General features: G+C 39.9%; 35 protein-coding genes across 88 annotated transcripts; 21 read left to right on the top strand and 14 right to left on the bottom strand.

Moving 5' to 3' along the window:
• Positions 1-11,044: 11,044 nt before the first annotated feature.
• Positions 11,045-31,036, bottom strand: LOC135945877 (nuclear receptor subfamily 2 group C member 1-A-like). 5 transcript variants are annotated; one of them, XM_065493806.1, is made up of 10 exons: positions 31,018-31,036; positions 15,091-15,312; positions 14,297-14,476; positions 13,689-13,916; positions 13,359-13,504; positions 13,078-13,295; positions 12,670-12,832; positions 12,414-12,510; positions 12,103-12,363; positions 11,045-11,750 (listed from the first exon to the last, which is right to left on the bottom strand). In XM_065493806.1, the coding sequence occupies exons 2-10, from the start codon at positions 15,278-15,280 to the stop codon at positions 11,647-11,649; spliced, it is 1,587 nt and encodes a 528-aa protein (XP_065349878.1). In that variant the 5' UTR covers positions 15,281-15,312; positions 31,018-31,036; the 3' UTR covers positions 11,045-11,646. The 5 variants fall into 5 exon arrangements, with proteins under 5 accessions (XP_065349878.1, XP_065349876.1, XP_065349877.1 ...); XM_065493804.1 differs by lacking the exon at positions 31,018-31,036 and adding an exon at positions 24,224-24,383; XM_065493805.1 differs by lacking the exon at positions 31,018-31,036 and adding an exon at positions 23,244-23,343.
• A 1,265-nt stretch (positions 31,037-32,301) lies between these two features.
• 5PtaseI (inositol polyphosphate-5-phosphatase A) lies at positions 32,302-43,024 on the bottom strand. Its single transcript, XM_065495051.1, has 12 exons — positions 42,791-43,024; positions 38,264-38,305; positions 37,426-37,526; positions 37,206-37,357; positions 37,042-37,145; positions 36,872-36,988; positions 36,676-36,816; positions 36,530-36,622; positions 36,000-36,077; positions 35,756-35,941; positions 35,630-35,698; positions 32,302-34,101 (listed from the first exon to the last, which is right to left on the bottom strand). Exons 1-12 carry the CDS (start codon positions 42,851-42,853, stop codon positions 33,619-33,621), a joined length of 1,629 nt encoding a protein of 542 aa, XP_065351123.1. The 5' UTR covers positions 42,854-43,024; the 3' UTR covers positions 32,302-33,618.
• Positions 43,025-43,409: 385 nt separating this feature from the next.
• Positions 43,410-48,272, top strand: Scgalpha (sarcoglycan alpha). 4 transcript variants are annotated; one of them, XM_065495054.1, is made up of 10 exons: positions 43,410-43,937; positions 44,045-44,200; positions 44,315-44,466; positions 44,525-44,603; positions 45,387-45,588; positions 45,750-45,924; positions 45,980-46,209; positions 46,277-46,339; positions 46,463-46,729; positions 47,714-48,272. In XM_065495054.1, exons 2-10 carry the CDS (start codon positions 44,071-44,073, stop codon positions 47,739-47,741), a joined length of 1,326 nt encoding a protein of 441 aa, XP_065351126.1. In that variant the 5' UTR covers positions 43,410-43,937; positions 44,045-44,070; the 3' UTR covers positions 47,742-48,272. The 4 variants fall into 4 exon arrangements, with proteins under 4 accessions (XP_065351126.1, XP_065351125.1, XP_065351129.1 ...); XM_065495053.1 differs by having other exon boundaries at positions 43,411-43,937; positions 46,460-46,729; XM_065495057.1 differs by lacking the exon at positions 46,277-46,339 and having other exon boundaries at positions 43,412-43,937.
• LOC135946722 (MICOS complex subunit Mic60-like) lies at positions 48,189-52,223 on the bottom strand. Its single transcript, XM_065495050.1, has 11 exons — positions 52,063-52,223; positions 51,823-51,896; positions 51,371-51,700; positions 51,115-51,311; positions 50,730-51,058; positions 50,564-50,674; positions 50,366-50,509; positions 50,047-50,254; positions 49,778-49,995; positions 49,114-49,355; positions 48,189-48,607 (listed from the first exon to the last, which is right to left on the bottom strand). The coding sequence occupies exons 1-11, from the start codon at positions 52,105-52,107 to the stop codon at positions 48,400-48,402; spliced, it is 2,106 nt and encodes a 701-aa protein (XP_065351122.1). The 5' UTR covers positions 52,108-52,223; the 3' UTR covers positions 48,189-48,399.
• A 760-nt stretch (positions 52,224-52,983) lies between these two features.
• LOC135945111 (uncharacterized) lies at positions 52,984-56,833 on the top strand. Its single transcript, XM_065492525.1, has 7 exons — positions 52,984-53,287; positions 53,700-53,881; positions 53,949-54,076; positions 54,123-54,298; positions 54,849-55,032; positions 55,159-55,200; positions 55,259-56,833. Exons 1-7 carry the CDS (start codon positions 53,111-53,113, stop codon positions 55,309-55,311), a joined length of 942 nt encoding a protein of 313 aa, XP_065348597.1. The 5' UTR covers positions 52,984-53,110; the 3' UTR covers positions 55,312-56,833.
• Positions 56,834-56,871: 38 nt separating this feature from the next.
• On the bottom strand, positions 56,872-74,010 carry path (pathetic). The gene is made up of 10 exons (XM_065492524.1): positions 73,852-74,010; positions 70,407-70,472; positions 62,216-62,316; positions 61,028-61,123; positions 60,614-60,971; positions 59,739-60,014; positions 59,051-59,229; positions 58,824-58,987; positions 58,629-58,763; positions 56,872-57,859 (listed from the first exon to the last, which is right to left on the bottom strand). The coding sequence occupies exons 2-10, from the start codon at positions 70,407-70,409 to the stop codon at positions 57,642-57,644; spliced, it is 1,530 nt and encodes a 509-aa protein (XP_065348596.1). The 5' UTR covers positions 70,410-70,472; positions 73,852-74,010; the 3' UTR covers positions 56,872-57,641.
• Positions 74,011-75,787: 1,777 nt separating this feature from the next.
• On the top strand, positions 75,788-190,733 carry Ank2 (Ankyrin 2). 18 transcript variants are annotated; one of them, XM_065492759.1, is made up of 36 exons: positions 75,788-75,994; positions 76,077-76,256; positions 99,394-99,495; positions 104,176-104,308; positions 104,374-104,537; positions 105,228-105,512; positions 105,594-105,791; positions 106,300-106,596; positions 106,857-107,054; positions 107,378-107,524; positions 109,857-110,006; positions 110,064-110,360; positions 110,689-110,985; positions 111,345-111,528; positions 112,365-112,457; positions 113,817-113,945; positions 114,352-114,466; positions 115,276-115,293; positions 115,629-115,853; positions 115,920-116,080; positions 116,944-117,155; positions 119,171-119,375; positions 120,075-120,101; positions 122,092-122,281; positions 122,788-123,239; positions 123,635-123,882; positions 123,938-124,126; positions 124,270-124,327; positions 125,840-126,028; positions 127,184-127,243; positions 127,305-127,454; positions 128,001-128,093; positions 182,284-182,319; positions 182,508-188,024; positions 189,007-189,073; positions 189,227-190,733. In XM_065492759.1, exons 2-36 carry the CDS (start codon positions 76,077-76,079, stop codon positions 189,258-189,260), a joined length of 11,100 nt encoding a protein of 3,699 aa, XP_065348831.1. In that variant the 5' UTR covers positions 75,788-75,994; the 3' UTR covers positions 189,261-190,733. The 18 variants fall into 18 exon arrangements, with proteins under 18 accessions (XP_065348831.1, XP_065348829.1, XP_065348834.1 ...); XM_065492757.1 differs by lacking the exon at positions 115,276-115,293 and adding an exon at positions 114,712-114,786; XM_065492762.1 differs by lacking the exons at positions 112,365-112,457; positions 115,276-115,293 and adding an exon at positions 114,712-114,786.
• LOC135945086 (microtubule-associated protein futsch-like) lies at positions 133,433-174,273 on the top strand. The gene is made up of 33 exons (XM_065492498.1): positions 133,433-136,982; positions 138,549-138,800; positions 139,263-139,514; positions 139,983-140,555; positions 142,137-142,395; positions 143,764-144,149; positions 145,950-146,225; positions 148,104-148,379; positions 148,599-148,850; positions 149,313-149,885; positions 150,252-150,527; positions 150,747-150,998; positions 151,461-152,033; positions 152,175-152,747; positions 155,775-156,275; positions 157,215-157,466; positions 157,935-158,435; positions 160,815-161,315; positions 162,255-162,506; positions 162,975-163,547; positions 164,409-164,660; positions 165,129-165,380; positions 165,849-166,100; positions 166,569-167,141; positions 167,796-167,939; positions 168,729-169,229; positions 169,449-169,700; positions 170,169-170,420; positions 170,889-171,461; positions 172,116-172,259; positions 173,049-173,549; positions 173,769-174,170; positions 174,259-174,273. Exons 1-33 carry the CDS (start codon positions 133,596-133,598, stop codon positions 174,271-174,273), a joined length of 14,853 nt encoding a protein of 4,950 aa, XP_065348570.1. The 5' UTR covers positions 133,433-133,595.
• Positions 174,464-176,424, top strand: LOC135945084 (zinc metalloprotease ZmpB-like). Its single transcript, XM_065492497.1, has 3 exons — positions 174,464-175,788; positions 176,107-176,321; positions 176,410-176,424. Exons 1-3 carry the CDS (start codon positions 174,498-174,500, stop codon positions 176,422-176,424), a joined length of 1,521 nt encoding a protein of 506 aa, XP_065348569.1. The 5' UTR covers positions 174,464-174,497.
• On the top strand, positions 176,615-178,605 carry LOC135945083 (zinc metalloprotease ZmpB-like). Its single transcript, XM_065492496.1, has 3 exons — positions 176,615-177,939; positions 178,258-178,544; positions 178,594-178,605. The coding sequence occupies exons 1-3, from the start codon at positions 176,649-176,651 to the stop codon at positions 178,603-178,605; spliced, it is 1,590 nt and encodes a 529-aa protein (XP_065348568.1). The 5' UTR covers positions 176,615-176,648.
• A 202-nt stretch (positions 190,734-190,935) lies between the features above and the next one.
• Positions 190,936-193,307, top strand: Arl6 (ADP ribosylation factor-like 6). 2 transcript variants are annotated; one of them, XM_065492557.1, is made up of 3 exons: positions 190,936-191,145; positions 192,645-192,895; positions 192,954-193,307. In XM_065492557.1, exons 1-3 carry the CDS (start codon positions 191,061-191,063, stop codon positions 193,101-193,103), a joined length of 486 nt encoding a protein of 161 aa, XP_065348629.1. In that variant the 5' UTR covers positions 190,936-191,060; the 3' UTR covers positions 193,104-193,307. The 2 variants fall into 2 exon arrangements, with proteins under 2 accessions (XP_065348629.1, XP_065348628.1); XM_065492556.1 differs by having other exon boundaries at positions 190,936-191,238; positions 192,954-193,301.
• Positions 193,308-193,311: 4 nt separating this feature from the next.
• Positions 193,312-199,794, bottom strand: RhoGAP68F (Rho GTPase activating protein at 68F). The gene is made up of 7 exons (XM_065492549.1): positions 199,609-199,794; positions 198,855-199,183; positions 196,571-196,854; positions 196,106-196,204; positions 195,481-195,707; positions 195,118-195,425; positions 193,312-194,672 (listed from the first exon to the last, which is right to left on the bottom strand). Exons 1-7 carry the CDS (start codon positions 199,646-199,648, stop codon positions 194,502-194,504), a joined length of 1,458 nt encoding a protein of 485 aa, XP_065348621.1. The 5' UTR covers positions 199,649-199,794; the 3' UTR covers positions 193,312-194,501.
• Positions 199,795-200,263: 469 nt separating this feature from the next.
• colt (carnitine/acylcarnitine carrier protein colt, mitochondrial) lies at positions 200,264-205,942 on the top strand. 5 transcript variants are annotated; one of them, XM_065492551.1, is made up of 7 exons: positions 200,264-200,442; positions 200,549-200,681; positions 200,953-201,067; positions 201,129-201,325; positions 201,378-201,498; positions 205,303-205,485; positions 205,547-205,942. In XM_065492551.1, the coding sequence occupies exons 2-7, from the start codon at positions 200,565-200,567 to the stop codon at positions 205,732-205,734; spliced, it is 921 nt and encodes a 306-aa protein (XP_065348623.1). In that variant the 5' UTR covers positions 200,264-200,442; positions 200,549-200,564; the 3' UTR covers positions 205,735-205,942. The 5 variants fall into 5 exon arrangements, with proteins under 5 accessions (XP_065348623.1, XP_065348625.1, XP_065348627.1 ...); XM_065492553.1 differs by having other exon boundaries at positions 200,520-200,681; XM_065492555.1 differs by having other exon boundaries at positions 200,264-200,451.
• Positions 201,532-205,130, bottom strand: LOC135945124 (toll-like receptor 9). Its single transcript, XM_065492548.1, has 8 exons — positions 205,007-205,130; positions 204,816-204,947; positions 204,528-204,650; positions 204,021-204,473; positions 203,197-203,573; positions 202,796-203,138; positions 202,421-202,745; positions 201,532-201,997 (listed from the first exon to the last, which is right to left on the bottom strand). Exons 1-8 carry the CDS (start codon positions 205,037-205,039, stop codon positions 201,627-201,629), a joined length of 2,157 nt encoding a protein of 718 aa, XP_065348620.1. The 5' UTR covers positions 205,040-205,130; the 3' UTR covers positions 201,532-201,626.
• Positions 205,943-207,189: 1,247 nt separating the features above from the next.
• LOC135945137 (RNA-binding protein NOB1) lies at positions 207,190-211,074 on the top strand. 3 transcript variants are annotated; one of them, XM_065492598.1, is made up of 7 exons: positions 207,207-207,418; positions 208,967-209,099; positions 209,616-209,815; positions 209,881-210,117; positions 210,269-210,505; positions 210,569-210,704; positions 210,911-211,074. In XM_065492598.1, the coding sequence occupies exons 1-7, from the start codon at positions 207,353-207,355 to the stop codon at positions 211,033-211,035; spliced, it is 1,134 nt and encodes a 377-aa protein (XP_065348670.1). In that variant the 5' UTR covers positions 207,207-207,352; the 3' UTR covers positions 211,036-211,074. The 3 variants fall into 3 exon arrangements, with proteins under 3 accessions (XP_065348672.1, XP_065348671.1, XP_065348670.1); XM_065492600.1 differs by lacking the exons at positions 208,967-209,099; positions 209,616-209,815; positions 209,881-210,117; ... (1 more) ...; positions 210,569-210,704; positions 210,911-211,074 and adding an exon at positions 207,615-208,869 and having other exon boundaries at positions 207,190-207,418; XM_065492599.1 differs by lacking the exons at positions 208,967-209,099; positions 209,616-209,815; positions 209,881-210,117; ... (1 more) ...; positions 210,569-210,704; positions 210,911-211,074 and adding an exon at positions 207,630-208,869 and having other exon boundaries at positions 207,191-207,418.
• Positions 211,059-212,661, bottom strand: LOC135945138 (ribonuclease P protein subunit p40-like). Its single transcript, XM_065492601.1, has 7 exons — positions 212,471-212,661; positions 212,276-212,414; positions 212,051-212,218; positions 211,873-211,998; positions 211,635-211,818; positions 211,337-211,465; positions 211,059-211,284 (listed from the first exon to the last, which is right to left on the bottom strand). Exons 1-7 carry the CDS (start codon positions 212,594-212,596, stop codon positions 211,077-211,079), a joined length of 1,080 nt encoding a protein of 359 aa, XP_065348673.1. The 5' UTR covers positions 212,597-212,661; the 3' UTR covers positions 211,059-211,076.
• A 180-nt stretch (positions 212,662-212,841) lies between these two features.
• Positions 212,842-215,699, top strand: LOC135945136 (ribitol-5-phosphate xylosyltransferase 1-like). Its single transcript, XM_065492597.1, has 6 exons — positions 212,842-213,141; positions 213,321-213,565; positions 213,622-213,836; positions 213,957-214,130; positions 214,188-214,428; positions 215,281-215,699. The coding sequence occupies exons 1-6, from the start codon at positions 213,015-213,017 to the stop codon at positions 215,449-215,451; spliced, it is 1,173 nt and encodes a 390-aa protein (XP_065348669.1). The 5' UTR covers positions 212,842-213,014; the 3' UTR covers positions 215,452-215,699.
• A 35-nt stretch (positions 215,700-215,734) lies between these two features.
• On the bottom strand, positions 215,735-218,937 carry Galphai (G protein alpha i subunit). Its single transcript, XM_065492602.1, has 6 exons — positions 218,474-218,937; positions 218,014-218,198; positions 217,667-217,953; positions 217,089-217,183; positions 216,847-217,035; positions 215,735-216,787 (listed from the first exon to the last, which is right to left on the bottom strand). Exons 1-6 carry the CDS (start codon positions 218,592-218,594, stop codon positions 216,597-216,599), a joined length of 1,068 nt encoding a protein of 355 aa, XP_065348674.1. The 5' UTR covers positions 218,595-218,937; the 3' UTR covers positions 215,735-216,596.
• An 821-nt stretch (positions 218,938-219,758) lies between these two features.
• On the bottom strand, positions 219,759-222,036 carry LOC135946629 (DENN domain-containing protein 10-like). Of its 2 annotated transcripts, XR_010575529.1 has the most exons (10): positions 221,834-222,036; positions 221,520-221,707; positions 221,372-221,468; positions 221,188-221,316; positions 221,025-221,132; positions 220,871-220,965; positions 220,703-220,817; positions 220,506-220,641; positions 220,096-220,453; positions 219,759-220,039 (listed from the first exon to the last, which is right to left on the bottom strand). XR_010575529.1 is itself a non-coding variant. In XM_065494931.1 (9 exons), exons 1-9 carry the CDS (start codon positions 221,868-221,870, stop codon positions 220,318-220,320), a joined length of 1,041 nt encoding a protein of 346 aa, XP_065351003.1. In that variant the 5' UTR covers positions 221,871-222,036; the 3' UTR covers positions 219,759-220,317. The 2 variants fall into 2 exon arrangements, 1 of the variants encoding a protein (XP_065351003.1); XM_065494931.1 differs by having other exon boundaries at positions 219,759-220,453.
• A 327-nt stretch (positions 222,037-222,363) lies between these two features.
• On the top strand, positions 222,364-233,057 carry mfrn (mitoferrin). The gene is made up of 6 exons (XM_065494930.1): positions 222,364-222,651; positions 223,766-223,988; positions 224,046-224,102; positions 225,592-225,929; positions 227,549-227,972; positions 231,001-233,057. Exons 1-5 carry the CDS (start codon positions 222,535-222,537, stop codon positions 227,930-227,932), a joined length of 1,119 nt encoding a protein of 372 aa, XP_065351002.1. The 5' UTR covers positions 222,364-222,534; the 3' UTR covers positions 227,933-227,972; positions 231,001-233,057.
• A 2,537-nt stretch (positions 233,058-235,594) lies between these two features.
• per (period) lies at positions 235,595-248,959 on the top strand. Of its 6 annotated transcripts, XM_065493330.1 has the most exons (25): positions 235,596-235,754; positions 238,930-239,051; positions 239,660-239,740; positions 240,575-240,747; positions 241,169-241,303; positions 241,358-241,467; positions 241,523-241,718; positions 242,221-242,454; positions 242,505-242,690; positions 243,346-243,500; positions 243,553-243,672; positions 243,779-243,925; positions 243,986-244,104; positions 244,162-244,293; positions 244,472-244,717; positions 245,335-245,669; positions 245,923-246,034; positions 246,089-246,288; positions 246,348-246,589; positions 246,647-246,745; positions 247,295-247,422; positions 247,533-247,662; positions 247,748-247,870; positions 248,083-248,307; positions 248,372-248,959. In XM_065493330.1, exons 2-25 carry the CDS (start codon positions 238,975-238,977, stop codon positions 248,465-248,467), a joined length of 3,801 nt encoding a protein of 1,266 aa, XP_065349402.1. In that variant the 5' UTR covers positions 235,596-235,754; positions 238,930-238,974; the 3' UTR covers positions 248,468-248,959. The 6 variants fall into 6 exon arrangements, with proteins under 6 accessions (XP_065349403.1, XP_065349402.1, XP_065349400.1 ...); XM_065493328.1 differs by having other exon boundaries at positions 243,779-244,104; positions 246,092-246,288; XM_065493329.1 differs by having other exon boundaries at positions 243,779-244,104; positions 247,554-247,662.
• Positions 248,960-249,559: 600 nt separating this feature from the next.
• On the top strand, positions 249,560-256,723 carry LOC135946626 (polyhomeotic-proximal chromatin protein-like). Its single transcript, XM_065494928.1, has 13 exons — positions 249,560-249,789; positions 251,239-251,472; positions 251,531-251,656; positions 251,710-251,832; positions 252,204-252,452; positions 252,515-252,649; positions 253,690-253,864; positions 254,138-254,352; positions 254,404-254,540; positions 255,023-255,483; positions 255,705-255,831; positions 255,890-256,058; positions 256,112-256,723. The coding sequence occupies exons 2-13, from the start codon at positions 251,272-251,274 to the stop codon at positions 256,316-256,318; spliced, it is 2,325 nt and encodes a 774-aa protein (XP_065351000.1). The 5' UTR covers positions 249,560-249,789; positions 251,239-251,271; the 3' UTR covers positions 256,319-256,723.
• On the bottom strand, positions 256,453-259,991 carry LOC135946627 (caspase a-like). The gene is made up of 6 exons (XM_065494929.1): positions 259,770-259,991; positions 258,868-259,482; positions 258,539-258,805; positions 258,327-258,476; positions 258,052-258,204; positions 256,453-257,999 (listed from the first exon to the last, which is right to left on the bottom strand). The coding sequence occupies exons 1-6, from the start codon at positions 259,795-259,797 to the stop codon at positions 257,698-257,700; spliced, it is 1,515 nt and encodes a 504-aa protein (XP_065351001.1). The 5' UTR covers positions 259,798-259,991; the 3' UTR covers positions 256,453-257,697.
• A 402-nt stretch (positions 259,992-260,393) lies between these two features.
• Positions 260,394-272,300, top strand: mbc (myoblast city). 10 transcript variants are annotated; one of them, XM_065494919.1, is made up of 34 exons: positions 260,394-260,570; positions 260,906-261,086; positions 261,142-261,238; positions 261,294-261,439; positions 261,495-261,609; positions 261,708-261,932; positions 261,983-262,224; positions 263,047-263,176; positions 263,237-263,443; positions 263,494-263,651; positions 263,709-263,995; positions 264,054-264,241; positions 264,298-264,398; positions 264,453-264,596; positions 264,656-264,835; positions 264,893-265,067; positions 265,360-265,467; positions 265,700-265,855; positions 265,911-266,104; positions 266,159-266,391; positions 266,443-266,651; positions 266,707-266,835; positions 266,888-267,001; positions 267,055-267,306; positions 267,373-267,573; positions 268,006-268,141; positions 268,205-268,515; positions 268,572-268,910; positions 269,238-269,359; positions 269,524-269,709; positions 270,247-270,522; positions 270,575-270,693; positions 270,758-270,924; positions 271,058-271,226. In XM_065494919.1, exons 1-34 carry the CDS (start codon positions 260,525-260,527, stop codon positions 271,133-271,135), a joined length of 5,952 nt encoding a protein of 1,983 aa, XP_065350991.1. In that variant the 5' UTR covers positions 260,394-260,524; the 3' UTR covers positions 271,136-271,226. The 10 variants fall into 10 exon arrangements, 9 of the variants coding, with proteins under 9 accessions (XP_065350991.1, XP_065350996.1, XP_065350995.1 ...); XM_065494918.1 differs by lacking the exon at positions 271,058-271,226 and adding an exon at positions 271,286-272,300 and having other exon boundaries at positions 260,395-260,570; XM_065494920.1 differs by lacking the exons at positions 265,360-265,467; positions 271,058-271,226 and adding exons at positions 265,130-265,162; positions 271,286-272,300 and having other exon boundaries at positions 260,395-260,570.
• Positions 272,301-272,610: 310 nt separating this feature from the next.
• On the top strand, positions 272,611-286,838 carry Pur-alpha (Purine-rich binding protein-alpha). The gene is made up of 6 exons (XM_065495972.1): positions 272,611-272,801; positions 273,871-273,924; positions 281,419-281,540; positions 281,599-281,820; positions 281,875-282,102; positions 282,770-286,838. Exons 1-6 carry the CDS (start codon positions 272,750-272,752, stop codon positions 282,938-282,940), a joined length of 849 nt encoding a protein of 282 aa, XP_065352044.1. The 5' UTR covers positions 272,611-272,749; the 3' UTR covers positions 282,941-286,838.
• Positions 286,839-289,537: 2,699 nt separating this feature from the next.
• On the top strand, positions 289,538-295,697 carry LOC135947258 (pyridoxine/pyridoxamine 5'-phosphate oxidase-like). Its single transcript, XM_065495971.1, has 6 exons — positions 289,538-289,698; positions 292,552-292,742; positions 293,401-293,500; positions 293,587-293,742; positions 295,111-295,241; positions 295,289-295,697. Exons 1-6 carry the CDS (start codon positions 289,678-289,680, stop codon positions 295,563-295,565), a joined length of 876 nt encoding a protein of 291 aa, XP_065352043.1. The 5' UTR covers positions 289,538-289,677; the 3' UTR covers positions 295,566-295,697.
• AP-1gamma (adaptor protein complex 1, gamma subunit) lies at positions 295,678-305,053 on the bottom strand. 2 transcript variants are annotated; one of them, XM_065495968.1, is made up of 12 exons: positions 304,910-305,053; positions 303,132-303,524; positions 302,202-302,440; positions 301,887-302,140; positions 301,673-301,827; positions 301,084-301,396; positions 300,278-300,487; positions 300,088-300,219; positions 298,955-299,345; positions 296,113-296,267; positions 295,960-296,052; positions 295,678-295,896 (listed from the first exon to the last, which is right to left on the bottom strand). In XM_065495968.1, the coding sequence occupies exons 1-12, from the start codon at positions 304,960-304,962 to the stop codon at positions 295,801-295,803; spliced, it is 2,484 nt and encodes an 827-aa protein (XP_065352040.1). In that variant the 5' UTR covers positions 304,963-305,053; the 3' UTR covers positions 295,678-295,800. The 2 variants fall into 2 exon arrangements, with proteins under 2 accessions (XP_065352040.1, XP_065352042.1); XM_065495970.1 differs by lacking the exon at positions 304,910-305,053 and adding an exon at positions 303,885-304,089.
• A 1,691-nt stretch (positions 305,054-306,744) lies between these two features.
• Positions 306,745-311,876, top strand: LOC135946764 (uncharacterized). The gene is made up of 8 exons (XM_065495127.1): positions 306,745-306,888; positions 307,418-307,630; positions 307,688-307,867; positions 307,926-308,201; positions 308,875-309,126; positions 309,530-309,760; positions 310,440-310,811; positions 310,866-311,876. The coding sequence occupies exons 1-8, from the start codon at positions 306,871-306,873 to the stop codon at positions 311,016-311,018; spliced, it is 1,695 nt and encodes a 564-aa protein (XP_065351199.1). The 5' UTR covers positions 306,745-306,870; the 3' UTR covers positions 311,019-311,876.
• Positions 311,877-313,178: 1,302 nt separating this feature from the next.
• LOC135946700 (uncharacterized) lies at positions 313,179-316,830 on the bottom strand. The gene is made up of 7 exons (XM_065495021.1): positions 316,669-316,830; positions 316,450-316,601; positions 316,015-316,387; positions 315,686-315,961; positions 314,855-315,226; positions 313,783-314,026; positions 313,179-313,727 (listed from the first exon to the last, which is right to left on the bottom strand). Exons 1-7 carry the CDS (start codon positions 316,692-316,694, stop codon positions 313,314-313,316), a joined length of 1,857 nt encoding a protein of 618 aa, XP_065351093.1. The 5' UTR covers positions 316,695-316,830; the 3' UTR covers positions 313,179-313,313.
• Positions 316,831-318,567: 1,737 nt separating this feature from the next.
• On the bottom strand, positions 318,568-319,182 carry LOC135945349 (histone H1-III-like). Its single transcript, XM_065492978.1, has one exon. The coding sequence runs from the start codon at positions 319,180-319,182 to the stop codon at positions 318,568-318,570; it is 615 nt and encodes a 204-aa protein (XP_065349050.1).
• Positions 319,183-319,654: 472 nt separating this feature from the next.
• Nup37 (nuclear pore complex protein Nup37) lies at positions 319,655-334,328 on the top strand. 3 transcript variants are annotated; one of them, XM_065495301.1, is made up of 7 exons: positions 319,655-319,659; positions 331,659-331,825; positions 332,325-332,579; positions 332,631-332,835; positions 333,522-333,741; positions 333,795-333,954; positions 334,160-334,328. In XM_065495301.1, exons 2-7 carry the CDS (start codon positions 331,682-331,684, stop codon positions 334,250-334,252), a joined length of 1,077 nt encoding a protein of 358 aa, XP_065351373.1. In that variant the 5' UTR covers positions 319,655-319,659; positions 331,659-331,681; the 3' UTR covers positions 334,253-334,328. The 3 variants fall into 3 exon arrangements, with proteins under 3 accessions (XP_065351373.1, XP_065351372.1, XP_065351374.1); XM_065495300.1 differs by lacking the exon at positions 319,655-319,659 and adding an exon at positions 331,503-331,563 and having other exon boundaries at positions 331,662-331,825; XM_065495302.1 differs by lacking the exon at positions 319,655-319,659 and adding an exon at positions 331,504-331,563 and having other exon boundaries at positions 331,681-331,825.
• On the top strand, positions 322,398-326,636 carry LOC135946634 (uncharacterized). The gene is made up of 4 exons (XM_065494936.1): positions 322,398-322,817; positions 324,026-324,536; positions 325,724-325,963; positions 326,028-326,636. The coding sequence occupies exons 1-4, from the start codon at positions 322,411-322,413 to the stop codon at positions 326,235-326,237; spliced, it is 1,368 nt and encodes a 455-aa protein (XP_065351008.1). The 5' UTR covers positions 322,398-322,410; the 3' UTR covers positions 326,238-326,636.
• A 381-nt stretch (positions 334,329-334,709) lies between the features above and the next one.
• LOC135945348 (uncharacterized) lies at positions 334,710-336,484 on the top strand. Its single transcript, XM_065492977.1, has 2 exons — positions 334,710-335,678; positions 335,735-336,484. Exons 1-2 carry the CDS (start codon positions 334,710-334,712, stop codon positions 336,020-336,022), a joined length of 1,257 nt encoding a protein of 418 aa, XP_065349049.1. The 3' UTR covers positions 336,023-336,484.
• Positions 336,485-336,860: 376 nt separating this feature from the next.
• Positions 336,861-341,137, top strand: LOC135945516 (uncharacterized). The gene is made up of 4 exons (XM_065493260.1): positions 336,861-336,992; positions 337,081-337,347; positions 337,632-339,598; positions 340,427-341,137. The coding sequence occupies exons 1-4, from the start codon at positions 336,882-336,884 to the stop codon at positions 340,791-340,793; spliced, it is 2,712 nt and encodes a 903-aa protein (XP_065349332.1). The 5' UTR covers positions 336,861-336,881; the 3' UTR covers positions 340,794-341,137.
• Positions 341,138-341,323: 186 nt separating this feature from the next.
• LOC135945515 (agrin-like) lies at positions 341,324-448,069 on the bottom strand. Of its 5 annotated transcripts, none has more exons than XM_065493255.1 (31): positions 447,905-448,069; positions 431,603-432,068; positions 428,750-428,785; positions 394,480-394,695; positions 367,156-367,392; positions 362,452-362,630; positions 361,323-361,575; positions 359,471-359,686; positions 358,079-358,176; positions 354,781-354,895; positions 354,260-354,469; positions 353,444-353,785; positions 352,237-352,389; positions 351,256-351,381; positions 350,327-350,467; positions 349,429-349,572; positions 348,613-348,749; positions 348,445-348,553; positions 347,467-347,754; positions 346,671-346,817; positions 346,436-346,613; positions 345,989-346,216; positions 345,194-345,558; positions 344,203-344,449; positions 343,953-344,117; positions 343,638-343,894; positions 343,267-343,348; positions 343,053-343,208; positions 342,807-342,996; positions 342,602-342,749; positions 341,324-342,113 (listed from the first exon to the last, which is right to left on the bottom strand). In XM_065493255.1, exons 2-31 carry the CDS (start codon positions 432,039-432,041, stop codon positions 341,962-341,964), a joined length of 5,754 nt encoding a protein of 1,917 aa, XP_065349327.1. In that variant the 5' UTR covers positions 432,042-432,068; positions 447,905-448,069; the 3' UTR covers positions 341,324-341,961. The 5 variants fall into 5 exon arrangements, with proteins under 5 accessions (XP_065349327.1, XP_065349328.1, XP_065349329.1 ...); XM_065493256.1 differs by having other exon boundaries at positions 351,256-351,378; XM_065493257.1 differs by having other exon boundaries at positions 359,471-359,677.
• Between the last annotated feature and the right edge of the window lie 11,903 nt (positions 448,070-459,972).

Here is a 459,972-nt window from a genome sequence, read left to right as displayed (position 1 = left end):
CGCAGTGCCTGAATCACGGCACGTATTCCCCGCAAATATCTTACTCAGTTGCATGAGCGACGCTGATTATTATTTTTGCTGCCCCTGAGCGTTGTTGTAAGACGTCAGACTATTTGCCTCATAAATCTGGATCGATCGATACACATAATGTATGAAAGAAGGTGAAGGTTATGGCGTCGAGAGGCGTGCAAAAACTGATTCATTCATGCTTCCTTCCCGTCGCGGCCGCCGACTTTCCTCAAACTATTACTGTGAAAGCGAGCCATGACAATGGACAACAACGCGTGTGGGTGGAAGCAGGTATTTTCATTTGGTGGATCACCAGATTTTCGCGTTTTGTGAATGAAAATGATTTAATAGGAAAAATTCTGATTTCCAGCGCAAAATGATTAAGGGGAAAAGAAAATGAAATTAAATCTGGTATTGTTTGCGGCGTCAAAAATGACTTATATATTTTATAAAGTAAAAAACACAAATCATCTATGGAATTGTTGGCTTCAATAAGCAGTTTGGATCAAATAATGACCTTGCTACAGTTTAAATACAAATTTTGCCAATTTTCTTAAAAATTTACAACATAATATATAATTATTTTAATTTACTGAAATATGCAAGACAAAGCCACGATTAAATATAAATACTTAACCCTATTATTTATGTGTTTACTTGTCTATTGTTGCTCAAACATCTCACATCATTTGAGTCTGCGTCATCTTGCTTTCAAAACAACATTTGAATTTAATTCAATTAAGTGCAGTATCAACTTCTCTTCAAGTGGCTCAGCAAAAAGAGCCTCGTGCACTTCAAATCCGTAGCCGGATTGAGTGTTTTGAAAGAGCAGGTAATTGGAATATAATTTGAATGGGAGGTGACGTCACCAAAACAACACCTATCCGTCAAAAATGCCTGACATCACCCTGCTCGGAGCAGAGTTCAGGAGAAACGCGCGCGCATTATATCAGCCGCTGCATATTTTTATTGCCTAGCCGCGAAGGAGAGAGGTGATCTCACCGGCAAATTGCTGCAAAAACTCTTTTGGCGGTCCATATTGCGAGAGTGTGAGTGAGTGAGTGAGTGAGTGTGTCACCAAATGTTTCAATTGCGGAGGCAACGCTCGGGCTTGACCCAATAAAAGCTATTAAGCTAACTGCAGTTTCACCCTGGCCCGCAACCACGCGATTGATTTTCCCCGCGCGCTTAAAGCAGTTCTTTGTGCGCGGCGGAATGCGGGTGGGCAAACGGCTCGTAAAACAAGCGAGTGGCGAGGAAGTGAAGAAAAGGCACGGGACGAGCCCCCGCACGCAGAAATAGACCAGTGAATAAGCCCAAAGACGCGCCAGCAACCCTAACAAACAATCAAAGTGCAATAATTAATCTCGCGGACCTGTGCGAGTTCCTTTTGTTTGAGTTTTCATTGCTTTTTTATTAAGCAGCTGAGCTTTGCGTTTCATTTCCCCCAAACAAATGGTTCCTGAAGATATTTTGAAGCTATTTTTACAATGGAAAAATTTATACTTACTCATTTGGTCACTCCTTCTATTCAGGATTGAAGAAAATTCCACTCCTGTTTAATTGCTCGAGTGCCGAACTCACAAGTATTTGTAAAAAATCTCACTCTGTTTAAAAAAAAAATCAATTACTTTACATTTCCTCCTTTTTTTTAAAAAAAAAAAATTTAGGCGCATTCAAGTTCATTTTAAAATGATCTAAATATGATTGTGAAGTGAGATTTCGAAAGGGATTTAAGGATTCAGGAAGAATTTTGTCTATCTAGTGTCTATTAACGTAATTCAAGAAGAATTTCATTGATTAAACGTCATGGCATGGCATTGACTTCAGCAGCTTGATCTAAATTCTTCCGGATTCTCAGAAACGATTTTCGATCTAACTGTCACAGCGATAACTTATATTTTGGAGGGCAAAAAACACATCACAAAAAATTTAAAGAGAGATAGTTTTCTTCGAATGGCTAAGTACAAATTGAAATATTTGGGGTTAGATAATATCGAATTTTACTATTACAAATTACCTGATCATTAAAATCCTCGATCAATCATTTAGAAAGTGAATTTTTTTAGTAACACATATCAATCAAATGTCATTTTATATGATGCGTTCTAATTTTTTACTTGATAGCTAGATAGAGAAAAAACAGACAGGTACTTTGATAAATCTAAAAAAGATACAGTGGGGTCTAGAAAGTGCTGAAAAATTGAAATTGAAAAAGAAAAAGAAAATACTTTTTAAAAAATAATTTTTGAATAATCTCAGTGAAAAATAAATAAAAAGGGCCCGTAGGATGTCTGTTCATCTTCACTTTTCCGGCGGGTGTTTACACACGGCACCGTTAACTCAGCATCACAGATAATGATTTTCAAGTGTGTCCATGGCATTCACGTGGCTAATAAATTGCTTTTGATAATTATGCACCGTCAATGCATGCACATTTCGTAATTTTTAGTTTCTTATCTGCCAACCACACCTGCTTTTCTCTTTTGAACAGTCAAAATAGAGCTCGAAGCGGTACTTAATGAATGTGCATCTTTAGACCAGTGAGCCTAGAAAGGAGAGAGACTTTGTCGGAAAAACCCTGCGCTCCATATCTCTGTCTCTCTATCAGTCATGCACACAAGAAGTGTGGCCACGCCGACTGATGAAAGAGAAAGGTCAGGTGGTCAATAAAGATTTGTTCTAAATGAATCGATTGTTATCAAGAAATATCCGAGATGAATTTTAAATTTTGCATAACATATTATAAATTTCCTAATATAGTAGGCTGACATTTTTCCTGAAATTAAAATTCATGCGGGTATATATAGTAATCAATTTACAATATAATATTCCATAGCTTTCTTGGGATCAAATATAAAAAAGTGAGAGTTAGAAACTGGATCAATATTTTGCATTCTCTACGAGGTTAATCTTTTTGGTATTAGGGTTTCAATGTCTTTTCATATCTTGACGTCTAATCTATGACGTTTCGGAATCTATAATAACATAATCCTAAAAAATTCTTCTCTTCCGTAAATTTCTGGAGCATCGTTATAAGGATCAAGACGCGAGATTGCAAATCAAATTATATCAATTTACAGCTTGTCAAAGATTATCTTCTCCTTTTTTAGATTTGTTAAATTAAAGGACACAGTTTCGTAAATTTAAACTTGTTGCTTGAATTGATACGTGTATTATTTTTTACTCGTTGATTTGAATGTTTTGGGAAATAACAACAAAAATAAACAGTGATGCGACGGCATGGGAAGCGTCCCGTTGTCTTCCAAATCGTGTGTTCGCCGGCAGCAAAAACAAAATCGCCGAGTGATAGCGTAAGCGTGGGCGTCGAGCATGAAGGTGCTAATTATCTCGTCTCTCCTGCCGCGAGGGAAATCCCTCCAGCCATCAGGGGAATCCCTCTCGTCTGCCCAGAACACAACACAACGTACTCGGCCGCTTTTTCATCACACAACTTGTAACTCTTCTGGTTAGTTATGCTATTTACTTTTCCGCGCGACTGGCGAGGCGCCGCGCGCTTTAAAAATAATTCGAGCAAGGCGGCGCCTCGCCGAATTCCAGTCCGCATTATTTGATATTAAAGTCAGCAGCTGCTCAAGAAATAATGTCGCTGCGCAGCGCAAGGATCGAACGCGCCGCTGCTTTATTGTTTTTGATTCCTGCCAAATATTTCTGGAGCCGCGCCGCCAATTTACGGCCTCCGAACTTAGCATTTTACTGCGTTTATTTTCACGCCGTGCAGCGTGGAAGAGGTTTATTTCTGATCAACACGCTGCTTCCTTATAGGAAGTAGGAATTATTTTTAATCCATCTCGCGAGTACGATTTTTCTCGTCATTCGCCTAAAAATAGGCTTCTCTCACGCGTGTAGCCAATCAAATCGTGTAAATCTGTCAAGGCCCCTAAAGGACATAATCTGCATGCCTGCTGAAGTTAAAATGGTGTTAACTTCAGCTGACTGAGATCGCTGTTTAAAATTTTTAAACAAACAAAATTTCTTAAATAATTTTAAACTGAATTTATTTCTGTTTAATTATTATAAAAAAATTTAAACTTACGATTAAACGGGACGAGAAGCTGGTTGAAGCCCATTTAAAATATATATAAACGCAATTCCTTGATTTTTAAATTAGGATTTGGCCAGAATTCAACAAAAAGAGACTGCTCTGTGTTTTTTCTTTGGAAACACCACCTTTTCAATCCTTAATTGCTTTTAAAATGATTTAAAATAAGAATCATCTACTAATTTTCGATAGAAATACAAAGAAAATTCCCGAAATTCTCCCCAATAAAAATGTTACTCTATAAATGAAAAACTTATATTTTATCTTACACAATCAAAAGCTTAAAACTGTTCCTCTATGTCAAAATTAAAAGAAGTGTGATGTTTGACCTTGACCTTGACCTAGGACATCAAATTTGGTGCTAGTTCGATTGGGCTCGGCAAGAGGAATGCAAAGAACGACTTATTTTTGAAACTGCTTCACGAGGAGACGAGATCATGAAGTCTCGAAGTTTTCAAAAAATGATTCCAGTACATATAATTATTTTGTTGAAAATGACGCAATCTACTAGGGACAACAGATTTCTTGTGTAATTTTTTTGGAATTTGCTTGACCTCATGGCAATTGAGTCCTCCGATCAATGAAATTTTATATTTTAACTCGTAGTTGAGTATTTTTTTTTAACAATCAAACTGAAAACCTTTAACTTTTTTAAAGTCATGATTATGTTCCATGTTGTCCAAATAACCGAAAATAAAAATTAAATAATCCTGTTTTACTTACCATCAGATATATTGTTTCAAGGTCCAATTATGAACAAAAAATACAAAGCAATATAAACCGTTTTTAAACCGAATCCTTTCCAGCCACAAATTTTTTACCAAGACTAATATCCCTTCAAAATACTTTTGTAAATTGAATTGCAAAATTTGAGCACAAAAAGAGATAAAACACCTGCGTGCTTTCGAAGCGAGAAATCAGTCTGAGTGCAGTGAGAGCGATTCGGTTTTTCCAGGAACAATCTGAACGGGACTTTCCACGCGGCAGCGGAGAAAACCATTAAAAGCAAAACACAAAGAAGCTCGGGGCAGCCGGCTAATAATTTAGATCGCACCCGGATTCGGTGCGTTTTTTGCCGTCAGTTAATGCGCTTGGGCGTGCAGCACAGAGGCGCGCACTGCACACAGCGAGCGAGTCGCGCGGTGAATAATGCAGCCGCGCGAGGGATTCCCCGTCCGCTATCTTAGCCATTGTTGCGCCGCCCGTCATTTCGCCGGCCGCTCAACAATGACGAGTGAGCCGCACTCGAGCGGCACCGGAATTTACTCTCTCGCGGCCAAACGTGCCAAAATCCCCACCCTCCGCCAAATGTACCAAAACTCGGGGAAAAAACAAATGCTGTTTTGGCACACCCACGCACGCGTATCTTAACTTCGTTTGTTTGTGCTTGGACATGCACAAAGGGGGCTCGGCAAGTTCTCTACTCCTGTTTTGTTATTTCTCATAAAGTAAACTGTAAAAACAAACAATTTTAATGTTTTTGTATGTACCAAGTTTAAAAAAAAAAAATCAAATTTGATCTTGAAATTAAAAACCTTTTTTCGTCCTAAGAATGTAGGCGTTTAAGTTGGTAAAACTTAATACTCTAACTTAAAAAAAAAATATAACTGAAGATTTCAAATTTCAAGTACAAATTTTATTAATTTAGAAAATCAAATAATTTTTCTCCCTTTCAATTAACTAAATTGACGTAATTGCTGAAGAAAACAATTATTAAATTGTTTTTTTTTTAATAATTTTAGACCTTATAATTTGTGAAAAAACTTGTCAAAAGTAGCTGAAATTATGTAAAATTTACATAAAACTGAGTTTGCATTTTCTATTGTATTGTAGGACAAGAGGAAAAAACAAAATATTCATTAAATTATCTGTACATAATTAATTCACACGTTCTCTGGGTTGTTCCCACAACCGAGAGAATTCTGCGAATTGAACATAATAGATTTTTTCACTGACTGGTCCACGTGAGTTCAGGTTTTGGCGTGCAGAGCGAAAGATTGGCGCGACCAGGATGTCCGGCTGCGGTGACCAAACAAGGATTCATTTCTGCGTGCAAAAAAAGGCAGGCGCAAAAAGCACACACGGCTTGCGTCGCAGAATCCGCGCGCTCGTCCAGCCAACAATGACGTCATTGTTGCAACAATTAATCCCGCCCGCTAGCATGTTGATACACCTCCTTACAGGCCATTAACGCTTTATTCAAACACAGATGATTCTAATCGGAGACGCGAGAGGAATGTTTTGTCACTTTCAAAGCGGTTGAAGATACACACGTGGGTGTTTAATCAGCAGGATTCTGCGCCGACCTAACCGTGACACAGAGTCCTGGATTTTTTTAAATCCTTATTGAGACAAAAAACATAGAAATAAAAATTTTAAAAGTTAAAAGCTGCTGTTGATATTTCAAGTAAATTTTAAAATTAATTAAAAAAACTCGCCATTGATCACATTAAATATTTTTAACAATTAATTCATCAGTTTTGGTCGATTATAGTCATGAAATGCTAGACGGGGATTTCCAGGATACAAGTGCTGAAAGTAATGTCGTTGCAGTGTTTATTTTTGCCACACATTTTTTTCCGCTCATCAAACAACAATCAATCAAAAGTGCCGCGTCCAGCTTAGCGCCATAAACGAACACAACTTCAGTTTGAATGCGTCCTTTCTCGCGAAAGAATGTTAAAGAGGATGTTGAAAAACAAACGGCGAAAGAGGCTGTGACTTTTACGATGTGAGCTAGCGTGTTTGCACTCTTTAGGCTCACGCGGCCCAAGGCAGCCGAATTCTGCCGTGGCTGGCGTGACGTCATTGATTCGCAAATGTGGGTCTCGTGGGCATTTTCCAGAAGCGCGTTCCGCTTGCGGGAATCGAAAAGGAACAAGCCTTGGAAAAGCAGCACGCGCGCGACAATGCACACTCACGCGTATTATTTCTTCAATCTGATCTTAGGCGCGAAGTTCTGCGAAAGCAGGAAAGTTCGTTCGCTGTCGTGAAATTTTTAAATTTTTAAGTCTTTCGGTCATGCGAAATGCTTTTCATGCAACGATAGATATGGGCGTGCTTTTTCATGAGAGCACGAACTCTCGTATAATATGAATAATAGCTTGGCGTCATCGTGTTGGATATACTGTATGGCGAGTGCACTCCGCATAGACTCATTAAGTGTGACGTGTGCCTTGTTTTCCGCAGCCTTTTCCTCGTTTTCACATCTGAACTCTGGCATTAAAGCAACGTAGTTATGCTGCATTGTCTTACATTTTATGTTTGATTGTCAATGCATTAAGTACTAGAAAAATTATATTGATCGTTAAAATACCCGGAAATATTCATTCTAGACTTTTCGTAATATATGGTAAGCGGAAAAAGCTTTCAAATTAAAGGGTAGAATTTTGGACTTGTGAATTTTTTATGAAAGTAGTTTTATTGAAGGGAGAGCGTGTGGCGATGTTTACAAAGTTTTTCTCTTGCTTATTTATTAGTGCTCTCTTGTTAGTGATGAGTCCTTTCAATCGTTTTCAATTATTGATGAGTTTGTTTTGTTTAGCCCGTAACTAATTTTTAATGGTTTTATTGCTATTTTTTATATGCGAAAGTCGTTTTTTTGTTATTTTCATCAGTTTAGGTTAAGTTCCGGCAAAGAAAATGCTATTACTTTTACACGTTTTCAAATAATTTACTCGTGGTGCAAACATGGAAAAAAACTTATGCCTTTTCCGTTTTGATGGCAAAGAAATTTACTAGAAGTACTAAAAAATCACGATAAGTTTTCATTTATGTTACAATTTTGTTTGTCAAAATTTATATAAAAGTAACTACGCCCCTCCAATTTATTTTTAACATTCTTAGTTCATGATTTCATTGCAACACTCCCTAAGACAGTACAATTATTAATATGTGTGCCAATGAAGGCATGGGCACGCTAGGTTGTTATAATTTCTTTTGACAAGATAATAACATATCGAAATTTCTAACCTAAGGTTTTTTGGCATCGATGAAAAGTTATTTTAATAGGGAACTGTGTATATTGGGCTAATATGACCAAACCGCATAAAACCTCCTATTTTGCATCAAATACAATTTAAATTATGTCTACTTTTGGCAAAAAATCCCATCTAAAATTCACAGCCCTATAGCTATGAATATTGTTTGCAAGTAAAGCCTTAGAGCTGGAACAGTGGCTGACCAGTAAGGGTCAGGAATGAGTTAAACAATTGTTAAAATTTCGCTCTTCACAATTAGTAATTTTTTAAAATTAGTTTCAGTGTAAATTTATTAGAAAACATTTTTCTTTTTCATTGGAAAAAATAAATTTCTTCTCTAGTATATACCATCAGGAACATTTCATTACGTCAATTTTTTATATATAGTTAAGAAATATTATTTTAACATTCTTACTATAATTTTGTTTTAAAGTATTTTTTTTAAATTGAGCATAATTCGCATTTATGGCTCTTTAAAATAAACAAAAACTCGTTCTTTGCCATCCTAAATAGTTCCAACGCCTACAAACTCGTTGTTTACTATTATTCGGCGAGTAAATTGGGCCCCATAATGAATGGCGGTGAGCAAGTACGCGCGTGCGATACGTGCCGGCAAGTAGCGTTCTACGTCACGCGTGACACGGCCGTCGTGACGTCACAAGGCTAAATTTTGATTTCTATCACGCTAGCGCGGCGCCCAAAAATACTCACTGGCTAGCCGCGTGCACACACACTCGCATTGAGAAATATAGATAATGTGTGACATAATAAATAAATATCAAGACGCGCGATTAGTGTGACTGCGGTGGCATTTTTGCGTGGGGCGTCGACCGGCGCCGCCGTTTTTCCTTCGGCAAACAATCGTAAAACCACCGTCTTGATGCGAATTCTTGCGAGGCAGTTTTCCGCCTCCTCTGTCGAAACACGCCTTTGCATAATTCCGGCTATTTTTGATCCTTTTTGTCCGCGCCAGCTGATAAGCCATAAATAGACATCTGTAATTGGGCCATTTTTATTTGTTTTGTATCACAACCTGATGAAAACGCTGCCTTTTTTAGCTCAGCTTGGATAAGTAAGCTAATGGTACGGTATAATTATGGCCGTGCAGAGGTGAGTCGACTAACTGCGTTGAAACGGATTTGACGCAAGCTGCGCGTGTCGGCAATTGGCCCGTCACCAGCGCGGCGCAGGTTGCATAAATTCGATGATTCTTGATAGAAAATCCTCTTTTAACGGGTGACGTCATTCAGGATTCTGATCTCTTTTATTCGTACTACTCTCTGAGCTTTTTCTGAACTATAAGAAAATTTTATTGTAAGTTGGAAATGAATGTGTAAGAAAAAATCACAAGGAAAAAATAAAACTGATTTGAAAGACAGAGTTCCTTCAATTCTAAATTAACTCTCAATTTTTTTTTTCAGAATGATCCAATCGTTTTTCTCGAGATTTCATCTTTATAAATACATTTTGAGTAACGCATATTATTTGCCTGTTTAAAACCTCAACACCTCTGAACACAATTTTTAAATCCCGCTTTTGCGGTTTTCCGCGTGCTGTTACGTGTAGGTGTTCAGTCGATCGACTAGAATTCCCAAGTCTCGTATTTCCCAAAGTGTCGGGCGTGCGGCCAAAGAGCCGACAATGAAGGCTGTGCGGACCCTTTGTGCGGCGGCAAAAGTTGCACGGCACAGTTCGAGGAAGCACACGTTGAGATTTGTAGTCGACCGGTGGTGCGGATACTACTTTTTAACATCGGGTTTTCCCGGAAAAGCAGCGTCACTTGTTTCCGTGTAACGCGATTCCCAGCTGAATAATTTGCCAAGCATCAGACATGCGTGTAAATTTTGCCCGCGCCCGTTTATTACCTCACATTTGCAGAGCGGAACGCGAAATTTTATTAGACCAACAAGTCGGCGTATGAGGAAGTAGCGCCACACTTCATTCATTCCGCTCTTGCTTTTCCCTGGTGGAAAATAATTTAATTGTTTTCCGCGAAATGAGTAAAATTCGATTTTGAAATACTTGGAATGCGGTTTAAACACTCTTGGATTGATTTGACATTTGACTGACTCCTGTTCATGAGGTTGTAAATTTGAACGGCCGGTAAATATTTGTTTAGTTCTCCAATAAACAGAGGAACATCAAACGAATGAATTTTTATGCTCCAAGAAACACAAAGTTGAAACCTCATCGTCTTTGAAATTAACTATAATCAGTTCAGATTCCGCGTAAGATTGGAATTATTAGTTTCAACAATCGAATTAATAGAATTTTGGTTTTGAAAGTCATATTCCGGTCTGTATTTTGGCTCATGTAGCTGCTGGTTGGCTGTTTCTGATAATTTTAGTCTTTTAAGATTCACAGTTCCACTTGACAAGGAAACATTTGGTATGCATAGTTAGTTTAGCCAATTTAGAAATCAATTGAGTTTGTGGTAGTAATTATAACTAATTTAAACGATACACGGAAAGCTTACAAAATTATCAACTATTTCAAATTTGATTTTGAAATTATAATGCCGGATAATCGTCACTTTTTAATGCTCTGCTACTTCTGTGGTCCAAAGCTCTAATTCATGAACAAACAGAAAGATTTCAGAACCTTGATTCGAAACATTTAGCAATGCAATGAAAGATGATGTTTGTTCGCTTCGAGGAAAATGTCTGGCATTTATAAACGACCATCACAAAAAAGACCTCATTAGGAATATCATCAAGATATTTTGTTTTTGATTGTAAAGAACAGTATGTTGAATTCAGGAGAATTTGATCTATTTGCGGTTTTGTAAAAGATCAAATAATCGTTTTGGTTGAACGAAAATTTAGTTTTAAAAATATTCTATAAAAGTGAACTCCACAATATGCCAGCACCTGCATAACTTTTAGCAACCCGAATCGTTGAAAAGTGCTTGAAGTAAATAAATTTACCGCATTGACTAAGAGTTTCCTTCTCTTGAAACAGTTTTTACACGCCTGATCAATAAAAGAGAGGATTTTGAATAAATCACCAATTTTATTTTCAGTTTTATATTACAGTTATCTGGACACATTACATTATGTTCCGCTAGAATCACGACTTCTCATTACTTTTGTTAACTTTATATAACACGAGAGTACCAAAATATTTGTAAAGTTCTTCACATATTTAAATGCTACACTGCTTTCCAACTGCACGTCTATAATGCTCCACGGGGCTAAAATATCGACTTCTGCTAATTTTTGCTATTTGGTTGTGCCAAAAATAATTTTGCAAACTGTGTACAATGGAAGAGTTCTCATAATTTGCAAGGCACATGGACATTTGTGGCTGCGTTTGCGTTTTTAAGTATGATACACACATATAATATATGTTGTGGTTTTCGCATTACTTTTTAAAATACCTGCACACAGACTAGACAACTGTTTTGAATTGCACCGTGCGCAAACCGCTCCTGCAAGTTTTTGTATGAATTCATAAATTAAAATAATACTACATTTCGTCGAACAATACCATCCACTTAACAGTTGCCTTAAATGACTGGAAATCACAAAATACACAAGCTTGAGACCACTGTGAGTGTCAGAAAAGTGAAACTAATTAAGAGATGAACAAGTTTTACTCCGAGTCTTCGTTATCTACATCTTGAGCCATCACTTCCTCCTCCCGACTTCTGTCTGCCGACCTGCGGCTGCTCAGGGATGTCAGGTTGATTGGATTTCCTGTAAGAAAGCCATTATTTTGTAAAAAAAATGCAGTAAACACATTAAAAATGATGTAGAGTTTATTTTTGTTTTAATCCATATTAAAATTGAAAAAATGTAATTTTTACTGTACATACATTTTGTAAATTTAAAATTTTTATAACTGTCATCCAATATTACGTAGTTTCATTGATAGACTAGCAACTATTAGGCTTGATTCCTAGTCCCTTAAAATAATTACACTAGAGGTAATTGAAATTGCTTTTTAAAAATCGCAATAAAATTCCGTTTTAGATTGAAGGGTTTTTATAGATTGATGTTGAATCCAAAGGTCAGAATAAAAGTAATTCAAACAAATTTAGTTATATACCTGTGAGTTGGCCATTGAAAAATTCGTCCTCCATGCGGATGATGTAAGGAATCACGCTGTCGATTTGCACCGAGCCAATAAGACCGGAGAAGAAAATGTCCTCGAGCTGGCGCGCCTGGAAAGCCTTCAGAGGCGCCATTCGAAGAAGCAGCTGCGAGAAGCGTTTTGAATCTCCTGAGGCGGACAAGTTGCTCTTGAATTCCAGCACCAATTTGTCCTGAATGCTGGAGATCACGGAGGTTGAACTCAAGGTTGGCACATCTGAATATTACGAGAGTTAAAGAGTTAGATATTCAGATTATAATTTTTACCAGGACTGAACAGGGCTAAGGCTTTCATGTAGGCGAACTCTTGGTCTGAGAGCTTCAGTTTTTGCATGATGTTAACGTAAATCTGCAGCTGACAAATCTGTAAAACAATTTTTCATCATTTTCAAGAATAGATAGACATTATTAAATTAATTAATATAATTTTTAATGGACGTTTGTAAAATTAAAGGGGTTTTCAGTTTTTTTTTGGAAGATTTTTTTGCAGTTCAATTTGTATTTCACGATGTATTTTTATTACCTCTTTTACTTTTTGAGGTGACAGTCTGTCCTGGCAGGCCTGCAGGTTCGACAGAACGGTGCACAAGATGGACTGGACGGAGAGTGTGTCTGAAGACTGCGTCAGCCCCAGCGTGAATAATTCAGGCCAAGTGTGGCGGACCAACTCGATTTGGTTTTCAACGCTGCAAAACAAGTTTTATTTTATTACTCTGTCATAGTTTTAAAAAAATTAATATCACAGAAACATGAGACATTTTCTACTTTTTTTATCAGTTTCAAAGCTTTTAGTTGAATTTAATTCATCTTGAACCTATTTCGCACACTGAAGCATTCCAAGAAAAATTATCATTTAGCTTTGAATATCTATTTGTGAAACAAGTCAATTTTCCACGCGGCCCGAAAGTCATTACTTTTTAATAAATTATACCTGAGCATCTGGAAAGCAGGAATGCTTCTTGCCCAGTGGACAGAGAGGAAGAGCAGCCGGGAGGCACTCTCGCAGATGAAGTGGTTGTTGAAGTATGGCGGAATCTGGTTGGGCACCTGCAGATTAAACGACATTTGCTGGTCGGAAATGATTGGACCTTCAATCTCCGCCGTCTCGTCCATGCCGTTCTCTGAGCCGTTCGCAGGGTGGTATAAATTCTGCACAGGAAAAAATAATTACAGAACTCCATCACGGTGTAAAAAATGTTAAATTTGACTTACTTGGACCATAGTGTCCAAGGCTCGTGTGATAGCTTCCCTCTCCTGGGCCATTGCCATGGCGTCTGTGATGTCACCTCCGCTGCTGTCCCCGGAGGCTTCTTCATCTGCGCTAATGGGTGACTGCTGTCGTCTGGTTGGATCAAAACCTAAAATGAATAATTTTAGCATTAAATAAAAATATTAGGTAAATTAATTTTGACGTTCATTTGTAACTTGAGAACAACATCTAACAATAATAATAATTCCCCAGCAAATGTTATGAAAATATTCGCCCCGTAATTTGCGCAAGTGAATAAATTAACAAACGAAAATTTTCTTGTGATTTCCTACCAAAACTATTTCTGGAAGAGATCAGGTGGCTCATGAGGCCGAGCTCGGACAGGTTGATGCCGGGCGGCGGTGCGCGGCCCATCAGGTCCTTGACGCCGCGCGAGTATCGGCTCGAACTGGACGCGTAGCCCGATTGCTCCCTCTGGCTTGAAGGGGTTGAGGCCGAGTCGCGACTCTTGACCCCGATGGGTTTGCGCTCGTGCTGCACGGCTGGAAGCATTTTGCACACTAGCGAAAACTTATTGGAGACTAGCAAGGCGAGTAGACTGCACCGGCTCGAAATTTTTGCTGCATAGGCAACCCGCGGGACGGCTCCGTCTCGCGGGTTGCCCGCTTTCAAAATTCGAGCAATGCAAGTTGGTGTAAAAAGTGAAAAAATGGCTATTAAAATCCTGAGAAGGCAAAAAAATCAATTTGAACAAAATAAATAAATTGGATCAATAAAAAAAATAAAAATAAGTGAAAAACACTAAAAGATGCTGATGGTTATAACTATTGGTTTAGTGAAAAGAATTTTATAAATAAAAATTGGATGATTTTACATGTTTGCATGGTAAAAACAAAAATTCCTCGTCTAATCTATTCAGAATTAATTATTGTCGACTTACAATCACTTCTCATCCCCATGGTGAGGCACTTCTGAAGTCTGCAGTATTGGCACCTGTTCCTGTGGTGCTTGGTCACCTCGCAAGACTTGCTACCTCTGCACTGGTAGCCGAGCTGCTTCCTGATCGACCTCTTGAAGAAGCCCTTACACCCTTCACAACTGACGGCGCCATAGTGCCGACCTGTGAGCAGTAACATCTCTGCATTAGCTCAAAAATTTTAATAATTATTGTTTATTTTTTTAGCCGCTGAGCACTGAAAGATTTATAAACTTGCATAGAAAGAAATTAAAACAAACTGCGATAGAAAACAATTATGATCAGTTAATCTTCTGATCTATGATCAGAGTAAAGAGTAATAGAATTAGGTAGTTGTATTATTGTTGTATTTTTGCATTCATAAACCAAGTGCTATTAAAAGAAAGAAAATACTTTTTAAGATTTATATTTTGAAGTGATTTAATTTTTCTTTTTATTTCTTGCAATTTATTTTTTAAAGTAAAAAAATCAATGTATTTAATTTATTCTATTTAAAATTAGCTCAACATAAATTTATATATTTCAGAAATTATCTTTTTAAATTTTTGGTTGAAGCGACCAATTTAATACAAATATAAATTTTCCACTAACTGGTTTCACTACATTAGTAACTACAATTAGCTATCTTGTATGTATTTCAATGTTTGTCTTTAAAGTATCCTATTTTCGTTTGAATTATATTTTTCCTTTAAAGTTTGTGAAACTGAAAAACCGAAAGGAGAATTAATTTAGATTGTTCGGTTATTTTTTCAACTTACCCGAAGCTCTGTCTCCGCACACGACGCACAGCTCCGCGGCCAGGCAGAGGGTTCTGTGCGACGCCTTTTCGGCCGCGGTGGCCAACAAGGGGAGGGAGCCCATCTGGTCGTGTTCCGCTTTGATTCGCTCCAGGATGAGCCTAGTCGGAGGCGGAGACCTCACCTCCTGCATCATGTCCATCTTGACCATAGCAGATTCAGTCCAACAGCATCACAGCCGACCTGCGGAGCAGAAAGCCACACCGAATGTTCAACAGTTCCTTTCTCTCTGCAAACTAAAGACACTTTGCTAGGAGAGTGTCAGAGGTGATGTCATTCATCACAATTTTCAGTAATCAGCCGAGCATGACTTATCGCGTTGGAACACAGGCGAGCGTCACACTTTTCTCAGTTAGATTACACTGAGATCATTTCGAAAAAATAATAACCGCAATTTTTAGAAGGGAAAATAAAAAGAGCAGAGTCAGGATAATTTAGGAAAATTAAATTTAGATTTTACTTAAAATTGTTATAAATTTCCTTTTCAACTGTCTCCGTTTCGCATTTTAAATCGTGACAAAAAAAGACAAAAAATCTCCAAATGCATTCAGTCCGGCACAGAAATCGTGACGTGGATTGGAGCAATAAGCTGCGTCAGCGAGCGTCGGTGCGGCCGCCGATGCTTTATTTTTGCACCTGCCCAGCCAAGCAGAGGCAGAGGTCAATGGAAAGGTGCCCTTTACCGCACAACACGCACGTGATAATTATTTGGTGAGTGTGACACACACACACCGTCGGCCGCGCGCGGCAAACTGACGTCAAACTGCACACACAAATAGACCGGAGAGGCAGCATCGCAGCCCTCCAGACCTGCCTATTTGTAAAATCGCCTTCCTCGAACCGCGACCCGCACCGGGCCGTCGCATAGACGCTGCTCCGTGCGTTTTATCAGCAGATACGTGTGGCCCACAATCGAACCGCAATTGGCCTCTTTTGCCGCCGCTTATCGTCCTGTCACTTTTCGCAATGTGTGTGTGTGTGTGTGTGTGTGTGCCGCAGAAGTCGCTGGCTTTGCGACAAGTTAAGAATTAGTTCACGTTTTTCACCATAACTGTCAGCTGTCTTTCTTGAAAGCTAGGATTAAATTGAAAACTGGTATATATTGTGGATGATAAAGCATAATTTTTAGCCACCAATGAAGTAAAATTAATTTAAATAACGGTCGAGCACAAAATTATTCTGGTTTAATGGGAGCTCCTTTACATTCCAACGATTAAGAACATTTTACTTTGCTGGATAGTGGAAAGTAGTTCATTGAGTCTATTTTTTGTGGAATTTAGCAACAGTTTGTCTCTACAATGCGCAGTAAAGAAGTCAGGACCGAGTAACAGTTAAATCTCGAATTTTGCAATATTTTTCAAAAAATTAAACGGTTTATCAATGAATTTTTTGCTAGATTTGATATCCAACGTGCGAATCAATAGCTTAATTTCTCTTCTGGCAAAATAAATGTTGATTTTCAAGTATGGAGACAATGCTCACCACTTGATTATAAAGCAAACTTTAGAGCTGATTTACTTACAAATTTAAACGGCAACCTGGGAAAAATTTAGCTCTTTCTCCCATTTTCGGGAGAATTTTAAGTTAAAGTAAATAATTTTCTTTAGGACTTTGCAGTTAATAAAATTGCCATTAGTTATTACTTTCCTTGTTCCATTCACTCTTTTGGTAAATAATTTATCTCTTTTCAATAGAGTTTTCCAGTTGAGCTGCCACATTTGCTGATTCTTTTTCCTGGTTGCGGCATTATTTTGGATACCAGCATAAATTGAACCCTTTAATTCATTGCGCGCACGGTATTGGAGTTGCCTTCAAATTGTTAACATAACTTTCATTTTCCTTTGGATACTGATCGAGAACAATTTAAAATCATTCATGATTTTATCAATTATGCTATTTTTTGGGAAATACCTTGCAACACGGTATAAATTTATAGTTCGAAAGCAAACATAGACTTATTTTCGTTGAATCAACGTCCAAACATACTTTAAATCATGGAATGCGTGGCAAGTAAGTATCAATTACCGATTTCATGAACCGACTAAACCATGTAACTACCGTCTCCAAATAACAGTTCTGGGAAGAGACATCTTTAAAGAGCAATAAATCCTCTGACTCGTGCCACTTTAGTGCGTTGGAACTGATAGTGCTGTTTGTGATCAAAGGTCAGTTCAGACTGCAGGTTAGCCGGATGCGATCGACATGCGAGCGGCGCCTGTCATTTGCCAATCCCGCCGGCGTGAGGATTTACAATGCGCCGCTTGTGACAGATTTCCGGTTGCTCGATGACGGCGTCTGTCGGTGATTTTTATAATGAGTGAGAGAGAAGAAGCGGCGAGAAAGGTAGTTTATAAATGTCCTTTGTGAGTCAGCGAGCAGCAACTCAGTGTACCAGTACCGCGGCCAGGGAATTCTGGCAGAACGAATCTCTCACAATCAGAGTTGCCGGCGAACCGCGTCAAGTGAGAAACTTTATTCCTTCTTGTGCCTCGGTGTTTTTAAATTTTCGATCAATGGTCTCACCAGTTGTGAAAATATTGTATTTCCTTAGAGAACTTCCTTGATGACAAACACGTGACTATGATCGTTGTTGCAGTTTCTATTTTTTTTATAATATTTTAAAGAAACAAATAATTCAGTTACAATTCATTTGTTCCTTGAAAGTTCCTAATTTAAAATACCTAATTTTCCTCAGAACGGATTGATATAGGGCAACAATTGAAAATTCTCAGCATTGTTGGCAACAATTTATCTGCGATTTGCAATGATCAAAATAGGACCCTGCTGGCCTGCTATACTAAATATTAAAATTTTCAAAATTTCTCCAAAATTTACAGCGCTTGATTACATTCTTAGGAAGATTTCAATTTGTTTCGTCAAGATCTATCCAACGGTGTATGTATGACAATTTTTGGAGAAAACTCTTTATTGTGGAATAAATTAAGATTACAAGTAAGGAGACAGTCCTCGCCATTTACAAATTATGTTAACTATGCAGCCACTTTTCTAAAAAAATTACAGTGCTACCAAGGTCAATTTAGGCTTTAACTGAATCCTTAGAGATTGACCTATGCATTAGCAACAAGGATTTTCCGGTTTTTTTTTAGTATCTGTATAGCACAGCTTCCCTAAACGACCATTTGTTCTAATTCTTTTGAGGTTATTGTATATTGTGACATTTGCCAAAATGTACAAATTGATGATATTATTTTATTTAAAGAGGATAAACGGGACAAGTGAGTTGAAACATATGTTTCGAAAAACTTTCAGTATTTCCAAATATGTTGTATATTAAATCGTCTAATTTATAAAAAAAAGAAGAAGAAGAAAGGGAGAAGTTAATGAGGAGCAAAAATTAGCAAATTTAAGAGTCAGCTGGACTGCACCTTTGGAAATTAACGAGAAATCATTCCAGAATTTTCGTAATTTGCTGCAGGGTTGGCATGTACCCAGTTTTGTCAAATTCGAAATATTTCTAAATTTACCAGTACCTGTCTCTAAATTTGTTTTCTTGTGGCACCTTTTCTTCTTTCATATTTTCTGTTTCGCTATTTATTTAATTCTCGATTTAATGCGTCGCCCTTATCTGTTTTCGCCGGTAGAATTAATTGCCCTTTTTGTCGATTTTTGCTTCTTTTTCCTGAATGTGAAAAGAAAACACAGATAATTATTTTACCGAGACCCATTGATTGAAATTAAAAAATGCAGTGTGAAACCTGTTTTAAATAAAGCTGAAAGCTTTTCTAATTGGAAAGCAATGCAGAAAAATCAATAGCTCTAGCTCTGATGAGTGATGAATTTGTCTGGGTGAGAGAGGCACGGGCAGCGCATTCAAAGCAAAGGAAAAGAGCGCGCGGCGGAGATATCAATATTCGCGACGCGATCTGTTGCGTAATTTCCCGGGACGCGCGGACGGACGGGCGGTCAGTAAAAGCATTGTTGCAAAGCACACAAAGCACTCTTGCACGGTTTGTGAAAAACGCTCGCGATCTTTTGTCCTTCGCCGTGCGGCGAGGCAATGCCATTGTACGCCTCGAGTGGATACACACACACATTTGTTGTGCACAAATAAGTCTCTGCTTGGCCAACGCGCGCGTCTTTCGCAAGCCGACCTTTTTACCTTCCGCATCGTCAGCGGAAGTAAGCGGCCAAGAGCCACACCACAAAGCAGCAGCTTCGGAAATGCCAAATCTGGTTTTCGATGCCGAGGGGCAGCATTTCGGGGCAGCTGCGAAATTCAGCTTTTAAATTGTTAAAAAAATATATGTTATTGAGACTTTATTAAGTGGGCTCTTTCAATAGAATCAAAAATAGAATTTGAAAATCAAAATAAATCCGAATTCCCTCGCACTTGCTAGGAAAGGTATTCACATGCAACACACAAAATTATGTGAAACTATAAAATCTAGAAAACCACTTAATATTTTCAGAAAGCACTGGAATGAACCGATAAAATGATGAATTTTCCTTTTAATGATAGCACCCTGACTGAATTTTTCTAAATCCTTGTGGAAGATTTCCATAAAAGCTACACGATCCTATCTTTTCCCTATTTGATATTTTTTTAAAAGTTGAGTTTATAATGATTTATATAAAAGGAGCAGGGCGAATGTTGTTTTGACAAAATCATCCACATTGAACTCAAAAAATTTATTTTCCTTTAGATTTCAAACTCTGCCAAAACATCGAAAAAAAAAATAAATTCAATGTCTGCAACAAATTGAATTTCCAGCTTTGGTTTGAAAGTTGACCCATATCATGGGATGTGCCTGTTATTGAAACAAAAGACCGTGTTTACCACTTGGATCGGATAACAAGGAACCTTTCAAATTCATATTATCGCTTATCTCCGACTTCGTTGTTTACAACAATTTTTTCATGACAACAGAACTGCTTGCTTTTGCCCGCTTGAGTTGAGTTTTTAGCTTATTACCCTTTATCACATGCTTATGATTTTAAATAAAATAAAGCTTATAAAATTTGCACTTTATTTCAATATTTTAATCTATTTCACAAGACTTTCAGGTAACGGAATACAGTCTGAAGTCTGATGATAGTAACTGTTAAGGGGCTTACCGATTATGTTCTGACCTAATAGTTTTGAGCCATATAAGTCATTCAACGACATTTCTTATCGTTTGAACTCAAATTTGAACAGTTGTAAAATGAAAAAGGGGGCAATAAAAACACACTTCGTCTTGAAGAATAAAACTTAATAAAAATATTTCCGATCTGAAGTTTTACTTCTTTTTAACTAAGGAAAGATGTTCACGCCGCGAGCTCATTGCGTTAATAATTAATTGGTAATTTCATTTGTTTATTTGAAAATTAATAATTTTACTAGATTATCTCTGCGAAAAAAATTTGTGTTTAGAGTTTGTAAAGCTAGCAATTAGTTAATTAAATTGAAGTAATGGCAAAGTCAAAAAGCTTTTATCGTTTATTCCTTGCTGCTAACTGCCGCTTAGCAGCATTGCTGGGCTGACCCGAAAGGAATTGGCGAGCGAAAAAGGCGCAGGGTGAGCAAGAAAGCGGCCGATAATTGCTGCTGTGCCGACTGGTCAGGAACTTTTTGCCTCCGGAGGGCCTGCACTTGTGCTTTGAGATAATTTGGCTCGGCCGTCTCTTCAAGGCCCCGATCGTGTTTTGGTGGCGAGGGAAAAAACGAAAAAGGAAGAGAGCGCGCGCGCGGTTTGAAGGTTAGCCCGGCGAAAGGTTAAGTCATGGTCAGAGCGGTGTGCTGCCTGCGGTGCGACCGTGGTTGCTGCTCTCGGTCACTCGCTCCACTTTGGTGCCCAAAGAACGAACGCACGGGAAATGCTGCCGATCGGCGGTCGCGTCCGCCACAAAAAAGGAGCAGAATGTACGTTTTCCTTCTCGCGCCGGTTCGAGAAAAGAAGTGCTGCTTTCCGCGTTGCTGCCTCCGGCCGAGCAGGAAATCGAGTGACCGTAAAAATTGGAGTATTTCGCTCGATCGTTTGCCCACCGCTTTGTTTACGAGTGTATGTGTGAGCTCAGTGAATGGTAATCAGCCGGAAAGCGGATAGTAATTGCAGCGCCTCTCTAAACCAGGAGGACCGAGCGGAAATGAGCGGCGGACGAGACACTTTGTGGGTCACTTTTTCCGAATATTATACACGCTCCCATCTAAAAAGAAGATACAATGTCGATTTCAATTCTAGATAAACTAAATAAATAGCTTTCAGAAGGTACATATTAAAGGAGTGGATAGTTTGAATGGCATTTGCGAGATGTTAAAAAGTTTATTTGTTAATTTTTTGTGTTTTCTGATTTTAAATTTGAAATTAACGACAGAGTAGAATCTGCGTGGAAGTTAATTCGGGATAATTTTGAAAGGAAAAAAATTAAATAACACGCTCAGTAGCTGTTTCGGTCCCACACGCCTCATCAGCAGTATTTTACCTCCAAACAAAATTTATAACCACAGTATTAATTCCAGAAATTTTGGAATTAGCATTGAAAACGTCCTACTTTACTGATTACTGAGCCAAAACGAAAAGAGGAAATGAGTGACGAAATCTTGTCAACCGCACCACTCACTCCCTGGGATTTAACCTTCCCTAACAAAAAACCTCTAGTTCATAAAGACCATTATTTTACAAATTAAATGTATTTATGTCATCCTTAGGAGCAAAAACATAGAATGATTTTTTCAAAGCAGTTTAGGCAAAAATTCTTTATGGCGCTGATGACCGTATTTAAGCCATGTCAATTGAGTACGCTCTTTTAATTATATTTAGTGGTTTAAAAATAATTAGGGCTGATTGTAAAAATACTTTACGGACCATATTAGGTAAAGTGAGTCGAAAATCTCTTAGGTCTAAAGGTCAAAACACGCATTAAAAGGTTTGAAAAAAGACAACATGTTTTTCGACCTTTCCGTTCTCGAAATAATTAGTCGGTTCATCGTTTCCAAAACATTTTCTCTGCCAGTCGCCATTCTTTCAATAAAGGGATGATTCAAGAGTTCAACGCCTTTCGCTTTTCTTCGTCACATCCGCACGTCGCTCATAAGCGAGCAGCGATCAATCAGAAAGGCAGCAATTGCGTGCCAATGCTCTCGGATGAAATTGTGCGTCTGACCGAGGTCAATCCGAGACGCAAATAATAACGCTCTGTGTACGTGCACACGCAAAAAATGGGGGAAAGAAAGGAAAATGCTCACTGCGCTCGGTTAAAGCTGTCCGTCAACGCAGTCTCGGCGGCAGTCAATATAATAACACCTTCGCCTCACCTGCTCAGCTAACCCGACGGCGATAATGAGTCGAAGATAAGTTATCAGTCAACATGCTCCGCTTTAGACAAAATAGCCCGTGGTGCGTGGAACGCCTTTTCCAGACTTATGACCGCTTTTGTCTGATTATTACAGACTGCTGCCCGTGTTACCTTAGGTTTAAAGGTTTGTTTTCGAGCGTGCGCCGCGCGCGTTTTATCTCTTAATTACGGGTTATTGAGTTCCGTTTTCGTTCGTTTTGTGCTGCAGCCCGACGCCGATACGAAGCGGCTGCGCTCGCGCCCGCTCGGCCTTGGGATTGTGATGCAAAATCAGGATGCAATCTGCTCCTCACAAGGAACTATTTTAAACACTTAAAAAATTTTGTAACTGCGCCACATAGATTTTAATTAAGGCCGTCCAGCTATTTCAGAAAGAATTTTCCACTTACGAGAGTTGCTCTCATTTATTTACGGGCAGTAATAAAAAAGAAGGAACGCAAGGATTTTAAATTGCACCTTCTGATGAAAACTGTTTGACGAATAACTCAATTGAAATAACAGTAATTACGCAGTGCAGCGCGTTTGCTCTCTGAAATCGCAGCATCATTTCTAGAAAATAGCTCAGCTGCCCTGAAACGGTTTCCTATGACCATTAATTCATAATTCCGTCGTTGGCAACGCAACAGGTCGAGCTTCCGCAGAAGCTCGAAATGATCAGCAAAGATCAGCCGAAAGCCGTGGCGGATTAATTGGTCCATTAATCAGGATCGGCCAATCAATTTTCCATTAACGACTGGATTTGCATGTAAATTCACTTATGCACCTTCTGGTCGGACGAGTTGTCGGTAGGTGCACCTGACAAATACGCCGCTAATTACCTGCATCCCATCCGTGCATGTATTTGCACCTGACGAGCTGCGCACTCTGTTTTCGTCGTAATTACTCCTGAGATAGAGAGAGACCGTGTATATTCATCGTGTTGCTCGCGATAAATATCGCTCCTCTTTCTATATTAATGCGCTATTTATGCATGTGTGTGTATGTATGCGTGCTCAGCTATTCCGAGAAGTGAAACAAGTGCGGATTGATTAGGATTTACGTCTCTGGCGATCAAATTAATGATCTTTTCAAAGAGACGTTTTAAATAGTAATATTTTTACTGTTTATTTTCTAACTATCTGCATTTACAATATTTATTACAATACGTGGAATGTATTAGTCTACGTTTAATTAATTTCTTCGCGTCTAATCCTCATATTTTAGCGATTAAATAGAATATTAGTGTTCAAAATTATTTAAGAAGTAAATATTTTATTTCATTAATTGGTATAAATTATAAATATGACTACAAAAATGTCATGTTTGCAATTGAGGCAGTCGGTTGCAAAATAAATCACACAAATTAAAATCATATTAGCACTGCCTGTATATTTCTAAAAAAGCTGCTGTTGCCCTGTTTCATTAAAATTTCTAGTTTTAAGAATCAACGAACAAAAACTGAATTTAAATTTATACAATATTTGAGAATGTCTGTGATTTAATTTGAACCAACGTAAAAAAAGTCTTCTTTAATCTTCACCAACGAAGACTCGTCCTCCAGAGGGAATAAGCAATTCGAAAACAATCAGATAAAAAGTAGCCACCAGGGAAACGCAGCGCGGCAGAAATGAGAAACGCGCGCGGCCGACATGAAAATTATAAAACAAACTAGAGCCGTTCACTGCTCTGGAATGTCAGTCAGGTGAGGCCGTGACCTGGACATCGGTCAAACCAGTTCAGCGGGCGGGGCCTAGGCGGGGCCCCTCCACGCGGGCACGGGCCCGCGGTGGGCCGGCACATAGGACGTGGGCTTGCTTACCTGGGACGCAAGCTGGCTGGGCCCGGACACGAGTTTTCCGCGCTCGACGTTCGGGAAAATCCAGCGCGCGGCTCGCGAGACTCTCTTTTCGGGTGCACTTTGGCCGACAGGTCTCGAGGGACTGACGGCACTTGTGGCGGCGGGGCGGTGGGGGCAGAGGGGGCACGCCCGACCCCGCCACCTGTCTCGAACCGACCGCCGCGCAGACCTTGAGTCGCGCACAGGAAGTCTCGCGACATCCAACATAGCCGCGGCATTTCTCTCCTCGCGCACGTTTTGTTTCTCTCTCTCATTTTTTCTTGATTATTATTTATTTCCCTCACCTCTCCCGATTGATTTCAGGTCGATCTGCACCACTAGCTTTTTGGAAATGTTTATGAATTTACGAGCTGCTGCCGTAAAACCTTCTCGATTTGTTTCAAACAGTAATAATTCAATACTGTGTGTTACACACTTTTTACATGCATATTTTTAGTCCGCTGCTCGGTATCAAGGATATTTTTAGGTTTTTGGTCTCGAGGAATAGAACAGCTTGCGGTTTCAATGGCGAATTTCTTTCACTTTTTGTCTTCAAGTTTCGAATAAAAAATCGAAGCACGTGATTGTCCAAGTCTCGCCAAAATCAAAGATGTTTTATATTGAAATGAAGCGAAGAAACTAAAATAATTTAAATAAACCATCTAAAACTTCCTTAAACAACAAGCTAAACCCCGCGGAAACCGCATATTTGTCGTTATTTGCCCTGAGGTTAAACTCATCAGCATAAAAATATTTTTGGTTCGTTTCCTTGACCAAAATAGTTTTTTTACTCAAGAAAAAATGTTGTCTCCGAGCGGCAAATGATGCAATGTGATTTTTTTTATTTTTCTCTAAATCTGAATAATAAATAAAAAATGACTGCTCTCTAATATTCTGTTCATTTTTTAAATATAGCTTTACTGTAACAGTTAAGGATTCATTAATACATCATTAAAAGAACCAATCGAGATGAAAAACGGTGATTTCAATTGCCCCCTCCATATTTCAAAGAGATTAAACTTTTTTCAAAATGCTGTACGACTAAATTAGATTTTATTAATTGGAACTTGATTTATTTATAACTTATTCATTGGGATTTACAACAAGGTTAAGTTAAATTTAGTTTTGCTTTATATAATAAATAAAATCACTCTCAAGGTATATTCAATAATGTCCTTTCATAGTATTTTTCACCTATAAATTACCATCCTTTTCAAAAGGTTATCGGCATAATTTAATAAATTGTTTTCTCATAAATGCGCCAAACAGTCAAACATGAATATTGTAAACGAAAGCTGGCAGCAAATTGAGTGTACATTTCGATAGAGATAATTGGCGTGGCAAAGAGTTGATAGGGGAGCGGCGATCGAGCCCATAAAAAAGTCAGAAATGCGCTCCCTGCTCGGGCCGCGCTGCTAGAAAAAAGAGCAGCTTCTGTAGCCGCGAGTGAGAGAGAGAGAGAGAGAGAGAGAGACCAGCCAGCGCGCGCGCGTGACGTCAGTGCAGGTGGAAGGTAAAAGGAAGAGGAAGGTCGACCGACCTGAGCGAGTGCGGCCTGACATTCATTGTCTTTTTTCACCTCAACCAGTCCTGTCTGGAGGGCTCAAACGAAAACCAGCTTGCTCGCTTTGAGATCTCTGCGCAGCTTCCCGCTGCGGCGCGAGCAGTAAAAGCATCCTCTCGCTCTCTCGTCTTCGTCGTCGAAACAAGAGCGCTCGTCGACTCTCTGACCCGGTGGAAATTTAATAATGTTCCACAAACTGCCTCTGCCACGCGCAGATCTGAACGAAATTGTTTCCGAAATTGGATCATACGCGAAAGTGGATAATGTTTTCATTTTCTCCGCGGTGTCGACTGTTTCCACTCCTTGAAACAGAATTGAATTTTGGATTTCCTTGTACCAATTTAACATCCTGAATTTTTGTCAGAAATAGGGTTACGTACAAAAGACAGTTGATAAGTAAAAACTAATCGAGATAGTTAAACAATTACAATTTTATTTTAATTTGAAAAAAAATAGTTATCATGATTTTGTAAGTACTCCGATTCCGAGTCTTTTAAATTAAAGAAAATTTGTTCCTAACGTTTCATCGGGTTTTTCATTTGACAGACGAGCTAAATATTGTCGGATGACTCCACCCCTCTGCGCGAGGATGTGGCGGCACAACTAACGTACGGTGTGTAACCCTGAACGCAAAGGTCTACTCAGGTTACTCGCTAGAACACTCATATCTACACACCTCTTCCTTTTACGGACGAACCCAAAACCGGGCTAAATTATGCTCTTATTGCTCAACATCCGCAGCGTGAATGCCCCAAAAGAGAAAAGTGCAGCGTGGATAAGCTAAAGCTAAATATTATAATAGCATGAATAGTTAAAGTCACCAAGTCTAGATATAAGATAAAAATTTAAATTTTGATGCAATCCAAAAATATTTTGTTGATCTCGAATTTATGAAATTATCCCTTCAACAAATCGGGAACAACACAGCCTTACTCTGGTCAACAAACATCTTTAAGGAATATTATATAATTGTATCAAAATCGGTTTGTTTTAAAAATTACTATTAAAATACAGAATATCATGGAGGAAAAAATAAATTCCATTAATTTATTACTTCCATAAATTGATATTAATATTTCTCTCATTAATGTTATTCACACGTCGACATAAATGCGATAAATGGACGGCAATCGAGCCAGCTGATGTGCAGGAAGGAATTATGAATTATCAATAAAAAATGAGTATTATAAATTTTTTTGTTCAGTAATAAAAGATATAAGTAAAATTGATAGTAAATTTTTTCTTTGGCAGTGCCCTCCGCACTTCAGAAGGGAACAGACCGAAAAAAGTCCTCGGCCCGACTAAAACAAAAAAAAACTACGTGTTTTGAGCACAAATTTAGTCTTTAAAACTGAACATCTTTAAATTTTGAACCCAAATTAGAATTATAAAAAATAATTGTAATTGAACCTACATTTAAAGTTTCTATCCCACCAAACACTGCAAAACAAAAACTGTTCTGCAATCAATCTCAGGTTCCCAATTTTCTGCGTATACTCAAAAGTACTATTGGAAAAATGTTGTCACTTCTGTCATTACAGTAACCTTATCCATCGGTGAGTTATGAGTAAAACGCAGTAGAAAATCGTCAATTCAAATCCACAGCAAAGTGGGCCAATTTATGTCAGCGACCCCTGACCATAAGCTAGCGCTTCAACCAAAGGTATGGACGCCGAGAAAAAATTTCCAATTGAAATGAGAAGGATAAGCAGCGCAGTTTGGCCGCTGCCGCGCTCCTGCTCTTGAGCCGCTGCCAAAGTTGGCTGCGCAAACTGTGCACATGTGTCACCAAAGGTCACGACCTCGAGAATAATATTTAGAAAATTTAAAATGCAAAAGATTATGCTCTGACGTGCGTAAATGCAGGCGCGCACTATTTGTCGCAGCGGAAGAAGAGGTCGCTGCATTTTGATTTGTCCCTAAATGTTAAATGCTAATTCGGAATTTCGTCGTTTGGAAATCATTCCCGATGCGAGATGAGATGATGTAAAAGACACGCAACAATGTTTCTGGGTCAATTTTTAAACATTTTGGCATGTTATGTATGTTGTTTTAATATTTATTGAGGTTGATAAAAAACACCCAACCAATAAAGAAATTTAAAGTAAGTTGTCACGAGGGAGAAAAATAGATAAATTTACTTGAGGGTTTCTAAACAAATATTGATTTTAAAAATGAAATAGAAACGAGCACTTTAGAGAAAGCATTCTATTACTCAAAATATCGAAAATAACTTTAAGTTGTCGAAAATATTTTCTAACAACCGTGAAAATTATCTGAAAAAAATATATAACCTTTTATATTTCTTGTCAGTCCCTTGTTTTGGGCAGACTTTGGTTCATTCACCAGGAGAATATGCTATGCTTCTTTGGCCCGTCAATCTTCAGCACTAACTCAACCAGATTATAAAGTTTCAAAATATTTTGTCCATCAATTTTAGGAAAACTCTGTTTTGTTTTTAATATTTACATGACTCAAAGTATAGCCAGCAATGGTTCAGTGACAGCCTGCCATTTCGAAGGTGTCGCCAAAATGAGCAAGGAGAAACCCATTATGCCAAATATTGCGCATGATGATTGCATCGAGCTTTTCTCGGAATCGCGGCGACAAGTTCAAAGAGCACACAAATCTCGTTTTTATCATTGGCGATGGGCCACAGAGAGCACACCTAGAGCAAACATATGTCATCCGCGGACGTGCGGCAAAACAAACTCGAATTCGGGAAATGTGCATAAACAAATAAAGCGAGACTGACACACACACACGCAGCGAACGAGCAATGGGACAAAAGGGCCGCGGCTTGACGGTCGCCAATCATTTCATTACACGCGCGCGCGACGGCTCGTATGGAAATGTTGTGCAGCACCACTTTTGCCGCGGATGACCCCTCGAGCATTCGTGACCCCTGCCCTTTGCGACGCGAAAAGGTCGCCCCGCCGCCGCATATATGCAAGCCCGGCTCCGCGCCGCCGACTTGCTCACTGCGCTTATGATCATAAATATTTATATCATCTCGGTTGGGCGTTGCTCGCCAGACTTATTGTGGCACACTCGAATAAAAATGGCATTTGCCTCTCAAGAGGGCAATTATGAAACGCGCAAACACATCTTTTTCGAGAGAGAGAGAGAGAGAGAGAGAGAGAGAGAGAGAGAGAGAGAGAGAGAGAGAGAGAGAGAGAGAGAGAGAGAGAGAGTGTGTGTATCTATGCACATGGCAGGGTGCTTGTAATTTGCTGATGAGTGCGCTTATAAAATCGTTGAGTTGAAATTCCACATCATTTGCATCAACGCATTATCTCTTTCCAAATTAATGTTAGGAATTGCGATTGTGAGTTTGCAACTCCACGTAATTAATCTTTAAATTGATCCACCATGTTAAAATTTATTGGTTGAAAAATTGATATCAATAAATAAAAGCTAATTGCAAATATGGTGCTCTCTGCAGAATTCTGTATTTTTTCTGGTGAGCAGATAAATATAAAATTAATTTGTATAGTGCCGCCTATGAAGGCAGTTGCACTCGTGGAGGTCATATTTTTATTGTGAGATATGCAAGCTTTTAATTTTTCTGTATCTCCACAGATATTACCAGACGCAGAAAAATAAGCAGCTCGCTTTCAACCAATGTAATTACGTAAATTTAAGATTCAAAATTCTGTAAAAAAATCATTCATTCCAATTTGCACACAACGTCGTAATGACATGACAGATGAGAATTATTGTTGTTTTACCCATTGCAATTATTTGGTGTTTTCAATCGACGCTCTTTTCAAGGTTACCAATCACTTCCTAATGTGCAACATAAACGCTTCCATTTAAAAGTTTCTACCAACTGTAAATTCCAATATTGTGATACATAATTTTTAATGATTTAATTGTTCCATTTTCTAAATTATAATGATGGCCAAGCTGCTAATTACAAAAAGCGATTTCCTTTACTCAACTTTTATCTGTGTTAGAGACCATTGGTGTCTTAAAAATAATATAATAATATGTACATATTTAATTATTATTATTTTTGGCAATAAAAAGTGCCGGGTGATATATACTTTTTCCGAAAAGAATGAGTTCAGAATGTGTGATTCGGAATTTATCTGAACTATGAGGAAAATAAAAAATAAGTACACACGCAGAAATTTTATTCAGTGATTAATTAAGTAAAACGAAAAATATTAAAAAAAATATCCTATGCTAGATAAAAAGCTGTGAAAATGTAATTTAGCAAAGATAAACATTCTGTATTAGGTAATTTTTTTTGAACAACTATAATTATTTAAACTTTAAAATGAAAAAAGGAAAAAACATGTTAGCGGGAATTTATCAATAAAATTGATTACTACTCCCATAGGCGAACATTATGGAACGGAAGGCTAAAAAAATTACAATTATTTTTATATTGCAATTTAGTCTTCTATTTCTTGTTGTTCCCCTATTGTAAATTCAATTTAATTTGTGTTTCAATTTTTATGCAAAGTATACGATTCACATCTAAATTTTCGGGGAAAAATCCCGTTTGGATTATTTTCACTCGAACAGTCTCCAATTATTGAAAAAATTTTAATAACAAATACAAACTCATTTCAGACCAAGTACATGGGCTTTCAGTAAAAGAATGCAAATTCTTCTTGGAAGCACGTGGTAAAAAACGATGGTGCTTGTTGAATCTTTAGGGATTATAAATTTATATATATTTTAGTCACAAAATATATTTAGAACCATCTAAAGAGGCTAAAAGTGGATGAAATGTACAGATTTCGAAATTCGATTTAAAAAATATTAAACAAGTCCTACTATTTTACCATCCTCATAGTAATAAATCGATTTAGCGTTCAAAAAATCTGCAGAGCAACCCACTCAAAAGCACACGCGGCTCGACCAAGACAAGAGACTGGAAATTTTACCTGATAAAAAAGAAATGCTTTATCAGCGACTCGCGCGATACACAACCACCCACCCCTACAAGGAAAAAAGCTATCTCGCCGCAGCCGCGGTGGTCACGTCACACGCGCGTCAGCTGAACGAATCCGCGAGTGTCCTCCTCCGCGCAGGGGCTGATTAGAGACTGCCCCTCGAATCTTATCTAATTATTTCACCGAAACTGCTGCAGGTGCAGAGAAATTAATACCTGACGATGTGGCGCGTCGCTGAAACGAACGACGCGAGAGGGAATTTCGCGACGCGGCGGCGAGAGCAGGCTGAGAGTCGTGCTTACCTGAGAGTGGACTCGGTGCTTGTGCTGCGCGCGAGTTCAAAGTTCACGACCCCCCGTCGCGGAAGGGGAATGCGCCGGGCCGGGGGTCACCGCGTCTGCGCGCCCTGCACCGCCCGAGTGGCCGCGGCCGGACGCAAGCAGACGCCAACGCACTTTTCCCTCGCACATCAGACACGGCGGCGCGCGGCCTGCGTAATTTGATTTACGGCGCATGGTTTATTTTCATCCAGCCTCTTGAGCGGAAAAACACACAAACAGGGAAATTGGAGGCGCGCAGCTGTTGAAAATACGCACTGTAAGCGGCTTGTAGAGAAATGCTTCCAGGGGGAAACAGTTGGATTTTATTTATTAGGCGTACCCCGTGATATTTTCCCAGAATTTTAATCCCTAAAATCTAACTTCCTTTAATATATTATGAAAATTTAAATTCCCTTGCGAATTAAATTCAGGTATTTTCTTGTTAATTTATCAAAAAGTTACTCGCGCATAATCTCACTTTCTACCTACCTTCCACTTGATTTGAATGGTTATCCGATGAACAAATATGGCGTAAACTTTGTTGGTATTACGACCAAAGGAAGAGAAATACAATGCAATTTAAATCCAAGATAAAATTTATCGTGGCTTAAATGACACTCCGTTCTGACGAATTTGAAAATTCCACCCCCTTATGGAGAGTCTCAGCCCCCGTAATTGACCTCGAAAAGAGAAAAATTCAATTAAATTTAAGCCAAAGACGCTAAAAATCTGCACATAATCGCCTCATTTAAAAAATCTCAATTTTAAGGGAGAAAAAATTAATTCAAAAACAGGCCTATACTTAATACCGATTTTTGATATAATTATTGGAAAGTGTATGGGGCACATTGTGGCTATTTGGAATCTAAAAATTAGGGTATGCTTGAACTTGTTGAAAAATTTGACATAATTTTTGTGACCTCAACCTTGACTTACGAAGTTGGTCACCGAGGGTAATTTGTTTGGCTTTAACTATAAATTCTCATATTTGGATGAGTGAATCTAAAAATAATGCTATGAAATGCCAATGCGGCTCTTCAATTTTATTGATATAAAAAATACGAAAATTTCAAGTATTTTACTCAATTTTCTAAAACCAACACAAATTATTCAATTGCTTTATTTTGGATCATTTTACTAGTTAAATTATTTGGTTGCATTGGCAAGAAAAAATTGTTTTCTTGGTTTCGCAGAATAATTTATCTGTTATACATTTTGTTTAGCTAAATTCAACTTTTTGAGAGGAAAAACAACCATTAAAACTCATTTTCTGACGTTTAAGTCGTTTATTACAATTTAAAACATTTCATGTCCATCAAAAAGAAGAACAATTAAGTCGATAAAATACCGGTTTTTGAAACAATATATAATCAATTCGTTTATATCTCTGAACAACTCGCATAACTCTAAAAATTTAAAAATGGAATATATTTTGCATTAAATAAATTAGCTCTTGGCGCAGTTTAAATTTTAGATGAAAGCATACACTTATTTGAACAATAGAGTAGCGTTAGAATTGAGTAAATAGTTTGTCCTCGCGTTCGACAACTTCAAATAATAAGCATTAGATAATCATACTTAGGTGCTATGTGAGTTAAAACTTCTCCTCAGCATACCGAGGCAGCAACCAAAAATGACAACAAGGAGGAAGGCATTTTAATGATCACTACCGGTGTCTCACTGAATCTTGAAAGGCAGGAGAAACTACATCCGATTTTTGGCGAGTGGCATATCAGACAGATTTTTTCTGGGCAAAATTACAACTGGGAATGTGCGATGTTGTGAACATTTATTATACATTTATTTATTTCCGTTTAGACGAGACAAATGTTAGTTAACAGCATAATTTTTAAAGACATGCATGATTATGGAATTCAACGGTTTTCCTAATCAGCGGGTTTGTAGTTGATTAGGAAAATCGGCGAGTATAATAAACAATTTGATTTGTTTAAGAAATAAAAAACAGCAACTCAAGAGATTCAAACACTTGGAGAAACTGGCTGATATCCTTACACTGACTAGCGTGGACGCTGCTCCACCTTAACTAATTAAGAATGCGTAATTCATTTACTACATAATTATATCTTAAACATATATTGACAGATTCTTGGTTGACAGTGTTCGATTACGTGAATCCGGGGTGTTATACTAATTGACCAAACACGCATATAATTATACATATAATATTATTGATTGAACAACATTGACGAGTGATGGGATGAAGTCGGACTAGAATGGGACGAGCGCCGAGGGCCGCTGTCAGACAGTGGTCTCTCTGAAGATGTGCTGCACCGAGGCTGCATTGATCAACTCCAGCTTGGGACTGAGAGCATCAGCTGCCTCCGAAAACCGTCTCTGCCGGGCCAGTGGTGCAGCTGCAACACCAGCGACCAGCGCGGTTAGGCCTGCGTCGTTCTCGACATGCTCGGTCAGGTTAGTGGGCACGCAGCATTCCACCAATTTTACTTTATTTTTGCAAGGTAAATAAATCAACAATGACTGGGTGAGAGAAGGGGGTGGCAGGTCTTATTTGCCGGTTGGTCGGACGGACGGACACACAGATGGACACAAAAACAGTTCATGCTAGAGGAGCGTGCAGCAGCATTTTCTTTCGTCTGGAATTTTGGGCAGGCGCTGCGGCTGAGGACGCGCGTCCACCGCTTTCTGGTCGGCCGCGGGCAGGAAGACCTCCTCGGCCTCAACGGCCGGGTCGACCAGTTCGAACCAGTCCTCGTCTGACGAGCTGTGGTGGCTGCTGAAGCGTGACAGCTGCCGCCGCGCCGCGTCCGACGAGATGAGCCGGTGGCGCGACGGCGACGACTGCCACGCCGGTTCGCTCAGGCACCGGCACTTGGAGTTGGCGAGCGCGTGCGGCGGCCGCTCCACGCCTCCGGAATGGGCGCGTACCAGCGGCCGGTCGGCGGCGCTCGCGGCCGCCGCCAACGCGCCCTGCCCGCCCTCAGCGCAGCCCGTGCACGGCGGGGGGGAGGACATGCTTGACGGGGGGTGCCGCACGCATAAAACCTCACCTGCCTCCGGCAGCACCCACATCTTCAGGTACACTGGCTGAAAAATAATCGAGCTGTCAGCAAAAGAAGATACATAAATATTAAACAAAGAGGGCTGCAAATTTCCGTCCCACTATTTTATTGTGATGCTTGCATTAAAGTGATCGGGGAATGGCCTGTAATGTAGGAGGAGGTAACTCAAAAGTTACAATATCCTGTGCATAAAACGCCATAGAAAATGGGTTTTAGGGCACATGAAAAAACATTTTACTGATAAGGTACCTCTAAGGATTTCATGTATTTGATGAAATAATTGAAATCGTGTGGTATCTAATGAGTTAAGAGGCTCCAAAGGTAAAAAATTATTATGGGATTAAACATTATCATGTCATTGTACGTAGAAATGTGAAGATATTATTTATTCAATCATGGTGGACTCTTCTTGACAAAACAAATAGATTGGTAGGTATAATATTTTACTTTTTGAAACAGTCCCACAATTTTTTACTTTTGTCAGGCAATTGGCTAATGGCCTGAGAAAATATTTAAATATTTTCTGAGCTGACTAACACGACATGTAAAATTTCCAGTTTGTACGTGGTTCAAAAAACGCTTCATGATGTCAATGGTTTCAGGAAAAAGGAAAACATACTCATACTTTTTTAAATATTGGTGCATTGAGACCTAGTCAGAAACTGAAAAAATGGTAAATGATAGTAACCAGAATTTGTAAAATTGCTTGCTCTTTAACAACTTGATTTTTCTCCTGTTTTTAAACTTTCAGGTTAGTTCAAGGAATAAAAATGCAGGATACATACTCAATTTTGTAAAAACTAATTTTAAGCAAACTCTTTATATGGAAATGAAAAAAGAGATTCAGAAAAAAGTATTAATAGCCTTAAAATCTGATAAAAGCAGATATATTTCAAACTTGGACTTAAAGCTTAAATTGGGACTTTAAATGACTCCTTCAACTATTTTTAGCCTTTCTGGAGCTAATTAAAAGCAATTTCTAAATATATCGAAAACTACCTTTAAAACTAGATTTAAATTTGGAAAAATCCAACAAACCTAACGTTTTACACAGCGTGCATATAATACCACATGGATTTATTTTTAATAGATGGGTTTTAATGACTCTAATTTTAACTCACAATTTTTGGTCTTGAAAATAATGCATTTTTGTGCTTAATAGATGTGTCTAAAAGTGAATCAAACGCACAGGAAAAATCGATCAACTTAAATTCCCAATCCTACAAATTGGCGTAACCGAGAAAATTTGCAGCCCTTCAAAATTCAAAATAAAAGAAAACACATGCAAATATAAGTGAGAAATTAATCACAGCATATATTGCTTGCAGACCAAGCAAAAAACTTGATATTTATCAGTGTTTAACCTAATAGCTATCCTGGCATACACTAAAATCGAACACCAATCTGTCCATTAACTGAGCTGTACCTGATTCTAATTGTGGACCAGTTCAAAATCCAGGTAAACTGGCTGCATGTGTGCAAGAGATATTTTAAGTCAGAATATTATACAGTTTGAAAGAGAAACAAGATTGAAACTAGTTCTCAATAATTACCTTGTGGTCACCCATACAAGTGTTCTGGCCCATCAAAAAGTACTCCAGTTTCTTCCCGCTTTCCGAGTGCTAGATAAGAAGATCGAGGTGATAAGATGCACGATATCAGGTCAGGAAACAACTTACATCCTGGATAAGCTGCCTGGCCGAGTGGCTCATGAGGACTCGGTCGCACCAGGCAGGGCACCTGGTCTGCATGTAGCATTTTGCTCCTCGTTCATCTTCTTCAAAAGGATAGCTCGGGGGGAAAGCAATATCAAACTCAAACAAGTCGCTGCTGAATGCCTCCATTTCTTTGTCGTACTGCCGCAACTGGAAAAAAAATTAGGTTAAAAGCACTGGGGTGCACAAAAGGCGATGGATCTCATACCCACTCTCCGTTTTTGTCTACGAAAATCTTCTGATGATCGACATGGCAAAATTCCTTTTTGCCTAAGCTCAATACAACCTGTGGATATATCAATGTTATTAATATATTATAATACAAATTTTATATCCATTTGATGGTTGTTTTATTGTTGAAATAAAATCTGGATATTTAATTGCATGCTGCCAAGTGCATCAATTTGTTTTTCCTACTGGTTTTGGCTTAATTTTTGAACCCTATTCGGTGGTAAAAATAGAAAAAAGCGAGTGTTATTTTTAAATTACTTTCGAGGAAAATATATAAATAAGAGTAAATATAAATACAGCTCCCATGAGATAGGTACTCTATCAAACCATCAATTTGTATTTTCCTCAAAAAATATCTGCAAATTTGAAATATTCTGTACAAGCTTTTTTCATATTTAACCATGATATAGGGCTTAAAATGTTCATTATTTTAAACTAATCAGAAAAAATTGGTCCTCTTGGCAACGGTTTTTAATCCAAGTATTTATTTTTGGATTGCTCCAGTACCTGGCTATCTTCATCTTCGTAGATCACTTTGGTGCATTCCTCTTCATTATTGTACTTAAAAGTTGGCACCGCAATCAACCCCTCAGATAATTTCTGCAAATTCCATTATTAGCTCACAGTGACATGAAAATTTTGAATTTTTATACTTTGACCACTTCTTGGGTCTCAGTCCTGAAGTTGAAGTCGCCAAATAAGAAAAATGGCGTGCAGTCGAGCTCATCAGAATGAAATCTCTCGAGCAGGTGTCGTAACGCGCGCCTCCTGTTCTTGCTATAGACCGACGGCGCCTGTGAAACAAATTTAACTATCCAAACACGCTCTCAAAACTCGAATTTAGCTTACAGATTCCATCGCAACAAAGTTGGAGGCGTCATGGAAGAGGTGAATGTTAATCAGGTCAAAAATGGTGCCGTTTATGCTCCATCTGGTTCTCAAGAAGCCTTTTCTCGACCATTTACACTAGAAACAAGCTCAGATAGATTATTTCATAATTTTAATCAGGCATTAAATACTTCTGGAAAAAAGTCTTGTGGGAATTTTGATTTTTCTTTTGTAGCAACATCTTCGATGCTCCCTGAATGGATCTCGACGCCATTCAACGGCACGAAATCTGACTCTGTAAATTATTAATTTTAATTGAATGATGTCAAATTAAACGGGGGAGAGGCGCACGCACCTTTGAAGTCCCAAATAAGTACATCAGTCAGTGAGTTGTGGACAAAGTAGAAGCTTCCGAGGGCTGTGAATTTCTCGGCTGAGGAGTAATCCTCGTCTAAATAAACCCTTACTTTATCAAACAGTCTCAGTTGCTCGCTGGTCATCAGTAAACTAAAAATAAACAACGACATCCAGAGAGATTAATGTGCCTCCAAAAAAAAAATGTTGCTGCTATTTACTCGACGAAATGGTCAACGTGCTTCATGCTCTGTTCGTAGTTTTTGCCTCCCACTTCCTGGCAGTGAAGTGCGATGAATTTTGGCTCTAGACGAGCAATTTGCTGCAGGAAACAACAAACAAATGAGTTGTAAGGCGGGCGTTAATCTGTGTTAGCGTTGCGCTTCCTTTTGATGGATTATTTTTAAAAGGGGCGTTAAACGTTCGCGAAGATTCGCTTTTACAACGTCTGATGCGACAGAAAACAAATAATTTAAATATAGGCTAGAGTTTTTTGGCGCAAATTGTAATTATTTGTATTTCATGGCGTAACTAATGTAATAATTTTTTTTTTTTTGAAAAGTTTATATTTGATAAATTATAGATAAACGAGTTAATAGAGATTATGGCTATTCTCCATTAACTACGCATTTCAGATTTGGATTGAGTAAAAAGTTTATAATATGAAAGCCGACATTTTTTTTTTAAATTTTTCAATAATCTGGCTTGCGCAGTAAAAAGGCTCAAAATCATATATTTTTAACCTAGTTCCCGTTAAACTAAAAATGTTTTTATCTATAATGTTAGACATTTATAGCTTCACTATAATTCGTGCACGCGACATTAAATAGCTCGCTTCCGGTTAAAATATGATCCAAACAGAATGCGTCACGATGGAAATGCGGAGCTGGTATAAATTTGATGAGCTCTGCTCTATCATAGAATACGATACACGTGTCAGAGGAGCAAATTGAAAGCGGAAATGTCCAAAATGTTGCGTCAGTTTCGGTCTCATCGCCAGAACACAGTTTTTAAAACACGAGAGAGTGAAGACAGACAAGCGTCAGAATGATGACTTACAGAAAGAAATTCCGCTGTCCATATTTTTAGCATCACCTCGGGCTGAAACAAGAAGAAAGCAAACTTAGTTAGGTTAATAAGATAAAAGTGTGAACATTCTGAGGGGCATTAATGCCAACCAAACTGGCGCACATTACATGATTGCACCTTTTGCCGTTCTCAACATATCTGGGATAATCGAAGCTATACAATTGGTCGTAAATTGCTATTTCCGCAAAAATGGGTGAAAAATAAATGTTAAAAACATATTAAACTAAGACTATAGATCTGACCTTTCAACACTGAATTATTTAACAAAATTATAATTATAATATAATTATGAAATGTTTAAAATTGGCAAAAACTTTACTCTGATTGCCCATTTTTAGAGTAAAGAAAGATAGCGAAGGTTTGCGGCAAAAATATTACCAATTAGCTGCGAGTGAAGTAGACCTTGGAAGGGTCTAATTCAATAACTGCACTTGAAAACAAACCGAGCCAGGGGCAGCAGTGAAGCCAGAAAATAGCGGTGAGTTGATTTGAACACCTGTTTGTTCGCCAGCTCTCGCCATGACCCCGAAATGCAGCGATTTTTGCGAATATTGCCCTTTTCCGAAGCGGATCGCGTGCGTTTTCAAGCAATTCGGCCTCAGGCGAGGCCGCAATGTGATTAATTGACTAATTACGCATTCATTCATCTGCCAAGGTCGCCTTTGTATTCAAGCAAGTTAATCCAATCAGCAGGTAATGAACTCACCAAAGGCCACACTGTGTCTGTGTTTGTATTAATCTCGGATGGGAAAATTTGCTCATTGTTTCCACCGCAGTCGACGCACGCAGCCTCAATTAACATCCATTATTTTATTACCAAGTAATTGTCAGCGCGCGATCAAACTAACAAAAAAATACGCGTGCATTACACACCTGCACAACTGGGATTTACCTAGTTAGGCGTTAGTTAAGTGCTAGAATTTTCTGTTCATAATAACTTCGAATCCCTAGACTTATCAAAAAATCACTTTTTGCGGGATAGTTTACGCAAAAATTTTCCAAAAATCATTTTTTGCGTTTTCAAACTTCGAACAAACCAGAATTCTTTATATTTTCGAATGAGTATTATTTTTTGCGTGTTTGTTTAAGTTTTTGACAGTTAAGATTTAATTTGTATACCTTTCCTCTAAATACGTCTCTTCAATTTGAAGCTTTATTAATATTTTTCTTAGAGCAAAAATTTTCAAATTTATACATTTTAGATGTAGCGTTGCACGCATATTTTGCGTTTAATGAACCATTAAACGCAAAATATTAATTATTAATTATTTTTCTTAGTAAGCTAATCAAACGAAAAAAATGACTTAATTACAATAACACTTTTCATTGATTTTTTTTTTGTATTGTGGTGTTTCAAATATATAGCAGTCAGTTTGATTGGCAAAGTGAAGTGTTGAAAAATTTGCTGAATTTCAGGATTAACACAAACAAATGTACAGAGGAATATTGAATATGAAAAGTGAAAAATCTAATCCTTTTGTAGGAATTTTTTCTCTCTTAAAAAAGAAAATTAAGACATATTTTCTAGCAAAGAGAACGGAGTCCGATTAATTTTACTACACTTGAAAATTAAGCTTGAAAAAATATTGCAACGTTTTTCTGTTAAATATAATTGCACAAATTTGATGCAAAACAAATTTAAAATGTAACTTGGAAGTTTTGCTTTCATTTCCTGAAGCACTGAATTTTAATATTTGGCTGTCGTTACTAGGTAACAGTTTAGATTTTTGATATTGTCATATCATGAGTATCAGAACCGTGACTGTTATTTTTGTAACATTTGCTCGTTGTAATATAGTACCCTCAAAACATACGCGAACACACGTTCACAATCATTGATCAGGCAAACCAAAAGTGACGTAAGTGATAAAAGAGAAATAAAGTGATAAAAGTAAAAACAGCTCGAGCTTTTATAGTACAGAAGAAATTTATTTTTTCATATAAAGCTAAAATAATTTAAGGGAAACGACTGATCAATCTAATAGAAAATATTAATGAATTTATGCAAAATACGTGATACAAATTCAAAGCAAAAGCGAGGTACACTACAATACTTGTGGCATTGATAAAAAATTTCCTGAATTTGAAATAGTTTTCTAAAATTTAAAAATCTATCAAGCACCGAATTTTAATTAAGAATACTTTTTGATTCTTTTAAATATTTTTAATCAGACATTGTCCATATTAAATTAAATAAAAAAAACTCAAGGAACAGAGCGAACTTGAAAGATGCAATTAACAATCTAACTTATCAATTTCCTTTTGACTATTAAATTTATTTTATTGTGACTTTGGCAGCTTGGATGAAATGCTATGCCAGCTTTAAATTCAAATGGAAACTATCATTGAACATTGCTCTCTAATTCAAAGTTTGGACTTTGTTTGAGTTTGTACGCGCTGTACACAATTTGGCGTTTGGTTAGTAAATATGTCAATCTTGAACCAATAGAATGATGGAGTTATATGAATTGATGATCAACATTTATTTACTATTAAAACGTTAAAAAGCTTTCCCTCGAAGTTAACAATAGCAAATCACTGATCAGCTGGTCCAATAATTTAGCACTAAAACTTAAATTTAGTACATAACAAAAACCAATTTAAATTATACTGATTTTATAATGGCTTTTCCCACAGGCAAACAAATTGAAAAATTGTAAAATAAAATTAATATCGAACGTTCTCGCACTGTGCAGCAGCTGTTTCGGCCTTGCAGGCCTCATCAGCAGTACCCTTACTCCAAAACAAAATTCAGATAGCCACAAAGTATTAGCTGCAGAGAATATTGAATCAGCGATCCTTGAAAACGACCACCTGCACTCATCTCTAAGTGAGCGCAAGCAACGAAATTGACAACCTCGCAACTCGAATCTCCCTGTATTAGAAATTCCTATTACAAAAATTCAAGTCAGCCGAAAATTCCATCATTTCTAATATTAATTTGGTCTAAAATTCTTAAATTAAAGCTGGAATAGCAGCTCATTCCAATTTATAAATTTACATTAAAACTTAATACAAAATTATCTTTATGACAAATAAAAATTAAATCATTTTCAAGCTACGAAATATATATAGAAAGGATCTCAGTGAATATTGTCGTGCTACTTAAAATAAATCGTTTTAAATAGGCACTGTCCACAAAAAATGCTAAAAAGTAAAATCCTTAAAAAGTAATTTATTTAAAATCTATCTTTGTCTGTCTGACTTTGTATTTATTTTATGCTGATTTGGTAGGCTTGAATGAAACTAAGGCACGGTGAAATACTATACTTAAAATAAAGTGGAAACGAAGTTTGAACATTGGTCTCCACGATGAAGTTTGTACTTTGTTTGAGTTTGTGAACCATAGTCAACTATTATTTGTGTTTGGTTAGTAAATATTGTAAAACCACAATGAAGAATTAAAAAATAAACAATTGAAATTTTATAATTTTAGCACGCTAAAAGAGCGTCTTATTGAAGTTACCAATAGCAAAAATTGATCAGCTGATCCGATAATTTAGCACCAATTACCAAAACAAATTATGTAGGGCAAGAAGATCCATTTTGTCATAGAATCACAATTAAAATACTTGGGTTTCAGATGAAATAATTGCTCAATCCAAATAATGAAATTATTTTAAAAAAGACAAAATTTAGGTTTTGATACAAAAAATTGTCCTAAATTTAAAAAGTACGAATTGAATAATTTTCCTAGAATATTTTTGAACTAATTAAATTATTTCAAATGGGTTCTTTCCGCATTAAAGAGAAATAAAATACTCGAGGAACTAAGCGAACTTGATATTTTTTTAAATCTTTCATTTTCTATCTGACTAAATACATAGTTTAATGCGATTCAGTCAGCTTGAATGAAATACTATGCCATTGAAGAACGCGTCCACGTTTAAATTCAAATGGAAACAAGCTTTGAACATTGTACCCTATCTGAGCTTGTTTACTGTACACAATTATTACTGCGGTGTTTGGTCAGAAAATATAAAAACCTGCAGACCTAAAATGATGAATTATAAGTTATTAAAAAAATTGTGCTCATAGCTATTAGCCGGTTAAAAGAGCGTATCCTCGAAATAAGCAAGTGCAAAAATTGATCAGCTGATCCGATAATTTAACACCAAAACCAAAACAAATAGGCGAGCAACACGGCCGACACTGAGCAAAAAGACGTCGTTTTGAGCATTTTATGCAGGCGGGCAGCACTTCAAAGCACGAGAGGCCGCTGATTAAAATTCAGCCTTCGGTGGGAACAATGAAATAGGGCGAAATCAATTGACAAAAGGAGTGGAAAGAGCAGCGAAAACAAAGCAGCGACACAGACATCGGGGTCAGGTGGCGCAGGTGTTCACGGCGCGGCGCCAGGTCGACGCCACGGGCCGACGAGTCGATGACCCGCCGCCACCGCACGCCGAGCCCTCGAGTCGGCCTCGGGGGCGGCACGCAGCCGTTCCCCGTCTGCCCCCGCACGCGAAAAAAAAGCGCAATCAAACAACAACTTACGTCCTCGAAAATGGATCCGACGTTGGCCGTGACCAGCATCACTGGCGTCGAGTTTGTGGCCATGTTGGCGTCGATGCGGCTCCGAAACCTCTGTATGAAAAGCTACTCTAGTCGAGGTTGACATCCATGTCGCCTGCAGGCCTGCTTTCCGTCCCTGAATCGCCGTTGAATGTCACCAATTGAGCTCGACTCGCCCGCTCTCACTCTGCACTCAGCAGCACTGCCCCAGACCATTCGGTGCTGATGGCGAAAACACACCGGAGCTTAAATAACCGGTATGAGCACCATCTACACAAAATCAACACGACCAGTCTGCTGCCTTCAGGAAGGTGTTTGATTTATCAAACTAAAGCTCTGAGGTTTTTCTTCTTTTATTATTTTACCAAAAAACTGTTTTGATTCATTCAAGAATTTAATAACTTCGGGAGGATTCAGCAAGCACCTGTTGTTTTGCTTATTACCGGTTTTTCTGGAAACCGGTTTGCAGCAACAAAGGCTCGCTCCCCACTCTGCTGCTTGCATTGACGTCACAGTGCAAGAAGGCAAACAAAAAATCCTATCTACCGCGAGAGAATGACGTGTTATATACGTAAACGCTGAATGCAAAAGTTGCTGGAAAGGGTTTATTACCACGCGCGCAGCGTCGTTTTAAAAATGTGCGTGCTTCTTTTGTCGAGTCGAAATAATAAAGCAGTTCTCAAGAGTGCCACTGCCGCCGCATCTCGCGGGGGTTTCGCTCCTGTCAGGGGAGGCGGAGGGCGGCGGAGGCGGCCGCAGGGAGCGTGCGCGCACCCCTTTTGGAGGCCTGCCATCAATAAATGGTGTATTTATAAATACTCACGCAGAGCAAAAATCAGAGCCGCGGGCGTTTCGACGCGATCTTTCCGTGACACACGCAGCTGAGGTTTTGCGGTTCGCGTCTCAGGTTCGGCACCCTGGCTGCGCCTACACCGCCGAGACACACGCTTTTCGCTCGTGCGGCGAAGGAGATGATGAGCTAAAACACGCTCTCCTCGGCCCGTGCGGTATTCAAATTCAGCCTCGATGGTTTATTGATTGGCGTTCCGCGAGGAAGCTCTTGACTTTGCTTGCCGCAGCAAACATCCACTTTGTCTTCTCCCCATCTCGTGAAAAATACTCTCGACGCGTGAGTGCTTTATCGCATGGCTCGCATCAATTGTGCTTTAATTAAGATTTGTTCTCCACTTGCCAACGAGAGAAAATAAATAATGAGCAAATCGATCGATTTTTCAGATTTATATTCCCAGAACACAAAAACGATGGCAGCGATTTCTTCCCTCGCAATCTTGCTTCCCATGCTCTTCCTCGCATCAAATGCCGAATACGTGCACATGACCGAAGTGTTCGTCCTGCCTATTGAACCCTCCATGTTCAACTGGACCCTTCACGGTACCGCTCTCGATCAAAAATATAAATTATGATTTATGCAACCCGCTTGATTCCTGTGCTAAACAAGTTGCATAACTCCGATTCCGCAGGCGCTTCATATTTAAATTATTTCAGGGGCCACGAGTCGTGACCAATATGAATACAGAGCGACGCAAATCAACTCTCCAGATTTGCCGCTGTGGATGAATTTCGTCTACAGCCCCAGGCACCAACAGGGATTTTTGTTTGGCGTCCCTCCGCAGTGGCCTCAGCCCAGGGAAATAGAGGTGTGATTAATCAGCTATTGTGAGAGGCTTCTTTTCTTCAAATAAAAATCTATTACAGGTCGAAATCGTCGCTCTCAATAAACAGACTTACGAGACAAGGCGACGAGTTGTGCCTCTTGTTATAAAGCAGAAAGAAGGTACGAGAACGGCTTGATTTTTTTTAGAAAAATAAGAAGAGTTTTCAAGCATGGAAAGAACTTGTAAATTTTGCTCAAAGAAAGTTATAAATAACAGTATTGTGGACGCTCTGGATATGGTTGGCAAACAATCATAAGATACTGTTTAGGGATTTTAATTATGATAAATTGAAGTAATTTTTTTAATTATTCCCATTCATGTTGGAAAAATCGTGTAATGTTGCCCATATACCGTTTAGGAATAAAAAAGATTAAAGAAATTTGACATATTCTCTAGTTTCGAGAGGGAAAATGTTATAATAGCTGATTCGAGCAGAATCAATTGGAGATCTGGGTTGTATTACAATTTCAGCTAAATGAATTTTAGAGTTTATTTTATTGTTATTTTTGTAAACTTGAGGCTGTTTTTTGCGTGAAAATAAGACTGTATTTGAGCTGACGTTAGATGGCTTCAAAAGACAAATATTTAAACCTAAGGGGAGGCAGCGCCTACTGCACTGCCAGGAAGGGCACAGGCCAACAAGACCGAAAAGAAATCGTTTTAGCCTTTCGTTTTGGTGTTTATTACTATAGTATAGTAATTTTGAGATAATATAATCAGAAGCTGGGTTCGTTAAACAATAAATGTAGGGCAATTTTCCACTTTGGTGCTAAGTAAATTTGAAAAAATGATTGGATCAAAGTTCAAAATTAAGTACCTCGAGTCAATATTTATATAATTTAAGCTCTTATAAAAGCAAAATTGAATTGTTTCGTTGATCAATAAATTTTTTGACATTTCAGTTCCTGCGCAATACGAGGTGCAGTTGAAAATCCACAATTTGAACGTGGAAGACTTGTTCGAGTCGCACAGACAGAGCCGCCTTCTGGACATTTTTAGGCATAAATTATGGCCGGCAAGTGCAGCCGACCTACATATCACAATGCTGGCGTCTGCTGTTCAGCTTGGGGCCAGACGCCCGCTGAGACCCACCGAAGGCGAGGGGTGAGTCATTACGCAATCTTTTCTAGGAACTATTTCGCTTTGGCACTTGCATGGCCTTCGCGCTGTTTGCTACTTTTATGTGAGCGTAACACGAAAACACGCTCCGATTTGTTTTATCAAGTCGATTGAGATTTTAACCAGACACCTGTTCAATTTCAAAGGGTCGTCCTCAAGCTTGGGAGTTCAAAAGAATTTTCACCGGCCTTGCGGGAGCTGCAGAAAGAAGTGAAACCGCTGGGGAAAATGAGCTCGTGCCCCAGGGACTTCAAAAGGACCAGCGTCGAGAGGATTTTCAGAGAACAAAGGTTCGCCCTTGACTGGTGTTCATTCAAATTGGTAAATAAAATTGAGAAGTCTAGTCCACCTTTTTAATTAATTTTAAATGTGATAGTACGAGCATCTAACAACCAAAGTTGATACCTCGGCGGCGGAAAACAACGATTACGACTACTCCACGTTCATCGAGGGGGATGAATTGTGGGACGCACCTCCTTCGAGGGAAAACGTGCCCGTGCGGAGCTACACTTACGAATTCATCGTCACCATTCTCGTGCCCATGATAGTTCTGATCCTGATACTCGTTCTCTTGTCCGTCATTCTCTGCTTCCACCATGAGGGAATGTGAGTATAGAACAAATTCCCCGGCAGAGTTGAATCGTGAATTCATGCTGTGATTAAAAAATTCCAGCGAGGACGAGGCGTCAGAAGAGTTTTTCAATTCTGTGTTTAGTATTTGTGAAGAATATTGGAGGTATAGTGTACTCGGAAATCATAGCACTAACCTCTCTACACTAACGTTCTCTCTTGCTCTCTACTGTTCTATCGCCATCTTAAATTTAAATTTTCCCTAAAATCCAAAATCTGTTTTCAGAAGCAAGCGTAACGAGGAGGGATGCGAGAGAGTGCAAATGCTGCAGTACACCCCCGTCCACAGACCGAACGACCCCCTCCGCTCCTCGCTCTCCTTGCGCCGCGTTCCCAGCCTAACGCCGGACCGACCGATAGCCCAAAGGTCGCTTACCGCCAGCCCCACAAGCTCGCTGCCCCGGAGCATGAGCCCGCGAATGCTGGACGAGGATGCCCACTTCACCCGACCAAATCCGCCACCCTATATTGGCGTCTTCAACAACAATAACCATGGGTAAAATTATAAAAACACGTTTTGGCTAATTTTCCGTTTGGAATATAAATTTTCATATTATGGGTAAATGGAGAAACATTTTTCAAAATTATTATGATTGATTCGGGGGTTCTGAATATTTGGGAAAACGGGATATTGATCCCAAATTTTTAAATGTACCAGCAATTATATATGTCTCGTCTCCAGATTTTCAAATTTGAATATTTTTGTAGATTTGGGAAAACTCTTTTGAATGTTTAAAAAATCAGAGCAAAATGAACATTGATAGATAGTCTTTATTTAAAATTGTAAATTTACAACTCGAGTAGGAAATATTGAGTGAATTTTGTGGCAGTGTCTGCGAAATTTTGCATTTCTTTTTTAAAAAGACGTTTCTTTTTTAAAAAAGAAACAGTATACTTATTTTAAAAAAAGCTGTTCATTTGCGAGTTTTTCCGCAATTTTCGTATTTTTCCTAAACACGTGTAATTTTATATTAGACAAAAGACTTTTAAAGACTGAAAACCCCCCTAATTCCTAGGGATTCAGTTCATGCCAAAATTGTCCTGTAAATATTTTAGAAAAAAAGCTACAATTTTAGCACGCTGCCCTGTATCAATTAATTCCAATGTTGAGTGGTAAAAAAAGAGTTAAAAAAATAATAATTCTAGTGCTATATTATATCTTACAAAATAATGAATGAATAATTTCTGAAAGTAATTATTTTGAAGCAAAATATTTTCCTCTTTGAAGGTCAAAAAGGTAAAATGCGGGAAAACAAATTTTGTTTAATCCAGCTCATTTTTAGCGCAAAATTGGCGTTTTTGAAAAATTGGACTGATTTTTTTGCACATATTTAACAGTTGACTTTTTACAAATTTTTTACATTCGTGTTCAATTTTTGTCAAAATCCGCTGCTTTTACGAAAACTACTATTTTACCTAAGACGACTATCTATTACGAATTTTTCCTTGAATTAACAAATATTTATTTTGATCCACCCAGATCACCATACGCCGAATCTGATTTCTGACCGTCAGCTGAACCCGGTAAGTTGTGGTACTGCTGAGAAGTTTGTCACAGCGCCCAACTGCTGGGATATTTTTGAAGATGACCGGTTGCTGACAAGATGGATTGACGCTGACAGTGGCAGAATTTAGCCTTCACAAGAATAACTTCGATATACAACGGCATTTGTTAAAAACATTGATGTTGTAGTTAGAGCAATAACTTAACTTTGTAAGCTGCTAAAACAGCAGGGTTGAAACGTTCAAAAGACAGGGGTCAAGCAGTTTTGCCTTCTCTGAGCTTGGATGTGATGTTAATTATAATTGAAATACTTAGGAGTCGGTGACCTCAAGTAACCCATATCAATACTAAAATTGTTAGTTGCAACGTGATTATCCAATTTATTCTATTAGAACAATTTGAGCTCTGCACAAATTCTACTGGTGAAACATAACAAAGAAAGCGCTGGTACTTACTGCATTTTTGAGGTAACAACCGTTCATTTATTCAACTGAATGTGAACAATATCCAACAAATAAATAAGATGGTGAATTAATTTGCTGTTGTTTCAGTTTTACAGTCATAAGTTTCTTTTTTAGAACCTGCAGGAACGAAAAGCGATAAAGATTATATTTCGAAGTATTTACACTGAATTCTGAGTCTGGCTAAAATGGCTAAAGCGATTACGCCTTGGGTGTCGACAACTCAGGCTGTATTACTTGCTTTTGGACTAAGAGCGAAGCATACGCGGCCAGCGTCTGTGCTGCGTTCTTCACCTCCAGCAAAGTGGTCGTCTCCTCCAACCACCCACTTACCACGTATCGAGACGGACCCCGCAATAGGTTTGCATACTTGGCAGCCTGAAGCAAGTCTCCTTGATCGACAAAGTATCTGCAACAGAAAAAATGCTTCAATATTAATATCTGAAATATAAGCAATTTTAGCATGCAAAAGATAACAAAAAAGCTTTTATTATGGCTTTTTACAGGCTGTTTTTCCAAAGCTACAATTCAATTTGCTGCTGCTGGAGCATTTAAGGTAGTAGAAAGTTCAAAATAGTTTTTAAAAAGTCAAATTTAAAAGTAAAGCCGTCAAATTAATTTTCAATTGCCTAAACGAATGATTTAATTTTCTAGAAATAGAAGAATTAATGATGTGGTCAAGTTAAAAAAAATCTCTCCGCTTAGTTAGTTAGAAAATTTTCATGGATTTTTGGACAAAAATGCATAATAATATCTATCCTTCGGAACAAACAGACATTTTGTTCTGGTTTTTCTTTTCAGAACAAAAACACGGATGGAAAATTTTGCAAACCCCTAAAAAAGGCTGATATTTTAAACCTAGCGGTACATTTTACGAAAAACAAAAACATTTCAGAGAGATGACAGGCGGCTTACTTTGCTCTGTCGAGAAGGGCGTTGTTGTCAAGGGCAGCGATGTCGGTAGGGTCATTGTTGATTTCGCTTGGCTTTATACTGGTGTGGGGCTGCAGGAGGACAGTGGAGCGCAGGTAGGACAGCAGGTAAGAGGTCAAGGGCACGTCGTCATCTTTGTGGATCATGCTCACTTTTCGAGCCACCCTTTCGACATCGTTGAACCTAGCTTTCAGGGCTGGTTCAGTAAGTACTCCATTTTTGATCTGAACAGAGGCAATTACAAAGAATTAGCTCAGTTTATTAATATACTATTTAACTTGGTTTAAGTAAAACGGACAGAAATAAAGATGTTTCAAACAAAAATAAAATTTTAAAGACTATAACGATCAAAGTTGAAAAACAAAATTCTTTGTTACATTTTTCAGGCTCGAGATTTGACTCTTCGATACATTGAATTGGATGTTTTACTAAGCAGAGTAATTATAATGATTAGTTTATGTTGTACTCTTTGATTTATTTTTGAGAATTATTAACTTAGAAAAGGTATGTGTTCGGGAATTCAGTTTTAGAATAGTAAAATATTGAACAATTTTTTAATTAATTTTTAAATTTGCCTTTCCATAGCTTGCAGTCAATAGTTAATTTAGTATAGTATAGATACATTAAATTTTTAGCAAGTACTCACCCCCTTTTCAGGCAGCATCTTTAATGCTGCTTCAACAAACTCATCCTTTCTGCCCTCAAACACTTTTTTAACGTCCCTAACATGACCGTCAATGTTCCGACGCTGGTGCGTCCAGTCCTTGGCCGGGAATGGATTAATTCCAAGAGAACGCATCAGACTGTCACAGCTGCGAGATATGGCCAGTAGTTTTGCACCGTGGAGGACAGCCTCTTCCCTCTCTGCGCCAGAAAATTATTAAATAAATTACTTACTGCAACGTTTCAACTCACGTTTAATGTTTTTGTCAGCTTTATTCAAAGCATCAACAGCAGATCCGATCTGCTGGGTGTGCTGCTGCACCATGTGGCCAATCCTGTCAGACAGTTCCCGAGAGAAGGCCGACCTCTGCGACACCAACGCAGCGTTCTTGTCGTCGGTCATGATCATTGCCTGCTGACGGAGCTGCGCCTGGGCTCTCCTCTCTGCCTCGTCCCTCACCTTCAAAACGTTAAAACAATAATTATTAGTTAGGTTACATTGCTTTTCAAACGTTAATAATTAATATTTTTAGCTTTGTGGAATAACAATAGCTCATAACATTGTTTGTACTTGAATGATCTGTGCATGGTATTCTTCGTTCAGTTGCCTCCTCAGTTCCTCTTCCTTGCCTTTAAGGTGTTCCTGCACTCTCTCCTCTAGACCCTCTTCGCCGGCAGCCTTCAGACTGTCGACCAAAACTCGTTCGTCCATTTTCTGGCATGAAAATTTTATTAAACACTCCATTAATTGTATGAATTATCAACTAACCGATTGCTTGCTAAGTTGCTCCTTGTAGTGGAGCATGCGGAGCGAAATCAGCAATACAAACAAATCCTGGTCGTCCTTTTTGGTTGAGTCCCAGTTTGGACCAAGCTCTTGCTATAAATTAAAATTTGATAACCAAATTCAGGTTTAGTTAGGTTGTTTTGCAAACCTTCAACTTGTGGTAGGCAGTGGAGATTTGTGAAGCGAGGGCATCAGAAGGCTTAATTGCCTCCTGAGCCTTGAAGAGCGACTCTTCGGCGTCTTTCAGCTGCTTCTCAGCCTTTGCGATACTATCCTGGATGGACTTGAGCCCCTCAGCAGTAGCTGTCGAGTTGCTGACCGCAGTTTTGAGGCTGTCCAGTTTGGCTTTTGCCTCTCCAGCCGATTGAATAGCTTTTTTCGTGACGATTTCAGCCTCTGTATTTTTGGAGATGAGGGACGCAATAAGCCTCTCGGAAGGCTCATCAGCTGAGTACGTCGAAAAATCTTGACCCAAATCTGAAGGTAAGACAAAGTTTAAGCTCTGCTTAGTTAACAGAATTGAAGATTCATACTTTTGATTTGATTAACTGCGTTGGCCGTGGATGCGGATGCAGAGCCGCAAGCAGAATCAACAGAGGCCTGGAGCTTGATCAGTCCACTGAGGGCGGCATTTTGCGCATCCCTTTCAAGTTTCTTTTTCAACAGACTGTCATCCGCACTTGGCGTAGGGGGTTTGGAGACAGGCTTAGTTTCCTCTTTCTTTACAACCCTGAAATTAATTTAATTTAAATTAAATTAGAAAGTTAAATATGACGCAGAAGGACTCACGGGGCAGCTTCCTTCACTTTAGGGGTGGGTGGTGGGGTAACAGGAGCTGCTAGGGGTTTGGGCTTGTCCTCGGAACCACCAAAAAGATTTGTAACCTTCTCTTGAGTGGAAGAAACGAAACCCTTCGCCGAATCTATCATGCCAGAGGCGGAGTCAACAAGACCAGTGGTGGTGTCGATGACCGAACTAGTTGTTGAAATGACTTGATCTGAGTAGGGAACGTTATCTTCCAGCAGACGCCTGAAGGAGGGATCATATTTTGCGTAGATGGCTGTGCCGACGGTGGCAGCTGTCAAGGCTGTGATCGGGACCCAGATTTTTCCACTACCACTGAAACGTTATTTTGGCAATTAACTAATTTAATACGTTTCTCTGAGAAAATTGGCAAATAATCTTGGTTGTTTATTCAGATGAAGAAATTTAATTTAAAGGTTATGCATCCATAATCGTACCCTCCGCCTGATTTCGTGGACTGATGTGCTCGAATTTCCTTCTGTGGTAGCGCTGACCGTCTCGGGGAACACATCTGCAAGTGGGCGAATATTAATTTCAAGTCCAAAGCAACGAGAGAGATAAAGAAATCATCTTGAGAGAAAATTATTATTGATTGATGCCGCTGATCACGACCGCACAGTAAGACATTTCTCGACACCAAAATAATTTGAAGCAACGTGAAGTGCGCCAAAACTCACCCTTCCGAGGCGTCCCAAGGAACCCTTTACTGTTGTCCGCAACATGTTTTCCTAAAAATAGGGGTAAATCTCATAAAATCGGGCTAAATATGCGGTGACAAGGTGACGAGCGGCCCGCAATGTCGACGGAAAGGAGGCGAGGCAGGTGATCGTTGATTTTCACTTGTTTCAACAGAAGCTATCGATGGCACGGCGCGAAGGGAAACCAGGAAAAACCGTATTATTTTTATTTAAAATTGTAAAAAATACATAGTTATTTCAAAATGTATTACATATTTCAAAGCAACGCTTAAAAACATTTTAATTGTTGTTATTACATATTTATTAAAACCCCTTTTTAATGTTGCTGCTACTTGGGTGGGTGACGTAATTTATAACATTTATAACAATAAAATGATACCAAATAATAAAATGGATTACTTTTATTTATTATTTTTTTATTTTACCAATCCAAACCAGTCCAATTATTGTTTTTTCTTTGAGAACGCACATCCATTTTTATTTAGGGTATGATGCTTGATAGCCGTGATTTAAAAATATTTTCTGCTTGCAAACATAAAATTTTAAGAGCCACCCCTGTAAATATTTGTCTTAACAAAATAAAAAGAGAGTGTATTTGAATCTGAAATCTATTCGCGCATGAACCTGTTGTGATTTTCCTGATTTTATTTTTAATTCCTGATGAAATATCTACGCTCAATTTATTGAAAAAAAGGCAAAGGTGGTCAAAAACAGTCAAAACAAAAAGAGCGTAATATTTAATTTTCCTGTGATAATATTGCATTTTATTACTAATATTTTTTACGTTTTTTACTAATTTATATTTTCGAAAATAGTATAATAATCACGTTGGCGGCCATAAAACGTAAAGTTCTCGCCTCAAGTTGTGAAGTTGGCAGAACTTGTAATAGCAGGGTTGACGTCACGCCGCGTCATCACATCAGCCAGCTGAAAATTGTCCAAGTGGTGGCCGACGGACGTCGTGGTGCTGCATTATTTCAAACATTCATCACATACGTGGACGTAATTCGACCGCCGAAAGAGCGAGATGGAGACGAGCGCGTGGCAGTTGATCTCGAGTACGCAGTACGCTTTGCCCGTGGTGCTGGTGGTGGTGCTGGCCGTGGTGGTCTTTGCCCTCGGCTTCAGGAGCAGCGTAGAACCCCCTACGCTCGCTTACCTCGAGCAAGAGAAGAAACCCGCTGCTAAGAAGGCGAAAAAGCAGGTGTGTTTACTGGAAAAGGAGCTTATGGTCCTCTTCTCTTAGATTTAAATAATATAAACAATTTTTTATTTACATACCTTCCGAGTCATTTCATTCAGGGGTCGGTATTGTGTTGGTGAAATTTTGCCAACTCAAACTGATGTTTCCATATTTCCGACTTATGTAATTGCATCAAGATTAAATATTTTAACTTTTGCTAATTGATGCTGTAGCAGATTTATTTGCATTTGTGCTTTTGGGAAAAGTTTTTGTTTGGCCCGCTTTCATTATTATTTCAGTCACAGTTTAAATGACATTTCCGGAAATTTTACTTCCTGGTTGGCCGTAATTTCAGACTCGTCATATTATCCCGCCAAATTTCGCACTTGTTGTGATTCGTGAGCTTTATTTTTTTGTAAAATGCGAGTTGCAGAAACCCGCCAAGGAAGATGTGAGCGAGAAGACACCTGAGGCGAAGAAACCTGTTGAGAAGAAGCAGCAGCCGGAAAAGCCTGCGAAAAAACAGCTGGCAGAAAAACCTGCCAAGAAGCAGCAGGCCGAGCCTCCCGCAGAGAAAAAGCAGGAGAAGGAGCAGAAGACTCCAAACAATAAGACGTGAGCTTGCCAAGAAAGTGTGTTCAGATCTAATTTCTAATTATGCAATTGTCGTCGGCTATTTTAGGAAAGAGAACAACAAGAAGAATGTGCAGGCCGCGCCGAAGTTGGCTGAAGAAATCAAGAACAAGAAGAACGAGCGCAACCTGAAGCGTCTGAACCAATCAGATGAGAAGCCCCTTGACTTCGACGATGGTATTTAAATATTACAACTTTTTTGCAGCTCTAACAGTTTCTATAGGTAACTGGGTCCAAGCGCTATCACGAAAGGACAAGAAGACCAAGCAGGTCAAGCAGGAGGAAGAAAGCGTCGCCAAGATGAAGAAGAAGGCCCAGAAGGAGGCCAAGCGCATGGCTGCTGAACTAGTCGCCAAAGCCAAGAAGGACGAGGAAAACACCCAGCAGGCTGCCAAGCAGGTGAATATTTCAAATTGTGACGCTATGTTCTGAGATAAAATTTCTAATCAGCAATGGTGATAAAAGTTTGTATAATTGCTGCGTGAAAACTAGCCCGTTGGCTCGCATTGTTAAGGCGCTCTCAGGAGTGTCAAAGCAATGTGAGGTATTTGAGCAGTTCGGAGATCTAATACTGGCTACCCAATGTCAGAGATGGCAAAAAGTGGTTAGTTTAGTGACTCGAAATGCTCAAATTGCTCAACGGGCTGGGAGGCGCTCCGGCGCCAACTCGCTACTTGCTGGTTTGCACCTTTCCAGCATGCGTGATTTAGCTTCACGGGACTAATGTGTAGCGTTTCAATGCAGTCCTCGGTGCGGAGGCAAGTGGCCCTTGAGTGTGCTGGGTCCCTGTGCGGCCTGGTGCGCCCATGTTTTCCGTTTGCGGTGTTATTGGGACCCGGGCTTCAGCATTCGTGCTAGTGCAGTGCGCGCCCTTCCCGGTCCGAGAGGACAGGGATAAAAAGAGCAAACAAAAGGTGTCATTATTGAGTTTCTTTCTTTTCTACAATAGGCTCAGCAGCAGAAGCAAGAAATTAAGGTCGTTGAGCAGGAAGAGGAACACGAGGAGCGCGAGATCAGCAAGAAGCGAAACCGCAAGGGAAGCAGCAGTGCCAAGAAGGCCGAACCTGAGTCCTTGCCAGAAATTGAGAAGCAGCCTGGACCTTTGGCTGCGACCAAGAAGAGCTCTATCGATGGTAAGGCAGGAAACACATATTTCGAACAATATTATTGAATTTTTCTCACAACACGCTTAGTGTTTTTGACAAGTTTTAATAACATGAATGTATTTTGAGAATAAACAAGAATAAATTAATTTGCAGAGCCTGCAAGTACTCCTGGCATCGCCTTTGATGAAGTTGGAGGTATTAAAATGAGGGCTTTTAAAAATCTCATTTGCTTAATTTGTTCTTAACTCCGCAGACTGGCAGGAGAACAAGCCAAAGAAGACAAAGAAGAAGTCGAGAAAGGACTAGTTGCAGAGAAAAACAGGCATCTGAGGCATTCTCGCGATTCAAAAGACATACAAAATCTAAGATTGGTGTTTGACCAGCCAGCTTGCTCATTGATTTGCGTTCGTTTATCCTTCACACTGAAGTTCGAGATGCCAAAACTCCCGAGAGGAGTGAAACACAAAAAGTTAATTCCAGAAACTGGTATCACGATGCCTCCGACGGAACGGAACCTCCCTTTGATTTTCGTCTTCCACTCATATTGCGTTTCGCAGCACAAATTAACGCGTTCCATAGCGAGCAAGCGAGAGTATAGAAGGATGCCAAGGCTTCAAAAAGTGGGTGCAAATTTTTCGGATAAAAACTGAGGGTACAACTAAGAGCATAAATCTATTTTTAAAAATCTGGTTGTGAGTGAGTGGCCGAGAGATTGTGAAAGTGTGATTTGATTCCTTGTACTCTGAGCATTCCCATGATTGTCGCTGTGTCCACTTCCATCCCACAGGCTCTTAGTAGCTTCGATCTTGTGTAAACAAACCATCGCTGGCAATCTGTGATTGGGAACTTAATTTTCTGTCGACCAAAACCCATTGTGGAGCCATTGTTATAATTTTCCCTTTTCATACGTTCTGAGGAGTTGTGTATTTTCCCTGATTCCATCTCTGCTCCTGAATGTGCCAAATGCTCAATTGTTCTGATCATTGAAATCCCCCAAAAAGACAAGTTGGTACATTTTGGGGCGGTTGAACATAAATAATGAGATTGAATGGTTGCATGCAAACGTGACGAGTTGTAGTTAGCAGCTGCCCCCCTAGGTGTTCAAATCAATCCAGTCGTGCTGAAGAGTTTTCTACGTCATCACTCAAAAATGCAAATCTGCAGTGGCATCTATTTTTATCACTCCTCAGATTGTTTACCGTGCTTTCTTCATTTTCACAATCGCAAAATATGATGGTCCTAAATGTTCACGTATCGACAATGCCAGAGCTGGCTTCTAAAGTGGAAAAATTACTGAAATGTATTTTAATCATTGTTTTCGGTAACACTTCTGCAAGTTACATACAAGTAATTCACTAATTTTAAGCCAATAGGTTAAGAAACGAGACTGTTTGCTGAGTTTTGCCCCCTGTATCGATTTATCCCATTATTTCAGACCGAAAAGTGACCAAATTCACGTGACCCGGGGCCACAAGCATATCTCTAGAATTAAAATTCGCTTTGACTTTCTCTACTTGGCCAAAACGGTGCCGAAATCCCTTGAATTACTGACATTGCTGCATTAATTCCTTGTTTGCTGTTTTGTCTCTTTGAACTGTTGCTTAATTTTACCCATAACGTGAGGATTTTTTTACCTATTTCAAACTTTTGTTATGTTTTTACTGCAATTTTGTTTCAACCGGGGGTGTTATACGTTTTGCTATTTAGCTATAAAGTAAGCTTAGCTAATGCATAAGGGCTGTTGATTTCCCCTTGTTTTACACACACATGACGTTTGTTACGATTAATGTGATAAGGAAGAAATAATAAATTGCGTCTGCGATTGTCACTCTCGTTGTTTGATTCCCGAAAATAATGCACCTGGGGTAATTTTGAGGCTCGTCAATTTATTCTGCTCATTAAATCTCGTACAAAAATTGGCCCCGCACGCAGCGACACGAAATCGAGTTCTAAATGGGCTGGGGAGGCTTGGGAGTTAAATTAATCCACGCATTCAATTTTCGCCGTACCTACAGCTTTTCTTTCAAAAACTATACTAAAATGAAAAATAGCACAAAGTTTTTCCTTACACGTTAAGGTCATACAATTTAAGGTTGTCTCCCCTTGTCACTTTCTCGGAAAATGCAGTTAGCTTATTGTTTGCTAAATGCAAAACACCGAGATTAAAGTTTAAGAGTCTTAGGAGGGACTATAAATAAAATAATCTGGCTCCGAGTAGAGTCAAATTCAAGATCCAGCCACTTTGAATCGCCCTTCTAGGAAGCTCGGAAAAATCCATACAAAATGCATTAATTCTTGTAACATCATTCTCCGCATTTAAGAAAATCAACACTCAGAAATAATAACTTACTAAAACCAGCATCATCAGACCTAGTAATTAAATATTTTAACTATTTTCGAATCGAGCTGTGGCATTTTTTAATTACAACAAAAAGGCTGTTCAAAAAGCTTGGCGTGGCAAAAACAGCTACCAAACTTGGAAAATTTGCATCAAAAGGTTGTTCAAAATATGATTTTAGTAGTTTCCCTACCTTAAGTAAGGTTAGTTATCATATCATAATTGAATGAATTGTGCCAAGGTGGTGAGAGATATGAAATCAGAAGCCCGAAATTAATTCACGCTTGCAACACACGTCCTACGGCGCCAAGGTGGTCATGATCTCTTCTACGACTGCACTTGTTACATTGGCAATCGTATGGTTCAGCGCGTGGATATGGTCTTCTTCCTCGGAGTGAGCCAGGTGGTCTTCTGAGTACAGCTTCACGATGTCCTCGATACTCGTGAGGGTGCCGAAAATGAGGGCCATCACGCCAAAGGCGCTTACTGCCAGATTCTTCCATAACAGCCATTTACCTTTAAAGAGAGAAAAAGACCGTCTTACTTTCTATACTACTATATAAATATGTGACAGTAAAAGTATTATTTTAAATTAAAAAGACACGCATTTTCAAGCAGGGTGTGTGATAAAAAGGAGAAAACAATTAATGGGCTAAAAGACTGTAAATGCAGTGGTTTTGGCTGGAATAAGGCTTTTTCAACAATTTTTATTCAGCCGAATGAAAATAGTAAATTCCACTATTTTAAAATTGATTTAATTAAGATAATTCCCTTTCAAAAAAATCCCAGGGAAATATAACTCTTTCCAATTTAATTTTGACAGCCTGGGTTCTACATGAATAGCCCATATCATAAAAGACAAAATTACAAAAAAAACGCTCCAAGTATTTTTTAAACGTTCTTTTGCTTTTGCGAAGAGTTCGAATTTGTAATCATGAATTTAAAAAAAATACAATCTATCACCTAAAAAACTGTACATTTCTTGCTTCTTCTTTTTCAGACAAAAACTGGCTTGCAGTGGTTTAAGGTTTTCATTTGGGAGATTATCCTGACATTAAAAAAGAAATTCGGGAAAATAAGAAAATTCGCTAGAATAATCAGAGAGTATAAGAGCAAGTTAAATAAAGAATAAAATGAAGGTCGATATAAAACACCAATAAAAAAATCAAATTTTAGAGAAAGTATACAAATCAAATAATTTAAGTAGCAAAAGTGAATAGAAAAAAAATAATATTTCACGTGGTTTTTTATTTTCCTGCTAAACTTAAAGAAAATATGAACTCACCAGGTCCCAAACCTTCCTCCCAGAAAGTGACCATCTCGATGACTGCGGGGCAGATGAGACCAAGAATAGAGAAGCACAGGGCGCCAATAAGTCCGATGAAGGGTCCGATCGTAGGAACAGCCACAGCCAGAGCGACTATAAAAGAAAAATTTGAGTTTCACCTGATCCAACTGTAAAATCAAGCAATCGGCTAACCAGTGAGGGTGACCAGTGCCGTGCGCAGAACGTAGTTTGCGAGCCGGCTGCTTTTGTAGTAGTCCTTGATTCCGTCCCAGCAAATTTCAAGGCAAACAAAGAACTGGAGTCCATAAGTGCAGAACACGGCCAGCGCGATCAAAATTTTCACAGACTGAGCCAAGCTGGATACAAAATTGATCAAAAATTAATCATTTTGCTATTTTATGAGCGCTGTCGTTTATTACTATTCGTCGGTGGGCAGGTTGAGGGTGATGGAGCCCATGGTCTCATCTCCGTATTTCAGGTAGCCGAGGAAACCAAGCAGAATGTAAACCATGGTGACGCCAGCCATGCCCTGGTTCAGGACGCCAGCTAGACCTAGGAAGTGACGAGGGTGCTCCATGTTGTTTTCCAGAGGCATGACCTGAAATTTTGTTCACACTTTGTCTAAGGAAGAAGTAAATGAATACCCTTTAATTTAAGAAATCAAATATTGAGAAGCACAAAAAATTATTTTTTTATTTCGGAAAATATTTTTATGGTGCATAGAAATTTTTGCATTTTAAAATGTTTTTGACGATTTTTTTTTATTAATTTAATTGATCGTAACCATTTATGGTTTTTTTAAACTTTCCCTCTCCGTTAGCTTTTTGACACATGACTTAAACCCAAAAAGTTATTTCACTAGTAAACAAGTAGTGCATGAATTTTTATATCTGGGTCGGTACATAACATAAAAATACAATCAAAATCATTTTGGTATGCTACAGTCATGCAGGCCAAATAAATTAACCCTATATTGAACTGCTCGCGCGGTGGACAAAACATTTAAAAATGCACTGCGCATAATGTGAGAGGTGCATGAAAACCCAATAGTGCGTAAGCAAATAAAATCGAACTGCGTATTAAAAATGACTAAAGTGTTTTGCTCACCACGCCGATGGCTTCCATGGCAAAGATAACAATGGAGAAGAACTGTGGCAGGCCACCGAATCCGTTGAAGTGGGGTCGCTCGGAAGGTGCCGGCAGCTCCTGCACGAGATAATAGACGGTGATGCCAAGGCCGCAGCCCATCAGTCCGTTGGCCAGCATCGACACCGGCGCCAGGTACTTGAGGTTTGGCACCCAGCTCAGCAGGATGAGCGGAATCAGGAAGGCTGCGATGTAGATTCTCTGGTCCAAATATGCTTGCGTGTACTGCTCAATCACCTGCGGAAAATATTTAAAAATAAAATTTAATCAAAAAGGCAATATTTTAATGGGGATTTTCAATTATTTTTACTCTATTATTCGTTACAAAATTATATGAAAAAATATGAATTCTTAAGCACGTCATAAAATAGTACTACGTTTGTGGGTTTCCGGTGGAACATTGCAACCAGGAAAAATTTAAAATTTAACTGATAATTTATTTTCCCGGAAAAGAAGCACTAAAAATGGTTATGAATTAAAGGGACGTTTTAATGGAATTTAAGCATTTTAACTAACTTCGGGTTTTGGTGTGAATTGATCAGTGTATAATTTTTTACTTTCCGCAAATGTGTTCATAAGATTTTTTGCCGAGTAAATCCTCAGAGTTTTCTTTACTGTCAATAACTTTGATTTTTAAAACTCCAACTTTTTACTCGTCCGATTGGCAACTGAAATGTGTGTTCTTAATTTTGATTCAAGAATAAATTATATTATTAGGAATAAAAATGAGTCTGACGTGCAACTGCAAAATTCTAAAATATTTCTATATTAAAGTTATGCTTCTAATTTAATTCTTAATTTTTGTTAACTTTTGTTTCTAATATTTTTTATTTCACCTGTTGGAAATTGTTGGCAATGATGACAATGTAGACGCTGCAAGTGCCGAAGTAGGTGAGGAACAGGCTGACCAGGATAATCATTCGGGAGAGCTGCGCGTAGGGACGGCTCCAGGCGGGCCCGTTTTTGAAGGCGACCGTGCTGACTTCGGCGAAGCTCATCGCCGTCACTCTGGTCCTGACGTACAGCCTGTGGGCGCACTTCACCAGGATGTAGGAGCAGTGTGTGCAAATGATGGCGACCAGCACCGTGGCAAAGACACCCATCGTAAGGCCCGAGTGCTTGAACGCGATCGGCATTGCCAGGATTCCAGACCCCAGACTGGCCTTCAGGAGGTGGGTCAGGGTGTCGCAGTCGCTGCAGGGGGAAATTTTCAGTCCTGAACGCGTTGGTTTTAATTCGGAAAAGCTTACGTGGTGGGGTGATCGAGTTTTCTTTCCTTGAATGGGTCCCAGGGCTCCTCGTTGGCCCGCTTGAATGCTCCGTCACCATTTGCCTCAGGTATGTATCTGGCAAATTGAATGAAATCGGAATTTAGAATGGCCTGTTGCTGGTTTCCACCCGTTTAAACCCTTCAAAGCGTGCAATGTGGTTGCAGATCCGATCTTATAGCGCCATGCATTTTCACTCCAAATTTTGCAATTTATGAAATAAGATTAAACCAAGATTAAATATTGACGCAAAAGGTTTTATTGTGCATGAATGATATTTATAACATGTTAAAAGGAAATTTTTATTGATAAAAATGTCTGCAAAATTACGTGAACTTTAATTTTAAGCTGACTCAAAGATAGATTATTTGAAGAATTTATTAGGAGTTCTCTCTATACGAAATGTGATTATTAAATTCCGGGAGTGTGCGCCCTTCCCGGTCCTCTGACAGGGATAAAAAGCAAAAAAATATTGATTCGGATGATCAGCAGAGAGACATTCTCGTTTCATAAATTGCAATTTAAAAAAGGGTAAAAATAAATTTGAAATTGAATTCACTCGAATGTCCCATTGTTTTTCTCCGTCTTGAGCGATTTCCTGGCAGAAGGCCGCTTGTGCACTCCACTGCTGCTGTCTCTGGACAGATTGGCAGGTATAATAAATCAAAATCGATTCTGAATAGTAATCAAAAAAACATATCAAGAGATTGAGGCCGCTCAAAATTTCAAAAAATATTTATCATGGCTTTTTTTTAGCTCTGATTAACGCGCAAATGTTGTTTGAACAAGGTGTCTCCCTGTACTCTTTATTTTCTATTTTTGCTGTGCTCCGCAATGACGAGTGCATTAGCGACGAGATCGTCTGTCAAGAGGGGTGAACTTCAACGATTTGTCTGTCCCCACATTCGGTGCGGCAGAAACGCCGAGCGCGACTCTGGTTTTGAGGCCACCGCGAGGACAGTTTTTGCACACGCAGTACTAATTGCGAGTACGTAATTTCACGCGCAAACACTATCTCGCAATGAAAAATATTATCAAAGCCGAATCTTCATTTACCAATTTGCACTAAATGTAGGTCGCAACGAGAGATTAATTAACTATTTTAAGTGCACCATCGGGAAAATCTCCGAGATAGTGATTATTAGAGAACATAATAACAAAAACACTTACTTTCCCTGGACTCCTTCTCCGATTCCAGAAACGTGATTCTTGATTCCATCACGGGGCAGGAAGGTTTCAAGTTCGGTGCCCTGCTCGGTTTTGTTCAAATCCTGTGAACAGGTTCAACAAGAATAAATTAATGATGACTCAACGACACAGCTTTATAATCTGCCAATTTATTGGTGCTTGAAAGCTATGAAAGAAAGCAGAGGATATTAGAAATTCTATCGACGGTTTGAAACCTAAGCCTGCAGTGACCACCCAAACAAAGTCATAAAATATTTAATAAATTCAATGGTAGTCCCAGAGTCAATTGATTGACCTGCCAATAAAGGCAGCATCGGAAACTTCGGGAAATTTTGGTGAATATTATTGGCCATGATTGGCACCAGCTAGCTTGGAGTGAAAAAATGTAACATCCGAGCAGTTGGCCTTGATGTTAATGAACTTTAACCTACGGCTTTGAGTTGGCGTTGCGAGAAAAGCCGTTTCTATCAGCGAGATTAGAAATGTTATGAAAATCCAACAACATATATCTTAAATAAAGCTCGATAATGTGAGAGAGCTTACACCAACAGGAAAGAAATTCTGCAAATCAAGCTTACGAGTTCGGTTTTTAGCGCCAAGTAAAATGCGCGTGTTGAGCACGTGGTTGTGTAAGGGGTCATCGATTTCTAGAATTAGACTCGTTTTAAATTTAGAAATTGCACCTCTCCAATGTAGAGAAGCGTGAGATCCTCAATCTCAACAGAGGCGATGAAATAAATTAATCAACACGTGCTTTCCGTTCAAGGTTTGTTTTTCTCGGGATTTGTTCAAAAGAAAATTGCACTGTTTATCACATTCTTAATGTAGAACATGTTAACCCCATTTTAGCAACTGAATCTGAAACTAAGAATACCCACGCATCTGCTAGGGTTGTGAAAAGGGAAATTTATTGAACGGCAAAATTGAAATCAGGCCGAATTGACCAAGACGCTCTGGCGGGAAATATTTTCGTTTGAAAGTTAGCGAGACTAACTGCGACGCTCTCGCATCTTGAACCAAATAAATTTCATTTGCAGGATATTCTTGGCAACTCTGCTCATTTAGTTTCTTTTAGCTCAGCATGATCTGGCTTATTTCTTAATTTTTTTTTTTTTTTAGAAAGAAAGTAAAAGAATCAGTAAAGAATACATAAAGGCAGTTGGGATTTTGCGTATTCATGTTGCTTGCCAGCAGAGATGAGATTGTCTGGCTTCGCTTGGTCCGCTTTAATCCATTCGGCTGAAACTCGAAACTGCACGGGGGAAAGTGTAATTCGAAGAGCCAAACGCCAGCGGAAACATGAAGAGTACACACCAAAATTACACTTCGTTTTAACTAAAAGGTAGATAAAAAAGCGCACGTAGGCAGGTTGATCTGATTTTATCGAGTTTTATCAATATTTGTTCATCGATTTATTTAACGACCGCAAGCGGCTGTGCACTGATTGCTGGCTAAAAGGCAGTACATAGTTATGAGTCGATAATTTATTCACAGATTAATTTCTCGGTGAAACCCGCCCGTCAGGCTTGTTTGGTTAGTAATTGATCCGGCCCTCATTAGGCTCATTGACCATGCAAATTGAAGGCGGCACATTGCTGCTGTCGCCGGAGGTTGCAGTTTGATCGGCTCTCTCACAGCACGTATGTAAAGAGAGAAGCCTGACGTTGGCCGAGACTAAAGTCCAGAGGGTACGTTTTCGCTCGACATTAACTAAACAGTTAATTTTTTTATCAAATTTCTTGCTTCATTAATTTTTATTATTGTTTTGAAACCGACTTGAATGTGAGATTTCTTTATTGAGCTTCATATTCATAAAAAGCTGATTTTGTTGAACTCCTTTGCAATTAAGCGCAATTCATCCAAAGTATTTTCTGTTATTGAAGAAATATTTGGATTTGCTCTCATTAAAGAAAGTTTATTTCTGGAACTAAATTAGAAGGGACGACGAGCCTTCTGTGTTGTATGCCTGTCACGGTTACCATTTTTTTTAATTTGTAAGAAAGTGTGGACTGCGCTTTAACAAACTGTGGCAAACAAACAATAATATTTATTTTTTTCCTCTCCATTAAGATACGAACTACTGGTAAGGGTCGGTGCGCGAAACTGGAATGCCCAAAGAGTAAAATTGTAATGCCCGAAAAAAATGTAAAGTGCCCGAAAAAAGACGCGAACTGCCCGAAATGATTTAGCCAGAAAACTGCTTTTTTCACGTTTCCCTGTGTTTTTAATTTGATTTATTAGACAAGACTAAGCTTGAAGGTCTTAGTCAGCAGTCTCACTCAGTTATGTCCCTGAGTTTGCCTCAAGCTTTCTCATAGTTAGTTTAATAAAAATGTCCCAATTTATAAACAGAATAGTTTTACCCAGAAAAATGAAGATGGTTCAATAAGGGGTTTTGATAAATCTCATTAGTCTACTAGTGAAAACTCTCAATATGCTGTTATTTGTTCTATGTTTAAAAAACTGAATTTTCTGGACTCTATCCAATCTTCCATGTTTTGTTGACGTAACTCATGAACTTCATCACCTGAGGCATAATTTAGGCTTCATATTTTTTTTTAAATAAAGTTAAAACCATGTTGTAATAGCTGAGAGCAGGGCAACGGCCTTTTTAACTACTGTTTTCACGTGTCGTTGTTTTCTTTCTATGAAAAAGCCATTCCTGCACTGAGAAGGATATGAATTAAATTTTCCAAGCATTTCATTCTCGTCGTTTGATATTTTTCGGGCAAAACGTTTTAGGAACAACAGTTTTTCGGGTTCCATGAACTACGTTTTCGGGCATTTTAATTACGGATAAAACACGAGACACCTAAAGGTCTCGTACAAACAAAATCATATTTCATTTCAACCGCGTGATACAAAACACACTTTTTTCAGCCCGGCCATCACATTGATACACGCAATGGCCATTAAACGACGTACTTTACCTTATGTAAGTTAAATAATTTGTCAGATAAGAACCAAAGATTTCATTAAAAATAATATCTAAAAATGATTCTCAAGGAGTGAATTTTCGGAGATTTTCTCACAGTAATGCGATCTTTTATTAACTATTTATGGGTAATCGAGCCTCAGGATGTCGATTTTAATAATATCATTGCACTCAGAACTGGAGATTTGCGAGTTGGGAAATTTGAAAGAAACTATTTCGTATTAGATGCGAAAATATGGAGATACTTTGCTTAAAACGTCAAATTGTTCAATCTGAATGAAAAAAAGTTATTAAAATCGACATCCTGAGGTTAGATTGTCGACAATTAGATACCAAGCTCGCATTTCTGAGACAATATCAACATATTTCCAAAAATTAAAAAATTGCAACCAAAACTTCAGGTAAATCTGCTGACCTCTATCTGTAAGCACACTTCCTGTTTTATTTTTCTCAATATTAATAGTACCATTAGTACGACTGATAGAAAACTTTGATCCTGTAAAAGAAAAATCAAGGTGGGCCTGATGCGAATAAGGTTTGTCCCTATCCCACACGCTATTTTAATGCATTCTCAGGTGTTGTGTTGTTGAGCATCGTTAATTATTAGTGAGATCATCGCGAACTGGCCGTAGCAAACAATAGGCGTGTCCTCTCAGCTTAGTATACATATACAATATATATAATACGAAAGAAAAAAATGAAACGGAGCTAGGTGTCAAATTGCTATATATGGGCTCGCCTGCCGTCTCGCCGGCAGCTCGAGTGGGTGGCTCAGGCGGCGGACAAGCCCATACCGCGCGGCGTGTCGTTTGCAGCGAGTATTAAAAACCTTTTTTCGCTTTTGCTTCTCTCTTGTAGAAGTCGTCCTGAGTGTGCGAGAGGAGAGAGAGAGAGAGAGAGAGAGAGAGAGAGAGAGAGAGAGAGAGAGAGAGAGAGAGAGAGAGAGAGAGAGAGAGAGAGAGAGAGAGAGAGAGAGAGAGAGAGAGAGAGAGAGAGAGAGAGAGAGAGAGAGACAGACAGACAGAGACAGAGACAGAGACAGAGACAGAGAGACAGAGAGAGAGAGAGAGAGAGGTCGTCTACACGACGACCACCTCCCAGGTATCTCCGGCGTCTGCTTTATTTGCTTTTTGCCTCATGCTCGCGTGCCCAATGGAGAGTGCGATTGAAAAGCGGTGAGGCTGAAAGCGAATAAAATATTTTCACCTAACTAAAAAGGGGATCGCAAATTTTAATTGGAAAACTGTAGTGTTTTTCGCTGTTTCAAATTTTTTGCGGGTTTAACGAATTGTTGGTAGATACGAGATACGACTCAATTTTTAAAACAGAGTTTCTTAAAAAAATTTCAGAGTAAGAGGTGCGCTCTTTATGTAAGATTGGCATTCATTAAAAGGATTGAATTTGCTTTATTTTTTTAATTTTGGGGATTTGGAAAATTTGATGTACTGTGTTTAAAGCAGAACGTAATCTATGGTTAAGACGGAAGTGATACCACATTATTTCCGGCTTGCAGCAGAATCAAAGAGCAGATAAATAATTATTTTTCATCCTGAACTGCAAAATCTCCACGGTTAAAAAAGAGCCGTGGAAATTCCGTTTGTTATGAACTAAATCTCTACCAAAAAGATTTTTTTCGCCACTTATAGCAAAATCTGCAGACGCTGTTGAGATAAAATCCGGGTTTCCCTTCATACATACAGTTTTGCCCCTGCCAAAAAGGATTTGATAAGGACAGATAAGGAGGCTTTAACGCGTCGCATGGATATGATACAATGGCATAATATTGATTTTCAGTGACAAATTTATAGAGAAATCTGGATCAAAACATCTGCGAGTAAATAACGAAGAAAGATTGCGCGGCGTCGGCTTGGAAATTCGCTTTGGGAGATACACCCATCCATATATGAAATGACAAAATGCAGCTGTGACGAAGTTAGCAAACACTTTCAAAATAAACAGCGCCCCTATCAATTTGCGCCCGACGCGCTCCATATTCGGAGATGTCAAATATTTGCAGGGCTGCCGCTATTCCAATTAGATGCAAATTGAGCTTCATTATGCCAGATGAAACATTTCAAAATTTCAGCTCTCAAGCTTTCACAATTAAACTTCATACACGTTTCAAATTTTGCACGGTCATTCTTGCATCATTTGCGCTTTCGAAGCCTTTGATAACAAGGCTGTGCAGGTGCAATCTTTTGAGCTGCAAAAATCCGAACGCTATGCCGTGTGAGACATACAATACATTCCAAGTAAGAACTCGATAATTTTCACGAAATATCACGAAGCGAGAATAGCAAATTTCGTTGAATATTTCAATCTTACGCCTGCACACGTGAGCTGAATGGCAATCGCTGCAAAAATCACTCGTTCTATAGGGCAGCTGAAGCATAAATTATCGCTTATTTATACAGTCCTCCTCAATTTATTGATATTCACCAGCAGCCCGTGATTATTGTTGAGACGCTAACGTATTGTTTGTGCGCCTTTCTGACAGGCAACAAGACGCCTTAAAAGCGCTGATCAAATACTTAATTAACATGCACGTGGTTCATTTGCTCAGGTGACTCGGAAAATCAAACCGGAAGTGATTAGTATATCTGATCAATACCTGACAGAGAAAAATAGTTTATCAATTTCTTTTAAATTAACATCACTTCAAAGAATTTAATGGGCATGAACCATCTCCACGATTTATAAATTAAAAAAGATTAATTTCAAATTTAATCAAACCTATTTATTTCCGTCCTGTGTTTTAAAAGATAAAAATAACATTATTGCTTAATTTCATGCCATCTGCCAATCAATCTTTCGACGCAAAGAGCAACGAGACGAGTAGTGAAAATCGCGCAAGGAGAGTCCATTCGCCTGATCACATGCAGCTAGAGACCCGTAATGCGGATCAACACGCAAACACGACTTTTTTCTGCCTTCGCGGCGGCGGCAGGTCCGTCGATCGTGACTCGTGACCCTGTCTGCTGAGTCGATCAATAGCCAAAATAAATATTACGAGCTACGTACACCTCTACAGAATGGAATTTATATTGCAAGAGAAGAACGAACATGTGTTCCAAAGCCCTCGGGTTCAATATTTGGCCCAAATTTCGTGCTTTGTTCCTTCTCGACGACGCCAGTCACTCGGTAGATTTAAATGATAAATGGCCACTCGGAAATTTAAATACGAAGTGAAAGCTGCTTTTGCTTTGCTAATTGAAATAAGTAATTATGAAAACGCGAGAGTTAAAAGCCAAAATAATCAATTATTATTTTGATTAAAACCTTATTGACTGGTCTTTATGTTCATTTGAAAATTAAAAAATTATTGCACTAATGAAAGCTTAACACAAATATTAAAATCTCAAAATATGAATTTTTAGCTGTGTTATAGCACTGCATTGTATGCTTTATAGCAGATTTGTTTCAAAATGAATACTCGAGATTTAAGTACTATTGACGCACCTATAATTTCAATTTTAATGGTGTACTTGCGGAAATTATCATATATAAAAGGAAAAATTATATAATTTTTAATGACTTTTGAGACTTATAATAAACCAAAAAAAATCTAACAGATATTTTACACCAATCTATGTTGTGTTACTAATTCTTTTGTTTGAATTCCTGTTTTTCTTTTCTATTTCCGGCGTACCTCTTACAATTCTGACAGCTTTTGAAATGGAAAACTAAAAGCGATGACGTATAGAGTTCTGGACATCTGGTCGTCAAATGAACTTGGCCACGTGATAACAGGAAGGAAGCTTCTGCAATATTGTGAATCCATACAATATTCTCAGACGTATTATGTTTATAAGGGTATTGCTTCATCCTTTTGTTCAAAGAGCAAAGCTGAAAGAAATTCTTAATGAAGAGTGATAATTGTGGTATCTGTCAAATGATTTCAACACTGCACAAAGATATTAACTTAGAGACTCATATGGTATTTTTCTTTGCTTAATAATTCGACATTATCTGTGTAGATTGCCTAAAACGGACAGTGGCATTTCCTATTTCGAAAACCTTTACAATTTTTGTTGACGCGGCTCTGAGAAAAAATACTTTTTACTAGGCAATATTTTGAATAATTTCAGTGTGACTTTAAATGTCACGAATGTGCTTGCTGTACGAGTTATTTTCAACATACGTGGGATTTGCATGACTGTTTTAGAATTGTAAAATGCATCCTTCAAGCTGTTAAATTTAGCTGTTTGGTAGTTTTCTCACGTATTTCATTTCGGAAAAAAGGCAATTTTAAGCTGTTTTTAATCTTGCAGATATTAACTACAGACCTACCTCAAGCGTGAAATATTTAATATGATTTTTCCATTAATTGTACACTCTCAGAAAAAATTAAAAACTTTGGGTAGTGCCTTATGCACTGCAGAAAGGCTGAATAGAGACAATAGCGATTGGCAAAAACAAATACAAGGACTTTTTTAGCTATTATAGTGTCGAATGTCGCATGAAAAACACATTTTATACCGTTTTCGCCTAGTTAAGTCCACTCACATGTGAAATCATCGTCTTTACTAATCGGTCTAGAATCTTTTAATTAAATAATTCAGTAACCTTCCGGTTTTAATTTAAAATCAGGTGTTCTTTCTGTCTGAACCATTATTTCCCAAAAAAATCTGGGATAGTCAAGCACGCCGCAGTCAACATTTTGCTACTTTATTAGGGCGACAGCGGCGATAGTAAAAAGTCAAATATTTTACTACCTGCTGTATATCAGCAGGTTGCCACAAGAATGCTATTTACCAAGGGGGCGTCAATCAGCGCACTGGGCTCGAAATAAAGTGTCCGTGGTCAAAACGCACACGCATGACGTCCAACGAGCAGCCTCTGTGCCAAATATTATAGAAGAGTCGAGCCCTCCAAAAAATGATACCACAAGCGAGAGAATGGTTGGTTTAGGAACGAACGCGCACCTGCCAAAGACGCAACTCTCGGGCTCGAGTGAGTCACAAAGGCCTCCAAATTCAAAGCGCGGCGTAAGCTTCTCTTCTCCCCCAAATATAAATGAGCGGTCCGTTGTGTATCCCTGACACAGATTATAACCTTACCTTCCACCCCCTGCATCCCCGGATTGCGTTGTGCGAGAAGAATGCGAGTTTTCTGAAGCTCGGATTTGCTGCTAGCTTGTTGCACCTTATCATTTGTATATCTACACCTGTCCTACCCGTGTTTAAATGCCAAGGTTATCAATATGGGTCAAAATGCATCTCTCACAAGGCTACTCACCATTTTCGTTTCTTTTGTAAAATCAGTCAGTGGGTGAAGCTTTTAGTTTATCTGTTGAACCACGGTCTGCAAACAGAATTAAAGAGAGCAAAATTAAAAATATTCAAAATAGTTGCAGGTAAAAAAAATCACAATTTAAATTTTTGATCTGTATTTTGTACTGTTAAAACATTGTTATTTTCATTCCTATATCCGATTTAAAAAATCACACATTTCTTAGTATATTCAAAATTTCAATGCTTTCTGGCAACATATTTTTTGTAGTAAAAAAATCATCAAATATTTTGCTGCTAACATATAACCTTTTATTTAGGAACAAACAAGCTTCTAAAGGTCGTCTATTTTTTCCCTGAGAGGCACGAGAGGATTTTTTGTTAAGCCCCCTTTTTGTGAGCATCAAGATAAATCTATTAGCACACTTCGCTGTAGAATAACAATTATAATTAGGGGCTGCTGGGCCAGACTGCTCTTTACGGATGGGTAAACACTGGGCCAACGAGTTTTCTCATTTACGAGCCCCAGACAGACACAAAGCCTAAATTACACCAGCCATTCTGAGAAAAGGGGGTGAACCTTCATCAGATCGGCGTCAATAGCAATTATCGCGCTCGATCAGGCCGTTATTTGCGGCCGCGAATGTGAAATAATTCGAACGTGCAGTTTGTGTCCTTTTTTCCAGTCATTGTCCGCTGGCTTGGCACTTGCGGAGACTTTTTGCAGAATTCGCTCAACTGGCAAAATGCATTTTTTTCTGTCATCACGTCGTCAGTGACCTGTAAAGAGTGAAGGCGGCGACGGGAAACGGGAGCACAAATAAATCGAACTTGAATCGCGTTCGTTGCGAGTGGAGCACATGTGTGCCAGCCAGGCCAACAAAAGATATTTCCATTTTACGACATCAAGTAAGTGATGCAGCTTGGGGGAATGGTCGTGTAACTTTTACAGCCATGTGATGAATGTAGTGTAATAAAACAGAACGTTATTTTCGACATTGATACCAGCGCTTTTCCCACTTGGAAATACCCTTAATTAATTGGAAGAAAATTAAAATGATTTTTAAGATTTTCCTATTTAATATCTTACAAATTATGCTACCAGCGTGCAGGCTTAAATTCCATAAATTATATTGCGGCTAAAATTGGAATTTTAACGTCATTTTTACATAATCTTCAAGTTTCCACTTAATATTCAGCACGTCGTTTCGAATTTTCGACGGAAAGATTCGGTTGCCTGATCCAATTCAACCCTCAGGAATCAATTGGCACTGTCAAACATTGAATTCCAGGGCTACGTTAAAAGATAAAATATTTTCATTCATTTCTTTAACACACAAAATTTTATCGATTCTTGGACATTGATAAAAACTAACCGTCTATGCAGACCTTACACAGCTTTTTCATTTTTTCACTAATTATTCCTCGATTTCCTTACTTTACTTGAGTTAATAAATTCTTCAAGAAAATTTAAAAATTGTTCTACCAAGCACCTTAGAAAAATTGCAAAATTTTATCTACACGACAGCTGATTTGCTTTTCAAAATGTGATGAAATCATTGAAATTTCAGGGTAAAAATGATTAGACATATTCCCACGAAATATGATAAAAAATTAACGCTATCTAAAAGTGCTAAGCCTTCTTGCTGTGGGCATGCTAAAGATAAAAAATGACAACCGAAAAAATTTAACCCACCGCGTTTCGTAAAACGCTGTCTTTTACAACAGGCGCCCCGCTGAACACGCACGATAGCAAACAAATAATCAAACAGAAGACGCGCAGGGTCGAGCCCCAAGAATGCAGACGCACACGTTGTGCACGCATTTGGCCAGCATTATTCGCGTCGAAATGAAGCCGGGCTACGAAATTAGAACCACACGTGAATGGGTGCGTAGTTTTCGGCCCACGACGCGCGACATCACGGCGTGCACAAGACGCGGAGGAGTGTATTTCTTCTCGCTCAACGCAGTCACCTGATTGGAACACTGCTTTCGTCAACACAGTCAGGCAATAATTCCTCTCCAACGCATAATATTTGAGTTTAAAATTAGCAGCTTCTCTCCATAAATATCATAGCATGGGACTGAGCTGCTGTTTTTCGTTCTTGTTTATGCTTTAGGTGATAATTAGTTAAAAAGACGTTTCAATATAACAAAATATAAATGTTTTTTAAGCACAGGAATATTACTAAAAAAATGTCATTCGTTACGTGGCTGTGGATTGCTCTGTAGCACGCTGGCAGAGTCCATTAATATTACTCAAGCGCCAAATCAGCAATTTAACTTGTTGTCGTTTATATATATTGCAATATACCGGAGTGCGGTGTCACTGAGAAAAGTCGTCTCGCGCTTTCGTTAAGAGGCAACTCCAGATAAGGCAAGTTGAAGATGTGTGGTCTGTCGCGGTTTGCTCTGATCTTTGGAATCGTTACTCGATCGTCGCATCGGCAAATAAATAGCGCTCCATCTCCGGCGAGACAACGACTGTCAATTTCTTTTCGGTTAAGCCAATTAAACTTTTCAGATGGCCATTGATAACAAATTTTACATTAAGAACAGTGAATAATTAACATAGAAAACACCTGGTATGCAGAACTAATTGATTTTTATCTCTGAAAGAATTTTATTTTTAATACATTGATTTATTTCAGCGTAGTCAGTTCAATCATTTATTATTTTTAATGAAATCGAATTATATGAAAATTATCATTTTGAAGTAGTATAGGAAAATTAGCTAATTTATTTTCAGCGAGTGTTCCAAATAATGAAGTGGGTTAAGGCATCAGCAAATAAATAACTCGGCCGCCGCCCCGGCGTCTCCGTTCCTGATTAACGTTTGTGTTTGGCTCTGCCACTTTCGTCACCAGCACACATGGCAAAATTGCGGCGCCGTGTTGCATCATCCTACGCTCACCCCCGGCGCGAGGGCGGGGGCGCCTGCGCCTGTAACCCGGCGGGGTATGCAGCCGGGCGGACATGCAAGCCACGAGTTCCGCCTTGAACCCTCTCGCTATAATTATTTTAGCTCCAAAATGTCGGCCACCGCGGTCGAAACTGATAAAAACCCTTTTCCGACTCACGTGGGAGGCAGAGCTGCACGTTTGTTTGCGGCCCGGGTTCACGCTTTGAATGCTTTGTGCCCGCCTGCAATAAAAAGGTGCACCGGGCGGCAGAGCGAAACACACACGTGCACCGCAATCCGCGCCGGAAGTGACCTCGTCGATATGAAAATATCATATATTTCCTACTGCTTTTATATCTACAAATTTAAAAACAAAACCGGCAGAAAAACACACAAACAAAAAAATTGCACAGGAGCGGATTTCCTCTAATAAAGCAAGAAATATTCCGCGAATTCAATTATTTTTCAACTCTGCACACAGTTTGGACAGCAGTAATTAAATTTCAGCCGAGATTTGGACCAATTTCAGTTGGAAATTGAGAATACTCACAAATTTCGATGCTGGAGCGTGGTTCTCTGTCACATGGCCTGCGCCAGACTGAACCCTCAATGGCCCTTGCTCGCTGCTCGCCTACTACAGCCCCCATCGCGCCGCTCCCCCTCCCGCTAGTTGTTATTTCGTGCCGCCGTCGGTGCTCAGAGCGCACTTTCCACGTCCAGTCTTCTGCCGCGCAGGTTGCATAATTTGAAGGCGTTCATGAACTTGCTCTCCTATTATAGAAACACGCGCACTGCCGTCAAGCTTGCACGTGTTTGCTTTACATCTAAATTTGATTATTAACTTCTAGGAGGGTCGATGTTCTGTACTAGCTTCAAAATATAGATAAATTAGATTATCCAAAACTATTATTGGCTTTAAAAATCAAATAAATTTATTACTATGTCGAATGGTATTTGATAAAATGTTAAATACTTATATTTTCCAGCATGCCAGAAAAACGTTTTAAGAAAAAATGCGTATTGTTTATGTAAAAAATAGTAATGTTTAATAACAAGCTAAATAAAGCTTGTTGGAATTTAAACTATGATAAAAAGGCTGAAAAGTCGAAAAAAATATACTTCTGTAAGACAACACAAAATCAAGCTAAAAACCGACAAACCCTTTAATAATTTTCCAAATCATTTGAAGCAGCAAAATATGTTGGGAATTTGGCTGGCTGAAACCGGCTTTGGATTCACTGGATTTTGTCCTAAATGAGAATTGCCTTCTTGTCTCAATTTTTATTTAAATTAGTGTTATAGAAAGCATTATTCTTCAGCAATTTTCATTTTTTTCGACTTTTGGATCTTTACAGGATAGCAGTGATCAACATTTTGTATTTTTAACCCAGCAAATGGTCCATTGAATTTATTATTTTTGTATAGTATTTAGCAAAAATTTATTACTACAATGTGCCATATTGTCAAATTTGTTCTGAGTACATACATTATATAACAGCTAATTTGTATATTTCGCTAATTATTTCGAATATCAAACGGTTTGTCCATGATTTTTTTTTTTGCTTAATTTCGATTTCTCTGCTCACAATTTATCCAACATTATACAAATAAAGAGCTAAATATCTTATCTGGCAAAATAAATCGTGATTTCCATTAGGGAGAAGTGCTCACTGTTCGATTAGCTTGATTAGTATTAAACTTTGGAGCCGATTTTCTTGGAAACTTCAACGGCAATTTAGGAAAATTAACCGAGTTTTTTCCGAGTTTTTTGGAAAAAATTTAAGTTAATTTAAGAAAGGATTGATTAATCACAATTTTTCTGTATGGTCTTTATCCACTCAAGAGGTGTAGATATCAACACTTTTATTAATTAAAATTTCCTTTGTTTAAAAAACTGTCAATTTGCAGAACCTGTTGAACCCACCTTAAAACAATTAATTAAAATGCTAGTTCAAAATGACGGCAATTTTGCAATATATCCATGCCGATATTAAACTATATTTTTTATTAAAAATCAGGATAAGAAAAATAATAAAATACCATTTTGAATATCAGTAATTAACATTTCATTGTTTCCTTTCCTCGACATTAAGTCAAAGAATGAATTCGAATTTCCCTAACAAATGAATGCCTGTTTTTTGTTTGGTACAATAGGACAAATTTATATAGCCAGGAGAAGAGCAATAAGGCGTTTTTTATTTTATCAATGTTCAATCAATGAAAACTCCTTTGACAACAATGGAATTTGAAAAAATACGCCAGTCATATTGTTGGTTCTAATTGAACCAGAGAATCCAGCGAAACTTTCTAAGTTTTAAACCACACATTTTCCCACCCCTAACTAGGAACCAAGCTTTTTGGGCCCTTTAACTCATCTCCGGCAGCATCCGCGGGTTTGTAAAAGCGCCGACAGAGGGGGGTTCGATGCTGATGAGCAACGGTGCTCCCCTCCCCCGCCGGCTTGGCCGCTTGATTGCTTGAAATTCGGCTCTCCGCTCACTCTCCAGTTTCTTGACTCTTGACAGTTCTGCAAATCCGCGACGGCGGCGGCACACCCCCGCCCCCAATCGGTCCGAATTCTCAGTGATATACGCGGGTAATGTGACAGTTCTCGTCTGTGCGCGGTCATCAGCAACACACAAAATCGAGCCGGTCGTCAGCAGTAACCCTTTCAAGCAGAGAAAAGTAACAAGGTAAGTCGAGATGCGGGAGAAAAAAATTTATATTATTTTCCACGGTGTCTGACTTGCTTAATTGACTGACGCTGTCGGACAGATGCCCGTGGACGAGGAGGAGTCGATCGTCGACGCCGTCCTCAAGGTGCAGCTGGACTCAAACGGCGTCGGCCCAATATCGGCGCCGCAGCTCAACGGCAACTCGAAGCACGACGACGACGAAGAAGAAGAAAAAGAAGACGAAGATGAGCTGCCCAAGCTCCAAGAGCAGCAACAACAGGTAGGCTCATTAAATATTCTTATTTATTCGTATTTATTTTTCGCGCTACGTTTTGCAAAAAAATAAATCAATTGTGTCAAATGTGTCATTTAAATAATATTTTCTTTTGATTTTTCACTGCTTTGAGGTCAGAACCATTTGCTTGCTATAATATCGGTGGTCGTATTAAAATAAAATTCCGCTCCGCCTGGCTTCGCACAATTGTTGTGTGTATATGAAAAGGGCCATTGGGCGCAACATGATATCACTGCTCGAATCGACCAGGGCCACGTAGTACATACGCGCACTTGAAGATTCTCCATGTAACTTTTCGGTTGAAAACAGGTTTCCATTGCGGCGAGTGCACGCCGTGCGAGAAAAGCAGCTAATCAACGGAAAGCCGGCAGTAATTAATTCCTATCCCAACTATCGGAAAAATAATTAATTAGTTGATTTTGGATTATTTATCTTTTTAAGTGATTTATTTAAAAAAAAAGATGTTTGGCAACGAGGCCGGTCGATTGTGCTCGTAATATTTGCAAGGATGTGACGTCAAAAGAGCCGGCAATTTGGTCCGGCTGGGCTCACGCCGCTGACAAATCACACACAAAATACTCCACAATGGGAAACTGCCGGAAAGCGAAAGGGGCCAATTATTTCCTTGTTGTCCGCGCGGCTCCAGTCAGACCGATTATTCAATCAAAGGGAGGAGGAAAACGGGCGACGCACACTCATTGCACTGACTCGGTGAAAGTAAATTCGGAGATAATTATCTTGGGGACTTGGATTGATTAAAAGGCTGTCACACTGAGTAGTATTTATGGTGCGTCTTACTCAAAGCTGTACTGATCACTTAAATCTTTAGTTCAAGCATTCAAGTCACTAATCCAATCATGCGTCAATTTTTAAATAAACGAGATTTGTTGTAACCATACTATTTGATGAGTTAAATTTGTCCCTTCAGAAAATTAAATTTCATTTTTATTTAGCAACTACAAGATATTATTTAATGCAAGCAACAAAAATTTATCTGCCACGAGGTTGATTGCTCGTAATAGCACATTGTTTCAATAGGGAGACTTCATAGGTCACCAGCGAAATTAGATAATCGCACCCAATTCGCGCACTTCCAACCAACGCCCTACTTAATGGAGGCGCCGCTTAATTATAATAAATAATGCCTCTTTGTCGGTGATGCTGGCTGGCACTGACGTTTATCCTCATTCGAAAGCCGCCTGCGCTGCTGTTACTGTGCACGGGCAATAAAACGTCGAATAATCGCAAAAGCCGCGCGGCATTAAACGTAATGTTGTGTTCGCCGCGGCCGCCGACGAGGAAAAACATTTCACATAATTTATATCGAATTATTTTGTACGGCATCGATCAGATTACGCAGCGGCATGGTAGGATTGGAAGAGATGAGATCATCGTGCGTTTCTCGTTCGTTGCATGCCGTGACTCTTTACGTCTCTCTCGGCAAACAACACACAAACGCGCGTATGTTCTGTTTACTGCTGCCATTGTTTCGCATCTGCACACCCAGGCCGCGTTTGTTTGTCGAATGTCGCCGGCTGCATTTAGCGTTAATTTGCCGCGCCGAATTATTGTTGCGCACGGCCACGTCACTCTTGTGACTCTTAACGTGGCCACGGAAGCACTCGGAAATTATTTAAATTCAACACGGCAGCATAGAGTCCTCATCGTGAATTTCGTGTGTCACTGAGGCTATAAAACATCTTTTTCACTGTGCAAAAACCATGAATTTTTATGATTCGACTGAAAAATTAATTTTTCTGGAAGTAAAAATCCTGAAAATTTCAAATCAGCCGATGATTTAAACTACGATTCACGTCTTACTGTTTTGATATTTAATTGCATCGAGAAAATAATCCTGTTACGAATTAGGTGTGAGAAGTACGGTTCAAATCAAAAGTACAATATTAACAGGAATCAGAAGAATGGTGTTTATACGTGTCAGAATGTTGTGTAAACATGATGATTGATGTGGCTATTAAAAGGTTTCTGGGGTGATCATAGAATCAATTATAATAGCCTGCTGACAAACATACGCTTCTTAACAATGGCTCTAATCAGCCTCTTCATTTTCAGGTTTCATAAATTTAAAAAAGTGAAATCTTTGATAATTTCAAGCAAATCTGAATTTTTTTAATCAAATCAAATAGTTATTTTTTGAAACTTTAAATGAAAATGGCCGTGGTCTAATATTGACTTGTAAGCCGAAAGCGAATGGGATTTTTTTCGTGACGACGATGAGCAATAAAGCCATTAAAATCGCACAATTAGAAGAGCGAAGGAGAGCAATAAAAATAGCTGTCAAATCAGCATCCCGAGGAGAAATTTCAAATAATCCGGTCTAATCTGGACGATCACGGCTCGGAGAGTGGCGTGTGCGTCCAATCCACTGGGCGAAATCAAGCGATTCATTGTTAACGAAGCCTTTATTTTACAACCGATTCGGCCAGATGTTTTCTTGAGAAGGCGTGGGAGGCTGGAAAGAGCCGCGAGATGCATTTTTCTCATTGCCTTTTATTGAGCCGAGCGCAGCCTTTCGAGCTGTAAAATATTGTGCCCGAGCGAGAATCAGCTGTGGTGACGTCATTTCGGTCATTACCACCGACGGCCGGGCGGACGGACGAAGCTCACTCTGCCAGAGTGGTGAGATATCGTTGTCATGCAGGTTGCATCTCTCCACGTAGGGCTTTTTATAAACATTTATTTCTCCACTGGCGCATCGATGAATATGCATGAGCGCGCGCGGAGCAAGTACAAGTGTCTGTCTCGCACTCTGCTGCCTTGCTCGCTGATTATTGCTGTTCGAGCCGAACGTGAATAAAATCTGAAATTCCGTAAATGTACTCTGAATGCCCTGCTGCATGTCGTGATTTCACATAAAAACCGGCGCTGCGCCGCACTCGGACGGCACTCGTGCTGATAAGCAGTCGGCGCCGTAAATAAATCCCGACAGCTTGATAAATTGTTGCGAGCGATAAAAAATTGTTCCAAACTCTGTGTTGACCTCTGTGCAAAAGAAGCAGCGGATGAAAAGTTGATGAGATTCTCGAGTCTCTGTTCATATGTGTGTCATCCTCCGGTGAGAATATTAAATATTAATTATTGATTTTGGAAAAATCGTGTCTTTAAAACAGTTAAAAACAGTTCAAATTGATTAAAATGTTCAAAATCATCAATTTAAAGCTATCTTAATGCTCCAAAGATATGGTCAATCATTATCACTCTAACTGTTACTTGTATTTTTAAATAAAATCGAATTTAATACACACAAGCCGAATAGAAATCATCCAAAAATCTTACTTCCAGTTCCACATTTTTAAAGCACGCCAACCCGTTAATTTAAAAGGATGATTGTGCAGCATTTTTAATGGGGAATCAACGCAAACGTTAAACCAACCACCAAATCCCATCCAATTAAAAAACGACTTAATTTAAAATCCGTTATGTCGGTAAAAAAAGAGAAAAAAAGGCACGAATTGAAATGATTTCTCACTGTTGGCATCACAATGCGGACGTTTGAGTTGATGATTTTTTAGACAATTTAACTCTACATCCACAGCGTGCAACAATCGGATGAGAACCAAGCCGTAATCAAAATTTAAATTTTACAAGTTATAAGTCTAAAATTTACAGTTTTTACCATTTTTTTGCGGCAGCTTTTGATTCCTAACCAGCGGTGAGTGCCTTGTGACGGGGGACTAGTTTGCTTTGTAAAAATAACATTTCCAGTAGGGAAATAGTGTTGTTTGCTATATTTGAAATTCACAAAAAATATTTGCAGACACTTTCTCAGTAAAATTTACTTGGAAAATTTTTGCTTTGACTCGATCTATAAGGATTGTCTTATGCAACGGCAACAAGGATTTTACTGGGTTTCCCATTATATCCTACGTGCTGTAAACTCCTAAATATTTCGAGACAAAGCCTCGCCTCTAAAACGGAATATATATTTTTAATGTAATCAATCTGGCGACCATATGCTGATTTCTCGAATGAGCTACCACTTAAGCAAGCGGTGCAGACACCAAAGTGGTCATAGAACAGTGTTTGTCGGAACCATTTGGCGGAAGTGCTAAAAATGGCCCCGACTCAGGGCGTGCTCAATGAGAGGACGAAGACGTGCGCCACACACCCGGCGTGCTGTCCATATTGGGTTGGTCAGTGTTCGCAGAGTGTAAGTTTAGTATCACGACACGGTGGAAATTTCACCCGTGAGCGCACCTGCGTTGCAAATCGAAGCGTCTACAGGAGCAATTGTATTGATTTTCAGCCGAGACGTAGACGCGCCGGCGGCGAGCGGTGATTCGTGAAATTGGATCTCAGGCGCTGGATAATTTGCAGTAATGCGTGCCTTCGGAATTAAGTGGAGACACACTCTATTCTTGCGGGAAGAGGGTATACAAAGAGAGTGGCTTGTGACGGAAAGAGGAACTAATTGGAATGTTTATTTCTGGGAACAAAGGTCAAATGCCACTCACATGCGTTTGGATTATACAAGATGTCTGTATAGCAACTGATGAAATAAGATTTTCTTAAATTCAAAAGATTCAGAATCATATTCTGGAATTACTCTAAAATATTTTCTGATTGAAATACATTTAAAACTCAACTTTATAATGATCATGCATTATGTCCTGAAGAAAATTTCACTAACCAGAAATATTCAATAACAAAAAACTACATTATTTTGATATTTAACAATTAAAGGATATTTTTCATAAAAATTCTTATATTGAATTGGAAAAAAATTAGCTCAAATTGCCATTTTCCCCATTTTCGAAAATAAAATGGAATTAAATTTTTCACTTGAAAAGTAACTAGATTTTACAAAAACTATTCAAGTTTAACAAGTTATTACAAACTGAGCAGAACGTCCCAGAAATAAAATTTCGTGAAAGATATGTCACTTTTCTGTATATTAGAAAAAATGGAGATTTTCAGATTTTGGCATGTTAAAAAATACTTTTGCACCAGCCATTCACGTTAATGACCTTGCCCAATGCTCTCATCCCATAAAAATTCTTCAAGTGGAGTGAAATTCGTGAAAAATTCTCCACCTGCGTCTCGGTGGTAATGCGGCATTCCGCGAAACGCGAATCTGAGCGTTGCAATTTTTCCGCAGCACGTTTCAAGTTCAAAAAGGCGCTGCCGCGCACGATGCCCTTATCTGGCCGTGTTTGCCCAACTCATTTGCATCTCTCGCCTGGCCGGCGCAGATTCAATTAGGAATTTCGCAAGAAGCGCCGAATGAGGCTCTAACTCACGCGGCCCGCTGAATTTCATTAATTGGCGTCGAAGGAGTTGCACAAATAATGTGTCAACTCATCTCGCACGGCGAGACTCGTTTGCATTTCTGTTTAATGCGTGTAAAGTGCAAACATAGGTGTGCATTAAGTGAGCGGCTCGGCTACTGCGGGGATTTTAAATAAAAATGATATGTCGGCTTGTCCAAGCTCGTGTTTTGTAACTTGATACGCGTGCGGCGGCAGTAATTTGTTCTTCCTTCTGCAGGTGGCGTCAATATTACAGCTTACTTAATTACCTTGCTGCTGACAGAAAGTTATTATCCAGCTTAAACTGATAATAAATAAATAAAATGGATAGAATTAAGCAAGACAACAATTGAAAATAATTAGATTTTTGTTGGCTTCAAAAAGTAAGTTTTGACAATATTATGTCCTTCAATGTGCAATAATCAAAAGAGGAACCTTTACTAAAATTTGGCCAATATTCTCCAAAATTTACAGCGCTTGACCATATTTTCTAGGAAGATTGCGATTTCTCTCTTCTATCCAAGGATGTATGAAATTTTTGGGGAAACTCTTTGTTGTGAAATAAAATAAGATTTCAAGCAGGGAGACAAAGTCCTCACCTTTTGAAAATATCTTATATCCTTCATTTCAACCTCTAATATTAAAATATGTGACACAAAAAACTGCACCAGTGGCACTAACTCTCAATTATTTGACTAATATATAGATTTTACAATTTACTAGCAGTCATCCATAAATTTCAATTTAACTATCCAACTTTAAATTGTCACAGCACCGCTTCAATACTCTCTTTCGTGGCTTCTATAAGCGAGTCTTTTTTCATCAAAGAACTTCTTGACGGAGGTTTTAAATTCGTGTGTGTGTGTGCGCGCACTCACGTTCAGCGGAGTAGGGAAGAGACTTTATTCGAGCGCAGTTCCGCCGTTATATTCTGCTCTTTTTGCTATTCATTCGCCTTGGGCTCTTTTTCCATGCAGATGATTGTTTCCTGTGTGCAGATGAGCATCTCCGGCGCATTCATTTATGCATCTGGCACACGAGTCGGCCAACCAACACCCACGACCCGCCGTAATTATTCGCATTGCGAGCAACTCATTACGCTGCTGCACGGAGAGCGAACATGATGCGAAATCGCACGTTTTCCGCTTCCGACGTTGGTGCTGAACGCTTGCATTCCGTGCTTTTTGGAACTAATGTACACGCCGTTGAATCTAATTCTAGCAGAAAAGGAATCTGCTTTATTAGGATTTTCCGCTTTAAAATGCATGAAATCAAATCAAATTGCGTACATACTTGAGAAACGACTGTCAAAATTCTTTTAGATTTTGAAAATTTGCAGGCATAGTTTTTTCCTGTCCATCGTAGTTATCAGAAAAATTATAATAAATCCATTCTAATTGGTGATATAAAATCCGACTTAAGCTTCTTCTGTAGATATAAATCTCCCCCTAAACAATATGACGCAATCGAAATCACTTTTTTTGCAACATTGTTGTCTCGTCTCTTCGATCCACTTCAAATGAAAGGGTATACTGCCTCCGCCCATGCGAACCCCATTTCGTGGCATACTAGAAGAAGCAGTTTTTTCAGTCTGCAGCAACCTGGATATGGCACAAAATACAAAATGCGTAAAAATTTCGAAAATGAAATTTGACAGTAAATTTTTGCTCTACAATCAGTTCGTGATTAGTTTCTCAGCAAATATTTATAAGTTTTGGAATATTAAAAATTATTTTAAAAACTGTACAGATTTTATGATCTCGTGTAAAATCAGTAAATCAGTTCCGGATGATCTCTTTTGTTTCTTACTTTTCCTTTAGCGTGTTATTCGCTGCGAATCGTGGAGCTTGGAGGTGGCCCCACGAGATGGCTCGCACCCCTAGTCGACCGTTTGAGCGACTCACCCTCGTAGAGGCACGGATTTTGTCTAATTCCGAGAGTGAGTCGAAGCGACGAGAGGCAAGGAAAAGCAGCGTTCGCAAAGCCAAAAGGCAGTTCTGCTGCGATCGACTTTCGACCTTTCTCACGAGCTAGACTTGGATTTCTATTCGAATTCGTGGCGAGTGTGAGAATCAGCGGCAGTGATTTCGCACACCCGGGCGCCGGATCGCACCAAATATATAAAAGAAACCGGAGCCCATTTTACGCACTAGCCGTATAGATCGGGTTTCAACATTATACGATTTTGAATCAAAATAATATATACGGTCTGAAGAGCAAGAAACTGTCAATTTTGAGCCTCGTGTTTGTCGCCCTATTTCGTGAGAAAGAAAAATGTCATGAAATTAGATATCAGTCTTAATAACTATTTTTGTTAAGCAGCAATGCGGCATGAAGGAAGGAAGGCGAGCTGTTATTTGATACAATTTGTCAGCTTAAATTTAAATTTATAAATAGTACTTTATTACGGATCAGCGAGTCATAAAATATCCATTCAATAAGCAAGTTGTATTTTGGAAAATAAGCAAAGAATAACTAAAAATGTACGCATTGTGCATGCACGAGTTACTTTTTCTCAAGGTGGTGTGATGTTTCTCGTGGTTGCAGTAAAAAAAGAGATTGTGCGCACTCGTGAGCAAAAATCAAACACGTGCGTGTAGATTCTCTTTCACACCTTTCCGCTACCAGCCCTTTCTCCGATTGTGCCCAGTTCCTGCACCACCCGCGAATAATACTCTTGTGCGGCGTGTATGTATGCCTCAATTGCGACCAGACATTGAGTCAACTTCTCGTGCGTCGCCGAGGCAAACACGCTCGCTCCTCGGCGTCAAACGAAACTTCAAAGAGGCAATCGCGCTACTCGGTGCGACCCTTTTACAACAGAGGAAATAGACGGTTCGAGTTCGACTTTTGAGTGAGCGACCCTCTGACTCATTCGGGCAAATTAAATTGCTAATGGGGGCTGTCTTGGTCACTGCACGTGCATCTTCATGCCTGGCCTCTGGTATGAATTCGCCATTCAACAACCTACAATGGTCGAATAAAAGATGGTCAAATAAATTGGTTAAAATTTACTCCCAAGACGAAATGGACAAAATTGGCATCAGGTCTAGCAAAATCGATGATATTTACACCAGAAATCAGACTATTAGTAGATTGAGTGATGAAATATTTCGAAAAAAATAAAATTTTCCGGCATTTACGGAACAATTTTGAAAAACTTCGAGACCACAATTTAAAAAAGGGGGGCTTTCGATTCCTTTCGTCGAGATCGATCGAACTTACACCAGATCTGATGTTTAGGTCAAGGTCAAAGGTCACCAGCGCCACTCCAACCGCAATGGTTTCTAATCTAATAATAATTTTGGAAAAACTCAGGGGTTCTGGAAATTTATGAATGGTTCCAAATTTACATACATGAAATTAGGTGATGTTTTTTTATTTTACGAGACATTCTGTGTTTCGCGAAATCTCCAAATCTCGGGTTCAAAAGCTATGAGAATGGCAAAAACTGCACACTGCTAGACACGCCATGGCGTATAAAAGATGAAAAAATTAATTAATTTTATAATAACAATCTTTTATAATGCAGAGACTGATGTTAGGCCAGAAATTGTTGTTCCCCATTCCGAAACACTTTGAAACATTTTTTTGTCGCTGCACAAAGCGTGCCCTAGATACGATGGTCGCCCCTTGCCATTTTCTGAACTTTCTAGGCTGGAAGTAATGGTGGCCAGTAACTCTTCCACCCGGCCAAAAGCAGTACGTACATGAAAGCAAACGATTCGAGTGCAGAAAGCGGTCTCGCGACTTGTGAGAATTACGTAAGACACTGCGGTTGTGCTCTGTCCGAGTGTCTGCCAGACTGGTTATTCGCTCTCGTCATGCCAAACCTTCGCTTAAAAAGTCGATACGCGAGGCATTAGCATATATCACGGTGCAGCGGTCACGTTTGCTGAATAATTTGAGAAAAATTTAATTAGGCAGGTTCTCGTGTGCAAATGGAAATTAGTCACGCTTGATCTCGCCCAGACTCGTCTAAGCCAAGAGGAATTTAATTAAATAGGTCGAGAGCAGCAACAGCACCAAACTGGTTGGTTTGATGTTCAATTTCATCCAAGGCTAATATTGCTACAAGAATAACTCACGAGATGGTTATTAAAATTGCAACGTTTCCGCAAGAATTTTTACTGATTGCTTTATTCATAATGTGTGAAAAGGATTTTCTGTGGAATAAGGGAATTGCGTAAAATTTTCTGTTTAGGCCTATGCTTAGATATTGGCTGTATCTTGGAAAAAAACTCCCAATGACTCCAGAAAATGGAAATGCGAATATCGAATAACATTATATTTGTCCGAGGGGAAATGGTGGGCAGCGAAATGCCAGGCACGCGAAATTCAGTCGTTTTGTCCCTTTTTTATTGGCAATATCAGCAAACAGCGACTTGCTTTAAGCGGGTAATGGTAAACGGAGCGCCAACGATGGCCACGCCAAGCAAGGCACTTTTGGTTCACGGATCGATACTGCAGTCGCTTGGGTCTGCACCACTCACTCAACACGCTCAGCGTTGGTGCTCACTCCGGCAGCTGCTCTCCCGACTGACCGACCCCACCAGACACCGCAACAATCGCAGTCTTTTCCTTGAACGTGAATTTAGACCTCGTAGATTATTTATGTAGAATAATGCGCAAATTGTAACTCATTTAAGAAAGATACAAAAGCATAATCTATTTTGTAATTATAATAAACAAATAAAAAAATCAATTCTTCAACGAGAGTATAATTATCTCAATTTTAAATTTGATTTCAAGGTAATGAAATCATTAATTTTGAAATTTATTACAATTTATAGTGCTTGTAGCTAAATTTTTCTGAATTTATGAAGCCTCCACCGCTCGAGTAGGTTATTCTCATATTTAATCCTTATTTATACCACCCGATAAAAATTAACAATGCAAAAGAGTACACGAGGTCCCATCCTGTTGCCTTTTTTACTCCTATGACGTCACCTAATTTGCCATCGGGAAAAAAACATTCAAACTGCATGTTGTCATCAAGCAAGACAGCTTTAAAGGAGGATATTAACTCAAAGCCGTGTCTGTGCGTGGAAAATTATAAAGTAAAGCGTCACGTGACTGCGAGAAGGACAAATCAAGAGCACTGCTTCAGCACAGGCGGTTGCGGTTTCACCATCAGCCTACTAAACTATAATATTATGTATTTTAGTTGGAGATTCTTAAAAATCCACAAGTCATCTATAATAATTAATAAATTATGGTCCTGATAATCTTTACGAAAATAACAAATAATAGAGAACATTAAAAAAATTGAGTCCTGAAATGGTATTTATTGATTTTGTTTGTATCTAAAAATAAGACAATCACTAACTTAGGGCATTGATTATTATTTTTTAATTTTGCAGAAAACTGGGACGAAAATAATTCATTCCTATTTCGTAGAGTTTTCTTTAACTCATACACGTGCAAACCTAAAAGAGATGAACGGGTTCAACGCACTGCTCTATAGAAAGGCATCATAATTGTGTCGATATCGATTGCTTTCGTTACATACGCATTCACGGTGTAAAATTAAAGCGTTCGCGGCGAGAGAAAAGCCTGCGGTGTGCGCAGCGCGCGTCGCGAGCGAGTTCTGGCTGGCTGAGAGCACGGGGTCACGGGACGACCTTGGTGTCACTCTATCCATCTCGCCCTGCCTCACTCTAATTAATACCCTCAAAGCCGGCGCAGCACTCGCTGCTTTGTGTCCTCTCATTAGCTCATCGCCAAACAAACAGGCGTGGTCCCCCGTCCCAGCGACTCGATACGAGCGAGAGCTAGACTTCATCTCTGCAAGCTCTATTATTAAGTAGCTCCTGTGCGCCTTTCTTAATTAATTGCTCTGCAACGCACACACATGCCACCCCCTTGCCTCCCGCGGCGTTTATTTCTGGCAGGAACTATGATTCCGACGTGCAAACCGCCTCCATATGGATCGATTGGAAATCTGGCACCATCTGAAGGCACACTACTCCGTCTAATTAGCTGTCGACGAGCAAGCCTATTTGCAGCACCGATAATGAGATATTAGTCTATCTTTAAAGGAGACGAGTGACTAGGAAAGGCGACAGTCTGGTTAATCTGATTTAAAACGTTTGACATGCTTTTGTTTGGTGAAATTATTAGCTATAACAATTGACTCGATATCCCCCGTCTCTGTATATTGAAACCTTTAATTTAAGTGCAAATAAAATTTTCAACGATGACCTTTACATGACAAAATGATGAACTTAATTGCGACTATGAACAGGTAAACATCAGTGGGTGTTTCCAAAATCATCAATTTTTGAACTTTTTTCTTCGCGCCGCCATTTTGATTTTTCAGTATGTTGATAGGGTGCTGTAGAGGTGTCCAAATTTCTAAGTTGACAGAATAATTTGAGGCATTTTTCCCGGAAAATCAGGGGGAAATCTGGGAAAATCAGCCTCTCCGAGATTACAAAATTGAGAATGTCTAAGTAGTCACCAATTTAATTTTTGGTTAGTATATAGGTTAAATGATGCCCTAAGTGTGCGTAACATGCCTAGAAAATTCAGGGGGTGAAACTATTAAGTTTTTTCGAAATTGAGGGTTAAAGGTTACAAAATGGTATTTTTTAGTTAAGCTATAAATAGTGAAAAAATCAAAATTGCAAAATTTATCTTTGTAACATGCTGGGGGACACCCCTGAGATCAGAAAAGGACCATCTCAACAGGTAAAAATCTTGTCCTGGCGTCAGGGTAGATCTCGAGCGATCGATATTGTTAATAATCATGTGACCCCCGGTTTAAAATATAGTAAAACTGTTATGAATAAATCAAGGAAAACTTGCTTAACACATTAAAGTTGAGAACCCATTAGTTCAAGACATTATTTCTCATCTCAGCACGTTTAAGAAAACGCCATAATTGTATTTCCATGCGGCTCATAAATTTATTAGTTAAAATTGCCACCCTCATAGCGGAGCTCGAGTTAGTTTGAGACTGTTAATTTACAAGAAAATTTGGCCTCACCCTCTAAATTAGCATTCTTCGCGCTAAATTAGTTTTGCCGGTGTTGCCACTTAAAAGTTCCGTTCTCCAGCGGCTGCAGAGACGCCCCAGTTTTTCGGAACAAAAACGTTTCCTTGGCAAGTAGTGCCGGTGTGCCAGCAAAAGTGGAGCGAGATGCAAATAAATTTATCTGCTCAATCATCTGCTAGTACATGGGCAGGAGCAGAAGAAACGCGGCGGCGGCAGAACGCGCCACTGCAATGCCGTGAGCACCATTTGTATTCGTTCGCGTTCACTCGCAGTGTAATTCTAACCGAGCCAGCTAGACTCGGATTCGTGAAATAAAAGGTACGTGCCTCCGACTTGCAGTCGCCTCAAAATATGTGTGTCACCCTCGCTTAATAAACATGCCATTTACAACAGCATTCCTTTGCAAATAAATATTGACACGAGTCAGGTGTTAATGACTGTGTCCATTATTTATGGTTTTTAAAGAACAGTGTGTTTTAATATAACATTATTAAAACCAATGACAAAAAATAATAATAATGACACCTAGCTTAATTTAAGATTTTCATGTGGGGATTTTTAATTTTTAAAAATTTTATTAAGTAATATTTAATATCTGAGGTTTTTTAAGTAACAAAATTTTAATATATTTTTATTGATTAACAAAAGTTCACAAAAGTTCATTATTCACCAGTTAATTTGCAATTTTAGTTAACTAATGTTGAATCAAAACGATAATTTTTTATACTATTTAGACTAATACGGTGCAGGGGATTTAATTGGCTCTTAAACCATCCTATTTTTCCTGATCTATTTTTTTAGTTCTAAAACATTTTTCAAATTGGAATTTTCCCATTTGCTTGTACGGTCTTTTATTTTTTTTTTAATAATTTTTCCGAAACTTAAAACCCCAGTTCAAGTCAAAGTTGTGAATTTATTTGTTTTTATTGATTTAATGCAGCCAAAATGCCCCAGTTTTCAGTGACGAAATATTTTACGAAACTTAACGAAGTGGAGTTGAAAATATGGCTTGTCCTAAAAAGACAATACGCAATCATTTAATTTAAAAAAGGTAGATGCTAATTACGGGTTTGCAACCTACTTTTTAGTTAATCAAGAAAAAAAAATAACGAAATTATGTTAGATGGAAATAAAAATTCGGTTGCGCAGGTTAACGACGTTTATAGAAAATCCATTGGCCTTATTGCCTAACAAATTTCTTCGTACATAATACTGCATCGCAGACTGATCCTAGCCACCCCGCCACAAATCCGGCGTGGAGAGAATTGGCAAAGCCGGCAACATTTTTGCCCAGGCGACAAATTACAAGCGCTCGCCTTCCCATATATCGGGCAGAGCGTCCGCCGAAGGGCGTTCAAGCCGGGTCAAAGTTGGCCTCGACCGCGCGCCGGCGAAGGGCGGAGACTCGGGTTGCCCAGACCACGCCCCCAAGACACGCCCCCGGGCCCTCGGAGGGGACCCTGGACGTGTGTTGTGTGTGGGTCTGCATTGCGGTGCAGAAAAGTTGATATATCTGCGGCGGCGAACGGGTGGCAAGGCTCAGTGCGCTCCGGACCTGGCCGCAGTCAGGCTCAGTCAGGGCCCATGGCTCCCCCGGCGCTGTTTTCGACGCCGCCGAGATCGCCGTTGCTGCTGTGATATCACAACGTACCCTCAACCCCCAAACGCATCGACTCACACACAAAGACTTGACACGCGCCCCCGTGCTCCGGGGGCGGTTTTTACTCGCGAAGAAATTCGCACACTGATAGACACTAGCTAGTACAAGAAGAAGAAGAAGCGACAATGACTGATACAGCTGCGAAATCGCAAGCTACTACGGTGAGTTTTCCTCTATTTTATTTACTAGGCAGGTGTAAACCTGTTTTAAAAATATTTCAATTTGAAAAGAAAATCCTCTGCGCCGTAAAAATGGTAAAAATATCATATTTGATCTATTACAGCATTATAAAGCTCTCGCGTGACAAGGTAGTGGCCATTTTAGACAACCAATTTATTAAGTTTCATCTTTTGTGTCTGAAAAAGTGAAAAATGATACGTGAGTTACCCGACCAAAAATTACATTGCGTGTTGGAAGCGAGTTATTCAATTCCGGACTGCACCAAAGAATGCAGTCCCCTGCTAAATATTAATTTTCGCAAGTCAAACGAGATCGTCGGGTGTAAGATCAGCTCGTCGGCACAAAGAGAGAGATAAAAAATCGGCTGCGTGTATCGTTGCATTGTACAACATGTATTCACTGAAACCGCAACCCGATCTTCGTGTGTCGCGTGATTTCGCCGATATCAATTACGCGTGGGAATCATCAATGGGATAAATTTTGAGTTAGTCAGTCGAAACGAAGGACAACACAATCATTCATCCCCATTTCTTTGTTTCTCTCACACACTGCTCTGCTCTCATGAGAGTTTTCTGAAGTATGCACGTGCCTCACAGGTCACATGAATGATGAATGCCACTCATTCAAAGATCAGGATCAATTCACTGCAATTAAAATTGGGTCGGCAAGTGCATTATTGATTCAACCAATTAAACTGCTGTTTGCGCATACTCAAGAAATGTCATTCATTTATTTGTTTCATAAAGGTATTCTTTGCATTGATCAGGGGAAAGAAGGTTAAAATTGTCGAAAACTGGTTAAATTGTTATCTTTTTATCGCGTTTTGCATTATTGGAATCAAAGTAAATTTGAGTTTTTTAATTAAAAAATTAAAAATAGGAAAAAACCAAATGGGAGGGGGGATTTGATTTTTAAATTTGATTGTACAATAGATAATCTCATTAGCAAACAACAAGGAATGGGTGTAAGAGACAAACATTGTAATATCACACATTCTCGTACTGTACAGCAACTGTTTCAGTCTGTTACTGTTAACATCGAATAAAAAATTGTAGAAGGGAAATAGAATACACGCAGCCGATTTTTTTTATCTCTCTCTTTGTTTCTACGAGTTGATCTTACACACCCGACGATCTTGTTTGACTAGCGAAAATTAAAATTTAACAGGGGACTGCATTCTTTGGTGCAGTCCGGAATTAAATAACTCGCTTCCAGTTCGCGATGTACTTTTTGGTCGGGTTTTATGGAAGTAGCCATTGTAAAAACAACTTTTTTACTTAAAATGGAGTTGTTTTAAAATTTGGAGAACATGTGAAACACTAAATTTACATTTTACAGGTAGGCTCTAAGTGTTTATTTATAAAAGTCACAATAACGAAACAAATATATAAAAAGGAAATAAAGCAAGAAAAGGCGAACAGACAAAGCATATTGCTACTAAAACAATAAACTATAAAAGTAAACTCTCGTCGCATTGAGCTGTAACAAACGAACATTTTAAGATAAAAGTTTTGCGGAGTCTGACTCCCAGTGTTCCAATTTTCTCGATACATCAAATCAATTTAGGGTAAACTTTTATTTTGTAAGATAATGTTCCGGTAAATTATTTGTTAAATTCATTGTTAGCTAGAGCATAATTTTGATTATGTCTAACTTCATCTGACTAACTCCCTGTCAACATAAACCGTCCATCCGCATGATATTTATTTATCCGCACGCGCAATACGACCGAATTTAGAATTTTGCTCCCGTTCCAAATCCGGATGAGCAAAACGCCAATCAAAGCCCCGCAGTGGCTCGAGTGCGGTCCGGCCCGTGCTGTCAATCTCGGCTTTCATTTACTCCTGTATTATGCATGCAGCCGGGCCCCCTACAACTGATGGCTTCGACGTGAACTCTCTTCGCGTTGCGTACACAAATAAATCAAAGCGCGTGCTCGCTGCTAGAAAACAGAAAAATGGTTGGCTCATTATTTGTTTTCTTTTCCGGGAGCACAGCCAGCGGCGCAAATATTCAAAACAGATGCGGAGAGAGAATGCATAGCATCGATCAAACTCTAGCAGAATGCATTACCCTACTCCTAATAGTCAAATTACACATGCCGAGTGTGAGACAATCAGAGTCGATTGGACGCCGAGTAAACGCAACGAGCGTGTGGTGGATCACGTTTGATCACAATCACCTCTCTAGTCACAGTGTGACGTAAGCGTCTCAGTTAGCTACTAAGTTCATTCCTCGCTCTGCATCGTCTGTGTGGGAATCGTATTTTCGCTGTTGAGCACGAATTTTGCACTTCTTGCGCTCTCTGCAACACTCGATGCTTCTCTTTGACAGAATTACACGACTTTTGTTCTGCAACTTAAGAGCACTTGCATTGTCGAGGGAAACCGAAAATAAGTAGATTTTACGCCGGGCTTGCTCCTTCTCGAGGATGATACTTTTGGTGAAAGGCAGGCAACCAGTGCAGCACTTGAGTCAAAGGTTTTGCCTAACTTCTCAACCTCCCGTCGCGCAGGATGATTGAGCGCGTTCCTCTTGAGTTTGTAGATAAATATAGAGGTCAAGGCTTTATGAGTTTTGGTTTCGTCTAAACCACTAAACAAAAAGATACGTTGCAATAAAAACGTCAAAAGACCTCTTTGGACCTGTGTATAAAAATTAAACTATATTTCTTAAGAATACTTGAGAGAGAGACTTCATAAAAAATCGTACGTGATTGAATATGCTGGTTGAAAGGTGTGATCAAAGCCCTCTTTAAAAAATAAACTCTTGGAGATTTTTTCGTGCATCTGAAGCAAAACAGCTTATTTGCATTTTTTTAAATGCAACTTGATTTTATCACACTGGACTGGAGGAGATTACTCCCCCAATTTTCAATTGTGCTGCATTTTCCTCGATTTTAAATTGGAGTAGTTGGCACGAAAAGAACGCCGGAGAACAAGCCAGCTAGGACAATAAAAGCTTGGAAACAATAAGAGTGGGTTAATTTACATTCATTGCTGCTGAGAACAGTGCAGCTGAACGGTGCACTGCTTTTATTTGCGGTGCAGACAGCGCAGTGTAGAGTTGCTCCTCGAGCACCGTTCGAGCATTGCAGCAATAAAGCAAAGACAAAAAATATGCCGCATTGCTGCGTGCCATGGACGGGAAAAGTGCGAGTTGCATAAACGATGATGAATTTAGGCGGATGAGCCGCTGGGCATACAGTGGCGCTGCCTCGAGTCTAAAAGCGGCCCATCGTCGGGTCGGGTCTATTTTTAAAATCGGTTCCTGTTCTTGAAGAGAGCACTCGTAGAGAGACTCAGTCCTAGTGCGACCACGCCAACTTCATTCCAGCAGCTTTTTCCCCCGACTCGAGGGCCGGCTGCCTACCGAACCGAGTTCGAGTGATGTGAGACGCCCGAATTTCCGAAATTTTTCCCTCCGAAACAAACGATCGATCGAGTGCGACTCTCCTTTGCCAGTGAACAGTGCTGATTTTGGGCTTTCACGCCGACATTGAGCGAACGGCATGGCTGGGGAATACCTGAAAAAGAAGTTTCCCTCGCTCTCCAGTCTTGGGGTAAGGCTCAATTTGAGTTCATATTGTGTTTACTCTCTTACATAAGAAACATAAAAAAAATGAAATAGTTGAAATTTAAATCATATCATAGTATGTCCGTGTTTTCTCTGGCAGAGAAAGAAGGAAAACACAAGAACAGACCAGAAGGTTTTAATTAGACGGGACCATATTACTCCTCCGTCTCTTTTTGCAAATCTAAATTCGCTAGGTTGCAGAAAAGTTTAAATTAATATTTTTACTAACTATGAGTTGCTTGTTAGTCTACCACTGTCGGAGACTGATATATAAGATTTAATTTATTCATGGCTAATCAAGTATCTGAAACCAACCCAGAGTTTTTGACACAACCTGCCATGACCAACACAAATTGCTTTTTAACTAACAGACACGTTGTCCACGGATTACATTATCAATTTACTAAGTAAATTTGCCTACATCACTCTATCACGAGAGTTAGGATTTGCTTTCGCAAACATTGATAAGTGAATCAATTCATGCAATTTCCCAAACATGATAAGAACACTCTCACTTTGTGTAGAGCCCCTAAATGAATTTTTATTCAGCTTTCAGTGCATTAAATTATGATTAGTAAAATAGCCATAATTTTTTTCTACCAAAGATGTATGTGTATTGCCGTTAACCCTGACCTGAGACCAAGCCAAAATTAGAAACACTACAGGAAAAATTAAAACCGTATATCACTAAACACGTTTTTAAAGCTGCTCTATTGATTTGAAACTGCCAAAGCTAAAATTAATTAACCAAGACACACGCACTTCTCGGAACAAAAACAATTCACTTTTTGCTCACGTGAGCACAGTTAATAATTTACTCTTTGAAGCAGAAGGGCTGCTCGCAAAGCTGCATTCATTTTTAATCATACGCAACCATGCCCGGCGAGCCCTTTTGAATCTGAAAAGCGTCCGACGTTTGCTCGAATGCTCGCCCGCGATAAGGGTTGCTTCATCCCCCGACGTGTCTGCGTCGTTGTTGGCCATTCACCCTTTGGCTGCGTTTGTTGTGGGTGGTCGGTGCGGTTTCGCGGAACAAAAGCAGAAGCGTGCAGTGCAGACTGACACCGCACGAAGCAAATATTTGAGCGCAGGTAAATAAATACGGCGGTGCAATCCGGGCGCCGAATAAAATGCGAGCTGACAAACAAGTACCTGTTGGAAAGGAGTGAATTTCGGCGCATGAAATCCCCTTTCGCCGCGGCTGCGTGGACCATTGTCAAAGAAACACGTTCGCACCTCAAAACAAACCGTCGATGCCGTATGAAAGCCATGAATGCACAAATGGTCTGGAATTTTAAGGAAGGATTTCTTTCAGAACAAATCGAGAGAAATATTTCAATGGGATTAGCATGATTTTATAAAATCTTATGAATTGGTGTGGTTTGTAAATTTTTTTTATTTTTCGCACTCACAACTATAAAAAGAGAAAAGTAAATTTTTATATCAAATAGAGAGAAAAATTGGATAAAATGACTAGCCGCATTATTTAAATAAAAAATGATTAAATTCCCGAAAAATTGCTAGACATGAGATAAACCAGATAAACGAGAAAATTATAGAATATCCTTTTTACAAATAGTGAAAATGAACCGTTAATTAAGCTTTTTGAACTGAGAGCCGATAATGCTCAGCGTCTGTTTTTTCCCTATCCCGAATTCATTCAGCCCTAATGTCAACTCAAGTGAGCACGTCAATTATGTTCTCGCACCCCTTTGCGTACTAAAAAAAGGCGGTGGCGGCGGATCCGCACGCGGCTGGGGCGCACGGCAAAATGCGAGAGGGATGCACCGGGAGGCAAGTAGAGCGGCGGCAGCGGCGGTATTGACAAAATAGATGCACATGGCCGGCCGGCCGGGTCAATACTCGGGGTGAGGGAAGGGGTGCGCCACCCCGCCGAACGCGGCCGAACGGCAGCGAAGGCGCCCCCACCCCACCACGCCCCTGTCTCGGCCGACCCTACGTCCATTCTGCGGCATTGTCGCGCGACGGGCCGACTCGAAAAAGTCGCAGTCAGCCCCCTCGAGTGAGCCGCCAGGCTCGCCCTTCTGCCAGGGTGGCGCATGTGTCTTCGCTAGACGACGACTTCGTACCCTTCGGATAAGCGTTCCACATCAGGAGGGCGCAATGGTCACCGAAACTACCGCACAGGTGAGCCCTGAAGCTAAGTCCGCAGCATTTCGGGAAATCCCGTCTTTTGGAGACTACATTCATACGTTTCTTCCGACAAGAAAAATTAAATTACTTCGGATTTGTCGAGAGTAGAGGATTCATAAATTGGCTGTTTCTTTCTCCGGGTCAATATTGGTATTTGGCAAACTTGGAAAAGCAATTTCGCATGATTGTAGGGCCCGAATTTGCAATTCGAATCGGGGAGAAACGCGCGGCCTCGATTAAGTCACGTTCTTGCAGGCGTCGAACGAGACGGCGGTGCCGCCTGTGGCCCGAGTCGGATCAATATTCGGGCTGAAAGGGTGGCAGCGCGGCGGCCGGCTGACTTGGGTCCGCAGGGCAGCGAGCCCAAGGGCGTCCCAAGGGCAGCGGCCGGGCCGAGGTTCAAGGCGAGAGAGTGTGTGTCTCGACGCCGCGCCGGACATGGGCGTTAGCTCTCGGGGAAGCCGTACGCTCAGCACCTCGCGGCCCGAGCCGCATACAGCAGACACGGGCGCGTGCATTCGCCATGTTGGTCTATTGATTTTCTGGCAGATGCCTCCGTCCATGCCAGGCACGGCACTCGCGGCTCGTGCAGACACCGCCGGCATTTTTCCAAATCCGCCTTTGAAGCTCTTTAAACGACAGCAGTTCACTTTCTCGCGCCTCCCTTTCACTAACCCCCGCAGATTAGGCAATTTTAAAGGGCAACTGAAACTTCCACTGCCCCTACGGGCCCATAAAATTTCATGTGTTTAGGCTCGTACGATTATTTTGCTTGGTTAAAAAATTACAACTCGAGATGAATGATAAAGAAGTAAAGAGCATGCAAATGAGGACTTGCTTATGTAACCACAGTCAGCTGGTCGAATTTATTGCCTTTCAAATTACACATTCGAGGCAGCCTACACAATCGTTTCGCGGCATAATTGCATGCACGGCGGCCGAGCCTGCTCGCGTTTTGCCCTACTTGGTGATTACCACTCCTAACCGAGGGCAGGAAAGCGCCGGCAACCTTTGGCCTTTGCTGATTTCGGCGGCTCGTCGGAAACCGAGTTTGCTCGTGCCGCACACTGACGCAGATTCGCAAAGTGGGTGCGGGAAATTGCAGAGGAGATGAGGCTGTTTTTCACGCTCCACATAAGTCGAGAAAAATATTATTCGCTTCTCTTGGAACTCGAAATTTGAGACGGAGAAAACATGTGAAGTGCTGATTTTGCAGTATGGGGGGAATTGCACACTGAATAGAAAATTGATCAATTAAAAACATTGAGTAAGTAAAAAATATTCCTTCGGGTGACACTGATAATCATCATTAGTTTAAAAATTCTTATATTTTCAAGTGAAGAATTAAAAGGTTTTATCTGTTTATTATTTTCAATATCTTACATGAAGATAAAATAGGCAACCATACAGTAACATAATTTATGAATTAAACATTAATCAGTACTTAAAATACTGGGCTATATATAGTTGCAATTACCACATAATTGAATTTATGTTTATAAAAATATTATAAATTTGATTTTCCAGAGGCGAAAATGCGCATTTTTAGACTTACCTAATTTTCGTAATTTGACAGGGAAAATATTCCCCAGCATTTATATTTTTTCCTCCTCTCGTAAGGCTCGTTGACTTTCAAGAAAATGTGTTACCAACCGAGAACCCAGCTGTGGGTCACTGTAAGTTATTCATCCCATGCTCGACAAATTTTCCCCAGTCTGCGCACAATAATTCATGCGGCAAGTTGCGGCTCACTTTGCACGAATGCCTAGTAAAGTTGTCGCGTGGATGGATACACTGAAACAGTTACACGTATCCGCGCTCGCGGGGGAGGTCACAGGGGGGAGGGGAGAGGGATGCTAAGTCGTCGTGGAACGCGTGAGTCAGCGGGGCGAATTCGTGCTGCGAGGGTGCCAAAACGAGAAAAAGTCATTAATCTCGCGGGCACTTTTCCCAGCTGCACGGCCGCGTCGCGCGATCCGATTCCGGGTCCGATGCACACGTTCGCGAGCCGGTCCAGAAGGCAATAAAACTGCGCGAAGAATGGACGCCCTGAGCGACGAACCAATTTTATGTGTGCACATATACAGTGTACACGTGTGTATTTACACTGCAATGCAGACTTCGGCACCGAACATCCTAGATAAATTGAGTGAAAGGCCGCTTTTCAATGCGAATTTCGAGCCCCAGAACGACTGATCGATCAACGCGCTGCGTTGGCTCGGTTTGCCATTTGAAAAGAATCGAGCAGTCGCTTGCCAAAATGCAAAACACCACCGCAACAATCGAAATGCTGATTCACAGGGAGGAAATTTATAAATAATCATTGGCTCACAGTCAATCTGAGTCGACGCTTTATCACAAAGAAAACATGGAGTTGTTTAGAGGTTTTTTTCATTCAAGGAAATAAAAAATTTGTTTGGAGGGAAATTCTTGTTTGGCATTTAAGATCAAAGCATAACGGGATTTTTGAAGTTACGGAAGTATTTTGAAACAGGAAAATTTTGTAAAGGCAAAAAATTAAAACAACATTTATGAGGCGGTTAACAAAGATATTGAAAACTTCAACAGTGGAGAATCATTGCTATAAAATTTTAGTAATGCAACGTTTGGAAACTTTTTGTTTAAATCTTGGCGCTTGATGTTCCTTGAAATTAAAAAAGCATGATATCTCATTTAATAAAATTAGGACTTAGTGCTCGAGAGAAAAATCTTGGATTAATTTTCTGGTTAAAAAAACATCAGTTTTGTTAGATATCCATTAAAATGGACAGAAATTTCAAGTTTCTCCCTATTAATTATTAATTCTATTTGATTTTCGTGATTTTTTTCTGTTCGGTTATCTTTTTTTGTTATAAAAAACTAGCACTATACTTGATGTTCGTTTCTCCGAGCAAATGCAAAAACGAGCTGCGTCGGAGATAAGTGTTTTTTTTACGTAAGGTCCCGAGGCGGAGGAGGCGTCTGTAATAAAACAGTATCTTTAGAAATTGCGGCTTCAAGCAAGCGTTCACCCATTCAGCAGTCGGCCATTCATTCTGGGTGCCCCTTTTTTCTCCAGAGGACATCTGCTCGGCGCGGATGCCTTACGCACGTGCACAAAAAGCGGCTTTTTTTCTTCCCGGCGCACCGCATACGCATAATATAAAAATTACGGAAACCTAATACCAAGCGGGTGACGCGAATTTGCCGGAAATTGATGGTGGGAAATCCTATTATGTAGGGGCATACAAGCGATCCATTTACGCTGCATAAACTGAATCGTGCTTGTTTGTTATGTTGCAGACGGATGGAAACACAGCTTTCCTCCGGGCAGCCCGAGCGGGCAACCTGGACAAGGTGTTGGAATACCTCAAGTCAAACATCGACATCAACACCTCCAACGCAGTAAGTAGTACACATTATATTATTTTATTATTGTATTTATGAACAAACAAACAAACCATTCAAGTTGGTATGTTTTGGAAAATTTTATGGCACATGAACAATTACACCATAGAAGACAGGACAAAATTTGTAGCGGTATTTCAGATTTTTCGTTTACTAGATTTTCAATATAACCAATTGGACTAGAGTAAAGCTTAACAGAAAATTTGTTCACCTTATTATTTCAAATAATATACTCTCTAAAAATCGGGAAAAAGAGCACAATTTTTCAAGGTTGCTTATTCAAAAAAAGAAATCGAATCAATAGTTTGCACGCTAATCAAGCAGTGAGCACTGTCCCCCTTTTGAAAATTGGCAGAAGGGAAATTTACCTCATGATTCACACACCGTTAGATAGATCGTGACGAGAGAAAACAAAATTAGGCGAATAACTTGATGAGAAATTTGGGAAAATCTGAAATTTAACTGTTACTTAGTTATCATTTCATTATTGAAAATTGTTGCTGAATTCCAAAAATAGTACTCTGTACTCCATTCAAACATCAATAAAAGTGGAAAGTTAATTTGGCGAATAGTTTACGAAATTCATGGTCCATGTTATCCGTTTAAGGACCTGCATTAGAGAGTGTAATTGGCGGTCTTATTCTTCAGTTGTTTTTTCTTTGGTCAATGAAACGCGGCCAAGCAATTTTCCTGGTCAGGGGATTCAGTTCCGACTTGAGAGAGCCAGACCACTACTTGTTTAATCTCGACTCAATTGAAATCTCGATGCGTTCATTAAAATAGCTGGCACGTTACAGACAATCTAAGGGCACACGCTCTGACTCACGCTCGGACGCGTGTATTTTTAAAATCGATCCACCAGCGGCCAGAAAGAGCGTCGATGTTTAATTAATGAGCGGCTGCGAGTGCATTTTTCCCTCCAGCCCGGCCGCCGCGGACGAACAAACACGTAATTTGCAACTAACTAGCTGTGGCCGGCCGGCCGGCAGAAGCAAGCGGACGCAGAAGCCGGCAATTAGCTCACAGGCAGACGCTGTTTTTTTAAAATGGGTCATCAGAGCAGCGGGTAAAAATAATTTGGCGCAATAGTGGGAGGCCAGTGAAATTTTGACCAGCACTATTTTGATTGCCGCGTCTGCAGAGACAGGCCGTCAATTCAAAGCGGCACGTTGACGCCACACGGAATTCCCACATTAAATGTCGTGTTTTCACAGGCTTCGTATTATGACTCTCGCTTTTTAAATAGTCGCCTGTCATGCCGAATTTTGATTGAAGAAAGTTGTGCAGTCTCCCTGGAGACCTCACAGACGACGTGAACTTCAAATCATTTCTCATATGAAAGTTTCATTTTTATTTCCTTTTTTACTGATCTGCGCTTTTCGCTTAAGTTATTAGCAACGCTACACGTAAAATTAAATTTATATAATTAATTTACAGAGCAGTTGGAATATAAGTCTACATTTCAGTGGGTTTAATTAACAAAATTATTCAGATCTAATAAGAGCAGAGCGTGTCAAGTTAATTTTATTGGATTGAATTGTTTAGCTTAATGGATTGCTAGCATATTCAGCGTGACAGTTAATTAGAAACTTCTGATTTTTGCTAAACAATCAGAATTTACCGGAGTTTTTAAAGTGGTGGAGTAGACCAATGTTTGTTTTTTTTCACAATAGCCTGTTAAATTCTCCTTGAATATATTTAAAAATTTATTCGGTTTTTAACAAATTATTTGTGCCTAAACAAATATATGGCAAATGATAATTCGGGCTTCTTTGAGGGGAAGCCATTCAGGGGTTCACGAATTTGTCAGTCCAGCTGGCTCAAGTTGCAAGAAAAGCAAAGAGTTATTGTTTGACTCAGCCACTGCAAGTGAAGAGATGACGAAAACGTGTATTTTTGCACGCTCCTTGTCCACCACGGCCCGCTTTGTTGTAATTAACAGCACCATAAAAGCTAGCAACCCCTAAATTTTCAAAAAATATTGAGTTTTTTATCCACAATTAGTTTATTTTCCTCACCGCCTTGTCTGAGCAAAGGATTTTCTTGGGCTTCTAAGTAAAAAAAAAACTAAACATATTCGACATTTTTTGTAATTGATAATAACTGTATATTTGCTAATTTTAGACAGGCTATGATTCTCAATCTCAGAAAAGAAGTGTTAAATCTAACCCAATTTTTTTATTTTACTTCTATTCAATCTGCGCTTTTAACTAATTAGAAACAATAAATTCTTTTGATACCTATACCTATTATAAATATCTCCAAGAAAACGCGTTAGTTAGCATAAATGGCATTGCAAAGAATTACAATTCTTCGGTGCAGTTTGCGTTACCATAAAATGCAGAGTTTTGCAATGCGTATAGAAGTGCATATTTAGCACTATTTTCCAATAAAAATACTTATTGTGGCATACAGAATGGCTTCTTTCCCTTCTTTACTATTAATTTCTAATCTATTTACAAAGCGATGTGCTCGAGACATGGATTCAGGTCACAAAAGGTCACATCTACATTTCACGCGCTGCAGCCATTTGGTCGTGTTAATATTCCAATCTGCATAATCTCTGCTGGCGAACGCACCCATTTTTCGGAAATCCATCAAGGGTGTGTCAGCCATGTTGGTCTCACTCGTGCTTTTATGCCGACGCCAGGCCGCTTTTTATCGATTGTCGGTGCGGTGCCAGCATTAAATTCAGCCTGCGAGGGGTTGCATATGATCGCGTGCCAGGCAAGCAGGCCTCCCTCTCGACGTCCGAACCCCCGTTCCGTTCCAAGCAAAAGGACCTTGCTGCATGCAAGTGTGCGGATAATTGGGCAAATGCATGATTTTATTTATTCCGATCCAGTCAGAGATCATTTGCATTCGGCCCTGAATGCAGCCGTACAACAGGCGTGGATCTGAATAAAAAGAAAGGGCCACTTGAGGGGTGTCGACCAGATCAGAAAACACGTGTTTTCGCCGAATTCTCCCAGAATTAATTCCGCACGAGCCGCGCGATCGGTTTAATAAAATCACTCGTGATTTGTTGCGGCTTCACTGACTTCATCTGTTGTGTCGTGATAGAATAACAATCCGCTTACGTAACTCACTGGACTTGCTTTTCCATCTACGAGAGTTGCGAGAAAAACGTTGCTCTTTTTATTATTGTAGTGTGCCGTAACTTTGTAGTGACTGCACTGCCATAGGAGTGACTCGAGCTGACTCCGTAATGTATTCTCTCAAGTACAGTACATACCAAATGGGTCATTGTCGGCCGATAATAATGCATGTACAGTGGTGGAACAATCCAAATATATATTCCAAATTGAACTATTAGTAATCCGACATCAGAAATGATGGCAAATATTGACAATTTACGAAGAGAAAAATGATATGGAAATACTAACAGCTTACTAATTTTGAGAAGGTCAAACGAGCTCAATCAAGCAGTATTTCAAAGCTCAAATAATTTAAACCACTCCTTTAAAGCCACAAAAAATAAATAAATTCGGTCGTTTCACATTGAATTCAAATCATTTTAAATTCACAAGCAATGAAGAAATTTCAAACAAGGTTATAATATTTTTTTTAGAAAATAAATAAAATGTTACTTTTTGGATCAGAAAAAAACTAAGTCTTGTCGGTCTACTGGTGTGCTCTGAATGGCAGTGCTTAAGGCACTCAATTTTATAGGCTCATTCTTTTTATTAACTTGATTAAAAAATTACAAGAACAATTAATTTATTCATCATCATTTAACTGTCCATTGTTTCCGCTTTCTTTAGGTTTATCATAAGGTCGTCTTCATGCGGGGGGGATTAACAGTTGGGAATAACTGTGGGGGTGAGAAATATGACTTTTTCGCAAATTAGGGTCGTTAAGACCTATTATGAGCTACAAAAATAGTTTTACAACCTACTGTCATATGCCTAAAAATACAAATGACCTTTTCCCGCAAAAGACCAAATTGCAGGCTTTCTTCGATATTTCTCTATAAAATTTTTGATACAAAACCTAAACTTTGTGAGTTCAAATATCGATATTTTACGAGTTTATGCCGACAAAACTGAGCTAAGAAATCTTTTCTCTCCTGTAATATCCTTAGCCGTGACGATCCTGGAAAAATTATGCTTTTGGCAATTCATCCGTCGCGTCGCCGGTCGCGCACACAAATTGGGGTAAATGGTGGGCGCCAGAGCTAATAATGTTACACTCCGTTGCACCCGTGCAAGGAAGGTAATTTGCCCAACCCCAGGTGTGCCGTACGCGCACGGGTTTATCGCACTATCTCCACGCGGATGACACGCTCGCCGACCTTTTTTAAGTAGTGCACTGCTTGCTGCATTGAGCTGATAAAGAAACTCCTTTTTAGGAGGTGGTACGCTTTCTATTTTTAAAAAGCTTTTGCAACGTGATATATTTGTAGAAAATGCCGTAAATATGAGAAAAGCGGATTGAGAATCGCAAAGTCTGATTAAAAAATTTCTGCGACTCTCTAGTCCAATTATTAAAAAAAAATCACTGTCTTTCCGGTCCTTTGAAAGCAATCAAATAAATTACATATTTTTATTGGGTGTCCGCAGGAATTACACGCAAACAACTATTTTTGTGTCAAAAACAGCCACAATGAATGAAATTTCCGTCAATTTTAGCATTTTCAAGGCCGATTTTACAGTTGAAAACTTGATTGTTTTGCAGAATGGACTGAACGCCCTCCACCTCGCCTCCAAGGACGGACACGTACATGTGGTGACCGAGCTTCTGACCCGAGGAGCCACCGTGGATGCAGCCACCAAGAAGGGAAACACAGCCCTTCACATCGCCTCCCTCGGTAATTTGCACGCGGATTCGCCTACGTCGGGCTCATTTTAACACGCCGCGTTCGCTATTTTGCAGCCGGCCAGGAGGAGGTGGTGAAAATTCTGGTGCAACACGGAGCCTCCGTCAATGTTCAGAGCCAAAATGGATTCACCCCATTGTACATGGCGGCCCAGGAGAACCACGACAGTGTCGTCAAATTCCTGCTCGCCAACGGAGCGAACCAGAGTCTCGCAACTGAGGTCAGTTCTTACTTTTCAAAGGGGCGATATTATTTATTGTTCCTTGGCTTTGATCCAAACGGGAGTTTCGCAGCAATAGACTTAAAACGGGGTTGGCCAAAATTGCGTAAAAGGATATGGATGATGGAAATAAATGCAATTTGGTATGTTCAGCTAAAAATTATGAAAATCAGAGTGCCGTTTGGAACCAGCAGCCACATTAACCGTCAGACGCTGGAAAAAGACACCCACCGCTTATCTAAATTGTCGATTGTTTGGTTGAAATAGCGTTTGCAATAAAGGAAAATTTAACCAGCAGCCAAACAATTACTGTAAAAATTGACCCTAAGCAGTGATGACGTAAGAATGTACAGGCCGCTCTCTTTGTCCAGCGCAAAATTTTAGCATTATATAAAAATTACAGTTTTCGCCATATGTACTTATATGTCCTTTAAGAGAAACAACTATTAGTCAGTTAAATGATTTTTAAACTGTTCCTGAATTAGGTTGTATTTTTTTTAAATTATATACACAACCAGCTTTGTAATTTTGCAACATTTGCCACTACAGAAAGATCCCCCAAATATTTGCAAGGCTAAAGTATTTAAAATCATTTTGAACCTAATTAATTTGGCTGTGTTTAATGAAACTTGTTCGTGAATTGAATTGTTTGTGAATTAAGTTTTGAACGATTTTCTTGGGCGATTACAGGATGGATTCACCCCATTGGCGGTTGCGATGCAGCAAGGTCACGACAAGGTGGTGGCCGTTCTGCTGGAGAACGACACGAGGGGCAAGGTGCGGCTGCCCGCGCTGCACATCGCCGCTAAAAAGGACGACTGCAAGGCGGCCGCCCTGCTGCTGCAAAACGACCACAACCCTGACGTCACCTCCAAGAGTGGCTTCACGCCTCTCCACATTGCCGCCCACTACGGCAACGAGAACATTGCCAACCTGCTGCTCCAGAGAGGAGCTGACGTCAACTACTCGGCCAAGGTGAGTCCCCGTCGTTGTCTTCTCGGAACCGCGCCGCCGGGTGTCGAGAGGGACACGAATCACGATCATTTTTATTTTCAGCACCACATCACCCCGCTGCACGTGGCCGCCAAATGGGGCAAGACCAACATGGTGTCCCTGCTGATCGAAAAGGGCGCCAACATCGAAGCCAAAACGAGGGACGGACTGACGCCCCTCCACTGCGCAGCCAGGTCTGGACACGAACAAGTGGTTGACATGCTGCTTGAACGATCTGCGCCCATCAGTGCCAAAACCAAGGTAGTTTGACTTCAAAAGCCGTGAAATAATTTTGATGGTTGCTGGGAAATATTGCCACTAAAAGAGGCCACCAATAAAAAAAGAGACAAGACTGCTCAAATATGTTAATTTGTAGAAGTAGTTTTGATTAAAAAAGGCATTAAATGTTAAGAACCAACAACAGGATAGTGGTGGTTTTCAACTTTTTGAAAAGAAAAATTAGAACTCTGAAACTCTTCTCAAGGCATCATAAGCATTCATATATTGATGTTTTGCCAGCAAATTAAGTTTTCTTTTCTATATTCTGCGTTTTACATTAAACTTGAGAGGAAAATTAACAAATTCCCAAGTCCACTCGGTTTTAACTGTAATTTGAACCAAATCCGACCAACAAAAATCGCTAAATCTTCATAAAAAAAGAAGCAAATGCTCTGAATAGTTTTTTGCAACTATTTTATAAGTCTCAAACTTAAATTTTCTTGACGATTTTAACGGTTTTTGCTCAATCAAAGTTTTTTCGCTTCCTCAGAATGGCTTGGCCCCTCTACACATGGCGTCGCAAGGCGACCATGTAGACGCCGCCCGCATCCTGCTGTACCACAAGGCTCCGGTGGACGAGGTGACCGTCGACTACCTGACGGCGCTGCACGTCGCCGCCCACTGCGGACACGTGAGGGTGGCTAAGCTGCTCTTGGATCGCAAGGCAGACCCGAACGCGAGAGCCCTAAACGGGTTCACACCGCTGCACATCGCGTGCAAGAAGAACCGCATCAAGGTGGTGGAGCTGTTGCTCAAGCACGGCGCCTCCATCGAAGCCACGACAGAGGTGAACATCTTTCCAGCCCTCTTTGTTGCCGCCCTCAGCAGACTAGTCAAAAAGACTCTCAAAGCCATCAGAGACAAACTCAAACTTGGCTGAAAATCTATATGTTTAAATTATACCCGCATGCAAATAAAAGTTTGTCAACGTTTACAAGTTCTCTTAAATTTTTTGAACACTTGAAAGCCTTCAATCGTTTGCGCAATCGAATTTTTTTCGCCATCGTTGCTATTTGAAAAACTAATCTAATTATAAATCGATTCCAGTCTGGACTGACTCCGTTGCACGTGGCCAGCTTCATGGGTTGCATGAACATAGTCATCTACCTGATCCAACACGAGGCGAACCCTGACGTGCCCACCGTCAGGGGCGAGACGCCACTCCACCTTGCCGCTCGCGCCAACCAAACCGACATCATTCGCATTCTACTGCGCAACGGCGCTCAAGTCGATGCTAGAGCCAGGGTAAAAATAAAATAAAAGCAAAATCAGGAATAAAAATTGAATTCTTTGAAAATTAGTGAGAGAAAAATTCCTGACCCCTGTTTCGTTTAAGCATTTTTGAATTCATGAGCTAAAGAACCTTTAAATGTAATTTTTTACATGGTCTACATAAGGAAAGCTCAACATAAATATTACCCTCATAAAACTTACTTTTTGAACATTTTTAGTTTGATTAAAACGTCATTTCCAGGGTTACTTTTCTCATTAAAAAATCACGATAGAAAATTAATGACGAAATTTTTATACGTCCCTGTTAACCGTTACCCGCTTTTTCACTGTTCCAGGAGCAACAAACGCCCTTGCACATTGCGTCGAGACTAGGTAACGTCGACATTGTGATGCTGCTGCTGCAGCACGGCGCCGCCGTCGACGCCACCACCAAAGACATGTACACGGCGCTGCACATCGCCGCCAAGGAGGGCCAGGAGGAGGTAAAGTTCTTAGTGGGCCGTCGCATTATGGACCACATTGACGTGCTTTATCTCATGGAAAAGTTCCGCTCAAAACATCAGGAATACTTCATTTAAGCCCCCCCCCCCCCCCCTGTTGTGTCTGACAAAATTGAAACCGCCCCTCTGTTGCTCTCTTGCGTTTTCACTTGCAACAAAAGTCCAATTGAATGCCTTTATCGCACTCATTCATTTATTTCTCAACTCTGTGTCCTCTGGTTAGTGATTGTGATTGGGGCTTGGGTTGGTCGTTTCACTTAGCACAGCTCTGTCCACTGCTGCTTCTCTCGCACGGACACACTTTCGCATGTTCCATCACTTCTCTCTCAGTTGGCAGACCCTCCTCCGACTCGGGCACACTGACGCGCCGACCGGGGCATTTTGAGAAATATTCTAAAAAGCATGTCGTTCATCCCGGTCAAATTTTTGCGTGCCCAATCTTCGCGGAGGGTCTCAACTTCTGTTGTATTTATTTATTTATTCACTCATTTATTTATTTGTATACTTGTAAATGAAGATGTGTTCAGGATTGTTCAAGTTTACTCTCAATTCAGACAATTATAATGAGACCAATAAATGGCCTATTATATGTTATAAGTCACTGTTGAAGAATCTTCTTGTTTTATTTGCATGCCGCAGACTTATTTTTTTACTATTAAATTTAATTTTACTAACTGAACACACACTGTCAGCGTAGGTCTCACGCAGCTTCTATTTTCAAAAATTTCTACTTCCCATGCTAATGTTTCCTTCCGCTCTATCCTATCATTTGCTTTTTGTCACGCACAAAATCGGCAGCCAGCGCGTCTGTCCTACTTCTCCGCACATTTTCAGTTCAGTTTTGCATGTCTGCGCGGCGTCACGACGGTCGCACTGGCTGCTTTTTTTGTGTCGGCTGTTGGTCATTAAAGGGGTGTTCACTGGCACGGGAGCTCCATTCTGATTGCCACGGAAACGCAGTGTGACAGAGTTGTGTCGCTGAATAACGCGACTTTGTAAACCAATGAGGACTCATGAGAACTCGATCACAATGGAGTTCCCTTTATATGTAGCATCAAGTTTCTATCTATCATAGCTAGAACACACACATTTTCAGTTAAGATTCCTGATATTTTGTCTTTTCACGCTAAGAGGGTTCAAAGGTTTAATTTTTCCATTGCCACTTGAAAGGTTCATAGTTCCTGAGAGTATTTCCTGAGGAAGAGAAAGGTGCTATCTATTAAAAAATATAACTTGATTTTAAATTTCTGTGAAAAAATGCATAATTTGAGGATTATTAATTTTTTCTGATATTTAAAACACGATTTACGACAGATATTTTTACATGGATGTTTGAAATAAAATTCAGCTGAAATTATTAATTCAAAAAATAAATATGAAATAATATTAAACAAAATTTTAGTGGCTCGATACTGTGAATTTAAACATAATCTTTACTCTTAAGCTCCATAATTTGCTCTTTTTTTAACATAAAATCCATTTGAAATAAAAATAAATCTGCGATCCCGCCTTAAAAAATAGATTTTGGCCCGGTTTTAAATTTTTTTCATTTTTATATCAATTTAATAATGATCTTTCTTTTACCAAAAAAAAATATGTTTTTTAATTTTAATAACCTGAGTAATTCACCAGTTGCGTAAGCCCTTAGTGTTCGAAGCCACCAACAGATGGCGCCATTGTATACTTTCGATTTTCTTCCGCTGCTTTTTCAGACTCAATCCTGCCAATGTGCATTCTTCACTTAATATGTTTTCTTTTGACTTGCTGAAAACCAAAATCGGTAAAGCTAATCGCCGTAGAATCGTGAAAAAACATTTTTTTCGTAATTAAAAGTCCTTTCCGACGTTTCAACGGCGATTGGCTGGACTGATTTTTGTTTCCAGCACTTCTAAAGAATTAATTCTAGAAGCAGAATGCACACCAGGAGGATTGAGTCTAAAAAATTACAGCGGAGAAGTTCATCAAAATCGAAAGAAACCGCTGGCACCGTCTATTGGTGGATTCGAACACTAAGGGCGTACGCAACTGGTGAACTGTGGAGATTCTCAAATAAAGAATTTTTTTAAATTTTTATGGGGACAATTAAAACAATATCTATATCCACTCCACACCGTTCACTGCTGAAAAATATTTATGGACGCCTTTATACTTTTCCAAAGCGTATTTGGCAAGGAAGTACTCTCAATATATTTAAAATGACTGCTATCATTTTGGATATGTGGCAAGATTAGAACAAGTCAGCCAAATGGCACAAAAGAAATTCAAAAGAAAGGTGTAGAACATAAGACAGAAAAGTGAAACTGACGCCTCCCAGGTTGCATCCGTCCTTTTGGAAAACGGCGCCTCGCTGACCTCGACGACGAAGAAGGGCTTCACGCCACTGCACCTGGCCGCAAAGTACGGCAACATGAAGGTGGCGAAGCTGCTGCTGCAGCGAGACGCGCCGGTCGACGCGCAGGGCAAGGTAAAAAACCGGATTTTCGGCACGGACCGCGGGTTAAAATGGAATGTGTGCGAACAGAACGGAGTGACGCCACTGCACGTGGCCAGCCACTACGACCACCAGAACGTGGCGCTGCTGCTGCTGGACAAGGGTGCGTCGCCGCACGCCACCGCCAAGAACGGCCACACGCCACTGCACATCGCCGCCCGCAAAAACCAAATGGACATCGCCACCACCCTGCTCGAGTACGGCGCCAAGGCCAACGCTGAGTCCAAGGCCGGCTTCACGCCCCTCCACCTCAGCTCACAGGAGGGACACACGGATATGTCTACCCTGCTGATCGAGCACCAAGCTGATCCCAACCACAAGTCCAAGGTTTGCCGCATTAATTCAAAATCAAAATTTAAACCCTATTGTTGGAAAAATAGTTCAAAATTCAACCATCATATTCAGGTAAAAATTGTTTTGAAGAAGGGGACAGACCGAAAAAATTAAACAAATAAATAATACGCTCCAAACTTTACCCCCTAATTTTCGACTTTAAATTTGGCAAATAAATATTAAATTAATTTTAAATTTCTCCAAATTGAACCTAAACGGATTTCATGTCAATTTCAAAAAATTTTAAGAAAAAAATTATCTACACGATGGGAATTTTTAACACAATTATTTAGAAGGCTAATTAATAAATTTTCATTTGCAGAATGGTCTGGCGCCGCTGCACCTGTGCGCCCAAGAGGACCGAGTCAACGTGGCGGCCATCCTGGCGAAGAACGAGGCCGAGGTTGACGCCAAGACCAAGGCGGGATACACGCCACTGCACGTGGCCAGCCACTTCGGCCAGCTGAATATGGTGCGGTTCCTGCTGCAACACGGCGTCGACGTCAACAGCAGCACCGCAGCCGGCTACACTCCCTTGCACCAGGCCGCCCAGCAGGGCCACACGCTCATCATCAACCTGCTGCTTGAGCACAAGGCCACTCCCAATGCAGTTACTAATGTGAGCAACTCCACCTTTTTTGATCCAATTAATTTAATATGTTGCTAGGAAATTCTGTAAAGCTTTGAAAAGTTGGCTAGATTTGTTAAAAAGTACCTGTCAGAACTGCTTTTGAAATTTTCAGATAATTTTCCGTTACGTTCAATTATTTCATCACTCGAACGGAAATTTCCTTGAATTAAAAAAATATATATTGATATAACATTCAATTAGGTTCTGCCTGGCTGGCATTCAAAGAAATCATTATCTTTTGATAAACAAATAACTGTATTGACCTCAATCATATTTTCAAAACGGAGTCAGAAAATCAGGTGTTAGTAACCTCTATTTGAATGCTGATTTTTAATTTCTTTGAGCAGCAAGGTCAGACAGCGCTATCCATCGCCCAGAAATTGGGCTACATCAGCGTGGTCGAGACCCTGAAGGTGGTCACGGAGACGACCATTACCACCACCACGACTACCATTGTCGAGGAGAAGTACCGTGTGATGGCTCCTGAGACCATGCAGGAGACTTTCATGTCTGACTCTGAGGACGAAGGCGGTGAGTGCCCGTTTCCTTTTCGCTTGGTAACTTTGAGGTCAACGCCCTTTGGAACCTTTTTCTTTCTTTCTGGTTTTGTGAATATGTTTCACGATCCTGTGAGTTTGACTATTTTTGTTGATTTTTACACTTATTTGGACCCAATTTAAACAAGGCACCTGCAGAAAAATAAATTTTTTTAGAATTTTTTTTTTTTGTTTTAAAATATATTTGCAAAATACCGACGATCTTAAAGGGAACTGGAATGGATTAGAGCCCTTGGGATGGACGCATAATGTTATAGACCTTTTGATAGTTCCAGAATATCAATCAATCTGAGGAGTGCAAAAAATTCTCGAAATTCCAATTGCATCACAAGCACCAATTTTTTAATACCAAAACTATCCACAGTTTCCAGTATATTTTTCATTTATTGTGCCTGGGAAATCGTTTACTAGTCAAACTCAATTTAATTTTCTGATTTTTCCTTTCCCAAAAGCCACCAATCCTTATTTAATTCACACCCCACTGCGCTGAAAGTGCTGCAAAAAAGTCTGACCCTGAGTGCATTCAAATCTGGGCTGACTTTGCATGTCTTTTTTCTTTTAATTTTGCATGCTTGATATTGATCTCCTATTTCTCCTTATTTTGCTGCCGCAGTACTTAATTTTATTGCAAGACTCCATTTGCTTAATTACTCACTCAAATCAGCTGCAAAAAAGCAGAATTTCCGGGTTCTAAAATGATGGTGCTAATTTGGCAAATGGGCGGCGACGACGATGAAAGAAAACAAACAAAAATCAAAATTTGAAAGAGAGAGCTATGACTTGACTGCTGTTCTGCTGGCCAATGCACAGGTGATGACGTTATGGAGTCGACCGTGTACGGCAAACCGACTCACGCCCAACACGTCTACCTGCCCTATTACGAGGGTCAAATGCTGCTCTCCTGTAAGTCGGCCGGTCAAACGAACAAAATCATTTCGCATCCGACTCTCTATTAGCTGCTCATTTTTTATATTATTGTCCATTCCACACGAGATCGTTCTTAATACTCTGTAAAATTGCAGTGTTTGACTCTTAATTCTCATTGATTTGTGGTGGAAACTTGGGTTCAACACAACGCATAGCTTTCTCTGTTCCATCGAGCGCATCTATCATGTGTTTTCGTCCGTTAGAGCTTCTTCTCGCACCCGATTTGCTTGACTTTAATTGCATCTTGATGTCGCACTCATTCGCCGACGTGAATTGCATTTTCATTCATCACTAGCGACCAATAGCACATTTGGTTAAGTAGCAGTTCACTCATTTTCACTGCATTATTTGTGTTGCGAATGTTTTGTCGTTTCAGTACATATCGTTGCATTTTAGCCTGTTGCTCTTATCGTGTTGCTCTATGAGTATAGGAGGTTCTTTAATTAAAATAATATTTATTTACGAGATTAGATTAATAAATAATCAGCAAAAGAGGCTATCAGTAAATTTCATTAAAGAGTGAATTTTTAAAATTAGCGTGCGGGAACACATATTAGTAGAGATGATAAATTTATACATTGAATATTACAAACTGCGAAAAAACCTCAAAAATAGGCAGTTTGTATTAAATTTGTAAAAAACTTCCATCATATTAGAATTTTATATAACAATCAATATTTTGTATCTCTATATAAGATCGTAATTCCGGGCGTTGGAAATATTTAAATAGATCCATTTGAGAACTAAAAAATTAAAAGTGGGTCAAATAATGCCGGCTTTCTCATCGTGATTATTTGAACGCATTTTTCCTCGATGAGTAGTAAACCGGCGTACAAAACAAAACGACAAATAATAAATGTGTTTACAGTAGAAACGCGGGTCGCTTTCGTCACTCGAGTTCAAGCGCCGCGCGTATCAAGTATAGTGGAGCGCATTCCATTATCTGCGGTTAATTAAGATTCGATCAAGTTAGCCGGAGTGCAGACAATGAGAGAAATCCGTCTGCGTGGAGTGTTTATGCGCGCGGCGCCTTATACCTGTTCAAACACGGCGCGATAAGATAAGGGATGAGCCTCTGCGCGATCAATCGAACGAAAAAATCACTTCTCACGAGTGCTTGCCGGTGGAGCCACTCGAGTGCATGCTTTTGAAATTGAAACTCTGCTCGCCCATGGAAGTCCATACCTTCACGTGTACATACTCTACATTTGTATCTCTCGACGTTTTTTGTTCTTCTTTGCTCATTTGTGGTGGCAGTTGTTGGCTTTCCGTTGGCTCTGCCGACCGGTTTTTTTCCCCACCGACTCGCCCTGATTTTGTGGCTTTTGTGTTCAGGCGAGGACACAGTGTTGGGCGACCAGCCTTACAGATACCTAACCGTCGACGAGATGAAGAGCCTTGGCGACGACTCGCTGCCCATCGACGTCACCAGGGACGAAAGGGCCGACAACAGGGACTCAGTTGGTGAGTGGCCAAATCCAAGGGCACGCCCTAAATAACGACGCAGTGTCGCGAATTTAGCCTTGAAGTCTCTTTAAGAGCCATTTTATTGCTGAAAATGTGATTTAAACTCGATTTAAATTCAATCATTTTGGGTTCCGCAGACAATTTAATTAAGTCTTCTTCCACTTTTGCCTTCAATTGATTTCCTCTATAATTACAATTTTATCTTCTCGTTTACTGTAAGTCTCGGCAAGAGTATTAACGAATCAAGTTTAAAAAAATTTGATTTCTGTTCCTGTTATATCGTTTCCAAGGATTATAAAAGCAATAAAAGAATTTTCTTGATTACAAAAATATTTCCGTCCCGTTGTTATATGGCGTAAGAGTTGGTGAGGAAATATTCTTGGAATTCTCATCGAATTTTCAGCTCCGGTTACCGTTCACGACGACTCGCTCAGTCCAATCCACAAGGAAACTTACCAGGCGGTGAACTACACGCCGGACAACGTGGACATCGCCAGCAAACACCCTGTCAGCGTAGGGTGAGTCCGAGTTTCGCTACTCGCGGAGCCGTTTTTTGAAATCAAGGCTGAGACTGACACAAATGTGTGATCATACCACACAAAAATGGGCTTTGTTTGCGTGTCGAGGATGAATGGCTTGCCTGAACTAGTCAAATGAGTACAACCATGCAGATTTTGCTCTCGTTAATAATTTTTCGTTTTGATTTTTGAACTGTTGCCCTCTGATTTATCTGGTTTGTTTTTGTTTTGGACGCGACATACAGCTCTTTGTCCAGCTTATTTTTAGCGTGTGGCTCAACAGAAGTGGCCAAACCCAGCCAAGGAATGGCAAGGGAAAGGTTCGACAAATTCAGCTCTTGCTCTTGTTTTTAATTTAATAATTTCCAAGTTCCGTTCGTTACAACATTTTGTTTTTACTTTTACTAATTATTAATTCATGCCTGATTGTTAGTAATGACAAATTTTGCGTGAATTTATTTCAGCAAAATTTGTAGAATTACCTTGTTTGTTGTTTTGCCTTCTAGAATATTTTTTTGTGAATCGACCGAAGCGTAACCGTACTGGAAGTTAATATTCCCATGCAAGTGTTAATAATATTTTTAAATAATTCACTAATGATGGCGTTATTTTTGTACTCATTTGTACTAATATCAGTAACAGAATTACCGCAAAAAATACTTTGTGTAACTTGCTATGCGTGTCTGAATGGGAAAGGCTGGGCTGATTACTGTCAACGTGGTGGCGTGGTTTTCACTCTTTTTACTTCTAAATCTCACTCTGCATACAAAAATTAATCTCTCATCTGCTCTCATAATCTGGCCAATCAGGAAACTGCACTGGAAAACGTAAGTTTGCGACACACACTTCTCTGCATTCTCATCTTTTGTACACACATTTCCTTCTTTTGTCCATACGTTCCTGCACTCATTTTAATTCAGTTGTTAATCAGGTGATGCGACATTTAATTTCCAAGTCGAGATTTTGCCTAATTTGCTGCATGTCAGGGTTCTTTTCCTAGACCAGGAATTTGGTATCACACCTTTTTCCGTGCACACAGTTTGGGCTCTCTCTCGAGCCGCCGCGCACTCTTTCGATTCTTTATATGGACCCTGAATCATGCTTTGTGTCGTTCCGCGGCGCCGTGCAACCCGACACTAACGCTCTGTTGCGGCTCTCGCAGGTTCCTGGTGAGCTTCATGGTCGACGCCCGGGGCGGCGCCATGCGTGGCTGCAGGCACTCGGGCGTCAGGGTGATCGTGCCCCCGCGCAAGGCCGCTATGCCCATGAGGGTGACCTGCAGGTACCTCAAGAAGGACAAACTCACCCACCCTCCACCCCTGATGGAGGGTGAGGCGCTCTCCAGCAGAATCCTTGAGCTTGGTCCCGTTGGGGCCAAGTTCCTTGGGTAAGAACCGCGCAGAAATCGGATTTGAGCATCAATAACTCATGTTTTTTTTTTCTTGATGCGCAGCCCTGTTATTATTGAGGTGCCGCACTTTGGCTCCCTCCGTGGAAAGGAGAGGGAGATCGTCATCCTAAGGTCGGACAATGGCGAGACCTGGAGGGAGCATACCCTGGAGGCCAGCGAGGAAGCCATCCAGGAGGTCCTGCAGGAGAGCTTCGATGGGGAAGGTAAATATATTTTTGTGCTGTTTCACGCGATATCTAAAACTACCAAATATCAGAAGGAAAAGCACAGTGATTTAAATCAACGGGGTTTGACTGAAGTATCCAGATGTTTAAAAGCTTTGCTCATTAATGAAAAAAATTGCGTTGATTTGAAAATACGTTTTTCAGGGTTATAAGCTCTTCGATTTTTTTTTTGGTTCAGAGCCGAAATGTAGCTCGTGACATTCTGAACGCTAAGTTTCGGAGATGTAATTGCTGTAATTTGAATTTGAAGTTTAAATCTGGCTCGAAGCCGCTCTACCTCAAGGTGAAATTAAAACTTCAGGGTCTGATCCTGACGTGACCGCCTTAGTGCCGAAGCACGTAAAAATGCCATAAATCATTTATTTGGTGTCTTTTCATAAGTGTTCGATCCTGTAGAGTTCAATTTAGTGTCAGAAATTAAACATGAATCATTCCCTGTTCGTATTTAAAAATTCTACACGCACTATCATTTGCCACTGTCATTTTTGCGCTCTTATTTTATGTTATTTGTAGAAAATCTATTACAACAAATTTCAATTTAAAAATCGATGCAATAGTTAAATCAATTTTATCAACTCCTTATTCTAAAGGGTTGATTACTTTTTGCTCTATTCTGTCCAAAATTTTATACAACGATGCAAACTCCTTATCAGCGAGTCTGAATTATTTTGCATTGCTGATTGGAATAAATTTTCTTAAATTTTCTAAACTTGATCAAATTGTAAAATAAAGAAAACATCTGATTTTTCCTTTGCTATCAACGTTTGAATTGCGCAGTTAGAAACCTGAAAAAAAACACGCTAATGCTCTCAGTTTCAACCGCACACCTGTCGCTGTTGCAGATCTGACCCAGTTGGAGGACATGAACACGAACAGAATCACGCGCATTTTGACCACCGAGTTCCCGCAGTACTTCGCGATCGTGTCTCGGGTGCGCCAGGAGGTGCATGCCATCGGCCCTGAGGGTGGCATGGTCTCCTCGAGCGTGGTCCCGCAGGTGCAGGCCGTCTTCCCGCAGGGCGCCCTCACCAAGAAGATCAAAGTCGGCCTGCAGGTAAATCTGTTCAAACCTCGCAAGGGACACACGGGGCCCCTCAAAAAGATCACCGTCAATCACATTCCAAAAAAGAAAAGGTTCTCTCTCATTTGGTAAAATGCAACTGCAGAAAAAAATGTTCTAATCAATGGCGAACCGCGCGATAACGAAAACTGCCGACGAAACGATCTGTGTGACAGACGCAAATTATTAGCTAAAAAAATCACAAATTACAGGGGAATTGCAGTATTTGTAAATAAAAAAACTATTTTCAAAGTTTGATATTAACACATGCATGCTTTAGCGGGTGAATGGCAATGGGGTTTGCTTCGATTTGCGTCTTTCTCGCTCTGACTTAAATTTATAATGGTCCCTTTCCGCAAAGAGACTGTTCCTATATACACACACAATAATTCTGCTAGTTCTAAATTTCGTGCTTCTCCGGGCTCTCCGGAACGGAATGGATTTCCCCACACCATGTATTGAATACACAGTGATATTCCTTATAGACGCTGCATATGCACTTATCTTTTTCTATAATCCTCGTTGTGATGCAATCAATCAGGAAAAACAATATGCTTTTTCGTAAAGGGTAACTTTGCAAATCACCCACTCTCTCACATGTATGTCTAACTGAGAACTGCCCTAGTCACAAATATCATGATAATATATTAAATATACTTATTATCTATGAATGTAGCCATCGGACTACTCACGAAACAGTATCTATCATTCGCTGTGTTATGTATAACCAATCTGTGCATGCACAAAGCAAAGGCCGGACGTTTAAGCCGGCGATTATGCTTATAATGATCTGACATCTCGCAACTTTCATTGTTATGTTTTCAAGGAGGAAAATCTAATCACTACTAATCAGAATATAATTGTACTTATATTTAATTGGAATTAGTAGTTTACAACTTAGAAAAGGGTCGGCCTCTCCTAAGTAGTTTGAAATCTGAATCCGTCCCCCTGAAATTCTGGAAATGAAAGAAAAGCCCTTGAACTGAATCTTTTTTTGTCAAACGCCCCGGGCTTTGTCTTGCAGCCCCCCTTTTCTAAGTTCTTAGAAATTTGCTTGCATGATGGGTTTCAACGAGGTCTTTGGAGGATACTTTTTCTGTAACTTTTGGTTGTGGACTCTTTCCCCCGAACCTTGATGCTGCTGTAGTGCTGTCTCATTTTGGTCTTTCTAGTGCCCAATAAAATTAGTTAAAATGGCAAACAGAACACAATCAGGCGAGTTATTTAAAGTAGTTAGCACACCCTGACATCAAACATTCGGCACGAGAGTGTCTCAAAGAGAGAGTGATCCGCGTACGAGAACTCAAAACTAAGCACGGTTCGAATCCACCTTAGCTAACTTTATTGGGCGTTGTCAAACTAAATTGACTTTATATGTTCGGCACTGCTAGAGCAAATTTTGCCTGCTGCATTTTTGGGCTTCACACGATGTGTCTACTTTTGTTTTCTTTTTTCGGCTTTTGAACATATTATGTGTTTTTGTGGTCGAGCCCTGCTTACTTTTATGTTCTTGCCTGCTTCTTTTACCAACTAACAAAGTAAAATGCAAACTATTCTAGCACTTTCTTCCGAAAATTACAAAGTTGTAAGTAGACAGGAGGGGTTTAGCAGTTTGAAATATAATTACAGATGAATTCAACTAATACTAAAAAGAGAAATTGCTTCTGAAATTTTGGTAGATTTTTATTCACGCTTCTGGTTAATCAGAATAATAGTTGATTGAAAAGGTAACCAACTTATTTATAACTAAGCATTAGCATAAAAATAATCAGACGGCGTGTTTAAATTTTAAAACTTGAAAACACAATGAATTTAAAAGCTCAATTTTTCATTTGAAATCTTTTTTAGTAAAAAAACGGCAATTTAAGCGCAAATTATTTCCAAGCCCCTGATGACAAAAATTTACTAAAAATGAAAGAGAAGCTTTTCAAATAGAAAATTTACTATTTCACGGATCAAAAAGCAGGACGGAAATCACTTTTCTCTGTGTGTGTGTTTGCGGCGTAAAGGCTCAGCCAATCGCGGCCGAACTGGTGGCCAAGATGCTGGGCAACCGAGTGGCCGTGTCGCCGATCGTGACCGTGGAGCCGCGGCGGCGCAAGTTCCACAAGCCGATAACGCTGACCATCCCGGTGCCCCAGGCGGCCAACAAGGGCATGATCAACCAGTACTCGGGCGAGGCGCCCACCCTCCGTCTCCTCTGCAGCATTACAGGTGAGCCGCCCACGCCGCCCACAGGCAGCCGCCCCCTCTGATGACCCCTCGGTGTTGTCGCTTTTGTTCATTTGAGTATTAGGAGAGAGCGTCCCCCGGGGCTCCGAGTTGCCCCCGCGGGGGCTCTTTTTATTATCTATATATGATCTATTCCATTATTATCGAGTTGGTATTTACATGAATAATTTTTATATATATCTCACTTTTGGTTGTGTTGGTATTTCTCTCTTGCATTTTTTTCTCAGTTTTGTACCTCTACAGACAGACTTAGTTTTTGGTATGGAGAATCAGTCAGTATTTTTGATTGATCCTTCTTCGGTGTGGTGTTTTTGGTTTCGTTTTTCTATTGGATTTGGTTGTGTTCTCCTTGAACTGATTCTTTTGCTCCATCCGGCTATCATTTGTTTTAGAAGCGTGGTTTTCCACGTCACGTAAACACGTCTTTTGCAGACTGGCCAACTTTTACCGCGTTTTTTCTGTCTCTCTCTGTCTCTCTCCCTCTGCGATTTGTTTATGATCATTTTCCTTCAAAACCGAGACCCCGAAGGCCGATCAGTTTCCGCGCGACGATGTGATTTTTCTTTATGGTTCTACGTTTGGTTTTCATTATTACTAATTCTGATGTTGTTGTGTACAAAACAAATATATATCTGGCCCCTTTCACACTTTTATAATTCAATATGCTGCACGCTTTCCCAGGGGTGTTTCGGAAAAGATCTCTTAAAGGTAAAGGGCAACACTTTTTTCATTATTCTTCTCTCATTCTCTTTTACATTGATTAATTTATTTCTCGATTATGCATTATTTATCTCTTTTTATATAATATACGAATCTGGATCCGCCTTTTTTATTGAGACAGTCATGCATTGATCACAAATATTGGAGTCATTTGACAAACTAAATATTTGTTCACTTTTTCTAAAGTCTCTCGTTTTCCACACTGGTTTTTTGGTTTCGTCCTCGGTTGCCTCTGTTTGTTTCACGTTTTGAACTTAAATAAAGATGCTAAAAAGTTATAATTCAGCGCAAAAGCAGACTTAAAGTGCAAATGGATTTTGCTGTGTCCCATTTTTGAAGGGGAAATAAGTTCCTCTCAGTATATTTACGGTCACTCTGGCTATGTCGGGAATGTACGAAACAATAGAATCAAAGTGAAAACCGTACATGACCGGAATGGCTGTTTGTACATTTTTGTTTCAACTTTTCAAGTATATTTCTAAAGGAAAAACTTTCTCTCCTCATCCTATCCTCAGAAAATCAGTTTCATGTTTTGTGTTTACGTTTTCTCTCGACCTCAGTTTACGTTTTCTATTGATTAGCTCATTACTCACCGAAACACTTTATACTTTTTGATTTCTCACTCTCTTTCTATTTCTCTCTCTCTCTTTGTCTCTCAGCAGTAGTTTATTTTTCCCTCCGCTCCTCCCCTCGACATTCAAACATCTTTTGTCTATCGAAACTGGCTCTGTATCTTGTACACTGACATGCATTCAGCACCTATCTAATTTTAAGACAGTATTCTAGACATCTATATATATCTACTATATATATTCCTGCACTTGAAACAAAGGCTGCTTTTCTATGAGATATGTACACTGATGCGAAGAAAATAAGTTCAACTGAAAGCATATATATTTAATTAAAAAAAAAAGAAACGCGCGCCTCTTTTTATTTGGTTTTGGTTTCTCTGTTTTTGGTCGTCGGGGTTCGGACTAGTAAAAAAGTTGCCCTTCAAGGGTCTTTTCTGAAACCAACAGCTGCTTGACTGTTTGATTTCAAGCCTCACTCGATGTGCTCCAGATTTTTAGTTTCTGTCGGATACTTTTTTGTTTTTCTACAACCAAACGCTTCTCTTCTTTCATTTGAGTTCTTTGCTTTCGCTGTCCCTCTCTCTTGGTTGTTTTGATTTCGTTACGAGACACGGAATATTTCGTCAGCCAATGGAGATTTTTTGAGACTGATGATCAATCAAAGATTTTAAGAAAATCCATTTGAAGCTTTAGGTCTATCAAATCGTTTTTTAGAGTTTTTTTCCTTTCGTTTCCTGTGAATTGGTTCGTTTATACTTTTTCTTTCACTTTCTCACTATAGTGTAGTTTGAGTTGGTTGGTTGGACCCTGCGACTTCTTTTGCATGCCTTGACTGGTTTCATTGATTGATTGATTGATTGCGGCATCTGGCTACGTAAATCGTTGCTGTTTATTTGGTAATTTTACCTAGCTCTTGAAAGATTAGCGCACCTCTGCGACTATTCCTACAAATTTGAGTTGGAATTAGGCTGGCATGGTTACGAGATCTCTTATTATTGCGAGCCGGCAGGACGTGCTGGACTTTCTTACTGTTCTTCTTTTCTACTAAATACCAAAAGGCGAATCTTGGCGTGAGGCTGCAAAGTTCGGTCGAACCTTTTTGGCGGAACAACACTGCTCCTGCTTTGCTTTCCCCGCCGGGTGCGGGACGGTTCCGCATGCGTCCCGCCTCACGCCACGATCCCGACGAAATCCCGCCAAATTGGACCCGCAGTCGCAGATTCCCGAATTGGAATAAATAAATTAACTCCATCGGCTCCAATTTGGCGCGCCACTTGCTTTGACTGTCTGTCCTCCACTCCCGAAAAGCGCTTTGCTTGCCTCTCTGGTGCATCCGGGGCTCCTGCGGGGCCCCTGGCGCCCCTGTCCCCGCTGCTCCGGCCCCACTGACCGCGCGTGATTCGCAGGCGGCACGACGAGAGCGCAGTGGGAAGACGTGACTGGCTCGACGCCACTCACCTTCGTCAACGACTGTGTCTCCTTCACCACCACTGTCTCGGCCAGGTTCTGGCTCATGGACTGCCGCAACATCAGCGAGGCGACGCGCATGGCCACCGAGCTCTACAAGGAGGCCATCCACGTCCCCTTCATGGCCAAGTACGTCCACAATACCTTTTAAATATTGCAAAGCGAGGAGATAAGGAATTTTTCATCTTCGAATTTTATGACAAAAATTCATTCAAAATATCCGATTTTTTTTAAATCCCAGATGATAATTTTGAATTTTTACTCTGGTAAATTTTTTTACTATTTTTTAGATATGAATTGATATTAAATGCATTCATTGAGTTATTGAAGAAAATAACTGTAATTAATGGAACGAGATTTAGGGAAATTTTACAACTGTATTAAATGCAGAAAAACTCATATTTTCAATTTTTCTCAAACTTTTCTGTCCAGAAAAAGGTAGATATGAAATACAAAAATTTCTGGAAAAACAAGATACGCTTATTTAAAAATAAATGCCTCTTTTGGTCCCTGAAAAAAGTACGAAATTAAATTATCTGCAGTCGAGACAACATTTAATGTTATCTCTATCAAGCATCGGACTTATTTACTTACGTTAAAAACAACACTGACGTTTGCCTTCATTTCTCATACAGGTTTGTCGTGTTTGCAAAACGCGTGGACCTTCTTGAGGCCCGTCTGCGCATTTTCTGCATGACAGACGATAAAGAGGACAAGACTTTAGAGCACCAGGAGCACTTCAGCGAGATGGCAAAGAGCCGCGACGTGGAGGTGCTCGAGGGCAAGACGCAGTGGATCGAGTTCAACGGCAACCTGGTGCCAGTGACCAAGTCGGGCGAGCAGCTGCAGCTCAACTTCCACGCTTTCAAGGAGAACAGACTGCCGTTCACGGTGCGGGTCAAGGACCCCCACGCGGACACCGTCGGCCGCATCCTCTTCATGCGTGAGCCCAAAGTGCCCAAGGGCGAGCTGCAGCAGACGCCCATCTGCGTGCTCAACATCGTCCTGCCCGAAAACATCACCCCCGAGGCGCCGCACGAGGCTGACCTCATCGAGAAGAAATTCGCCCTTAATAGAGAAACCTTCAGTAAGTGAATCTTGAAAGTTAAAGCAATAAAAAGTACTCTTAAACTGTCTGCTGTTGCAGGGGATAATAACATTTTCCCGAAAAAGCAATCGCAGTTTCACCTAAATTTTAGAACCACAATTTGAAAGATTGTTGATTTTCAATTGCCCAAAACTGTCTGAAATTGCCAAAAATGGATATATATACTGCATCGATCAGACCTTAAATTCAAGTTTTTAAACATCTAAGAAACAATACCTAAATTTGAACAAAACAATTTATTTTATTCACATTATACCGAGAAAGTCCATACCTTGCCAAAATATGGTAAGGAAATGCACTCTAGACTTAATGCTTGGGACGATTTTTTGTGTATAATATGAACAATTTTAATAAATGTCGCGCCGCAATTGCAGCCCATTCGGAGTCAATCCACCGAGCAGACCTGCGGCTGTCGGACATCTGCAACCTGCTTGGCCGGGACTGGGTACCGCTGGCCGAAGAGCTCGGCGTGCAACAGTCCGAGATCAGTTTGATCCAGGCTGAGTACCCGGAGAGCGTGCCGCAACAGGGCATGGTGATGCTGCGGCTGTGGATGCAGAAAAACAGTAACCGAGCCACGGGTAACACGCTGGAGAAGGCGCTAAACAAAATTGGCCGACAAGTAAGCCCCTGCGACTGCCCAGACCCGCGGACACTGAACTGATCATTCTTTGCAGGACATAGTGCAGCAGTGCATTTTCAACGTTGAGTTGGTCACCGACGAAGTCGAGAGGGCTGTCGCAAAGGTGCAGCTCGACCAGTCAGGCTTCGAAAACCTCAAGGAGGAGCTCGGCCCTTCGAGAGACACGTCGATGCGCAGGAACATCAGTCTGGACGCCTCTTACGACGAACAGGACTTGATGAGAGTGAGTTGATTCGATCAGTAAGAAGAATTCAGTTTCAAGGATACCGATCGATTTCATTTTTTTTCCGAAACATTGAAAGTGTTTCCTTTGTTATTAAAAACACGCACATGCGATTTGACATAGTGACTTTTCTCGAATTCCAGGATTCCGAGTCAGTGGAGGAACTTAACGCATCCGAAACTATAGTGACTATCAAGGAAGGTGAGCCCCACGTGTAGAGCATCCACGACCAAACTCAAAATTCTAAATTCTAAAATAGAGAGCTTTTACCATTAAAGCACCAACCACTCAACGCTTCATGCAATGTTAAACAGCTGTTAAAAAATACACACATCACCACTCTTATGTGAAACTTGATTAAACAGTTAAAAAAATATGGCTGCACGGCATGCTGAGCTAAATTTAATTTGAATAGTGCATGGCTTCATATAAAACCAAGATTTTGTGCCTTCCTGTGCAATGGAAAATCACCTTTAGTGTTGATGACGACACTTTAAACTTTGGAAAAATTATTTGATAGGAAATTGTTGTCTACGGAGCAAAAATTATTTGTAAACCAATTCATTATTATTTTGTATGGCATGTGTAATCTCAAAAGATCTGACACACAATGCATGTCAGTTTGTTACTCTGTGAAAAGGAAAAAATACACCTGCGGAAGAGCATTTTTCGTGTGTGTGCCCTGCACAATCACATCGCTATCATGTAGTCGGATGATTATGTTTTCATTATTTTTTTCACGCTTTTATTGTATTCTTTGGAGAAATCGGTTTTTTATTACGAAAACATGCGACGCTTACTTTTGATTGGATTTTACAATAATAATAATTACCCTTTGTCCTGTTCTGTTGCAAATCATTTCCTGCGCATACACACTTTTCTAATCAAGAGATGTCATGTATAATTTTGTTGCAGTTTTTCCCCACAAAATGTATGTCACGAGTTTTTAGTTTTTAGATGATTAACTCGATGAAACAAACTATTTATTTTTAGACTATTTAAGACTAAAACAGACGCTGTTGTGCTTCAGTTATACATGATGACGATTTTTTTTCTTAAATGATTTGCTTTCTATAAATACAATTTTCATTTTTGTTGGTTAGTCGATATCCTTCCCCTTTAATTCTAAGCAATATTATTATTAATTTATGCGAAATAAAATTAACACACACACCATTTAAATATATTTATGGATATTAAAAATTTAACCACTGCTGCTTTTTAATTTTTATCATTTCCTCTTGCTATAATTTTAATTTTGTCGGGCAAACGAGTATAGAAAATGATTTTAGATATAGTGCAAAATTTAACAAACCCCAAGATTGCATCATATCTCAATTTCATCCATTTAAATGTGTATTTTAGACACTCGTTTGCTTTCATGCATCCAACACCGCTTTCTATTCTGCTTCAAACTCGATTCTATTATTAATTAGTGTCCAGCACTGCATGAAATTATATGAAATAAATTTTAAAAAGGTCTGTCATGTCATTAAATCAATATTTCCCTCTCGAAGCATAAATATTTGGAATGATACTATTATCGTTTAAATCTCTGTTTCGATGAATCATTTATGCCTGAATTTTAATTTCCTCTCTTGCTGGATCTATCAATTCCCCGAAAACTGTCCTTCCTCTCTGTCTGAAAAAAGCTGCCAAAGAGCAGAGCAAATTTTGGTCGAGTCTGTTGGAGTGGCCGCTCGTTGTTTACAGACAAGAGGCCAAAAGATGAATTGATTGAGAAAATCGAAAAGCACGACGTTAATGAGACCAAGTACGTGGCCGAGGAAAAGGACTACGTCGAGGAGGCAGAGAGCCGGCACCATCTGCCCGCCGACGACCACCTGCGCCAAGAGATCTCGGAGGAGTTTGTCCGAATCGATAAAATGAAAACAAGCGAAGGTGAGAGCCCCTGCCTCCAGGGTAGCTGCCAAAACTGAAACCGGCATCTCGGGCAGGCAGACCAAAAGGAACGAGCGCAGATTTTCGAGTCAAAATCAAAGCCCACACAAACAATTCTCTTAGATGAAGCAAACTGTATTAGATTTGTAATCGATAACGGATCCAAGGAAATTTTGATGTGGGAAACCCCCCTCCCCCACAATGAAACAAGGCATTCAAGTCAAAATTCGTTCATCTCTCTTAAGTTTAAATTAGACCTAGATTTTTTGCACAAAATTATTAGGTGGAGGTTTTAAAATCACCAGCTAAATTTTGTTTAATTTTTAAATGACGAAACACTAGTTTTGCTCTATTCATTGGTTTTAGTCGAATGCCCACTTTTCATGCAATTCGAAAATGATTTTTGATCATGCGGCTCGCCCATATATATCATTATTTGGAATCGAAGTGTCCTGTTCGAAGCAATCAATCTGTGCACCTGTTGATGATGCGAGAGACTGCCAAAATTTTCAGTTCCTGTTACTGCGCGCAACTGAATTTGCATATTTCCGCACCACGTTCAGTTAATTGTTGTCGCCGAGGTTTTGGCTCATTTCGTGCATGAACAGCATGTACCAGTTTTAAAAGAATGAAGGAATCAATCATAACGTTTTACTGGGAAATTGTTCGAAAGCAATTGATACGAAAGAACTTGCTGAAAGAAGTTTGTCAGTTGAAACTTTTTTGTGCTATTAAGACTCAAGACGGCTGACACAGCAAAAATAATTTAGATTACATTATAATGCTGAAGTTGCAATAATTGAATTAATTTCACAAACTAGGTGAAAAATTACAGATAGCAGAAATCTCTTCTTTCCTTACAGTGGCGTTGCAAAATGAAACAGTTAAATTTAAAAATATTGTTGCAATAAATATATTTTATTGTAAAAATTTAATTTTTTAGAATTCCATCTTCATAACCTTTTCAGACCATTCTGTTTGCATCCTTTATCAAAATTTATATTTTAAGTGGTTATTTATTACATCACTGGAGCCAAATATTTCGCTGTCATAAATAGAGTCGCTTTCAGCGAGTTCTTGATAGAAATATCAATGAGAAAAGGCGGTTTTTGCTCCTCTTATGAAAAGTTCTGATTGAGCATATCACCTTTGCAGAGACATCGCGAATTTCAAAGACGCCGCCCCCAAGTCCTGCTGAGTTCAAAGACGAGTCAGGTACGCTAAAACCCACCTGATTGAATCCGTAAATCCACTATCATTATTCTTTTCCACGTAGTTTCTTCGTCCACTCCGAAACTCAGCCAACAAGATTTCCCTGAGAGGGAAACTCGAGTGGTTAGACAGGAGCACTCCGAGTTCGTCTCGCCTGACGGCACACACTCTGTCACGCACACCACCATTACCACAACCACCACCGTCACGCAAGGTGAGAAAAAAATGCAAAAAGGATCGATTTAAAAATTCAAGTCATAGAAAAATATGTTCATGTCGAGGGTGATTTTTTTTAAATTGCAATGACACCAAAATAATGCAATCATTTCTATAGAAATTAAAAGGCGTCGCTCATGCATGAGATCAGTCTCCTTTGTGAATTAATAATCTCTTAAAATCTACAATAAAATTTTGCCTGTTCCAAGCATCTGCTTCTTTTTGAACCAAAGCCTTTTTAACTGAATTTAAGAACAAAATAAAGGAAAACTTCCGAATATTGATACAATGCAAGTCAGGTGTGAGAAAATGTCACTTAGCTGCGGTGAGAAAATCTCACCACGCCGTATGTCACTATACCTGAGGTGTCAAAGGTGAGTTTATCGCACCGCGCAGTAGTGACATGCGGCGGGGTGAGATTTTCTCACTGCAGCGCAGTGACGTTTTCTCACTCCTGACTTGCAGTGTATAATTGAAATTACCTCTGGAAGTTTATTTAAGCTAAAATAATTAATTTATTTTAATTGTTTAATTTGATTATCAGGAGCTGAACCTTCTGGATCAGAAGCTGCCCTACTTGCAGAGACCGAGACCTGGCGCTCGGAAACCCTGACTGACGTGACGACTCCAGCACAAGGTAGGAAACCAAATTCCATTTTTCTAGTATGACTCTTGATCTTCGTATACCAAACACATCTCTCTCTATAAATATATTTTTAAAGTAAAAATCTTATCGACACGCAAACACATGTACGACATTATTATTGAGCTAAACATTTTCTCACACTTTCGGACCTTCGCGCGCAAAAAAAACATTCATTACCATCAAAGACGTCATCTCTTTGGTGCAGCGCGGTGCCGAGAATCAAAATTCGTTCAGTTTTGGTTTCAATCACTATTTATTTTTGAACACAGTGATGTTGATGATTTTGTGTTTGCTCCAGGAGCTTCTCTTGAATCTGAATTTATTTTAAATACTTAAAGGCATGGCATATCTAACGAATTAAATTTAGCATTCAAGTATTTACCCCATACACTAACATGATTTACTTATAATTTTGGACGCTGGTGGTGTCGGATTAATCTGCTAAACTGCACAATGTATTTATTGCACTTCAGTTTTTCAATTGGTCACTCTCGCACGTAAAAATAATGGACGTACATTTCGGTGGAGGAACATAAATATATTTGGCAAGTGAGGCAAAAGTAACAGAGCATAGAAAGTTGATCTGCGCGTATTCGGTCACGGATAGGGTGGTAGAGGAAACGGCGCTTTGGTTTCTAGGTCGGCGGCTGTTGCGCTCGCTCGGCCACTCTTGTGCCGCCACTAATTGAGTTAGAATATTAAGGACAGAACGGAAAATCGGTGAAAATAAAAGCATGGTTTCAACCGAGCAGCCTAATGCTGTTATGGCAGCGAGTGCGTTTGTGGAGCTTCGCATAGCAATGTTGCTGAGCCACCTCCTGGTCACGTGGAGTCGCTGCTACCACAAACGCCACGCAAGTCTCAACTGCGCTTACGTTGCTCGCGTTCAAGTTCAACAAAAAGCAAATTTAAAGCTGAAAACCTATATACGCGTGATTTCTGTAAGTCAATGAAAAAACTTGCTCTTATAACTGAATCTCGTATTTAATTCATGTAATTTCAATGTAATTTATTCATGTTCATGTAATTTAATTATTGATTTAATTGTACGAAATGTTATGAGTCATGAACAATAAACAACAAATAAGTAATAATACAACAGATTTAGTGGCACGTTCTCCAATTTTAATTTCAAATTTGAATTGTATTGAAAATTGAAGCAAAGAGTAATATAAAAATAGAGGGAAAGGGAAAGGGATTATCACAAATATTACTTTCATTGCCACGAACCGTTATAGTATCATTTAAAATCATAATGAATTTATTTCCATAGAAATGAGCAAACCCCCTTTTCTGTAAATTTCAATCTCACCTCAAGCTGGACGAAGACAGGTCCAATTTACTCACAGATCTCACAGCTTAAGAAATTAAATATGCACCAACACTCGCAAAAATTGCACATATTTACATAAAATAAATTTTACGATCGATAAATAGAATTAGCAGTGTAGTGAATAAAAAGGAAGTCACTTAAAAATTAGAAACTAAATTGAAAGCGCTTTCTCGCATCTCAAGAGCTCGCTTTCTCGGTGAGCAAGGCAAATCATTGCGCATTTATGAGAAAATAAACGTGAAAAGTGATTGCGAAGAGACGACTCTACACCCGGCTGCACCTTAGCCGCCACGACGCAAACAAACACAATACGTAAGCTGCTCTCTCATGTCAAAGTGCATCACCTGCTTTGCCATTTGGTTCACCGAAATTAAATATGCGCAGCCGAGAGTCTCGCCTCACAGCTCGCTGAGTGCCAACAACGGGCGCCACACAGATCGAGTTTCAAGCCGTATTATGTCACTCATACGCGCCGACTATGAAATAATGTACGTCTTCTTCACCGCCGCCGGATCACGCACCCACGCGCACGTGTAAAAATAGCGGTTTCACTTTTTTTCCGATCATCCGCACCTTTTAGGAATTCCCTAATAAGTCCTGATCTAAATGAAAAAAAATTCTTAATCTCTCTTCTGTAGATTCAAAACAACACCTTCAATGGTGAAGATTTAAGCGATGTGCAAGTTAATTTATATGCTTTGCGCTTGAATAAAACGATTATTTTACTTGAGATTTGCAAATTTTCGCAAATCATTCGATAAAAATTTGGTAAGGAGTTTTCAATGCAATAATAGTCATGTTACATCATTTTTGACAAGAAAATTGCTGGAAAAGAGGAGGAAATTCAATTAATTGATTAAGTGTGGTTGAAAAAATCATTATAACATCAGCGAAAAGTAAAGATAAACAATCTAGCGTGTGAAGTAATTGAGGCTACAGATGATCTGCATCCTCTAATTCGATTTGTGGTATGCGCCAAAAGACACTAACCGGTAAAATATCCAAGTTAAAAAATAAGAGATCAATATTCCCGCGGAATTTATGAACGAAAAAATAATCAATGATGTACACTAGTAAAATTCTAGTCTCTTTCTCTAATATTTTAAACAGTCAGACTACATATTCCCCTCTATTTGTATGCAGCAAAATGATTTAAGCTCGCGACAGTCTAAATTCAAACTTCGAAAGACCGGAGTCTCGTTTCCTAATTGGATGCGCTTGACTGGCGCCTGCAAAAGTCGCAGTTCGGCAGGCCCGCACAGCTCTGAAGCTGAGCGAAAAGCCTACACGTGTCTCGATAGGGCGTTTTGGACAATTAGCGCCAGCCGCTGGCTTCTTTGCGTCGCGTAATCGAATCGGCTGTTTGAAGTCAGCGAAATCCGTGGAACGCCTCTTTCTTTCTCGAGCAACCGGCGGAGGGGCTAATTGGCGTGGGGCGGCGGACGCGCTTCGCGAACCCTCTCGGGCCAGTTGTGGTTTTGTTCAGCTAGCGCCTACGTCTCGCGTTTACCGCAGCCAGCCGTGAGTATCGTTTGAATTTTGTAAAAACAAAAAATTACGCCGGATTCTTCACGAATTTGAGTTGCTTTCCTCCACCGAAATGCGACGAGAACCAACCCACCGCGCGTGTCGATCTTTTAGAAATGGGGTTAAATATGCGATGACCTTGAAGTACCGATTTTTCATTTGTGTGTCTCATTTTACGCTTAGCAACTCTCATACTTTATGATTTTTCATCTCTCTTTCTCTCCGTATAGTCTATCTTCCGAATTTACTCGTTGGAAGTGATTTTTATCTTTGAAAATTTGCATGCAGTGTTTTCTACTTTACGATTTTAGCGAGAAAGAAGCATGACTAAAGTTGAAAATCTGGACTCTTGTTAACTGTAATACAAAATGTTGATTACTACAGGCGACACAAACTTCCACCAAAATAATTTTTCATTTCGGCTTCATTGGTTTTTTCCCTGAATTTCCTGCACATCACGCTGTCTCTCAGATTTCGACAAAAACCCGTCGACTTAAGCAAAATCATATCTTACACCCTCATACCCGCCGAGGAGACTTTTTTCTGGTTGTTGGAGCGCTGATTTTCCCCCGCGAATTTACCGTCAACGATTAATATCGTTGTGTGTGCCTCTCTCTCTCTCTTTCTCTTTCTCTATCTCTGCTAATTTGATTAGGGACTGTGTGTGTGTGCGTATGTTTTCCGATCGCGTGTGTGCAAATGTGCCACCACCCCCACCCCCGAACCTCCCTCGAGTAACGCAATTTGCATGGCTTTGGCAAATAGTATTTCCAAATCTGTTGTTACGGTCTGCATGTCCTGTCCGCGAGATGCGTTCGAGAAAGTGGTGTCTACTTGTGCCCTTTTTCACGTTGTTTGCGGTGCGTCTTGTGCCGGCCGATGTTCTCGCGTGTAAGTTTATCATTCGCAGCCGCAAAGGATCCCGGCGATAGAAAAATATTCAGGCGAGACAGACAACAAGGAAAACTCAGATATTTTAAAGAGAAACAGTTCAAAGCAACTTTTCGGAACAATTGCCGGGCCCAAAAATTTCTGGTTTTGAATAAAACTAGATATGAATCGTTGACTTGAACTTCTGTTTCTATTCAGAAATAATATGGCAGAGAAAAAAAGATACATTTTTTACCAAATTATTAAGGTTTCCGCTTTGACACTGTCTTTTTTATATTACTTACCCCAAACGCCACCGGGATGCTTTCTGTTGCCTCCGTCCGCCATGTCTAGCCTTCGGCAACCTGAAAACACACAGTCCATTGATCAGAATTTTCCCCATCATTGCAGCTGCATTTATTTTATTCTGTGGGCGCATGGATTTAAGCTTTGCACTTTCAAGTTTCAGCCCATAGACACGAGCTTATTTTATTGCGTAAGCACGCGTTTCGGACACAGTTTTAATTACTATTGGTTTTACATGTTCGTTTCTTCATCTTTATATGCAGATATGATTTCAATTATTCAGCTTTTCTTTTACTCGGCAAGTGAAAAGCATTTTTTTCCGAAAACTTAAAGATAAAATGCATGCTGAAATTGATGATTTCCGAATAATTTATTCATTTATTTCTCCAAAATCATTCCAAAGAACGAAATGACGGTCAACGTGCTATTGCCACAGGTGTGCATTTAATAAGTAGGAACATACGATTTTATCGTTCGATTGCGCTCTACATTGACCAACAACCCTGTAACTCGATCCTCGACATTCCCTTCACACAATCGCATATATCCCTTTTATTTTTATTTGTGCCCGGTTAATAATCGAAATCTGCGAGGTAAGTGTGAATTGCTGATTACTGCTGGAATTTTTGAACGTTTTGTGCTGCCTGTAGTGGTTAATATATTTTGTATAGTTGTACTCTTTCATTTGACGTTTGTTGGAGTCGTTATGTAATTCGCAAGCTGAGACACAATACAGGTTAGTACAAATGAGCTAGATTTATCTCAATTTTACTTGAATATTATAGATTGGTACATTTTGAGTAACAAAAGACTTGGCATTATTATCACGAAATACTGTTCAAGTGGTTTTTAATGTTGAATTAAAGAAAAAACAAGCACTCTCATTCGATTCAGTATTGCAAACGGCTTATTATGATATTTTGGTAGACAAAGCTTAGCGGGTCTGTGACGAACCGATCGTTCCTTAACCCAATCCCCCGGCAATCCCCGCTACCTCAACGAGAGACAAACCATACCAAAATTGGATCTGAAACACCAATGGCAATAGCAGCGATGATTCTTTGATAACATTCACCTCTCGCATTCCATCCATTGTTGCTATCATTTCCGAACCGACTAAGGTCTAACCAATTTTCATTCCAATTTGCGTGCGGAATGCAGCATCGCCTCAGGATGACTCAACGACCGCTGAGTCGCTGGAATCGGAAGGATTCCGTGATATCTTCCCATTGGAAACTCCCGAGGGTGCGGAGCCACCAAGTGATCCGTCCCTCTTACAACAGCAGCAGTACCCAAAACCCCCTTCCACCCCCTCTGACACATTTTTTGAGTCCCAATCTGATAGCATTGTTGAGAAAAGTGATGTGATAGTTAGGAAGTTTGAAAAACCCCTAGAGTTGTCATTAAAATATCAGCCCGGTGAAATAGCTCAAATCAAATCGGTAGTATCGCATAAAATGTCAGGTAGCACAGGAGGTGGGAGCGTGAAACCTGTTAACGCGCCGGGTGATAGCTTAGCTAATGACGACGACGACGATTCGTCCAAAAGTGTCGACCGTGGCACTAGTCCATTAGAGTTCTCGAATTCTGTTTTTTTGGCTCACGCAGATATTTCGCCCCGAAAGCTGGCGAAAAAGGACGGTAGGGAAACCTCACCGACGTTAGAGCTTTTCATTGATCATAAAGAAGTACACGCCAAAGACTCGAAAGCGTCTTCCGAAAGTCGACTTACGTTGTATGGTGCTAAAGAAGTTAAAGGTATAGAAATCTCAATTCATTCACAGTCGCACATCAGTGTGACCACTACAATGAAGGATGACATGTCCAAAGACACATCAACCAAGGTGATGAAGTCAGTCTCCCGTTCAAGTCCAAGAAAGGAGGAGCGCAACTTTATGCTCCAGCTTGACGACACTGGCACCGAGAAAAAGAAGAGCGGTGACACAGTCATGTTTAGTGGGAAGAAAAGTATTTACCACTACGACTACAACCTGTCACCATTTGACAGCCCAACCACTGAGTCAGCTGCCCACGTGACTGACACTGGCATAAGTATGACCAGAACTAACACACTTGCAACAGACACTGACACTATAACAAGCCCGGTTCAGAGGGCCATATCTGACACTGCAGTCGACACAGAGGCCGAGCTAACGGATGCTGGACTTAGTCCGATTCAGACTGAAGTTGCCTTAGAGACGGAGCTCGAGTTTTATAAAGACGAGCAACAGGGTCTTATTTTTTCAGATATGGCGTCAAGCCCTGTGTTCGCTACCGGTATCTCCGTTGCCTTGAGCCCGTTAAAGCTCGAAACGTCTGAGGCTGCCGTTTCAACTGACGTTGTAGAAACCAAAGATGTCAGCCTGAGCCCACTTGTGATTCCAGAAAATGAAATAGGTGCAATTTTGACAGACTCAACAGACGTCAAGAAGAAAGCAAAAGAGAGAATTGCTTCAATCGAAGATATAGTTGAGATGAGAAGAAGAGGTTCAAGTGATGTTAAAACACTAGTACGCCATCTTGAACAAGGAACATTACCGAAGCCAGTTGATGAAAGTCCTGAGGAAAAAATTATCAAAGTAGTTCAATTAGAACAAGTTGAAAGTCAAATAAAAACACCAAAACGGTTAGAAAGTCCAAAGAAAACAAATGCTGATATTGATGCAAGCAACAAAGTATCTGTAACTCACACAAAGCAAGTTAAACCTAAGATAAAGCAGCTACAGCAAATGTTTACTGAATCACAAGAACAATGTCAAAAAGAAAAATCCAAAACCCAACAAAACACAAGAGAAATAATTGATATCCAGAGAGTCATAGAGACTATCAATCAAAAAATTCAAATCCAAGAGACTGCAGAATCAGATGAAGAGGAAACATATTCATCTGATATTAAAGAACTCAAAGAAAGTTTACAAAAGGTTCTGAATACGATGTCAAAAAGAGACGACCCTGAACAAAAAGAAAGGATACCAGAAGACATTGTCAAATATACGGACGAAACCTTCACAACGTATGAGGATGAAAGGAAACCTGAACATGATATTGAAGTAGAAAAATCAAAATATATTTCAAAACAAACCATAACATTAGACACTCAAAAGCAAATAGAATCCCATATAAGCAACCAATACACTGATGATGGAAGAGATATTAAAAAAACTATGGTAGATGCCTCTAAAGAAACTAAAAACCGATATTTTACAATTCAACGAAATTCTATTGCAGAGCAAGAAATTGTTGATGGCTCAACACAAAATACTTATGAGTTAATAGCACAAAAAAGTATTATGAAAGAGACTAAACACGAAATAAATACAAATGAAAGCGAAAAAATCAAAGAGAGCAAAGATGAACAAACCAATTCAAAAACAATGTTCACGACGCATATGCAAAAATTTGAATTTTTAGAAAAACAAGCCACCATAGCGAACGCAAAAGAGGTTAGTGGAAACACAGAGAAGATAAACGTAGAGAAAAATGCAGTTCATAAAAGTACTGAATATGAAAAAAATAAATCAATCCTGGAATTAAAAAATAGCGTTCAAGAACAAGATCCACAAGATGAAAAGGTATCTTCTAAAATCAAAGAAGCATCAGACATGAAGGGAAAGCCAATGAATCCGGAGATTGAAACGGTAAAAATTACAGAAACCAAGGAGGAAATAAACGACAAAGCTAATGAAGATCGAGAGTCTGAACCAGAGGTCTCAGTCATGGTCGTCAATAAGCAAGAGAGTGTTTTGAAACCAGAAAAAGCACCAAAAGACTTGAATGAAGAAATACTTAAAACCACGCCTGAAACATACAAACACGACGAAGAAAAAGTAATTTCAGAGATCAAATCTGACGAGTCTGCTTCAATGGAGATCAAGGAAACCAACACCAAAATGGCAGAAGAAGTGAAAAACATGCCAATTAGTCCGGAGAAAAAAATGGCAGTCAGCGAGAGTGAATACGTTTCACTGCAAGACGAATTATTAAAAGCAATTTCTAAAATCGAAAACAAATCTCAAACTTTAAATACAGAAGCTATGAAAATAAAAGAGAAATCTACCACGCCAGAACTATCAGCCAATGTTAACATTGAGCAAGAGACCGTGCAAATAACACAACAATTTGCGGGAGACCAGCAAAAAGATATACTAGAAATCAAGATCCAGACAGAGAAACGGGAAAGGGAAATTACAGCCATCTCCGAGATAAAATCTGAAGAGTCAACATCACTGGATATCAAAGACACTGTATCTACACAGGGTAAAGACGAGAAAAAAATGCAATTGACTCCAGGGAAAGAAACAGTCCATCCCGTTACCATTCAACACGAGAAAATAGCAATGGAAGAAATACATAAGAAAAAGATTAAAACATCTGAATCAAGTGATGATCAAACATTATATCACGTCCAAAACTCAGAGAAAAAAGGAGATAAACCTCGGAAGGGGATCGAAACTGCTGAGCCTGCTTTCTTGGAAATCCAGGAAACTGACACCAAAGAACCAGCACACGTGGATAGCAAGCAAATTAGTAAGGAGGAAAAAACAGAAACTCCGATTGCAGTTCCACACGTTGTTGAAGCGTCAGAGGAACAAATTGTGGAGCAGATCACACTTCAATCTGAGTCAATTCCAGCTGATGGAGTCAAATCAGACGAACTGGTGCAGACTCCAGAAACGAATACAGATCAAACTCTCGAGCCAGAAATTACTCTGCAAGATTCCGATTCAAAACCACCAACAATTACAGAAACCAAAGACGTTCAGGCCGAAAAATCAGTCTCCACTGACACTGAAAAGGAAACGGAAGCTATTTCCATCGCAGATACGACCGTTCTTGCTCCAGAGGTTTCTGGAATCGAACCTCAAGAACCAGAAATTGTCAAAGAAACGACTCAATCAGAATTGACTGTAAGCGAGAGTGAAACTGAAGCTGTGCAAGACGAAAACTTGATTGCAATTGCAAGTGTCGATCAGCAGACTCCGTCTATGGATGACGACGCTGTCAAACAAGCAGAGCAAGCGTCCGAACCAGAACTGTCAGACAAGGCCGACACTGAGCTTGAAACCTTATCGAAACCAGAACAAGTGCCAGAAATCCAGGAAGAAGAAGTACTTGAAACTGCGGTCGAGACCGAGACTCAGGACGAAGAATCGACCGTCTCAGTGATCAAAACTGACGAGCCTGCTTCCTTGGAAATCCAGGAAACTGACACCAAAGAACCAGCACACGTGGATAGCAAGCCAATTAGTCCGGAGGAAGAAACGGAAACTCCGATTGCAGTTCCACACGTTGTTGAAGCGTCAGAGGAACAAATTGTGGAGCAGATCACAGTTCAATCTGAGTCAATTCCAGCTGATGGAGTCAAATCAGACGAACTGGTGCAGACTCCAGAAACGCAAACAGATCAAACTCTCGAGCCAGAAATTACTCTGCAAGATTCCGATTCAAAACCACTAACAATTACAGAAACCAAAGACGTTCAGGCCGAAAAATCGGTCTCCACTGACACTGAAAAGGAAACGGAAGCTATTTCCATCGCAGATACGACCGTTCTTGCTCCAGAGGTTTCTGGAATCGAACCTCAAGAACCAGAAATTGTCAAAGAAACGACTCAATCAGAATTGACTGTAAGCGAGAGTGAAACTGAAGCTGTGCAAGACGAAAACTTGATTGCAATTGCAAGTGTCGATCAGCAGACTCCGTCTATGGATGACGACGCTGTCAAACAAGCAGAGCAAGCGTCCGAACCAGAACTGTCAGACAAGGCCGACACTGAGCTTGAAACCTTATCGAAACCAGAACAAGTGCCAGAAATCCAGGAAGAAGAAGTACTTGAAACTGCGGTCGAGACCGAGACTCAGGACGAAGTATCGACCGTCTCAGTGATCAAAACTGACGAGCCTGCTTCCTTGGAAATTCTGGAAACTGACACCAAAGAACCAGCACACGTGGATAGCAAGCCAATTAGTCCGGAGGAAGAAACGGAAACTCCGATTGCAGTTCCACACGTTGTTGAAGCGTCAGAGGAACAAATTGTGGAGCAGATCACAGTTCAATCTGAGACAATTCCAGCTGATGGAGTCAAATCAGACGAACTGGAGCAGACTCCAGAAACGCAAACAGATCAAACTCTCAAGCCAGAAATTACTCTGCAAGATTCCGATTCAAAACCACTAACAATTATAGAAACTAAAGACGTTCAGGCCGAAAAATCGGTCTCCACTGACACTGAAAAGGAAACGGAAGCTATTTCCATCGCAGATACGACCGTTCTTGCTCCAGAGGTTTCTGGAATCGAACCTCAAGAACCAGAAATTGTCAAAGAAACGACTCAATCAGAATTGACTGTAAGCGAGAGTGAAACTGAAGCTGTGCAAGACGAAAACTTGATTGCAATTGTCGATCAGCAGACTCCGTCTTTGGATGACGACGCTGTCAAACAAGCAGAGCAAGCGTCCGAACCAGAACTTTCAGACAAGGCCGACACAGAGCTTGAAACCTTATCGAAACCAGAACAAGTGCCAGAAATCCAGGAAGAAGAAGTACTTGAAACTGCGGTCGAGACCGAGACTCAGGACGAAGAATCGACCGTCTCAGTGATCAAAACTGACGAGCCTGCTTCCTTGGAAATCCAGGAAACTGACACCAAAGAACCAGCACACGTGGATAGCAAGCCAATTAGTCCGGAGGAAGAAACGGAAACTCCGATTGCAGTTCCACACGTTGTTGAAGCGTCAGAGGAACAAATTGTGGAGCAGATCACAGTTCAATCTGAGTCAATTCCAGCTGATGGAGTCAAATCAGACGAACTGGTGCAGACTCCAGAAACGCAAACAGATCAAACTCTCGAGCCAGAAATTACTCTGCAAGATTCCGATTCAAAACCACTAACAATTACAGAAACCAAAGACGTTCAGGCCGAAAAATCGGTCTCCACTGACACTGAAAAGGAAACGGAAGCTATTTCCATCGCAGATACGACCGTTCTTGCTCCAGAGGTTTCTGGAATCGAACCTCAAGAACCAGAAATTGTCAAAGAAACGACTCAATCAGAATTGACTGTAAGCGAGAGTGAAACTGAAGCTGTGCAAGACGAAAACTTGATTGCAATTGTCGATCAGCAGACTCCGTCTTTGGATGACGACGCTGTCAAACAAGCAGAGCAAGCGTCCGAACCAGAACTGTCAGACAAGGCCGACACAGAGCTTGAAACCTTATCGACACCAGAACAAGTGCCAGAAATCCAGGAAGAAGAAGTACTTGAAACTGCGGTCGAGACCGAGACTCAGGACGAAGAATCGACCGTCTCAGTGATCAAAACTGACGAGCCTGCTTCCTTGGAAATCCAGGAAACTGACACCAAAGAACCAGCACACGTGGATAGCAAGCCAATTAGTCCGGAGGAAGAAACGGAAACTCCGATTGCAGTTCCACACGTTGTTGAAGCGTCAGAGGAACAAATTGTGGAGCAGATCACAGTTCAATCTGAGTCAATTCCAGCTGATGGAGTCAAATCAGACGAACTGGTGCAGACTCCAGAAACGCAAACAGATCAAACTCTCGAGCCAGAAATTACTCTGCAAGATTCCGATTCAAAACCACTAACAATTACAGAAACCAAAGACGTTCAGGCCGAAAAATCGGTCTCCACTGACACTGAAAAGGAAACGGAAGCTATTTCCATCGCAGATACGACCGTTCTTGCTCCAGAGGTTTCTGGAATCGAACCTCAAGAACCAGAAATTGTCAAAGAAACGACTCAATCAGAATTGACTGTAAGCGAGAGTGAAACTGAAGCTGTGCAAGACGAAAACTTGATTGCAATTGCAAGTGTCGATCAGCAGACTCCGTCTATGGATGACGACGCTGTCAAACAAGCAGAGCAAGCGTCCGAACCAGAACTGTCAGACAAGGCCGACACAGAGCTTGAAACCTTATCGAAACCAGAACAAGTGCCAGAAATCCAGGAAGAAGAAGTACTTGAAACTGCGGTCGAGACCGAGACTCAGGACGAAGTATCGACCGTCTCAGTGATCAAAACTGACGAGCCTGCTTCCTTGGAAATTCTGGAAACTGACACCAAAGAACCAGCACACGTGGATAGCAAGCCAATTAGTCCGGAGGAAGAAACGGAAACTCCGATTGCAGTTCCACACGTTGTTGAAGCGTCAGAGGAACAAATTGTGGAGAAGATCACACTTCAATCTGAGTCAATTCCAGCTGATGGAGTCAAATCAGACGAACTGGTGCAGACTCCAGAAACGCAAACAGATCAAACTCTCGAGCCAGAAATTACTCTGCAAGATTCCGATTCAAAACCACTAACAATTACAGAAACCAAAGACGTTCAGGCCGAAAAATCGGTCTCCACTGACACTGAAAAGGAAACGGAAGCTATTTCCATCGCAGATACGACCGTTCTTGCTCCAGAGGTTTCTGGAATCGAACCTCAAGAACCAGAAATTGTCAAAGAAACGACTCAATCAGAATTGACTGCAAGCGAGAGTGAAACTGAAGCTGTGCAAGACGAAAACTTGATTGCAATTGTCGATCAGCAGACTCCGTCTTTGGATGACGACGCTGTCAAACAAGCAGAGCAAGCGTCCGAACCAGAACTGTCAGACAAGGCCGACACTGAGCTTGAAACCTTATCGAAACGAGAACAAGTGCCAGAAATCCAGGAAGAAGAAGTACTTGAAACTGCGGTCGAGACCGAGACTCAGGACGAAGAATCGACCGTCTCAGTGATCAAAAATGACGAGCCTGCTTCCTTGGAAATCCAGGAAACTGACACCAAAGAACCAGCACACGTGGATAGCAAGCCAATTAGTCCGGAGGAAGAAACGGAAACTCCGATTGCAGTTCCACACGTTGTTGAAGCGTCAGAGGAACAAATTGTGGAGCAGATCACAGTTCAATCTGAGTCAATTCCAGCTGATGGAGTCAAATCAGACGAACTGGAGCAGACTCCAGAAACGCAAACAGATCAAACTCTCGAGCCAGAAATTACTCTGCAAGATTCCGATTCAAAACCACTAACAATTACAGAAACCAAAGACGTTCAGGCCGAAAAATCGGTCTCCACTGACACTGAAAAGGAAACGGAAGCTATTTCCATCGCAGATACGACCGTTCTTGCTCCAGAGGTTTCTGGAATCGAACCTCAAGAACCAGAAATTGTCAAAGAAACGACTCAATCAGAATTGACTGTAAGCGAGAGTGAAACTGAAGCTGTGCAAGACGAAAACTTGATTGCAATTGGAAGTGTCAATCAGCAGACTCCGTCTTTGGATGACGACGCTGTCAAACAAGCAGAGCAAGCGTCCGAACCAGAACTGTCAGACAAGGCCGACACTGAGCTTGAAACCTTATCGAAACCAGAACAAGTGCCAGAAATCCAGGAAGAAGAAGTACTTGAAACTGCGGTCGAGACCGAGACTCAGGACGAAGTATCGACCGTCTCAGTGATCAAAACTGACGAGCCTGCTTCCTTGGAAATTCTGGAAACTGACACCAAAGAACCAGCACACGTGGATAGCAAGCCAATTAGTCCGGAGGAAGAAACGGAAACTCCGATTGCAGTTCCACACGTTGTTGAAGCGTCAGAGGAACAAATTGTGGAGCAGATCACAGTTCAATCTGAGTCAATTCCAGCTGATGGAGTCAAATCAGACGAACTGGTGCAGACTCCAGAAACGCAAACAGATCAAACTCTCGAGCCAGAAATTACTCTGCAAGATTCCGATTCAAAACCACTAACAATTACAGAAACCAAAGACGTTCAGGCCGAAAAATCGGTCTCCACTGACACTGAAAAGGAAACGGAAGCTATTTCCATCGCAGATACGACCGTTCTTGCTCCAGAGGTTTCTGGAATCGAACCTCAAGAACCAGAAATTGTCAAAGAAACGACTCAATCAGAATTGACTGTAAGCGAGAGTGAAACTGAAGCTGTGCAAGACGAAAACTTGATTGCAATTGCAAGTGTCGATCAGCAGACTCCGTCTATGGATGACGACGCTGTCAAACAAGCAGAGCAAGCGTCCGAACCAGAACTGTCAGACAAGGCCGACACAGAGCTTGAAACCTTATCGACACCAGAACAAGTGCCAGAAATCCAGGAAGAAGAAGTACTTGAAACTGCGGTCGAGACCGAGACTCAGGACGAAGAATCGACCGTCTCAGTGATCAAAACTGACGAGCCTGCTTCCTTGGAAATCCAGGAAACTGACACCAAAGAACCAGCACACGTGGATAGCAAGCCAATTAGTCCGGAGGAAGAAACGGAAACTCCGATTGCAGTTCCACACGTTGTTGAAGCGTCAGAGGAACAAATTGTGGAGCAGATCACAGTTCAATCTGAGTCAATTCCAGCTGATGGAGTCAAATCAGACGAACTGGTGCAGACTCCAGAAACGCAAACAGATCAAACTCTCGAGCCAGAAATTACTCTGCAAGATTCCGATTCAAAACCACTAACAATTACAGAAACCAAAGACGTTCAGGCCGAAAAATCGGTCTCCACTGACACTGAAAACGAAACGGAAGCTATTTCCATCGCAGATACGACCGTTCTTGCTCCAGAGGTTTCTGGAATCGAACCTCAAGAACCAGAAATTGTCAAAGAAACGACTCAATCAGAATTGACTGTAAGCGAGAGTGAAACTGAAGCTGTGCAAGACGAAAACTTGATTGCAATTGCAAGTGTCGATCAGCAGACTCCGTCTATGGATGACGACGCTGTCAAACAAGCAGAGCAAGCGTCCGAACCAGAACTGTCAGACAAGGCCGACACTGAGCTTGAAACCTTATCGAAACCAGAACAAGTGCCAGAAATCCAGGAAGAAGAAGTACTTGAAACTGCGGTCGAGACCGAGACTCAGGACGAAGTATCGACCGTCTCAGTGATCAAAACTGACGAGCCTGCTTCCTTGGAAATTCTGGAAACTGACACCAAAGAACCAGCACACGTGGATAGCAAGCCAATTAGTCCGGAGGAAGAAACGGAAACTCCGATTGCAGTTCCACACGTTGTTGAAGCGTCAGAGGAACAAATTGTGGAGCAGATCACAGTTCAATCTGAGTCAATTCCAGCTGATGGAGTCAAATCAGACGAACTGGTGCAGACTCCAGAAACGCAAACAGATCAAACTCTCGAGCCAGAAATTACTCTGCAAGATTCCGATTCAAAACCACTAACAATTACAGAAACCAAAGACGTTCAGGCCGAAAAATCGGTCTCCACTGACACTGAAAAGGAAACGGAAGCTATTTCCATCGCAGATACGACCGTTCTTGCTCCAGAGGTTTCTGGAATCGAACCTCAAGAACCAGAAATTGTCAAAGAAACGACTCAATCAGAATTGACTGCAAGCGAGAGTGAAACTGAAGCTGTGCAAGACGAAAACTTGATTGCAATTGCAAGTGTCGATCAGCAGACTCCGTCTATGGATGACGACGCCGTAAAACAAGCAGAGCAAGCGTCCGAATCAGAACTGTCAGACAAGGCCGACACTGAGCTTGAAACCTTATCGAAACCAGAACAAGTGCCAGAAATCCAGGAAGAAGAAGAACTTGAAACTGCGGTCGAGACCGAGACTCAGGACGAAGTATCGACCGTCTCAGTGATCAAAACTGACGAGCCTGCTTCCTTGGAAATTCTGGAAACTGACACCAAAGAACCAGCACACGTGGATAGCAAGCCAATTAGTCCGGAAGAAGAAACGGCAACTCCGATTGCAGTTCCACACGTTGTTGAAGCGTCAGAGGAACAAATTGTGGAGCAGATCACAGTTCAATCTGAGTCAATTCCAGCTGATGGAGTCAAATCAGACGAACTGGAGCAGACTCCAGAAACGCAAACAGATCAAACTCTCGAGCCAGAAATTACTCTGCAAGATTCCGATTCAAAACCACTAACAATTACAGAAACCAAAGACGTTCAGGCCGAAAAATCGGTCTCCACTGACACTGAAAAGGAAACGGAAGCTATTACCATCGCAGATACGACCGTTCTTGCTCCAGAGGTTTCTGGAATCAAACCTCAAGAACCAGAAATTGTCAAAGAAACGACTCAATCAGAATTGACTGTAAGCGAGAGTGAAACTGAAGCTGTGCAAGACGAAAACTTGATTGCAATTGTCGATCAGCAGACTCCGTCTATGGATGACGACGCTGTCAAACAAGCAGAGCAAGCGTCCGAACCAGAACTGTCAGACAAGGCCGACACTGAGCTTGAAACCTTATCGAAACCAGAACAAGTGCCAGAAATCCAGGAAGAAGAAGTACTTGAAACTGCGGTCGAGACCGAGACTCAGGACGAAGAATCGACCGTCTCAGTGATCAAAACTGACGAGCCTGCTTCCTTGGAAGTCCAGGAAACTGACACCAAAGAACCAGCACACGTGGATAGCAAGCCAATTAGTCCGGAGGAAGAAACGGAAACTCCGATTGCAGTTCCACACGTTGTTGAAGCGTCAGAGGAACAAATTGTGGAGCAGATCACACTTCAATCTGAGTCAATTCCAGCTGATGGAGTCAAATCAGACGAACTGGTGCAGACTCCAGAAACGCAAACAGATCAAACTCTCGAGCCAGAAATTACTCTGCAAGATTCCGATTCAAAACCACTAACAATTACAGAAACCAAAGACGTAAAGGCCGAAAAATCGGTCTCCACTGACACTGAAAAGGAAACGGAAGCTATTTCCATCGCAGATACGACCGTTCTTGCTCCAGAGGTTTCTGGAATCGAACCTCAAGAACCAGAAATTGTCAAAGAAACGACTCAATCAGAATTGACTGTAAGCGAGAGTGAAAATGAAGCTGTGCAAGACGAAAACTTGATTGCAATTGCAAGTGTCGATCAGCAGACTCCGTCTATGGATGACGACGCTGTCAAACAAGCAGAGCAAGCGTCCGAACCAGAACTGTCAGACAAGGCCGACACTGAGTTTGAAACCTTATCGAAACGAGAACAAGTGCCAGAAATCCAGGAAGAAGAAGTACTTGAAACTGCGGTCGAGACCGAGACTCAGGACGAAGAATCGACCGTCTCAGTGATCAAAAATGACGAGCCTGCTTCCTTGGAAATCCAGGAAACTGACACCAAAGAACCAGCACACGTGGATAGCAAGCCAATTAGTCCGGAGGAAGAAACGGAAACTCCGATTGCAGTTCCACACGTTGTTGAAGCGTCAGAGGAACAAATTGTGGAGCAGATCACAGTTCAATCTGAGTCAATTCCAGCTGATGGAGTCAAATCAGACGAACTGGAGCAGACTCCAGAAACGCAAACAGATCAAACTCTCGAGCCAGAAATTACTCTGCAAGATTCCGATTCAAAACCACTAACAATTACAGAAACCAAAGACGTTCAGGCCGAAAAATCGGTCTCCACTGACACTGAAAAGGAAACGGAAGCTATTTCCATCGCAGATACGACCGTTCTTGCTCCAGAGGTTTCTGGAATCAAACCTCAAGAACCAGAAATTGTCAAAGAATCGACTCAATCAGAATTGACTGTAAGCGAGAGTGAAACTGAAGCTGTGCAAGACGAAAACTTGATTGCAATTGTCGATCAGCAGACTCCGTCTATGGATGACGACGCTGTCAAACAAGCAGAGCAAGCGTCCGAACCAGAACTGTCAGACAAGGCCGACACTGAGCTTGAAACCTTATCGAAACCAGAACAAGTGCCAGAAATCCAGGAAGAAGAAGTACTTGAAACTGCGGTCGAGACCGAGACTCAGGACGAAGAATCGACCGTCTCAGTGATCAAAACTGACGAGCCTGCTTCCTTGGAAGTCCAGGAAACTGACACCAAAGAACCAGCACACGTGGATAGCAAGCCAATTAGTCCGGAGGAAGAAACGGAAACTCCGATTGCAGTTCCACACGTTGTTAAAGCGTCAGAGGAACAAATTGTGGAGCAGATCACAGTTCAATCTGAGTCAATTCCAGCTGATGGAGTCAAATCAGACGAACTGGTGGAGACTCCAGAAACGCAAACAGATCAAACTCTCGAGCCAGAAATTACTCTGCAAGATTCCGATTCAAAACCACTAACAATTACAGAAACCAAAGACGTAAAGGCCGAAAAATCGGTCTCCACTGACACTGAAAAGGAAACGGAAGCTATTTCCATCGCAGATACGACCGTTCTTGCTCCAGAGGTTTCTGGAATCGAACCTCAAGAACCAGAAATTGTCAAAGAAACGACTCAATCAGAATTGACTGCAAGCGAGAGTGAAACTGAAGCTGTGCAAGACGAAAACTTGATTGCAATTGCAAGTGTCGATCAGCAGACTCCGTCTATGGATGACGACGCCGTAAAACAAGCAGAGCAAGCGTCCGAATCAGAACTGTCAGACAAGGCCGACACTGAGCTTGAAACCTTATCGAAACCAGAACAAGTGCCAGAAATCCAGGAAGAAGAAGAACTTGAAACTGCGGTCGAGACCGAGACTCAGGACGAAGTATCGACCGTCTCAGTGATCAAAACTGACGAGCCTGCTTCCTTGGAAATTCTGGAAACTGACACCAAAGAACCAGCACACGTGGATAGCAAGCCAATTAGTCCGGAGGAAGAAACGGAAACTCCGATTGCAGTTCCACACGTTGTTGAAGCGTCAGAGGAACAAATTGTGGAGCAGATCACACTTCAATCTGAGTCAATTCCAGCTGATGGAGTCAAATCAGACGAACTGGTGCAGACTCCAGAAACGCAAACAGATCAAACTCTCGAGCCAGAAATTACTCTGCAAGATTCCGATTCAAAACCACTAACAATTACAGAAACCAAAGACGTAAAGGCCGAAAAATCGGTCTCCACTGACACTGAAAAGGAAACGGAAGCTATTTCCATCGCAGATACGACCGTTCTTGCTCCAGAGGTTTCTGGAATCGAACCTCAAGAACCAGAAATTGTCAAAGAAACGACTCAATCAGAATTGACTGTAAGCGAGAGTGAAACTGAAGCTGTGCAAGACGAAAACTTGATTGCAATTGCAAGTGTCGATCAGCAGACTCCGTCTATGGATGACGACGCTGTCAAACAAGCAGAGCAAGCGTCCGAACCAGAACTGTCAGACAAGGCCGACACTGAGTTTGAAACCTTATCGAAACGAGAACAAGTGCCAGAAATCCAGGAAGAAGAAGTACTTGAAACTGCGGTCGAGACCGAGACTCAGGACGAAGAATCGACCGTCTCAGTGATCAAAAATGACGAGCCTGCTTCCTTGGAAATCCAGGAAACTGACACCAAAGAACCAGCACACGTGGATAGCAAGCCAATTAGTCCGGAGGAAGAAACGGAAACTCCGATTGCAGTTCCACACGTTGTTGAAGCGTCAGAGGAACAAATTGTGGAGCAGATCACAGTTCAATCTGAGTCAATTCCAGCTGATGGAGTCAAATCAGACGAACTGGAGCAGACTCCAGAAACGCAAACAGATCAAACTCTCGAGCCAGAAATTACTCTGCAAGATTCCGATTCAAAACCACTAACAATTACAGAAACCAAAGACGTTCAGGCCGAAAAATCGGTCTCCACTGACACTGAAAAGGAAACGGAAGCTATTTCCATCGCAGATACGACCGTTCTTGCTCCAGAGGTTTCTGGAATCAAACCTCAAGAACCAGAAATTGTCAAAGAATCGACTCAATCAGAATTGACTGTAAGCGAGAGTGAAACTGAAGCTGTGCAAGACGAAAACTTGATTGCAATTGTCGATCAGCAGACTCCGTCTATGGATGACGACGCTGTCAAACAAGCAGAGCAAGCGTCCGAACCAGAACTGTCAGACAAGGCCGACACTGAGCTTGAAACCTTATCGAAACCAGAACAAGTGCCAGAAATCCAGGAAGAAGAAGTACTTGAAACTGCGGTCGAGACCGAGACTCAGGACGAAGAATCGACCGTCTCAGTGATCAAAACTGACGAGCCTGCTTCCTTGGAAGTCCAGGAAACTGACACCAAAGAACCAGCACACGTGGATAGCAAGCCAATTAGTCCGGAGGAAGAAACGGAAACTCCGATTGCAGTTCCACACGTTGTTGAAGCGTCAGAGGAACAAATTGTGGAGCAGATCACAGTTCAATCTGAGTCAATTCCAGCTGATGGAGTCAAATCAGACGAACTGGTGGAGACTCCAGAAACGCAAACAGATCAAACTCTCGAGCCAGAAATTACTCTGCAAGATTCCGATTCAAAACCACTAACAATTACAGAAACCAAAGACGTAAAGGCCGAAAAATCGGTCTCCACTGACACTGAAAAGGAAACGGAAGCTATTTCCATCGCAGATACGACCGTTCTTGCTCCAGAGGTTTCTGGAATCGAACCTCAAGAACCAGAAATTGTCAAAGAAACGACTCAATCAGAATTGACTGTAAGCGAGAGTGAAAATGAAGCTGTGCAAGACGAAAACTTGATTGCAATTGCAAGTGTCGATCAGCAGACTCCGTCTATGGATGACGACGCTGTCAAACAAGCAGAGCAAGCGTCCGAACCAGAACTGTCAGACAAGGCCGACACTGAGTTTGAAACCTTATCGAAACGAGAACAAGTGCCAGAAATCCAGGAAGAAGAAGTACTTGAAACTGCGGTCGAGACCGAGACTCAGGACGAAGAATCAACCGTCTCAGTGATCAAAAATGACGAGCCTGCTTCCTTGGAAATCCAGGAAACTGACACCAAAGAACCAGCACACGTGGATAGCAAGCCAATTAGTCCGGAGGAAGAAACGGAAACTCCGATTGCAGTTCCACACGTTGTTGAAGCGTCAGAGGAACAAATTGTGGAGCAGATCACAGTTCAATCTGAGTCAATTCCAGCTGATGGAGTCAAATCAGACGAACTGGAGCAGACTCCAGAAACGCAAACAGATCAAACTCTCGAGCCAGAAATTACTCTGCAAGATTCCGATTCAAAACCACTAACAATTACAGAAACCAAAGACGTTCAGGCCGAAAAATCGGTCTCCACTGACACTGAAAAGGAAACGGAAGCTATTTCCATCGCAGATACGACCGTTCTTGCTCCAGAGGTTTCTGGAATCGAACCTCAAGAACCAGAAATTGTCAAAGAAACGACTCAATCAGAATTGACTGTAAGCGAGAGTGAAACTGAAGCTGTGCAAGACGAAAACTTGATTGCAATTGTCGATCAGCAGACTCCGTCTATGGATGACGACGCTGTCAAACAAGCAGAGCAAGCGTCCGAACCAGAACTGTCAGACAAGGCCAACACTGAGCTTGAAACCTTATCGAAACCAGAACAAGTGCCAGAAATCCAGGAAGAAGAAGTACTTGAAACTGCGGTCGAGACCGAGACTCAGGACGAAGAATCGACCGTCTCAGTGATCAAAACTGACGAGCCTGCTTCCTTGGAAATTCTGGAAACTGACACCAAAGAACCAGCACACGTGGATAGCAAGCCAATTAGTCCGGAGGAAGAAACGGAAACTCCGATTGCAGTTCCACACGTTGTTGAAGCGTCAGAGGAACAAATTGTGGAGCAGATCACAGTTCAATCTGAGTCAATTCCAGCTGATGGAGTCAAATCAGACGAACTAGTGCAGACTCCAGAAACGCAAACAGATCAAACTCTCGAGCCAGAGATTACTCTGCAAGATTCCGATTCAAAACCACTAACAATTACAGAAACCAAAGACGTTCAGGCCGAAAAATCGGTCTCCACTGACACTGAAAAGGAAACGGAAGCTATTTCCATCGCAGATACGACCGTTCTTGCTCCAGAAGTTTCTGGAATCGAACCTCAAGAACCAGAAATTGTCAAAGAAACGACTCAATCAGAATTGACTGTAAGCGAGAGTGAATCTGAAGCTGTGCAAGACGAAAACTTGATTGCAATTGTCGATCAGCAGACTCCGTCTTTGGATGACGACGCTGTCAAACAAGCAGAGCAAGCGTCCGAACCAGAACTGTCAGACAAGGCCGACACTGAGCTTGAAACCTTATCGAAACCAGAACAAGTGCCAGAAATCCAGGAAGAAGAAGTACTTGAAACTGCGGTCGAGACCGAGACTCAGGACGAAGAATCGACCGTCTCAGTGATCAAAACTGACGAGCCTGCTTCCTTGGAAGTCCAGGAAACTGACACCAAAGAACCAGCACACGTGGATAGCAAGCCAATTAGTCCGGAGGAAGAAACGGAAACTCCGATTGCAGTTCCACACGTTGTTGAAGCGTCAGAGGAACAAATTGTGGAGCAGATCACAGTTCAATCTGAGTCAATTCCAGCTGATGGAGTCAAATCAGACGAACTGGTGGAGACTCCAGAAACGCAAACAGATCAAACTCTCGAGCCAGAAATTACTCTGCAAGATTCCGATTCAAAACCACTAACAATTACAGAAACCAAAGACGTAAAAGCCGAAAAATCGGTCTCCACTGACACTGAAAAGGAAACGGAAGCTATTTCCATCGCAGATACGACCGTTCTTGCTCCAGAGGTTTCTGGAATCGAACCTCAAGAACCAGAAATTGTCAAAGAAACGACTCAATCAGAATTGACTGTAAGCGAGAGTGAAAATGAAGCTGTGCAAGACGAAAACTTGATTGCAATTGCAAGTGTCGATCAGCAGACTCCGTCTATGGATGACGACGCTGTCAAACAAGCAGAGCAAGCGTCCGAACCAGAACTGTCAGACAAGGCCGACACTGAGTTTGAAACCTTATCGAAACGAGAACAAGTGCCAGAAATCCAGGAAGAAGAAGTACTTGAAACTGCGGTCGAGACCGAGACTCAGGACGAAGAATCAACCGTCTCAGTGATCAAAAATGACGAGCCTGCTTCCTTGGAAATCCAGGAAACTGACACCAAAGAACCAGCACACGTGGATAGCAAGCCAATTAGTCCGGAGGAAGAAACGGAAACTCCGATTGCAGTTCCACACGTTGTTGAAGCGTCAGAGGAACAAATTGTGGAGCAGATCACAGTTCAATCTGAGTCAATTCCAGCTGATGGAGTCAAATCAGACGAACTGGAGCAGACTCCAGAAACGCAAACAGATCAAACTCTCGAGCCAGAAATTACTCTGCAAGATTCCGATTCAAAACCACTAACAATTACAGAAACCAAAGACGTTCAGGCCGAAAAATCGGTCTCCACTGACACTGAAAAGGAAACGGAAGCTATTTCCATCGCAGATACGACCGTTCTTGCTCCAGAGGTTTCTGGAATCGAACCTCAAGAACCAGAAATTGTCAAAGAAACGACTCAATCAGAATTGACTGTAAGCGAGAGTGAAACTGAAGCTGTGCAAGACGAAAACTTGATTGCAATTGTCGATCAGCAGACTCCGTCTATGGATGACGACGCTGTCAAACAAGCAGAGCAAGCGTCCGAACCAGAACTGTCAGACAAGGCCAACACTGAGCTTGAAACCTTATCGAAACCAGAACAAGTGCCAGAAATCCAGGAAGAAGAAGTACTTGAAACTGCGGTCGAGACCGAGACTCAGGACGAAGAATCGACCGTCTCAGTGATCAAAACTGACGAGCCTGCTTCCTTGGAAATTCTGGAAACTGACACCAAAGAACCAGCACACGTGGATAGCAAGCCAATTAGTCCGGAGGAAGAAACGGAAACTCCGATTGCAGTTCCACACGTTGTTGAAGCGTCAGAGGAACAAATTGTGGAGCAGATCACAGTTCAATCTGAGTCAATTCCAGCTGATGGAGTCAAATCAGACGAACTAGTGCAGACTCCAGAAACGCAAACAGATCAAACTCTCGAGCCAGAGATTACTCTGCAAGATTCCGATTCAAAACCACTAACAATTACAGAAACCAAAGACGTTCAGGCCGAAAAATCGGTCTCCACTGACACTGAAAAGGAAACGGAAGCTATTTCCATCGCAGATACGACCGTTCTTGCTCCAGAAGTTTCTGGAATCGAACCTCAAGAACCAGAAATTGTCAAAGAAACGACTCAATCAGAATTGACTGTAAGCGAGAGTGAAACTGAAGCTGTGCAAGACGAAAACTTGATTGCAATTGTCGATCAGCAGACTCCGTCTTTGGATGACGACGCTGTCAAACAAGCAGAGCAAGCGTCCGAACCAGAACTGTCAGACAAGGCCGACACTGAGCTTGAAACCTTATCGAAACCAGAACAAGTGCCAGAAATCCGGGAAGAAGAAGTACTTGAAACTGCGGTCGAGACCGAGACTCAGTACGAAGAATCGACCGTCTCAGTGATCAAAACTGACGAGCCTGCTTCCTTGGAAATCCAGGAAACTGACACCAAAGAACCAGCACACGTGGATAGCAAGCCAATAAATCCGGAGGAAGAAACGGCAACTCCGATTGCAGTTCCACACGTTGTTGAAGCGTCAGAGGAACAAATTGTGGAGCAGATCACACTTCAATCTGAGTCAATTCCAGCTGATGGAGTCAAATCAGACGAACAGGTGCAGACTCCAGAAACGAAAACAGATCAAACTCTCGAGCCAGAAATTACTCTGCAAGATTCCGATTCAAAACCACCAACAATTACAGAAACCAAAGACGTTCAGGCCGAAAAATCGGTCTCCACTGACACTGAAAAGGAAACGGAAGCTATTTCCATCGCAGATACGACCGTTCTTGCTCCAGAGGTTTCTGGAATCGAACCTCAAGAACCAGAAATTGTCAAAGAAACGACTCAATCAGAATTGACTGTAAGCGAGAGTGAAACTGAAGCTGTGCAAGACGAAAACTTGATTGCAATTGGAAGTGTCAATCAGCAGACTCCGTCTTTGGATGACGATGCTGTCAAACAAGCAGAGCAAGCGTCCGAACCAGAACTGTCAGACAAGGCCGACACTGAGCTTGAAACCTTATCGAAACCAGAACAAGTGCCAGAAATCCAGGAAGAAGAAGTACTTGAAACTGCGGTCGAGACCGAGACTCAGGACGAAGTATCGACCGTCTCAGTGATCAAAACTGACGAGCCTGCTTCCTTGGAAATTCTGGAAACTGACACCAAAGAACCAGCACACGTGGATAGCAAGCCAATTAGTCCGGAGGAAGAAACGGAAACTCCGATTGCAGTTCCACACGTTGTTGAAGCGTCAGAGGAACAAATTGTGGAGCAGATCACAGTTCAATCTTATTCAATTCCAGCTGATGGAGTCAAATCAGACGAACTGGAGCAGACTCCAGAAACGCAAACAGATCAAACTTTCGAGCCAGAAATTACTCTGCAAGATTCCGATTCAAAACCACTAACAATTACAGAAACCAAAGACGTAAAGACCGAAAAATCGGTCTCCACTGACACTGAAAAGGAAACGGAAGCTATTTCCATCGCAGATACGACCGTTCTTGCTCCAGAGGTTTCTGGAATCGAACCTCATGAACCAGAAATTGTCAAAGAAACGACTCAATCAGAATTGACTGTAAGCGAGAGTGAAACTGAAGCTGTGCAAGACGAAAACTTGATTGCAATTGCAAGTGTCGATCAGCAGACTCCGTCTATGGATGACGACGCTGTCAAACAAGCAGAGCAAGCGTCCGAACCAGAACTGTCAGACAAGGCCGACACTGAGCTTGAAACCTTATCGAAACCAGAACAAGTGCCAGAAATCCAGGAAGAAGAAGTACTTGAAACTGCGGTCGAGACCGAGACTCAGGACGAAGTATCGACCGTCTCAGTGATCAAAACTGACGAGCCTGCTTCCTTGGAAATTCTGGAAACTGACACCAAAGAACCAGCACACGTGGATAGCAAGCCAATTAGTCCGGAGGAAGAAACGGAAACTCCGATTGCAGTTCCACACGTTGTTGAAGCGTCAGAAGAACAAATTGTGGAGCAGATCACAGTTCAATCTGAGTCAATTCCAGCTGATGGAGTCAAATCAGACGAACTGGAGCAGACTCCAGAAACGCAAACAGATCAAACTCTCGAGCCAGAAATTACTCTGCAAGATTCCGATTCAAAACCACTAACAATCACAGAAACCAAAGACGTTCAGGCCGAAAAATCGGTCTCCACTGACACTGAAAAGGAAACGGAAGCTATTTCCATCGCAGATACGACCGTTCTTGCTCCAGAGGTTTCTGGAATCGAACCTCAAGAACCAGAAATTGTCAAAGAAACGACTCAATCAGAATTGACTGTAAGCGAGAGTGAAACTGAAGCTGTGCAAGACGAAAACTTGATTGCAATTGGAAGTGTCAATCAGCAGACTCCGTCTTTGGATGACGATGCTGTCAAACAAGCAGAGCAAGCGTCCGAACCAGAACTGTCAGACAAGGCCGACACTGAGCTTGAAACCTTATCGAAACCAGAACAAGTGCCAGAAATCCAGGAAGAAGAAGTACTTGAAACTGCGGTCGAGACCGAGACTCAGGACGAAGTATCGACCGTCTCAGTGATCAAAACTGACGAGCCTGCTTCCTTGGAAATTCTGGAAACTGACACCAAAGAACCAGCACACGTGGATAGCAAGCCAATTAGTCCGGAGGAAGAAACGGAAACTCCGATTGCAGTTCCACACGTTGTTGAAGCGTCAGAGGAACAAATTGTGGAGCAGATCACAGTTCAATCTTATTCAATTCCAGCTGATGGAGTCAAATCAGACGAACTGGAGCAGACTCCAGAAACGCAAACAGATCAAACTTTCGAGCCAGAAATTACTCTGCAAGATTCCGATTCAAAACCACTAACAATTACAGAAACCAAAGACGTAAAGACCGAAAAATCGGTCTCCACTGACACTGAAAAGGAAACGGAAGCTATTTCCATCGCAGATACGACCGTTCTTGCTCCAGAGGTTTCTGGAATCGAACCTCATGAACCAGAAATTGTCAAAGAAACGACTCAATCAGAATTGACTGTAAGCGAGAGTGAAACTGAAGCTGTGCAAGACGAAAACTTGATTGCAATTGCAAGTGTCGATCAGCAGACTCCGTCTATGGATGACGACGCTGTCAAACAAGCAGAGCAAGCGTCCGAACCAGAACTGTCAGACAAGGCCGACACTGAGCTTGAAACCTTATCGAAACCAGAACAAGTGCCAGAAATCCAGGAAGAAGAAGTACTTGAAACTGCGGTCGAGACCGAGACTCAGGACGAAGTATCGACCGTCTCAGTGATCAAAACTGACGAGCCTGCTTCCTTGGAAATTCTGGAAACTGACACCAAAGAACCAGCACACGTGGATAGCAAGCCAATTAGTCCGGAGGAAGAAACGGAAACTCCGATTGCAGTTCCACACGTTGTTGAAGCGTCAGAAGAACAAATTGTGGAGCAGATCACAGTTCAATCTGAGTCAAGTCCAGCTGATGGAGTCAAATCAGACGAACTGGAGCAGACTCCAGAAACGCAAACAGATCAAACTCTCGAGCCAGAAATTACTCTGCAAGATTCCGATTCAAAACCACTAACAATCACAGAAACCAAAGACGTTCAGGCCGAAAAATCGGTCTCCACTGACACTGAAAAGGAAACGGAAGCTATTTCCATCGCAGATACGACCGTTCTTGCTCCAGAGGTTTCTGGAATCGAACCTCAAGAACCAGAAATTGTCAAAGAAACGACTCAATCAGAATTGACTGTAAGCGAGAGTGAAACTGAAGCTGTGCAAGACGAAAACTTGATTGCAATTGCAAGTGTCAATCAGCAGACTCCGTCTTTGGATGACGACGCTGTCAAACAAGCAGAGCAAGCGTCCGAACCAGAAATGTCAGACAAGGCCGACACTGAGCTTGAAACCTTATCGAAACCAGAACAAGTGCCAGAAATCCAGGAAGAAGAAGTGCTTGAAACTGCGGTCGAGACCGAGACTCAGGACGAAGAATCGACCGTCTCAGTGATCAAAAATGACGAGCCTGCTTCCTTGGAAATCCAGGAAACTGACACCAAAGAACCAGCAAACGTGGATAGCAAGCCAATTAGTCCGGAGGAAGAAACGGAAACTCCGATTGCAGTTCCACACGTTGTTGAAGCGTCAGAGGAACAAATTGTGGAGCAGATCACAGTTCAATCTGAGTCAATTCCAGCTGATGGAGTCAAATCAGACGAACTGGAGCAGACTCCAGAAACGCAAACAGATCAAACTCTCGAGCCAGAAATTACTCTGCAAGATTCCGATTCAAAACCACTAACAATTACAGAAACCAAAGACGTAAAGACCGAAAAATCGGTCTCCACTGACACTGAAAAGGAAACGGAAGCTATTTCCATCGCAGATACGACCGTTCTTGCTCCAGAGGTTTCTGGAATCGAACCTCATGAACCAGAAATTGTCAAAGAAACGACTCAATCAGAATTGACTGTAAGCGAGAGTGAAACTGAAGCTGTGCAAGACGAAAACTTGATTGCAATTGCAAGTGTCGATCAGCAGACTCCGTCTATGGATGACGACGCTGTCAAACAAGCAGAGCAAGCGTCCGAACCAGAACTGTCAGACAAGGCCGACACTGAGCTTGAAACCTTATCGAAACCAGAACAAGTGCCAGAAATCCAGGAAGAAGAAGTACTTGAAACTGCGGTCGAGACCGAGACTCAGGACGAAGTATCGACCGTCTCAGTGATCAAAACTGACGAGCCTGCTTCCTTGGAAATTCTGGAAACTGACACCAAAGAACCAGCACACGTGGATAGCAAGCCAATTAGTCCGGAGGAAGAAACGGAAACTCCGATTGCAGTTCCACACGTTGTTGAAGCGTCAGAGGAACAAATTGTGGAGCAGATCACAGTTCAATCTAAGTCAATTCCACCTGATGGAGTCAAATCAGACGAACTGGAGCAGACTCCAGAAACGCATACAGATCAAACTCTCGAGCCAGAAATTACTCTGCAAGATTCCGATTCAAAACCACTAACAATTACAGAAACCAAAGACGTTCAGGCCGAAAAATCGGTCTCCACTGACACTGAAAAGGAAACGGAAGCTATTTCCATCGCAGATACGACCGTTCTTGCTCCAGAGGTTTCTGGAATCGAACCTCAAGAACCAGAAATTGTCAAAGAAACGACTCAATCAGAATTGACTGTAAGCGAGAGTGAAACTGAAGCTGTGCAAGACGAAAACTTGATTGCAATTGCAAGTGTCAATCAGCAGACTCCGTCTTTGGATGACGACGCTGTCAAACAAGCAGAGCAAGCGTCCGAACCAGAAATGTCAGACAAGGCCGACACTGAGCTTGAAACCTTATCGAAACCAGAACAAGTGCCAGAAATCCAGGAAGAAGAAGTGCTTGAAACTGCGGTCGAGACCGAGACTCAGGACGAAGAATCGACCGTCTCAGTGATCAAAAATGACGAGCCTGCTTCCTTGGAAATCCAGGAAACTGACACCAAAGAACCAGCAAACGTGGATAGCAAGCCAATTAGTCCGGAGGAAGAAACGGAAACTCCGATTGCAGTTCCACACGTTGTTGAAGCGTCAGAGGAACAAATTGTGGAGCAGATCACAGTTCAATCTGAGTCAATTCCAGCTGATGGAGTCAAATCAGACGAACTGGAGCAGACTCCAGAAACGCAAACAGATCAAACTCTCGAGCCAGAAATTACTCTGCAAGATTCCGATTCAAAACCACTAACAATTACAGAAACCAAAGACGTTCAGGCCGAAAAATCGGTCTCCACTGACACTGAAAAGGAAACGGAAGCTATTTCCATCGCAGATACGACCGTTCTTGCTCCAGAGGTTTCTGGAATCGAACCTCAAGAACCAGAAATTGTCAAAGAAACGACTCAATCAGAATTGACTGTAAGCGAGAGTGAAACTGAAGCTGTGCAAGACGAAAACTTGATTGCAATTGCAAGTGACGATCAGCAGACTCCGTCTTTGGATGACGACGCTGTCAAACAAGCAGAGCAAGCGTCCGAACCAGAACTGTCAGACAAGGCCGACACTGAGCTTGAAACCTTATCGAAACCAGAACAGGTGCCAGAAATCCAGGAAGAAGAAGTACTTGAAACTGCGGTCGAGACCGAGACTCAGGACGAAGTATCGACCGTCTCAGTGATCAAAACTGACGAGCCTGCTTCCTTGGAAATCCAGGAAACTGACACCAAAGAACCAGCACACGTGGATAGCAAGCCAATTAGTCCGGAGGAAGAAACGGAAACTCCGATTGCAGTTCCACACGTTGTTGAAGCGTCAGAGGAACAAATTGTGGAGCAGATCACAGTTCAATCTTATTCAATTCCAGCTGATGGAGTCAAATCAGACGAACTGGAGCAGACTCCAGAAACGCAAACAGATCAAACTTTCGAGCCAGAAATTACTCTGCAAGATTCCGATTCAAAACCACTAACAATTACAGAAACCAAAGACGTAAAGACCGAAAAATCGGTCTCCACTGACACTGAAAAGGAAACGGAAGCTATTTCCATCGCAGATACGACCGTTCTTGCTCCAGAGGTTTCTGGAATCGAACCTCATGAACCAGAAATTGTCAAAGAAACGACTCAATCAGAATTGACTGTAAGCGAGAGTGAAACTGAAGCTGTGCAAGACGAAAACTTGATTGCAATTGCAAGTGTCGATCAGCAGACTCCGTCTATGGATGACGACGCTGTCAAACAAGCAGAGCAAGCGTCCGAACCAGAACTGTCAGACAAGGCCGACACTGAGCTTGAAACCTTATCGAAACCAGAACAAGTGCCAGAAATCCAGGAAGAAGAAGTACTTGAAACTGCGGTCGAGACCGAGACTCAGGACGAAGTATCGACCGTCTCAGTGATCAAAACTGACGAGCCTGCTTCCTTGGAAATTCTGGAAACTGACACCAAAGAACCAGCACACGTGGATAGCAAGCCAATTAGTCCGGAGGAAGAAACGGAAACTCCGATTGCAGTTCCACACGTTGTTGAAGCGTCAGAAGAACAAATTGTGGAGCAGATCACAGTTCAATCTGAGTCAATTCCAGCTGATGGAGTCAAATCAGACGAACTGGAGCAGACTCCAGAAACGCAAACAGATCAAACTCTCGAGCCAGAAATTACTCTGCAAGATTCCGATTCAAAACCACTAACAATCACAGAAACCAAAGACGTTCAGGCCGAAAAATCGGTCTCCACTGACACTGAAAAGGAAACGGAAGCTATTTCCATCGCAGATACGACCGTTCTTGCTCCAGAGGTTTCTGGAATCGAACCTCAAGAACCAGAAATTGTCAAAGAAACGACTCAATCAGAATTGACTGTAAGCGAGAGTGAAACTGAAGCTGTGCAAGACGAAAACTTGATTGCAATTGGAAGTGTCAATCAGCAGACTCCGTCTTTGGATGACGATGCTGTCAAACAAGCAGAGCAAGCGTCCGAACCAGAACTGTCAGACAAGGCCGACACTGAGCTTGAAACCTTATCGAAACCAGAACAAGTGCCAGAAATCCAGGAAGAAGAAGTACTTGAAACTGCGGTCGAGACCGAGACTCAGGACGAAGTATCGACCGTCTCAGTGATCAAAACTGACGAGCCTGCTTCCTTGGAAATTCTGGAAACTGACACCAAAGAACCAGCACACGTGGATAGCAAGCCAATTAGTCCGGAGGAAGAAACGGAAACTCCGATTGCAGTTCCACACGTTGTTGAAGCGTCAGAGGAACAAATTGTGGAGCAGATCACAGTTCAATCTTATTCAATTCCAGCTGATGGAGTCAAATCAGACGAACTGGAGCAGACTCCAGAAACGCAAACAGATCAAACTTTCGAGCCAGAAATTACTCTGCAAGATTCCGATTCAAAACCACTAACAATTACAGAAACCAAAGACGTAAAGACCGAAAAATCGGTCTCCACTGACACTGAAAAGGAAACGGAAGCTATTTCCATCGCAGATACGACCGTTCTTGCTCCAGAGGTTTCTGGAATCGAACCTCATGAACCAGAAATTGTCAAAGAAACGACTCAATCAGAATTGACTGTAAGCGAGAGTGAAACTGAAGCTGTGCAAGACGAAAACTTGATTGCAATTGCAAGTGTCGATCAGCAGACTCCGTCTATGGATGACGACGCTGTCAAACAAGCAGAGCAAGCGTCCGAACCAGAACTGTCAGACAAGGCCGACACTGAGCTTGAAACCTTATCGAAACCAGAACAAGTGCCAGAAATCCAGGAAGAAGAAGTACTTGAAACTGCGGTCGAGACCGAGACTCAGGACGAAGTATCGACCGTCTCAGTGATCAAAACTGACGAGCCTGCTTCCTTGGAAATTCTGGAAACTGACACCAAAGAACCAGCACACGTGGATAGCAAGCCAATTAGTCCGGAGGAAGAAACGGAAACTCCGATTGCAGTTCCACACGTTGTTGAAGCGTCAGAGGAACAAATTGTGGAGCAGATCACAGTTCAATCTAAGTCAATTCCAGCTGATGGAGTCAAATCAGACGAACTGGAGCAGACTCCAGAAACGCATACAGATCAAACTCTCGAGCCAGAAATTACTCTGCAAGATTCCGATTCAAAACCACTAACAATTACAGAAACCAAAGACGTTCAGGCCGAAAAATCGGTCTCCACTGACACTGAAAAGGAAACGGAAGCTATTTCCATCGCAGATACGACCGTTCTTGCTCCAGAGGTTTCTGGAATCGAACCTCAAGAACCAGAAATTGTCAAAGAAACGACTCAATCAGAATTGACTGTAAGCGAGAGTGAAACTGAAGCTGTGCAAGACGAAAACTTGATTGCAATTGCAAGTGTCAATCAGCAGACTCCGTCTTTGGATGACGACGCTGTCAAACAAGCAGAGCAAGCGTCCGAACCAGAAATGTCAGACAAGGCCGACACTGAGCTTGAAACCTTATCGAAACCAGAACAAGTGCCAGAAATCCAGGAAGAAGAAGTGCTTGAAACTGCGGTCGAGACCGAGACTCAGGACGAAGAATCGACCGTCTCAGTGATCAAAAATGACGAGCCTGCTTCCTTGGAAATCCAGGAAACTGACACCAAAGAACCAGCAAACGTGGATAGCAAGCCAATTAGTCCGGAGGAAGAAACGGAAACTCCGATTGCAGTTCCACACGTTGTTGAAGCGTCAGAGGAACAAATTGTGGAGCAGATCACAGTTCAATCTGAGTCAATTCCAGCTGATGGAGTCAAATCAGACGAACTGGAGCAGACTCCAGAAACGCAAACAGATCAAACTCTCGAGCCAGAAATTACTCTGCAAGATTCCGATTCAAAACCACTAACAATTACAGAAACCAAAGACGTAAAGACCGAAAAATCGGTCTCCACTGACACTGAAAAGGAAACGGAAGCTATTTCCATCGCAGATACGACCGTTCTTGCTCCAGAGGTTTCTGGAATCGAACCTCATGAACCAGAAATTGTCAAAGAAACGACTCAATCAGAATTGACTGTAAGCGAGAGTGAAACTGAAGCTGTGCAAGACGAAAACTTGATTGCAATTGCAAGTGTCGATCAGCAGACTCCGTCTATGGATGACGACGCTGTCAAACAAGCAGAGCAAGCGTCCGAACCAGAACTGTCAGACAAGGCCGACACTGAGCTTGAAACCTTATCGAAACCAGAACAAGTGCCAGAAATCCAGGAAGAAGAAGTACTTGAAACTGCGGTCGAGACCGAGACTCAGGACGAAGTATCGACCGTCTCAGTGATCAAAACTGACGAGCCTGCTTCCTTGGAAATTCTGGAAACTGACACCAAAGAACCAGCACACGTGGATAGCAAGCCAATTAGTCCGGAGGAAGAAACGGAAACTCCGATTGCAGTTCCACACGTTGTTGAAGCGTCAGAGGAACAAATTGTGGAGCAGATCACAGTTCAATCTGAGTCAATTCCACCTGATGGAGTCAAATCAGACGAACTGGAGCAGACTCCAGAAACGCATACAGATCAAACTCTCGAGCCAGAAATTACTCTGCAAGATTCCGATTCAAAACCACTAACAATTACAGAAACCAAAGACGTTCAGGCCGAAAAATCGGTCTCCACTGACACTGAAAAGGAAACGGAAGCTATTTCCATCGCAGATACGACCGTTCTTGCTCCAGAGGTTTCTGGAATCGAACCTCAAGAACCAGAAATTGTCAAAGAAACGACTCAATCAGAATTGACTGTAAGCGAGAGTGAAACTGAAGCTGTGCAAGACGAAAACTTGATTGCAATTGCAAGTGTCAATCAGCAGACTCCGTCTTTGGATGACGACGCTGTCAAACAAGCAGAGCAAGCGTCCGAACCAGAAATGTCAGACAAGGCCGACACTGAGCTTGAAACCTTATCGAAACCAGAACAAGTGCCAGAAATCCAGGAAGAAGAAGTGCTTGAAACTGCGGTCGAGACCGAGACTCAGGACGAAGAATCGACCGTCTCAGTGATCAAAAATGACGAGCCTGCTTCCTTGGAAATCCAGGAAACTGACACCAAAGAACCAGCAAACGTGGATAGCAAGCCAATTAGTCCGGAGGAAGAAACGGAAACTCCGATTGCAGTTCCACACGTTGTTGAAGCGTCAGAGGAACAAATTGTGGAGCAGATCACAGTTCAATCTGAGTCAATTCCAGCTGATGGAGTCAAATCAGACGAACTGGAGCAGACTCCAGAAACGCAAACAGATCAAACTCTCGAGCCAGAAATTACTCTGCAAGATTCCGATTCAAAACCACTAACAATTACAGAAACCAAAGACGTTCAGGCCGAAAAATCGGTCTCCACTGACACTGAAAAGGAAACGGAAGCTATTTCCATCGCAGATACGACCGTTCTTGCTCCAGAGGTTTCTGGAATCGAACCTCAAGAACCAGAAATTGTCAAAGAAACGACTCAATCAGAATTGACTGTAAGCGAGAGTGAAACTGAAGCTGTGCAAGACGAAAACTTGATTGCAATTGCAAGTGACGATCAGCAGACTCCGTCTTTGGATGACGACGCTGTCAAACAAGCAGAGCAAGCGTCCGAACCAGAACTGTCAGACAAGGCCGACACTGAGCTTGAAACCTTATCGAAACCAGAACAGGTGCCAGAAATCCAGGAAGAAGAAGTACTTGAAACTGCGGTCGAGACCGAGACTCAGGACGAAGTATCGACCGTCTCAGTGATCAAAACTGACGAGCCTGCTTCCTTGGAAATCCAGGAAACTGACACCAAAGAACCAGCACACGTGGATAGCAAGCCAATTAGTCCGGAGGAAGAAACGGAAACTCCGATTGCAGTTCCACACGTTGTTGAAGCGTCAGAGGAACAAATTGTGGAGCAGATCACAGTTCAATCTGAGTCAATTCCAGCTGATGGAGTCATATCAGACGAACTGGTGCAGACTCCAGAAACGCAAACAGATCAAACTCTCGAGCCAGAGATTACTCTGCAAGATTCCGATTCAAAACCACTAACAATCACAGAAACCAAAGACGTTCAGGCCGAAAAATCGGTCTCCACTGACACTGAAAAGGAAACGGAAGCTATTTCCATCGCAGATACGACCGTTCTTGCTCCAGAGGTTTCTGGAATCGAACCTCAAGAACCAGAAATTGTCAAAGAAACGACTCAATCAGAATTGACTGTAAGCGAGAGTGAAACTGAAGCTGTGCAAGACGAAAACTTGATTGCAATTGTCGATCAGCAGACTCCGTCTATGGATGACGACGCTGTCAAACAAGCAGAGCAAGCGTCCGAACCAGAACTGTCAGACAAGGCCGACACTGAGCTTGAAACCTTATCGAAACCAGAACAAGTGCCAGAAATCCAGGAAGAAGAAGTACTTGAAACTGCGGTCGAGACCGAGACTCAGGACGAAGTATCGACCGTCTCAGTGATCAAAACTGACGAGCCTGCTTCCTTGGAAATTCTGGAAACTGACACCAAAGAACCAGCACACGTGGATAGCAAGCCAATTAGTCCGGAGGAAGAAACGGAAACTCCGATTGCAGTTCCACACGTTGTTGAAGCGTCAGAGGAACAAATTGTGGAGCAGATCACAGTTCAATCTAAGTCAATTCCAGCTGATGGAGTCAAATCAGACGAACTGGAGCAGACTCCAGAAACGCATACAGATCAAACTCTCGAGCCAGAAATTACTCTGCAAGATTCCGATTCAAAACCACTAACAATTACAGAAACCAAAGACGTTCAGGCCGAAAAATCGGTCTCCACTGACACTGAAAAGGAAACGGAAGCTATTTCCATCGCAGATACGACCGTTCTTGCTCCAGAGGTTTCTGGAATCGAACCTCAAGAACCAGAAATTGTCAAAGAAACGACTCAATCAGAATTGACTGTAAGCGAGAGTGAAACTGAAGCTGTGCAAGACGAAAACTTGATTGCAATTGCAAGTGTCAATCAGCAGACTCCGTCTTTGGATGACGACGCTGTCAAACAAGCAGAGCAAGCGTCCGAACCAGAAATGTCAGACAAGGCCGACACTGAGCTTGAAACCTTATCGAAACCAGAACAAGTGCCAGAAATCCAGGAAGAAGAAGTACTTGAAACTGCGGTCGAGACCGAGACTCAGGACGAAGAATCGACCGTCTCAGTGATCAAAAATGACGAGCCTGCTTCCTTGGAAATCCAGGAAACTGACACCAAAGAACCAGCAAACGTGGATAGCAAGCCAATTAGTCCGGAGGAAGAAACGGAAACTCCGATTGCAGTTCCACACGTTGTTGAAGCGTCAGAGGAACAAATTGTGGAGCAGATCACAGTTCAATCTGAGTCAATTCCAGCTGATGGAGTCAAATCAGACGAACTGGAGCAGACTCCAGAAACGCAAACAGATCAAACTCTCGAGCCAGAAATTACTCTGCAAGATTCCGATTCAAAACCACTAACAATTACAGAAACCAAAGACGTTCAGGCCGAAAAATCGGTCTCCACTGACACTGAAAAGGAAACGGAAGCTATTTCCATCGCAGATACGACCGTTCTTGCTCCAGAGGTTTCTGGAATCGAACCTCAAGAACCAGAAATTGTCAAAGAAACGACTCAATCAGAATTGACCGTAAGCGAGAGTGAAACTGAAGCTGTGCAAGACGAAAACTTGATTGCAATTGCAAGTGACGATCAGCAGACTCCGTCTTTGGATGACGACGCTGTCAAACAAGCAGAGCAAGCGTCCGAACCAGAAATGTCAGACAAGGCCGACACTGAGCTTGAAACCTTATCGAAACCAGAACAAGTGCCAGAAATCCAGGAAGAAGAAGTGCTTGAAACTGCGGTCGAGACCGAGACTCAGGACGAAGAATCGACCGTCTCAGTGATCAAAAATGACGAGCCTGCTTCCTTGGAAATCCAGGAAACTGACACCAAAGAACCAGCAAACGTGGATAGCAAGCCAATTAGTCCGGAGGAAGAAACGGAAACTCCGATTGCAGTTCCACACGTTGTTGAAGCGTCAGAGGAACAAATTGTGGAGCAGATCACAGTTCAATCTGAGTCAATTCCAGCTGATGGAGTCAAATCAGACGAACTGGAGCAGACTCCAGAAACGCAAACAGATCAAACTCTCGAGCCAGAAATTACTCTGCAAGATTCCGATTCAAAACCACTAACAATCACAGAAACCAAAGACGTTCAGGCCGAAAAATCGGTCTCCACTGACACTGAAAAGGAAACGGAAGCTATTTCCATCGCAGATACGACCGTTCTTGCTCCAGAGGTTTCTGGAATCGAACCTCAAGAACCAGAAATTGTCAAAGAAACGACTCAATCAGAATTGACTGTAAGCGAGAGTGAAACTGAAGCTGTGCAAGACGAAAACTTGATTGCAATTGCAAGTGACGATCAGCAGACTCCGTCTTTGGATGACGACGCTGTCAAACAAGCAGAGCAAGCGTCCGAACCAGAACTGTCAGACAAGGCCGACACTGAGCTTGAAACCTTATCGAAACCAGAACAAGTGCTAGAAATCCAGGAAGAAGAAGTACTTGAAACTGCGGTCGAGACCGAGACTCAGGAGGAAGAATCGACCGTCTCAGTGATCAAAACTGACGAGCCTGCTTCCTTGGAAATCCAGGAAACTGACACCAAAGAACCAGCACACGTGGATAGCAAGCCAATTAGTCCGGAGGAAGAAACGGAAACTCCGATTGCAGTTCCACACGTTGTTGAAGCGTCAGAGGAACAAATTGTGGAGCAGATCACAGTTCAATCTGAGTCAATTCCAGCTGATGGAGTCAAATCAGACGAACTGGTGCAGACTCCAGAAACGCAAACAGATCAAACTCTCGAGCCAGAGATTACTCTGCAAGATTCCGATTCAAAACCACTAACAATTACAGAAACCAAAGACGTTCAGGCCGAAAAATCGGTCTCCACTGACACTGAAAAGGAAACGGAAGCTATTTCCATCGCAGATACGACCGTTCTTGCTCCAGAGGTTTCTGGAATCGAACCTCAAGAACCAGAAATTGTCAAAGAAACGACTCAATCAGAATTGACTGTAAGCGAGAGTGAAACTGAAGCTGTGCAAGACGAAAACTTGATTGCAATTGCAAGTGACGATCAGCAGACTCCGTCTTTGGATGACGACGCTGTCAAACAAGCAGAGCAAGCGTCCGAACCAGAACTGTCAGACAAGGCCGACACTGAGCTTGAAACCTTATCGAAACCAGAACAAGTGCTAGAAATCCAGGAAGAAGAAGTACTTGAAACTGCGGTCGAGACCGAGACTCAGGAGGAAGAATCGACCGTCTCAGTGATCAAAACTGACGAGCCTGCTTCCTTGGAAATCCAGGAAACTGACACCAAAGAACCAGCAAACGTGGATAGCAAGCCAATTAGTCCGGAGGAAGAAACGGAAACTCCGATTGCAGTTCCACACGTTGTTGAAGCGTCAGAGGAACAAATTGTGGAGCAGATCACAGTTCAATCTGAGTCAATTCCAGCTGATGGAGTTAAATCAGACGAACTGGTGCAGACTCCAGAAACGCAAACAGATCAAACTCTCGAGCCAGAAATTACTCTGCAAGATTCCGATTCAAAACCACTAACAATTACAGAAACCAAAGTCGTAAAGGCCGAAAAATCGGTCTCCACTGACACTGAAAAGGAAACGGAAGCTATTTCCATCGCAGATACGACCGTTCTTGCTCCAGAGGTTTCTGGAATCGAACCTCAAGAACCAGAAATTGTCAAAGAAACGACTCAATCAGAATTGACTGTAAGCGAGAGTGAAACTGAAGCTGTGCAAGACGAAAACTTGATTGCAATTGCAAGTGTCGATCAGCAGACTCCGTCTATGGATGACGACGCTGTCAAACAAGCAGAGCAAGCGTCCGAACCAGAACTGTCAGACAAGGCCGACACTGAGCTTGAAACCTTATCGAAACCAGAACAAGTGCCAGAAAACCAGGAAGAAGAAGTACTTGAAACTGCGGTCGAGACCGAGACTCAGGACGAAGAATCGACCGTCTCAGTGATCAAAACTGACGAGCCTGCTTCCTTGGAAATCCAGGAAACTGACACCAAAGAACCAGCACACGTGGATAGCAAGCCAATTAGTCCGGAGGAAGAAACGGAAACTCCGATTGCAGTTCCACACGTTGTTGAAGCGTCAGAGGAACAAATTGTGGAGCAGATCACAGTTCAATCTGAGTCAATTCCAGCTGATGGAGTCAAATCAGACGAACTGGTGCAGACTCCAGAAACGCAAACAGATCAAACTCTCGAGCCAGAGATTACTCTGCAAGATTCCGATTCAAAACCACTAACAATTACAGAAACCAAAGACGTTCAGGCCGAAAAATCGGTCTCCACTGACACTGAAAAGGAAACGGAAGCTATTTCCATCGCAGATACGACCGTTCTAGCTCCAGAGGTTTCTGGAATCGAACCTCAAGAACCAGAAATTGTCAAAGAAACGACTCAATCAAAATTGACTGTAAGCGAGAGTGAAACTGAAGCTGTGCAAGACGAAAACTTGATTGCAATTGCAAGTGTCGATCAGCAGACTCCGTCTATGGATGACGACGCTGTCAAACAAGCAGAGCAAGCGTCCGAACCAGAACTGTCAGACAAGGCCGACACTGAGCTTGAAACCTTATCGAAACCAGAACAAGTGCCAGAAAACCAGGAAGAAGAAGTACTTGAAACTGCGGTCGAGACCGAGACTCAGGACGAAGAATCGACCGTCTCAGTGATCAAAACTGACGAGCCTGCTTCCTTGGAAATCCAGGAAACTGACACCAAAGAACCAGCACACGTGGATAGCAAGCCAATTAGTCCGGAGGAAGAAACGGAAACTCCGATTGCAGTTCCACACGTTGTTGAAGCGTCAGAGGAACAAATTGTGGAGCAGATCACAGTTCAATTTGAGTCAATTCCAGCTGATGGAGTCAAATCAGACGAACTGGTGCAGACTCCAGAAACGCAAACAGATCAAACTCTCGAGCCAGAGATTACTCTGCAAGATTCCGATTCAAAACCACTAACAATTACAGAAACCAAAGACGTTCAGGCCGAAAAATCGGTCTCCACTGACACTGAAAAGGAAACGGAAGCTATTTCCATCGCAGATACGACCGTTCTTGCTCCAGAGGTTTCTGGAATCGAACCTCAAGAACCAGAAATTGTCAAAGAAACGACTCAATCAGAATTGACTGTAAGCGAGAGTGAAACTGAAGCTGTGCAAGACGAAAACTTGATTGCAATTGCAAGTGACGATCAGCAGACTCCGTCTTTGGATGACGACGCTGTCAAACAAGCAGAGCAAGCGTCCGAACCAGAAATGTCAGACAAGGCCGACACTGAGCTTGAAACCTTATCGAAACCAGAACAAGTGCCAGAAATCCAGGAAGAAGAAGTGCTTGAAACTGCGGTCGAGACCGAGACTCAGGACGAAGAATCGACCGTCTCAGTGATCAAAAATGACGAGCCTGCTTCCTTGGAAATCCAGGAAACTGACACCAAAGAACCAGCAAACGTGGATAGCAAGCCAATTAGTCCGGAGGAAGAAACGGAAACTCCGATTGCAGTTCCACACGTTGTTGAAGCGTCAGAGGAACAAATTGTGGAGCAGATCACAGTTCAATCTGAGTCAATTCCAGCTGATGGAGTCAAATCAGACGAACTGGAGCAGACTCCAGAAACGCAAACAGATCAAACTCTCGAGCCAGAAATTACTCTGCAAGATTCCGATTCAAAACCACTAACAATCACAGAAACCAAAGACGTAAAGACCGAAAAATCGGTCTCCACTGACACTGAAAAGGAAACGGAAGCTATTTCCATCGCAGATACGACCGTTCTTGCTCCAGAGGTTTCTGGAATCGAACCTCAAGAACCAGAAATTGTCAAAGAAACGACTCAATCAGAATTGACTGTAAGCGAGAGTGAAACTGAAGCTGTGCAAGACGAAAACTTGATTGCAATTGCAAGTGACGATCAGCAGACTCCGTCTTTGGATGACGACGCTGTCAAACAAGCAGAGCAAGCGTCCGAACCAGAACTGTCAGACAAGGCCGACACTGAGCTTGAAACCTTATCGAAACCAGAACAAGTGCTAGAAATCCAGGAAGAAGAAGTACTTGAAACTGCGGTCGAGACCGAGACTCAGGAGGAAGAATCGACCGTCTCAGTGATCAAAACTGACGAGCCTGCTTCCTTGGAAATCCAGGAAACTGACACCAAAGAACCAGCAAACGTGGATAGCAAGCCAATTAGTCCGGAGGAAGAAACGGAAACTCCGATTGCAGTTCCACACGTTGTTGAAGCGTCAGAGGAACAAATTGTGGAGCAGATCACAGTTCAATCTGAGTCAATTCCAGCTGATGGAGTTAAATCAGACGAACTGGTGCAGACTCCAGAAACGCAAACAGATCAAACTCTCGAGCCAGAAATTACTCTGCAAGATTCCGATTCAAAACCACTAACAATTACAGAAACCAAAGACGTTCAGGCCGAAAAATCGGTCTCCACTGACACTGAAAAGGAAACGGAAGCTATTTCCATCGCAGATACGACCGTTCTTGCTCCAGAGGTTTCTGGAATCGAACCTCAAGAACCAGAAATTGTCAAAGAAACGACTCAATCAGAATTGACTGTAAGCGAGAGTGAAACTGAAGCTGTGCAAGACGAAAACTTGATTGCAATTGCAAGTGACGATCAGCAGACTCCGTCTTTGGATGACGACGCTGTCAAACAAGCAGAGCAAGCGTCCGAACCAGAACTGTCAGACAAGGCCGACACTGAGCTTGAAACCTTATCGAAACCAGAACAAGTGCTAGAAATCCAGGAAGAAGAAGTACTTGAAACTGCGGTCGAGACCGAGACTCAGGAGGAAGAATCGACCGTCTCAGTGATCAAAACTGACGAGCCTGCTTCCTTGGAAATCCAGGAAACTGACACCAAAGAACCAGCACACGTGGATAGCAAGCCAATTAGTCCGGAGGAAGAAACGGAAACTCCGATTGCAGTTCCACACGTTGTTGAAGCGTCAGAGGAACAAATTGTGGAGCAGATCACAGTTCAATCTGAGTCAATTCCAGCTGATGGAGTCAAATCAGACGAACTGGTGCAGACTCCAGAAACGCAAACAGATCAAACTCTCGAGCCAGAGATTACTCTGCAAGATTCCGATTCAAAACCACTAACAATTACAGAAACCAAAGACGTTCAGGCCGAAAAATCGGTCTCCACTGACACTGAAAAGGAAACGGAAGCTATTTCCATCGCAGATACGACCGTTCTTGCTCCAGAGGTTTCTGGAATCGAACCTCAAGAACCAGAAATTGTCAAAGAAACGACTCAATCAGAATTGACTGTAAGCGAGAGTGAAACTGAAGCTGTGCAAGACGAAAACTTGATTGCAATTGCAAGTGACGATCAGCAGACTCCGTCTTTGGATGACGACGCTGTCAAACAAGCAGAGCAAGCGTCCGAACCAGAACTGTCAGACAAGGCCGACACTGAGCTTGAAACCTTATCGAAACCAGAACAAGTGCTAGAAATCCAGGAAGAAGAAGTACTTGAAACTGCGGTCGAGACCGAGACTCAGGAGGAAGAATCGACCGTCTCAGTGATCAAAACTGACGAGCCTGCTTCCTTGGAAATCCAGGAAACTGACACCAAAGAACCAGCAAACGTGGATAGCAAGCCAATTAGTCCGGAGGAAGAAACGGAAACTCCGATTGCAGTTCCACACGTTGTTGAAGCGTCAGAGGAACAAATTGTGGAGCAGATCACAGTTCAATCTGAGTCAATTCCAGCTGATGGAGTTAAATCAGACGAACTGGTGCAGACTCCAGAAACGCAAACAGATCAAACTCTCGAGCCAGAAATTACTCTGCAAGATTCCGATTCAAAACCACTAACAATTACAGAAACCAAAGTCGTAAAGGCCGAAAAATCGGTCTCCACTGACACTGAAAAGGAAACGGAAGCTATTTCCATCGCAGATACGACCGTTCTTGCTCCAGAGGTTTCTGGAATCGAACCTCAAGAACCAGAAATTGTCAAAGAAACGACTCAATCAGAATTGACTGTAAGCGAGAGTGAAACTGAAGCTGTGCAAGACGAAAACTTGATTGCAATTGCAAGTGTCGATCAGCAGACTCCGTCTATGGATGACGACGCTGTCAAACAAGCAGAGCAAGCGTCCGAACCAGAACTGTCAGACAAGGCCGACACTGAGCTTGAAACCTTATCGAAACCAGAACAAGTGCCAGAAAACCAGGAAGAAGAAGTACTTGAAACTGCGGTCGAGACCGAGACTCAGGACGAAGAATCGACCGTCTCAGTGATCAAAACTGACGAGCCTGCTTCCTTGGAAATCCAGGAAACTGACACCAAAGAACCAGCACACGTGGATAGCAAGCCAATTAGTCCGGAGGAAGAAACGGAAACTCCGATTGCAGTTCCACACGTTGTTGAAGCGTTTGAGGAACAAATTGTGGAGCAGATCACAGTTCAATCTGAGTCAATTCCAGCTGATGGAGTCAAATCAGACGAACTGGTGCAGACTCCAGAAACGCAAACAGATCAAACTCTCGAGCCAGAGATTACTCTGCAAGATTCCGATTCAAAACCACTAACAATTACAGAAACCAAAGACGTTCAGGCCGAAAAATCGGTCTCCACTGACACTGAAAAGGAAACGGAAGCTATTTCCATCGCAGATACGACCGTTCTAGCTCCAGAGGTTTCTGGAATCGAACCTCAAGAACCAGAAATTGTCAAAGAAACGACTCAATCAAAATTGACTGTAAGCGAGAGTGAAACTGAAGCTGTGCAAGACGAAAACTTGATTGCAATTGCAAGTGTCGATCAGCAGACTCCGTCTATGGATGACGACGCTGTCAAACAAGCAGAGCAAGCGTCCGAACCAGAACTGTCAGACAAGGCCGACACTGAGCTTGAAACCTTATCGAAACCAGAACAAGTGCCAGAAAACCAGGAAGAAGAAGTACTTGAAACTGCGGTCGAGACCGAGACTCAGGACGAAGAATCGACCGTCTCAGTGATCAAAACTGACGAGCCTGCTTCCTTGGAAATCCAGGAAACTGACACCAAAGAACCAGCACACGTGGATAGCAAGCCAATTAGTCCGGAGGAAGAAACGGAAACTCCGATTGCAGTTCCACACGTTGTTGAAGCGTCAGAGGAACAAATTGTGGAGCAGATCACAGTTCAATTTGAGTCAATTCCAGCTGATGGAGTCAAATCAGACGAACTGGTGCAGACTCCAGAAACGCAAACAGATCAAACTCTCGAGCCAGAGATTACTCTGCAAGATTCCGATTCAAAACCACTAACAATTACAGAAACCAAAGACGTTCAGGCCGAAAAATCGGTCTCCACTGACACTGAAAAGGAAACGGAAGCTATTTCCATCGCAGATACGACCGTTCTTGCTCCAGAGGTTTCTGGAATCGAACCTCAAGAACCAGAAATTGTCAAAGAAACGACTCAATCAGAATTGACTGTAAGCGAGAGTGAAACTGAAGCTGTGCAAGACGAAAACTTGATTGCAATTGCAAGTGACGATCAGCAGACTCCGTCTTTGGATGACGACGCTGTCAAACAAGCAGAGCAAGCGTCCGAACCAGAAATGTCAGACAAGGCCGACACTGAGCTTGAAACCTTATCGAAACCAGAACAAGTGCCAGAAATCCAGGAAGAAGAAGTGCTTGAAACTGCGGTCGAGACCGAGACTCAGGACGAAGAATCGACCGTCTCAGTGATCAAAAATGACGAGCCTGCTTCCTTGGAAATCCAGGAAACTGACACCAAAGAACCAGCAAACGTGGATAGCAAGCCAATTAGTCCGGAGGAAGAAACGGAAACTCCGATTGCAGTTCCACACGTTGTTGAAGCGTCAGAGGAACAAATTGTGGAGCAGATCACAGTTCAATCTGAGTCAATTCCAGCTGATGGAGTCAAATCAGACGAACTGGAGCAGACTCCAGAAACGCAAACAGATCAAACTCTCGAGCCAGAAATTACTCTGCAAGATTCCGATTCAAAACCACTAACAATCACAGAAACCAAAGACGTAAAGACCGAAAAATCGGTCTCCACTGACACTGAAAAGGAAACGGAAGCTATTTCCATCGCAGATACGACCGTTCTTGCTCCAGAGGTTTCTGGAATCGAACCTCAAGAACCAGAAATTGTCAAAGAAACGACTCAATCAGAATTGACTGTAAGCGAGAGTGAAACTGAAGCTGTGCAAGACGAAAACTTGATTGCAATTGCAAGTGACGATCAGCAGACTCCGTCTTTGGATGACGACGCTGTCAAACAAGCAGAGCAAGCGTCCGAACCAGAACTGTCAGACAAGGCCGACACTGAGCTTGAAACCTTATCGAAACCAGAACAAGTGCTAGAAATCCAGGAAGAAGAAGTACTTGAAACTGCGGTCGAGACCGAGACTCAGGAGGAAGAATCGACCGTCTCAGTGATCAAAACTGACGAGCCTGCTTCCTTGGAAATCCAGGAAACTGACACCAAAGAACCAGCAAACGTGGATAGCAAGCCAATTAGTCCGGAGGAAGAAACGGAAACTCCGATTGCAGTTCCACACGTTGTTGAAGCGTCAGAGGAACAAATTGTGGAGCAGATCACAGTTCAATCTGAGTCAATTCCAGCTGATGGAGTTAAATCAGACGAACTGGTGCAGACTCCAGAAACGCAAACAGATCAAACTCTCGAGCCAGAAATTACTCTGCAAGATTCCGATTCAAAACCACTAACAATTACAGAAACCAAAGTCGTAAAGGCCGAAAAATCGGTCTCCACTGACACTGAAAAGGAAACGGAAGCTATTTCCATCGCAGATACGACCGTTCTTGCTCCAGAGGTTTCTGGAATCGAACCTCAAGAACCAGAAATTGTCAAAGAAACGACTCAATCAGAATTGACTGTAAGCGAGAGTGAAACTGAAGCTGTGCAAGACGAAAACTTGATTGCAATTGCAAGTGTCGATCAGCAGACTCCGTCTATGGATGACGACGCTGTCAAACAAGCAGAGCAAGCGTCCGAACCAGAACTGTCAGACAAGGCCGACACTGAGCTTGAAACCTTATCGAAACCAGAACAAGTGCCAGAAAACCAGGAAGAAGAAGTACTTGAAACTGCGGTCGAGACCGAGACTCAGGACGAAGAATCGACCGTCTCAGTGATCAAAACTGACGAGCCTGCTTCCTTGGAAATCCAGGAAACTGACACCAAAGAACCAGCACACGTGGATAGCAAGCCAATTAGTCCGGAGGAAGAAACGGAAACTCCGATTGCAGTTCCACACGTTGTTGAAGCGTCAGAGGAACAAATTGTGGAGCAGATCACAGTTCAATCTGAGTCAATTCCAGCTGATGGAGTCAAATCAGACGAACTGGTGCAGACTCCAGAAACGCAAACAGATCAAACTCTCGAGCCAGAGATTACTCTGCAAGATTCCGATTCAAAACCACTAACAATTACAGAAACCAAAGACGTTCAGGCCGAAAAATCGGTCTCCACTGACACTGAAAAGGAAACGGAAGCTATTTCCATCGCAGATACGACCGTTCTAGCTCCAGAGGTTTCTGGAATCGAACCTCAAGAACCAGAAATTGTCAAAGAAACGACTCAATCAAAATTGACTGTAAGCGAGAGTGAAACTGAAGCTGTGCAAGACGAAAACTTGATTGCAATTGCAAGTGTCGATCAGCAGACTCCGTCTATGGATGACGACGCTGTCAAACAAGCAGAGCAAGCGTCCGAACCAGAACTGTCAGACAAGGCCGACACTGAGCTTGAAACCTTATCGAAACCAGAACAAGTGCCAGAAAACCAGGAAGAAGAAGTACTTGAAACTGCGGTCGAGACCGAGACTCAGGACGAAGAATCGACCGTCTCAGTGATCAAAACTGACGAGCCTGCTTCCTTGGAAATCCAGGAAACTGACACCAAAGAACCAGCACACGTGGATAGCAAGCCAATTAGTCCGGAGGAAGAAACGGAAACTCCGATTGCAGTTCCACACGTTGTTGAAGCGTCAGAGGAACAAATTGTGGAGCAGATCACAGTTCAATTTGAGTCAATTCCAGCTGATGGAGTCAAATCAGACGAACTGGTGCAGACTCCAGAAACGCAAACAGATCAAACTCTCGAGCCAGAGATTACTCTGCAAGATTCCGATTCAAAACCACTAACAATTACAGAAACCAAAGACGTTCAGGCCGAAAAATCGGTCTCCACTGACACTGAAAAGGAAACGGAAGCTATTTCCATCGCAGATACGACCGTTCTTGCTCCAGAGGTTTCTGGAATCGAACCTCAAGAACCAGAAATTGTCAAAGAAACGACTCAATCAGAATTGACTGTAAGCGAGAGTGAAACTGAAGCTGTGCAAGACGAAAACTTGATTGCAATTGTCGATCAGCAGACTCCGTCTTTGGATGACGACGCTGTCAAACAAGCAGAGCAAGCGTCCGAACCAGAACTGTCAGACAAGGCCGACACTGAGCTTGAAACCTTATCGAAACCAGAACAAGTGCCAGAAATCCAGGAAGAAGTACTTGAAACTGCGGTCGAGACCGAGACTCAGGACGAAGAATCGACCGTCTCAGTGATCAAAACTGACGAGCCTGCTTCCTTGGAAATCCAGGAAACTGACACCAAAGAACCAGCACATGTGGATAGCAAGCCAATTAGTCCGGAGGAAGAAACGGAAACTCCGATTGCAGTTCCACACGTTGTTGAAGCGTCAGAGGAACAAATCGTGGAGCAGATCAAAGTTCAATCTGAGTCAATTCCAGCTGATGGAGTTAAATCAGACGAACTGGTGCAGACTCCAGAAACGCAAACAGATCAAACTCTCGAGCCAGAAATTACTCTGCAAGATTCCGATTCAAAACCACTAACAATTACAGAAACCAAAGTCGTAAAGGCCGAAAAATCGGTCTCCACTGACACTGAAAAGGAAACGGAAGCTATTTCCATCGCAGATACGACCGTTCTTGCTCCAGAGGTTTCTGGAATCGAACCTCAAGAACCAGAAATTGTCAAAGAAACGACTCAATCAGAATTGACTGTAAGCGAGAGTGAAACTGAAGCTGTGCAAGACGAAAACTTGATTGCAATTGCAAGTGTCGATCAGCAGACTCCGTCTATGGATGACGACGCTGTCAAACAAGCAGAGCAAGCGTCCGAACCAGAACTGTCAGACAAGGCCGACACTGAGCTTGAAACCTTATCGAAACCAGAACAAGTGCCAGAAAACCAGGAAGAAGAAGTACTTGAAACTGCGGTCGAGACCGAGACTCAGGACGAAGAATCGACCGTCTCAGTGATCAAAACTGACGAGCCTGCTTCCTTGGAAATCCAGGAAACTGACACCAAAGAACCAGCACACGTGGATAGCAAGCCAATTAGTCCGGAGGAAGAAACGGAAACTCCGATTGCAGTTCCACACGTTGTTGAAGCGTCAGAGGAACAAATTGTGGAGCAGATCACAGTTCAATCTGAGTCAATTCCAGCTGATGGAGTCAAATCAGACGAACTGGTGCAGACTCCAGAAACGCAAACAGATCAAACTCTCGAGCCAGAGATTACTCTGCAAGATTCCGATTCAAAACCACTAACAATTACAGAAACCAAAGACGTTCAGGCCGAAAAATCGGTCTCCACTGACACTGAAAAGGAAACGGAAGCTATTTCCATCGCAGATACGACCGTTCTAGCTCCAGAGGTTTCTGGAATCGAACCTCAAGAACCAGAAATTGTCAAAGAAACGACTCAATCAAAATTGACTGTAAGCGAGAGTGAAACTGAAGCTGTGCAAGACGAAAACTTGATTGCAATTGCAAGTGTCGATCAGCAGACTCCGTCTATGGATGACGACGCTGTCAAACAAGCAGAGCAAGCGTCCGAACCAGAACTGTCAGACAAGGCCGACACTGAGCTTGAAACCTTATCGAAACCAGAACAAGTGCCAGAAAACCAGGAAGAAGAAGTACTTGAAACTGCGGTCGAGACCGAGACTCAGGACGAAGAATCGACCGTCTCAGTGATCAAAACTGACGAGCCTGCTTCCTTGGAAATCCAGGAAACTGACACCAAAGAACCAGCACACGTGGATAGCAAGCCAATTAGTCCGGAGGAAGAAACGGAAACTCCGATTGCAGTTCCACACGTTGTTGAAGCGTCAGAGGAACAAATTGTGGAGCAGATCACAGTTCAATCTGAGTCAATTCCAGCTGATGGAGTCAAATCAGACGAACTGGTGCAGACTCCAGAAACGCAAACAGATCAAACTCTCGAGCCAGAGATTACTCTGCAAGATTCCGATTCAAAACCACTAACAATTACAGAAACCAAAGACGTTCAGGCCGAAAAATCGGTCTCCACTGACACTGAAAAGGAAACGGAAGCTATTTCCATCGCAGATACGACCGTTCTTGCTCCAGAGGTTTCTGGAATCGAACCTCAAGAACCAGAAATTGTCAAAGAAACGACTCAATCAGAATTGACTGTAAGCGAGAGTGAAACTGAAGCTGTGCAAGACGAAAACTTGATTGCAATTGTCGATCAGCAGACTCCGTCTTTGGATGACGACGCTGTCAAACAAGCAGAGCAAGCGTCCGAACCAGAACTGTCAGACAAGGCCGACACTGAGCTTGAAACCTTATCGAAACCAGAACAAGTGCCAGAAATCCAGGAAGAAGTACTTGAAACTGCGGTCGAGACCGAGACTCAGGACGAAGAATCGACCGTCTCAGTGATCAAAACTGACGAGCCTGCTTCCTTGGAAATCCAGGAAACTGACACCAAAGAACCAGCACATGTGGATAGCAAGCCAATTAGTCCGGAGGAAGAAACGGAAACTCCGATTGCAGTTCCACACGTTGTTGAAGCGTCAGAGGAACAAATCGTGGAGCAGATCAAAGTTCAATCTGAGTCAATTCCAGCTGATGGAGTCAAATCAGACGAAGTGGTGCAGACTCCAGAAAAGCATTCCGAACAAAGTCTCGAGCCAGAAAATTTGTTATTAGAAATTGTAGATATCGTAAAATCTGCTTCTGTGAATGAATTTATGTTGGATGATTTACTTTTAGTTTCTGATGTGATAAAGCATTCTGACGGCACTCAGGAAGAATTACCTCAGAATATTGTTAGTATTGATGAAGAATTGGTATCAGAATTAGTAGAAGAAACATCAAATACTCTGTTTTCTGAGGATATTGAAACCAAAAAAGTTGAAAAGTCAGTGGACTCTAATGTTGAAATAGAACATGGTATCAGTATGAATGATGATGTTATTGAAATTACAATGACTGAAAAACCAAAGAAAGAATTTATTGAGGGAGTTCTATTTTCTCTGGATAGTGGCGAGACGTTTGCTAAACTATCAACTGCATCGAAAAAGGTATTTTGCAAGTGTGAAAATATTTCATCCGAGGAAAAAACTTTGAAAAGTAAACCACCTTCGAAAATTCCAGTTAAAAAACAAACTGGTACCCTTAAAAAATCAACTATTACCAAGTCTCAGACTTCAACTTCCAAAAAGAATGAAAGAAAGCATTTAGAAGCACCAAGTACATCGAAATCAAAGGATATTAGAAGCAAAAGCAGAGAAGGGCTAACTATGAGCTTTGAAACAAAGCCGAAAGATAGGAATTTACATTTGTATGACAGCAATCGTTCTGGTTGGCTGCTCAAGAGAGACGACAGGGTTCATTCAGACAGGCCTGTTATATTCCCTCATTCGTCTTCCTCTCCCACATCAATTTCAAAATCTAAAACGTCTACTGAAAAGGTTGTATCAGTTGCTTCTGAAATTTTTCAGGAACGAAAAACTGGCCTTGTTAAATCTAAAGACGCTAAGAGACATACTGATTCCAATCAGTCAAAAATTATTACTACTGAAGTTTTCACTAGAACTGTTAATACCACATCTAATGGGATTGAAGTAGTATTTAAAGAGCCGAAGAAACAGTTTTCACCAACTAAAACTTTTGGCAAGGGTTCAAAAAGTAGGAAAGATAATTTGAACTACGCACAAATTTCTGAAAAGTCACATTCCGCATCCGAGAAACACGTTTCACATTTCCCACCTCCCGGTTCTCCAGTTAAATCTATGAAAGAGGCAGAATTAGATTCTCCTGCCAAATCTAAAGAAGAGCAAATTTCCCCTTTGTTAGACATTCAGACTGTAACACCTACCAGAGTGAAACACAAATTTGAATACAAGCAGCAGAGTGAGGAAGGTAAATTCGAGCATTCAATTAAATCTGAATGCAATAGCATGGCTGATGATTTGAATATTTTTGTATCTGATATTGTTTATCTTTTTACTTCCGACACGTCTTCCCTTGAGCACAAAATTAGCCTGACATTGTCTAGAGCTCTAGATATGAAAACAAAGTCAAATGCATGCAAACAAGTTTCACGCAGTTCAGCAACTCAAATTCGTGAAGATTCAACTTATACAGGCAGTAAACAAAAAGATGTAATTTTATCACAGGTAATGGAACCCAATCAACGCAAGAGAGAAGTCCCAGAGATTTCAGTTACAAAAGCTGCGCGCCAAAACGATCAAGTGATTGAGATCGACAAAGATGCTCTCTCGGACGTGGAGTATATCGATTTCCAAGATTCAGAAAAACCTCTTATTATGAATGCTGTGATCGTTGACGAAGACATCTCATCTGACGAAGAAGGGGCAACAATCCGAAGTCGAAGGCCGAAACGCAAGGTTTCACGAAAAACAAAAAATAAACTCCACGTAGCGGAGAGAACCGATGACTGTTTGACAGACACGGAAGATATGGACGATGGGCAGTTGCTGTATGATATTCCTGATATTAATTTTCAGGATATCCAACATTTGGACTCTAGTCCAATTGAAACTCTTCAAGAATCACATGAAGATGGTATTGTAACCATATCATATCCTACACCATCTTCTCTAGCACTAGTGGCTGATGATATTGACGGAACAACAGACGTAGAGGATTTTATGGGCTCAAACGAAGATTTACAAGTTTTTGCCGCAGACCGAAATTTTGTTAGCCCTGAGCCACCAACCTACGATTTTGGAATCGTCGAAGATACTGAGAGGTTGAAAAATGAGAAAAGAATGAAAATCCCAGAAATTACTAGAAGTGGACTGACTGATACTGAGGAACTTTTCTTAGACGAGAAGTTTCCACTGAAGAAGAAAAGAAGCAAAAGCAGACAAAAGAGGCATGCAGGAGGAAATTTGCTAGCACCTAATGCTCGACCCGTTGGTGAATCTGAATCTGACGCAAATCTTTCCAGCGATGGAATGTCTGATAATTCAAATGCAACTGCGACTTCAATGCAACTATTGGACGAACTCAGGTTGCCGGAAAACTTAGAAGACGGAAAGACCGACAATGAAGACTTTGATTTGACCTCTGCATCAGAGACAGATTTGCCAAATGAAGAACATGATGATGAAAATTTGCTCCAACACTATGAAACCGGACATGTTCTAGCAGTTTCTGAGGGAACTGGAAGAATGGCTAATAATGATCATAAACTGGAGCAGATATTAAAGAAAAGAGCAACACTTGCAACGCCAGAGAGCCGCAATGATATGGGACACACTGATGTCGAAGATGTTGAAGGTTCCGCAGATGAAGCATTCTCTCCTCTCAGGTCTGCATCACCAGCAATGGAGGACTTCTCGTCTACAGTTGAAATGAAAAGTGCAGCAGTTTTAGATTACGAAGCACCAGAGGAAATACATTATCTAAAAGCAACACAGAATACATCTGACACTCTAACAGACGTAGAGGACATGGATGTTTCTAGAAGGAATTCGTTTGTCCGCGAAGTCGAAGATAAATTGTCTATTAATGACTCGAAGAATGAAGTTTGTGTTTGCTATTCCGATGGAAAGAGAGGGAACAACATTTGCGTATGTGTCAACAAAAACGGAGGATCTCTTAGTCTAAAACATGGTGAGGCAAGAGGAAGTATTAAGGTGTACGGATCTAGAAGTAGAGCAGCTAGTTCAATTCGATGTAGCGAGCTAAGCATTACAAAAACAGAAGACGGTTACCAAACAACAATGTTTGTAGAAAAGATAACAAATCCTCTAATTGTGCAGCCAAAAGAAATGATGTATGTTAATATACCAGCAACCTACGAATTTTTGTGCCAGTCCATATGTGCTGAAGGAACTATTGATAAAATGCTATTGTTGTGCTGCATTCAGAGTATAGCTTACAAGGTTTCCAGAGGAAAAGTAGATATTATAAAACTGCCAGTAAGTATGAAAGGCAGGCGAGGAAATGTTTCTGATTTGATTTCGAAATTTGAAAAAATATCTAATAGACTACCAAAAGGTTTCCGACGTCCTGCATTTACAAGAGAAAACATAGCAGTCTTATCTAAGGCCCTAATAAAACCTGTTATAAGTTTTACTTGCTTGAACGATAGAATGAAAAGTCCAAACCGTCTAGCCCCATCGAGTATTCAGGAAACGGAAGCTTTCAAGGCATTAAATTTGAAAATACTGGAAACAAGAAAGAAAGAAGATAACTATCGGTCGAAAAGAGGCAATAACAGTAAAGATTTGGAACCGGTTGTCAGCAGAAAAAGAAAAGGTAACAATTTCAGCTTTTTATTTGGTGGCAGAAACACCTGGGCTTTAGAAGGCAATTAAGGTAGTATTTTTAAACACAAATAACAAAGCTTCAAAATGCATGCTTGAATTGAATCAAATCATACGAGCGAATGTTATATCCTGATGCCATTGATTTATCTGATTTCAGATGCTGAAGGTGGAACCGGAGATTCTATGGTGAAAGGTAATCATATCATATATCATGCATGAAACTGCTTATTGAGCATTAGTGAGCGAAATTAACAACTTAATATTGTAACATACACACTACAAATTTACCCACTCGAAAAAAGAGCAAGCCCTTTAATTTTAAAATCAAAATACTTCATATGTGGAATGGTGATGTTAACGAATTCAAACTTCTCTTTATAGCCGATAAATCAATTGCTGGAGAAAAGAAGTCTAAGCGTGGATATATATCCCCCACCCAAATTTCCTACCAAGGTCAGAGAATCGAACTGCCAAAATTAGCTGATTCTCATATAGAAGCAGAGAATCCTGAACCCGTTGAGGAGAATATCCCAAGTTACGATGATCGAAAACAGTTTTGGGAAAATATTACTAGCACAACTAAATCTTTGATTGCGCCAAAAGTATACACTAGAGGGAAATTATTAACGGATGCTGACACAGAAAAAGTTCAAGAAAATGTTGAAATCGAGCAGGATATTTACAAAGATAAAACACAGAAAATTGAGCAAGATATAATGAAAGAATTTACTAAAGATCTGATGCACCAGCAAGAGGAGCCTTCACCGGAGCACAAAATCCTAGACGCAAAGGAAAAGTTTGACGGGAAACTAACTGAAGAGGCCATTGTTTCAAGGCAAATTCACACCGATATCTTTTCCACCGAAATTGAGGAAACTGTGGATTGTTGGGCTCCAGAAGAAAAACAAATTTCTCCACAAGAGAGACAAGAAGATTCCCAATGTGATCCGGCTTATGCTACAGTAAAACAGAAAATTGGAGAGTTTGAAAAGAAGTTGTCTCCAGATTCAAAACCAATATATCCTTCAGAAATTGAATTTGGTTTTTCTGCTCAACGTTCTAAACAAGATGAAGTAAAAAGTTTTGCTGAAAATTTAATTTCTGAAATTGAGGACACAATAAAAAAGAGCCCTGTGCTGAATATATCGGCAAGTGAAATCCAAAAATGTTTTGAAAAGCATGAAACTCTTGATGCCACACTGTCTGAAAATGTAGAATCGAAAAAAATGATCGAATGTGATTCAATAATTGTCCATGAATCTACAGAGACAAGCGAAAAAGTTGCTGGGAAAATTTCCAAGGAAAATTTGATTGTTAAAGAGGCACAGATGCCCTCTTCACAAATTTCTCAAACGGAATCATCTACATCTAAGCATCAAATTAGTATTTTCAAAGAAGCAAATGAATCAACACAACAATCTATTCCTGTTGAGGAGGATTTTAGTGAAGAGTCGAACGTAAATATACTGTCTGGATTGGTAACCACAGAGCCAAGTTTTACAGTTGAAAAAGAGGAAAAACGTAGTTCGAATAAATCAACTTTGTTAAAGGATGACAAAGAAATAACAAAATGTTCATTGAACGCAAACATCGATGCTAAATTATCAGACAAAAAGATGTCAATAGAAAATTTGGAACAAATAACACAGTTGAAGGAGAGTTCTGAAGAGACATCAGTGTACAGTAGCAGTAAAGAGTCAGAAATAACTCTTTGTAAGGAGTTTTCAGATCAATATACGGAAAAAAATGAGAAAATTCTCGAAGAAAATATTTCAAAAGCACATTCAAGTTTCGAACAAGAAATTTCGACAGTTTTAAAGGAAACGTCAACAACACACTTCGATATGCAAGAAAAACGTTTGGATATAGTTGAGCTCGACTCATCGTGCAAAGAGGACAAAGAATCTAGTGTTAATTTAACTCTAAGAACTCAAAGAAATTCGGAAGAAAAAGCTGAAGTCCTTCAATTAAATGAGTCGTTTTCAACTAAGGAGCATACAATGGAAAAGCATATTGAGAAAGTTTCTGCCCAAAATTTAGACATTGATTCTATGCAAACTGAGATAGATGTTACCGATCTCAACAAAGTTGAAGAGAGAGCGGAGATTTTGGAAAGACTTGTTCAATCACCAATTCAGCACATGAAGGATATTGCTAAACCACTTCAAGTAGAAAATGAACCTGTAACTTCGTCTGCGTTAAACACCAGTGACGCATCTAGCGTGTTGTCCCCAGCTAGTGAAATTGAGAAAACTATTGCTGAAGTTCGTGAATCATTAGGAGAAGCACAAGAAACACTCATTGAGAGTCAAGGAAAGGAAGGAGAAGAAAAGAAAAGATCGCCATCAGAGTTTGAATTCAAATTCGTCCAGGTGACAAAGAGTAGAACAGATTCAAAATCTTCTGATGAAGAAAAATGTGTCTTCAGTGGGAGTGAAGAAAGAACCACTGCTCATGAATCAAAAAAACCAGATAGGTCTTCCAGCTCAGGGGAGAGCCTCAAACAAGACGAAAATATGAAAAGCCGTCCGTGCTCTTCAGACTTTGAAGGATTCGTAGTTGGAGCCGCCACTTCCTCGGAGTACGAGTCTGCATTGACGTCTCAAGAATATTCCCAGCGCTCAGTCACATCTCAAGAGTATGTAACTGCTGTCAGCTCAATAAGTAGTAACAAATCGCTCAGCTCGGAGAGTTCAGGACAGCAGATTGACATTCAAAGTGATGCATCGGAAACCCTTGTTCCATCGGCAATGGAGCTGGAGACTGACCTGGAGGACAATCTGCCAAATGAAGACATAGACTTGGGTCACGATACTGATCTCTTGCGCCCAGTAGGTACAGAATATCAGGTATTACACGAGACAAAATCCTCAGAGTCAGATGATTCCTACAACGAAGAGCTGGGTGAAACTTCTAAAAATATAATGGATGCGCAGTTGGACCAAGAGAAGCCGAGAATGAAGCGTTCGTTGGAGATGACCTTCCATCCAGAGCCAAAAACTATTGTTACGGACAGTCCTGTTTCTGAAATGACGGTAACAGAAGAAAAGGAGCGCCTGTTTTCAAGTATGGACGATACCATTAGTATCATAAGCACAAGCGTGTCAAGCGCTTCAGAGCTGGACCAGCGAACAGTGATGGAAAACTTTGCTTCGCAGACACAATCACTGCACTCAACAGAACTATTAAGCAGTGTGGAAATAGTTGAAGAAAATGACACCACTCAAACAACAATGACATCATCTTCAAAGGAAGTAGTAAATTCTAGTTTTGATAAGATGGATTGTGAAAAGAACATAGAGACCATCAGGGATTCATCTGAAATCAAAGAAGTTAGCTCTGTCACAATAATGTCTAGCTCGTCAGATGAAAAATCAGTCGCAACCCAAATCACGTCATCACATGAAAAGCAAATTGAAAAAGACAATGCTGAAAATACCAGTCGTTTGCGAGAGGAAGAATCCAGCGAACAGGAAATCAACTTCCAGAAAGAGCTTCAAGATGACGATGAGAAAGATGTTGACGAGGCAGACGAAGAACTTATCATTCCACATTATGAAGAAACAACCAAAGATGAGGAGGTTCAAGAGGAGCACAAAAATTTTTCACACACCTTCATTGATGGCGTGAAAAACGTGGTGGAACGACCTCGAACGCCGGAGCCCGATACAGAAAAATTTGTTTCTTTAAAAGAGAAAAGCTTTGATGCGAAGAAATCTCTACCAGAAGTTCCACATTTCCCATCTCAAGGTATTTCTTCAACGTGCTTGCCTCCAACAATTTTGGAAGACGATGATGCTGAGAAAAAGATCGAAGCTATGAACAATGTTAAAGATATTGAATGCATTGAAGTTACTGATATTCCAGACATTCAAATAACTCAACATCAAACGCCAGTCGCAAAAAAACACTTTGAATATCCAGATTCCCTTTCAGATGACTCAGTGCCTACAAGTAGTAACAAAGTTCTCAAAGAAAATAAAATCGAGAAAACCATAACGGAACCTCAAAGCACCACAGAAGCTTCGGATATATCACCAGATGACGAACTTGTCATTCTGACGAAAGATGACATATCTGAAGTCATTAAAGGCAAGAATGTGGATGTAGATAAATCACCCGAGTCAGAAGGGACAGACTCTTTCGAACTGTTAGAAAAGGCAGAAGGAGAAAAGGAGCCAGAAAAGAAATCCGACGATGACGAGTTCCTCATAATAGAAGAACTAGCAGACGAAGCAGATGAAACTGCGTGTATTGCATCCGTGCCGCAAGCTATTCCTAGAGAGTCTAAAATTCCTATTCCTCGCCGGAAATCAGCCAAACAAGATGATGATTTGTTGGTATCCTCACCACCACCAACTAGTACGAGGCTAACTGAAGTTAAATACTACCCGGATGACAAATCTGAGCTGCCATTTCAACTAGAAGGAACTAGTTTTCAGCCGCAGAATGTTGAGGAGTACAAGAAAGATGTGGAAGAAGGGAAAAAATGGATTGAACAGCAATTCCGAGGCGAGTATGATGAGTTTGAACAAAGGGGTCGGCTCGAGGATATCGAAGAAAAAGAAGAAACAGAGCAAAGCCACAGTGGCAGCAAAGTTGGGAGTCTTGGTAGCTACAAGGACTCATTCAGCAGCACGCCAGAATACGATGTTCTGGCTGGCAAGAAATACTTCTCCAAAAGCAGCGAGCATGACGATGTGTCGATGGGATCACTCCAAGAATTTGAAAAGCTAGAGCGAGACATTGCTATGCGCCAATCTTCAGGATCTCAAGACTCGATCAACGGTGGAAGTTTTCAACGCCGATACCTGACGAGCCGCACAGGCCAAGGAGATGATCTCTCTGTTTCATCATTGAAGGAGTTTGAGCGTCTCGAAATCGCCTGCATTCAGGCAGAAACAATCGAGATCAAAGCCAAGGAAGAAGAAGCAATGCTCTCAGAAATTGACGAGGGCCACGAAAGCCAAGTGTCAGAGTCTGAGAGCTGTGAGACAATATCTGAGGCAGGGAAAGAGTCTGACTCCGATGACTACGATAACAGAATGTTTGAAATTGATGAAATAATTCGTCAAGCACAGTTCAACGTTGAGACATTCGAGGCCAAAAAAGAAGGTGACAAGCTCGTGACTGGAACTCGAATACCATCAGCAAAGCATGCCAAAATCTGCAAGGAATACGTTCTTCAGTACGAGTGCGAAAATCAGGAAACCAATCCAATGACAATGAGTACAGATAGCATAGAGTCACTGCAAGCTAAAGTGGAGCAGAAAAAAATGATCACGTCGGCTGACTCGCTCGAGCTTGAACAGCCGAAGATTCCCAAATCACAAAGTGCAGATTCGATTGAGGAGGAGCTTAGGGCTGAGAAATCTAAGAGCAGTGCGTCCGGACACAGAGAGGACAGCCAAGAAGCAGGCCAGAGTGACGTGATGCTGTGTAGCACTGATTCGCTGGAGCCGACCAGTTCTACAGCAACGCACGCGACCTATCAATATGAAACCGACTCGGTCATGTCTTCGTCGTTTACAAGTGGTGGCTCTGCTACGATGGTGTCCAGCACAGAGAACGTCGACTTTGGCGTTGCCCATTTGACCGAGGAGCAACTGGCAGACGCACTCAAGGCCAGAGGGCTCGACAAAGGCGAGATGTCTGCTCAATTTCTGCTAAAAAACAATGAATCTTGGACCTACGTGACAGAAGTTATCGAGGGTGAAAGTGCTAATCGATCGCAAATGATCGAGAGCCTACCTGAATCGATGGATCCAAGGCAGTACTCTGCTGAAGTTTCCCACATGACTTATATCACCAGACATATTTCCCAACCCTCAAATCCCTCGTCCTCTGAATCCACGACTATAACAACGGTTAGAACTGGACTAACTTCCGTTTCAGCAGGTAGACTAATGCAGCTGACATTTATTTAGCTATTTTTTGAACGAAATTATTATACATGAGTTGAATTTTTCGTTACGTTTTACAATGATAATTTGGATTATGTTTCTCACATTTCAATGTCTAATTAGCAAACGCACAACTCCAGCGTTTTACGATTATTTTTTGCATGCAGTGTCGCAAAATTATACCACGTGCATGAGATTTTTTTGGCAAATATGACAATGTCAAGAGCTGTTTCTTGTGTATTACGACATATACGAAATGCAGTTGCACGCTGCTTTAGATGTTGTTAGAGAATCACCTCACGTACAAAGGAACACGTAGACACATATTAATTTAATTTTCAAAATTCTGAAAACCGAGAAAAAAGGAAAAGCAAGAATCCTATTTGCTCGACGGATCTACATGGAAACATTTCGCTATTTTTCTGTCAATCCCTCAACGTAATTGGCGCAAATTGCATGTCTGATCCTGTTTAGCATGTTTATTCTAACGGATTTTTAAAATGTGTGTATTAGCATTCCACATATGAGGCGGCAATATAAAAATTACTAGCCTCCTTAATATTTCAAAATTGGTATTCCCCAAAACCGATTCGAGAGCTTTGTAAAAGAGCTTCGAATATATTTAAAACCAAAAAGTTTATGACATAATCCGCATCAGCATTAAGGCACACAAACTTAGCATTCAAGTCTCAAGATTTCATCTCATTTAAAGTTTTTCTTTTTTTAATTTGTGACAAAATCATCATCAAATCCGCCATTTCCACATATATACTCATTCTGCATCGTCTGTGTAGTTTAGTCCTCACTGTTAAGTACTTTTTCTATAATTTGCAAAATTGTGAGGACCCTTTAAAAGTAATCAACCTGACATTACATATCTGTTGAAATCTAAAGCTTAGAAACGCATGCTGACCTTTGTGTACTGTGCTTTTGCTAAAGGCGACTAGAGAGCTAAAGGAAAAGTTGTAATGTTGCAGGCGATAATCAAACCGAGTCCAGTGGCACAGCCGAAGATGCGTTCCGTGCTCCGACCACACAATCAGAGTAAGAAAAATTTGTTGCTAAAAACAGGTTGAAATTTATGCGATTGCTTGCTACACGCACCAATTAATTCTCCCATCACAATTCAGTATCACCCCTCTTATCTGATTCTGCTGGCCAAAATTAATTCGAGATTGTGTGAATGTGTGTTCGCAGGGTCGTAACCAAAGGATCGCCAAAACCAGAGTAGATACGATACCAACACATCCCGACAGAATCTATCTTCCTGACTCTGACCCTGTGACCACCACGATAGAAAAGCTATACCGAAAAAATAATGGATATGTAACACCCGACCAGCTACAACCAATTTTTGGGATCAAATAATGCATAATTAATTATGCTGGCGTGCGAGCGAAGAAACATGCGCGAGTTGCTGGATACTACAACGTCTCTCTATAAACGTCTCTGGATAATTCTTTGAATGAACCCGTCTCCCTCACAATCCCCAAAAAATTGAAATAATGAAGAAAAAAACAGAAACCTGCATTTTTCACTCTGCTGCTGTAAGCTGGCTAACTTAACCAATTTGGTTTTCTGTATTTATTTATCCGACAGCCGATTCCTGATGTATGTGAACACTTCAGCAATGATTTGAAAGTCGTTTTTCAAAGCCACTACTTTGGAAAATAGAAACGAAACGTGTCCGTGCGTTTGTAAGTGCGCGTACCGGCGCCATTGCTCGACGCAATGGTGTTTTCCCGAGTGACGCGCTCCTTTCAAACCCAATCTCAGCACCTTGATTTGCTCCGTTTTTGCGTTTTATTTTCTGTTAGTAATGTGCTAATGTTGACGCACCTCGTCTTTTAAGGTACCGGGCGCGGGCCTCTTCGGGTCCCGGTGGGCCCGTCGTCGGTCGGCCGAGGACCGACGGCCGGCACCACCGAATCGTGTAAATTATTGCTCTAGTGTCTTGCTATGCTAGCTGTAAGATTAAGAAAAATGAACTTGGGGATGCGACTCATATTTTACGATGGTTATAATTACATGATTATCTTTCTTAGAATTAATTAATCTTAAGTTATTTTTCAATTTTTCGAATTTTGTTCTCTTCTTGTATTCTTTCAAAAAGTATTATAACAAGCGAGATGTTAAACAAAAATACCTTTTTTGATTTATTATAATGTGAAATTAATTATATTCTTAACCTATGAATACACACACGATATATATATTTTATTGCTCGTGGTCGGAGAAGCGATATCAAAATGTGAGATAAAGATGTATTTTTATTGTTGTTCTTATCTGATTTTAATTGTTTGCATACGGTAAAGGAAGATCAATAAAAAAAATATATTTGACATAATGCGAGAGCCCCAGTGAAAAGATGAAATAGCACTTGGGGACGCACCGATATTTTAATTTTTAACTTTAAGACGTGAAAAATATTGCTATGATGCTTAGACAGATATTTGCGTGTAAAGATATTTCACAAAATAGAGCTGCTTGAAAAGGTCAAATGTGAACAAAGTTAACGTTGAGATATTAAAAAAATGTGACGATGACTGGTTTCTCGGACGAACCACACATCAGGGCCTCGGTTCGGCCGTAGACTCCAGTCGTTGCTTATTATATATTATACATCTTGCGCGCTATAATTTTTGACTATTCACTTAAATTGAGGTAAATGATCGAATAAAGTATGGGTTACAACTAAATCACACTCCATCTGTGTTTTATTCCCCTCAAACACTTGCAGAAATAATCAAAATAAGACAATTAAAGGTTAAATTCGAAGTGATAAAAATCGATAATTCCCTGTTCCGAGTTCTTTCCAAATAATTTTTGATTAAAACTATGAATTTCAAAGAAATCTATTTTGTTTACTATTATTAAAATAAAAATCAATGCCATAAATTTAATTGAGCGGCCACTCTACCAAACAGTTTTCGTGTTTGCGTTTGAAGGTTGCTAGGCAACCCTTGGATCCACAGAAAATTCGAGCCAAAGACAACAAAAGAGACCTACTGACAGCGCCGCAGTGGAGACAATGGGCCTGCTGACCAAGCTGATGGCCATCCTCGGTTTCAACAGACGCGAGGTCAACGTTTTAGTGGTCGGACTGAACAACAGCGGTAAGTCCACGCTGGTCAACCAGTTGAAGCCAGAAGAACAGAGGGCCACGGAGATCGTCCCCACGGTTGGATTCAACGTTGAGAAATTCAACAGTTAGTACTTAGTACAGCCTTACACCAGCTTTAGAATTTAAAAAGTCAGCAAAACTGACATTTTTCAAGCTATGAAAATAATCAGTACAGTCATATAGGGCAGGGGGCAATCATTTTTTTCTGATTTTATTTTCAACTCTTTTCTTGAGCGGATGTTAACGTAAACAGTTCATATACGGAGCTAAAAAATCATCTGACGGTGAATAAAACATATATGTATTATTATTGTACCTAGATATGGCAAGAAGACGAAAGCTGCTCCTACCTTTTGATTATTTATGCATGCGGGTCCAATATCAGGGTTGAATAAATAATGTGTATGTAGTCGAACTTCGCTGCTGGATGGAAGAGCCTCCTATCACTCTCACCTCAAAAAGCACTGTCTTTTAACAAAACAAATGACACGACGAAACATTCAAGCTCAAAATAATCTACTTTGCTATTTTGCTACAGCTGACTTTGTTTACACTTATGCACAATGAATTGTTTAAGGAGTTAGGACGAGAGCGACTGAAGTCGAATCTAGAAGAGTGGGGGAGGGACTATAACACCCTTTGTCAGCGCTTCTGCCTCCTGCCTGCTAAACTCTGTTTCAAGAGAAAGTGACAGAATCTCTCATCTCTCTTTAGTGTATTGGCCCGAGTTTGCGGCCTCAGTATTTCATTGATTTTTAATTATGCAGACAATCTGGGAAGAATACAAATATTTTGGCTGAAAGAGAATGTGAAATAGTTGTGTGACACACAAAATACACAAAATAAAAGTTCAATATAATTAAAACCAGGCTTCATCCTCGTTGTCAAAAGAATTCGTCGTTTTTATTCCTCGACCAGTTTCGGCGTCATCATGGTTTTAATTATATTGAACATGGAAACAACCTCGAGTGGTCGCATTATTCAAATACAAAATAAAAGAATGACATTTCTGGAAAAATAATAATTATATTAGAAAGAAAAAATAGTTGTAATGCACACAAGCCAGTATTTGGTGAAAAAATGTCGAAATTTCTAAACGAATTTTTAAATTTTCCAGATTAAAAAGCTTGTCGTTTTTTAGTTAGGGAGAATAAGGATGGTAGATATTAATTTTTTGTACCTCGCTCCGTCCAAGAATTTTATTTTTTAGGATTTAGATATCTCGCTATCTTCTTCATAATATCTTTTCAATTAATTTGGTTCATTCGATACCATATATATCTAACAAAGATGTGTTTTCCCCTTTATTTATATTGGCCCTTTTCCAATAATTTTAGTCAGGACTTTTTTGCTCCATTAAAAAGGTTAAAAAGTAATCATAAATTATTGTAATATTTTCCAATTCTAGTTTGACAGTTTTTCTTGTACTTATCTAAATTAATTGACAACTCCATAATGATTAGCAATAATTTTAAAAATTAATGTTTCCAGACAAAAATGTTGGCTTCACCGCATTCGACATGGCTGGCCAAGGTCGATACAGAGAACTGTGGGAGCACCACTATAAAGATTGCCAAGGAATAATATTTGTGGTTGATTCGTCGGACGGTCTTCGATTGGTCGTCGCCAGAGATGAATTGGAGGCCTTGCTCGACCATCAACACATCCGGTCAAAGCGGCACTTGCCCATTTTAGTTTTTGCCAATAAAATGGATGTTCGAGGCGCCTTGTCCGCAGTTCAGGTACAACCATAAAATTGTTATTCGTTCTTTAAAAATTAATTAAAATTTTCCAAATCAGGTATCTGCAAGTCTCGGGCTTGAAAAAATTTCAAATAAACCGTGGCACATTTGCGCCAGTAACGCAATGACTGGGGAAGGCCTTCAAGAAGGAATAGAATGGCTTACAAACCAAATAAGGCAATCTGTAATGTTAGAGGAGAACTCGTAATTTACTATGAAAATGTACATTTAAATTATTGTAATGACAACATTTTTGAGTCTATCATCGATACTAAAATATGACAACTGCACAGTTACTCCGTCCGTCAAAATCAGACTGAAGAGTGACCATAATATTTTGGCTTCTTGTAGGCAAGAAAAAATTAGAAAAATATAAACCTACGGATGATGATGATGTGTAATAAATAAAACAAACGTTTAATAACATAAAATATATTATTTCATTGATTACTTTTGCAACAATTCGAGCGTAAATCCTTGTTTAATTGTTGTACCAACAAATTTAATGGGTGAGAATGGTAGTAAATCAATGGAGAGATAATATGTATTCACTGAAGCTCACAAAAACTTGCACATTGATTGATCGATGGGATTGACAAACAATTATCCTCAAAGTCTCATCATTTGGAATATGTATATATGGGCTATTTATACATGTACGAAAACGTCGTAGGCCATTGAAGAAAATCTTGAGATTCAGTTAGTTGCAGGGTTTGTATTTACGAAAAAAAGGTTCCTAAAAAATGACCTGTTCAACCAAAAGAAACTTAATGTCGGCTTAAGAATAATCAAAAAATCAAACAGACACAACTCTAGTTTCACCAAAATGCAATACAAAGTTTTGATCAAAGGTAAGGGAGCCAGCTCAAAATTAAAAATAATGAAGTTAGCTTACAACATCAGCCCTGCGAGCTGTCCTTATTTCATATATATAGGTATGGTTACTACAAATTAACGCGATGATTCTTATTAAGTTCTCACTCACTCCTTTTGTAAATTAATGAAGAGTCCAGCGTTTATAAATACGATTTCTTTGCTCAAGAAAACAACACTAGCAGGCATAGTAACATGGTTGTAACCTGTACAGACTAGGGGAATGACTTTGCAGAGAACAATTAGTCGGTGCACTTAATTACTTTACGGTGAAAACGATCGTGTTGCTGTTGTTGTGATAGTGCTTTGGTTAGTGCTCCTCGAAATCCAGAACCGATTTGTGACGCAGAAAATTATATATTATTAAATTTCGGTCGGTGAAAAAGACGAGATTTCAGCACAAATCACATTTTATGCACCGGGCCCGAACACGCGAGAGAAAACAAAAAGTAAACAACCCTACAGCTTTGACGCTCTCCATCTGTACAAAAATAATTGACCTTAAATCGTGCGCCCCTCGATGAATCGCACGTCAGCAGGGAAGAGCGCGACATTGCACGTTTCTGTGTTACTAAACAGGGTAGTATTATGGTAGTAGAGTTATCAAACTGATAAAAATAGCCATTGCGGGTGGTTGTGGTGGTGTGTGGACTTGTTCAACCAATTCAGCAGACGCACAAGTGACAAACAAAAGGACTATCACAGTCGGTAGTTTTGTTTGCGCCATCACAGGCTAGATTATGAAGATCTCATCCTGATTGGTGAGCAGAAAGTCCGTGAACTGGTTGATAGGTCCGATAGAGGAGAGCGTCATCTGGCCATGTTGCGGCCACACTAGGTTCGGACCAAAAACGACGGCAAGGTTGGCTGAGGTCATTTTGTTCAGGTCACTTCTGTCCATCACCTGAGAAAATTGAATCAATAGTTTATTTAGCCGCTAAGTATTAAATACTCACAGAAAAGCAATATTTAAATATACTTCAATTTCGTGAGCTTAAAATTTATTTCAGCCCGATAGCTCAAGTAGTTAAGGCATTCTCAGGAGTCAAAGCAATGGGAGATATTTGAGCAGTTTGGGAATCTATTACTGGCTGCCCAATGTCAGAGATATATTAGCTTTTCAGGTAACTCCCCAATGTCAGAGATGGGAAAAGGTGTTTAAATTAGCAAATATTGGAGCATTACTATATTACTAATCGCTAATTTAACCGCCTTTTCCCATCTCTGACATTGGGGAGTTACCTGAAAAGCTAATATATCTCTCATTGTCTTGACACTTCTAGAAATGCCTTAAAAATATGAGCCAAAAGGCTGATTGAAGATTAATAAGCAAAACACGATCAACTTGCCTTGGATAGGAACTGCATGATATATTTTAACGTCCTATAATTATCCTCGGGCAGCTTTTCTAGTATCATGATCTTGACCGTTCTGGATCGTTCGTCTTTGTCTAGCGTCTGGAAAGCGCATATTTCGTCATACAACTCATACGTCATCAAAGGCTCGTCCAGCTGCCGGAGGAATGTCTTGAGCAGCACGGCAGCCATGTGGACGTCTCCATTGAAGTCAGGCTTGTGTCCCATGTTGCACTGGCTCTTGATCTCCCTTACCAACACGGTCGAAGCCGAACGCCGGAAAATTCCCTCAGTCTCTAGAGCTGCGAAGAAAATTTCAGACGTCAATTTGAATAGCAAATCGTAAGGCCTACGCACCGTCAGGCTGGCTGAGAAATTCGACGCACTGCCTGACCACAGGCGGGATAAAGTCGTCGTCTGCCGGAGAGTGGTCCCGTATGAACTGCAACGAGACTCCAAATTGTTGGGTTGGCAATTGAGCGTGGAACACAGAGCTGGAGGTGGCGCTCGCTTGGTGGGTTTCTGGCAGTGAAACTTGTGGTTTTTGTGATGGCCGCAACTTGGCCATCAGTCGCTCATCGTGTCTGGTACAAACAAAAATTAATTTTGATGACGCAGTTTGCAATGACTATGAGAAATATCTTCATGAAATTGTCAATTTTTCAGCGGTGATATAAATAACTTAAAAAATCTAATTTTAAACTCGAATTATCACATAGCATTGCCTAAATATACATTAAAAAAGAATGCAGGTAACTAATGAAAATGATTTAATTCTTATTACTAATTTTAAATCTTTAAGGTGAAACAACTACCATTGAGATCCAAGCAGGATTTGACAAAAGGACAGACGATTGTGCGAACCCCAGATAAAAGGTGACCCAACATTTCAAAGTAAACACCAAGTTGAAGAGGTGACCAATAACCCACTATAGCGCATGAAAGTGAAAAGAAGCATTAAAGGTTAAGAAAATCTACTCACTCTAGAACTGGTTGTGGAATGTGAAGTTGATCAAAGTGCAGGTGCTGTCGTAACTCATGCAGGTAGTTGACGTACATGATTTTTCTGCCGAATTTCGCACTGAAAAGTCCACAGGATTAGAATCGAGCAGGCCGTGGAGGCAGCAGTACCAAAAAGAAAACAGAGGTCTCCATTTAAGAACAGAAAATGTAGGCAACAGCAGCATCACAACCATTAGAACAACTGAAAAGGTGTTGACTACAGGAGCTTGCATGACATAATAACCTTAAGAGAGCCACCTTTATGATGCTCCAGCTCATTCAAGTTTTGCTTGACGAATCTCGTGACGTGTACTAACATGAAACCTCATCTCTTTTATAATTCTCCTTGCCCCTTGCTCTCGGTGCAACTCATAAATAGAACAAGATCTTTGTTTGCGTCTCCCATCGGGCAAGGGGTGTCACATTCAAGCTTGCGGACTCTTACCTGATAACGGCCTTGAATAACTGCCAAATCACCCTGATGAAATTAGTGGGATGCACCAGGTACAGGGCCTTCAGGTTCTTCTTGTACTTGCGATCAAACGCTTTGTACGCCTGCCACAGCCACGACATTGGCGGCTTGTTTTTGCCGGTCAGACCGTAGTGGAAGTAGACCAAGCTGTAGTCCTCCTCCACAAACTGGTCAAGGGTTGCCATCAGGTAGCGCAGGAAGCGGTTATGGTTCAGCTCCTGGTTGCTTGGCAATTTGCAAGCCGACACAACAATCACCTACGAAAATCAGGAAACAAGATTACAGCCAAGTTAAATTCAATTTTTCCATAGGGAATTTAAGTTTAGATGAAATTTGGTTCACATTCAACATTTGATGAGACAAATTGATTAGTGAGTCAATAAAACTTAAATATTCCCTTAAGCATTTTCCCTATGGTCTCTGTAAGTTTTCTTAGGTACAAACAAAAACCCATACACATTCTGAAGCCTGATAACATTTCCTAAACCTAAAATATTTTAGAAATTATCATTTAGTATTTTTACTTCCAAATATAAGTTAAATAAATTGAACCAAAAATGTTATAGAAGTTTCCCAGCGACGAAAATGTAACTTGGAAGATAGTTTAAAAATATTATCTTGAACCATCGAAGAGCCATTTTAATGTTTCCCAAATCTAACCAGTAAATTGAAAATTCAGGGACTTATATTCCCAGAAAAAAATGACACATCGGTCAAGTCGAGTCTGCCCAATGAATATTATCATGTGACAATTGATGAAAACTATAGAATTCAAAAATCGATTTAAAATAAAATCCCGTTTAAGGGTTTTAAGCCTTCAGAGCCATAAAGCTTGCTTATGCTAACTCTTTCGCTTCGAAAATTGACCCTTGGTGATATTTTTTAACTCGTTAAATAGAACACTGTATCAATGATTTCAACATAAACTAAATAGTTGAATCCTAAAAATGTACTTGCAGGACAAGCATATAAAGGAAATTGATATTTTTCATAAAGGAAACCATGCTGAGCAAGTAAAGCTGTTGCGTCAGTCTCTATGCACCTTTAATGGCAGAGGGTATCCGGATTTTCATTTAATTGTTAAATCAATTGGATCCTAATTCTTAAGATCTCCACCATCTCTACTGACCATGAGTTCTGATGTAACAACACAAAGCTAGCAAGATACTGACAGCAATAAATTATTTGAGTGCATTTGCTATGAGTTAAGTAAGAATTTTAATTTTAAGTTGAAATTTTAAGTCATCAATCAAGATTGGTGGTATTTGTTATTACATACATTATTTTACTAAATTAAATAGTAATTAAAATTGATAAATATAAGAACTTAACGCTTCAGTTCTTAATCATTCTTTGTGGCAAAATATATTTGCCTCTATCGATTAAGTTTAAGTCAATTTGTGAATACATAGAACCTCAATGAGCCCTAAATGTCACTGAGTGCAAAAAATAGTGTCACCTTGGCATCGGTCCTGCTCAACGACTGTAGCGTGAGGAGTAGGCATTATTAAAAGTATCTGATGATCGAGAATAATTTGCCGTGTCAAGTGTTTCAATGTTAAGAGTTGCAGGGGAAATAAATTATTTGACCTTCTTATTAGACAACGAGATCGTTTAAGCTATTTTCACGAACACATGAAGCCTTGAAAGTTCATTGAAAACATCCAAGTAATAAAAATACAATACATTGAAACATAAAAATAAACTGCGTTGTTCATTAAATTTATATTACTGTAATTCAATAAATGCGGTTTACCAGACAATAATTGTGCGGAAAAAACTTCCGCGTATCCTGCTTGCTTTTAGCATGAAAATAAAAAAATAGGCCACATAACTATAGAGTAATCAATGTGTTTTTGAAATCTATATACGCGGTGACTGCAAATTATGATATAGCACGCATTACACAAGATAGATAGACTTACACAACTCTATCATCGATTAAAACAAATCACAAGTCCACTGTGTAAAATAAAACATTTTCATACAGTGAAATTTTTACTTTGTAAATTAAAATAATAGAAGGAAAAGTATGTACCCTATCTAAGAGTTGTTATTGGTTTCATAACATTCTCATAATATTTGTCCTTCTGTACAAAACAATATTTTTTTAAAGGTGAACAAAACGCAAACAAGAAAAAATAATGTTATGTAGCTCTGTTATTGTGTTTTTTTAAGATGGAAATACAAATTAATTGACCGGCAAATTGAATTTATGGGAGCAAGGGGGACGTGTAAAGCAAAAAGAAAGAATCACCTTTCGTCCGTATGCGTCATCTCCTGCCACCTCCACTATCTCATATTTGGCCACATCGCTGAAGTCATCTTCCTGGTCCTCAATGGTGGCCGCTGTGGGTTTTGCCTCCTCCAGGAAAACTAAGGAACTGTCCGCCGCTAGCTCTTTCTCAAAGTTTTCTTCAATAGTTCCGTCTGACACCGGCGACTCTAAATACTCGTCCAGCAAATCCTCCGGCGTCTCGTGAATTGCATCGCTTGAAGCCGCTTCCAGCTCTGTGTCGTCAAACTCGAGGTTAGGCTCGTAATCGTGGAAGTCTGATAAACTGGGGTACGGCTCCTCATGATCCGCTAAAACATTTTATCAGATTGGTTTTTAGATCAACTAGATAAAAGATAGATTGAAATTTTATTCCGGTGTTTGCAAGTTTTTAAAAATCAATAAAATTATGCATACAAAAATATTAAAAGAGATTGCAATACGAAACAAATATATGCAAAAATCTTGAAGAAATATTGCACATTGATTTTTTAGATTTTCTTTTGCGCGATAGAGCTGAAGCCGATAAAAAATTACTCGAGAAAATCGTAATCTTCTATATTGGTGCGAGCAATTTTGCTCTAAATACGCTAGGAAATAAGGCGATTTGGTGTTATGGATTCGACACGCATATCCAAGCACAACAAGACGAAAACACGGCACAAATAGATCAAACAAGTTCTAGTTTTAGGCGGTCGAACTTCCATCATAAAGCTAATATTTCAAATCGATTTACCAGCCACTCCTCGCAGTGGGCTTCCGAATCTCCTGTCCATCTTCCTAGCTGGACATAGTTCCGACTTGGCTGAAGGAAAACGGGAAAATTTAGGTCGACGTAATATCTCCAAAACAAACGGCTGGCCACGGGCTGGGTTTGCAGATGTACAGCTGCCTGCCTGCCTGCCCAGCGAGAGAAAGTGGACAAGCCCACAAAACCGGTTTAGCCGACCGCAAGCAAGAGCAACCGGTTACATGTTGACTAAAAATTTCATAGTTTAGGGGCCGCCCACATGTTGTTGTTGTTAGGCCTTTAAATTCCTTCTAAATATTTATCACGCACGTGACCACATAATTTTGGTTTGTGTTGGCTTGATCAGAGCTGTGGAATTTTTTGTCTGCTTCATTTAAAACACCGGTCTTTTCCGGTTAAAGAGAACACCCCCAGTTTTTAAAGATCGATTTATTTAATATCGAATGCGCAGAACCCAAAAACTATTTTTTTCTTTTAAAAATCGCCAAAGATATTTTAAGTTCTAGGCAAAGCTATCGCAATTAAATGTACAACTTTTGCCAATCAACTTTCTTTTGCAAGCTTAAATTAAAGCTGGTTTCAGCGCTTTGAATGAAAAGTTTCAATCGATCAATAAGAAAATTGAATCACCCTACCCCTTCCCTTTGACCCGCAATCATATGTTTGCGGGTTTGGCTTTGGCTGGTGTACAAAAAATATTTTGGTAGCCTTGCGAGCGGCCTGAGACTAATTGTCTTCATTCAGCCGCTTTCACGAGAAGAAGACTTTGATTCCCGACTCCGAACGATAAGATAAAAGAACATAACCCTCGCTAGAAAAGTGAGATTCGTGAGTGCTGTGTGAACGACTCCATTCGTCTGTGCACATTAATTCATTTTGACCTTCTTTGGACGTAGATCTAAAACCACTTTTCGGCTTTCAGCAGTAGCAAGAGAGCAAAGATGTCTGAAGAAAAGAAGACTACCGGCTCGGCCACTAGCCCTGTTAAATATTTCCTGTCCGGAGGATTTGGCGGCATCTGCACTGTGGTTGCTGGACACCCACTTGACACGATCAAGGTATTATGAAATATTAGTCCCCCTCACTATCAGATTGATTTAAAATCTAAATTGGGAACTGTCACATTTGATCTTTTCAAATTAGGTTACTGTGTTTTGGTGCTACTTTGCAATAAAAATTTATTACATTCGCATCTTACTTGATAAAATGGTTTAAAGATAAATTTTTTCAACATTTTGCCAGGACAAATAATAACAATAAGTAAATTTTAATAATAAATTGTGTGCGAGAAGTGCCACGCTGAAAATAAAATGTCCGGCTTTTTCCCAGGTCCGTCTTCAAACAATGCCCCGACCAAAGCCTGGGGAGACCCCTCTTTACGCTGGCACATTTGACTGTGCCAAAAAAACCGTCCAGCGAGAAGGTGTCAAGGGTCTATACAAAGGTAATCTTCTCATAATAAATAACTGAGCTGTTAATTATGTTTAATTTCTCTCTCATCGCAGGTATGGCTGCCCCAATTACGGGAGTCGCCCCGATTTTTGCGCTTAGCTTCTTTGGTTTCGGTGTTGGCAAAAGGCTGCAGCAGAGCACACCTGATGAGCAGCTCTCCATGAGCCAACTTTTTTACGCCGGAGCCTTCTCTGGCATTTTCACCACATCGATCATGGCTCCAGGAGAGCGAATCAAGTGCCTACTTCAGGTACGTTCGCTTTTCTTACCCTGAGTACCTAATTTACAGCATTTTTCTGCAGATCCAACAAGGAGGAAACGCTCCGCAGAAATATAACGGACCCGTCGACTGTGCTAAGCAACTTTACAGGGAAGGAGGAATGCGCAGCATCTACAAGGGCACTATTGCCACGTTATTGAGAGGTATTGTCAATTTAAATTTAATTGATTTGAATAATTGTAAAAGAGTTTATTCAGTTAACTCCTTCCGTTACATGGGTACAAAATTAACAAAATGTTCCAATTTTGGCTGATTCCTATCAAACTTTAATTCATGGAGTGTTTTGTGACAGTTCTGCCTGTTGCAGTCTCTTGTATTTCTCTTGCCGCTTGCGTTCCAAGTCGAGTTTGTAGGCTTTCTTTGAAAGAGTAATCACTTTACCATTGTGCTCAACTTGCCTCGGCGTCCCAACTCCAAGCGTGATTGGCGCCAGTTCATTTGAATGCTCATTTTTCGGCAGAGCTAAATCTTCCGGCAAATCATTGCTGATTTTGTTACTCAATTCCTTGAATGGAACTTTAGTGATTGGCTCAGTTGTTGCTATCGCTTGTGGCACCGTCACAGTCTCGTTCTTATCCACGGCCTCCGGAACTGGGGCTCTTTGTTCGACAACTTGAGCCTCGACTTGATTCCGCTTCGAATCTGCAAACAAAACGGATGGAGGAATCCCTCGTCATACGCTAGTTTACTTAGAAATGGGCATTAAAATTGTAAGTTTTATCTGAAGTTATCGTGAACAAGTTACAAGGCAGTAAATTTTACCTGATTACATTTTTAAACAACAGACAATAAATTACCCACTTTTCCATGTAAGTTAAGATTTCATTAAAAATGTTTACATTCTTACTTAACTTTTTACACACACGAAGAAAATTTTGTAAACAATTATATCCCATATTATTTATACTTTTTTCTCGAATTTATCTGTTTAGACTCACTTCTAAAAGAGATACTAACGTGTAAATAGCAACTTAAAATTTACAAAATGGTTCATTGTCAGCTCGCGTGTATTTACTCAATTATATTGATATTGCTTTTGTAATATTGTAAATAAGAATTTCATACCTAGGATCTTCTTTGCCTCGAGCCTTCTCCTGTTGATAGATTGAATTTTGGCCTCGCTGAGGGTGCACTTGAGTTCTTTCCGCAATGCGTGGAATACGCTCCAGCCTTCATACTGCAAGGGAGTCTTACATTTGGGCGCTGCTCTCTTCTCAAAGCGATACTGGTAGGTTTGCACGGTCATTCCGACACCACCCTTTGGGTCCGCACTTTGCAAAGTGCGGTCAACCGGCACCTTGACCTTGTTGATGGACATTGGCCGCCACTCGCGCATTGCACAGCTACAGTGCCACGGATTTCCGTCCAGGCGGATCATCTTTGCCGAGAGCTGCAAATGAAAATGTCACAAAAACTTGTCTAGTTATAATAATGCAAGACCTTTAGGAAAATGTCTTCTGGAAGGGTTGTGAATAGATTATTTTGCAGCTGCAGTTCTTTTAGAGAGGTGAGCTGGTCGAAGATTCCATTTGGTAGAGAGGTCAGTTGGTTGTTTGACAGGTCAAGAATGGACAGACCAAAGAGGCCGTAAAAGGCATCCATTGAAATTCGCTTTGTTTGGCAGTGCCTAAGGATGAGTTGTTCCAGTTTGCTTGCCGCCGAAAATGCGTCATAAGCGATCTCTTCGACTTGTCCCTGGATTTTTAATTTCCTTAGTCGTCTCGCACCTTTCAATGTGGACAGATCCAGAACTCTCAGCTTTGCGTTCGAAATTGTCAGAGTCCTGGAATGCAACTCAACTGTAGATAAACTTCTGGATTTATCAAACTGATTAAACAGACCTAAGTGAATCCAATCCAGAGAGACCGCCTACTTCAATTCTCAACTTCTGGTCTCCGCCCAGAAAGAGCGTTTCTGTGCGATTCATTACTTCAAAGGTAGACTTGTAGATGTTTTCTATAGGGTTATTGCGGAAGTCAGCCTCCAGCAGTTTTGGGAAAGGCGGCAAGGACAGCTCCGACAGGTACGACAAGTTGTTGTCCGACATGTCAAGTCTTTCCAACTCGAGGAGACCGGCCAAATTTCGGAAGTGCATCGTGAGGATGCGATTGTGCGCAAGTGAAAGGCGCTTTAGGTGCGGGGCCCCGTAGAAAGCAAAGTCCGGAATGTACAATAACTCGTTCTTATCTAGGGATAACCACTCCAGGCTCCGCAGACCCTTGAAATTTTAACACAATTCTGATTTTCAAAAATCAGAAAATCGGCACAACGTAAATTGTATTTTTTGGCCAGCCCGTTGGTATTCCTAGGAGTGTCAAGGCAATGGGAGATATTTGAGCATTTCTGGATAAATATTACTGGCAGCCTAATGTCAGAGATGGCAAAGGTAGTTAATTAAGAGACTATAAATATGCTTAAATAGCTGGGCCAACTCGCCAATTGCGGATTTTCGCAACTCTCCAGCGACTTTAGGGACAAATGCCTGGCGTTTCTATAAGAAGGCTTCGGTGCGGGTTTTAAATCCAAAACTCAGTAACAGTTAAATTTTTAATTATATTTCCCTGTATATGTCTTCACTGCGGCTCCAAAATTCTATCTGGAATGTCTCTCAGTCGCAACAAATAGTAAATGATCGACAGCAGATTTCAACCCAAAAATCAATTACCTGAAACATTTGCCACTTGATTTCTGTCATGCCGCAGCTCTCGATTCTGAGCACCTCGAGTCTCTCTAGTCCGCTAAAGATGGTCATGTCTGCGTGCTCGATGGCCGCCTTGTACTCGGAGTACGGCATTGGCTCGTCGTGTGCGACAAAATTAATTTCCATCGGCTGCACCGGCTGTTGAATTTTCCACTGGGTCAGGTCGGGGCCTAGATCCGGGATCACGTACTGCGGTGGTGGCGGAGGAGCGACGTCGGGCTGGCCCTGGAATCGGATGTTCTTCAGAGAGAGGAACTTGAGGTTACGTAGGGGGCGCAGGCAATTGCTCTTGAGCACCACGGAGGACGCGTTCGCCACGGCTTGGATGTCAAGCAGCACCAGCGACGGGAATTGCTGGAAGTGGTGCTCCTCGAAAATGACCTTGTCCACACCAGGCGCTTGCATGATGGTCAGCGCCTTGAATCAACATTTTATTTAACCTTAATGTTGGTGTCCTATGATCAAATTTACCTCCAAGTTGAGTGGAAGCCCTGCCATCCATGCGTCCAACTTAACGTCCGACTGATAAACGCAAATCGCCGTCCGCAGCAGGCCGTGGAAATTGATATTGTCCTCGTCAGCTAGGTGTATTGCCTGCAAACCAGGATTTAAAAAATAATTAGAAACACTTAAGAATTAAAAAAAAATATGAAATTAATTTAGGCTAGGTTAATTTTTAATGGCAAATAAAATCTCTGTTCATAGGATGTTTTGCAAGTTTAATTAATTTGTGACCGGTGAATAAATAATATATCTAACCTCGTTTGGATGCAACTTTGGCGCGTCTTGGTCCGGATTCCATGAGCTGGCGAGCAAATCGTCTCTGAGCTCACTGACTTGGCAGTTGCAAGACGAAGGACAAGAAGTTGCGCTCGGGTCTGCAAAGGTCGTCTGAAATTTTGTGAAAACATAGTTGGAACCCGTGAAAAGCTAAACAGGAAAGAAACAACCCCTAGCAGGAAGAGAATTAAAAACGTCTTCATCTTTCACTCTTGCGATGGGAAATGTCGAGGAGTCTTTGAGTAGGAGCACAGGAAGCCAGATTAATATTATCACTCTCGCGCCCAGCCTACTCGTAATCCAACTTCCCAGCTTCTGTTATGAAAGGGACAAAAATTATGATCAGGGTTGATTTTAGATGGATTTATTTACTAAATTATTTATTTATTATTGGGAAATTCCATTAATTTTATTTACTGAAAATATTTCATTCTCAAAAGTTGATTTATTTTGTTTTTATTTTTAGATGTACCTGCCAGTGGCATGTACTTCATGACCTATGAATGGCTGCAAAGAAGCCTCACCCCCGAGGGCCAGGAACCAGGCAAGATTGGATTACTGAGGACCATTTTCGCTGGTGGAATGGCTGGAATTTTCAACTGGATGGTCGCAATTCCTGCTGACGTGCTCAAGAGCCGCTTGCAAACTGGTTTGTGCTCTACAATTTTCGTCCAAAAGCGCAAATTTAAAGTCAACTCAATTTGCTGTAGCTCCTGAGGGTACATATCCGAACGGCTTGCGCGACGTCTTCGGCAAGCTGATGCGAGAGGAGGGTCTTTCTGCCCTCTACAAAGGCTGCACCCCTGTCATGCTGAGAGCTTTCCCGGCCAACGCTGCCTGCTTCATGGGCTTCGAAGCGTGCATGAAGTTCCTCAATTTTGTAGCACCAAATCTCTAGACATGACCATTGCAAGAAAATATGTATCATGCAGATGGTCTGCTGCTTGTTTATGTTTTTGTTTTAAAAGAAATATGACATCAATAATGTAGGTATTGGTCTGGTTTTTACAGATTTCTTTTAGCTCTTGTTCAAGACTGATCACAAATCATGAGCAAAACCTTAAAAGAGTTGTATGTTCTGAATAAATTTTCTGACGTTTCTAGCACGGCTTTGCAAAATTTTAATCAAACTTAGTTATTTGTACTTAATAGTTTAAACTTCATCGATATATTTTTTAAATTTACTATATTTTACAAGTTTGAAATACTTAAATAGCTAACCGGCGCCAACTCGCCACTTGCTTTTTTCCGTACCTTTCCAGCAGCTTTAGTGACAAATGTCTGGCGTTTCAATCGTGCGGAAAGACAAAAACTCCTCTGCGGCCACTCGGGCCCCATGTTATCCGCTCGGCGGTTGTTATTGGGACCAGGTGAGCTCATAGTCCATGGGATGTGCTGAGCAGAGGTTAAAAAATCAATAAGGTTACATATTTTGCAACAAATCTGGTTTTAAAGAATAGGAGGGTCTAAAAATCTAAAGTTAATTTCATATTTCACTGCAACATTGATATTTATAGAGCCCGTGGTCTCCAGAATGATCTATGCTGGTTATCAACAATTTAATCAAATCTTTTGTGTCACAAAATTCGAGCCAAATATTTTCCTTTTTTAGTGAAAATAGGTAAAATAGAATAGATGTATCATTAGAAGTTAAAAAATTTAAAGAACTAATTTAAATATCAATTATCAATTTATTTGGTCCGTATTTACCTAAAAACCAAATTATACAAATATATAATTTAAACAGAGAAATAAATAGTCCCCTGAGACAAGTCTTCCAGGGTAGAAACAGCAGGTAGAAGGGCAAGCAGCTAAAATTCTACAATATAGCTCAAAATTTCCAATAACAAGATACGACTGCGTTTTAAAAAATCAAAAAATGCGTGGGATTTTGTAGACGCGTCTTCATGCAGATAGCTGGGGTAGCGCCTTATACACGTCTCATAATTTTAATTTTTGCAAACTTTTACGCTCCATTATCTTTTTATTTTGTTCAAAAAATTTCTTGCTCCCTTTTCCTTCCTCATTTAGTAGGAACCGAAAAAATACTGTATAATAATTATTTTTGTTCATAATATAGATTTTGAAGTTTCGTGGTTGTGGAATTTTATTTTTACAAGAAGTACGTTCGGTTCTATATAAAAGGAAAAAATGTCGTTCAAAGTAAATTTCAACAACATTATATAATATAATTATGTATTCCACCCTTCAATTGTTACATAATATATATCCACGTCCCACGTCCTATTATTGTTTTGGTCTCTCCACAATCTTTACCCCGCGCCAACTGCATTCAAATATTTTATGGTCCTGCGCAGAGAGGATTTGACCGATGCTCACTCGTTTTACGCAGTTTTGCGTCTGCGTCACTTTTGTTAATCAAACAACAAGCACAACCAGGCAAGCTGAGCACGTTGAGCACATTTTCCTCTCTGTTGATGTGTGTACCATGTGATTCGAGTTCCATCAAAAGTTAATTGAGTTTTGGCTATATTATCTATTCTGGGATCGGAAAAATGGCTAATAAAATCAACACAATCGTTATTGACACCAGCGCCTTCATCAGAAACGCCCCTCTCCAGGTAAATAGTGCACTTTTTATGTATCTATGCACCTGAAAATTTTAAGAAATTTGTATAGCTGTGGCCCCTTCAGCTCGTTCACTCTTGTCGAAATTTAATACAAAACAAGCGTTATTTTAGATTGATAAATATTTTTCTTCAATCTTCCATTTTGAGCAGAAAATCTTTATGGACACTAGGTAACCACTTCCTGAAGTCTCTTCACTTTTAGATAAGTTGAAGATGGATCGGAACGAGGCGGTGCCGACTCCGAGGAGAAATCCTCCGGCTCAGTTCAACCTGTCGAGTCTGCCTGTGACACCGACCGTCCCTGAAGTCTCGCTACTACTCGAGCAAAATGGCTTCCGTCCAGTCAGGGTACCCACGCCCCAAGGTCATCAGGTTGCCCTCGATATCAACGTCCAGGATGCCCTGGCAGAGCACAACAGCCCTCAACCCTTCAGGGGCTTTATCCAGAGGCCGAAGACAAGCTTCCCTGTCGCGGATCAAATCCCTGACGAGCCATCGATGCCTGCTGCCCACCTGGACGTAGTGAATAAGGCTCCAAACAACTACCGGACTCCGCCGAGTTTCCAGCACTCTCCTCTGGTGACCTCTCCGGCGACCCATGAAGAAGGTCCGCCCCGGCACCAGGGCGCGATCCAAGTGGACTACGCCGCGAATCTCATGCTCAACGTGGAGAAAAGGCTGCTAGAGCAGCGCGTCAAAGAGCTGGAGGAGGAGAACCGGACGCTGCGAGAGCGGGTTGAGCGGCTGGAGAGCCAGCAGGACAGCCTCCAGCAGGTCAAGATGGACGCCCTTGCTGAGCAGACGGCGGCCTGCCTGCGTCTGCTGGAGAACCTGAACGCCAGGAAGGTGCAGTTTGAGCGTTCCACGCAGACGGACGAGCCAAGTGCCACTTCTCACAACAGATCAGATCAAGAGGAGTTTTACGACGACGCCCTGCGTGCCATGCAGGGTCTGTTCCCCCCGCGGGACGTCAGGGTGGAGCAAGGGAAGGAGGCAGCCGTCTACGACACGAGCTACCTGCCCAGGGTGCTGCCTGTGGCGACTCCGGAGGCCAGCCCCAGGGTCACAGACATCAGCGCCCACATGAATCAGCTGGCCCTGAAGCACTTGAACCTGAACAGCCCTTCTCTGCAGGTCGACAGGCCCCAACAGCCATGCATGACCTACTACAACAACCTGTCCATGTCGACCAAGCAGTTTCTTGAGAAGCTGAAGGTCACGCCAGGCCAGCAAGCGCAGATCTTGGAGGAAGACGACGAAGCGGCGCTATCTCCGAGCCAGAAAGGATCAACCGACAAGATCCTCGATATCACAGCAATTAAACGACAGAATAAACTGCTCTGAGCAGTCGATGCATTTTTTGAGATTTCATATCTATAGTTTTAAAAACGTGCCTTATATTACTCCATTCCATTTCGAATAAATTCTTTCAAAGAGCAAAACGCGATTTTCTTGTTCCCATCATTTCGACAATTTTGAATGAGCATTGAAAGTGGCTTTAATATGGGGCCGTCGGTAATTATTCTGCCTGAATTTTAGGACTTGGCTGAAAACTTTTACACAGTTCAAAATGTAGTGGACGAAATTACATCAAAATCACAGCTCAAGGATTTAGCTTTTTTGCCTTATGAAGTTAAGATAAAAGAGCCATTTGCCGAGAGCATCAAGTTCGGTGAGTTCCTTTTATTTCCAACAGCAGAAACACCCGAGAAACTGATTTTCAGGGTTCTTGCCGCCCGGTTATTTCACCACTGGTGTTTGCGATTTATATTTTACCAATTTCGTGTGCGAGTAATAAATTATCAGATTTTTCCCAGCAAAAATCCAAAAAAGCAGTGAAAACCCCTGTTGCTTTGTAAAAAATGCTATTCCTGCCATTAATTTTGCCAGAATTTGCTTGTCTACCCATAGCTCAAGTCGAGATTTTCTGCATTATTTAACAAATTTTTGCTAACTCAAGTGCAATTTTTTTTTCAAGACATCAGTTAATAAATATATTAAAAACTCGAATAAAACTGAACTGCATTATTTGGGAAAGTCTTTTGATTAATATCGTTTAGTATTTTTTTTCTAAGCTGCCAATTTTAAATTGAATTATTTTCACTTTCTCTCAAAATTATATAGCTATTTACGGCTATTTGTTTTTCAAGCACGTCATGGAATTGTCAATTATGTGAATATTTTCCAGTGACCGACTTTTCCAAGAAAACCGGAGACTATCCAAGTCTATCAGCGACAGACATCAGAGTGATGGCCTTAACTTATGAGTTTGAGAAACAGCTGGTTGGCACTGAACACCTGAAGAAAGAGCCTGAAATAAATAAGACAAGTTCTGTCGGTTCTAAAAATGAAACACAAATTGCTGGATTTCATATGCCCACCAAACAGGTATTTTAATATTTAACCATAACGCTTAGTACATATGGTTTACTCTTTTTTATTTTCTTACTCAGAAAAAGAACAAAGAGGAGGATGGGGAAGGTGAAAAAGAAGAAGAACCAGAGCAGGAGCCTGACGAAGAGGTTGAATCTGCGGAATCTGAAGAAGAAGAAGAGAGTGAAGATGACGATGACGATGGTGGTTGGATTACGCCTTCGAATTTAAAGGAGGCTCAAGGGAAGTTGGGCGAAGCTGAAATTAATGATGATGTGCCGACGGTCGCCTGTGTTACATCGGATTTTGCCATGCAGGTAAAATTAACAGAGGTTACCACTTTAATTTTCTTACCTCTCCAAGGATCATTCTCTGAAACATTAGGGATTAAAAATGGCACCTTCTTGGAATTCTCAAGAAATTCCAACGTAAGCAAAAATTAAAAACGATATTTTATGTGAATTGCAGAACGTTCTGCGCCAAATTGGACTTGCCTTAGTTTCGGCTGATGGCAAACTCATACGGAACGTGAGGACATACATCCTTCGGTGTTACGCCTGCTTCAAAACCACGACCATAATGACCAAGAAGTTCTGTCCTAAGTGCGGAAACAAAACTCTAAAGAGAGTTGCTGTGACGTTAAACGAAGACGGAACACTGGAGATGTACTTCTCCAGGCGGCCCCTCACAGCCAGGGGTAAACAGGTATTTATTTTTTTATATCTCATTGATATTGTTGCTTTATGTAATGAACTTGCTCTGATGCAGCAAAACCTGCCAACCCCTAAAGGTGGAAAGCACGCTAAGAATCAGATTAGGTGTGAAGATCAGCCAATGCCCCAGCAAAGAGCGACCAGACTGGCTAGGGCCAAGAACAATCCTCTGGACCCAGATTACATCGCAGGTAATTTTACTTTACCACCCGTTATTGAATTGAAAATTATTCAATTTCAATTCACTGCACTAAATGGATGCGTTTTTTTTAAACAAATCTTAAAATTCGTCGTCGATTCACCACATTTTGCACTTTGAAATATTGAATGGGAAATAATAAGATGCTCCTCTTTTTGGTATTTCGCATGATTTTTCATTAAATCTTAATGTTTACAGGGATGAGTCCGTTTGCTACAAGGGACACAAACTCCAGAGCTGCCATGCTGGGGATTAACTCAAGCTGGAGCAAGCGAGGATTAGACAACACTGGCGTTGCCGGAAAGTATAGGAAACACAAGTGACTTGCGAAATAATAAACCGCAAATTAACTATCAAAAAAACTTTATTTTGAATGAGTTTTCGCTTTCCTGTTCGCTCCTAGCGTTTTGAACAATAGATATTGCTCTGTTGGGTCAATGATTAACGTGTAGGAATTCTCAGCAGATTGATGGAAATGGTTTTCATTTGTTTTCCACGTGACGACACTGTCTTCAAAGCCTTGCACGTGCACCGCAATCCAAGGAATTTCGTTCTGATTTCTTACGTGGTGTCTGGAATTTTAGCATTTTAATCAAACAAAAATTTAAGTCCAAAACAATTTACATGACGTCCGTGATAAATAAAGTCATCTGCTGGCTGGTGTGAAAGCCAGTCCACTGGTACACGCGGACTGGAAGATCTGTTGTATCATTCTCTTGAAGCAGTTCTTTCGAACAATCAAACCATTTTGCGCTGAAATTGTAAGCTGTTTACTAATATATCAGTAAATAGTTATGACTGATTTTTAAAACTTTCCGTCGCTCAGAAATTTTAAATACAATTTAATGTACACTGAATATGAAATGCTAAATTCCTGTCTCCAAGAGATAATATCCCCTTTAAAATTAAATATATTATTTACACGTCACAATCGGTTACAACAGCACCAAGCCAGCCAACGATTTCCTCGCTCTCAACATTCAAAAGATCATTAGGCACGGGAACTTCCATCATTTGTCTCACGTTGTTAGCTTTGTTTCCAGTCTTAACTTTATAGCCAAGACTATCAAAATAAGCTGCTATTGATGATGTACAGACACTTGTATCTAGACAAACAACTAATTTTATTGGTTGCCGTTTAGAATTAAGAATTAAATTACCTGAAGGATCCCATGCAACAGCAAAGTCCATTTTGAGTTTGAGGTTGTGCATTAAGCATTTAAAGACCCGCTCGTAATTTTTTTTCTTTGGCTTGAAGCACTCGGCTGCCAGATCAATTTTGACAACTGCAAAACAACATGTTGGTAACATTGCTAATAAGCATGGAAAGGTTCATACTGTATCTTGAGGGCGGCTTTAATCTGCAGAAAAACGAGGGCTTCCCTTCAAGTCCCAATCTTTCGTAAGACACTTTTTCTAAAGACATGATTAGCATTCCTGCTGGTGAGATGTTCACACAGTTGTCACAGTCGATTTTTGTGCCGACACTCATCATTGACACTTTACCTTAAGTTGCAAATATCGTCAGTAATAAACTAAATTTAAAATCAGAAAAAAACAAACCATTCTGGATAAAATTATGCAGAAAGTCTGGCCTGATTAACTCAACAACTGGCAGGTCAGAAATTTTGTAGTAATCTGAATACGGACCAGACGTCAAATTCCCAGGAAGTTTGTTGTTCGATGGTGAAATTAGAGTAACCTGATATTATGAATTTTTAGATAAAAAAAACAAGATCAAACATTTTAATAGCGTACCCCATGGTTAAAATGATGATCTGCAATACAAGCTTCCACGAAATGCTTCGATCGTTTCAAATTGTCCTTCTCAATCTGGAGCGCAACTGAGGGCGGCTTGAAGTTCCATACTTCAGGAGCAAGCATCCTTGCTTATATTTTTTATTTGTTCAAATTCAGCTCAAACACTTCAAACACATGGGCTGTCTGTTTACAACGCTCTCCTGCCTCCCGCTCCCGTCCTCTTCACGCCGGCTCGGGTGGAGGGGTGTGCTCATCAAGCACTGGAGGCTTCAAAGCAGTCTCATTCTCGAACAGCTGCTATATGTGCGCCATCTGGGATGATCGGTGAAACTAACATAAGAGTCCAGTCCAGCAAGATCTCACAAAAGACTCGAGGAAGAAGCAGTAACACAAAAGGTAGTGACGGTGGGTGTGTCCATTTCGCAGACTCTCATCTGTCCATCATCGGCTTTGGAGCTCGGAAATCTGAAATTTCGTTGATTTCGGCTCTACTCTGCATCGTGCAATGCCCTGAAGAGTTAGCTGGACCTTTCAGGTCGTCATGCGGTCAATTTGCAACTGCAGAAGACTCGTTTTCGTGCTCTCTGGTCTATATTTACTCTGCATTTTGATCGCAACCCGGAAACTTTATCAGCTTTCGATAACAAACCACAACAACGCTGCTCATGGTAAAATAAAATATTCCCTTCCTCTTTTGAAATTTTAATTTAGATTTGGAAAATATTTAATAATAATATTTTATTGAACACTCAAACCTCATTATTTATTCATGAAAATTGAACAGTCAAAATTGACAGTCAAAACTGGTGTAAAAAAGTTGAATATTATAGTTTATTTTTTTTGCCAGTGACCCATCGAAGCGGCCCTCATCTAGTCGAAATTTGGAGCAAAGCTTCGATCGGGGACTACCTATGGAGCCACATTTTGAATGGACCTCTGCTGGCGCCGAATGGGCCCTTGCTGAACACGGCCAACCTTGTTTATAAAGACATCCACTTCTCTTTCAAATCTGGTCCAGGACTGGTGCCAGCTACAGCGCCTAAAAATGTGACTCACCTGGTCATCGTCTTGAACGGCAGATCAGAAAATAAGGTTATTTATTTACACAAAACCTGTCAAAATGTTGTTTCTAAGTTTCCCTTTTGCAGATCGAACAAGCAAGAGTGTGGCTTGATTCTATGCCAGCTTTTGAAGATCTGCGCACCCTGGCAGTTATTCTGCTTGGCGACGAAAAGTGTAACAACGAATGGATCCTGCTCTACTTGAAAAAGAATGGCGGATCAATCGATTTTGTATTTGTCACCTATGACTCTCTCTTGGTTGACGGAGAGAGCTTTTACCAATGGCCTTTAGGAGTATCTGTGTAAGTTTAAAAGTCCCAAAGGGGCTTCTGGAATTATCTATTTTTGACTCAAAGAATGATCCTCACTATGAGAGTGTAATTACTTAGCAAAAAACATTATCAGTATATTGCGTTTTCCAGCTACCGCGGCTTTCCAAACGTGAACCCAGCGAGCTTGGATTTGACATATCCACGAGAGTACACATGCAACTTTCTCGGCACGATTTATCCTAATTCCTCCCGCGAGAGGCTGAGCAAATTCATCAAGGGCTCAAGCAGACTGCAAAAAGAATGCTTTATTGCAGGAAGAGAAAAGTATAAAACCTTGCATTTTTATTTTGCAGCAGAGATTTAACAATCTTGAGTTTTCAGGTGGCAACCTTTGGAAAACGAGCAGTCTCGGCAGCTATACCTGGACACGATTCTCCAGTCCGACCTGACGCTCAGCCCTGTGGGCCAAAACACTGAGTGCTATCGCATTTATGAAGCACTGTCGCTTGGTAGTATTCCTGTGGTAGAGGATATAATGACGCCTGGAGCATGTGATGCCTCCAGCGAAGCCTCTCCACTTAGATTGCTCAAGAAAATGAATGCTCCAATGCTCTATCTTAAGGTAGGATTTATTCCAAAGAAATTAAATATCATGAACGCATAATTTATTTCCATATTAAGAAAATAACTGGAGGGGTTGGGAGAGAAATGATCCAAAGAAATATTGAAGAGGAAAAATGTATTTAATATTAAATCAGTTCAACAGTCGTGATTATTGTGTAATAATCTCTTCCCTGTCATTTTTACCAAAAAAAAAATTATTCTTAAAATATATAACTTGCTTATATAAGAGATGGCATTCTCTTCCCTGAGGGGTGACCACCAGCACGTTCTGAGTTCTGAGGGTAAAAATCAACTGAGTGTGCAATTCTTTTTTCTCACTTAAAATTACCAGTAATACTCTCAAAAACTAAAAGTTTCACCACCCTCAAATGTTACAAACATTTTACCCCATTCTTATTATAAAATTAAACAGGTTGTTTTTGAGAAAATTCAAAATATAATAATAAAAACTCAAAATTTACTCTTGATTTGAAAAAGTATTTTTCGGCATAAAGCATCATTAGAATCTGAAGATATTCTCTGTAGCACCCAAACTATTCTACAATCACTACTAAAAGTCGCAATTGTGTTAAATTATTTACATGCCAAAAGACAAAAAAAAATTATTATTATTATTAATGGTGGTCCACAAAATTTAAATTGCAGAGAATCGTATACACACCCATTTTGATAATTTTTTAAAATATTTTCTGATTAACTTGTTCCAAATTCCAATTTATTTTAACTGTTTTGATTTTGTCATCCCTGATGGCAAATTTATTGTATTATTTATTGCAACGCCAGATTTTTTTAGTATTTTTTTTTACCTCAATTCTGGAGTCACTGACACTAACATCAATTTTTCTGGCAGGATTGGAGTCAGCTAGAGGAGGTGTTGGAAAGTGAAACTTTGCTTAGCAAGGAGGAGAAAATCAGCCGGAGGAAAAGTGCCGTGCGATGGTATGAAGAGTTTAAACACTCCATCAAAAAGATCTTTGTGAATGTGCTACGAGAGCGGTGGTTTGATTTGAAGGCAGACTAATTTTGATGAATCATTAGACTGATAATTTTGCATTTTAAAAATGTAGATCTGAAATTCTATTTGGATCTAGATAATGCTCAGCTCATGTATTACTTGCTATCATTTATGTTCGATCAAACACACTATTTGTATATAATTCAAATCCAAGAATTTGATCTCGTAGAGTTAGGCCTGCAGTCATTTTTTACTTAAATCTACTCAAGCTATGTAGCAAAAAATAATAAAAATGCTTCAAACTAACTAGAGAACATGCAAGCATGTTAGTTTCGTTAATGCAAACAACTTTCTATCCTTAATAAAATTAAACAATTTATTCACACTGTATTTGACACTTCCATGAGTTTTATCCAAGTATTAATAGTATTAATCATTGTACAAAAGAATATTATTAAAATGAATACATTACGTAGAGCAAATATTGGCACCCTGAACATTTATGCGTAGCAGCAAGATCTTGGCAAAACATTGTCAAAAAGAGAGATTTCCCTCATAATATTACCAAAGGCACACTTACAGGTTAACAATATTTTCGACTATATCATAAATAAATGCGTCTCGAGGAATGACTTAAAAGATTAACATGGATGCTTGTGTGATTTTATGGAGCTCAGTGCACCTGTTGTTGTATTTTTAATTTTCTTAATAATTTTGGAACTCGCATCACATCGCTATCCAACTTCGCGTTAAGGCACAGTGAAACTAAATTGCAGTAAATTTATTTCGTATTTATAAAATACGACTGCAAGGCAAAAATTGGCTGAAATTGGATATCAAGGTGTTTTGAGAGTATATACCGGCGATTGATGCATTAGATTTGGCTACAAAATATGATCAGCTTAGTATTTAGATCAAAATAAGGAGATTCAGACATATATAAATCGATTTAAATATTTTGAAATGTAAAATCTCAAGCTCGTAGTTATGATCTTTTACGAAAATTAAAGAGTACGAAAATGCGCTCAAATGTCATGGCAGATCCTCCGTTCCATTTTAGAATATTTACAGTGAATAAGATGGCAGTACCTGCACACTGGAGAGAATACTGTTGGCGATAAAATTGGCGTTCACATGGCTAGGCAATTCTTGCTCACGTTGAGCGATTGAAACGTTGGCTTAGATATATTACAAAGGCTCGAACAAGTCGATTAGAAGAGTCCACAGTCTTTGAGATTGTTCTTAATGATCACGTCAGTGACGGCATCGAATACAAACTGAATGTTGTTTGTGTCCGTGGCGCACGTAAAGTGAGTGTAAATTTCCTTGAAGCCTTTCTTTTTGTTCAGGTTTTCAAATTTCATTTGAATGTAGGCCGCTGCTTCTTCGAAAGTATTTGAGCCTAGATACAAAAATGAGATGGGTGAATCTCGCACATCAATGAATTCAAGAAAATTATACCTGTATATTCCGGGAAGCAGATGGTCAGTGGTGACTTAGTGATTTTATCTTCAAACAGGTCTTTCTTGTTGAGGAAAAGGATGATTGACGTTTCTACAAACCATTTGCTATTGCAAATAGAATCAAAAAGTTTCATTGATTCAATCATCCTGTTCATTTCTTCATCCTCAGCCAAAACCAAATCATATCCTATGAAGACTGACTCTTTAGAAACCAGTTGTTTGAATTCAATATTGTTTTACCTGACAACGCAACACAGAAAATGATAGCTGTGACTCCTTCAAAGCAGTGAATCCACTTTTTCCTTTCTGATCTCTGTCCACCAACGTCAAACATTCTGTAAAAAAGAAAATTATCTATTGTTACTTTGGCAAAGCGTCCTTTCCAGTCAGAAATAATAAATAATGCCCCAAGATAATTTGAAAATTTTCTCTTACATGTCATTTTTAGGAGAGTAAATATAAAATATGAAAAGACAAGCAACAAGTAACGCAAAAGATTCTCGGGATATTATGAAATTTAGGTTTTTTAAATCAATTTTGAAATTTTCGGTCATTTACAAATAATCTATGAAAATCGATAAAATTGTGAAATCGAAAACATCAGGAAATGCTACACAAATTCAATAGCTTTGCCCAAAACTTAAACGTTGTTGAGAAATATCAAAATATACGTGCGCGAAATACTAATTTGCAGTTGACACTGGCAAAGTGAGCACAGAGGCCAAGAGACTGTCTTCGTACTTTCTTTTTAATAATCAGACTGTTTGAGGTCACAGCACATAGCCATTTGGTCACGTATTTAAAATTTGAATACTCACTTGAAGTTGAGTCCCTTGAAACTGAAGTGCGTCTCGACAATGCCTGTAGTTTTGACTCTCGTCCTGAGCACATCCTGCTGAGTGGGAATGTACGAAGGTTGTGAGATTCGATCAAGAGCATTCAGGTAGTAGGCCGCTGAGTCATTCAGTTGGTACTCGCGCGACCTGGAGAAGCAGGACTGGAGGCCTTCGTCCTGCCAGAGTCTTTTCATCAGCATCGCCAGCTCGGGCGTCAACTCCCCTTCCTCAGCTGCGCTGGCCAGAGTGAAAAACTGGCGGGCCATGTCCTAGATAGAAATTCCACACGTTAGGTTATTTCCAACTCGAGAAAGAGCTGCGGCACCAACCGTTCTGCTCGGATCAGCAAATTCGATCCTCAGCTGACCCATAGCCCTGATGATGGCCATCAAACTCTGAATAGTGTTGCTGTACACAACCGGTCTGTACTGCTCGCACTCGTCTTTGGAATAGCCAGTTTCATGAATTATCTTCATTTGCTTGACAATGGTGCTCTTGCCCGATTCGCCAGCGCCTAGAATAAATACATAATAATTATTCTTAATTACCAAAATTAATGATATCACGAAAAAATGACCAGAATGTAAAAATTGAAAATGAGTTTGATGATATATTATGTTATTTAAGATATTTCCTGGTTGCGAGTCATGAAAAAGTAAGGGAAAGAAGCCAATTTGTCTCTTTTTTAGTAAAATCGTAAAATATTAGAAAACAAACTTTTTAAATACATAATTATCCCTGACGGATGTTGTATTAATTTCTGTGTTTAAATATGTATGTAGTCTGTACCTAAGAGCAGGAGTTTGACCTCCCTGGCGGCTCTTTCGCCGTCCGCCCTAAGGTCCTTGTCGATCTTCCTCGACCTCTCGACGGCCGCTTTGTCTCCCTCGGAGCTGACAGCGCACCCCATCCTGACAGTTGTTAATTTATCAACTTGTCAGAAGATTCAAACAAATTTCGTGGTCTCAGGTTGAGAGTCGGCTCGCAACACACTTGTTGATCGGGCCACGCCGAGGAGCGAGCACCGCACCCCTTATTTTCGGGACGACGCCTTTATCAGACGAGGGAGAGACGCCGCGCACTGCTCCTTAACACCCTTAACACAATTCACGACACGGCAGGATCAGGTAGGGGTTGTAAACTATAATATGGTAACGGGAAATTAATCGGGCGGTTGGAAAATTGAGGCGGGTGAAATGGCGGCGTCTGGAAAAAACTGTTTGCCAACTTTATGCTGTTGGTGGGGAGCGCGACTCTCGCACCATCTGTTGCAAGGTCAATAGACTGATCTTCTTTTCTTTTATAATGTGTGACCAGTGTGACCGCGTGACTTCAACTATTCGAGCTCCTACACTGATTATCCTGCCGCTAGCTAATAAATTGCGCCTTTAGCTTATATTCAAGGTCTCGGCTGAACAAAAGATTAACTTTCATCAAGAGAATTAAATACATAATATTTATATAGTTATTTAATTTGTTGTTTTTCTGTTCATTTTAAAAAGGTTTCAAAGACAATTAAATACACCGCGTTTGTGATGCGTTGTGATTATATGGATTATATAATAAAAGCCGAGAAAAATTGAATGTTGATATATACATACTTACCTCGTCGCAATTATTATCTTTGCCGTTGCCACACCCATAAAACTATATTCAATCAAAAAACACATTTTGGCCGTGATCATTTAAGTAAAATATCTTTTTAAATGTTAACCATTGTAAATATTTAATTCACATATTTATTACTCATTACATTTTTTATTAAATAAATTACGCAAATAACTACATATCTCACTTCTGAGCACTTTTGTAATAATACGTGCTTTTCCAAATTATATAATAAATCCGTGTTAAAATTGTTGAAACTGTATTTTTTAATAGCTGAAAATCACAATATTCAGGATTTTTAACCTGAAAGATAGTTATCCAATCGGGTAACTGATGTAAAGACACTAAAACTTTCATTTTCCCTCACTTGGAAGTTTAATTAAAAATTAAACTTACTTACGGAATTTCAATTCAAAATGAATAAAAAAGAACGTCATTAGGATTTATCAGTACAAAATTATTAACATAGAGAAAAATGCATTTTATTTAAAGTTTTATTTTAAATCTCTGACAAAAAATAGTCAACAAGAGCATGAGGAAACAGAATCGAAATTATCAGTTAGTATTAGTTGGAGAAAAATATATAAATTCCCGTTTTAGAAAGCATTTTTTGATAACGAAAGATAGTAACAAAATATTTGAAATTTCTACTAGGTCTCAGCCGCGGTTTTAGAGGCTGGTTGTTCCGGCTGCAGTCGACTTTTGGCCCATTGGCAGTGGCTGAGCATTTTTGCCAACGACTGGCAGCTGACAAAATTTATCAAGTCAAGTTTAATAGCGCTTAACAGTCCGAAGGACCAGACCATTTTCTACCAGGCATTTTTCGATGTTTTAGGCTTTTTAACTGGCGGCTGGCGCTGACCACGCGACCCAAATTAGCAGGCTTGTGCAGCTGGCTGAAACCTTTACTTTCAACTATTGTCTTCATAATTCGTCTGATTCAAAAACAATAAAAAATAGAAATAAGTATATGGAATGGATGGTAACTGTTGTATCTCCAGTTAAAGTCTATTTATACAGCCTTTTCATAACATCATAATATCCTCAGCAACAGCCAAGTTGAACAAGAAATTTTCCATGGCGTGAGGAAAACTATTTTGCCGCAGTGACTCTAGGGTTACCACCGACTTCCCTTCCGAGGTTGTTGTAGTGGCCAGATTTCTGAAAAATTAAACTAAATCATAATATATACTGGAAGGCCTCAAAATTTTACCTCAATTGTTCTAGTAGGTCATTTGTTTTGGCCGAGACAGCAGTAACCAGTTGCTGTTCACTCAATGATTCATTTTGCGAGAGCTGGACAAGGAAGAACGCAATCTCCTTGTGAGTCCGAGTCATTGCCATGCTTTCTAAAAATTAAAATCCAACGATTTGTTAAATTTGGCACCGAATATTTGTTATGAATTATACCCCTTGCATTTGAAGCAATGGAAATTTCTCTGGCAGGCAGATGAACGAAAACGTCAAATAAATCTGATGAGGTAACATTAGCGTCTCGACACCCAGCGACGTAACTGGCGTAGCTCTTTAATGTTTAAAATTACTAGTTTTATTTTATGCTTCCATTGGACTACGTACCTTCAGGTTTAGGATTTCATCTTTATGGAGGTCAATGCAAGGGAACAAAGTGTTGCTTGGATCTCTGTGGCTGACAAAGGCAGGAATTGACCTGACTGTCTGTGGTAAAATATTTCATTGAGTGACTATAATTTTAAGTAGTTAAATTTTGCACTTGCCTTGAGCAGTGTTGACATATCATGGTGATACACTACTATCCTCTTCTTCAGCAACACTGCTGTGTAGATTATTATGGATTCCAAACCAAAATTTGAAATAATTTCTGAAAAAGAAAGGGTTTTGAATTTTGTCAATCGAATTAAAATAAGGGCTTTTACCTTTCAAATTAGTGGACTCATGAGAAAGAGACTTTGGAAAGTCTTGGCTACAAAATGAAAATCCAGGATCGCTAATCTGTCCTCCTGCGGTTGCAGCAAGGTAAATTTCCATCACAGACACCTGTTCACCTAATTGAAAAATATTTTGAAGGACCGTCAAATATTTTTAATGCTAATGTTTTACCAGTACTATTGTACTTCCTTCCCATGATTTTGGAGAGTGCTTCAAATTTATCAGGATTGAATTCAGATGTCCAAATGCAGATAGAAAATTGACGAACCTAAAATAATTTAATTTTCTTAACTCGCCAATTTTTATTTCTTAAATTTACTTTAGGGAGCTTTGTCGCGTCTGGAGCTTCATTGATATTAATGTAATACCACAAGCTTCTAAACTGCCCATACAAAAAATGTGTATCCAATCCATCAAATCTGCACTTTCTAGCTGCCAGGTCTCGCTGTTGAGTCGTCAGCGATGGGTAGGTCCATGTGCACAAAACATCTCCATTGCAGTCCTTTTCTGCAGAAAAAAATTAAAATTGAGGAATGAGACATGACTGATAAAAGGCACACATTGATAAAATCTTAGTCATAACAGTTACAAAGCTGCATAATACATATATTATGGTATTTTTAAACAAATCACCAAATACGTTGTAACCACTGCCTTCTCCTGAAACCATGTCTTGCTGTGTTTTATCTTTAAGGTTAATAATATAGAGGTAATGTCCAGGTCACGTCACAACAACTGTTGTCTAGACTGGTCTCGACCTAACTTTGTTTTCTTTAACGAAATAATTTTTTTAGGAATGCCTCCTAAGTGGGAATGAATGAAACACTGGGCTGCTGGGCACTGGCGTAATATAGGGGGCGTAACTTGAATGCGAATCTTCCCGCGGCCCACGCTCCCTGCTTCGACCTAACATAACAACACTCTTTTTCACCGTCTCTTTCATAATTTTAATACATATTTGATGACTGGCAAATGATACTAGAGAAAGTAGATAATGTCTGACAGAACTTGTTGTGTATCAAAGGTAATTTGTAAATAATCATAAATTAATACCATTAATATTTTTCATATTTTTGGTTGTTTTTGAATGGATTCCCTTCCACAACAAATTGGCGCCGGCCGGATGCAAAAACAATCGAAGTGCATGAGAACCACGCCCCTATCACTTTGCTATCATGGCGAGTTTGAGGACAGTTTCACCTGCAATTCTGTCCTAGATCGCTGAGCCAGAAGGAAAACAGCCGCGACCATCAGTCAAAGTGGCGCGGGCACCAGTTGCCAAGAGCGAAGGGTTGGAAGTTGAAATCACCGCGTGCCGACTAGCCGACTCCGACATGAATCCTGACGACTACGAAAAACTGCCAACCAACAATGTGGTGACCAACATGAGTGCGGGAGCCATCGCTGGAATCATGGAGCACTGCGTCATGTACCCTCTTGACTCGGTCAAGGTGCGTTCTGTCAGGGCCCGGCTACCCGAGCGCTGGATTTGGCAACTGGCCAACTGTGGGTTGCTATCCAGACCTTGACCTCGGTTTGCCCAAAGCCGGGGGATGACGGGGTGGCTTCCCGCTTAACAGAAAGCGCAGCTGGACTGGTTTTTGCTTGAGCTCTAGTCCGGTTCCATCTCGATTTGACCTGCTTTTCTCGCGGAATTTACACGGTTGAATTCATGATTTACGCGGACGAGATAGTAGTTTTATTGATTATATTTACTCTTCTTTTAAAATTGTCTCCTAAGAGTTACGTAATAATACGCACGTGTAGTGGCAACATTCCATTTGCCCATACTGAATGACCAAAGCTGATAGTTACAACCTTTCGTCTTAAAGGGCTTTGACCTACGACCTGAGTGCTGGAGGAAATATTTAATTGTTATTTTGCTTGTTACGCTTGCACTGCAATTGAATTTATAATTTAATTTTTCAGTCTGCAATCAAACAATAATATTTGAGTGATTTTTTTTTAGAATTATAAACGATTTTGCAAGTTTATTGAATTGAAGGGAGTGACTTTTTAAATCTCCACGTTGTGCTTTATCAGTGCCGTGCTTATCTCCACAGAGGATAGATCACAAACGATTCACTGACTTACATTCAAGGTGTTGGCGCTATCATTATCTTGACAAAAAACCACTTCACCAATTTTTGGTCTTAAAAATTACTTCTATGTTGCAAGCTTTCCTATTATATAAGTTGCGTAAATTTCAGCGCCTACCTAAATTTGAAAGCTACAATTTTTAAACGTTAAAATAAATTTTAAACATTTCTCCGCATTAAATATGAATAAAAGCCAGCGGTTTATTAAATAAATTAGACACTAAACAATTTAAATTTAACCAAATAATATAATTTCTTCTTACGTCAAAGTAATGATCAAGTAATATACGAAAGAACAATATTTGCTTTTAAAGTCGTCAAAACAATAACGAGTCCATCAGATCAACGGTATTTTAATGCTTCAATTCACTTTCTTTCGTGCTGTGAGGTCATTGACATAAATATGCGCCAAGGTCAGTTAAGAAAATCGATTCTTTTATTTACGTCGGCAATTTTATGTTTACAGACGAGGATGCAGAGTTTGAATAATTTCGGCGGCCCGGCAACCAGGGGCATCTACGACACACTATCCCAAATGGTGCGCCAGGAGGGTATTCTGAGGCCTTGTCGAGGAATGAGCGCGTTGGTCGTCGGGGCGGGCCCCGCACACGCACTCTACTTCTCCTGCTACGAATACTCAAAAGAAAAATTAACCCGGTTAGTTCCTAGTGCGTCGGATTTTGCTCCAGGTGAAAAATTTCATTTTTTTTATGCTGATGTGTAAACACTTGACCTGGCTTTGACAGGCGTTGCGGGCGCGATGGCTGCTCTTTTACATGACGGTGTTATGAATCCAGCGGAAGGTATTTATGAACACTGTTTGTTTTTCTTCAATATTTTATCTTTCGTTTTTTTCTAGCATTGTCGTTTTTTTGCCGTTTTAAAACAAATTATTAGATTGTTTTGTGAAATCGCAGATTTTCTGTTCGATAGATCTGGTTGAAATTTCCTCATGCCCGGTTCAGCACTGTTTTGCACTAAAAGTCACAATTTTCGACGCCAAACTGGGGGTGTGCGTGTTGAATGTGGGTCATTATCGATTTTGTGTCCACAGCACAACGTTTTGGTGCCAGTCAATGCAAAGTAAAAACATTGCAATGGCCTGCTCCCACACAATTAAAAGAGTGACGCACCAACTACGCAGTGGAGATTGTTTTCCAACTCAAAATCAGTTGATGCGTCTGAAGGCGTCCTCTAGATAGGCGGTGCCATGCAAACTTTGTTGCGATGGCTTATACATATATTAATTTTCCTCTCGGCGGTCAATCATTGTGGTTTGCCGCACACTCGACTGACGTATCAACTGACTTGACTGCAGTTTAAATCTCGCAATTATCCAAGTGACCGGTTTAACTGTTGTTGCCAGTCGGATGCTCTTGACATGTTTGAGAAAGGTCGAAAGGTTATCACGAAGTTAAATTGGTAATTCAAGGGCGTAATGAAAATATTTGTGCTAAGAAAACACCAACTGACGAAAGATCAACTCAGCTAAAAATTCTTATCTTTAACAGTAAAATAGTGGATTGAAAAGTAAAAGCATTTAGTGCTTCATGCTCAACTCTTATCTATTTTTCAATGCAGGTTTATGTCAATAAAAGGATTTGCCTAGTTTGGGATCGACATACAAATTTTGTAGTGCTTCAACTGACCTCACCTTAAATGTTGCTTGACCCCTATGAAATTCAATGTGGCTCATTTATAATTCTTCTCTCATCTTTAAACGATAAGGGTTTATTCCTACCAATGAAAAATAATGGCCATTTTTATCGATTTTAGACATTGCGATGGTCAGGGTTTGACTAAAGGCCGGACAATCGAATTTTTCAAAACACCATTTATTTTTGCTCGGGTTTGTCCTAATACCTCCCATAAATACTAACTGTAACAATCTACAAAGAGTCATTTTAGAGTCTCCAGACATAAAACAACTTGCCACCAAAATTTCAGCCATATCTGTTGATCCCTGCCAAACAATTGTTCACTACCTGACACATTCTTGTTTATTTTTTCAACACAAAAACAGCAGTCGAAAATACCAGACAGACTATGGTGCAAACCCTATAGTTTTTTTAAACGATATTCATTTAAGAAACATGAAGTCTATAGCTACGAGTTTTAGGCTAACTTTATTTTGGAAATTCGTTTATATGCTCATGTCAACTTAATCAGTTATATATTGATGACAATTATTTTGCATTTTAGGTGTGTATAAGGTTATCATTTAACTTCTAACTTTTACAATTAGAATCCATCCTTCTCATCTTTTAATTAATCTAATGATTTGTGTTGTAGTTGTGAAACAGCGATTGCAAATGTACGGCAGCCCATACAAATCATGCATAGAGTGCGTTCGGAAAGTGTACCAGGCGGAGGGAGCCGGCGCCTTTTACCGCTCGTACGGAACCCAGCTGACAATGAATGTGCCCTTCCAGAGCATCCACTTCATGACCTACGAGCTGATGCAGAAGCACATCAACACGGACGGCCGGTACAACCCCAAGGCGCACATGTTCAGCGGCGCCGTTGCAGGTGCCGTTGCCGCAGCGGTAACTACGCCACTTGACGTTTGCAAAACGCTGCTCAACACGCAAGAATCGGCCGTCTCCGGCTTGTTCAACGCCGCCAGAACGGTAATACAGGAGAATGAAATCAAATTCTAAATAATTTCTAGGCCTCGGCGGACACTTGATATTCCAGCACGTCGGAAACTGGTTAAATTTTAATTCAATTTAACTTATTTTCATATATTTGACATTTAAAAGTTATCCCAGATGCTATGCTATATATATATAATAGTTAATATTTTTGAGCCCTATTAATTGTTTTAAAGCAAACACCCCAATATATATGCTTTGAAAACTGAATTTCCCAGCGCAAACATTAATTTTCAATGAGCTAACAACATTTTTATCCCTCACGTGGTTGCTCAGAAAGTTGGCAGGTCTATTTGAAATCAGCTGCCTGGGTTCGCGTGCGATCTATTTTTAGAGACCAAATTTAACCAATTATCAATCTTTTAAGCTGAAGCTTTACTTAGTCCCTCACATGCACCAGTCAAAAATAGGTGCTCCATGACCTTCAGATCTTGACTCTTGATATGCGTTCACTTGGTGCACAAGTAGATCCGATTGCTAAACATACACAATGTGATGTCTTGATATGCTGAACGTTATTTTCTGAATCTGCATTTCGTATTACATCAGTGCTCAGATGAGACATACAGTTTGGCACATCGCCTTAGCATAAATACAATCTTTTAGCTTACAGTGAGAAGCCTTTTCATTTGATATTTATTCAGAATTAACTCATGGAACTAATTATTTGTTTAGAAATTGGAGTAAGGTAATTGCCTCACAAATTTCGGCAGTTTGATTGAAATTTTTTGTCTTTATTTTTTCACACCATTTAAAAAAATGTAAATTGTAGGTGAGAATTTAAGTGTCAATACAAGATGTAAGTAACTGGTTATTTTAATTGTCACTCAAGCTACAAGGTTTTTATATTCATGAGTTAATGATATTTTCTAAAATTTGTTAATAGCTTTACAGTGCATGGATTTACTGAGAAGGAGTGGTTGGAAATTTGAAGGGATAAACGCTCTTGTATTGGACAGCCACTGTTTCAGCCCCTCAGGCTCTACTTTTCTGTACAGTTTTTGCTCAATTTATCTGAAATTTGGTTTGTAGAAACTTTATAATGGGACAAATCAATTGGGTGGTCATTTTTGACGTTTTGGAAAAAAATTGAAATTTAACATGAGAGTACTTTTCTGGCTTTGTAAGGGTATAAATATGGAGCTAAATGATCTAGTAGTCAGCTCACAAATATGTAAAGCTTAATCTTGAATTCTAAGCTCTTTGGAAAACTCTAAAATCCACGGAAAATCAAAATGACCCACCGAAAGATTCGTCTTGTCAAGTAGAGTCTGTCTATAAAATATCAATACATTTGAATGAAAATCGGCTTCACAATTTCATGTTGAAAAATTTCCCTTAAAGATATCCAACCTTCGAAACTTCATAACTTTCAAAATCCATCAAATTAAATGTGTTCCGCGGGTGATATCTCTTTACTCCTGGAATTCAATAATATTTCAAAAATTTCGCCAAAAACTAAAATGTTGTATCCTAAGAATCCCACCTTTTGCTCTGCCAGCGAAAAAATCTCTTACAATATATTTGAACAACCCAAAAATCACATCTTTTGGTTTGAACAGATCATTAACATTAAATTGTCATCAAATCCTCAGATATACAACCTGAACGGTCTGGGTGGCTTCTTCAAGGGCCTGCGGGCGCGCGTGCTTTACCAGATGCCGTCGACCGCTATCTGCTGGTCAACGTACGAATTCTTCAAGTACTGCTTGAACTCGAACATGCGCGTGGAGGCGAGCTCACTGCTGCCGTCCCTGGACGTGGTCAACACCACCAGTGGCCCAGCGGCGAGGGACGAGGCGCCCCAAATGCGGGAGCTTCCGCCGAGAATCATCCCTGCGCATCCACCGGCCCAGCCGGTGGCGCCGCTTTCCACCTTGCCGGCGCTCGCTTTCAACGCAGTCCACCATTCCTCGCACCGTGACATGCACAACTCTGCCCTGCTCGAGGGCATCACCACAAAGATGCCGCGATCGTAGCTGACCATCTCAACAACTGCTTCTGCCACATAGTTGAAAGGTTACTATTATTTACTGCATTAATTTAGAGATTGAAAATTAGAGGAAGAAAACTATGATCATTTTATTGAGTAAGAGGTGATGTTTGAAAAAAGGCCTTTGCTGCTTTACATTTTCAAACCTTTGAGAAATTAAAAAGTATTTTCAAAACAAATTTTTGTGAGCTGTTCATAAAACGCTTTTGTCTAGGGTATAGCATGCTGGACACATCAGTTCTGCGTGTAGTCGGTAGATGGATGGGTGACCGCCTGGAAAGCCTCCCTGCCGACTATATTGCTCTAGGCAAACTCGCTACTTGCTGGTTTGCATTTGCACCTTTCCAGCATGCGTGATTTGGCAACATGGGACAAATTTCTAACGTTTAAAAAGTCCTTGGTGCGGACTGCAGAGGCAAGTAGCCCTTCAGTGGGCTGAGTCCCTGTGCGGCCTGGTGCGCCCATGTTAACCGTTCGCGGTGTTAATGGGACCCGGGTTTCAGCATTCATGCTAGCACAGTGCGCGCCCTTCCCGTTCCTCGGACAGGGATAAAAAGCACAAAAAACCTTCAACTAGCTTTTTCCTTGAAATTTTAATTTACAAATGGCCAAGCTATGCGTGGATTTTTTCAGGATGATTAGCTATTAGAAGAAAAATTATAACAGTACGCTGTCGTACTGTACAGCGGCTGTTTCAGACCCGCAATCTCCACGAGAAGTAATGTACCTTCAAAACTAAATTAATGCCAAATTATTAGCTGCAGAGAATCATAAATGAGTAATCGTTGTAAAAGTTCCAAATAAACATGAAAATTCAAGAAGCAAAAACTCCATGCACCCTTTTGACGGTTGCTAATCCTATTACTTGCCAAAAGAACTTGACAGTTCTGCTGGCTATTTTGATCTTCAGCAAAATGGTTGAGAACTCTAGTAATGTATTAATCATTTGTCACATTTTGCCTTAATGAGTCAATTTAGGTTAACAAATAGAAATCTAACGTTTAATATTAGTAATACCAATTTGTGATACATGATTCTTTATGGTGATTTAATGATGTAAGAATTCAATATTTATGCTTAACAGTTTAAATATAATAGCTTTTGGCTAAATTAGATCAATCAATTAAAATGAAATAAGTTGCTTACCACTTTTATCTTAAACTTACGTTAGTGTTAGCTTCTGGTTGATTATCCGAGATAATCCGCCAAATCGTTCTTTCTACACTAAAAATTAGGTAGGCTATTTGACAAACTGGCGGAATTTTTTCTAGCATTATATATTTATTCAGATTCTCACATTTAAATGCTCTGTCAACGCCTTGAAATCGTTTTAAGAAATCTTTCACTCATTCCAGAAAAATGCAAGCTATGTTTTTGGCATGCATGGCGAAATCTTAATGAATTTGAGATTGAGTCAGAACCTGTATGCTCCGTTTGAAACATCCAACTATTACCTATGACTAATAATTGATTCAGTTCATGCTTTATATTACCAAATTGCGGCGAAAAAACTTAAAAAACATTAATATACAGAAACGTGTTGATTCAAAACGTGTGTCATTCTGAATTTTGAAGTCTTAAAACGCAGATGCATGGGTATCCTTTTGTATTCATTTCTACTTTAAATTGGTATAAAACAATTTTCTGCTCAACCATTTTTCCATGCCACGTTTATGTTAAGTGGCATAGTTTTCGTGTTACAAAAAAGTTAAAATTGTGTTAGCATTTTATGCGCGTTTTCAGTTACGTAAACACAGTAGCCTCGTGACCAAAATTCGTGGAACGTGCTAGGAAGCCATCTTTCAGCTGATAATCCGGAAAAAAACTCGCTCTTCCATTCTCAGTCTGCTGAGGTAGATTACATTTTTGAAAAGCTAGACTTAGCCTACGCTGGAATATGCAAAAATACAACTGAGGTCGACGAAAACAAAGCAATCATCGGTTGCATCTTTTATTTAACTTGACTGGTTCAATACAAACTTATTCAAATATCACTTGCCTCGACGAAAATTCAAGCGCTCTTGTTTGTTTGTCTCCATTTCAAGACACTCGTGCTAGTCACGTTTCTTGTTTGTTGACTGTTTTCACAGAACCTCCCAAATAAAATAATTGAAGCATAGAAGATGAAAAATGTGGCGAGCAAGTCTCGTGAACAAGTATCTGTTTTGTTTGTTTGCCAATTCTAATCGGACGCGTCACCAGAATATCTAAACTCCGGGATCAATATATGGGTCTGACTAAAACAATATTAAAGAGGATTGATGCTGCAAAACCTCTGAAAATCCACTTCATAATGGTTCCCTATCAGTCTAATCCCTATTATACTGATTAAGTTAAAGCCAGAACTGATCTTAGTAAAAAGCATTTTTTTTAAAAAAAGTGGCTTCAAAGATACCATGTTTTTAAATGGTGAAAATTTACATCAATTTATTTTAAATCAAAATTGCTCCAAAAAGTGTCATTCTCGTTTGGATAGATCTCGATGAGAGGAATCGAAATTTTCCACGAAAATGTGGTCGAGTGCTTTAAATTTCGGAGATATAATTGGCCAAATTTGAATTTTTATTTTAGCAAGGTCCCCTTTTGATTATTGCTCATTGCAGCTCTGCCCAACTGCTTATTGGAGTTAAAGACTGTCTTGGACGATGTTTTTGAGTACACAATCATTCTTGAGGGTCATATTGTTTTGGCGGTTGAAAAGAGCTATACTTGTGTTACGCACGTCGCGCTTTTAAGTTAAGTTATATTTATTAGTTTATATACAACGATACAAAAGTGAAGCTCCTTCAGTCCTGCCCGCATATTTACAAATTATATCAAACAAAAAGAAATAATTATAAAAACATAAATGAAAAGAAACATAGTGTATACATTTTTAAGTGTCTTGACTTTTTGGTCGGAACAAATATCCACTTTACCTAATTCGACCCTCAAGAATCGACTGGCGTGCTCAGAAATTTCGTCAAAGACGGTCTTTAAAGGAAATAAGTTGCATTGAACCTTTTTGCATTAAAAATCGCCTGATTTTTACATCGTGACATTTTTATTTTGCAGGAAATCCGTGTGGAACGATATGACAGTCATTTTTCAAGAAACGACAAAGCAAGCAAGGGTGCTCGGCGGTGGCGAAGAGAGTCCTTTCCACCCCCCACTTGTTCTCCTGAAGTCTTAATCTCATTTCAAACCATCTGCAAATCCCAGTTGCTTCAAATATAGCAAAATTAATTGCGATCGGCACTTTAGCTGGATGATAAACACCTGTTGTCGTGCCACTACAAATTTAGCATTTCTGACGTCACTCATGAATACTGCAATAGCGTTCGTTTTGAATAAGTGGCTTTCACATGACGAAAGCGATACCTTTTGCAGTTAATTATTGAGGAACAACTCGAACATCAAAGAAGGCAAAAGAACATTTTCATTTTATTTCACATTTTCTAGCCACACGCTTTATTTAATTTGCCGCATTTTAGATACCACAAATTTTTTGTTTTGGTATCTGTACAAGAGAAAATCTCTGCCATATGTATAGTATCAAAATAAACACAAGTCGCACTCAAACTACATAAAAATATAATTTAGTACGTCTGTTGTAAAAATCAAAGCATGTGGCACTGTGTGCGATGTGGTGGAAATGCCTCAGATCGAAGTATGCAGGTTCTGTTTAGTTAATCCACCTGGAATGAAGGTCTCAGTGTTCCAAGTTTCAGCCAGGCTGGTTTCGGAATTTTCCGGCATGTTTCAGCTGGCTTTTTCCGGATTTTTCCCGTCAAATGGTAAAATTAAATCTTGCAAACAGGTTTTCTGGGGTACAATTTTACGGGGAATCTGAATTTGGCGTTCATTTAAATTTTAGCACTTGTAAATTTTTTAGGAGAGCACAATTTAAAGCTTAATAAGTGTCCTAGGGACAGCTAAAATATTTTTTAAAAAATGTGCCACAATATTGTGGAAAATTTCCCCCCACAGCCCAAGTTAACGCCACCGTTAGAATTTTTCAGATGGGGCACCGAGCTAGTACCCAGGAAACAGTGGTCCTTGAGTTCTGGAACGTGGAAAACGTGTCCTATGTAAACAATCATTTTATGCATAATATATGGAATTTGCCGGCTATAACCGTTTTAAATCGGTTTTAACGACTCATGTTATTTTCCGGAAAAAGCCGGCATTTTGCGAACACTGGAAGGTCTGAGCTTTCTCATCGAGTTGTTATGAGCACGACAAGCACTTACAAATTCAAATCTTTTGCTGGAGGTCTGCAATTTGGACGCACCAGACCGAATAGAATCTTTCAAGTGCTGATTACAAATAGGTTGCTGGACAAAATTTGGGTCAGCACCCCTCCAAGAACTTATAACTTGCCCTTACGACAACCCACATCCAATGTCACAACTGTTTTCTCAAGAAGCACTACACTGTTGAATAGTGGTTAAATCGATGTTAAAAAAATGATACGGAATGACCACCAATTTTCTTCATCTTGGCCGCTCTCGAAAGTTTTTCCTTTCACGTTGTAGCCCTTTTAATGTTATATTTAGAGATTTTGCAGTAAAATAGTCGTATAGGTGCGAAACTTTCTAGGGTCCAATAACGAAAACTTGGTGGCCACTTTGTTGGTGGGTAAATTAGTTTTTGACTCCGGTTGAGGCGGAGTCGGGAAATTAATTCGGCTCCTCTGATGACTGGCTCTGGCTGTGAAATGCTGTATCATAAACTATAGCTAGCTCATATTCACTTTTAAAGGAAGTAATATGGTCTATCGAGGGGCCTGTTGATCGGCTTTTCCAAAAATATATGTTTCGTCTGGAATTTTACCTGCGTTTTGAGGAAAATCTTTCTAACCCTGCGAAATCGCCAGAGAACATACAAAAACGTACTTTGTAACTGCCGAGACAATTATTGAATTGAGAGAAATAATGTTGATGCTATTTTTTAAAAGAAAGTAAAAAATGGAGCCTTCTTTTTTTGTTACAGAGTAATTTTTAGAGTTATTGCAACAAAAAACAATATTATTGTCATCAAAGAATCAATAGTTCTGCAAAGTCCCGTGATGTACATATTACATAAATGACCTTTGTAGTTGATAAAAGTGAAAGGTAATTAGTTAATAATATGATTGTATTATTTCAACCTTCTACCTTTTAGCTACGTGCCTGAACTCAACTTTCTGCAATGCCAATTAATTAAAATTCACTGAATAACTTTGAGTTTGAAAATAAATTCTAATCGCAATTTCATATTGTGATAAAAATATACCATCATTTAGTTGAAATTTCAAAATATCTGCACTTAAAAAAGTTCCTAGTTTAGTGGCTTCAAATATAACATGGAATTGCTACACGAATTATGAAAAGGTCTGCGTCTGCAGCTCCTGGAGAGTGACTATAAACCGAAATGGATATCTTGAGTGAGTCTAAATATAATTTAAGTCATATTAAGAATCACCAATACCAATACGCCGGCCCAGTAATGCTGCGTGCATTTAATCTTAAAATTGAAAAAATCAAGAAATTTTTTTAAAAAAAAGATGAAACTGATCACAATTAAGATTCTTCAATATTTATCGATCGTTCTACATTTCTAACTATTTAGAATAACAAAGTAAAAAATTGGGCACTCCGTGGCATTTTTTTTCTCCTTAAAAATCTGACATTGCTAATTCTTTTAATTAATTCCGTGCAGAAGTACAACCATTTCAAGATTTTTCCTTTCAATATATTTATTAACTTGGTCTTATAAGAACTAAAATGAGCTTGATATTTGAATAGTTAAATATTATTTTGTTAGCATTGCTGGCTTCTGATCATTTAATTTTATCAATTTGATAATAATTAAGTAATAGGTAATACTGTTCGAACAAAGTTGTTTTGCTCAAACTTCAAAAATGCCTATTCAATAATAAAACATCATGTAATTATATGGTGGTCGCCTGGGGATAGCGATCTCCTTCCTCTTGGATCCCTGCATGCATTGAGATGCAGTGTGAAATACTAATAAATAATTATACAAATTAGATTTAGTGTGGGAAGTAAGGAAAACCAATACAGTTATTTTTTTCTTAATGTTCTAGTAAAATAAATAGATAGATGATTAGGGTCTGGATATTAAATGGATTTTTTAACAAATATTGTCATGCCAATTAAATCAATTTTTTGTTTGCATTTTATTCTGGAATTGCCTCGAATGTATAATCAACTTAAGTTGGCTGTGAAGAATATTGAATATTCATTCAAGTTAATTCAATGAAAGTATGGTCATGGTCAATTTTGTCGAGTGATGAAATTTTCTGATTTGAGAATGAATTTGAGAATGAGCGATGAAATTGTATTTATAATATGTAAAATGAACACAAAGCAATACAAAAATCAATCGTAGTTAAATATTCATGTTAACTAAATAAATGTATTTTAAAATTGAAATCATATTATCCATATTATTTTTATGTTGGTTTGCCAAAAATCAAATTTTCAGGGCTAGTATAAAGTTATTTGTTACAGATTTTCCGTCCCGGTCGCGGAAAAAATGCGCATCGCTCATCAAACAATCCATTTTTAAATGTCAAATCGATGGGTCCCTTTTCTTGCAACAGGGAAATTCGAGTTTATTTTATCGTTACATAAGTTGTGAGCAATTCTGCCGCGACCAGGACGATTTGGTATAGGTCAATTCAAAAAGTAAAATTATGTTTTTATTCATTTATAATATATCGATTGAGAATCGTGGACTATTATAACGTTTGCCAGTATTTGCCGGCAAATGACCGTGCGTATTTGCAAAAAAATAAATAAACGGATCTAAAAGTTAAAATCTAAAAATTCGTTAAATAAAAAAATTACCACAAAAAATTCCTTGATCTAATATTGCCTTACCCTTTATTTGTCCTGAGTCCTAAATAAAAAAACTATTTTAAAAATATGATTTCAGGCACGAGTATTTTTCTCATTGAACACTTGAGTAGTAAATATAATGCTGTTTAAAACTTTTGGCATTATATCATTGACGCTTTCTAGGACCATAAGAGGTTTCAAGAGCAAAACTTATTATTATTACTGAGATAAAAATGTTGTATATTTTTGCTGCACCGGTCGGTCGAAGCGTAAGATGTTTTGCACGTTTTTACGCAGGTGTTCAGGAGGCTTCATAACAGCGGAGGGGAACTTGACGATCTAGTTCAAGTTTTTAATTGTTGCACGACTCGTGCTGATTTGGTGCCTCAATTGACGCATTGTCATGACTTCCCAAACCAATTTCCCGTTAATAAGTACAGTCATATTGTACATATAGCCGCCTGCCACCTATGAAACGTCATATCATATATAGATGATGAGTGAGTGCTGCGTTTTGCCTTAACCTGGTATATTTCTATACTTCTAAAATAATCAAAGTTGTGCTGTGTGGAAGCAGTGCAGAGAGTACACCCACGGTAAAATTGGATGAATTATCGGAGGATAGCGCGGTGGCGGTCTTTCACATAAAATATATCACACAGTCGGGGGGAGGCACGTGTGACCGTCCTTTGTCGGCACAATTATGATTTTATTCCGCCGCGTTGAGTGTCGCGGGGGCTGCGGAAGGCGCACGCGCCGCGGGCAGGCCCCTCGCCGCCTGCGGGGTATGCTGCTCCGCCGTGACCATCTCACGTGTTTCGCTACGTGACTTGGACCGGCGACCGCGCTGGCACAGGCAGTAGTCGGCTATCGTGCACTCGCAGAACCGAAAGGACGACTGAACGCCTGCTGGTGCAGCCACATCTCATTTTCGTTCTCGTCTTCAGGGAGACTGACTTTCAGGGTCTTTGCCGTGGCAAGGTAAGATTTGCTTTTATTTTGTACACTCGGACAGTAAACGCTGTACGTGCGTGCTGCACCCGTGTTTATCTGCGGAGATTATTTTGTGTTTTGGTGTGTGACGAAATTTACACAGCGCCGGAGGTGGTCCTGCTGGCACTGTTATTGAATATTGCGACGCAGAAGTCTGCGAGTGCACGTGCGCTGTTTTTTTTTGCACCGTGAAGAAAAATTATTGAGTTTTTATTTTACAGTATATTTTTAAATATTTTTAAGAGACATAGAGGGGGCTTGTGAACAGTGTTTCTCATTTTTTATTTATTTATCCGCAAGGGCAGAGTTAAATAGACACATTCTTATTCTCACTGAGCATTTTCTGCAGACGCGCTGTTATGCAATTATTGCAAAATAGTTTCCCTCCGCGCAAACAAGGTAATTGATTAATTATCCAACCACATAATAAGAGAGCAATATCAAATTCTATAGTTATAAAGCCGGTATTAATTACACATTTTCACTTTGTCTTTATTATATGACCAAAATATTGTCATTATTGCAAAACTTAAAATAATATATAGAAAGAAATATAAAAAAAATGATTATTCCTCATTTTTGTTAATGCTCCTGTTGCTCGCCGTCACCCGAAATCTGGCAGCGTTTTCACAAAAGAAGTCACGTTGGTGCATCAATACCCGCGCGTGTTTATTTTCACCGCATGCCACAGACTATCACAAACGTCCCGATTATAATTAATTTATATACCCGCCATTGTATGTTATCGGTCGGTATTTATTACTTAATGAAAGGAGCGAAACGTGACTTTATTTCAAATACTATTTCAGTCACATGATTGCTTTGTATTGATATACTTTTAATTTTTTGTAAAGCGATCTATAATCAAAGTCAAATCTTTGCGGAGTCAAAAATTATTTTCTTCAGTTCGCAATTCATATTAAACGCGAGGAATAAGTTTTTTATAGAAAAATTGATGTTATTTCAACGTTGCTAGGAGCTGACTAAAATTGTTCTTCATCAAATGAATGATAATAATACAAAAACTAAAAGAAAAAAACTACATGACATTTTCTTACACAAGCATTCGGTTTGCAGGGCGCTTGTAAAATGAGCTCTAATAATTTCGGCTAAACATTTACAAAATCTACTAGCAACCAGCTTAGAAAAACTGATATTTTGCTACAATTTATCAAAGTGCTTTGACCGGTGGAAATTGAAACAAAGTGTAAACAAATCATTAACACCTATTAATAGCAATTTCTTCATTTTAAACACGAGTTTTATAATTGGACACGTGACAGAGGTTCTATCTCGATTCATCAGCATCGAAACAAATAACATTTTTGAAGAGTTGAATTTTCTCTCAAAAAGATTTGTCCCAATACCGTGACTTGCAAAATCTGATTCAGCTTCACTTTACAATTTCAATTCAGATTCAGACCAAGGAGTTTGTTTGTCTGCCGGTTGCTTTTTATCTTTAGCTTTATATAATACATCAAAGATATAGCATCCATATATGATCAAAATAAGAAACTGCGCAGTTGATCGTGCCGATGATACGAACTACGAACACACTCACTGCCACTCGTCAGCAAAGTATAAATAAAAATATTGGACATGCTGCGGTATCAAGTAGACGCTTTCTTATCAGTACTTCTCGAAATGATCATGAATTTGAATACAAAATTTATTTTTAATCGGTGTTTCTAGCGTATAAGACCAAAAACATCCGGTCCTTTCAGCAAAGTCCGAAAAAATGCAGGAGAGCTCTGATTTTGCGATTGTTCTTTATAATTGCAACTTGAAACTACAATTAAATCACAATGGCAATGCCAACTTAATTTGATTATCTTCTTCCTCGCGTTGTTTTTGCAGTGAGAATGCAGTTTCTTGCGGTATCAAGAACCATGATTATTAGTGGTCTCAGGTAAATTTTGGGTCACTTGGTCAGCCGCCGTGTATTTGGCCAAGCTGCGCCAGCCACAGGTCAAGTAGTCAAAAAATCAAAAAGTGCCAGGGAAAATATTGGTCTCCGAATTTTTGGGCCGTTAAGCACTGTTTAACTTCACTTTTAAAATTTTGTCAGCCGCCAAGCGCCGCCGTGAATTTGGCCAATCTGCGTCAGTTACGCTAGTCAGTACGTCAGTTACGAAAAGTAGAAAAAAATTAAAAGTGCACTATCAAACTTAAATATCAAACTTAAATCAGCTCCAAAATCAGGTGAATAAGACCTCTAACAATCCAATTTATATTTGAATTTAAGAATTAAAAAAGAGAACGTGATGTAGTGAGTTCCAAACTGATTTTCTCAAGCTTTTTGTTACGATGTCCGGAATTACATTTCGCTAATTCCTCAATTTGCTTGACGTTAATGCAGAATAAGCAAACACTGAATTAATCAAGATGGTTTCAACTGTCTTGTCTAGTGAGAGGAGAAGTCGTCATAAGTGGGATGACACATGTCTGTGGTCACGTCTCACGCATTATTAATTATCACGCACAGTGCGCAGAAGGCTTCAAAAGATTGAAACTCGACTGACCTGCTGTGCACATTGCAGCTAGTTGAGAGTCACGTTGGAAGTAGTGCTGTTCGAACCCAATATAAAGATAATATATACATATGTATTGACCGCAGTGCTAAAAAAACATATTTAACATGGATTATTGTGTAAATCATACAATTCCTAAATAATGTGTTTCTCGGTAATTTTTCATTCTGATTAAAATTTTAGGTGTTAAATGAGTTATTATATATAATTATTGCAGATTAGCAAGGCAACTTAACCCCATAATAATATATTCAATTCAAAACTTAAAGTAGAGGAAAAAACCATTCAGTGTTATATATTTTGAGGATAATAAACCTTTGGAGACTTCTTTGTTTTTGAAAGCATAGTATAACTTTCCCTCCTTAGAGACTACAAAAATAATTGGTCATTTTCTGCTAAAAATAGGCAGCTAAAAGCGTGGTTTTGTTTTTGATACAAAAATAACATATATTCATACAACAGCTATACAATTTTTCCTTTTTTTATCACATAGTTTTATAACTGTCTGTTGACCTCAATCACGACTCAATAATAACTCCCTTATTCTAAATCACTCCATATAATATTATGAACCTATTTTTGTGCTACTTCGACAAAAATGTATTAACGAGAATTGGTATCTGGTTTTTCAGAGGATCGAGATTACTTCAAAGAGAATATATAATCCAAAAAGCACAATGGAAGAAAACGACGAGAAGACAAAAGTGTCTGATTCTGCTTACTCCAACAGTTGCAACAGCAGATCACAAAGGAGGTATGTAATCGAAATATTCGCACTGCAAACACGGAAAATGCACAATATTTTTGCTGATCTGCGCCGGGCAGTCAGCATTGCATTTTAATAAAATCGCTGTGACGTGCGTCTTCTTAAGCATCAAATATTAAAATATTATTCATTCGAAATACGCGCAGTCTTGTTACTCACTTACTATATCGCTTCTTTCTTTGTGCCTTTGAGATTTGTATTTACCATATATCCGCAACAAAACGGGATAATTTAAATGTGTTATATTGCTCTATATAACAGAGTGGAAAGGTCAGTTTGTGAAACGACTCTAGCAGCAACACTTGATTTGAATAATTTTATTTTAATCTAGGAAATTCGGTTATTATCTAATTTAGCATGTTTAATTAATTTTTTTTTATTATTTTGTTTTCATTTTTCAATGTTAAAACTGGCATTAATTTTTAATAATGGAAATATAGAAGTGACTATTTTAAATACAGATCTACAAGGCAGTTCACAAAAATTTTCTGCAGTTTGAGTCAACGTTTTGTATGCATGAATATGAAATTTCCCTAATTTAGTATTCTCTCAGATTTCTATTTGTAACAAGCGAATCTGTGTTTGCAATTCTGCAGTAGTGGGAGCAGCAAGTCGCGTCACAGCACGTCGAGCGGCTCCAGCGGCTATTGCGGCCACCCTTCCACAGTTGGCAGCAAGTAAGTTGTCATGATAATTTGTTTGCCAGATAATTAACCTAATAAACAATGCGTATGTGCGCCAAAAATAGAAGCCATTGTGGCAATGGTGACGCAACGTGATTAGACCCGCGCGATGGAACTGACATTGCCGTCTCATTATGCACGGAGTAACGCATTTAAGCCTGGAAAAGCATTGTTTGCGGCGCGCCGAGTAAAATTTCTGGTTTATTTCGGGACTGTTGCAACCCTTAATTGTTTCGTCACAGCAGCCCTCGGCTCCATCGTCGCGCTTTACATAATTCCGGTCCAAAATCTATTCTTGATACACGCGCAGCATTGATTTATTGTGCGCGTCGCTTGCAACACCCCCAGCATTCGCAATGCTAAAATCAATTGCTTTTTAAGAAGGGCAGAAACGATTCAACGGCCACAATTCACATTTCTCGACAGCCTCGTGTTTGGAACACGTGCTGGCGTTTGGTTGCACCCTGCTCGTGTTCACTTTAATCGCGTATAGTCTTTTGTTCGCAATCACAATTTTATATTATTTGCAAGAATTAGCCCTGTGAAATAATTTTCCCTTGATTGCTTTTCATCATTTCATAAAAAATGATCAAATCTTTTCGCAAATATATTAATATTCATTTTCCAATCGTTGAATTTGCTGTTTGTTGTTTCATTAAGAATATTTTTAACTAAGGTCTCCCAGAAAATTTCTCCTCAACCATCTTCGGACACTAAAGTAAGCAATATCAGATCCGACGAAATGCAATTTTTTTACGAGAATTGTGAACGAAGCCAAATTAATTAAAACAACAATTGAATGCTAAAAATAACCTTTTTGATATAAAGCAATGACCAGCCCTTCACACAACCGCAGCAAGCCACCAAAAGAAAGGAGAAGAAAAAGAAGCTGTCCAAATCAGAACTGCCGAATGGGAACAACGGCAACAGCCCGAACGCAGAAAACAGCAGCTCTGGCTCAGGAGGAAACTGCAACAGCTCTTGCGGGGATGGATCAACAGGTAGGAGATATAAAAATAAATAAATAATCAAGACGATAAGAGCTAATTTTTGTACCTGGATATTACTTTTTTGAGAACAGAAAACATAAATGAATGCACACGTTTACGCAGATAATTTTAATGAGATTGAAATACTCGAGTAGCTCAGCTCTGCGCGGACTAGTTTCAGGTTATGGATACAGTTTTAAGATGAAAAGGTTAAATAATATTGCGCTACAGCGATGGTTTCGGCTTTATCGGCAGTACTTTACCATCAAAAACAAAATTGTTACCACAGTATAAGCTGCAGATAACTCTTGAATTATGAACCGTCGAAATTTAGGAGCTTTCCCCTGAAAGTGCTTGATAAAAATTATATTAATTATTCAAATTAAATTTCTTAGCAGAATCTAATTTAAATTCGATTTGTTCCACTAAAAAGGTACACAAGCGAGCTCAGGAGGCCAGCCGACAGTCTCGACTGGACCCCTGGAAAAGAAATCGATGGAAATGGCCGCTGCAGCTCTGTCACAGTCCCTCAGCAACAAGAAGAAAAAGAATAAAGAGCAGCCAGGAGGTAAGCTATAAAATTGGGAAAAAACCAATACCCAAATTATATTTTTTCAAACAGTTATTCCGGAAGAGTGTGAAATCCAAGTAAGCTCGAACAAAACTCCCTTAAGGGAGAATGAAGAGCAGATTTTGCACTGCCTGCAAGAGGAGCAGTACACTCAAAACGAGGTAATCACGTTCGCATTTTCACCGGTATATCTGTATACAGATTTTTCTATTTCAGGGCGAGTTTTGCGCGGTGGTTTCAATGCATGATGGCGTTGTTATGTACACCACGGCCAGTCTGACCGAGGTGCTCGGGTTCCCTAAAGACATGTGGCTCGGTCGCAGCTTCATTGATTTTGTCCATCCTAAAGACAGAATCTCTTTTGCTAGTCACATAACGTCAGGGGTCGCCGCTCCGCAAATAGGAAGCAAAGGTATACTTTCATTTATATGCTAATAAATCTCTCCCCATCCGATATTAGCTAAAAATGGAACGGCTCACGTCACAATTATATGTAGATAATGATTACGTCAAGTAGAGCAAAACAATTTTACTATTCAAATAGCTGTTGCTTTTTTCATTATCAACTGGTACATTGTTTGTATAAAAAGTATTAAAACAGATTGCAATTGCTGTAACATTGCTACATTGCTATGATGCAATTGCAAACCCTCTCTTGGGCATTTATCTTCCACATCTTGCCATGTAGATATAATTTTCAACGATATATATCAAAATAACATGAAAAAGGGAATTTTGCACTCCCTTATTTTTACATCCCTAATCTTTCTGAAAATCAAATCAAAAATTTTATCGCAAACCATCACTGACTAAAACCTGAAATGAATAACATTTCAAACTTTTTAACAGAATTTTTAGTTTCTTCTGCCTGTAAGAATTGGAGAAAATGTGGAAACTAATTCGATGCTTTTCAGGTGGCACCCTGAACAAAAATTCGTTCTTCTGCAGTCTACGGCAGTACCGCGGGCTCAAGTCGAGCGGCTACAGCGTCACCGAGAAGAAGGTGACCTATAAGCCTTTCCGGTTGAGCATGTCCTTCAAGGAGCTGCAGCCAGAGAGCGTCTCTCACGCCAGCAACAAGGACACTTCTTGTCCTTTCGGCACCTTCCTCCTCATCACGGCCGTGCCCATCCAGTCGGTCTACAAAAGTGAGTTTAACAGATTGTTGAGGCCGGCTTGTCTGACTTTGGGAGTGTAGTTACCGACGAGCCGAGAATCTCACCCAAGTTCCTGATGCGCCACTCGGCGTCCGGCGAACTGATCCACGTGGACAACGAGGCTGTGCCTCACTTTGGCTACCTGCCGCAGGACATGATCGGCGTTTCGGTCTTCGATTTCTTCCACCCTGAAGATATGCACTACTTGAAAGAGGTCTACATGACCAGTAAGCAAAACTATAAATTATACTGCTTGTGTTAGAATTCAATACGGAGAAATTAACTGGAGCAGATTTTTTAAAGAGGGGTGCGCTGTTGCTGCTCCTAAATTAAAAAAATGCATTTGACGATGAAATTTTTCATGCCCAAAAACTTTGCTGTTGACACCAAAATCGTAGAAAATGTCGATTTTGTATTTTCGGAAATATATTGTCAGCCGCTATTACCTTAAAACATTTTTTGGGATTTTGTTAGGCATAGGCACCTATAAAATGCCTAGAAAAAATGTATCCTCCTCAGAAATTAGATCGCAACACAATATTTTTCCACCTCGAGAAACCTCTGAAATCTCAGCTACTGCTTGTCACAATTGCAAAAATGGAGTAAACGTTGGATTGTTTTTACGCCCCGATGGAGTGAAATGGTGTGGTGCCCATCCGATCCCTCATTGATTTATGGCTGTTAAACAATTTTGGGACAATCGACAACTCTATCTGCAAGATTTTTGGATGAAAATTTAGGAGACACAAAATAGCTTAATGTAAAATTAAACACGAACAGTTGCCACTATAAAAAACACTTCATGCTGTTTTAAATTTAATACCTTTTGATATTCTGTCTCTAAAAATTAATTCAATGGATGATATTGTTTCGAATTTTTAGTCATGAAAGAGCAGCAAAACTGCTTTGAGAGCAGACCGTACAGATTCCGCACTCAAAACGGTGGATATATCCTGATGAAAACCGAGTGGTCCAGTTTCATTAACCCTTGGTCCAGGAAGTTGGAGTTTGTGATTGGACACAACCGAGTGCTACAGGTAGATAATTCTAATTTTTGAATGAGTCACAAATTACATGTGTTGAATTTAGGGCCCTCCCAACCCTGATGTTTTCCAAATGTCAAATGACGACGAGGTACCGCTGCTGCTGGAGGAAATTGTGAAGGAGAGTAAAATTATCCAGGAGGAAATACTTTTCATGTTAAATCAGGTAAACTCATTCAAAACACAATAAATAATTATAAAAGGTGTAAGTGCCGTTTATTTTTACAATATTCTTATTCTATTATTTATTTCATATTCCATTAATTTTCTAGCCTGTTACACGGCCGCTAGAAACAGCCAAACAGCAAGTTTCAAAACGCTGCAAAGATTTGGCAACGTTCATGGAGAGTTTGATGGACGAGAAAATCTCAAAACCTGATCTCAAAGTTGATTTACCCCCAGAGGAGCAGAGCTTTTCAGTGAGTCTCAACCACCTGCCCAGTACTCTGAGCAGTAACAAAAATTTTCGTGCCGCACAGGAACGCGATTCTGTTATGCTTGGCGAAATTTCGCCGCACCACGACTACTACGACAGTAAGTCCTCAACTGAAACCCCGCCGAGCTACAATCAGCTCAACTACAATGAGAACATACAAAGGTGAATTTCCACTAATTGATTTAGAATGGCTTATTTTTAATAAAATAAATTGGACAGGTTTTTTGAAAGCAAGCCAAAGACAACATTCTCCGATGAATCAGGCGAAATGAAACTGGACGCGCAGCGTTCTGGAGTCAGCACTGACGAGGAGGGAAAGGATATGACGCTCGGTGCAGACACAAGCTCCAAGTATTTTCTTTCAAACTTAACCAAAATTCTCGGATAATTCAAAATAAAAAAGAAAAGAAAAATATTCTAGCTTCCTTTAATATTTTGAAATAGATTTTTTCAATTTCTATTTAAAATTCCACTTTTTCAAATATACAAAAAAGCGGTAAAATAAAATATAAGTTTTTTTTAATTTCAGCGGGAGTGGTGTCAGCGCCGGTAGTGGAACAAACGAGGGGATGTCACCCCGAGTAGCCAAACTGTCACCGGTGATCGTCTCAGCTCCTGTCAGCACCGCACAGACCCACCACCTAATCAGCTCCGGGGGAGTCATCAAAGGTCCAGACGACGGGGGTGGAGGAGGTGTGACCTGTCCTAGTATCTCCATCGGGGGAAACTTTGTGAGCTACAAGACTCCACACTTAACCATGGAGCTCCTCTACAGGTGCAATGAAATTTTATTTTATTTAGTTTTTGGTAAAATGTTTTTATTTGTAAACATTATATATTAATAGTGGCCGGTTTTTCATTCCAAATGCTGCCTCCTTTCATGCAAATTGATTATTCACTTTTCAACAATAATTAATGTAACAATGTAGGGTTTAATATGTGTTCGAAAATTGCTACAGATTTTTGCTTTGCAAAAGCTTTTCCAAATTTTAGTGTTCTATTGTTAAATATAATTTTTTAGCATGAACTAAATTAAGTTCATTTTCACCAAACTCTTTATATTTTTTATAGTTTGAAAGGTTTATTTTAAAATTTTAAGAAGTAAAAATCAATTTAAGGAAAGAAAGTCACTTATTGTGTCTTGGATTTGTGCCAAAAATTACAAACAAAAAATGGCGTTTATGCCATTTTTGTAATAATCGCCTAAAAATTTAGGATTTGGTATCTTTTTAGCCATTTTCTGTCAAATTTTTATGCTAGTCAGATCCTGCAAACCTTTTTTATCTACACAAGTTTTGAGCACACTCGAGCGAGAGGTATGCAACCTGCTTGACAGCGTTGGCGAGCAAATAGCCTAATTCGTACTATAATTCGCGAGCTAATTGCCCTTAGGCACAACGAGGACATGGAGAAAATCATGGTGCAGAAGCATCGCGAGCAGCGATGCAAGAGCAGCAGCAATCTAGAGCTGAAGAAAGGCGACGGCCGCAAGGGTACCACTCTTGGCTGCGGAGTCGGCGCGAACGACGGCGACGGCGGGGGCGGCTTGGGACCCGGCCACCCGGAGATCAAGCTGCTCGACCCATGCCACGGCATCAAACGCAGCGTCTCGCACTCTTGGGAGGGCGAAACGCACAAGGCATCCAAGCACACGCACCTCGAGGGCAGCGCCGGCAACAGCTGGGCAGCTCCCGTCGTGCCTCCCAGCAAGGAGAACACCAACGCTGGTAAGCAAGCATTTCTTACCATTTCCTATTTTTTTTTCTTGAAAATATACAAATTTCACACGGGCCAAAAAAGTAGGGGGCCCCAGGCCCAAAGGAGGGGTTTATTTTTAAAAGGGGTTCAAAAAATTATAATTTCAACGTTTTTTTTTAACGAAAATAATATATGATTTTAATATAGCGAAAGAACAGCAATTTTACGCGCTAGAAGTTACATCCAACTTTTTACACAACACCGAATTATATGATATTTCAGGCGAGAAACGTTGCCAGGGGCAAAATGTGGGCCCGTCCAACGTCAACCTGTGGCCTCCTTTCTCGGTTACCTTTACTCCAATGCACAACACTCAACCTTACAACTCGTACAGGTATGGTATCAAGTTAAAATCTCTCTCTCCTTTTTTCAATTTTATCTGCTTTAGCAGCCATTTGAACCCGGCGCCGACGAACAGGGTCGTGAACTCAACTGGGATGATGCCATCTCCTGTGGCGAGCGTGATTCCGATGTACTACATTTCACCAAATCCCCACCAGCCGACCGGCATGACTTCCCATGAAAACTCGAGCGGCCCGATGCCAAGAATCATTCCTCCGTCGCACCAGCCTTTCCCGGCGCCGCAAAGTAAGAGGGTTCAACTCTCGCATGCGAAGAAATATTTCTAACCGAGATAAAAATTGCAGTTCAGTACGTGAACGCAGCTGCCCTATCCAACATGCTGTACCAGCCGCTGGGACCGTCGTTGTTCGGCAGTCCGTCGCCGATGCTCTACCCCTCCCTGGCGGTCCTACAGCCCACCTTGCTGCCTTCCTCCCTCTCCTCTATGGGCCCTCAAAACGTGTCCAATTTGTCCATGGCCAACAGCAACAACCTGAAGAATAACGCGCTGAACAAGAACGCTGCCAGGCAGTTCAAGAACGTTGAGGTACGAAAACTAAGAGAATCATGATCAAAGTGGAAATATAGCAATATATTTATCCAGATGTGCGGAACCAATCCGAATTTTAAAATTGGAACGCCAACGTCGCAAACGTCGATGAAAGTGGAGCCAGGTTCGGTTAGAGGAGCGGCTCTACGCCTGGTAAAAATGACAATATTTCAAATTGGTTGAAAGGGAGAGCCTCATCATAATACACTAAAAATATTAAAAATCATTAAATTTAATAAACAATTAAAAAATTGAAATATGAGAATATGATTTTTTTACAAAAATTCATTTTCTTAAAGCATAGATAAAATCAAATAACTTGAGATGAGATCCAAAATCGGTTATCAAGTAAAAACTAAGCGATATTTTCTCACCCCAAGATCGAGAAGCGATTGGCCCTTTCAGCACTTTTTTTCTGGTTTATAAGTATATTCAAGATTAAATTTTGCATAGAAGAAATTTATCTATAGTTATTGCCGCTTTTAAATATCCAAAAAATTGTTATATATATGTTATATATATATATATATATATATATATATATATATATTCCATTACTATAGAGTGTGTTATCTTGAAATTTCTTCCTAAAAATTCTCAGATACAGGCAAATAAAAATTATCCTCTATTTAAAAAACAATCAATTCAATCAAAATAAGAAACATTTGATTTTTTTCGATTGTAACTCAATTTCTTTTGCAGGACATTTCCCAACATTCCATTGGATTAACTTCGACTGATGAGGATGAAAAGAAGGGAGGCAACATGAGTGGTTCTGACAGACAGTCTAGTCTTATAGGGGACGTGGAGGTGAACGGCGATGACAGCAGGTAAATTTCCTTTTATAGAATACTATTAATTGGATTGAATTTAAAGGGCCATCAAATTACACACAGTCAAATTCACGTTTGGAATAATGAAACAATTTTTGTCGCACTAGTTGTTCCATCTGTGATTCCAGCATGAAGAGTTCGCCCAGCGCTGAAGTAGAAAGAAACTGCGAGGATATGCAGTGGGAAAGCAACAAGGCGATCGAAGAGGAAAAAACCCTTAGGCCAATGCTGAAAAAAGTTGGCACTCTTCCCTTTAAAAAATAATTAAAATTGAAATATTATATGCATCCTTGGATAGTTTTTCTAATTGACTCTTATTCAGGAGCCACCATGGCTGGAAGAAGTGCATGTGACAGCTGACCTGGTGTACAGGTACCAGGTCGAGGACAGGACGTTGGAAGACGTGCTCGCAGCCGACTTGGAGGCTCTTAATTACATGCAGCAGGTTGGAAACTGCTGTTGCTAAAAATATTTTGGGGGCTCTCGCGACCTTCTCCGTCCCATAAAAGCATGCATCTTCAGTTCAATCCGAAGTTAAGAGCTTATTTTCGTGTTGAACAAAATACTTGCTCACTAAACAATAAATTGGACATTCTTTTACACACACGTTTCTTGAAATTCCCCAATACGTGTATTAACGTGATCTCTCTTACGCAGCAACCGAACCTGGTTAATGAGCAGCTGTCGCAGCTGTATCTTGACATGGAGCTAGAAGGGTTTTCAGCCAAAATGAGCCTGGAGGAATGTATCTCGATTTGCGACAGCAACAGCCTGGGAAGCAGCAGCAGTGGCGAGGAAACGCAAGGATCCAACACGCATGCCATCAAGAATGAAATGACTGCACAAAACGAGAAGATATGCAAGATCAAAAAGCCGCAAAAGGTACTTGATTTCAGCGAAAGACATAATTAATATCATTCCTAAAATGAATTTTGAATTTTTTCAGGTGGCCAAGAAGCAGAAGGGCTGTTTCGAGTACAGCAGACTGGTGATGATCTACGAAGAAAATGCTCCGATACCTCCACCGAAGATTGAGCAATGAGACTGCCTGAAGTCCTATTCACAGCAACAAATCGGCGTGGATCGACAATTCGTTATGCAATCACACAAAAAATCAAGAACGTTTTTTCTCACAAAAAAAAAAATAATAATTCAAACTGCAAATGTACACAAACAGACCAAATCAGTATTGGTGCCTTCAGCGCTGCAAAGTCGTCTCGAGAACGGAGGATTATATCAACTATTTTTCAAGAACGATGCTGCGCATTGTTAATTATTATATACTATATTATAACATATATTCATAATGAAAACATTTTTCCGGTTTGCACACGCACTGCATACTTAACCGCGTACACAAGAAATGTTTATTATATATGTTTATTTATTAATTTTAAATGTTCCTCTGATGAGAAGAGAGTATACTGCCCTTTTAAGGTTAAAAACCGACGTTTTGTATTACGTAGAGTCTGAGAATTATATATTTTTCGACGTAAATAAAAAACCCGAAAAATTTTAGTTACAAAAACTAAAAGGCCCGCGTTTCATTGCATCTTTTCTGTAGATATGGTTGTGTATATTTCCTTACCAAATTTGGTTAAGGAATGGACTTTTGATGGAAATTTGATGCATTTTCTGGTCCCATCTATGACAAAAAATATATTTTTTTCAAATTCAAGTATTTTACTCTAGTGGACAATTTTCTTTCTTAGAGTTTTTTCTTTTAATGCTGTGAAATTTAGCATTCATTTTTGCCAATTTACTATTTTGAAAAGAACAACAATTTATCAGTAAACTGTTTATGTGAAAGCCGGGGCATCATAACTTTTAAGGACGTTTTAGCTTAAAATGTTATTAAATATTTTCTTAAACATTATCTTAAACATTTACTCAAGGGATTTTTAGGTGCAAAAAGCAACATTTCACTCTTGAATTTTGAATATTTTTATTGTCAGTAAATCAGAAAGGTATTGCAATAAAATACTAGCTTAAATTAAAAATCTTGTTCAGGAAATCTCACTACTAAATGTCTATTCCCCTTTGGTAAAGTACGCGAGCTGAAAGTCTCGGCTGACGTCACGGGGTTGTCGGGAGGGCTGCAGTTTGCGTGCGCAGCCACCCCTCACCAACTACGGCGGTATTCAGTGCAGCAAGTGCGGCGGCCGCTCCAGCATCCCCCTTGGCACATCCGCCCCCCTCGTGCGGGGGTGAGAGGAACGCACCGACCGACTCTAATGGCACATCACTTGGCGGCGTCTCTGCCGCACTGACGAGCCTCACCGTCGCATTTCCAAAGGTATGGATACCTGAGGGCACGGGACGAGAGAGTGATTGAGATTGACGGCGACCGCTTTGTTGTCCGAGGTAAGCAGCCGCGGCGGCGGCAGCACGCGCGGTCCGCCGCGTTAAAAATGTGCCGCCTCTCGCGCTCTGCGGCCAGCAGCTAATTTGCCCCGCCGGCAGGGAGGCAGGCATTTCAGTTCCAGCCCCCAACTCTCATGCAATCCGTGGCATTTAAATTTTCGGGATATACCAGGAAATATTTCCAGGGCGTTGAAGTTAAGCTTAATCTCCACGTTTCTTTTCATTCTCCATATTAATTTCATGGTAATTATAGAGTTAATTAAACCCGCAGAAACCCTTTAATATTTTATTCCATACGATCAAATCTCGGCACTTTAAATAAATATATAATTAAAATAAAAATTTGCTAGAAAAATTCACATTAGCCTCTGCTAACATTTATACTGTGGTGACATAATTTTGCAGTAGTTCTTCTATAAATTCAGCAAATTCCTATTCCGGCCGGTGGAATAAAAACAATACAAAATGCTGCTGCATCAATGGTTGCCACGCAGGGATCGATAATGACGTAATGTTGTGGGGGCTGATCCTCCGACTCATTCCGGCTCTCTCCGCGGTGCCGTCAACCCCGCGACCCGCACCGGCCCATCCACACTACGAACGTGTACGCGCGCTAGCACACACTCGGCGCTTATTGAGTGAGCTGCGCCCTTCCTCGTCTGCCTTTGCCTTTTAAAAGCGAGGGGTGGCATATGTGCAGGGAGGGCGCTAAACAAATAAATATCGGAACATGTATTCAGTAAATATTTGGATACATAATGTATAGTGTGCAGCATATTGTTTGGCTCTCAGGCACCGCGTCAAGGGGTGGCTTTTTGCTGATTGCACTCTACGCGGACCACAGTTAAAGCTATAAACGCCAAGTGTATGAACCTTTTATTTGTGAGAGTATTATTGTTAAATTAAACTCTAAATCAAATTGGAATTTAAGTGGGGTTTTACACAGGTTTACAAGTAAGAAAATGCTGCGTTGTAGGCTATAGCAAGTGTTTGTGAACCTGCACAGTGTGTAATAATAAAATCAGGACCGAAACAGTTTCATTTCAGAATTTGCTAGATAATTAAATGGTTTTTGTCAGTGGTTTTCCGCTGGATTTCGATTCTTCTTGTCACGATTTATCTAACAATGTGCAAAAATTGTTAGGTTAAATCGGTCTTAAGAGGATTCCAATGAACAGTAAGGAAATTTCCCTTAATCCCAATAAATCCTGATTTTCAATAGGGAGACAGTGCTCGCCGCTTGATTACATAGCATGCAAACTTTGGAGCCGATTCTTTCGCAAATTTAAATGTCAAATCCTGGAAAAATTGTAGATCTCTCCCAATTGTCGGAATTTGAAAATAAATTGTTTAACAGCTTTACTTTAAAAATTAATTCATAATTCTTTTTTTTTAAATTAATATAATGCAATTTAATTTAATTTGTCTATTTTTGACATTCATTTTTAGTGAGACAGAGTTGCGAAAAAACAATCAGAAGAAATGAATTGCGGTGAGATGCAAAAATCTGAGGGTCAGCAGCAGGCAGAGATGATGGCTATGCAGCAGCAGCAGCAGCAGCAACAACAACAGCAGCAGCAGCAGCAGCAACAGCAACAACAACAGCAGCAACAACAGTCTGTTGTCACGACCTCCGGGTGTGTCGTGAATCAGCCGCAGATGCAGACATTCCAAACCCTCCAGGTGAGAGAAAATTCTTAAAAAAATATTCCGTGCTTAAACAAGATTCTGTATGGCGCAGCTCCAGCAGCAGCCGCCACCCTCGACCACCCCCATGCCGAGCGCGTCCCCAATGACCATGCAAATGATGCCGCCGCAGCAACCGCAAATGCAGCAGTTCACCACGGCGGAGTGGCAAGGACAAAGAGTGAGTCGAGTAATACAATAAATTGGAACGGCGGTTCACTGTGCAAAATTTAGATCCAACTGGTTCCGCAGCAGCAAGGGCCGATGTACGTGCAGCAAGTTTATAACACCCCGAACGGCCAGCAGTTCTTGATCCCGGCAAACAATGTTATACACCACCCGGGACAACCATTGCAGGTATATAAATCATGAGATGCGCAGTCCCATAAATAGTTCAAATATTACGAGCATCGTGGTGGAAAATTTATAACAGAAAAAAGATTTTATCTCACAGATATACTCCAATTGAATATTTTTCTTTTAAAAAAGCTAAAATATTTATTTCGTTATTTGTTGTGTACTTTTTTGAGAAAAAGCACAGCCATAGTTTAAGGATTACGCTAGAAAAATTGTTAAAATTGCTAAATATTAATAAAAAAGATCTAGTTTCCTGAAAAATAAAAGATGCGTTTATTATCTACATTTCTAAAATTAAATCAATCATAAATTTCGAACCTAATGTGGGTTCAAAAATTATTTTTTTCGTGATTAATAATTTTTATTATCAGGTGATAACGACCGGGAAGCCAACCTTCCAGCCAGGGCCGATGACCCCGCAACTGATCACCCCTCAGGGGAAAACGATGGTGCAAGCAACCACCCCGACAGGCACCACGCAGTGCTACATTCCAGCCCAGCAAGCGTCTGGCAACCCCAATCAGACCCTGCTTATCAGCCACGTAGCTGCAAGCCAACAAGGCACGACGACCATCATGCCGCCACCCTCTCCGACGGCCAAGCAGCAAGATCAGCAGAAGGTATTTTGAGAGATGAAATATTGATAAATTTTCAAAAGATATTTAAATTTTATTTGATTTAGGCAAAAGTCATCCAGCAGACTCAAAACAAGCCGATGCAACAGCAGCAGCAACAAAACATGATCGTCCAGCAGCAGCCTCAGCAGATTATCACGCAGGCTATTCCAAATCAGCAGATTATCGGCAGTCCCATGCAAGTGGGTAGAATATTTCACCCCTCATAGAATTTAGCAAATTTAGATGATCTTTAAAAATTTGATGAGAAATCCACGTGATATTTTGATGGGGGTTTATGAGGCATTGGAAATTTTGACTCTGACCAATTTTACCTGAGAGGTGATGGTATTTGAGGTCTGAGGTCGGGGAAAAGTGTTCGGTTTCCCAGTTTATGAGTATTTAAAAAATCCCGGAGATAAAGAGTTAATTCTGGAAAGGGATATCAATATGAAATTTTCACCGCGCACCCTATTTGATTCTCAACAAATTTTTAATTTGCACAAAAATTTGTAGTTTAAAGGTGTCCTTTTTGAGAAATTATGATTTTTCAGTGTGTTAGCCCCCTGCGTTTTTTTCGATGTGCGTGACCAAAATGTAGCCCGTGAAATTCTTCACAAGCACACACCAAGTTTCATTTTGGTGCACTCGCTGAGGTTCCACTGCAATTTTTTTTATTTGGAGCTTGAAATCTGGCTCAGAACCGCTTTTTCCTATAAATACGCCTAATGTCGATGCAGTTCATTTCTTTGTTTTTAACATGGCACACTAACCAGACGTAAAGCGAACTTTTAAGGTCAGGTGGAACCTTCGGGCCTTACCCTAACTTTACCAGATGATAAATCAAACATAGGTCTCGTTTTGAAAATTCCGAGTTCAAATTTACTATCATAATTGGCTTAAGCCACTCCTAAATATAGCTATTTAAACAATTAGAAGAAATTTCTTAGAAGAAATTGAGCCGAATATATTGAGTGGGAATATCATATGCTTCAAAATTTCATTTTTGCTTATTTCATTTAGCTTATCTCTATCCGTACTTTTTTTAATTTTTTGGCTTTCTTGATATTAATTTATAATCTCTAATCTTAAGCACAAGAAAACAGTTTTAAAATATCCCTAAAAAATTTAAAGATCTACAACAAAAATTTAGCAAAATAAATTCGTTGCACTAAACGATATACTTAAATGGGAATTAAATTTCGCAAGAGGTTAAAATTAAAAAAAAAACATGTATTTACAGTGGCAGTCTTTTCCAAACCAAGGAGCCGTGTGGGCTCAGCCGACAGGGAACATGCCCATGAGTGCAGCGAGCATTAACACGACCTCAAGCCCGATTTTCATCCGGAGTACCCAGCCCGACGGCACACACGTTTACATCCAAAGCAACGCCATGCAACAGCAAATGCAGCAGCCACGTAAGTTATCAATCATTGGACCACTGAAACCACATCAATCAGGGCCATGCAGTGAAAATCGCCGGTTCTCGCTATAGTTTTCCTGTGTATTTTCCGCTTGCTTTAATTTTACCCAACGCCATAAATAACAATTCCTATAAAGGACCACGATTTAAAATTTCTGAGATTCTAGCAGGTTGAAAAATAATATTTTTATTGATTTGATTTTTCTGTTATGGAAAATACTGGAACAAAAAATGAATATATATTGAATATTCCGTAATTTTTTTAAAGAAATGGCAGCTCCGACGCAAATGGCCCAGCAACCCCAGCAGATGAAACCGGTCGTGGCTAAGCCTCCAGAGACCTCAAGCACCCCGCCAAACATCCAGCCGAAGGTGGTGCCGCAGAAGACACTGACTATCAGACCGTCAGCCGCGCCTATTCAACCAGCGAGTTCGACAGCTACCCAAACTTCTGTGGCGATAACAACAACAACCAAACCTGTGGTGATAGTAGAATGCATTTTCCGCACGAAAATCACACTCATTTGAAATCAGTCCAAGGTGAAGGTCAGGCCTGGACGTCCTGTCGGCACCAAGACTACTGACAACCAAATCAAGCCGCAAATAATGCAGCAGACCCAAACTACCCAACAGCACATCACTACTAGCGGCCAGCAAGTTGTTGTAAACAAGTAAGTATTTTTTAATAAAATTTCTTTATATATATATATATCTAAAAAAAATTGAAAAGACTTTTCTTTTTGGCACTGCTCATCATATGTAGTGATCCGTGTCATTTTGCTTAATTAATAAATTTTTAAATATATAACGTTTCTGTTTTTTATTATATTTTATTTTTAATAGAAACCTGGCAACATCTTAAATATTTTTTTTAGCAATTTTATTCTGGGATCTGGGACACGATTTAAATTTTTGATCTGATCACTTCAAAAAAATAATTTTTAATAATTTATTGGTGAGAGTAAAAAGCACAAAAATACCTTCTTCAATCTATATATGCATATAAAATAATAGCTACTGTTGTCATTGTTGTTGATTATTATTATTCTTGTTTATTCTTAGGTCAATTACAACCAAACACATAAAATATGAAAATATCAAATGATATAATTATATGTATAAAAATACACGTTAAGAAATTAATAAAAATAAGTTTTTCCAGAGTGCTGCTGCCGTCAAACAACCAACCAGTGCAGGTCGTGAATTCGGAATCGCCGAAAGCGGCGCCTAGTCAGCCTGCACAGATGATGACCAAGCTTCTGCCAGTGTCGCAGCCGCTGCAGTTCCTGCCGCAGTCGCTCACCATGCAGCAGCCGCAGAAGGAGGGCAACAAGACTGCGCTGCAGCCGGTGATGGCGCCTGTGGTGCCCATGCAGCCCATGGTGGCGGCCCCGGTGCTGCAGCCCGAGCAGCCGCAACAAGCAAAGGAGTCAGCTGCCGAAGTGGCGGTCACTGATGACTCGAGCAAGGACATGGAAGAGGCCGCCACCCCGGAGACTATCGACGAGGACGATGAGGACCTGGCCATCGACGAGAAGAGCAGGGAGAAACTCAAGGCCCTCGTCAAGCCCCAGGTGCTGACACATGTCATCGAGGGCTTTGTCATTCAAGAAGGTTGGTCTTCAATTTTTTTTAATTCACTCATGCTAAGTTATAAAATATTAAAATAATTTACAAAAAAATATGACTAAAGGGAGTGAAAAGCCACAGCTGAAAACAAAAAGAGAAATTAAGTTTTTTCCAGATTACGGGAATTATTATGCTCAAAGAAAAAAATAGAGCGTTTTGTGTCTTTCAAGAATGATTGTCCTTTCTCAAAATTTAATATTTTACAGCCGGTGAACCGTTCCCAACGACTACAACCCCAGAGGAGATGGCAACCTGCGAGTTTTGCAAGAAGACAGACGTGCGAACGAGGTTCAAGAAGTCGAAACGATTCTGCAGCTCGTCCTGCGCCAAGAGGTACAATCAGTTATTTCAGTCCTGGTATATATATATAGAACTTCATGCGTTTTTCCAGTTACAAGAGACAGAAAGAGGAGAAAGTCGGCGGAAAGAAGGCGCGATCTGCACATTCTGAGTCGTCAGGCGAGGAACTCGTCATCGATGAAACAACCACATCCTCAGCAAACCCCGAGAGCTCGCCTTCCCCTGCTACCACTCCGAGTGTCAATCCACAAGAATGGACGGTATGCGGAAATTTAGAGAGAGATTGAACAAATAATTTAAATTAAATTTCCAGGTGAAGGAAGTGTGCGACTTCATCCAGGTGCTGCCCGGATGCGCAGAGTACGTGGAGGACTTCTCAATGCAAGAGATCGATGGCCAGGCTCTGCTGCTCCTGAGGGCCGACCACCTGATGAGCGCCATGGGCATGAAACTAGGCCCGGCACTCAAGATTTGCGCCAAAATACAGCAGCTAAAGAATGGCATCGTAGACACCAGTTAAGGTGGAGTGTGGAAACGCGCGTAGAGTGGTTTAATTCTGGTCATGGACAATAATTATTTATTTGTGCACAAATTTTTTCAGTGTTATTTCTTTGAATGTTGCATTACTTTATAAAATGTTGTTTGATTGAAAAGTTTTGTTTGTGTAACGTCAGCTGTTACCAAGTGTTGATTTTTTATTAAGTCAAACAGCAGCATTTTCACTGCCAAAACAGCCATAATCCATGTACAAATTTTGCATTTCGAGATTATACGTACTTTGTGGAAACGGTAGCATTTAAGCGTGACAAATTTTTACAAGTCGTCGGTGTTATAATCAACTTTTGTAATGTGATCATTGTTCATAATAACTAGCAATTTTTTGTACTTTCTTAACTACAAAAATAAATGTAGCATGTACGTCTAACTATGTTTTTTTACAAGGGCACCTTGGTTTGTTCCGCTTTAGTTTTGCCTCAAATATGAAATTGAGAAATAATTATCACTAAAAATTTCCACTCTAGCTTCATTTCTAAGTTACAAAGCCGAACTTCAGTCTGACGTCTTATGGGGTTCACTATAAAAGGGGCAATTTATATTTAATCATGTCAAAATTAGGTTAAATTTCCTTAATGAGACAAATCGATTGATACGTAGCTTTTTATAAATTTTGCCAAATTCCCGTTTTTGCGCATGAATGAAATTTAAGGCTCCGCAACAAAAAAATTATGGAGACTTTCAAACAATAAAATTAAGAAATATTTAAAGGGTTTATCAAAAGTATATAAACTATTATAAAAACAAATTATTTTAAACTTTATTATCGTTAAATACCGTTTATCCTTTATCATTCAATAATAAAATTTTTAAGATGAACAAACTACAGCAAATTTTACACACTTTAAGAGTAAAATGTGAATTGATATTAAAAATATACGTTAGTGGCATCTAAAGTTGCAATTATTGTAAGATCTTCAAGAATTTGAAAGTAAAAAAATGACCCATCAATCGATTCATCACGTCACCAAGAATATATTTACTAAACATCATCATGATTGAAAAAACTTCTTCTTACCAAAGCATTTGTCCAGTCCGTAACTCAAAACCTAGGCTAGGTTGAAAATTTTGGGTTGATAGTTAAAATTAACATTTACGAGGCAAACAATTGCATATTAAGACAGAGTCATTTCAGGGTACCCTCATTAAAGCACTTATCTAATGCCCCATTCCTTTTAAAGGATACAATTTTGTAAATAGTCTTAGCATGACGCTAATAATAAAAAATCACAGAGATTAGTCTCTTAGTAAAATTATTGTTCAATCCGAAAATGTTTTTTGCGTGCCGCCTAACACAATATATCAAACCGATCAACGATGTAAATTGTGAATAAAGTAGTTATCCTAAGCAACATTTCCAAGTGCTTTGGCAATCATCATCTTTGCTATTTCCCTTTCATAAAGGTTGACAAGGACCCTAGTCAGTCTCATCTTGACAGACTCTTTGAGTTTGCTTTCGCTGGTTTGGAAAATGACCTTGTCTATCATGGTGGACGTGCACATCGGAACCATTGCCATCGACTTACTTGCGTCTTCATTGGCCAGTGCTGTTTTCAAAATGTCATGAATATCGTTGTACAGACTCTCTAGTCTGCAAGGATTTTTCATCAAAATAGCAGAGCACAAGCCCTGTACAAAGAATGTTCCTGAAAAGAAAAATTATTATAAGTGTGAAGGGTTTGTCTGGGTCTTGCTCACCCTTCTTTTCGTGTCTGAGGGAAGTCGTTCCAGGCACAGCAGATTGTAAAATGCAAATGTTCCTGATGCCCGTAGCATTATTGCAGCGATTTAATTCAATTGGAGCATCAGAGGCGATTTTCGTTTTACGAATAACCTCGAAGGGCTCTTTATCTGTAACATAACAAAGCTTTAACTCTCCTCCAGTGGGATCTAATTTTTATTTAACTTTTTCAAAGATAAGGAAAGTTGACTTATGATGTGTGCGATAAAATAATCTTTTTTCTGCTTGGTACCTGTTAGATTGATGCTTCCTTGGCATGCTTGGATGAAGTAAATTTTGGGTATCTTTGCGAGATGATTTTTGTCTTCCAGATTAAGTACAGTTATAAGTCTTTCCAAAGGGTAGCCCTCTCTGTCATCTTGATCAACACAGATGAATTGATCTAGAACCAACAAATTGTTAAAATATAATTTGAATTATTTTAAAGTTATTTAAGTAGTGCACCTTTAATACCATGGGCCAAAATGCAAACCACCAAACACTTGTGAATGACTGGTTTTAGGTAATCATTGAGAATTTCCTTCAACGTTTCATTAACCTTCGAAAACTTCAGATTGTTTTCAACTACAACGTCAAATCCAATTCTTGTGAAGGTTTCAACCAGTCTGTCCCTATCCAAATCGGTGCCAATGCGAGGTTTTGGGCTTCCCTTGGTGTACAATTTTTGGTTGATGATGATGCACAGGCCCGAGCGCATGGTAACACTTTTCTCTGAAAAAATTCATAGGCAAAAATTGTCGCAAATTCCTATAATATTGCACCACTGCTCTCACCTAACAACTTCTCCAGGTCATGTCTTTTCATATCAAGCAAAATGATTTTAACCTGGTTTTCATTCAGTTTCGCAATGTTGTTCTTCAGCAGATGTTCAAAAAAGATTTCTAGCTGCTCAGACCCATCCATAACGTCATTTTCGCTTAACTTCCTTTTGAAAATTTCCGTCTCCACCGGATTCAGTCCTTCAGCAATGAGGAAGAGTTTCTTCTTCCACAGACTGACTTTGATGCTAAATGTAGCGTTTCTTGGTTGGTACTTCTCTATAGCGTCAGCTTTATTCACTCCAAACTCATCTCTCAAACTTCTGTAATTGTTCGTAATGGCAAGGGCCTCTCTCAAGGCGTCAGGGTTTGGCGACTCTTCATCGTCATCAAGGCCAAGGACAAACTTCAACGAATTCTTGTGATGTTGTTTGAGTTTTTCTGTTGCCCTTATGTAGGCTGAGGTCGGTGTTGGCCCTCGGACTGTCGCCGGCTGGTGGTGATCGCTTAATAGGTTGTTCTCAATGCTAAGATGCCGCAATCCGCTGTCATCGCAAGCAATCTCGTTGGAATTCACAGGTTCTTCTGAATTTCCACCTTGTTGGGCGTCGCCGGTCATTTCAGAGTGTGCTGGTTGACATGAAAAAGATTTGTTTACATTAAGCACACTTTGTTTAAGACCACTTAAAACTGATACAAATAATCCCTAAAAATATTTTGCGAATATGGCTAATATGAAACAGAGTTCCACGATAAACAATCATATGATAGGTACATATATCTACACAAAAATGTTTTAATACAAATTCATACATCATAAGTTTGAATGATTGCTATCGCGGCACGTTTGACATTAAACTAAATTATGAAATAATTCGAAATATATCTACAAAATATTAGGCAAGCCCTTTACTTACAATGCAATTCTTTGCTGTTTTGTATCATACATCTATGTAAAATCTAATTTCTTATCCCTTTTATCTTTTCGTCCACGTTTGGCGAGAAGACAGCAGCAACAGTTCGATTAGGGGTGAGGGCGATCAGTGCCAGCAGTGTCCTTTGGTGGGCTCAGCAACTAGCTAATTCTTTTATGCACATATCTACTGTGACGTTTGATAGCAGACGTCTGTCGTTTTCCTGGAATTGTTTTGCTTTGATCATCCAATGACAGGAACATTCAATGCACCATTATTAATCCTCAGCCAATAGCGTAAAAGTAAAACCCTCAGTCTCAGTAACTCCGCACTAAAACAGATGATGATGAAGCAATGTTGCAAATTTTCTCGTGCAGGTTAAGTAAATAATAATAAGCAATAACAATTAGCGTTACAATACAAAAACTAGATGAGAGGGGTATCAAGTAAAATAAAATAAGGATCCCTTCATTTTTATCTTAAATTATGCTCCATATAATAAAACAAAGGGAAAATTAATACAATGAACCGATTGCGAGATGAAGTTTGGAAAGTAAATTTTTCCCGCCATAGTTTGAATACATCCGTCCTCTGGCTCCAACTAATGTAAAGCGCATGCGTTGAGCCCAAGTGTGATCTCATGGTGGGGCTCTGTCGATGATAACAAATAAATAGCCGTAGTAGTGTTTTTATCATTTCAGAGGAAGTAGTGGCTTTTTCATTCTATTTCCTCAAATGCATCTTTAAATTCAGTGAAAATGACGAAGTGGAAGCTGGTTTCTGAGCGGGATAAATATGGAATCGGTAATGATTTTGTACTTTATTGCGCCGACTATTTGGTGCTCTTAATTCGCTCGTGATTGTGGACCTCACATTATCAGCGTTATTAACTATTTTGACGTCCCTTCGCGGTGATGTAAAATGGATGTTGTTTTGAAGCCAGGATGTGCAGAGGGAACTCCCCTCTTGAGCAACAAATCGCAAATATTATATTGCATCCTGTGGTCCTGCGGAGAGCGTTTACTATCACTGTCCGTTTAAGCTCTGCTAATGCCTTACTGTTTCGAAACGATACTATCACACCCTGTTGACTCAACTCCACGCCCATGTTTACAGTATCAAAATAATCATTTTTCTAGCAATTTTCAACTTCAAAGAGAGGAACAAAGTTTGCCTGGAGCTTCAAGTTGGGGAAGCTGTGTACATTGTCAAGGAGAGTGGCGAATGGTACTTTGGCTGCACCGCCAAAAACAGAGACTCCTATGGAATATTTCCAAAGTCGTATGTTCAGATTCGTGAGAGTGTTGTCGACAAGTCAGGGTATGGAATCAGTTAACCATATTCTCAAAATGTTTGAAATCGTATTTTTCAACAGGCCCGTTGAGATGATAGTGCCAAATCATTCTCCAATAGTTTTGGAGATAACAGCAGTTCTCAGAGAATGGGGAGTTCTTTGGAAGAATCTCTATGTTGTACTATAATCAACCACTGGTATTTATCTTTTTTTTTAAATCAGATCGTTTTTAGTCACGTCACACAGAGTATGAAAAAATACAGAAGATGATGCTTGAGCTGATGAGGTGTCGCACAAAAATTCTCTCAGGAAACTTGCCTGTTGACGAAATCAAAGATATCAAGCATTTAGTCACCTCCAGAATTGATCTGGGGAACAAGTAAAATATTGTGATCTGTGCCCGCAAGAAATGGAAACTTAATCTTTGTTTCCAGCACCCTTGGGCTTGATATGGTTGTCAGGGATGATCAGGGGAACATTTTGAATCCTATGTTCACGTCAGCGATCCAGCTGTACATGTATCATGATTCGGCCACTAAGAGAATCAAGGTAATATTCTTTTTAAATAATTCATACGATTCCGTTTGGACAAATTTTAATTTGTATACTCTCCATTGTTAATTTTAATACATGTTTTCTTTTTATAGGGATCACAGGCAAAACCCAACAAAGTAGTCACCCATCACAGTCACATATTTTTCGTCTCAATTCGCAATTTTGTTTGCAAAATGACTGAGGACTCTGACTTACTAATGATGTTGTACGACGGTAAGGAGTGCAAGCCAATAACTGAGAATTACGTCGTCAGGTGGAGTAAAGAGGGATTAGCTCAAGACTTGGACCAAATCAACAATCTACGAGTTTTGTTTACTGTAGGATCTTTTGCCTCACTTTTTCTCCAAGATTGTAGCAATCTTTGTAGGATTTGGGCCAGCGTGATCTGCGGCGGGATAAAGTCTATCTTGTGTGCTACGTAGTCAGAATCGGAGCCATGGAGGCGAAAGAAACAGATGTGAAGCGGGCGTCTCAAATGCCTAGGAAGACACCCGCCCTGACTGACTGTATCAGACGCCCTTCAGGAGTGGCTGCGTTGGATGTCACTCTATACTTGAAAGGTGGCATTGAAACCAACGAGGATGCCCACATTTACGTGCCTTTTACTCCGTAAGTCAAATTGATAAGTTCAAAATCGGGCCCTTACTAAAAAGGCAACCCTGGTTACCTTCTGCTTTAACAAGCAAATTTTTTGTCTTCAACAATTTATGAATCCAGCATCATTTCAGAGTTACTAAGCTTAGCCATATGTCATCCAGTCATGACGAAATTTTGTGTGCAGACTCTCCTTCTCAAGATGAAACAATTGATATTTGATTTTTTAATTTTAGACTAAATCCATTAGCATTTTATTAAAAATGCATGATTACGACGCATTAAATGAAAATAAAATATTTTGAAAATTTCATTTGTGGTAGTTTATTAAACAGCATTGCAATATTTTGGCAATGCATCAAAATTTTGTAACTTTTTTTAATAATTATGGATAATTAAAAATAATGTTATGTAATTATTTAATTCAAAAAATATAAAGCTATAGAATCAACTCAAGCCACCGCTATAGTAAATTCTTTGAGAATTTTGAAAAGTAAAAAAAAAATAACTCTTAATATATCGATTCGTCTCGTCAAAGAGAGTCTGTAAACCAAAAATAATCACGATTGAATTATGTTAAATTTTAAACTTGTTTTAAAAGTTGGCTATTAAAAAATGTCCAGTCCATAACGCTAAAGCAATACTAGATTGAAAACTTTGGACTGGTGTTTCATATGAACATCACAAAAGTGAAAACATTTGAGGGAAAAATGTATTTCAATGCGGAATTTACCTAGGGATCCCTTGTATGTAAAGCAAAACCTTTAGGATTGAAAATAATATAATTTCATTGATTTTAAGCGAACGCCTGTCATTTAATTATTTAAATCTCTATAGCTGTGGTGACAAAGATAATTTGGATGGGACTTTGAAGAAAGTTTTAGCGGGGAAGGACGTGAACCCTAAGGACTTCAAAGGGCATGGATTGTGGGCTAGTTTTAAACTTTTGCACGGTGATTTAAAACAGGTAAATCAACTTTGAAGGACCTAAACTATTCGCTCTTTTTTTCTAAAATCCTTGTCGTAGGTTCGAGAAGAAAACCCTCACTTAGTTCTAGGATCTGTCGCAATTGCTCGGAAAATGGGATTTCCTGAAATAATCCTTCCTGGGGATGTGCGTAACGATTTGTACCTCACCATTGTCTCAGGAGAGTATTCAAGGGGCAGCAAGTCCACCGACAAGAATGTTGAAGTCACAGTCCGAGTGTGCAACGAGAAGGGACAGTCAATACCAGTAAGATTAGCCGTTTCTCACACGTTCGCATTTCTTAGTTTTGCCCTCAGGGTGTGATCATGATGGGCGCTGGTGCAGGTCCTCAAGATGAGTACAAATCGGTGGTTTACTACCACGAAGACAAGCCTAAGTGGTACGAGACCTTAAAAATCGCCATTCCTATTGATGAGTTCAAGTCGTGCCACATTAAGTTTTTCTTCAAACACAGGTCTTTATTTTAAAATCATCCTATTTGTCAAGTTCACCTCACAATTTTCTGTTGCAGATCTTCAAATGAAGCCAAAGACAAGTCAGAAAAAATGTATGCACTCTCCTATGTAAAACTGATGCAAGACAACGGCACAACTCTTCCCGATACTGTCCATGATGTTCTAGTTTACAAAGTGGACCATAAAAAATTTGACGAGAATGATATCGGTTATCTCAAGTTGCCATCGACCAAGAGCGAAATGACTGACGGACACAAGCCCCACAGTGCTGGTCTCTCCCTTAGCACCAAAGATTGCTTTACCATTCAGACTAACGTTTGCTCAACGAAACTAACACAAAATGGTAAAATTATTATATTAATTCTTTCCGAGAAGCAAAAATCACTGTTTGAATTCTACAGTGGATCTACTTGGCCTCCTGAAATGGGCTGGCCAGCCAGAAAAACTGCAGGACTGTCTTAAAGCACTTATGAAAGTCGACGGGGAGGAAATCGTGAAATTTTTACAAGATGTCCTTGATGCTTTGTTCAATATTCTCATGCAGAATTCAGACTCTGATGTGTATGATAAAATGGTTTTTGAGTGTTTGGTAAGGATCTTGAGCTTTTTTCTTGGGAAACAAATTGACCAACGTGAAATCCCCAGTTGCACATCATTAACCTTGTGTCGAGTGGCAAATACCAACACTTCCAGCCTGTCCTAGACTTGTACATCAAAGAGAGCTTCAGCGCAACGCTTGCATACCAGTATAACTTAACTTCTAAATCTGAAAGACTTGAACCTAATCTTCTTAATTACAGCAAACTGATGCAAGTCCTGAAGCAATACATCGACGAGGCGGATCAGGAAATAGCCAATCTGGATTCAGACATCCTTCACAGAGCCATGAAATCACTGCAGTACATCATGAAGTTCATTGTTCGCTCCAGGTTTCTTTACGCTGAGTGAGTTATAGATAAAGGTGTTCAATTTTTTTCAATTTACCCATTGTTACTGTTTTCAGGCTGAACGAAGGACGAGGTGGGGAGGATTTTGCGTATTCGTTGAGAGCCCTGTTGCAGAGCATGATCAACCTCATGAGCTACAACCACAAACATATTGTTGTCCACCAAGCCTCTTGCCTTAAGTATCTGCCAACCACGATTCCAGACATCCTCCAGGTCTTCAATGCCGCAGATCTAAGGTGGAGCTGAGTGCTTTGATTCCTTGCTTCCGGTTTCAAACTAAACATATTTTGCAGCCAAATGCTTCTTTCCATGATCTTCGCCCTGCAAGGCTCGAACCTTGCTACCCAGAAGATGTACACGCTCAAGGACATCGTTCTAAGTCAACTGTTCCTAGACCCAGAGTGTCGGTCCATTCTGCTTCCTAGCATCCTAAAGCAAGTTAGAGAAATGCTAGACAACAGCAACGAGGTATGCTCTTCACATTTTCGCTTCCTAATTCATTACTGAATCAGTTTTATTTTTCGCTGTAGATTTATTACGCTGCTTATTATAAGAAGGCATTGGTATAAAATTGCTTCATTTACTTGAATTGTCGCTTTTCGCTTTTGCCTGCTTGATTTTCAAGACGAGTATTTTGATTTTGCATGGAGAACACACGTGTTGCATCCCTGAAATTTGGATGATTTTTTAGTTTATTATCTTTCTCAACTAACCACACGTACTGGAATTTACATATTATCTCCATGATTAACAACCACAGGCTCGTTTTGGAATAGAGTCGAGAAACAGATCAAAAGCCAAGCTAGCCAAAGTACTTGGCGCTTTCCAAGAAAGTTTACTCGGTGACGGTGAATTTATTTTGGATGAGGTATGTGGTGCTCTGAAAAGCCTCTCCTCTCCTTCTAAAACCTCTTCCACTTCTATTAATTTGCATTACATGTGCTACTAACTGTGCACTAAATGTTAATCACAGTCAACTTGTAAAAATCAATTTTTCCTACAGCACATAACACCCTTTTCTTATAAATTTGACTAAACGCTGTCCAGTATTTTGATCTTCTACCCAATGGTTTGCTACATTTTTTGCTCTCTCACCACAGATGGCAATGTGCGTCCAAATTTTGAGTGACCTTATGGAGCTGCTTTTCCAAAAGAAAGCCGGCCAGACATTGGACGACATCACTATGATAATGCAAACAGTTTTGAGAACTGTGATCCAAACCACCATCAGACTTCCGCGACAAAACGAACTGACTGTAGGGCTCTTCTTGTAAAACGCTGTTGCATTGCTAATTTTTATATCCCGTTTAGAAATCGCTAGTGACTGTTATGATCGCTATTTTCCGGCAAATGACCCCCAATCATTTTGAGCAATATTTTGAACATTTCCACACGCGGACCGATCTTCTCGACTTTTTGATGGAAATACTGTCAGCCTTCAAGGACCTAGTCTCGATTCCTGTCTATCCGAGAGACTGGTGCGACATGATCATGCTCCAGAACAGGTTTGTTTGTTTCTTGTCCCAAAACTTGTCTGAAATTGAGAATTCTTCAAACAGTGTCATCCTGAAGTCGTTAAGATTCTTTTCGCACACGATCCGCGACTACTTCACCAATCCGTTCGAGCAACAAGTTTGGAGTAACTTCTTCTACTGTGCAATCGCATTCCTCACTCAACCGGCCCTGCAGTTGGACAATTTTTCTGCTAACAAACGGGCCAGAATCGTCAGTCGTTACAAGGACATGCGGCGCGAAACGGCTTTTGAGATACGCGCCATGTGGTTTAATCTAGGTTAGTTGTAACGTGCTTAATTGAGACTTTTATTTGATTGTTTGAGTACAGGATCACAGAAAATCCAGTTCATCCCGAATCTGATTGGTCCAATCTTGGAAATGACCATGATACCTGAAGTCGAGCTGCGCAAAGCAACGATTCCGATATTTTTCGACATGATGCAGTGCGAGTTTTATTCTTCTAAAAGCTTGGATGACAGCACCCTTCGCGTAGAGACCAAAAAGGATTCATCGCAAATAAAGGCCAACTTTTGCCGGGTGAGAAATTGAACCTCGCAATTGTGCTATAGCATTACAGTTCTGTTACGTGTAGTTTGAGGATGAGATGGTCGCCAAACTGGACAGCCAGGTCGAAGGCGGCAAAGGAGATCACCAGTACAAAGACTTGTTCAACCAGATTCTCATGAGCCTGAGCAAAAATCACGCCACAATGAGCACTCAGGTAGAGCAACACTCAAAACGGATTTATTGTCTGCTAAACCCCAGTCTTTCAGGGCCAACATTTTGTCGAAACCATGACCAAACTCATGGAGTGCCTTCTTGAATACAGAACTGTAGTGACTGACGAGAACAAAGAAAACCGAATGAGCTGCACTGTGAATGTCCTGGTAAAATATTAATCTCGCAATTACATCCTGGTATTAAAATCCTAATTTTTTAGAACTTCTACAATCAAATCAACCGCAAGGAAATGTACATTCGCTATGTCAACAAACTATTTGATTTGCATTTGGAATGCGACAATTTCACTGAAGCTGCGTACACTTTGAAGCTGCATAGCAAACTGCTAATGTGGTCAAACAACAAAATCTCCTTTCTACTCAGAAGCAGCCGCTATCCAGAACACAGTACACACCGAGAGCTCAAAGAAAGAATTTACTACGATATTATAGATAACTTTGACAAGGGAAAGGTTAGTTCCCTGCTCATTTCTCAAAATGCAAAAAATATTAATTTGTGAATTACTTTGTACCCACAGATGTGGGAGTGTGCTTTGGAAGTGTGCAAGGAGCTAGTCATTCAATATGAAAAGGAAACTTACGACTATGTTAAGCTTGGCTCCCTACACCAGAGAATGGCGGAGTTCTACCAGAAAATCATTGAGCAGATCCGTCCGGAACCAGAGTATTTTAGAGTTGCTTTTTACGGCCGTGGCTACCCTGCTTTCCTGCAAAATAAGGTTTGATTCCCCTAATTTGACAAAATTCTAAACGGTGCCCAATAAATTGCTACTGCCTATACAAATCAAATTACGCAGATCATGACTTTATCTTAAATAACTATCAGTTTGCGTGAAAATTTAAATTTAAAATATAAATTAAATTGGCAATGAATTACGTTCAGAAGATTGCGCTGAATATTAACAACTTCTGATCAATCAAAATTATTTTCAACCATTTTTGTTTCCTCACTTTATATAATAAATAATATAATACCTTACAGTTGCTATTAAATGAGTAATTTTGGGTCATAGGATGATTTTGTTTTATTACACAATGAGCTTTTTTTAAGAAAGAATGACTTTATAAGGACTTCCTCCCATGCTGTGGGAAAACCTGTACATGATCATCTCATCTAGTGCTCATGAGTAATATCTATTATTTATTCTTAGGTTTACGTGTATCGAGGCAAGGAATATGAACGCCTCACTGACTTCTCTAGTCGGATCCTTCTCCAGTTTCCAAATGCGGAACTAATGAATAAACTGGTGCCCCCTGGAGAAGAAATCACTGAGTCGGACAAGCAATGTAGGAAATATTATGCTTTATTTGTTCTCATGGTGTATATTTCCGTTTGTTTTTCCGATACAGACCTGCAGATAAACAAAATTGATCCAGTCATGGATGACAAGAACTACAACTTCTCAGGAAAGAATATCAACGAGTCGATTCTGAAGTTCTACAAGGTGAATGAGGTGCGGAAGTTTCGCTTCTCACGGCCTATCCACCGAGGGCCACGTGACCCAGACAACGAGTTTGCCAGTTTGTGGTTAGCTCGCACCGTGCTGACCACAGAGCAGTCATTCCCTGGAATCCTGCATTGGTTCCCCGTTGACAGCTCTGACACGCACTACCTCAGCCCCATCGAAAATGCCATTGAAGACATGGAGGCCAGCATCAAAGTCTCTATTACCTTAGCAACTTATCTTTTGTGTAGTAATAATAATTTCTTTCGCAGAGTTTGAGAGACTTGATTGTCTACCACGCTAACAACCCAAGTCAACCATGCCAAAACTTAAGTATGAAACTCAATGGAGTGGTTGAGCCAGCCGTCAATGGCGGCATCAAGAAGTACGAAAAAGCCTTTTTCAACACGGACTTCATGGATGCCAATCCTGATCAGCAGCCTGGGGTGATCAAGTTGAAAGATCTGATGGCAAGTCAGATACCAGTCATAGAGGTAGGCCTTCAGCTGCACCAGCGCCTCGTCCCAGACAACATGCTGCCCTTCCATCAAAAGGTTGAGGAGCAGTTTGTCATCCTGAAGAATGAAGTCGAGTCAAAATACGGAATAAGGGTATGTATACACAATCTATGGAAAAATAAATATGTTTATGGTTGATTGGTTATTTGAAAATTTGCTCATTCAAGTTAAATTCCTATGACAAAGCTTGTTAAAATAATTTTTTAATATCCAAAGGGTCTTTTTGTCCTAAGAAGCTCAACAACTTATAATTGAAGTTGAAATGGGACATATTCTGGTTATTTTTCTCCAAAATAGAGGTTAATCTACTCCTCTTGAGAATTTGGCTCTTCTTAAAGTTCCCTTTACAGCTGACCTCGTTTTATATCTTGACCCCAGGTAAATTTTAGATAGTGAATATAATTATTGTGAAAATTGTAGACATGTGAGCCTAAGCTTGAGCAGCTGCTTGCAACCGCACCGGTGATCCGCCGACAATTTTCCCGCAACTCAACAGTCAATGAGCTGCCAAGCCGCCTGTCGGACGCGAGTCTCGCCGGAGAGTAAGTGATCATTCTGTTTTGTGTTTGAAAACTCTCCACAGCAGGCATGTTGAGATAAAAAAGAAAGCTTCACGTAGTCTGCGACTGCTCAATGTCATATAGCTTCAGTGCCCTCGATGTGCATGTCTCATTATCATTCTCTTTTGTGGCTTTGGCTCACGCAGGGTTGGTGCTGGCATCACAATCAGTGTCACTAATGCCCAGGGTGGAGGCTTAACGGCTAGTGGTGGCCAGGTTGCCGCCACGCAAAGGTCGCGAGTATCCAGTCTCACCAGGTCAAATCTTAAAAATCTAACCAACTTTGATTTCACCAAGAGCTTTACCAACCTCCACTCTGGCACTCTCGGCAGGTACGTTGCACGGGTTTGCTTTATTGATTCAACATCTTATGTGTGCATGGTTCACGCAGATGGTGAAGGTTTTGAAACTGAAAAATAGCATTTTCACCATTGATTATCAAATCAGGTGGCTATTAGGCCTCGAAATTTTGGAATCATTTGATCAATATTTCTTAATTCAGGCCCGTCGTACTGTGTTCGCAGTAGCGGCTCTCAGAACACCTCGGCTGGAGTACTAACCAACTCTTCAGTGGCTTCTGTCTCGTCAACTAAACACAGTTCCTACAATCTCTTTTCTTTCCTTAACAACCACCTGGGCAATAACTAACCCCATCCAAACTTCTTATCTTCTCTTCCTCTTCAATCTGCTTTGTCAAAAGGGTAATTTCGGTTCATTCTTTTTTGCATGTGTGGCTGCCTATGTTTGTGATTAAAGTTGAACTGCTAATTTACATTTGTAGCTTGTTTTTTTACTTGAATGTGTGTCACCTTTGTTGCTTTCAACCAGCTGTGATGCATGCTGCAAATAATGTTGTCGTTGAAACGCAGGAACTCAAGCTTAAAGTCCGCGACGCCTGTACAAAAAATTTTCCCGCGCAATTCGGCAACGTCTGCGTCGCCAAGCAAGAGAGAAAAGAAGAGAGACAAAGACAAAGCTCGCAGGAAGACATCTACCTCGACCCTAAGCATCCCCATGTCGCCAGGAACGCAATGGTACACTGACAATGAAAGTTCGTCTCCTCTGCAGTCTTCCACTCCTCTGAACAATGCCTCTCCCCCGGTCTTTGAACTGAGGCAGGAATTGACCCCAAAAAGACCTCTAAGGTAACTATAGTTCAAAGATAATTTATGGGTCTCAGCAGATTTAATGTTTTAGATCCGAAATCGAGAAGGAGAAGAGGCTGAGTCGGCCTAACAGCGGATCTTTCTCCTCAATGCGATTTTCTACACTAAGCTTGTCTCACAGCAGGAACGGCTCTAATCGCGATTCTGTCGGTATGCACGCGCCTTAATCCTTGATGTTTGACGGTTCGGTAATACGATGGATTTGTGTATGCAGTGACCACAGACTCCACAGCAAGTGAAGACGACATCAACATTCCACCCCCACTTCCAGTCAAGCAGCGGGAAGTTGAGCCTGACTACTGCAATTTGCCAGACGAGGATGATATCGCTCTCAAAAAGCCACCATTGCCCAACAACTTTTCTCGAATGGCCAAGAAAAAGGTGAATTCCTTTCTAGCAAACTGAAAAAGATGGCAGAGGATTAAATAAAGAATGATTTTTGCTTTTATTCTATTTTGACAACATTACTTGCCAAATTGCCTCTCACAAGAAAACCATAAAAAATTCATTACAGATTTTGGGATGTACGTTCAAGAGCCGATTTGCTACTCGCTTCATTGCACCTTGGTTTCTGTCTTTTTCGTGTTTTTGAGTTTGAAGAATGAGTGTCTAAAGCAACCCACTATATCCTCAGCTTTAAACACCGTTTAATCCCCTCCCCCTTTCCTTTCGAGAGTTCGCTACAGTTTTCACAACCAGTTTGACTTGGACAATTTTAAACAATCTTCTATCACTTTTGCAGCCTCCGCCCCCAGAGCCAGACGACGATGATGCGCGGCCCCCAACACCTCCGCCGAAGAAGCCGGTCACGAAATTCTTAACTGACAACTTTTGACCGTACTGCCGAGTAATATTAGTCAAGTCCCTAGTCGCAACCTAGGATATTATTATTGACAAGTGCTAAATGGTGCCAAAAGCAGTATTTCTCAGTACACTACTGTGATTTTCATCGAGAATTGTTGTTTTCAAATTGGTGCTAAAACTGCTACTCCTAAGACTAAATTTCCTGCCAAAGTTTAGAATGTTACACAAAGAGCATCTAGGACATTTCTAGTACAGACAGAGCCACGTTCTTGTATATTGCAAATAATTTTTGCTCGGCCTTTCTTCGTCACACTCCACTTTTCTATATTATGTCTTCCGTCTTCCGCAATGTGAGAATTAGTCATTGTGAACTTGTTTTCGTCAGAATTCAATGGACTAGTGTAGCGTTTTACATTGACAAGTTGGAATCTTGCAACTTTTTCCTCGTAACCAGTTTTATTTGTTTTATACCAAAGTTTTTAATTCATGGATTTTGATAAATTTGACCAGCACAATTGTCCATTAATTTTTGACGTGCACAGGCACAGTGGTTTCAACAAACAATTACGTACTTTTTGCTGCCATTTATTGCACAAATTAATACAAGAGTTGGTTATAAAACTGTTAGCGTATCTTAATTTATTTAGTGATTTTTGAATTACAATATTATCGGTTATACAGTGTTGTTGATGATTGAAGAAAATTCTTAATATTATATAATATGTAGCTATTAACACTACATTGACAAAGTTCAATAAACGCATCCCCTAGAGAGGACCAAATAGCATACTATCATACTCTGTATCTGTCATTACGATTGTGCAATTAGTTTACAATAATTCCATAGTTTTGAAATGTATAATAATTTTAAATAATGTGCTATAATCATGTACGCTTTCAGCTCTGCATTGACGGTGTTAAAAATGAGACAATATATATATGCTTTTTCAAAAAACTCACTTTTTGATTTCCAAATGAAACGAAATGATTTAAAAACATAATCAACCAGATGAATCAACTGTAATTTTATCACTTACATTTTACAAAATAGTTTTTTACTCTTTAAAATATATTTTAACCGGCAAGTTAGGAAAGTAAGTGGACCTCAAGTTAGCGAAAGTCACCTGTCACCACGCGCCTAGTCTTTGCGGAAACCCCTAATATAATATTTTAGGAGAAACGTGTTAAAAGTTTAGCGCGCATTGAAGTAGTTCCCTCCGCTGGTGGCACTGCTTAACATGGCGACCAGAATGAGGCGAACAGGCCGCCGAGACTGGCAGACGAGCAGCCGCCAGCGCAGCAACTTCCGCTGCAGACACCGAACCTGTTCTGCGGCTTTTTGATCGGGGTTCGGTGGCAAGAGCAGCAAAGTGGCAACGAGAAAAAGGGTTCGAACATAATAATGTCGGACCGAGAGAGTGGTGACGAGCAGCTGCAGGGCCAAAGCATGAACGGTGAGTGTCGAACGCGTGCCGCCTCCTCGCGCCGCCCCCGACTCCGGCCCCCGACCCGCATTAATCTCTGTTTTGTCTGCGACAAGATGGCCGAGCCGCCACCGAGCGGCCGCGTTTTGGCCGCTGGCCGCCGCGGTGGTCGATGACCACGCGCAATTCCGCTTCGGCCGGCTTCCGGCCGCCGAAACGCGTCGTCCGCCGCCGACGCGACCGACCGTCCTGTGTCGACAAGCGCGTCGGCGGCGGCCGCCTCGGTGCTGGCCGCCTGTCCGGCCGCCCGCGCTCCCGGACGGCCGCTGACAGGCGAGTAACAGCCTCGGTCCTCGTCAGCAAACACTTTGGGGGCCTTGCCGGGGTCGGCCACCGTAGGCCTCCGAGGGGCCCACGGATTGCCATCGTTGATACACAATCGTGTGCAATTATTTGCAACTAGACGCGTTTTTGGCAATTTCTGCACCGCGGCCAATCTCCCGGCGGCCGAACCCATGACGCTTGGAGCCACGGCCAGGCCACAGGCCGCGAATTCTCAGTTCTAAATTGCATGTCATTTGCAGAATCTCTAAAGGAGCAACGCACCACCCCTCGCAGTCTGTGGTGAAAAAGCTTTCATACCTTATTTTTTTTGTCTCCTTTCCAAATTGCATTTGCTCGAAACATGTCCTGGAAAACGCACGTGTTTGACACACTTTCGGCAAAAATCGATGCGTTCAGACTAGACACATTAATTTAACGATCTGGCCAGAAATTGAGCATCGAACCAAATTTTCGTACGCTTGCTTGTTGAGGAAAATAATTCGCACCAGGCCGAGCACGACAGGCGGTGCGAAATGAAAATGAATCGCTCTCGCATCAATAATCTGGCGAAGAAAAGGGAATAATAAACGCGGTCGTCCGGTGCTTGTCAGATCAGCTGGCAGCTGCAATTCCACTCACATACTGCAATGCGATTCACAAATAATAATAATAATAACGCTGCTCTTCTTGCTGGAGGCTCTTTCGACCCGGCCGTTCGGCTCGTCTCTTTTTACCATTGCCTGCCATCTCTGACACGTCCCTTTTTTGATTCCAGAATACGACCGGAACAGCGGGATCGATGGAGCCGGAAGTTCAGAATTCGAATCTGGTAAGTTGGTGTCCTCAATTGGTGGACCACTCAATTAGGCTCGGATGACTTGATCTGGGGAGTGCCGCCGGCGCTTATTTGCAAACATTCGCACCTATCTCTTTCGCGTGGAAATCAAAACATTATTTATTTATATGGAAGCAAATGAAAGCAAGTCAATAAATTTTTATCGTTTTCTCATCTATCTTCATTAATTTGCAGAATTGCTTGCCCAAAATTCCTGAAAAAGCTACTGTTTGTGATTTACAACTCGAGGACATGCGCGCTCTCCACCATTGTGCAAATACTCAACATGATTCAAAGAAGTCATCATTAAAGCTGTGCCAATGCCAATATTAATTTATCGGCACTTCGTTCTCTGTGAGGGAAAGCTAGAACGCAAATCTATTATGTCCACCGATCGATTCCTGTGAACTTTTCTATTTTTATATGGCGTAGCGTGAGTGCGCATAAATTAACACTCAAACTGACAAAGAGATCAACATTCAGATGGGCAGCTTGCTATAATTGAATTGCTCAAAGAGCTCGGTAATTAAAATTAGTCTCGTAACTGACATTTCAGAAACCTCAAACTTCCACCATTCATAATCAAAGTTCTTTAAGCAAAAGCCACTGGAATAAGGAAAAAATTTGAATCATTTTTTTAAGTTTTCATATTTGATTTTTAATCTGACTGTTCGTCATCTTTCAAATCTAATTACATATTTGTCTGTTAATTAATATTCTGGACATTCTAACAACGCTTTGAAATATCAGCACAAAAAGATGAATTTCAATCTATAATCATTATTCTTGTGGATCCGAATCTCTAGGTTTTCTCTACATATTTTACAACCTTAGTTCCAACCTTTTTTTTTTCAAAATTTTGCACATGCTTTGGCAGCGGGTCACAGCTGCTTTGGAAAGTCAAAACACTACTTGAAGCGCCTTCATATAAACATCACAAACCATTTGAAACGATCGACTCGGGTGGAGAGTAAACAAATTGATTTATTCCCTCGGCAAGGTATTTCGCAGATCTCGCGAGCCAAGCGAAAGAGGCTTAGTGAGTCGCCTCTAATCTGGAGCCTCACGGCCTTTTTTTATTTTGTGCGCCGCCTTGACCCTTGTGCGTCCTCTCCGCTCGATTTCGCGAGCAGAATTTCCGCAAAGCGGGCCAGCGGCGGTGGCCGCGGATCCAGAGAGGCGCTCGGCGGCGTGTCGCCTTGACATTGACCCCGATTCGCCTGCGCCTCCCCCTTCCTCCCCCCATGCTCTGCGACCTGCCCCAAATGACTCGGGCCAGACCCCCCGGCCGGCCGACGGGGCCAAACGCGTGGCTGCGGCGGCCAAACGGGCCGCGGGCTGCCCCGTCGCACGCGCCGCGCGTTTGTGGGTCACTCGCCCGCTCTCGTTCAGCCTGGTGGCTTGCTCTGCTCCCGTGTGTGTGTGTGTGTGTGTGTGTGTGTGTGTGTGTGTGCATGTGTGTGTGTGTGTGTGTGCATGTGTGTGAGCCGCCCGCCTGCAAATCGATAGCACTAGGGCCTCGCGATGCACTCGCCGGCTGCACTTCGGGGGTTGGCTCGCACCCCTGTGCCCGCGTGCGTCTGACCTCGTTCCTACGCCAACGATGAAGCCAGCAACCCGCCTGCTGGGAAAGGGAAACTGCAACTCTGCGCTTATCTCTAAACTTGCTTCAATTCTCGGCCAAATCCCGACTTTTTAGGGAAGGGGGCTACTGCAATATCTCTATCGTCCAGAAAAAATGCACAGCTGAATATTTTATGACCAAAAATGTGCGTTTTAGTAGCCGAGATAGGATCCATGGTTACATTAAATTTGGCCTCAATTCCGTGCTGAAGTTATCTAGCTGTAATTTTTATTAAAACAAATACATTGAAAATGAGAAAACCTCTGTTCAATGTGCCCTTAAATTAAAAAAAAAACAGACTTATGGATGCTGTTCTGCTTTTATTAAATCTTATCCAGGTCTAACGTTGTTAATAAATGAAAAGGGGTAAAAAAAGCTACTCTCTGTGCACGCAATGCCGTTCTGTCGTTTCCTTACAAAGGTTTAATCTATTTAAATACAACAACTACTGTTTCTTTAAGTGCTAACTCGGATAATGCACGTCGGCAAACTTTAATTTTGTATCAAGTTCCAACGATCCTGTAATTATCTGTCCTCGTGTGTGTCGGTTTCAGGCAATTCCCAGCATCAAATTTTCTAACGTTTTCTTAACGTTCTAATAGCAAGATCAAATTTATAAGAAACTGCTGCAGAACTGTTTAGGCTGTTAAAAGCGTCATAAATTAAGAGTTTTTGAATGCATAATGTGAAGGGATCTAGCTATTAAAATGCAAATATGTCTGATAAAAAGTTCCAAGTCCGCCGGCTGCGAATGAACGTCTATATTTTTATAATTTACATATTTTATGGTCCTGCTCAATGTACTTTTAATCAGGATGGGTGGTTAAAATGAAAAATGTTTGGCGAAAAATTATCTCGTCCGCAGCTCTTCTGTCCCTTCCGGCCTCAGCAGTATTTTACCCGCACAACAAATATTGTTAGCTACTATAACTGGCAACACTCCTGCTGATGCTGAGAACCAAATCCCCTATATTTATACAATTTTTCTGCTATTTTCAAGAAATATCCTAACCCTGAGACAACAACTAACATATTCACTCTGGATAAATGATCTGTAATTTATTTTATATAAATATATATATATATGATGAAGAGCACAAACATACCTACACGAGATAAAAAAAGGCTAAAAATAGTTTGACTGAATGTTTGAACAATTTATCTTGAGTGTCAGCGTAATCGTTGAAGGATCCTAATCATACTCTTGGCAAAAAAAATCACGTTGATGTAGCACTATTCACAGTTTTGCTAACTCAGAGCTCGATAAGAAGCACACCTCATGTACCGGAAATCGGGGTTTTCTAGGTCAATCACAGAAAAAAATCAAAACATTTCCTTTTTAAAATAGATACGCCTCAAAAAAGGATTCTCTTTTCTTCTGGAAAACTTCCCATGAACAGCTCATAAAACGATGGAATTAGTGGAATTTCCAAATTTTCATGACTTAATTCGTTATTAGAACAAAACCAGAACTTTCTCAATTTTTTTCGGGACCATCTACAGTTAGTATAACTAAGTTTTCCCGAACAGTGTAATTGTTGTATTCATCCACTGTATGTGGCGATAAACTCGCGATCAGCGCGCACAAAAGAATCGGTCTAGAGCTGGAGATGGCCGTGGGAGCTGTTTGTTTTGGGTCCGCGGCCGCTGCGTAGCATGGAAACGTTCCCACGTGGCGATTTTGCGAGCCCTATTAATAGGCCGCCTCAAGGCTGCGCGAATGCGGAAAAGTGCGTTGACACGGCCCGCTACTGCGAGCGTCAAAGCAAAACACCCTCTTGGTCCGATAAGCAGCATCTCGGCCGCAAGATAAGCACTTTCGCGTGCCTCCCCTGAAAAGCCGCTGAGGAGCGAGCGTTCAAAGGTGTGCTTTTTTCGCGAGCGTGCCACGACTCCGCAAACCGCTGCCTAGTGCATTCGAGACTAGAGCAAACGCTGCTTTCATTTCGCGCTCGCCGCTATATATTGGAACGAGGGCGTTTGGCCGACAAAGGCCAATTTCCTAATACCTCCGCTCAACTCTCACGCTTATTCAGCTTTGGATTTCTTATATAGAGACTAGTGCTTAAAATTTCCTCTTTGCTAGCTACATCATTTAATTTTCTTTTAGACTGAAACGTTCAAAATTGGTTAGAAATTTAAATAAAAGTGAATATTTCTAAAATACAGCATTAAATGCCCACTCTGCGAAAGTCCTTAGCATCCTAAGCCACTGACAAATGGCGCCACCATTTACTTGCGATTTAAAAAGATAAAAGTAAAAAGATTTAATAGTCATTTGAAAAGCACATACGCAGCAAATTAAGTCTCAATCCTGCGGCTTTGCATTCATCATTGTAAATAATTTATTTTTATGTATGCGTTATCCAAAAATCGGTTGATCACCTTAGAAACGTTTAAAACCTTTTTTAAACATTAAATCATTGCTGACGTTTCTTCTGCGATTGACTGGATTGATTTTTGATTTCGGCACATTAAAAGAAAAAAATTTAAGTGCTGAATGTTCATTGGCAGGATTTAGTCTGAAATCGTAGTGAAAGTGCCCTAAAATCGAAAGTAACCGCTGGTGCCATTCATTGGTGGCTTCGAACACAAAAGGGCTTTGAATTAACTGCTATTTTTGCTATTCTGTAAATTTAATATTTCTTGTGAAAATCAATAAATCTTCAGGATGTAAGAACTAGTAAGGATTTTATCAAACCCTTTACGGGCTTAATATTTTAACATATTTACATAGTTTTCCATCCAGTTTTCCTTCTAGCTGTTTTTTTAAACTTTTAAGTGTTTAAGAAAAAATTATTCCCGTTTAAAACCATTAGTTTTTTCATAGAAGTATTACATTACATGTCAGACTACTACTCTCTACCTCCGATGAAAAACTGGAAGAAATTGGGGAAAACTCGAAAATGCATCCGTAGCAAGTTTTTTCAACTCTGATTCGCCGTGTTATTTTGAACGTAAAATTTATGCTATAAAGAAATTGAACTATAGTTTGTGGCATCTTCAGACCTTTTTCGCCACGTTCAATACTTTTTGCGATTTTTTTTCGCACTGCTTCGTCAAAGGAAATTCAATCGTATTAATTTAAAGCCCTGCTCTAATTGTGAGCGATCGGTTTTCGGCGAAATGGAGCGCTGAGTTGCTTGCGCGCGCTCACGCACGCACACACGCTCCCACTCTTAGGACGAGAGCCTCCTTGGGTGCGTGGCAGCCTGGCAGGCGAATCGCTCACGGAGACAAAGCCTGCCTTAAGGGAGGCGAGGGCGGGGGTCGCAGGGGCCTGGCCGGCGCTCGATGGGCGCACGTGCCGGCCTTGGCGAGCCGAGCGGAGCGCTGTGCTGCTGCTCCTGCGGACGGAACGGAACGCTCTCGGTCGGTCGGCTCGTCGGGGACCCAGTGATACACACACATAGCACACAGGAGGCGGCGGGCGGGCGAAGATGCCTCTCGCACCCGACCGATGCCGCCGCCGCTTTTTCGGCGGCGGCGACGCAAGCGCCGTGTTGCACCGCGCCGAGGTCATTCACCGTCTAGTCTCCCCCACCACCACGCGCGCGTCCGTCGCACACACACGCTCGCAATTTCGCATTGCTCGTTACCCACCCCCCTGCGCCCCTCGCAGCCCCGCTTGCATCTGTACGTGTGTGTCTGCTGCGTGTGCACCGCCACCACCGGGGCCGTGTGTTTTTTCGTGCGTTTGCCCACCGCTCATCACATCCCCGTGGACCCGGAGGATGGCGGAAGAGAGCGGTTGTCTCTGACCCGCTAGCGGGGGAAAATTTGCAAACCCCTTTGAAATGGAAAAAAGAACAGTTCATCCGAGTTTGAGATAATTGTTTTGGATTATTGATATTAAGCTGCATTAAAAAGGAACCCCACTATTTTAAAATTGGTACAACTACGAAAATTTTATTTGAACAAGAATTCCAGGGTAACGCGACCTTTCCAATTTAACTCAGGCATCATGTGATCTATATGAAAAGCTCAAAAACTTAATAAACAGCAAAATTAAAAAAAACGCCTCATAATATTTAGGACACAGAGTTCTATTAAATCAATCGTTTTTAAAATGGCTTTCTTTTCCTTTCAGGGGTAAATGTTATTTTCCAGAGCTTTCTAGCCCAGGAATTTTATTGTTAAGCATTTTGTGTAGCTAAAAATGAAACTTAAAAAGGAAGTAATATTCAGAAGTCTGTCTTATATACAACTAATTCGTCGCATTCAATCTTCAATAACCAAAAGCAGTCATTTACATTTTTAGAAATGGAATAAAAATTAATAGCGTGGTAAACTTGGACAGACTTATCCCCCCTCTTGGCTTTTTCGGAAATTTGTCGTCAATTATGGAAAAAAATATCTGCTGTCAAGAAAACACTGAACATTTATCTCGTTTTTTTATTTTTTCGAGAAAAAACTGCCGTGGAAAAACCGGACAGATGACAGTGCGTACCCTGATTGTGAGTCTAGGAGTATCGCCCTTTCTGGTATACGTGTAATTATCTTCAATCATACATCTATTTCTACAAATTTTAAATCCATTCAAATGTTAAAACTAATTTGTTCACAATAGCCCTGCAAGTAATCAGAGCCTAGTTTTTATTAAAAGAACATTTGAAAATCCAGCACACGAAAAATTTGCAGCAGTTAATATTTAGGTCAATTAGGACATTTTTTTACTGCCGCGTGATGAATTATGTGTTTTGATTTCGCATCAATATAATTTCGCTGTTGGAACCGACCTACTTTTTAGCCGATTTTCTTGTAAATTTTCGAGGCTAAATTTTGCTGTAACGTTTATAAGATTTATAATGATATGATTAAAGAGTTATACGCAGCATTTATCCACCTTGATAAATTGCGTCTTCTTCGCAGGTTAAGGTTTAGCAAGTCCGTGACAGAAAAATAATGCTAAATCCTCGAAAATTTACAAAAATACTATATCTTTACTTGTGGGAGGTCCGTGCATCGGATGTAGAAGATATTTGAATTATGCCATCTCGTCTTCTCAAGGTTGAATTACTTGTTTGCAAGAACGAAACTCTCAATTATCTTGAACTGAACGTTGGTCCCAATTGAAAATTAATAATTGGACATTGAACTCTTATTTCCAAATATTTTCCCCAGGTAGAAAACAACCTGGTTGAAATAATTGCATCAGGAAAGAAAAAAACTAAACGAATCTTTATCGTCGGTGGTTTTAATGTCGTTTTTCCACCGCACGTTCCGTTTCCTTCCTTTTCCTTTCTTTTCCGAGTACACAGCTCGACGGTTTATTCTCTTTTGCTCAGGAGAAATTAACGAGAGGGCACGGTATTGATGAGTTCGGAGCGCTTCCCCTCGGTCCTTGTCCCTTCACTAAGGAACAAATCCCGCTTTCGCGGGAATTTTCATCGCCCAAAGCTCCTTTGGCGTAGCGTAAGCAGCTTCAAAAAAATTGCGCCGAAAACCCGTGCTAAGCCTGAAACATTTTCGCTAATGAATGTTGCTTGTTTTCTTAGATATAAAATTATAAGTGCCAATTAAGAAGGCGCCGTGTTTAAGTTTGCAATTAAAACAGCGAGGTAAATCTAAGAATCAAAATTGATATTAAAAAATCTCTTGTGAACTGTGCAATAGGAAAATATTGATGTGTGCAAAACAACAATAGGACGAATGAAATTTTATAATCCAGTGAACTTTTAATACACCAGGTTTCATATTTTAAGGAAAAATTGCACGCTTAATTTCAAGAAGAATGTTATGTTAGTCCTACAGAAATTAGAAGCTAGAAAAATATTTTCTCAATAAATCAAGATAGCTTTTTACCTGCGAAGACGCAGCAATCCCAAATTTGGTTTATGTTAATTGGATTTGCCTTGGAATTGTTGAAGGTGGACAGCAGCAGGGGGAGCAAGAGTTGGCCACCAAAATGCTGCAGATACAATCCAAAAGGTTCTACCTGGACGTGAAACAAAACAGAAGAGGTCGTTTCATCAAAGTAGCAGAGGTAATTAAAATGACACATTGCACCGAAACAAAAAAATCTAATGCTTTCGTGTAAATAGATTGGAGCTGACGGCCGCCGAAGCCAAATCTTCCTCGCCCTGTCCACAGCTGCTGAGTTCCGGGACCACCTTTCCACATTCAGCGATTTCTACTCGTCACTGGGCCCACCAAACCCAGAAAACGTTCCAGAGGATGGCAAACTCAAGTCTGAAATGATGATTAAAGATAATCGTAGATACTATTTGGATTTGAAGGAGAATTCTCGCGGAAGATTTCTCAGGGTACGTTCCCTTCGGCAATCTCCCATCGTCACCTCTGCTAATATCTCATTTCAGGTATCACAGACAATTACAAGAGGAGGGCCAAGATCGCAAATCGCGATTCCAGCACAAGGAATGATCGAGTTCAGAGACGCACTCACAGATTTGCTCGAAGAGTTTGGCACAGACGACGGCGGCTTCAAAGGAGAGTTGCCGGAGGGCCGACACATGCGCGTTGAGAACAAAAATTTTTACTTTGACATTGGACAAAACAATCGCGGAATTTACATGCGCATCTCAGAGGTGATTGTTAATATTTAATGTGATTTAACAAAGCCAATCTTCCAATCGATTTATTTATTTTTTTCAAATTATTGCAACAAGGTTGTTTGTTTTGCTCATTCTGGCGTGTTTTTTTATTAATTCCTTCTCCAATGACTTCTCCCGTAGGCCAACAAACAAGAAACAGGTGGCTCAAAAATTGAAAAAGTAAAATTATTTCAATTTCCTAAATTAAAACATTCCATGTATGTTTTTTTCTCTTCAAACAATTATATTGTTCCAATGTGAATTACTTAAAAAAATTGTGGATCTTTTAATACCAATTCAGGGAGTGGCAAAGTTGTAAAATTTACTTGGTAGTGTTATCTCTTCACTGGTACAAGCATGAGCTAAATAATTTGGATATTTGGACATGTAAAATGATTTTACAATTCCATTTATTTATTTTTCTCGTTAAATTGTTTATTTTGTTTCAATCTACTTTTATTTTACTATTAAACATAGTTATTTTTTTAAATTATTGAAATAAATTACATCGAAATAAATTTTGCTAAAAAATCCGCTTGGTATGGAAATAGTTATTTTTCAACATCCTTTTACAGTTTTTCCTCGTGTTGAACGTTATTATTATTATTTTTAATTCCTACACTTTTTTTGCTTCATTCTAAACAACCTCCTGGATCTGCAGGTGAAAACCAACTTCCGGACTGCCATCACCATCCCTGAGAAGTCGTGGGTGCGCTTCCGAGACATCTTCACCGACTACGTGGACAAAATGCGCGAAGCCGGCGACAAGAGCAGCGGCGGCGGGGGCGGGACGACGGGCGCCGACGCGACTGGCAGTTCGTCCAGCAAGTGAGAGGGCGCCCTGCTGCGTCGGGACGCTCCGCAACAACGGCTGTTGATCACCCCCTACCAACTCACGATGCACCATCCACAACAAATAATGAAAGAGGCGACGACCGAGGACAGCGAGTGAGCCGCTCGCTCTCCTCACCACTCACCCACTCACACAACACACACACACACACAACACGCGAGACACAAACACACATACACCGAGCGAATGAAAGAGAAACGCATACACACACACACATTAACACACAAACACACACGAAAATACAGTTGCCCCGCCCCCTTATACTAAGGGTGGCGAGCCCTAGTGTTATTGATACAATTTTAATTGTTGTTGTGGTGAGACGCGACAGTATTTGCCAACCACATATCGGAGAAAATTCCTTTTTGTCCGTACGTACATGTGTTGAGTTTGTAGAGCACGGATGAATGCCCGGGAGATGAGCGAATGCGCGAGTGCACGTGCAAGGTTGGCCAATTCAAATGATGAAATATTTAATTACAAGAGACACGAGACTCTACTACCGTAGTTGTAAGCAAAAATGCTACTTGCAAGAAGATGAAGAAGCGAATCCGCGCGATTCGGTTATATGAAATGCTACAAGCGAGAGAAGAAAGTGAAGAGGAAAAGTGTTTTCGTTGACCGGCGAACGAGTGACTGTGCGAGGGAGTTTTACTAGCGTCTAAACATAGAGAGAAAAGAGAACTATGTATCTAAATAGGTAACGAACGAGGCGACTTTGGCCGCCGCTGCCGCCAGCTCCAGGCTGAGAATCCTCCAGTACAATTCAAAAGTGCGATATTCTGCTCTTCAATTCACCTTAGGAGATTTGACTTAAATTCCCATTTTTGTTGAAATGATTAACTTGATTTTGCCATATAAGGAAACCTCCGGTCCGTCCGCCCCTAACAATTTTTTTTTGCATTAAACAAGTACACTTTTGTGATGTTGACATGAACCACCAGTAAATTTTTTGATCCGGCATTGCTTTTGAGCTACAGACTGGACAAATGAAAGTCAACATGTCTGATGCAAATCAAAATACTTATAATTTCGGACGGTATGCGGGTTTCCTTGTTAGCCTCTTTGTTAATTTATTATTTAAGTAGGTGAATTTGTAAATCTTCGAATTCAAATCTCGCATTAAGACTTGAAGAGCAGAAACTTGGCTCTTTTTCGGCCTCTAATACACCGAGCGGGCCTCGAGAAGCGGGGAGCGGCAGGCGAAAGCGTCCTCTATTGCAAAAAGCGCTTCAATGTTCCTTCACAGTGGTTATTTCTCTTGTTAGTTTTTGATCTTTCCGTCACAAATTCCGCCGGCCGAGGCGGACGATATGTATTTTGAGTTCGGTTCGAGCCAATTTGATTGTTTTGAAGCCGAATGAAAGCGTCCAGTGGTGTGGTCAAGCGAAGAATGCTTTCTGAGCAGCTGTGAATCGATAACTATACTGTTTCTCTTGTTTGACAAAAAAAAATCGTTTTGAGAACGCGGGGAAAGGAATTCTGCAATTGTACTTGATTTGTTGATAGCTGTGTAACTGTGTCTGCAGATGACGGGGATTTGTCAACGTCTACAATCCCATGCTATGGAAAGTGTATAACTTGCGACGAGTTGAAAACGCTTGTTCGATCAAAATTAGTCTGTTTTTTTAAATGTACAATCAGCTGTGCTGATTTCTGTGGTAGGTCAGGCGTGCCCGAGCAATCATTTTTATCCAATCGGACCTTTGAAACCGTTTTATATTTTTACCAAATCGACTCCGGAAGTCAGCTCTCCACTCGGGGAGTGCCAATTGAGTTGGCAACCAAAAATGGGCACGTCCGATGTGAATTTTACATCAAACTTAAAAAAACTGCACACTTATTTTGTTAATGAATTAATGGTAGACGACGATGACAAAAAGAATACACAATTGGTTCATCTACTCTGATTTCAATTGCTGGAAAATTGATTGAATGAGGGGACCATGGATCAAACAAACGTGTCTGTTTATTTATTTCTAGCGCCTTTTTGTCACAAAATTGAGGCGCGGGGGTTGGCTCGGCGCGATGCACACTGTGCTGGTTCACAACTCGTGCGCGTTTTCGCACGGACTCGAAATTGATGCTAGTGGGACCAACGTCCGAATTGCCGGGCGAAAGAGGGCGATTGGCGTGATCAGTCGAATTGACGCATTTTTTCCATTACGGATAAGGAAGGGTAGGAAGGCATGACTCGGGAGCCAACCCTCGGCCGCCAAACTGATTGGCCGTGATTTTCTGTGCAAATTGTGTCTGGTACATGCATCCGATTGGTGATTGACCACGCGGGCGGGAAAAGGCGGAAACTGGTCGGTTCGATTTACATCTCTTGCCAAGCAAGTGTGTTTGATATTTTCGACTTTGCTGGACCTAAGTCTCGAGTAGTTTGCAGAATATGCTTTTGTAATTTAATGCGTTTCGGCGGGAAACCGGCTCGTGCGAGTTTGCCGCGTAGACATTTTCGCAGCTAAATTTTCAATCGAATATTCCTTCCGAGATTTCTGAAATCTGGAACAGTACAATATTATTCCAAGACTGAAATAATTTTAAAAACAAATCTTGTAATAATATTGAAGATTTAGCCGAAAGAATGCTACACACGAAAGAAAATGTTTACGCGGGTGGTCTAGTGCACGCAGGCGGGTGGAATTTTTCGTTCATTTCCAGTCGGCAGCGCAAGTAAAGTGAGAAAACGGAAAACGGTGGTGAAGCCAATCAAGCGCAAGCAGTTGTGTAAGCGAGGAAATTTTCTAATGCAAAGAAAATCCGTATAATTATTAATTTAGCGTTGTTTCTAATAAATGCAAGAAAGAGAGAGGATGTAAAACAAGCAAAAAACTGTAGGCTTATTAAGTTACTCCACGCTATTTAAGGAAGGGTTATTAGTTTTTACGCGAGGTATATAATTTGTAAATATTGGAACAGAAAGAAAGATGACGAAGAACTAAGTGTTAAGCGCCAAGCATATTTAACAGTCGAATCTTTGGACCGCATCTCAGCAAAAGGATAAAAATGAAACCAGCCGTCATTTTTACTCTCATACACGACCCCCAACAGAATCCAAACGTTCAAAGTAATGCTCCATACACTTTACACACACACACACGTTCAGTTCTCCGAAGTAACGCAGTGTTTTTGCTTTAGTTACTAGTCATAGCAATAAAGCCCCCGACAGCCTTTTCTCCGACTCACTGTAAAATATGTAGGCGCTGATTCGCCGACTCTTCCTTGCGGAAAATGACACCATTTTCTAAAATAACAAAAAAAGAACAATTATTGTAACGAGTTCAAAACGTATTTTTGGACCGGAGGGACACTTGAATTGAATCAGAATTGAAATCTTTCGTCACAGTGAAGTTTCCAACCGAGCAGGAAAGGCTGCTGATTTGTTATGATAAAAAGAACGGTGAAAAAATTCGTTTCCGAACCTATATATTTCTCATTGAAATACAGCTATGAATCGATTCTTGTATTTAAGCGAAGGATGGTAATCTTGAATAAAATTTAAAAACACAGATCATTTTGTAATAGTGCATGTGATGTTCATGGATATAGATGAAAAAGAAGTTAAAAAATCGCAAAAAAATCAATGAATATGAAGGAGAGGAGGAGGAGAAGGTGTAAAAAGAAAGTTTTGTAGTTGATACACAGACAGAAGAAGAAGTCAGACACAAACAAAAATCTCTGTTTTCATTTCTCTCTTGTATAACGATATAATTGATCTGTTGGCGGAGACAAAAGAAAGAAACGGTTTAAAAGTAATTATATTCTTATTTGTAATAAGCAGGACGAAGAAACGCTAACAACAGAAAAAGTGAAAAATTGATGCAGTCTCTTTGACGAAATAAAAATTGTGGAAAACACTGCCACTAGCAAAGTACCAACTGTCTCTTCATTTCCCCCCCAAAAAATAAATCAATTAATACCCGACAAGCAATAAGCGAATCCGCTATAGAGAATAATATGGTCCAGAGATTTTAGATGTGGAATTCGACGATGGTATTTTGGTGGAATCACTTCTCCTTTAAAGAGCGTCTACCACAGTATTAAGAAGTATACGCGTGTAGTTAAGACGCGTTAATGTTCAATTATGTTAATCAGTATTCAAGGAGCAATGTTGGCCTGGAATGTGGTGTGGCAGGATTATCGCCCCAATTACGATTGCAAGGAATCAGCTCTAATTTTCATTCATATAATTATACAGTCTAGACATACATCTTTATTGTTTGCCATTAAACAATTAATTTGGGGGAAATGACTGGATAGCACCTCTGATCTGATAACATGGGAATACCTGTGTGAAACTTATAACTTAAGTGCTGGACCGGCGCGAGCCAGTTAAGAAGCTTTTAACTTGCCACTATATACAATTCCGATTTTTTTTGCTATTCGTGCCGTGCGCAAAAAGCAGATCCCACACTACGCTCCAGTCGCTTGAAACTCAATAATCAAATATAGCCACTCAACGGATAATCGCAGTAAAATCATATTTTTCATAAAGCTGAAAAAAATCAACTTTTAGACCGTTTTATATTATTCTTTGAATTTTTCAGCTAATCAAAATCATCATTTAAATCTAGGGGAATTAGTGATTTAGATTTGATTAATATCCTCGATACTAAAAACAGTAGAAAGATAATACAATATATGAAAATAATTTTACCAATAAATTTTAAAAAAATGTTTACAGTGCATTTGCTATTTTAGTTTTTATTTCAGTTTCAATGTTTTTGTTATACAGGATGCTACTGTCGACGCTAAAACTTGAGGAGTTATAAATTATTTATTAATTTCGTATTTTAATTCTCCATGGAAAAACCAACCTCAAATTTTGGCATGCATCTTTACAAAGCAGACATTTATTTCAACTCACGCACATAATAGAATGATCATAATGAATGGTGAAGTTTGAATGTTTGAATAATTGTGAAGAAATTTTAAGAAATACTCCTGCATTGACAATCTACTAAAAATACTTTCGGATTCGCATAATGGTTTAATGGTAAGCCGAGAGTTATTTCTGCTTTTTAATTTAACTTCAAAGTAATAATCTTTATTTAATATATTTTAATTTCCAAATTTTCCGCTCACAAGGACACAAATTAAATTTTTCCAACTTTATTATTTTTTGTTTGACTGCAGTGTTCATATCTAATCAAGATGATGTTTTGAGCCATATATATCCACCAAATAAGAAAATTGTAGCATAGATAATGCTGCGAGGAAAAGCATCACGTGTGGAACACATTCTTTACCTACTAATGTTCTTTGGATTCATCATTTGTGGCGACTAGCTGACCCTGGGTGCAAACTGGTTTTTATGTTTTAACTGACGGTAGACAAGCCTCCATTCACGTGCAACTACTATAAAAAAATAACCAAAATTCGTGACGGCGTGGCAGGAGCAGTTTGTGTTGGAGGTGGCTGGATGATAAACCAAAGATTATTGACAGAAAATTTTGACTTTTTACATGTGGCATTGTTTAAAAATTATGAAAAAACACCAGGCTTGGCAAAGTAAGGGATGGTTTAAACCCCAAAACACGAAAAACCATGACGAAGGCAACGTTTCCCTACGCATTAAATTATTTTAATTAAAAATTAGCTTTCAAATAATCAGACTGACGCCAACGTTTTCGACCATCAAGCGTCAATAATCCAAACAAAAATTATTAATAAGAGTTAAATATTAAAAAAACATTTCACTCCTACATATTTCGTTCTCGCATAATTTGACACACATGGTGAAAAACTCTTTAAAATGAAATACAAAATATTTTGGTATTATGAAGGCCAAATAAAAGGTGGTTAATTTAGTGGCTCGAAATGCTCAAATAGCTCAACTGGCTGGGAGGCGCACCGGTGCCGTCTCGCTGGTTTTCGCATTTTACCAGTGGCTTTAGGGACAAAAGTCTGGCGTTTCATTAAAAGACCGCGGTGCGGGGAGGCGAAAAGATGGCCACGTTGGGCCCAAGCTCCTCTGCGGCCACTCGGCAGTGTTATTGGGACCTGGGACTTAATGAGCTCATAGCCCACGGGAAGTGCTGAGCATAGGTTCAAGAAAAAAGTACCCCCAGAAAGAATAAAAATGTTGAAAACGCTCTAAAGATAAGCTATAAGAATTGCGTTGAAATTGATAGCTGATTTTTAATTTCAATTTGAGGAAATTCGCTTGGCAAAACGTTAAAGCTGGTGGTGATTTTATTTTGACTTGTGCTGCCTGGCGTGATAATGAAAAAAAAGTTCGGAGTGGTCAAAATTACTCTAATCGAAAATTGGAGCGAGGTTTTAAAATGAATCTAAAACACTTACTAAAAATATATCTATTTTAAAACTATTGAATGAACTAACGGAAGTTTCACCGAAATGTTGAATACATTTGACCGAAGTTATTCTTTTTTCATTGAATAAAAATAACAATGCACGTTCAGCAAACAAAAATAAATTAATAATACTCTGTCATCTAGGAAGCATGTAATGCGTTCAACAGTCAGGACGTTTATTTATTAATTTAATTATTATTTTCCAGCGTCCGTAGCTCTCTTTTAAGGTGAGGCCGCAGAAAGACGGGTTCACGTGTCGAGCTCGCCCGAGCTGCGAGGTGGTGTGGGGACGCCACCGAAAGCTATATAAACGCGCTGCACGTAGTCACTGGTGGTGAATCTCAGTGACCTCGGAGGAGTCATCCAGGCCTGCGACAACCAAAACGTCTAAACGCCATGGCCACGCTGCAAAAAATGGTGAGTGTATATGCTCGTCATTAACCAGTTTTTTTTATTCAGCAAGACAGGGAGGAGCGGCGGAGTTCTTTGTTTGTTCACGCATTTTATATCCACTTAAATCGAAACGAATTAAATAGTTAGATTTAATTTTTATCTATGGCTGAGGGATGTTTTGAAATAATAGAGAAAAATTATTATGTGCTCTCATTTTTCGTGCTGAATAACACTTTCTCTCATTTTCAATACTATTTTTGATTTGCATCATTTTTCAACTCGATTTAAGACATTTTGATATTTAGGTTTTACATTGAGATATTTTTAAAAAATTTTACAAATGACATCCGAATCAGGAGAGTTTTAGTGGTATTTAAGGTTTAGTTGGTAAAGCTGAGAGCGAGCCGTGTTCTCTAAACTTTAATTGCGTTTTTTTTTTACATTTTATTGTTACGCTAGACAAACTTTTCCATTTTAAATATTTATAAAAATATATGAAATTTGTACGGAAATAGAAAATTAGACAAGACAATAGAACACCAGTTTAAATCAAAATAAAATTTATTTTCAAAAGATTAGAATTTCTTGCTTCATGATAATCCATTAATCAGTTATGAGCTGCGGTTGTGAGAAATAATTTGTAAGATGATGAGTCGCACGTATTAAGTTTCCTTGATTGCGTGTCAATCTGCACTGAAGTGTACGTGTTGACGGAGAAATTGATAAGTGAATGGTTTGACCGCATCTCTTTTATTAAAATGCGATTGATTTCCAGACGACTTCTCGTCAATTTTCTGTTCAAACCACAATTAAAAAAAGCCCTGACTGAGCTCAGCTTACCTTTCAGAAAGTATTTTCAGCTTGTTGATTTTCTTATTCATTATCGTAGGTCTTCCAACTTAATTATTTAACAGAAAGAAATGAGAATTCATACCTATAAAAATGGCAATACATGAAAACTGGTGTTTTTTGTTTCCAGTCAAGGTCGGTCGAAATGTGGAGTGATGCAACCTGCACGCCCATTGTGTCAAAAGTGTTGCATACATTTTTTAAAAATTGCTCGTTATTAAACGAAACTCAATTTCTAATTTCAAGATATTTTATAGTTGCTAACTATACAAAAAGCACCATCAATTTTTGCAATTCAGTCAAACATTAATGAAGAATTAAGGCCCTCTGAAGTTTACGATTGAGTGACACCATTTTTATTTGATGATGATAATAATATGCCATAATGGTGGCTGCCACAGAGTTGCGCGCAGCACTCCTTCCCTGGAAGCCGCAGGCGACGTACGCCAAGATTAGAGTCAATAACTACTTCAGGTTAACATGAATATATTCAGGTAGCCAGGGAAAGAGAGAGCGCCACTCTGTGGAAGCCACCATACAGCCCCCGGAAGCTAAGCGCCGCAGAAAGAAACTACGCTTCTTACGACAGAGAAATTATTGGCTATTTACCGTGCCCACGGGATTATACACTAATCCGCGCCAGTATCAGCTAGGAATGATCAACTATTACGCTGCTGTTCACCCGTTTTGGTAGAATGATACGACGTTTTGCTCCGGTGTGAGCAGCGTGCGCCTCTCACACCGCAGTATTGCAACGCTCGAGCACTCCACCATTCATGAAAATAATTTGGTAAAAATTCAGAAGTCCAGTTCATTTGATAATTAAAATCACGCATAAACTTAACTGCAAAGATATCAAATTCTCTACATTAAATGATTTATGTGTAAGATCGTGTGTAAATTTTTCCAAAGATAGTTTTGCATCAATTTAAAAAAGTTGAATTTTTGCAGCATAGTAAGATGTTGATGGTGAAATAAAGATCGATAAATTATATAAATCGACAAATAATGAAATACTACCTCGTCACATATATGAGTCAGTTTTTGCCTGGTTTGGTTTTAAATATATAGCAATAGCATTTTTTCAATTAGACATATGTATATGGTTTGTTTGCTTTAATCTGGTTAACGGCCATACCTTTGGTGAACAAAAAAATACGTTCAAGCTTTAGAATATAATCAAAATAAAAAATCGTGTAACCTGTCTCCCATCATTATGAGAGAGAAACAATTTTGATCCAAATAAACCAGTTTTAGCCGATGAGATGAACCGCACAAAGCCGCAAAAGATCACATGGTTGTGGGTCCTTTCGCGAATAAAAAATTAAATATCGACTCTCATTATTTCCCTCTATTTCTCAGACTGAAAATATCGCTTCTGGCTACAGTCACAGCCAATATTCGTGGAATCTCTTGATATTCGTAAAAAATGTATTCTCGTCTCGACCGGTTTGCAAGCTGCATAATATAACGAGGCTATTAAGAAAACCGGTTCAATGCACACCAATACAAGTTTAATAAATGATGATGCATAATTGCAAGAAAAATAAAATTATGTTCGTAGGAGCAAATAAATTATAGCACGTGCATATGCAACCTCCTATTAAATGCGCAACTTGTTTTTAACACTCATCTTATATAGAGTTCCGGTATAAAATGCCAACTGTATTACATTTAACAACAAATAAGACGTGCAATGCATAATCGAACTCCCTCCAAGTTCTCTGGAAATCATTTCCTGGAAAACCTTTTTCTAATTGACTCGGTCAACATAAGAATATACAAGCTATATGGAGTAGCTGAATTTCTAGTTACAAAAAAATAAATTTTTAGTCCAGAGTTGCTAATTAATTTTATTAACTCATGCACCACACGAAACATTTTAAATACAGCCCTCATGACTTCAATCAAATTTTGGCAAACAGTCATGTCTGATGAGTGAGATGTGCCAATTATCGCTATAAATAGGCATGTACGCAGCTGAGTATTTTATTCTTACCGACGAAACCTCTTGATGATATGTTTCAGAACGGATCGTTCAGCGGGCAAGTTGGCCAATTCGTGAAACCTGAGTATGGACATGCGAAGGAAAGCTCGGATCTGTCCAAGATCGAAGTCAAGTCTGACAATCCGTTTGAGCTCTTTAAGGAATGGTACAAGATGGCCCAAGACGCAGGGGTCATCATGCCCCACGCGATGAATGTCGCCACCTCTGATGGGTAAAATATAAAATCATTGCATAAAAGTGGATTTATTTTAGTACGTGAAAATGAATCCTCTCAATACAATCGTGGAAATTTTTCATATTTCACTCAATTACGAGTCATTCCGAGAAAATAGTAATTTTTACAAAAATAATAGCAATATATGGCTACGATTTTAATTTCTTGTTAATAATGGAACATCATTAATTAATCGTAATTTATCCGACGACGATGAAATCTACCAAGCGCACGTGATACATCTTCGCTGCGGCATGGACCAAAGATTAAAGCGGGTCGATGGGTTGGATGTGAAAAGCGACGGTCACGTGAAAATATCGATGCGCTCTCCTCACGTGAGGCAGCGCGACACTTGAAAGAATCCTGCCTCCACCTGCATAAATTAACAAAACCACTTGCCCACTTTCCTTCCCATGCATTATCGTGCTAGTAGTATGTTTTCTTTGCATCAAGGTCGACCACATCTAAACGAAACTAAGAAAGCAGCGAATGGGCAAAGAATGTCCATAAAAGATTATATTTATTCTCTGAAACAATTTGAAGCTTTATATTTTTTTTCTGGAAATTCTATTTAATAATTAAGCTGTGTTTCCTTTTCATAGAAATTTTACTAGCAAAAAATTTTACTTGATTCAACCGCTGATTTTCTCAACAGGCGTGGCAGAGTCAGTGGACGAACGCTTTTGATGCGAAAACTTGTCGATGACGGATTTCTTCTCATGACCGACAAAAGGAGCAAGAAGTCGTTTGACATTGTAAGTTTTGACAGGAGGGAAAATAACAAACAATATCAAGTTATTGCCTCGGTAAACAAACTAATCCAACTCTCTCTTGATGCAAGGAACTGTGCCCACGTGTGGCGTTGACCTTTCTTTGGATGTACGCGCGTGACTCCCACGGAATCAATGCTCAGCAGGTGCGAGTCGAAGGCACCATCACCGAACTGCCGTTTCAACAGCACCCAGAGATTTTTGAAAACGAGCCCCTGTTTTGCATGGTAAGGAATCAATAATAATTCCATTTTGTAACAGCAGGTGAATCTTCTTGAAATTGCAAACAGAAATAATTAACATAAAAATCTTTCTGCCAAAGAACAAGCAATATTTTAAATCTATATTTGAAAAAAAATCCTTCTTGATTCGACTGAGTGCGGTAAGCTTCAGTCGAACAATATAAGATTTTTGTTTATATGAAATGTCCCAAAATTGAATATTAATTACTTGGAAATGGAAACCATTGATATAAGCTCATTGAAGTTACGGAGTAAATAGACAAAGGGCAAAATTTAATTGATGGCAGTTGATCCAGTTATTAGTTTGAATAAACTATGTGCAAAAATCAAATTATAGAAGGCAAATTAAAAATTAAATTCTACATTTTGCCGGATTTTGCGCCTCATTTTTCGTCTAATTTCGATTCCTTTCCGTCGCATTATATTCAATATTGCGCGAATTAAGGAGTAAATTACTCTTCTGTCGAAGAAAAATCGTGATTTTAAATTGGGAGACTGCGGGTTCACCGCTTGATTAGCATGAAAACTGATTTTCTCACAAATATAAATGGTATAACATGACAAAATATATCTTCCCCTATTTTCAGAGCATATATTATATAAGGTGAAGGTACAAATTATATTTCAGAATTTTCAAGTATATAAATGTCTAATTTTAACCCTTTTATCTAGCAGGTGACCTTGTTCCATTACTGTCACTTTTTATTATTCTTTATTTTTTCCTAGCAATATCGGACACTTGAAAGAATTTAGAATGACTGGAAACCCGATCGAACAGTGAGAAACATTTTTTCTGGCGCGACACGACTTTTCTCAGACTTTTTGCTGATCCAGATGCTCATCTAGACTATTTTTAAACTAATTTTGATGATTTTTCAAGTTTCACATGATTTTAAGTATGGTTCAAATTGAATGACTTGTGCTCATTTGATCCTTCCACAACAGAAAAAATAGTCGACCGTCTAGATTTCACAGCCCTAGTCAGCACCAATAACATTTTCATTATCTTCAGAACTTACCTGTTTTTATGGATTCGTGTTATAAAGATACACCCCACAGAGAAAAAATCCCATTTCAAAGTAAAAAATGATTTATCTAAATCAAGCAAAATTGAACTAAACTTGATCAAATACTTCCATCTTAATATTCTATCAAAGAAGCCATCGTTGGAATAGAATCCGGACAATGGTTTCCTCGCTGCCAGGAGCGTTAATGTTTAACCAGATTTTTAAATTAATTTTTCATAGCCACTTATCCAAATTTTTTAAAACGACGAATCAGAAAAATTTAACCAATTGTTCACAATAATTCAATGATTCTACTCTTTTAAGTGAATTTTCCAATTAATTTCAGATTCGAGCTAACATCTGTCGGCAAGGCGAGTATGTAGAATGGTCAGAGCTGAAGGAGGCCCACGACAAATTGTACAAGCAATGCGTGGAGGAAGGCATCCCCGACAAACTGAAAGAGCCGCCAAACCACTAGTAAACTCAACATTCAGTTAAATACCCCTAATAAAAATTTTCTCTAGCGTCATGTACAAGGTGGTGCCGGAGATGATGGACTTCTACTTGGCCACCGACAGCTCAGTTGGCGACAGGGTCGTTTTCCGTCGCACTGATCAGCCCAATTTGATTCCGGATAAGGCTTTGAAGACGCACTTGTCTGGCGATGAGCCAAAGGGACACAATGGTGTCGATGACCTGGAGCGGACTTTCAAAAACGGTCTGAAAATCGTCACCGGAAACGAGCAGGGCGTGGCTGAAAAGGCTCTGAAGGAATGGTGCCACTATCACGTTTGTGCTTGAGAGGTCGACAGGAAATAATCAGTCAGAGTAAACAGGGGGCTGCGTTTACCGGCAAGACTGATGACCAAAATTACTTCTCTCAACTGCCATTTTGAAGTTAAAATAAAAACCATTTTGTGTTTTTAAAAATAATGCGGTTTTTAATATTTTAGTATTGACGCGTTCTAAACCCAACAGCTATTAACATCGAAGTCCCGGCGGTGATAATAAATACAAATTAATCACATTGAGGAATTCAAGAGGTCGGAGAAAACTGATTGACTTCAGCTTGCTCTGTGACTGTCTGTCCATTCACAGAGTAACAAATTCTCAGTCTCATGCGAAGAACGCCCTGTCAAGCAGAGAAACTTTCAGCATTTGTCTCACGGCTCAAGTTTTTTCAACTGGTACTTACGTTTGTTGGATTTTTAATACTGATGACTTGGGTTATTTCGCCAGTGGGTGGAAGCTGCGTTGAAGACGCTGGCTGCATTTTTAGCACGAATGTCTACAAAGTGGAGAAAGAGGTTGTTTATTTTTCATTAGGACTTTAATGACAAGCACCAACCTTGGGAACTGCCGCTTGGAGAACAAAATCGTCTAGAGTCTGGTTGTTGCTGAAGTTGTAGGCTGTCATGAGGATCTCGTAACCGCCGTCGATGGTCTGCTCAACCTCAAAGTTGATTTTCAGGTTGTCTTTTTCAAATACAGTCATTGATGGTTCTGGAAAATGTCAGAGGCACACACAATGAGCCATATTGAACTAACAAGGTGAAATTTATAGATTTTTCATAGTCGTTTTTGCTTTTAAGGATGACAATTTATCAAAGATAGAGTTGACATTACAAATAGTTTGCTTAATCCACATCTCTGTCATTTAAAAGGGCTAAAATCTTGTGAAAAGTAGTTGGATTTCAATACACTTTACATTATTGGAATCTGCTGAGCGAGATTATATCAAATGATGTGAGATTTATAAGCTATTGTTCAACTTACTGATTTTACAAGCATATATTTAAAAAAGAAAACTGTTCTTGGTAAATCGCGAGCAGAAACGTACCGGCTATAGAAATTTCTTTTAAATTTTAAGATTTCATAAAGTTTTCATAAAATCAAGCTTTATGTAGGCTATTTTCAAAAATTTCAGGTTGCATAATTTACTAGTAAATATGAGTCGATTTTTAAAACGTCTTAAGCGAGAAAATATTTTAAAGTAGATATAAAATTACCAATTTCATCAGCTTTCCAAATTTGCCAGAGCAGTTATTTGCGAGATTGGAGGTCGATTGGACGCGATTTTTCAGCGTTGAAATTTTTAGGTGGCACTCATATTTGCTTAAAGTACTTGTTAATAGATGGTGAAATTTCAAATTTGAAGCTCGGGAATGGGGGCGTTCTCTATTTTTTCGGTATCTCAAAAATACCCAAAAAACGAATTCTGTTAATGAACTCTAAACTGCAACTCTTGACTGCGTTGAGGTATCACCTTGAAATTTTCACTGCCTAACCTAGTTTTTAATCCTGAACAACTTTTGCATTTACAAAAAATTCGCAGGTAAAAGGTCAAGGTCACCTTTCGCGACCTTTTTTTGAAAATTCAAAATTAAGGGATGATAGCCCCCTACGATTTTTTTGGGATTAAGGGCTGAAATGTAGCCCGTGAAATTCTGCACAAGAAAACCAAGTTTCATAGGTGCAATCGCGATACTTTTGCTGCAATTTGAATTTGAAGTTTGAAAACCTGCTCGAGGCCGCTTGACCGCGCATGCACTCAGAGCGGCGATTTCGCCTCGCGTTCGTAAAGTTGATGTTTTTCGCATTTCACTTGCTTAGAAACACCAAGAGGGCCTAGGGTAGACCAAGGAAGGTCGAAATCGACCTTCAGGGCCTGTCCCTGACGTGACCCTGAGATACAAAATTTCGAAAATTTCCAATTTCATCGAACTTGGTGTCTTTTCATAGGTTTTCACCACTGTACAGCTCAAATATAGAGCCAAAATTGCCGAATTACAATCCTGAAACCGGTTCTTGAAATAATTGTGGTAGCCATTCATCCAGACGTGATGTGCAAAATGGTCAAATTTTGAAATCTTTAAGTTTTGATATGATTCTTCTGTTTTGTACACACAAAGTTCATATTGAGTGTTAAAAATTAACGATTGTTTTTAAAAAAAAGTTTAAAAAATTTATTTAGAGCAAATAACAATTAAATTACATGTTTAATTTTTTTTATAAAAAGAAAGGAAACAAAAATATTTGGTTTTTAAAAGTAGCTTATTTGCCAGTGCATTTAATAACATTTTTTCATAGTATTAAGCATAAGATCCTTTATTATCAACACATATTATGAACTTCATGTGTGCAAAATAGAAGCATCTTTTCATAAATTTAAGATTTTAAAATTTTGACCATTTTGCACATCACGTCTGGATGAATGGCTACCACAATTACTTCAAGAACCGGTTTCAGGATTGTAATTCGGCAATTTTGGCTCTATATTTGAGCTGTACAGTGGTGAAAACCTATGAAAAGACACCAAGTTCGATGAAATTGGAAATTTTCGAAATTTTGTATCTCAGGGTCACGTCAGGGACAGACCCTGAAGGTCGATTTTGACCTTCCTTGGTCTACCCTAGGCCCTCTTGGTGTTTCTAAGCAAGTGAAATGCGAAAAACATCAACTTTACGAACGCGAGGCGAAATCGCCGCTCTGAGTGCATGCGCGGTCAAGCGGCCTCGAGCAGGTTTTCAAACTTCAAATTCAAATTGCAGCAAAAGCATCGCGATTGCACCTATGAAACTTGGTGTACTTGTGCAGAATTTCACGGGCTACATTTCAGCCCTTAACCCCAAAAAAATCGTAGGGGGCTATCATCCCTTAATTTTGAATTTTCAAAAAAAGGTCGCGAAAGGTGACCTTGACCTTTTACCTGCGAATTTTTTGTAAATGCAAAAGTTGTTCAGGATTAAAAACTAGGTTAGGCAGTGAAAATTTCAAGGTGATACCTCAACGCAGTCAAGAGTTGCAGTTTAGAGTTCATTAACAGAATTCGTTTTTTGGGTATTTTTGAGATACCGAAAAAATAGAGAACGCCCCCATTCCCGAGCTTCAAATTTGAAATTTCACCATCTATTAACAAGAACTTTAAGCAAATATGAGTGCCACCTAAAAATTTCAACGCTGAAAAATCGCGTCCAATCGACCTCCAATCTCGCAAATAACTGCTCGCCAATATTTTTGATCTAGCACTCAAAGCTGCGGAATTATAAAGCCAAACTCATACCACTTTTCCCCTTCATTTCATAAATAAGAAAAAATTGTCCATCCACATTAGTTTTCAAGATTTTTTGTTAGAACCTATTGGATGGTGTCCAAAATTCGATAGTTGACCGTCCAGATATATAACTTACTGTGGATGGGTGCTTTGGGAATGTCTACATTGTTGAGCGAGGGGCCGTCGAGGCCTCCCAGCAGATCTAGCAAGTCTTGGTTGTTCTCGATTGAGTTGATGTTGGTTTCGGGCAAAATCGCCGCCTCTGCTGTTGAAGTTCCCAGAAGGAGGAGCAGGGCGTTGCTCGAGTCTTGCTGTTCCACCACCTGGTCAATCACGAGACTTTCCATCTCTGGCGAATCGCCGCCCATCTCGTCCATTTTGGGCTTCGTGTTCGGAATGGGTGGCATGCGCTCCAGCAGGCTCGGCCGCAAATGGTCGTATTGCGAGAACAGTGCCGTGAACTCCACCCCTCGCTGCTGCATTTCGATATGCAGGTGGGAGCCAAATTGCTCTACCATCCTGTTAATCTGTAAAATGTGTGAGGACGCCAAGATTTAAAAAATTTAGTAGCAAACTGAGAAATTGTTTGAAAAAATTACAAACAGGCCCGGAAAAGTTTACGTTACACCACAGGAAATATTTTGTAGGGATAAAAAACAAATTTTTATATATCCATCAGTAAAACGATATTGCAAAGATTGTCACTGACATACCAAGTTGTTCTTAAGAGTTAAAAAATGTGTAACAATCAATTATGTCTCAGGGTTTGCACAATTCCATGGACGATAAAAATGAAGCAAGAAATGGTTTTTCCAGACAATCAATACTTGTTTCTAAAAGCAATGGCAGAATATTAAAAAAGAGGGGGAAATCCTTTTACGATTGAACGTACGATAATTTTATTGCATTTCTAGAAACTAAAATGACTTGTTTTGACTAAGTTTTCGGACTACTAATAAATGTATAGCACAGGATGATAAAATTAAATTGGTAGTGTTTATTATTTTGTTTCCCTGGGATTTTTGTTGGAAAACAATTAAAAAAGGGGGTTTTCCGATTTCAATTGGCTCAAAAATGAATTTAAAAAAGGACAGCTATTTTCCGGATATATCCAAAATTAAAAAACCACATGACGCAAATTAATTTATGATTAAGGAGTCACATTAATAGCAAAAGAAAAATATCTTTTTGCCCTAATTAATAATAAACTAGATTAAAAACATCAAAAATAAAAATTATTCCAAAGCTACCAAAACAAACTAGTCTTACCCTCTGCAAGGCGCTTTTGAACCGCGTGCTGAGTTTGACCAGCGAAAGGAGGGCGTACTGTTTAGTGACTATGTTGTTTTGCGGTGCCCAGAGCATACGCTGGTACACGTCCAGGATCTCCTCCTCGGTCAGCTGAAAGAGGAATAATTTAATTTTTGCTCAACCAAATGATCTGTTGTTGATTACAAACCTTTGAGGCGAACTCCGAGTCGTAGAGCATGATGTCCCCGTATTCACCCAAAGACCACATGGCGACTTGCACCAAAGGTTGCCTGTCTATTTTGTCCACGCAGAGTTCGCGCCAGAAGTCAGCAGTGATGCTCGCTTGCAGCTCCCTTGGCGAGTCGGAAATGAGTTGGATTGTGGAGCTGACTACATCGTCGCGGACATTGTTCCCAGCCTGCAGGAAGGCGAAATTGTTAATTTAATTGGCAATAAACAACACTTTTAAGAGATTTGTAATTTATTTTTGTTATTTTCAATAGCTGATTTGATATTATGCAATTCTGTTCGAGTTACAAGCCACAAAGTCATAACAACTCAGGTGCCCCATTGAAGAATTTCTTCTCATCAAATTATATTTTAGATTGAGACATTCATAGTTATTTCATGTTTATTAATTAGACGCAAATTTTACTGCATTTCTACCATAATCTCCTGCTTGTCTAGTTTCCGCTCATTTATGAGCTGGGGATGCCCAAAACTAGTTGAGCAGGTAATTTCTGAAGATATACGGAAAAATAAACAGCTCTTTACAAATCCATAGCTGCAATTAATAAACTCAAATGCCTTCATTGGCTTTTACCGCAATTACCAACAAATAATAATGTTAACTGACATAAAAAAATCGTTTTAATCTATCTTGGCTATTTTAAAACGGATTGTTAGAGTGAAATGCGGGCTTGCATCTGTTTTAACTTAAAGTGCATATTGTTTACCCTGCACACTCTATCATTTAGTGATGTATGATTAATTTAATAGGATCTAAGTACTCACAGCAACAATGACCCTGAGAAGCGTCTCCAGCCGCCACTTGTTGTCTGGGCTGAACTTGTCAGCGCAGTGCATGATGTGCGAAGAGCACACAGACTTGAATTCTGGTTCTGGTGACCGCTCGACAAACAGTAGCAACTCTGTGATCATGGAGCGCACGTTGCTGTGGTTCACCAACGCGACACACAGCTCCATGGCTCGTCTGCGGATCGACACGTCTGGGTCTTTGAGGCACTCGAGAATAGTGGACCGATGGCGCTGAACCGCAGACAGGTCTTTAGCTGAAGTCTTGAGCAATGTGTTCAACGCCACGTATCTAGACGGTAGAAAAAAATAGTTAGGAAGGATGTAAGAAGGCGTCTTCAATTCATTCGCCAAGAAATTCAATGAGTAAACAAAAATGCTAAAAATATTCATATGCTGATGCGGAAACTCATATGATAATATGTTTTGATACTATGTTAAATTTTTCCTTTACTTAAGTGAACCACGTAGTAGTGGATAATATTTCTTATTCAACAATTTCAGCAAATTAATGTATTTGAGTACTCTGTTAAAACATTCCTTAGATATATTTATCAACTACACGCACCTGATGTTTTTGTCATTATTCAGCAAAAATCGACCCAAAATGTTGATAGCCAAGACTCGAAGTCCACTTTCCGACTGAATATCCATTATGGACAAAACAGTTTCATACAAAATAGTGTTTCCAACGTTTTTTGTAGTTTCTGTGTTTGTTGCCACCTGCATTGTAAAAACCATTAGGGATTTCCAATCAGCAATAATTTTGAAGGCAATTTAACCTGAGCTAGAACGTCATTCATGGCCTCACTCGTCTCTGGGTCTCCTCTGCCGAGAATTCGCAACAACCGCAGGATCTTGACCTGCAAAAATGGATCACTGACACCAGAAACGTCGTGCTCGGGGCTGTAGCCAGCCAGGATGAGGTTCTTCAGGATTCTGACCAAGTTTGGCACCAGTTTTTTGAAATGCGCTAACGTGTCCGGACTCTTCTCACACATCTCCGTGATTAGCGTGACTCCAGTAATTAGAACACCTGCAAATAATCAAAGAGAGCATTAGAAAAGGTTCAGTAAGACAGGAAAAATTAGTCTAACCGTGGTTTTTCTCAGTGAGAAGCGATCTCGTGGCAGGAAGGAATATTTCAATGCTCTCAGGCACTTTTCGAACAACCCTAAACGCGCAGAGTGCCGCTTTTTTCCTGATGTAGGCATTTGGACTGCGGGCTAGCCTGTCAATTTCAGAGGCAAGATCTCGTGCCATTTCCGGCGAGGCAATAGCGCCTAAAGTACACAGGGCAAGACCGACGACAAACTGCGTGGTCGAATTGAGGTCACTGTGGATCAAAAGGTTTTAATTAAATATCTATATCATTTATCTCTAAATTGCAGAGGATTGTCTTAAACCAGGTTCTTAAGAAGAAATATTTTTATGATATTAAAATTTCAATTTTTCCTGAAAAGATAGTTGGTAGGAAAATAAGAGCTTGAGATAGTATGTATGAGAATTTTTCCAATATTGTACAATACCAAACAATTATAAATTTATTTATTGTTTCTTTGTTTATTGTTATCTATTGAATCTTTTGAATTGATTTAATATCATGGTTCTATTTTATCTGAAAAATAATCTCATTCCATGGAGATTTTAATTCCTTGTTTATCTTAATAAATAATAAACAATAAACTTGATTACAGCTCATTCATAACAATCAGGTTTCACCAATTTTGAAATATAGCAATTTCTTTGAAAGTTAACGGTTATTTTGGAATCTGCTCAGCGAGACGATTTAATTATTTTCAGTAAAAATCATGGCTTGTAGTAGGGTTTCAATTTTTCTAAGACATTTTCCTAATATAAAGCTATATTTTGACAAAATCAAATTTTTTAGCCAGTTACGTAACTGCCTGGTCTATTTTTCAAACGGCTTTTTGAGGAATTCAAAAAAATTAATTAACCTTAATTTTATATTTCTTTGTAAACCACTGGTAGAGAAAAAAACAACCCTGGTCTTCTTTTCAAATTACTTTTTAAGACTGTTGGTGATGAGGAGGTGGACGTCCTGTCTCTCGTCCAGAAGCAGCATGGCGCCCAGGTAGCCTATTCTTTTATCAGTGAACCTGGGCGAGGCGATCAGCTTGAGGCACTCAAGCTGACCAAAGTGAGCTGGGTAGCCGAGCATGTGGATGTAGAGCAGTTTGGCCAAATTGCGGCACCGCCACAGGGAGTCGTCCTCGCGGAAGCAAGCTCTGATCAGGGCGCACTCCTTGTTCACCACCGCTCGCTCCTCGGCGGCCGTGCGTGCTGCTCGAATGTGCCGAATCAGGTCACGAAGCCGCACAGGAGTCGGCATCCGCACCCGCTCCACGGCCTCATTTATCACCTGCTTGATGGTTGCCATGTTAAACGGCGCATTGAATCTGAAAAAACAAAAATGTTTTTTCAAATCAGTTTGATATTTATGCTGATAACACTATTGTTTAAATTAAGAATACATTAAATTGACGTGAAAAGGTTCCCAATTTTCTATTCGACAGAGGAGGAAAACACAGGACATTTAAATCCCAAAAATGTTACAGCTGATTTTATCCTTAAAATAATAATCATCAAAATCGCCCTGTCGCTATCGGGAGAGCTGAAGTTTAGTTAAAGCCAATCCAAACGGGATGGAACGGGTACATAATTTTCTCAAATCGTGTAGCAAAAAAAATAATTGTTTGCCCAGCGAGTTCCAACTCATCCAGGCTAAAGGGGGTGTCGGCCCGACGTCTGTCATTTACCCGTGCGGCTCCGACGGATTCATCCTGCTCAGCGGTCGATCGGGAAATAGATCACAGAGAAACTGGCATTACTTTTCTATGTACAATGAAAGAATCGGCTTATGGCCCGGAATAGGTACGAATTTCAACACAACTTCGACCGCAAAAGACGTAAAATCAGATTCAGGCAGGTGTCGGTAGATTTAATATGGCCGAAGACCGTGACGTCAGCGCAGATCACGGTGCCAACCTCACGGTGCTCTGGCGCCAATCCATTCAGTGCCGTCATAATATATTATAATGTGCGACGCGGAAAAAAAATCATTACATTGACGCGTGTATCTTTTGTTAATTAAAGTTTGTAAGTCAACTGTGTAGTTTAATAATAATAGGAACAAAAAGCCAAGCGACAATCAGTATTGCAGAATCACAAAGAATTTCCACTTTATGTTGTAAATGAAACTAAAGAAAAAAGTCAAATCAAATATATATATATATATATATATATATATATATATATATATATATATATATATATAATATGTATGATAATAATGATATATTATATATATACATAATTACGGATATTCAAATAATGTTGTTGTTATTAAATATAATAATATCTAAAAAAAATCCCTCATATTACTATTCATAAGATAATTACGCGAACACTTGGTTTTATATTAGTTTATTTATGATTAAATTAATTAAATCATCATTTCAAAAAATAAATTAACATTAATGAAAAACAAACAACACGCAGTCGCAACGTCATAAAAAATTGCACGACTTGTAAATTATTTTTATTATAAGGAAAAAACAATTTTTATTTATCAATTTTAGATTCCTTTCAATGTGTGCTGTGTTTGCCTATGCGGAGACAAAAATATAGTTCAGAATTTCTATTTTTGGTATTTTGCATATATAGATGTGGGAAATCCCTCAGAAATAGAGTTCGATTAAAATGAGTTGCCCTTCTTACAAATTTGGCTATTCTGATCAATATCCTCAAAATCAACATTGGCGGCTACATTGAACGCAATTACCTCCGGTTTTCCTCAGGGGGCAAAATGCCAGGTTCCGGTTGATAGCCCCACATTGCACCCCAGTTCAGGGCCGAATATGCCCCCGCACAAGCCACAAAACACGGACTGATAACTGTTCAAAGGCTTAAACTGCACTAATGCTCGAAATTGTGCGTTATCGTGACGTGCGGCAAAGATAAAGAGGTTTTATCTCTGCTTCCAAATTAGGTGTGTCTATATTCTATATCTCTGTGGAGTGTAAGTTTGCGCGAGTTAGTTTGCCAGCACATTCTCAGAGTAACACAAGAAAATAGAAAATCAAAGCTCCACTGCTTATCTCCGTAGGAAAATACTTTAATAATTTACTTTGTGATTGTTCGCTCCTTATAGCCATTTTGTGTTTTCAACTTATAATAAAGACTCTTCAATTTAAATCTCAGTCGCGGCTGGCGGGACCGGCTTAGCCGAATTTTTTGCCTGGCGCCAGCGTCTGGTGAAAATCGCGGCTGACAATATTTTAAACTTGACGAGTGATATTGCTTATTAACGGCCCAAAGACATTTTATCCCCCTACACTGTTTAATTTTTGAACTAACTTCCCCGGCAACTGGCGCAGCTTACAATTAGCCAGATCCACGGCGGCTGGCGGCTGCCCACGTGACCTACATTTTGCCAGCAAAAGAGTAATAAAACAAATTCGGAGATTGACAAATTTGGAGCACGATATACACTTCAAGCACGATTACCTTTTTATGTTTTACTCAAAAATTGATCCAAAATTGTTAATACTATAGAATCATTTTTTTAATATTGAAGTAAAATGCTGGGCTTTTGAAAGAGATTTAACAAGAGTGGTTCATGGTTTGTTGGACGTTGTATGTTGCTGCTCAAAATTAAAATTGCTACCTAAATCCCAAACTTTTGCCACTTTTTGTAAAATGCATATTTACTAAAATAGGAAAAATCAACTCATAATGCATTATGTATTACGTACCTGCGAAACTGAAATTAGTAAAAATATGAATCATTCGAATTATTTAATTTTATAATCTCATAATGATGCTTGCCTAAAAGCTGCGAATACATAGAACGGTTTTGTCACATGAAGTAATAATAATAATAATTATGTTCTATTTAAAATTCAGCAAAAATATTAAAGAATTAAATTAAAAGAAATTCATACAAATAAAAATTGATTGGCAATTTTTTCTCGCGCGTAGTCACATAACAGAATATAAATTAATAATCTATTACGTGTGGAATGGTGCGCTCAGGGTGCGCTGCATTGATGATTTTTATCTTACCAGAAAGTCCAGAAGTCACGGCACGAAGAAGCACGATTTGACACGCAGAGCCGCAGTTTTCATTACGGAGCGTTCTGTTTTATTCGTCATCCCTCATCCCTCTTTGGTTTCCTCTCTTATGCCAAAATAAAAAAAAAATCAAGCTCAAGCGCACAAAAGCTGCTGATGTGCTGATACATAGAAAATTATGAAAAAAATTATAGATATAAGATATAGTATATATTATATCTTTATTATATATAATATACATATTAATATATATAGAATAGACCGGAATAGACGTTGGACTTCATTCTTTCTTCTTTCCCTCCCCTCGCTCCCCCTCTTTGGCAAAGCCAAGTAATTTGGAAGTTGGAAGCGGCCAAGCGGCAGAAAGTGGTAGAGGCAAGACAAGACAAGACAAGACCAGGAAGATGCGATATCACAAACACACAAAGAGTCTCACCCGAATTTTTTAAACGATTCCTAATTCCAAGCATACCAAAATTCCAGATCGGGGAATCCCTTCCCTTTCAACAAGTTTTCCAACGTCATAATAATATTAACATACGACTGGAGCAGTGATTCACGAACAGTATCGAAGGTTAGAGAAAATTCTGATCCAGATTCCACGAATATTATTACATACATGTTATATGTACTTCACATTTTTTGTCTCGATCACGCATTAAGAAAGACATGAACTGGCTCGAAAAGGTGAGCATAGCAACTCGCAATAATTAGCTGAGCTCCATTGAGAATGTATGGTAAAGTTACAGTTTCTGCCGGGTTACACATCTCGCCAGTTCTCATGAGAATCCCATGTTAAAGTAGAGGTGGCGAAAACTGTAACTCGGCGGCCAAAAATTGTGACTTTTCCATTATGTATGTATGTTACATACCTAAATATTTTGGCATTGATTTTTACTGTTTTCGCATTACATACATTATATTTAACACGTCGTCTTGTTATGTACAAACCTTTTAATTTTCCGTCTCCTAATCGAATCACTAGAATTTAACAAGTCATTTTACATAAATACATATTCCTTGTTCCCCACTTTCGCTGAAACATCGAACATTATTGTTTATACAAATTTTATCGCAAATATACATACATGCATAGGCATTTTAAAAGGCCAAATTTCATATTATCTGCAATTATTTCATAATTATTGGTATGATAATGTATATTTTCAAAGTCATCCTAACGAATTCCAGCACTGATAGTCAAAATATATTGCAGATGGGTAAAAAGAATAAGTCACGAAAGACAACATGCAATTCAGCACCAGCTCCCGCTAGAGAACCTCCTGTTGGTGTTTGTATCAATATGGGTAAATGTTCAGAGTTTTTAAGGCTGAAGGATTACTGCTCCCAAAATCATTTGGGAGAACCAGTAGTGAAAGCCATACCCATATTGACCAACAAGGTTAAAAATTTTACGTGTAAAATCCAAGTAAGTTTCTTCTCTTTGATTTTGTATCAGTCAGTAAAGATTTTGATGAAAATCTAGGTGGGTGCAGTTGCCGCAAATGATCCTACCTATCGTGCCAAGACAGTGGAGGATGCGGTCAATCACGTTGCAAGATTGACCCTGGAAAAGCTGTATCAGGATGCGGTTCGCGCCAGGGAAAAATCAATTTACGGCGCTTCGAATTGCGACCAGAAAACTTTGTTGGATCGAATCTCAAAAGTGTGTATTTGCTTTTATTTGCGCAAACCCCTTGTTTTAACCCCGCAGAACGTTTTAGATTTTGGTTATGTCCGAGACTGGATTTCGAAGCTCAAAAGTGGAGGAGATTTACCTGGCATCATACGGGGAAAAACTGCCCCATGACTGGTTTACATTTGCCATGGGCTGTGACGTCTTTGAAACCCTGAGCCCCATCTCGGCCATCATCGGATTAGCGCCGAAATTCGAGTTGCCTGCCCTGGAATTACCATTTGGATCTGTGTGGAATGTCATGGTGACAGCAATCGAGGACACTGACAAAGTTTGGGTGCAGTTCACAGACGCAGGATATTCTGTGAGTGTCCCGCCTGAGTGCGTTGATCATTAAAATATGCATTTCATTAATTTAATGAACTTAAAAGAAAATTCTTTATATGAGCCATTAAGTTGACACTTTTGTTTTTTAAAGCTTTATGGGGAGTAAATAATTATAAGGGAAGATGTGTTATATGTTTTGGGATTTTTACTAACCATTTTTCTATATTTCTACATCAAGCGTAAAGTTAAAAATTTGGTTTGGTAAATGGTGTTGGCTTCTTGCTGTATTTCTATCTGAAACCATTTCTCTTGGTTGTGCTTTTCTCCTGGTTCACTTTAAACCAGTCCGATATAGCTTCGCATTGTCACGATATTCATTGCATTTGAGTGATATTTGAGTATTTTGGGGATTTGTTACTGGTAGCCCTAAGTCGGAAATGGCAAAAGGAGGTTAATTGAGTGCCTTTAATTGCTCACACTGCTCAATGGGTTTAGAGGACTTGCCATTTGCTGGTTTTGCCTGTGGAAAATGCTGAGTAGAGGTTTCCAATAAAATACTAGAGTTCTCTGTGGAAAAAAGTTAGTAAGGTTACGACAATTACTTAACTACAAGTATGAAGAGTCAAGTAAAAAATTATGCGTTTTTGTTGTTCAATCACTTCAATGTCAGTATTTTAATAACTTGAACATGTTTTTTTTTATTATTTTAGGATTTGATTTACTCGATGTTGCATGAAGTCAAGAATGCCGTTGACGCCAATGCGATTGGATTTGGCATGACCAAAGTACACACGGGTTCGATTCTCCTCGCACGGCTTGCTAATTCTTTAACCAGGGTGAAAGTCTTGGTAGCTGATACAAACCGCGCCTCTTGTGAAATGATAGACTTGGGAGGAACCATGATGATCTCGCTTGATGACCTCACTCATCTGCCGTACATCTGCAGGAAGCTAGCTCCACAGGTTAGTCAGAATGAGTGAAATTGTGCGATTTTCTCTTTAATATATAAATTAAACGTTACTTTAATTTTGAAGGAAATAAGCTACATCGTTTTCTATGACTAAAAATCGCCTAGCAAAGCTAAATGCTGTGCCGCTGTGCTGATATGCAGCACCGTTTGCATAAACATGATGTGGTAAACCACGTAAACCATAATAAGAAGCCCCAAAAATGTATAATAGGCAACGCATTTTTCAAATTTAAATTCGCACATTTGTTCCGATCTGTTGTATTTTGATGTGGGCAGGCAAGGCACAAAGTTGTTCTGCTTGCCTATAATAATCAAAATCCCTTGAGCCCTATGAAGTCTGCAAAGAAAAAGAGTGACATTGCGACTATAAAAAGATTTCTATCGTAATGTTTCAGGCATTACTAGTCAAGCTACACGGTGTGGAACACTTTGCAAACTTGGACCCTAAAATTGTTGAAGTCACTCGTCAGTTGATGAATATTGTGTTTAGTGCGTTACACAAACAAGAAGCAAACGAAAGACCCAGCTTGGTCTTGTACACATTTGGAAACACTGAAGGCAAGTCCGTTAACAGCGCGCTGGTTGATGATATCGCCAACAACCTTTACAAACCAGGCTTTGAACTTGTGAGTATTCCATCTTAAAATCTTCAATTTAACTCATTATTTAATTGCTAAATGATATTGCTTTTTACGAAAAAATTGCTCAAGCATAAAAACACCTTAACAAAAATCGTTTTCTTGGGACCAAGAGGATCGCGCATTGAAAGTAGCAACTGCGTTGCATATTCCTCATATTTAGATTTTTACTGCTATAAAGTTGGTTCTGCTAAGTGTCAAATTTAATAAAATGTGCGGCAAAAGTAGAAAATTTAAATTACAAAAATGAGTTTTAGTGGTCTGTCCTATTTAATTTTAATCATGTCTGCTAAATTTTTATAATCATTTGGGTGATACTGGCCGATCTGGAGCAATTTCTTGGTATTATTTGAGAGCCATATGTCTTTAATTCCTGTGAACATCTTAAAGGGATCGTGTAAATAATGAAATATTTTGCTATCTGGAAACACGCCTCACGCCTATTTGGCATTTGCATTTTTGTCTCAAATGTTCTGTGATGTAACCATCAAAATTATATGTTAATAATTACAATGATATGCATATTTTTAAAAATGCAGTTTTGATTTCCATTTTATGAACTACCCAAAATAGTGTCTAGTTGAACAATCAGGAGTAAAATACAATAATTTTCTGATTTTTAACTTTCTGTGTTTGAATTCTTTTTTTATTCATGATGTATTTGCAGGCTTCTTGTGGCCAAGTGATTGTTTCTCACGCGGCCTCTGAAATGGAGATATGCGTTCAGACGCAGCCTGTCGTGGTGAGCTGGCTGTACAAGGAACTGACAGCGGCATGCATCAATGCCAACATTCTGCAAGAAGATAAGCCCACTTTTATGCCCGTGGACATAATGTACGTTGTTATTGTGGACAACGGTGACAACAAGTTCGAGCCGTTCTTGTACAGAAGAGGTTTGCTGTTGGAAATCAAGAAGGCTGCCTTGTGCACGATGACCTTGGTCTTTTTGGTGGACACTGGAGAAACAATTTGGGTGCCGGAAAACCGGATCCGCAACTTCCCTTGCTGCCCATTCGATTTTACTCTAATTTTACCACAGGTTAGTTTTATTTCAAGATCCTATCAAAACTTATTTAGGACTATGACTTCGTAGGCAACCAAGTGTCTCCTAGGAGGATATGAAGAGCAGATACCGCTGACCTTTGAACAGCTGAAGCATCTTGAAATGTCCAGATGCACCGTCAACTTAAGAGTTCTCTCCTATGATGGGAGTCACAAACTACCTTTGGTGCAAATTGCACCATAGTTCGCACCAGTCAGATTTTTAATGCAGCGCTTCGCTTGATTTTGACGATTCATATGATATGTATATTATAGATTTAAACTTGTAAATAAGTTTCTACTGATCGCCCACTGTTTAGCTCTTTAATGATTTTGCCATGAAAGAATTGTGATTTGGGCATTATAGCAAAATCTTATGGGTTCAATTAGTTATTAGAGGAAACGTCTAAAACAGTTATGGACTGCCTGGTTTGTATGGAATGTTTTCTGTGTGCCAAAAATTGACGGGCCTGAGGTTAATTGAAATTTTAATTGCGCTATTGCAATCACAAAAGAGTATTTTTTTGTGGTGGTGAACAGATGGATGTGACGCTCAATAACTAATTTGGAATGCTTATTGATATGATGGCTTGTCTGTGTTTGAGAAAATGGTAAGACAAATGGTTATGCGTAATGTATTCATTAACCAAAGTTTGATTCTTTCTCATTTGAATATTTAGAGTAAATCAGAAGACTAACAATAAGGAAATAAATCTTTGGTTACAATAATTATGCAGGGAAACTGTTTTCGCTAACATTTTAAAAGGTTTTCCTTATTAAAAGCCTCACATATTGTTTCCTTCATTAGAGTGTGTGATTTTTAGTTTCTCCTGTTTAGTTTTCGTCCAAAATAGTGATTGCCTCCTGATGACACACAAAAACCTCTCATACATACTAGGAAATCCCATTCCATTTAAGGTTCTCATGTTTCCTACTAATTGTAGGCCTAGAAATCCTGCGATTCCTATTTTTCTGTATTTGCATTTCAATATTTGTAAAATTTCAAGGAAACTATCTTCCTGACTGAATTGTGATTAAAAAATGAGCGCATATGACACAATGATTAGGTGGCATTAATTGATATTGTGAATTGAAAAACTGATAGGGCAAAATGGTATAAGTATAATTCAGTCTTAAAATAACAGAACAACAAAGGTTGTGACTGTTTGCCACTATTTTTAATGGTTTCATTTTTCAGATCCCGACTGGGCTCATTTCTTACTTTGCTAGTAACAGTCTTCCATTGTGCTACCTGTGTAAGTGCAAAACCCAAGTGTGCCAAAACAAGACTGCTAACAGAGTGATAACTTGAAATAATCTGCCGTGTTTCATTTGTTTTGTGCATTTAAATCTTTAGACACGACATGCAATTTGTAAGCAATACCACTATATTATACAAGCTCAAGTAAACGAACAAATAATTCATATCCATTTTGTGCCAATATTTTGATTGTAATTATTACCTAACTCAATATATTTATAATTACAAAGACTTAAATTGGTCTTGACATTAAGGTGACTGCAGACTGCAATTTTAACTAGAAATACTTTATGTGAACCACACCTGATAGTGCAGGTCAAAATGGCAAAAGTTGTAACTGAACAATTCCTTAGTTACTGAGATTTACACCAAATAATAGTTTATGAATTTGATATAAGTTTAATACACCTATATTTCTAACGAACTGTTACAAATCAGTGAGCAGTTAGATTTGGATTTTCTATCCACACAGAGTTTTTCGTAATCCAAAGGTTCTCTTCTGGCCACCGCGAGCAGCATCACGACCACAAACCTCACGCTCATCCTTGTCATCAGAACTGTCAAGATACCTATACCTCATTTTGTATTTATGGTCAAATTATTGTAAAATTGAAAAAATAAAAAATGGTCAATTTTTTAATCTTGCAAGAGGACTGAGTTTTCCTTTGATCTTCTCCAGGATGTGCAGAGTATTGTCATAGCTCACTGACAAATATCAAATAAACATCACCTTCAACAAAGAGATCTATTGCCGATTTTTTTTTAAATACGTGACTTTCAGGCAGGGTTTGATGCAGAATAATCTACTTTGACAATTACTTAAGTATTTTCATAGCTATGAAGCAAAAATTTTCAATAACTAGTTATTAAGCTGTACATTTAGAAAATGAGTCTGAAAAGATAACCTTAGCTTAGACTCCGAAAGAATCAACATTCATTATTACGTTTTTATTAAAATGCCGCAATCCTTCTTAATGTAAGTCTCATTTCAGTTATGTCTTGAAGGGATGAGGAAAACCTAGCGGTGCTGCATTTTTCACGACGCAAAGGACTTACATAGTTTATTTGCTGGACATTCTCAAAGGTCACTAATGAAAATACTAATTCAATTTTATGAGTAACAAGAGTCTTGCTTTGATGCAAAAATATTTATTGGGTTTTGATGTTTAAGTACAATAGCGGCAATTCTTGAGTAAGGAACAAATTTATATTTGGAGATCAGCAACATAAGCTGATAATTCAGTAATACCCATTAGGTCCTAACCCTGCATTCAAGAGATGCGCCAAGAGATTATTGTGAATCTCAATTCCTAGTTCATCATCATCATCTTCGTTGCCATCTTCAAAACCGAAAAAGGCTTCGTTCTCACCATCATAATCATCCCAATCATCATCATCATCATCATCATCATCATCCTCGACGTAACTGTCATCACTGTCTTCAAAATCAGTGAATTGTTCGTATGAACTGTCATCTTTGCCACTCTCCATTTCACACACGCATTTAAAGCGAACTCCAGCACTTTTCACCAGTACATTAAACCAATCGTAGTATTTCCTGATTTTGTTTGGAATAGCATGAGGGTCAAGTGATAACAGCTTCAGTTTAATCTTCTTCAAGCGTGGAGAAATGAAGATTATTTGTTTTGAAACCTGAAATAATTAGACAAATAAGATACCAAGAGGGACAAGAGGAAATTAGTATTACTTTCAAAGCAGTCTCCAGCATTCCATCCCTTGAAAAATCAATAGTCAGTTTCTCCAAATCTTCCAAACAGGCTGGGTTTTCCTTCAAAACTTGTTCCACAGTTTTTATCTGAGTGAGGTTATGCAAGTGCAGAGTTCTGGTGCGGCTCTTATTCCCCAGCAGAAACAGCTTCAGAAGTTTGTCCACTTGATTGAATGTCTCGTCGTTCACGTCCTCGAAATCTCGTGGGTCGTTTATATCAAACCTAAAGATCATACATTTTAGTAGGATTACTATTTGTTTGGCTATCATTTATTTATTTTAGGTTAATTGTTTACAGGGTTCATCACTTTGGCAATGCGCAAAAAGCCATCAAGAAAAATAACACTAGTTTTGGGGTTTTCCGCATTTTTCCGAATTTATAACCCCTGAAAAGATCTCATTCCGAGCCATAAAAGTCATAATTATTGGAACATTACGTTAAGTGTCAAAATTTTAGGTCTTTTGGTGAAACCATTGGTTTTTAAACCCTTTTTTGGTCATCCATTCGGATAATTTTTTTATCTTCAATAATAATGCATGTCTTGTTTTGGAAAAATGCGCAAAATTGCAGAAAAGCCCGCTAATAAGTTTAGTTTTTGTTGCAACAATGCAGTGGGTTTACTGGAAAAATGCGGAGGTTTTTGTGTACCCTGGTTGCAAAACTTGCAAGCTATAATACGATCCTAGTAATATTTTAAAACAGCTTTCTAGAAAATTGGGGGAGAGGAAAATCTTTCTCATTTTATGTTAAATTTTTAATTTCATCAGCTTTCCGAATTTGGCAAGATTTTTGCTTCAGCGATCATAGCAGCTGAATTATTAATTCAATCTTGTACCTCTGAAGTAGTTTGATTTTCAAAAATAGCTTTTTTCAAATCATATAATTATGAATTGTGTCAATTCAGACGTCAATTTTCAAGATTTTTTCTGAACTTAGCAGCTTTTATAGCCATAGCAAGTCTCCACAATTTGGGATTTGAACGTCCATAACTTGAAACTCGCAAGTATAACAGATAATTTTTCTATTAATTAAAAAATCAAGTATACTTACGCCTTCCAGTTTCTGAAGTACTCAAGTGGCAAATCAAAATTGGTCACTGTCTCCAATTTCCCCGCTGTTGAAAAGAAGCGGAATTTCTCCAGGTTGGGGCAAGCAGCAATGATAGTGAACAAGTTGACATGTTCATCAGGCTCATCAGTGAGAGTTGTAAACTGAACAAAGTGCAGCTCTTGGACCCTGTGCCCAATGCTGTTCAGGATTGCGTAGACTTTGCGATATGACACAGAATCAAACGTCAGCTCCTTGATGTGACATGGGATTGCGCAGATCTTGGCGACAGTGGTGGAGTTGAGTTTTCCTTGGATAGTCAACCTCTCAACTACCAAATTTGCTGGCCAATCTGTCTCAAAAGTCAAGGTCAGTCTGTAAAGTCGATGAATTAAGGATTTCAAACTTAAGCTTGATTTGTAAACGATTATGTAATAAATATCGTTCGTGCCGCGGAAAAAGTCCTAAGGACTTTCTGTCCAATGGTAAAATTGTATGATCTCACTGTTTTTTAAAATGGGTCTCAAATTGAAGCTTACATCACGCTGAACACGTGACTGTGGTAAAAATCGAATTTTGCCACATTAGTGAGATCGGACAATTTTACCGTTGGACAGAAAGTCCGTCGGACTTTTGCTACAAAGTGGCAAGTTCAAAATCGGACTTTTTTCCGCAGCACGAACAATATTGAAAATCAAGTGACAGTTAGTTTTTTTTTTTAATTTCTTTGTCACTACTTGAGGAAAGGGAAACAAGTCAAAATACATATGTCTCAGATCAACTTTCTCTTAAATTTATCTTGAATAAAAAAATGTAATTAAATATTAAATTCACCTTAGATGAGGCACAGTCAGTTTTTTCAGTGGGTACTGCTGAGCAAATAATTCTAAAAACCTGATGCTTCTTGACGGTCCATAGATCGAATCCGAAAACTGAAACGACTGCAGACTCGGAATAGATCCTGCACATTGAACTAGGATCTCAGAGTCAAATTCAATGTCCTCATCTTCCTTGGCGATGCTCAAATTCAAGTGCTTGAGATTCTTCATTTGGGACAGGTACAAAACACCTTCCGATGTGAATGAGCCCGAGACTGTAATTTCCATGCCCCTGAAATCAGGAAATTAGAATGAATTCTGAATAAACAAGACTTGCTGGCTTACTCCAGGTTTGGGACGTGTTCTAGAAGCTGGCGAAGGTGCTCGTCTCGACAAATGCACATTTTGAAGCCAATGTATTTGATGTTCTTCCACTTGAAAATGTCGTCCAAGGGCAGCTCCAAAGTTTCATCTGAAAATCTTCCCTGCTGGCCTCTTATGACTTTGATCATGTTTGGGCAGTTCTCGACGATATGTTTGTAGTAGGCCGCGTTTGAAGAGCGAGAATATGGGTTGAACTCATTTGGATTAAACTCTGTGAGGTTGCCATTCAGAAGCAGGAGCACAAACTTTTCCTCCAGATATTTTGGTACCAGCCTTTCTGCAGAGTGTCTGACCTCCTTGATCATTTCCAGAATGTACTGAATCAGAGTGTTGGCTGATAACAAGAATAACTCTAATTAAACCATCCTTTCCCAAATTTTGTTTTTGTTCTCTTACGCAATACTCTCAGGGGGTTTTCCACTCTGTCGAAGTAGACAGAATGGTTTTTGGCAATCGACCTGGCTGAGAGAACTTTTAATGTGTCTGACACCATGGCAGCATGTCTTTTCCTTCGCAAATCCTCTATGAATTCTGTGCGTTCCTCCATGCTGGAAAGTTACATTACATACATTATTAAATTTGTTTTTTCACTTGATTAACGGATTATTTGCGAACCTCAGATCTTTGAAATTAACGTCCATTTTGCAAACAATGATGTAAGTCCTTCCAACACTCGAAAAAAGGTTAATCCAACATTAAAAACCGTAGTATGATAATTATCTCTCGTACAACGTGCAGCGCGGCGTGCTGCATTGACAGCTGCAAACCTATCAGCTGTTACGCGCTTAAATATTACAAAGTGGCTCGTGGCTCCTTCGCAAAGGCGCGCAACTGCGGGCAGTAGGTAAAACGCTGTGCCTATTTCAAGCTGCATTATTGCATTTTTTTTGCATTGATAAATGGGAAAAAGCACTGCAAGCGCACGTTTGTTTTTGTTGCTTGATGTGCGTGTCAGAGAGCTTGAGGAATAAAGCAGTTTTGAAAGAGTTTTTTTTCCAGTATTTATGGTATTTATATTCCCACAACAAACAAACAAACAGAGATTGATTCAAAAAATACAGCACACACGACACATAACATTTATGTATCACCAATAAAATTTATTTCGATAAGAAATTAAACTAAACAAATTTGAATTATGATATTAAAAAATAATACAGTAGTAATAATTACATATTTCACGTTACGTCTGGTATTTTACCTCTGTGCTTCATTGCAATAAAAGTAATTTTTATTTTTAATAGTTTTTGCATGGAACGATCTCTCAGACTTCTAGTCTATATTGTTAACAGATAAATTTTGAAAATTGTATGATTTCGAGATTATTTTATTGTTGTACTCCCCCAGTTAATGAAGCGCTTAATTTAATAAAAAAATCAGACCAAGAAGGTTGTTTAACATTCTTCTTGCTTTGATCGATAATAAATTAATTTTAACAATTTTTAGTTATAATTTCGTCACATATAGAAGCCAGTTTAATGAATGAAAATAAAATTTGACCTGATATTTCTCTGACAATTTGCAGTAATTAATCTATGCACAAATATTGAGAAAAATAAGAAGGGGCATTAAACTTTATTTTCTCTTCACAAATTATCGAATTCTGAGAATGAAAGGAATCCGACATTAATGATTAGAATACACGCTGATCATAATATGATATATTATATTCAAATAATTTGCTTTGGAGTGAAAACGTGCTTGAAATGCACCGCTCAAATATGTGCACGGCAATTTGGGGAATTTGATCCGGCTAGAGTATTTCCACGCCTGCCGAAGTGAATCATCCGCAGTTTTCGCATTTCACTCAGAATGTTATTAAGCCAAATTAATGAGACTGCGGGGAAAATATATTTGCTCAAAGGTCGTCGGGTTTTGTCCTTAAACCCGTCTTTAAATAACGTGAACATAGAAAATAACCGCAATTGCTGTCATTACTGCAATTAAATTAACCAGACAATTTTTCCAAACCCCGTGATTCAATCAACCGCTAAAATGAAAGGATTTGAAATTAAAACTGCGTTAAATCAACAATTGACGCTTAGGGAATCGTCATTATCAGTCAAAAGATACCGTGTGTTCCATTCTTCTCATAGAAGGATCATTGAAAGGAAATTTGATGAAAAATTAACACATTTTAAAACAAGCTTGTTTTTAAAAAGAATTCAATGAATTAAAAGTTATACTAAAAATGTGTAAACTCTTAACACTTACATGCCTAAAATGTTTTTGACGCCGGAGATTTCTCGGTGTGGTAAATTCCTAATTCCGATCCAAATAAAAATACCACAGATATTATTCGGCTTTCAAAAACATTAAAAAAATTGTATGCTTGTAAATATCTTTTTTTTAACACAAAAAATATAAGCTATACTCGTAAAATTATCATATAATACACGTTTTAATTTCCTTGCAAATCTTATGAAGTTGCTGGAAAATAATTACTTTGTACTTTTGAGCTGAATTAATTGGTAGCCCTTAGAAGGGCTGGTTTTGAGAAGGTGTCGACGAGGCTTATGCTTTCTTGGCGGCGGCTTTTTTCAGGAAGGTTTTCATGGCAGGGGTCTTCTTGGCTGGGGCCTTCTTTTTGGTCAGTTGCTTCTTCTCCTTGGGTGACTTGCTGGGCTTGTTGGCCATGACCTTCTTCTCCTTTGTCGAAGACTTTGCCCCTTTCTTCAACATAACTTTTGTAGTCATGCTTTTTTTCTCCTTGGTGGCCGCGGCCTTCTTGGGTTTGCCACCTGCAGTCTTGAGCTTCACCCTCTCGCTCGCTGGCTGCTTCTTGGACTTGACTACCTTCGCTTTCTCATTCACGGCCGGATTCAGCTTGAAAGAGCCGGACGCGCCTTTGCCTTTGGTCTGCACCAAGTCGCCCTTATTGACGGCTGACTTCAGGTACTTGCGGATGAACGGCGCCAGTTTTTTGGCGTCCACTTCGTACTTACTCGCGATGAACTTCTTGATGGCGCGCAGCGACGAGCCTCCGCGTTCCTTCATGCTCTTGATGGCGTCGTTCACCATCTGGGCCGTCGGGGGGTGAGTGGAGGCGGCGGCGGCTTTCTTGGCCAGTGGGTCCTTGGCCTTAACGGGGGACTTGGGCACCGGGTCGTCAGCGATATCATCGGCCATGCCTGCGTTTGCTTTGAGAGCGAGGTTGCGTTTGCTTGCGAAGCGGAGCGAAACTAATAATTTTTGACAGCAGGACCGCAGGTTATATAAGGTTGCTGGCGACCGCCGCGTGCGCACGGAAAATAAGCCACCACCTTTTGCCTCTCCCCATCGCACAAATGGAACATGTTGCTTGCGTTGCAGCTATCTTAGCTATCCTAATATGAGATGTTTTGCTGCGAAAACTAATGTAAAACGGCAAGGTCAAACAACTTAAGACGCACCATTAAAAGTAGCAATTGCCACTTTTTTTTGCTGTTTTGCAATCATTAGAATTTTACGACACTTCCGCATCGACATATTATTTTCAGTCACTTTTACCAGAATATTTGTCATTTATTGGCTACTCTTGCTAAACACCATTTAAACGTATTTGTAAGCGTCAGCGTGAAGCTGCTTTCGCACCCGTTTGTCTCTTTCATCCATAAAATCATTTTGAAAATTAATTATTTCTAACACTAGAAAGCAAATAATCAGCCAATTTAGTAATTAGGTTTAGGAGTTTATTAGGATTTGATTCAAATAGCAGCTGTGTCTTATAAATTACCCCATTTTTCGCTATATTTAAGCTTAAAATTAAATGCAATATTATCTGTCTGTCATTATTGTTCTGAGTGTATGCAGCCTTTTTAGCTATTTATTTTACTCCCATTTTTATAATCGAAATCTAGACAAAATAGTTTGATAAGTTTAACTGAGTATAATATTGAGCTTTCTATTAGAAGTAATTTTATATTAAATTTTGAAATGATTTTTAACTTCTTCGCTAGGAATCTCTTGTGATTCATGCCAGCATAATTTTTAAAAATTTCACTGCGTGTTAAGTTACCGCTTAAATTTAATGTTGAAATAATGTAAAATGAAAATTTTCGGTGAATATTTAGATTATAGGATGAAATCTTCCTTCCTTTTACCTTTTACCAGTTCTTGGAAGTTATTGCATTCATAGAAAAGTTGGGATTCTCTTATCTCCACATTCTTAACATTTATTCACCTGTCAGCAGATTGAGTGAATTCAATTGCTTTGTGGGTGCTTTTTTATCATGTCCAAACGATTTATAAGTTAATTAAATGATTTAAATAAAATAAACATCGGTGTGTTAAGTCAATGAGAGTTAAACCAGCGATATTTGAGTGTACCGGAAGCGATTAAAGAGCAGTTTATTCAACGCAAACGTTCACCGCAGCCATGGTGATTTGTGTTATAAATGGGAGACGATCATTTGCTGCAGATAAATAACCGTGCATCAATTTGCTATAGTATATGTGAGAGTTTATGGTTGGACATCAAATGGTGAGTGAGCAGGCCAATTAAATTAAAATGAAAAATAAAGAGCGACCTAACGCACGAACTGTTTGCATTTCAATTAAACTCTCACACAGCAGAGCAGAGAGCAGATTAAAACACTCTCACGCGATGATGGAAACAAACAGTCCATGCACGCACGCAGCATCTCATTAAACATCAAGCTACACACACGCGGTTCGGGTTGAATAGCCTGGGAACGAGGAAATTTTGATTTCATTCGAATAGCTAAAAATATAAATAATTTTAATTGGATAAAATTACTGTTGTGTGTTTGTAAGCCAAAATTCTCCTCACACACGTATGGCATAAATTACCCATGATAAGAGCGCGCCTGTCGTGCTCAGCAACTCGGAGAGATTGTCATCTGTCCCACTTTCCCATAAAAACGCTACTTTTAACAGTTGCATACGTAATACATTGCATAATGTCGCGCGACAAGACCTAACAAACTGAATGAAAGAGACAATAGCACAGCGACGAGACCGATCGTTTGTTTCTGTCAAACTGCGCATTAAAATGTGCAGCATTTGCTTGTTGTCTATATATAACGGTGAATAAATCAAAGTGGAAATAAAGACAATAAAATTTATAAAAAATTCTATAGGTTTTTAAAAGTGTATAATTTATTATGGCTACTCTGGTATGAAAATAAATAAAAAAGTGGTCGCATGCAGAGTGGATAATTTGCAAAAAATACTGTGACGTGTTCCCGATTTGCACAGCTTGCTTTTTCTGCCCCGCAGTACTCATTAAAAATCAGAAATGCTTTTACCTTCTAAATTAAATTCATACAACAGTATTAGCTGCAGAGAACTATTAACAGTCGTTGAAGGCGTGTTAAGTACGTTAAAATTTGCGAAATGTACAATTCAGTCTGGATTTTAGTTTAAAATGATCAAAATTCAACATATTTTCCATATTCTCTTTATCGCTTCAATATTCATTTTGGCTGGTAAAATTCCTCCAGAAAAGATTTCCAGTAAAATTCTTACAAAAAAATGTATTAAAATAAAAACAAGTATGGCAACACAAATGATCACACGCGTTTATTTCCATTTTCGAACATAAAATATTTTTTATTTTTACACTGGCAAAATATCTTCCATAGAGGATACAGTAAAATTAAAACTAAAAAAACTGTCCCTTTATTTAACGTTCCTATTTGACCGTAGCAATAATACATATAATGGAAAATAAAAAAGGATGAGATTAAATAAAATCAAAGTAAAATAATCTCTCATCACAATAAGTGATTTAATACAAAAATACAAAACATTCCTGGTTGGAATATTTTTCCTGTTTTCCAATAAATATTTTCTAGCTTAACAAAATTTCCATATTTTTTTTTTACAATTCTTTTTTTCTTGAAACAATTCTTCAAATGTGGAATGAAAGAAAATTATCCATTAATTTTTGAACTTTTAGTACTAATTAACTGTCGGCATAAAGTTGGTATTTAATCCCGAAAATTTGTATAACAATTAAATTAATAAATAAATTGCTATACCAGCGTTTTAGAGGTGGTTGATTTTTAATTGCTTACACTGACTGAAAAAACTTGAATAGTAAAAAATGGTTATATATACCGCGTCAGACCTAGCATTTGCGTTTTTAAAGACTAAAAATTTTCACGTGAACAATATATTAATTCGCGAAAAAACGACAGAAAATAGTAAATTTAAATTAATATTCAATTACCACAATTATGTCAAGCGGCGTTTTGGTCTCGATTCTATAGAAATTGAATGCATTGCTAAATTAAAATTTTTAAAACGTAACACAATTCGGACTGAATGAGTTGCACCGCGCAACTTAACGGGAGCGAGAGGAGTGAACAAGCAAGCGAAACTTTGTGCCGCGGCGCTTTCCTCTCGCAGTGAATGATGCGGCGGCGGTGGGTCTGCACGCTGCTCGCTCCGCTCTGCGTGCTGTTCGTGGTGCTGAGGAGCGGTGCCGAGGAAAAAGAGCCGGAGTCTGCACCGCGGCTCATCGTCAGGTCGGTCGTCGCGTACTCGGCAGAGGCGGAGCACTCGGCCGCCCTCGCCGCTGGCGGCCCACCCCGTGACGACAACGGCGACGGGCCGCTGCACGCGGAAGGGTGGCTTGCGCTGGACGGCGTCCTGTTCCTCCTCAGGGCCTTCGACGACCGCAGAGTGCCACACCTGCCCGCCGTCCGCCTTCTGAGCCTGGTCAGGGGGGTGAGGGTGCCGCCGAACTTCTTCTGCCGCCTCCGCTTTCACGGACGTCGCGAGGTGCACGCTGCCAAGGTGCTACCCACGGAGATATGGTCAGTTGGAGGGAGAAAACGGGACAGTCGAAGTGATCGTTTTATTTAAATATGCCTGGGAAAACTTTCAAACTCGGGTCTTGAATTTCAAGTGCTTTTACTACTTCAATGTAACCCCACAATTCCGTTCATTCGTTAAGGTAGATTGATATATCCAAAGCAAAAATTAAAATAAATTAATTAATTATTGGCTTAAATAAGAATTTGTCTACACTCAAATTGTTAGTTTTAACAATTTATTCTATAATGCGCAAGAATCAAAAGATGACCTTGCTTCCATTAAAATTGAAATTTTGTCAATTTTAACCGAAATTTAGTGTGCTTGATCATATTTCCTTGGCGGATTTCAATGCCTACACTGTTGAAATCTATCCAATAATGGCAAATGATCTTTTTCTGTGATTTTTTGTGTGTGAAATAAAATAAGATTTCAAGCAGTGAGACAGTCCTCGCCATTTGAAAAGCAATCGTTGGAGCCACACTTTTCGTAAAAATTTGCCGTGCTATATACCTAGGTCAATTTTGACTTTAAAAAATAGATGGCAAATAAGGATTTATCGGGGTTTAGCAGTATCATTCCTCTTTAAAACGTAATTTTTTAAACGTATTAAAATTAAAAAAGTGGAGTTATAACAATTAATTTTCTTGTGATAGTAGCTGTTGCGTCATATGGTGTATTTTACTGCACTGTTTTTACCCAATTCCATTTTAGCTTAATTTAATGACCAGTTTTTCGGATTCAAAAATATTTGTTTTAAATTATAGCCTGCACTTCAGCTTGAGAGATGTGTTTGTACAGAAAATTTTGAAGTAATGGGCTAAATTTGGGAACAAAATAAAATTGCAAAAAAATCAAATATAAATTTTTGGCGCAGATTTTTTAAATGCGCACTTAAAAGTCACTAGTGGGAAAGTGCAACTATACGCATGATTTAAAACAAAAATAAAATTAATTACAGAAATTCAATCTAAATTTCGTTTTTTCTTTTTAAATATTTGATTATTTTAAATTATCATATCATTTTAACTGAAAATTTTTTACAATCGCGATCATTGATGATTATAGCGTGATATTCCTGCTGATAATATTTTTTAACAGCTATACTTTTTTCAAAAGTTCTCGCCTTTTATGCACAAATTGTCAGACAGCAAACACACGTACGATCTCCAACTTTAAAAGTTTGTTTCGTTCTGATTTTTCTTATCAGGTCGTCCGAATGGAAGGCGCCCTTGTCGAACACAACGTTCCGACCTTTCCTCCTGACTTGCCCGTACAAAAAATCATTGGAGCAGCCTGTGACTGTGTCGATATCCCTCCAGAAAGCGTTCGAAACCACCCCTCGTTTGCCCGTTGTTTCATGGGTGAAAAGTGAGCCATCGAATCAGGTGTCAGTGGCTGTGTGCGTGAAAGGACTGAACTTTCCTAGCCGCTCTGATGACATTTCGCGTCAGATTGCCGAGTGGATCGAGATAAACGGAGCTCTGGGCGCGTCCAAGTTCTTCGTTTACGTGCAGAAGGTGGACGAAAAAGTGCAACGACTGCTGAAACACTACAGTGACCGGGTCGAGGTAGTGGACGAGCCCCTGCCGCCCGGGTTGCTGCTGTCTGACCTCAGTGAACTGTGGCAAAAACGCAGATTTGAACTGGTGTCCTACAACGACTGCCTCTACAGGAGCATCGGCCGGCACCAATTTGTCTTGCCCTTGGACGTGGACGAGGTGAGCGAATATATGCATATATTTTTTCCAATGTGTATTTTGTAAAAGCACAAGACAGATGGAGAAAATTACTAATGGATGAATTTGTTTAAATTACACGCCAAAACTGGAACTGGTTTTCGCTGTGCCTTTTACGCTCGTAATGGCTCATAAAACGAATGCACACCTCGGTCCATAAAGAGTGTCATACAGTGAAGGAGTGGTTTAACTACACTAGCGGACTCTCATTATTTAGTTAATTACGGCCATAAAGAGATGCTTCACTTAACATATTATATAATTCACAACTTAACTGTTTTTACCGTAATTCTCATGCATTGAATTTATCTGCGTTTTCCAAGTTAAAATATTTTAATTTGCATGCCGTATTAAATTTATTATACATAATTTTCAGGTATATAATTTTGACTTTTAAAATTATGAGCTAGTTTAATGTTACAGGCTTGAAATCCATCTTACTTTATGGCGGTCTTTTCCAAGGTTCACACAACTGTCTGTTTCAGTTTTTTCTAGATTAAAAGACAAGAATATTTTTTTTAAATTCATGACAAATTACCGGAAAAGCTAAGAGGGTACATTATTTTCCCAAATTTACCACTATACTAATTTTTATTTAGTTTTTAGAATTGAAAATTACTTGTTTTGGCCATTGAAAGTTGAATACGACAAGGTTAAATTAAAATGAGACTTCAATGTTCTTAATTAGCTCCTTAAATGCAACATAAAAACAAACACACCAGTTAAAATTATTTAATATTCTCGAGTTGTATTGTTTTAATTTTATCCTGTCGCACACGTAGAGTACAAAACAGAATACTAAAATTAAATTGGAAAAGTTCCGTTTCCTTGGGATTTTTCTTATTTTTTCTTTGTTCTTAATACCAGTTTTAAAATGTCATATTTTTAAACGGCTCGAAAACAAGTGCAGAAAAGTGGAGTTCATTTTCAGAAATATCTGGAAAAACCACTGGACATGCAGTCTTTTTGTCTAATCCTGGTCGTTTTGCCTACTATATATATTTACACTCAATTCTTCAAATTTTGCTAACCCGAAAAACCTTACAAATGTGTCATTTTTTGTCTTTTATTAATCACGCTAAACTCATTTTTGTTTAATTATAATTAAAGATTTATTTTTGTGCAGCTGCGATGAGTGCTTAATATATGGTGAGGTCTATATTCCGCAGGTGCTGGTGCCCGTCAAGCACCTCTCGTGGCAAGAGACGCTGGCCGACCTCGTCGCCACCCACGATCGCAGTCCAGCCTCGTTCGCCGTGCGCAACTTTTTCTTTTTCTCATCCGCTGCGAACACCTCTCCCTTGGACCTCCTTTTCCGCAGCTCTTATGAAACGACAGGGACGTATAAAAGTTTCGCCGCCACGGACCGTACGCTCACTTTGTTCAACCACTACGCTTTACACACTCTGGTGCATAGTTTTTTCTAAATTATTTTGTCGTGAGCGTGTTTCAGCGCGAATTTTGTTCTTACAGATTCCGGGAACTCAGCGAATGGAAGTTGCAGACCAAAGTGTGGCGCAGGTGAATCACTACCGTCAAGGCTGTTCGCCTCTCATGGCCAATGACTGCCAAAACAGATACTTACGCTTCACTCAGAGGGATGAGATTCTACTGAGCAGGGTGGACAAAGCTCGAGTTTTGAAAATAGTGGAATCCAGTCTAAACGCTTCGAGGGCTGTCTAAAAATACAAAATACATTTGTTTAAATAATGTTTGATAAAAGTAAAGTCATCGCAGGGTACTAGTTGCCCTTCATCTAAGTTTATGGCCCTTTAGTTTTTGAACAAATCTGAAATTAACAAAACACAAAGATAATGCTTTGCTTGCAAGGCCACGCTGCTGTTACTTATAATTTTAAGTTGCTTTTGTCGTAATAAAAGCTTTTCCGGAAATTAACATAATTATGAGCTAAATGGAAATAATATGATATATCTATTAAAAACGGTCAAGCAATTTTAGTCCATAAAAATAGTTTGAGTCACAGAATTCGCTGTATATCATTCTGTGATATTGATATAATGATTGTGTAACACTGCCACATATTTAATTAATTTTAATATTCTCATAAAAATTTGAGCCCAATTGATGTATTTGTCTTATTCACAAAGGTCAAATAATACTGAATGAAGCATCCAAACAAGAAAGCAGTTAACATTGTACTATATTCTTGCAAATTGAGGTGAAAAAACTTAGAGGGAAAATAAAAGAATAGAGTTCTTCTGGATGTTTTCGTTGTTACATTGTATATACATTTTCATGAGATCTAGGCAAAAATGTCTAGTTGCGGTCAACTCAAAGCTCAATTCAAAGTGCACAGAGTCCAATTTACGATTGCGTGTTTTGATTTCCAGGCAGACAATTCGCAGAGCAGAATAAACTCTCGTTATCATCTTCAATCATGTCCTGAGCCCTGAGGTTGCCGCACAATCGGCAGTGTTTGATTGGAAAGCACCAATTATATTCCTCTGTCATCTTTATTTCTCGATCTCCGACGACTTGGGTTAAGGCGAAACTGTAAGAGGCGGGTGCTATTTCCTTGGCGAACTCAAACGAGGCTTTCATGCTGTCGTAAAAATAGAAGTGGTAAAATGCCTTGATTGCGTTCTGGTCTGTGTTCTCCACGTTACTGGAATACGCCTTTTTATCGCTAGCTTCCTGTTTCGTTTCATTTTCAGGCTTTGCCGACGGTTTCTCGAAAAGACGCATTGCCATGTAAAACGCAATGCTCCACGTTTGGTGCTCAGTAAGGCTTTTCATTTCGTTGATTATCTCTTCTGCTAAATTTAAGTTGGTTTCACTTTGCTTTATCTCCTTCAGTCTTTCCAAGCACGCTGTCTTCTCAGATTCGTTCATTTTATCATAAAAGAATATCAGAACGTTGTCAAAAACAACATTATCTTGTACAAGCATAGTACGAATGAAGTTTGAAATTTCGACGCCGTATATTGAGATGCATTGTACGTAAGCAGAAGGAACAGGATAGGATCGGCCTAAAGCAAGATAAAATCTATTGTAAAAGTCCCACAGGAGCCAATTCCAATACAGACAAGTTGATGTAGTAAGCTCGTTGTTTGGATGCATTGTTTCGCTGTTCTGCAGAGCTTCAAGAAATGGTGAGAAAAATCCCAAGGTGGAGGAACCATCCAAAGGGAAAATATCCGGATAGCACATACATTGCAAATTCTTCATAAAAAACAATAGATCGCTGCTATCTCCTAAGGGCCATGCTTGCCAATATTTGCGGATGTTATTTTTGGCGTCCTCTTGGTGGAATGCGGCCGATTTGCTTATCCCGTCGGTTTCGTAGGTTTTAATAAGTTCGTGCACAAACCTCAAATACCTTTCCTTTTTCATGTCCGTTTCCTGATTGGGTTCTAATCTATATATGTCGAGAAAGAAAGCCACGAAACACGGCAGTAGATACTGGACCACTTGCCAATCTCTCAACACTACCTTGTGTTTTCCCTCACTATTCGATTCATTTATTCCCATGTGGTAACATATGCTGTCAATTACGATTTTCTTGATTCGACTCTGTAAATGAAATTAACCAGATAAATAAAACAATTGTGGTATTATGATTTCCATAAAAATTGCACTGACTAAAAATTATAGCTTAAAATTTGTCTCTCATTTTGCTTCTGCGTGAAATTTACCCAATGTAAAATAAATGGGTTTTTCCTTATTAAAATTAAATTTGAATTGAATCCAACTCTTGTCAATTTTGAGAAGTAAACCAGCACAAATGGTATATTTGCCTAATGAGGTTACACCCCATTCATTTCAGCCTATATATAAAACTAATTAAACTGCAATCATAAATATCAAATTGACCTAGAAAATGCATTTTAATAATATCAAATACCTGAAATATCATCGCAATCTTATTTGGAAGTTCCGCTTCGTTGGAGCTCAATCGGTCACAAGCTTGCGAGAAAAATTCCTCGCTCGACTTGTGTTTTTCCATGATAAATTTTTGCCAAATATGGGATTCTTCATCTCTGAGGGAACCTTCAACCTCTTTTCTAATTTTAATGGCTGTCTTCAGCAGATCGAAAGGTTCAGAAAAATCAAATGTCATGGGACTTTCTTCAACCCCGCGGTCTTCAGCAGGGATGTTGCGAACATTTTTGGCATCCTGTTTCAGCATGTGGATCAGTTTCAATTTAGAACTATAAAGTTCAATAAGAGATTGCTTGAACATGTGCGGATAGAATACTCCTAGTTCAGTATGTATATCCAGCACTGAATCTGCAAAAATTGTTATAAATATATATTAGGTATAGAGAGAAGTGGCTTTAGTTAAATGATTCTCACCAAAGGCTTTGTTTAACTCCTTTAAAGCTCCTTCAATGGAAGCATTTGCCTTTAAATTTTGTAGGTAGTTGAAATCGATCAAATCATCATAAATCTGAATCTCCAATTTTTCCTTCAAGTTGTACAGATTATACTTAAACCCTTTTGAGTTTTCATCCGAGGAGACCTTGGAGCGGAAAAGCTTTTCTCCAACCAGTTTTTCTCTAGAGTCGCCAAAAAGTGTTAGGTGGCTTCCAGTTTGTCTCCAGAATGCCGGATTGTATATGAAATTCCTTTCGCTCAGCGGCATTGATCCTTTTTCTAGCCTCTTATTGTTATCGTCTGCATCCTCACCCACGTTTCTTACTAAATATGATCTTAAAGTTAGAATGTACTGAATTCCATTCGATGGTGTCCAAAATTCTAGGAATTCCAACACTTTGCTCAAATTCTCTGAGAGGAGTTTAATATTTCCGATGTAAATATCGGTATCAGTTTTGATTTGTACTTGTAAATAATCGAACAGAAATCCGACACTTTGTTGGGTCGACTTGAGCATTTCATGAAGTGCTTCCACTTTTGGCATGATCTTGGCCGGAACAGGAAAGATGTAAAACTGAGACATCGTCCACTCGAACGATAAAAGTTGGGATGTCACTTCAGCGACCCACTGATGGAGCAACACTGGCTGAAACGGAAGCTGGACTTGCACCCAGGGCTCTAAAAGGAAATTCCGCCGAATGCCCGGAAAGTCTTTTTCGCCTTCATGAAATAGATCCTTTAAATTGAAATATTTTAAGAATTCGTATTAAAATTAAATAAAATGCTCTAACCGAGGTTAAAGTATCGAGCAATTCTTTTGAATAGTAAGGGCGGCATAGGTTAGTTTCATCCATTGCTTTAATTTGTTCTTCTAGCTTTTTCCACATCGGAAATCCATGTCCCTTGTTGCAGATTAAAAAGTAAGCTGCGCGTCTCCAACAGGCGTCGTAACTCTTCTCAAAATCTAGGACGGACATTTTGTGATGCCTGTGTGTGATAAAGGTTAATTTTACTCATTCAATATTAAATTCAATGGAAAAAATACTTACTCGAGTGGAATATAGAGTGGTATGGTGTTTTCAATGAATTTGAAACTCTCATTCTCGAAAACGTCTGACAAGCTGAACGAAACTAACTGGAGTGGTGGACACGGGTCTTCCAACTCCTCCATGCTTGCAGATTTTGTACCTACTGAGGTTTGATCAGTCTGATTTCTATAATAATTCTTTGTATAATTTTGAAGGACGGAGCCGAATAACATCTTTAGAAAAATGGATGGAATCAAAAGAATTCGACGGAAATATTTGGATAGAAAACATTTCAAAGCACATTCCATAAATTTTCTTACATGTTAAAATATTATGGCCTTTGAAATCCAAAAAATGAGGAAAACATTTGGTTGTTTATAATCGACAGTGAAAATATCTGTTGGACACGCGAGTCGAGCAATTTGCCCACCTGCCTCTCGCAGCGCTGACATGCTCAAACAGCGGCAATATTATGGAATGAATGTGCTTTGAAATGTTTTCTATCCAAATATTTCCGCCGAATTCTTTTGATTTCATCCATTTCTCTGAAGATGTTATTATTATATATAATTCGCTTAATAAGTGAGTAATATCGCCAAGGAAATAACATTTAAATGAATTATTGACACTGTGAAATCCTGAAAAATCATTGTTGCTTTGGAATTCAAGTTGAAATTTTTGAGAGAAGAGGCTGCCAAAGTTAGCATGCTTTTCAACTGGGTGAGGACTGTGTCCTTATTTGAAATCCTATATTATATTACAAAAGAAAGAGTTCCGCCAAAAATTTTCATACACGGTTATTTTGTGGCACGCGATTTAGGGGATCAAAAATGCTTACGGGCTGGCTGGCGCACAGGGGTTTGCTGCTCGGCAGAGTTCAGAGAACTTTCTGCGAGTCAGCTCAAATGCAGCCTCCTCGATAACTCGGGGGAGTTGCATTTGGGGCGTTTGGCTGCCGGGGTTGTACGCGTCAGTCAGTGATTGGATCTGACAATAAGGGCGCTGAAGGCGCGAGAAACTGCATTTGACTTTAACATTGCTGATCATCTCAAGTAAAAGATCGTCTCGTGTCAAAAGAAAAGATAATTTTGATAATGTTGGTACATGTAGTAATATAAAGTTGGGAATTAAAAAGATTCTGATATTCACAAAGTCTACCAAATGCTCCAAATACAAAAATGTTGCCCAGAAAGAGAAAAAAAGTCCAAAGGTTTTGCCTTAATGACCCTCATTTTTAGGTCGGCGCGTAATAGGAAATCTGGAATGGCGTTTTGCATTTAATTTTTAATAAAAAAATTGAAGATAAAAATTATGTATCGTGTTATTTTCGCGCCCATATTTGAATTTTGTTATTAAATTATGCGGATATCAAAAGATAAATCAACATTATATATCTGCTACATTATTGTTAGATTATTTACAAAAATCCGAAATAAGGTGATTTATACTTATTCAAACGTTCGCATTAATTTCGTGTATTTAATGTCAGCTGCCAAATTGCATTGCTTCTCTCTACTGTATCAACGTGTCAAGCGCGCCAAATTTTAAAAACCAAGCGCCACGATGGTGAATGTATGTACTACTTGTATATCAAAATAAATAAACACGCACAGTGAGAATTTTGCCGGCAAAACATTTTGCAGGTACAGTGCCTTAGTGTGCTTCGTTTGCTTGAAATTATAACTTAGATTTTCGCTGGTCATCGCTCCTAATTGCTGTTTTGACAATTTTATTATTCCAGTTGCATATTATTTGTGCAGGATGCATTCCAACGGTGAAAACGGGATAAAATTTGACTTCCCAAGTCAAGTATTCGTGGTTGAGTTTTCGCCTTTCGCGTGGTCCAAGGATCTGGTTTGCATCGGCACGGAAAACTCGATCATTCTGGGCGCCGTTCTCTTTCCAGTGAGTGTAAATTTTTTGTGTTTCTTCCATTTGTTTATCGATGATCTGATTGCATGGAAAATGTTTTTACCGCTCTGTCTTCTCATTGTATGTATAAAGTGCTGATTTTGTTAAATTAATATTTTATTTATTTTAAATTGTATAGTTGACGAAGTATCTACATATTATGTACCCTTCAAAAACATTTTACACACCCCAATTTCCTGGAAAAGCTGTTTTTATTATAATTAATATATACATATATAACATTAGTATAAATGTATTGACCTCTATACCTGCAATTTATGCAATCCGCATTTATTTTGCAATTTAAGGATAAGGACAGGTGAAAGAAATACAATAGGGTATTTGGATTTAATATTTTGACTACGAACTCCAAAACTCTTGCTTCTTTTTAATTCCATTTGAATTTTACATCTTATTAATATAAAAACATTGTCAAATGAAGTCAGTTTTAACATATTCTCATTTTGATATAATTTAATTTTAATTTATATAGGAAGACCACTCATGGGAAGAATCAGCGGATAGTGGAAAAGTTCAGCTGTACACACAGCTGAGTGACTCTGGCAGAGTGCTGGAGACCCGAGATGTGTCGTTCATCGAGTTAAAGACCCTGCAGCAGAAGCAGAGGCCGCAAGCAGCCGCCTGGAGCCCCGACACCACGCTCAGGGGTCTGCCTAGGCTGCTGCACTTCGCCGTCGCCTTGAGCGCCTCCACGGTGCAAAACGTGAACATCAAGACTGACAACATTGTGAGTGTTTAATAAATTTAAATCCTGTTTTGTCTAATTATGAGATTGCAGATCAAGGTGTATAAGACGGATCTGGGCGAGAGCACAAGCGTCGTCGACCTGGAAGGCCACCAGGACTACATCAATGCTGTGGCGTTTGAGCCTGAAGGCAGCTTGTTGGCTTCGGCTAGCGACGACCTCACATGCAGGGTCTGGACCGCTAGGGATGCCTCTGATTACCGCCCACTCGAGTGCAAATTCCACCTCAACTCTCCAGGTACGGATTTTTTTCACACAGGCATTTTTCTCGACTAAAATAGCCATTTGTATCTCCTGCAATAATATTTAGAACTAACTAACTAACATGCTACATTAAATTTGGTATAAGTAATTAAAAGACTCATTTGTGTTTTTGGTATGTGTGTAACAGCAGTCGATTTTTGCTGATAATCGGTAAAAAACCAGGCTTCAAAAGTTCAAAATTTAATTTATTTTCTGCATCGGTGATAAACCCTCCAAACCCTCGTGCTTTTTATGCTTCAGGAAATTTATTTCCGCGAGTTTGCTTTGAAAAATTAATCTTTTGGATCGTTTTTAACCACACAGCCGCTTTAAAAAAATAAATCCACCAGAGACAATTTGAAAAGGGCGTAATTTGCGGGAATTTTGAATTGAATCCGTGACACATGGGAAAATCGTTAAATTTGATAGTTTCATTTCGACAATATTGGTTAGACCCTTAAAAAGAATCAATTTGATAGTTTTCGGAAATGATTGGAAAATTATGAACAAACAAAAAAAAAATCGACTTTCAAAATGCGTTAAATTCTAGCAAACTCATGTTTGGTGTTCATTTGATATAAAAAATCATAGAAATCACAGAATGAAATGTATAACCGATTTGCTAATTCCTAAGCCATGAAAAAATAAGGTTCTAACCACAAATTATATTCTCTTTCCTAGGAATGGCTGTTTGTTGGCACACAGAAGAGACAGGCAAGCTGTTGGTAGCTGAAAAGAGCGGGTTGATGCAGTTGTTCAACGTGCAAACGCAGCAGCCGCTGATCTCGCTCGACTCGGGCTCCAAGCCCCTCATGTCAGCACACTGGGCTCCCTCCAACAACACGCTGATTGCCGCGCTGGCCGCAGGCGAATTGACAGTTTGGGACATTCAAAGGCCAAGGTACAATCCTAAACCTTGAAAGAGTGAATTTTGTTTGAACAATTTTATTGCAGCCAGCCAATTGAGGTAAGGCCTGTCCATCCGCAGGGCGGCCGTTGGGTTAAGTTCAGCAACAATAGCGACATGGTAATTGCCACCCTGGGCCGGCCGGGCCATCAACTCAAGGTGCACAACATCACGGCAAAGCTGCCTAAACTGTCGCTTCCGCTGCCGGTGAGTACCATTCTTTTTTCTTACCCATGTTCTAGATATTTTCAGTTTTAATTTGCTGTCCTTGATTATTTAGTGGTTTTAATGCTATTTTTTATACATAAAATATCTGGAGGCTGTTTTTGGGTTTAATTAATTTAGCATTTTACCGATTTTTGCAGACTGATTTATAGGGTTTTTTCTCATTGAATATTCGTTGTTTTGGCAGATCGCTTATGGGCTGTCGTGGCACTATCACTTGCCTTATGTAGCCTTGGGCTGCGATCACCAGCTCATGATGTGGAAAATCGCGACAAAGTGAAGAAAACTCACCAATCTCTATGGTGAAAAATCTGTATATTTTTTGTTTGTACAAATAAATAGCAAAAATCCATTTCACTAAATGTTTATTTCATATGATTATCTTGTACGGTATTTTAAAAATTATTGCTCTCTTTGTTGTAATTTTAATTTTGTTAAAGACGTTTTAAAAAGTAAGTTCATGCAAAAGTTTTTTAGTGCTAGTCAAAGTTAATTAAGAGGAAACCATGAGTTATTTTCAAACAGGATAGTTGTTTCAAATTATCAATTAAAATCACATTTTTTAACAGTTAAATATTCAACCAAACCAGTAGTAATTAAGGAAAGAAACAGACCCTTATCTACCTAAACCACGTGCTGTAAAAATGCTATCAAATCTCTGATTTCATATCAATTCCCTATCAAGAAAAATAACCAAATATTGAAACCCACGTCAGTTCATCATTGGCATTTTCACCATGGCGTTTGCGTTGAGCACTATATCGAAGCTATTCACGGAAGACGTCCTGAACAAGGTTGTGCAAAATGCGCTGCAGTCGACAGGAAAGTCAGATTTGCACATCGCAAGTTACCAGGTAGAACCTGGCGCGGATAAAGGGACGGGCTACATGGGCATCGTCTATAGGATCAGGGTGACCCTGTCTGACGGCTCCGAACTGACCCTGATCGGCAAGGGCATGCCGCAGAACATGGTTCGCAGAAAGACCTTTCGCTCCGAACCGTTCTTCCGCAAGGAGGTGATGTTCTTTAATCACCTGGCGCCAATGCTGCGCCAACTGGAACTCAAGCAGAGAGGGGAAGGGGCCAAGGACACCTTCCTGCCCATTTCCGAGTGCTACTATGCTATGAGCGACGGCGAAAACGACTTCCTCGTCTTCCAGGACTTGAAGAGTCTGGGCTACGAAATGGCCGACCGCATCTCAGGACCGACCGAGGCGCAGAGGAATAGTTTGCTCCACACCCTGGCCAAGTTTCACGCGCTCTCCTTCGCCCTACAGACTCTGCAGCCGGAAACGTTCTCGGAAGCGGTGGCGCCGATCTACGAGCCATGGTTCGCGAGGGAATTCAGTTCGTTTTACGCTGGCTACCTTTACAAGCTCTTTGGGCTGTGGCACCGGGCCGTGCATGACCAACTCAAAGGTACCCACTACCTGAGTAGGTTCGAAAGGCTCGGCGCGAACCAAAAAGTATTTTTCGACAACCTCTGCGACTCGTTGCGCCTTCTGCAGCCTGCTGTGATCAATCATGGCGACGCATGGTCCACCAATTTCATGTTTAAGGGGCACCAGGTGATGATGATCGACTTCCAGTTGGTCAGGTACTGCTCGGCCATGACGGACCTCTCCATGTTTATCTTCAACTGCACCACCGAAGAGCAGAGAGCGGCAGCTGGTGGCACGGAGGCCATTTTGAAGGAGTACTATCAAGTAGGGATTTGGTTCAAAATTAAGATAAAAATATGAAAAGAAAAATGCACATCCAGGTATTGTGCGGGGCCGTGGCTCAACTGGGCTTGCCGGAGTGTCCCTTGAGCTGGCAACAATTAATGGAGCAGTGGTGTGTTAACGGCCTGCTCGGATTTGGTGGCTGTCTCGAGTTGGTTCCTCTGTCGTTGGTCGAGTCGGAAGACGTCCAAGATCTGGACAGGGTGGAAGGGAACGAGCCGATTCCACTTGACGAGTTGACCCAGTTTAGTGAACTGACCAAGCCGGAACACAAAAAGCGACTGGTTGACTTGATTCGGCTGGCGGTCGACTATAATATGTTCTAGACGAAAAATCACACAATAAAGAGAAAAATTCTCTATATATGAACATTTTGTCGTTTATGTGAGTGTGGCGCCTTCTCGCCACTAATAACTGCCTTGCATTTAACCCACATCGCCAGGTGGCAGTATTAAGGTGTGCGACAAGCAGAGCACCCTTACTGCACCTTATCCCCCACTGCAAAATCAGACTCGCACCAAAGCAGTCGCAACGCAATAATTTCCCTCTCCGGCTAGGATGAGATTTGGTGCGAGAAAATTCCATAAAAACGATTTCATATTAGACCCGAAATACGGGGTAAGTTGTAATAATTGTTTGTATTTCGAATGTGATATTTTTACTGTTTGTATTTTTTGTGATTTTGATTATTAATGTAATTTCACAGTCTTGATCTTGCTCCTGATCTTGGTCTTGATCTTATTACTAAACCACGAGACATGAATAAAAGACGAATTACTACAATGAGAGCAACGCATTTCTGTCACGGCTTCCACGTACCCATATGAGCTTTAAAATGCTAAAATGAATTCAACTACAACTCTGCTATTAAATATATGTTCAAATCGTGAATTTGAAATTTTTCGCAAGCAACAGTTCCCGGCGTTAGAATTTTTATCAGCCACCTATTCAAATTATAGAAAACCCACCGAAAAGCAATGGAAATTTCACGAACAAAAAATAATGAGGAATTTTATCTCAAAGAAAAAACAGCATGGAGATGAGCGGAGATGGCCTGCAAAAATAAAGGCACCTTTAACCCCTTTATAGAGATAAAAGCCTATGTTTCGCGTCAATTTAAGCATTCAAACGATGATAACAGTAGTCGTTTGGGAGCAGTCGGAAACGATTGTACTTAAATTTTTAATGGAGTTTAAAATGTGTGTTGCTGATATAATATCGCTAATTATTTTGTTAACCATCTTTCAAAGTGCCGCGGATGAGATAAACCTCGCTACACTAGATCATCTTTTTAAGGTGAATTTTTAAATCTAAACACTCCCCTTATTTTCGTTCTACATGATGCACGATTGATACAAATATTAACTCAAGAATTAACGCCTAGATGGGCGAGCAGGCGAGCGGTTTGAGTGGTAAAGACGAGATCGTGATGTTTGTTGGTGCCACTGGCGTGGGTAAAAGCACTCTTTCCAAGTTCGTGCGCAAAGACGACTCGCTCACGATTCAAGAAAACGATCAGTTCGACTGCATTTTCACCGACAATGAGCATCGGGTCGGCAGCAATGACAGCATGACTTCAAAAACTCTATACCCCAACGTCGACCTCGACAACGAAACTAACATTTTACTTGTGGACATGCCTGGCTTTCAGGTAAATATACAAACTCAGAAAATTCTTTTTCCATTTCTTTTTAAATTAAAAAATTACAATTTTGAATATTTTCTAATAAAAGAATAAAATTTGCTATTTATGCAATTATATATTAATGTGACATTATTAATTATAATTTAATGTTATGTGCGAGTATGTTTGATTTTCATCTTGGCAAAACTGTAAAATTAAATGAAAACGCTGCTAAAATATGAAATGAAAATTTCCAAACTTGAGGGTAAAGAAAATAAAAGCAGATTTCAAACCAGCAAAATGATTTGCAGGACACGCGCAGCCCTGAATTCGACCTGGTCAGCACATTTTTCAGCAAGAAAATCGTGGACAACGTTAAACGGCTAAAGGTGGTGGTCGTGGAAAACTATGCAAACCTTCTTCTCAACAACCAAAGGTCGGCGTTTACGACGGCCATCAAGAACACGGCCAGCCTGCTCAAAGGAAACGTGGCAGCGTTCAGGGCCTCTGTTGGCTTGATTGTGACTAAGGTGGACACCAGGCGAAACGATGTCCACGTGGTTAACTCCGTCAGGGTGTTCCTGCAAAGGACCCGAGAGCACTTCCGCAGCCGAAACGACAGCAGGGACGAATCAGAGTTGGTCGATAGCATCTTGCAGGGCGAACTCATTGCAATTTTCCGGCGCCCTGAAGAGGTCGGAGACCCCTGGGAGCTGGAAACCCTGAAAAAGAATTACGTTGAACTGCGACAACTCATATTTGAGAAACTTGAGTTCTCCGCGCCGCTGAAGAAGTTACACTTCTCTTTGGTGCCGGAGACAAAGACATTCGTGAAAGATAAACGCATCCTGCAAAATACGCTCGCAAGAGTAAACCGGGGTCTGAATTTAATCCTCCAGAGGGTTGGGGCGAGTTTCCGAAGTGCTGTCAATGACGATTTTCGGCCAGATGAGGCGTTTGTAAACGAGGCGATGAATTATTCATCCAAGGTGCAACTAGCTGTGGACCAAATGGACACTCCCGCCAAATTAGACTCTTTGTGCCGCGCACTCCACGTTAGTGTGAGACAGACCTTTTGGGCTGATTTGGAAATTACGATGCAGCAAATCGCTTTTTTTGATGAGGTACTGGATAAAAACGACAGCTCTGCTGAATCCATGTTGGCAAAGTGGAAGGAGCAATTCCGCGATGAAGTGCGGTCCGTGCGCAGCATTCTCTCCCTTTATTCGAGTTTGGTCTCCGATTTCGACTCGTACCCAATCCATACGGCTGACGCAGCGGCCAAACTCCACAAATTAGCATTGAGCTTCTCAAGGTTCAAGTCGCAACTCAAAACCCTCGGGTTTAGCAACAAAACAGTCAGAGCAGCGTCGTCAGTGTTAACTGACGATTCAAGCACCCAACTCAAGTGGTCTTTGCAGAAGTTTATTGCCACTTTTGCTGAAAACAATTCAACCTTCAGGGAATACAGAAACATTGGCACTTTCGAGGGAAGGTACATCACCCTGAGCAGGATCGCCCAAAGAATGGAATTAAGCCGCGACTTGAACACATTCTGCGTCGTCGCCACGCGGAAAATCTTCATTGACTGTGATCTGCACCTGGAAGACGTGCACCTGGTCCTGATAGCGCCAGTCGTGCAAGTGATCGGCGACAGGTCGATCAGGCTGACGGGCTCCGACGGCGCACCGCACTCGGCTGCCAAAGCGTCCAACGCGACCTTTTTCTGGAGTAGGGAGCAGGGACGAGCGGGGGCTGCCGGCAACCCCGGATTCAGGTCGGGGGATTTCCACCTGCTGGCCGTGGAGGTAGAAAACGCACACCTACTCAGGGTCAGCAGCAGAGGTGGTGGCGGCGGACAAGGCCAGACGGGCGGTGACGGCTGGAGTACGCCGCCGAGACCCTTCCCATCCGAGCTCAAATTCGGCGGATCCTTGCGCACCCTGAATGGTCAGTGCGGCATGGCCAGGTTGCACTACGCCGAGGTGAGGCTGCAAGAGGTCAAGGAGTGGGTTGAAAGCCTGCCCCTGCTGTTGTACAACCAGTTCGACGCCTACAAGACCGTGTACATCACTGTCTACAACCGAGCAAACGAGTCGGCCACCAATGGCGGCGACGGCGGCGCCGCTGGCGCTGCGGCGCTGCCCGGCGAGGTGGTCCTCAATGTCGCACGTGCCCACACAGCCCGCAATGCCAAACTCATAAGGGAGAACGGCGCCCAAGGAGCTGTCGGGGCTGGCGGCAGGCCCGGCAGTAATGCAGGCAGCTGCTCATACAGGTTGTTAAAATTCGACAATATTTTTTAATTTTATGGCATGTTATTTGGATTGAAAATAAGCAGGGTTAAAGCTTCTTACCTCCGTTGTTCTCAACTCTGAATTCACCGCTTAATACTTTAGTAAAATATGCTGCGACGTTTTTGCAAGATATACTTACATGTTTTTACAGGCATAAATTTAATTATTTTTACTTATGTATATTCTGTATAGTTTTGCTTCCTCAACATGCTAATTTCGTTCTGAACTTCACCCCTATTTGGCTCTAATAATAAATTAATATCAAGCTCAATCAAGGTTATAGTCAAATTGCTGGCAATAATTTAACCAGATAGGTATAGCTAGCAATAAACTGTCCTAAATTAAAATTAACGTTGCTGATATTTTCGTTGCCAAAAAGAAAATTCTTCTTGTAAAAAGTACGACTTCTTGTAAATTTAGATTTTGTGGGGAACAGTGTGAAAAATATCATATTTTGAAATGTTTAGTAAAAAGAATTAGTTTAAGAGGAAAGCAGCAAAGACTTGTAAGAATTGATTGTATAGGATTAGTGGTCGCACGCATATATGCGTTTATTGATAAATTCATTCATTCAAAAAGTAAGATATTCACTCCGTCGTTAAGGTAGACTTAGATGGTTTCTTTGCTTCTTTTTAAAATCTTTTGGCTTTTGAGGTGGTTTTTAGACTAGTCCAGTATGTTCAGCAGACATCAAATAACTTTTCTCGCAAAAGTGGCCCAAAACTTACAAGACATTAATTAGCATTTTTTTAAAATCTTCATTGCAGAGCTATTTTTACTTTTTATCAGATCTAATACTTTTTTATTAGGTTGTACGAGTGTGAGTGGCACCGCGGAGCCAAGTGGATTTTGTTCATGAGCGTGCGAGAGCAGGAGAACATGTACTACTGTTGGAGCAACAGCACCGGCTACTGCGCCAGCCTTCTGCCGGAAGCGTACCCTGGCAGACAGGGTAACCAGACCGAGCTGCAGTCCTCGCAGTATAAGAACGGACCTCTGCAGCTTGGCGCCGCGCTTCAGGCCGCTTGCCTCAGGATGGCCGCCTTTGCTGAAGCAAGACAGCTCCTCCAGCATGTCTTGTCCACGCACTTCTTCCACTATGGCGACGCCCTGAATCGAGCCATCCAAACGGAGGAAACACTTCTCAAAGCTCGATTTGCGTTTCAAATTCTCTAAAGAAATATTTATAATTTAAAAATGTCACCTATCCTGTACTCTTTGAAGTTTAAGTGACAATAATATATTGAACAGCGAATGATATTTATTTTTACGTTACTTTTACAGTTCCTTCTTAAGTTTTAGACCTTAAGAGAGAGCACTAAAAATTTGATTTTCATACTGTAATTTTTAACTGTACCGTTGCCTATAAAATTGTTCAAAATTAATTCCTTTTATCCTCGCTTCATACACGAATAATTTATCGACAGACAAATCCAAAAATTATACATATAGTTTGTAAAAAGAGCTCTCGACTCAATTTTGATGTTAATAATAATAATAATAGGTGTTTTTGCTATTGATTTAAAGCATTTTCATTCTAGCAAGAAGAACTTTCTAAACCTCTCTATAATGATCGTTTCAAACAATTTATTTTAAGAATTTCTCAGCGGTATAAAGCAATAAATATTGAATTTACACCTGATGTTGATTCAGAGAGTCAAGGTGAAAAATAATTTTACTGTAGTCTTGGAAGGAAACAACCGACGTGAAAATATTATCACTTTTATTATGTGACACAAGTTTTCGCACCAGGAGAGTTTTTTGAACGCAGAAAATGACCGTTCTGAAGCCTGCCGAATTTCATTACATATATACATGGTGAGGCGATTCAATGCCAAGTTATTTTACATTTGCGCTCAAGAAATTCCGCTTCAAATTCATGACAACACCATATATAATAATGCACTGCAAATAATAAAACATAATACTTTATAATATATGTATATATTCTCGCTAAAATTGGATGTTTCCTCACAGTAGTTTTTGATATTTGCTGTGTGTGTTCCTCGCATTCTCAGGCTGAATCACATTGTCAACAAAAGGATAGGGGGAGAGCAGTCTCAGAATCTTCTCTTATACATATTATTATTTCCAATTCTATCCAAACTGATTATATGCGTGTTCTCATCGTGTATATGATATGTCTATATAATTTTCCGTTTTCCCTCTGGTACATAATCGAACGCAGTACAAAATTAACAAAGAGAAAAAGACATGCATACTTCACACTTTTGGCTGAGCTTCTCACCGCACGAAAACCGAAAACAAGCACTCGCTCTCTTTGTTTTCGAAAACGAAAACACTTAATCCGATGTACGGGTGGATATGGCAATCCTCGGATTGTTCAGTTGGCTTCGCAGAAGTGCGTGGCGGGCGAGTTTTCCGCGTGTCGTACCAGGTGCAGCGGACGTTTGTCCACCTTCACGTTCGTGACGCAGCCGCGGAAACCCAAGTAGTACTCGGCAGGCAGACCGGGCGGAAGAGTGGGCGCACCGCCTGCAAAATTTTTAAATTGCAGTTAGTTTAAATTGGTCAATAAAAAATACGAGTTGATTAAACTGATAAATTCTGATAAGTCAAGACTCAGATGCGATTCAAGATCTTGGGGGAGGGAGGTAGCTGAAGCAAATATTATATAATATTATATTTTGAGTAAGGTTTATTTTAGTAATCTTTGATTGAATGATTTTAAACCAAGGAAAATTTTATTTTTAAAACGTAAGCAGTATCTTACTTGATTTATCATCAATTCTATATGACAGTTTTTCCAATACGTAATTACTCTGAGTCAATTCCTTCATTTTTTGCTAAGAGATAAATTTTGGAGGAGAAAAATAGATATAAGTAGAAACAGTTATATGACCATTCTAGATAAAAAACCCTAACTTGAAGTCATATTGCAAAGCAAATTATTATTACTAAGTTTCAAATTTCTATAATGCAATTTCTTTAATTTGCAAGTAAATATAAATACATATTCTTACCAATCCAAAGGCGGCCGTTTGTGTTGAGCAAGGAGGCTCCCTGTTCTGCAACCCCTCGGACAGGATCAGACTTGTCGACAATGATCTCGGCGTGCCTCCTCCTCCGTTGGACGGTGATATTGTGCCATACGCCGTCAGAAACGCGCATCTTCCAGACAAACAAACAATAAATCCACTGACTAGGTGCAGCAAGCGTTTAAATCACCTTTGACTGAATCAAGAGTGGAGACTTTTGTCTCCCCAGATTAAAACTGAGCTCGGGGAAGCCATTCACGACGGCGATGGCCATGTAGTCGTCCTTCAGGGTGTTGCCCTTGTTCGTCCACAGAAGCAGGCCGTTCAACTCCTGAGTGCGGACCTTCAGTTCGTAGCGGTTGTTCCTTTCGCCTTTTTTCCTGAATTTTGTAAACATCTTTTTTATGGCTTCCCTGCAGGGCGAGAAAAATAAAACCTTTCGTCAAAGAATTCAAAATCATCTTCGTCGTAAATGTCGTCCTCGTCCTCATTTATGTCAACGCCTTCGTCATTGTCGTCCTCGTACACCTCCTCCTCTACATCTACCTCCTCCGAAATGTTAGCAGAAGTCAAGCTTTGGTTACTCGCAGCCCTGTCCATCCATGCCAGCTTGTTATTTTTTGAGATGGACAATCAAGTTGGACACTTACTTTTGGATGGCTTTGTAGGAGTATTGAAGGAAGGTTTCTCCTGTGAATTTGACAGGTCTCTCTACGCCATCGTCCCCGATTTCTGTGAAATTTTCAAATTGAATCGATTTATTTAAACGTTTCCTCATGTTTCCCAAAGATTATATGCATGAATGCGGCACCACAAAAGAGTATAGCCCTCTTATTTGTAATTATTTCAATTTATTAATATTATAAACACAAAAACTTTAATTCCTTTGGGGCAGTGCCAGAAAGGGCACAGACTGACAAGGCTAACCCAAAAGTATGTATAATAATGAAATTATTAAAATGATTTCGTATAAAATTCGCTTCCAGGAATGAACTCGGAAATTTCATCAATTGAATCTTACTTTGTTGGCACTGATTTCCTGTGAAGCTGGGAGCACATTTGCAGACAAAGTCGTTCAGACGAGGGTGACAAATCCCGCCGTTCTGACACGGAGGGTCTTTGTCGTCGCAGGGGCGGCCTGAGAAGCGAGTCACTCCTCTCTTAGTGATGGCCCGCTTCAGGATATCGCCCAACGCCTCGCCGTTCACCATAACTCGCTGAATTGCCCCGGTAAGACCGACAGTGACGCCCGAGTCGCGGCTCACTTCGTTTAAAGATCTAAGAAAAATATTTCAAAATTTAAACATTATTTTTATTTTGGTTTTTTGGAACTCACGGAACTCCGCCAATATAAAAGGGAAGCTCAAGGTTGAGTTCGTTCAGGGGAGGACCTGAAGAGCCCTTGACGACGGTATCGTTGTCTACTTGAAGGGTGCCCTCTTTGTCTATTCTGCTTACCCTGATCATGTGCCACTCGTTCAGTTTCACGGGGTGAGGAGATCTGTAAATTTAAATTTTAAAAATTTACGTTGATTAAAAATGAAGTAAAATTTCTAATAAAATTTAATTAAAAACACGAAACCTACGTAATGTTTGCAGATCCACTCCCAAGATCGAATTTAAACTGGACATATTTGTCCACCAGGTTGAGGGAAATAAAGTCGCCTCTGCCTCCGATCAACTGGCCGTCGTACAAAAGCAGGCCAGACGGCGTCCGGGACATGAACCACACCTCCAGGGAAAACGCGCGAGCCACGTTTTCAAGCTTAGGAAGAGCAAGGAACGAGTCGCCTTGGAACTCGGGCGTGAAGACCTCAGGCAAATTCGACTCGACTGAAATAATAAAACATGGAACTGTGTGAATAAAAACACTTTTATACTTAACAAGAATGAAAAAAAGGGTTGGAGAATAATAATTGCTATATAGTCAGTCGAATACAATGACTTTAGTTAATTCGTGTTTCTTGTGTCACTTAAAAGACATAAGAAATAAGGTAAAATATTAAAAAGGAAGGAATACAGACGCAGATCAGTTAGGTTTTATGAAATTTTATGAAATGCTTCAGCCCCACGCGGATTTACTCAGGATGCAAAGCTAATAGGGAAATTCTGAGAAGAAAAAATTGAATAACACGTTCTTGTTCTGCACAGCTGCTATTTCGGCTTCTTTGGGCCTCGGATCAGCAGTTTTTTTTTTTACCTCCAAACCAAAATTCATATTCCAAAATTCTCGTTGGAAACGTCCGAATTTACGCATTGCTGAGCAACAAACGAAAAGAGGAAACGAGTGAAAAAAGCTTGTCAACTCCGCCGCCTCCCCTTCACAAAAATTCACAAGCACAAAAATATCCTGAGCAAATCTGCGCAGAGCTGAGCCGTTTTTTAATTTAAAGATACATTTTTTCTATCCCTGTAACAAGTAAATAAATATTTTTTTAATACAAAATTTCTTGAGCCAAAAATAAATTTAGGATTTGTAATTATTTATTGAAAGAAGTTTGATATGTATGCAACAGGCTTGGCATGCGTTCTCAGCCAGTTGCATACTTTCTCATTACGCAGGTGCTTCTTCCTCACCTTCGTGGCAGGTTTTTCCTTTTCTCCCGATGGGGCATTGGCAGGTGAAGCCGGTGACGAGCTCGACACACTCGGCGCCGGCGGCGCAGGGCGAGGAGGCGCAGGGCGCGACCAGGACGGCGCAGGTGGCCCCCGAGAAGCCAGGGTTGCAGGCGCACTTGAAGTTAACCGAGTCGATGGCGAGGCAGGTTCCGCCGTTGAGGCAAGGCAGCACCGAGCACGGGTTCTCGCCGCACTCTCTCATGCCCTGCGTCTTCTCCACCATGGCGTCGCGCCCGGCGTGCAGCTCCACCACCTTCCGACCGATTTTCAGTTTCCGAATGCACCCAATCAGGCCCAGGCTTGTCCCGATGTTTTCAAATACCCTGGTGGTGAAATAAGTGGTATCCAAAATATTAAAAATACAACAGATGTTTTATTTTTACGAATAAAAAAAGAAGAATGAGGAAAAATTAAACAAAATTGTGAAATTGTTAAAACATTAATTTGCATTCAAAGGTATTTTCCTTTTACTCTTTAATTTCCTAGAAATAGGGAAAATAACAAACCATACATTATATATATGTAGGGTGTTTAGGAGTGAAATTTAAACTCGAGGCGTCTTTTAGACAAAAATTGATTGTTTCAATGTCAAAACTAGTGCCATATTTTTCTATTTCCTCTGAAGATGGCCTTGCCTAAAATTTTCGATAATTCAAACCAAAAACGTGAAGTAACAAAAAGGCATTTAAAAAATTAACAGACTGATAAAAAAACGAGGTGTTAAAATGTTTAAAATATTTAATTCTCGCGCACTTCTTTTCTTGAGTTGGAACATAGCCAACGAAAGCGTCCTCCTGCAGGTCAAGAGACTTCAGGCTCCCCTGGGACTGTCCCGCGACGTCCTCAAAGTCGTCTAGCTTGAGCACACCATCGCGGTGATACCTTCGAGCGACAACGTGGTGGAACTTCTTGAGTTGCACTTTTTCATGAGAGGTGATAACGACAGGGCCATTTCCCAGGTTGTAGCGGAACTCCAAGTGACTGAAAATTCATTTTTGCAAGAAATCAATTTATTTTGCCACCACGAAAACAAGAATATAAACAAAAACTGTTTCTGTTTCTAAATATTAATTAAAACGACATTATTTAAATCTGGATTAATTTCAAAATTAGTACCCACAGATAAATTTGCACAAAGATCTTTTTAAATCAGCGCGGTGAGATTTCTTGGAAACCATGCGTGATTTAAAATTTGCATACCTGTTGACAATGGCTAACGAGATGAAATCTCCAGTTCCGTCCGCCTTCTGCTGATTGTACAGCAAAATCCCGTCGTTTGCATACGTTTTAAACTCAATCTCTATGCTAAACTTGTTGTACGCCTTCAGTCGCTTCAGTTGAACGAAAGAGTGGCCGTCAAACGCAGGAATGTCGTACTCTGCACGCACACGCATAATTAACTCTAATGATCCGCTTGAAATAGAGCACACATCACCTTTCTTGACCGCCACCTGCTGGCACTGGACTCCAGTCCAGTTTGATTGGCACTTGCACTCGAACAGACCCTCGTCAAGATCGTAGCAGGTGCCACCGTTGTGACACGGTAGCGACGAACAACCCCTCTTGTACCTGGGGTTGTTAGCTGCGGAATTTGGAGCTTTGATTAGGCCGATTACCGTGCATAATTGAATTGACTAGTTTCAGTTTCGAAAAGCATGCACTGACGGGAGCAAATGCATTATGTTTTAATTTGCAAAGAAGTAAAAATTGTTACAAAAATTAAAAATATGTATTAACAATTTTTTGAGCTGTGTCACACTTTTGAGATTAGTTTAGATTTAATTTTTGTAAATAATACGTTTTAAGCGCAGCTAAAGTAACCTCAATTTGACGTTTTCCCTTCTTTTTACTAAAGCTTATTTTTATATTTTAGGGATTTTTTAAAATTTGAATCAGAGTCTCGCACGTGTTTTTCGTAGAGCAGAATAAAACTGGTCAACTTCCAGGCTTTTTTCTTTCTATCCTTCAGTCAATTAAATATTTTTTTAGTGATGGGGGGGGGGGGTTGATTTTGTTGGTAAATAATATCAAACAAATGAAGCAATGTTCACTGGAAACCAGTAAATTGTAACCCTGCATGATGCCAAAATAAATTTTAGATCTTTTGTATTTTTCGCACCATTCCCTTTAAACCAAAAAATGCTTGCCTAGAGGAATTATTTTTAACTATTTTTCGGATCAAAGACACACAAGAAGGTTTTGTTTTCTCAGTTCCTTGGGAAAAATCTTACAAATGCATTCGAGATGATCAGGAGCCTCGGCGTGGCCTTCCTTGCAGACGCAAACGTTGCTCGAGCATCGGCTGTGCACGACGACGCAATCCAGGTCCCTCGAACAGGAGTCGCCGAGCAGCGCGCGCACCTGGATCGTTGCGGGTGTTGGCTTGTGACCACCGTTCTTGGCCCATGCCGAGTCACCCCCGAACTGCTCCAGGGGCAAAAGGTGACGCGTCGACTTGTACAGGGGTGAACTCAGGGCGCCCGTCCAGTGCTGCATTGGCGCCTCGGTGATGCCTAACTCTGAGTGAGGAGTTTAAAATTTTGCCAAAATTATAACGCAGTTTCAACCAGATCATATTTTTATTTAATTTTGATTCGCGTGTGTTGAAATATAGGTTAAATTGGGTTTAAACCTTTGAAAATTACTCTGAGATGCTTCGTGTCTCTTGCAAATTGATTTTTTTTATAATATAAAAGTGAAAATTGCTCCAGGAACTGTACATAAAGTCCTGGAAGGGGTTTGAAGATCTTGTTGATTTTATTTTTAATATAGTCACCTTTTAGAGCGCAAAAGATAACGCCAAAATCTGAAATAGCTTTTTTTTAAATAAAAGCTAAAATATTTTTGTTTTTATTTTAAAAAAAATGTTTCGACTCTTAAATCTCAGCATCTTTTGGTCAGATTTTCAAAAACTGCACACCACTAAATTAGTCTCAACTTCACCTAGATAGCCAAAGCAGTCTAAGAATGCCACCCCTTCAACACTTTTTTTGCACCCCAAACAGTAACCCAAAATCAACCATTAAATCTTAATTTATTGGTAAAAAATACACAGACACTGCAAGCTGCTCTTTTCTCTTTTGAGACACTCTCTCAAACAAAGAGTCAATCAACCTGCTTTGATACAGTTTTTGTTTGAGCAGCAAAATGCAATTCGTCAATTATTTAAAGTGCATGCAGACACAAAAGGCCGTTCGTTGGTCTCTTACCTCGACAAGATCCCGAGCCCTGCACCTTGATTTCTTTTTGGTAGCGGCAGGCGTACTGCTTCATTTGGCATTCAGTGGAGTAGGTTTGGCCGTCGCTGCCGCACACAGTCTGCAATTGAATCGGAGCTCATTCACCGCGCGTCCGTGCAGGAGATGCATTTTAAGTACCTGCGATCTGACGGGAGCATCTTCCGAGCAGGCGATTCTACAGCTGCACTCGGGCTTGCCCGCTTTCATCTCGCACGTGGCGCCGTGATAGCACACGAGCTCACCGCACGAGCTCGGCTTCGCGGCAAATGGGTCGGCTGTGAATCAAACATCAGCGTAATGGATGTATAGCTTATTTGAGCCACACACGATTACCACCCCACCGCCCTGGCTGGCGTGACGCCGTGCAATATACGTGGAAAGCGTTGTTTATGCAAGTTTGCTCACAACCTGTTATATTGACTATACACTTATGAACTTTATGGTGATGCGTTCATTGCAGGTTTAATATAATGCAGAGAGAAAATTTGCTAGACAGCGTCTGATGGACTTAATTTTAAAACACGGAGAGACTAAAAGACAGACAGATTTAATTTGCAAGAAAATGAACATTTTGCCTGTTCTCTAACTTATATGTGTTGCATTTTATTAATAATTTCAGGCTACTTCAGTTCAATATCCAAAATATATTTTTTAACCATTTTAATTGTGATAAAAAGTTTGAAAATTATGCTCATCAGTTATGCACTAAACTTGCAAATTAAAATTAATTTTTCACACATTTTAAACGTGCTTTAGGCTTTAGCACAGAAAAGATAAATTAAACCATGTTAGAAATAACAAAATTTACATTTTCTCCGCATATTGAAATATTACGTATGTCCCGTATGTCAGTCAACCCTGCGATAAAAATCTTTCATCAAATGAACACGGCCGTGGCATTATTGCTATTCATCAGAATATTTCCCCAGGGACCATTTTCCAATCGGCACTTACGTTTGGCGCATCCATTGATCCCCAAAACGAGTCCTGGAGCGCAATCTGTGCATCGCTGGCCCGTGACGCCTGGCCTGCACACGCAGCGGCCGGTCATTTGCTCGCAGTCATCCCTCACCGAGCCCAGAGGCGAGCACTGGCAATCTGCAGAAATGGAGAGCAAGGAAAAGGTTCCATTTAAAACGCAGTAAAAAAGAAGCGGGATTTAAATATTGCAGAAACGTTCCAGCCTTATGAACATATATTCACGCAAACAATTATAAATTTTGTTTGAAAAGGGCATTAAAGCGAGTCCCATTATTTTCCACGAGACTGCACGCAGCTAACAAAAATGAATTTCGCACAAGAGTGATGCGATACTTCACGTGAAAAATACACCCCATATCCAGGATTTTGTAATAAGCTAAAATCCCTGCATCGCATGTTTGCAGTTTGAATGTAACAAGGGCTGCGAGTTTTATCGTTTGAAATATGCTGCTCACTAGACTGGAAACTCGTGCGCGCTAAACAAAGAATAAAAAGGCAGGTTTTTTAATACATATGTTGCAAGATTTATGGAGAGTCAGAGGTAAATAATTATTTAACCCAACTATCCTAAAGAGTTTAAGTGGATTAACACAGGGCAACAATTGAAAAATCTCTGCATTAAACCAAAAATATTTGTTTAATTCTAAATTTCTCAAGGGAAAATAATAAATTTTCAACGATTTTTTATTGCTTGATTATTATCGAACCTGCGAAATTTTTTAGCTTTTTTCCCCAAATTTCAAAGGCATACATTTTTGCAGTAAATATCCACTTTAAATTTTAGCAGGAACAAAAAGCTCATTTGTTAGGCTAGTGGCGCGAGCGCGTCGCCTAATGGGAATAGTGTGTTTTGCGGAATAAGAGAACTCACGGATGCAGCCGAGGTAGCCCTCAGAGAGCTTGAGCAGGCCCCAGTAGCCGGCTTCGCATCGATCACACTTTTCGCCGCCGACACCTGGCCTGCAATCGCACTGACCGCTGTCCTCGTCGCATTGATCTTCCGAGTAGGAGCCTGAAAAATTCATCAGTGCCGCTCTTTTCAATACGCTCGAGGATTCCAATTGGTTCTTTTGCAACGCCAACAGCTATCATATATGTGAAAAGGGATTGAACTTGTGTTGACTCAGCAAGAGCAATAATTCATTTCTGACGTGGATGATTAATAATTGATTCAACGAGCATGAGTTCCATGCAAATAATTGAAAAGTAATAAGATTGCATTTGGAAATTGAACATTTCATTGGAATTTCAGCATAAAATAACCAGCGAGGAATCTGGTTGATTCTTTTTAGAGGATCTATAAAACGACTCTTCTTTTATTTTTCAATTAAATTTGATTAATTTTAGTGTTGAATAATAACTTACGAAATTCCCATTTCATAACTATTTTAATTTAAATAATCAATAAAACTACAGAAATTCGTATTCGTGTTTGATTGAAGAATAAAAAAAGCATTTATTCTTTCTTTATTTCATTTCTAGAAAGCACTGGACTATTTTTTGCATTTTATGGAAATAAAATTCTTCCAGACGATTTATTTTCACTTTTAACAGCTGTAAACGTAATGTAATAAATGGCTGGAAACAAAGTACATTCATTTTCAACAGCAAATGTTGGGGCTCAAGAACTGGTTATCCTAAAAAAGTTAATCGTTTTATTTAAATTCCCTAGCAATTTCACAGTATAAAAATAAAAAAAATTGTGAATAATTGAATGGTAACTCTGTGTGATAGAATAGCAAAAGTGGCTTGCGCGTGAAGAGAAGAGGCGACGGAAAATTGTTTGGGCTGAATACGCACCAAGCTTGTTACAGTTGCAGGTAGAAGGGCAGCCGGCGTTGTCCTCTCCCTGGGCTGGCGTTTTGCCATCAGGACAGCAGCCAAACCACGAGTCCTCACAGTTCTTCTGCGCGCTGATCGCGTCTGCTTTGGGGCAGAAAATTGAACTTTATAGACTTGGCCTCGACTCTGCGCAGACCAATTTAGAGAGACGAAAACTGATTTCCTTGCTAAAGCTCGCTATAATCCAACAGGATTTTAACTTTATAAAATTACTTTGCATTTGTCACGGTGGAACAGCACAAGGAGTTATTGGTCTTATGGGACCGACCGTGGTTAAAACATAAATCTGAGACGCCAAAACTTGTCAAATAATAATAACTCAGCAAGAGTTGAAAAATGGTATACATTTTCCTGTCATATCACAGATTTGATATTTATAATGTCTGCTGGTAGTGTTGACCAATAGAGTATTTACTTCGATTTTCAAACCAAAATTCAGATTAAGCTCCTGAATTTCAGGGATTTTCGGAAAAACCAAAAAGATTGACCATTTCTCAGAAACTATTGCCGATACCAATTTGAACTCATCATTTCAATTGAAGACTTTTTGTGCTAGAAACTTTTTTTAACGGAACACTTTTCTAGATCAAGGCCCCCAACTTTTAATTTTGAATTCAAAATTAAATTTAAATAAAAAAAGCTAACGATTCATTTTTTTCAAGTGAATGCAAATTTTATTTTGATCAACGACAGTGATGTCTTTGTTACAAGTTATAAATTTCTCTGAGAAGAAGCAAAAAATATAGTCAATATTCAAAATGGGGTGAGAGCGATCCAACCAAAGTGGAAAGTTTCACTGATAGAAAATGCTTGGTCGGATGTGAATATGAGTTCGAGAAGCGTATCAAGCGCGTATGCTTCGATGCAAAAGTTGCCGAGTGGCTGCTTACTGAGATGAGAGACGGTCTGCGTGATTGAATTTGTGCGCACCGGATTTACCTTTGCGACAGCACTTAGCGAAGTTGGGCGTTTGGTGGCAGTAGCTTCCCGAAGGGCAGTCCTGCCTCCGGGGGCCGCTGCCACAGTCGAAGTCAACGCCAGTTTCCGGACTTATCAGGGGCGTATCGCCGTTGCACGGCTTCACCTCCATACCTGCAACGACCCGAGTGTGCCATTACACTACTTTTGAATTAGTGTGATTGAATGAAAAAGCACCTGTGGCTTTCCTCTCAACATCTGCAACGGAATGTGAGAGGCTTCAGACGCAAGTTTATCAATCAGGCTGAGCGAGTAGCGTAATTAATTAAATGGAAAACCATTCGCTACAATCAACTAATTATCGATCGATTCATTTAAAACACTAAATCGATATTATGGAGCTCTTAAAAACAAAAAAGTTAAGAGGCATTGAATGGAAAAGGGTTGTAGCTTACATAGCTTGCTGGTAAATACGAGTCAATTTTTAAAAACAGCATTCACGGAAAATCAGTTGGAGGCCTTTTTTGAGGATGTTGAAAAAATTCCATTCAGCGTGCAAGAAAAGATTTTGCAAACATACTTGGTCTAGTAGCACTCAAAGATGCTGAATTGTTACGTCAATCTCAAACCTTACATGTCATTATTTTTTTTTTCAAATAGAAAGATTGTATCAGTCCAGATAATAATTTTGTGTTTAACTTAACTTAAAGGCTTTTACAGGCGTAGAAAGTGTCAAAATTCGAAATTCGAACGTCCAGAACACCATAACCAGAAATAATATTTTTTGTGGCAAATTAGCATCTAATTTCAAATTGTAGAATGGCAATGATAATCGAGAAAATGTTTTTTTAATAATAGGTGGTGCATGTACTCTCTTTATGAAGCAAGAAAAGTGGTTGGTTTGATTATTGAATGTGATCAAAAATGTAAATTTGATTATGTTGTGATAATGAAATTCGAAAATAAATATTTTAGTGTGAGTAATATTTCCAATGAAACCTGATATTTTCATATTTTATCACTGAAATTTGAAACTGAGAGTTTTTATAATGCAATGCGATTAAAATAGATTTAAAATTGTAACACGTGTTGCAATTTTTTTTAATACTGAAATGAACATCTCAATTCTTAAGGCTAACCAATCCCCACAAAATCTTGCTTTAGAAATGAATCTTTCAGTTTATAAAAAGTACATGCTCAAACCGTTAGTTATTTCCCGGTTTCTTACCTTCACAAAGCTCGATTGGGCGCAGTCGCAGTTCCTCCTGCCGCTGGCAACCCTCCATCTTCATTGCGCAAGCGCTGGGATACATGCGCAGGTCGGACGCACACACCGGCTTTCTCTCTGCGCCGATACACTCAAACTTGCAAGTGCAACGCGGAAAATGGTCATCGCCAAGTTCGCAGGTGGCATCGTAGTCGCAGCGGATGTCCTTGCACGCCTCAGCTTCAACGCCCTTGCCCACCTCGTTGGCCCTGGCGCCGGACGTTTTGCCGCCTTTGCCAACGCGCACCACCACCATCGGTGCGTAGGTGGTGATCGGTGGTGCTCGGGTCGGTGCCACTGTCGCTGCGGAACCAAACCAAAAATGGCGTTGAGATTTCGATCAATGAAAATCAATTAAATCTCGATTAGTAATTAAAAAAGGGAAAAATGATAGACTAAAAAATGTAAATTTATTTTTCCTAAACAATTTTCTTCTGTTTAGTGGAATTTGACTATAATTTCTATGGATGAATTCAAAGGCAAGGATCTAGAGAAACTTTTAAAACATTTTAGAAACAGAGATGTTTATCTGTGAACGAAAAGGCTGTTTTACGTGGACCTCCTTTCAACAAACGACTTTCCTGGTCTACCAACCGATTTTCAAAAGAATCCCTTATTTCCAAATATCCAAAATTTGCCTTCATTTTCCAAGTTAGCCCTATAGTTCAACGATTTCCTGTCGTTTTTTTTGTTTATTCAAAAACTTCGTGCAACTGTAACAGTACTTTTTTAAATTTTATTTTTCTTCCGTCTGGACCAGGGCTGCAAATATCTTACCTAATTTTTCCGCGCACTCGCCGTAGAACTCGACCTGCAGCTCCTGCATGACGGCACAGCCAGCCCTGACCATATCGCACTCGCTGGCGTAAGTGATGCCGTCGGACGCACACACCGGTTCTGCGCCGCTGATCGGACATGCACTGGGACACACACATTCGCCTGCCTCGCAAACCGCTCCAAACTTGCACTTAACCTCAAGGCACGCGTCTGAATGAATTATCGGAAGTATTAGAAATAGGATAAACACAGATACGTTTAAAATTTATTATTTGTATAGCAAGAACAAAGAATAAATTTCTCTTGCAAAATAAACTTTTCAATTAACAATAATTGCAATTTTTTAGACGCGAGTCACGACTGTCACGAGCCTGCTTTTACTATTTGTATGAAAAGCTGAGTAAAACAACGGAGAATTTCTATGAAAAGGCTTGTGCACCTGCAGCAGTCGGAATAGAGATACTGTTTGTTAAAATAAAGAGTATTTCGCCTCAGAGGATTTGAATTAAAAACGAGCGTACCACAGTCTCCTTTGTGTGCGACCAAGATCATTTTCTGCACTTTGCACGCGTGATTGCGCAGCGCACACTCGGAGCGGTATGTTTTCCCGTCGCTGCCGCAAACCGCTGAGGAGACCTGCAACATTATTTGTCAGATGGAAGATTAAAAATCTTCTATACTGGGAAACTTGCATAAAAAATAATACAATATTTCATAAGAATATGTTTCTGGAAATTTTAATTTCGTAGAAGTCTTAACTGATAATTCACAACCCTTTTTGGTTTAAAACTATTTTTAATTTGGTCCTGCCACGTTATTATTATAGCACAATTCTGAACTTTAACAGTAAATATTTAAAAAAAAAAAAAATAAACCGCGTATTTTCCCCACACGGTCACATTTCCATATCCATATTTAAAAAAAAATATTAACATTTTTTTATTATTTTTGAGGAAATCAATGAGAAAAATGTTATGTAAGATTGAGGTACTGGTTGCAAAAAAAGTGAAAAATAAACCAAAATATGAATATCTATATAGATCGCCCCCGTTAAAATATTTTTTAAAAAACACCCTTTTCATAAAACTCTATTGAAAGTGAACACTAAAAATTGAAAAGATTTTTGCCTCTCATTAACTCTGATCCGAGTATTCGAGTCCATTCGAACGAGGAGTGATTTTCAACAAACTGCGCGTATTAAAAAAGAGTCCTCTTTGAAACACTCGCAAAATAGAGCAGAAAGCATTGGCGGGGGCGGAGCAACACGCGCCGGGCGTCTATACAACTTTTAACGAACCACAAGCATACAAAAAGCAGGAATAAAAGTTTGCGTCAAGGCAAAGGAAGAAAAGCTTGAATGCAGCAATTTTTCTTCGGGGAAAACCACGAACTCTGAGCGCACTGTCAGCAAGCGCTGTTTGCGGTTGTCCACGCGGTGCCGCTGCTCTCTGGCACCCGAAATTTTTGCCAGCTCGTCCGTGCGTTGAAAAGGCAAATACGGGTCTCGCCCTCGCACACAGGACGACCCTCTGCTAAGGCCGCTAAGGGTGTAACAAGCACGCTCCAACCCCCTCCGGCATCCGACGGGAATCGGTCCACAGTTGCAATATATGGAATGGCGTGAATCGACATCGCAATAGATGAGGAATGCCAAGTTTTTTCACTACAATAAAAAATCTAAAGAAAATAGGCACAATTTAAAATTCTTAACGTGTTAATAAAAAACTGGCATAATAAAATTTTCAAAATTTCTTTCAGAGCAGCTGCCGGATAGTGTGAAAGGAAAAATATGGAATAGTTTCAATTTCACAATTTTTTGTCTCTGAGATTATATGGAAATGAGCTCTCCTGAATTTAATTAAACTAACTGATAAAAAATACCTTTTGCTCTTTATTGAAACGTTTCGTACTATACAAATAACGATTTATAATTAAAATTGTTTATTCAAGAACTTACAATTGGTATTTCAAGAAAGACCATGGAAAATATTTGTCTTATATACAGCTTGAACCTGATTTAAAAAGCCAACTCTCAAATCTCGCGGCAGACGCGTGGGCAGAGTGGTCCAATTTGAAATTCTCTTCTGTAATTCAACACAAGAATCCGCGAACAAAGCTGTGCGGCCTCCAAGAGGAAAAAGCAAAGCCTCTTGTGTAAACACGCTCGTCGGAAAGTTGGCGCAAAAACTAATTTCCCAAAAAGTGGCAGCGAGCGCGTGTTTGCTTTAATAAGAGCAGCACGGCGAGCCGCCACTACACGATTGACTTGCAAATTCATCCGGATTTTCGTCTCTCGCGCTTGCTCGTTGTTTGCGAAATATGCTTTTTCCCCTCGGCCGGACACAAAAGCTCACGCCAGGGCGGGAATTAATTTGCATCCCTTGAGGCGTCATCTCCGTCCATGCAGCTTTGAAAGAGGAAACAAAAGATGCTCACAGCGATGTACACAATGGATTGTCCGGATATTGTTGAATAGGTTCTTCGCTCCCATGGTCAGATTGGTGGGAATGAAAAATTAATTTTTAATTTTGATATAGGCAAAATTTCAGCTTGGTATTGGCTTATCTCTTATGGAAACACTGAACGTGTCTGAATAAAAATTGGGTGTGAATTTCAGATTTGGGACTTAGTAGAAACAATTTTATACCACGTTGAAGAACGTTAAAAATCAATATGAAACTGTTGTTTCAGCTCTTTTCTGTTTTACTCCAAAAAAATACTCCAGCTTCAATTTTAACAAACGTGTGAAACATCTTATTTAAACAGAGACCTTTTATGTTTTTCCCTCATGCCGTGAAAAAAAGCAAATTTATATTTAAATTCCCGAGAGAAGGGAGTCTCTCTTTCTCTCTGTTCTCGCACTTCTTTTTGAGCTGCGGACTCTTTTTGTTTGCCCTCTCGCTTCGGCAAGCAATAAAACTCACTCGGCCTAGCTTTTTATATCAAGGCAGCTGGAGACAAAGACCCTCTGTGGGACCTTTGCTGCAGAACATGCGCCCCGACACGCAGCCACGATTTTGTTTTGAGCCGCTCCGCGGTAAACACGACTACAAAAGTGCACCGATCGGTGGTGGCGGCGGAACCATCCGCACACTTTGATGGCACATATCGAAAAAAAGAGACATCGCCGTTTTGAGAGGAAAAACAAGCGAGGATTGATGATGTTTTCTGTCATCACATTGTTTTCGCTGTTCATGTGAACGCAAAATGACTTTGGTGCTAGAATTCATAACTGCAATAACTGTATTTCTTCGAAGGAATTCTTGTTATTTTCTATTTTTTTTATTTAACACCATGATTAAAAATGCAAAATTTCTTACAGGAAAAAATTGTTAGAGGTTTCAAACTGTAACAATTTCTTGAACAGTGGGCAGATTTCAAAACATTTTAAATTTTTGGAAACTGCTCAGCGATACTTGAATGATTTGCAATTTTAGTACTGTTGCTAAAATTGTTTCCAAGATATTCCGACATTAGTGTTTTGCAAAAATCGCGCGCAGAAATGGAACGGCTAGAAGATTTTTTTAATCAAGCTGTATTTTGGCCGATTCAAAAGTTTTTGCAAGTAGCAAAACGTACTTAAAAATACGCGTCATTTTAAAAAAAACGGCTTCTCCGGGAAATGGGGAAGAGGGAAATTGATTTCAGATTATTTTTCAAGCTTTTTGCTCTAGCGCTCTAAGCCGTTGAATTGTAATGTCAAACTCTTACACCTTTTGTGGTGTATCCAAATACAGTATATACCGGTATTTGATATATATATATAAAATCTGCTACAATCTGAAAAGCACACATGAAATCGGATTCTAGTCAACTTACATCTGCCGGGCAGCCGTGGGGACAGACGCACTTGGAGTTCCCATTGCCGTCGCTCTCGCACAAGGCGTAAAAATCGCACTGCTTTCCCTCACAACCGTCTGCGAACAAGAAGAACACGAGGCTGAAAAGCAATATATTTTCCCGCATTTGGAAGGAAAAATACTGCGAGCTGCCGGGGTTTAATTACATGTGGCGCGGCGTGCATTGAATTAGAACGCTGCTTTCGCTCGCTCTCACTCTCATCAGGTGCTATTCTGAATTCATACGCGGAGACTAAATTACGCGCCGGTTCCCACGGGAGCTGCGGCGGAAAACCCGCCGCCGCCACACTCGGCTTTGTTGTTCGGGCCGGTGCGCAGACGAGAGTTGTTTGACGGCATTACTCATTCATAATTGCGGCTAATGCCAACGCAAAGAGTTTCTCGCTCGCCTGCCCAAAACCCACCGACTTGGACAAACAACAATCTGCTGCTCTCGGTCCAGAAAATATTTGAGCAGCCAAGCAACGACTCGGAACACATAAGTTTCTTTTCAACAAACACTAGAGGCAGGTTGAAAGCAAAATGCCATAAGAACCGAGAATAACACAAAAAAGACCCATGCAAGATTTATACAGGATTTTGTGCAAACAATTTTCAGCCTCATTTGTGGCTTAATGCGATTTATTTGTATCTTTAATGCTTTTCCTGTTCGAAATAAAATATGACCATGTATTTTGTAAAACTATTCAGTGGAGTGTACTATACTTGTCAGAATGTTTCTCCTGTGATTTGATATTATTAAGCATGTAATCTAGGTTAGAAAATTTGACTCATTTTGATGAGAATTGCCCTAGTAAATTTAAGAAAAAAAAAACGTAGAAATTATAATGGAATCTTCTGATTTTTTATCTACAGGACAAAAATTCAAATTAATTTGCATTAATGACTACACATCAAATTGTTAGTTTGAATAATTATCTAAAAGAATGTGCATGAATGAGATTAAATTTTAGGATAATCTAAAAACTTAACGGGTTGTCTTGTTTTGATCTCTCTCGTTGTGCAAATTATAAGGTAAATTTACCTTCTAGCGAAATAAATCCAGGTTTTCCATTAGGAGACATTGCTCACCGCTTAACCAGCATATAATCTTTTGGGCCGATTATCTCATAAATTTATACAGCAACCTGGGAAAATTATGGAACATTCCCCATTTTCCAGTGCACGCATTTTTAGATGAAGGTTAAAATTATCTTGCAGTGCGTATTCACTTTAATATTAGAAATGAAATATAATTTGGCAATTTTCTGCTTCGAAATATTCTGACCCTGATAAAAATTGCATTTTTTACAAATCATTGCAGCTTAAATAAAGATTTTGATTTATTAACTAAAAATAGGTTTGTACTCACTGCAGAGACCGTCGTAGAGGAGCGTGATTTCCTTCTTGAGGATGCACGATTCGAGCCGAAGCTTGCACTCGTTATCGTACGAAAAACCGTCCGATCCGCAGACAGGCGAAAACTCTGCTGAGCAAGTTGGACACTCGCACGTAGGCAAACCGTCGGCCTTTTCCACGCACTGCGCTCCGTAGGGACACACGTGACGACTGCACGGACCTGCTGAACCTGACGGCAACGGTGCACGGATCAGATTTTTTAGGAGTTTAAAGATGACAGGCATGAAAATGGATATTGGAATAGTTGGTGACAATTGAATGAAGAATTCATGGCATGTTTTCATGTTAGCCTACACGGAAAACGAGAGAATTAATTAACAAAATTTGTGCAGAGGCAGAGCTTTTGTCGAGTTAATAAAGCTATCAATATCAATGAAAGTGAAATTAAATAAATTAAAATCAATTTATCAAAACATGGGAGGCCTAATTTAATGCCTCAATTGTTGAAGTTTGACAAAATCAGCCAAATTTATACTGCATTTAGGTCAAATATACTCAAATATAAATTCTCATATCATCATTTTTATGGACACACTTTAAATGCAAATGACGGTAACACGCACCTGCCGAGAGAGGAAACGCAAAGAAAAAAGCTTTTCATTAGAATTTTTCCACTTTAAATTCAGTTAATTGCTTTATTTTTATACTAACTTAAATATTATGTGTCTATGTCTATCTAGAGTCCTTGTAAGGACTCTATGTCTATCGAGCCCATGTTAAACCAAAAACTATAATTTCTGAAGTTGTATAAAAAATGGAACAATATTTCAAGAGCGAAATACTGAAGATTTTATGGCAACAATCCAAAGTTGAAAGCTTTTTGACAGTAAGTTTGCCAAATGGTTCAATATAAGTCAGCTTCAAAACATAATTTATGACATTGAAATGTTATTGATCACTACAAGGCATGTTATCAAAAGTAAACATAACTATTTTCTATCGACTTAAAGGAAAATGAAATATTTGTTTTAAAAAAGGCGTAAAAGATGCCTGCTAGACATTCGGAAGGCCATAAATTTTATCTTGTGCTAGCTGCAAAACTGCAAATGTGTGCTCCACTGGGAGCATTTGTGTTGCAAGCCGTTTTTTCGCCTTTGTTCCGTCTGGAGGCAATTAAACGCGCGGCGGGCGCCAGCCAAAGCGAAAGCAGCGAAGACGCCGTGTATGCACATGGGCATGCACGCTCTCACACAGAGCAGCAGCAGCGGAAAGCAAAAGCAGCTGCGTCAGTGCGGAGTAATTATTCATGAATTAATTTATTATTAACAATCAGGCTAGCAGGTTTAGTTTTGCTGTTGGAGGCAGCGCCTTTGCATAATTAACAGCCGGCATTCTATTCTCTGCGGAGGAAAGCTGAGAGGGAGGCAGGGTGGGAGGGAGGGAGGGAGGGGTGGCTCGCAACTTGGGTCAAAGGCAACAGACTCGTGTCTGCCAAAAGAAGAAACCTTCTGCCACTGTTGCTGCCTGTTAATTACTTGGCAAAAGCAGCAGCAGCGGCAACCGCCTGCGCCCTGCACTCCTGCTTGACTCCTTGGACTTAATTTAATTCGAAATTAATAAATTAATGATGTGTCTCCTGATAATTAGTTTCTATTCCAAGAAACAGATACAACACTCAATTTATGGTAATATTTCTTGTGACTGTAATTGTTTTATCATGAATAAACAAAGAATTTAAGAAAAAATTACAAAATAAAATAAAATTTTAACCTTTGAAGTTCTTGCAAAACTTGAGTTTGAATCGGGAAGAATTACTTCAATGCCATTTTATAAATAAAGTTGAATGAAATTAGGGAGTGAATTACCGCAAGCTCCGGCATGTGCGACGGCAACCCTCCTCTTGGCGATGCAGGCGGACCGTTTGAGCAGGCAGACTGAGTCGTAGGTGCGGCCGTCGTCGCCGCAGGTGGGACGAAGCACGGGCTCACACTCGCCGGGACACTCGCACTTTGCGATGCCAAACTTGTTGATGGCGCACTCCTGGCCCGGCGAGCAACGGATGCCGGCGCATGGATTTACGCCGCTCGAACACTCACCGCGGTAGATGATATTCAATTTCTGCAACAAGATTGAGGGGGTTTCTTTAAAAATTTCAATTTTTTAATGAACCAGGAGACACTATTTTTTGTAATGGTTATGAATTTTCAAATGAAAAATTTGACTGTCAAAGTCAAGAAATAATATTACAATTTAAATATTCACTGATTGTGAGACTAGATTAGACATCATGTTACAAAGACAATTACATGTAAAAGTTTGTTCGATTCACCAGTCATTTGCATTTTCTAAATAAAAATTAAACATCTTATTGCACCGATTTCATTTTTTGATAATGAATAATACAAAATAAGTCAGAATATTCTCAAAATACTATACCAAAAAATTAATAAAGATATAACAAAACTGAGCATTTACAAACAAACTAAAATATTAAAAACTAGTGGTCTCAGCCGCGAGATTAAAGGCGGTGACTGGTGAATTTTTTGTCCAGCGGCCGAAATTTTTTTTCTCCTGCACTTAATAATTTTGGACCATTTTTCACTGGAGGCTGGCGCAGCTTAACCAAATTCATGGTGGCTGCCCATTTTGACTTAAATAAAGTTTTACAATCAATTTTGTCAATTATTCGGCTACAGAGGATGTCTAAAAAATATATAAATTAACTTCTTGCACTTCTTCGCTGCTATTGCCTCCACGAGCTAAATTGAGCTTATAATAAGAACTTGAATTTGATTAAAATATTCTTGTTCTAGGTTTCAAGAATTTTTAAAATTAAATAATTCGCAAACTAATTTCAGTTTCTTAGAAAAAAAAAAATAAATCGAAACTGTAAAATTTGCAAGTCTTATGGTGTGTCTAATGGAACTTTTTAACCGAGTTAAGGGCTTTTAAAGTCCGCTTTCGCCTGGCCACGATCGTTGCAATATTACTAACCTTTTGATTACGGCACGCCTGCTGCCGCAGGGAGCACTCGTTAACGTAGGTTTTTCCGTCGGATCCACACACGGGCATGAAGTCGGAGGAGCACGTCTCGCCGCACCGGCACACGGGGTTGCGCTCCTCGTCCAGTTGGCACTCCTCGGGCGACGGACACAGCAGGCCCGCGCACGGATCTGCAATCCCAGCGTCCCAAAAGGCATAAATTTCCACTCTACAATTTCCCAGCGACCTTTTATGCGCGCTCAGCTCACCGAGCAGCCCCACCGTTTCGTTTGGTTCCGCTCGGCCGGAAATGAAGCCGGGGATTTCGAGCTTTTCATTTTCGCACATGTATAAATCACAATTTGGGAAACCAAAGCTCCGATAACGCTCCTGTGGGGCATCATGTTTTGCCTCTTTTCGAATAAAAAGGTTTAGCCACAGCGGTAATCTGAAAAATTCGACCCTAATGAAAAATAATCGTTTTTTCCTGCCGAAAGAATTATTTTTTTTCTACCGATGTGAAAATTGCACCAGACAAAATTTCAAAACTGGATGAGACGTTTTGATTTTGGGTTGGCTTTCTACGTTTTTGTTTATGACGAAACTATTGAATTTCATGTAGCCTTTCCTGATGTAAACGACGTACAGTGGTGGAAAGTTTAAATGTTTTTACAAATTTAAGAAAATGAACCAATAAAAATCAATTTTTTGCTCGTATTCGCCTGAAATTTGGTTTGTAGTCACTGTTCAATGAGAAAATCAATTAGTGGGCCAATTTTTAAGCGCCGGGAAAAGTTAGAAATTTCCCAGAAGGGCAACTTCCGAGCTCCTCAAGTTTTTAATTTCCAAAATAAAAATTATTAGTTTGCATTGAATCATGTAAATGATTTTATTTAAAATTTTTTCAATGAAAAAGATTAAACTACATGACCTGGAAATCAATTAAAAACGTTTAGCTCAAAGCATAAAAGAGCTATAACCTGCTATTTTTGATTGATTCAAAATGCTCTAATTTTGCATTCCAAAAAATAAGATTTTTTTATAATTTTTACATATATTTACGATTTGAAAGCAGCCCGCATACATTTTTTTAGTTTGTTAACCTAAATATAATGCCGTTTCTTCCCGTTCTTCATCAACAATCGTTATCTTCCTTTTTAGCGTCGTCTAAAAAGTTTGAACGCCAAAAGTTTCGAACTGCTTGAGGTGCGATTGCGAGTCCTTTTATTGCTGCTCCTTCGTTTCAATTAGCGTGTTTAGCGAGAATTTAGCGGCGGCCGTTTTTGGTCGGCTGTTTAGCACCCGTTCGAGGCCGGAGTGCGGTTTCCCTTTGTCCGCCGCGGACGGCCGTAAAAACGGGGCCGCCCGCTCGCGCGTTTTAACAGAGTCGGCGTCGTAAAAGCACTCTCCGCCGATTTTACATTTAAAAGTAGTCTCGTGAGGGTGCGCCGAAGTGCCTTAAAGTCCTGACAATAAAACTAATGGTGCTCGCAAAATTAAATTTATTCTCCTTGATGCCTCGCCTGCTGCCGACTTTCTCAGGGGGGTCGATATAAAAAGCCGAAAATTACCTGTCTTTCGCAACGCAAGTGTGGTTAACGAGCTCTGGGAAGTCGGTGAATATTGAAAATTTTTAATTAATTTACTTGTTCGTTTGAGCTGACAATGAGTTTGATTGATAGGTAGGAATAATGTAGTTTTAGTTGATTATCATCGGTGTCTTACACACAATAATCTGTTTGAGGATAATAATCAGAAAATAATAAGTTTTCAAACATTGAATTTTTTATTTATTTTGCACCGAACCGCAGATTTTCCTGTATGAATGCTCGTTTATTTCCACTTAAATTGACTAATCATTGATTTCTGCAGTTAGCCTGGGAAAAAAATAATATGTTTTTTAACATTTTTAATTTTTTGTTCACAAAGCCGCTTTAAAAAAACACGTCCCCAGAATATCTGCCATCAATGAAGAGGGTGAATTCACGGGAATTTCCAAATAGTTACGTTGTACACCTGGGTAAAATATAAAGGTAAGCGTGAAACGTGCTGAAAACCGTGGTAATATCGATGAAGTGACGATTTCACTTGTATTTTTTAGGTAAAAAGTCATCAATTCATCGGAAAATTTCGAGGAAATAAGCGAAAAATAATCCGTATCATAGAGATAAAACGCAATCGATATTCGGTGGATAAAGACAACAAATTCTACAAACGGGGAAAAGATTAATAAAAAAATGTTAGGTATAGAAGCCATAAGAATAACTCTACAAGAATTCCATTTTTTTTTATTTTTTTGAATTTATTTTTTTATTTAAATAATGAATAATTCGGTATAGTGTCAAACTTGACTATTTTTCCGTGATAACCCCTGTGATTTAATAAGTACTTCAAAGAAAAAATTGTTAAATATATATTCATAGCTGATAGCATTTGATATCTTTCCCCTTTGTGTTATGATTCCTCTCACGCAAACCATTACGAATACAAATTTATGACCATCCTCACTTAGAATTTAAAAGCAACAATTTTATGCAATGCCCATATTTCAAGCATACAAAAATCCTTGATGTGTCTGGCTCTATGAAGAGTTTGAAGCGATCAATTCTCCAAGAAGTTGACAGTCCTCTCTTACGACGAGGAAGGAAGCACGAGTTTCGGTTTGTTCTTTGTAACGGCGCAAAATAAATATTATCATGTGTCACGCGTTGTGACAAATGCCACGCAAACAAGGCCTTTTATTTATTCGCAATTGTTGCGTGTTAGTCGCGAGAGTAGGGCGTGGCCGACGAAAAGAGTTTTTTTTAATCGCACGTGAATTGCGTCGGAAATTAAAAGCAGCTGCGAGGAGAGAAACTCACGGCGAAATAAATTAAAACAGAGAGCAAATAAATTAAATGCAGAGATTTCCTCTTTTCCAAGGGGGACGAAATAATTTATCGGATTTCACGGCGGCGACGGTGAAACGACAGCGCTCGGCGTTTAAACGAGCCAATGATTTACTCAGGCGGAGGGTGGGCCACATTTTTCCAGCTCGGAGTCATTCCGAATTTCATCGAGCCGTTTGCATAATTCATTGTGCCGAGATTTTCGTTGTAAACAGCAGAAAAACACGGTCGAGCGATATTCAATCAGAAGCGCCTGCGGGCCGCACGTGCCCGCCGCCCGCACAACGATGCCGACGCGCGGGTTGCATATGCACGAGAGCGGCAGGCGCCCGCGCTGTTTACATTCGGAATTAACGACCGCGGGGCACGCGAGACCGGTTTTTGCCACCGCGAGACAGCCTCTCCTTGCCTTTTTCTCGACTCATTTCCGACCTGAAAATTTCCCGATCGATTTTCCAGAAAGTTTCTACACAGCTAGGAGAAGTTTTGTTATTTCTGAAGCTCTTCGCATTACATAAAAATATTGGTTTTTATATGACACTGCATATTGTTCGAAAAATATACTTGGAACAACACTTTTAGGAAATTAAAAATTGGAAAAATAGATCAGGTTGATGTGAAAAACATGAAATATTTTCATCTTAAAAAAGGTTTTAAGTTATTGAAACAATGTTAACCGAAACTTAAATTTTCCAATTAAAATTGCATTGCATTTGTCTCAGAAAAATGTTTTTTCAAAGATTTCACAACGCTATTTTCAAATGTTTTTTCACTAGTTCTCCCATATTTTGATTTTTAGATTGCTTGTATTGGAATTAACTGTTCAGTCCGTAAAGTAAACAAACAAGCCGATTCCAGTGGGAAAATAAACATACTCCTCTCAGCCACAGTTAATTACTCAAAACAAGCCATCAAGCTAAAACAACACGCTACAAAAATGACCGGCAATCACGCGAATTCAGCGCGAATCGGTGCTTTACAACCTCGAAGTCGTTCGCAGGTTCCACAGCTAATCCAAGACATCTGATTACAATGTGTATACAAATTAAACAGTTTCTTTTTTTAAATTGTGGCCCATATGGAAAAATCCAATCATAATTGAAACTTTTATACTTTTTGTATATTTTGGCGTTAAATGAAAAATCTGGATACATTTTTTACAAAATATACCAAGTTCTTTGTGAAATCAGTGTTTTATTTAAAAATAAATAAATAGGGTTGTGAAATTTGGACAGTTTTTCAGACCAAAACATTTTTTAACTTTTGAAGAGCGATTTAATGGTATATATTTAATCATTATCTAACCCTAAAAGAGGATAATATTCCAGGTAAGATAAAGTAGCAAAAAGATCTACTTATTCAACTAATTCTAATTTAATTTTTCAAGTGAAAAACATTTCCGCTTTCCAAATAATACAAAAATCCTTTCTTAAATAGGTTTAACACGATAAAATTTAAATAAATCCAAATTGACCTAAAATCTATGTCACAAGAATCGGTTAAGTTTTGTATCAAAAGATTGTGAGGAAATATGAACAAAATATGGTCTGAACTGAAACTCACAGCCCTATAAATAAATCACTGATTCTAGTAGGGGCGATTTTTCTCTCCCAAATTGTGACACATACGATTGCGTGAGACGATTGCATTTGCATCGCCTAACAATAGAAATATATTAGCTCGAAAAGTTTTCACGAGGGGTTGATACCCGAAGAAGTAGAGTGGCGGGAGAGGGGAGGCGACAGGGGGTTGGTCAAGGGGTGGGGGAGGCGTGCCTTCGGGCGGTAGACGAAAACAACAACAAAGAATGAGAAAGACGTGTACTCACCGCACTTTCCGTGGTAGCGGACGGTGATGTCGGCGTCGCGGGTGCAGGCGGCCCTGCGCAGCTGGCACAGGTTGGCGTAGTCGACGCCGTTGGAGCCGCAAACGGGCCGCGAGCCGACGTGGTCGCCGTACGAGGGGCACTTGTCGGGGCACTCGCAGCTGGCCGAGCGGCCGTCGGCGCTCACCACGCACTTGGCGCCCGGCGGACACTGCTTCTGGCCGCACGGGTCCGGCGTGTCTGCGGGAAAGACGTAGCATGAGGAGGCCGCGTGTAACAACGCCGCCGCCGCGACCATCGCCGCCAGCAAACGCATGCTGTCTGCTCTGCGGCGGCCGTGCCGTGCGGCGGGCCGACCGGGCTCGCCCGGCCGCCCTCCCGGCCATCGATCCCTCCCTTCCCCTCCCGCCCCCGCCGCGCTACTCAACAGATACACACGTATAGGTCGGCCGGTGCTCACTACCCGCGCGATTTATTGCGCTCGTGGGGATGTGAAAAACGGTCCTTATCCTTGAAAAATATAATTCATGGATTTATTCAGGTTTTGAATTTAAAACATTTTTTATTTAATATTAAATAAGAAAGGGACAGGAGACGAGCACCCTGGTTGTTCGAGTAGCCTGCATTACACTAATATTTCATTGGCTAGTAAAGTTGTCAGGTTAGGAAGGGCGAGATGACCTTTTAACTCTCCCCTCCTCTATCTCCCTCTCCGTCTCTCCCCTCTCTCTTGCAGCGGCCATATGCACAACTTCCCCACCTTCATCATTCTGACAACTTTACTGCCCTCTCTTTAACAGCATGGAAGTCGCTGCATTCTCTCCCTACTGCTGCAATGCTTATGCGATATCAGCCAATCAGGACACAAGAAGCTCCCCTGCATTGTACAAATGACTGCTTTTGGTAAAAAACAAACAAATCAATCAGCAGAATAAAAACATCTCATCTGAACCACTATTGAGTTTGACAATTTAACACATCCCCAGTTCCTGACCGCCGCCGCATCAGAGGAATTATTACTTTTTTCGTACTTCCGATATGTGCGACGGGCGTCCATCGGGAATTTTCCAACTCGACGCTTTAGGGTATTAAATTCTGGCCCAATTAGGAAATTCTATCGGCTCTGCTCCGTCGAACCTTGCATGTTGAAAGTTAGCATTTATTTCTGCCGGGAGTGTGCGTTCGCTATTTTTCCTTTCCAATTTTTCTCTACCCCGCCACAGGGCTCGCCACATTTTGCATTTGTTGTACGATAAGAATATATAATCGGTGTAAAAATTCAAGCAAAAGACATTGCTTGAGAAAAAAAATAAAAAAATATCAGAAATAAAAGAGTTCATAATAGAGATATTCTCCTTTAGAAAACTTTAGTAGATAAAAATCACAAGTAATGGCTGCGATCTTTGGAAAAGAAGCAGATTTTACTGATCTCTCGGGCGTCTGGCCCAAAGCAATTTGGAAAATTGACGGGAAACTACGAAGCGTGCTGTGTCTTCTCTCTTTTTCCGTCGAAACGAACACCGGGAAAATATATCAAGAGGGTAGAAAAAATATTGTCCGAGACGCCGGGGGCGTGTGTGTGTATCGAAAAAGAAATAAATTCGGCCGATACGCGTCGAGCTCCCAAGCGCGAGAGAGGGTCCTTGTGCTAATCAGATCTGAGCTGCAGCAACGACGGCGACAAATTCACGTCACTTTCGTCTCTTTTCTACCTGCAAGAAAATGTAGGGGATTTCTGGCATTTCTGGCACATTAATATAACAAAAATGAACGATTGTATATTGATGAAAAGGTCTGGAAATGAGCTAGATCATGCTAGATATATTTTTCTTTTTTCGGGGGAGGAAATAAGATTGTTATCAATAGTACCACAAAATCGCTTCCCGTGTATAGTATCGGATCTATATACTTTTTCCTTTTTAGCTAAATGTAGAATCGCTTATTAGACACGGCAGTGTAAGAGTTACTGAAGAAAATTTATTTCTTCAATTCCTGCATTAATTCGCTCTGGATTGGAAACAGGACTGTTTAATATTCGCTACATAAAGGTTATGCATATCTCTACAATGTGCATTAACGAAAGCAGGACCTAGTATGTAACAGTTAATTTTCAGAATTTGTCTAATTTCTCGACATATTAAACGGTTTGACAATGATATTTTTCACTAATTTTCGATTCCTCTCGTTGCGTTCTATCCTACGGTTTGCGAAAAATTATTTTCTAGGGAAATAAATCCTGATTTTAAATAGGGAGACTGTTTGTTCGCTGCTCGATTAGCAGCAAACTTTGGAGCTGATTTTCGCGCAAATTTAAACGGCAACCTGGGAAGGAGTAAGCTCTTTTCCATTTCTTAGAGACTATTTCATGTAAAGGTAAAAAAAGTTTTCTCAATTTTTCTGTTCAGCTTTAGTGGAACATTGAAGGACTTCCTAACTACGCCCGCAAATCCAGCATTATTAGGGGAATAATAATCACCAAATGACTGTTTTGTTGATGCTTCAATGCGAAAATCAAGTCTCAACAATTTTGTGCGCAAAAACAGCATTCTTTTATATTTATTCGGATTTTATTTTCTTGTTGGCAGAAGAGCTTGAGTTCGTTCGTTTTTGTCCACAGAGAAAAAATAGCGGTAATCAGGTTTAGACGTCGACAAATCCACGTCATTTCTCGCGCCTTGCGACTCGAGCTGCGAACAAAAAGCGGGATTTCTGCGGCCTGACAGCGCTCAGCTCTCTTACTTTTCTGCTTGCCTCCGCGCGCAGCTGCTGGCGTAACAAAGAAATAAGGAGCGGGCCTAATTGGAGGTGTTTCTTGTCGCAAAAGGGGTATTTTCATTAGCAGCAAATGGAGCGCCAGCCGTGGAATTCGGCAATTACTTTTAATTTAGAGGCCGTAAAAGTCTCGTTCGCGCAAAACCACCTTTATTACGCCCACTCTCTTCTCTCCTGGCCGAGTCTCTGCGTCTTTTTCGTCGAGGATCGAAAAAGTGTGTCGCAAGAGACCGCCGCACGAAATGCAGCCATTTTTCTTCCTGCCCTTTACTTCACCGATATTAGAAATATCCATTAGTTTAATCTAAAGGACTTTTGTTTGAGTCCGGAACTCTCTCTTTCCTCCTGCACTTACGTTCATAATAAAACAAAAGCTGTCCTGCACGCTGTCCTAAATATCAAAGGCAGGTAATGATAAAAAATAAAAGCCTCTTTATTACTATTCTTTTAATTCCCGACGCTTTTCTCTGTAGAAAGATTTGCTGCACCAGCTTTTTTTTCGGAAAAAACGAGATAGCTTTTTTGAATAAAAAATTGAATAAAATTATAGAATGTGAAAAAATAGGTCTTTTAAAAACTCGATCTTTTTTAATATGGAGCAAATAAAAAACCCTTTGCACCTAAAGCCTATCCATTATAATTCAACAGCGTTTACAAGCCTTTTGACTTTATGAATTTTCACTTCCTCTCGCTTTTGACACTTCAAACAAACTTGCGGCCGGGAATGAAGCCTCGGTGCCTCCCATGCGCATACAATTTTATGGTTTGATTGAGCCGACAATTAAAAGCTCGCCTGCGGAGTAATGAGCGAGGGAGCTGCTGCGAAATTTACGACTGCATTTAGTTTGAACTACACACTCCCTTTGGCGGCGCATGTGTGCGCGCGCTTCTGAGTTTTAATAAGGCTTTCAAACACGTCTTTCCTGCCGTCATTCTTCCTCCAACGCAGGTTCCCTTCTAATTAATTAAACTGCGCAAATTTTGGCAGCTTTAACGCTGCAAGAAATCCTCACGCATTGTTCGGCGTGGGTCTTTCTAAAATGATGAAATTTTTATTTGGATAAAATCTAAATCTATTTTAGGTTTGAACATTTAGCGTCAACATCCTTTTCTGAGGAAGTTTACTCGTCAGAACATGCAAACGTTCCAATATTTTAGTCTGCGGGGTTCCTCGGAGAAAAGCAGTGTTTGCTGAAATCTTCAAATTCCCGGGAGCGATCAACGAGTGTTTTTGTTTAGGAGAATTCTGCTTGTGCGCGGCACTTCAGGGAAATGGATCGCGAGTTCTTTCCGCACAAGCAAACACACTCATTTTTGGCTGAAATAACCAACCGACGAGCAGCGAGCGCGTCTGCGGAAGAAAGCCTGCTTTTTAAGCAACTTACAGAATCGCCCGTCAAAGTGGGAAATGGAACATTTTACTTGAAAGGGCCGAGTCATTGAGTACTGCGGGCGGGCAGGCGGGCGTGAAAAGCTGTATTGGCATATCGATCTGATTTCTCTCTTTCTCTCACGCGCAATTTCCCTGATCCGTCGAGCAGATTTGACGCTTTAGAAGCAGAGTGTAATTGATGCAGTGCTCCATGAAAGTTCATTAATTTCAGAAAAAGAGTACTTAATCGTTCACTCTTTTAAACACTAGAGGAGAGCCATGAAATAAAAGAAAAAATAGGCTAGCGAAATTTGTAAGAGCAGAAAGTTTTTATCGCTGGGAGAATGAGGGGCGAAATTATGCATTATATGACTCATTACTCATTCTCTTTTTGATTTGTGCGCGACATTGAGTGCATTCGATCGTTTTCAACAATCTGTGTTTAAAATCTTCTGCAGTTAATTTATTGGCATTGATTTTGTTTTGCTGGCAAAATACTGCTGAAATAGCTGCTGTCTATAGTATGAGTTTATATGTGTATACATTATTTTCTCTATAATCTCTTTAGCACTTTCACATTTACAAACGGGATCAGCAGTTTCAACTTTAATAGATGTGAACAAATTAAATGCAGACTCTAGTAAAAAAGGGGGAAGAAAAAAGGGACTGTATGCTTTTAAAAAGACTAATAACATCGCTCATTGGAAGTGGAAAATGGAGCATTTTGCTCGAAAGGGCCGAGTCATTGAGTACGGCGGGCGTGAAGTGTATTGGCATATCGATCCGATTTCCATATTACACGGAGACCGTCCGTCTCTCTCGCTCTCACGCGTAATTTCCCTGATCCATTGAGAAAATTTGACGCAGGGTGCGAAAGCGGAGAGTATAAATGAGACAGCACGTCACAAAGTTTCATTAATTCGAACCCGAGAGTAGCTCTCGCCGCGTATAATAATCGGTAACACGGATCTCTCCCGTGTAGGGATGTAAGGATGCGCGCACTCTTGATCCGGCTGAATGCTCTGCTCGCTTTTTGCGATTTGCGCTGTCAATAACAGCCGCCTCGCTTTGATCAGCGCCGAAAGCCTCTCTGAGTTACGTTCTGCGGAAACATCGGCCGAATTTCCTTTGTCTGCGAGCACATGGCTGCCGTGGGTTTTACGTAAACGCCGCAGTTCAATCCGTCTCTCGTTAAAAGCAAAGTACGCGCGCGATCGATGTTACAGGCAAACGCTTAATCAGAAAAGGCCTCTTTTTAGGCCGTAGAAAAAATGACTCGAAACCATAGGAAATGATTGCATATCATCCTTTATCAAAGCAACGTGGTTTCACTCAAAACGCAAACTATCTCTTTGTATTTGGCAATAAATTAAACCAGGCTCTTTGTAGTTTGGTTTTATGAATCTAGAATTGAAGAGATCAAGGGTTATTATTATTTTTTTTTATAGAAATCCAATCAAAATAAATATCAGACATTTTTCGGATATGAATAGGAATTTCAGACGAATATTTTAGTCAGATTTATGCTCTGTTAAGCCGTGTTTTTAGATGGTTTGAATACCAATTTTTAATGGCATCTTCTTTTAAAGTGTTTTAAGGTAGGTTATAAATAAAGACGAACCTTGCTTGGTTTGGGTCTTCAGTTCTGGATAAAATTTTGTGAAGTTAACGAACTACAAATTTATAGTGGAGGTAACCAACTAAAATTGTAATGACAACTCATGCCATACCAAACGTTTTTAATTGTTCAGATGGATTCTGAATTCAGAAGCAATTTAAACCTGTTTGAGTGTGTTTCAGCAGTCTTCAAATGCGTCTATTGGTGCCTTCAGAAGTGTATCAGAATGTCGACCGTCTGAAATTTCCAACCCTGAATGAAATCTAATTATTTTAATTGGCATAGAAATTAACAATGGCCAAACTTGATATCCATATATCATAGAAAGAAGAATATTCATACTACGTACCAGCCGTTTCAATTCCTGAAGCCTTATACGCAGTGCTAATCTCGTAAAATAAAATCAACGATGATTTTGCTTCATCAGCTGTTGAAAACGATTGACTGCTGAATTTTTTGGTCGTTTTGGTGAACGAGTTTTTCAGGAGTTAATTTTAAACGATTTTAGATCGCAGTCATCTTTATATTCCACTATTAGCTGTTTTTTTTTTAAATTAAATTTTAAATTCTTTGCAAGATTTGTAAATTGCATTCATAAAAAAATCAACTCTCATTTCTATAAATAGTGAAAAGTCTGTTTGCCTTTGTGAGTCTCCTGAAGTAATTGGCAGACGTCACATGCAATTATTTTGTCATTCCAAACATTGCAGTCACAGCAAGCAATTACAATCGTTGCAAAACTTATATTCGATTGGAACGGCAAATGGAAGTTTCTGAAAGGGTTTCACTTCACCCCGACGCAATTTCGAAATGGGCACAGCCGTCTAGAGGCGCACTCAATGTTTTATTGGGTCGATCAATCGGCGGCGGCTATCGATGAATTAATGCCTGATGGCGCAAGGAAGAAACGAACGTTATGTATTTTGAAGGAGCTCCATGGCCTTTTGTGTGTTGATTGATGACGGCGAAAATAAGAAAAGCGAGAGCCAGTTGCGAGTAACGAGGAGAACCAACGGATGGCTGACGAAAAGAGCGCGAGAACGAGAAGTTCCAGGTCAAGCCCAATCGATCCAAAGTGCGAGAGAGAGAGAGAGAGAGAGAGAGAGAGAGAGAGAGAGAGAGAGAGAGAGAGAGAGAGAGAGAGAGAGAGAGAGAGAGAGAGAAGAGAGAGAGAGAGAGTCAATCTTAGTTAATCTTGTATTACCACGCGTCTCTCTCTCAAGTCAAAAACACACCCCATTGCCCTTGGGGGTTGAAGTGGAGGCCGCCTCTTTCTGCCATATCCGTGAGAAAATCTCTAGTCGATAAATATCGCTGTAAACATTACGCCTGTCGATCGCAAATTGCATAACAGCTCAATTTTCAGCCCTCCTCGAGAGCGGAAATTTGTATTTGTTTGGCAAATAATGTCGTATACAGATGCTACTCTATTTTCCACTCAGTCACAGAGCAATTTGTGTGATGACCTTAATTAAAAACAAATTGTGCTCAAGTTTGAAGCCTATATAAAGGCAAATTATACGTTTAATATTTGATAGAGTGGAAAAGGTTTATCAAAAGATGACATTTTCCTAGTACCGTTTGCAAAGGTTCTAAAGAAATATATTAAATTTTCACTTTTTATTCATGTTGCAGTGATTATAATTGTATCAAGTTTAAATTAATAGTTACAAATTTTCCTTTCGTATGACAATAAATATACATTTTACCGGTAAATAGAAAACTAATTTAGATATGCAATTTAAATTACCTCAGACACAATTTATGCAAATTGGAAATGAGCCTGCTAAATAAATGTTAGTTTGAATAGTGAAAATAAAAATTAGTTCGTTCATTTTTTTAGAGCGAGATAACGAATTTTTTGTATCGGAAACTGGGAGGCTGGTATATGATTGGCCATCCCCACCCTACGTGCAAGTTTATTAATTGGAAAGTGTGACGAGTGGCAGCAGACAAGTTGGAATTCGAGCCGCAAATTCCGCACGCGTCAATCATCATGTCACTCTCACGTCAGTCCCGGCCTGCATTCCGCGTTTGTATCTCGCAGCAAGCAGGCTAATTTCGCACCGCCCCGCACCACTTTTGCACGCTTTTTATCCACTCTGCGGTTTCGCCTTCTCTGCTGATAATTAACTGCCGGTGCGGTATTCGCAGAGGAGGTGTTAAACGGATGTGTGTGTGAGCGCCTACGCTTTGGGAATCTTATCTCGAAATTGCCTTATGCGAATTGAGCACCGTATTATACACAAGGATTAGCATTTTCCTGCAAATAAACAAATGAAACCTTGTCGGGTTTAATGGCAGAGTGCCAGCTGGGATTATTTCTGACTTTCAATCTCAGAGAGACAAGGAACCTCTATGGAACAACCAGAGTGGATTCTTGTTTCCTGAGCTGATTTAAAGGGCAATTTCAGTGAAGTTTCACTGCAAAAATTTTATGGACTTGGCAAATCTTACACAGCAGCACACAAAATCCAGCTTCGCACACGCTAAATTACTGCGAATTAATCTTTGAATAAATCCTTTTTAATTAAACTTAGTAAAAAGATGCGTTCAATTTCTGATCTTTCGAGGTAAATGCAAAAAATAAAATTATAGATTTTTCGATATAAACATTGTTTTATTGCGAGTTAGAATTGTGAATGAAATCAAATATTTAACGTTTAAAATAGAGATTAACGTTTACATTGCATTAAATTTCATGGTATGAGAGAAAGTTTGATTGTTTTTGTTAGTGGAGGGCGTTAAATCATTTATCAAAATATTTTCAGTCAGTTCTCATTCGTAAACATCAATTATTAACACATTTAATCCTGTAAATCCTGACAAAATCGTGTCTATTCAACATTTGTCTGCCTGCAAAAAGGTATGTTTCCAATTTTAGTCATTTTGGTATTTTTGCCAACAAACTAAGGACTGATTTTAGCGGCCCTAAAAGCCGAAGATAATTTATCCTTAAACAAAAAAGTTAGTGTCTATGAATTTGATTGCCAATCTAAATTTAATTATTTAGATAAATAGAGTAAAATTTTGATTCACCATTCCAGAATTTCTTAATTTGGGATAATATCAGTCAGATTAAATGAATTAATCAATCTGAAATTCTAATCTAAAAAGAAAAGCAATTAAAAAAGGTACACATTTTCCAACCATTGTTAATAATGCATTAAAGTCGATTGATCTCTTGCTTTTGTGTGTGCCAAGCTGAGTAAATGGAGAGCAATAATTTATTGTTGTGGCAAGGAGGGAAAACTTGAAGCAGAGTTGATCGATGGAAAACTTTTGTGTTCCACTGGCTCTTTGTGCCAGCTTTCAATAAAAAGGCTGTGTGTGAAAAACTCGGCTAGGTTATGGGAGTTTAAAAAAACAATAAATCACACGGATGAAATGCGACAGCCGGAATCCAGTGGCCTTTTTCCTTTTTCCCCGCTCTCGCAGGTGTCAAACGCGCGCGTAGAAATTAGCGTCTCGCGGCCAAGTTTTTGATTTATATCGGCCGGCGGCGGGCGATAAGAGGGAAAAGGCTGCCGGAAAAAAGCAGCAGGTGCGCGCGGTGAAGTTCTCAAAGCTGGCCCAAATGAGAGGGACACGCACTCTCTTGTGTGAAATAATAATTTGGACCGACTTAAAGACCTGGCACTCGATTCGGAAAAGCTTCTTGCGCCTGCGATACACACCTGCCCCTCAATCTTCTTCCAAGCCACTCCCTGGCTCTCTTAGCGGCTTTTTTCTCGCCACGACACATGCTCAGCGAAAGTGGAAAAAGTTGGCACCTTTCACTTTGCGAAGCAGTAACAACTTGCTTGTTGCGAATAATGCGAGAGGAAGGACAATTTGCAAACATAAATTTAAGAAATTTGTTTAGCATCAGTCATTTCAGGACAGTTCTGTTCAAATCACAAATGATTGTGGTAATACATGTCCTGGTGTATTTTAAAGAAAGTCATTTCAAGATTCACGATCCAATTTTGGCAGAAAATGACTCATCTGTTTTTTGTTTATGTTTCAAATTTGATCAATTTTATGACACGATTGAAATACTTTAATATTTAATGGTGGTTTCTTATTAAACGTGCTTCATGCAGCTTTGTTCCAAGAAAGAAACACCGTGAGCCAAAAAATCAGCTATTAAAATCGTTGAAAATAAAATTGTGACCATTCCGGGGAATGCATTTCTACTGAATGAAATGAGATCTGGACAAATAAATGCGATGACAAAAAAAACATCCAATAAATTTTATTACTATTTATATTTTCAAAAATTCTGAATAGTTTGACTTTTTACTTTGATCAACATTTCATTGCAAAATTAAGTCACTGAAAGGTGGACATAAATAATGTTGAGCGTCTAGCAGAAACACGGGAAAACTCTCAGAGGGGGAGCGCCAAAAAACGGTAATTTAATTTTCGGCCGTGAAAATTGCTGCTTTTAGCGAGCAAACGCAGCAACGTCCGCTTTTTATTTTTCTGCGGGCACGTCGTCTCTTTGCAACTAACTACATATATAAATTGTTCGCATGTTGGGGAGAAAGTTTCGCTCAAACTGCTCTTTTTCACTCTCGCCCGCTTCGTTGAACGAAACCAAAAGGTGCAACCTTGAAATCAGCACTTCTTCACTCTCTTACACATTTCGTCTCGCGAGTTACGCCTCTTTACAAATAAAAATGAGCGGAGAGCACATACAATTTCTGAAGGGGCGAACTTTTCTTATTTTTCCCTCGGAGCAGCGAGCGCGAGTTTTTATTTTTCATTAAGCGCCGCTTATTCAGTGTGTTTGGCACGGAAAATTTTCGTGAAACTTTTGCTCGCGAGTTCTCGCGCCTTGCTTGTCAATCGCACTCGCTCGCTGTTGTGCAAAGTTGTACCGAGATGTGTGCTCTGATGAGCTGCTCCCGGCGACAGAATTGCATAGCCAGTCATAGTATTCAAAGAAGCGCAATTGCGCTCACTTGAAAGGACATCACGGATGCAGAAGTTGCATAATGTTATGCAGCTGTGACATGCGCGACATATATTCAGCGCAATTTGCCTTGTTCAAAGGATCGAATCAAAACATCACACTACTTGTCAGAAATTTCTGCAACTATATGTACGTGATTTACTTCAAGAAGTTTGAATAGGCATTTACCTTTGTTCTCTGAGTTTAACCTATGAGAGAGTTCAAGTCGTTCTGATGCCACATAATTAATGCTAATTAAGTTAAAAGTTTTAACAATCTGTGAAATCTCTTATGATTTTAACTGTCAAAAAAATTTAACCAGTGATTATTTGAAACTGTCAGTTAAAAATACATTTATTATTTTATCTGTAAAATGTTTGCCGCTCAATAATACGGGCTGCATTGAGCTAAAGTCAATATTCCTACTTTGATAATTGATGCCGGAAAATCAATCAACTCCTAAACAAGATTATTTGTTTTATTTGATAATACGGACCTTTCCATAATATTAAAACTTTGACTTCGCCTTTGTTTCACATTCTTTGTCAATCTAAATTCCACTTTTGCTAGTGTTTTTCACACTTCACACAGCCCATCTTATTTTCTTATTTGAAAATGTAGATAGAAGATTGATTTTTTAACGGTTGCTGTTTTTTACTGTCAATTTCATTTTAATAAGCTGAAATCGTTCAAAAACATTTATTATTTTAATGGTTTAACATATTTATACAATCGACAGAAAAACATGTTAACTTCAAGTAATTTTACATAGCAATAAACCTGTCGTAGTAGTCAGAGAAACAAAACGATACCCATATATTTCTCACGTTTTTTTTTCGTGAAAGAAAGAATTGAAATGAAAAATTCCCACTAATTTCCGCTTGCTGATATATACTAGTCATTACCTACACGCGATGTATTTCTAGCGAACTATCCAACTAAAAATAATGAAAGAAACTGATCTAGAGGTATATTTATTCAATTTTTTTTATATCTGCTACAATTGATCGTATTTTTAAAAATTAATAATCAAATAATGTCTTTATCGCACGTTCTGATAGTCAAATACATTAATAAGTTTAATCAGAAAACACTTGATAAAGAAATGAAAGTGAAAGTCGGAAAACAACTGATGAATGTTTCACCAAACGTGCAGCTTTCCAGCTTTAAACGGCACGATGAAAAACGAACCTTCTTGATGGCGCAGCTCACAAATCTCATTTTAAGCAGATTACAGATTAGTGTTTTCCAGCTGGCGAAGCTCACAAATCAATACGGCGTTAATATCGCCGCTCTGCGGCCTAGCGGGGATAAGCAAGATTAACCGAGAGGCTCATTTACGCGATTGCGGAAAATGTATATATAAATCAGCCGCGACACCGCCGCGAAGCACTTTCCTGCTCTCTCGGCCCGCTGTGGGAGCGAGCGAGAAAAATCCGACGTCGGCGTTAATTAAAGTGCCGGCGAATCGACTTGGGCTGACTCTCGGTGCGAAAGAAAAGTGCTCGAGCATTGTTTTCCTCCGCAGGAATGCCAAACTTTTCTTAAACCGGGACGCTGGCAATTTATTATTAGGCACGGAAGAAAGAAGTTTGCTGCCGCTGCTGCCGAGCGCTCACAGAAAGAGAGCGAACCAAAACTTTTAAATTGAAAAACACTGCCAGGGTAATGAATCAAACGACCCGCGAACGACACGAAAAGCCCTGGAACTAGAATCGGTCGCATTAGGAAACAACAAGCACTCGCCTCTCGTTATAAAACTTTTTCGTAAATACTTTTCGCATCTCCATCTCGTGGAATAAAGCTTTACGTTTGACAAACTAACTTTTTGCACGAAAAGCCAAGAATGAGTAGAGGAAATTAATTGTAACTCAAATAAAAAAGTAGTGGTCAGAAGCTTCTTTTTAAAGACAAAAAACTAATGAAAAATTAAATTTTATTTTATTTTCCAAGCCAAAAAGCGATGGAAAGAAAGATTTCTTTCTCTTTGATGTATTTATTTTACTTAAATTTAAAAAAAGAATCAACTTCAGATTGATATAATTTTTTTCTTACTTATTAGGTGACAGTAAGAACAATTTATGATAAGAATCCAGCAAAAAAATCGCGGCACTGGAGGTAGTCCCTTCCCTGACAAAAATAATCCAGGCGTCTACCGAATTGTCTCACTTTTTTGCCGGAGACTAATTCATTACTCTGGCAGGTCTGAGCGAAGAATTAATTGCACTACTTTCGCCTCACGTGTGTGGCGTCGGGAGCAGTTTTTTTGCCAAAGGTCTTTGGCAAAAACGACGGGGTCCAGGCCGGCGTCACGTCTTTTGCAGTTCACGTCTTGACATGCGATGAAGAAAAATTGCTCCGTGCTTGTTTTTAAACAGGCCGGCCGCCTCCACCATGCTTGCCTGCATCTTTTTGCACCGCCGACTTGCGTCGGGAACATGCTTTTTAAAAAATATCACCGGGTGGCCTCATTTTTCATGCCGTGCACCAGAACGGAATTATTGCTCCGACAGCTCGGTGCAAAATTTGCAAAGTGAACAAGCCGAGTATACCTTTCAAACTTGGGAACTCGATAGTAGATTTGCTTTGATGATTTTGCTGTTTATTTACGCTCAGATTTCTCACAGTTTTGCCAATTTTGTGAATATTTGGACTCATTATTTTAAGTCGTAGGTGTGGGAATTAAATCACTTGGCACTTGGCATTGAAACCATTCAAGGACTCAGGAACAAAAGCGAGGAAAATTTAAATTTAATCATTAATGCTCTTAGAATTTAATTGCAACAAACTGGAAGACGTTTTTCCATATTTTTTAATAAAATAAATACGAAATTATATGAAGAATCTTAAAATTTTAATGATTTTTAAATTTAATAAAATTCAAAACTTGAAAATGTTAAAAATTACCCTACTTTGGTTTTGAATTTAAAACATAAATAAGGGTTCCCTAATGGTGTAATTTGTTCTCCATTTTTTAATTAAAACTGATTATTGAATTAAAAATTTTAAGTTGGAAGTAAATTAATGGGGAGAAATTTCCACAATTAAATGCCGACAATCGTTTCCGTTTTCACACTTTACAAACTCGAAATATTTTGAAATAAAAATAAGAAAAATACTATATCGAAAACATTTATTCTTTATGATTAACACAACATTGTGTAACAAATAAATGTAGCAATGTGAAAACTCTTTATTTTATTCCCATTGTCTTCTGTAACAACGAGTCCAGTCACCTCGCACAAAGTTCCTTTTGACCCTTTAGCGCATTTCTGCCCAATCAGCTTCACTCTTTCTTAATTAGGGCCGGTCGTGTGCTTTTAAAAAATAGCGGATCGTGTGGTCTTTTGACTCGGGCGGAAAAGGAAATTGCTCTTTCAGCAGAAGATCCCTTCTTCTCCAAGCACTTTTCCGGCCGCTCCGACTCACACACACGCTGCAAGAGAGAGAAAGAAAGAAGTTCTCCTATTTTCCGGCACGATCCGCCGCTTTTGCAGCTTTAATTTATTTGTCCGCGAGTTCTATTTTACGCCAACTTTGTTGCCGAGCGGAATTCGCTGCTGATATTAATGCGCGCGGAGGGCAAATTAAATTTGCAAAAAGGGTCACAAAAGGAGGGAAACTTTGGTGTTAAATAGCGCAACAACAACGAAAGAGGTGCTTCAAGCTGTCTTGTAATTAATTTCTCGCTGAATGTCATTATTATAATGACCTTTAAATTATGAACTTTCCTGTTTCAAAGAAACCAAAGTCCGCTGCTGTTTTAATTTCCCTACCTATGCTTAATTCACAGTAAGAATAGAAGTTTCTTCATTTTATAACTTTCTTCTTTTCATAATATTTTCAGGAAGTTTACCACAATGATTTAATCTTGTAAATTTAATCTAAGACCAAATTTGGTTTGAAACACCTGTTCTTTTGAAGCTACACAAATCTTTAAAAAATGAAATATCGTAGAAGGGCTACTGCAAGGGATATCAGAATAGGAAGTCCATTTTTTTTCATAGAGATTGATGAAGAACAGCTTTCTTCTTTACGCGATTAAAAGGTGATCTTACACAATCACTTTCTGTATTATTTTTTTTTGCTCTTTTTATCCCTGTCCTCTCGGACCGGGAAGGGCGCGCACTACACTAGCACGAATGCTGAAACCCGGGTCCCAATAACACCGCGAACGGATAACATGGGCGCACCAGGCCGCACAGGGACCCAGTCCACTGAAGGGCCACTTGCCTCTGCACCGAGGACTGCATTGAAACGCTAGAAATTCGTCCCGTGAAGCCAAATCACGCATGCTGGAAAGGTGCAAACCAGCAAGTAGCGAGTCGGCGCCGGTGCGCCTCCCAGCCCGTTGAGCAATTTGAGCATTTCGAGTCACTAAACTAACCACTTTTTGCCATCTCTGACATTAGGTAGCCAGTATTAGAACTCCGAATTGCTCAAATACCTCCCATTGCTTTGACACTCCTGAGAGTGCCTTAATTTTTTCATAAAACTTGTAAAAAGCTTTTCCAAGAAGCAGAAAACACAAATATTGCTACAAATTTCGCGAACAATGATCTTTCCGCCTCTGAGACGATGTTTGCAGTAACGAAAAGTGCTCCCTGGCATTACCCCAAGCAGTTTTCCCCCCTTTTCACCTTTCTTTTAAAGTAGCAGTGCTTGAGAGTTTGCAAAAATTACTACGGTCGTTTTCGAAGCGGAAACGCTGCAGTTGTAAACCGCTCGTAATAGGTGGACGGCAAACCGACCCTCTTGAGCGGCTCAGCTCTGCAAACTCGAGACAAGAGCCTTCAAAGTAGCGCCACTCGAGTTTGTACAATAAAACGGTGAAAAGAAAAATATGTTTTGAGCACAGCAAAGATGCGGAGAACAAGCTTATTCCCTCTCCTCAACGCTGCCTGCTGGTCGTATTATTTTCCGTTCCTTAAAAAAACCAGAGATGCAGATACAGTAGCTGGCTGTATTTTATATATTTACGCATTAAAAGTGGTTGAACACAGAGAAGCAGTTTCAGTGCTTTTTCTCTCTGGGGTGTAAGAGTAAGAAACATTGTTTTCGGTATAGTCGCTCAAGTTAATAATAATATTCCTGGGACTTTGAGTTAAATTCGCGAACTTTTTATTTAAATTGAATCGTGCAGGAGGAAATTTTTTATATTATTCCTAACACATTATTATTATTAATACCATATGTATATATTTAAGGTTTAATTTCCGAGAAAATCGGCTACAAAATTTTACATTATTTAGCAATATCTGCTCTCTAAAAATCGCGATGTTCTAGCTTTCATCATTTATAAAAAAGAATTTCATATTTGATTTTCGACCGTGCCAATCAATTCTCGAGGGTCGAATTGGGTTTGGCTGCCGAATGACTCCTGTACAGCTTTTCCTTTGAGTAAGAATATTTATTCTTAAATTTTCAGACCTTATATTCTCAAATAAATATAAACAAAGAGAAAATCAGCTAATATATATTCGTGAAAATACACCATAATATTAAATATCTTACTGACGGGATATGAACAAAAGCCGCCTTTATATGTACTTTCGGATCCCCCTCTTTTCTCCGCCTCACATTTTCGTATTTTTTGCCGTCGAGCTGGGAAGAGGTATATTGTCTTGATAAAAAGCATTTTCCATTCAGCAAAAAAGCTCACCTTTCAATCGGAATTGCCAATTCAGAGCCGCATTTTGGAGATAATCCGCGGCGGGTGAGCGACGCAAGATTTTCCTTTCTTTCGGGGACTCGCTGACAAAACAAATAAAATGACTCAGCGAAACCGGCGCGCGGCGACGACTTGTGCCGTGCAGGGGGTCGCCGGCTTTTCTTCTTCGGGGGTGATTTGGTTAATTCACCTTTCCTCCGCGTGCCCCGGAAGACAAAAACACACACACGGCTTTTATTGTGACGATCCACTGATAAAAGGAAGCGGCCTCATTTCCGTGCGGGGTGCGCTTCATCCCTCCTGCCGCGCGCCACCCTCGACGTGTGCTAGATGGCGGATGATGGAGAGCGCCCACCGACTTCCCACTTGTATATGCGACGCACGCACCCCAGATAAAAACACCTGACTTGGTCAGTGCCGCTGCCACCGCCGCCGCAGTTCGCGTGTGTGTCCTGTAACTCTTGCTTTTTGTTTGCGATAACGAATTATGGAGCTAGCTGGAATGTTCTGCATCTAAATAGTTTTTAACTATTTTTAAACATTTATTTTAAAAGGTGCGGCAGAGTTGGATTACATTTATGAGAGATTAAATAGCTCGTTGAGTGTATTTTAACAACCTCTATGCAGCTGCAGCGCGATCGATACTTTTGTTTTTAGAGTCGTCAGCGCAGTTTATTCTCAGTCAGCATCCCCGCACATTTTTCTAGTTTTCAGGGAGTTTTTACAGTATCCAACTTTGAATTTAAGGCCATGGAAATCATTTTCAGAATCATTTATAAAAGAATTTCAGATTAGACCATCTAAATTAGATCGTACAATTTGCATTTTAAGCAAGAGTTTGCACACTCATATTTCCCAGAAAATGTACAAAAACATTTTACGAAGCTTCTGCAATTTTTAATTGCTACGCATATAATGTATATCTTTCTAGCAAAACCAAATGTTAAAATTAATGCAGATTCCTCGGTGTGTAGCATGCTGCTTATTTTTTCGTTCCACTACAGAAAATTTACTGGCTTAATTAGTTTCGGGTGCTAGTTGCAGAACTTAATAATAATTCATGAGTTAGAATGGAACATGAGTTAAAGTTATAGAGTTTCCAAATTTCATCTAACTCCATAACCCTTGCCTGGTAGTTTGGATCCCGTTTTCTTGATTTCTCACGATCCTTATGGTCCAGTAAATAAATCATAGGATTCAATATTATTTTTTAGACAAAACTACCTTTTAAATAGCAATTTTAAATAGAATGTTTCCTCTAACACGGCGAACAACAAAGATGCGGATGTCGGTCGAGTCTGACTGCAGCCTTCTATTCTCGGTCCACCTGCTCCGAATTTACACTTGACGAAACCGCGAAATTCGATTTCTCGAGGACTCATCACTTTTCTTTGCCCATTTTCTGGTCGGGTCAGTCGTCTCCCCTGTGTTGTCGGTGACAGCGTCAGCAGAGCTAAACCCACTTTTTCCCATACTCGAGCGCAAAAAAGCAGCAGCGAGAGCGCGGACGGAGCAAATCGCCTTCAAACCGCCTCATCCCGACTATTTGAGCGAAATAAGCAGCAGATGGGAAAAGGGCAAGCTGCTGGCAACCTCGGCCTTCTGTCACCCTCACTCTCCCCAGGCAAAAAATTAGGCAAATTCGATTTGAGCTGAGCTGAAATTTTGTCGTGTAATAATCTCGCAATCCTCAGGATATAAAATAGTCAGCATAATGCACTCCAAAATGCTTACTGGAATATCGTTAATGGCTAAAACCTCGTTATTTTGCTGAGAAAGCAGCTTATCGACAGTTTTATTTTTGTATTTCCAGGGCACTAAAGTCAGTTTTGGAGAAATATACATGATGACGGTTTTAAGTGCTAATTTGTTTAGGCTTGAAATATTTTAAATTTCGTTTGGAAAACTTCTAACAGGGAAACTCTTAGAATTTGAGGTTTCGGTGAATCATGTATGTTAAATGAGTTTTCTATTTGAAGATTTTAGCGATCAATGGGACTTGAAGTAAATAAGAGACTCTTTTTTAAGAATGCATGCTATCCCTATAAAGACTAAAATGAAGACATGACTAGGTTGTCTGCTCAGAAAGTTTTAAAATACTATCTCAAACCATTAATGAGCTTTTTGCAATTTTTTTTTCAACTTTATTCAAAAATTCAGAGGCTTTCTGGAATAAAATGACACATTGTCAAGAAGAGTTTACTAAGTATATAAATACATATCTTCATGATTGAACGAAAACTGGCTCGAAAATTTGATTTTGAATCAATTCCAAAGCAAGATCCCGTGAGGATTTGTAACCTTCAGAGCTCCATAGTTCGCAAACTCCGCCAAATCGAAAACTTCCTGGTTGTATTTATTAACTTGTTGAATGATATCACCAAAAACCAAAACGAGAATCTTTTAACAAGTTCCTCGTTGATGCCTCCTTTGCGTCGTGTATTTCTACTGACTGTCTGACAATAGATAATTTTCTTTTTTGATTTTATGGAGTCATATTCTTGAACTAGAGATTACTAAACGCTATCTGGGAAAGCAGAAACTTTTATTAAATAATCTGTGGCATTTTAGCAAACACAATACACTGAATCATCAGCTAAAAGCAACATAAAATCCTTTCCATGTTAGTTCTTACACAGAGAGAATCACCCATTTTGCGGTCTTTATTCCGTATCTTATTCAAGTCAAAAAGGGTTTGCAACAAAGAGCAAAGTGACAGTGCTCTTTGCGTTTGCCTTTCTTCTCAGGATATCAGTGGGTCGCTTGTCCGTCCGGCGCCTTTCTAAAACGGGGACCTCTAATTTCGGGGTCCGGATGACCGCTTTTTGCCTGGCCTGGCGTTAGCTATGCGAGCGCGACTAGTCTTAAAGAAGATGGATGGATGGCCCGGGCTTTGCAGAGTTGTGTCGTTAACTCCTCGCTTTTTGCCCTTTGATGCGCACGCGGGCTAATTAAATAAATTGCCGCCTCACCCTGCCTGCGTCGGCCAAAGCGTTTTGGCAGCAAAAAGCGCGCAGACCATTTGTCAAAACGGCACCGAGAAGCAGCCTTGTTGACCCTGCGATTAATTCCTTCGAAATACCACAGCAAATAGACTGTTTGTGCGAATGTTGCCCCAGCGATGAAACGAGCCACTTAATTACTTAAATAGTATTACTTCCCACTCGGAGTAATTCGCAACATTTGCCCTTTGATAAATATTTGAATTTACAGGGGATATTACGTCAGTTTTCACTAAGCCAATGAAAACAAAAAGGATTAAATACGCGTTGAACGTTTTGCGCTTATCATTGGAAAGTACGTTTGCAAGTTTTCGATGTCTGCTTTTTGTGTGTGGAAACAAAAGGATTAATGCAGTTAAACGTTGCTTTGAGTAGCCTATTCATTGGATATTGCGGTAGCTTTGAGGGAAACAGAATCAATATCAATGCTATTTTTTATAATCCACTTGCTTTTCTATCTAATTGGGAAGCTAATTTTACTTCATTTTTGGGAAAGCAATCAAGATAAAGTATTTGATAAATGAGTTTGGTTTTAAAATATTCCTAATTAAATCCTCTTTCATAGCAAAATTTGTAGGCTTCCAAAATATTGTATTTAAACGCAAATATGATTATAACTCTCAGTATCTCGTTATTGTTTTCTTATGAACCGCAATTTTGACTCAATAAAAGTTTAAGCTTTTTGCTTTTACGTTTATGCGTCATAGCGTCAGCTCAATTTTCCACCTGTTCAGCTCGTCTCTCGCAGCAATTTGCGAGCAAATCGGACACTCAAATACGTCGTGCGTAGTGCTGCATTTTTACGCGACAATCCCCACGAGGAAAAGCATTCAGCGCGTTTCCCAGAAAGTGCTTTCCAACTCGCTTTCGGGATGGCCCAACTGATTGATTGGTTTTGAAAGAGCACTACTCGTGAAACCGGTCGTTCCAACATAGAGTGTAGCAGGATATTGGCTGCCAAAAAGATTGCACCATTATGTGCGCCACGACAGTGACAAAAACTCGTTACGCCGATAATAAACTTAACGCAGCACTAGGGTCACCAAGTTATACAGACACTTGCTCGCGTTATACGGACTCCCGAAAAACGAATTTTGCTTGAAAACTAAAATTTGAAAAAAATCACTTTTTCAATAATATTATTATTTGAACGAAATAAGTCAAGTTAAATTATTTAAATAAAATCCACGCAGACAACTACGCACGATTTTCAGTTGTATAATGGTTGTTTTAAAAGCCTATAAGTCAAAAGACCAAGCTCATTGTCGGTAGGTTTTTTTCAGGAGAGTAAATAACGAAAATAAAAATGTCAAAATACTCAAAGCTCGAATAATGTCAGGGCATTTAACACTTATCATATAAGCAAAAAATAGAAGAGAAATACACATATCATTGTTATATCCCGAGTATTCGCACAGCTATTTCATGTATGTTGTGCACGCAGAGAGTGCAGTGTGAAATAAAGTTAGAGTATCTCTAGTAGCCGAACTGAGCAGTTCTTTCCTATCTCCTACCTGGCCACCCCGCAACACATACATTTCAAGTGGCGACGAGGATGGGATACGATATGTTTACTATCTTTAGATTCGTCAGCCTGTCGGGCTGTTTGTTGGATTTCCTATGTTATCACCGTGCTAAAATATACAGTATACCAAATATCAATGAAAATTGATAGAAATATTGTACACAAAATATAAAACAGCCTTGACGCTGATGCCGTCACAATAGAGGCCGCTCCAGCGTTTGTTTGGAAACATAATATACAACAATTCCAAAATAGTGTTCTGATTTTCAAAATATTTTATTTAGAATTCGCACCTTAATCAGAGTTTGCCAAAAACCGCCATCATTTCGAAAAAAAACACTCCATTGCAAACAATATATCTTTACAGGTTTTACCGCAAATTTGTTAATTTACTCAAGAAATAACTCGCATTTTTATAGTAAATCGAGTAAATCATAAACTAAATGTTTGATGAACTAAGGACTTTTTGAAAAATCGTTACTGGTTTTAAAAAATAAAGGATTTTTTGAACATCAAAGTTTCATACTTTGAGTCTCATTCGGTGAAACGTAGAAAAATATTTTTGCACCTTTGTGCATTGCAAAATAGAAGAGTTTATTTTGATTTCGATCCTCTTTGACAGAGAGCTGTCTTGTGAATAATTCACATCCATTCAAAACACGTTTTGTCCATTACCCAATCAAGCCCATTCGACAAACAAGTCCAGGCAGGCTGGCTGGCAACCCTTGGCTGAGCATACATAACACACTCGACGCGGTCAATGACAAAGGCGGAAACGACCAAGTTATCGCGTCTCCAGCAGGTAATTAAATAATAATCTGGCAGGCAACCACTAGAGCAAAAGCTGCCGGCGTCGCAGAAAACGCCATCAATAAAATGGAAGATGCTGCCTGCGCCGCGCTGTCTGGCGAAAAAATTATTTTTATGCCAAGAGTCGTAAACATGGAATTGGCCCTCTTTTTTCATATCGCATTTCCGAAGAGAGCTAGTGAACGAACGCGCGAGCAGCCCACTCTATAAATAAAATTTTTATATTTTTTTGCACGCTGCAGTATTAAATTTTTATGCTCGACCGGCAGCTCGGGAGCCGAAGAGAAATAATAATAATATGTCAGCAGTGCGGCCCGGGGCCAAGCGGGACCTCTTGTCATTAAAAGGGCCCCTCGAGCAGGAATTCGGTTCGTGTTCGCTGATTTCGCTTCTTGTTATTGGCTTTTTATGTCCAATAAAAAGGGACACGCCGCGCTGCTGAAAAATGTGATCCGTTGTCGTGGACAGGACAGCAGCAATATTGCGCCTTTGCCTGCCGACCCGAAATCGCTCTCCGCGTCACATCAAAGGCGATAAATTGCGGTTTTTATTAAAGGTATATTATGTGTGCCTCAAACAATCTGCTGATTACATTTTCCGCTCGTTTCACCCGGATAATCGCATTTCTCCTTTGTACCGTGATTTGCATATGATTCGTTTTTTTAACCAATATTATATACATATTTTTATCTGAGGCTACCAGTATGAAATTATTATTTATCATTGGTTTATTGTTCTATTGAAAGTTTGAAAACTCGTGGTAAACTATAGCTTTTATTTTTCCCGGAGGCATTTGTATGAATTAAAATAAAAAAATGGGAATGCTATCTATTGCTGCAGTAAGCCTATGAGTATGATGATTGCTTTTTTTAAATGAAAATGTATGTTTAGATACAGTTATTGATAATATTTTAGTCTGTGTATATTTTGCCATAATTTGGATCTTTGTAAGTTTTTAAATGCAACATTGCATTTTTCAAGCAAAACATAGTAATTTTCAATTGAAATTTTTAATTTTGGGTATTTTAAATTATTCTAGGCAAATAAAATCCAGCCAATTATAATTATAAATCTCACTTTTTTTATTTTCTTGAAAGAAAAAGCTCGTGTTCTTGAAAAAAAAATTAAATCATCACTCAACACAAAAGCTAATGTGAAAGACCATTTCAGAAGAAATTTTTAAAAAAGCAGCAGAAAGTGAATAATGTTGAGAAAAATATCATAAAAATCGAATTTTTACAAAAAATTTAAACAATGATTTTACTGGCAAAATAGTTGATGAAACTATGCTAAATTCGTTGAAAATTATGTTGCAAGCTTAGAAAAACAGAATTATTGGGTTTGAAACCTTTCACCTCTTTAATATAGTTAAAATTTTGACTTGAATTATGAAGTCATAAATTCAATCTCAACTTCATATTGACATTCAAAACTGGTGAAACGCTAAGAGTTTCATTTTTCTAGCGGCACTTTCAATGATTTCCCCTCTCGTAGTTGTCGTATGTATATTCAAAGCGTGTACGAAGAGTATTACGACGCTTTTCTCCACTGACCGAAATTTATTTGCGCATACGTGGCGTTGATTTATGGTCTCCCCGCCGGAGATCGGGGGCAAACAACCCTTGTCTGCCGCTGCGAAGAAAGCAAACTTATTCAAATTCGGTGCACGCAAAATGCGGCCAGCTTCCTTTTTTCATCGCCAAGCACACGCGAAAGATTGAAAACGCTCCCGGCACACGTTTCGCTAGGCCCTGTTTCTCGCCAGACTAAATCGCGCCCGTCTCTTCGACCAAATCTACCTGTGTACTACGTAAAGCGCTCCAGTAAAACCTACGCACCGTTGGCGTTTCATAAAAAGAGTATTTTTTCCTCTTCAAAGAGATATGGTCGGCCCATTTAGAATGTTAGAGGGATGCAGGCGCTTCGTGCTCTAATATCGCTTTTAAAATTTCTTTTTCTTTAGTAATGGAAATCCTCTTACCTATAAAGTCTTTTCTCAATTATGAAGGGCCAAATATGGAAAACTGGAGGTAAGCAAGGAAAACATGGTGTTTAATGATCTTTCACGTATTCTCGTTTACTGACATACTTTTCCACGATCTCACATCAGTAAAATTAAAACTTAAATTTCAAGCTTTTACAAGGGTTGAAATAAACATTGTCAGCATAGGGCCTTCAGATTTAGGTGAAATTTTCTGAAGGGTTGTCCTCGAAGACATATATGTCACACCCTAAAATATGGGCAAAAATTCCTAAAATTCCTGAGACCTACTCCTTTTCCCCCCATGGGAGAAATTGTTCAGTTTAAATAAACTTCGAACGTTCTTGTTGTTGTTTATTATATTTTCCGACCCAAGAAACTGAATTCTGCTCTTAATTTTACCGTATCTTGTACTCCATTTAATCGTTATACCAATGGTTTACGCCGTCATCCTGCACCGGGTGATCCTTGAAAATGAGATATTTTGTGAATATTTAACTTGGTTTACAAGTATTGACCTCCAGCATTCCATAATTGTTTTTTTAAGAAAATCATACTCTTGTGGAGATTCAAATAACTTGCTAACACGCGGTCGAACTGTTAAACACGGGTGCCATACATATTGAATGGTTAAAATTAAAATGTGCATGGGGTACAGCTACATTGTTGAGATCACCACAAGTTAATTTAAATCTAAAACGTTATCCTCAGGATCATGATAAAAAATATCACGCAAATTGATTTTGCCTGACAGAAATTTTAGTTTAAACGTTTAAAACCGATACCATTTTTGCACAAAAAAAATAATTGGACAAACGCATGAATAAATTGAGGTGAAGCTGGAAAAACCCGGTCTCCATTGTTCCTTTTGTGAAAAAACTCATCCATTTCACGAGAAACAGTATCACCACTATCTACAGCTGCAGTTTTTCATTTCACCAACGTGGAAGGTTCGCGTCGCATCAAAATGCGGCGAAAAAGAGAAGAGCGAAATTTCGAGAGGGCGCAGAGCAGAATATTTGGGCGTGCTTTCGGGCTGAGCGGGTGCTTTTTGAGGGTGAAATATGGCGACAGGCGGCTGCGGCGGCTCTCTTTTCTAGTTTGTCTCTCGCTCTCTCTTCGCTCTCCCGCCCCGCGCACTGATACATTTCTAATTTCGCACCGCAAAAAGCTGCAAATCATCTCTTTTTTTATCCTGCTGTCGCAATAAAACACGCGCATTTCCAAAATAAAATAATGAATTCGCCGGCAGGGAAATTCGAGCAGCGAAATTTCCGGCCGATGGTATGTGTTTTCTTCTGATTACGCTCTCGATTGATTTCATATATTTGCGCGCAGGCAAGGTCACTCGAACAAACAAACGTCAAACTGCGAGGAAATTACTTTTCAAGCCAAACACCCGCCAGTCGTCATTGCCCTGCGATTTTCCATCGCCTGCGGTTACTTTACTGAATATAAATACATAATGTGAAAACTCGGTTGCGAGGGAAATGCTGAACCTTCCCCGTGATTGTTTTAATATGGATTTTCCTCTCACATTGAAACGATAAAAATTCTCTGGTTGGACAGCATGGCTCGGAACGTGCAACACTATTTTGGTGACCACCTTGATATTCGGACCATCAAATAAGCGCAAATCGTAATTTGTTAAACAATATATCTGACGCAATTTTTACATTGATATGAATATTTTCCTTTGATGTGTTTTAGAATTCTGATTTTATTCTTGAAAACTAAAAAAAATATCTTAAAACTGATGGTTGAAGTGAAATCGTCAAATGCCACGCCCTCTTTTATTTACTGGGGAAACACACTTCCATGAAATGAAACATGAAATTTTGAGTGTTTGGAAACCTATTATATACTTAATTATGTACTTATTATTCTCCTCAAAATCGATTATCAAACAGTTTTTTGTTCAAAGAAACCGATTATAGTATGTAATATGTAACAAATAAATTATCATTTTTACTTATCCTCGGCTAACAATAATTGCAAAAGTTGAGGAAGTTTAAAAAATTTAAACGTTGCTGTTTATCATTCTTGAAGCATGAATTTTCCGTCAATTATTCCCTTCTGAGAAATAAATAATGAATTGGTATTATTTTCTACTCCATTAAATTCATTCTCATTGAAAGTGCTTGCTAACTCGCAACTCCCAGGACACAAAAGTTTCAAATAAAATATCCTCAGTTATTTTTATTCCCGTTAATTACGTTCAGCGCGGAGCTTGGGAATTCATCAGGTAGGCGATAAAAGGGCACGAAAGGCAAATTTCTCGATCGCATGACTTTCTGCCTGAAATTTCGAGATGCGGCGCCGATTGCGCGAAACAACCGCCTTTCTCATTTGCCGAGCGTGTAAAAGTGCAAAGCACGCGAAACGAAGGCGGCAATAAGGAGGTGTACGCGCGCTCTGTTGCGATTCCAATCTCAGAGCCGTTGACTGAAACTCAAGCAGCGCGCAACCCTTCCGCTGCTGCCGCGCGCGTCAAGGGTGCTCGAGTCATCAAAGTTTTTCAATTTGCCCGCATGAAAACGCGAACGCTGGTATGGAATGACCACTTCGTTTCTGCCTGCATTAATATCTGATGAGGCGACGAGGTTTTCATTTCGTTAATGAGCAAGTTTGCGAACAAAACGAAATTCTTAGTGACTTTTTAACTCACGGAGAATTTTTTAATTACTATCGGAAATAATTAGGAAAAGGTCTTATTAGTTTCCGACCATAAAATAATTATTTAATCTTGATCTGATTATTTTTGCTTGTCAAAGATCCTAGTTGTAAATAAGAAGCAGGAAAGTGTTATCGAGTAAGTAAAATGGTTTTAGAACATTTTAAATTTTAATTTGCAACTGCTAACGTTTAGACAGTGGAAATATTTTTCACCAAAGCAATCTGATCGAAATATTTAACAATATGCGGTGTTCTTTGTCTTTCTTTTCGTTAAAATAACATTTTCCCTCTCAAAGTGATAGTATTTATCTGTAAAATTTGCTCCTTTATGATATTTTGTTCGGATATAAACACAAAATTCAACATTTATTTTATCCTATAAAGCCATCTAGAACGTTATTTTCGTATAAATCGATTTCCGAAGGTCAAAATAAGAGGGTCAGGTAGTGGAGTGACCAATTTTCCCCATCGAAAAGTTTCCCACAACTTACGAGCCAAGGAAAACGCAAGTTGTTTTAGTGTGTGCAACTTACGAACCTTTTTCCGGCACTGCGCATGTGTCACCCTTCTTAATGTCACAGCTCTCTCAACTGGCACAGAGCAAGGCACATATTCAAAAGGGTATGACGCATGCTCGGTGCTGAAAAAGGTTCAAAAGTTGCACGCGCCGAAGCAATATTTGTGTATTGCTCCGTTCCTCTACTCGCACGTCGTGGAAAACTTTCGACCTCACCTATTTTGACCCATGGGAATCGAGTAGAATATACGATCAATTTAATATTTCCAGGGTGAGTGTAAAAATAATTTTGAACTCACAATCAGTGAGACAGCCCATAAAAACATATTGAAATAAAATATAAATTTCTATATTTGTACGATTTCGTGGCGAGCCTTTTGATAAATCCACTCTTGACACTCGACAGAAAGTTATTGCATATAGAAAATATGAATTTTCACTCACCACACTCGCCGAGGTGAATGACCCTGAGGTGTTCCTGGCGCTGGCACGCCGTCATTCGCAGGACGCACTCGCTTATGTAGGAACGGCCGTCCGAGCCGCACACAGGATGCTGTCCGAGGGTGGGGCAGTGTTCTGGACACCGACACCGAAGCTCGCCGTCCGCGTCCTCGACGCACGTGGCCCCGAATGCACAGTAGTTTTCTGCGCACGACTCACCTGAGAAAAAAGGTTAACGAGGTGAAATGAATGCCAACATAAATAACCACTCAAATTATCTTAATTTGGTTTATACAAAAAAAACTGCTTAACAAGTGAATTTCATAATGCAAACAAAACTCTTTCATAATCCGTATTGTTAATATAAAACGATAACAATCATCTCATTTCGTTAACTATGTATTATATAATGCATAAAAGCTCATAAAACATATCTAATGAATCCAGAAATTTTGAGGTCTTGACTATATTTCAAACAGACCTCTTATCTGAATTAATTTTGCCATACGAACATTGTTTACTTTTGGATTACGTGGGTGATTTAACGTCCAAAGTGTTTTCTGGCATGAAATTTCTCTCTCGTGCGCGCATAAATTAATTCGACGCAACAACATGAAAAATCTCGGCACATTTTGCGGCTATTTCTGCGTGCGGGAGAATTTTAATTGCGCACGCCGGGAAATCCGCGAACGCGGATTTGTGGTTGCCGGCGCGTAAAATGAATTAATATTCGTCGATCCCGCGAGACTCGGCTGCGCTTCTCGCAAAATGCGCCGCTTTAGCCGGCAAAAGCCGCAAAAGCTTTGTCTGAAATTACCAGGGCCACGCGCGAGTTTGTGCTAAAATGTCATTTCGAAAATGAGCAGGAAATGAGCACACGTTTTCGAGTGCAAACAATTGAAGGCTAAATACCTTTTTATAAACTTTAACATCCCAATTAAATTGTTTTCTGAATTTTCTTTTGTTGATTTTTTGTTTTGTTTTGCAACAGTGAAAATTTGAACTCTGACATAGAGGTTTTCACCATTTGAAAAGCAAGCTAACATTGTAGTCAATTTTCTAAAAAATTTACAATGCTACCAAGGTAAATTTTGGATTTACCTCAACATACTTATAGAAATAAGTTTAAGCGTATAGCAACAAGGATTTTCCAGAGTTTCGCAGTATCAATCCTTTTTAATTTGGTACAGTTTCTGGAAGAGGTTTTAGTGTTTAAAATATCTCTTGTACAATAACTCTCTTTTATATTTTTATCAAAGGATTACACATTAAAAAGAAAATTTCCAGGAAAATGAGGAAACCTATTTTTGTTATAATTATTTTTAATCCCCTCGAGCTCTACTTATGCAAACCATTTGTGCTAATCTAAAATAAAATATGTACCACTGTTGCTCTGACTCGGCAATCTAAACAAAGGTAACAACCATGTGTAAAACAGAAAAGAAAATCATTCCAGCAAAAGTCACAAACGATTTAATCCCATTCCCAACAATGAAAAGAGTCAAAGTGCACAAAAAACACACTTTACAAAAGCGCTGGCGGGAGGAGAATGCACACTGCACTGTTTGAGCGCGAATGACTAATTTCCAATTTGCTCAAAGCAGAAACTCGTGCACAAGAACGAGCGACAAAGAGTGTCGAAATTGCATTACAAAAACGAGCACGAGAGCAGCTTTGATTCTTCTTGCCGCGGAGTGCTGCTGCGATGATGCGATTCGAGGGGTGTCATTTGAAGATAACAAATATCGTGTTTTTGCTGCCGCAGCCAAACGCGCGCGCGGCTAATGAGCTCGACGCGCGATAAAACGCGCAATTTGCGAGAGGGAAAGACAAACTTGCGTCGAGATTTTGTCTCTTTCCAAACATCGCAGCGTGCCGCTTCATTTGCTTCTGAAAGGAAGTTCAAGCGAAGGGGATGTTTCGGCTTTTGACACGTGTACCGAGAACAGCAGCAACGCAGCCAGAGTCAAAATGTCATGTCGACGTGGAATTTCTAAAAGGCAAGATTTACAGCTGAAATTTTAAAATTGATTTTAATTAAAAAAATTTATTTTATTTTCTTAGATAGTCAACGGTTTATGGAAATTCGTCAACATAGTTAAGCGGAAAAGTTTAGCTGCCAGCTGATTGTGAGAGGGAAAGCATTTATTCGACCTTGAAAGTCAGGCAAACAGATTACTCCTTAGTTGAGGAGCATTGAAGAGAGCTTTCGAACAAATCGCGAGAAGAGTAAACAGCTATGTGTATCGCGCTCTTCTTTACGATCCACTCATTTGAATAAGGAAATCGGAGGAAAGGCAAAAAACAAGGTCGAGTGTTGTTATCGGCTGCTTGAGCTGTGCCGGCTGATATTTCCTCTTTAAGCTTCGATCTGAGGTCTCATTTGGCAAATTAAGCCATCAGCGAGCGCGGCGCGGAGAACGCCCTTGCAAAGCACTCGGCCGCCTTCTCGATTCCGACGGCGACGCGAGCCATCTTTGCTTTTATTGTTTCGAGTCACACACGAGCGCTCGCGTAAAAGTAAAATATGAGACACTTTTATACGCCACTCCTCTCTCTTGTTTCGCCCGGCTCTTTTTCATTTCGCAGCCGTGGATCCTGAGCCGCTGTTTCTCGGACGGCAAAGTGGATCCGAAATAACATAGATTTGCTTCCAATCCGTCACCCGCTCGGCAGTAAAAGCATTTTTCGGTGTTTTATTGCTGTTATTTACTGTGGGAATTTGGCAAAGTGTGTTGGAGAGCGTCTTGTTTTACGATCCCAATCGTGAATTTCGAATAAACACGCACTCAATAATTGCGTGTTCTCAGAGGAGGATGCAAAACAATCCCATCAATCACATTATTTTTCAGAGCCACACAAAACAATATACAGTACACAGAGGTATAAAAAGAATATTGCGTAAAATTGAGGTTATTCCTCCGTCGTGAACGGTCGTAAATAAATTGAAATTGGATGTTGTATGAACTCGATGAAGATGGGAAAAATCATTGATTTGAATCATTTTTTGCAAGGTCGAATTTGAAACGCATCCGACAGGGAGGGGAAATTTTTTTCATAGGCTAGAAAATATTATCAGGTTCTTGTAATTCTTAACAAAATAAATTTGAAATTCTTACCTAATTTGGAATATGCAATTCTCAACTAACACATACCAATTAAAAAATTTATAACATGTAGTAAACTAAATTTATTAAGACCAATAATTTTGGTTTGACTTGCTTGAGAATATGTATATCTTCCCTAGTAAACGTAGCAATCACAATTATGCATTTTGTTTCAAATAAATACAATTTCCCGATTTCAAAAGAACGTATTTATTTCCGGCTCAATGATTTTTGTAACAATATTATTTATAAATTCCTTTGCTACACGTTTCCTCGAACTATCTAATAAAACGTCTCCAGGAATAGAAAAATCTCAACTGTGACTGATGCCTTATGCGCTAGTTTCGCATTGTTTCGCAGGTTTCCCACTCATGATTGAAAAATAATCGAATCAACGTCATGGCGGGCGCGGCGAGGCGAAAGATGCGAATTTACGGCTTCAGGTGGTGTTAATCAAAAGGAAAAGCCAACGCGGAATTAGTCCGGAGAGTCGCAGAGGTAATTTTTGAACCTGCTGCAAATTTATTTCTCCGCCGTCGGCTCCCTTCTATTTATCCGAGGCAGGCACCAGCACGCGGCAGCACAATGAAAATTTCCGATCGACACTTCAATTTATTCGCGAGCGTCCCCGAGGAATTTTCCGCACGAGCCGAGCAACAGTTGCGGAAACTATCCACCGGCTTCACGTGGGCGTGTTTTTATGTGCAAAAAATGTTCTATGCGGCGCTTTTTATACTATCCCTCCCTTGTGTTTGAATGTGTTCATTTAGATACAGAAAGATATGACTAGATGTGCACATCGTAATTAAAATAAAACTAGTCTCACGCCGATACAAAAAAGCTACTTAATAGTTAATTACTTTAACAGTATTTACTATCAAAGATTTTCTGCATCAGTGATAATCCCTCAGTGTTTTTTCTCTGGAAGCGAAATATATTTGATTTTCACGCGTTAGTCTTGGAAAGAAAAAATTTGCAACGTTTTAAATCACAGAGGTGCTTCCAAAAATATGTCCACTGATTGGGAGGAACAATGGCCGCTGTAAGAATGCGAAACTCGGAGGAATTTCGAATGGGGGAGGTTTCCCTGTTAATTGAAGAGGGCGTGGTGCGTACCAAAAACTGCAGTAAAATAAAAATGTTTATTCAATTCAAATTTCTGGTAAAACCCTGACGACATTTTGCTTTTGAAAGTTTCCAGGATTAATCGGTAATTTAGAACAAATGTACGGGATCCTACAATTAGGATAAACTAACACATTTGAACAATTTGTTCCAAGGCAACCCCTGCCACCAGTTACCTCATGCGCTACGAAAAGTAGAGTTTTGCGAGCAGTATTTTATGTGATTGGATGACTTAGTATTGTAGGGGAGCTCATGATTGTTTTTAATAATCATTATTTTGTGTTTTTTATCGCAAATCAAAATAATTCTTGTATTTTTCCAACCATTGGGAACTGCATAAAATTTGAAACAAAAGTTTGATTTACTGGTGCTACATGACAGGGTTATGCTCATTCTCAGGTGTCGAACTTTCCGATTACCATCTTTTTTTTTAGGGTGGGTGAGGGGGAATCGAGGAGAGTAACTGACAGTTTGTTATGTGCCATTTATCCGTGCGCGCCAACAGTAGCACAAAGGGCTTTTTTGACTGCGGAGGCGGATGATTGCCACGCCGCCTTTCGCCCAGAGTCAAACGGGCGAATTATGAAGATGGCGGCTTCATTGTTTCGTTTATTACTCCATAAAAAGTTTCGCCGCCGAAACGCGCCCGGCCGCCGTTTTACGACACGCAATCACGTAAATCGCCTCGGGCGCAAATCGACTCGTCTGCGCGCAAACTTTTCAATCGATCACTATCGTAAAGCCACGCCAGTGTGATTGGATTAAAAATTCACGAGCATTGAAAAGTCGGCCGGGGAATTCGGTTTCCGAGTTATGCAACCCGCTCGTCGGGCACGTTCGGCAAATTGCCTGGCTGCTTTGCTTTCCGCCCGCGAGCCGGCTTGTCAGCCCAACTTCATCTTTCTCGCCTAATTCGATTACTCTGCGGGATGCGAAATAATTTCTACGACGCCTTTTCCAAGTTTCCGCTTCGCAGGGCAATTAATATTTTTCCATGATCTGATTCCTAGCGAGAAAAAATGCAATCAATATTTTACCGAGAAGATAAATTTCAAAAGTTTCGAGATGAATCAATTTCTTAGGAATTTGTCGTGCAATGCGAAATAATAACCGATTACTCTCAATGTTTTTCTGTTCTTGTAAGAGATTTACCGGTCCCGAGTTGAAGATTGTTTCTGGTTTTATTGCTCGGAAGAAAATTTTTGCCCGAGAATGACAAGAAAGGAAAAGCTCTCTTTATTGTTACGCCGCTCCATAAAAGACGAGTGTGCGAGTTATTTTGCATGTAAAGTGGAAACAAAAGCTCACTCTCGCGTTCGTCGTGTGCGTTTACGCTTTGTTGAGCAGGAAAAGACGCGTGCGTTACTGTCTAATTCATACATTAGCATACGCGCTTGTTTCTCTCCAACTCCGTAATATTTCATTCAAATTGCTCCTAATTATAATTGCGTCACCTTTACTTTTCAGACAAAACGGCTCGAATTAAAAGTAACGCTTGAGTGCAAAACATTGTCGCTATTTTCCATTTCATGAATCGATTATCCAGAGCAGCTCTTCACACTATATTTTATTTTCTCCTGATTGAATTTGATTTTTTTCTTTATTTATTTTTAATTAAAATATTGAAAGTATAGAACATTTAAAGTTCATATTTGTTATACTGCCAATCGATTCCTGCGAAGATCGAGTTAAGTAAGGTAGCCTAATCACTCGGTCGGCAATTCAACACGACGTGCCGAAAATCAGCGAAAGTGAAAAAATACCACCGTTACCATAATGGTGTTTAGTCCGAACTTTGCAAAAAGTTCCACAAGAACGCCGGGGTGACCAATCAGAGAAGAAAGCGGTTCTCCGATCCGATTAATTGCGTGACTTAGCAGCTGAAATGGAAAAAATTCATTGGTTTATAAATTTTTTCTTACGAAATGCGGATTTCTGGATTCGTCGGAATTGGTCTTGTTGATGATAATCTCTTAAATCAACGATGAAGATATCATTCATTTTCCTATCAAGAAGAAAAATGAAGTTTTGAACAAAAATCCTTAAAAACATATGTTTGTTTAAGTCTTGCAAAGGTTTCAACAAAACACCTCTATGCCTGTTCAGTCCACTCGGCCAGCCACTCAATATTTATTTTTTCCGAGCACATCAAGGAGAGTGTTTATTTACCATGGAATCGTCACGTTTGTGTACAAGTGTTTGCTGTCGGCCTGGGTTTACACGCCGCCGGCAAAATGTACACGTTTCTCTCGCTCAATCCGCACAGAAGCATCGCTTGTCTAATTCATCGTGGGCAGTGGAGAGAAATAAAAGAAAGCGGTCCCTTCCGATCTCGGTGGAATTGCTCGCGGGCGGGCAGGCGGGCGGGCGACGATTTTCCGGGAGAGGCAGAGACGACGGTCAGCAAAGAGAAAGAGTGACGACGCCACTGCTGATTTATTATTAACTCGAGAGCGAGTGAGGGGGTGGGGGGCTGACGGGGGAGAGCAACAAGTTCGGAAAGTCCATTATTATTTGCAAGACAGAGTGCTGGACGGAAAAGAAAGCAGCATCAGAGTCTCTGGAGCAGCGGGCGGGCGGCGCCTGCAGCCAAGTTGCTTTTGGATCGAACGAGCGGCAGAACAAGCAGTCAGCGAAGCGGCAAACGCGTTTGATAACAATCCAACCTGCTTGCCTGCCTCCCTGCCACACTCACCTTGTTACTCCGCGAGTACATCAGGCAGCTGCTGGCTCCACTGATGTGCCTCTTGATGCCCTCGAGCAGCCTGCCGAGGAGCGGACTGTCTGCTCAACTGATCACAACCAGGGAAACGGAGAAACGTTTCGAAGGCAGAGAACACAAAGCGCATACACCTCAAGTGATTATTAATGGAAACTATTTTAGTTAAATCTATGTAATGAGCTTAATGATTTCGAGTAAATTGTATAGCACAGAAAGAAACGTTCAAAACAGTATCACGTTTATCACGATAAAAATGGCTATTTTATTAATCTGATATCTTTAAAAAGCAGTTTAATTTGTAAAGCCATACTAAAGCCCCATCAATTTTTATACATATTAGCAGCTCAGAAAGGTACAAAGACAAAATTTGGGTAATAATTTTTTCATTTTTATGTTTCGCTTTTTAATAAATTTAGAGCGAAAATTTTCTGCTGGTCCTCGTTTCTCGGTGAACTATTTGACTACTTCACCCAGCAATTTGGTATTCCCTTCAGTGAAATATTCATTTTTACTGCAGCAATAAATATTTGGCATCCCTGAAGGCAAGCGGCTCTATGGTTAATTTCAGTTCCCATTTCGCGAAAGCCAGTCCGTAGCTGCTGTGGGTCAGCAGTTAAAGTTCAGAAACGTGTGCCTGTCCAATTGAAAGGCAAATAGAGTGGGTCGATGCCGGCCTTCAAACTGCAACTATCAGCGGATTTAATAGGCGGCCATCAAGTCAGTGGCGACGTGCGTTACTACTGTCGCTGCCGCCGCCACTTTGATGAGTTCGCAGAGAATAATTCGCCCGCTCAGCCACCATATTTGCATAAACACTGGCTCGCTGTCGCGTTGATATTGTTTGTGCCTTGCTAATTGCCAGACGAGTGTGCCTCGTCCCTTTCGCACGTTGATATGCCATGCTCGCAAATCGTGACGATGCGGCGACAACCGCTTTCAGACATTATTGCCGTGTCATGCTCTCGCTTTAACTGCCCCGCAACCAACGGATCATCCGCAGAGTGATGCGTCAATGAATATATTTGCGAAACCCTGATTTCTCCATTTCCTTTGCGTGTGGTTAGCAATTTTAGGTGGTTGACTTTTTTCATTGAATCTGAGTAAGTTTGGGACACCCCTTGGGAACAAATCATCAAATCACATACTTATTCATAAACTTATATAATGCTAGTGAAGCTTTAAATACCTTAAAAACGCATATATATTCAAGATATTTTTGTATAATAAACATTTTATTATTCAAGGAGATTTTCGATTATGTTTCAAATTTATCTTAAAAACCAAAATGCTTCACAAAAATATCGCAGACATCTAAATCAGTTTTACTCAATATTTGAACTATTTTGATAGTATATTTAAACGGTTTTGTGTTTTTTCAGTTTAGAACCAGATGATTAAGCCAAGTTTGACCAGTACATTGATATTTACAATGATGGTTTTGGGAGAAATTTTCCTATAAATCAGTTTTTCCTGTTGAACCATTAACATGAAGTCAGTTGCTGATATCTATAGAGCTTGTAGTAATGTTTTGGACCAAGAATTCATAAAATACCAATTAGACATCGAGACTTCAAGAAATGAACGAGTAACATGCCGAATGATTTTGAAATGAGATTAAATTTAAAAAAAGACAGCTCGCAGATGCACTGGTTGTTGTACAACGTTCTGGCCTGCTACGGACCTTAGGGGCGCCATGACAAGGCGCCCAGAGCACCGTAACCAACCACCGTATTATGTGTATGAATTGGCACTTTATTTTGGAAGCGTAAGACGAGCGCTGTTTAACTTTAACGTGATTTTCGCGCCCTCAGCGCACGATTTGTCTGAACCAACCACTGGCTGACGCGTAAACTGGCAGCCAAATGCACCCTCCCCCGAGTTATCGGAGAGGCTGCATTTGGGCTTCCTCTGAGATGGTTTTCCGACCTCTGCCGAGCAACACCTAGCGTACGCGCCAGCCAGCCACAGTAATAAGTAAGCATTTTGTCAAAGTCTCGTCTGCGTTTTAATAGTTAACGTAACGGTAAATATGGCCAATATCGCGATTGAAAGCCTTTTTATAATTGTTAGAGTCACTTACGTTCCAATAAAACCACATCATAAATTATTGTTAGACAGGAGTTAACTGGCGGTGTATAATTTCTACTTTTCCATTTGATAAAATACAGAGAATCCAAAGATAATAACGTAATTAATATAAAGGAGATTAAGTTATCAATCAGTTTGCAAGTTTCATAGTTTTTGCTAATTTTTGGAGAAACTGGACTATTTATTTGCGATTAGAAGTCGCTGAGAATATTTAGTCGCGCGCTCTTGCCAGGCCAGCAAGACGCAGATATTTTATTCTAAGGATTTCGGACTGCTCACAAGCAGTGAGGCAATTAATATTTCTAAAGTCTCATAATTATTCCAACTCGCTGCCGTGCATGAGCAGCCGAGTTGGTAATAATTATGACCGATTGTTGGCATTATTAATCAGCCTAGTTGAATAATATAGTTCAGTGGATCACAGTTTAAGGAGAGTGAGTTTATTGTTAGAAGCATAATTAAAGAGAGCAAATATAATAATAAGCGAGGCAGAATTAGTAATATTGAGGAGAGGCTTTTGAGAATGGCTTGGTCCAGCAGCAGATTGAGTGTTAAATAGAGAAGTATCGGCGCGGCGGCGGCGGCGGCGGAGGCGCAGGTTTGCTCGGCATGTTGGACAGCCCTCCCGGCTCTGCGTGGACCGTAAGTTACAGGAAACAGCCAGGCATAATATTTTTCGTGGTGTTACAGAGAGAAAGGTTACCACACTGGTACAGTAATTTTTGGTTCTTTGACGTTTGCAGTTGATTCAGATTGTTTGCAAATTAAATAATGAACTCATCCAAAATAGCGTAAAAGAATAGATTTCCATAGACTGTTTAAAACAAAGTCTAAGAAGAGCAACATGATAAAAGTTTGATGAAGTAAACAAGATGAATAGACAGACGGCCACTCGAGTTGATACACAAGTACTGGTAAAGTTATGTGCTCAAGTGGGAAAAGCTTTAGCCTGGATCGTGACGCGTGTTTCAATGGGAATCTACGAGCTATCGCAGGTGAAAAAAACTCTGAAAGTTATGGATGATTGTTTGATCTATTTTCCTCATCTGCTATTTTCAAACTCAATGATTCTGAATTATTTATGCTGGATGTGTTGCTCTTGCCTGGCAGAAACTTCAACTTTGCGCTACTTTGAAACCGAGTTTATGGTTTCAAATTCCCGTCTGAACTAAATGCGTCTAGACGTTGCTCTAAATACATTTCAATCTGCGTGATGCTACGCAGTTGCGATGCTAAAAGAGACTATGCGAGAAAGCTATTCAGAAAGAGTTTTAATTAGAGCCTCAGTAGCGACTCAATCGGACCGTGTAATTTGTGCGTAGACCTTAGGAAGTTGAGCAAAGCAGCGGCATCAGCAGGTAATCGGCGGATCAGTCGGAATGCCAATAAGACGCGGGAAACAATTTATCCGGTGTGCATTCCTCTAGGGCTCCGAGTCGGCACCTTGGGCGTAGGTAGGCGCGCGCGACGAGGGTTGTTTGTTGTTTCTGCGGCGTCGAGTGCTGTGCTGCCGGGAAGCAGCAGGCTCCAGACGAGAGGCACCCAACTTTTAATTAAATACCCGCGGTGTGCGCGCGTGTCAAAATAAACCATTCCAATTACACTCGGCGCGGAGCTTCTCCAGGGAATGCGCTGCGACGGCTCAAATCACCGGCGACGAATTGTGTTTGCGACGCTGTGACACGTTTCGCATTTACTTTCGCATTTGCTCATCGATCGAGCTCCCTTTCAACGCGCCGCAAATCCTCTCAGCAAGCACATGATTCCGCCCGAAGGAGGAAATGTTTTTATGTACGTGTATTTACAACGCTCTCTTACGCTCTTCTCTTGATGCCTTTTTTGTGTTTAATTCCTATTAGTTTCTGATGTGAAATAATCATATTTATTTTTCTCATAACCAAGCATACCTTATAAAACAACATTTTAACTCCCCACTTTTGCAGAACGAGAAATTCAAAAATTTTGCAGGGAGAACAATCTCAGAATCAATTGGAGCACTGGTTTGCAGAGATATTTCAGCTGATCCCAAGCCTCGTTAGCAAACCTGGCTATTTAAATACCCATTAGTTGCCCGGCACATGTGCACACAGAATGACCAAAGATTACTTTCTGGGCGAGCGTGGCTCATTCACACTCCCTACCGATTGACTCTGTTTTTGTCCCTTCTGCAGCAATTTTTATTTAGTGGAAGTATTTTTTTGACAAAATCTACTTGTAAAATACTGATTTCTGGTGTAAATTTCGTTGAATTTACTGAGCCTCATGACAATTTTGTCCTCCGATCCGTGTCACAATTTCGTCATTTTAAAAACACTCGCCTTGTTTAGGCTTTCTCGGGAATGTCAAATCAATGGGAGATATTTGAGCAGTTCGGGGTCAGAGATGGCGAAAGGCGGTTAATTAAGAGACTTGGAATGCTCGAATAGCTCAACGGGCTGGGAGGCGCACCGGCGCCGACTCGCCTCTTGCTGGTTTTCGCACCTTTCCAGCGGCTTTGGGGACAAATATCTGGCGTTTCAATAAAAGACCTCGGTGCGGGTAGGCGAAAAGATGGCAAAATTAGGCTCCTCTGCGGCCACTCGGGCCCCATGTTATCCGCTCGGTGGTGTTATTAGGACCTGGTGAGCTCATAGCCCACGGGATGTGCTGAGCAAAGGTTAAAAAATCGTTTTATCTTGGCTAGCTTTTGTTGAAGCAGAAACCGCACACCGTTCGACGAATCGTAACCTCCAATTATTGAAGGGTGCTCATCTCCCACTCCCAAAACACCTTTTTATTTATTAAATTCATTAATGAAGAATTCTTGGCACTATCAAAATAAGGTTTGGAAATTCAGGTTTTAAAAAAAGCTGTATGGGCAGTGAAAAAGCAAACACTAAAGAAAGATTTCGCTATTATAATTTACGACGAGGGAGCTGAAAAAGGCGCCAGTGTGAGTGTCTGAGGCAATCGATGTTGGAGCTGGAGTCGCGCTCAAAGGCAGATCGGCGTCATTCTCAAGTGAGAGACTCGCTTGTATAATTTATGCTCAGCTTGACCGCTAACAAAAACAATTACAAGAAAGAGCGCGTCGTGTATAATTTAATCGATAAGCCGAGTTCGCTGGTTGAATGCTAACCAGCAAAAACGCGGTGGTTTCCGCGCGGGAGGAGCGCACGAATTTCAAGGCGTGTGTAATTTAGTATTCATCCGCAAATAATTACACAAGTATAAGTGGTGCGCCGCCGCATTCTGCGTTTTACATTTTAATAAATGGCGCCGGCGATAAAAGTTAATCACGCGCGCGCCAATTCGACCCTAACACCATATTCTCTGGCGATTGTGCTCACTCGCTTTTTGCCCCGCTCGCATTATGCATCGGTGCAGCACAATTAGAATCGCTTCAATGGCTTGCGGGGTTGGACTGGATTCAGACACAACGGCCTCCATTTCCATGATTGTGCACGAAAGGGAATGCTTTGGAGACTAGAGCAAATTTAGACTTTCCCCCAAAGTTTCAACAGAGCCAGTTTGCCAATTTTACAATGCGAAATGTACAAAACTAAAACAAAATCTTGCTAAGGTGAGATCTACCTTATTCACACGCGACAGACTGTAGCTACGCAATTTTTCAAAAAAAGGGGAGCATGATATTACTGATAAATAATTAGCTCATCGAAAATTCTCGTTTTTAAGCCAAAAAATGGTTTTTAAACTACTTAAAAATTACAGACATTTACTAATTTTATACATTTATTTTCTGAAATAAAAATAATACATTATTTATTGCAAGGTATAAAATAATGCTATTTTTATTTCACTCAAGGACAACTTCAATTGAAGCAGAATATGTCATCTATAGTCACAAAGTTAGATGGAAGCTAGGTGGATGCGGAACATTAAACTCACTATAAAATAAATAAAATAATCTGCAGGAAAGCAAGCGCTGCACTTTGCCCTGAACCCAGTGAAAAATAAATCTCTTTTTAGATGTGGACTGCAACAATCAGCAGTGAAATGAAATGAGCCGTAAAAAGGATCTTGCAGCCGTCAGCTGCGTCAGCCGTAAATGAAAGCGTGCTGCAGGAACATATTCAAACAAAGCAAGCAAAGTGCAGCACAAACAGAGCGGGGCAGCGGAATAATTAAGCCTATAGTTGCTCAAATAATTGAATCGGCCGGTTGGGTGTATCAGGGTGGCGATCGCGTTGTGTTGGCCCTCTGGAAAACACACTGCTGTTTTCCGGCATGGCCAGCCGGGACACGAAAAAAGAAGTAAAACAACGTGCGCGCAGGATACGGCCTGCTGGCTCGGATGTCAAAAGACCTTTCACAATTTATTGGGTGCGTGTCCCAGCTGGATGAATGGACTCGAATCACGAAATCCATCCGCCCGCCGCCGTCGGGGTTCTTTCTCCTGCGTCCCAGGCTCAAATTAAAAGCAGCTCAAAGTACTCTCTTATGATCCCACTTGGTGCCGACCACCCAGTCAACCCATACAAAAGGCGGCAAATGGGCGAGCAGAGAAAAAAACTAAACTGTTTAAATCCCATTGATTTTCTACGTTGCACGTAACGAGTTTTCTCTTTTCTCGGGGTTCTGCGGAGCTTGTACGTGTACCAGCAAATTTACCATTTTTATTAGAAAAATTTGCATTATTAAAACACTACGCGTCTTTGCTTACTTAATTAAAAAGTAAAATTTTGAAAATCATATTTTTCACATACATTGGTCGCTGCATTTTATTTTACTTTTTCTGATTTTTACCCTCGTGATGATTAATTATTTTTCTGACCTTTTCATATTGCTATTTTGGATTTTTTGGACTTCAATTTTAGCGAGGTAAGTTAACTAACAAATGACGCTCGTTACGTTTCTTTCCTGGAAGAACTAAAAATGACACGAATAAATGTTCCAATTGAGGACTGAAGTTTTATGTGAAACAATCTTTCTCATTCTTGCATTAGAAAAAAACCCCAGTGATCTGAATATTTCGTATGTAAAATTTATGCTGGGTTTAATGCGAAATGAAAAAGATAAACACTTGCTAATAAGGCTTAATACCCTGTATTCAGCCTTGAAATAAGAGGTCAAGGATAGATTTTCAGCCGTATTAAATGGTCTTTTGTATTGTTTAAAGTACCATGAAATTGGTTCTTATGATGTTCCATTATAAATTTGATTTTATAAAATTTGAAATAAACTGGAAATCTTGGAAGTGGACGTTTCAATATTTATTGTATTATAAAAAATTAAATTGAACCTGAAAGCTACTAAAAAATGTCATCATGCAAGAAATCAAAAAACATGGCATAAAAAGGAATTTAAAACCATTGATCGTTTTTTAGCAAGTTTATTGATTTTAATAATTGGAAGAATCTCTCCTCAAATTTCCTGTTTGAATGGCCAGCTTGTTAAAACTTCCACTAAACTCTGCCCCAGCATTTATATAAACAGACAGCAGCAGCAACGCGAAGAATTCCAGCGTGGAGTAAGGGAAGATTGGGTATTTGGCCGGAAAGGTGGACCGAGATAATTGGCTGCGTGCACGAAATGCCGATTAGCCAAAAGCCAGAAGCGATACACCCAGTGCGCGGATTATTAATTTTCAATTTGCTGGCAAGAGGAGAAGTTTGCGCTCGCGTGGAATTTCATCGGTTGGTTCATCAGAATAATTTTGCGTGGAAAGTGACCGAGCAACGTGCGTACGTATCAAAGCGCACTTAACGGAGCAGAAACATCAGGGAATCAGCGGTGCGAGGCAAAATTTGCACGCAGCTGATAGCTAGCTAGTGGTTTTACACGTCCAGCAACAAAGGGAAATAACGATTGGCCGCCGCTGCCTAAATTATGTGCGCCGCCAAGAGAGAAATGCCATTAGCATACGCTTATTTGCAGTCGGGAATTCACCGCCGCTTTGTCCATCGTCGGAATCGGCATCGGCGCGCGGGGCACTCGGACACCGGGAAAACTTATTCAGGCAGCGTGCCAAACAATTTCACTTTTGTTTGTTCCCTCGCACCTGCCAAAGCGGCCTTATTGTCTTTCCGTTTGTTTTCACCCAACGAGGAGAAGAGAGGCGAATGCAAACACTCAGTCTCGCGCGTCCGAGAGTGCGTGGCAAACACTTTTAGCGTGAGAGTGCCTCACGTGGTGAATTTTTAATTCTCCTATTCCTCTATCTCGCTCTCTGCAATGATTCGAGCAACTCTTCCATTCCCGAAATTGAACTGACAAATTTGGAAATTAAGAGGAGCTAGCTCACGTGCATAAAGATTATTTTGTTCAGGTTTTGTTCTAATTTAAACTATTTTTTATTTGATAATTCCCTTCATTTCATTCACTTTTACACGAAAAACATATAAGTGCTGTCAAATTTAACTTCTCATGAATCCTGGAAAATGAAGCCGATCTAGTTTGACCAATCAGGGTGCAGTAGATGAGCATGGTATTAAACATAATAATCTCCTACAATGCTACTCGCATTTTCCAGTTTTGCAACAATTTTTCAACAAAATAATAGGAATCCTAACAATTCGCCGTTTTATTCATAATTATTTCTGCAATAACTAATTATTTATTTCGTGATAGATGCGAATGAAGGCAGAAGTACGCGAGGTTTTCATAATTGCCAGAAAAATTGAATGCAGCTTCCTCGGTGTATGTAGTAGCTGTTTATTTTCTTATATTTTTACAGCAATAAGGTCCTGCTCTACTAGTTTCAGCCCTAATTTATGAGCTTCCAGTCCCGTCTGGGGGCTGAGGATAGAGATATCCTCAGTTATCCCATAATGCAGCCCCTAGACGGGACAGGGAAGCTAATGAACCAGGGCTGCTACTATGCAGTAGCCGAAACTAGTATGTAGAGCAGGACCGTTCTGTAGAAAAATGGAAAAATAATCAGCTAACAACACACCAAGGAAGCTGCGTGTATAATTCTTTTGACAACAATTATTTACATTTTATAAAACAACCCAGATCGCAGCCATTGCTGTGCGGCCAAACGGAAAGCTGTATGCGTTTTATGAACATAATTCAAATAGCACTGGAATTTCATATTTGACCATGCAAATCAATTCCTGAGGATCAAATTAGGCTTTATAGCAAAAAAAAAACTCGGGAAAAATTTGATACGGCTAGCCGAAAATCACTTAATGTGGTCTGAAAATGTGGCGCTGCCATCTCATCTCAATCTTGGCCAGCACACTTGTGAGGAAATGCATGTAATAATAATACGGACACGAACGTGAGAAGGGAAATGTTGGGTCAGTGAAGAATTTTAACGAGAGCGATATGCTGACGATGTGTGTTGTATTCAGAGAAAATGGAAGACGATATTGTATAGCGCTACGACAAATAGCCAATTAGAGAACTGCTAACTTCTCTCTTGTTTGGTCGCCAGTGTTTTTGTGGCACTTTTTACTTTAAGTTCAGACCAAAAACCGCTAAAGTTACGGTTTTTACATTTTCACCGATAAAAAAACTGAATTAAAGCAAATGAAAATCTATGTATCAAATTAGCAAGAAACTAGAACTTTCAATATACTCCAAGTGCTGGTTTTGCGTGCACATTCTTAAAAATGTGTCAAAAATTTAATAATTTTATGATATGATTTAAACGTGGGTTAATTTCTTTTTGTTGAAATGAAGCTATTTTATGAACCATCGCATCAGGAATTTTTTTATAAATTTTCAACTCTATTTCTATTGCTATCATTTTAATATTATCCCTGAAACTGAGAAAAAATAGTGGATAAACCAGTTTAAATTAGAAAGATGTAGTGAATGTCTGTATTTTTATCTGGAATAAACGAAGTGGAATTTTCAGAGGCGAAAATCTGCCAGAGAGCAGCGCGAATTTTTCCGCCTCACTGGCGCGGAATTGGCTGCAAATAATTGTTCGGTCATCGTGTTGTGCAACCTCATTTGTCAGCGCCACTTTTGTTGTGTGTACAGTACACATATAAAGAGCGTTTTTCCATGTTCAAGTCCTTTTCGTTTTAATTCGTGCAGAGCACGCTCTCGTCGCTCAACTGAACAAAGTGAACACGCGGCCACAACAAATTGTTCCGTGGTCCATGGGAAAATTTACTCACTGCAATTGCGGCTTTTACTCGTGGAACAAGTTTTTTTCTAAATTAAATTATTCTAATTTCGGTGGTTTGCGTTTTGATCCAATATTGCGGAGAATTCCAGATGAAACGGGAGAGAAACCCGCCGAAATGGCACATTTTCCGCTTGCCATTCAAACAAGAGCCGCTTTACAATCGCATTGGTAAAACGCGTAATTTGATTTTTCTCACGAGCGCACTCACAAAAGGCTTTCTTTGAAGAACACACCAATTCGCAACAAACTCGGCAAGCTTTTCTCCTGAGCTAATAAAATCGGTCCGCATCAGCAACGCCGTTTCCTCGCAAAAGGAGAGATGAAAATAGCTCAGCGAGGAGGAAATTGCAAGGTGAAAATGCTTCTTCCTATTCTTGTGCCAAACAGAAAAACGTAGTTTCAACATCAAAGAGTCAACGTGTTCTTAAATTCCTCGCAATGAATACTATAACTATAAGAGATGCAAATACAGCTCACGTCAAGTGTTTTTTCTGGATTTTTTCGATGACACTATCACGTAGCTCAACATCAAGGATGATCTTTATTCCTTTCAGACACTGCTGCATGCTTTTAAACAATTAATCGAGGAGGAAATCAAAACAAACAGTTCATCAGAGAATTTTATTATTCTAATCAAACAATAAAGCAAACTAATATTTAATTCCCGTTGTGAAATGGAATGGCTCTCGAATATAAAGGTCGTGCGCACAATGGCTGGGTTGATTTAATGCAACAGTGCTCAATTGATTTGTATTGTATTTCAGATTTCGTTTCAGCTTCAAACAATAGAGCATCATCATCCGTCAAACGAGAGCAATCTATGGTGTACCGCGAGGCTGATGTAAATAATAAATCAATGCATATATATACATACTTCTATGCGCAGTCGAGCACTGATTGCAAAAGGCGCTCGTCAAATGGTAATTTATTTGCAAATTCCTCTACACTCGTTTCAAATGCAATCGACTCGTGTACCGTGTGCCTATCAAACATCAGCAATCTAGTTGGAATTCAATCATGGCGCTTTTGCGGAATGTTGAAGAGTTCATTAAGTCTAGGGGAATTTCATTGCAATGCGTGTAATTTGAAACAAAATATAATTGGGTTTAACAAGCTAGGAGCGTTGGAACTATGGAGTAACTGAATTTTTGAGTTCAAATTAAAATAAAATATTTTTTAATAATACAGGAATGTGCATAACCAACTTTGATTTTTTCCCCTATAAATTCTTTGATGTTCTGACCATCAAAACATGACGCATATATCATAAGGTTTGCTGGCTTATATTTAAGTGGAAAATAACACTATTGCAGAAATTCTGCGCCTATTGTAAAATAAAAAAAGGAATATGAACGTTTGAAACCCAAAAATTTATTGCCTAATCTCCTCAAATCGATCATCATATACAGATTGTTTTGTGCAAAGAACCCGATGATAATAATTGGTTATATTTCAAACAAAAATCGATTAATTTCGCCCACCACTTTTGATTAAAAAATTTCATTTTCCATGTAGAATTTGAATAACAGAAGCTTGAGCAACAATAGACGAAAACATGGAAATAATGGCCCAGCAGGTGCACGATAAATGGATCGCAATACGTTATTTTGCATCCACACACTCGCCAGTTTAATAATTAAAATGGAGCTCTCTCCGTCCAATAAATAACCGTTGCGCCTGTTTGCAATTTCGTTTGTGTTAAAACCTCGCCTCTCGCGAAAGCATTATTATTTTGTTGATACCACCGCCGCCGCCGCCAAATCGATTTCGGATTTTCGCTCATCATCATCATCAGCGTCGCCCGATTGCAGACCAATGACACATTTTTTATAGCAAGGCAGAAGTGAGAAAAAACAATATTTGCGCAAGGCAAATTTTATTTTTAGTGAAAATCCTTTCAATGGATCTCCCTAAAATAGCATTGCCTCGCTTCGCAAACAAAGAACTCTTTGTTGCCAAAAACGCGAGCCAAGTTGCGGGTGTAAATAGGGTTGGGAGGGCCCGCCGCCCTAACATACGTGTTCCACATTCCAAATTATGCAGCCGCAAATGTATTATTATACAAGGCAAGCGTTCGCTGCGGCACAATTGAATTAATCCGCAGCGACTTCGGTGACCATTTTTAGGCGGAACGTGCGCCTATCAAAACTTTGGGGAAAAATTTCATTAACCAACGTGGTGATTGAATATACGCAAGAAATTGTTACTGTACAGTTGTAATTTTTTAAATTTATTCAAGAGAATACTATATTCCCAGTCCTCGGACAGGGATGAAAGAGCAAAAAAAAAGAAAAAAAGAAGTAGACTGGCTTTATTATAATTCAGATATAAAAATATAATATTTAAAGTTAAACTTGGATAATAAAATTAATCTGATTATTTTTAATTTTGTGCCTCAAAAAAATAATTACTCGATTCAAATTTCAAACATTTTAAGGTACATTTAGAGCATAAAAGATATAAAAGAACATAAAAGATATAAAATCAAGAACATTTTGTATTGTTGGCTGCAGCTAAGTATGGTTCGTTGGGCCCATTGTTTATTGATTTTGTAAAAATTCATCTCAAACAATGTTCCATAATCAAATCAGGACCCATTTTACAATTAAATTTCTGATTTTGCCAAATTTCTAGAAAAACTTAAAGGTTTGGCGATGGGTTTTCACTTGATTTCAATTAATCCATATATTATGAGCTAAATTTCCTTCCTGGTGAAGTAAATCGTAATTTTCAATAGGGAGACCGAGCTCACCGCTTGATTAGTAATTATGCAAACTTCGGAGCCGATTTTCTAACAAATTTAAACGGCAACCTGGAAAAAGAAAAGCTTACCTATTACAATTTCTAGTATAGGTAAAAAGTCTTTCCACATTTTTTTATGAAAATCTTTACAAATCAAAACAAATATTTAATCATATAATAAAAATAAAAAATTTGCAACGGCCTAGCACTTTATTTTAAAACTTCGTCATTCTTCTTGAAAGTCTAATTAAAATGTTCCAGTGGAAATTTGGAGTATAAATATTGATTTAGCTCATTTTTAGAGAGAGGAACAAAGTCACAGGCAAAGTCAAGAAAATTCCGAGAATGAAGGTGCGCGGTGGCGACACACATATAGAAGAGCTTTTTCACTCCTTTGTCAGAGCAAATTTGGCGGTGGTGAAAAGCGCGTGGCCCATTATTCAGGTGCTCTTTCTCCGCCGGTAATAAAAGTTATGCTAACAAGGCTTGAGACAAATTTTGACGCGGTGTGAAATATATATTCTATGATATTAAACCGCACACTGCGGCTCCGGCGAAGTAAAAATGAGCGAGTAATAAAATTCGAGCGCAGCCAGCGACGTGCATATCCTTTTACCTTATTTAAATTTCAGATTTACACAATGCTCCACATGGCTGCAGCAAAGAGAGAGAGAGAGAGAGAGAGAGAGAGAGAGAGAGAGAGAGAGAGCATGCGCTGGGAAAATTAATTTCTGTTGCACATTCTCATCCTTCTATCCACGTCGTAAATTATGTCAAGGCTTAAAATTTCCATTTTAAAGAAGTGAAATTGCAATTTGAATTTTGTGAATTAAAAGAGGAAGCCTTATAGTATAAAAATTTTCATAACATAGCAGAAAATGTTTTAAAATAATAAAAAGAGTTCTAAATTTTACAATTTTCCTGAATTAAATTTGAAATAAATTTCTGACAGGGCAGAACACAACAGCGTTAATTATTTAAAACATTGGGGAAATAATGTAATCCTTCAATGGACATAATGTGCAATAATGCCAACAACAAAGCTTTTACATCAGGAGTTGTTATAAAATTTTAAATTTCATATTCAATGAGATGTTCCAGTTAACCCCCATAAAAGATCAAGGAGTTCCTTTGGAGGCGAGTCGGAGGAAAAAGGCGAACTCGCTCTTTCTTTAGCTGTGAGAATAGTAAGCTAATTCGTTCCTTTGTGCATCTGCAAAGAGTCGGCAAGTTTTAAACGGCTCACATTTTCGCGCAATATTATTTTTGTTTGTCGCCTCTGGAGACACGCGGGATAGTGTGCATACGCGCTGGCGCCTACATTCTTTCTTTCCAGAGGGAAGCTGCGAAAAATACGAGAGAATATAACGCACCGCTAGTTTCGCTGCCTGAATAAAATATGTACTGGCGCGCTCGCCAACAATCCTCAGGGTCTGATATTTTCCAGCGCGACTCGCTTATTTTCTCTCTCTGCTCTTCTTCCGCCGCGCATCAAGACACATTTTTGCACTTAGAATTTAAAATGTTCCAGCTGCCTGTGACGAAAGAAAGCGGGAGAAAGAGCTGCTGAAAAGTCCCAATTGCTTAGGGATTTTAAAATGTAGTTTTCCTCTGTTATGCGAGTAGAAGTAATAAATATGTTTCCATCGCCACATATTTTTTTCCGCAATAATTTTGAATTCCCAAGTCAGGACTACAATTTTGGTTTTGCTGGAGGAATGATGGCAAAATAACTCACCACATTTTTTTTAACTCTGCGATTTCGGTGAATAACGGTGTTGACATTTATTATTCAAGAACACAATCATTATGTTTTTCAATATTAATTTTATTTCAGGATTCAAGAGGTTTTTCCAGAGGACAACTCTTTGTGCTTACTTGGACTCTTTATAAAATCCTAACTATGTTGAAAATATGTATTTACATTTATTTTTGGACAACTTTGATTCTTTTAGTAAGCTTACAGCGGTACAATTCGAATTGATTTTTTACTCTAAGTAAAAAAAAAATAGAAGCAATCAATGAAATAAACTGTAGGAAAAAGAGAATCAAAAATGAAAGTTTCCTCTCTTCGAAAATTACGTTGCTGTTGCGGGAAAATTTCTCTGAAAATTAGCGAACATCAGTCAGATTTGGAAATAGTAGATTTGCAGACGCTGCATATCATGCAGGATTTTATGCTTTGTAAATTTTCATATCAGTTGTTAGTTGTCACCTAGAGTCTAGAAAAATTTTAGATCGAAAAAGTTTTCACAAATTATTTTGAAGGACAATGAAAACTTTACTGTAACTGGAAACTCAAATTTTTGAGTAGGAGTGGGACGTCACCAGTGCTCACCTCGAACGTGATTCCAGTTTGTTATAATTGCATCAGTTGGCCGGTTGCAAGCCACCCAATTATTAACGCCAATCGCCGTGTTTGCGACCAAAACGTGGCAGCAGTTTCAATTTTAACGAGTGCCGAGACACGTGCTGCACACATACGAACAAAAAGCACTCTGCGGAGCTGCAGCTACCCACGGTAGTAATAATTTGCGTGCATACAAATGAACCGGTCGGAAAAGCGTTCTCCCGACCTTTTATTGGGCCCAGACGGTGAATATAGAAGAACGCCGCCGCATCAAAAAAGAATAATAATATTCCTGCCAGTGGAAAAGCAGGGGAAAAATGTGCTATCCCGTCCGCTCGCCAGCAAATGAACGGAAGGGCACGCCCCTTGGCCGGATATTAAAATAGTGGACAACCGGGAATTTATGGACGCTATGTCGAGATGCAATTTGTTTATCAAATCGGCTTTCCGTTCCAGCCTCGCGTGATTGATTTGGAAATATCGGTCGAACGGAAATTTACTCGATAGAACACATATAATCATTGTTCATTATTTGCATCAACACTATAGAAAGCTCTGGGAAAATTATCATCTCCCGAAATTTTTGCACAGCAGATTTGTAAAAATTTAATTAATCTCGATCAAAATTTGCTGACGGTGTAAATATTTTCCGTTTTAAATATTACAATGAAAGACCAGAAGCTATGAAAAATTAATTTATTAAGCTGTCAATTAGCCAAAATTTTAATTAGACCTCAGCTATGCAAGTGGAAGTACCATCAAATAGCACGATATTTTATGGTTTAGTCCCTCGATCTCCACATGAGGAAACGTCAAAGCCAATTTGAAACGGCATTGTTGAGTCGATCGTGTTTTTACTGCCTTTTCAGGACGATTGCACACACTCACCCCTGTCTCCCCGGTCTTACCGGGGGCAGATCAGTCTTTTGTTTTTTTCGAGCTGGAACGGGGGAAAGCTGATCTCGCTGCTCTTGATTCAAATAAGGAGCCCACGGCGTGGCCATTGAAGCTCTGAACAGGCAGGGGAGAGCGACAACTTGCCCGTGGAAAGGAGCAAAAGCCGTTTCCCGTTTCCTTCAGGGAAATTCTTGTAATCCAGCCGGCGTCAAGTTTGCCAATAAATCGCATGGGCTCGGCAGCTTTGGAACTTTCTTTATCGCATATGCTGAATTCCCCAAATTCGATCGACACATGAGTTTGTAAATAATGCCAGAAGGTGATGCTGAAACGCTGAATTGATTTACAAGTCCCAACGTATGAATTATGTCTCTCTCAGATTGTGTATATGCTCTTGGCAAAATTAATTTTCTCTTGTGTCTGTGTTTCTGAGCCAAGCTTTCTTTTAAACTTATCAGCTATCAGTTAAAACGATATCGTGTCACAGCATTGCTTTTGACGTGGATAATACACAGCGAAATTCTGAAAAAATAATGTTTCCCTGAGATCAAAATACTCTCCAGTTTTTCCTAGTTTGCTGTTCATATTCTGATGAAATCGGCTACAAAGTTTGTGTTTGTATGCTAATCAAGCGGCGAGTACTGTCTCCTAATTGCAAAATCACGATTTATTTCACCAGGAGGGAATTTTAGCTCATAAGTCGCACACTGTTGGATACACCGCGCGATGAGAGTAATAGATATCGAGAGAAAATAACTGGTAAATCATTTAATTTTTTAAGTATAATTTTGCAAATTCTTAACTATCACCATTACTCTCGGCCCAAATTTTACTGCCCATTTTTCTATTCTAAAATCATTAAGTTAATATTCATAATTTTAAGGTTCTCTCGCTTGTTTTTTAACGTGATATGAGGTGAAATAGAGTTTTTGAGCGGAAATCGATAGTGAAGTAATTAAAGGGTCATTTTTCTTCGTGCACTGGCAGACGACATATTTGAGGCGAAACTAACTTGGGGATGCGGTCAGCCGGCCGCTTTTTTGATGGATGACGGCATGGCCAGAAGCTGCTTTCATTAGTGGACTCAGCTCGACGCGCGGTGATATATATTAAACGTCCGCAAATGCAAATTGCGTTCAATTAGAACGGCAGCCAGCCCGTCTCTCCGCGCACAAAAGAAATTCTGGCCCGCATCGCTTATTAATATATTGCTTTTCCCTTTTGAAGTTTTCAAAGCTGACGGTGAAATATGGGCCCTCAACAGCGATGAACGTTCAGTTCAGCTGCCGTTTTTGTCCACTTTTTACTACTTTGGGTTTGTTCATTAAATTTATCAAAATTTATTTTTTAATGCATGGAAATTTGTCTGAATTTTGAAGAAGAAAAAGTAATTTAAGATTAAAGAATGTAAAAATTTATATGAAATAATCTCTTTGGCGTTGGCTGAAATTTGAATTTACACGTCAAAAATTTTGATGTTAACTTTTAATTTGTTTTACATATTTATCTTTCAACTGGCCTGATGAAAGTGAACTTTGTGTTTAGTAAATATTTGTTAACTCTTTTGGATTTCAATATTTTAAAAATCACCAAACATGATTTTCAGTCATGTCTACCAGGAAACGAATGGATTAATTCTAAGACAAAAAATATCGAGTTGGTTAAGCAGCCGAGTCACTCTTCTCTTTGTGCTAAGTGGGTCAAAAAGTGTGGCGCCGTCGAGCAGAAATTTCGTCACCCGCGTGCCCGTGATGAATCGAGACAGCCCGAGCTTTTAATATGTACTTGGTGCCGGCGTCGATGAAACGAATTTTGATAAATGAGACCGAGGCAATCCATCAAGCAGAGTGGCCGTCCGCGCGACGACACGCCAGCGCCACTTGTTAATTAACCAGCGGCAGCGGGACTTAATTGATTTGTGAAAGCCGACATGATTCGTTTAAAACAGACCGCGGTGCGCAGCATTTCGCTAAATGGGGCCAATCATCTGGACATGCAGGAACCCAGATATTCCTGCTGCTGCGCTTTAATCATCTCTGATTGGCGAGGGTGCGTATCACCATCCCCACGTCAATAAGGGTATGCATAATTCCACAATCGCTATTGCTCCCGGTTAATTAAATTATGTAATTTTGGAGGGGTTTTCGTATGTTTACCCAAAATATCCGGCCTTGTTATAGCGAAACCACACACCTCTTATTTCCAGTATTTGACTTTTAAATCACAAAAAGCGTGGTATGGAATCCACTATCAAAGTTTTGGAAATGTTTTTCACGGGGGTTTTGGTCATTTGCGTAGATCATGCACTAACAGATGGCACCGACACTATTTTTCATTTCAATTCTGGAACTGGCCAAATGACCATGGAAAACTAATATAATTAATTTCGTTCAACGATTTTTCTTGCCGTTTCTTCCGCGATTAAACTGATTTTGGTTTTCAACACATCAAAAGAAATAATTCCCCGTCAGGATTAAATCTGAATTCGTAGTGGCAATGAATTGCAGAACAAACGGCGGCACCATCCATTGGAAACTTCAAACTCTGACTATCTAATAAAGTTGCAATTTTCAAGTTTTTCCTAATAAGAGTAGAAAGGTTTTGCGAATCACGACATTGGACGACTTAAATTAAATGATTGATTTGAAATGGGTTTCGATTTTTCAGAGACTGCGTTGGCTGCAGCATTATCGTCTTTTTAAGATCCATTAATACTTTTCGGTTACGGTGTTCCAAGCCAAGGCAAATCAAGTAGAAATTGTCCGCTGCAATTGGCAGCCACAAAGTTGCGACACAAGTTAGTTGCAGTGGAAAAAAAGATACAAATTCAGAAGATTTGGCGACAAGAGCAAGAGCTACCTTTGTGTGTTGTTTTATGCACCTGATTAGCTTTAAATAAAATTTAAAAATCAAACACTGGCTAATCTAGTATACATGGGATTTTTTAAGAGTTTTTTTCACGTACATCCAATAAAAATATATTTTATCACAAAACCACTAGTGCGAAAGTTAAAAACTAGTTTAATAACTGCAGTTTTTTCAGAGAAAACCCATTCATCCCACCGAGAGGAAGAATTATTCAAGTTTGCATAATTCCTTTCAAGGAGATGCAGAGGGTGAGTCGTGATTTCTCCTACAAGGATATATGGTTGCAGCCGCAAAACTGCTGGGCAGTAAATGCGTATTTATTGCGGTCAAAGTTGGCTGCAAAGTACTCCGTCTCTACTTAGAGTCGGTAATGAAAAAATGAATCATCCAAAGGGCGTTGGCGGCGGAACTTCGCAGCCGGATTAAATTACGACAGTTTGCGCGTCCCAGGAGCGAGAGAGTGTATGTGTGCAGCTCTGAGAAATGGGGTGCGGCGCTCATCAAGGGGCGAACTATATATACTAATAAGGCCTAGCTCTGGATAGATTTAATTAAGTGATACCTCGTAAATTAATTCCCGTTTCGGAGTTTACGGACGCCATCGCTCTCTCCGTTGTAGATTACCCCCTGCTGCTAAAAATAATTTCCATCGCAACATCGGCTCAAATTTATCCGAGCATTTGCGCTGTCAGGTGACCGACCTTGTTAATTAGTCTAATACGATGAGCGAGTTAAACACATTAGACCTCCGTGTTTGTGAGCACTACAGATCACAAGTATTCTAACAACCAACCAAGATTAGATTTTTATATCCCTTTGATATAAAGATTGAAGAAACCTCAAATAAAGAGCATGATTGTGAATCACATTTAAATCGTTTCAAAAGATCTTTGAATTTTAAATTTAATATTTTTCTTCTCACAATCAGATTAAACTTTTTTAAATGATTGTTTTGAAACCGAATCAACCAAACTAATTTTTTGGTAAAACATTTCAGATAAAAGCTTAGAGTTGGATACAATTTTTCTTTTCATTTTTTTAACTCATCTACTAAAACAATTTAATCAAGAAGGTTCTATTACCTTCATATTTGAGTAAATTTAAGCCACTCTACTTTTATTTAATAATTTTTTTATTTTTAAAGAAAAAATAGTTGAAAATTCTAATAATTCATATAATTGATTTCTAAAATAATGTTCAAAATTTATATGCCAAATTTTCTCCGTCTGTAAAATACCTGAATGTTTCTTTTACACTTAAAACGATAAAATTTCACGAGAAATGACAATTTGTTGTTAAAATTGCCATTAAAAAAATACAGAGTCGCTTCAGAAAAACACGTTCACCTGGATTCTTTGTGAACTGCCACCACTGGAAAATGGTAAAAGCAGGAATTTTGAAATAGGGGCTTGTTTCATCGGAAAATTGAAAACAGGGCGTTAAACTTACGGTGCCACAAACCACGGGGAAATCGTAAGATCAAACGAATGCAATTAAATCTTTATGTAGGATCCAGTTCCCACGAACAATCAGAAAATATTAGTTTTATTTTCAAATTGTTTCAGAGTTTAAAACTCTCATGATTTGTAATCATTTATTGGGCTAAACATCAAGAGCGATCAGAGATAAAAATGATCAAAATCCATATTTTATAAACATTAAATAAAAACCTGCGTACACTTGAACAATCATCTCTATGAAATGTTCCACAATACAACAGCAAAGCGTCAGGACATCCCTTGAAAGAGGATGAGGATGAAGATACCCAACATACGCGCGTTTTACGACAGATGCGGAGCAATCCAATCTCGATCATTTTTGCTGCTGCATCCGGGAGAGTGCGAAACGCACGCCAAGTGTATTGTTCCCAGCGCAACAAACACCACGAATGTGTGTGTGTTTCCCTTGGAGAGCACTATTTGCATGCATGTTTATTGCTCGGCCGGCAGCTGTTGGTTCGGCTCGGAAGCACACTTTGCACTGCATGCACACGCGCCCTATTCATTATTCAGGCGCGCGGCAAATCGATGCCGCTCACGCAGGCCTGCTGCTAACTCGCGAGCCCCTTAATGAACGCACGCACTACTGCTAGTGCTGTGGTCCATTAAGGTTGCTCGCAATTAGCACATGTTCCACCTCACAAGGGCTTTGCGCCCCTTCAAGGTGCCGACCGTGCGGTTGATTCCTCTGTGAATTTAGCACAGCTCTTGCCTGTGGCAGGTTCTTCAAATAAAATTTTAAATTGTTAGAGCAGAAAAATGTGAATACATAAATTGTGAAACTTGGGAAACATTATTTATTAATCTTATTAATTATAAGTCAAAGACACTGAAACCAATAAACTTGAAATTACATCTCATTACAATTTTCATTTGAGCAAATTTTTCCAAGGTCAATTTTATTTGGTTTCAGTTCAAATGCAAATTTTAGTATTTTGCATCACTATTTTGATATTGTTGTAATTTGAACAAATTATAAAACTTCCTAAGCGGAAAATTGATGTTTCCATGAAAGAAGATCGATTTCGAATACATTTTTTGTCGTTACTCCGCTTTGATTTTTTTTGGCATGTTGTTAGGGAATTAATTTAATATGAGGAATTTTTCCAGGAAAATCGGGGTGAAAGCTGTTGAAGCTTCCAAGGCACGCATGGAACTCCCTAATGTGCCCAAAATCGTAAGGTGCTCTAAGGGTTGAATTGCGGTCGAATTTCACATAAGCTCCCAACTTGGCCGTTCCAACGGTGAGCAGATCTTGCAAATAGAACCAATGCGGAGCCCGTCGACGTCAGTGAAGTGGCTACACATGGGAATTTAATAATATCGATCCTCGAAGGCTACCCTGACGCCAGGGTAAGAAATTTACCTGTTTAGATAGTTTTTTTGTCTCAGGAGCGACCCCCCCCCCCGCAAGTTCCGCAGGTTAAAAATAACTTATCTTGCAATTTTAATTTTCTCACTATTTATTTGAACTGAAAATACCTGTTTTTTAATCTTTGACCCTCGGTAACTAAAAAAGCTACAGATTTATCCATTCTGAAAGTTTTGAGAAATACATGGGGCATTGTGTCCTATGCTTTGAAATTAATCCAACTTGTTGAAAGTAGTTGGCCGTGTAAATAGGCATCCTTTAAAGCAAAGTTCGTGGTTCTAGCTTCATTACAACTCGAGATGTTCTTGATATTGAGAGCTCCATAGCGAGCCCGATTCTACAGATTTCACCCTCAATTTTTTCATTAAACCATTATGTCCCAAACAAAAAGAACTCTTATAAGAAAAAAAAAAGGATTTTTGATTTCTTTGCATCTCTTAACGTAACATCTCATATCATAAACGAGATCATTTACATTTTTCGCGGGGACGTTGCTTATGGCTCGCATCAAATCATAACGGAACGCTTTGCGAATAACTCGCACCCGGCGATCTTCTGACATTCCAGGATCTACTTGCTCAATCAATTTGTCCATTCGAAAAACAAAATCAACGATTTGCTCATCATCCTCTTGTTGCGCCTCGTCCAACTCGGCTTCCGCTTTGTGTCGCGAGTTGTTAGTGCTTTCGTGAAAATCCTTAAGGTCTTGTAAGAACTCAGTTAACCCCTTAGCCCTGTTGCTAGGGTCCTCCTCCCAGCGTTCTTTCCATCTTTGCGCTAAACCCCTGAGGCGGATTTTTACGACTTGCAGGGTGTCTCGGTCAGACATTTTGGTTGCCTGTTGAATCAATCGTAATTGATTAATGTACGCGCGAATGTCCTCCGATGGTTTCGCGTGAAATTCTTGGGTCTCGCGGAGACCAAGTGCAATTGGTGCGGTCGACATGGTGGAAGAGGTTCGTGACATAGGCTGGTTGCTTTCAGCGTAACTTAGCGCGGACACTAGCGTTTGGCTGCTAGCGGGCCCGTCTGCCGTGAGTGGCTCGGCGTGCGGAGCGGGTGCACGGGCAAAATAGCGCGGGTAGGAGGCGGAAAAAGCGTTAAGGAGGTCCGATCTCGCGCGAAGCTGGCGCAAATCAGGGACACTTCCGCTAATCTGGCGACTTGTGCTAGTGGCCCCTGCTTCCGGGATATGCGAAAAATCGTCAAACGCCCAGTCTAAATCTGGGTCCGGGAAATCAGACGAAGTGTCTGAAACGCGGCAAAGGGTGTAAAATTGCTTTATCGCGTCTCCGGTCGGGGAGCCACGCGCGCGTCTTCCTCGCGATGAGAGATCTTGGCTCGCGCGAACGTTTCGGCGGTTTCGGCGGGGGGACTTGAAAAATTTCGCGATTCTGTGGCGAAACTTTTCATGGGTCTTAGAGCGCGTGTTCTTGGCGGGGCCCCCGGAGGAAAAAGGTGAAGACAACGTCTTGGATGGCGAGGAGGGTCTTTGGCTGCAAGAAGGGCTCATACCTCGTGAGGGCTGACATCCCCTTTTCACGGGTACTTCGCGAATTACTCTACCTTCCTTGAGGAGGAAAGTGGAGATCTCGCCGGTGCCTCCACTTGTCAGCGACGCGGGGCAGGGGCCGCCGAATGGGTGCAATCGGCCCTGCCGGCGCGCCTTCCCCTTATCACGAGGTCGGAGCCTGTTCTTCTAGCCATGGCCGACTTTAAAGGGTGCAGGGTGGACAAGAAGGGAAAATGCCCGGTTACCATACCATACCAGTTTATTGTTGATAGCGGCGACAGTACAGCGTGGCTACCCAGAGGGACGAGCGGGGGAGCGAGAGAGTTACCCTCTTGCTCGCGTGCCGTCAGGAGAGCGAATGTGTGGGTGCGAGCAGGTCGTGTGCTCGCGAGAGGGAGGCTCTGACGTAGCCTTTATTGATACCTGAGTTTCTCCCTCCACTCTCCCCTGTGGGCGCCCAAAGTTCACGTCCATACATATCGGTGCGCAACAATTATTAATGCGATCGTAATATAGTCAGGTAAAACCCTGACAGTCCCAAACAACATACCAGAAAATTAAAATTACACACACCTTATTAAATCTCTGTCGCGGAAACACCCGAATAAAATATAATTCAATAAATTATGTTGGACGAGGAAAAAATAATGGATATATCAATTTGTAAGTAGAATTTAATGTGAAGATGTATGAACAACGGGAAGGTAGTTTCTTAAGAATATTTTACTGTTCCTATTAAACATAATTCATTTTTAATAAATGCAGGCCACTCAAGCGTACATGAGTTTTTGTGAGACATTAATCACTGGAATTTGTGACTTTTTATTTTTGTTCCACAATAAACCCCAAACTGACTTTATGACACGAAGTTAGGATAATAGCCAGTGATATTTCATGCGCTTAAAGTATTTTGGCCTCAGGAGACGTGTGGAAATTAGAGCCTTGGATGAATTTCAGTTCACACGCAAATCTAAAATTAAATTTTTCCCTATCGGGATAATTTTGTGTGGCGCTATCGCATAATCCTTCAGGGCGTTTTGGCACGCACCTAGTAAATTAATGTCTAAATTCCGAACACCGAATTAAGCAGTGTAAATAGATATGGAAATAACTGAGCTTAAGCCGAACGAGTGTTTCGCACGCCAGGATTCCGGGCCATTGTAAAGTACAATGTTTATACATTTCAATCTCGGTCTGGAGTTACAGCGGCGGTCTTCAGGTTGGTGATTCATGCGGCGTTATCAGCTCGTTCCGTCCGTAAAGTGGAAATATGGCAGCGTTGAGAGAAGAATTAGTGATCACGCCAAATGCCGTGACTCGTATTTTCGGGGGCTGTCTGTCTGCTCAAAATTGCTTCAATCACAGCCAACAAAAACGAATAGCATATATATCAAACTGTGTTTGTGCAATTCGATAGATTGCCTGGCTTCGCGGAAGAGACCGCGGCCCATTAATTCAAATTGCGCTCACTTCTCAAGAAACTTGCTCGGCCCTGTTTGAGCTTTTTATATGTAAAAAACCACAATTCAGATATATATTATGCATGTGCTTGGGTTTTCTGTTGTATACAGGAACAACCAATAGTAATCAAAACTTTTAAACAGTTTACCTGACAGAATGAATAATTAATTAGTAATGATGCATCGATAGTATCAATCAATTCAATTGTAGATCATTTATTTTAGTATATTTTATAAGTTTGTTTGATTTTGTAAAAAAATTAAATTTTTAAAAACAAAAAGTTTAAAATGATATTGCAACAAATGACATTATTTATTTTATTTAAATGTGTATTTTAACAATCCTTTGTGTGTGACACTGTTGAGAAAATGAAACACATACAGGTTATGAATATGCGTTTGCTGAGTTGTGGGGCCTCCTGTACGTCTTCAGGCTGGTATATCGACTCAATTTTTGGCTGCTCGCCGAAGGAGTCGTCGTTCGTTGGGCTTGATTGGCCAAAAAGGGTCTCTCTCGAGCGAAACTAACTTGCATTCCGGCGCAAAGGCGAGTGCACTCTTATTTTTAAAATGTCTGCCGACGAGCTGTTCTCGTCGGCGTCGCCCCGGCCGCTTCTGAGAGCTGCGCGAGGAGCACAATGGTCCTTTTTCGCGAAAGAGAAACCTGTATTTTGCATAATTGAAGCGCGCGCTTCTTTTGTGCGCTCCGCGTAAGTGGCTCGGGGCGGAAAAGGCGCGCAGCCGGATTCTTCCACCTTTGTGGCCGCCAATTTGATTGAATATTTAAGGGGGAATGTGGAAAATCAGCCCTGCGCTGAAAGAAGTCCCGCGAGCGTAACGGGAACTCTGAACTTGCTCCTTTCAGCTTCTGATGAAATTTGTCTGGAGGAATTCCAAAAAATATTCATTTTTTATTGACAAAAGTAAATCAAAGATGGTCAAAAATAAAATAAAACAATTATTTTATTATTTCCATGATGGGAGTAAATAAATTGTTTTCATTGCTTTGCATAGTTCAATTGAACTCCATTCCAGTCATTTCCAAAGTACGATGGGATATCTTTATGTGAACTAATATGCTCCAACGACGCAGAAAATAGTTTGAATATGTCAATCAATCACTTCCCTTGTTTGTCCAACACTCGACAAAATTAATAAAGACCAGACTGGTATTGAGTGACAGGTTTTTCTGCCGCGGATGAGAGGTGTGCCTCTCAAATCGAGAGAGCAGGGAATTGAAAATTAATTGCTCTCAGCTGGTGGTGTTGATTTTGAGTTAATCAACTTTCGGCTCGCAGTTGAAAATCCATACCGTGTCGTGCAGTTGACACTTGAACATAAAAACACTCGGATTTTTATATTTAACCCTTCTGCAGTTTAACAGAGAGTGCTCTGCTGGATTTATGGAAAGAATGGGACGCAAACAATAACGATTCAAGCTGCTCTCGGGCAGTAAATTTAAAAAAAATATCACCGAAAGTCAGGAAGTTGGAAAAATATGATTTTTGAGAACCAGTTGTTGTGTTGCGTTGTAATTACAAAAAGCAGTCGGGAGCAGAACACGTTCGTTACTGGAACAAACTTTTGTTATCCGCTGCAGTCAGATGTGCCCTGTATTTGAAAAGTCGTCCAACTTTTCGAGCGCACATGATGTTTCAAAAGCGAAATGAACGAGGAAAGACGCAAATAACAGTGGTTGAAAATCAGTGTGATGGCTTGACTGAGAAATAATTAATGCATAATACGCGTTGCCGTCATTCCAGAAAGCAAATCACCTTTTGAAATTGATAATTTCGTTTAGAAATTCAGCACAACATATATTCTGAGAAAAATGCCTCTAATACAATAATCAGCAAAAATGTTTCTTTGCAATGCTGTGGTATTTTTTAGTAATTAAAACAACTATTTTCAAGATCTTTAGATATCTTTCAAATCCATCCTTACGTATATGAAGTGGAGAATATTTATTTTCTTCTAGAAATTTATGGAAAAAATAACAAAATTTTATTTGTTTCGCGCGCCAATGCAGTTCCTATTTGTCACTTTTATTGCCTATCGTATATTTTTCAACAATTTCTTAAAAGGATATAAATGGCGAGAGAATATAAAAATTCACGCGCATCCATGTCGGAATCAGTTAAATCAACAAGACCGCGGTCGTCTTCAATTTGGGAAGTCGGCTCGCCGAGTGCGGGCGTGCGTTCCGCCAAGAATACGTGATGAGTAATCCGGAGCGCATTAATCCACGTCTGCTTGGACTCGGTAAGCAACACAGATCATAAATAAGCGAGGATTACGGCGGTCGCAAACGCTATTGGGCCACAAAATGCAGCCTCCGTCCGCAGATTAAACGCAAAGCCCGGTAAAGAGAAATCGGCGAAATGAAAACTGTTTGAGTACGCTGCCCAAGCAAGCCCCCCTGGAGGCGTTTTCATGCTACTCACCCTGGTGCAAATGCGGCCGCGGCTTCAGGTTTAAGTCTGCAAAAAGAAACACACATCAATCTTTTTGTTTGAGTTGCAAAAACATAGAAGAGCTAGAATGGTAATTTTAACGAAATCCTGTGCAAAAATTGAAAGCACCCGCGCCTCGACAATTTTTTTATATTTTTAAAATTCCCTTAAATTGTATAGATCTCACCACTTTAAATTATTAATAGTCACATGGCTTTTTAATTTCTAAATCACTGTAAAAAGTAATATTTGCATTTTAAAAACCAGAAGGGCTTCCTGAAAAAATGGAGACAATCATAATGTAATCTAGGCCACCTTTGGCACAAACATATTTATATATACATAAGCAATAACTTAATGATTTTCATTGATGGCTTGGATGTTACGATTGTGGCCGTTCCAGCCACTTACTGGCGGAAGTCTAGTTCATATTCCTCCGAATCAGCAGATGGCAGTGTAACTGTGCGATAAGCGCATTACCTGCTCTGATCCTTCCACCACGCACCACGATGGTCATGTCAAGCACTCTTTCCAGATAAGAAAATTCTGTGCGAGGAAGACACAGAAGCAGAAATACATAAATTAATATAATTAATAGATCCAGAATCGGGGTAAGCTTTCCGTTATATTGATTCCGAGATTAATTTTTTGTGTAAAGAATTATACTTATACTTATTCTATGAAAACAACGTTGTGGCTGATCCACAGCAACTTTTTTATGAAATAAAAATGACTCAAGAAAATGATTAAAAATCCAGCAATTCATTTTCTAAAGTTAAATAATTCTCATTAAAATTTCCTCTCTTTGAAGCTGATTGTTAAAATTGCGTCTATTTTTGTGCAGACATCTCGAGTGTAGACTAAATGTGCTGAAAAAAACTAATGGAACAAGGAGTGGGATTTTTGCGTTTAATAAGGCTTTAAAACGTAAACAATGTTTCCTGTGCTATTACAGGGAGCAAAAAAATTGTTGGAAAGCCGTTCAGGTACGCGGCGGCTGATGAATAGCGCACGCTTACAACAACAAAGCACTTTGTTTCTCGGCAATAAAGTGAACTTTGGTCGCGCTCCGAGGACAAAAGGTTGAAAAATGTCGCGCGCGCATAAGCAAGCAGTAATGAAGGGCGCGCCCTTTTAATCGCTAATGAATGGGGCGGGTGGCTGGGCTGCGCCGAGCCGGCCGGCATCCTCACTTGACAAACGCGCTCAAAAGCAAAAGGCTTCATCAACAGCAAATTCAATTTGTCCGCACGCGGCGGCGGCGGCAGTCGATTCGGCGCTGGAAAAACACGCGGATTTTTCGACGCCGAAAATAAAATTATACCCAGTTCAGCCGGCCGTGTCTCTCTCTTTGCATCTCGCGCGCTGCAAAAACAAACCAGCGGGCGCGCCGAGTGCTTTTAATATTCCGTCGGCGCCTGGCTGAATCCGACAGCTCCAAGCCAACTATTATATTTTTATACATATATTTTCTGTTGTGCAAGTTCCGTCATTAGCATGCAAAATATCCGCTTTGCACAGCGAAAAATGTGATAATATATACGAATTCCGCACTCGCCGTGGTGGTTTGTGCTGATGAAAATGGGCGAAATATCGCCTGCGTATAAATTTTTCCCTCTAGGAATGGTAATATAACATACACTATTTGTATACCCTATATTTAAAACATTTCATTTTGAAAATAATACCTGAACTATCCTCAGGACACCGTTAAATAGTAAGGTAAAAAATAAACTTACGTTTTTTCCTAAGTATAGACCACGGGCTATATTTTTAAAAATTACCTGCTCATGGTAAAGCTACCCAGCCGCAAATCTAGGTCTGAGGGCTTGAGAAGCAACTCGCACGACTAATTAAGATAATTAATCCTAAATTGCTAATTGAAGAGGTACTTGTCCTGAATTCATTGGGACGATGGCTATGATGCATTAATGTGCAAAAACACAGTAAATCCCCTTTTGTTGACGCGTTAGGCCATATTTTACTATGCTTGCCTCGAAGTGAAAAAGAGCTAGGCTCTCGTCTTCGCCACCGCTTTCCAAACCCTCTTGACACACATTTCCGCTCACCGCCCTAATGACGTTCACTCCCGCCCGACCTTACACCATCGTCTTCGCGCTTTCCCACAGCTTTTAACAAGTCTAATCTCGTTATCCGCGGTGACTCCCGATTCTTTGCCGCTGTGTTTGCTTTAAAGAGACTCGCAGCGTCCACACTAATTAAAACGATTAAAATCTTTAAAGGTGCTTTCAGCAGAAAGGCTGGTTCAAACACGTCATATTATTATCGGGAAACTTGGAAACCTAATAATATATTTCCTTGGTTAATTAAATCATATAATAATAAAAGAGGTGAAAAAGAAGCAAAGCATCTCAAAAAATATTAGGTGGAGCATTGTTTCACTTCTGAATCGGACACAGGTAAAAAAAGATCAGAGCAAGTTAGTGCCGGAAATAGCAACACCAAGATATGTATGCATGGACAAAATTTCCTTCCTCTCTTTCTGTTCTTCTTACTTTTCCTTTCAAATTTTTCAATTAAACAATAGGCAGATAATCTTCAATATTTCTTCAAATTCATCTTTAATTATTAAAAAGTAAAAAAAATCCCAACATATTCAATATTTCTTGCCAGGAAATTGGCTGATCATATCAAAATAATTGAGCTGGGGTGGATCACGGCACTGTTTTTAAGCTTGACCTTGAAACACTTTACAATGCTATCCTTACGCCCAGCGTTGCCATTTTCTTTCAAGGCTACGTTGTCGTGATCCACCCCCTGTTCAAAATTCCCGTAAATATCGAATGTTCTGTTCGATATCAAGAAATAAATCATTTTACGTACAATTGGTGTAGAGGATTGCCCCGCTGACGAGGAGGAAGAGGGTGAGCAGGGCGACCAAGAGGAGCAGCAGGGCCGCCGGTCGGCAGCAGCCGGGGTCCTGGTCGGGGGCCGCGCTGTTCTGCGGGGGCGGGAGGCAGCAGGCGTTGCCGCCACCGCCTGTGCCCTCGTCCTCGTACGCGTGGCGCCGGCCGACAGCGCCGCCAGTCATGCTGGTGACGACGCCGCCGAAGCCATCCTCGGCGTCGGCAGGGTGCGGGGCCGCCGGGGACCCCAACAGCCCCTCGCAGCAGAAGCAGCCCTTGCTCGGCTCTGGGGGCGCGGGCCGTGGCACATGGTTTTGCGTCACGTGCGGCGCCGCTGGCGTCGTCGTCGTGTACCACTCATAGGGGGCCCCAGCGGGGGCCCGCAGGGGCTCCTCCAGGTACCCCTTGCCGTGCATTCGCTGCGTGCTTCACGGGTGCATCACCTGCAATCACATATGCGGAGAAAATTTAGATTTTGCAAGATGAAAAAATTTCTAGTCAAATTCAATTAGAAAACGGTATTGCTTTACTCGATTTCTATATCTTGTAATGATTTTAAAAACACATTCACACGATTTTCATTTGTTTCAAGCTTTTTCTATAAATTTGAGTAGAGTGAATGTGACGTTGATTAAAAGGTCATTCGAATTTTATTTTTAGGACAGAAAATTGAGTAAATCACGTCATAGAGAGACAAAATATTATTTCATGATTTTCCTCATGTCTGTTGCGAGTCGTATCTGCTAATTAATAGCCTGTTTCAAGTTTTGGAAAACACATTGATTGACGTATGGTGGAGGAAAAAGCAAATGGAAATCATATAGCTCGCACTTCAAAGACCTTGCTAAACGATACTGAGTTCATTGAGAGGTCCATTTCTAGGAATTAAAGACATGGAGAGAAGCAAAGTATAAATTAAAATCGGTTCTCTCTGCGACGCGATTTAGTCATTCGCAAAATTATCTTCATTGTTAACTCTTTTTAACGACGTGCGTTATTTTTTACATTTGTAATTTGTGAATAATTTAAATCCTGGAATTTTCCATGTCATCTTTATTGCTTTACTATAATTTTGGTTTCTGCCTTAAGTCCTGTTACAGGAAAATAAAGAATATCGAATGGAAATTAAAATTTTACATATCGTTATTAACGGTCCACTTATTTAGAGATTAGCGACCACCCTGAGAGTGATCAACTTAACAATGAAATAGGCGCATGGGCCTCATTGGAGGAAGTTTAGTTCAGAAAAGGACCAGCTCGTGTTACTGCCCCTTTATCGGTGTCTTTTATTGAAACGCTATAGACATTCATCCTCTGAAATCAATTCATGCATGCTGGAATGGTGCAAACCAGCAAGGAGCAAGTCAGGAAGCTTTCTCAGCCCTCCCAAATCCAAATGGACTCGTTATTGCAATGCAAGAGAATCAAACGCACTCTACCCCCAAACATTGCTGGCATTCTCATTTTTCAAGTGCACGCAAAGCATGCGCTCAACAATTCGAACTCTGGCTTTTAATTCGCAGGACCACTAAACAGGAAAATTTTGAATGTATAATTTAAAAAGCCCAAATACTTTGTACTCAGTGGCGTCTCCCTGGCAGGAAAGTCTGGCCCCGGGGCCGACGACGCGTGATGTGTACCAGCAGCCTTTCCGACCAACAGAAATTTGATGAAAGAGCAGAGCCGCTTTGAAATATTAATGCAATTACAGGCGAATATATCAGCAGTAGCCTGCTTTTCCGGCAGGCAGGCGCACCGCTTTGGCCGTGCCTTGAAAGCTCTGATTTAATTGCACCGCCGCCGACCTGACCTGCCCGCTGAAAGTTTGCACCCTTTGATGAATAAGCTGCAGTGTACAGTACACCGCTGTCAAAGCACAGCATTTTTCCGGCTAATCACGCCCATGATCGCTTCTTGCGTGGCGCAGCAGTTTCGCCAACACACGCACGCACTTGTTGAGAGAAACGCTCAAATAATGCGGAACGTGACCTACTCACGGCGGAAAGTGCCCCTGTGTTCTATGAATTATGCTAGGTGTTCTCGTGGGTGTGACCGTCGTGGTGCACTCACAGTCAAATTTCTCTCTTGGGCCACCTGATAGTACACCTGCTGTTGAAAATTTCATCCATTTGATGTTTTATTTTCAGTAAAATGTTTCCTGGATGAGAATTACGCTATTTTTTTCTCACGGAACAGCAGAAACTTAATAAATATGTGTGAGTTGAATCGGATTAAACACCAAAGCTAAACAATAATGAAATAATATTTTTTTTAAAAGTTAGCATGATTTATTTCTTGATGGTTGTAAAAATTGGAAAAAAATCAAGACGTTATTTAGGATTCATTCATCTACATGACACTGTCCTTTGACAAATTGTTAACTATTATTTAATAGTAATTAAAATCTACCCCGATCGAGGCGTGCAGAAATAAAAAAATGGTTTAATTTGATCGATTAATTCTAGTCGTTCGTAACAAAATTTTACTGCCTATAAGAATTTGGTTAAAATCAATTTATGAAAATAAATTTTGGTATGGAATCCGAGAGGCGTGTCAATATTCTTTTACTTTCGCACGCGCACATATAACTCCATGTCATTCGAGAAAAAATGGTGTCTTAAATGGAAGTCGGTGTTGCCTGGAGCAAAGAAGGGCTCGGCTCTTGATTAATTTGGGTCGGAGACAGCTTTTTGCACTCACGTCGCCGGGCCCGCGCGACAAGTTTGCGCGAACAATTGCGGCGGCCGCCGCCTCTCGAGAGAAAACGTACGGCGCCGAGTTTTGGTTGGGCTTTCACGCCTCGGCTGTTTTCCAAGCGGAAACCACTTCGTGAAAGAGCAAATCTCGCCAGCATTTGCACTCGGATTAGCGCCCAAAATGAGTGAGCACAGGTACTTGCTTCCAGAGCAAAACGATTTGAATAATTAAGGCGTACATACTTTTGTGTATCATTTCCGCGCTGTCAGTGAAGCAAAATGAGATATTTAATCCTCACATTTTGAAATTAATCCCTTCTTTAGTTGGACTCAAATGCTGTGAAAGTCATTATGTGTCTTTGCTTGAAAGAACAATTTTTGTGGGTTGAAAAAGAGATATTTTGCTGGTTAATGAGTACAAGTGGTTCTGGTTTTAACACAAATGCTCGACTTACGTTAATACAGAAATATATAAACAGTATAGGGCGCTTTTTCTCATGAAATATTTTTTAGTTTCCAGTCACAATGACACAATAAATTATAGTACGAGTATCTTTTTTAATTGAGACAATAAATTTCGTCAAAATTTTAATCTAGATAAATGGCCCGTACAGCTATACATTACCAAAGTCGCTGTGCTACGAGTCAATTGATTAACACCATCATATCCCAACGGAAATGCACATCAAAGTTTATGTATAAGCATGTCTGCTGTATCATCAGCTGAAATCACTAGAGAGACACAAACCTGACTATCACGCCCCGCTGCAAATTCATTTAAATCATTGCTTTGGTCGATGGAATTGATTCTGCTTTCCCGGCGATCTCATTTTTTATATTAAGGTGAAGAAGTTGGATGTACTTTTAAATATGATCTAAAAAATAAACAAAAAAATTAAAAAAAATTCTTCAGTTGGAGGCGGAAATATTCTATTTGCTTGAACGGTTGTAGCCGGTCTTTTGAAATTTGGACGTTTTTTGCTATATTTTTAAGACTTTTTATTAGTGTAAACGATTTTAGGGTGATTTTAGGTGTAAGGTAATTTTCGTTGAATGATATATTATAAAACAATTAAATTTGGCATTAATAAGAGCAAACCGGGACCTACTGATTTATTTTTAGATAGCAAATCAGTGAGATATAAGGGCCATGGCTCAAAATGGCGATCTCATTGTTAGACCACTTTCCTTCCACCTCCAGCAGGCGAATTTCCGAGTTGCGAACACGATTAATTTTCTGCCCTCGTGATAACTTCCTTTCATATGGTGTGTCAGTCATCGATGATCTCAGCGCCAAAGCACGAATATAAGAAAAGGTCTTGAGAACATCCCCGCGTGTGTGTATCATGCGCGCGAAAAGAGAGGGAGATTGTGCGAGCGACACGGCAGCGATTTATTTCCCAGAGCGAGAGCGTGAGGCTGGAAATGTAATTCGGAGCGTGACATTTATTGTGATGGCTCATTTGTCAGCAGCGAGGGAACGTGCGCTGCCTTTCTGCCCGCCGCCGCCGCTGATATTCTGGCAAACACGCGAGAGCAGGCGTCGAAATCACAATGAAGGAGCCGAGGAAAAATCATCTCGGTGCTGCCCACGATGCTGCAGTGTTTTGACTTATTTTGATCATGTGTCATGCTGACAACGCTGCTCTTCAATGTGGGATCAGATGTTTTTTCAGTAACTAGTTTTTGAGATGAAAATTGGAAACTGCGATTTTTTCAAACTGTACAAAATAAATGCTCCATATTTAAAACAAACCTATAGATATTTTTAAATTAACAGATAAATATTAATAGCCGGCACGTGACGATGACGAATCAATTTTTTGTTTCGGGCGTTTATGCAGATACTGCTTGTCATTTTGTTAGTCATTAATCTAAAAAATGTATGCATGTATATACATATAATGAGCAAACAGTAATAATAATAATTTACCTAATTTACAAAATCAGCTAAATCACACCAGCTCGGATAACTCCTTAGTTTTGTAGCTGTCAACAGAATAGATGGCACCACCGTTCATTTACATATTCCCCGATATGACCACTCTTGCTACTGATTGTCAGCAAAATACATTCATTTATATTGATTAGAAAAATTAAATCAGATGAAATGTAGGACGTAGATTTATAAATAGAGTTATATAGTTTGTAAATTAAACGTTAATATTGTTTTTTCTTTCTGAATACAGCTAATTACACTCATCGATTTGCCAGTCGAAAGCAGATTTATGTAGAGAGCCGCTGTTAATACCCGAGGGATTTAACTCTTCACCAAACAAAGTCAAATTGAATTGCAGAGAGAAATGTGTTGCTAACGGGGCAAACATGAATAATATCAAAATAGGCTGAGGAGTGGGACTAGATTCAAATTTGCATGCGGGAATTAATGGTGAATAATTTACATTCAAATAAATACAAAATCTGTGTGGGATACCGAATAATACAACGAGCGAAAGCGATTCTATCCATTCAGTTTTAGTAAATACGAAATCAATTTAGATTAAGTTTATAATCACCAACTAAAAAATATTTCAACATTGCGCGCAAGGTTAAGGCTAAACATTCGATTTGCATTTTAGTAATTTTCTGCTTACTTCATTGATGGATGCTTGTCTAAATGTTATGATTTAATTATATATTATGTATGTATAAAACGTGTCTCATATCGAACGAAATAACTATTTTTTCTATTTACTTTTTACCTTAATACACTGCATTAACTAATTAACTAACTGCTCTAAAATATAGAGCCGTCAATACTTTCGCCCAGGCAAAACTTTGCCTTCTATGTTAAAAATATTTCTGATCCACCGGGATCAATTTGGTGCCTTTCGAGGGGTTTGAAAAACTGCAAATTTTTATTGAATAAAGGAACAGAAATGTTACAATTTCTTTTTATACACTACATGCTACGACTCTGTTTGGCAAAAATGGCATTCATATATATATCTTCTTGATAGATGCCAATGAAGGTAGAACCACGCGAGATTATCTTAATTACCAAAAGGTATTAAATGCAGTTACCCCGGTGACTAGCGAGCTGTTTATTTATCCGTACTTCTTTAGAAACGTCCCACTCTGCTAGTTTTGGCTACTGGTTGCAGCCCTTACATAAGCTTCCTGTCCCGTCTGCGAGATGAGGATTCTTTTTATATCTGAAGTTTCCCATTTCGGACCTTAAAAATGGCCTGATGTTCCAAAGTAAGCAATTTTTTCTATTACCTGTAGGTCATTAGTTTATGTGTGACTTGCTCACTAACACGATAGAAGCCTTTTTCTCCTTATAATGTGATATTATTTTTTTCGTGACATCAACATAAAATTTTCACCTGTTATTGTTGAATTAAAATGATGGATATATGAAAGTTAGTCAGAATAACATTAAACATACAGATCGAGAATTGATTTTAAATGCCTGTTTCTCTATGCACTTCGACTATTATTTAGAATTTCTTGTCTTAAATATAGATCAGGGGCAAGGTTTCCAGTTCTTACGAACGCTGACACTTTCGGAGGTCAAGCATCATTTCAAAGGCCCTTCTGGTACACAGAGATTCCAGTCTTGAATTCAACTTTGATCTTCGCAAAACAAAATAACTGTGGCATCCAACCCGAAATTTTCCTCCAGCAAAAGCTAAAGTTGCGCCGCTGCTTTATTTGCGCTCGCGCAGAAACAATTATAGCGGCCAAGTCAAACATCCGCTGGCGAAACCGCAAAAAATTAGCATGCCAATTTGCTCCCTCGGGTTTTGTGTGAATTTTTGATACCTTTACCTCTGCGGCGGTACGTGGCGGCGGCAGCGAAAACAATTTTTCACTGCTGGCAATAAAAATTAAAGGGCAAATGGCATGTTTGGTGCTCATTGCGCCGTCAGCCTCGTTATTCATTTATTTATGCCCGTTGTTCCGCCGTCGGAGCGAAATAATATGCGCAATAATGTTCCGGCTGACAAATGTTCACTCACACTGTTGCTTGGAAATTATTACTATAGCGCGCGGCAAAACTTTTAAATATTCTCTGCTGACGTGCGAAGTTTCATCGCATGAATAAAAATACGCCTCACATTAAAAGTGTTAAAGAGTAATTTTATCTCTTCAAAAACTTAGTAAATCATTCAAAGATTTGAATCGCATTTCGTTTGAGCATCTTAATTCGTTTCGAAGCACTCTTATTTTAAGATATCTCTCCACGGAATTGGCCGGACTTGAGTAGTTAAAAAAATATTTTCGCTTAAAAAATCCAGTTTTTCTTGAAATGAATATCAATTTATGGATAAAAACTTGTAGTATTAGGGCTGTGAGTTGTTTTTTTTCCGAAATTCCCATAGTCATTGAATCATCAAACGAGAATTGTGTACTCTCAAGTCATTTAAATCATTCCATCAATCAGTTAAACAATTCTAAATATGTTTAAATTCTTTGAATATCCGTAAAAAATGAGAAAATCGTGTCCACATTCGTTTTGATCTGTTTCTCGGACACGTGAGAAAATTACATGCATATATCCAGTCCAAAAAACGTTCATGGTTGAAACTTACAAAAATATTTATTCGAGCCGATGTCCAGGAAAGGTGCATAGCTCTGGCAGCAGTCTGATTAAACCAGCCCCTCTTTGACCAAAATTGCCATTGAGAAAACTCTGACTTTCCATTATTTTTTTGTGGGTTTTACGGGCATCATGGGACGAGAAGACAGTCGAGCGGCATGCAGTTTGTGTAATTTTGACTCTTGGAACCCGAGATTTAGTTGTCACTTTTCTTTATTATGCCGTTCTCTGAAAGAAAAACTTGATGTTCATCACTAATGTAACGCTCCAAACTCTGTTTAAAGTTAAATATTTTACACCGGCTTATTATGATCTATGAAAATTTTAGAAAGTTGTTCTGTAGAAATAAAATTATACTTTCGAAGCAGGCAAATTTCAGCGTCGTCCGCCATTATTCATGAAGGCTTTGCAGATCTTATTATTCATGCGCCAACCTTCGACAAATTAATAATGCGCTTACGCAGAAAGTAGAATCTTTCTGCGTTTCCTCTGTGGCGCACGGAAACTTTTCACTCTCGGCACCAACAAAAGGAACTGCTTTTTAAAAAGGAAGTCTTTTCTCTCGACGCACAATAACTTGGAAAGGGCCCGAATTTGTTTGTCCCCTCGAGCTGATTGGTTCTCCAAAGAATTAACTTGATTAAAATCACCGGTCTGATTATTTTTTTCTTATTCATCCGGATGGTGGAGGGAGTGGCGTGGATATTCCCATGGCGATTCCACGAATTTAAATAATAATCCCACTCTGTGAAAGGGACAGTTGCAAAACGTCTCTCCGCCGTGTGTAAACTCGGCCCGCAGAGACCGACTTTTGCTTTGCTTTTCTCAGAATGAAAGGGATTTATTTTATACAGCTATTTCTTTTGTGACGGCACGCGATCCCTCTCTTTCTACTTCACGCGAACATATTACAGGCACCGAGTCCACTTTTGTGTGTATGTGTGTCAACCGGCACTGCCATAGCACACACAGCTTAAAAATAAAAGGGTAAATCGACACTACACGCCCTGCTGGAAAAAAAGATTGAAGGATATTGCATTTTATGAAACTTCCTCAGAGACGCGCTTCAGTTAGATCAAATAAGTGTCAGTCGCACTGCTGATTTGCCCTTACATGCAGCAGTATGATGAATAGATTTTGACCTGAAAAAGTGTACTAATGATGACAGCTACATGAAACATCTAATATAAGAGGCAATCAGCAAACAGTATGTTTTGAAATTGTGTTCAAAACCAATCTTCAATAAGGATATAATTTAAAAAAGGTGTAGTCCTTAAACTTAAATTTGATTTGCTTATCGCACACCTTAATACTGCCACCTGGCGATACAGGTTAAATGCAAAGTAGTTATTAGGAAAGTAGTGGCGAGAAAGCGCCACAACTTTTTTTTAAAAAAAATATTTAAATGCATCTTGTCCAATATTGGTTTCAATCAAATGCACTTCAAAACTTTTCTGTCTCATACTGTGTTTCCATGGGAAGTAAGAAAGATAATTATTTCATCCCTTGTCTAATTCAAATCAAATATATTGAACCTAGGTAATGAACAGACAGGTTGTCGATACGTTTTGAAATATTCATCGACGAGCGCGAGTTGAGCTAGGAGAGTAAATCTATTCAAACGAAGACAATTACCGTGAAACAAAGTCTGGGAAACTAGGGCCGCGTTGCAGTGCAATGCACGAGATCGCGAGCAGCTCACGCGGGCCGGGTTGTTTGCAGAGTCTCTCGCTGCTTTGAATAATTCACGTGTAGAGGGACGAAAAAAGACAGAGGCAGTTTTATTGATTGCCAGCTCGGATAAAAAATGCAGACGAGCCGAGAGTATAAAATTGATCGGCCTGACAAGTGGATATAAGAAGCGGCTGATTAATTGCGCCCGCGCTCGCTTATCTTAGCCGCCGGAGGAAATCGTTTTCGCCCGACGGATGGGATTTGCAAGTTTGCTGCTTAGAAATAAAGACACGAGCGACCTTTTTAATTTAATCCTCTGCAAGCAAACTTTGCCGCGGGATGAGGGTTAAAAGTTTAATTTACAAATAGGAATAATGTGGGAAAGAAGCAGGGCTTTCAGAGCTAGACGCCAAGCGCTCCAACAAACACTGGGCGACGAAAAAGCAGGCCACTTAAATAATTCACCTTCAGAGACGAAAATCGATGGCTTCTTATCGGCGTATTTTTCCACTCCGACGCATCGATCTTTGGAAATTCCGAGAGATGCCGGTGTTTGACGCACAAACACTCGAGGGTTGTGCTCTTCAAAGCGAATCAAATTTGAATTATTAATTGAGTGCTGCAACTCCTCGTCTTTGCTTATTAAAATCCTTCAGAGCTTCTGAATGAATACATTTTGAATGCAATCCTCCTAGCTTTTCAAGTAAAGTTTGCATATAATCAGACGGAATATTTAATTGCGAATTAGCTGGATTATTATTTTTATGAAATATGCTTGACATGCTAGATTAAATAGTGGTGGTTCTTTACACTAGTTAGGCTTTTTCATTAGTTGCTGTTGAGTTTAATAAAGATCTTTCCTGTTCATTCCGTTAGCCAGCAATCATTAAAAAAGAATATCTCACTTTTTTAATTGATATCAATTTTCTTAGCTAAAAATTTAGTGTCTTAGATACTTTATGTCAGAACTAATGTTAATAAAATTAATGCTTATTTAACTTTTTGTAAAAAAATGCTTAAAAGATTATCCAGTAACTAATACGAATAAATGAGGAAAACGATAGTCTCCTGGCAACGACTGAAATTTTACTCCTGACTGATGATTCAATTTTCCAGCGCAGCAAACTGCAGCTTTCGTCAAACAGGGCACACAGAGTCTAATTTTAATAAATCGTCGCATTTCGCAATTTAGCAACGAGGACGGGGAGAAGGCGAGTTAGTTATTCGCGTCTAAATTAATTGTGATGCCCGTAAAAGCGTTGTTCACAGCAAAAGCTCGGCTTTATTACGTGCGTCGCAGGCTAAGCAGCGGCCGGAAAATGGAACTTTTACGAGAGCCGCGCGCGCTGTAGACCAAATATAAAAAAGAACTCGCCCGGCTCCATGTACAACGCCCACAACACAGCAACCTCTTTCGCCTCGCTTATTTCCCCTAATTGCCCTTGTGAAACGTCAACGCTCTGAATGAGCTGTGTGTATGTGCAGCTATTTTTCCTCTTCAACCGAAATGAAGGCTAGACAACGCGCATTGTTTGACACATCAACCTCAAAACTCCGAAATATATAGTTTTGTGCAATTTGGGCCACGACCCGGTTTCTTCTTGAAAATAAATAAACCATTGATGAACAGCGATAATAAGAATAACTACAAACATAATTGCAATTCGGAAGAATAAAAATTAGCGAGGAATAGGAATTCAAATTAATGGAGTGTGATTTTACTTTTTGTTATTGTCGTGCAGACTTAAAGTGTAGACATTATAAATTTGCAAATCATAGTTAAACAAAAGAAGCTTCTGAATCACTAAATTTTCATTAATAAAAATTTCCTAGCTATAGAAAATACTTTTGTTCAATGCCAACAAAAAGTATTCCCAATTTTCCATTGTTTGATTGAGGATTTTTTATCAACTTTCCGGTTTTATTTTTGACAAAATATATAAAATTGGCTTCATAAATTAACATGAATTATACATTGTTTGATGCCAATATTTCCACACACATTTTTCTGCCTCACAGCGTACCGAGTTGATTAAAATTTCAAACATATTGATTCCAGAGCGAGGAAAAAGTGAGCAACAAGCTCGTTTTTTTTTTCGCAAATTAACTAAACTCACGCTCACCCTCTGTTCGAGGCAGAGATTTTTCCATCTGTTGCGCGCGTGCCTTTGAATTTTTGATGCCAAGGTCAAGAGGAGATAAGCGCATTTCGGCGGAGCGCGATGAAAATTGCATAACGCGCGCCTCGCGAATTCGGTCCGCCGTAAAAAAAGGCAGAGGCTACGCTCGTAAACTCGCTCTCACTTGTGCTTCGTCGCCCTCGCGCGTTTCCGAGCCGATGAAAAATAAACACGGCTCTCGCGTTTCACTTTGTGACCATCTTCGAAACGATTCTGCATACCTGCAGGGCGCATATCGAGGCTTCTTTTTTACTGCGTAAGTTTTGTATGCAGGTCGCTTTTATTCATGAAAAAAAGAGCTGAGATCTGTTCGTCACTTTGAAAACGTAATGATTTTATTTACTTTAGGCATAAGAGCTTTTTGAAATGCAGAGACTGTGGTTTCTAATTTTTTATTTCTGTCTGATCCAGCATTTAAAATCATCATAAGCTTTGTTAATTTGCAAAAAGCTACGTCATTTCTTATTTTCCCTGGAAAAAACATCAAGTCTGGTAAAACTTTAGACGAGATAAATTTTAACCACTTCTAGATTTCAACCGCAGACCAATGCTCGAAAGAACGTTGTTTTAGGGATAAGGATTTGACGAGATAATAGACAATTTGATGAATTAAATGATTTACTGAGATAGACATGACAGATTTTCTGCCAATCCAGCTGAATTTGATTGATTTTTAACGTATATAAATGCTTTTAACCGACCTTTTATACTCGCTTTCATGGAATGTCTCTAATCAATATAAAAGCTCAAACCTCCAGCTACTGGCAAATTTCATTGCACAATCCGAAAAACATGAAACCTTTGATCAAACTTTAAATTAATTTAAACTATGCAAGAAGCGACATTTGAAAATTAAAAATATTCTTTTGGCTTTCTGTTTATAATCGTTTCAAAAACATTTAACTTACACAGTAATCAGTAGGGCGGTGTATACAGTTTTTTGGTGCAATATAGACAGTTTCTGAGCTGACTTAGACGGGTTTAAACTGTTTACTCACACATCATTATAGTCAAATTTTTACTTTTTGTGATTAAACTGGCATTTTCCCTTAACAAATAGTATGTTATTTTGTTAAAATTTCCTCAACGAATAGCGCTCCAAAATGCATGAAACATAATGAGATTTTGAAAAATAAACTAAAAATGAATTTCTCCTACAAACCAAAAGAAAATGCGTTTTTTCATCTTCTTTTCTGTCAAAATTGAATGCCATTTTTAATAGTAATTATTATTTAAATTGTACTGTAAACTCTTATTTGGCCTTGAATTTCCTGCCTGCACTTTACCTCGTACATTTAACCTATTAAGATGGTTTTCTTCTGTTTTAAGACGGTTTTCTGAAATTTGAAATTAATGCAGATGGTTTTAAGTGTGGTTTATATGGTCCCAAGACGAATGGAAGATTAGAAAAGTTGACTGTCTAAAATTAACAGCCATATAGGTTAAAATCAGAAAAAAAACAATATCTGAGTGGAAACGTGGGGACTAAATATTTCGTCTGAAATTCAAACAGAGGCTCTCCGGTTATGAAGCAATATTGTTCAACTCAATGCGCATAATAATAATAATAAAAACGTTCCCAACGTGGAGGTTCTGCAGCTTGCTCTTATGAAACAGGTTTTGGAATTTGCGTAGTTAATTTTCTCAGACCATATAAAAAAGAAACATCTATTTAGTGAAGTTTTCCCTGGTTATTGATAATTGATCCCATTCAGAATTGGAAATTTTTGACACACCGAAGCCGACGAGTTCCCCTTTAAAAGGCGTCTATTTCCTTGAGTGGAAGGCAGGAAACACGCCGATTGGTCGAAGGAAAAGCGGATTACGTCACGTCTGGCAAAATTCGGCTGCGTCGAACGAGTGCAGCGGGCTGGGCGACAATAATATTAAAAATGAGACGAGGCGCGGCGCACGTCAAATTTCCAGCGGCGGCTTTATCAGAAATATACGACGAGGCGCAGTGTCAGATTCTTCCTCTCTTTCCCATCCATCCATCCGTGCTCTCGCTCGATCCAGTGGATCGGCACGTGTGTTTGCCCGAGACTCACTCACACACGGCGGCGGCAAGAAGGTGCACCTTGCTCTCCGGGCCCGGCACCATTATTTTCCGCCCCTCTGCAGACGCACACATAATAAAACGTCTCTTCTTTTCTCTCTATCTCTCCGCCGAATCCGAATTTTGCGGCCGCACAATTTTCTCCATAAATGGCACCCCGTATGTAAATAAACGGGTTCATATCGGATCATGCCTATGTAATTTTGTACGTATCGAGAGCGAGGAAAAGCGTATGCATGATGTGCAAACCCACCTCTCACTCTTTTCTCTCCTCAGCTTTTCATGCGCGTCGGCAGTTTCAGACCGTCTATTCCAAGCCAACCTCGTCAAGAAGATGGAGTTGGAGCTAAATTCAACTCTTGGTATTCTTATGCTTCAAAGGTTTCTTTATAATTCATTTAATCTACAAGTAGAATACTGGAAGCTCCAATAATTTTAAACTCTTATTATAATAAGTGTGCTTTGAAACGTAACTAACAAGTTCCTGGTAGACGCATTACCTGGGTAATGCGTCTTCCCTGAAAATTATAGGAGGCAAAGAGGCATAAAAATTAGTTCAAAAATATAAAACATATTTAAATTTTTTAATAATATTTTTAATCAGATACATATGGTAAAATTCAAAACAAAAATGTATCATAACCAAAACTGTGCAAATAAGTGTTTTTCATCACCCTCATTGCGAGTGGTATAGTACAAACTTTAAATCCGCTCAATTTTGATAACTTTAAATTCAAAATTTAGATTTCTTACCAATCAGCAGGGTAGATTTACCGACTTGAAAATGAAACAAAGAAATGTTAAAAGTATCTATCGCAAACAGAGAGGGAAAATCAGAGTCTTAGTATTGTGAGAACATATTCTGTTATAATTAACTTAATTACTTTTTGTTCTTGTTCATAAACAGATTCGGTGACAGATTTTTCCACAGAGTTGAATAAATAAGAAAGAAATTTCATAAACTATTTTTTAAGCACTGTCACCTGATGTAATTCAAAAAAACGTCCCTCACGCAAAACTCCCAAAAATCAATACATCCTAGGTAATACTGCAGCTTTAAAAAGTGGGTTCTTAGGAGGGAAAAAGGAGACGAAAAAAGGATAAAATTCCCAACCCTGCCCAATATTCTGACAGGTCGACACGCCAGTCAGAAAGTTATTGTTGGACCTCTTTCGGAGCGCCTCATTTTATGTCCCGTGTTTTCTCGAAAATATATTCTTAACGCTCAAGAAAAGAGGCGAGACTTTCATCTGGTACCAAGACCATTTTGGGTTTTACCCGTGAAATAGGTCAAAGGCGTTTACTGCAGTGTTTTTTGTAACATATATTTTGCTCGATATTACCCAAATTTAAAAAAAATCAAGAAGTAAATTTTCAAATATTAATTGGAACAATATGTATCAATTTTCTTGTAAAGAAATTTAAAAATAGATCATTTACAGAAAGTTTTGGAGCACTGCAGTTTATTCTGTAATTAATTTCTTTACACAATCATTGAATTTCCACTTTCAACCTGGGATTTTTTCTATTTTAAATCACCTTTTTTCGATTAGTCAAGGAAAAATTCCATAACGAACGGGTAAAATTGTAAAACTAACATCTGTGTAAGTTAATTTTATCCGAAAATAAGACATAAAAACCTTAATCTAACTGAATATTGGATAGGTTCAAGGTGACATTAAAAAAGGGTCAATTTTTTTCACGCGGAGGACGAAAAGTTGGGCGAGTTACCCGGCGGGTGTCAGGCGTCGTACGCCGTTAATTCGGCCTCAAAGTTTCCGAGCAGCAGTATAATATACGTGCATGTGTCCCGCGGCCAGTCTAGATGGAAACGAATATATTTTGGTGTGGCACGGGTTGCTGCTGCCGTCAAGAATCGGCCTTTCGCATTCTCATCAACCGGCCAGCTTATTTAAATATTGTGCGTCTGAGTGAAGTTTGCCCGGCGCAAAGCAACTCGGCGCCACGTTAATTAATTAATTAATTAACTTTAGCTCGTTAGTAAAACTAGGCTATATTATACGCGGGCCGCTATTTTCGTTGCGAGCGGTCGGCAGCGCAAGATTACAATTTCCTCGAAATTCAAGTCGACCCTTTGAAGAATTGAGAAATGCAGTACACCCCTCGAAGCAAAGGGTATATCGTTTGAAATGCAAAGTTCTGATGAATTATTCGCACGCTAGCGTCTTCTGTATCGTCGATGCCATTTAAGTTCAATTTCAGATAGGGAATTGATTTCCGCTACAATCTAGATCAAAATGTACAGCAGCCCACCAAATTGAGTTTTTTCCGTTTAAAATCTAAAATATTATATTTTACACTTAACTTGGAAAAAATACAATTAATTTAGGTTTATTTTTCATCTTTTAAACCAAATATATCATGGAGTAATTTATCAGTGCTAAATTAAAGATGACTACATTTGTTTAAGGAATATTTTCTGTAATTTATGGTTCGCTTGATCCACACCTCCGTAATTTAAAAGTAAACATTTTGAGAAATTTTGAAAATTACTGAAAAGCGCTCAGATTTCAATAAACTTTAAATTTTTAGAATTTGCTCTGCAAGATGAATCAAATGATGTGCGATATTCGTGCAGTTGAAATTCCTTGTTTTTTCAAAATATTTCCGGAAAATTGCATGCATTTATTCGATTTATTCTTCTGTAATTTTCATTGATAAAGCTTAATTTAGGCTATTTCTATTTTTTGGCGGCTTTTTCTCTGGAATTTTGGGATAGAACAATTGGATCATACATCTTTTTATATTTACTCATTGTTATTCAATTTTCCAAGGTTTGTTATTTTCGTTTGATTATAAAAATGTTAATTTTTTAAAAAAATTTGCCTCTCAAAAATACAGTTCAAAATAATTACCCTCCAAACGGCAATCCTCTAGCCCAAGTGCAATAAACTATTTACGTAGGCATTACTTTCACCTTCAAACCAAACAACAAAATTTATCACTCAGCTGATAATTTGAGCAAATCGATCGGCCAGGTGGGAGCCGTCTGCGATTTTGTTTGCTCGCGCGTCAAAAATTAGGCAGCTCGTCGATTGTGCACCTGTTTCAGCTCAGCTGCTCAAACAAATTCATTCCAATTTAACACAACGTAATATAGGCTTACCTAGAAACACGGTCGTGACGAGTGGCGAAGACGAGTGGAGAAATAAGCGTAGAGTCGAGAGTCCACTCACATTTATATCCAGACGGCGAGAGGCGCGAGTAACACGTCGTGCTTGGGGTCGGGGGATGGAGTCGTGCCGACGGTGGATGCTGCGCGGTCAGAGGCACACTGACTACCGAGTGCCGAGCCGAGCGGGCCACGCAGCCAACGGAACGGCCGACGCCACCCCTCCGCGCTTATACCCCTCAAGCCGCTGCCCCGTCTAGGTGCGACTAGAGTTTCGTGACGGCTCCTCGCTAGCAGTAATAAAGCGCTGCTCCTTCAGGGTGCAAGCGAGCGTCCCCTCATTCCTTCCGACTGAATTTAACTCCTTCAAGAACATTGAAATATATTAAATTGCTCGCCTAATTACTACACTTATTAAATTAAGTAAACATTTTTTGGCTCTACAGGAGATATTGTAAATGAAAAACAGAGATAGATTTGATTTTGGTCTTTATAAGTCTATCATAGGTATGCTATTACTTTTCTAGGTTTTTAACACGACATTCTGATTTGAAAAGTGGGATATCTAGACCGACTAACTAAACTAATTCATAAAATAACAATCTTTATGGCTGAAATTAAGATAAAATACAAGTATACTGCGTTAAAATCAATACAGTGTAGTTCCAGCGTAATTTTATTTTTATCCCAAAAATAAAATAATGTTTTCCACGTTTTTTAAAAAAAAATTTAATTAGCAGGGCTAAAACCCGAAAACAGTTTTGTTATTTTAAAACTTAAAAGAAATACCCACACAGGTTTAATATTTAAATTTAAGAAAAACTGTTTTTCGGGTTTTCTCCGTGTGGATATTTGAGTCTGGATCATGGTCAGATTTTAGCCATGATGTGAGGTTTTCCAGTTCTTTTTTTCTTAAAAGGTGGATTTTTGTGAACACAGTTTATCGATTGAAAGCCTACACACCAATTTAAAATTTACCTTTTCTGAGAAAGGTTTGAAGAATGAAACGTCTCATAAAGCTCATCTCTGCTATTACTTGAATAGAAGAATGGTTGAATTGTTATGCAACCTGCGCGCTAGAAGAGCGCAGCGGGAAGAATATGTTTCAAAAGTGGCAGGCGCTTGGAGCGAGGCACCTGTGATTTTGTTTCGACGGCTGACTCTCTTTATTCTCCTCGGCGAGGAGAAAAAAAAGTTGAGCATAGGCAAAGGCAAACTGGATTTACGATTCCGCCGTCGTACCCGGATGAAAAATGCGCGAGTTTGATGAAAGAATATAATTTGCATATCTGTCAGGTCTCGCTTCTCATTCTGCGGCCGCGGGAGTTGACTTAGCAAATAATTTCTTGGCGTGTTTGCGGCGTCAGCCGGCCGATGATTAAATTTTTCAGAGCTGCTGCCATTCGATATTTCAGCCCGCGAACAATTGATTATTGAAGCTGCCAGGCTCGCTTTTATTAAGCTCGTTGATGCAAATTCATTGACGGCGCGCATGACTCGCTGGAATATCGACGTCTTTTTAAATTGTCCTCATGTTGCTGTTAAACTTTATCGCTGCTTGTTATTCATCATCGAGACACGAATCTAAATAAATTTGGCTCGAATTTCACCTTGAAATGTGTTTTCGTGCAGAGAAACTTTTAGACCAATTAGAGTCATTCATGCAAGATATTGTCAACTTTGCAATGCGCAAAAGTTGATTTTTTTTAAATTGATGTCAATTTTTCACCACTTTGACTATGGTTTGTTTGTCTTTATATCGCGAAAAGTACGAATGTAGAGTTTAGTATTTGACTTCAACTGAAAAACAGGTAAACCAAAGAACAAGATTCAATTAATCACAGAAAGATTCTACTCTGAAAGTAAAACCTGTACATATCTCATATTGCAGGCTGTGGAATGAAAACGTTTTTTTCTTAATGTCAACTTTAAGTATAGTAGCAACGATTGTTTTAAGTCAGTTTTGACGTTGTTCAGCACATATCAGTTTAATAATCACAAACCGATAAAAATTGACTATTTTAGTCTTCAAAACTGCCTATTTTATTTTAAAATTTCACAAACATCTCGAAATTTAGTTCTATGAACTGGATTTTAGAGTTATATAGAATATTTTTTCCAATTTAAGTTGATGGAGACTGATGCATTTAAAAATTTCATGACTAGCCCGCTTTCTGAGTCCTCCAAAATCGATGCAGAGCTTTTCGTCTCCCCTGCTTTGAAAAACTACACAGATCTGACACATTGTTTCAAAAATTGGTCTTGCTGAATTACATCTAAAGAGTTGACGTCAATGAGAAAGAGTTTTTATATTTCTGTGGAAGTTTCGCCCCGGGACATCTCCAACGCAGGGAGAGTCAAAACAATTCTCACAACGCAGGTCAAACAGCGAGTCAGCGCTAGCCCACTTGGTGCACGCATTGCAAGCGGTTGACTAAGCTGTCAGTTCAATATTCCATAGGTGCATACACTTTTGACGCCACATTTCCACTATACATAACTGCATGCAATTTTCATCAAAGTATGAGGTTGTTGAGCCGAATAGTGATAATGCATCGAAATTCCTTTTGTCTGTCGTTTATTGATGAGAGTAGCAATTGGACCAGTGTGTTCGGGTCTATATATAGTTATTACAATACATTAGCATCGCTTCTATAACACACATGCATAAGACTTAATCCATCTGCTGGAGAGCGAGTGGGTGACATGACCATTGTTTGCGGAGGTGAATCGGTCAGTAAATAAAAAATTATCATACAGTAATAGTGACGTCTATAGGGTCGAGATGATACAAACTTGATTTACACCAAGGGACCGCTGGAAAAAGATCAACCGATTAGGCAATTTAGGCAGTTTCACGTGTGTTTTTGTTCAATGGCTCAAAAGCACACAATTTACTCTCTTAATTTTGTTCCCTTAACCAACAAACAGAAAAAAATATCAACCAGGCTTTTTTAGTGTATGTTTCGATTTAGATTTAGGGAACAAAGTGGTTCAGAGCTCAAGGGTTAAAGAATTTATGTATTTCTTATCTCTCAAACGCACTTTCATCTCCCGTAAAAGGGTCGCGACCGCAAGCGACGCCTGCAGACGCTGAAAACAGACCTTCTGCGAGAGTTATTTCGAGGAGGATGGATGTATCATTTGGAATCAGAGCTGACGGAGCGAGCGCCGGCAAAAGAAAAGCACCGCCGATGCACGTGTTCATTTTTCTGATAAACCCAAAATAACAAACTCGCTCCTCATCTCCAGGCCTCAGTCAGCTGCTGAGAATCCAAGACGTGACCGGCGAGCAACAATCGGCGAGCCACGCTATGCGGGCCAAGAGAGCCATTATTTGGCTAGTGGGCAAAATTCTCGTAAAAAAGGGACCGGCAAAGAAAACAAATCAGTGCGGGTTTACTTGTGGTATTTTTTGTAAACTCTACCCAAGATTTAATTAAAAAAAAAATAAAAAAATAATGATTTCAAATTTATTTTTAGTGAGATATTGATGATTTTTACCAACCAGCGTGTAGCGCGCATTAAGGTTGTTTCCTTTGGAAAAAAAGTATGGCAAATGAACGAACACGGTTTTCGCAATAGCTTTTTTAAATTTCAAATTCTATCCTACTCAAAAAATAACTAATTTAACAATGCAAAGCTTAAATGTTTTGAGAGTTTCACAGTTAATTTAAAAGCGGATTTCAAACGAGGGATTTATTCCGCTCAAATAGTTTCAGTATTGCTGTCAGCTGAGTTTTAAAAATTAATAAACATTAATTTATCAAATTTGGTTTGAAAGTTTAAATTTTATTTTTTTAATACGTCAATTACAAACAAATATGGAAGCATTAAAATGCATTTTAAGTTGCTTGCGTGGGAAAACAAAAGTCATTTATTTTTGTGCTGCTCTTTAAAGAGATATTAGAGCTGCTCCAAAATATCCACTTCGTGTAGTCTCTCCTTCAATTCCCGATCCTCAAATTTCCTTTAGAAGAAGCACAAAATTTAAGACTGTATAAAAAACATGAAAACAACAAGCAACGGATCAAAGCGTCTTGTCAGAGCCTCCGTATAATCAACCCCCTCCCCTTCCACCTTTAGAGAGAAATGAAAAATCTCATTATAAAACAACTTTTTCCTGTTTTCAAAGAAGCCGTGAACAACAAATTGCACGCACCGCATCCACCAGCTAGGGTGAGTTTCAGTTGTTGATTTCGCGCGGGGCACGCACGCAACATACACGAAATTTCGCACAAAAGCAGCAGAGAAAAATCGAAAACCGTGCACTTGTCTGCGATACGCCGAGAGTAATCACACACGTCAAAGGGACAAAGGCGAGAGGGTGCTAAACAATGCGGGGTTGCAGCCCCGCCGGCGATGGGCGTCTGGCTGCATTCCGCGGATGTTTTTTCTGCAGCCGGCGAAGATAAGGAGCAGCGGGCAAAGATATCCGGCGAATTTTACTCGAGGGTGGCGCAAGAAAGAGAGCAGGCTTCCTTTCCACCCTTCCGCATACCTCTCTCCGCAAATATTGGCTTATGGAAGAAAGAGTCGCGTGTTTGACTTGCAGAAAGTGACTTGAAATGCTAATTCCAAGCTGCTCGTCAAACGGAAAAAACCCAATTTGCTTTCGTTAAACAGCATTAATCCGGTGAATTTTTCATTATATTTGTTTGCTGCCTACACAATTTGTATTCCTTTTTCACTCCTCCCCCTAATTTCGCGTTCGAAAAGCAGCCACTTGAGTTTTTGCTCTCATCTCGACCTGCTCATTAGCAGAAAATCCTCGAGCATTGTTTTCACATTCTAACCCTGCCGAGCTGAATTTCCGTTCCTCCCCCGCTTGCAAACAATCCTAAGCCAGAATATTTTTTCTCCCCCGAGAGCTGACTTTTCAGATTTTCAGGCCAAGGATATTTCAAGACTTGGACTAAAATATCCTCAGCTAAAATAGCCATATTTTTTCCTGGAAACTTAGGCAATCATTTAAGGTTTGACTTTTCAATGATTGAAATTATTTTTAGAATTCGTTGCAATAATTAACAAAGAAGGCCCTACGAAATATTATTTATTTTGCCTCTCGTGTAACAATGTGCTCTAGTATTTATTAATAAACAAATTGTATCCATATTTGATTGCTAAATCACGTTGAAAATGTTCCAGAGCATCAAACTGCTTTTGGATAAAGAAAATCGCATTTTCTCTGGTGTAGAATTGCCTTCTTCTGCGTAATTTGCGGTGTGTCCTCAGGAGGGAGGATGCAAAAATTTGATTGCCCGCGGCGCTTGGCCTCTTTCGGCACTGCATTCAGCGCGTGCACGTCAAGCGGTACAACGGAGATGAGTTTGCCTTTTTCCCGTGGCATGCACGCGAAAGTAGGTCTCTCTCTGCGAGATAAACCAGAGACTTATCTGGCATGCCAAATGCCAGCAGGCGCTTTTGCTGATAAATCGGCTCCACCTGCAAATCGAGCGCGGAAGCTGCAGAGCGCCGGTTTCTTTTTGCACTTTATCTCCTTGCGAGATAATTCGCAGATTTATTCACTTTCAACAGCTCCAGATCACGCGCAATAGTCAATATTGTGAATCACGCAGCCGCAGCTATGCATGCATAAAATACCACCAATGAATGCAAAGCCGCCCCTATGGAATTCATACTTATCAGGTTGATTACCGAAGAGAATACAAAAATTTAAACCTAACACGCAGACATGTTTTCACACGACACGCCTGCCACGGCACTAACTATTTAATTTGTAAAAACAAACAGGATTACACAATTGTGACGAACGGCTGTATTTGAATCAACTGTGAAATGCCAATGGTATTTTATATTTTTTTTTAACAGTGATAAAAACATTGTAACCTTATATGTGAAGCTACCAATAGAAAATTTTGAACGTTTTCTTTTATTGTTCTTTCATATATATTATGTCTGTTGTAGACTCTTGTGTTTAGTATCTCAATATAATAAATTACCTCTCCATTTCTCGCCCTAAGAAGACACGGTGTCATACCCTCAGGCCTCATCAGCAGTAATAAATTGAAATTAATTGGGTGTATCGTGTGGTGGTTGGTCATTCACCACCTCAATCTCATTCATTTTCTCAGAGTGGCAATGAAAGAGTGTTGATAATTCGTACAATTTTCTGCTCCAGAGAGTGGTTGCTGCGGCTCATTAGGCTTCATCACTCCTTGTGCTTGCCCACAATCCGCAATCGTCTATGCCGCACAGGCTGCAGGTAGAAATGCTAATTTTGCCTTGCATTCGCTAGTTGAGAAATCGATTGACTTGACTACATAACTCTTTTGCGGAGTAGTTTCAATAAAAGAGCTAACGACAAATTCGCACAGCACAATAGCATGTTAAATATATGGGAAATTCAATCCGTAGAGTTCAGTTTGAATCAAAATGATGAGAAATAAAAGACTGCCATTTTTATTTTGCCAATTTATGAAACTTTATTTCAATGAGCACGAAAAATCTTTAAACCTTTGACACCTTACATGGAAATGACTTAAAATCATCTAGACACATAAGAAACAATATAAAAACGCTAGAAACTGAATTAAAATAACAATATAAGTTTTTAAACGATGTATTTAACATTGATTATTTATTGTGTAGAGTTAAAATAATTTTTTATTTCATTAAAAGACTGCAGATTTTTTTTTTCAACAGAAATTAAGTCAAATTAAAGTACATAATAATTACACTGCAAGTCAGGGGTAAGAAAATGTCACTGAGCTGCGGTGAGAAAATCTCAGCACGCCGTATGTCACTATACCTAAGGTGTCAAAGGTGAGTTTATCGCACCGCGCAGCAGTGACATGCGGCGGGGTGAGATTTTCTCACTGCAGTGCAGTGATGTTTCCTCACTCCTGACTTGCAGTGTATGTATTCTTTCTTCTTTCTGATAATATGGGATTTTTCTAAAGAAAAATTTACCATATCTTTGTTTTACTAAGAATCTAGTGCGCAATAGTGCTTTGCGCGGGTACAAATTTTCAACCCAAACCCGCACCGAACCCGCTTATTTCGTACCGCACCCAAACCGCACCCATATCTTTTTTCAAAATTTGAACCCGCAACCGCACAAAACCGCACTACGCCAACCCGCACCCGCAATCCGCCATATTGGATTTGCAAAATCTGGACCCGCACCCGCGGGTTTGGTGCGGGTTTTGCGGGTTCAACCCTCAAACCCGCGACCCGCGTAAAACAGTTGAGAAAACCCCGACTTTCCAATTTTTGCGGTTTTGGGGGCGTTCAAAGGTCAAAATCTGGGAATTTTTGATTAATTCGCAACTTTTCTCAGGGTAGTCCTAGAACAAAAATTAAAAAACCCCGTAAACTCGTCTCAACAAGGCAAACAACTTTTACATTGACCTCAAAGTGGTAGGTCAAAGGTCAAGGTCACAAAAATTAATTTTTGAAATTTAAACTCAAATTTGAAAATAAATAAAATATATTGAAAATTTTCAAATTTTTTCGAAGCCATTTTGTAGAACACAAAAAAAATAAGTTAAAAACGTTAAAATTGAGAGTGGCGATTTTCCTCATTTTTTTTTTAAATAAAAAATGAAAACTTCGAAAGCCCTTGTTTTTCGAGGTTGGTTAAAAACGATGGTTGACCAAATCTCGACTTCTAATCATCCGAATTTCAAAAACCACATATCGTAGACTCCTATCGACATCTCTAAGTGCACTAAAGGGGTATAATTCGATTTTATATTTTTTTTTAAATTAAGACGAGATTTTTAGTGCAGAATTCGAGATTTGGAGCTCATCAAGCATTTTATTGCACCCTTGTCTCGATAAAAAAACTTTGTGCACCCGAATCATGGGTTGTGGTTGTGGTGGTCCTATTTACAAAAAAAAATAAGTTCCGTTTGAAAGTCTTGAAGTGAACTAAGTAATTGAATGGATTTGAAGAAAACAATCACTCGTTAACATCATGATATGGTGTTTAGTGCTTTGCGCGGGTCGCGGGTTTGAGGGTTGAACCCGCAAAACCCGCACCAAACCCGCGGGTGCGGGTCGAGATTTTGCAAATCCAATATGGCGGATTGCGGGTGCGGGTTGGCGTAGTGCGGGTTGGTGCGGGTGCGGGTTGACTCGGCAAACCCGCAACTTTTTTGTAATTGAGCCACAATCTCTGAACTCAACAAATTGTTGTCCAGGGGTCATTGGATTTTGATGAAATTTTTTTGCGTTAACTTTGCCCTAATTGACCGAAAAAACAGTTGAAAAAACCCCGACTTTCCAATTTTTGCGGGGTTTGCGGGCGTTCAAAGGTCAAAATATGGGAATTTTGAGTACTTCATAACTTTGCTCAGGGTGGTCCTAGAACAAAAATTAAAAAAATCGTAAACTCGTCTTAACAAGGCAATCAACTTTTATATTGACTTCAAAGTGGTAGGTCAAAGGTCAAGGTCACAAAAATTAATTTTTTGATTTTATTCAAACTTGAAAATGAATATTAAGAAAAAAAATTACATAGTCATTTTGTAGAGCAAGAAAAATTAAGTTAACAACGTTAACATTTTGAATGGTGTTTTTCCTCATATTTTTTTTTAAAAAAACTGAAAACTTCGAAAACCCCTTGTTTTTCGAGGTTGGTAAAAAACGATGATTGGCCAAATCTTGACTTCTAATCATCCGAATTTTAAAAACCGCATACCGTTAGACTCCTCTTGACGTCTCTAAGTGCACTAAAGGGGTACGAGAACCACCAACCCCTAACCCCTTTTTAACCCCCTCAATAACTTGAAATTTAGAATTTTTTCGTTTGTTTCAACACCATATCATGATGTTAACGAGTGATTGTTTTCTTCAAATCCATTCAATTACTTAGTTCACTTCAAGACTTTCAAACGGAACTTATTTTTTTTTGTAAATAGGACCACCACAACCACAACCCATGATTCGGGTGCACAAAGTTTTTTTATCGAGACAAGGGTGCAATAAAATGCTTGATGAGCTCCAAATCTCGAATTCTGCACTAAAAATCTCGTCTTAATTTAAAAAAAAATATAAAATCGAATTATACCCCTTTAGTGCACTTAGAGATGTCGATAGGAGTCTACGATATGTGGTTTTTGAAATTCGGATGATTAGAAGTCGAGATTTGGTCAACCATCGTTTTTAACCAACCTCGAAAAACAAGGGCTTTCGAAGTTTTCATTTTTTATTTAAAAAAAAAAATGAGGAAAATCGCCACTCTCAATTTTAACGTTTTTAACTTATTTTTTTTGTGTTCTACAAAATGGCTTCGAAAAAATTTGAAAATTTTCAATATATTTTATTTATTTTCAAATTTGAGTTTAAATTTCAAAAATTAATTTTTGTGACCTTGACCTTTGACCTACCACTTTGAGGTCAATGTAAAAGTTGTTTGCCTTGTTGAGACGAGTTTACGGGGTTTTTTAATTTTTGTTCTAGGACTACCCTGAGAAAAGTTGCGAATTAATCAAAAATTCCCAGATTTTGACCTTTGAACGCCCCCAAAACCGCAAAAATTGGAAAGTCGGGGTTTTCTCAACTGTTTTACGCGGGTCGCGGGTTTGAGGGTTGAACCCGCAAAACCCGCACCAAACCCGCGGGTGCGGGTCCAGATTTTGCAAATCCAATATGGCGGATTGCGGGTGCGGGTTGGCGTAGTGCGGTTTTGTGCGGTTGCGGGTTCAAATTTTGAAAAAAGATATGGGTGCGGTTTGGGTGCGGTACGAAATAAGCGGGTTCGGTGCGGGTTTGGGTTGAAAATTTGTACCCGCGCAAAGCACTAGTTGCAGAGAGCAACTTCTCAATACGGTTCTCGTTTCGCACTCAGGCCGAATTAGTTTCTGCAGCTCAGTTTATACATATAATGCGGTGTGGTTTTTACAGATCCGAGTTCCAAAGTTTGCTTTCTCTCTCTCGCTCTCGCGCCCTGAGTAGAGTCGGTAGGCACACTTGGGTTATTGTTCTCTAGCTGCTCTCAGAGGCGCGACGCCTTTGTGCCAAGTGCACCAAATTTTGGCGCGCTCGACGGGGCGCGGGGGGGGGGGGGGGGGGCGAAACGAGGCTATTAGCAGAGCGACAAACGCACACGAAATTGAGAGCTCCGTTTCAAAGGCGCGCGTTTTGTGTGTGCGAGCGCGTGTGTTGAGTTGAGAGCAATGACAAGCGGATTTATCGCCGCGCGCACTCACTTTGTCTCCGCGAATAATGTGAAAACACACACAGCAGGTCGTTCTGTGCGAAAGCAACCCCTTCGGGCGCTCGTCAAAAGCAACGCCACTCTATTGCTCAGTTCTGGTCGTCTTTTATAAATAATTATTCATTCACAAAATTCTTTTAGAGCGTCCATGCAAACAGTTGGTATAATTAGCTCCAGACTGTGAAGTCTAGACTGGAAAATTAATGGTAAAATGAATTATTTTTAGAGCATGAACTTGCAATTAAATCGTTATACACAAGAATGCAAATAAAGGAAGTATGAATCGGCATTATAGAAATAAATCTTAGAGTTCGAAGAGAATTATTGAAATATTTTGTAAGTTTCGTGCATTTTCCTGTGTTCTGAATTATTTCTACTTAAAATTCTAGATAAAAAATATATAGAAGGATTCAAATTAAGCCAAAATTCACCAAGGTAGAAAGGTAAATTGTATGAGAAATGTAGCTGCAAAGTAGGCGTGCTGCTTCCCTAATTAAAATTTATTTGATTTCATATATGGAATTATATATAACTATCAGTTTCCCCTAAGAGTGTCATGCACCGTTGGATAGATCTCGATAAAGTTTTTGAAATTAATAGTATCAATTCTTGCATAAACCAACCTGATTTTGGAGATTTGAAACAGTTATGAACCTGCAAATGAATTCTTTGATCATCCAGGCCACTTTTGTTGTTGTAAAAAAGTAAAATATAAAAAATAACACCGAAAACCCGAATATCTGAGAATTCCACCGGTGCTGTTTTTCCACGCGACTATATTCCCGTCTACTTAAACCTCAGCGGCATTTCGTGCGTCGCGCTCTCTATTCTTCTCGGCTCACAGGTTGCGAAGAAGGAAGCAAATGCACTAAAGAGGAGCGGACCGAGAGCTACTGCTGATCAATAGAATTCAATTAGGCGAGCAACACGCGAATCTGTCCGTTTTTCCGCGTGCGGGGCGCAAATGAAATTAATTAAAGCAGCGCACAAGCTGGTTAGCGTGTTGATTGAAATGAGGCCCTTTCAATCAAACCCGACGCCGCAAACTTTTGTTCTCCGCCCGCCAGCGTTGCACGGAACACAACGTGGATCATCGGCTTAGTTTTTTTTACCCCTGTGATTATTGCTGGTTCGATGCACGAGCAGCCAAGTGCGAGAGGGGCACACACAATACGATTGTTTTGCCATCAAATGTGAACAAAGCGAGTGTTAAATATGGCGCCAATGAGGCTGGCATTCAAATCATTAAAAGCCAACCGTAAAATTTTATTGGCCGTCAGCTGGCCGAAAGGGAAATATTTTGGAGTAAACATATGCCAGAATTCCGCTCTAGTTTTTTTTTATTAAATTTAATATTCCGAAAAAATTAATATTATTTTCATGTGAATCAAAGAAGTAAATTTTATTTAATTCAAGATCAGTGTCCACTAACAAATTTTCCTTCTTTCCAGAATGATTTTCGCATGCTACATTCAATTCTATAAAATTTTGCACATTTAAATAAAATCACACTGTTCCATCTTTTCTAGATAATAATATACAAAGGGAGAGATGAAGCAGCAGATTGAAAGAGGAATCCCGCCGTGAGGATAGATTGAAAATCCAGCCGTAAGTGGAATGCGAGTGTCAGCCGCAAGAGCGAGAAAGACGTCTTCGCGCAGCCTTTTGCATAAATAATTGAGCTGCAGACGGCGGCAGCTGTGAACGCTCGATTGGCAAAAAATAAAGAGCGAGAGAGTATATGCAGTAACAACGTTGTACAGGACGACCGGCCAAGAGCAGCAAAAGTAAGTAAGCTGCTAATCCGTCCGGCGAAATGAAAAGCAAGGACTGTCTCAGCAGCTCCGAATTTGTCTATTCCGCCCTCTTAAATTGC

This window comes from Cloeon dipterum, chromosome X (assembly GCF_949628265.1).
Source record: "Cloeon dipterum chromosome X, ieCloDipt1.1, whole genome shotgun sequence".
Lineage (NCBI taxonomy): Eukaryota > Metazoa > Arthropoda > Insecta > Ephemeroptera > Baetidae > Cloeon > Cloeon dipterum.
The sequence above is the reverse complement of the archived record's forward strand: the minus strand, read 5'-3'. Positions and strand labels throughout refer to the sequence as shown.

Excerpts from the sequence above, each read along its gene's own strand:
- LOC135945877 (XM_065493806.1), bottom strand. The coding sequence starts at position 15,280 with ATGGTCAAGATGGACATGATGCAGGAGGTGAGGTCTCCGCCTCCGACT. Across the intron at positions 12,364-12,413 it reads CTTAGCCCTGTTCAGTCCTG|ATGTGCCAACCTTGAGTTCA; the intron begins GTAAAAATTATA and ends CGTAATATTCAG. Across the intron at positions 11,751-12,102 it reads TTTCAATGGCCAACTCACAG|GAAATCCAATCAACCTGACA; the intron begins GTATATAACTAA and ends GCTTTCTTACAG.
- 5PtaseI (XM_065495051.1), bottom strand. The coding sequence starts at position 42,853 with ATGGCCACAAACTCGACGCCAGTGATGCTGGTCACGGCCAACGTCGGA. Across the intron at positions 36,989-37,041 it reads CACAAGACTTTTTTCCAGAA|TGTAAATGGTCGAGAAAAGG; the intron begins GTATTTAATGCC and ends GCTTGTTTCTAG. Across the intron at positions 36,817-36,871 it reads ACTTTGTTGCGATGGAATCT|GCGCCGTCGGTCTATAGCAA; the intron begins GTAAGCTAAATT and ends TTTGTTTCACAG.
- Scgalpha (XM_065495053.1), top strand. The coding sequence starts at position 44,071 with ATGGCAGCGATTTCTTCCCTCGCAATCTTGCTTCCCATGCTCTTCCTC. Across the intron at positions 45,589-45,749 it reads AGACCCACCGAAGGCGAGGG|GGTCGTCCTCAAGCTTGGGA; the intron begins GTGAGTCATTAC and ends TCAATTTCAAAG. Across the intron at positions 46,730-47,713 it reads TTCAACAACAATAACCATGG|ATCACCATACGCCGAATCTG; the intron begins GTAAAATTATAA and ends TGATCCACCCAG.
- LOC135946722 (XM_065495050.1), bottom strand. The coding sequence starts at position 52,107 with ATGTTGCGGACAACAGTAAAGGGTTCCTTGGGACGCCTCGGAAGG. Across the intron at positions 50,510-50,563 it reads AGCAACTTAGCAAGCAATCG|AAAATGGACGAACGAGTTTT; the intron begins GTTAGTTGATAA and ends TTTTCATGCCAG. Across the intron at positions 48,608-49,113 it reads GCCCTTCTCGACAGAGCAAA|ATACTTTGTCGATCAAGGAG; the intron begins GTAAGCCGCCTG and ends TTTCTGTTGCAG.
- LOC135945111 (XM_065492525.1), top strand. The coding sequence starts at position 53,111 with ATGGAGACGAGCGCGTGGCAGTTGATCTCGAGTACGCAGTACGCTTTG. Across the intron at positions 54,299-54,848 it reads CCCAGCAGGCTGCCAAGCAG|GCTCAGCAGCAGAAGCAAGA; the intron begins GTGAATATTTCA and ends TTTCTACAATAG. Across the intron at positions 55,033-55,158 it reads CAAGAAGAGCTCTATCGATG|AGCCTGCAAGTACTCCTGGC; the intron begins GTAAGGCAGGAA and ends ATTAATTTGCAG.
- path (XM_065492524.1), bottom strand. Across the intron at positions 58,764-58,823 it reads GGCACTGGTCACCCTCACTG|TCGCTCTGGCTGTGGCTGTT; the intron begins GTTAGCCGATTG and ends TTTCTTTTATAG. Across the intron at positions 57,860-58,628 it reads GGAGGAAGGTTTGGGACCTG|GTAAATGGCTGTTATGGAAG; the intron begins GTGAGTTCATAT and ends CTCTCTTTAAAG.
- Ank2 (XM_065492757.1), top strand. The coding sequence starts at position 76,077 with ATGCCCGTGGACGAGGAGGAGTCGATCGTCGACGCCGTCCTCAAGGTG. Across the intron at positions 104,309-104,373 it reads CCTTCACATCGCCTCCCTCG|CCGGCCAGGAGGAGGTGGTG; the intron begins GTAATTTGCACG and ends GCTATTTTGCAG. Across the intron at positions 127,455-128,000 it reads AACCACCACCGTCACGCAAG|GAGCTGAACCTTCTGGATCA; the intron begins GTGAGAAAAAAA and ends TTTGATTATCAG.
- LOC135945086 (XM_065492498.1), top strand. The coding sequence starts at position 133,596 with ATGTCAGGTAGCACAGGAGGTGGGAGCGTGAAACCTGTTAACGCGCCG. Across the intron at positions 138,801-139,262 it reads ACACCAAAGAACCAGCACAC|ACTCCGTCTTTGGATGACGA; the intron begins GTGGATAGCAAG and ends GTCGATCAGCAG. Across the intron at positions 173,550-173,768 it reads CAATCACAGAAACCAAAGAC|ACTCCGTCTTTGGATGACGA; the intron begins GTAAAGACCGAA and ends GACGATCAGCAG.
- LOC135945084 (XM_065492497.1), top strand. The coding sequence starts at position 174,498 with ATGGATGACGACGCTGTCAAACAAGCAGAGCAAGCGTCCGAACCAGAA. Across the intron at positions 175,789-176,106 it reads CGCAGATACGACCGTTCTTG|TGATCAAAACTGACGAGCCT; the intron begins CTCCAGAGGTTT and ends CGACCGTCTCAG.
- LOC135945083 (XM_065492496.1), top strand. The coding sequence starts at position 176,649 with ATGGATGACGACGCTGTCAAACAAGCAGAGCAAGCGTCCGAACCAGAA. Across the intron at positions 177,940-178,257 it reads CGCAGATACGACCGTTCTTG|TGATCAAAACTGACGAGCCT; the intron begins CTCCAGAGGTTT and ends CGACCGTCTCAG.
- Arl6 (XM_065492556.1), top strand. The coding sequence starts at position 191,061 with ATGGGCCTGCTGACCAAGCTGATGGCCATCCTCGGTTTCAACAGACGC. Across the intron at positions 191,239-192,644 it reads CAACGTTGAGAAATTCAACA|ACAAAAATGTTGGCTTCACC; the intron begins GTTAGTACTTAG and ends TAATGTTTCCAG. Across the intron at positions 192,896-192,953 it reads GCGCCTTGTCCGCAGTTCAG|GTATCTGCAAGTCTCGGGCT; the intron begins GTACAACCATAA and ends TTTCCAAATCAG.
- RhoGAP68F (XM_065492549.1), bottom strand. The coding sequence starts at position 199,648 with ATGGACAGGAGATTCGGAAGCCCACTGCGAGGAGTGGCTG. Across the intron at positions 196,205-196,570 it reads TTATTCAAGGCCGTTATCAG|TGCGAAATTCGGCAGAAAAA; the intron begins GTAAGAGTCCGC and ends TGGACTTTTCAG. Across the intron at positions 194,673-195,117 it reads TCATGCAGTTCCTATCCAAG|GTGATGGACAGAAGTGACCT; the intron begins GCAAGTTGATCG and ends CAATTTTCTCAG.
- colt (XM_065492551.1), top strand. The coding sequence starts at position 200,565 with ATGTCTGAAGAAAAGAAGACTACCGGCTCGGCCACTAGCCCTGTTAAA. Across the intron at positions 201,068-201,128 it reads TGTCAAGGGTCTATACAAAG|GTATGGCTGCCCCAATTACG; the intron begins GTAATCTTCTCA and ends CTCTCATCGCAG. Across the intron at positions 201,326-201,377 it reads GAATCAAGTGCCTACTTCAG|ATCCAACAAGGAGGAAACGC; the intron begins GTACGTTCGCTT and ends ATTTTTCTGCAG.
- LOC135945124 (XM_065492548.1), bottom strand. The coding sequence starts at position 205,039 with ATGAAGACGTTTTTAATTCTCTTCCTGCTAGGG. Across the intron at positions 204,474-204,527 it reads GGCTTCCACTCAACTTGGAG|GCGCTGACCATCATGCAAGC; the intron begins GTAAATTTGATC and ends TGTTGATTCAAG. Across the intron at positions 202,746-202,795 it reads CAGAAGACATTTTCCTAAAG|CTCTCGGCAAAGATGATCCG; the intron begins GTCTTGCATTAT and ends TTTCATTTGCAG.
- LOC135945137 (XM_065492598.1), top strand. The coding sequence starts at position 207,353 with ATGGCTAATAAAATCAACACAATCGTTATTGACACCAGCGCCTTCATC. Across the intron at positions 207,419-208,966 it reads TCAGAAACGCCCCTCTCCAG|GACTTGGCTGAAAACTTTTA; the intron begins GTAAATAGTGCA and ends CCTGAATTTTAG. Across the intron at positions 209,816-209,880 it reads TTCATATGCCCACCAAACAG|AAAAAGAACAAAGAGGAGGA; the intron begins GTATTTTAATAT and ends TTTCTTACTCAG.
- LOC135945138 (XM_065492601.1), bottom strand. The coding sequence starts at position 212,596 with ATGCTTGCTCCTGAAGTATGGAACTTCAAGCCGCCCTCAGTTGCGCTC. Across the intron at positions 211,819-211,872 it reads TGTTGCATGGGATCCTTCAG|ATACAAGTGTCTGTACATCA; the intron begins GTAATTTAATTC and ends TTGTTTGTCTAG. Across the intron at positions 211,285-211,336 it reads TTATTTATCACGGACGTCAT|ACACCACGTAAGAAATCAGA; the intron begins GTAAATTGTTTT and ends CTAAAATTCCAG.
- LOC135945136 (XM_065492597.1), top strand. The coding sequence starts at position 213,015 with ATGCGGTCAATTTGCAACTGCAGAAGACTCGTTTTCGTGCTCTCTGGT. Across the intron at positions 213,566-213,621 it reads ACGGCAGATCAGAAAATAAG|ATCGAACAAGCAAGAGTGTG; the intron begins GTTATTTATTTA and ends TCCCTTTTGCAG. Across the intron at positions 213,837-213,956 it reads TGGCCTTTAGGAGTATCTGT|CTACCGCGGCTTTCCAAACG; the intron begins GTAAGTTTAAAA and ends TGCGTTTTCCAG.
- Galphai (XM_065492602.1), bottom strand. The coding sequence starts at position 218,594 with ATGGGGTGCGCTGTCAGCTCCGAGGGAGACAAAGCGGCCGTCGAGAGG. Across the intron at positions 217,036-217,088 it reads TTTCTGTGTTGCGTTGTCAG|GATATGATTTGGTTTTGGCT; the intron begins GTAAAACAATAT and ends CAGTCTTCATAG. Across the intron at positions 216,788-216,846 it reads CTGCTTCCCGGAATATACAG|GCTCAAATACTTTCGAAGAA; the intron begins GTATAATTTTCT and ends TTTTGTATCTAG.
- LOC135946629 (XM_065494931.1), bottom strand. The coding sequence starts at position 221,870 with ATGGTTTCAGGAGAAGGCAGTGGTTACAACGTATTTG. Across the intron at positions 221,317-221,371 it reads AAGGAAGTACAATAGTACTG|GTGAACAGGTGTCTGTGATG; the intron begins GTAAAACATTAG and ends TTTTTCAATTAG. Across the intron at positions 220,642-220,702 it reads CATTGCTTCAAATGCAAGGG|AAAGCATGGCAATGACTCGG; the intron begins GTATAATTCATA and ends TTTAATTTTTAG.
- mfrn (XM_065494930.1), top strand. The coding sequence starts at position 222,535 with ATGAATCCTGACGACTACGAAAAACTGCCAACCAACAATGTGGTGACC. Across the intron at positions 222,652-223,765 it reads ACCCTCTTGACTCGGTCAAG|ACGAGGATGCAGAGTTTGAA; the intron begins GTGCGTTCTGTC and ends TTATGTTTACAG. Across the intron at positions 223,989-224,045 it reads TGCGTCGGATTTTGCTCCAG|GCGTTGCGGGCGCGATGGCT; the intron begins GTGAAAAATTTC and ends TGGCTTTGACAG.
- per (XM_065493327.1), top strand. The coding sequence starts at position 238,975 with ATGGAAGAAAACGACGAGAAGACAAAAGTGTCTGATTCTGCTTACTCC. Across the intron at positions 244,294-244,471 it reads GGTGCAGACACAAGCTCCAA|CGGGAGTGGTGTCAGCGCCG; the intron begins GTATTTTCTTTC and ends TTTTAATTTCAG. Across the intron at positions 245,670-245,922 it reads CAAGGAGAACACCAACGCTG|GCGAGAAACGTTGCCAGGGG; the intron begins GTAAGCAAGCAT and ends ATGATATTTCAG.
- LOC135946626 (XM_065494928.1), top strand. The coding sequence starts at position 251,272 with ATGAATTGCGGTGAGATGCAAAAATCTGAGGGTCAGCAGCAGGCAGAG. Across the intron at positions 251,473-251,530 it reads AGACATTCCAAACCCTCCAG|CTCCAGCAGCAGCCGCCACC; the intron begins GTGAGAGAAAAT and ends TGTATGGCGCAG. Across the intron at positions 251,657-251,709 it reads CGGAGTGGCAAGGACAAAGA|ATCCAACTGGTTCCGCAGCA; the intron begins GTGAGTCGAGTA and ends TGCAAAATTTAG.
- LOC135946627 (XM_065494929.1), bottom strand. The coding sequence starts at position 259,797 with ATGATACAAAACAGCAAAGAATTGCATT. Across the intron at positions 258,806-258,867 it reads TGACCTGGAGAAGTTGTTAG|AGAAAAGTGTTACCATGCGC; the intron begins GTGAGAGCAGTG and ends GAATTTTTTCAG. Across the intron at positions 258,477-258,538 it reads TTTGGCCCATGGTATTAAAG|ATCAATTCATCTGTGTTGAT; the intron begins GTGCACTACTTA and ends TGTTGGTTCTAG.
- mbc (XM_065494918.1), top strand. The coding sequence starts at position 260,525 with ATGACGAAGTGGAAGCTGGTTTCTGAGCGGGATAAATATGGAATCG. Across the intron at positions 267,002-267,054 it reads GCTGCACTGTGAATGTCCTG|AACTTCTACAATCAAATCAA; the intron begins GTAAAATATTAA and ends CTAATTTTTTAG. Across the intron at positions 268,142-268,204 it reads CACTGAGTCGGACAAGCAAT|ACCTGCAGATAAACAAAATT; the intron begins GTAGGAAATATT and ends TTTCCGATACAG.
- Pur-alpha (XM_065495972.1), top strand. The coding sequence starts at position 272,750 with ATGTCGGACCGAGAGAGTGGTGACGAGCAGCTGCAGGGCCAAAGCATG. Across the intron at positions 281,821-281,874 it reads CTCGCGGAAGATTTCTCAGG|GTATCACAGACAATTACAAG; the intron begins GTACGTTCCCTT and ends ATCTCATTTCAG. Across the intron at positions 282,103-282,769 it reads TTTACATGCGCATCTCAGAG|GTGAAAACCAACTTCCGGAC; the intron begins GTGATTGTTAAT and ends CTGGATCTGCAG.
- LOC135947258 (XM_065495971.1), top strand. The coding sequence starts at position 289,678 with ATGGCCACGCTGCAAAAAATG. Across the intron at positions 292,743-293,400 it reads AATGTCGCCACCTCTGATGG|GCGTGGCAGAGTCAGTGGAC; the intron begins GTAAAATATAAA and ends TTTTCTCAACAG. Across the intron at positions 293,501-293,586 it reads GCAAGAAGTCGTTTGACATT|GAACTGTGCCCACGTGTGGC; the intron begins GTAAGTTTTGAC and ends TCTTGATGCAAG.
- AP-1gamma (XM_065495968.1), bottom strand. The coding sequence starts at position 304,962 with ATGTGGGGCTATCAACCGGAACCTGGCATTTTGCCCCCTGAGGAAAAC. Across the intron at positions 301,828-301,886 it reads TGAATGACGTTCTAGCTCAG|GTGGCAACAAACACAGAAAC; the intron begins GTTAAATTGCCT and ends TTTACAATGCAG. Across the intron at positions 301,397-301,672 it reads AATAATGACAAAAACATCAG|ATACGTGGCGTTGAACACAT; the intron begins GTGCGTGTAGTT and ends TCTACCGTCTAG.
- LOC135946764 (XM_065495127.1), top strand. Across the intron at positions 307,631-307,687 it reads ATTTTACGTGTAAAATCCAA|GTGGGTGCAGTTGCCGCAAA; the intron begins GTAAGTTTCTTC and ends ATGAAAATCTAG. Across the intron at positions 309,761-310,439 it reads ACAAACCAGGCTTTGAACTT|GCTTCTTGTGGCCAAGTGAT; the intron begins GTGAGTATTCCA and ends ATGTATTTGCAG.
- LOC135946700 (XM_065495021.1), bottom strand. The coding sequence starts at position 316,694 with ATGGACGTTAATTTCAAAGATCTGAG. Across the intron at positions 316,388-316,449 it reads AAACCCCCTGAGAGTATTGC|CCAACACTCTGATTCAGTAC; the intron begins GTAAGAGAACAA and ends TCTTGTTATCAG. Across the intron at positions 313,728-313,782 it reads TGCTGGAGACTGCTTTGAAA|GTTTCAAAACAAATAATCTT; the intron begins GTAATACTAATT and ends TAATTATTTCAG.
- LOC135945349 (XM_065492978.1), bottom strand. The coding sequence starts at position 319,182 with ATGGCCGATGATATCGCTGACGACCCGGTGCCCAAGTCCCCCGTTAAG.
- LOC135946634 (XM_065494936.1), top strand. The coding sequence starts at position 322,411 with ATGATGCGGCGGCGGTGGGTCTGCACGCTGCTCGCTCCGCTCTGCGTG. Across the intron at positions 322,818-324,025 it reads GTGCTACCCACGGAGATATG|GTCGTCCGAATGGAAGGCGC; the intron begins GTCAGTTGGAGG and ends TTTTCTTATCAG. Across the intron at positions 325,964-326,027 it reads ACTACGCTTTACACACTCTG|ATTCCGGGAACTCAGCGAAT; the intron begins GTGCATAGTTTT and ends TTGTTCTTACAG.
- Nup37 (XM_065495301.1), top strand. The coding sequence starts at position 331,682 with ATGCATTCCAACGGTGAAAACGGGATAAAATTTGACTTCCCAAGTCAA. Across the intron at positions 331,826-332,324 it reads TGGGCGCCGTTCTCTTTCCA|GAAGACCACTCATGGGAAGA; the intron begins GTGAGTGTAAAT and ends TAATTTATATAG. Across the intron at positions 333,742-333,794 it reads TGGGACATTCAAAGGCCAAG|CCAGCCAATTGAGGTAAGGC; the intron begins GTACAATCCTAA and ends ATTTTATTGCAG.
- LOC135945348 (XM_065492977.1), top strand. The coding sequence starts at position 334,710 with ATGGCGTTTGCGTTGAGCACTATATCGAAGCTATTCACGGAAGACGTC. Across the intron at positions 335,679-335,734 it reads TTTTGAAGGAGTACTATCAA|GTATTGTGCGGGGCCGTGGC; the intron begins GTAGGGATTTGG and ends ATGCACATCCAG.
- LOC135945516 (XM_065493260.1), top strand. The coding sequence starts at position 336,882 with ATGGAGTTTAAAATGTGTGTTGCTGATATAATATCGCTAATTATTTTG. Across the intron at positions 336,993-337,080 it reads CACTAGATCATCTTTTTAAG|ATGGGCGAGCAGGCGAGCGG; the intron begins GTGAATTTTTAA and ends ATTAACGCCTAG. Across the intron at positions 337,348-337,631 it reads TGGACATGCCTGGCTTTCAG|GACACGCGCAGCCCTGAATT; the intron begins GTAAATATACAA and ends AATGATTTGCAG.
- LOC135945515 (XM_065493255.1), bottom strand. The coding sequence starts at position 432,041 with ATGCACGGCAAGGGGTACCTGGAGGAGCCCCTGCGGGCCCCCGCTGGG. Across the intron at positions 348,554-348,612 it reads ATGCTCCCGTCAGATCGCAG|ACTGTGTGCGGCAGCGACGG; the intron begins GTACTTAAAATG and ends ATTCAATTGCAG. Across the intron at positions 343,895-343,952 it reads TTTTATATTGGCGGAGTTCC|ATCTTTAAACGAAGTGAGCC; the intron begins GTGAGTTCCAAA and ends TATTTTTCTTAG.